General features: G+C 42.9%; 5 protein-coding genes and 1 long non-coding RNA gene across 28 annotated transcripts; 5 read left to right on the top strand and 1 right to left on the bottom strand.

The window, feature by feature from the left end:
* Positions 1-8088: 8088 nt before the first annotated feature.
* Positions 8089-78750, top strand: LOC120407674 (gap junction beta-6 protein). 3 transcript variants are annotated; one of them, XM_039543515.1, is made up of 2 exons: positions 8089-8109; positions 75804-78750. In XM_039543515.1, exons 1-2 carry the CDS (start codon positions 8105-8107, stop codon positions 76612-76614), a joined length of 816 nt encoding a protein of 271 aa, XP_039399449.1. In that variant the 5' UTR covers positions 8089-8104; the 3' UTR covers positions 76615-78750. The 3 variants fall into 3 exon arrangements, with proteins under 3 accessions (XP_039399449.1, XP_039399465.1, XP_039399460.1); XM_039543531.1 differs by lacking the exon at positions 8089-8109 and adding an exon at positions 59295-59518; XM_039543526.1 differs by lacking the exon at positions 8089-8109 and adding an exon at positions 69193-69213.
* Positions 78751-95587: 16837 nt separating this feature from the next.
* LOC120407682 (gap junction beta-6 protein-like) lies at positions 95588-110700 on the top strand. 4 transcript variants are annotated; one of them, XM_039543567.1, is made up of 2 exons: positions 95588-95608; positions 109337-110700. In XM_039543567.1, the coding sequence occupies exon 2, from the start codon at positions 109359-109361 to the stop codon at positions 110034-110036; it is 678 nt and encodes a 225-aa protein (XP_039399501.1). In that variant the 5' UTR covers positions 95588-95608; positions 109337-109358; the 3' UTR covers positions 110037-110700. The 4 variants fall into 4 exon arrangements, with proteins under 4 accessions (XP_039399501.1, XP_039399483.1, XP_039399478.1 ...); XM_039543549.1 differs by lacking the exon at positions 95588-95608 and adding an exon at positions 95674-95967; XM_039543544.1 differs by lacking the exon at positions 95588-95608 and adding an exon at positions 106495-106601.
* A 34857-nt stretch (positions 110701-145557) lies between these two features.
* Positions 145558-153376, top strand: GJA3 (gap junction protein alpha 3). The gene is made up of 3 exons (XM_039534417.1): positions 145558-147039; positions 152922-152959; positions 153257-153376. The coding sequence occupies exons 1-3, from the start codon at positions 145566-145568 to the stop codon at positions 153374-153376; spliced, it is 1632 nt and encodes a 543-aa protein (XP_039390351.1). The 5' UTR covers positions 145558-145565.
* A 35250-nt stretch (positions 153377-188626) lies between these two features.
* ZMYM2 (zinc finger MYM-type containing 2) lies at positions 188627-416145 on the bottom strand. Of its 17 annotated transcripts, XR_005600151.1 has the most exons (29): positions 415541-415771; positions 414554-414610; positions 371127-371208; positions 368897-369753; positions 361288-361573; positions 345180-345345; positions 337573-337785; positions 309311-309379; positions 309078-309228; positions 307972-308087; positions 296747-296863; positions 289678-289828; positions 265638-265810; positions 259416-259581; positions 258000-258034; positions 256062-256191; positions 255812-255927; positions 252781-252952; positions 250684-250791; positions 245266-245360; positions 239627-239795; positions 238181-238332; positions 231294-231408; positions 229570-229821; positions 229058-229178; positions 225379-225502; positions 197217-197299; positions 191678-191850; positions 188627-188809 (listed from the first exon to the last, which is right to left on the bottom strand). XR_005600151.1 is itself a non-coding variant. In XM_039543420.1 (27 exons), the coding sequence occupies exons 4-27, from the start codon at positions 369741-369743 to the stop codon at positions 191818-191820; spliced, it is 4077 nt and encodes a 1358-aa protein (XP_039399354.1). In that variant the 5' UTR covers positions 369744-369753; positions 371127-371208; positions 414554-414610; positions 415541-415771; the 3' UTR covers positions 191797-191817. The 17 variants fall into 17 exon arrangements, 15 of the variants coding, with proteins under 15 accessions (XP_039399354.1, XP_039399363.1, XP_039399369.1 ...); XM_039543420.1 differs by lacking the exons at positions 188627-188809; positions 197217-197299 and having other exon boundaries at positions 191797-191850; XM_039543429.1 differs by lacking the exons at positions 188627-188809; positions 191678-191850; positions 197217-197299 and adding an exon at positions 197493-197614 and having other exon boundaries at positions 415541-415770.
* A 15917-nt stretch (positions 416146-432062) lies between these two features.
* Positions 432063-454800, top strand: LOC120396024. Its single transcript, XR_005592929.1, has 3 exons — positions 432063-432212; positions 454026-454196; positions 454372-454800. It is a non-coding gene; the product is annotated as an uncharacterized LOC120396024 (long non-coding RNA).
* Positions 454801-470177: 15377 nt separating this feature from the next.
* PSPC1 (paraspeckle component 1) lies at positions 470178-575038 on the top strand. 2 transcript variants are annotated; one of them, XR_005592945.1, is made up of 9 exons: positions 470178-471011; positions 475347-475648; positions 480068-480163; positions 481205-481401; positions 490282-490366; positions 491289-491397; positions 557706-557832; positions 564964-566354; positions 574796-575038. XR_005592945.1 is itself a non-coding variant. In XM_039520933.1 (9 exons), the coding sequence occupies exons 1-9, from the start codon at positions 470643-470645 to the stop codon at positions 529082-529084; spliced, it is 1572 nt and encodes a 523-aa protein (XP_039376867.1). In that variant the 5' UTR covers positions 470180-470642; the 3' UTR covers positions 529085-529710. The 2 variants fall into 2 exon arrangements, 1 of the variants encoding a protein (XP_039376867.1); XM_039520933.1 differs by lacking the exons at positions 557706-557832; positions 564964-566354; positions 574796-575038 and adding exons at positions 521867-521924; positions 525260-525429; positions 528899-529710 and having other exon boundaries at positions 470180-471011.
* The last annotated feature ends 412 nt before the right edge of the window (positions 575039-575450 follow it).

Genomic DNA, 575450 nt, shown 5'->3' with positions numbered 1-575450 from the left:
TTCATTCTTTGGGGCAGGGACTGTCTCTTGTTGTGGGTCTATATAGTGCCTGGCATGATAGGTCCCTGATCTTGATTTGAACCTTTGGGCACCAGTGTAATATAAATAATAGATAAGAATGATTTGAACTTAATGTAGCCACTGCTTAACATCTTTCAGATTCCAATAGCTGGTCATTCTGTAACCTAGGTTACCACATAATGTATAAGGTGTGAAGCAGTGGCTGTGCTACGTGGTGCTTCAAATCCTGTTAGCGAATATAATTTTAAAAACATCTTTCTCTCTATTCTAGACAAGGTCATAGAAGGTTTTAATAACTCTTTTTAAACATAAGATTAATTCCTTTTTGCTATGTGCCTGTCCGCAGTAACAGTCTCATTATGTCTTAGCTGGTTAGTTGCTCTGCGTTAGCTTGTTTGAAATCTTCGAACATATATCAAAAATATCTGCCTCCATTTCTGTTCTTTGCTCATGAATAAAAGGTTGTAATGAAATATACTGACTTCCACGAAGGTCCTGTGTGATATTTTACTGGTTACACTCAGAGCTGTAACCACGGCGGGGCAAGTAGGGCAGCCACCTAAAGCGCAAAGCCAGGGGGTGACTTGGGCCATTGACACCAGCCACAACGGGGCTCGGTGGGGATAGCTCTGCATGGTGAGGCTCGGGGAGGGAACGCCACCTTCACCTCCTGACTCACCTCAACGGGCCATGCATCCTGTCTGGGTTGGGCGGGGGCACAACCAAAAAATCAGTGGCGCACGTGGCCCTGCGTGTCCCCCCATGTGTCGCCTAAGGGGTGCAAATACGGTTGCTCACCCTGGGCGCTGAAATGCCTAGTTACAGCTCTGGTTACACTGAACATTGGTTTGAGATGGTGCACTCTGGTAGGGGTGTAAGTGTGCTGATTAAAAATGTTGCTGAGGTCAGTTTGGAATCAAATCGTCAAGAAATAATGCACAGTCTCTCAGAAATGGATGCTAGTTACCATGGATGCACTATTGTCGCCTAGTGCAAGTGCAAGGCATTTAATAGCAGTGAGTGACTTCCTGTCAAATTGCCTCATGGAAAGCCTGGGAAGGAGGGACACAGTGCGGAACAGTGGCCAAAAAGGGAGGTACTATGCTGTAGATACTGTCACTCCCAAGAGCTCTGTCCAATACCTCTGCCTTCCCATCCACTCTGAAAATACCATTCTTTGAGTGCTTGCTCATGTTGAGTCCATTCTCAGTGTGTGCGTGCCCACGTGCACAGTTGTCGGAGAATTTTTGCCTTAGCGGTATCCATAGGGTTAGTTGTGGTGCCCTCTGGAGTGCCATGCTCATGCACCGGTATATCAGGTACCACTGGCCCTACGCCCTCTCAGTTCCTCCTTACCGCCCGTGACAGTTGGTCAGAGCACCTTCCCCTTGCCTAGCAAGTGGATAGCGGTTCTTCCCGTCTTCGTTTCTCAATGCCCTGTAAATAGTTTGTTTACAGTTAGTTAACAAGTTGTTGTTAAGTAGTGTAGTTAGTGACTTTGCCCCAAGCAGGACATGCCCTGATCTCTGGGTTTTAAGCCCTGTTCTGCCTGCAACAGGCCTATGCCTATGAGTGACCCCCATAGCAGCTGCCTGAAGTATTTGGGGGAATCACACATGAAGGACAAGTGTCGGATTTGTAAAAACTTTCATCTGAGAACCCAGAAGGAACCACCAGGAGCTAGTGGGGAGATATAACTTTAATCTGTGGGACTCCCTCAGGAAATTTAAGGACTCTCTGCCCCAGGACTTGTCCCAAGAGGTTCGTAGTAGTAGTAGAGGAGGATATGACAGTGGCTAGATGTCCCCTTCAGATGGCCTGGGACGCAGCTGATTTGGCGGTCAGGGTGGTCACATTGGCAGTAGTTATGAGGTGCAGTTCATGGCTTCAAACCGCAGGCCTGTCCCAGGAGATGCAATCCTCCATCCAGGACCTCCTGTTTGATGGGAATGAACTCTTTGCAGAGCAGAAGGATGTGAGGCTGCATGGGCTCAAAGACACGCGGGCCACACTCTGTTAGCTGGGCATGCATACTCCGCAGTTGTCGAGGAAACAATTCAGGCCACCCCTCACCTCATAGGCCATGGCCGCCTCTGCAGGGCTCCGCTAGGAGAAAGGACAGAGACACAAGTTTCAGTCATCGCTGTCGCTCCACCTCCCACTCACCAGCTCAGCCTGGCCCAGCAAAACACCTGGGGGGCTAGAAGCGCTCGTTTTGATGGTGCACTCGAGAGCAATGCCCCTGTCACTGTGCATCCACTTTATGCCTTTCTCAACTATTTACGTCCCTTCCAACCAGCCTGGTTGCGAGTCACATCAGATCTCTGGGTGTTAGAAATCATATCTCTGGGCTACATCCTGCAATTCTCTGCTATGCCCCCCACCCATCCCCTTTCCCTGTCCCTCTTCAGGGACCCTTCTGATGAGCAACTCCTCGTTCAGGAGGTCGAAAACCACGTGCAGCTGGGGGTGGTGGAAGAGGTCCCTCGGGAAATGAGGGGGAAAAGGTTCTACACCTGCTGCTTTCTAATCCCGAAAGCAAAAGGGGGCCTAAGACCCATTCTGGACCCCCAGCGACTCACCAAATATCTCAAGAAGTTGAAGTTCTGCATAGTCTCCCTGGTCTCCATCACCCCTCCCAGGATTCAGGAGACTGGTACACTGCTCTCGATCTCAAGGACGCTTATTTTCATATTTCCATCTTCCGTGGACACAGATAGTTCCTTTGTTTTATGGTGGGCCTGCACCACTTTCAATTTAAGGTGCTGCCCTTTGGTCTCTCGTCGTCCCTGCGGAAACATCAAGGGGTCCAGGTCTATCCTTATCTCAACAATTGGCTCATCAAGGGCAGATCGCAGGATCAAGTCCAGAGGAATCTTGATCTGGTGCGTTCTACCTGTCATGACCTTGGCCTATTAGTAAACAAAAGGAAATCAACCCTCATACCAGTGCAACAAATAGAATTCATAGGGGTGGTCTTCAACTCTATGCAGGCCACAGCCTTCCTTTTGGAGGCCCGTTTTCAAGCCATGTTGGACTTGATCGCTCATATAAAAAGCCACCTGCTCACCATGGCAAATGTGGCTGGCATCGGTCTACATGGCCTGTCTATATCCCAAACAAGAACAGTCTGGACCTGGCAGTCAGAGTACTGGACCACATGCGGTCATCACTGGAATGGTGGTTGGACCCCAAGTCAGTGTTGGAGGGAGGGAGTTCCCATCGCAGTCCCATCCCTGTCACTGACCCTGGTTTCCGACGCCTTAGACCTGGGTCAAGGAGCCCATCTGGGCGAGCCCAGTGTGCAAGACCGCTAGTCGTGGGACGATCACTCCCTCCACATAAATGTCAGGGAGCTTGGAGTGGATCGGTTGGCCTGCCAGGCTTTCCGGTCCCACTTGAAAGGCAAAGTGGTACAAGTCCTGATGGACAACACCACCGTGATGTTTTATATCAACAAGCAAGGCAGAGCCAGGTTGTCGGCCCTTTGCCGGTAAGCTCTCTAGCTCTGGGACTTCTGTGTGCAGCATGCCATTCATCACATGGCCACGCATCTTCCGGAGACTAGAAATGTACTAGCAGATTGCCTCAGCAGAACCTTCTCGTCTTGCCATTAATGCTCACTGTGATGTTCCCCTGGTGTTATCTGGACTGGTGATCTGCTAGGTCACTCCAATCCTTGACTCTGGGAGCCAGCCTTACCCTGCTCTGCTGTGAGAACCCCTACTCCTGGGCTATTCACGCACAGCCTCTGGCATGTAAGCTGCTTGGATTGTGTGACCGAATGACACTAGCCAATATCTCCGGTCCCAGACACAACCCTAGGAACCTCCATCTTGCAGTGTCCAGTTATGCCCACTGCAAGCTTATATGAGTTCATCAATTGAACAAAGAAATTGATATGTACCAGGCTTGTTATCCCAAAGGGAGTCTCTGACACGCTTCAAACCAAATGCACTGCTTCAGGTAGAATAAACAAACAAATTTATTAACTACAAAGATAGATTTTAAGTGATTATAAGTCAAAGCACAAGAAGTCCTATTTGGTCAAATGAAATAAAAGCAAAATGCATTCTAAGCTGATTTTAACACTTTCAATGCCCTTACAAACTTAGATGCTTCTCACCACAGGCAGGCTTGTTGCTCTTTAGCCAGGTTCTCCCCTTTGATCAGCGCTTCAGTCGCTTGGTGGTGATGTCTCTAGATGGAGGTGGAAAAGAGAGGAAGAGCATGGCAAACGTCTCTCCCTTTTATCATGTTTTTTCTTCCCTCTTGGCTTTGTCTCTCTTCTCTCCCTCCCCCCGCCGCCCTTCAGAGTCAGGTGAGCATTACCTCATTGTAGTCCCAAACTGACCAAGGGAAGAGGGGTGACTCACTCGAGAGTCCAACAGATCCTTTGTTGCTGCCTAGGCCAGTGTCCTTTGTTCCTGTGAGGCTGGGCTGGGTGTGTCCTATACATGCCCTGATGAGGTGTGAACTGCCCCTCTGCTCTTAAAGAGTTTTTGCCCCCCTGGGCTTGTTTTAAGCAATGAGAACACATTTTCAGCCTCATAACTATATACATGAAATTAAAACCTAGAACATTACTATAACAACAATACTCAGTGCATCATGAGCCTTCCAAAGACACCCGACATGACAAACTTTGCATTGGCTACCACACAATCATATTATAAGGATGAACATGGGGGTGCCAGGGTATTCCACCAAGGTACAGAACATCACAGTCACTCCATCCCGAGGTGTTCAGTGTGATCTTCCAAAGGTGTGGAAGTCCCTGAGTGGACTTGTTCACAACTTGTCAGAATAGGAAATGCCACGTGTTCCGTTTGATTCAGGGGCTTGACAGGGACTCCCAGTCAGACACTTTCTTACTCCCATGGCTGAGGGCTCTGATGTATGCCTTCCTGCTGGTGCCGATAATCCACAGAGTCCTCATGAAGATCAAACAGGACAGGGTGAAGGTAATTCTGATAGCCCCGGCTTGGCCTTGCCAGCACTGGCTTGGCACACTGCTAGACTTCTCAGTGGCAGCCCCACTGCAGCTGCCTCTCTGGTCGGATCTGCTGTCCCAGAACCATGGCAATCTTCTTCACCTGAACCTGGTGGCACTGCACCTGACAGCTTGGCTGCTGCATGGTTAAATGCGGAAGAGCAGGAATGTTCGGCCCATGTCCATTAGGTCCTGTTGGGCAGCAGGAAGCCTTCCACCAGGGAAACCTACCTGGCCAAATGGAAATGGTTCATGTGATGGGCATCGGACCAGGGTATTAGGCCTGAACAGGCCTCGTTGCAGTCAATCCTGGACTACCTACTGCATCTCAAGCTCCAGGGCTTGTCCTTTTCATTAGTTAAGGCCCACTTGGCCGCTATATCAGCCTTTCACCCTCCATTTCAGGGCAGGTTGGTCTTCACTCATGGCATGACAGTCCAGTTTCTAAAAGGTCTGGAGCAACTCTACCCCCATGTCCAGGACCCCATCCCTCCTTGGGACCTAAATCTAGTGCTGGTGCAGCTCATAGGGAGCCCCCTTCGAGCCATTGTCTTTCTCTTTCATGCTTCTATTTTCCTGGAAGGTGTCCTTCCTGGTGGCGATAACATCTGCCCTTAGGTCTCTGAGATTAGGGTGCTTACCTCGGAGCCGCCCTATACGATGTTTTTCAAGGACAAGGTCCAGTTGCAACTGCACCCAGCTTTCCTGCCCAAGGTTGTTTCAGCAGCAAAGAGTCCTGTGGCACCTTATAGACAAACAGACATATTGGAGCATGAGCTTTCGTGGGTGAATACCCACTTCGTCAGATACAAGGTTGTTGCACAATTTCACATGAGGCAGGACATATTCTTACCTGTCTTCTTCCCAAAGCCTCATAAGTCTCAGGAGGAAGCATAGATCTCACTCTCTGGATGTCAGGAGAGCGCTAGCCTTTTACATCGAAAGGACCAAAGCATTCTGCAAGTCAACCCAGCTCTACGTCACGGTGACGGACAGAATGAAAGGTCATCCGGTGTCCACCCAGAGGATTTCATCATGGATCAGGTTTTGCTATGAACAGGCAAAAGTGCCTCCACCAGCAATTGTAACCGCCCACTCGACTAGGACACAAGCCTCCTCTGCAGCCTTCCTGGTACAGGTGCAATTCAAGATATCTGCAGGGCTGCTACCTGGTCATCCATTCACACATTCACATCTCATTACGCATTTACCCAGCTTATCCAGCAAGCCCGAGACAACACTGGCTTTGGTAGAGCAGTATTACAAGCCGCGCTTCTGAACTCTGATCCATCTCCATGGATATTGATTATGAATAGAATGGAATCAACATGAGCAAGCACTGGAAGAAGAAAAAATGGTTACCTGCCTTTTGTAACTGTTGTTCTTCAGGATGTGTTGCTCATGTCCATTCTATTACCCACCCTCCTGCCCCTCTGTTGGAGTTGCTGGTAAGAAGGAACTGAGCGGTGCCGCCAGCCCTACACCCTGATATACCGACACATGAGCACAGCACTCCAGAGGGCACCACAGCTGAACTACGGATGCTGCTAAGGCAAAAAATCTCTGACAACTGTGCACGTGGGTGTGCACTTACCTAGAATGGAATGGATCTATGCCAGCATAGCCAGGAGTGATAGAAGCTCCCTAAAAGTAGGGGGGGGCCACTGGCACCTGAATCGTGGCCCTGCCCCCCGCACTCCCCCTTCCCCCAAGGCCCTGCCCCTGCGTCGCCTCTTCCCCAAGATCCCACCACCCCTTTCCTCCCATTGCTCGCCCTTATAGCCGGTAAAAAGTGGTGGAACCATGGCCTCCTGGCCCCCTCTGTTCTGCTGCCCCTGGGCATAGCTACACTGACATAACTATGCAGGTATAGTCCCAGGCCTGGTCTATGCTTAAAAATTAGAATAACCTAGCCATATTGCCCAGGGCTGTTTAAAAAAAAAAAAAAAGTTCACGCCCTGTGCAACATAGTTAAGTTGACCTAACCACTGGTGTAGACGTGGCTAGGTCGATGGAAGAACTCCTCCATCGATCTAGCTATTGCCTCTGGGAGAGTTGGATTATCTACATCAATGAAAAAGCCCCTTCTGTCGCTCTAGGAAGCATTTACATTACGGTGGCACAGCTGCAGCACTGTAGCTGTGCCGCGTTAGTGGATGTAGTGTACACATGGCCTCAGTAGTGGTGACATACTACCAATCAATGGTCCCAATGCTAGTAAAACTCCTAGGATGGCATTGGGGTGTGGACACAGTTTTATAGGTGATGCAAATGCTCAGTGCTACAGCCAACCGTTGCGCGTTGCTTGACCTCCATTTTGCCTACTGTAGACAGGAACTGTCCATCTTTTCTGTTTTCACGTGCAGACAGGGTATTTAAATACACAAGAATCCTCCTTGGAGTGTTTCAGGGAGGATGGAGCTGTGTGCAAGGACATGCCTGCAAAACAAAGCTGGTACATCTCATTTAGGGTCTTTATTTTCTTCCAGCCCCTTATAGAAGCTTGGATTTAATGAAACTCGCCTTAGACGGGAATGAAATGAATTTTGAGAATTGTTCTATTCCCATTCCCTGAGATTTTCACTGCACTCATAGCAAAGCTTCACCTGATTTAGGCCTGGTTTATATTAGAAAAGTGTCACTGGTTTAACTAAATCAACTGAGATGCATTCCTGTAGATGCACTTACACCATTTTAACCCTCGCGTTTACTAGTTTTGCTTAAGTTGGTCAGTTATCAATGCAAGACAAACTGATTTGGGGAAAGAATAAATTGGGTTAAGAGTATTTACTAGATAGATTTTGAATTGAGTTAGTTAAACTCTTGCAACTGTTCTCAAAAGGAAAGCCCTTCTAGTAAGTGCCCCTCCACCATGCTGTGGTAATCCCTTGAGGGTGCAACCGGCTGCTAAGTGATAAATGCTGTATTCACATTGGGATTAGCATCTCCCCTTTCTCCTCCCTTCCCCTATCAGCCAGAGCACTGGGAGAAAGTCAGAGGAGGGAGAAGAGATATATTGTCACTACCCCATTGGAAGACGCATCTTTCCAGAGACACCTGAAGATTGCTGTGGAGAAGAGAGACTCTTCTATGAGGTAGGACTTCTCTGCTTCTAGGGAAACTTGTTTAAAGGTGGGTTTTTGTGTGGAAATAACCAAACTAGTAGAGCAGGGTTACTTTCCTTTCAGAGATTTGTCAGCATGGGGCTGTATCACATTAGTGGCTAAAGGTGGGGAACAAATTCTAAAAGTAATATTCAGGCTCCATTTATTTTCTTACCTGGAATGAAATCGCCTGTCACCCCTGCCGATTCCCAGTGTCTGAAGTAGCTTTTCGGGGCTCAAGCTGATGAGCTCCTTCCTGTGCCAGAGAAACATTCTCTTCTGATTTTTCTCTTGACCCTGTTTTCTTTTCCTTTTTCCCATTCCTTTCCCTCTTTCCCCTTCTCTCCACCACCAAGTGCTTCCAAAACTAAATGTTGATAGAACTGCCAGTATCTAATGTTAATAGTACTAGCAATTCCCTCCTGGGACAGCACACCAGGGTGTCCCAGCTGGAGGAAAAGCAAGTGGTGAGGCCTGGATTGTGTGCCTGGGGTAAAAATCCTGGCTCTGAAATTAACTCTGGTGGAGGGAATCCATTTCATTAAAATAAATCTAATCTAATTACTGCCCTTCCTTTCATCCCATCAGGGAGTTTTCTTAAAGTAATATACAAATATGTTTATAAATTGTACCTGATCTGTGTATTGAGTGTAATCCATATGCCTACATAACAATTCATGTTTAACAAACCTAATATGGCTGTGTAATATTAGTGGGTATTATGTAACTAGATAACAATTGTCTCAATCACTTACCATCTACTGCTACCAAAACAAAATGATACTCCCAGTTCTTTTTTCTGAACAATCACAGCAAACAAACAGACAACCCCCACCAATTATTATAAATGTCCCAATTGCCACCATACATCTTTTTTTGGTAAGTGCAAGAAACTAGGTGAGTGATTCTTATCCAACTTGGGGTAATATTATTTTAAAAAAACAAGCACACAAGTGTAAATTTGTGTAATTACTGTTGCATCATGGTTGTAATTTGACAGTTATGTTATGAGCACCTGGTGATGGTGATGAATTTGGCTGTCCTAATGTTAATAAATGATGTATTACCCTATGTACCTCTTCTTGTAGGTCAGGGGACGGTGTACCTGATGTCCTGTATACCTTAGAAACCAGAACTATAGTTATGGTTTCTAAAACGTTTAAAAATAATTTGAGTCAAAACAAGATAAGCTCAAGGTTCAGATTTTCAGCGGGTAGAAGCCCTGGTCAACCCCAGTTGTGTGTGTAAGGACATGTCATGTTTACATTTCATGGTGGCATGTAATCATGTAAATTCCCCTGGTGCATGTAATTGCAGTAACCTTACATAAATGGAGATATAATGTTGTATGCACTAGTTTCCATAGGGACAAAGATCTGGAAATTTAAGCATGAATAAATTTGTCTTTGCTAATGTCATTTAAGCTTTATGATATGTTGTTATGAACCAGTGCCAGGACTACAGAGCCCTTACAGAAGTCCCGTTAACTAAACTAAATAAATATGCAGTGGAATTTGGTTTGACTGCCTACCACTTGAAGTGGTCATTTGGCTGTGTGGGTTAACTCTTGCTTTACAAAATCCAGTTCACATTTTGTGCTAACATATTTGCCCCTCACTTATACTGCTCAATGGGTTTTTCCATTGTAGAGATGTGGGTCCTAATCCAAAGTCCATTGAAGACAATGGAAAGACATACACTGGAATCAATGGGAAGGCTCCCATTGACTTCAGTGGGTTTTGGATCAAGCCATTTGATAAGGATTTCTTTCAGGTTTCTTCAGTAATTTCAAAGGTAGGAAAAAAATCCTCCCAGTTTTGAGTGGCCACTAATAAGACTTAGACAATGGTACAGCTTGATAGGCTACCAATTAAAGCTAGTTTTAGCTTGATCAGTGTTTCTTGTCCTGAAAATTATTGATACAATTTTGCTCCACCCGTCCAAGAGGGAGGTTTTCCTTTATGTGTCTCTGATTTGGAAAACTGACACTTTAGTAAGACTCACAGACAGCTCATGTGAGGATCAAATGGGAAGAGTTTGTATTGATCCTTATAATCGATTGTCTATGTATAGGAGAAAGAGGAACAATCTGAACTCAAGTATGTGCACTTAAATGTAGATAACCAAACTGCACAAGAGCAAAACTCCAGAGACAAGACTTAGCTGGAATAAAGAATGAAATGTTACCTACAGAATCCCACTGGGAAAGGTGTTACCAAGGCCTGAGTCTCCACTGCCTTGTTCCTTGTATTGTACAATGCTATCAAATTAGAAAAGGAGATACACACACTTTCCACGGATACATATAGTGAAGAGTAGGTACACACACTATGCACAAGGTACAGCACAATGAAGAACAAGACTCCAGATTTCTTGTATAAACTGGAGATCAGAAAATAATCTGCATATTAAGTGTAAAACAGGACAACACTGTTTTGAGAAAAAATTGGAGAAAAATATGTTAGTGTCATGCATCGGGGCACATTAGAGGCAAAACAAGATGACCTTGAATGAGCTGAAACCAAGAATTTGTTTTTGCATTCATGATTTACATACTCTGATATGTTATCTTGAGACTCTCTTAAAACAGTTTCTGGCTCTGATCTGATTGTGGGTGACTGGAGGGCAGCTGCAGGTGAAGCCTTGACCAATGCAGGTGGGTTGACAGCTCTGTGTATACAGCACATCAAAAATTGGCTGGTTACACTTTTTATAGTGTGGGAAAGGCATGTCTCGTTCTGCCTCTTGCACTGCGGGTAAAGGTGCATCTCTGTACGATTCAATGGGTTGTTTTGCAAATGCATCAAACAGTTTAGTTTTTGGGGGGTTTTGCACATGGGGCTGGGGAGAAATGGTCTGAGGTAAGCAGGATGAAGTTTAACAAAGACAAATGCAAAGTGTGCCACTTAGGAAGGAACAATCAGTTTCACACATACAGGATTGGAATAGACTGTCTAGGAAGGAGTACAGCAGAAAGGGATCTAGGGGTTATAGTGGACCACAAGCTAAATATGAGTCAACAGTGTGATGCTGTTGCAAAAAAAGCAAACATGATTCTGGGATGCATTAACAGGTGTGTTGTGAGAAAGACACGAGAAGTCATTCTTCCGCTCTACTCTGTGCTGGTTAGGCCTCAGCTGGAGTATTGTATCCAGTTCTGGGCACCACATTTCAAGAAAGATGTGGAGAAATTGCAGAGGGTCCAGAGAAGAGCAACAAGAATGATTAAAGGTCTTGAGAACATGACCTATGAAGGAAGGCTGAAAGAATTGGGTTTGTTTAGTTTGGAAAAGAGAAGACTGAGAGGGGACATGATAGCAGTTTTCAGGTATCTAAAATGATGTCATCAGGAGGAGGGAGAAAACTTGTTCACCTTAGCCTCTAAGGATAGAACAAGAAGCAATGGGCTTAAACTGCAGCAAGGGAGGTTTAGGTTGGACATTAGGAAAAAGTTCCTAACTGTCAGGGTGGTTAAACACTGGAATAAATTGCCTAGGGAGGTTGTGGAATCTCCATTTCTGGAGATATTTAAGAGTAGGTTAGATAAATGTCTATCCGGGATGGTCTAGACAGTATTTGGTCCTGCCATGAGGGCAGGGGACTGGACTCGATGACCTCTCGAGGTCCCTTCCAGTCCTAGAATCTATGAATCTATATGAAGCATTTTCTTTAATATCTCTTTAAATTCAGAAAATTGCTCCACAACGTTGCCTCCTTCTCAGTCCTCCTCCTTTCATATTGCTGTGCCATCACAGGAGAGCACATTCTGGTAGGATCGGTCCCAGAAAGCCCTCTCCTCTGCAGTGATGGTGACGTACTATGCTTCAGAAGAGGTGTAATGTTGGGCCTATACAATATAGTTCAAAAGAGCAAGAAAGGTTGTGGTGCCTCATTGGTAAGACTGCATTGCAAGCAGTGGCAATCACCAAGGCCAGGTGTGCAGTACAAAGTTTTGTTGGCATCGCTGTGTCCGTCAGGGGGTGAGAAAAAGCCACACCATTAGCTGACACAGCTGTGGTAGTAAAACCCCCAGTGTAGACCCAGCTATGCCAGTACAACAGGGCTTCTACTGGTATAGCTTATGTCATTCAGGGAGGAGGTGGCATTACTCTACTGGCAGCGTTCCTTCTCCTGTTGACATGCACTGGGTCTACATTAAAGGGCTCTGCCAGTAGTGCTATACCAATATAGTTGTATCAGCAGAGCCTGTGTAGTGTAGGCAAGGCCTCAGTATTGCTCCTGCACTCAGTATTGCTCTGGTTAGTGGGGATACCAGGATTCTATTCCCATCTCTTCAGCTAGCTTATTGGTGACCAGGGGCAAGTGACTGGGGACCAAATTTTCAAAAGTGGCCTCTGATTTTGGATGCCTCAGTTTTTGAGTGTCCATCTGTAGCTACCTAGGGTATGATTTTATAGAGATCTTGTGTATCCACAGCACCTTCACCCAGGGGCGGCTCTAGAAATCAGGCTGCCCCAAGCAGCGCGGAGCGCTGCACCGCCCTTCCCCGGTCCGCGGGCGTCCTCTCTTCCTCCCCCCGCTGAGCCTCTGCCGGCATGCGCGCGGGTCCACACGGAGCCGGACCAGCGGACAGACCCGCGCCGCCGCCCGCGGAGCTCACGCGCCGCCGACGCGGGACCGGACCCGCGCGCGCGCCAGCCCGCAGGTCCGGCCGCCGTCCGCTGCTGCCGCAGGAGCCCGCGGCGCCGGAGCCACGAGCCCCACGCCGCCCCCCGCCCGAAACGGCCGCCCCGCCGCCGCCTGCTGCCGCCGCTGGCCTGGGCCCCAGAGCCTTCACCTACCGCCACTCATTGGGGGTGGTTTAATTATGATGATGGGAGAGCTCTCTCTTGTCAGCTCAGAGTGGCTACACAAGCGATCTTACAGCAGCGCAGCTGCATCAGTACAGTTGTGCCGCTGTAAGCTCTCTAGTGTAGACATAGCTTTAGTAAATCTCCTGGTGATAATCCTATTTTTATCATGGGAGCTGTTAAAACTTTAACATCAGATTTTGCTTGCCTTCTGGCAAAGTTATGCCATTTTGTCTGTCTGGAAAGTACCAGCACATTGTGAGTGCTGCCATAAAGAGTAAATAAAAATAATAATGTGGGTCACACTTCTCGCAACCCAGCGATATGATGATGAGTCACTCACTTTGGGACTGACCCACCTCCAAGTGAGAGCTTTGTCATGTGTTCTGCATTACTCATAAGGTTTTGTTTCTTATGAAGTGGGACTGGCCTTTGGTGAGGTGTTCCAGGTAACTGGGTAAAGATTAAGAGTTATTATGAAGAAGGAACACATCCATTTTTACTTTCCCAAGAACTGTTTGTTAATACTTGAATTTGAATTGTCAGCATTTATGAAAATGTGTGTTATAGTTTCACTGTGCTTCATTCATGCAGCCTACGCAGTGGAAACCTTGGGCATTTTTATATGGGGCATGTTGGCTTGTGAAAGCACAGATTGTACGTTGCATATGGATACCAAATGGGGAGAAACTGCATAGTAAATTTACAACTCAACTTTCATTATAACCTCCTCTTGTCACTTTTTCTTAAATGTCTCTTTTTTAACTGAAATTTTATATACCTGGTCCCCACTAAAAAGTTATTTGTGTGAGGGAAGTTGGGTCCATTCAGCTGTTTTTGAATTAGGCAAGCAGGAACCATACCTACTTTCCCCATATTTCATGTATTTTTAAGACTTTTTTTTATACACACAGATAGCTCAAATGGCTGAGTTTTTAAAACATCACATGTGGATAATCTTCCTTGAGGTATAGGCAGGGGCGGCTCCAGGCCCCAGCACGCCAAGCGCGTGCTTGGGGCGGCATGCCGCGGGGGGCGCTCTGCCAGTCGCCGGGAGGGCGGCAGGCAGCTCCGGTGGCCCTCCTGCAGATGTGCCTGCGGAGGGTCCGCTGGTCCCGTGGCTCCGGTGGAGCATCCGCAGGCATGCCTGCGGGAAGGCCACCGGAGCCACGGGACCAACAGACCCTCCGCAGGCATGTCTGCGGGAGGGCCACCAGAGCCGCGGGACCAACGGACCCTCCGCAGGCATGTCTGCGGGAGGGCCACTGGAGCCGCGGGACCAACGGACCCTCCGCAGGCATGTCTGCGGGAGGGCCACTGGAGCCGCGGGACCAACGGACCCTCCGCAGGCATGTCTGCGGGAGGGCCACCAGAGCCGCGGGACCGGCGACCGGCAGAGCACCCCCCGCGGCGTGCCGCCGTGCTTGGGGCGGCGAAATGGCTAGAGCTGCCCCTGGGTATAGGTAGCTGTTTGTTAAGTTGGAAAGAAAATATTCTAAAGTGATAATTAAAAAATCTTCATGTGCTGTTAAAAACAAATTCTCTTTTGGCTTCCATTACAGTATAGTCTGTGGTTCTCTGGAGCGGCACAGCTCTGTATCTGCCACGTTATCGTATCAGAACTAGGTTTTTCCTATATCAACCATGCAATGTCATCTAAAACACACAATACTGTGGAAAAATACACTGCATGGGTTAGTGGGAAGGGTTTGTGTGTAATCCAGAGTTCTGCAGTTAATGGCATTATGTAAAACAGAATTGCATAATTCTGTAAATCAGAACTATCTCTTCATTTTTTTTCATTAGGAAAAAGGAATTAAAAGCAACAGCTACACCCCCCAATATGTATCAGTGGTTAAGGATGACTTATTTATATATATATATATATATATATATATATATATATATATATATATATATATATATATATAAATAAAAACCTAAAACATGAATTTTGAAAAAGTGAAGGTTGCTAAATGACAACAATGTAGTTACCCATTACTTCTTTTGCAAAATATAGCTATTAAAGGCAAGGAAAGTAATAGTTAAGGACATATAAATGGTACAGTCCCCACATAAATACATTATTCTTATCCACTGCAAAGATAAACATATTTCATCACAACAGCACAACCTACCCTTTGACCCCTGGATTATTCTTATATATTATTTTTATTACTTTATGTTAAAGGGAAATAATCCATTAATATATTTATCAACTGATAATAAAAATTTGGTTCTTTTATTAATATTGATTATGATTGTAGTTATCTATGTTGAAGTAGTACACAAGTCCTCTCTCAGGATTGGGGTCCCATTGTGCTAGGCATTGTACTGATACCCATATGAAAACTCTGCCTTGAAGAGTTCCCAGGATGCAACAGAGGAATGCGATTAAAAAACCAAACAGGACTAGGGAATGGAGGAGTGACATCATGCAATTAGGCTTTGATCTGGTAAAGAATGTTAGCATGTGCTTAACTTTAAGCACATGAACAATTTTTTTGATATGAATGGGATTGCTCAGATGGGCTATGAATGAGATAACTCAAGTTCAGCATGTGCTTTGCTGCACTGGGGCCTTACATGGATTTACATAGACTTATTACACAACTTGATGGTTTTAAATCTGACATGTTTTTTAACAATGAATAAATAAAATTACCTATCCCTAATAGCCACACAAGCTAGTTGTAATTGTGGTTTTCTGAGAATACTGTTTTATTTATATATATAATATAAAGCTGTCTGTTACCAGGTTTGAGGTGTTCAATCCAGACCAGTGAGTGGTTGGGTCGTTACTTGCCCTGCAACCCGGCATGCCTCACAGTGCTTTGCCGCTGCAGTTCCCAACCTGGGTTGCTCACAACCAGCCTGCATGCATGCAAGCCACAGCCTGAATGTCTGTGTGCTAGCCGGCCCTGGTTCAGCAGCTCTGACCCAGCAATCTGTGTACAGCTCCACAGCCCCACTCTGGCTTTGCATCAGACTCGATTACTACTTGCCGGGTGACCCCAGCACACTCCTGGTCCTGAATTTCCCAAAACTGTGTGCTCTGCAGTGTCCAGCCCATTTCTGGACAGTTCAGAGAAATAATAAGGTTTGTTTGTTCCCCTAAAACAGTGGTACTCAACCTACTTACCATTGTGGGGTGCATATGCAGCTCTCTATGTGTTATGTGGGCCGCATCCACACACTATATATACTACCTGTATGGCCCTGAGAATGTCACATGGGCAGCAGCCATGTGCTGTTTGGGCCGCAAGCAGCCATGAGCTGTGGGTTGAGAACCACTGCCCTAAAGACACAAAAAAAATCACAGCTTATTAACTTAACTGGGTACATATAACCTTCCATTTAAACACAGCACTGAGTTGGTTTATGGTAAAAATAAAACAAATGTATTAATAACAGAACATAGGTTAAGTGATGCCAAGTAAAAGGAGTAAAGTTAGAAAGGGTTACAAGCAAATAAAAGTGAAAACACGCATCTGAGAGTATAAAACTTAATCTAGCAAGTTACAGGGTTTGCTCAAGATGTTTTCTCACCTACATTCAGTTTCCAGAGACTTCTGGAAGGACCTATCTTTCTCAGTTTGCAAGAGCTCTGTTCCCTTGTGTCTGTCTATTGATGGATGCCAAAGATAGTTTCTATCTTTGCTTATATTTTCAAATATTCAGTGACTTTTGTTTCAAGAGGCAGGATGACTTCATGCTGCTTTTTCCCTTCCTGTGGGCTTCCCATCATGTAAATGAAGCTTCTGTTGTTTTGATTCCATCATGCTTAATTTACATAAGAGGCGGGTAAATAACTGCCTTCTTTCCTGTCTGATAGGGAACCTGTTTCTCTCTTTGTGGCCACATACTTTAAAGCATAATATCATCAAGTATCCATATTTCCTCATATAGTGTTAGTACATACATTACACAGTGATATTAATCACCAGTGTGGTGTTAGCTTCCAGAAACGACCTCACTCTCTACGCTTTTATGATGCAGTAATATTGTATACAATCAGTTGATTCAATTGCGTTTCACTTGACGTTCAGTCCCCCTGTCTTTATAGACCAATACATCTTTGAAATGAATTCTTCTGAGGGTTACCCCTCCAAGTAAAGCTTATTCAAACTCTGAGGAAGGCAACATGAAGTTTGGTGGTGAAGAAAGTTCCATGCTCTTTCTTCTCCCACTTGTTTGCTTAATAGCTTTGTTTACCTAATATATAAAAATAGACCTTAACTGTTTTTGTCTGAAGACTGGGCTGGTCAGAGAATCAAGTACACATTCCTTTGTCTAAGACAGACCTGTTTACCAACTCTCCCTGACATACCTCGTTTAAACACACTTTAGCCATAATTCCAGCATATGGTCATAATTAATGATCAGTGAATTATTAGTTTTCCAATGATCTCTTACATGACACCTTTTAAATACAGATTATGACCATAGTGAATTGGGGCACACTGAATTGGTCAGGCCAGCTGGAACTTTCTACCTGATACCCATGAGCCCCTTCCCCTTTGGCATTGGGATGCTCTTAGGGTCACGGCCCCCTCCCCTCACAAAGGTGCAGGAGGGTTACCCACTGCCTGACCCGGAGGCAGCTGGTCAGAGCCCGCTTTCCTAGACGGCATCTGCCACCGTATTTTCTTTCCCATTCATATAGAAGAAATCTGTTTTTTCACCTCTGTCTGTTTACAGTCTTGAGGACATAATATCAGAGCGTATTCATAATTTCATGTACTTAGTTGTTACAAACATTGCACAGTGACATTAATGACCAATGTGTTATTAGATTTCAAATGATATATTACATGTCACCGTTTAAATAAATATCATGACACCCGTGCGGGAGGTGTAGTGAGTACCGTATGTCAGACCTGACAAGAGTTGCTGACACAGAGTAGTGAGCCACAAATGGGCCTCGGTGTCACACTGTTTTAACAGGAAAAGTGAATAACATTGTCCATGACCTGCAGTGGGTCTTCCAGTCAAAAGTGTGATGCCACTTTATTGTATCAAAGTTAGAAACCATTTGTGAGAGTTCTTTCCTAGGCACAATTTCCATCTCATGTACGGCAAAGACCTTAATTCATATTAGACTGTAACCAAGCAATCTTGCCATCCCATTTGGAGTTAGAAGAACACTAGTTTTCATCTAGTTTGTTTCTTACTGATTTTTAGTTAACTTATAAAATTACTCACATTAGGCTCAATCATGTGCCACTAAGCACCTGTGCAGGGGATTAAGGGAACATAAGAAGGCCCTTATTCCCCTGTGCAGGCCTTCTGGATTGCCAGACCCTGCACTCGTAGGCGCCGAGTTTCTAATCAGATGGGGGGTGCTTCCCCTGGCTCTGCTCAGGCCCTACCCCCACTTCACCCCTTCCCAAATGCCCCACCCCTGCCCTGCTTCTTCCCACTCCCACCCTGCCTCTTCCTGCCCTGTTCCACCCCTCCCCTGAGTGCGCTGCACCCTCACTCCTCCCCCCCTCAGCGCCTCCTGATGCCATGAAACAGCTGATCCGTGGCAGTCAGCAGGTGCTGGGAGGGAGGGGGAGGCATTGATTTGCAGGGCCCATCCATGGGCAGGAGGCACTGGGAGGAGGGAGAGGCATTGATGGGGGACTGCTGGTGGGTGATAAACACCCACCATTTTTTTCCTGTGGGTGCTCCAGTCCCAGAGCACCCACAGAGTTGACACCTGTGCCTGCACTAGCAAGTTACTCTTTCTAGTCCAGCGATGAGCGGTTCATGCACCGCCCATCGGGGGAGGCTAGCCCCCAGCTCCTCCCCCAGCCCAGAGGCCCAGTCCCCCATGGCTAGCCCCCCACCTCCGAAGCGTGGGAAGGCGGGCGGCACGCAGCCCAAGCCGGCACACTGAGGGGCTGGAGCTGCCGCACGCAGGGAGCAGGGGGGCGGGGCCACGCCTGGCTGTTTGGGGAGGCACAGCCTCCCCCAGCCTATGTGACGCGCCGCCCATGAGTCCAGCATTTCTCAAATCCGGCCACTGTGGCTGCATGTGGCCACCAGGGGCTTTTATTGTGGCCACAGCCTCCTGGGTGATGTTGGAGGTTCAGCGGAAGCAGTGGCCCCTCTCCCAGGACTGCCAGCAGAAGTTGGTCCCTACCCACTTCTGGAGCCCCAAACACTGTAGGAGCAGGCAACCAGAGTGAGTTCTCCACCTTCCCATGGGTGATGGGGCCCGGGCTTCAGTACCGGGGTGGTGGGCGGCAGACTCTAGCCGTGCAGCGGTGGGCTCTGGCTCTGACCCCACCCCTCCCACATTGCCCCTGACCGCACTGCCTCCTCCAGGCCCTAGCTATGCAGCGAGATCCCAGGCTCCAGCCCCCGGGCTCACCCCCCATGCCGCTCCTGACCCCACTGCCTCTTCCAGTCCCCAGCTGTGCAGCAGGACACCAGGCTCTGGCCCCATGCTCACCCCCTCCCCCCACGCCCATGCCGCCACGGACCCCACTGCCTCTTCCAGAGTTCCACCCATCCCCCCATCCTCCTACTGACCCCCCAACACACACACCTCCCTATCTACCTCCCCATCCAGAGCTTAATTTGTCTCCCAGCTTGTCGGGGCTGAGTAAGTCTGCTGTGAAAAGTGATAGTAACAAATATACAACCATCAGTTTTCACAGTAGCAGACTTACTAGCTAGCAAGTCTGGAAAAAAAATCAACCAAAACAAAACATGCAAAGCACCTTATTTGTGTTTCTATTCTGTTTAGGTTCAGTAAAGAATAGAGACAATTGTACATTATTTTTATTATTGAGTCTGCAAAAAACAAAACAAAACAAAAAAACCCTCTGCATAAATAAATGACAATGATTTGGACATGTATATGTGCATATTTGTTTGGTTTTCCTAAGGTTAATAAAGTATTTTAGAAAAAATTCAGAGTGGCCACCAGCAAGAGTTGGTGGCTGCACTCTGAGGCCACCAAAAAATGTGTTGTGAGAAACCCCTGTTCTAGTCCCTGTCCAGTGCAGGTGAGCAGGGAGTGAGTGGGCAAGGGTGGGGATGGGTGGAGCCTTGGCTGGCATTCACAAGGTGCTGGCCAGCTGAGCCAGCATATCAGGGGAAGCAGGAACCCTGGTTCCTGCCTTGCTCTTGGGGCAGTGCAGCTGTGTCACACTCTGGAAAAGATGTGACCAAATTAGAGAATCCAGAGGCGAGCAACAAAAATGCTCAAAGGTTTGGAAAACCTGACCTCTGAGAAAAGGTTAAAAAAACTTGGGCATCTTTAGTCTTGAGAAAAAAAGACTGACGGGGGACCTGATAACTGTCTTCAAATATGTTAAAGCCTGTTATAAAGAGGACTGTGATCAATTGTTCTCATGTTAAGTGGAGGTAGGACAAGAAGTAACGGAATTAATCTGCAGAAAGGGTTCAATATGAGGAAACACTTTCTTTAAACTCTGGGACAGGCTTCCAAGGGAGGTTTGGAATCCCCATCCTTGGACGTTTTCAGGAACTGGTTAGACAAACACCTGTCAGGGATGGTCTAGGTTTACTTGGTCCTGTATCAGCACAGGGGGCTGGACTTAGTGATATCTCGGAGTCCCTTCAAGCCCAACCTTTCTATGATTCTATTATTGTGCTAGGCACAAGAGAGAATGTCCCTGCCCCGATGAGCCTAAATGGCACTGAATAAGCAATAGGATTCACTGCGTAGACTTTGCCGATTTGTTGCAACATTAAGAATGAATGAAATAGTCTGAAGAGAAATAATAATTAGTTGTATTGCCCGAAGACCCTAGTTGGGATTGGGTTGTAATGACCATTGTCTGAGCACTGTACAAATGTGGAGTAGGAGAGTCCCTGCCTCAAAGACCTTACAGTCTAATAATAATAAGCAGTCTAATCAACAATGGATGGATTTTTTGTGTGAGGATAATTGGCACTAATGCTAGCAGGACAGAGGATGAGGACGGGCATGTGAATGGGTTTAAGGAGGAATTAAACCATAAACTTTATTAAATGTATTAACAGTACTAAAAATATAAGTATGAATATACCAGTCCATCAGAGGTCCCTCTTCAGGCCTCTTACTCCAGGGCCCATAGGCCATCTATTGAATTCCAAGCTCCAGCTGTCTCCTTATAATCCCTTTGTGTGCTAGGAATGGGCTCCTCCTATTAAGAGCTGTGTAATCAGGAAGTTTTAAAGCACCACAACATCAGGATGTCAACAATACTGCTTGTGTACAGAACTGTTGTTCTTTCATCTCTTTTGTACGGGTGCGAAACATGGATACTATATAGGCGTCACATCAAGCAGCTTGAAGCATTCCACATGCGCTGCCCCAGCAACATCATGAAGATCCGCTGGGAAGACAAAGTGCCCAATCTTGAGGTCCTCGAGAGAGCCCAGATGACAAGCATCGAAATGATGATCATGAAGTCACAGCTACGTTGGACCGGTCATGTCAGCCGCATGGATGCCAACAGAATCCCCTGCCAGCTTCTGTATGGTGAGCTCTCCCAGGGCATCCGGCATTTAGGTTCTCCATGGAAACGTTACAAGGACACCATCAAAGCCAATCTGCAGTACAGCAGTATCAAACCTAGGGACCTTGAGGACGCCGCCAGCGACAGAACACAGTGGAGTGCAACAGTCAGAAACACCTGCATTGCCTTTGAGGAAGACCGCTGCCGGCGTCTACAAGAGGCACGCGAACAACATCACAGAGCACCAGCAGCGCACAACCCACTGACCGCGAACTTCCCATGCACCATCTGCAGCAAAATGTGCACCTCCAGAATTGGCTTGTACAGTCATCAGAGGGCACAATGTGAGACCAACAATAAATGATCTGCACAGATTTGTCATCATCGGATTGATGGACTACCAAGAATCAGGAAGCCATTTGCAGTGCACCACGATAACTTCAGTAATGCCAACCGCAAGCATTGAAAAATCATGTGATTGGCTTAATTAAAAATAAAGACCTGTCAGGTTCTTTATATTTGCTTTCTGGTTTTGAGTCTTTGAGGTATATTCAGGTCACAGTTTCCAGCTTCTATCTCAGCTGTGAGGGCCATAAATTTACTTATTTTTTTTTAATTAAAGCTGAGATTCTCACCTACTCACATAACTCCCGAGACTGTGGCTTTAAGAAAATCACCAAGTATGACAAGACTCCTGATAAAATGTGAGAGTTGGCAACACTGTAAACTTTATCGGTCCTACACATTTTTTAACAAAGTTCCATAATAGTGTTGTGCGATTTATTTGCTGTTTGTAAATCGGTTTGAGATCATTTGAGAGTAAGTGCTATGCAAATACAAAGACAGTATTTGCATAGCCTAGACGCTCTCAGTACCTGAGATCAGAATGAGGTGAACATGAAATGTTTGGCTATGATTAGGACTAGAGTAAATGTAACACTTGCCTCCATTCTTCATGCCCTATCTGTGGTTGTTGCAACTGCAAATTATATCTAGACCGCAGTGATGTACTTGGCCGTGTATATGTATTGCAGCATTTTGCAGTTAGGATGATGCTATTTTGCAGAATGTTACATGTCCCTCAGTTAAATTAAAGGCATGAGTTGAACTGTCTCTTCTTTCATGTCAAGTCACTGATCCTGTTCTGTGACTCTGTAAAAAATTAACAAGTCACATGTTACTTCTGAATGGCTGCGCCTGGCCCACGTTGTCAGGAGGGTGGGCAGGAGCGATCTTTACTCAGTGTCTTGGAAGAAGCGACAGTATTTATTGTGCTCTCTCTGAGCCTGGTAAACAAAATCTGAACAACCTCCCTCCCTGCTATTCTCTGGATCAATTTGACTTTGCCAGTAAGTGTTCCCTGGCCTTTTGCTGCTCAGAATCCCCTGCTTTCTGATTATTGTTCATTTTATTTGTAATCTTTCCTCATAATTAGCTCCTACCATACACAGAGGTCCCATATCTCTGTGTATTGCTGTCAGAGACTCACACTCCTCTTGGCTGCTCCTCCCACCATGCAGAATTCCCTCCCTTCCTACTGCCCAGGGCCAGCTACAGACCCCAGCGCGCCAAGCGCGCGCTTGGGGCGGCATTTTGCCGGCAGGGCGGCAGGCGGCTCCGGCGGACCTTCCACAGTCATGCCTGCGGGAGGTCCACCGGAGCCGCGGGACCAGCGGACCTCCCGCAGGCATGACTGCAGAGGGTTCGCTGGTCCCGTGGCTCGGGTGGACCTCCCGCAGGCATGACTGCGGAAGGTCCGCCGGAGCCGCCTGCCGCCTTCCCAGCGCACCCTCTGCGGGCACGTCTGCAAGAGGTCCCCCGGAGTCGCGGGACCGGCAGCGCGCCCCCTGTGGCATGCCGCCGTGCTTGGGGCGGCCAAATTCCTAGAGCCGCCCCTGCTACTGCCTGGGCACTGCTGCTTTGTTGTGCCTCATTTTATGGCATCTGAGTTTCGTCATAAGCTGATACTCTGAAAATACAGAGGGTCAGGAGCAGCAGCAGCAGTCAAGGAGATTCCCCCATTCCCCAAAGAGCCAAGGGTGGTCCATGAAGCAATGTAGGTACCTGAATTCCCTATGCACAGCACCACTGTGATCCACAAATTCCCTCTTGGCTGATGCCTAAACTCACCTGGCACCTGGCTTTCTGCGGTAAAAGTTCCCTATCTGCCTAAGTTTAGCTCATGGGACATACACACTGCTGCCGCACTGTAGGCATCCGGATATCTATCACCTGCCTATGCCACAGATCTCCCACCTACACCACAAAGCAACTCACAAACTGTGGGGAGACAGGCATTCAGCCATTTAGCTCACATGTGGGCCCCGAGCTGGTAGGCGCTTCTGAGCACACCTGCTGGATTGGGTCCCATTCAAAACTGAGGCAGAGGAAGTAGTGGTGCCACCCACATTATAAATTTTAGCCCAGTGGTTAGAGTCCTCACCTGAGGGTGGGAGACCCAAGTTCAATTCCCCCTCCTCTGCAAAAGGAGGAGAAAGGATTAGAATGGGGCTAAATAATGAAAATCATTGGAGCAGGGGCATTGGCCCTACAGTCTCCCACCTCCCAGGTAGCTGTCCTAACACGTGAGGAGCATGCCACCAGCCCCCCCCCCCACCTTGCTAGAGTCATTTCTAGCCCAGTGACTATGTAAGTATCCACAACAGAGCCATTGTTGGGCTAGAGAGTGAGGGACTGACTCTAGCTCCATTGTTAGGACAGCCACTTGGGAGGGGGGAGACCATGGCGCCAGTTCCCCTCTCCAATGCCACTTTCATTATTTAGCCACAGTGGAACAGCTTCAAGAGCAGAGACTGAGGAAACCCCACCTCAGAATAGCCCATAGCTCAGCAGTTCCAGAACTTTCCTGAAAGGTGGGAGACCCCAATTGAAAACCTTTCTCCTCCTTTGGCAGAGAGGAGGGGAATTGGTCTCCCACATCCTAGGTGGGTGCTCTAACCACTGAGCTACAAGTTACAAAGTAGATGACACCACCCCCACCCCCGAGTTCTGCATGGAGTATTGCAGGCACCTACCTCATTCCCATAGGGAAGAGGCTTACGTGTCTCAGCCACCTGACTCCAGGCAGCAGGTTCATGGTCATAGATCTCAAGCAAAGATAGGTGCCTCCCTGCAGCCTGGAATTAGGCACCTATCTATGCCCCATGCAGGGGTAGGGCCTAGCACACACCCTCTCATCAGTGTATCCTATTACGTAGTGTCGGCCACTCCTCACCTACCGAGCTGGCTTTTGTGGATCGCAATCTACCAGCTACAGAGTTAACACCAGCAGTAGAGGCAGATGCTTTTGATGCTGAAGGTCCCATTTTGGGGGAGGGATAGCTCAGTGGTTTGAGCATTGGCTTGCTAAACCCAGGGTTGTGAGTTCAGTCCTTGAGGAGGCCATTTAGGGATCGGGGCAAAAATCTGTCTGGGGATTGGTCCTGCTTTGAGCAGGGGGTTGGACTAGATGACCTCCTGAGGTCCCTTCCAACCCTGATAGTCTATGATTCTATGATCTCAGGTGCCTCTCCCCATCCCAATCCATTGTACAGGGCACCTAGGCACCTAACTTGGCTTTGTGGATCTCAGTGTTGTGACTGATTTTCTAGATGGCTAAAAGTTAAGCATTGTGACAGTCAGCATTGCAACACCTAAGTCCCTTCATGGATGCCACCCCAGGTGCATATCTTGAAGCATTATCAGGTGACCGTGGCTGGACACAGGGTAAAGCACAATGGTAGGACCCCATGGATTCCTCAGCATTAGCTACCTCCTAGCCTATCAAACCTTAAAGAACTGCTGCCTCAAAGCATACTTGTAATTTACCAAACCTAATCAGGGTGAAGCAGTAGTCATGGCCTGAATTGTGGTAAATGATGCTCCCCAAGTACAGAGTTCCCTTTTCTCTGGTGCTGTGTTGTCTCCCCTCTACCTAAGGCCTTGCAGAAATAATAACCAGACAAAAACCACCAGGCACCAGAGAATGGGGGCTGCGAGGAGGAGCATGCCACCAGCCCCCCCGACCTTGCTGCAGATGGCTGTGGACTAGTCACTCCCACCTGACTGTCCTCTTTCCCCACTGCAGCTCATACAAAATACTCATGTTTTATGCCAATGGGGGGGTGATGAGGATATTGAGGCTGGTATCCTAGAGACCACAGGAGCTTCAAGCAGGGTGGTAGCCATTCCAACCAGCTGTATTGGAGCCTCTGCATTCACTGTGGCTGCAGGTGTTACATAGACCTGCAGGAATTTCATCATTATTACCGCCTGAATGGAAGCATATATGAAAAAAATATAGTAAAGTTAATTAGGTCTGTCTAAGCCATTACTCATCAGCGGTTTCCTTGTTTTGTAACTACGCTCTGAAGACATGTTTGACTCACCTTATTCAAAACATCTCTGAAGGGGCGGCTGGTGCCAGCATGCAGCGACCACACCCTTTTCTTGCCCATGATCTTATGCCCTGGCAATGTCATTTAGAAGAGAGGAAGCCTTAGGTGACTTTAAAGACTGACTTCAGTGTAGAACAGTATTTTAACGTGTCCTTTCAGGTGTGACAAAAGCCAACTAAAGCAAGATAACAATTACTTTAAACTTTAAACTTTAATCTATCTTAAAATGTACTCCTTTCAATATAGCAATCCTGGGTCACAACATTTCTGTTTATAAGCTGGTTCGTGCTCAGTAATGAGATTGCCACATGACATTTCAATTTCACTCCTCATTTCAATTCAATTTTTACTAAAATGGAGTCTTACAAGTAGTTTTTTTTTTAATGCAGAATTGTAGTTTGCTCTTATTCAGCAGCTGGCTAACTCACTGTAGAGCAAAAAAGCAAGTTTGTATCCTGACCCTACAGGTCGGACTACTCAGTCCATAGAGCTGGCATACTTCAGGGATTTAAGCCCACACCCACATGACGTGCACATGTGCATTTCAATATCACTCAGATAATCTTTCATCATAAATTAGGCTCAAGCCTGCATGATCAGATACGGTTAGCTGAGCAACAGAAGAGAGAAATATGAGTCCCTATAAAAAAAATAAATAGAAACCTACTTAGTTGAAATGTCCTCTCTTGTAAATAAAGGTTCATTCTAACAATGCACAGATGTTCATTAAAAAAGAAATTGTATTTCTTTAAATACATTGGCTGGTTTATATAGAATAAGATCACTACTGCAATGTATTCTGGGACATTGCATGTAAGAATCAGACTTTATTGAGCTATTTGTTTTGAGTGATGTTGCCTATTTCCTGTTCCCATTTTATGCATGTGCAGCTGCCCTGCATGTTAAGGGAAGTGGCTTATGCACACTCTGAGAAGACAATTGAGAATTTTATATGCAGACAGTGCTGGGCATGAAGGGTTGAGTTTAGGCTGGTAGGTCTCCTTTTCATTGTGTTGTGTTAACTGGCGCTACACATTGCATAGGGTTCTCTCTTACAGGACATTGTTTTAGTTACAGATCCATAATAGGGAATGACTGAAAATTGGATTTGAGTTGCTCTATGCAGATGATACAGCATATTTGGGTGCCCCATATGTAGGCCCTCAAGTACTATTCACAGCCAAGTATTGGCCTATTGGACCACCAAATACCCCTCTCTAACAGTCAATGGGACCTCCCCTGTGCCTGTAGTCATCATCTTGGTGGGGACAGTTTGTCTAGTGGGGGTGCTGAGAGCCATTGAACAAACTGTCCCCCCTGTATATGGTGGACACCACTTGAAGCCCGGGGGTTTGGCTGTATATATTTTTTCAAATCTCTTTGAGGCTGGCTAACTGGCATGCCCCTCCAACCCAAATCCCATTTCCCATCAAGTGGCTATCTGGCCTATGGCTCTCATGCTCCTGAGCCTTCCAGCAGCCAGCAAGTACACCCACTGCCAAGCCCAATCCTCCAGTGATCTTCATGGGAGGGGGAGAGTAAGGATGGACGGCCCTCCTACCCTCACCGTTCATTCAGCAGAAGTGAGACTGAAAGGCTCCTCCTGGTCCTGCTGATCCTGCTCTCTTAGGCTGACTGAAGTGCCCTTGGCTGTAGGATGGAGAAAACAATATTAATAGTGATCAAGCGAATAAGCAACTCTAGTTTGGACATGCCCCTGACAAGCATCTGCTTCAACTCTGCAAGACTATTCTTTGGCGCATTCACCTTTGGAGACATTCCTGGACATACACAGTGCAACCCCACGGTGAGGTCATGGGCCTGTAGAGCAGCAGTGGCAGCACTGGGAGGGCCTGTCCTGTCCCATTGCTGCTGAGTGGGGGAGAACAAGGCCACCTCACAGAACAGGACATGGGAGATCTTGGGGAGGCAGCAGGCCTACTCGTTGGCCTCCCAGGCAATCAAGCTAACCAGCTGCTCTGACCGTGCTGAGAGGAGAGTCGAGGGGTTCCCTGCCACTGGGTGGTTCCTCTAGAATGTGGTCACAGGTAATGACCAACAATTAGGTATCTATTGGAGGAAACAAGTGAGAGCATTGTCAGGCTCTGTGTGTGGGTCAATGTAGCTCAGACCTATGAGGCTGGTGGAGGAGGGATTCTTTTCTTTCTTGTTTCCAGGAGGCCAGCCCAGAGTAGGGTGACCAGATGTCCCAATTTTATAGGGACAGTTCTGAGATTTGGAGATTTGTCTTATATATAATAATAGGAGATATACCAATCTCCTAGAACTGGAAGGGACCTTGAAAAGTCATCAAGTCTAGCCCCCTGCCTTCACTAGGCAGGACCAATTTTTGCCCCAGATCCCTAAGTGGCCCCCTCAAAGATTGAACTCACAACCCTGGGTTTAGTAGGCCAATGCTCAAACCACTGAGCTATCCCTCTCCCCTATATAGGCACCTATTACCCCCCTCTCAGCCATCCAAATGCAGCTGAAAATTGCTGGGCTGAACTGAGATGGGCCAACAGAACCAATATTCATGCTGTTTAATGCATTTTTATATTCAGTTTGCCTCTCTCTGCATTCTGCTTCCCCTCAGCTCCCACGCTATAAGAGGCATCTTAGTATGATAGGCAAAGAGTCCTGGTGTAAAGAAGACACAATGAGTCGACCTGTATTCTCACTTGCATCCATGGAGTCCCACTGAAGACAGCTTTGCTGCATTCATGCAACTCAGGGCTGAATATGAGCCCTGTGTATTAATGATCATCACATCCTTCCCCAGTATTTGGGAGAGACAGAGGAAAGAGTGTTTAAAACTACATGGGTTTGGCCTAGAGACAGGATGGTCTTGGGTTAAAACACAGGGCCATGTCAATAGACTTAGGATCTTTTCCTGGCCTTGTCACAGATCTCCTCTATGACCTCAGGCAAGTTATCTAACCTCTATGGGCTTCATTGTGCCCCAAGGAAAGAACACTTCCCTGGCTGAGAGGGCCCTTTCATTAATGTTTGTAGAGGGCTTTGAGATCCTTAAGTGGAAAGGGCTCCATAAACATAGTGTTTTCATTAGTGTTCTGCAGTGCCAAGGAGGGTTCAAGCTGGCACTGTATCCAGAGGTCATGTGTTCAGCCCTTCTGGATACAGTGCAACTGATGTCACTTGACAGTCACCTCCCAGTGACTGATTAAAGGAGTGTTGGGCATCCCACCCTCTCTCCTGCTTATAGGAGTTGTAGTTGCAGCATGGGTCCTTCAGGGTGGGAAAGTAGGAGTCGGGGGTCCAAAGAATGCTGATCATTCTCTGGAAGAACTCTCTACCCACAAGGATAAAAGCTGCTTTTCTCTTTTTTCTGTTTTATGTGGAATAAGACCTTTCCTGCCTCCTGCAATCCTCCCCAAAGATGGAAACTCTAGAGAACATTCTTAGTTAAAATGAATCTTGGATACAGAAATGCAAAAATCTTGTCTTCTTATTAACTTGTTCAGTTAAACCTGCATGTTTCAGGGCAAAAGCCAACCTCTAGCTGATCCTTGGCACATCCCCTTTTTATGTTCATGGCAGTCAAACAGAGAGATTAGATACAAATATCAAATACTCTTGCAGGAAGATTGCAATGTAATATTACTGTATTGCTTAGAATTCAGGACAATAACACACAAGGACCCCAAACCAGAGAGAGACAAAGCAGGCTGCTCCCTAAACCAGCGGCACAATGCACCCCATCTTACTCTATGCTTGCTTTCTGAAAACTGACTCTGGATATGATTGCATGCTTCCCTACATAGAGCCCCCTGCCTGCAAGCAGGGCCAGGAAATCCCTGAGCATTTAAAATGGTAGCTTACAATTTTAATAGAGTATTCCATACTCCACACCCCTATGAGCAAGTTATCCCATAACTGCCTACTGCAGGGTTTCTTGCATCTTCCTCTGAAGCATCCGATGTTGGTCACTGTCAGACAGAGGATACTGGACTAGATGAATCACGGTTCTGAACAGGTTTTGCAATGCTTATGTACCTGTCAGTATTGTTTCATTCATTCCATGCATCTTTGAATTTCCATCCACAAAATGTGTTTTTGATTGACAATGAACATATGGGTTTAGTCCCTGCTACTATGAAGATAAGATCTCTGTTTAGATAAGGCTTCCAATTAAAAATGCCTGTAATCATACATGTAAACAAGGGACACGCTTTGTAGATAATTCACCTTGTAGAAAATCACCACTTTGCAGTAATTGTTCACAATAAAGACTCCTGAAGTCTTTTCCCTAGCACGAGAGTGAAGTGACCCTAGGCCCCTGGGGCAGAGCCTTCAAACCAACACACCCCTGAGTGGGCAGGCATTTTGCAATATGGGAAAGCCACACCTTTTGTTGTTGTTCTGCTGCAGTTGAAATAGCAGGAAGAGTTGGGAACATGTGCTTTACTGGCCCACAGAGAATGTTCCCCAACCTTTTCTGCTCCTTTGCATGCATCTCTGTGTAGCAATCTAATCCTTCCAGAAAGTAGAACATCAGGATTGCCAAACAGACTAAGGTTACATGAAGGTTGACACTTGTTCTTTCTTGATGCATAGATAGTCCTCAGATCCATGTCCCGGTGGCACTGTGGAGTTCTCTGTTTATTGTGGTTCCAGATAAAATGTGCTCGGTTGACAAGTAAATGGATGGTTTTTCTAACGTCCAGCCCTGCAATGTCATTCTGGAGTCTGAGAGATTTCCAATTCGTACATCATCACTACCACAGTAATAAATGTTCTGCAGGCCACACTATGCCCTCCATTTCATTGATTTCAAGGAGCCAGAAGAGTCAATTGTGACCATCTACTCTGACCTCCTGTGTAACACAGGCCACATAATTTCTAGAAGAAATCTTTTAGAAAAACATCTAATCTTGATTTAAAAATTGCCAGTGATGGAGAATCCCTCACAACTCTTGGTAAATTCTTCCAATGGTTCATAGGAATTCCTGTTGTGTCTGTGTAACCTCATTGTCTCCAGATTATGCCCTTGGTGACACTTGTGTAATTTTATTGCCTATAGTGGGGTTGCACTATAAATGATGGGACCTGTAATTAGAATTCTGATGATGATGTACAAGAAGGAATTGAACCGGACACTATCTCTCATAAGAACAGCCATATTGGGTCACACCACTGGTCCATTTAGCCCAGTATCCTGTCTTCTGACAGTGGCTAGTGCCTGATGCTTCAGAGCTAATGCCAGAACAGGACCATTATCAAGTGGATCCGTCCCCTGTCATCCAGTCCCAGCTTCTGGTAGTCAGCTCTTTTGGCTCCGCAGAGCTAGCTAGAAAGAGTAAAAAGTGGTACAGAGTTATCTGAAGTCACTGCTGTCAGCAGATGTGACTCTGAACACACACATCTGGTGAGTATAAAGCTGCCAGTCCTACAGAATCACTTTTCAGACTAGGACCACAGTGTATTGGCCTGGACCCATTGTACAGCTCAAGTAAATCCTGAGGAATCTTCCCTACTGGGCCACTTTGTGTAACTACTGCAACCTCAGAGTTATAGTAGCCCCTGTGCCTGATATTCCCCCCATCAGAGACATGGGAGGGTTGGGTCAAGAAATCAGTGTGGTCACAGATCCACCAGACACACCCATCCCCCAGCCTGCCCCTCGCGTCACCCTCCACATTGGGACACAGGCGGTGTATTTCATGGGACCCAAAGCATGTAAGCCCCTTGGCAAACTGTCTTCATCCCACTCTCCTTGCCCCCATGCAGCAGAACTGTTCAGTTTCCTCTGTGTTCAGGGTCTTCCATGAATGAGGAAGCAGGATTTGCCCCTTCCTGAGGAACCCAGGACCAGGGTCTTCTGTAGTGACAGACTTTTCCTTCCCTCAGTGACCACAAAGCACTGGATCTTTCCCAAGGCTTGGCTGTCTAAACCAAAGATCTTGTGTTCAAGTTTTCCTGAGACTGTTCATGGTCACAGACTGGGGACATTAGGGAAAGGGAAAACAGGTCATCTTTTCTACTGATTGGGCAGCCAGGCCTGCACCTGATGAGCTAGTCCCTTTTCTGAACCACAAGGCCAGATGTGGGGCCAGCTCAGTGGCATGTGAGCCTGAGCAGAGGGAAATACCAAGTAGTGTTCCTACTCATCCTGCATACAGTTCTATGCTGAACCCCCAGAACCGTTGTACACTGGTCTCCCTGGTACTGGAAAACCACTGCCCCCGCCATGAGGGGGGAGAAAATGTCCTAGCAGTTTTGTGTTCTCTGGCCCTCGAAGGGGAATGAGGACAAAGCATTGCCTACTTCCGTAGAGGCCTCCCTGGGCTTGGAGAGGAAGAGGATATGCCTGTGGCTTTGGCCATCTTCTCGTGTGGGAAAGAGGAGAGAAGGTTTGAGCTGATTTTCCTGGCTGGAGCCCCTCTCATTCCCTAAAGGGGCCAGGAAGAGCCTAGTGCTGCTCCCCAGGCTGTAAGAATCCTGGGACCAGCGGCCAAGTTCCTCTCACCCTCCCTGTGGTTGGGTTGGGGAAGAGGAGTGGATTGGACGGTATGTGTGTGGTGAGTGGTCGTGGGAGGGGAATGAGATGGGCCACGGTGCCAGGAAGTTGTGAGAATGTGAGCGTAGGTTAAACTGCCTTGGTTTTAGGTCACAAAGGTAAGTGAGGCAGCGCATGGCTGTGTTTGCATTGTCACGTTTCCATGTTGGCATTGCCAGTTACTCTGAAATAATTTCTGTCTGTTACTGTTTGGTTTTTACCAGGATCAGCTGTCAACGCTCTTCCCCCTCCCCCACCCTTACAAGCACATTTCCTTGGAGCACATGCTCATGCACAGACTCTGGTTGGCTGCTATGTGCTTCAGATTAATCCCTCCAAATCACTGTCCAATACGAATCAGCTGGTTGTCTTTGCTAGCTAGTGTTCCCATTGACCCTTCAAGTCTGGCAAGCTCACAATAAGCAACGTTCACAAACCCATTAACTTTCCCCTCTTTACAATTAACCAGGGATCAGTTTAATCCCAGTTGCATGTGATGATGACAGCAGGCAGCTTATTCTGTAAGATGCTGCTGTGCAGAGCAGCTTTGGGTTTCCATCGATGCGGCACTTCTATGCTCCATAGTACTGCTGAAGGTGTTAGCTCAGCTAGTCCATTCCCTCCGCGGTGTAGGTTCGCTCCTGCCGCAGAGATTTAAGAGCCAAGTATGTAAGTGAGATCTCATATTATCAAGAGTTTACTAATGGTCACAGAACAAGCAGTATTATCATAAATGGTTACTGAATGAACAGAGACAGTTCTGTGACGTTGTACCACTGCCTGTATTATTGTGTTTGCTCTGTGGCGTTATGTCTACACTACAAGTGCTCCAGTCGATCCTTCTGTGGCATAGACACATTCTACATTGACTCGACAGAAGGTTTTTTTCTGCCCATGTAGTAAATCCGCCTCTACAAGAGGAGGTAGCTAGGTTGAGAGAAGAAGGGAGCTAGGTTGAGGAAAAATTTCTTCCATCCACCTGTGTCTGCACTAGGGGTTAGGTTGACCTAACGACTGCACTAGAGGCATGACATTTTTCACAGCCCTCAGTGACATAGGTAGGTCAATCTAATTTTTAAGGATAGACCAGGCCTTATTTTGTTAATTTGCTGATTCCCAGGGAAGGGGTCTGTTGTGGTATATTCTCCAGGGCTTTGCTCAGTCTAGTTTTAAATTACTCTTGTTACAGAACTTCCACCACTCTCACTAAGAGGCTCGTAAAACTCACCATTAGACCTCTCTGTCTTCATTCTCAAGCCCACATTTTCTTGTGCTCAGTTTCATCCCATTGATCTTTAGTTCTACACTCATGAGCCACCCTAAACACCTCCTCTCCCTCCCTGGCATCAATATTTGGGCATGAAATGGAGGGCATGAGAAGAAAGAAGGGAAGAGCAGGAATAGTTACATTTCATACAAGGGACCAACAAAATAAAGGTGTAGCACAGGGGTGTAGCACAGGAGTGGCCAACAGTTAAAGTGCGGCTTGCAGAGCCCCCCACATCCCTCCCATTCTCCACCTACCAGACCGGGGGGGAGGGGCAAGAGAGCTTGGTATCTCTGCCTTGCAGTGGGATGGTGGGGTAGGAGCTTCTGCCCAGTGTGTGTGGGGGTGTCTTGGGGCTTCATCCCCGCAGGGTGTGCCTGCTGGGCCTCGGGGCTTCAGCAGGAGTAGGGTTGAAGCCCCAAGTCCTTGCAGGTGTTCCCCAGCTCTCGAACTTCTGAAGATTGTCAGATGTGGCTCAGAGGGTCAGTACGTTTGACCACCCCTGGTGTAGCAGAACTGAACTCAGATTTTGGGGCTGTCTCTTAATTCAGGAATTTGCCTTATAAAGGTAATTGCTTGTATGGGTTTCACTGTGTAGTGCAAAAGTAAGCGGGAGAAGGGCAAATGCAAATATAATATTGTTATGCTGGAAGGTGCTAATGGCTGCCATCAGGCATGTCTTTGATCTATAGATAAATTACAGACCTGTTAAATACAGTGTTATTGTAGCTGTGTTAGTTCCAGGATATTAGAGAGATGAAGTGAGTGAGATAATATCTTTTATTGGACCAACTTCTGATGATGAAAGAAAGAAGCTTTTGAGCTACACACAGCTCTTCTTCAGGACTCCAGACCCTGGTCTCCAGACCTGAAGAAGAGCTCTGGATAGCTAGAAAACTTGCCTTTCAGCAACAGAAGTTGGACCAATAAAATATATTACCTCAGACATGGTTAAAGTCAATGGATGTACTAAGTACCCTTCATTCAGGCTAAAGGGAGGGAACAATTTAGCTTCTTTAGTGTAGTGATAGCTGCAGCAATAGAAGTCACTGGCCAGTATGGCAAGTCCTGAGCAGAAGATAAGCCTTGGGTTTTCCCCGGGGACTGATTACAAATGCAGGAGCTTGTGGATTGCTTGGTTGCAGCTGTGTGTGAGAGGCCAAAAGCAATGAGAAAACCAAAAGAAAGCTAGCTGCAGACAGCAAGAGAGGTAGTTGTCAGAGTGGTCCTGAGAGCGAGCAAAAGACATAGTTCCTTAGAGCACAGGATTGGCTGTAGAGGCGGGTTTGAAAGTTGTGAGCAAGGAAACTACGTAGTGTTATTTGTTCCTACTGTGTTCAAGGAAGCAGGACTTTGTGTACAGTCTTTGTGAGTAAGTTGGATTGCACTAATCTCTCTTCCTAACAAAAGGGCAATAGAATATTACATAATTATTAGTTATCTTTTGTATAAACCCAACAGTGGATTAGGCATCCTCCTGAAAGACAAGACGACAAAATCTCTTCCTTTAAGAGCTTACAGTCTGAACAGACATGATGCCAATGCAAGAAAGGGAGGGGAAGTTTGACTGAATTGTGAAGTTTAGCTCACACCTTGTTAACACTGCTCTATTTTTGTTTGGATTGTAAGATAAAGAGTGGGCAGAGGAGACAGGTTCAGGCCCAGCAAATTTAGCAAAAAATTGCATTCAATAATGTTGGAACGTGAAGGATACAACTTTTGAAAAACCAGGACTCTTCTGCCTAAGAGGGACATGTAAGTAGCCCCATGTAGACATTCTTGAGAGCAAAACCTGCCCAAGTTACTCTCCGCTTATTTGTCCTCCTGGTCTTCCATGTCTCCAGTCTATTCTTCTGAAGATGAAGCCTCAGAAGTTTTCCTGGAGTTCTTCTCTGACTGTTTTCTTGCAGCCATTGGGTTAAGTATTATACTCACAACAGTATATGGGCAGGAGGCAGGAGTTTCTAAGGAAAGCATTTAACTCATCTCACATTCCAAAAAATACCTTTAAACTTTCTGAATCCCACTTTCTGCAGGCAAAATTGAAGTTTTCTTTCTTTACAACTCTTTGAAAGCACAGCAGTGGGAGAGCAGGTATGTTATTACTGACACTCCCTTTCAATTGACATTTTTGCCTTTGTTCAGCAGATGCTAATGAATGCTGAATTTTTAAAGAGGAAACTTACCGATTCCATCCTGTTAAATCTCTCTGCAGTTTTGTGCAAAGGGAAGAATCTCTCTCTCCTTCCCCCCACCTTCCCATCACCATAGTGCATGGGCTTCCATGTTTATAAAATTAATACCCAGAAAAACCTGAATACAGATTATCCTTTCTCCACAGTGCATGTAAAATGCTGTTGTCTTTTTAGTCATAGAATGATGATATTGATAAAGGAGATACATTCAAATTTGGCATTTCCTCTAAGGAGGCCATTGCCTGCTCTGACAACAAATCTATACAATACAGTAACATGACAAGGAGCATTGTCCATCCATGGAGGAAGAATATAATATAGTGCTAAAGAAGAAGCTAATATTTTCTCTTTCCTTATGTTCACATGTGACTATATACTCCATTAGTCCAACCAGCTGCAATTTAACTAAGAAAAAAATATAAAAATGTCATAGTTTGCCCAGCTGCCTGATGGTTAAACTGAGAGCCATAGGTGTTCTGAAAGTTTCAGTACGTCTTTATTTGAACTAGTTTCCAATGTGTCCATCAGCCGGGGGTCCCTGTGATCTGAGACAAATGGTATCCATGCTTAGCTCATATGTAGTACTTTTGAGCCATAGATCTCAAAGTACTTTATAAAAGGAAGCAAGTACCATCACACCCATTTTACAGATGGGTGAAGCTGAGCCACAGTTACTTGCCCAAGATCACATAAAAGTTTGGTGGCAGAGCTAACCCTCGCACCCACGCCTCCAGACTCCCAGTCTAGTGCTGTATCCTCAGAACCATGCTGCAGTTTTAGCAGCTTAATAAAATATTCTATCATTGCCATTTTGTCACCCATATTCTGTATCTGTCATGGGACTCAGGCAGTGTCTCAACCCTTGTTTTCCCAGTTTTACAGCCCCTTCTATTACACTTTCCCCCTTTAAAAAATATTTTGTGTGAATAGTGCTAAATTGGCAGCCCAAACCTAACGCAGACTCTGAACCTTTAGTTTCCCCCATCACTAGCTGCCCTCCTGCATGACCTCTTCAGCTGTACTTGTGACCTGTCTGTGGTTCCACTTCACTGATGTATAATAAAGATCACACAGGACATACAATAGGAGTAGCTCAGAGTTGACTTGCCTCATTGTTTGTTTTTATTATGACACATGACTCCTCCCACTCATCAGCACTGTTGTGATATATAAGCAGTCTGTTCAGAAAATTAGATAGTTTTCTTGGCCTCCCCATTTCATCATATGTTCTAGTGACAAGGGTGCTCTAGTCTTCTCATTGAGAGGACCACTTTATCAGGAAGCATGTTTCATGACAAGGAAAAGTGAATACTGTACCTATTTTATTATTATTACTCTTTTCTACTGCAGATGTTGGATAACAGCTTTAGCTCAATTTTAGATGGTCAGGGATTACTCATCTGCTTAAAGTTAAGCATGTGTTTAGGTGTTTCTCTGAACTGCACATAGTGCTCAGCATCTTGCAGGATTGAGCTGTGCCTTTTTGTGCAGTGCCTAAATCAGGGGTTCTCAGGACACATGTTTTGGTGGCCTCAGAGTGCGGCCACCAACTCTTGCTGGTGGCTGCTCTCACACTTTTTCCTAAAATACTTAATTACCTTTAGGAAAGCCAAATAAATATGCACATATACACATCCAAATCATTGTAATTTATTTATTGCTAGCTAGTAAGTCTGTTGTGAAAAGTGATATTAACTAACATACAGGTATCACTTTTCACAGCAGACTTACTCAGCCCTGCCAAGCCTGGGGACAAATTAAGCCCTGGCTGGGGGGCCGGGGAGGCAGCAGGCCCCCAGAGCCTGAAGCCCCGCTGCTGGAGCCTAAGCTTTGCCACTGCAAAGCTGGAGCCCAGGGCTGGAGCCGTGTGGCCGGCGCCCAGGGCTGGAGCCTGAAGCTGTGCGACCGGAGCCTGCCACCCTACCCAGGGCTGGCTTTCGGCCGATTCCCCCAAATCGGGCCTCGCACCTAAGAGGGCCCCGTGCCCTAAAGAAGAGCGCATAACTTAGGCGCCATTTTTAATTTTTACTTACCCGGTGGTGCTCTGGTGGCAGGTCCTTCAATCACTCTAGGTCTTCAGCGGCATTTCGGCGGCGGGTCCTTCAGTGCCACAGAAGACCCAGAGCGAAGACTCGGAGCACCGCTGGGTGAGTCATCCCTGCCGGGGCCCCATCGAAACTATTCAAATCGGGCCTCACGCTTCCTAAAGCCATCCCTGACCCACCACCCTAGGGTTCAAGTCCAAAGCCTGAGCCCTACCGCCCCTGGGAAGGTGGGGAACTCACTGGCTGCCTGGTCCTCCAGCATTGTGCCCCAGGTGTCTCCAGAGGGGGGCAGGGCCCACCCCCTGCTGGTGGCCCCAGCAACCAACACCAAGACGGTGCATCCAGGAGGAACAGAGACGGGGATAGGGTTGCCAATTTTCTAATTGCATAAAACCAAACACCCTTGCCCCGCCCCTTCTCTGTGGCTCGGCCCCTGCTCACTCCATCCCCCCTCCCTCTGTCGCTCGCTATCCCCCACCCTCACTCACTAGCTCATTTTCGCCAGGCTGGGACAGGGGGTTGGGGTGCTGCAGGGGGTATGGGCTCTGGGGTGGGGCCAGAGATGAGGGATTGAGGTGCAGAAGGGGGCTCCAGGCTGGGGGGTGAGGCAGAGGGGTTTGGAGTGTGGGAGTGGGCTCCAGGCTGAGGCAGGGGGTTGGGGTGTGTGAAGAGGTACAGGCTCTGGGCTGGGGGTGCGGGCTGTGCGGTGGGACCAGAAATGAGGGGTTCAGGGTGCAGGAGGGGGATCTGGGCTGGAATAGGGTGTTGGGGTGTGAGGGGGTTGAGGGTTCTGGCTGGGGATGTGGACTCTGGGATGGGGCTGAGGATGAGAGGTTTGGGGTGCAGGAAGGGGTTCTGAGCTGAGGCAGGGGGTTTGGGCACAGGAGGGGGTGAGGGGTGTGGGCTCTGGGAGGGAATTTGGGTTGGGGTGGGGGACTGGGCTCGGGGCAGGGGGTTGGGGCATGGGAGGGGGTGCGAGGTCCAGGCGGGGCTTACCTCATGTGACTCCTGGGAAATGGTGACATGCCCCTTGGCTCATAGGGGAGGCACGGACAGACAGTTCTGCGTGCTGCCTCTGCCCACGGCCAATGGGAGCTGTGGAGCCGGCACTCGAGGAGGGATGGGGGCAGCGCACGAAGCCCCGGTGGCCGTCCCTCTGCCTAGGATCCAAGGAACATGTTGCCACTTCTGGGGAGCTGTGTGGAGCCAGGTAGGAGCCTGCCAGTCCCACACCAACTGGACTTTTAATGGTCCTGGTGACCAGAGCCACCAGGATCCCTTTTTGACTGGGCGTTCCGGTCGAAAACCTGGCACCTGACAACCCTAGAGGGGGAGGGGCCGCTACTTTGCCCTCCCCTCCTAGCCCCGGAGGCAGTGCCACAAGAAGAGCCCCTGGTGACCGTATTTCAGAAACGCTAGCCTAAATCCTAGATTGTGATCGGTCGAGTATGGATTATCTTTATGATATTTGTTTGTATAGTACGTAGTACAGTGGGGCCGTGATCCTTGTTTTGGGCTGTTTGGTACTAACACCATTGATATAAAAAACAAAATAATAATAATGCCTATCAGATATACACAGGTTGATGATGAAAGACAGCAAAAAAAGTTAATGAAAACACAAATCCTAGCAAGCATAAGATACTACTCTCTGGAAATAGTGTGTTATGTACTGCTTTAGGGTAAATCCATGCTGTTTACCACATTGACAAAATCCTTCTTGGTTTGCCAATCAAGTTCCTTGGCAATGCAGTCATAACACCTTACATGCCACAAAAATGTGCATATAACAATCACTTTACAATGCAGTTCTATGTATTCAAGACTGCACTGCAATTTTTTTACAACTCATTTTTGTTCCACTGATATAAACTCCAATCCTTCAAATTTAACCTTAATCCGATGAGTAATCCCATGGAGTCAATAGGACTACTCATTGTTAAAGTTAGGCACAGTATGTGTAGGATTGGGACAATATATCTCCAAGAGCTGGAAAATATAGCTGGTGTTTTGGCTCAGTTTTCTGTTTTGTGACAGAGTTCAACCTTGCCAACTTGAAAAAAATGTGATAGCTGAACCTGGAAAAATGGATGTGTACTTTTCAGAGTTATTGTACAAGGGAAAACTTCTCTGAAAAAAAACAGTAATAAGAATGGCATATTCTGGGCTATATTTTGCAATATTTTTTTTCTTTACATATCTTTTCTATACTGTATTTTTCACACAAAAGTGCTTTTTCCCCCCTTAAAACTTCCATGAAGTTTCTGTGAATAGAAGTTGGCAGCACAATGTGTATAGGCTGGAAATAGCTTATGATAAAAATGTGGCATGTTACAAAGTCTTGCAGTTAATGTAAAACTGGGGAATCAAAAAATCTAGTGTCATAATTAGTGGTAACTAATTTTAACAAATGCTTCACAAAAACAAGTAAAAAATATGATCCTTGCCCTGAAAAGTGCACAGACTAGATTTGACATGATACCACAAGGGGCATAAACAGATATGGGGTGATGTGGAGAAGGAAGAGCAAGGGCAAGGGTGACAGTAATAAGATCACATGGTAGCTCAGGCATGTACACATCTTCAAGGTTTTGTTCATTGTTTTCTTTGGGGGTTGTTACTGTTCCGTCCAGTGAGATGCCAAAAGTGATATTATTGTGCAATTTTTGTTCCTTGAAAAAACAGATAGTCAAGAAAAAACTATTGCAACATTTTGGAATCCTGACAGTCCGTAAGAGTAGAAATAGAACACAGAACTCAACCTGAGCATTACAGGAAAGCTTGAAACTGGTACAGGACAGTTTCTTTGCTCTTTATCCTGAAAAAAATAAGAGTAAGCAACAAGTTAAACACTGGTAAATATTTGCTTTAGTTAATGAGAAAAAGTGGGATCTCAGCTAGATTTTCTATTCTTGACTACTAGAGCCACTTTCTGACAGGGAGATTACTGGCTACTCTGTCTTGTGCTCACTTAGTAGATCTTAGTGGAGATTTCATATATTAGGACAGTTGTAACTTTTGTTAATGCACCATGAAATCACCATGACTCAGGATAGGTGGCATTCCATAGTTAGGGACAGGGCTGCCCAGAGGGCGGGGGCAAGTGGGGCAATTTGCCCCGGGCCCCACAGGGGCCCCCATGAGAATAAAGTATTCTATAGTATTGCAACTTTTTTTTTAATGGAAGGGTCCCCCGAAATTGCTTTGCCCCAGGCCCCCTGAATCCTCTGGGCAGCCCTGGTTAGGGATCGATTTTACAAATACTTCTGTATGTAAATACATTTACTTATACCAGTAGTTTCAGTGGCTGTTCACCTAAGTCTACATGACTTTGCAGGATCAGGCCCTCAAGTATTAAGGGGAAGATACCCAGCTGGTATAGATTGTACCGGAGCCCCATTTGAAGTCAAAGGAGAAATGACAATTGATGCCAGCTGAGGATCTGTCTCTTAGTCTTTTGTTTTTTCCTTATCTGTCCTCCAGGACGTTGGGGACGTTGGGGAAGTTAGAAGTGATCACTTACAGAGTTAGTCCCCCATGTACTCCCTGTAATAGTTAAGGTTATTTTGTTGTGAATAATTATAGTTTCAGCAGTAAACATGGATGTGGGAGTGGGGGCAAGTCAGAGACCAATGAAAATATTCAATACATCTCACTATAATCATCTTTTTCTGACCAAGTCAAGGATCTTCTCTTGTGAGTGTAACATACTGGTTGTCACAGTTTAGGGCAACTGCATCCACTCTCCCTCCATGGTCCATCAAAGGCACCCACTCTAGGCTCCCAGATCCTTAGCCATTGCCTCTCTTGGGCAGACCTGTGTCTTTCTCCCTCCTGACCAGGGTCTTTCCAGGTTGCCTTTCCAGGTGCGGTTCCCTGCTTACATTGTGGTGTTTCCCACAAGCCAGACTGCCTCAACTAGCCAGCACCTGGGCTTTGATTTCTCTCCCAAGGGTATTAATAGCATAATTGCCTGCAGTTACCACACAGCTGTTTCTAAGCAAGCACATTTATTCTTAAGGTGAAAGTGTTACAGATAAACATATTAAAACCAATAAAAGAACATACATGCGTGCTAAAAAGCTTACCAGAGATCACCCAACTCCAACCTCAGGTTCTGAGAGGTGTTAGTTCTTCAAAACCCACAGCTGTGTTTTCTCTGTGTTTACAAGTTCATAACTGTCTCAGATTCAGAGCCAGAACTCCCATGAATAGCTCAGTCTTTCCTTTATGCAGCTTGGGCCTTTGAGCTTGGCCTCAGCTAACAGGTGATCAGCAGACAATGGCCCAGTCTTTAGCATGTAGCGCCAAAAGGCTGGATTTTTGTATAACCAGAGGTAGGGAATTTGCATTCACCTCCCCGTAGATATTCCACAGGAAAATCACTTAACACTTTTTGTTCCAAAAGTCCATTCTTGTCTGGCACATCGTTCAGTGCAGTCCTTTGAACCCCCCTGATCTCACCTCTGTACATCTCCCCACCTTAGAGGTTACATACAATAATACATCAACCATTCATTTTATACAATGGACTCCAAAATACTTAAATGTAATTCAATAAGGCCTCCCAATGATATGATAGGAAATTGCCTTATCTGTCTGGTCTGGTCATAGCTGGTCTGATCAAAAGCCTTTCATTTATTTAAAAAAAAAAAAAAAAGCAAGTTGGATAAAGAACAGCAGGCTGTATAACAATGTGATATCTAGAAGTAGCCATAGAAGAAGGGAGGAAACGGTTTAAGGAGCTAAGGCTTAGCTCCTCAAAGATATTCAGCTACCATTCCCATTGAAATCAATAGGACCCTAAATACATTTGAGGACCTGAGTCTAAGTTAATCAAGACACATTTAGGACTAATTTGGATCCCACTGTCCTGTGTTTCATAAATCCATTCACAAATTATAACTCTAGGACTTGATCCAGCAGCTGTTTAAGAGTTAACAATCAGTCCATACTTTGTATAGCATCTGTCCTGCAGACTATAGCTCATGAGCACAGTGATGAGCATTGAATAATATGCTCTCTGCAGAGAGAGAAAAATGAAAATTAGTAGGTCTTGGAAGAAAGATCTGCTTTTAATAGAGTGCTTAGATACTATGGTGGTGAGTGCTATAAAATCTAAGGTAACAGTTAGGTTGGAGTTCTGAATAGGGGATGTCTGGAATTAAGATGCAGCAATTGTTCTGTTAAACTTGACCACTGGAAAATGGCTGTCATACCTAACATGGCTTTTGTTTCATATCCTAAGATGGCTTAATTTATTTTAAACTAATTTGTTTTCTTTTTTTACTTATGATCAAGTCTAAAGCAGTCATTTTTCTCCCTTCACAGAATGGAGCCTAATCACAGTAACACAAACAGCATGTTCAAAATAAAGCTATAAATAGTTTCGCTAACTCACAGAGCTAAGCATTCACTTCAGTTTTGAAAAAGCTGATGGTAACTGCACCTGACTGAACCAGTGAAGACAACAGATAGCCTATCTGTATAGGAAGTATGTGTCCTTGATCAAACTCCTCTACCAGAGCTGTCTTATTTTTAGCAGATAGAAATGTTTAAAGTTCTTGGGCCAAATTCTGCTCTGGCTTAGATCAAGGTAAATCTAGTGTAACTACATGGACATTGAGTTACTCCGGGTTTAACCCACTGTAAGTGAGAGGAGTATTGGGCCCTTTGACTCTGTGCACGTGCATGTGTGTGAGGTACAGTTTTTATCCTTATTTTGTTATTATAACATTTGTTTCTTTTAAAAGTGCTCTTGTATGTGGGTCACTAGTTATAGGCCTGATCCCACAGCCCTTATTTGCACTAGTCAGGACTATGCACGTGTGGAAGGGTTGTACGATCAGGTCCTGTGACTGTTAGTACAAAGTAACATTTTCTTTTTAGTTCTGTGGTCCCCATGATCCCAACAGCAAACTACCTTTGAATGCTGTGGTGGACAATGAAGCAAACATACTTAAACTAATATTTAACCCGGAAGGCTTAAATTGCCAAGAAAAAAAATCCTTCTGTTTCAATAGAGTATAGCAATGTATTCCAAATGGGGGGTATTGAATCACTCCTGGATAGATTCAGAGTGGGTATTTCCCAGCACTAATTACCTGGAAAAGTTTCAGATAATAAACATACTCTGGTGACTTTTGAAGATGGTATAGTGCAGTGGTTCTCAACCGGGGGTCCAGGGCCCCCTGGGAGTCTGCGAGCAGGTTTCAGGGGGCCACCAAGCAGGGCCAGCATTAGATAGGCTGAACCCTGGGGTCCTGAGCAACTTAGTTTTGCGGGAGCCCCTGTGATATGGGGCCCCGGGCAATTGCCCTGCTTGCTACCCCCTAACGTCGGCCCTGGCTTTTATATGCAGAAAACCCATTGTTGTGGCACAGGTGGGCCATGGAGTTTTTATAGCATGTTGGGAGGGCCTCAGAAAGAAAAAGGTTGAGAACCCCTGGTATAGTGCACATGCATAGGCGGAATCAGGCTTCCCTAGTTACAGCTTAGCTTTGAAAGGATTAGATTTTTATTGGTAAATGTCAATAAACATTGATTTCACTGTACACGCACAATCTAACAAAAAATGTTTCCACTGATAATAATTGAAATTTACAGACAGGCAAAGTAACAAAAATGCTGCTAGAGAATGTAGAGTTTGATTTAAGGCTGTTTAGTTTGTATATGTTGACATGTAACGTTGACAATTTGTGTATTAATGGTTATAAAGCTTTCACTTCTGAATCTCAATATCTTCTGTCATTAAATAATTGTCTGACCCCACCCCCACAATTTCCTACAACTGTGAACATTTAAATTGAGAAAAATAGAAATAAAATGCTTAAAACCCATAATTTTGCACAACTGTGAAAATTTAAATAGCTAAAAATAAACCTTACAAATAAACATTGACATTATTTGTCAAAAATAAATTAAATAAAAATCTAATTCTGTCAAGCTTATTTATATTGTTAATAATAACATTTGTAGCATTTGGCATTTTCAAACTGTTGTGTAAGTTAATTAACAATTAGCATGTTACTCAGAGTCCAATACTCACAGTACCCCTTTGAGGTAGGCCAGTATTATTACCTGAATTCTCAAATCTCTGCTTTTGATCCTAAGACAAGACTTAGAGAGTGAAAACAGGGAGATTCCCCAGGTTAAATTTTCGCAGTTTGAACAATATCAATAGTGGGGCTTTAGAAAGCTATGGGACTATTCTCCCTTTGATAAATGGATTTCCAGTGTTAAGCCTCAAAACATGAATGATCACCCAGTCGTGATACTTCTGAATGTGATGCTTCGGCAGAAAAGCTCTAAATACTGTAAAACCTCATAAAAATTATGAGACACTCTTGTTTAAAAATACTGCTCAACACTGCTCAACTCTTAAAATATCCCAAAGCTAAGGGCAAACCTCGTTAAAAGAGCCTTCTTGAATGAGTTGTGTTTAGAGATTGGTAATTTGGAAAGTAGGCTATCTGGACAACAGAGGTGTCTATTGATAAGATCCCAAGAAAAACCTAGGACTGGAGAAATAAAAGCTGATAGTGCTACAGGTGTCGTCCAGTTTTGAAAAGTGACAGGGAACTAGACACTACTTTTCCACCTGTAAGGAACAGGTCTTTTAAATCTTCATAATCATTCCCTAACAACAAAAATCTACCATGTACTCACAGAGAACAATTGATCCTGAACCATTGCAGTCAATGGGACTTTTCACATTGACATTGTGACATTGCACCCCATAAGACTTTATGGAAATATGCTTATGAATGTATATATGACATAACTGGAATATGTTTTGTGCTACATATGCCATGTAACATATCTATGTAAAGGTTCTGATCTACTGAATATATTCACCCTATTTCTATGCATGTGTCATTGTTGTATTCAAAGTTATGAATATTGGCTGTATACTTGTTTGATTTTAAATAGCCTTAGTAAGGCATTTGGTCAGCTTCTTTAGAAAGGAATTTGCAAGTTAAGTGCCCAGTCAAGAAGCACTTAACAGACAATGGATCTTGGAAGGCTCCAATCCACATAAGAAGTCTACATGAGGATGTTCAAGATAGCATGTGAACCATGGCTGCTACCTGTAAGTTCTGAGTCATGCATGGACATGTGACTTGCCCATGTGACTCCAAAACTCCATCTTGTAACTAGAATTCTACACAGGGGGAGGAAGGGGTGTCCACCCACAAGAGAAAGTCTATTTAAACCCCTGGGAGACCCCTCTATTTTATCTTCAGCTGGCTCAAGAGATAGCCTCTCCACCCCCAAGGATACCTGAGGGCTGGTCTACACTAAGGGGAAAAATCGATATAAGATACGCAACTTCAGCTACGTGAATAACGTAGCTGAAGTCGAAGTATCTTATATCGATAACTTACCCGTCCTCACGGCGCGGGATCGATGTCCGGGGCTCTCCATGTCGACGCCGCCACCGCCGTTCGCGGTGGTGGAGTTCCGGAATCGATAGAAGCGCGTTCGGGGATCGATATATCGCGTCTAGATGAGACGCGATATATCGATCCCTGAAAAATCGATCGCTACCCGCCGATACGGCGGGTAGTGTAGACGTAGCCTGAGAGAAACTGGAACAAAAGACAGTAACTACAGGGGGTGTGAGTGATTGCTGGACCCAGACTAGAAGGAGACTATTCTGTAAAAGGAAGCTTACTGGAACACCTCTGAGGGTGAGGTTTTATGTGTATTCAGTTTTCTTACTGTATTAGGCATAGATTTGCGTATTTTATTTTGCTTGGTAATTCACTTTGTTCTGTCTGCTATTACTTGGAGCCACTTAAATCCTACTTTTTGTATTTAATAGAATCACTTTTTACTTATTAATTAACCCAGAGTATGTATTAATACCTGGGGAGGGCAAACAGCTTTGCATATCTCTCTAACAATGTTATAGAGGGTGAACAATTTATGAGTTTATCCTGTATAAGCTTTATTTGGGGTTTGGACCCCACTGGGAGTTGAGTATCTGAGTGTTAAAGACAGGAACACTTCTTAAGCTGCTTTAAGCTGTTAGGGGACATGGTTCAGACCTAGGTCTGGGTTTGCAGCAGCCTAGCAGATCTGGCTCAAACCAGGTAGGGCACTGAAGTCCCAAGCTGACCAAATGCCTTACTAAGGCTATTTAAAACATATTCCAGTTATGTCATATATACATTCATGAGCATATTTCCATAAAGTCTCATGGGGTGCAACGTCACAGACATCAATCTGTATTATTAGTGTTTTTGAAATGTATCTGTATTGCACTAGATCAGTGATACTCAGGCTGAGTGTCATGAGCTGCAAGTGGCTCTTTAATGTCTCTCATGTGGCTCTTTGCAGCACATGATATTAAAGTTATTAACTAATCAGGATGCTTTTACTGGTATTAACCAATTAAGGTATCAACTTGCACTAAGTTTTTAACCTATTTGCTGTGAGAATAATATATAAAATTAAATATTTCCCCATCATACTGTTTGAATATGAATATATAGTACTATAGTAAATGAAACAATGAATTCACACTACTGTGGCTCTTTTAGGTAATGTTGATCGCTAATTTGGCTCCTGAACCGGTGATGTCTGAGTATCACAATACTAGATCCTTGTTCAGTGGATGCAGCCTCAAGCCAATAATGAGTGATACTTATGAGGATCTCTACAATGTTAAATTTTCCAAGGACACTGTTCTGATGTACTATAGCCATAACTAGGTTTTACAGTTTAAGATGATGGACTATAGGTTGATTTTTTTCATTTATTTACTATCCATATTGTCTGATTCAGGCCTATTGGAAGTGTGTGGAAAAATACATTGAAGAGCATGAAGTTTATCCTTCTGACACTGGCACAGAATACAAGTTAAGCACTGGAGGGCAGCTCAGTAAATAAGATCTACATATGGCCACCGCCACTGTCGGCTGGCGAGCACCACCATTAGATCACTGTGATGGTGTGATGCTCCTTGGGGTACCCAGGACTGTGAATCACCTTCTGTACCCCACACTTCTTGTTTCCAGCGAGAAGGAGAATTACTTGTGCTTAGCTGGGTGCTAGATCCCTGACATCATTAGCCTGTCAACCACCCAAACAATCTCCTCTGGGCTATGCCAGCCCTTACTTTGCCTTGCAGGTTAACAATAGGTGTGCCCCAGCACCTGAGCCTCTTTGAAATGTCCCCCTGTGGAGTCCAGGTCCTTATTGACTGAACACTCACAGTAATAACAGGTCTGCTATCCACAAAGGAACAATGTACAATGATTCAACTCAGGATCAGCACCTTGTATAATACCAGAGCACTGAGATATATTTATAATGAAAATAGCAATACGCTTATTATCAAAGATTCAAGGTATAGTGAGAAAGGATAATAGAAACAGAAGGGTTACATATAAAATAAGTTTAGTCTCTAGAAATTATGATTTTAACAGACTAACCTTCTGTCTAAAGAAGTTTATCTCACGCAAATGTCCTTTGCAGAGTTTCCAATCAGGGCAAGTTATGAGCTTATTTTCATCAGTGTAACATCTTCATTGTCCCAGAACAAATTAACCTTCTAGCTTGTATTTTTAAACCTTGCATTCAAAACCTTATAAACGAAATTCATAAATATGCAAAACAGAAGAGTCATACTTTACTTGTCATAGAACTTCATTAACAAGTAAATAAAGGTAGAACATTGCCTGAATGCAGCATAGTTCAATTCTGTAATATCGTTTTAACAATCAAGGAACACATACAATTGTAAGGACCTATCTGCATTGACAAAGCTATTGGATTGATGGATCATGTTTTAGAACATTGACTCCAACTTTGATATAAAATGAGTTGGTCTTACCTTAATCATGTTCAGAGTTGAAACACAATTTATTAATATGATTATAACATAGTATGATCCTATCTACATTGGCAAGATCGACTGTTATAACGTTATCGAGTAACAGTCTCCCTAATTTAGCTGTTTTTATTCTACCTTTCTGTGGCATTGTCTATATTAGGAATATCTGCACTGGTATAATTAAATTGATTTAATTACACTAGAGAAAACCATTAATATAGAGGCATTACAGTGGTGTGAAGTGGGGCTTATACCTAAAAAAAAGCTCTATTTAGCGCGAAAGCGAGTCTCTTTCACCAACAGAAGTTAGTCCAATAAAAGATATTACTTTACCCACCTTGTCTTTCACAGATTTATGTGGTAGTTTAGGAAATAAAGCTATAAGGCCTTAGATAAGAGGTTTCCACACTGTGATCCATGTACCATGCTAGTTTCTGGAGCATAGGGAGGAGGAGTTGAACAACAAAAGTGATCTGTGTCATTAACATTTTAAAAAAAACATCAAAACACCTATTGCACTCAATAGAGCTAGCAGGTCATAAATACTTTTCCAGTGTTTCTTATCTGTGGGAGCAATTGCTGTTGTTGCCTAAAACAGAGATGTTATGTGTGTGTGAAGGGAGCTTGTCTACACAGTCAAGCCTAGGACAGGAGGTGTCAACAGAGCAATCTATTGAGAACCTCTGTCTTAGATGTAACAATGCAGTAACGGTTGGCAAATGGTGACCTTTTTAATGGCAACCTCTATATAAATGCTAAAAGCAGCAAAGAGTCCTGTGGCACCTTATAGACTAACAGACGTATTGGAGCATGAGCTTTCGTGGGTGAATACCCACTTCATCAGATGCATGTAGTGGAAATTTCCAGGGGCAGGTATATATATGCAAGCAAGAAGCAGGCTAGAGATAACGAGGTTAGTTCAATCAGGGAGGATGAGGCCCTCTTCTAGCAGTTGAGGTGTGAAAACCAAGGGAGGAGAAACTGCTTTTGTAATTGGCAAGCCATTCACAGTCTTTGTTTAATCCTGAGCTGATGGTGTCAAATTTGCAGATGAACTGAAGCTCAGCAGTTTCTCTTTGAAGTCTGGTCCTGAAGTTTTTTTGCTGCAGGATGGCTACCTTTAAATCTGCTATTGTGTGTCCAGGGAGATTGAAGTGTTCTCCTACAGGTTTTTGTATATTGCCATTCCTAATATCTGATTTGTGTCCATTTATCCTTTTCCATATATCAAACTGGGAGAAGAAATCAAGTCATGTCTAGCAGTGGCTAGTTCTAGAACCAGCGTTAATCACTATTTTCATTAGTATCTTGGAGAATGGAGTGAAGAATATGGGCCCCAATCTTGTTCCCACAAAAGTCTATGAAAGTTTGCCTTCAATGAGTGAAGGATCATGTCTTATATCTGTGAACACTACTGAAGTGGGAGGGATTGCAAAAGACAGGACTAACATATGATCCCAATACATTGAAGAAATGGGCTGAAATCAATAATGGGAGGTTCCATAAAGATAAATGCAAAGTGCTACACATAGGCATGAATATTGTGCAACACCTGAGAATGGGGAAATACTATCAAGGCAGAGTCTGACTATGAGAAAGAGACTGGGTGTTAGAATGGGTGACAGACGACAGGGTGGAGTCAGTACACTGATGCTGTCACAAACAGGCAGCTGGCATAATAGGTTGCATTAATTAGGTGTAAACAGGTTCATTATTCTGCTTTACTCACCATCAGAGAGGCCTCCATTACAGAACTGTGTTCAGGTTCAGGCCCCACATTTTGTAAAAAGAGAGACAAATTGGAGAGAATTCAGAGGAGAAAAAAGAATTATAAAAGCTTTGGCAAAAATTAGGTCTATGTATGGGATTTTCAAAAGTGCCTAAGTGACTTAGGAGTACAAGTCCCACATTGGAAAGATTTAGGAAATCCTGATTTAGGAAAGACTAAGACAGGGCATGCTCAGTGTAAGGGAAATTAAGACAGCAAGGAGGGAAGATAACTGCTTATGCATACAAAAAGGGTTATTATAAAAGGGACAAGGACCATGTATTGTCATTAGCTAATGAGGATGGGAAACAATGGTATGTTTGAAGACTGTGGGGAAGGAGCCAGATGAAAGGGAGTGGGTGAAGATGTGGGAGGCAGGTGTGGGGAAAATGAGGAGTTGAGGCTGTGTAGCAGGTGGAGGAGTTCTTCCAAATCAGAAGCTGTGGTGGAATAGAGTAGATGAAGGAATAAATGAGAGGAAGGGAGAGATGAAAGTACAGGGCAGCTAGTCAATTTTCTCTTTGAAAAAAATTAAGATCCTTTGCAGAAAGAGACCACTGGGGAAGGTGGCATTAAGAGAATCAAAGATGAAGGAGAGTCAATTGGGAATGAAGCCACACACTCTAAAAGAGCTCCAGGGGTCACAGAAGACAGTTACCAGCCTACCTTCTGAGCAATATAAGTGTCTGTGTAAGAATAGACTTGCACTACAAGAAGTCCCAGTGCCTCTTAGACTTTCTCCAGAGTTGCCCAGCAACATGGAGCAAAAGGAGGCTATAAAGTGTGAACCAGGATTGTTGGAACAATAGGATTGTTGGAACATGTCCACACTAGGAGAAATTATGTGGTTCTGCACAGACATAGCTAGTGATTGCTAGCACATTGTAGAATAATAGTGTAGACAGAGCAAGATGTTTGTTTTTATCTTGATGCAGTTGGTTGAAGTGAGCAATAGAATGGAGCCTAGAATTCATCTTGACCAGCTATATAGAAGACAGACTTTACAACATGTTAAATATCTTGTTGTAACAACATACATTTATTTACAGTTTAGATATGGCTTAAGAGAGTGGAGAAGAAAAGGAGTTCAAGTGGAGAAGAGAAAGAGGGTCAAACTGTAATCAGAGGCCATGGACTCTGCATAGGAGAGGGACAGTAGTGAAAAAGGTAGAAGGTGGAGAGAATCAGGGTGGTCAGAGATGTTGTCTTGGAGATCACAAAAGTTAGGAGATGAGATGGGGGTGAGAGGAAGGTGGAAGAGGAGAGTATGTAGCACAGAGGAAGATAAGGAATGGCCAAAGAGTGGAAATTCAGTGCGGGAAGGGTATTCCAGAGAGCATTTTGGGGTGTGAACTAAAGGTCAGAAGCCCAAGCATGGACTTGGTTGGGGAGCTGTTTCAGAGCTGCAGGTTGAATGGGTAAGTTGGGAGAAAAAATGGCAGGCAGTAGAGTTGGAGGGATCTTTAACGTGGAAGTTGAAATCCCAAAGAATGAGAGTGGACCAAACGAAGGAAAGGAAGAAAGAGGAGCCGGGAGCTGAAACCAGAAGAGGAGCCTGGAGAATAGTAGCTAACAGCTATGCAGTGGGAAAGGGGAGAGAAAAGCTGGGTGGAGGGTGCTTTGAAGGAGGCAAAAGAGAGGCTGCAGAGAAGTGTTGGAAGTGGGAGAGACAGGAAAGCACCAGGCTGGTGCTGCTGCAGTGTGAGAGAGGAGGGGAGACCACTAGCAGAGGGCAGCCACCAAAGCAGAGAGGAGAGCTAGGTTTCAATATGGGGGGAATGAATTGTAGGACAGCGTGCTGAAGATGGAGTGGGAGTTCTAGAGTGCACAGCAGAAGGGAAGGAAGCTGATGTGACCGATTACTGTGGGCCATGGCAGAAAATGGAGAGAGCTACGGGAAGAGGCAGGATTGGAACTAGGCAAGTATGAGACAGAGGGAGAGATGTGCTGAGTATTTGGAGGATGGGGTGGGGAGAGAGCTGTTGAGGCAAAGTAGAGCAGCATGAAGAGAGCAGAGAATATTGGTGGAATAGAGAGAGATAGGGGACGGGAGCAGGATAATAGAGGAGAGGCACCAAGATAGGAATGTTAGAAACATGGCGGGGCAGTGATTAGCAACAAATTTGGAGGGGAACAGTGAATTAAAGTGACAGTCAAGTCAGTCCAGTGAGGCAGCAATCTGTCAGCTAAATCAGGTAACAATGTCTCAGTTAAATCAAAGTGGGGAACAATTAACCAATTACAGTAGCTGGGAGCCTGCCTCCATGGGTACATTTGAAGACTGGCTTGCTGCCACAGAGTAAAGGAATGAATGCTACAGCTGGCTGCTTCATTCAAAATATCACAGAGACAACCTTGTATTAGTGATGACAGCTCCAGCTGCTCCTCATTTCCTCATGGAAAGGAGAAGGGTGTTCCAGACTGGCAGTAGGTCTGAAGAAATAATTTATAATAAACCCTCCTCCCTCACTAGTTTCGGAAGGGTCCATCAGCCTTCCAAACTGGTAAACAGCATCATAAGGTCACCAGCCTATCTGAGGGTGGAGTTGCAACTGGGAAGAAGTCCTACCCTTCAGAGCAGGCTGACAATTGGTATCCAGAGCTATCAGTCATAGCAAGAGGCCTAAGAGACTGAGAGGCTCAGACAGCATGGTGACAGGCTTGGTATAAGAAGGACAGATAGATTGTGCAGTCCCCAGATCTGAGTATTTAAAATCAATGTGGAAGCAAGACTAGAAACACCAGCGAAAGAAGCTAGCAGAAGATCAATCAACCAAGGGAAAGTAAGAAATTAGTTTCTTGCACTTCCCATACATGGCCAGATTCTGCCACCCTTACTCCCACTGAGTAGGAAATTTCACAGTGAGTAGTCCCATCTGAAGTCAGTGGAAGTATTTGACAAGTAAGGTACTTCTTAACATGCGTAAGGGTGGCAGAATTTGGTTCAAAGTAATATTAAACTGGGATTAATGACATGCAGAGATATGAGGTATCTTGAATGAAAAACAACAGAAGGTAGCAGAAGCCAGGAAGATCAGGATAGAAAGGTGTAAAACACAGCAAAATCAAAATAGACACCCGAGTAGGGTATACTACAGATATCAGTAATACAGATAAGAAAGAAATAGCTATAACAGTTAGGTAGACAAGGCAAAAGAAGTAGGAATTATCTTTACCAATGTATTTAAGATCCTTAAAGAAAGCAGTGTAAATTTGGACTATTTTAAGCAATATAAGTTTTATTCATTTCCTGGTATGTAAGTTTAAATTAGAACCAACTTAAATTCTACAGCCACAGCATTGAGAGAACACCACTGCAACACCTAATGTAGAAGGACGGCCTATGTTGGGAGGGATAGCTCAGTGGTTTGAGTATTGGCCTGCTAAACCCACGGTTGTGACTTCAATCCTTGAGTGGGCTATTTGGGGATTGGCCCTGCTTTGAGCAGGGGGTTGGACTAGATGATCTCCTGAGGTCCTTTCCAACCCTAATAATCTATGATTCTATGTTTACCTGGCCAGTGTTCAATGTGTGGGGAGCATGGATTTACTGTTTATGAAGAGAGGGTTAATTGTAAGGTTGTGGGAGAAAAGAAGTAAACATCTGGAGCAGACTGAGCTGGTAGTGCTATGGTCATTCCAAGAACTAGAAACATCAGATTATAGTAGTTATCATGAAGACAACTCACTGAAAAACCTGTACATCTTGCTAATTAAACAGCAAGTTACTTAGATGCCAACTAAAACTGTTTTTTAATTGCCTGGTGTCTGTAAGTATCAAGAGTAACCCGGTGACTGTAGATAAAAAGCAACTTGGGTCTGCGGATTTCTGTTGTCTGACTACCTCTTCCCACATCTGCAGAGAGGTACAGTATTCCAATCAGGGGTGGCTCCAGGCCCCAGCACGCCAAGCACGTGCTTGGGGCAGCAAGCCATGGGGGCGCTCCGCGGGCGCCGCGAGGGCGGCAGGCAGGCTGCCCTCGGCAGCTTGCCGCTGGTCCCACAGCTTTGGAGGATCTTCCGCAGGCACGCCTGCGGGAGGTCCACCGAAGCCGCAGGAACAGCGGACCGTCTGCAGGCAAGCCGCGGAAGGCAGCCTGCCTGCCGTGCTTGGGGCGGCAAAATTCCTAGAGCCGCCCCTGATTCCAATCCTAACCCCTGTCCACATCTTAGAACGGTTTACACATTCTCATCACTTGTTACTAAGACCTACCTGTTACATTAGGTGAATCTTAGTAATTAACGAACAAGTGATTTTTAATTGTGCATTACACAAGGAATGTTTATAATACTACAAGCTCTTATTAAGGTGACTGTATTGAGAAGGAAGTAAATGTTTAGGTGTCACTCTTGTGTAAAAAATGTCTTTGGCTATGTTGGTCATGACCATAGTTCAGAATGAATTTTCTCATTATCCCAGAGGGCCCAGTTGAGATTATTCTTGAGGGTGCCTGTCCACTCAACATAGTCCTCCCTTCAACAAATTCCATTTTCCTCATGTCTACTAATCCTCTTTTCTCTACTTTGTGCTTAAAAGTTGTATCGCTTTAAATATATCAGTTGAGTTAGCTGGTCAAAATAAACTTTAAGCTCCTTCTGAATTTACCTACAATTGCCCTGTCTGCACTAGGACTGTAATGTATTAGCTAACAGGTGTCAAAAATACACCTTTTTTTCTAGTGTAGGCATGGTGTTTGTGTAGACTGTGGAATTCTACAATTTGACCACAGTCATAGGTGGAGCAGTGAGGGAACAATCCCATGTCTTAGGTAAGAGTGACTGGAATCTGCTCTATTTTATTCAAATTAGGTGCAGTCCTAATCCTCCAGGTGTATTGCCTGGGAGGCTATTTCTGCTGAGAAAAATTGGACACTCATATTAATATAGATGCTTGAATTACATGTAAAATATTAGGATGTCTGAGCTGCAATGGGTAATAAACAGGTGATTTTTAATAGTGCATTACGTAGGAGAGGTTTATGATACTGCATGTTGTCATTAAAGTAATTACACTGAAAAGGAAGTGACTCTTTGGGTGTCATTTTTGGGCCTAGCACTTTGATGTGATTTGCTGAGTGTGTGTGAAGAGCCAAGTGAGCATTGTGTGCCAGATCCTTCCAGCTAGTCCATCAGATTATACTTATGCAGAAATGACCTCCTGCTGCTAACTAAAATTAAACAGTTACATTGATGAGTTATTTTTCTATATAACAGACAATATTAATAGTGTTGTACTCAACAGTTAGCTTATAGCATTAACTCCACATGAAAGCCTTGGGTGCCCCTAATAAAATGTGTCAGAGGAAAGTATAGTTTTAGCCATGTCAAAAGATATCCCCTCACCCACCTTGTCTGTCAGTTCTCAAATGCATAGTTTTCTCTATCTCCACAGCAATTCTATGTTAACTTTCTACTTGCTGGAGTTAGATTTTCTGACTGGACTACACAGTCCTCCTTTTGTCTAGTTCTTAACTGTCATGCACTCTGCATATTACAGAGACAAGATGGGTGAGGTAATAGCTTTTATTGGATCAACTTCTGTAGATGCTTCTGTTGGTGAGAGAGACAAGCTGTCTAGCTTACACAGAGCTCATCCTCAGGTCTGGGCAATATGCACCCTGAATAATCATTTATATAACTGCAAAATTAGAATGGTAGCATTTTACACCCACTAGGCAGTTTGTAGACATACGTAAATGATGACAAAAAGTGCTAGGCAGTGGAAAATTACAGCCCTGCACCCACCCTATGCATAGTGCTTCCCAGATGCACCTCCAACACTTGGTCACTTTTTGAGCCTAGAATATGACTAAAGACTTTGTCTTCACTGCCAAAAAATATGTTTTTACTGTGAGATAATTAAAGCGAAGTAGCTGTAAAATTCTAGTGAAGACAAGGCACTATCATTTTTACTACAAGGTAGCTAGGTGAGATCAACTCTATATCCCCACCTGTGTTTGACTTCATCTAGCCTACCTTGCAGTGAAAACAACAATATGTTGTCTCAACAAGGAACAGCTATCCCTTTTTTGCAGTGAAGACTTAGCCCTGGTCTATACTACAGACTTAGGTTGATGTAAGGCTACTTACATTGACCTAACTCTGTAAGCATCTACAATAAAATGTAGCTCCCACCAATGTAATTCATACACCGACTTATATAACTCCACCTCCATGAGAGGCATAGCGCTTAAGTTGATGTAGTTAGGTCGATGCAGTGTCAGTGTAGACACTGCATTGCTTACATCTAGGATGACCTGATGTCCTGACTTCATAGGGACAGTCCCAGTATTTGGGGCTTTGTCTTATATAGGCGCCTATTACCCATCAGCCCCTGTCCCAATTTTTCACACTTGCTATCTGGTCACCCTACTTACATCAACTGTTGATGCCTTTTAGAAACCATCCCACAATGCCCCACATGGGCAGTTAAATCAGTGCAAGTGCACCTGGTGAGGATGTGCACCATCAACACAAGGAACATAATGTGGACATGTAAAACTGATTCAATTACTATCATGATGGTATGTCAATGTAACTTAGGTAGACTTAATTTTGTAATTGCTCCCCCACCCCCCCAAGATTTGAAAGTATCTTGTCCCCTTATTGGTCCTTTGGGTCAGGTGTCAGCCAGGTTACCTGAACTTCTTAACCCTTTATAGATAAAAGGATTTTGGTGTCTCTGGCCAGGAGGGATTTTATAGTATTGTCTACAGGAGGGTTGTTACCCTTCCCTTTCTAGTGATGACAGAGTGGAATTAGTGAACTAGTGTAAATTGCCATGATCTGATCATGAGACTAGGGTGTGATTTGCACAATGACCCATACTGCAAGTAAAGAAAGCTCCAGATTTCATTTTAACCTTTTTTACATTAGGAAATGGGTTCCTGTCTTCCAAAGCAAGGACGTGTTGCTACAGCATCAGAAGTTCATGGCTATAAGGAAAATACATCCTTTTGTGACACATGCTTGAATTGTATGGGACTGATCCTGCAGGCACTCCATGAGTTTAGGAGAAGGATCAGGCCCCAGGTATTTACTTCTTGTCTAGTTCAGTTTGCTGTCACAAAACTGTGGGCATGATCCTGACCCCACTAGAGTGAATGGTAAAATCTCTATTGTCGTCAACTGATAACAATTTAGAATTATCCTAGTATATGACTAAATTGCTCATTCTAGGCATTCCCACCTCTTTTTCCTTGGTGGATTGATATTGGCTATCATCTATTAGCTGCTGTAGAACATTTATCTGGGATTATTTGTTATTCTTGTAAATGAAGGGCAGAGGAATTTAGCTAGATGGTGTTATCATCTGGGCCCTTATGCTGGTATTCCTGGCAAGTACGAACACATCCTTCATCTAAAGCCGGGGGGAACTGTGCTAGTCGCAGCACAGATCCAATTGTGCATGTTGTTTGGAAGCGGAAAGAGTTTGAAACCATTGCATGAAGCGTATGTGTCTGACAGAGAACTAAAAGTGCAAGGTACAAAGACAGGGAATTTTGTTTCCGATAGATATGAAAAACTAAAGTGTTTCATCAGCAATTTGATGGGAATTAAAAACTGGGTTAGCCATAGCCTTGCTCTGATGTTTCTGCACTGGATGAAAAAGTTAATTTCTCAATTTATTTCTATAACATCTCAGTTTCTTTCACAGTAAACCTCAAAGTCCCAATACATTTCCCATCCAAAGCAAACTAAAACCTCACAAACCAAGGACTGAGCCTTCTCCCATTTGCAAGTGGCAAAATCCCTATTGGCTTCATTGGGAAAAAGACTGGATCCCTTTTGCTGAGAAAATTGCCAATTTCAATATTTAGATTTGGAGGAATTCAATCCTAGTAATTTAAGATAAAAGAAAAAGTAATTTCAGTAGCAAATCCACTTTGGGAGATTTGATAGTCAAAACCAGAATTCCTTAGCCCATGCCAGATTTTCCTGTTATACTAAGGCAACCCCAATGAAGAGAGTAGAAGAGAAATTTTGATTGGTGTTCCATCCTGAGAGGAGAGTTTAGCACTCAGTTAAAACTCCCATTGACTCTAGTAAGGACTTGAGGACTGGGCCATCTACCTGCACTTCCTGCCTTCCCTACTTTGAGTTTTGAGCATCCCCAGTTCAGCCTTCTTGTCCTTGAATAGTTTGGCAGAAGGTTGACTTAATCCAGACTGCAATGCTAGACAGTGTCCTGGCAGGAAGGGAGCCCAGTGAGGTGCAGCAGTCATTGCTTAACCTATGGTGAAAGGAGCAAATGGCTAATCCACTCTTTTCCCGATGCAGGAAGTTTGAATTTGGAGTGGCAACTCCCAGAAAGGGCTGCAGCATTTCCAAGGTTTTTCCCTCTGTGGGGAGTGGTGATTTCAAACCTGCCAAATGGGGAGTGATAGAATTAACTTGAAAAATAACCCGACTCCTAGACAGGGAGGGAAAGTTCCCCTGACTTTAGCCCCCCATCCTGCCCCTCGCCCCGTTGGACAGCCCCCATTACACTGAAACCAATGGGCCAGGGGCCCAGGACTGCTTGTTGAGTAGGGCTGTGTCTTCACTGCAAATCCGCTGGGGTGGCCAGCAGGGCCTGCGGATTTGACCTGGTTGTGACGAGTGTGGGGAGGAGGCAGTAGGGGGGCAGATGTGGCCCTCCCTCTCCTGACACGCAGCCCCCTGGGGGATGGGGGAGATGCCCGGCTCCCATGCCGGGGCCCACTGGCCGTAGCTTTCCCGCGGGTGCCTGGGCTGGGGGCGGTGCGGCGGGAACGGCTGGAGCCAGGCCAGACGGAGGAGATGGGGGCGGGGGCAGCGCCTCAGCCGGGCTCGCGCTGGGGATCGGGGCTGTCCTCTCCGCCCGCCCCCGGCCCCGGGCTGAGACGCTCAGGGGAGGAGGCGGGCATGGGGCGGGTTAAAAGCAGCTGCCGGCCGGGGAGCGGGACCCTGAAAGCTCCGCGGGACTCAGGCACCGACACCCGCAGGCAGAGCAAGAACCGCGCGCAGCGGGGCTCGCGCCGCCTACTCCTGCCCCGGACCTCCCGCCCGCCCATGGTGCCCGGCGCCCAGCGCGCAACAGGGGCTCTCATCTGCGCGCGCGGCTGAGACAGGTGAGCTCGGCGCCGCTCTCCCTGCAGGGCGGCCGGGCGGGGGAAGCCCCCTGCGGCGCTGCCCCGGCGCCCGCTTCCAGCGCCGGGGAGCCGGGCTCCGGGGCCAGCCCTGCGCTGGGGGCCCGTCTCTCGTAGCTCTGAGGGGCAGGGGCGAGGCGGGGGGCGCTGGGGCTGTGTGTGCAGGGGCAAGCTCTGATTCCCTCGCACCCTCACTGGCCTCTCCCAGGGACCGCGGGGGAGCGAGCTACCCCTCTGGGGCCAGGCGTGAGGGCCTGATCCTGCCCCCCCCGGGGAAATTAGGAAAGACACTGGGGCGGGGGGGGGGGAGGGCGGGCAGGCAGGATCGGGTCACTGAGGCCGGAGCTAACCCTGTGACCCGTGGAAAGGCGCTGTGTTATAAAACTGGCCCATTCGGTGGCTCCTAGAACCTGTTCTTTGATTCGTAGCTACGTGGATCCTGAATCTGAATCCTCGGGGCAAGGCTCCTCATCCCTGCCTCTCCCGGGGTGCACTCTGTGTTAGGTCCCATAAGTTTCCCCTCTTTAAGTCCTGTTCAGTGAAAGGGTTCTGTCTGTCAGGCCATTCTGTGTGTTCCTTCAGCTGCCCCATGACTGTCGTTCTGGGTTCATCTTTTACACGTGGCCCGGGTATTTCCATCTTCTTTTCTGGATAACCTTAGAGATAAGGGGTTGTTGGACTCTCAGGAATCTCAAGCATTCTTCTTCTAGTGATGGTCTCTATTGTATTCCGGGAGGGTTTACGCGTGCACCCCATTCACCAAGAGTTGGAGAATTTTTTTTTATAAATTCATTCTATTTGTTACTTACATGATATTGAGCAGCTTTTAACTAGTTTAAAAGGCTTCAGCCTCTGTCAACAAGACTGTCTTACTTGCCCATGAATGCACACAGGGTTTTCCTTAAATTGGACAAGATTTGTAATGCGCTCAGCATCCAAAGGGCAGGGTAAACAGGGTGAAGTGTCTGGCTGAGTTTTGTAAAAATACTGGTTTTTAATTTACTTGCATGACAGGTTTGGTAAATTGACTGCTTGAAAGGGTGCCCTGCTGTAGTATCTATTTTTGTATGCTCCTGTTGCTCTTAACTTTCTTTCCCTCACTGCTAACCTTAACTCAGGGAAAATGAAATACTCCAGTGCTGTGTTTGAAGGGACACATTGTCTGTAGATTAAATGTTAAATTAATTCCTGAGAGAAAGGATAAGCTTATGGTTAGGACTTGGGAATGGGAACTAGGGCACCTGCATTCTTTTCCTGCTTCTGCACAGGAAGTCTGAGGTAAACTTTGGAAAGACACTCAATCTCATCTATAAAATGAGTAGAATAATACTTAAATCTACTTCACAGGTGCATTGTGAGGCTAAATTCATGGTTGCTTGTAAATCACCTTGATATTCTTGTACTAAAGATTCTCCAGAAGTGCAAAGAGTGTGTGTATACAACATACACATTCTTTACCGTTTCACTAATAAGTGGGCAGGAGGCCCAGACCTGACTTTCTGTGGAGCATGAAAGCTTGTCACTTTCACAAACAGAAGTTCCACCAATGTGGAGATTACCTCCCCACCTTGTAGCTATGTCATTCCCAGGATATGAGAGACAACAACACTGCAAACATTAAATATGAAAACATTTAAAATATCTTACTTTTTCATTCCTTCAATCAGCCTGCAAAATATAAATAGATTAGTAAATTTCACTTTTGCTTCCATTCTGGTTGTTTCTGGTTCTCCTGCATCAATCCAATGTTGCTGGCTTTGGGATGAAGATATTTAAGGGAAAGTTTAAATCCAAAAATCTACCTTAATTTAACTTTTCATGACACTTATTTTAAACACTAGTATTAGCTATCCACTTAACACTGGACAATGTCTCTAAGTTCACAAGACCATGACTTCAGAGAATTAAAGCAACAAGCAATATAAAGGCAACAGCTATTAAAGGTAATTTGTGGCATGCCTTATGTGTTTGGCTTTGTTTTTTAAAGAGATTCTCATGAAGGTAAACAGGCTTGCATCAATGGACAGGTCTTATCCGCACCGTTACCCCAGCTCAGAGTCGACCACTCCTATAATTTACTGAGGAAATAGGAAATGAAAGGTGTGAATCAGGATAAATGTTTCCTAATCACTGTGGCTGGCTTTGCTGACATCAGCAGGAGTCTTGACTGAGTAAGGGCTGCAGTACCTGGCCCTAGACCATAGGCAGTTGAGGTAGATGGTGGCTGAAAGCTTCCCCAGGGCACTTTGGATAGAGCTGCTTTGTCCCAATCAAGATCTCTGGGCAATCAGGTCACAATATCTGGGTCTTTGGACTGTGAAATCTAGTTCTGTCCTATTTCCTTCAATAGAGCAGAGTGTATCCATTTTTCTCATGTAGCACAGAAATCTGAGTGAAGAAGGATGGTTGAAGGGATTGGGTAATGGTCTAGACGCAGGGGTTGGCAACCTTTGGCACATGGCTCATCAGGGTAAGCCCCCTGGTGGGCCGGGCCAGTTTGTTTACCTGTTGCATTCGCAGGTTCAGCCAATCGCTGCTCCCATTGGCTGCAGTTCGCTGCTCCAGGCCAATAGGGGCTGTGGGAAGCAGTGCGGGCCAAGGGATGTGCTGGCTGCGGTTTCCCACTGCTCCCATTGGCCTGGAGCTGATTGGGAGCCGCAATCGGCCGAACCTGAGGACGTGGCAGGTGAACAAGCTGGCCCGGCCTGCCAGGGTGCTTACCCTGGCGAGCCGCATGCCAGAGGTTGCCAACCCCTGGGCTAGGGAGTCTTTCATTTTGAGAGTGCTGGTTCCAATCCACCTCTTGTTGATAGTGACCACAGATTGCTACTCTCTCATGTAAGATAGAATTCTGTTGAGTTCAGAGTCACTGCATCCACTTATAGTCAAAGTGAATTTGTCTTGGGGAACTCAGAACTCTTGCAAGATGAGTTTTGCAAGAAAAAAACATGGTTAACAGTGGCTGAATTCAGGCAAGAATTCTTCTGCCTTGTGTCCTACTTTGCATAATGAGACTGGATCTCATATGGAAAAGTATTATGAATGGCATCTCTCACCAAGCAATAGTAGCTTAATTCACAGGTATGGGGAGAGTGAAACAGTGGCAGGTATTTCTAAAAACTATTTAAAGTTCACTTTAAATCTATATATTTTTAGACATATCAACAGAGCCTTGCCAAATCCATCCTTTGTGGTACTGAGTCATTATGGGAGCTGAAGACACTTCATCTTGCAGTACTGAACCCTTATTCAGTAAATAATTGACAAATGTATATTTGCTTGCTACATGCTTTGCAGCGTTACATTTTAATCCAGCAAGTAAAGATGTAATTATCTCTGAGTCTTTTGCTTCTGGGTTAATTAGTACAGTGGCTCTCAACCTTTTCAGGTTACTGTACCCCCTTCAGGAGTCTGATTTGTCTTGTGTACCCCCAAATTACACCTCACTTAAAAGTTACTTGCTACAATATCAGACATAAAAATGCAACAGTGTCACAGCACACAATTTCTCATTTTTACCATATAATTCTAAAATATTGTATTTACATTTCAGTGTATAGTGTATATAAAGCAGTATAAACAAGTCATTGTATGACAATTTAGTTTGTACTGACTTTGCTAGTGCTTTCTATGTATCCAGTAGTAAAACTAGGCAAATATCTAGATCAGTTGATGTACCCCCTGGAAGACCTCTAGTAGCCCCAGGGGTACACATTCCCCTGGTTGAGAACCACTGAATTAGTACACTCCAAGCACCTGTTTTCCTAAGGCTAGAAGTGCTTGAGATTGAAGAAGAATAAGGAAAATATATTGTTTCAGCTAGTGCTCAAGCCTGCACATATCACACACTGGCTGTGGAAGGTACTCAGGGCAGACAGTAGACTTTGCCTACCACTGCTTGCATCCGAAGAAGTGGGTATTCACCCACGAAAGCTCATGCTGTAAAACGTCTGTTAGTCTATAAGGTGCCACAGGATTCTTTGCTGCTTCTACAGAACCAGACTAACACGGCTACCCCTCTGATACTTGTACTTGTAGAAGAGCACTTAAGAGCTGCTAGAGAGAACTGCCCTGGCTTCTAAGAGGGTGGGACTGTTGTTTTGATCTTTATCAACCACTCTGTAATTCTTTAATAAAAGTTGATCATCTTTTTGCTTTGGGTGTTCCTGTTGGGCACTCTTTTATTCTTCAGTACACAGCAGCAGAATTACAAATTGCTGCAGCTTTCTTTGCATTGTGAAAGGAAAGGCTTTTTAGCTGTCAGAACCCGAGTTCAGAGTTAAGTTTTCTTCCACAACAAAACTAAAGCAATGTAAGGAGCATCATTCTCTTTCTGGGTGAGAACAGTGTCATCAACTGCTGAAGGAAAGACACTGAATTCTGTTATAGCTGTGTCTAAATTAGGGCTTTTACCAGTAATTATTTTAGCAAAAATCGCACCCCTACCTGAGTTACCGTGGTAAAACTTGGAAGTGCACACCAGCCTTCAGTGTACCATAGAACTACTGGTTTGAAATGGGGGTTGCAACTAAGATCAGGCTCATTCTGTTAATGATTTGGGATCCTAATCAGTTTAACAATTCTAAAGCTTTGCTGATGTAAAAAATTAGCATGAGAATTGCCACACCAAGACCAAGAATTGTCTCCCAACACTGGCCAATGCCAAATGCTTCTGTTGAAGATCTGATAATGCACTTAAGTGTGTGATGGCTGGTTTAACTGCAGATGCTATCCTTAGTCATATTTAATATCTAAATCATGCTGATGAAGGTAACAAAGGGGCAGTTCAAGGCACACCCAGCATTGGAGGAAATCTGAGCCTGACTAGCCAGTGGAGGCACCATAGACATCCATGTCCATATGCAAGCCTAGGGAAACAAGTAAATCAGGATACTATTTGTAGGTGTGGGGAGAAGGGCATGATCTTATTCTGAATTTGTACAGCACCTAGGGCAATGGGACACTATTATTGACTGGTTCCTCAGGTGCTACTGTAATACAAACATAATATTACATATGCTGCTTTTTTAATTTTACTAGTAATCAATTTGCCTGGGTAATATCCTGTGGCAGTGAGTTCCACACATTATTCTGTTCATGTAAAGCTAACCTTTTTGTTTTATCTTGTTCACCATTTTATTAATACAAACCCAGCATGCCTACATACACTGCAATCTCTAACAACCTGGTATGTTGAAGCTTTATTGTTAACTTCTGATTAAAGACCGCCTGCTGTACCCAGCTTTTAATTGAGGCCTTGTCCACACTGCCACTCTACAGTGCTGAAATTTTCTTGCTCAGGGGTGTGAAAAAACATCCCCCATAGCGCTGCAAGCTTCAGTGCTGTAAAGTGCCAGTGTAGCCAGTGCACCAGTGCTGGTAGCTACTCCCCTCATGGGGGTGGGTTTTTTACAGCGCTGGCACCCAGCGCTGGTGCCGCGACTACACAGCCACATTAAAGCGCTGCCGCAGCAGCGCTTTAATGTTGCTAGTGAAGACATACTCTGATGAGAGTATGGGCACGTCTTTACTAGCAATATTAAAGTGCTGCTGCCTGAACAAGAAAATTGCAGTGCTGTAAAGCGCCAGTGTAGACAAACCCTCAGAAAGGCATCTGCTAAGGGGGAAGTGACATAAGAATGGCTGTACTGGGTCAGACCAAAGGTCCATCTAGCTCAGTATCCTTTCTACCAACGGTGGCCAGTGCCAGGTGCCCCAGAGGAATTGAACCTAACGGGTAATGATCAAGTGATCTCTCTCCTGCCATCCATCTCCACCCTCTGACAAACAGAGTCTAGGAACACCATTCCCTACCCATCCTGGCTAATAGCCATTTATGGACTTAACTTCCATGAATTTATCCAGTTCTCTTTTAAATGCTGTTATAGTCCTAGCCTTCACAACCTCCTCAGGTAAGGAGTTCCACAAGTTGACTGTGCGCTGTGTGAAGAAGAACTTCCTTTTATTTTAAACCTGCTGCCTATTAATTTCATTTGGTGACCCCCTAGTTCTTGTATTAAGGAAAAAGTTATTTACTTATTCCCATATCTACTTTCTCCACATCACTCATGATTTTATATACCTCTATCATATCCCCCCTTTACTCTCCTCTTTTCCAAGCTGAAGCATCCTAGCCTCTTTAATCTCTCCTCATATGGGACCCATTCCAAACCCCTAATCATTTTAGTTGCCCTTCTCTGAACCTTTTCTAGTGCCAGTATATCTTTTTTTGAGATGAGACCACATCTGTACGCAGTATTCAAGATGTGGGCATACCGTCGATTTTTATATAAGGGCAATAATATATTCTCCTTTTTATTCTCTATCCCCTTTTTAATGATTCCTAACATCCTGTTTGCTTTTTTGACTGTCTCTGCACATTCCGTTGACATCTTCAGAGAACTATCCACGATGACTCCAAGATCTTTTTCCTGATTTGTTGTAGCTAAATTAGCCTCCATCATATTTTATGTATAGTTGGGGTTATTTTTTCCAGTGTGCATTACTTTACATTTATTCACATTACGTTTCATTTGCCATTTTGTTGCCCAATCACTTAGTTTTGTGAGATCTTTTTGAAGTTCTTCACAGTCTGCTTTGGTCTTAACTATCTTGAGCAGTTTAGTATCATCTGCAAACTTTGCCACCTCACTTTTTACCCCTTTCTCCAGATCATTTATGAATAAGTTGACTATAATCTAATCACTAGATCTTGATGATTCCAGCACTCAGAGCTAGCATCATAGGGGTTATCAGGGCAAGCACATAGTGCTCTCTTGCTTTGCAATTGCAGCTCTCAATTCTAGTGTCCTGATGCTGTCTTGTGTAGGTATGCAGTACCCCTCTGCTGCTAGTGATAATGTTGATATCCTGGTCCCCGTGGCAGCTCAGCTGGAACAGCAGAATAAACAATGGAGTAGTGCAGCTGTGACTGGTGCTGAGCTGTGCAACGTCTTGATGCCCATTTCAAACCATTTTTTGATCTAGAAATGCTCTTTTAATTAAGGGATGAGTTTCTCTACAGTGGAGACTGAAAGCTCAGTTACTCAATGTCGTTGAGTTCTGTGGCTCCCTCCCTGCACTGTGGTCTCCCCAGCTCCTTCCTTTGACTCTAATCTCCCTGTATATCTCTGCTTTCCTTTTCTGCCTCAGGTTCCCCCAGATGCTCTTGCTGCTGCTCCTGCTGTTGCCTTTTGCAGGAGATGAGGGGTATACTGCCAGGCCTCAGTCCAGCAAAGCATTTAAGTCAATGGGGCTATTTGTATGCTTTCAGTTATGCTCATGTTTAAGTGTTTTGCTGGATCGGTGTCCTAGTGCATGTACAGTGGCATGACAGTTACAGAGCTGTGCTGGCTATATGAAAATAAAGGCTGCCATCAATTAAACTGAATCTTAGTTTTCCTTGCCTTAGTTTTTCATTCTGTCAGAGAGACGGTTGATATTTTACTCGCTTTGTCAGTAAAAGGGTCTGAGAAGCAAATATCTGGAATAAAGATGAACAATGATACTGAGTCACTCCGAGTAAATTAAAGCAATTGAGCTCTCCCAGAACACTCTCTTTCAGTTGGGACTACTATAATATTTTCTTGTCATCTGCCCAGGGGCGTCTAGAAAAGTAGGGCCCCCCCAGCAGCGGCGAGCGCGCCTGCCCTCCCCCCCCCGGGTCCCGGGTCCCCTTCCCCTTCTCGCTGTTGAGCTGCTCCTGCCCATGCCATGCAGGGTCACCCACCACCGGCCCAGACCAGCGGACCTGCGCGTGCATGCCTGCCGGGAGAGCAAAGGCGGCCGGACCGCCGCCGGACCCGCCCGCCTCAGCGCCTGCGTCCGAGGCCGGCTTCGGTGCGCCGGGGACTCGGCGAGGCGGCGCGGCTCAAAAATGCCGCCCCCGCCCCCCGCCCCTGCTGCCCCTGCCCCCTGGGCGCCGGGCTGGCGCTGCCTGCATCTGCCCCATATGATGTTGTGACTGATGTTTGATTCAGGGCTTGACAAGAATGGGGATAGCTGGTGTGATCTATTTGGACTGATGGCACTAAGGGGTTGATCCTTCACCCACTGATGTCAATGGCAGTATTGACACTGACTTCAAAGGTTGCAGGGTCAAACAGAAAGGGCTCTATCACTGGGGAGTGTTCCAGGTGCCACAAGGCTTTCAGCCAGCATGAAAGCAGGAGTGGAGTCTTGAAAGGCAGAATAGGAGAGGGGCAAATGGAGGATGATGGCAGGACTAGCTTTCAGGAGAAGAGGAGGTGGGAGAGATGGGTTTTTAAGTGGTGAAGAGACAAAAGAGATTTAGGCATGTGTGTGGCGGGGAGTGAGACTTGGTGGGGCAGGAGAGGAGACAAAAGGAATAATGAGACCTGGGAAGCTGAAGTGGAAGGGGGAGAGAGAGATGGTGTGGTGGCAAGAAAGAAAAGCAGGGCTGGGTGGAGAGACGGCAGTGAGCAAAGTAAGGTCAGGTCTACACTATAATCTTACATCCGTATAACTGTCACTTTGGTGTGAAAAATCCACACCCCTGAGCAACACTGTTATAATGACCTGAATCCCACCCCACCACCAGTGTACAAAGCTACTGCCTCTTGTGGAGATGGGTTAACTACACTGACAGGAGAAGCTCTTCTGTCGGCATAGTAGCATCTTCACTGAAGTGCTACAGTAGCGCAGCTGCACCGCTGCAGTGTTTTAAATGTAGACCTGCTCCAAGAAACAGGGCATATGAAGGGGAATGGAGGAGATATGAGAGGTGGGAAACAACTGGTAGAGACAGGAGGAGGAGATGGAAAGAATAGACAGGAAAAGAGATGCAAGGAAACAAACAAAACTGGGAATGCAAAGAACCTGGTGGAATCTAGAGAGGAGAAATGAACCTGTGTTTGTGTGTACAGAGACAAACTTCTATGTGGCAGTTCTGTTTTTTTTAAATGATATTATTTAGCTGTATAGCAGCATCTCTAATCTGTTTAACAAAAGCAATTACAACATTCCAATATCTAAAACTCAGTTAGAGCTGATCCAAAGCCTATTGTAATTGATGTGAGTCTTTCCATAGACTTTAAAGGGGGTTGGATCTGGCCCTTATCAAGGGAAGATTCACGATACAAAGTTGAGTGCCTTATAGCTAGACTGTCAGGGTTGGAAGGGACCTCAGAAGAGCATCTAGTCCAATCCCCTGCTCAAAGCAGGACCAATCCCCAACTGGCCTCCACAAGGGTTGAACTCATGATCCTGGGTTTAGCAGGCCAATGCTCAAACCACTGAGCTATCCCTCCCTCCTCTGATATTGTAAAAAGAAAAGATTACTCAGTTGTAAATTCACTATCAGAAGAGAAGTTGCAACACATGATCCCCAGGGTAAATCCTGACATTCAGTCTTGGTTAAAAATCATGCAGTATGATAAATAACAGGTGAAGTAAAGCTAAATATTCAGAAATCTAATTATCGCCTAAAGAATCTTCTGGGAATTCAGGATCTTTTCTGTGCTGTCATGAGGTATGAACCCAGAGAGACTTTTTCTTTTATATGGACTTGCTCATGAAAAATCTACTTTGCCCCTCTAAAATAACTTAGAGGGATAAAAGAATGTGGCTTGTTCCAAGGGCTCCATTTTGCAAGGTGCAAGGTCCTGGGAATTGCAGTCAGCATCTTGAAGGAGAAACTCTTCACATCTCAAGATGAGGTTAGTTCAGTCCAGAAAGAACTTGATCTCTAGCCTGCAGATAATGGACAAGAAGTGATTCTAAAAACTTGCATCTTTGAAGTAATCCCACCAAATATTCTAGATTTACTAAAAAAAGAACAGGAGTACTTGTGGCACCTTGGAGACTAACAAATTTATTTCAGCATAAGCTTTCGTGGGCTACAGCTCACTTCTTTGGATGCACTGTACTAGATTTACTGTATCCACCCATAAGGGGCAATTACATTTAATTGCAATAATAACAGAGAAAAAAATCTTATCTTCAAAATTCAGTGTCCTTGTTTCCCTGAGTTACCTAAAATTTTTGACTCTACTCATTCTCTATACACTAGTTTCCAACTCACAGTGCAGTTACCTTTAACCAATAGAGCAGAAAGGATTTTGGTGCTGCCTGGAAATAAAGGTGTGACACAGAAGATTGCTGGTAAGAGACTGAACCTTATTTCCATGCCATGTGACCCTGGGTCAAAGTTACAAAAGGTTTTAGCCATTTTACATGATGGTCAGTATCCACCAAGCCAGTAGCTCTTGTTTGATCTTCCTTTTTATTTATTTTTTAAAAGCACACATATAATATCAACCTGACATGAGCACAGCCAACTAGTGAAATCCAAACTAGAAGAAATTGCTAAAGGGGAGATCTAGATTATTGGACTAGAATCTCTGAATCTCATTGGCTCACTAATCACATGTTTGCTCCTTGTTCACAGACATTCCTTCTGCTATGGCCTGTTCAGTTGCAGGTTTATTTGCTATGGTGAACCTGTGTTTGCTGCTCCTGTTGTCCTTTCCTTGCCAGTGACTGGATGGTTACTTCCGTCAGTGCATGAAATTGTCTGTAGCATCCTGAACATCCTCAAGAAATGAAGCTGTAGTCCTTTTTGGTTTTGTCAAGTGCTTTCTGGCCGTCCAGGGTGGCTGTGACCTGTAAATCTTGGTGCAGATGGTATAGCTGTTACGTTAGCATATTGCCACCCACTTTCCGTTTGAAATCTAGCATTTTCTCCTACTTGCAATTGGAGTGACTATCATTCTTTTGATAGTATTTCTTCTGTGTTGGTTTCCTGGTAAACAAGGACCTTTTAATATCTAAATCAGGGTTAACGATCTTTGTTGGATGTTGGCACTAAGGTTTTGTCCTAGTGCCCATGGATCTCTGAACCAGTGATTCTAATAAGGTGTTGTTAGGTGTGATGTACATAGCTAGAAGTTCTTTGCTATTTGAATGCACTTGAACTGGTCAGAAATTGTTCAATGAAATCGATTTTCTGATGGAAAACACTGTTTCATCAAAACCACAGTGTTTTGTGAAACCAGGTCAAATGCAACAACAACTTCATCAGAGACAAATATTGCAGCCCAGCAGTTAGGGCACTGGCCTGGGAAATGGGAGGCCCAGGTTCAAGCAAAATTGAGCAGAGACTTGAATTTGGGTCTCCTGTGTTCTAGCCCAGTGCTGTGTAAACCAGATCAAAGTGTCACTTGTATCAAAATGAAAAAACTTCAGAAACTTTGAAATGTTTCACTAATAAGAATTGCCACTTTCAAGCCAGTCCTATGATTTACATTTCTACTGACCCATTCCACAGTATGTTTGGTGCTGTAAATGATACTAAACAAAAAAAGACTGACTTGGAGAGCTGACAGTCTAGAAACTCTCAACACCATATATATATATTTTTTAAAGTAAAACCAACATCAGAAAATTCTCTTGGTATAGAAATTTCAGAGCCAAGAGAAAACATTGGAGTGAAAACTTCAAAGGATGATGCCTGACACTGATAAGGGGAGTGGGGGGTAAGACCAGTAAGCTAGCTTTGTGGAATGTTTTGTTCTGGTTCCTTTGTTTGTCTGCTTGTTTTTTCTGGGGTCTTCCTATTCTAGGAAGTATTAAGATAATGAAAATAATCTCTATAAAAACCAATAGCCTAGTACAGGCAGTCCTCACCCCTTTTCTTCAAGGTTATGGAGAAAAATTTCTGGAGAAAATTGAATGTTCACCAAATTCAAAACTTTCTCTCCAGCTCAATGGAAAATTCATTTCAAGCTGGGTTTGGTACTAGTCCTGCTCCCCCAGCATTTACAGATCAAAATGTTTCTAGGGTTCTTACTGACAAAACAGTGTTCTTCAGTTTCTAATGTGTGTCTTTTTATCCTGTAAAAATAAGTGAATTAAATTAATTGCTAACCAGACTTCAAACGAAATTTCTGTAAATCAGTGAAGGAGAGGAATAGTAGACAATATTCTATGTAAGGACAACTCCATTCTGGTTATTCATTTTTTCCCCCCCTCAGTTCGCATAATCTATTGCAATGCTTCTGTACAGTGACAAAAGGGCATAATCCATACAACACTATCTCCTTTATCTCAACCTCACCTATTGGAAACTCATTGTTTGAAAAGTTCCTGATGTTAGTGTTTGTGATATGACACTTATCAGCTTCGTGATATTAGGTAATGGAGCTGGTTGGCTTTCCTGGTGGCTGGCTGACTCAGCAGGACACGAAGATGCTTATGGCTAAAAAGCTCAATAGCACAGAATGGCAAAAACACTTTTGCTCACAGCTGCAGAACTGGCTAGCCTCTGAGGATACTGGCCAACAGGCTTTGAAATCCCTGCTCAGGGTCACAAACTTCAAATTCTTCTAAGCCAGCTCCCCTGATTATCTGAAACCCTAGTTACTTTGGGTGTCCCCTGAGGTCTCTGGTTGATTGACGTTTCTAGCATAATATCATACATTTATATGGTGCTTTGGAGGATCCTGTGAGATCGAATTTGTCCAGAGCTTTATGTGCTGCACTTAAATGAAGGGAGGTTGGCAGCCAAGTGGACAACACTTTGCACAGCAGAGAGGGGAGGGGAAAGTTTGGAAACCTTGCAGGACACCAGGTTAAACCCCTAGAACATAAAAACAGCTATACTGGATCAGCCTAAAAGTCCATCTAGCCCAGTATCCTGTCTTCTGACCGTGGCCAATACCAGGTGCCCCAGAGGAAATGAATGGAACAGGTAATCATCAAGTGATCCATCCCCTGTTGCCCATTCCCAGCTTCTGGCAAACAGAGGCTAGGGACACCATCCCTTCCCATCCTGGCTAATAGCCATTGATGGACCTATCCTCCATAGGGTGACCAGATGTCCCAATTTTATAGGGATAGTCCTGATTTTTTTGTTCTTTTTCTTATATGGGCTCCTATTACACCCCAACCTCTGTCCCAATTTTTCACATTTGCTGTCTGGTCACCCTAATCCTCCATCAATTTATCTAGTTCTTTTTTGAACCATGTTATATTATAGTCTTGGCCTTCACAACATCCTCTGGAAAAGAGTTCCACAGGTTGACTGTGCGTTGTGTGAAGAAATACTTTCTTTTCCCCCCCTCCCCCTTTGGTTTAAACCTGCTGCCTACTAATTTCATTTGGTAACACAAGAACTAGGGGTTATGAGAAGGAGTAAATATCACTTCCTTATTTACTTTCTCAACACCAGTCATGATTTTATAGACCTCTATAATATCCCCCCCTTAGTCATCTCTTTTCCAAACTGAAAAGTCCCAGTCTTACTAATCTCTTCTCATACTGAAGCTGTTCCAGCCCCCTAATTATTTTTGTTGCACTTTTCTGAACCTTTTCCGACTCCAGTATTTCTTTTTTGACATGGGGTGACCACATCGGCATGCAGTATTCAAGATGTGGGCGTACCATGGATTTATATAGAGGCAATATGATATTTTCTGTCTTATTGTCTATCCCTTTCTTAATGATGCCCAACATTCTGTTAGCTTTTTTGACTGCCATTGCACATTGAGAGGATGTTTTCAGAGAACTATCCACAATGATTCCAAGATCTTTTTCTTGAGTGGTAACAGATAATTTAGACCCCATCATTTTATATGTATAGTTAAGATTGTTTTCCAATGTGCATTACTTTGTATTTAACAACATTGAATTTTATCTGCTAATTTATCTGGGGGGAAGGATAGCTCAGTGGTTTGAGCATTGGCCTGCTAAACCCAGGATTGTGAGCTCAATCCTTGAGGGGGCCATTTAGGAATCTGGGGCAAAAATCTGTCTGGGGATTGGTCCTGCTTTGAGCAGGGGATTGGACTAGATGACCTCCTGAGGTCCCTTCTAACCCTGGTATTCTATGATTTTGTTGCACAGTCACCAAGATTTTGAGAGATCCTTTTGTAACTCTTTGCAGTCTGCCTGGGACTTAACTACATGGACTAGTTTTGTATCATTTGCAAATTTTGCCACCTCACTGTTTACCCCTTTTTCCAGATCATTTATGAATATGTTGAATAGGACTGGTCCCAGTGCAGAGCCCTGGGGGACACCACTGTTTACCTCTCTCCTTCTGAAAACTGACCATTTATTCCTTTCCTTTGTTTCCTATCTTTTAACCAGTTACCAATCCATGAGTCGACCTTGCCTCTTATCCCATGACAGCTTACTTTGCTTAAGAGCCTTTGGTGAGGGACCTTGTCAAAGGCTTTCTGAAAATCTAACTACACTATATCCACTGGATCCCCCTTGTCCACATGCTTGTTGACCCTCTCAAAGAATTCTAGTAGATTGGTGAGGCATAATTTCCCTTTGCAAAAATCATGTTGATTCTTCCCCAACAAAATATGTTCATCTATGTGTCTGACAATTTTGTTCTTTACTATAGTTGCAACCAGTTCACCCAATACTGAAGTCAGGCTTACTGGCCTGTAATTGCTGGGATCACTTCTGGAGCCCTTTTTAAAAATTGGCATCACAGAAGCTGATTTAAATGATAGGTTACAGACTACAGTTAGTAGTTCTGCAATTTCACATTTGAGTTCCTTCAGAACTCTTGGGTGAATACCATCTGGTCCTGGTGACTTCTTACTGTTTAGTTTATAAATTTGTTCCTAAACCTCCTCTAATGACACCTAACATGGGACAGTTCCTCAGATTTGTCATCTAAAAAAATGGCTCAGGTTTGGGAATCTCTCTCACATCCTCAGCTGTGAAGACTGATGTAAAGAATTCATTTAGTTTCTCCACAATGGCCTTATCATCTTTGAGTGCTCCTTTAGCATCTCAATCGTCCAGTGGCCCCACTGGTTGTTTAGCAGACTTCCTGCTTCTGATGTACTTAAAACACTTTTGTTCTTTAATGTAACTTTCATATATAAAAACATATATTTTTTTAAAAAGACCTTTTATGTCTATGTGCAGTAGACTGGGAATCATGTCTTTTGAGGTCTCCTCCAAAAGACTTCACGCTATAACTTTCATAGATTCATAGACTTAAGGTCAGAAGGGACCATTATGGTTATCTAGTCTGACCACAATGCAGGCCACAGAATATCACCCACCCACTCCTGTAACAAACCCCTAACCTATGTCTGAGTTATTGAAGTCCTCAAATCGTGGTTTAAAGACCTCAAGGTGCAGAGAATCCTCCAGCAAGTGACCCGTGCCCCATGCTGCAGAGGAAGGCGAAAAACCTCCAGGGCCTCTGCCAATCTGCCCTGGAGGAAAATTCCTTCCTGACCCTGAGCATATGGGCAAGACTCACCAGCCAGCACCCAGGAAAGAATTCTTTGTAGTAACTCAGATCCCACCCCATCTAACATCCCATCACAGACCATTGGGCATATTTACCTGCTAATAATCAAAGATCAATTAATTGCCCAAATTAGGCTATCTCATCATACCATCCCCTCCATAAAGTTATCAAGCTTAGTCTTGAAGCCAGCTATGTCTTTTGCCCCCACTACTCCCCTTGGAAGGCTGTTCCAGAACTTCACTCCTCTAATGGTTAGAAACCTTCATCTAATGTCAAGTCTAAACTTCCTAGTGTCCAGTTTATATCCATTTGTTCTTGTGTCCACATTGATACTAAGCTTAAATAATTCATAGTGCTCCGTTTATCCTCTTCAGAAGGATGAAGAACTGGGGGGCACAAATAGGATTGTATCCATAAAGTTAACTTGTTCTGTTGTAGTGTATTGCAGGCAGTGATTTGAGGTTTGGTGCGTGATAACATACCTACCATTATCAGTTATTTCTGTTTGAATCAGAAAATTAGAATTCATGGATTACACAAATCAGCTATTTTAGTACAGAGCTAAAAGATGATCTCTTAGCAGCATGAAGTGCTTTGGAGGAGTGACAGAAGGTATTGTTGCCCCTTCTTCTGACATCAGTGTCTCCCCTCCCCCCCTTCCTCCCCCCTCCCACCCCCTCCCCCGCTGGGTGAAGCAGAATTCTGGGCCTTGCACGTCAGCTTCCCAATGAAGTAGAAAATCAGTGACAGAGCTTCATTTATTATTCTAAGCATAACTTGTTTTATTTACATGTCTACACTACGCTGGAATGGAGGTGGTCAAACAGCATGCAGACAATCCCTTCTGACCCTTATGGCTACTTGTAGTGACAGTGTAAGACAATGATATGCCAACAAGCTGTGAAACAGTTACTGTAGCCCATAAATATTCTGCCATTGTACGTCTTATATCACAAGTTTTATGGCATTGATTTCCTAATGCATGATTTACAATCATTTGGTGTATTCATTTTGTTTTGTTAGGTCAAAGGACTCAAACGAGACAATGGACTGGGGAACATTGCAGGCCATTTTAGGAGGTGTAAATAAACACTCCACCAGTATCGGAAAGATCTGGCTCACCGTCATGTTCATTTTCCGTGTTATGATCCTTGTGGTGGCTGCGGAGGAAGTCTGGGGAGACGAACAAAATGATTTTGTCTGCAACACTCTGCAACCAGGATGCAAAAATGTTTGCTATGACCACTTCTTCCCCATCTCTCACATTAGACTGTGGGCCCTTCAGCTCATCTTTGTCTCAACTCCTGCACTTCTGGTGGCCATGCACGTTGCGTACAGAAGGCACGAGAAGAAAAAGCAGTTCAGAAAGGGAGGGCAAACCTGTGAATATAAAGACATTGAAGAAATAAAATCACAAAGATTTCATATTCAGGGTCCCTTGTGGTGGACCTACACAAGCAGCATATTCTTCAGAATGATCTTTGAAGCCCTCTTTATGTATGCGTTTTACTTCATGTACGATGGCTTCCGAATGCCGCGCCTAGTGAAGTGCAACGCGTGGCCTTGCCCCAACACAGTGGACTGTTTTGTTTCTCGACCCACTGAAAAGACAGTGTTTACTATTTTCATGATCGCTGTGTCTGGTATTTGCATTTTGTTAAACGTGGCTGAATTCTGCTATCTGCTGATAAAAGTTTTCCTCAAAAAGTCTCGAAGAGCAGCATCTCCAAGACACCCCAACCATGAGACTAAAGAGGAAACTAAACAAAATGAAATGAATGAACTAATATCTGATAGCTGTCACAACACAGTTTCGGGATTTCCAAGCAGCTAAGGTGATGCAAATGTGAGGAGTCACTCAGTGTGGAGTGAATATTCCTCTTACAAAGCTGCAAATGCAATCAGCTACATTAAACAATAAAGTGGGGTGAAGGTTTAATATGTAATGTCAGGTGGGAATTAAACACCTAGTTCAAAAGAGGCAAAGCAGCATAAAAATGTGAAAAGTATATAAGGATTAAATAGGAAACTGTCTCCATAAGAATATCCTTAACAAGGCAACTATGACAAGCGGAAACTCACTAGTACCTCTGGGCTAGAGTCACAGAAGGGACTTAGGAGTTAGCCAACACCTAGGGACCCTGCTGCCAGTGCAATTCACAGTGCATAGGGAGAATTAGGTGACCAAGAAGAGGGTTCTCAGAAGCCTGAATGCTGAGTAGGGAGCTGCCTAAGCTATCCAGATGTGAAATGCAGAGGAGAAGGGCAGGGCTTAGGTGCCTAAGCACCTTTGAGGATTTGGACCCTAACTCCATTTGGGATTCTTGGCCCTGAATCCTTTCCTGGAGTTAGGTGCCTAAGCCAGGTCAGACCTTTTTCATCATGAGAGCAAGACAGAACCCGTTATAGCCAATTGCCCAGCAGGGTTAAGGCACTCACCTGGGACATAGGAGACCTGTTTTTTTGTTTTTCTTTTAAATCCCTGCTCTGTCTGATCTCCCCTGAAAGGTGGGAGACCTGATCAGGGTAACATCCTCACCAGTGGGCTGTAGAATCAATCTCTCATGGGCCTACTGATTATTTATACAAAGGGGACCTGTTTCAAGAAGAGAGACTGAGGCCTAGTCTACACTAAAAACTTATGTTGACCCAGCTGTGTCGCTCAGGGGTATGAAAAATCCACATAGTTAAGTTGACTTAATCCTGGTGTAGATAGTGCTAGGTCAATGGAAGAATACTATCTCTGTCAAGGAGGTGAATTAACTACAGTGATGGGAGATCCCCTCCTATTGCATTAGTGTCTACACTGAAAGCGCTACGGAAGGTGGCCATTTATTGTACTTTGAAGATGAAAAGTATTCAATGAAACTGAAGTGTTAACAATAATAGTAATCCTGTTGGGAGAAGCGAATACCTTGTAGATGGCGACTCATCCCCGAATACCCAATAGCCTGGTGGCTAGGGCATTCTTACTGGACATGGGGGAGCTGGGTTTCAGTCCCTGCTCCAAATCACTGTTCCACACTGATTTAAAAACAGGTCTCTGACCTTCCAAGTGAGTGCCCTAACCACTGGTCTATTGGGTATTTGGAGGGGTGCCCACTTGCCAGCCAGGCCCCAGAATTCCTGACTGACTCTTGTGCAGGTTAGACGTGCTCTGGGCCTGCTTACCAAATTGGTCTCTGGAGAGATGGGCAGGGAAACACCTAGTTTGAGAATTCTGCTATGTGTAAGGTAGGGCTCCAAGCAGCTCATTAGCTGTGGGGTGGAGTCAGGTGGAAATCTAGGCACCTTCAGGGTTAAGCAGTAGCTGAATGGTGCTTTTGTGATTGGTCATAAGCACCTAAAGAGGCAGTAAAGCACCTGAGTCCCTTTGTGAAGCTAGCCCTTTATGCATATTTGAGTCCTGAAAACTATACGTTTAACAGCAATAAGAATAAACTTTTTCCAGGCAAGATATTCTAGTATTACAAGATGTTTTTACTTACTTGTGAATTCATAACTAAGGTATTTTTGTAAGGTCTGAAATTCCATGTTATTTAGAGTGTGATAGTGTATGATTGAATAGTGTGTTTTGTTTTACTAGAAAAGCAGATGTAACCTCCAATACCATTTTAATAAAGTATATCAACTTTAAACATTTAGCAGACCTGCTGTAAATAATTCCATTAACATTTTACATTGCATACTGCCAATGTTATAAAATCATTGAATAGAAACCTTCATCTAATGTCAAGTCTATATATGAAAATAACCTTTATCTTCTGTTCATTTCTCAAATGAATTGTTTCTTGTACTGTAAATAGTCATGGAACCATTTTGTTTTTTTTAAATTGTAGACTAAAAATGACTAAATGGTATGAAACTAGGAGCTATCTGGTTGGAATTAACATGAAGAAAAGTCTCAGCTAGTATAAGGAAAAAGCTAGAATCTTAATGAGGTCTTCTGAATAAAAAACAAACACTGTAACCTTGTGCAATGGAGTAAAAGTTTATGTGAGTGTTTTGCTGATGACCTATAGCACTTGGTGAACCTTGATTTTTACACGCTGAGAATTTTCACTTTCCCTGATTTCAAATACTTCAGTTAAACTTAAAAACAAAACAAACCCTACAGCCAAATTCTGTCTGGTGGAAATTCCTCTGTTGTGCACACACCCACACGTTAAACAAAAAAGCTCCATTGGCCAGGAATGGCGAACCGCAGCCACTGGGAACTGCAGGCAGCCGTGCCTGCAGACAGTCAATGTAAACAAATTTCAGAGTAGCAGCCGTGTTAGTCTGTATCCGCAAAAAGAACAGGAGTACTTGTGGCACCTCAGAGACTAACAAATTTATTTCAGCATAAGCTTTCGTGGGCTGTAAACAAACTGTCTCATGGCCTGCCAGTGGATTACCCTGATAGGCTGTGTACAGCCCATGGGCTGCAGATTGCTCACCACTGACCCGGGAGCTATTTCCTGGTTAGGAGTTATACAAGCAAAAAACACATGGCCCATGCCCACTACCATTCTAGCTTCACCACAGAATACCCCTTTCCAGCTCCTGTCACAGACAGCTGGCCAAATGGCTTCTGCCTAGGTTAGAGAGGAGCCAGGATTATAGCAGCATATTTTTAGCCTGTTAACCCCCAGGTATGTACATGCCATATGGTGGAGCATCTCACCAGAGTTTAGCTATAATGGTGATCACCATGCACTTAGGAGAGCAGTGCAGTGCTTGGGGTGACGGCAGGCAAAGCAGAGGACACATTGCATTAGTGTCTTTTGTTGTTTGTTCTCCTTTTCTGTCTCCACCCAAAGGGTTTGAATTTCCTCCTACCAGTATAAACATGTAAACCCATTGACCTCACTAGTTACTGCTCTCTTACAGTAGCATAAATGACTATACTGTTGGCTCCCATGGGTTTATTATGGTGATCCTCTTTAAGATGACCGAAGTGGGTCACTAGAGAAAGCAATTTAAAGTATTTTTTCTGGGGGACTTTTTTTCTTTTCTTTAAATCGCTACGAATAAAGGGTGCTCCCACTGAATGATCCTGATCTTAGATCCATATCTCACACCCTCTATTCTACTGGATTCTACTGAGAGAATCAATTGATTGTTGTTGATTTTGCAGAACTCTGGTAGAAGAAAACTGCTGTTAATTTCTAAGCTTGTCTGCAGGCAACTGGGGTAAAAGCAACACTGTAAATTACAGAGGCCTGAATTGCTCCCTCGACCCACTGAAAATACCTACACAAGGAGGATCTGCTTGTGGATGTCTTTCTGGAATTATTCCTAATCTCTTTAGCTGTGGTTCATTAACCCACTAGTACACTGTGCGTAGGCTGAAGGACACAGGGAACAATGTTGTGACAGTGCATGAATATCCCTGCCTTAGTAGGAATGATAAAACCATAGCCTATTAAGTGGAGAAATATTTCCCCTATGGATGAAAGAACATAGCCCCAGATCACTGAGAGAGTTCAGACAGCACCATATACAACAAGCTTGGATGGGGATGCTTTTGCAGCAGAGTGATATTCCTCAGTGCAAGCCTTTCTATGGGCTTTCATCTATGAATCACATACCACTAAGGTGGGTTAGACACTATCAGAAATAATCATTAACCATCTTCAGTTATCCACTTGAAATAACCTTAAGTTAAGCCTCTCTCCAGAATGAGTCAAAGTATCTTCCTTACACTACACTTTCCTTAAATAGGACATTGTTAGTTCATATTTGCATCAAAGTGCAAAGTGCAAACCAAGGTGCAAAAATTGGATATGGCAATAACTCTGCAGGTGGGTTTGGGGTTTGTTTGTTTTTTGGGTTTTTTTTGCACACTCAGCTTCTAATATTTATAAATGGCAGTTTTAGTCTAGCTTTCCAGCAGAATTCAGTGCAGCTTTACATCCTGTGCTGCTGTTCTTGCTGTGTCATTATTTTAAGCCTAGGTAAGTGGACACGAGAGTGAGCAGTGTGCCGGAATTATCTAAAACTGCAACAGGTGACAGAAATAGAAGTGGAGTCCCGATATAAGCCACATTCTATTCAGGCTCGTATCCCACACACGTTACCTTGGTATCCAAGGCCAGAAGCTAATGTACTTATAACCAGCTCCTGTCTAGTCTGTATTCAGGCTTATCATAAATAAAGAGGCAAATGCTCTGAAATTACACTGGTGCAAATTCATTGACTTTAACAGAGTTGTTCAGTTGTCACTGAGAAGAGAATTTGGCTCTGAAGTTGTGAATGATGTAATGATTGAACTGCACACCACAGACCCATAAATATATGAAACAGGTTCACATCCCCTGACTCCTGTTAATTACACAGAAACAAATCTGATCTAAATTGACCCTCATCCATTATATTAAGCTTCACTCAGACCTACACAGAAATTGGCATTCCATCAGAAACCTGTCTGGTTTCCTCCCAGTGTGCTCACTCAGCAGCCAGCCTGGTGGGGAGCTAACGGCCTGGAAGCTCTGACTCCCAAATCTATCTTAGGTACTCATATGGCCCCTAGCAGTGTAGTATCTGAGCCCCTCAGAATCTTTAATGGATTTATCCTCACAACACTGCTGTGAGATAGAGAAGTACTATTATTAGCTCCATTTTACAGATAGGAACTGAGACAAAATGCTATGCCAAGACCACAGGAAGTCTAGCAAAGTAAGGAATTGAACCCAGCTCTCCTATGGTATTGCCCTGCTTATGGACCCACCTTTTGCTGCATCTTGGTTGGTAGGCTAGTAGGGAACTAGGCTGTGCTGGCTCCCAAGCTCCCTGCCTTGCATCACCTGGACTTCTAGGGCCCCCCCCCCGCCCACAGCTCCCATTGGCTGGGGGAGAGGGACAGAGATATAGCATCATTAGTTGCTGGGCAGAGTCAGCCATGGAGGCAGTATCGCTTTTTTCCACAATGAATATAAACAAGTCATAACACTGAACACAACTATCTGATGCACACCTTGCTACAATCCTGAAGGTTTCAACTGCTCAGTCACTGAGGCCAAACATCAACAGACTGACAACAGAAACACTGCCGGGTGTCTGGCAAACACTAAAAACTCTCTGGCAGGCGAAGAATTGTATAAAGTTGTATGACAGTTTTATTATTTCTAAGAATTTCGAAATAAAAAAATACAATATAAACATTTTCTTTTCTGAAAACCATTTTCAGTGACATTATTGTCCCACTGGGAGGATTTGAGGACTGGCACTGGCCGTAAGGTAAATTGAGTTTGAGACCCCTGAGCTAAATGGAAAAAAAACACAAAGAAGGGGGTAGTGGCGGGGAGACAAGGGCTGAGAGCATGCAGGGCTGATGGAGTGAGACTGGGGGGGGGGGATTTGGAGGGCACAGCCAAACAGGATAGGGGAAAGACTGTTCAGAGTGAAAATAGAGGCAAACTGCCTAACACCTTCAGCACTGTCAAACAGCCCCTGCTGAGGTGGCTGCTTGTGAGTGTCGCTGTGTTCCCTCTCCCCACATAGTTCGTTCCAACTCAGACTATTGTTCTTCCTTGGGCTGCCATAGGTTGGGGAAGGGAGGTGACCCCAGAGGAGCGGGTGGTCACCCCTGGACAGATGATGGGTCAGGAAATGGGCATTGAGATGCTGCTTGAAACCATGGAAGGTCTCTTATGTTAATAATAACCAAAGCCCACTTTAGCATGTGCAGCTGGGAGGTCTTTCCTGGAAACAGTTGGAACCCTTGCTAGGAGAAAGGACTGCCTGTCAGCCACGAAAGAGCGTGCTTGAGTGCAGTAAGAGCCAGACTACAAGATGTTAACTTCTCCCAGCGGGATGATGATTATGATGATGAACACAATGGAACACTTTTCAATGAATGTCCAGGTGCTGCATGGACCAGATCCAATGGGCCAGCTGCTTCTGCCTCCTGTGGCCCTTGTGCTCCAGGGTGAAGATACAAAGGGGTGGTAGGGAGGGGGGGTGGGAAAACCCATGGATTCAGCCTACTGAGGATTTCCCCAACATGGGACAATCCCTGCATCAGTCCCTGCTCAGGCCCTCTTTCCCCTTGACTGTGGGGTGAGCATGGCTGGAAGAAATAGAGCATGGCTGGTGAGGCCCTACAATCCATGGCTGCTGGAATGATCCCCGAGTGCTGCCGGCAGCCTGTGTAGTGTAGTGTAAATGTAGTGCTTGTGTAAATTTCTTGGTTGGAAGCCCTGGAGATGCAGCTCTTTAAGTCTTCCCACAGGGGCCCATCAATGTGTCTCATGCCTGGCCTGGAGGAATCATTTCTAGGAGGTAAAAGGGTAGTTGAGTTTCCATGCCAATGCCTTCCTTGTGGGGCGGGGGGAGGAGGGGTGGGGAGTCTCTGCTAAGACAGACATCAGCAGTGACAATCATCATAGGAGTGTTTGTGATGTGGATACTCATCTGCTGGAAAGTAGACTGATACCATCATAGTCTTTTCAGGCTTCCAGGAAGACTTCAATTTCTAAAGTTATGGGGATGGCTGACCTAAGGCCTTGTCTACACTAAAGGGAAAAGGCGATCTAAACTACGCAATTTGAGTGACATGAATAGCGTAACTCATATTGATGTAGCTTAGATCTACTTACCGTGGGGTCCACACTATGTGACGTCGATGGGAGACGCTAATCCATTGAAGCCTCTTACTCTTCTCAATCAGGTGGAGTACAGGAGTCGACAGGAGAGCGATCAGCAGTCGATTTAGTGGGTCTTCACTAGATGCGTCGATTGCCACAGCGTCGATCCTCTGGTAAGTGTAGACAAGCCCTAAGCTATGACTGCCCATCACATCTGTGTTGGCGTTAGCAAATCTGGGGGGAAAAGAGGGCATGGAATGGCCAAATGGATGTTTTTTACCTTAACATGCACGTTTCAAATTCAATCATTCTGTCTGTGTCTGAAATCAAGATCATGGCAGGTGCAAAAGATAGGAATAAATGCCGTATAAGAATTACTCCAGACGTGGCATGTGCTACGAGGGACAGGAATAAACGTAGTGTGCTAGATTTTCAAACTAGGTTGCCAGATATATAAACTGTTCAGTTTGAGTCGGATCTTACATATATGTTTCCCTTTGACATACACTTCCATAGGTATAAAGAGAAATTATCCGAATGTTGTTCTGCCCAGCTCTGATTTTTTTTCTAGCATTAGTCATCAACAACATTGCCAGCAGCATGTCTGCATGCGTGTCTCTTCCACGGGCCGCAGTGGGGAGGTTCTTGGGCTGCAGGTGGCCCGCAGGTCAGGACTTTGAGACCCCTGATTTAGCTAATCCCCAAGCACCAAAACCCCTTACAAAGCATTAAATAAAACTTGTAGCATTAGCATGTTTTTAGATCTTCACACTAGTTATGTGCTATACTCCCTCCCTCCGCCCAATGTCTGTCTGGTTTAGAGTGTAAAATCTTCCAGGTATGGACTGTCTACTCCTCAGCATTTGTACAGTACTAGTATGCAGTGGCAGAGCCGTTACAAGGAATTTTTGCGCCCGAGGCAAGGGCCGGCTCCAGGCTCTTCGGCGGCAATTCAGCGGTGGATCCCTGAGTCCCTCTCGGAGAGAAGGACCCGCCGCCGAATTGCCACCAAATAATGAATGAAGCAGTGGCAGAAATTCGGCGGCAGGCCCTTCCCTCCAAGAGGAACTCAGGGACCCACCACCGAATTGCCACCGAAGAAGCGGCGGCGGTAGAGCTGCCGCCGAAGCGCTGCCGATCGTGGTAGAGCTGCACCCCTCCACTTTGCATGCCCGAGGCAAGTTCCTCACTCGCCTTGCCCTTGTTACGGCACTAGGCAGGGGAGGGGGGTAGGCAATCTTAGCTAAGCATTACCATGATAAACAATGAGTAATAATAAATCATCTGCTACGGGACTAAACTACTGCCCCTGATTGCCTAAAACAGTTTTCTGGATTAGTTTCCTGTTTCTAAATTGTGCTGTCACCTGAGTTACTCCCTGGCAGAAAAGACCGGGTGTGGTGGCTACTTTCTGTCACTCTACTTCTGAGAGGAATCAGGTGCGCTTCAACAAGTAATCCTGTGTCAAGTCTCTTTACTGCCCTCTGCTGTAACCGCTGGTCTCTATTGTTCTAATGGCATCATCTGATTTCATATATCTGACAACAGAGTCCCATTATTTGGCATCTATGGGTTATAACTGCTCTTCCCTTTAAATGCCAGCAGTTGGACCAAGTTAGCTGATTCATGGCAAAAGTAACAACTGATGACCCAAATCGATAATGGTTACCTTGCCTCTTATCTTTGCCATCTGATGCCTGCTGGACTTTCCTTACTGGCTGTGGAATCCATGGAACTCTCCTCCCAGTAGTGGTTTGTCGTCACTGGTGAGTTATCACATTATAGCTCGAGTGTTCCAGCAACTTGACACACTCCACACACAGCAACTCAACTCCTGTCTCTCAGCTGGTGATAGCATGAGTTGGGCAGCTGCTAACACCACCTCTCTGTAGCGTGCATACAGGCTAGTGCAGCAAGAGAACAATCAAGGACTGCTAGTCTGTCAAAGTCTTCCCGCAATTCTGCCAGGGCCTTCTCACCCAGTGGTGTTTTCTTGCCACCTACCTATTCTCTGCTTCTGAACCAGAACTCCCCTATCACTGCATATAGGCCTATTCAGCAGTTGTTCCCCAAAAGTTTGCATGCAGCTTTTAGTACTAGCAACTGCAACTGCAATTGCACTCATCCAGCTTTTTACAGAACTCCATAGTTGTGTGTGGTCAGGGTTGAGTCAATGGGACACAAGCTATGGCATGTGGTAACTCACAAGGAAAGACAGGCCCACAGATATCCTGAGAATGAGAGCCTGTGGCTGCAGACTAGCCCATGTTTGACTTAGTTGCTGCCTCCAAGCATTTCTCTGATGACATGCTGAGCATAGAAAACTTCTCCAAGGCACAGCGCTGGTGTTTTTGCCCTGAAAATCCCCTTTTTGGTGAAAATATAAGCTGATATAAACAGATCACTCAGATTGAAATGACAGTAATATGCAGTTGTGTTCTACTGCTGCAGTGGAGGCTGGATTTGAGTGAACACACACTTTTTATATAAAATTAGTTCATTAAGGGATTGGCTGGTAGTGGGATAATAATGGACAGAAATATATTATTTTTTCAGAGTTTAAAATCAGAAGGGACCATTAGATCTTCTAATCTGACCTCCTATATATCATAGGTCATTAACTTTCACCCAGTTAGTCCAGTGTTTAGACCAGTATTTAGGACGAGGGAAACCACCAACTGTTCCAAAAGTGCTGATGACAGCTCAGCCAAGGCCAGAGGCAGAGACCATATCCACTCCAGAAGCTATCTGTCCAAGCATCTTGGGCAGCTGACATCTAGTGTAGGGCCACTGGTGTAGCAGCCTCTCACCTGTTCAAGGCAATGCTTATCAAGTCTCCACAGGCAGCCCTACATTTTACTCCACATATCAGGAAGTCACCAGACAAACCCTGAAAAGTCGCTAGATGTAGCTGTTTAAGCACTCAGAAGGAGTAAAAAATGTCACCGAACAAAATTTCCAGAGAATTAAAGAGAATTATATCTATATACACACACACACAGAGGGCTTGTCTACACTGCGACGTTGTCGACAAAACTTTTGTTTTTCATGGTTACTTAAAAAAGCCCCGCCGTGAAAGACAAAAGTTTTGTGCTGCTTAGTGTAGACAAGCACGCGCGCGCACACACACACACACACAGGCAAGTATAGTCACAAAATCATTCAAAAGCAGCTCAACAGTCTTAATAAAATCCATTCCATGTTCTTATTCTGTTGCACACCAGAAGCAACTACAACAGTACACTGTCATCATCAGGAGGGCGTCCTCTGATCATTGGGAAGGAAACTGCAGATTTCTGCTCATTGGGAAGGGCGCTCTGTACACTGCAGCCCAGGTTGGCTGGGGTTGGTTAATTTCAGCTGAGCCTCCCTTTCTTGCCAATCTGGATTTAAGCCGAGAGGTTAGTGAAAGGGAGAGCCCAGAACCAGGGGGACAGAGCAAGTGCCACTCAGACTGGGTTTCTTTAAATATAAAAACCTAACTCCTTGGCTAGCATGAGCACTGTAGACAGGCGTGGAAAGGGAGAGAGAGCTGCAGAGGGTGGACTCAGGGCACCAGTCAGCCTTCTGCTCTCTATGTACCAAGTCAGGTGCATTGACAGCACTGCCACTCCCTGTCTTGGCACCCTAGGCAGATGCACAGCCTGGCTGTAGTGCAGAGCTGGATCTGCCTGTTATATGCCCAGAATTTCCACTTCTATCTCCTACAACAACTGAGGTATTTTAAAATAATGTGAAAATTTTCCAGTTGAACTAACATTCATCCAAAGCCCATTGAAATCACTTGGAAGACTTTCACTGAGTTTGACTTCAGTGGGTTTGGACCTTCAGGCCCTTAAGAAGGGGTGTCACCCCTTCCTGATGCCATATTACATACTGTGTAGTATTTTGCATCATCAAAGCCTTTTATGCACAACTATCTAGTTCTAGTGACACTTCACAACACCCTTGTGAGCTAAGAAATGATTATTGCCTTTAAACAGGCATCCATCCTGTCAGAAATTAATGCTGTACAGGTGTAGTTCTAACTGACACACCTACCTGGACATCTATTCACTCTTTCAAACTCATTCTAGTCATTTCCAGCCATAGAGCAACTGAACAAAATAGCCACTGACTGCTATAGAAACCTCTCCAGGATTGTTGTTTGATGGATCAAAGTGAAAGGAGGAGGATAAGATGCTTTGGATGTGAGCCCTTTAAAACGAATTCTCTAATGCCTTGCACATTGTTTAGTCATCGATGCCTGTGTTAAGTAAGTGCAAAGTGGATATAAAATATTTTCAAAGTACACTCACTTTGCAAAGGGTTAAGCGCATACACAAGGTGCAAAGCATTGGAGAATCAGGTTCATGTACTTTGTTCAAACCTGGAGAAGCAGGACTGATATAGAAATGCAGGGCTGGAAGAGACCTTGGTAAGTCATCTAGTCCAATCCTCTGCACTGAAGCAGGATTAAGTATTATCTAGTTTTATCAGTTAATGTTCATTTTAACATGTTACAGCATTACTTCGCTATTATGAAATACACAGAGGCCCTAGCTAATCTAATCTCTGTTCTATCCCTTTTCTCAGGCCTCCCCTCTATGTTGCCTTTTTAAATTGTCAACACATCAGGGCAGCGGGCCTGTTTTAGGGCAAGTCTACACTACAAAATTAAGTCGACCTAAGTTACGTTGATAGACAGCCACGGCACATTGCTTTTGCATGTCAACACTACACTCCTAGTGTCAGCAGCAGGGGTCCTTATCAGGAGTGCTTACATCAATTTAACTGATAGTGTTGGGCATTGTGGGATGGTTTCTGAAAGGCAGCAACAGTTGATCTAAATAACACAGTGTCTACTCTAAACTGACACTGCATCAGCCTAACTACATCAACATATTCCTCTTGTGGTGGTGGCATTATTAAGTCAGTGTAGTGGGCAAGTTACATTGGTGTGAGCTACATTTTAGTGTAGACACTTAGAGAGTTAGATCAGCCTAAGCTGCCATACCTCGACCTTACTCTGTAGTGTAGACCAGGCCTTATTCTATGTCTGGACAGCACCTAATGAACTGTTGGGGAATTGCTAAATAAAAGGAATATAAGAACAGACATACAGAGTCAGACCTATGGGCCACCTAGCCCAGTATCCTGTCTTCCAACAGTGGCCAATGCCAGGTGCTTCAGAGAGAATGAACAGAACAGGTAATCATCAAGCAATCCATCCCCTGTCGTCCACTCCCAGCTTCTGTCAATCAGAAGCTAGGGACACAGAGAGCTTGGGGTTGCATCCCTGACCCTCCTGGCTAGTAGCCATGAACTTATCTAGCTTATTATTATTATTATTATTATTATTATTATTTTTAACCCCATTATAGTTTTGGCCATCACAACATCCCTTAGCAACAAGGTCCACAGGTTGACTGTGAGTTGTGTGAAGAAGCACTTCCTTCTGTTTGTTTTAAACCTGCTGCTTATTAATTTCATTGGGTGACCCCTGGTTCTTGTGTTATGTGGAGGGGTAAATAACACTTCCTTATTCATTTTCTCCACACCATTCATAATTTTACAGACTTTTATCATATCCCTCTTAGTCATCTTTTTTCCAAGCTGAAAAGTCCCCATCTTTTTCAATCTCTCCTCCTTTTTAATTGCTCTCTGTTCCACACCCAGAATCATTTTTGTTCCCTTTCTCTGTACCTTTTCCAATTCTACTATTTCTTTTTGAGATGTGGCAACCAGAACTGCACACAGTATTCAAGGTGTGGGCGTACCATGGAATTATATAGTGGCATTATGATATTTTCTGTCGTATTATCTATACCTTTCCTAATGGTTCCTAACATTCTGTTCGCTTTTTCACTGCCGCTGCACATGAAGCAGATGTTTTCAGTGAACTATCCACAATGACTCCAAAGTCTCTTTCTTGTGTGGTAAAAGCTAATTTAGACCCCATCATTTTGTATTTATAATTGGGATTATATTTTCCAATGTGCATTACTTTGTATTTACCAACATTGAATTTCATCTGCTATTTTGTTGCCCAGGCACCTGGTTTTGTGGGATCCCTTTGTAACTCTTTGCAGTCCACTTTGGACTTAACTATTTGCGTAATTTTGTATTGCCTGCAAATGTATTGTTTACCCCTTTTTACAGATCATTGATGAGTATGTTGAACAGCTCTGGTCTCAGTACAGACCCTTGGGGGGGCACCACCATTTACCTCTCTCCATTCTGAAAACTGACTATTTATTCCTACCTTTTGTTTTTTGTCTTTTAACCAGTCACTGATCCATGAGAGGACTTTCCCACTTATACAATTACTGCTTACCTTGCTTAAGAGCCTTTGGTGAGAGACCTTGTCAAAGGCTTGCTGAAAGTCCAAGAACACTATATCCACCGGATCACCTTGGTCCACGTTTGTTGATCTTCTCAAAAAATTATAATAAATTGTCAAGGCATGAGTTCCCTTTACAAAAGCCGTGTTCACTCTTCCCCAACAAATTGTGTTTGTCTATTTGTCTGATAAGTCTGTTCTTTACTATAGTTTCAACCAATTTTCCTGGTATTGAAGTTAGGCTTACTGACCTGTAACTGTCAGGATTGCTTTTAGAGCCTTTTTAAAAAATTGTTGTCACATTAGCTATCCTCCAGTCATTTGATACAGACAAGGCCGGCTTTAGGCTGATTCCCCCGACTCCCCCGAATTGGGCCCTACGCCTAAGAGGGCCCCGCGCCCTAAAGAAGGGTGCCTAACTTAGGCGCCTTTTTAATTTTTGTACTCACCTGGCGGCGGTCTGGGTCTTCGGCGGCACATCAGTGGCACATGCTTCACTCTCTCTGGGTCTTCGGTGCCATTTCGGCGGTGGGTCCTTCAGTGCCACGGAAGACCCAGAGCGAGTGAAGGACCCGCTGCCGAAGTGCCGCCGAAGACCCGGAGCGGCGCCGGGTATTCAAATCGGGCCCCACGCTTCCTAAAGCCGGCCCTGGATACAGAAGCTGTTTTAAATGATAGATTACATATCACAGTTAGTAGTTCTGCAATTTCATATTTGAGTTCCTCCAGAACTCTTGGGTGAATGCCATCTGGTCCTGGTAACTTATTATTGTTTAATTTATCAGTTTGTTCAAAAATCTCCTCTATTGACACCTCAATCTAGGACAGTTCCTCAGGTCTGTCACCTAAAAAGAATGGCTCAGGTGTGGGATTCTTCCTCACAGTCTCTGCTGTAAAGAGTGATGTAAAGAATTAATTTAGCTTCTCCACAATGGCCTTATATCTTCCTTGAGTGCTCCTTTAGCACCAGTTGCCTGACTGATGTACTTAAACTTTTTTTTTGCTATTTGTGTTTGAGTCTTTGGCTAGTTGCGCTTCAAATTTTTTGACCTGCCTAATTACACTTTTACACCTGACTTGCCAGAGTTTATGATCATTTCTATTTTCCTCAATAGGATTTTACTTCCAATTTTTAAATAACTACTACTATTACTTATACAATCAAAGATGACCAATAAAAGAAAAGTATTGTGCTTGTGCCTTTTTATGCTTCTTCATGAGGTATAAAAAAGTCCTGAAAGAATAGCACCAGGACAGCTTCTCTGTCTAGGTTAAGTTCCCATTGTGCCACTGGAATTCATAGATTCAAAAACCAGAAGGGATTATTAAATCTTCTAGTTTGCCCTCCTGTATATCACAGGCCAAAGAATTTCACTCAGTTACTTCTGTAATGAGTCCAGTAACTTGTGTCTGGGTGTAGCTACAATGAATGTGTTCCCACATCCTGGTTTGCTTGTTAGCCACACTCATCTCTGAGAGTCCATACGGCAGAGCCACATGCTCACTATACACTGTATACCTCATGCTTAGGGCTCTACCAAATTCACAGCCATGAAAAACGCATCACAGACTGTGAAATCTGGTCGTCTCTCCTGTGAAATCTGGTCTTTTGTGTATTTTAACCCTATACTTTACAGATTTCACAGGAGAGATCAGCGTTTCTCAAACTGGGGGCCCTGACCCAAAAAGGGGTCGGAGGAGAGGGGTGTCGCAAGGTTATTGTGGGGGGGTCATAGTACTGCCACCCTAACTTCTGCGCTGCTTCAGCACTGGGTGCCCAGAGAGCAGTGGCTGCTGGCTGGGCACCCAGCTCCTGAAGGCAGTACCCGGCCAGCAGCACCACAGATTTAAGGGTGGCAATACCATACTAGCCCACCCTTACTTCTGCATTGCTGCCTCCAGAGGTGGATGGCTGGAAAGTGGCAGTTGCTGGCTGAGGGTCCAGCTCTGAAGGCAGCAGCATAGACGTAAGGGTGGCAATACCATACCATGCCATCATTACTTCTGTGCTGCTGCTAATGGAGGCTCTGCCTTCAGAGCTGGGCTTCTGGCCAGCAGCCACTGCTCTGGCCACCCAGCTCTGAATGTAGTGCTGCCACCAGCAGCAGAACAGAAGTAAGAGTGGTAATACCGCAACCCCCGCTACAATAACTTTGCAACCTCCCCCTTCCGCCTTGCTTACAATCTCCTTTTGGGTCGGGACCCCTACAGTTACAACACCGTGAAATTTCAGATTTAAATATCTGAAATCATGAAATTTACCATTTAAAAAATCCTATGACCATGAAATTGACCAAAATGGACTGTGAATTTGGTAGGGCCCTACTCATGCTGCAGTGATACATGTTTCATGCTAGGATTTCTAGGGATATCCCAGGAACCCTAGTGCTGCACCACCTGGAGCTGCTCTAGGAACTGGTTGGTGTTATGTTGTGGGAGAACTTGTCTGTCCTCCACAGTCCCCTGTGGAGAAGTGATTGCCAGGCAGGTTTTACTGTGACTTACCAAGGGGTGGTGGCCATTAAAAATATTCCTGAAATACTAGCAGGATTTCAGAGAATGGGGTTCCCCAGCTGGCTGGGACCACTGTAGCCTATAAATCAGGGGTGGGCAAACTATGGCCTGTGGGCTGAATCCAGCCCACCAGCCATTTTAATGTGGCCCTTGAGCTCCCGCTGGGGAGCAGGGTGGGGGCTTGCCCTGCTCTGGTGCTGCAGCTGGGGAGCAAGGTATGGAGCTGCTCTGCACGGTTCCCAGAAGCAGCAGTATGTGCCCTCTTTGGCTCCTATGCATAGGGGCAGCCAGGGGGCTCCGCTCCACACGCTGCCCCTGCTCCAAGCGCTTTTCCCGCAGCTCCCATTGGCCGGGAACTGTGGCCAATGGGAACTGTGGGGGTGGTGCCTGAGGACAGGGCAGCATGTGGAGCAGAGCCCCCTGGCTACCCCTATGCATAGGAGCTGGAGGGGGGACATGCCGCTGCTTCTGGGAGCTGCTTGAGGTAAGCGCTGCCCAGAGCCTGCACTCCCTCCCACTCCCACTCCCCCCAAACCTCTGCCCCAGCCCTGATCCCCCTCCCACTGTCCAAACCCCTTGGTCCCAGCCCAGAGCCCCCTCCTGCACCCTAAACTTCTCATCCCTGGACCCACCTCAGAGCCTGCACCCCCAGCCGGATCCCTCACCCCCTCCCGCACCCCAACCCCAATTTGGTGAGCATTCATGGCCCACCATACAATTTCTATACCCAGATGTGGCCCTTGGGCCAAAAAGTTTGACCACCCCTGCTATAAGTATACATATTGGCTAGGTAAGGCAAAGGTAAAGCAGAAGTTAAGGCAGAAATGCAATGAACCTACAAGCCTCAAGGCCTGTAAGACAATAGCTTAGCTAAACAAGGCATACGGCCCCAAAAGCCTAATCATAAGCCACTAACCAGTAGTAACCCTAGATCATAAGCTACCACAAGACTGAATGCTATAATATGCAAGTTTGACTAAACTGCTGACAGGTAACAACAAGATGCTAGTTTATACCAGCTTGAGACATTTTAAAATTAGGAACATCAGCAGATGTCTGACCACAAGAATGCCATGGTAACTAATGGACATATAGGCTAAGGAACTTGAAGTAAAAGGCCTAGTAACCTATGGGAGAAAGGCACCCCAGCATTAGTAGGGTGAGGAAATACAAATAAGGAAAAGGGGATGAATCCGCTATTGAATATGCATTAGGCACAGTGGCGTCAGTATAACACATTATAAAAGCTTTATCCCAGCCTGCAAGCCTTGGGAGGGGCCAGGATGACAAGCACTGGTCCTGGTGACAAGGAAGATGATGATGATGAGGAGGAGGAAAATAATGACTAACACTTCAAGTTGTTCTGCTAGGGATGGTGTGAGTTAGTATATGGGAGCTCAGACACTCATTCTGTGTTATCTCTATCTACCTTGCTGGGTGGAGTGTTTGCTAACTGTGTTAATAAAACTATTGCAAAGTTGGAAGCTTTTCCTTAGTGTAACTTTAGCGCCCTCATGGCCAAGATGGAATCTGCTCTGAAGAAAGCTCTGGCAGATGGAGGATCCGTGGCTCCTGCGTGGCTCCGAGGCCCAATCCCCCAGCCAGAGCCATGTTGGGGTAAGAGCCGCGTGGGCAGATATGAGGAGCCGTGGACCCTCCTGCCCTGCGGGGTGCCCGCGGTGTGGAGACATGGACCAGGGACTGCTCTTGGCCCCTCCACCCTGGGCAGATGGTGGGTCTGCAGCTTCCGGCTAACTCCAGCTTCTGGCTTTGCCAGGGGTGGGGCCTCAGGGGGAAAAGGAGGGGCAGAGGTGGGTCCACAGAGGGGGACAGGGCCTCTGTCCCCCACCCCACTTTTGCGAAGGCTCCGCTGCCCCGAGTAGACACTGAGCAATGTGTCTGCACTCAGACTTCAGGAGTCCTGGGCAAAGTTTCAGTCCAGTGGTGAGTCATGGGTACTCCTGGTCATCTGCAACACCAATAATCTTACCCCAACAAACTCCTCCGGTGCCCTCTTCTGCTGCTCTCTGCAAACCCATTCTCTAAAGTTAGCTTCATCTTAATGGAAAAGCATCATAGGAGTCTTGCTCCCACGGAATCCTTAAAATCTTTCTTGGCCTATCTTCAATGTAAACACAGTGGTAGATGAACTTCACTCTTGGCAAAAGCAAATAATATACAGTGGAATATTCAAGGATAATTTGAACTACTACTCCTCATTACTGGCTTCTATTTTAAATGTAACTCTTCAGGAGTTAGACCTGAGTGTCACTGTTGACAATTCAATATATGCAGCAGCAACCAAAAAAGAAAACAAAATTTTAAGATGCATAAGGAAGGAAAATAAAAATGAAAAATTGATCATACCATTATGGAAGTGAATGGAACATGCACCCTTTCCTGGAATAGAGGGTGCAATTTGGGATACTCTATCTTAAAAATAAAAAGACAAAGCAGAAATAGAAGGGGTTCACAGATAGCTGATGATGATAGGTCCATCAATGGCTATTAGCCAGGATGGGCAGGGATGGTGTCCCTAGCGCCTGTTTGTCAGAAGCTGGGAATGAGCGACAGGAGATGGATCACTTGATCATTACCTGCTCTGTTAATTCCTTCTGGGGCAACTGGCACTAGCCACTGTCGGAAGACAGGATACTGGGCTAGATGGACCTTTGGTCTGACCTGGTAGGGCCATTCTTATGAGAATGATTAGAGGTATGGAGAGACTCCTGTATGAGGAGAAATGGAAAAGAGTGGACTGTTTCATTTAGGACAGAGACAAATAATAGGGGACATGATAGCCATATACAAAATAAAGAATGGACTAGAAAAGGTAAGTCAGGCACTCCTGCCCCTTTCTCAGTCATAAAAAAGAGCAAAGGGAATTTAATGAAAATGAAAGGCAGCAAATTTCAAACCATAACTTTTTACACAACACACAGTCTATGAAACTCTTTGCCACATGATATCGCTAAGTTCAAGAGTTTAGCAGGATTCAGAAAAGGACTGGACTTTAATATAGTTGAGGGAACACATTTAAATTAGGATTCTTTTAAAAGAGAAATATTCTCAACGTTTGGAAAAGCTATAAACTCCCCTACTGAAGAGGAGAAGCTAACCTCTTTCTTGGTGAACAGATGAAGAAGAAATTTATCTTGTAGACAAATTACAATTACCCACCTGTAGTGGGGCACCTTCCCCACTCCTGGAGAACAGGGGTTAAAGCAGCCAAGCTAGACTGATTGGAGTAGCAGCCACAGCTGTGGCCAGCTCAATTAGGGCCCAGCTGGCCCTGATAAGAGGTGGGAAGGGCTAGCTGCCTGAGCGAAAAGTACCTGGGAGTAGCGCAGCGCAGCGGAAAGGCAAGAGGAGCTCCAGCCTGGCAAATCCCAGGCTGCAGGCCTTGCTAAGGGCCAAAAGAGGTACTGGGGTTGCTGAGACAGCAGCCCAGAGATAGGCAGAGGCAGCTGGTCCAACCTGCTTGCCAATGATGAGTGGCCATGACAGACTAGTCTGCCTCAGTGAGTGTGGGCTAGATGATGACTGACAGTAGCCACTGAGGCAAGGTGGGTTTAGAGGGCTGGGGGTTCCCCTGGGAGGGGAGACCCAGAGCATGGACCCAGAGAGTGGGGGTACTGCTGGGGCAGAACCCTGAGGTAAAGGGCACCAGGATCTGGGAAGGACACAGGGCTTGAGGCAGGTGAGACATCAGCCAGCAGAGGGTGCTCTGGAGCTGGAAAAGAGCTAATTCCCAGGATGACCAGCAGGAGGTGCTGCACTGGTAAGACTCATTTGCTACACCACCTCAGGGTTCTCTCATCCTCCTCTGAAATATGGTATTGATTGCTGTCAGAGAGAGGATACAGACCCAGGTGACTCACAGGGCTGGGAGTGTAAAGCTGCCGGGGAAGCTTTAACTTACACTTTTCTTACACCATTTTCAAATCTGTGCATCTATGTGTTCAGATTATGGGTCACAGTGTGCTCTTCTCCAGCAATTACTCTTATAAACAGGTAGAATGTGATTATATAACCAGGTAAGTTGCTGTACAATTTTCCTTTTGAATTCTCCACATAGTTGTTTTCCAGAACCTAAGCTTCCACTTAAAAAATACTGAGTTTCTTCTCCTTGTTGTTACCAAGAAAACTTTCAAAATGTGAGTCCAATGAATCAATCCAGTACAGTGATGTCTGCCTGAGCCTGCAGACAGGCTGGGGCAATAACACTGATAGGTCTGACCTACCCGCTCCCCAAAATGTAAAATTACCTCTACCCCTTTTCACAATTCTCTCTCCAGTGTCCACACCTCCAACTGTCTCCTGGTTGCCATCATTGGTGATGGGTGAACACCTCCTTCAGGGAGACTAGTCCTCTGGCCCCATCCCTTTTGCCTGAGGTCCCATCCCCTACCCACCAGAGTCCCAAGGCCCCCTCCCAACCACCATCCTGTGGCTGTTGGACCCCTGGGCTGGCCCCAGCTGTGGAATGAGAAACATGCTGGGCAGTGCCTCCCCTCCCAAGACCCCAAGCTGCCTGGTGAAAAAGCAAAAGCTCTTCCCTAAGAACTTGAGCTTTTTATATGAGCCATGCAGGTTCCAGGGTGGCTAAGCAGGTGGTATTTGCTACTCAGCTTCCCGGGTTCATCAGTAATCTCCCTGTGAAGATGGGTGAAGCCCATCCCATGCAAACCACCAAAACCCTGCCTCCCTGGCCTATTGTACCCTATAGCTGCCAGAAAACAAAATAATTTCTGAGGCCTCCCTGAGTGCCAACCCAGCTACTAAGACCTTCAGCTTCTCTCTTTCCCTCAACACCAATTTCTACAATATAATTACACAGCACATACCAACACCAGCAATTTATTGAAAATGTAGGGCAGTGTAAAATAAATTGAATATCAGAAATAATAAACAACAAGGGTGCCTGTACTGATCCTACTATACTATGTAGGAGATGAGGGACAGAAAACTGAAGATAACTTTAGGTGGAATGCTGCATAATTTAGGGGTCCCTACCTCATAATCTAGGTCTGCCAGATAGGAAACTGAGTCTTGCTTGTAGTGTGACCATGACTGTTCATACTGGCAATGCAGATGTAAGCAGAGTCTGAATGAGCTCTCTCCTGACATCTAGTGGTAAGCTGTGGAAAAGGACTTCAGGAGCTGATCTCATTTGCATGGGCATGCCCACCCTGTTGAGGTGCTCAGCATGACGGGATTGCTTGCCCAAATGGTCACTTTCGGCTGGTGTGGGATCCCCAGTCTCCTTGTTATTGGGGTAGGGGTAATAAAGGGTTGTTATCCTTGCTCTGTGAATCAAGGGTAGCAGAACTGTACTTGGCATTTCCCAATTGAGGGACCCACTCTCAACTAAATAGTATTTGCTAGGCAGGGCTGGTGAGTGAAGGTATTGTATTGGTACCTGATGGTGTGGGCTGTGCTGAAGGACCCTAGACACCATTTGATCCTACTTCTCTCTACTTGTGTAATAGAGCTAATTTAGACTTGATTGAGAGTCTTGTTAAATACTACAAAGCTGAAATCACTGATGTGTAGATCTAAGTATTAGACCTACTTTAGTACAGTTTCTTTGATGCAAGAGATTGACTACTGTGTGCCAGCAGTAAAGCTTCTCCCACTAACTGCTGAAATCACTGAGAGTTATGTTAAGTGGGGGTTCCTGAAGACATCTTGGTGTTGCCAGCAAGGCGGCTGGTGGAGAGACATGGTGAGTGGCCAGCAGGGGATTGCCTAAGAGTGCCAGAGCAGAGCCCCACAGAGAGTGGTGGTGAATGAGTACCCGAGCAGCGGAGTGAGTAAGGTGCTTCCTTATCCCCCCACCCCTGCCCCGATCCCACCAGGGTGGGAGGTGAACTCTGCAGATGTACCTCTGAACTCTGGGTCTGCACTGTTCAAAGACAGCAACTGGGAGTAGAGTGCAGAGATGGGATGGGCATGTTAAGTCCAGTAACCCAAAAGTCCCTTCAAGAACCTGAGGGGAAAAGGACGCTGCCCAGCTTACTTGGTGGTGGGTCTTTTGCTCATGGTTTATGTTTATATACCCTGTTTGTGATGTTGTCCCAAATTAATGCTGCGTTATTTCCCTCCTTTTAATAAAAGTTTGGGGTTTTTTTTTTGTTACACTCAGACTCTGTGCTTGCAAGAGGGGGAATATTGCCTCTTAGAGGCGCCCAGGAGTTGGTGTGTACTTGTCCCAGGTCACTGGGTGGGGGCTTGAGCTGGCTTGTGTTGTATTGTTGAAAAGGAGCACTTGAACCCGGCCCTTGTTGCTGCCAACTCTGACTGCCAGAAGGGTTACACATATGTTGTGCACGTAACAGAGGCAATATAACCAACCAGACTCCTCTCTGGATGTCACTTACGCCATTTTCCTGTGCACACTGAACCTATTTGGCCCCTTGATCACTGTGCACCATATGGGCCTTAGCACCCAAAGAAATAAGCCTAAAGTCAGCTATTCACAAAACTGGGGGGGAAACGTTCTTTATTTTCAGATATCTTTTAAGGATTGAATTCTTTCCCTGGATGCTACATCAAGAGCAGAATTTTACCCAAAGATGAGACATTTTCAGGCTCCTGATCTCAGCGTCCCTGGGCCTGACCAATCTTGGAACACCACCCAGTTGACATATGATTCACCATCACTAAATTCACTTGTCAGCAACGTGACTCTTTCTGAGATTTTTTTTTTATTATAACTTTCATTTGTATAGTGTCCCTCACTAAAGAGCTGCAGGGCACTACCCAGTTAAAGGCTGTAAAATAATCAGGAATTAGGTACTATTAAAAGCAGCAGCAAATGCATCTTTTAATCCTTTTTTAAAATGTTAATGAGGAATGCTGCCTTTTTTTCTTCAAACACAAAACCCAAGTAAAACATTACATACCCTAAACATATAGGGCCAGACTGTGTTTTCACTATGCTTTGCCTATACTAGAAAAGCTGCACTTGCTTGATTAACTTAAGTTTAAATTCATTTTGTTAAATTAATCTAGGTGAAAGCCCTTAGTGTAGATGCACTTAAATTAGTTTAAATGTTACATTATGTTAGATTAATTCAGTAAGGGCTGATCTACACTACATAGTTAGGTCTACAGCAGGGGTCGGCAACCTTCACCATACGGCCCATCAATGTAATCTGCTGGCCGGCCGTGAGACATTTTGTTTATGTTGACCGTCCTCTGGCACAGCCCCCCACAGCTTCCAGTGGCTGTGGTTCGCCGTTCCCGGCCAATAGAGCTGCAGGAAGCAGCGCAGGCCCGGGGACATATTGGCTGCTGCTTCCCGCAGCTCCTATTGGCCAGGAATGGCAAACCGCAGCCACTGGGAGCTGCGGGGGGCCATGCCAGTGGATGGTCAATGTAAACAAAATGTCTTGCGGCCTGCCAGCAGATTACCCTGATGGGCTGCGTGCTGAAGGTTGCCAACCCCTGGTCTACATAGTACCCTGTGTGATATAATTAAGCGAACCTTAGCCCCAGTCTAGACACTACAACGTCAAGGGAAGAATTCTGTTAATCCAGCTACTGCCTCTCAGAGGGTGGGTATACTCCAGCAATGGATGAACCCTTGCCATTGCTGTAGTGTCTACATACACTACAGTTGCAGTGCTATAGCGTATCCAGTGCAAACATATTCTAATTTACCAATGTAAACTACAACAATTTAACCAAGGGTTAAACTGACAAGACTAGTTAGGCCTAGGACACTTGGCTCAAAGCCTGAAAATGTGTTATCTTTGGGCTTGATGCAGCATCCAAGGGCAAAATTAAACTCTTGAATGAGATCTGTGAATATGAAATATTTCTTCCCTGGTTTATGTGTGTCTATATTAGAGAATTGCACTGATTTAACTAGACTGATTTAATATAGGGTCAGGTAAAGCAGTATAATATTTCTAGTACAGACAAGGCCTTACACATGTGCCCTATACATGCACCTAGCCTCAGAATTTTGACCTGAGACTGCCTTTTGGGTGATGTCTCAGGTCTGCCGCCAGAACCTCAGAGGCCAATTTCCTTTGGCTCATCCATTAGGCGTCCCGAGGGAATACCCCTAGTGCAAGAGGCCTTTCTAGCAGGCATAGAACCAGCAAAGCCGGATCTGTGAGGCCTTCCCCATGTGGGGCTGCATTGGGGGGCAGATCCAAAGTGGGAAGGTGCAAGCCAAGGAGGGATGAGGCATGGCCAGGTCATTCCCATGCCCCAACTATTGCACAGTGCTGCAGTGTTCATAAGGATCATGACAGTCATGGTACAATGTAGGGTAATTTAGGGCTGCCCTTAACCAGGGGCCAAACTGGACTCAGGAGAGGGGAGGCACAAACCACCTCCTCATAGTCCCCTCACCAGGTGCTGAACCAATGTGGGGATGAATTGAAGCCCAGTGTTTGTGTTGCTGCCACAAGTGTGAGATTAGCAGGTGTTGCAAATGGGTAAGTAACATTAAATAGAATGAACAAGAGGGAAAAGATGCCAAAAAGAAGCCAGTCATTGAGTCTCACCATTGTCAGACTCACTTAAAATAGGAGCCATGGGCCAGATTTACAAGGATATTAAGGCACCTAAAGATGCAGATAGGCACCTGGTGGGATCTACAAAAACACATAAGCAGGTTAGGACCCTTACTCCTTCTGAAATTAATGGGGCTAATGGTGCCTAACTCACCTAGGCACTTCTGTAAGTCCAAGTTTCCTCTAGGAGGAAAAATTCAGGAATTTCATATTTGCATATAGTGGCTGGGGCCAGAGTTGTGCACGGTGCTTTACAAACAAAACATGTTACAATTTGCAAGGCAATTGAGTACATGCACAACTATAAGTATCTGAGCAGGTCTGGTGATAGGATTGCTCATGCCCTTGATGATACACTCATGCTTGAGTACTTTGCTGAATTGCAGCCATTATCCCTGCCCCATGGATTTTACAATAATTCTAGAATCCATCATGTCTTGACAGAAGGAGAAATGATCTCAGGTAAGGAGGAAGGCTGCCATTTGGAAATAAAAACAAAGTATTTCATCAGCAGTGGTAATCCCTAGTGGGAACTGAAAACTGCAAGAGACAACTCTGCCCTTAACTTTTCTGCAGCTTCATGCAAATTGTTGCTAGATGTTATCCCTTTGAAATATTTGGTATAATTCGAAGTACACACTTACTTTCCTGAACAATAAATCTAGAACAGGGGTGGGCAAACTATGGCCCGGGGGCTGCATCCAGTCCTCTAGATATTTTAATCTGGCCCTCGAGCTCCCACCAGAGAGTGGGGTCCAGGCTTGCCCCACTCCGGCGCTCCAGCCGGGGACCGGGGTCCGGGGCTTGCCCCACTCTGCCCAGCATGTCTCCCCCTCCTGCTCCTAAGCATAGGGGCAGCCAGGGGGCTCCGCACACTGCTCCTGCCCCAAGCTCTGCCCCCGCAGCTCCCATTGGCCAGGAACCATGGCCAATGGGAGCTGCGGGGTGACACCTGTGGACAGGGCAGTGCACCGAGGCGCCTGGCCATGCCTCCATGTAGGAGCGGAACGGGAGACATGCTGCTGCTTCTGGAAGCTGCTTGAGGTAAGCGCCACCCAGAGCCTGCACCCCTGATCCCCTCCCAGGCCCCAACCCTCTGCCCCAGCCCTGATCCCCCTCCCACTCTCTGAACCCCTCAGTCCCAGCCTGGAGCATCCTCCTGCACCCCCAACCTCTCCTCCCCAGCCCCACCCCAGAGCCCGCACACCCAGCTGGAGCCTTCACCCCCCTGCACCCCAACCCCCTGCCCCAGTCCAGAGCCCTCTCCTGCACCCTGAACTCCTCATTTCTGTCCCCACCCCAGAGCCTGCACCCCCAGCCAGAGCCCTCAGCCCCTCCTGCACCCCACCCCCCAATTTTGTGAGCATTCATGGCCCACCATACAATTTCCGTACCCAGATGTGGCCTTTGGGTCAAAAGGTTTGCCCACCCCTAAGCTAGAACAATAAAGCATGCTGAGGAAAGTGCCTCCCACACAATTTGGCTAGGAAGTCTTTTTTTTAAATAGACAGCCCTCTTGTTTTAACAGCTAATGACATATTAGTCAAGTTTGTTTTGCAAGATCTTCTTTGCAATTCCTTCAGTTCTATGTGACTTTTCCCTAGAACAGGTTTCCACAAACCCAGTTCAACTTTCTTGTCTCTGAATAGTTTGGCAAGCGGAAAATGCACTCATCATGTGTGCATGCATGAAAGTATCGGGGAAGTATGATACATAGACAGGTGGAACCATTTAATTGTCAAATCACACTAATCCTGTTTTTTCTGATTCACAGTTCTTGAACTTGGAGGGTCAGGTATCATCCCTTGGCATATCCTGTTGAATTACTTTCCCCTCAAACTGAGCCAGCTGCTGACATCAGCAATAAAAGACTGATTTTAAATATCTAATTAGAATAAACATATATAAATGTCAAATCTCACTTTCCGTGGAGGAATCCTTCTACCAAAATCCCACACACTGCATCTAGCTAGTGTGTCAGTCTGGCTTTCCCCCACTCTCCCATGCCAATGAAACCACCATCATCAAGGGTTTCAATGACCACTTCCTGACCAAATCATGGGGCTTCTACTCCATCCTTATCCTCCTGATCTCATTGTTGGTTATGATTGAATTGATCGCATCCTGACTCATGACATCCTGTCTGCTTTTGTCGCACTGCCCGCTCTTGCTACTCCTTCTGCCCTCTATAACTGCTCCTTCAGTGTGACCAACAGCAGTTTCTCCTTCTCATCATTGTGGATTCCTAGAGGGTTCTGTCTTTGCTTCCCTCCTCTACACTTTAGGTCTGAACAAGCAAACTCACATGGCTTCAGCTATCATCTGTACACCCTTTATACCTCAGAGATATGGGTGGGGAGGGGGCAGGCAGAGATGGACAATGAAAATCATTAGATACATGAGGAGACTTCCAGAGGAGGAGAGGCTGAAAAGATTAGGACTGCCTAGTTCAGCGAAGAGACAAATAAGAGGGAACGTGACAGCAGTATGTAAAATAATGAATGGTATAGACTGAAGAGGTAAGTTGGGCACTCCTATTTACCTTTTTGCATACTACAAGAAAAGTGGATCTGTCAATGAGGTTGAAAGACAACACATTTACAAATGTTAGAAGGAAATACATTATATGCACTATAGTTCCTGTGGACCTCATTTCTGCAAGATATATGTCTCAGTTTACTAGAGTTCAGAAAAGGATTAGGCATGTTAGTAACATAATCCAATTACATTAGATAAATTTGATAAAATAGAAATAAACCCTCATGCTTCAGGGCATAAGCAACCCCCAGTTGCCTGGAGTTAAGTGAAAGTTTCCTTTCTGGGCTTGTTACTTCATAATTGTCCATCAGAGGGTTTCTTATACCTTCCTCTGGATCAAGTCACTGACAAAGAGGACACTAGATTAGATGGACTGCTGGTCTGATCCAGTATGGTAATTGCTTTGTGCCTATATTATGTTCCTAAATCTATGCCTGTCAGGGATAATCTAGGTCCTACTCCTGCGTGGGGGATAGACTAGACAACTTCTCAAGTCCCTTCCAGCCCTACTTTTCTATGATTCTTCACACCTGACCTGTCCCTCTCTGTACAGTGCCACATGTCAGTTGTCATACCAACATTTCTTCCTGAATGTCTCTCAGACAACAAGTTGAACACTGTTACAAAAGAGCTCCATATTTTCCATTGTAAAATCTCTGTTATCTCCCCCAATCTCTGTAATTATCGGTGAGAATACTACCATCCTCCCCATTGCCCAAGCTTAGAATATGGAAGTGACAGTCAACTTCTCCCTCTTCTTCACCCCACACATTCAGATTGTCCAGATTTTGCCATTTCTTCCTCTGCAAAGTAGTGAAATCCAATCTCTCCCTTCTGCCTGGCCACTAAAACGCTTGTCCTTGCTCTGATCATCTCTTGTCTTGTCTTGTCTTGTCTTGTCTTTGATTACTGCAACCTCCTCTTCTCTGGAATTCTCAATGCCTTCATCACCCGCTCTGGTCCATCAAGAGCATGGCCACTAATATTATCTTCTTGGCCTGTTGATCTGATTTCAGTTCCTCTCTGGATCCCTTTTCTGACTTACCCATATCTACTACATCAAGTTTTAAGTTTCCTGTATTCACCGTTAGCCTCTGACATAATCCATCCTAAAACTATATCCTCAGAACATACGTCTTATTGTGTTGCCATATCCTTCTGCTCCACCAAAGATGCCAGCCTAATCATCTTCCCCTACTCCTTCCTGTGTGTGTGTTCCCATGCTGCCCCATTTGCATGGCAGGCCTACCCCATCCTTACTTCCAACCCACCAACCTCTCCTTTAAATTCCTCCAAAAGACTCTCTTATTCTTGGGCTATGTCTTCATTGCAGAGTTAACTTGATTTATCTACACTCCAGTTATTCCTATCTCAGTTAGCCTAGCTCAACTGAAAGCAGCCACACTGAGGACTAACAGTCGAATTGTTGTGTATGCATGGGCACTGCATTCACTTGTGTGGGGTGCTAACACTTCTGAGGGAACATCCCATAATTCTTGACAATACAGTAAGCTAAGCATAGTCACTCTTTGAATTATTTCCCAGTAAATTGTGGGAGAATGTATCTGTCTTTTCTCAGCACATGGAATGGGATGGGGGATGGGGGTGGGGATTTTGGGAAGCCATTGGAAGACTATACAGTGTGGTTGTGTTCACAGCTGACAAGTTGTATTTACTTGAGATTTAGGGTTGGTCTACGCTGGGAATTTATATTGGCATAGCTACATCTCTGAGTGGTGTGAAAAATCCACTCCCCCAAGAGACATAGGTCTACCGACCTAATCCCCAGTGTAGACAGCACTAGGTGGAAAGAAGAATTCTTCCATAAAACTAGCTACAGCCTTTCAGTGAGGTGGATTACCTACGCCAACAGAAGTGGTAATAACAACCCACATGCATGGTTTCCGCCTTCAGCACCCCCACAATAAAAATTGTTCCAGCACCACTGCTAGGTAGTGTCTACACTGAAGTGCTACAGCTTCAGTGCTGTTGCTGTAGCGGTTTAAGCATAGACATACCCGTAGCCTTTATCCCCTCCAGTCAAAAGCACCACTGCACTTAAATGAAGGGTTTGTGTGTGTGAAAAGGAGTCAAATTAGGAGCAACACAAGTTAACTGGAGTTAACTGTACAGTGAAGAAATGCCCTCTGCTGCCTCAATTCCATTAGACCTGGTCTAAACTAGGAAATTAGGTCAATACAAGGGCGCCAGAACCTTCCCAAAATTGTGGGGGCTTGGGGCCCCCTCCCTGAGGCCCCTTGCCCATATCCATGCTCCCTGGGCCCCCCACCCAGGGCAGGTGGAGGAATCCAGGCTCCCCACAGCTACCCACATTTCTCTCCCTGACTCAGCTCCAGCCAGGGGTGGGGTGGTGGCCTCAAAGCCACAGCCCAGCCATGATAAGAGCCATGCATGCAGCCATGGGGAGCCACAGCAGACCCTCCACCTGCTGAGAGCAGCCCTGGCCCATGTCCCCACCCAGGGTAGGTGGAGGGTCCGCTGGGGCTCCGCACAGTTGCTTAAGGTGTGAAAAATCCACACCCCTGAGTGATGGTTTTATACCAGCCTAACCCCTCTGTGTAGACAGCACTATGTCAGGGAAGAGCTTCTCCTGCTCACATAGCTACTGCCTCTGGAGGGGGTGGATTAACTAAGCGGATGGGAGAGCTCTCTCCTGTCAGTTTAGTGCGTCTTCATTCAATCACTACAGAGGTGCTGACCCAGCTGCACGGATGCAGTGCTTTAAGTGTAGACATGTCCTTGGGTTTCCCAGTGCATGGCCCTGTGTGTCTCTTGGACTGTAAACTCTTTGGGGCAGTGCCTCTCTCCTTTCCTGCCTTCTGCAGCTCCAAGCAGGCTGTTGGCAGCTAGCAATACTAAAGAGCCCTACAATAATAATATTGTGGCAGTAAGAGAGCCTGCGGGGGTTGCAAGCCTGTTTTTACACAGGGAGAGGTGAAGGCATTTTGGACTAAATCCATTGCTTTAGGGTGCTGAAAGGAGCGCGGGGGGCTGTGAAGCAGCTGGGAGGTGCACTGGGCTCTGTGTTAAGGGTCCCTTTTCACGCAGGAGGCAATTGCCCTCTTGCCATGGGTGGCTCGGCCCCGCTCCGAGCTCTTGGGAGGGGCTGGGGGCGGTGTGGCGGGAACGGCTGGAGGAGGTGGGGGCAGCGCCCCAGCCGGGCTCGCTCTGGGGGGGCGGAGGCGGAGGCGGGCAGGGGCGGGTTAAAAGCAGCTGCCGGGAGGAACCTTTAGGTTTTGGAGACAGCGACCGCTGGGAGCTGAGGCGGCCGCACCGCGCGCTGATCTCCTGCCGCCACAGGCTCCGCGCGTTGCTGAGGCAGGTGAGGGTCCCTCGCGGCGAGGAATCCGGAGTAGCGCGAGAGCGTGTGTGTTTGCGCCCACAGGAAAGGAATCCGGATTAATATGTGTGCGGTGTGCTGCTCGCACACGAGGGGGGATGCGGAGGGAAAACTGTGTGTGTATAGGAGGGGAACGCTACGCAAGGAATCCAGATTAGAGGGCAGTGTGTCTGTGACCAGAGTGGAGTGCGGGACGGGAGGAATCCGGATTAGAGGGGTGCTGTGTGTGTGACTGAAGGAGCAATCCGGATTAGGGGCCGCTGGGGGTGTGTGACTGCTCGAGGAGTCTGGATTAAAGAGGTGCTGGGGATGTGACTGCAGGAGCAGTCGGGGTTAGAGGGTTTGAGGCAAACTCTTGCTATACTTGGATGAAGTTTCCTTTTTCAGTTCTTTTTCTGATTGGGGGGCTCTTTTGTGGATATCCCAGCCCTGGACCAGTGAGGGTGCCTGGTGGTAAGAACCTAGGATTTGCAGGCGCTTTACTAAACTGGGACATCTAATTTAAAAAGATTAACCACCGCAAAATATACCAGGGAAGGCTGAACTGGGGGAAGTTCAGGCTTCGGGGATAAAAGGGAATTTTTCAGTGTTACGTTTAACCCACTGCATTTTGATCTCCTTCACTTTTGTTAATACTTTACCTTGAATTGAGTGCAGAGAGGTTAGCAGCCCTGAGACTGAACTGCTCAGCATTACTTTAATGAGTAAAGCGGAAAATGTGCTTTGACAGCTCAAGCAATACTGACACGTCAAACCTTACTTGGCTTGTACATGCAAAGTCTTGTATAGAAGAAACACCCAGTTTCCTTGAGGGTGAAAGGGGTGAGCTCTTGAGGAAATTATCATACATTGCTGCTCAATGGCAATTTGCTTTTAGTGTCAATATTTTAATTAAACTGGCATGAATTCATCCTACTGTTTGCAATCTTTAATTTTCTAGGAGTCAATGAGAGTTCTGCTATTGATTTAAATAGAAGCATAAACATGTGCTATGATTTTTATAAGATATTTGTCACTCTGTATATTGTAACTATAAAAATGGGATTTTCTAATAATTTCTGTGAAGGTCGTGACAATGAGAGTATTCAGGGTACAAGTCCTCAGTTCCAACAACTGATTTAAATGCTCCTGTGGTGGAAAGTGAGAATGAAAAAGTGCTTTGTGTCCAAAATCTGTAAAGGTACAAGTGGATTCGTATCCACAATGCAAATTTGCTCTTCTTCAGAGCTCATGTTGGATATCACACTGGCAATTTTAAAGAGACAAGGTGGGTAAGGTAATATCTTTTTCTGAAAGAGACAAGCCTTCAAGTTTACATAGAACTTACACAGAGTTCTTTTTCGGGCAATTTTAAAGTCAGATGTGTGCTAGCATGTCAAATATTTGCAGTTCTTTCCTACTTTCAGTCAATTCTGACTAGTCCAGGTTTTTTTTTTTAATTATCATTTTTTAATTGCTGAGCTTTTATGTGATGAGTGAGAGTAGGTTAGCAGAAATATATAGCATCTGATCATGGTCAAGGGAATAGGTCGGCACAGCAAGCAATACGGAATCTGACCAACTTGTGTGGTGGGAGAACAGAGGGACGCTAAGAATTTCAACCACCCTTTCAAGGCTGCCTTTTCTCCTCTATCATTCCCTTATCAGAGCAATAAATCTCTGATATCTCCCTTTGCTTAAAGCAAATCCCACAAGCAAATCTGCCATGTCAAGAGATTGTGTTACTGTTATAACGTTAGTCCTCTTTGTTGGCATACCACTTGGTCTTGCCAGTGTAGACTACAATAAACCATGTTAGAATATGTTCAGGGAGTATAGTGTTATAACATGAGCATTGAGTACAGTAGACTTGCATGTGTAGACAGGCCTTTAGGATAGACATTCACCTCTCATGTGATAGAGAAGCCCAGTAATTGTATCACCTTCCAACAGGCTTTTAGCCATGGCCAGCTTGGGTGTCCCACACAGCAGAATTTAGCATTATTCCTAATGGATGATGAACCAGCCCTGCCAGAGTTTTAACCACTGTTTCAAAATACTTTGTCTAGTTCATCAACAATTTCCAACAGCTGTGTTCAGTGAAAGATCCATGTCTCAAGGCGACATATCAGCATCAGCAGAATTTACTCTTTCATTAAAAAAAAAAAGTTTCTCTACTGGTTGTGAAGAAAACTTTCCAAATGGGAAGTACTGTAGCACTTGCTGTGCTTTAGAGAGACTGAAACAGCACTAATGAGAGGTTTGACTTACTCCCAGGGCTTGTCTACACTTAAAATGCTACAGCGGCATAGCTGCAGCACTTCAGCGTACACACCACCTACACTGACAGGAGAGATTCTCCCATCGGGTAGGTAATCCACCTCCCTGAGAGGCAGTAGCTAGGTCAATGGAAGAATTCTTCTATAAACCTAGCGCTGTCTACACTGGGGCTTAGGTCAGCTTGACTGTGCCACTCGGGTGTGGATTAACCAGCAGCTCCTGTAGAAATGTTAGCACCATCAGAGATCAATATAATTAATGCATTAATAAAACATTTGATTCCATCATCTTTTTAAAATATGGGCAGTGGAAATTAAAATGACTTGTGTTTGCCTGTTAGCCTCTTTATCTGCAATGCTGGGCTAGTGCCAGGAAACCTCCCAGTTCACGGAAGTTATGGTATTGATTTTCTAACCCTTGATAACTGTTCCTTTGGTGTATTCCTCTTGTCATATTAGGTCAAAGGACACAGAAGAGAAGATGGACTGGGGAACATTGCAGAAGGTTTTAGGAGGTGTGAACAAACACTCCACCAGTATTGGGAAGATCTGGCTCACTGTCCTGTTCATTTTCCGTGTTATGATCCTCGTGGTAGCTGCAGAGAGAGTCTGGGGAGACGAACAAAGTGATTTTGTCTGCAACACTCTGCAACCAGGATGCAAAAATGTTTGCTATGACCACTTCTTCCCCATCTCTCACATTAGACTGTGGGCCCTTCAGCTCATCTTTGTCTCAACTCCTGCACTTCTGGTGGCCATGCACATTGCACACAGACGGCACAAGAAGAAAAGGCAGCTCATGAGTGGTGAGAAAGTGGATATTGAAGAACTGAATAAACAAAAGTTTCATATTCAGGGCCCCTTGTGGTGGACGTACACCTGCAGCATATTCTTCAGAATCATCTTTGAAGCTGTCTTCATGTATGTGTTTTACATAATATATGATGGATACCAAATGCCTCGCTTACTGAAATGTAGTGCGTGGCCTTGCCCCAACACAGTGGATTGCTTTGTTTCTCGACCCACTGAGAAAACAATGTTTACTATTTTCATGCTTTCTGTGTCTGGGATCTGTATGCTGTTAAATGTGGCTGAAATGTGTTATCTGGTGATAAAATTTTGTATGAAAGCACCTAGGAGACCAGTAACTTTAAAATAGCTCCCCACTCATCAGAATGTTTCTCCCCCCCAACTTCCTGATAGGTATCAGAAAACAGTGATGTTTTTCAGGCTGAATGAAAATAAAATGTAAACATAAAATGTAATTTATTTTAAAAATTTGATAGCCCCCCCATGAAACTTACTGAGTTTTTAAAGATCTTAAAGATCATGGATGTGTGCTGAATACTCCCTTAGCTGACTACTCAGCCTGATCCTGCTAGCTGTAGCTTTTCAAGTTTGCAACTGGTAGAAGAGTAAACCCTGCTGTGATTCCAGTGTTAAGAAGCCAATGGAGTGTAATCATTTAAAAAAGTGATACACTTGTGTGCATCTAGCTGTGGGAGAGGCCAGAGAGGGGAGATTCACACGTTCTTAGCATATAGTGTGCGTTGCACCAATCACTTTCAGTGATGAAGTTACTAAGAAGGGTTTGTGTCTGAATGGGACAGAGATTTGGTTTGGGGCATTTTTAGGTATGAGACTCTCCTTGCTGCACTGGGGAAAGAGGAAGGCAGAATGGCAACTGCATCTATGGTAGGGTCCTTGTTTCTCTCTCCAAGCTCTGTGTGTGTGTGTGTGTGTGTGTGTGTGTGTGTGTGTGTGTGTGTGTGTGTGTGTGTGTGTGTGTGTGTGTGTGTGTGTGTGTGTGTGTGTGTGTGTGTGTGTGTGTGTGTGTGTGTGTGTGTGTGTGTGTGTGTGTGTGTGTGTGTGTGTGTGCATACACAGCCTAGTACTGTATTTTTCAGTAGATTCCTTCTAACTGCTCTCAAAGGGGGTGGGTTGTTCAGTTCATCCAGTGGTGAAGCAAGCCCTGGCAGTACTGCTTCCATGGAGGCAACCACATGGAAGTTAGCATTGTAGGGGGTGGAATTGGAATCCCTTGCTCATTCCCTGGGAGAGGCAATAAGGCAACCGCTGCCTTCCTATGTAATAATTTAGAGAAAAACATGAGGCAAGGGTGCCCGAAGGGGCTTTCTTCTTCCACTTGCCCTGCAACACCTTTTTCTAGGGGAAGGGGTGGTGCTGAGGGCCTCAGTTTGGTAGGTTCAGTTCTAACCTTTGAAAAAGAGATTTTTACCAAATAACTGCCCTCCTTCAATTGCTTATTTTAAAAAATTGTGCTGACTAAAGAACAAGCAAAATTTTCTTTATCATTCCATTTTGTATTGCGCAGGACAACTACTGCACTTCAACTCCTCTTGCACAATACATAGCAGGACGCACCCTTCTAGTGTTCTGACACAGTTCTCTTCTTTCTATCCATTCTGGGTAGCACTTAACCGTAAATCCGTCTCCAAATCCTCAACTAACCCACAGTAGGGTGTATGACTCTTCAACACTCCCACTTACAGCGTGAGTCACTTGTCCCTCATTTCACAATGTACACAGGAGGAGTTAGAAGAGTCCCTAAAGAGCTAAAATAACACTGTCCTGACATGAGAGATGTGTCTGTTATAGGAACCTGCTTTTTCTTTTAAAATTCCCATTGTTAAGATGTAAATTGCATGTAACCATGTGGAGGAATAGCAAGAGTGCATCTGGCCCCGGATCTTTACAATAGTCTCAGTAACCATTAAAGTTTACATATTTACATAGGGAATTACAGCATTACATGTAGCAATACAATTTCAGCACTTCTCCCAAGTGCCTGCCCAGTAGAAGTAACTGTAGAGAGTCAGTTATTCCTGTTATGGGCTGCAATAACTTGGTATGCCCAGAAAGGGCATATTTTAGGGGCAGCATGTAGAGTCTCTAGGTTTCTCCCCTTATATCTGTTGTCTCCTGCAATACATCCCAATTTACTGCTGTTGGAGGAAATGAGGCTGCACTGATTTAGGCAGGGTAGCGGATGGAAATATTGCTAACCTGCATCACCTCATTGTGCACTGGAAATGGAGCACAAACAAGTTACTACTACTGATGTATTGAGTAGCAGCTGCTGTGTCTGGGCCCCAAACCAGGTATGTTAATTGCAGGCTTAGGTTGGGTGGACTTTCAAAATGTATTGTCAGAAATCTGACACCTAATAGGGGGAGGAAAAGAAATCAAAGCAGCACTATCAGAAATATGAGCAAAACTTGAAAAGTAAATAAGAATTAAATGGGAAACTCTATCTGTATGAGAACATCCTTAATCCAGCTATGATGAACAAAAACTTTGGCATGTAGCATGCTTTTGCTTGGTTCCTGCACAGTTACATGTCCAACTACAAAAAGAACAAACTGTTTCTACACTCCCAAAGCTCTAGTATTATGTTTGTTTTGTAACAATTATCATTTTTACTTCATTCAGAACCCATAACTAAAGCACTTGTAATGTCCGAGGTTCTATGTTACTTAAAGTGCTATGGCGTACAACTGTCTAGTGAAAAAGTAAGTTTACTATCAAAGGAAATGTAAGCTCTAATACCACTTTAAATAGCTGAGAGATACTGTAAATAGAGACATTTTTAACTTACATGGCAGGTTCGTTAGTTTTGTAAATAGTTACATGGCGTGCTATATTGCCAACTTTATGAACTGGTAATGGAATGATGTGTATGTAACCTGCAGCAGAAATCGGTTGTCCCATCTACAGAAGGTTTTACAGCAGCACTGCAACAGCTGGAAAGACTGGTGATAAAAGATTTACCTCCTTAGTGGAAAGGTGGTTTTACTACTGTCTGGCATTTGGGAGGTGAGGGGGGAGGAGAGGGATGTGTTAGGACATGCTAGCAGGACAAACTACAGATTTAAAGGAATTTGCAAGTGGATGAAATGAAGATGTTCCAGAACTGATGACAATCTCAGGTTAATTATTTTCATCTAACAATTTGGCTACTTGGTCTCCTGAAGCAGTTAAACAGAGGGATTGGAAAAGCAACTGGGAGTGCCCAGGCATGGTTCTGATCCTGAATTGTAGTGTTAGTGATACTAACCCTAGTCGAGTTTTATCTGTGAGATTTTTCTTTGTTTATATTTTTATTTCGCTAAGGAACTAATGTGTAGAAATGTGTGCTTGGACATTTCAATGGGAAATAAGCCTTGTGAACCCATTTTTGTGTGGCCCCATTGCAAGGCTGACTTGTACAGAGAGATACTGTTCAAATAAAAATATAATTCTCTACTGGAGTTGTCTGTGTTCTTTCCTCAAGTACATTAAAAATGTTTGTTTCTTGTACATGTTGCCTAAAATCTTTTCAGATGAGTTCAAAGGCTATTTGCAGCAAGCCTGGAGAAATGGTCATCAAGGGGGCTGATTCTCTATTGCCCTGAGTTTTATGCAGTCATATACACCAGTGCAAAGTGTATCTAAAATGCAAGGTACAACATAATGGAGAATCAAGACCAAGCAGTATGGGAGTGGGGCTGGCTAGGAGTTAAACAAGGGGTATAGTCTAGCCTTACTGAAGTTATGCCATTACCTGAAGGGGGGTTCCAAAGAGGATGGAGCTCGGCTGTTCTCAGTGGTGGCAGATGACAGAACAAGGAGCAATGGTCTCACATTGCAGTGGGGGAGGTCTAGGTTGGATATTAGGAAAAAAATATTTCACTAGGAGGGTGGTGAAGCACTGGAATGGGTTACCTAGGGAGGTGGTGGAATCTCCGTCCTTAGAGGTTTTTAAGGCCCAGCTTGACAAAGCCCTGGCTGGGATGATTTAGCTGGGTTGGTCCTGCTTTGAGCAGGGGGTTGGACTAGATGACCTCTGTTGTCAGAGCTGTACCGGTGTGGTGCTCTGCTGTCTCCTTGTTGATATCACTCGGCTGCGTGCGTGAGTTCCCTCTGTGTGCTGCCCCAGCTCTGCGCAGATAGCTGACACAGCAGACCCGACGAGAACCCCCAATAACCACAGAGTCTAGTAAGATGCAAAGTCACGTCGACTAGGTTTATTGCGATCTCGGACACAATGGCAGTTCCATGTAGGTTTCTTAGCCTAATTCAGGGCATACTACGAGAAAGTGCCTCTTGGCAAGGACCCGGCTTAGTGGCGGGACTTTCCACTCCCCCTACGGCCGGACAAAAGGCACCTCCCCAGGACTGCATTCTTATACACAGATACAAACAAGTTACACATCACACCTGACGTATTAAGGTACAACCTTTCTACGTAGCAAGTTACAACCTTTCTACGTATTAAGGCACCGCCTTCTACCTTGTACATGTTGGTTCGAACAAAACAACTCTATCCATCATTTTACCCTTTTGCCCCTGTCATTGGGATGGGTCGGCCTGTCCTTTCGTTATCTATGGAATGTTTTAGCATAATATGTTCTAATACTGTGTTTTTTGGTATGCTAGGTGAATATGTATTTCTGCAGCATCAGCCCTTTCCGTGCCAGCTTCTGTGAACCAAGCCGGCCTCTGGCTCACAGCTTAACTTTGCTTTTTGTTAGCAAAGTCTTGTTCATTACTTCAGTTCAGGCCTCAGGCCTCATACTAGGCCTTTATCAGGGCCTGCACTTACTACAACCTCCTGAGGTCTCTTCCAACCCTAGTCTTCTATGATGCTGTGATTCTAATGGGTCAGAATTTCACCCAAAATCTTCTAACTAAAACTACAAACAATGCTGAGAAATAACAAAACACTATAAACAATCCTAAAAGGAACATTCAATAACACTCTAAGAAAGGAGGGGAAAATATCAACTTCTTTTAATTCACAAGCCAACTTTTTATGGTTTGGTTTTGTGTTAGTAAAAGACTACATCCTGACGAGATTCACACAGAAATATATGGAATGAGCAGAAACTGGCATGCTTCATTTACAATCATAAACCCTTTATTACAGGGTTTCTCAGACAAAGCAACTTGCAGAGCTATACAGTGCAATGATATTTGATCTTTGCCACAATATTTTGCGGTATTTCCTCTTCTAAATGCCAAATCTTGAAGTCCATACAGAGTGTTTACTCACTCCTTAGTACATTAAAACCAAGGAGAGGTTTGCCCAAGTAATGCATGAGTAAGGACTTGACTTAGCCTGATTATTGTGGGATTTTTTTAGTTAAGGTCAAATACCAGAGTCTGGTGAAAGTGGATTTAAAAAAAAAAAAGTTTTAGTCACCACTGGAGCAAATATGCATAAATAAGAATACATTTCTACAAAAATCCCTTTGTTGTAGAAACTGTAATTGTGTTGTTTAAAATCACAATTACACGTCCTGTAACCAAGGCTTATGTGTCCTAACAGCCAGTCAAACTGCAAAGAGACGAAGTGGGTGAGGTAATATCTTACATTGAACCAACTTCTCATCTTCAAGGCACATCAGCAGCCACACACTCTTCACATGCATCCGATGAAGTGGGGTTTAGCCCCCGAAAGCTTATGCCCAAATAAATTTGCTTGGCTCTAAAGTGTCACATGTACTCTTCATTCTTTTTGCTGATACAGACTAACACGGTTACCACTTTGAAACGCTACACATTGTTCATCATCCCCTCTCATCCTTGGCTATGGCCTTTTGCCCATTACTATGTTCAGTGCCCTAGTGACAGAGATTGCCATAAAGGCTCATCGGGGCTTCCATTTGTAGTTCTGGAATAAAACAGCAGTTGCTAAAAGCTTTTTAAATTTAGGGACATTAATCTTGACACAAAAAGGCTATTTTCCCCACAGATAATTTCCTACTGATGCAAAAGCTCTAAAAACAACAATCACAACAAAAAATAAACAGGATTCCTGCTCCCATCCTTTGCCATCTGAGCTGAATCCCTGCCTCCAATCAATCAAAACCTCTCCAGTCACAAGGTCCCTTTGGGCTTGAGCCCTGGCTGAAACATTCTTATACTAGATCCCCAGTGGCACTTGCCAACCCACGGGCAGTGTTAGGGTTGTGGGGTGAGGCTGGTATGTTCCGTAACTTTTTTGGGGATTATGTATTTGGGGGCTGAGTGGGAGTCAGAGGCCTACTAGCTGTGTGTGTACACTAGCAAGGCTCTAACCTCCTCTCTTTTGATCCTTGTGATCACCCTTCCTTGTGTGTTAAGGAGGGGGCAGGGCTGACCTAGGAGAGAAGGGATTAAAAGCCAGACATTAAGTGACCAAGGGGAGCTAGTGAACATGGGGCAGCAAACAGGAGAGTTTATAGGAGGGAGAAAGAATAAAATCACCCTGGTTCGGAAAGGACACATCACCAGTGCCAACACTGCTACTGGCTTCTCTACCTGCATCCAGACAAAGAACCAGACCATGGATGCCTCAAGCCAGGTCGTGGTGTGGATTTGTGGAGACTGTGGCCTGCATTTCCCCATCGTAGAAAGCCAGGCTGGGGAGACCATCCAGTGTAAGAGGTGCCTACTGTAGAATCTCTCAGGAAGCAGGTGGGAGAGCTACAGGAGGAGTTGGCGAGGCTGAGGAGCATCTGTGCACACGAAGAACTCACTGAAAATATGCATATGGAGACCTCCTAGGATGTGGAGCAATCAACTGTAGGCGACTGCAATAGCACCACCAGTTTTTTCACAGGGAGGAAGCTGGCTGCTGGTTACTCCTGGGAGCAGGCAGTGCTCCACCCCTGCTTGCTACCCATAGTCCATAGAGACAAAAATCTGGTATGCTGCCCTGACAACGAGAGATGAGGAATCTCCCCCAAAGATGGATGAGGAGAAGTCATGTACTGCCAGACTAAGAGGATGTCGGCCACCAGTCCCAAGAGGAATTGAAAGGGTAGTGGTCAATGACTGATTCTAAGGGAGATGGAGGCATCCATCTGCCAGCTTGACATGGCATCACAAGATGAGTCCTGCCTGCCAGGAGCCCATATCCAGGACATTACAGAAGGACTGCTGAGAATCATCCACCCCACTGATTAGTACACCATGCTGCTCACTGATGTGGGCACTCAAGATACTGTGAGGTATGATCCAGAGTGGATCAGAGGTGACTACAGGGCTCTGGGAATGAGGATGAGGAAGCTGTGGGCACAGGCAGTGTTTTCGTCAATACATCTAATCCAGGGTAAGGGCTCAGCCAGAGACAGACCCATACTGGAGGTGAATGAATGGCTGCATGAATGGTGTCACCAGGAGGCTTCGAGCTTCCTCGACCATGGGATGCTGTTCCAAGAAAAAGGACAGCTAAGCAGAGACGGAGTCCACCCATCTAGGAAGGGGAAGAGCATCTTTGGATGCAGACTGTCTAACCTAATGAGGTGGGCTTTAAAATAGCTTTCACGGGCAGGAGACAAAAGTCCACAGGTAAGTCCAGAACATGGAGACATGGATGAAAGGTTGGAATCTGGGGGGGCACATGGGCAATTGTAGCAGGGACAAAGGAGAGACTAGAGGAAATATAGAGGGGAAATCTAATGAACATCTTAGATGTCTGTAAAAGCAGCAAAGAGTCCTGTGGCACCTTATAGACTAACAGACGTATTGGAGCATGAGCTTTCGTGGGTGAATACCCACTTCGTCAGATGCATGAAAGCTCATGCTCCAATACGTCTGTTAGTCTATAAGGTGCCACAGGACTCTTTGCTGCTTTTACAGATCCAGACTAACACGGCTACCCCTCTGATCTTAGATGTCTGTATACTAATACAACAAGTATAGGGAATAAACAGAATAACTCGAAACACAACTAATTAATCTCAATTATTGCATAATTGGCACCACAGAGATTTTGTGGGGTAATCTGTGCCTGGAATATTGGTATAGAAGGGTACAGCTTGTTCAGGAAGGACAGGAAGGGAAAAAAGGGAGCAGGTTTTGATTTATATATCAAAGATGTATATACTTGCACTAAGGTCAAGATAGAAGTGGGAGGCAGACCTGGTGAAAGTTTCTGGATAAGAATAAAAGGTGTAAAAAACCCAGCGGTGATATCATGGTAGGGATCCACTATAGATCACCTAACCAGGAAGAAGAGGTGGATGAAGCTTTTTTTAAATAACTAACAAAATCATTCAAACCGTAGGAGTTGATGGGATGGGGGACTTCAACTACCTAGACATCCATTGGGAAAATAATACAGCAGGGCACAGATTATACAGCAGGGCACCAGAGACAACTTTTTATTTCAGAAGGTAGAGAAAGCAACTAGGAGAGAGGCTGTCCTAGATTTGATTCTGACAAAGAGGGAGGAACTGGTTGAGAATTTGAAAGTGGAAGGCAGCTTGGGTGAAGGTGATCATCAAATGATAGAGTTCATGAACAGTAGGAGGGAAAACAGCAGAATCAGGACAATGGACTTCAAGAAGGCAGACTTTAGGAAACTCAGAGAATTGGTAGGTAAGATCCCATGGGAGGCAAATTTAAGTGAAAAAAGAGGTCAGGAGAGTTGGCAGTTTTTAAAAAAGACATTATTAAGGGAACAAGAGCAAACTATCCCAAATGCATAGGAAGGATAGGAAGTATGGTAAGAGACCACACTGGTTTAACCAGGAGATCTTCGATGACCTGAAACTAAAAAAAAAAAGTCATACAAAAAATGGAAAGTAGGTCATATTAGGAAGGATGAATATAAAAATAAATAAATAAATAAATAAAACCACCACAAGCTTGTAAGGACAAAATTAGAAAGGCCAAGGCACAAAATAAGATTAAACTAGTGAGGGGCATAAGGGATAACTAGAAAACATTTTACAAATAAACTAGAAGTAAGAGAAACACCAAGACCAGAGTAGGCCCATTACTCAAAGAGAAGGAAAGACAATAACAGAATGGCTGACATGTTAAATGTCTTCTTTGTTACAGTTTTCACCAGCAAGGTTAGCAAAGATCAGATGACAAACATAGTGATTACCAGTGCAAATGGGGTAGGCTCTGAGGCTAAAATAAGGAAAAAACAAGTTAGGAATTACTTACGTATTATGTCTATATATACAGCGCTGCAGTAGCACAGCTGTACTGATACAGCTGTGCCACTGCAGCGCATGTGGCAAAGATAGTCTATGCCAATGGGAGAAGCTCTCCTACCGACATAGTGCTGTGCACACAAGCACTTATGTTGGTGTAGCTTATATCGCTCGGGGGGGTGGGTGAAATGCTCACACCCCAGGCGACATAAGATGCAGCCTTAGGGCTTGTCTTCACGTGCCAGGCTACAGCGGTGCAGCTGTGCCACTATAGCACTTTATGGAGATACTCCTATGCCAACGAGAGATTTTCTCCTGTCAACGTAGTTAATCCATCTCCCCAAGAGGCAGTAGTTATGTCAATGGGAGAAGCTCTCCCATCAACATAGCACTTTCTACACAGGAGGTTAGGTGGGTATAACTACATGTAGACCTGGGTTTAGACAAGTTAGATGTCTTCAGGTTGTCAAGGCCTGATGAAATACATCCTAGAATACCTAAGGAACTGGCTGAAGAGATCTTTGAGCCATTAGCAACTATCTTTGAGAACTCATGGAGGACGGGAGAGATCCCAGAGGACTGGAAAAGGGCTAATATAGTAATTAGCTATAAAAAGGAAAATAAGGACAACCCAGGAACTATAGACCAGTCAGCTTAATTTTGGTACTGAGAGAGATAATGGCGCAAATAATCAAACAATCAATTTGTAAGCACCTAGAAGATAAGGTGATAAGTAACAGTCTTCATGGATTTGTCAAGAACAAATCATGTCACACCAACCTAATATCCTTCTTTGACAGAGTAACAAGCCTTTAGTAAGGCTTTTTATACTGTCTCACATAGCTTTCTCATAAGTAAACTAGGGAAATATAGTCTAGACCAGTGGTTCTCAACCTATTTATCATTGTGGGTTGCATATGCGGCAATGCGCCCACCCACAATGCGCCCACCCAGCCCCTCAAATGCCCATTGCCTCCCGCCCAGAGACCCCTCCACAGAGTGGGGCCAGGAGTGGAGCTCTGGGTGGGAGGACAGGTGGCAGGGACCCTGGGCCCTGCTGTGTGGGGCAAGGTGGCAGCCCCAACCCTGGACCTGGCTGTGCTGGGCAGCCAGGTGGCAGCCAGGTGGCAGCCCAGACCCTGACCCTGCAGGGCTGGGCAGCAGCCCTGATGCCATCCCTGGACCCCGACCCCATGCTGCAGACCCGGACCCCGTTGAGGTGGGTGGTGGGCCCCGACAGCAGTCCTGGAGCCTGGACCCTGCGGGGCTGGCCGGCAGCCCCAGATCCTGGATTCTGCGGGGTTGGGTGGCAGCCCTGAACCCTGGACTCTATGGGGCTGGGCAGCAGCTCCGGACTCTGTGGGACCAGGCGGCAGCCCTGGATCCTGGACCTCATGGGCTAGCCAGCAGCCCCAGATTTTGTGGCACTGGGTGGCAGCCTCGGACCCCGGACCTGAGAGTCTGCAGGGCTGGGTGGCAGCCCCGGACCACAGACCCCCGCCAGTCAGGACCAGCTGGCAGCTCAGATCCCGCCATGTTGGGTGGCCAGGCAGCTGGGAATTAGCTATGTGCTAATTGGGCCACATGCAGCCTTCAGGCTGCAGGTTGAGAACTGATGGTCTAGACAAATCTACTATAAGGTAGGTGCACAACTGGTTGGAAAGCCATACTCAGAGAATAGTTTTCAATGATTCACTGTCAAGCTGGAAGGGCATATCGAGTGGGGTTCGTTTCTAGTCAATATCTTCATTAATGATTTGGTTAAGGGCATAGAGAGTACACTTATAAAGTCTGCATATAATCTGAAGCAGGGAGGGGTTGCAAGTTCTTTGGAGGACAGAATTTGAATTCAAAATGATCTTGACAAACTGGAGAAATGGTCTAAACTAAATAGGATAAAATTCAATAAGGACAAATGCAGAGTACTACACTTTGGGAAACAATAATCAATTGTACAAATACATATTGGGAAATGAAAGTCTAGGAAGAAGTACTGCAGAAAAGAATTTGGAGGTTATAGTGGAGTGCAAACAAAATATGAGTCTTAGAATGAGTCAACTATGTTATAAAGAAAGCAAACATCATTCTGGTATGTATTAGCAGGAGTGTTGTAAGCACGACATGAAAAATAATTCTTCCACTCTACTCAGCACTGATAGGGCCTCAACTTGTCCAGTTCTGGGCACCATACTTTGGGAAAGATGTGGACAAAAGTGGAGAAAATCCAGAGGAGAGCAGAAAAATGATTAAAGGTAGAAAACATGCTCTATGAGGACAGACTGAAAACATTGGATTTGTTTAGCTGGAGAAGAGAAGACTGAGCGGAGACATGATAACAGTCTTCAAGCATGTAAAAGCATGGGCGGCAGGTGGAGCCCCCCTTTGGGGAGGCTAGCCCTGGCTCCGCCTCTTCCGCCCCTCAGTAGAAGCTGATGCTGCATCACTGACCACCAAGTTCAATGAATGAGAACTGCATGGGACAAAAAAAGCTCGAGGGTTTAACTCTCGGATCCATGTCTGCACTCCTCTGTTCTTTCCTCTCATGTTGGCACCATTATCGTCACCCTTACCTCTCATGTCAGCTATTGCAATTCCCATATCTTCCAGCTTTTTAAGAAGCACATTTGTCATACCAGCTCCTGTAGTATCATCAATGTCAATAAATTCTAGAAAATGCTCTGACAGTCTCCATTGCAGGGACATTTTCACTAGGTTCTGTTGTTGTTACAAAATGCACCATTGAAGTCATTTGTTCCGTATGGCTGATGTCAGGTGTGCAGTCCAGAATAATATCTTGCTGACGTCATATCTGCCACAATCTTCTGTTTGACTTTTGTTGCCAGCAACTGTATGATCTCATTTTGAATTGTTTTTCCAAGGTAGTGGTGTGTGTCTATTTCTTGCATGGTGACTCTTTTTAGATGCTCCTGGAGTACAGCATCAAACTCAGCCATCAGCTCCACAATTTTAAGGAAGTTTCCATTGTTTGGCACATACAGCTGATCTGAAGTGCCACGCAGTGCTAGGTTTTGGGTAGCAAGCATTCTCACAATGGCAATGAGCCTTTTCAGAACATTTTGCCAGTAAAGAGACTCTGATGCAATCTTCTCTTGATGCTGATCATCTATGGTGGCCTTTAACCCCCCCCCACACACACACCCTGCCCCCATTCTAACCCCTTCCCCAAAGTCCCTGCCCCAACTCCAGCCCCGCACCAATATTCCAACTCCTTCCCCAAATCCCCGCTCAGGCCCCACTTCTTCCCCACCTCCTCCCATGTTCCCGCTCCTCCCCCCATCCCGGAGTGTGCTACTGCTGCCAAACAACTGTTTGGCAGCAGCCAGGTGGGAAATGCTGGGAGGTATGGGGAGAAGCGGGGACACGGCGTGCTTGGGGCAGGAGGAGGAGATGGGGCGGGGGGAAGGGGAGCTTGGCTGCCAGTGGGTGCAGTGCAGCCACTAATTTTTCCCTGTGAGTGCTCCAGCCCCAGAGCACCCACGGCATTGGCGCCTATGATTGCACCTAATGGAAGCAAAAAGGCAAAGAATAAACTGGTTTCTTCTAGACAGTATATAACCCATAGTTCCCTCCCTGTAGCCTCAGTAAATTGAGAATTAACATAGGATGGAGTGCCACAGATCAGGGCCGGCTCTAAGTTTTTTGCTGCCCACAAGCAAAAAAATGTTTGGCTGCCCCCCTGCTATGGGCTCCCCTCGCACCCCCTGCTGCCCCAGCTCTGGGCTCCCCCCTTTCCCCCCAACCCCTGCCGCCCCCTGCCACCCCAGCCCTGGGTCACTGGTAACTCGCTCCCAGGGTGGGTCATCAGCATCCCACTCAGGACACTAGCAGGGACAGAGGCTGCATCCACCCAACTCCTTCCCGGCACTCAGGGGGGCCCTGACTCCGCCCGCTCCCCCTTGCCTCCAGACAGTCTGGCGCTGGCAGGGTCAGGGTAAGCAGTGGGGCTCCCAGGCCGAGCCTCAGCCCAGGATCCCTCCAGAACCAGCTGGGAATCGGGAAGGCAGAACTGGGGGACCGCCCTGGCAGGGGGCTGAGGAGCCAGGGCAGGGCAGTCCCAGAGGGAGCAGAGCCCCGGAGAGCAGGACGCGGCCCTGCACGGCAGCACCCTGGGCACTGGTCCCTCTATGGCCCCGCTGCTGCCCCTAGCCGCCCTGCCGCAGCAGCCCCTGCAGCAAGAGGTCTCAGCTACCTTACTCCCTCCCCCTCCTGTTGATAGCCGCCAAGGGAATGCTGGGAAATGTAGTCCCTGCTCCAGGGCTGGCTCTATAGGCAGGGAGCTAGCCAAGGAACTACAGCTCCCAGGGCCCCCATGTGGGTTCTCAGCTCCCATGTTGGATCCCTGCTGCTCTGTGGCTTCTGAAACCTTGCGAGAGGGGAGGAAATGAGTGTCATGGGGCGCTATGACCGGCCCCCAAGCAAAAAAAAAAAAAAGAGAGAGAAGGATGGCCCGAATGCCGCTCCTGAAAATGTGCCGCCCCAAGCACCTGCTTGCTTTGCTGGTGCCTAGAGCCGGCCCTGCCACAGATAAGAGAGAAGGAGAGCGGGCTAAAAGATGGAAGAAGAGGAAGGACTATAACAAATGGAATTAGTGATAAGTAATTTTCCTCTTGAGAACATCCTCTTCTTCTATCCTGAAAAGAGAGTTCCAGACAGAGAGCCAAGTAATGAGCAGTGAGAAAAAAAAGGAGAGTTTATCTGAGCAAGACTGTAGCACCTGCTGGCCAAAAGCCACTGCAAATGAGGAACACAAATTCACTCAAGCACAATGGATGGAGTGAGAACAAACCTGAGTCACAGCCCTACATATATCCAATGCTGATGTCTCAGCCCTCTCTGAAATAGCAATGTCTCCTGTAGAATGTACTTTGATGTTAAGAGGAATTTGCTTGACAGCTTGTTTATAAATTTGGTTGCTGCAGTCTCTAATCCAATAAAAGATGGAGGATTTCAAGACTCCAAACCTTTTTTAGTACTGTGGAAACAGACAAACTGATTCCAGGACAGTAGCAAAGCCTAAATCCAAGTATAATAGAGTTTAAAACCATGCTTGATATCCAACAAATGCACCTTCCTCTGGTGAGGCAAATTGGATTAGAACAGAAGGTAGGTTTCATTGATAGTACACACTGAGGGCATGTCTACACTACAAAATTAAGTTGACTTAAGTTACGTTGACATACAGCAACCATGATTTGAGGACTTCAATAGCTCAGACATAGGTTAGGAGTTTATTACAGGAGTGGGTGGGTGAGATTCTGTGGCCTGTGTTGTGCAGCAGGTCAGACTAGACCACCAGCTCCATCTAGCGCAATACACTGACTGTGGCAGGTTAGCAAGTCACTTGCTGGCTCTGAGTTGCCATTCAGGCCTTGTTTATTTATATAACAGAATTTTGGTGTGCTAGCCATCACAAACACTTCTAACACCCCATGTGTCCACACACAAAATTGAAATCTCTCTCTGAACTGCTGCTGCTCTGCTTGAGTTAGATGCTAATACCACTGAGCAGCAAGAAGGAGACCTGGAACTTCATGAAGACTAATAATAATTATGTAACCCTTCTGCCTGTCTGAGTTGGCAGCAACAAGGGCCGGGTTCAGTATCTAGAGGTTCCGTTTCAATAACGCAATGCAAAACCAGCTCGAGCCCCCACCCAGAGACCTGGGACAATTACATACCACCCCCTGGGGGCCTCTAAGAGGCAATACTTCCCCTCTTGCAAGCACAGAGTCTGAGTTTAATAAAGGAGGGAAACAATGCAGCATTACATTGGGGAAACACCACAAACAGGATTCATATCACAAACCATGAACAAAAGACCCACCCCCAAGTAAGTTTGGCAGTATCCTTTTTCCCTCAGCGTCTTAAGTCCAACAACCCAAACGATCACCCCAAAGTCCCAAAAGTCCAACACCCCAAAAGTCTCTTGAGTCCAGCAACCCAAAAGTCTCTGTCCCTGGTCAGTGACTTCAAAAGTTTATCTGCAGAGTTTTACCCTGCCCCAGCCTGGGTGAAAGTGTTGGGGGGGGAAGGGGCGCACAGGGTGTTGCATGGTCTGAGGCCAACTGCCCTGCCTCTCTATGGGGTTCTGCTGCAGCCTTCATGAGCCGCTCCACTCCACCAGCCATCCCGTGAGCTGCTCCAGCTGTCCCACGAACTGCTCCGCTCTGTCCCGCTTCACTCCGCTCATCATCCCATGGACCACTCCAACCATCCCGCAAACTGCTCAGCTCAGCTCCGCTCCACTCCACTTTGCGCGCTGTCCCATGGGCTGCTCCAACCATCCCACAAACTGCTCCGCTCTGCCAGCCACTTAGCAATAATATTTTCAGGCTCCCCCACTGGTTAACAGAGTGATCTCAGCTCTTAGTAATTTTAGGTGTTTTGGGCCCTCAAAAGGTGCCCATCCCATCAGGTACAAATACCCATCCCCAGTCTCTCTCAATTCACTGGGTTTTGGAACCCATGTCCCTCATCTAGCGAGTGCTACATAGTTGATGGTGAGTCCCTCTGTCATAAAACAGTTCCACTGGCCTTGATTCACATGCTCATGATAACAACACTTTATTCTTCCTGCCCCAATAACAGAGAAACTGGGGATCCCACAGCAGCCAAAGTGACCATTTTGGGCTGCTGTGGGCTCATGCTAGGCGGAGTGGGTGTGCCTATGCAAACAAGATCAGCCCCTGAAGTTCTTTTCCACAACTCACCACAATTCACCACCAGATGTCAGGGTAGAGCTCATCCTGACTCTGCTTACAATTATAAAAATAATAATAATAATAATAATTATTAATAATAAATAACAACAACACTTGGACTAAGCCATACCAGTGGGCAATGACTATTTTAATTTTAGAGAACTACTCAGTATATAAGAGTAGCAGAATCAGCCCCTATATTAATAGTAACCACATTATTATTATTATTTCCACATGTGGGGTAAGAAAGAGGATAGTCCTTGAGTAGTCCCACTGAAATCAATGGTATAAAGTATTACTCAGTGAGTAAGGTTAGGAGACTCATCCCCTATATTAATAACAATAAAACAACAATAATCACTTCTATGATATAAATGTGCATGCTGATTTACAAGAGCTAGACATATTTCACATGCCAAAGAGGTTATAATAAAAGAAAAAGGCTAATGTTGGGATGGTGCCAAATTGGTATGGCCATACTGAATGAATGGTATGAGCATAACCTGAAATGACTTAAACATGGCTGAATGGCTGCAGAGGATTTTGGGAGCAAGTTCCCTTTAAGCAGAAGTAAATTTGATAAAGAACTGGCAAAGTCTGCGTGTACAATCAATATTGAACCTATTGGTCAGCAAATATGGGCCCATGCAAAAGTAAATATCACATGTATAAAGTTCCAGGATGGTGAACGGATTGACCTGGTTATAGTGACCTTACAGCAAGGACACCACACAAAGAGCCAGAGTGAATGACTGATGAGTGAGTAAATGTGGGGTGATCTTCGTTTGGTACCACGCCCCTTCCCCCAGCCATAGGCGCCGACTTCCCCTCTTTTCCATGGGTGGTTGACCCCCCAATCTGCCCCTGGCCCCGCCCCAATTCCACCTCTTCCATGAGGCGTCACGCCTGCCCCACCTCTTCCCACCCCTTCCCCACTCCCATCACAACCCCTTCCCCAAAGTCTCCACCCCAACTCTACCCCCTCCCTGCCCCTATTCCAACTCCTTCCCCAAATCCCCACTTCTTCCCTGCCTCCTCCCCTGAGCATGCCATGTTCCCACTCCCCCCCCCCCCGAGTGTGCTAACGCTGCCAAACAGCTGTTTGGTGGTGGCCGGGTGGGACGTGCTGGGAGACAGGCGGAGGAGCGAGGACACGGCGTGCTCAGGGGGGGAGGAGGAGGTGGGGCGGAGGGAGGGGAGCTTGGCTGCTGGTGGGTGCAGAGCACCTACTAATTTTTCCCCATGGGTGCTCCAGCCCCAGAGCACCCATGGAGTTGGCACGGGCCCTTCTAAAATACTAATCAAGTAAAAATTAGTAAGCACATGCCCACTGGGCATGCTTTTAAGATATGTGACTCCTTTGAGGAAAAAGAGTATAAGAACCAAGCAAAGTAAATTGCTGTGGTTGGGATTCCTTAACTGATGCTTGAAGAAGCAATCCTGCTAGACAGAGTAGCCAAAACTCTGCTCCATGGACTCGAGTAGGACTGTGAACCAGAGGAATCTCAAGGCAACCAAGGCCTTGCCTTGAGGGAATCCAAGACAGACCAGAGGGCTGAGAAGAACAGACCAGGAGAGCAGAAGCCGTCTGTAAAACTTGTAACCACCTTCTCTGTTTGCCAAGCAGGAACTGCATGAGGCTAGCACAGGACCTGTTTGTGTATGTTTGTGAAAGAGAGGCTCGCTAAGAGGAATGTATAACATAGAAGGTATGCGCTTAATATAACCCTTTACAGTTGTGTAATTCCTTCTCAGTAAACTGCTGTGTACTGAAGATAATTACTGTGGACCTTTTTCCTGGTATGGCAGTAATCTGCTCCACCAAGACCTCGTAAAGATCCATTTCAGGGGTAGTAGTGCCCCCTGTTGTCAACAGCTAACACAGAACAAAAATTCCAAGAAGGGAGAGCGAGAAGCGATTATATTGGTGAAGAGAAGAGGAATGGAAGTATTCTTGGAGGGGAAAGGTTTTATCAAGGGACTTAAAGGAGGAGGGAGTGCCTTAGCAAAGCAGGAAATGAGAGGCTGTTCCAAGCCTAAAGGCAATAAATGGTGTGCAAATGAGACAAAATGAGCAGTAAGGCAAAACAAATGGGAGAAATGAAGTGAATGAAGAATAGGAGGCAAGAGATCAGAGACATACATAGGATGCTATTATGCAGAGTTTTGAAAATGAGGTCAAGGAGATTGAATATCAATGTAGAAAAAAGACAAGAAGCCAACAGAGTGAGTTGAGGAAGGGGGTGATGCAGATAATGATAGGAGAGGAAAATAACTTTAGCAGTACAAAATTTAGGAAAACTGGATAGAATAAGAGGGGTGGCTGGAAAAATAGCTTAAAATAATCATGTTGCAAGATTTATAACATAAACCAAATGAGAATTTTAAGTGAGGTTAGTGAGAAAAAAGCAAATCTTAGGGACATTAAAGAGCAAGAAGAAGTGATAAAATTTACCAAGAGAATAAATATGGGATAAGAAGAGCTAAAGATCATACCAAGATTGTGAGCCTGAGTTATAGGAAGGATAATGAAGGCGTCAAAGAATGCAGTGGAGAGAATTAAAAAAGAAAGGTAAGAAGTTCGAGGACTTAAATTTATGTGTATAGTTTCAAGTATCAGAGGGGTAGCCGTGTTAGTCTGGTTCTGTAGAAGCAGCAAAGAATCCTGTGGCACCTTATAGACTAACAGATGTTTTGCAGCATGAGCTTTCGTGGGTGAATACCCACTTCTTCGGATGCAAGCAGTGGAAATTTCCAGGGGCAGGTGTGTATATATAAGCAAGCAAGAAGCAGGCTAGAGATAACGAGGTTAGATCAATCAGGGAGGATGGGGCCCTGTTCCAGCAGCTGAGGTGTGAAAACCAAGGGAGGAGAGACTGGTTCTGTAATTGGCAAGCCATTCACAGTCTTTGTTTAGTCCTAAACTGATGGTGTTAAATTTGCAAATGAATTGGAGCTCAGCAGTTTCTCTCTGGAGTCTGGTCCTAAAGTTTTTTTGCTGGAGGATGGCCACCTTAAAATCTGCTATTGTGTGGCCAGGGAGGTTGAAGTGTTCTCCTACAGGTTTTTGTATATTGCCATTCCTAATGTCTGATTTGTGTCCATTTATCCTTTTCCTTAGAGACTGTCCAGTTTGGCCGATGTACATAGCAGAGGGGCATTGCTGGCATATGATGGCATATATTACATTGGTGGACGTGCAGGTGAATGAACCGGTGATGGTGTGGCTGATCTGGTTAGGTCCTGTGCTGGTGTTGCTGGTGTAGATATGTGGGCAGAGTTGGCATCGAGGTTTGTTGCATGGGTTGGTTCCTGAGCTAGAGTTACTATGGTGCGGTGTGCAGTTGCTGGTGAGAATATGCTTCAGGTTGGCAGGTTGTCTGTGGGCGAGGACTGGCCTGCCACCCAAGGCCTGTGAAAGTGTGGGATCATTGTCCAGGATGGGTTGTAGATCCCTGATGATGCGGTGGAGGGGTTTGAGCTGGGGACTGTATGTGATGGCCAGTGGAGTCCTGTTGGTTTCTTTCTTGGGCTTGTATAGTTTGTGTCAATCCATCTCCAGAATCTTTTGTTATACCCTCTCCTCCAAACTGAGTGAGACTACAGGGTTGTCAACAACACATGCTCTTGGAATGTTTCCATAAAACTTCCAGAAACCTACAAGAGTATCTTCAAAGTATATTACAAAGTTTTAAAATTGACAATGGTCCAAAAAATGGATTCCGAAGACTAAAGTATTCTTGAATGACATACTTTTGTTGTATGGAGCAAAACAAGAGGCCTTATGAATTACCTGCCTCTGTCTTGCTAATGTGATTAAATTTCCATCTTGCTAATTGTAATGAGGTTCTCTGTTATCAGGAATTTTTCGTTACTGTTCCTCAGAGAGACGTCCTGCTTCTTTATGTGTTATTGTTATGGCTAATAGTATCTGTTTCTCAGGGTAACAGTCAGAAAGAATCTGAAAATCTGACTGAAAGGTATGTAATGGCAGCCTTTTGAACACTGATGTTGCGGCTAGTGAGACTGACTTTAAATAATACTGTTTGGAATTGTAAGCTCCAGTTTAAATGCTCTGGGCTGTAATAGTTTGACTCCACTATATTGTCTCCATTAACTTCTTTGAATTTCTTTACTTTCCAACCAAAAGCCTAAGAGAACAATCCTTCTCACCTTAGCCTGCTGCTTCCTGGAAGAACGACTTGTGTCATACCACAGCCTCAGCCATCCTAGTTTCCAGTCTGATCAAGCATTCCAGCAGTCTGAAATCCAACCACTGAAAAAAAGTGGGAGGGCATCTATCATGGACTGTCCAGCCAACCACACCTAGGAAACACTCCAATAGCCATGGATTTTAAAAAGAGGCTAGACAAACATCTGTCACGGATAGTCTTACTTACTCCAATACTTACAGGATAATACGTACTCCTGTCTCGGTGCAGGTATGTTCTTGATTATACATGGCTCTTTAAATTTAATATACAGTCTTATGAAAGCTTAAAGAATTCTCTGACTGTTAAACTTAGGGTTTATTATCTCTGTGTTCACAGACTAGTAGTAAGAATGGCATTACAAGCTGTCGGATTTGACTCCCCAACTAACGAAATAAGATGATCACATCTTACAAATTGAACTGTGAGACAAATTCTGCCTTTAGATGTAAACACTCAGCTCCTAATGACATTAACCACAGCTATACAAGCTTATCCAAGGGTGTGTAGCTCTTATTCTAAACTTCCTTGATATTCTGTATTATGTTATCTGTCCTTTTTCAAAAGTGATATCTAGAGATCTAATCATTTAGCAGTATTTATAAAGCACCTGTTATTGTGCCAGGTTGAACAACATGATCTAGCAGTTAGGGTGCTAACCTGGGAATCTGGAGACCTAGGTTCTTTTCCTAGTTCTGCCATGGACTTGCTGTCTGACCTTAGACAAATTGCTTCAACTCCCTGTGGCTCTGTTTCCCTTTCCACCTATTCTTTGGCTGTCTTGTCTATTTAGATCAGGAATCGGCAACCTTTGGCACACGGCTCACCAGGTTAAGCCCCCTGGCAGGCCGGGCTGGTTTGTTTACCTGCCGTGTCCGCAGGTTCGGCCAATCACGGCTCCTAATGGCCGCGGTTCGCCGCTCCAGGCCAATGGGGGTGGCGGGAGGCAGAGGCCAGCGCATCCCTTGGCCCATGCCGCTTCCCGCCGCCCCCATTGGTCTGGAGCGGCGAACCGCGGCCATTGGGAGCCGTGATTGGCCGAACCTACGGACACGGCAGGTAAACAAACCAGCCCGGCCCGCCAGGGGGCTTAACCTGGTGAGCCGCATGCCAATGCCAAAGGTTGCCAATCCCTGATTTAGCTGGTAAGCTCTTTGGGACAAGGGTTGTTTCTCATTATGTGTTTGTGTAGCACCTAGCACAATGGGAGGGCCTCACTGTCAATTGGGGCCTCTAGGCACTACTAAAGATCAAAATACAAATAATGATAATTATAACTGTGCTGCTTTATTGCTGCCATTTGCAATATTTACATTCCTCCTTCACACTTAGACCATCTTCATTTGTCAATTGTCATGCAAAGCCTACTGTAGGGAAACAAAGTTAATGCTGGTACAGGATACAGAAAATTCAGTATTACCATTTTATATCAGTAAAAGAATTATAGGGATAGACACAAATGAGAACCAGACTGAACTGTGACTACCCTTAGAAAATTAGTTGGTTTTGACACTGACACTGACAAAGCCCCTGTCAAACAGTGTTATCCTACCAGGTCCTAGAATGTTCTGGCACAAAAGTGTAAAAATCTACTTCCCGCACTGCTTGAGAAGAGGCAGTGGGAAGTGGAGCTGGGGTTGGTTTTTCTTCTTTTTTTGGAGGGGGGGGAAATAGTTTATTTGCCAAAAAATGCAGCTGTGAGTCAATCAAAACTGTTCTTGAATTTGGGTCAAATTTGGCAAATAGTTTCAGGCAAAAAGAAAGGTGGGGGCACAATTTCCAAGAAAGTCAAAATGTTTTGTTTTGGCTGTGGATTCCTTGAAAGCATCTTAACTTTGGTAAATATAAAGGTTTAAGATGCTCTGAACCTACTGCTACAGTGTGTGTGTGTGTGTGTGTGTGCGCATGCGCGCGTGCGTATGTGCGTGCTCAAGATCCAATAAAAAAGTAGTTTTAGGTGAAAGCACTCTTGTTTGTATCAATCATTTATCAGATGGAGAAGCTATGCCCCATTGATTTATTCCTGACACTGCCTGGAGAGAAACAGTTAAGTTACCACTGCTTTGGGTTCTGAAAACCCTGGGTAACAGTGGGAGAGGGGCATTTAAGTAGATAGAGGATTTCATCACTTTAGCAGTTTCTGTTAGGTAGCTAACGCCTCAATACTGCAATTAATAACACTTGGGTGGACTCTGAACCAGCACAGAGATCCATTAAAATTGATCTGACTCTTTGCCAGTGCAGAAGCCTGCCTGCACATTGAAAATTATAATATCAGGGACTGAACTAGTCACCATTCGGTGTGAAACTGCTTGGTACCACTAAACTAGGTGACTGGGTAACAAAATAGCAGTTAAGTGCACAACAGACTGCAAAGAGTTAAAAAAGGATCTCACTAAACTGGGTGACGGGGCAACAAAATGGCAGATGAAATTTAATGTTGATAAATGCAAAGTAATGCACATTGGAAAACATAAACCCAACTATACTTACAAAATCATGGAATCTAAATTAGCTGTAAATTAGTAGTAACTCAAGAAAGAGATCTCAGGGTCATGGTGGATAGTTCTCTGAAAAAAATCCATTCAATGTACAGCAGCAGTCAAAAAAGCTAAGAGACTGTTAAGAACCATTAGGAAAGGGAAAGAAAATAAGACAGAACATATAATCCCACTATATAAATCCAGGGCACACCCATAGCTTAAGTTCTGTATGCAGTTCTGGTCACCCTATCTCAACAAAGATATATTAGAATTGGAAAAGGTTCGGAGAAGGGCAAGAAAAAATATTAATGGTATGGAACAGCTTCTGTATGAGAAGAGATTTAAAATGGTGATATTTTCAGCTTTGAAAAAAGACGACTAACAGGGGATATGACAGAGTTCAATAAAACCGTGAATTGTGTGGAGAAAGTGAATAAGGAAGTCTTATTTACTCCTTCACATAACATAAGAACCAGGGGTGACTCAATGAAATTGATAGGCATCATGTTTAAAACAAACAAAAAGAAGCACTTCTTTACACACTGCACAGTCAACCTGTGGAATTTGTTGTCAGGGGATGTTGGGAAGGCTGAAACTATAACAGGGTTAAAAAAAGAATTTGATAAGTTCATGGAGGATAGGTCCAGCAATGGCAATTAGACAAGATGGTCAGGGATGCGACCCCCATACTCTGGGTGTCCTAAGCATCCCACTGACAGAAGCTGGGAGTGGAAGACAGGGGATGGATCACTTGATGATTGCCTGTTCTGTTCATTCCCTCTGAATAAAGCACCTGCCATTGGCCACTGTTGAAAGACAGGATACTGGGCTAGATGGACCATTGGTCTGCTCCAGTATGTCTGTTATGTTCTAATGCCAATACTATGAACTATTTGAAAAGGGGCAACAGGCAGGTGTCCTGCTAAGAGAAGAAGATAACCTACCTCAGGAAACCAACAACGTCTTTGTATAAAAGAATTTGGGTTTTAGAATAAAATGCTTATCTCATGGAAGAGAATGAGATTCTCTTCATCAGGATTGATTCAGAAAATGGAAACAACACAAAAAAACAGAAAGTGCAAGTAATTTAATAGGAAACTGGGATTTCACATCACAAATGCAAATATTAGGAGAACAATTAAATATCATCCAGAGAAAAACAAAAGCAAAACAAATAACACAAATAAACAACAAAAACAAAAACTAGAGACAGGCAATTTTGTGAGAAAGAAATGGAATGACAACATGACTATGATGCTTATAAAAGAAGTACAGCCTTAAATCAAGCCAGACAACAGTTCTAAACTAACTAAATTAAGGACCAGGTCCAAAGCTCATTGACACAGAATCAGAGAAATGTAGGGCTGGAAGGGACCTTGAGAAGTCATCAAGTGCAGCCCCCTCAGCTGAGGTAAGACCAAGTAAACCTAAACTATCCCTCCCAGGTGTTTGTCCAACCTGTTCTTAAAAATCTCTAGTGATGGGGATTCCCCAGCCTCCATTAGTAGCCTATTCCAGAGCTTAACTACCCTTATAATTCGAAAGCATTTCCTAAACCTAAATCTAAATCTCATTTGCTGCAGATTAAGTTCACTACTTCCTGTCCAGCCTTCAGTGGACATGGAGAACAATTGATCACAGTCCTCTTTATAGCAACTCTTAACATATCTGAAGACTTATCAGGTCCCCATTCACTCTGCTTTTCTCAAGACTAAACATGCCCATTTTAAAAAATCTTTCCTCAAAGGTCAGGTTTTTGAAATCTTTTGTCATTTTTGTTATTCTCCTCTGGAATCTCTCCAATTTGTCCACATATTTCCTAAAGAGTGGCACCCAGAATTGGACACATTACTACAGCTGAGAACTCACCGGTGCCAAGTAGAGCGGGACAATTACCTCCTGTGTCTAACAGATGACACTCCTGTTAATAAACCCCAGAATGATATTAGCCTTTTTCACAACTGCTTCACATTGCTGACTCATATTCAATTTATAATCCACTATAACCCCCTGTTCAGCAGTACTACCAATTTAATTATTTCTCATTTTGTAGTTGTGCATTTGATTTTTCCTTCTTAAGTGTTGTACTTTGCATTTGCCTTTATTGAATTTCATCTTGTTGAATTCAGACCAATTTTCCAATTTGTCAAGGTTGTTTGCAATTCTGATCCTGTCCCTTGGGAATCCCTCGACTCCAGTGGATTTTAGCTTCGTCCCTAAAGAAGACTGGCAAGGCTTATGTATGTGGCTCTGATGTAAAGAATAGTTACATAAAGATAAAGGGGAAGATTTTCAAAGGCATATATGGGAGCTAGGCATCCATCTCCCAAGAGTGTCTTTGGAAAAATTTCCCCTGAATATTTTTCAGCAGACTTAGACTATGATGCTGCAAACTCATCGTTCTCTTCTTAGTTGTCTTTGATACAAAAGCAATTGCCTCAGGCTAAGGAAACAGAAAAGTCAAAGAGGCCAGAAACTCAAAGGTCTACTAAGACCTTGAGAAATAGGAACAGACAGAATAATTCCAATGTTTTTTCCTCCAAGGAATATGAGAGAAAACAATCGGTAAAATTCTGAAGTCCAGAGTTTACATTTCCATGGCTAAAAACCAAAAAGAACCTAGGAACACAAAACAGTGAAAACATCATCAGTGTTTCTGCCCAGCAAATAGAAAAAGAAATGTGTGCAAGAAAAGATCTCTACAGATGTGAAGTTAGTTCACTTTCCATGCCTATTGAGTCTTTGGCCCCTCAGTTAGCAATTCCTGGCAGTGCGTAGTTATTATAAAGATGTTTTCTGTTCTGTGAAGAAAGGTCTTCTAGGAACTGGACTGGATCCACCAATTCATTTCAGGTTGGCCACCAAACAGCCATTGATCAGGTGGTAGATATTTTGATTGTTGGTCAAATTGAAACCTGTGTTATACTGGTGAAAGACTCTGATGCAGCCACTAACTTATATATAGGTTATGAAAACATACAAATAACTATCCAGTTAAACTAAGCTTGCTCTGGTGTTATTGAGAGGGTTTTTTTAACTCTTTTAATACAAGACCTCGATCTGAGTACTGAAGACTGATCAGGTGTCCGCATATACTCTTGGAGGTCACTAGGTGGCGCTATTCCTTGCAAAGTATAAATTTTACTATTGGTTAGAGATGGTGGTGAGCGTGAATTTTTAAAAGCATGTTCCCCCCGAAATATTATGATTACTAAAGTACCTCCATATTCCCTCCAAGATGTGAAGATACCGAAATAACCATGTAGTTGTTTATTTGCAAGGGATCAGGGAGAGCAAATATAAGCACTCCATTGCATCAGTCCTTGGAAGGCCTGCTAAGGCAACTGGACAGTGATTGCATGCTACAAAGGAAAGCTAAGAAACAAAATGTGAGGCCCCCTGTAATTGCCACTAACTTGGAGATGAGGCGGCAGTGGCTATGGGAATGTGCAGACCTGGGCGTTAAACTCGCCTGACGGCCTCACTGGAACTGTACCTGAGGCAAAGGCGTGTCCCCAGAGCAGCTGTATGGGCTCTCCCGGCGGAGAAAGCCCGCGGGCTGGTTGTGCCGGGCAGGGTCCCGTTCGGAACGCCCTGGGCTTTGGAGGACGATCATTCCCCCTGCGTTATGGCCGCTGAACCAGCGCCAGACCGAGCAACTCGGGAGCCTTTCGCCCGCTTTTCGCAGCCCCGGGGCCGAGCTTTGGCGGGAGCAGGGGCGTGGCGCCTGCCCCGCCGGTTGCTCACTTGATGGGTTCAGCCACTCAGGGTCACACGACGTGACAGCGGAGATGGCTGAAGAGGAGACCCTGGATTCGGTGGGATTCAAACCTTAAATTTCATCAAACTTTCCCACGTCCCGCTGAGGTGGGGGTGGGGGGTTGGGTTCACCGCCTTTCTTCCTTGTATTGATTGCCCTGTGGAGAGTGGCCTGAACCTCCATGTGCCGGGAAGGCGCCTTGGGAGCGCCCGAGCTGGGCTGGCGGGGGCCAGAGCTGTCTGGTAAGCGGGCAAAGCCGCGGCAAGGGGCTCGGGGAAGAGGTGGAGGGCGGGACGGCTGCCCGCTCAGCCTATAGGCGAGTCTGTCTGAAATGCGGCTCGCCCGCACTGTGGCATGGGCAGTCGCGTATTGCACGCGGTAGTTAACTACTTGTGGCATCCGCTCAGGTATGAGTCGGTACGTGTGTGCCCACCCCTTGAGCAGCGTGGGGGCTGGCGGGACCGGGCCGGGCTGGGCGGTGCAGCATGATTGCGAGAACCATGTGTAGCATTTCCCTCAAGTCTAGAAGTGTTAGAAAGTAACGGTTCTGTGCGCGGGGCCTTGCAGCGGGCTAGGTAACTAACTTTCTAGAGCATTTTAGTACCCAGGAGAAACTCAATAGCACCCCCACACACACACACACACACCTTGATTTTATCCTCTTTTTTTTTAATAATCTGATTAAAGTTTTTCCTTTTGGGATTTTTTTTTAATGAGCCATGACTCAATGCTCTCTGGATCCTTCTGCACAGTTTAAGTTTTTACTACTTGACAGCAATGCTACTACCGCAAAGCGTAAGTAACACTGTCCTGCCTGTGTCTGAGTAGTAATAACAACATACTTACTAGGTTTATTCACGGTTTTTGTTTCTGCATATTCAGCCTACGGGGAAAAAAAAACACAAGACGATTTTCTTTGACCGTAATCACACGTTGATTTCTGGATTGTTACTATGTTGTTTGGTTTTGCTGGGCGTGATGTGTTTATTTAAAAGTGCTGATACAAATATGCTACCTGTTGATTATATTTTGTAACATTTCAGTGTCGGGTTATGTGTATGTGCTATAGTAGTAGAAGTACGTATTTACATTATAGATTGTATAAAATACACTACACGTGTGTGCATATGTATATAGCAACAGAGGTATAGCTCCATCCGTGTGATTGTTCCTCACTGAACATGTGATTAGGCCGAGATTTACTCTTGAATATAAACAAACTCTAAAAATGTGTCCATCCTATAGTCTCTGAATGCATGCAAAGGTCAATTCAGAGAGCGGGCACAGAGAGATGCCAGTGCAACTGTGCACCAGAATGGTGTTGCAATTGTCTTTATTGCCTTACAACACAGTGCCAGGCACGCGCTGCCAATCATATTTTGAAGTGGTGAGGACAAGTAAATATGAAAAGACGTAAAAAGAGAAAGGAAGGGAAACTACGTTGTTTTAAAAATGTCGCTCTGTTCAGAATAGGCATCAGTTGACCTGGCACTAATTTCCCTGGCTCAGCAGTTTGCTTCCTGCTGAGATAAGCACCTAACAAGGGTGGTACCCAGAGACCTATAATGCAAGGGGATTCATAAAAGCATGTGGATATAATGACATGGTAAATTAAGCATTCTTTGGACAACGTTAGAACAATGTTACATACATAATATACTAAGTCATGTTTAATTTTATGTAGTGGTACCACATCGTTGGTATTATCTCGGGAATGATATTATCTGTTTGTCTTTTATTCCCTCTCCCCTTCATTTTATTTACCAGAGCTATTGCCAAAGTTCAGGTAAAAGACTATATTTATTTTGTTAAATAAGTTTAGCACTAAGATACTGTTTAGTTCCTTTTTAATCTTGTAGTGGTGGAAAATTCTTCAGCCAACTGGGTATTTCTTTTAGCTTCTTAAAAGGCACAGCAATATGCGATAAAATGTATCTCAGCTGCCTTCGGCTTTTCTTCTTTCAGTTATATCGTAATATTACCTTGAAAGGCATAAATGTGTTGGGTTTGTTCCCTATGCTGAAATACATTTATTTGAAAAAAAAAAACCCTATAATGTGAGCATCCATAATAATAGCAAAAGATTGAAAGGTACTTTAATACATACCAACCACTTTGCTTACACTGACAACAATCTTTGGTCTAACTGTTATGAAAAAGCTGCAACTGATGAACATTCAATTGTTCAAAATCCCAAAATAAAATACTTGAATAATAATTTTAGTTGAATAAAATAATCTTTCGAATCCCCAGAAAGATTAGGGGTTCAATTAGGCAATGCTTGCTAATGCAAGACTTAAATAGTAGGAATTTTTCTTTAGGCAGAACCCTTACTCCCTGAAGAACAAGATTGAAATGTTACCTGAAATCTTGACAGCATGTACAGCTTAGAATAAAATGTAATTGAGAGGAGCAAGTATTGAACTGGATGTTCAGAAAAGGTAAAATAGCATGCAGTATAGAATAATAGGCACATGCACTAGGCACATGCAAATATTTTCTTCTGGTGAAAATACGTCTGGAAGGGTTTAGAACATGGTCACTCAAAAAAATTCTCTCTAACTTCTCTCCAAAATTGTATCAATCACAGTCACTGTTAACGTCTTTGAAATCCCCCTCCCACAAACCTTTCACATTCTTCCCAGGGTCTCTGCAAGCCATTAATGAGAAGGGGGGGTATGCTTTTAACTCAGAACTCGAATGGGGCTGTACATCCGTCGTAACTTCCTGGATTATGCAGTTTTCAGATCTAGGAGACTGGTACTATATGGGCATCTCACAGATGCGTCTCATTCATGCTTCAGCCATTCTAAAAGTAGATTTAGTTTAATTTAAACTCCAAAGTGTTTCTGCAGTGGCCTGCTCACTGCCCATTGTTCTACATCTTTAAAATATAATAATTTGCCAGTAAAACGCTCTGCATTTACAAATAGCAATCCAAAATGTCAATAAAACATTTTCTGGGTTTTTCCACTGAGAGTGGTGAACAGCACAGATTTGTTTTGTGATTAAACAGAAGGGTGTAGCAGATGCGGATTAATGGGCTCCCTTCCTGAGGTCCTTCTGCCTTTCTTTTACTCAGGGAAAACTCTCACTGCAGTTAGTGGGAGTTTTGCCTAAGTAAGGACGTCAGGAGTAGGCTCAGAACTAGTAAAACATCTAAGGTAATAAATAGTAATGGCTGATGAGTGATTTGTTGCCACACTTAGATTTTTTTTACAAACCTTTACAAATATAATAGATCCAAATGTTGTAGTATTCCTTCTGTATGCAACTGATGTACTGTTCTCATAAAGGATTTAATATTAAAACCTTAACATTTTCAATGAGTTTGCAAGGTAAATTTAAAGGAAATATTGTGTTTACAACCCCTCCCCAAGAAAGGAAGAAAGTTTGGTTCAAAAACATTTGCTCTTTGTGTACAATTTATAGCCATTTCTTTCCAGCTAAACTGAAAAGTGTATTGACTCTCTCTTTTTCAGTTTAATTTGAAGACATCTGATCATAAATATAATAAAGATGACAGGAAAAATTCTTAATATTGTGACACACTTGAAACCTTGTGTAATTTCATATCTGTGAACCACTTATACTAAATTAAAAATGCTGTATTCAACCAATGGTTAAAACTACAATGGATAGTGACTGAAGTGTCTGGTAATTTAACTAAAAATGGGATGTTAATTTCATTTTTCAAAGTTCTTTCCTCATTTACATGCCATTTTCTCTCAAACACGTGTATAGAGAGATCAATGTAACAATCTAAAACAAATAGGAGATAAAGATAACAAAAAAGATATAACTAGGAATAATAGAATGAAAGGAAATTTAGATTTTATTTCAGGAAAATTCCTGTCTGTGACATCTATTAGGTTTCAAAGTAATCTTCAACAGGATGTTGTAGAAGCCTCATCTTTTGATATATTTAAAATGTGATTTGACAAAGTATTACATATACACACATTCTCTCTTTTTGGGGACAATCCTGCACTGTCAGTGAATAATGGCCTTATAGTTGTTTAATGTTTCTAATTTTGAAGACCCGTATCAATTTTAAAGATGTTTCCATTGAAAGTGATGAGGAATTTTGCTCAATTATGGATGTAGCAATATAACCCTCGACTAATATATTTAATTAACTAAATGGTTCTGGTGATACAACATGGGGATAAAATTTTGAGATTCTACAATTTATATATACACACAATTATACATAAAATCATTAGTCATGCTCCTTCATGCACAATTTATGTGATGTGCTGTCATGACATCTTCAAAAAGTATGGCTAGAAGTGATAACTGTCAATGAGTTATCTTTTCTCTCCTAAATAATAAACGCGATAAGAGATCAGTCATAATTATAAGGCCCTACTTGAATCACAGGATGATCTTCAAATAATTGCAGCTGAGTTGCACACAAGACATGGAAAAATTTCAGAAAAATAATAATGGACCTTTATTAATAGCAGTAATTTGGAAAAGCCAGAGAATACCAATTGTTTAAGAAAATTTTGCTGGAACAATATAAGCACTCAAGTATTATGTTATGCCTGCTAATTTTACTGAGAACCAGATCTATTGCTGCAACTATATTACATTCATTAAAAAAAAAAGTGACTGGTACAATATAAAATTCAGAAGACTAAAGGTCTTAAAACAACTGCTTTAGAAATCGAGTTCAGTAACTTTAGCCTTTTACATTTTACATGCACTGAATGTTAGTGCAGTACTAATTGCATACTCTAAATGTACACAAAATCATGGACTGTGCAAAATAAGCTAATTAAAATCAAAATTGCCGTGGAAGCCTAACATTGCAGGATCTGCAATCTCACAAATGAAGTAGGGCCTCCTATATATATGAAAAAATTTCTCTTTCTCTCTCATTTTACATACATGCACCCACCCACCCAGCTACCCACACACACATACACTTGATCTCATACCATTTTGTAGTACCAAAACTTGTTTCTCAGACAGCCATGATGTTTGGACAGTGTAAGGATGGAATTTTATGAATATTTTTAAACTGTTATGGCCAAGTCCTTCTCTCTTTATTCATGCAATTGCTTCCATTAGACTAAATATATATTACCATCCCACTGATTTTTAAATCAAATTCCTCATTGATTTTTAAGCAGAACTCCATATTTTTCAATGGCATGATATGGCCCAAAGGAATTACTGTTGAGACCTTTGCAGTTATTGTTTCACCAGTATTTTACGAGCATGTTATCTTACTCTGCTCAGAGCAGGTCGAGATAACCAATAGCAAAGATGAGTGTCTCCACCACCATTGCTATCGCTGACAAAGCTACACAGACAAAGCTAGGACACTGATGGGAGATTTAGGGTCTGATTTGCAGGGGTGATGAGTGACCCCAAGTCAACTGGAGATGCCAGTGTGTCAGGCTTCTAACAAACACATTTTTATTTCTGTAATATATACATTATGGAGGCACAGATTACAGCTGCATAGTTAAGACTGAATTGAGTTTTATACTTAAAGCAGGTATTCAACTGCTTTGTTATGTTTAAAGATTATTCTGTATCCTCCCCACACTTACAGCGCTTTTTCTTTAAGTACTGAATACATTTTCTGATAACATACATGGAAATCCATTAATTAGTTTATGAGTTAGAATTAATTTTTAAAGGTGTCCTTTAAGAAATTTAGCATTCTGTCAGACCATTTTTTGTCCCCAATAATCTCAGTCCAGCCATTGTCTATCTTAAAACAAATGTTTAATAACACTGATACAATAGGAAAGTATAGAAAATAAATTGTTTAGGATTACTGGTAATTTCCCCCTGTACTCTGTGTAGATGAAAGTTTCTTTTTCACCAGAGACTGAATAATATAATTCTCCTTCAGAGAAACTCACTAAAAAAAGCCTATTTTCAAAATGGCCACCATCTCCTATTGTTCTGGACAGGATTGAGACCACGGGTGGCCCTTAGCAAAGATGATCAATCACTCTCATTCACCAGGTCCTCACAGTTCTCGTTTCTGCTTCCTGACAGCATAGGGGCCATCAACTTTCATTAGGATAGCTTGGTGTCACTTTTACTGGGATCAATGGGAGGCAGTGGCCATCTTTACTAAAGATGGCCTGTAGACTCAGACTCATTGAGAACACTGGGTGATGGAAACCATTTTGAACCAGGGTAATTCTGAGTGAGTTTCTGTAAAGGAGAAGATTTAATGAGACAGCCTCTGCTGATGGAGAAACATAGGGATAAAATGACCCATCATCCTAAATACTAATCTTCCAAAACTACCTATTTCACTAGGTTTACTCAACAGAGAGAGCAGGGAAGGGAAATTTTGTGTGCGCGCGCAAAGGAATGTGAAATACAGGAAGAAGGAGGTAACCTGATTTAAGGTTAATAGTACATATTTTCAAATCATTTGAAATAGCAAACTAATTTTACTGTTCATGTATAACCATTTTAATAATTAAAAAACCTCAGACAAAACATATGAAAATGGAGCTATTATTGAGAGTACATTAATTTAGCACAAAAATTTACAAGGTTAATTATCTTCCCAAAAATTAACACTCCCCTTAATTAAAAATATCCTCAAAACAAGTATTATAAACCCAGGAAATTCAAAGCTAAGATTAAATTTAGAAGAAATGTAAACATGTTAAAGTACAGAAATGTACAGTTAAGATACTCAAATACCCTTAGTTCTGCCTTGAAAGAAAATATTTTTTTAAAAAATCTGTATCTTTAAAAAAGTCAGTTTAGTTTAATCACATAGTGCATAGTGTCACTATTACTAATAATGCTGCATTAGAAAAGGAACTTGATAAGCTAAAAGGGTTAGTGAAAAACTTGTTAGCACTCTAAGGTTTTCTTAAACTATAAAATAATAACTGCACATTGTTACTAATGTGTATGAAAAAATAATATCCTGAAAAACCAAGCACTTAATTATTTGTATTAAAATAGATAGCATCGTAATTGGAATTGCATAGCTAAAATTGAATATACTGTATTTTAACTCAATATCTGAAAGACATAGTAGAATATATAATATAGTACTATTCATAAACCTGGTTTTTGAGGGGAGGAAAGGGGAATGAGATATTTTCATTTCTGAAAAAAACAATGGTCTGAATAGAATCAGAAATAGAATGTAATTTAACTAACAAGTATTCACGTGCACTACTGCATTCCTTACAGAAAATCAAGTGGTGCATTTTACATATGGTTACAATGCATTCAAGAAAATCAGTTCCTGCAATGAAGCAAGATGTTAATGTCTAGATAATTGTGTACAGAAGCTGTTAGACATGTTACAGTTTGTCATGAAGACTGTTACACATATTTTGAAAAAACAGGGCTTTGCAAAATATTGGACAATACAGCTACAAATCCCTGTAAACTAAATACAGGCAGTCCTCGGATTTACAACACAACTGGTTTCTTACAATTGCATCAGAAGTCGGAACGTCGTAACTTGGAACTGCAATCTACTCTATTGCAGGACCGAGCATTGTAAACTTGAAACCTATAGTCGCAAGTTGACTCAGGATGTCAGTGTAGAGGCATCATAAGTGCCATTCGTCGTAACCTGAACGTTGTAAAGTCAGTAAATAGAATAGCATTTGACTGTGGTAACCACTTTGCTAATTGAGAAGTGACCAGCGCACACATATAGTATGTATGTAGTTTCTTCTTTGTGCTAAGGAGTGAAGATTTAAGAGTATTTTCTTTGTAGATGATCTGATTCCATCACACTAAAACTTTAATTTAGCCATTTTAATATCAGCATCTTGAGAATTTAAAAACCAAACCAAGGGCTAGATACCCAAGCTAATCTGATAATATGCTGAGGGTCTTATATGTACAAATTACTTTACTGGGATCCCAGCTGGTGAGTAGGGGGAAGAGAGAAGCAATATGACACAGGTGTTTCTGAAGTTAGCCTTATTGACTGCCCTTTAAACTTTTTCAAAGGGGTGTTGACACGTAAAACACAAAACATGGCCTGAAATATCAGAGTTTACTAGGCTAGTGAGCTTCACTACCTTCATGCAGAAGCAAAACAAAAATAATGGCTTCTATTTTCAAAAGTGAGTAATGATTTTGGGTGCTTCCTTTTTTGGTGCCCAACTTGAGACAAGGGGTCTGATTTTGAGAAAGTGTTCAGTACCTGCCCTCTGAAAATCAGTCCCTTTAAAGTGTCTAAAGTGGGCACCCAAAAACAGAGACTCTCAAAATCACTAGACACTTTTGAAAGATTAAACTAACAGTTTTTCTCACTAAGAATAAGGCCATGAGAAATTTCTCTGCTAAATGATAACTTTATATAGCAAAAGCCTGGGTTCCAACATGATGTTTGGCAAAATAACCGTATTGAAGCACCAATTCCCAATGGGAACCAACTGACAGGATACTGGGGAAAGTATCATTCATTTATACTATTCATCTCATGGTTTCTAATATTGCATTCCACATATTTGAAGTTTCTTTTATCCAGTGTTCCTTTCTGATCAAAAATAAACTGAACTATTACTTGATTTTCAAGAGAACATGCTTATTTTCAATGTAAACATGCACATTCATAATTACAGAATTAGGCTGTAAGCTCTTCGGGGCAGGGACAATTTTTTTGTTCAGTGTTTATATAGCACCTAACACAATGAAATTCTGGACCATGACCAGGACTATATTAATTATTATTATTATTATTATTATTAATCTAATAATGTCAGCCAAACTTTGTGTAACTTGGCAGTTTCATCTCACTAACAACAATATTAATATTCAGTTAAGATTTTCTAAAAATAGGCAAGAATAATTAGATGCCTGATCAGCATATCTGAGATGGGGGAAGTAACAAAAAATAAGCAGGCTAGTACTTCGATATTTAAATCCTTCTATTAGAGATTACAGGTCTGAGTCTGCCCCCTACCACCCTGCGGTTGACACACAGTACAAATTAGGTGTAAGACACTAGCAAATCAGAATTCTCTATTCACTGCACAGGGACCAGCTTCCTCCAGGCCCTGGGGGTACTCACCCCCAGCCCTGCCCTACATCTTCCTGCCCCACCTCTTTCCACCCAGTTCCTCCCCCAAGTGCATCCCCCTGCTCCTCTGCCTCCCTCCCCCACCAGCGCTTCCTGCATGCCACGGAACAGCTGATCTGCAGCAGGCAGGAGGTGCTGGGAGAGGTGGAGAGAGTTGATCAGCAGGGCTGCTGGTGGACAGGAGGCTCTGGGGCAGGGAGCTGGCTGCCGGTGGGTGCTAAGCACCCACTAATTTTTTTCCATGGGGGCTCAAGCCCTGGAGCACCCACAGAGTCGGTGCCTATGTTTCACTGACACTGATGGTCACATTTTACACAGGTCTATGCAATTCTAAACACACACACATATACATGCAATATTCTGTAATAGAAAATATACACCCCAATACATATAGATATTTTAATACATGTCATATGACATACAACATAATAGTCAAGTATTTATTTGGGGCTTTATATAATTATCTACTTCTCTATTTTCTTTTAATAACACTGCTATAATGTTCTTATTGTAGGTTAGAGATCTGAAACAATGGGTGACTGGAGCTTTCTGGGGAGACTATTAGAGAATGCACAAGAGCACTCCACGGTTATTGGCAAAGTTTGGCTGACGGTACTGTTTATCTTCAGGATCCTGGTGCTGGGGGCTGCTGCTGAGGAAGTCTGGGGAGATGAACAATCGGACTTTACATGCAACACACAGCAACCTGGTTGCGAAAATGTCTGCTATGACAAAGCCTTCCCCATTTCCCACATCCGCTTCTGGGTGCTGCAGATCATCTTTGTCTCTACGCCAACCCTCATCTACCTGGGCCATGTGCTGCACATTGTGCGCATGGAGGAGAAGAAGAAAGAGGAAGAGCTAAAGAAGAAGGGAAGCAGCAGGGACAGCAACCACCAGGGGGGAGCAGCAGCAGCAGGTGGCCGAGGGGGTAGCAACAGCAGCAGCACCAATAAGGAGCCACCCCCAAAGAAGGAGAAGCCACCAATCCGTGATGAGTGGGGTAAAATACGCATCAGTGGTGCCTTGCTCCGCACCTATGTCTTCAATATCATTTTCAAAACTCTGTTTGAGATAGGCTTCATTGTGGGCCAGTATTTCCTGTATGGCTTTGAGCTGAAGCCACTCTACCGTTGCAGCCGCTGGCCTTGCCCGAACATTGTGGACTGCTTCATTTCACGGCCCACTGAGAAGACCATTTTCATCATCTTCATGCTGGTGGTGGCATGTGTCTCACTGCTGCTCAACATGCTTGAGATGTACCACCTTGGATGGAAGAAGCTCAAGCAAGGCGTGACCAACCAATACCACTCTGATCCAATCCCCATTGAACCAGCTACCATTGCAAGGGACTCCAAACCTGTTACTCTGCCTCTGCCATCTCCGGCAGTGTTCCCTACTGTCCCGCCTGCTCTGCCGGATTCCCGTGCCATCACTCCACTGCTCTCTTCATGGACTGTGCCGCCTTACTATGCTGAAGCCACTGCTAGGGCACAACCAGCCACCACAACTTCCCTGGCTGGCTACCCCAGGGCTCCTTCATTCTCTGAGGAGCGACACAATACTGCCACTCCCATTCCAACCTCCACCCCAATCTCAACTCTATCCCCCATCCCAACACCTATGCAAGCCATCACTCCCTACTTCAATGGCAGCAGCCAGGCCTTAGCTGCCGAGCAGAACTGGACCAATCTGGCAGTCGAGCAGCAGAGGAAGCCACCAGCCTCCAGCTCAGCTGCCTCCTCTCCCCCCAGCAGCATCAGACAACAATCTCCAAAGCAAGAGTTGGCCAATGAGCAACCACTGCCATCACCACCTCTTTTGCCACCTGTAGCAGCAATCAATAGCAGCAGCAGCACCAGCCTGAGCAGAGGAAGCAGCAGCAAGTGGGATGTAGAAGGTGAAGAGGAGGCCACAAAGGAGTGGCCAGTGTCAGCTGCCTGCACTACAGTAGAAATGCATGAGCCGCCTCTGCTCATAGACACACGGCGCTTAAGCAGGGCTAGTAAGTCAAGCAGCAGTAGAGCCAGGTCAGATGACTTAGCTGTGTAGCATGGTCCCTAGCACTGGGAGAAGCAAATAATGAAAGCAAAGTGTGATGGGGAGCTGCATGGGGATGAGGCCATGCCCCAGCTCAGGGGGTGAGGGAGGCCGGGGTTCCAAACTTTGAAGCTTGCTGTTCTTGCACTCTGTGAGTTGTAGTGGGGATAAATATCTACATTTTCTAGTAGGTCAGGGGTGGCCAAAGTGCAGCCTGTGGACCAAGGGACCAATCCCCCTGTCATTGACATCAATGACAGACATCCCAATGGCAGCCATATGGAGGGCTTGCACAGATGACAGGTGGTGGCACTGGCAGTGGTGGCAGCTATCCATGTGCCTTCATATGGAAGCTCTTCCAAGAACAATGTTAATACTCTTAGCCCTCACCTTCACTCTCACTCATCTTATAAGCACTTCATGAGCAGAGGCCTTAACTTCTTTCCTTCCTCTGAAACCCCATGCAGACCTGTTTAACCATCTCCTTGAAAATGAGGATGGCATATTGCCTGCTGGCACCTAACATCTCTGTGGACCAACCTGCCATATTAAACATCACGGTGATTTAATGCAAAGTAGGGCAGCCTTTGCACTCATGGCAAATTGCCAGTGCGACCCTGTTGGCTGGGCAAAGTTTGGATAGCCCCTGTAGTAGCTTTTATCATTCTGAGCTTCATCTTTGTATTATTATAATAATTTTTTTACTCTTGACCCATAAGGAAATGTCCAGTTTGACATTCTGTCCGGTGTTTGCCAACTGCGACCACACAATGTTTTTAAACCCATGTATTCCTTTGAATATGTTTGGTTATATTTTGAGATGACTTCTGAAATTGCTTAGAGGAGGACAGGAAACTAAACCACACACCTCATAAAATATTACACAGAATAATTGTAATCCAGAAAGAAAAGAGTATGGTTTCAGTACACTGTGACCCCTTATGTTGCTCATAAACAAAACAATAGGTTAAAGTAGGGTACTGCATTTTAGACTATTAGATACATGCTTTTATCAGCTTAAGGTAGTTGGAAAAATGCTTAATAGAAGTAAAACTTGAGTGCATATCTTTAAAGTATTTGAGCAGTTTTAGAATAAATTTTAATCTGTAGTTTTAAATTACTTGACAGTGTACTTATACATTTTAGTTTGATCTTTGATCTCACAGGAAAAATTAAGGGGAAGCCAAAGTAAAGTCCAAAGCAATATTGTTTCCTGCTGTGTTCTGTAAGTGATTAGCCCTGTCCTACAACAATCTGTAATGTCTTACAAACCAATAAACAGCAGACATAGAATATACTGTACTGCAAAAAAGGGTGACTAAAATATCATGGCAACATTTTAGGGGCCTCGGGGCCTATTCTGATTCCACAGAAGTCAATGGCAGAATTCCTATTGACTTCCACAGGAGCAGGATTGGGCCCTCTCATCTTGAAGTCGTTATTCAATCAAAACTCCATTGGAAGTCAAATGAAGTTTTGGGTGCAACAAGGAATGTAGGATTGGGCCCGTTTCCCTTAAAACAGTGAAGAAAAGTGATGGGTATTTTTCTAAGGAGTCAGCTTTCCTTAAAAGAGACTCAATCTTTCATCCCCATTGTAACAAATACTCTCACATAAGTCAGCCAGAAGTTTGAACCCCTGATAAAGTTGGAGAGAGATTTGGGTGTACAAAATGCAGAATCAGACCCAACCTTTGTTCAAGTGGTTGAAAAGGTCATTTCAGTTAGTTGAAGTCCAGCCCTATTCCTCTGGCTGCCATAAAACTGAACTTGTATTTAGCTGTGACATTCTGAGTACCTGTCCCAGACCTGAAGAAGAGCTCTGTGTAAGCTCTTTTTCACCAACCTTGGTTGGTCCAATAAAAGATATTACCTCACCCCTCTTGTCTCTCTAATATTCTGGGACCAACATGCTACAACACTACTGAAAACGTAAAGCTGAACTGCCATAGTTAAAATAGTGTAGCTAAGTTCACTTAAATAACCTTTACATGTTCAAAGTGTGTTGGCCTGGTCATGTAGTGCTTACTTAGGGAACTGGTCTCAACTTTGCCTATGTAGCTAAAGGCTACAAGTGCAACTGATAATATATGTTTTCCTAAATGTGTTGATTTTATTAAACAATTAACAATATTTCCCATCAATACAGACTAAAATGTTATACTTTTAATATTTCCTAAACAGACTCAAAATTATTTCTGAATAACCATGGAGCAGGGTTTGGGTTCTGTCTTGAGACCCTTATACAAGTTGTCTCATTGACTTCAGTTGACCTACCTGTGTGAGAAAGGGTTGTGGGATGCAGCTCTGGTCTGCTAATAGTCTTGGGGCGGACACTGCATATATAATAAAGTCAATATGCATTTGTTAATATGCTGATTAAAAAGTAAAACCAGATAGCAACTATTTAGTAGTCGAGTTTAAGACATCCTCTCATGAGCTGTTTTAAGACATTAAAAACAGACAAACATACAAGCTAAAAGAATTGTGCTCTCAGCTACACCCATGCAACACCACTGAAACTAGCACAAAGTTACTAGGGTTATATTAAATGTACATAAGGATAGAATTTAGCCCTCAAAATTTTTAGATCTATTAACATAGCAGTTTCTGAATGTCAGGTCATTATATTGCTGAAGTAACAATGCGCATCTCTATATTTTAATAACTCATTAGAGAACTGCATCAAAATTCATAGGACCGAATGCTGCTCTCATTTACACTAATGTAAAGAGTAAGTATCTCCAGCTGTATATTGATATAACTAAGGCTTTGGGTCAAAAAAGCATTTTGAGTACATGCTTTGCTGGAGCAGGGCCATAGAGCAAAATATGACCCCCTGATACATATTGTCACTACTCCTGCAATCCTTACTCAGGCAAAAACCCCATGGAGTGAGCCCATACTATATATAAAAATCTAAGAGGAGAGATTGTTATAACTTGCTTAAAATCAACTGATATTTAATCTACCATTTTCAGATTAACATGTGTGCCCAGAGTTCAAAGAGTTTTGTGGTATGTGGCATTTTCAGGTATAGTAAAGACTGGACAGCTGTCCTTTCACAAGACCCATTTATTTCAGTTATACGGGGTAGGCGTGGGGAAGGAGAATTGCAACTCTAACTGTGCTCCCTGGGAGAAACCTGATCTAATAGTCTCCAGATCAACAATAATTTGAAAAAAATAGATAAAACAAAGCAAAGCTACAACTCACAGGTTGTGTTTTTAACACTGGCTTCTTTAAGTTCTACCAAAACAACTGTAAAAGCTCAAGCTTCTTGGTTAACCACACTTTAATTTAAAGTGTTATAAACTGTTTCTTAATTTCAGTCATGATAACTGATCTCGCAGAAACAAAACTTCAATTGATTTCAGTGGACATTTTGTCTCTTTGAAGGCTGCAGGATCAGAAGGGGGAAACAAATTTCTTTGAAAATATTGGTGAGGCAAATACTGAGAGCTTTACTCAGTCTTCACTCATGAAAATTGCCATTTAAATCAATGGGAGTCTACTAAGTAAAGAATAAAATAAACTCAAGATTTGGTCTGGTATGCATAATATTTTAATATGCTTCTTGGGCCTGATCCAAAGCCCACTGAAGTCAATTGAAAGATTTTCATTAAGTTCAGGGAGCTTTGGATAACACCCCATAAGGCTATTGGATCTGATTCCTGCGCTTCTTACTTAGGCAAATCTCCTGTTGAAGTTATAGAGTTTTCCTTAAGTAAGGAGCACTGATATAAGCTAGAGGGGATAGGATAGTTAAGGGTTTTTTCAGTACGTGGAAAGTGATTAGTTTATGCCAAAAGGTATACATTTAAATCTTGAAAAGCTTATTTGTCTGAAGAATATGTTTTTGAATAAAAAGTAAAATCAGATTCAATTTATACCTTAAATTAATTGTTCTCTAAAATTGTTGTAAACACCAAGAAGTAACAAATGTTGTGAAATGGAACTGCATCTGTGGATGGAAATATTTGTAAGGTTTCCAGATAATTTTGTCTGCCGTACTTTGTTTCATTTGTCTCAAAAGTGAAAATGGTAGCAGATGTTACTGTAGATGGACCTGATCCTGCAGCCCTTACTCAAGCCTCAATCCTGGAAATCTTACGCATCTATTTAACTTTAAGTAGGTGTATAGATCATTGTAGGATGGGAACACGAATAAGGGCTACAGAATTGCGACTGATGTCGTTTTAAAGTTGAAGGAAGTACTCATCTTCACTGTGTGGATAGATGAGTGGTGGGAAGGATTATTACATGTGATATTTAAAGTTTAAAAGATAAAAGGAAATGCTAAAATATGCAAAAGATAAAAACAGAAAATGTCACGCTTTGAACAAGTTACCAGGTATATAATGTTCTATTTTCTGCAGTAATTCAAGGAATTTGACATTTATTTCCCCTCCCCCAAAAAACACCTCTAGATTTCATTAGTATATTTTTCACAATATTTTCACAACTGCATGTGTAGCAAAAATACAGACATTTTATAAAATTTATTAGCACATAAATACATTGTTTTTTGACCATCAGAATATTTATATTGTTTTCTGTAGCTGGGCCTGCACAGTTAGTGCAGCTATCTGTTAATACCAAAGAAATGAAGCATAGATGATTTATAAACTACACAGTTCTTTTCTTTACATTTTGATTCAGTGAAAACAGTCTGATAGAACTTCCTGGTAACTCACCCTTAATTAAAATTTGAATATTCTTGGTATGAAAATCTAACTCATGATTTTTCATAAAGAAAAAGCAAAAAGTGATCTTTAAAATACTGAGCTTTCCCAGCATTGGTCTATAGCTTCTTGCAAACATGTTACAGGCACTGAAAAGACAAAATGGCCCAAACCCACCTCTGGTGTTACAGTAGAAGTCAACTGGTATGCAAAGATTAAGTTAATGGCCCTACCCCAGGGATTAATTTGGCCCAATATGTTTGCCATCCAGTAAAGGCACTCATCACTAATTAAGTGCACTGATATACTGTAATGCTTCATATTATTTTCTTGTCTGAATACCTAATAAGATCAGTAAAATATTAAAACAATCCTTTAAAAATAATATTTCAGTCTTTTTTCCAGTTAGGTCTGGGGTGAGTTGCTCAGCTGGTATAAATTGTCATAGTTCTATTGACCTTAATTGAGCTATGGCAGTTTACACAAGTCGAGTATCTAGACCCTTGTTTTTATTAAATTCCTTAGTAGAGCTGAATTAAACAGGCTGTTCTTTCCCCAAACTAAATGCATTTGTTTTATTTTACTCTGATTTTCCTTGTGAAATGTGTGCTCTGTTTGTAAATTTGGTTTCCTGAAGTTTACATTAAATTTTTGATTTCAGAATTGTACATTTGGACTGAATACACTGTTTTGGAAGTTTACATTGGTATAATACAAATTAAAGCAATGACCCTGCCAATGTGTTAATCCTAAAATGAAATGTCTTAATATAAACATAGAACTCTTCAGATGTAAGGCAATACCGTTAAAAATAATTCATTTCATATTGGGAATTCTTACCGGTAATCTACACTATCAGTTTCCTACATAGGTTTAAAGTACAGGGGCTTGCTATATGGTATACAGGGAAACACACTATTATGGGAAAAAAATAAACTTTTCATCATGAACTGAATTATCACAGAATGAAATGTAGGTTTTACTATTATCTATTTACTTTGTGTATGTGTTTAGGATGTTTAATGGCAAAAATTAGCAGTGACATCAGTTCTCTGTGTCAGAAATTGACAGTATGGCTTGAAGTCCCACACAAAACAATACTTGTGGCAAAACACTGTTACATTGTGGAGGATGTTGTAAAAGGTAAATGTTTTGTTTTCCAGATAAAAACAAGGGTATGGTCCCGCAAAAACCCTCTCATGTGAGCGATCTTTATTCACGCAAGTAATACTGTAGAAGACAATGAGATTATTTGCTTAAGTAAAAAAATACTCGTGAAAAGTAACTTGCAGGCTTGGGCCCTACATCTGTTTTAATATGCTAAGCTAATTTCTGAGGTTTCAGCCCTTAAAAAGATATGGAACAAATGTGGACATATTTTAAGATGGGGAATATATTCCTATTTCTAGTTTTCTCACACTTAAAAGATTGTGTTGCATAAGAAAGCTTACTCAGAGGTTTCTTGTTGCTGAAAGGCTATCTGTCTTTTACATTACAGAACCTCACAACAAAAGAAGAACATTTTCTGGATAGTCAGGGACTTTTAATAACATTAAAAAGCAGCAAACTGTTTCAAGTGGTGTCTTTGAAGAAGTGCCTTATGTACTCAATTCTGTAAGAATAACTTAATGTAAATGTCAATTTACCTCAGATGTTTACAAAACTGTTACTAAATAAACTTTTTGTACCATAAAAGCGTCTCTTTTAGATTAAATTTACAGTGATGTGTAGATCACTAAAAATATTAAAATGCAAGGGGACCAATCTAAATTAGATAACTTCCATTGTTCAGTTAATCCACTTTCTTTTAACATTCAGTCTTATTCAGCTGACTGAATAAGATCTGTCTGAAAATTGAAGGCCTAATCCTGCAAACTATCCACATGCAGATCTCCCACTGACTTCAATGGAAGTTCTCATTGCAGAGGGGAAGCTAGGGATTCAATCCTGATCTTACTGCAGTCTAGGGTGACCAGATAGCAAATGTGAAAAATCAGGACGGGGGTGAGGGGTAATTGGAGCCCATATTTTAAAAAAGCCCAAATATCGGGACTGTCCCTATAAAATCAGGATATCTGGTCACCCTACTGCAGTCAAAGGCAGTTTTCCCATTGACTTAAGTGGGTTCAGGATTTCACCCTAGATTTTGACTGTGACACATGAGTCACAATTCCTCCCATACTTTATCTTTGCTCCTGGGAGTAGTAAGCTATGGGTGGCCATCCTCATCCTTCGCAGCTACTTTAAATGGGGAGTGTAGCCAAGTCTCTGCCCATTTCCTGCTCATTCCCATCCCCTCTGCAGACAGCAAGTAGGCCTGCTTAGGCCTATGTGCTCATATGCAAGGTCCAAGTAGTTCAAGCAAAGGTGTAAGGGCACTTTATTCTCTGTGAAAGAGTAATCTCAGTCACAGTTTAAGTAATGTAATCCAGGCATGTATTTAAAACATGGTGTTTTAGAAGCAAATTATCCAAGTGGTGCTTTTTCCTGAGCAGCAGTAAATCAAGTTTCCAGAAGAATAACTTGCAAAGGAGTAGCAGAATGGGAGAGAGTGACAGCTGTTAGAAAAGTTAGAGAGTTAGCTTCTTTGGGTTTTTTTAGGTTTTTTCCCCTATCAATTTATATGGGGTAAAAGGTCCAAATTCTGCTTGCCTGAATCAAATAACCTGTCCCATTGATTTTAGTAAGACAATTCCAGGGGTGAAAGTAACTTACAGGACTTACCGGTACTGCCGGAGTCCTGAGGGGGGCGTGGCCTCATCCGGAAGAGGCATGGCCTCTCAAAATGCAGCCCAGAGCCCTTTCAATCCCCACCGTGGAAGCCGGTGCGGTCTAGCACGGCGTACTGGCTCTTGCCGGTACGCCGGATCGGACCGGCTTACTTTCACCTCTGGACAATTCACATGAGTAAGATGGGCTGAATTTAGTCCAAAGTATCATTTACATGACTGAAAGAATGCCTAGCCTATTGGTATTCCCAAAGTCACTGAGTTGCTTCTCTACGTAAATGCCAAACATACATGCATTTTGAAGACTAAGCAGCTGACCCTGCAACCTTTACTAAAACAATACTGACAGGAGAAATCCCATAAGGTCTACAATGAGACTATTCGTGTTAGCAGAAAGGTTTGTAGGCCTTATGCTCTAATTTCTATTTAAAATATAGATTCATATGGGCACCCAGCATCTTATATTAGCCTACATTTGTACAAACACACCAGTGTCAGTGGCATGAAATATACATGTGGCTTCAAGCCCCACTGAAAAGCAAGCTGAATCCACATTCTGATGTGTAACTACATGTGCCAGTGAAAGACTCCAGCAGCAGGGAGAGAGCAGCTCCCCACTACTGGAGCTTTTGACTACTGGGAGGAAAACCTCTGGAGGGGGAAGGCAGTGGAGAAATGCCTCTGCCAGAGTCTTTCCTGGCTGTGGGGAAAGGCTCCAGCAGTAGGGAACTGGTGGAGGCTTTCCCTCTTGTCTCCCCACTGCTGGAGTCTTTCCCCAGGTTGGGGAAGTGATCCAGTCTTTCCCTACTGCCTCCTCCCTGCCAGAGCCTTTCCCCACTGCTGGAGTCTTTTCCGGTAGTAGGGGAAGTTCCAGCAGCAGGAAGGAAGCGGGAAACTACAATGCTGGAAATATCAGTATAGATAGGGAGCCATGGCTTGGGCAAGTAGAGAGCATGTAGGGTACATACTCACATATAACCCATACCCTCCAGACCGGTCTTTCCTTAACTTGCTTAAGTCATGCCTCACCTGCTACAGGACTTCTTATGCCCGTGCTGGGGGAGTTACGAGGGTATGTACATTACACGCTGCCAAAAACAGCATGCCGTATAGATGAACCCTTACAAGTTAGTTGCTTGAGCAATTTGAACAAGACCAAAGGACAGTGAGTGGAGGAGGAGCAACTCTGTCTTGCCTATCCTGACTAAAGCAACAATATAATAATGCATCCTACACAGCATGAATTTCTGGACCTTCAGTTTGTTGATCTTTGAGGTTTATTAGTTCTCCCAGGATTTTTCCTGGGGAGGAGGTTGAGTGAATGGGTTGGAGTATTAGGAAATTCTTGATCTTGCTGGAGAATGTTTAACACTTATTATCCGTGCAAAGGTACACTTTCAACAGGTCAAAATAAATACATTTTTTAAATGTTGCCCTTAAAGAAGTCAATATGAAGGGAATTCAAAAAGGGTGAGGGAAAGTGATCTTAGACCTTGTGCTGTATTTTGCCTTCTGATCCACGCACAGCCCGCAGATGCAGGAAGTATATTGGGTATAACTGAAACCAACATGTACAGACACATTAACCAGGACTCTTCAAAAGTTGTAGATTTTTATTTTTTTTAATTTAGACCAAGTATACACTAGAAACTTTTGCAGGTATAAATGTTATTTAGAGGTGTAGATTTTTTTAAAAAATGACACGTCTATACCAGCAGGCTCCTTAGTTTAGATGCAGTTATACCGGGGGTCGACAACCTCTGGCACACGGCTTGCCAGGGTAAGCACCCTGGTGGGCCGGGCCAGTTTGTTTACCTGTCGACGTGGCAGGTTAGGCGGACTGCGGCTCCCACTGGCTGCAGTTCGCCGTCCCAGGCCAATGGGGGTGGCGGGAAGCCCCGGCCAGCACATCCCTCACGTGCACCACTTCCTGCCGCCCCCATTGGCCTGGGACAGCGAACCGTGGCCAGTGGGAGCCACAGTCCACCAGACCTGCTGACGCAGCAGGTAAACAAACTGGCCCGGCCCGCCATGGTGCTTACCCTGGCGAGCCACGTGCCAGAGAGTACCAGCCCCTGAGTTATACCAATATAAAAGTGTTTCTGCTAGGATAGCTTATTTTGCTTAGGGAACCCTTTATAAATTGTACAGGCAAAAGCACTCTTTTGCTGATATAAAAGAGTCTGCACTAAGAGGTTTTGCTAGTCTGGCAAACCTTTTCTAGTGTAAACCATTTTCTCTTGGGCCAGGTCATCCTGGCCTGGATGGAGAAAAGAAATTGATGTTATGTTTATGTTCCCTCTTCCACTCTCAGATACCAAGGTAGTACTTTTTTTTCTGAAACCCACCTCAAGGCCCCTTCACACATAGGTTTCTAGCACATTTGCAGCCTTGAGTGTTTGGACTAAAGATATCTTCCATGAGAAATAATGCAGAATAAGACTCAAATTATGCACTCAGACATGGAGTCTTGAAGAAGGAGGGTTCCAATGAAGGCCAACTTGTTTTCTGAATAGATTATTCAGTCAACCCAGGAACTACAGTCTTGCAAGGCTTGACTAGCTTGAAGATTATGGGGATTGAAACCTTATCTAGATGAGGTGTCAAGCTCTACTAAAACAAACCTCGTGTGGTCCAAGAGTTATTTAATTTTAAAACCTGCTCCTGTTTACTATTCACTAACTTTTTACACCATATTGCTTAGTATAGGATTCACTTTACCCATCACTGAAATACAGCCACTTCAGCTGTGAACCGTAGCACTTGGTTAACCAGGGCACAATACCACACAGTCATCTAGAAGAGGAGATGAATACTACTGTAGCTAACAAAAAGTAACAGGAGAATTTTAGAGAGGCAAAATGTAAATTACACAAATTAGAATTTGGAAGGAGCCTGAGGCTGACACCCATCCACTTGTAACAAGTGATGGGATCAATCTTTAATGATAAAATTAACTGAAAATAAAAGGCCTCAGCAAGACTTCTTTTTAAAGCCCCAATAAAGTAAAACATATGCTTAACTTTAAGCACAATCGTTCCATTGAAGCCTAGTACAGCTTAAATATAAAAACTTCATTACCACTCTATTCCTTAAAGTAAGGTTTGAACTCTAATTTTTAAAAAACTCTCATTCTGGGTTTCCATCTTTATTGCCTCTCAGTGATTTTTATACTTATATGCCAAGACCAGAAAGGACCACTGTAATAATCTAGTCTGACCTTATGGATAACACAGGCCAGAGACCTCCGCAAAATAGTTCTTAGCACATATCTTTTAGAAAGTATCAGAGGGGTAGCCGTGTTTGTTGCTTTTTACAGATCCAGACTATGAGTCCTGTGGCACCTTAAAGACTAACAGATGTATTGGAGCATAAGCTTTCATGGGTGAATACCCACTTCATCAGACGCATGTGTCTGACGAAAGCTTATGCTCCAATACATCTGTTAGTCTTTAAGGTGCCACAAGACTCATAGTCTGGACCTTTTAGAAAAAACATCAAACTCTAGATTTAAAAATTATCTGATGGTGAACCCACCATGACCACTGGTAAATTGTTCCAATGGTTAATTACACTCACTATTAAAAGTTTGCCTTACTTCCAATCTGAATTTGTCTAGCTTCAGCTTCCAGCCATTGGATCATGTCAGACCTTTCTCTACTAGACTGAAGAGCCCATCATTAAATATTTGTTCCCCATGCAGGTAAAGTCACCCCTCGATCTTCTCTTTGTTAAGCTAAATAGATTGAGCTCCTTAAGTCAATCACTATAAGCGATGTTTTCTAATCCAATTAAGGTTCTTAACCTTTACTGCAGTTCTCACCCCTTTGGGTCTCAAAATATGTTCTCACACCCCTTATCAAAAATTGATTTAATTAAAGCAATAAAATAACAGCATTATTCAATGAACACTGTTGAAAGGGTCTGCTCAAGCCTGTTAATTTCATTGACGGTTATAAATTTAGTGAAGGCTGCTTGGTATTAGTTCTGCTCCCAAGGAATTTCTAGTATACTCTGACAGGTTAGAGGGATAGCAAAGTGTTGAAATTATAATGGCCAATGTTTGAATTTGGCCTGCGGATGTTCAAGAACACAATAAAAAGACCTGATCAAGATTTGTAGCGGGTGAGAACACCCCCCCCCCCAAACAATGAAGATAAAGACAGCAAAAAGAAGTCTAGTTTTTTGTTTTTGTTTTTAAACAAACATCCTGAGCACTAATAGTAAATGAAGTAAGAGGCAGCTGTGGATAAAAAACAGGTTCCTGCTGTGTTGGACAGAATCTGAGCATAGATGGCTTATTACTGATTCAGATAAAATAAAACAATTGAAATGTCTGCTCTGCAGTGTGAAGTGGCTCTAAAGAAGCTTGTAGGATGATAAACAATTATTCAAAATTCATACCAATACTGGATGTGGTCAAACATTTAAGGAAGTTACTGGGAAAACTACAAGACAGAAATGAACAGGTATTTGAGTAGTTAAAGTCCATGATGGAATGGAGATAATTATTTGACTAAATCATTTGCATGTCCAGTTAATGAATACTTCAAAGGACCAAGTGCAGAAAGTGTAACAAGTTGTATTAGCACTCAGATCACTAAACTATGCCCACATGACTGGTTGGTTTTCTTAAGTTCCACCAAAATGCATGTGAGAAAGATGATAAGAAAGTGATTATAAAATCATTTGAAAGTTTGTTTAAAATGCTTTGTCTTTAGCACAATCTAGGATTAAATTTATTAGCATTATACCGAAGCAGCAAAGATATGGGGCCAGATCTTCAGCTGGTGTAAATTGGCAGAGCTACTCTGATGTCAAGTGATAACGACAAATAAAAACCTATGACATCTGTTTTCTGACCTACACAAATACCAGAATCAGAAGTACGACTGAAAGAAAGGCAAATAAAACAAAGTTTGTTATTGCAGACATAAAAGATCACTGCTCAGACTAAAATCCTGGCAAGTAGACTACCGGGGAACAGAAGATTTCTGGAAGTAAAAAAATCTTGCTGGTTTCCAGTTGACAGGTAAAATGGTATATTTGGAATGACCTACCTTTAGTGGAAGTTTGTGTCTTACTTTCTTAGTAGTTGGCTCATGTCCTGAATCATCAGTTTATAGCCCTTATCAGGATCGGTAACTGGTTAAAAGATAGGAAACCCAGGGTAGGAATAAATGGTCAGTTTTCAGAATGGAGAGATGTAAATAGTGATATCTCCCAGGGGTCTGAGACCAGTACTGTTAAACATATTGATAAGTGATCTGGAAAAAGGGGTAAACAGTGAGGTGGAAAAATTTGCAGATGATACAAAAGTACTTTAGATAGTCAAGTTCAAAGCAGACTGAAGAGTTACAAAGGGCTCTCTCAAAACTGGGTGAGTGGGCAACAAAATGGCAGATGAAATTCAATGTTGATAAATGCAAAGTAATGCACATTGGGAAACATAACCCCAACTATACATATAAAATGATGGGATTAAATTAGCTTTTACCACTCAAGAAAGATCTTGGAGTCATTTGTGAATAGTTCTCTGAAAACATCCACTCAAGCTGGAGCGGCAGTCAAAAAAGCTAACAGAATGTTGGGAATCATTAGGAAAGGGATAGATAATAAGGAAGATCTGTATGGATAAAGAAGAACTGGAAAATGTAGATTTTTTTGCCTGTCTTGGCTGCCATGTGTCACGGAGGGCAGACACATCAAGATTCAACACAGAATTCTCTGTGCCAGCCTTGCCTTTGGCAGGCTGTCTTGCAAGGTGTTCAACAACCACAACACTAGACTTAGTTTATAAAGCGATGGTAAGCCCAACTCTTCTCTACAGCTGTGAGACTTGAGTGACCTACAGAAGACACCTGAAAAACCTGGAATGCCAGCACCAGCACTTTCTTCAGAAGATCCTCAACATAAAGTGGGAGAATCATTGCACTAATGTTAGTGTCCTTACAGAGGCCAACATCTTCATTCAGTGTTGAGGCCCTGATTATCCAGAACCAGTGAGGTGGAGTGGGCACTGTGTGTGCATGCCTGATGTACACTTACCAAAACAACTGCTGTATGCCCAACTCACCAAAGGAGCAAGGAAACGGGGAAGCCAAAAGAAACTCTTTAAAGACACCTTCAAGATAAACGTCAAGACACGTGACATCAACACCACACACTGGGAGACAGCAGCCCAGGATAGGGATAACTGGTGAAGACTTGTCAGAGAGGGAACATCCACTTTTGAGGAAAACGGCCTTGCCCTGGTCACAGAAAAACACCAGAAAAGAAAGGAAAGACAACTGTCACACAGCAATTGTGGCCCAACCCTGTCTTCTAACACCACCTGCAATGTCTGCCAATGAACCTGGGGCTCAAGAATTGGACTCTTCAGTCACCAAAGGATCCATGAAAAATAAAACCTAGGAAATATAATCCTCAACCTCGAGGTATTGCTGACGATGATAAGACAGAAAATATGATATTGCCTCCATATAAATCCATGGTATGTCCACATCTTGAATACTGTATACAGACGTGGTTACCCCATCTCAAAAAAAAAAAAAAAAAAGATATTGGAATTGGAAAAAGGTTCAGAAAAGGGCAACAAAAATTAGGAATATGGAGCAGCTTCCATATGAGGTGAGATTAATAAGACTGGGACTTTTCAGCTTGGAAAAGAAATGACTAAGGGGGATATGATAGAGGTCTATAAAACCATGGCTGGTGTGGAGAAAGTAAATAAGGAAGTGTTAATTACTCCTTCTCATAAACACAAGAACTAGGGGTCACCAAATGAAATTAACAGGCAGAAGGTTTAAAATAAACCAAAGGAAGCATTTCTTCACACAGTGCACAGTCAACCTGCGGAACTCTATGCCAGAGGATATTGTGAAGGCCAAGACTATAACAGAGTTCAAAAAAGAACTAGATACGTTCATGGACGATAGTTCCATCAATGTCTATTAGCCAGGATAGGCAGGGATACAAAACCATGCTCTGAAGTGTCCCTAAATTCTGTTTGCAGAAGCTGGGAAGGGGCAACAGGGGATGGATCACTCTATGATTTCCCATTCTGAAGCACCTGGCATTAGCGACTGTTGGAAGACAGGATACTGGGCTAGATGGACCATTGGTCTGACCCAGTATGGCCATTCTTATGTTCTAAAATGGTACAGCTTATTAAAGTAACTTTGGATGTTCTAAGTATCCATTTAATAATATCTAACCTTTCTTTGAATCTCGCTATGCTCTTGGCCTCTATCCTGTGGCAATGAGTTCCACAGATTAATTATGCATTTAGTAAATAATGGACTTCCTATTATCAGTTTCAAATTCTGTTGATGCAGGAGAAAGAGGTGAAAGCTTGAGTTTCCAAGGAATGAGAATCTGTAGCAGTGAAATCCTTACAGACACCAGAATCAAGTTCACCAAACACAGAATCATTGCATACATCAGCATCATCAAAGCAGGCAAGTCCAAGTAGCACCCAGCTGATGCTACAGCTTTCGTCAGGATAGAGCCCTTTTAGTGTCTGTGTCTTGGGAAAAACAGCCAAAAATATTCAATAAGCTGTAACTGGCTTATTATGATTTGTATTATAATAGTAACTAGGTGCTTCTTATGGACCATGAGTCAGACCCCACTCTGCTAGGCACTGCATAAACACAGCATAAAAAGACAGTCCCTGTCTGTGATGGGGTTGCTCTACTCACCACCAGACAGCACTGCCTCAGGTCAATTCTGGGGATTAGTTTGGTCAGACTGATAGTCAGTGGTTACACCCTGGAAGTTTCTCCTCTGCGGCCCCTTTCTCACCCCAGGAACTGCAGCATCCTCTTTGTGACTCAGCCCTCTGGCCAGGTCACTAAGGGGGTTTCCCTTCCAAGGTAGGCTTAAAGTCTCTTCAGGAAGGCCTAGTCTACACTACGCGTTTAAACCGAATTAACCCTGCACCCGTCCACACAACGAAGCCCTTTATATCAATATAAAGGGCTCTTAAAACCGATTTCTGTACTCCTCCCCGACGAGGGGAGTAGCACTGAAATCAGTATTGCCATGTTGGATTAGGGTTAGTGTGGCCGCAATTCGACAGTATTGGCCTCCGGGCGGTATCCCACAGTGCACCATTGTGACCGCTCTGGAAAGCAATCTGAACTCGGATGCACTGGCCAGGTAGACAGGAAAAGCCCTGCGAACTTTTGAATTTAATTTCCTGTTTGCCCAGCGTGGAGCTCTGATCAGCACGGGTGGCAATGCAGTCCCAAATCCAAAAAGAGCTCCAGCATGGACCGTATGGGAGATACTGGATCTGATCGCTGTATGGGGAGACAAATCTGTTCTATCAGAGCTCCATTACAGAAGATGAAATGACAAAGCATTTGAAAAAATCTCCAGGCTATGATAGACAGAGACCACAGCAGGGACTCAGCACAGTGCTGTGTGACAAGCATAACGGAAAGCCAAAGAATCAAATGGACGCTCATGGAGGGAGGGAGGGGGGACTGAGGACTCCAGCTATCCCACGGTCCCCGCAGTCTTTGAAAAGCATTTGCATTCTTGGCTGAGCTCCCAATGCCTGAAGGGTCAAAAACATTTTCCCGGGTGTTTCAGGGTATATGTCATCAATTTACCCCCTTCCCCCCCCCCCCCCCGAAAGAAAAGGGAAAAAATCGTTTCTCGCCTTTTTTCAATGTCACCCTATGTCTACTGCATGCTGCTGGTAGACGGGGTGCTGCAGCGCTGAACAGCAGCATCCCCTTCCCGGTGGCAGATGGTGCAAAATGACTGATATCCGTCCTCCTCATCATCCCGTGAGTGCTCCTGGCTGGCCTCGGTGAGGTCGGCCGGGGGCGCCTGGGCAAAAATGGGAATGACTCCCTGTTATTCCCGGCAGACAGTACAGAAGGATTGAAAACCGTCCTCATCATAGCAACTGGAGGCTGAGCACCTCCCCCACCCACCCCTTTCATGTCTAATGAAGATTCTGTACTGCCTGGACTATCATAGCAGCGGGAGGCTGCCTCCCCCTCATTTTATCTCACCAAAAAGTCAGTATTTCTTATTCCTGCATTCTTTATTACTTCATCACACAAATGGGGGGATAACTGCCATGGTAGCCCAGGAGGGGTGTGGGAGGAAGGAAGCAACGGGTGGGGTTGTTGCAGGGGCACCCCCTAGAATGGCATGCAGCTCATCATTCCTGAGGGATATCTGGAGCTCTGACCCGGAGTGGTTGTGCTCTCTGGTTCTCTAGTAGACTTGCCCCATATTCTAGGCAGGACTGACTCTATTTTTAGACAAAACATAAAGAAGGGAATGACGTGGGGAGTCATTCCCATTTTTGTCCATGCGCCCCCGGCCGACCTCAGCGAGGCCAGCCAGGAGCACCCATGACAGCAGCAGACGGTACAAAAGGATTGATAACTGTCACTGCCAATTTCCAATTGCAGACGGTACAAAAGGATTGATAACCGTCATCGCCAATTTCCAATTGCAGACGGTGATATAGGGCTGGTAACCGTCTCTGCTACCTTGCAAAGGCGAATGAATGCTGATGTGTAGCACTGCAGTACTGCGTCTGTCAGCAGCATCCAGTACACATACGGTGACAGTGACAAAAGGCTAAAGGGGTTCCATGGTTGCCATGCTATGGCGTCTGCCAGGGCAATCCAGGGAAAAAGGGCGCGAAATGATTGTCTGCCGTTGCTTTCACGGAGGAAGGATTGAGTGACTACATTTACCCAGAATCACCCGCGACACTGTTTTTGCCCCATCATGCATTGGGATCTCAACCCAGAATTCCAATGGGCGGAGGAGACTGCGGGAACTATGGGATAGCTACAGGATAACTACCCACAGTGCAACACTCCATAAATCGACGCTAGCCTCGGTACATGGACGCATACCGCCGAATTAATGTGCTTAGTGTGGCCGCATGCACTCGACTTTATACAATCTGGTTTAAAAAACCGTTTTCTGTAACATCGGAATAATCCCGTAGTGTAGACATACCCGAAGTCTTCTGCTTCACTGCCTTAGAATGCTACTCCTGCAGTGGCTGGCAGAGGAACCTGAGCCCACCCTCTATTCCAGGTTCTAGCTCAAGGACCCTCTACACAGCAACCAAGCTCAATTCCCTGAACCTTGCTCTCTTTCCCTGAGCTGCTTCCATACTACATAGCACCCCACTCCTCTGGCTTTGCCAGTCTCTTTACTCCCTCCTCCCAGGGAGTAACTTTAAGCAACTCATCTCTACAGTCCACCTGCTCCCCTCTGAGGCAGCAACTGTACATTCCTTTCCTGCAGCCTCCTCTGCTGACAATTTCCTGTCTTTTGTAGAAGCCCCACCTGTTCCTCATAGATGAGCTTCTCTCTAATTAGCTGCCTCCAGCCTAATGCACCTCCCCACAGTTTGCAGCCTAATTAGCTGAATGGAGCCACATGGCCCAATTCAGCTCTTGCAGGGCTAGTGTGGGGAGCACACACACACTGTCACACTGGCCCAAAGATCTTATAATCTAAGCCAGGGGTAGGCAGCCTATGGCACGGGTGCCGAAGGCGACATGCGGGCTGATTTTCAGTAGCACTCACACTGCCCAGGTCCTGACCACCAGTCGGGGAGCTCTGCATTTTAATTTAATTTTAAATGAAGCTTCTTAAACATTTTAAAAACCTTACTTACTTTACATACAACTGTAGTTTAGTTATGTATTATAGACTTATAGAAAGAGATCTTCAAAAATGTTAACATGTATTGCTGGCATTCGAAACCTTAAATTAGAGTGAATAAATGAAGACTCGGCACAGCACTTCCGAAAGGTTGCTGACCCCTGATCTAAGCAGTTATTTTGAGAAATATTTAGTGTATTGACCAGCGTTGTGTTATTTCAAACCTGTCTTGAATCAGAAGAATTAAAAAGCTTAAGAAAGAGGGATGCAAAAATAAGTATTAAAGGTCCAATTCAACTCTGATTGAAATCAATGGGAATCTGATCAGGCACCAAATTCCTAATATGGGAGTGTCCATGCTACTGTTCTGGTAAGTCCCTTACCATGCCCATTATGAGCTCCTGTAAATGTTCCCAAAAGATTCAGCAGACTCAGACCAAGGTCATGTCTTAAAATGCCACAGTGCCACAGCTGCACTGCGGTAGCCCTTCAGTGTAGATACTGACTACAGTGACAGGAGAGGTTCTCCTGTTGCTGTAGGTAATCCACCTCCCCGAGAGGCAGTAGCTAGGTTGATGGAAGAATTCTTCCATCAACCTAGTGCTGTCTGCAGCGGGGGTTAGGTGGGCTTAAGTATGTCTCTAAGGGGTGTGGATTTTTACACCCCTGAAAGATGTTGGTGTAACTTTTCAATGTAGACTAGCCCTGTGCGCATATCTACACTACAAACGCTACAGCAGCACAGCTATGGTGCTGCAGCTGTGCCACTGTAGCGCCATAGTATAGACACTTGCTACAGTGAAGGAAGGAGTTTTGCCATGGCTGTAGTTGATCTACCCCCTCAGGGGTGATAGCTAGGTCAATGGAAGAATTCTTCTGTCAACCTAGCAGTGTCTATACTGGGGCTAGGGCAGCTTAATTACATCTCTCCTGAGTGAATTTTTCACATCCCTGAGCAATGCAACTAGGTTGACTTAAGTTTTACATGTAGATAAGGCCAAAGTGTATGTCTACACTCTGAAGACTATATTGACATAGCCCCATAGTGTCAGTCAGCACGGACGGAAGCATTCTTCCATCAGGTTAGCTGTGTCTACATTGGGGATTAGGTAGGCATAGTTACATCAGTCAAAGGTGTGGATTTTTCATGCCCCTGGGCAATGTAGCTACATCTACCTAACTTTTACATGTAGCCTATGTAGAGTGGCCCTGAAGTTAACACAATTGCAGTGCCTTCTCTCCATTCAGCCTGTTTCCTGAGCACTTACTAAATTTGCACTACTGTAAGTGGATGATGGGTAGAAGACTTCCCTACCCTGCGCTTTTAAGAGGGGACAGAAAGCTCCAATAACATCACCTTCTCTGGTATGGGGAAGATGCTATATGTCTCCAAAGAATATAATAATTGTTAAGACCAGCTGCATCTTGTAACTCTGCGAGGTGGTCAATGAACCTAAGGCTGCAGTAGTTTATGTGCACTGTGCCTCGCCAGCAAAAGAAAGAAAATAAAAGATGTGACCAGGATAGGGAGCTGTGATTCACAAAGCAGGAAGTTCATTTACAGAAGTTCCCAGCCTCCTGGAGCATCTTGAACTCTTTAGAATGGAACTATTTCCCCCCCCACAAGTTTTCAAAGCCTGAAAGGCCAGGTATAATTTTGGCTGGATAGAGCTCTTAGATTTACTCCTAAGTGCCAGGCATTAAAATAAATTCAGTAATTCTTATGGATAGGTAGGGAATCCTTAGATTACCTAGACTGTCAATGGCCGCGGTGTCAAAGGAAGGGAGCAGACAACAATTTTGGTTAATGAAGTTCACATATTTTTAGATTATGATTAAAACTGGTTTTAAACATTTTCAAGATAGCATATAGAGCTGTGTATGCAACATAATTCATTCGATTTCTGCAATGAGTAATAGAAGACATTGAATTTTACAGGAGAAGCTTTTTAACTAAAGAGTATTTTCAAATTTAAAGCATTCTACAGATTAAAGCCATCAAAAGTACTAACAAGTTACACATTTCTGTGTGCCTAATTTCTCTCTCACACAGGAATAATTCCATCATTGAAGTCAATGTATAAAACTGGAAAGAGATCAAAATTGGGTCCTATATATTTTTTCTGAGTTTTTATTTTATCTTTCTAAAAGAAATGAAAAACATACCATAGTCTAATGGAGGAGCAATCAGCTATCAGTTGTGATGTATTCTTATTTCAGTTTGACACAGTTAAATAGTTTAAAGAATGTTTTGGTTTTAAAGAATGTTGTCTTGTGAGCAGACACTAAGGATAATATGGTTGAATTATCCAGTCCCTCAGAGGAACTTATTGTTTGTTTTACATGGCTTATGTGATGGTTTCTGCTATGTAAGTTCTGCAGAAAATGCAGAAGTAAGCAGATGGGGCTGGTTTAGCTAAATAAACTTGTCCTGGACTAGATTTAGCTGTGGATCATGTTGGCCATGTCTACACTTACAGCAGCACCAATACAGCTGTGCCACTCTAAGAGCGCTGGGGTAGTCGCATTATGCTGATGGGAGAGAGCTCTGTACCTTGGGGGAACACCCAGGACCCTCATGTTCATCTTTATCATATGACTGTGTGGTATCTAATGCAAAATTTGTCATGTTGGGTGTCTTCAGAAGGCTCATGATGCACTGAGCATGGTTGTTATAGAGATGTTATAGTAATTGTTGTTACAGTAATGTTATAGGTTATAATTTCATGTACAGAGTTATGAGGCTGAAAATGTTTCCTCATGGCTTAAAATAAGCCCGGGCAAAAACTCTCCAAGAGCAGAAGGGCAGTTCACACCTCACCGGGGCATGTATTGGACAAACCCTGCACAGGACTAAAGGACGCTGGCCTAGACAGCAACAAAAGAATCTGTCAGACTCTTGAGTGAGTCATCTCCCTTCCTTTGGTCAGTTTGGGCCTGCGATGAGGTAATGCTCACCTGACTCTGAAGGGGGGGGGGGCAAAGCCAAGAGGGAAGAAAGAACTTGATAAAAGTGAGAGATATTTGCCATGCTCACTCTCTCTTCCACCTACATCTACAGACATCACCACCAACTAACTGAAGCGCTGATCAAAGGGGAGAGCCTGGGCGAAGGGCAACCAGCCAGCCTGTGGTGAGAAGCATGTAAGTTGGTAAGGGCATTGAAAGTGTTAAGATCAACTTAGAATTCATTTTGCTTTTATTTCATTTGACCAAATCTGACTTGTTATGCTTTGACTTATAATCACTTAAAATTTATCTGTGTAGTTAATAAATCTGTTTGTTTATTCTACCTGAGCAGTGCATTTGGTTTGAAGTGCATCAGAGACTCCCTTTGGGATAACAAGCCTGGTACATATCAATTTCTTTGTTAAATTGCCGAACTCATAAGCTTGCAGCATCCAGTGGGCATAACTGGGCACTGCAAGACGGAGGTTCCTAGGGTTGTGTCTGGAACTGGAGATATTGGCTAGTGTCACAGCACAATCCAAGGAGCAGCTTACATGCCAGAGGCTGTGTGTGAACAGCCCAGGAGTGGGGGTTCTCACAGCAGAGCAGGGTAAGACTGGCTCCCAGAGTCAAGGATTGGAGTGACCTAGCAGATCACCAGTCCCGATAACACAAGAGGGGAACATCACACCCATTGACATAATAAAACCAGCTCAACGAGAGGCGGTAGCAATGTCAGTGGGAGAGCATGTCTTGCCGACGTTGCGTTGTGCACACTAGCACTTATGCTGGCAACACTTATGTCACTCAGGGTGTGTGTGTTTTTTTCACACCACTGAGTGACAAAGGTTTTGCCTGCAAAAGTGTCCTAGTGTAGACATGGCCTATGCAAAAGAGTTCCTGGGGCTATAGTTAATTAGCGAGAGCCTCCTTGGAAGCCACCTGTGTTCCATCCTTGTTCTGACAGTAACCCCTAATGAAGTCCAGCACTGGAACAGCTCATACATATATACAACCATCAGCTTAGCAGCACTTCATAGGCCCAAGTTTCTCTTCTCTCTTTCTTAACTCAGGCCTGGTCTACACTACACAGTGAGACACACTTCCTCCTCTACCTTGGTGGGTCCTGCGCTTATTGGCGGATTTGCTCACCTCATAGATCTTCCCCTCTGGTGGAACCCACAGTCCGGGTCAACTCCTCCTGTGTCTGACCAGGAGTTGGGAGGTATGGGGGGGAACCCGGGCCCGCCCTCTACTCCGGGTTCCAGCCCAGGGCCCTGTGGATTGCAGCTGTCTATAGTGCCTCCTGTAACAGCTGCATGACAGCTACAACTCCCTGGGCTACTTCCCCATGGCCTCCTCCAAACACCTTCTTTATCCTCACCACAGGACCTTCCTCCTGGTGTCTGATAATGCTTGTACTCCTTAGTCCTCCAGCAGCACACCCTCTCACTCTCAGCTCCTTGCGCCTCTTGCTCCCAGCTCCTCACACGCGCACCACAAACTGAAGTGAGCTCCTTTTTAAACCCAGGTGCCCTGATTAGCCTGTCTTAATTGATTCTTGCAGCTTCTTGATTGGCTGCAGGTGTTCTAATCAGCCTGTCTGCCTTAATTGTTTCCAGAAAGTTCCTAATTGTTCTGCAACCTTCTCTGTTACCTTACCCAGGGAAAGGGGACCTACTTAACCTGGGGCTAATATATCTGCCTTCTATCACTCTCCTGTAGCCATCTGGCCTGACCCTGTCACAACAGTTAGATGTAAGCTGCTTTTCGTTGACCTAATTATCTCAGCAGATACACTTGTCCCAGCCTTGTCCCACCAATGTAAGTGCCCTACTACACCAACATACTAACTCCACCTCCATGAGAGTCGTAGGGCTTATGTTGGTGTAGTTATGGTGACACATGAGTTTTTGGCTGTCTTGTCAATTTCATGGCTTCAGTCATGAAACTGACAAGAAAGCCTCACTTCTGGCTCTCCAGCCAGACTGCTGCTGCAAGCCGGGCTGCCACCTAGGCTCCCGGCTTGGGATGCCGCCTGGGCTTCCTACTCCCTGCAGAGAGCCCTGCAGATCCCCTTCCCCCAGCTTTTAGGTCCCCGGACAGCTTCCCACTGGCTCCCAGCTGGGAGCAGGTAGGTGAGAAGTCCGGAGGGCAGCTGGGCTCACGATGGGGAACTGCACGGAGCTGAGAGCCCAGACTCTCAGCCCCGCAACACTGCCCCTCTTCACTCGGTGGAAGTGCCCTGGTGAGGACACTCACCACGAACAGAAGGAGGGTAGTGTGGACATCAGTCACTGCAGTAATTACTAATCACTGCGGTGGCTGTAAGTCAACCTAACATAGGTTGATTTAAGATTGTAGTGTAGACATGCCCATGGATTCATAGATATTACGGCTAGAAGGAATCATTGTGATCATCCTATCTGGCATCTTGCATAACACATGCCATAGAATTTCAAACAATGATTCCTGCATTAAGCCAGCTGTCACAGTTTAGAGCAACTGCACCTCTATTCCCTCTCATAGTTCATTAAAAGCATCCACATTTAGATTCCTCAGCCATCAGCTCTCTTGGTTAGAGACCCACGTCTCTCTCCTTCTTGACGGCAGTTTTTCCAGGCTGCACAGTTCCCTGCCTATATTGCTTATACGAACCAGACCACTGTTTGCTTTCTCTCTGAAGGTTATGAACAGCTGTAACACAACCACACAACCCTTTCTAAGCAAACACATTTATTCTTAAGGTGAAAGCATTACAGAGAACATATTAAAAATAATAAAAAAGTTCCTCTATGTATGCCACCACTTAATCAGATATCAGCCATCAGTCTTATGGGCCCTACTAGATCAAATCCTTCCAACCCTTCTACAAGGATTCCCTGGAATGAAGGTCCTGTCCATTTACTGGGTCAGAAAGAAGGTCCTGAGACAGTTTAAACTCAGGCTATTCATCCAAAAGACCTTTCTTTGTCTGTTGGTCTCTGGAGAATCTAGTCTGAATTAGTTTGTGTGATTCTCCCCAGGACATGGTACTTCTTCGCTGGTGGAAGGGGAGGTTACAACCTGGCTGATTTGCCTTAATCACCCCCCAGTATTTTTAATTCTTGGAGTAGCTGTGGTGCCCTCCCCACTGGAGTAGAACACGATCATACATAAACCATTCATTTTAAACAGGGGGCCCCAAAAGTATGGCATGGGGTTGCGGTATTTGTCACATCTTTCTCGTAAAGAAGTTACATACAATCCCATCTCACAATATATAAACTTAATACCATAATGTTTTTCCAAGAATATTGGGATTAATAATAAAGTTGTTTCCTCTTGACTCCTCCACTCCCTTCTTGATCGTTTGGCCCAGCTGTTTTCTCTCAGTTAATTACCATACATTCTTCACTTACATACCAAACGGTAAATAAGGTAATAATTACAGTCATAACACCAGAGCTGTAACAAGGAATTTTTGCACCAAGGCAAGGGCCAGCTCCAGGCTCTTCAGTGGCAATTCGGCGGCAGGTCCCCGAGTCTCTTTCGGAGGGAAGGACCCGCTGCCGAATTACCACCGCCGCTTCATTCATTCTTCGGTGGCGGTTCCCTGAGTTCCTCGTCCTTGTTACAGCACTGCATAACACGTCTATTCTTCTAAGAACAATCATTAATACAATCAGCAAAGAATAAACTCAGAACAATTTCTTCTTACTAATTCAAGGCTACAATTTCTTCTTACTAAGTCAAAGCTAGCAAAATGGAGTATAAAGCAAAATAAGCAAAATGGAGTACAATGTACTTGAGACAATTTTTTCCCATTAGGCTTTTGGCCTTCATTGTCCCCCTTTTGACCCTTTAATATTAATATATTAAATGGGTCACGTTTTGTGTAATTGCTTTAAGGCAATGTATTGAGAAGCAATTTGGGCCTGGGGTTTTAATCTGAGGAACTTTTTTTTTTATTATTATTTAACAGTACATAAAACACATTATGACAAATGTTATTTTAATTGGTACAAAAAAAAACAATTATGGGATGAATTATAATATTTAAAACTGATGTCCATGAGAGGGACCAGCCTCTAAAAATGTTATACCAATGGTGCACTATTATTTGTTGAGCTTGTGTGGATACTTTTAGAATTTTAGTTTTTTGGTGCAAAATAGCTAGACTTCGTGTTAGTATTTTTGTTTGGGTTGCGGCAGTTAATTGACTAATTTGCTTATTTTTTGCTAGCCATTGGTATGAGGTGGTTTATTTCAGTATTCTCATGCTTGATCACTCTACGGCTTTCATTTATTCCAACAGTGACACATTGTTTTATACAATACTGTTATTTAAAAAGAACTGACACTTACCCTGCAGTCACTCTGGTTCTTCAAGATGTTGTCAGTGTGAATCCTAGTGTCGGTGTGTATGCATGCACCTCATGTGTGGAAAATTGGATTTTTTTTTAAATATCTCTGTCCATCGGGGCTCTGCATGCTCCCTGTGCTTGCTTATGCTCCTCTACACGGGCATAAAGGGCAGCTGAAACCCTCACTCAATTCCCTTGTAATTTGAGGCCCATGGTAGCTGAGGACTCCTACGAGATGGAGGGTGGGTTGCAGGATTCACACTGACTACAACATCTAGAAGAACCATGGTTTTAAAACAAAACAAAACCTCCACCTACTTTTAAAACAAGACACTCCACTGCATGCACTTACCCTTTTGGGGAGATGATGAGAGAATAACATGTCACTGCCTTGCTGATCTCTGAAATTAGCACATGTGTGAAGCAGGCAGAAGATTTCACTTGTGCTTTGGAGTGAACCCTTATGTCCAGTGGGAGAGGTACATCAGCCAACTGGTAACTCAGAGAGATGCATTATGTGATCCATTTCACTCTATTTTTAGATAAGATAGCTTGGCCTTTTGAATACTTGGCTACAGCAAGAAATAGAAGGGTGACAGTCTGAATGGTTTAGTCTGTCAATGTAATAGAGGCCTGGATATGTCTAGTGTGTGCAGTTTTCTTTTCTCTCTGCACCAAATGCAGTTTTGGGAAGAAGGCTGGTGAGTTTGAGCCACTCATCTTTTAACTTGCAAGTCCTAGATGAGAATGATTTGCCCACAGTGTTGTGTTCAGGGATAAGTCAGTGCTTAAGGCACTTGCAAGAGACCCTTTTATTCTGGGTCTGGTTGCACTCCCTGAACATAATACCAACAAAAGCTTCACGGTGCCTGACCCAGACTCTCTATCTGGGATGCTCAGCTCTTAAAGGCACAGTCCCCCAATGACACACATCACACACTTATTTGGGATCTGACTCTCTGCCAAACAGAAAAGACATTGTCTAAGCCAGGGGCTCTCAAACTTCATTGCGCCGCGACCCTCTTCTGACAACAACAATTATTACATGACCCCAGGAGAGGGGACTGAAGCCTGAGCCCAGCTGCCCCAGGTGGCAAGGCCAAAGCCCGAGCCCTACAGTCCCAGGTGCGGGGGCCAAAGCCGAAGCCCAAAGCCCCAGGCAGGGGGCCTGTAACCTGAGCCCTGCCACCCAGGGCTGAAGCCCTTTGGCTTTGATCCCAGGCGGTGGGGCTGGGGCTCGGGCTTTGGCCCCCATCCAAGGCCCCAACAAGTCTGAGCCAGCCATGGCGACCCCATTAAAATGGAGTCATGACCCACTTTGGGGTCCCGACTCACAGTTTGGGAACCAGTGGTCTATGCCCATCAACAAGAGGAATAAGGTTATCACAGGTCGGACAGGGCTTAAATCCAGAAGGGTTGGAGTCTACCACAGCAGTTGGCATGAAGCACCAGGTCCCACTGTACAGGGGCGGTCTCCCCCAGCTTTTTCCTCTTTCCTTTTTTTGGAACATCCAAATCAAGAGAATTAGAAAACAAGGAAGTGAAGAAGGATTTCTTCCCAGAAACAAACTTATCTGGAATGCATTTAAAGCTCACGGGAGAGTAAGGATCAGATACTTGCCAGATTCTGTCTCGTTGCCATGGGTGGTAAGAGACAACTGAAGGAGGGTTGCAGCTGCCATGCCCTTTTTAAGCCCTCGAATAGGAGCAGAAGGAGGACAGGCGCATGCGCGGCCCTGATGGACACTGTTATTTTAAAGAATCCAAACTTGTCTGCACAACACAACGGGATCCACATTGACAAATACTTAAGGAAGACGTATCGTTTCATTAGTAGAAAGTTTAACATTTCATCGTTAGATGTAAAACTGAAAAAAAATTTAACGTTAAATAAGTTGCTGCAATAAATCTTCTAAGTATCAGGAAAAAGAGAGCTAATTTAAAATTTCCTTTCCTAGTCTCTCAACGCTTATAGTCTAAATTTAACCATGTCACATGCTACACAGCTGATGCCTAGTTTATCAATGTTTTAGCATAGTGTTATTTGCTACAGTGCAATTTGTTTTAGTAGAGCGTGACATTTTGTCATGTGATAAGATTAAAACAAAGTCTCATTTAAAATAACTAAAAATCATTCAAGGCACAGTACGAATAGGATTTGGAGGAGCAGTTTGAATAGCACTATAGAAGTGGTCATTACTAGAGTTAAATCAGAATACTATACAGAGTAGAACTCCATTTAAAGTATGAAAAATCGTGGACCACATTTTTCAGACAGTTATGCCTCCTGCAATCCCAGTGAAGTCAGGGGGCTTTATCAGGGGGTCTAATCACTCTAAATATTTGTTGGTTAAAAAAAAATGTGTATGATATTCCTACAAAATACTTACATATCTATTTTTATATGCATAATTATAACTCCTGTGGATCTCAATGCTAATTATGGCCCTGCTCCTGCTCCCACTAAAGACTCCCATTGACTTTAATATTGCATGTCTCTTTGTGCTTGTAACAAGAGGAGAGGAGACATCATAGAAAATTCTAATACAATCGTTTTGGATCTGACTGGTTTGTGGTCATTCATGTGGGAGTCTTCTGGGAAATGGGACAAAATCAACTCACATTGCCTTTGTTGACCTTTAAAACATGCTGGAAGGCCCATCTTTCCCCCAGTTGGCTGAAGAGGTTGGGGACTAATGGTGATGGATGATTGTGAAGAATGGCGCTTTGGTGGGAAAGTCCCACCAGTTGGTGATGTTGGGGGGTTGAGTTTTGCTGGAATTTTTCCTTGGGGTCTTGTTGCTGTTGTGTTGTTGCTTTGAATAATATCAAAATGCACCCAGCATAGAAAATGGGTTCCTTTTTATATGCTATAAATCACAATAAACAAACATACTATTTTAAATATACATTCTAAAAGAATGTATATTTAGAATCCCTGTGTGCCGTTATGACTGTAATATAATATCTCACTGAAAGGTGACAGGGCCTTATTATTATGGATTATGAGCGGTTTAAAGATTCTGTGTTAAGGCGGTTCAAGGTTAGAAAGTTTAAAATGTCTGATGGTTGTAGTTTTGTAGAATGTGCTGATAAGCTGATGGGTTTTGTTAAAAAGTGGGTTGTGGGAGAAAAGGCACAAGGGCGTTTTGAAAAACTGCTGGATTTAATAACTTTGGAACAGTTCTTAGACATTGTGCCTGACCATGTGAGAGCAGCTGTGTGTAATAGGTTATTTATTGTCCCCTGGGGTTTACACCCTTCCCGAGCCCTATTTTGGGTATGGGCATACCCAAAATAGGGCTCAGGAAGGGTGTAAACCCCAGGGGACAATAAATAACCTTTCTCCCCAATTCAAGAAGAGGGAAGGATTTAAAAGTAAACCTGGCCCCAGGGCTGGCTTTAGGAAGTGCGGGGCCCAATTCGAACATTTTCTTCGGAGGCCCGGCAGGGATGATTTAAAAAAAAAAAAACACGTAAAAAAAACCCCTTTCATTTCTTCCATGTATTATTTACTTTCCATAACTATATAAATAATAACAAAATTATATATTACATACATTGCTGGCTGGAGGCAGGGCGGGGCAGGGGCAGGGCAGAGGCTGACTGGCAGTAGGGTCTGGCTGGAGGCAGGGCAAGGGGTGCGGGACTGGCTGCAGGCAGGGGCTGGCTGCAGGCAGGGCAGGGGGTGCAGGGGTGGCTGGAGACAGGGGCTGGCTGCGGGCAGGGCAGGGGATGCGGGGATGGTGCAGGCAGTGGATGCAGCAGGGGCTGGCTGCAGGCAGGGGGTGTGGGGCTGGCTGGAGGGCTGGCTGCAGGCAGGGGGTGTGGGGCTGGCTGGAAACAGGGACTGGCTGCGGGCAGGGGTGCAGGGCTGGTTCAGGTAGGGGGTGCAGCAGGGGCTGGCTGCAGGCAGGGCAGGGGGTGCGGGGCTGGTGCGGACAGTGGGTGCAGCAGGGGCTGGCTGCAGGCAGGGGGTGTGGGGCTGGCTGGAAACAGGGACTGGCTGCGGGCAGGGCAGGGGGTGCAGGGCTGGTGGTGCAGCTAGGGTGACCAGATGTCCCGATTTTATAGGGACAGTACCAATTTTTGGGTCTTTTTCTTATATAGGCTCCTATTACCCCCCACCCCCTGTCCTGATTTTTCATATTTGCTGTCTGGTCACCCTAGGTGCAGCGGGGGCTGGCTGCGGCCAGGGCAGGGGCTCCTCTGCTTCTACTGCCCCAGCCCTTTAAATAGCTGAGAGCGCCCTGGGGAACCAACAGGGCTTCAGCGGCTATTTAAAGGACTGGGGCAGCAGAGGCAGCTGGAGCCCCAGCCCTTTAAATAGCTGCTGGAGCCCGCCTCTCCCCCAGGGCTCTGGGAGCTATTTAAAAGGCCTGGGGCTTCCCTGCTTCTACCTCCCCGGCTGCCAGAGCACTGGGGAAGCGGTGGGGCTCCAGCGGCTATTTAAAGGGCCGGGGCGGTAGAAGCAAGGGGAGCTCCAGACTTTTTAAATAGCCCCCAGAGCCCCGCAGCCCTATCCCAGGGCTCCACAAGTGGGGCTCTGGTGGCAATTTAAAGGGCCTGGGGCTTCAGCCCCTGCTGGGAGCCCAGGCCCTTTAAATTGCCCCCTGGGGAAGCCGGCTGCCCTGGTACAGCACACCAGCGACAGCAAGGGCACAGGGCCCTCTTAGGCGCGAAGCCCGATTCAGGGGAATCACCTGAATTGGCCTAAAGCCAGCCCTGCCTCTTATAAAGGAGCTCATGGGGGCCCAGAGGGTAGAAACTCTTACCCCAAGAATAAACTGGTTAAATGCTATCACTGTGGGGTGCTTGGCCACATGAGACCAGATTGCCCAACCCTGAAGGGCAGCCCAAAACCAACAACCCCAAATGCCACGGTAAATGCCAACTCCATTACTCTGAGCACCCAGGCTGAACAAAGCCACAACAGCACCACCTTGAGTCCAGGTGCAAGCATAGCAGTGGCTAATGCCAACCCCATCCTCTCTAGTAGTAGAGGAGGAGGTGATGAGCTCACCAGTTATGTTAGGACTGAGGCATGGCAAAGGAATGAGAGGTTTATTAAGGAGGCAAAGGTCAATGGTGCTGAATTCATGGGATGGCAAGATACTGATTCTGATGTGACTATAGTTAAGGGACATCTGGTGAAGCCAGAGGACATGTTGCCAGGGGAGTATGTGATGGTAGTGGCACTATCTGAGTACTCTGTGGACCTGCCAATGGCTAGAATCCATCTTGAGTGGGATGGCTTTAAAGGGGATGTGAAGACTGCTGTCTGGTATTTAATTCCGGCTGATGTTTTGGTAGGGAATAACATACTGGAGATTCCTGGCCACGTTAATGTGGTAACCAGGTCACAAAGAGTTTGGGTCGGTGGCAGATACCCTAAATGATGGCAGAGAAGGGGACTGCAAACAGACAGACAGTGTCTCTCAGGGTGGATCAAGCGAGGGTTTGTCTGAAATATCAGAGATGGTTCTGAATTCGAATGAAAGCCAGAAGGAATTCGTCATGGCCCAGCAGAGTGATGTGTCATTAGAGAGAGCCAGGAATGATGCTCAGAGGCAGGTTTTTCATGTAGAATGGGCTATTGTACAGGGAGCCTCCTAGGGGAAGGAAGAATTCCCAAGCAGCAGTTCGCAAACAGCTTGTGGTACACCTGACAGTTATCACAATGATTTGTTGAAGTTGGCTCATGATGGTCCATTTGCAGGACACCTGGGTATAGGAAAAATGTGTGACAGGCTAGAGCAAAATTTCTACTGGCCTCACCTCTTTAGGTCAGTGAGAGAGTATTGCAGGAGCTGTGAACTGTGCCAGAAGCGTAAGGGATTAAGCAGGCCTAGCAAGATGCCCCTCCAGCCTCTGCCCATTCTTGGGGAGGTTTTTGCCAGGGTGTCTGTGGATATTGTGGGACCACTCCCCAAATCTTCCAGAAATGGGAAGAAATGCATCCTTGTGTTGGTAGATTTTGCTACCAGATATCCTGAGGCTGTAGCATTGGCTAATATTGAGGCAGAGACAGTGGCAAGGGCCTTGTTCTCTATTTTTAGCAGAGTGGGTTTTCCCAAGGAAATATTATCTGACCGTTGGTTTAATTTTATGTCTGTGGTTTTCAAGCAGTTGTGGGAGTTATGTGGGGTGAAGCACCTGAAAGCTGCTCCCTACCACCCCCAGACTAACGGCCTGGTGGAAAGGTTCAATGGAACCCTGAAATCGATGTTGAAAATGTATGTGGATAGATGCCAGAATAACTGGGATGTTATGCTGCCGTATCTATTGTATGCGTACAGGAGTGTGCCCCAAGAGTCTACAAGGTTTGCTCCCTTTGAACTGCTCTATGGGAGGCAGGTCCAGAGGCCTCTAGATTTGGTTCGTGACTCGTGGGAAGGTAATGTTGAGGAGGCAGCGCAGCCAGTGGCTGAGTATGTGGCTCAGTTCAAGGAGAGTTTGCAAGAGATGATGGAGTTGGTTCAACAGAATCTGAAAGAGAGCCAGGATACTCAAAAAGCCTGGTATGACAGAGATGCTAAGGAAAGAGCGTTTGAAATAGGGGACATGGTGTTGGTGCTAGATCCTGTCCATAAAAACAAAATGGACTGGACCCGTGGAGGTAGTAGAAAGGATTAACGAGGTTACCTATGATGTGAGGAGACCCCAGGGTCGGGGAAGTGTGCAGACAGTGCATGTGAACAGAATGAAGGCCCACCACGAAAGGAAGGTAAATGTGAACATCATCTGTTGTGCTGAGGAAGAGGCAGTGTCTGTCTCTTTGATTGACATGGTTGCTGAAAGCCAGGAGAAGATGCCTCTTGAGAGCATTGAGATGGGGGAGGGTTTGAACCCCCCCCTCAAAGGAAGGAATTGCTGATTTTGTTAAAACACCACAAGCGAACATTCGCCAACAGACCAGGGCTCACTGCTAGGATGACACGCTCCATTCAGATGGTGGGTCCCTGCCCAGCTCCTAGTAGAGCTTACAGGGCCAAGGGAGAAATGCAGAGACAGATCCAGGAAGAGGTGGAAAACATGTTGACAATGGGAGTAATTACCCAATCCATGAGCCCCATGGCTTTTCCCATTGTGATGATGCCAAAAAAGGATAAGACCATGAGATTGTGTGTGGATTATAGGAAGCTAAATGCTATAACACAGCCTGACCCTTACCCCACACCCAGAATAGAGGATCTATTAGATACACTGGGTGGGGGGGGGGCAAAGTTTATAAGCACCCTGGATCTGACTGGGGGTACTGGCAAATACTCCTAGATGCTGATGCACGAGAAAAGTCCGCTTTCATAGTGGCATCGGGCCTGTATGAGTTCAAAGGGTTGCCCTTTGGGATGCGAAATTCAAGGGCTACTTTCATGAGACTTATAAACAAGGTCCTGCAGGGATTAGAATCTTTTGCAAGGGCCTATATAGATGACCTAGCCATCTTCAGCAATTCGTGGCAAGATCACCTTAAGCACATAGGGATTGTGTTGCAGAGGCTCAGGGAGGTCAACCTAACTGTTACAGTTTCTAAATGCAGAATGGGAGCTGCTGAGGTGACCTACCTGGGAGGTAGGAGGCCATTAAGAACTGGCCTACCCCTAGAACTAAGAAGCAGGTTCAATCGTTCTTTGGTCTGGCCAACTATCACAGGAGGTTTGTACAGGGATTCAGTGACACTGTTGCGCCCATCACAGACCTGACAAAAAAGGAAAAACCAGACCGGCTGCAATGGACAGAGGCCTGTGAACAGGGATTTCCCAGCATAAAGAGTGCTTTGGCCAAAGAGCCGGTTTTGGCCAGCCCAGATTTTGAAAAGCCTTTTTTGCTGTGCACAGACACTTCCAATATTGGGCTGGGGGCAGTGCTAATGCAAGAGGGGGCGGGGGGTAAGAGACATCCCGTGGCGCGTACTTAAACAAGAAATTGTCCCTCCATTGAGCAAAATTACGCTACCATTGAGAAGGAATGTTATGCCATTGTCTGGGCTGTCAAACAGCTTAAGCCCTATTTGTACAACAAAAAATTCACCGTGTTGAGTGATCATGCCCCTCTGGTCTGGATGCACAAGGCCAAGGGTACCAGCTCCAGGTTGCTGCGTTGGAGTTTAGCCCTTCAAGAGTATGAAATGGATATAATCCACATAAGGGGGAAGGAGAATATTGTAGCTGATGAATTGTCCTGGATGGGGAGTCCTTAGGATGCAGTCAGTAATGTTTGTCATCCCTTCCTGCATCAACTTTGCGTTGGGGGTGTGACATTATGAGCAGGGGCGGCTCTAGACACCAGCGCGCCAAGCAGGCGCTTGGGGCGGCGCCGGGGGCGGGCGGGCTTTGGGCGGTGGTGCTCCGCCGGGCCTGCCCGGCGGCAGCTCCACCGGAGCCGAGGCAGACCTGCGCGCGCATGCGGCGCCGGTCGGTCCCCTCCCGGCTCGCTCGGGCTCGCGAGCTCCCGCGGGCGGCAGGTCCGCGTCGTCGCGGGCTCCTCCGGACCTGCCGCGGGCATGGGCGGAGACAGGCCGCGAAGAGGGGGCGAGCGGGAGGGGCGCGGCGCGGCGCGAGCGGCGCTCGCGCAGCGCTCCGGCGCTGCCGGGGGCAAGCCTGATTATGAGTGTAATATAATATCTCATTGAAGGGTGACAGGGCCAGAAAGAGTTAATTAACTCACAGACTGACCTGACCCATGGCTGAACTTTAAAGATTGGTTAGGAAGCTATGTAAATGAATAGAGCTTTGAAGTGCAAGCCTGCATTGTTAGAGATAGAAGGGCAGATGTTTGCTCAGGTCTTGTGATGTCAGCAAACAAGTCTTGTCTATTGCTATAGCTTTGATTCAAAGATCAATAAAGGAATATTAACATTTAGGAAGATACTTGAATGAAATAGTATTATTGTCTAGATGTCTCTTTGAAGGTTGGGCTAACCTGTAGCCGAACTGTTTAATGGATAAATTACCCTGTACAAATTGCCATGATGTTTAGGAGAAAGAAAGTTAAGCCTATAGTTTTCTCAGGCCAAAAGGCTGCTGGAAATGTATAAAAACCCTGGGACATGATCCTTCTTCATTTCAGATCTGCTTTGGGTTTCAAGCCATAAGGATTGAGATCCCCAGTCACTGACTGGAGTCACCCTGAACAAGGACTTTGAACTATAACCTATGGACTATTTCTAAAAGGACTTTTGGCAACTACAAACTCATCTCTGATATGCATCTGAGCCTCAAGAATGGAATTCAAGTCTGTATGTATATTGAACTTTTAACCAACACTCTCTCTCTTTTCTTTTTTAATAAATTTTAGTTTAGTTAATAAGAATTGGCTATAAGCGTGTATTTTAGGTATATCTAAGTTATAATTGGACCTGGGTGTGTGGCTGATCCTTTGGGGTTGGAAGAACCTTTTCTTTTATATGATGAGAGAAGATTTTCAGTAGTCATCATCATATCTGACATGTGTGTCTGGATGGAGGCCTGAGGCTGAGCACTTTAAGAGACCTGCATTATTTGGACTTCTGAGTAACCAGTGAGGTAATATGGAAGCTGTTTTGTGCTGGCTTGGTAAATCTAGGTATTAGAATATCCACCAGCTTTGGGGGTTTGTCTACCCCGTTTTATTTGCAGTTCACCCTAATTGAGTGACCTCAGCTGGCTCCCACAGGCACCATCGTCACACCCTGTCCCATAAACAGTCTGTCTATAGTTTTAATTTTGCTCTGAAATTTTAACTTCCAAGGTGTATGTTTTGAAGATGCTTGTAAACGTTAGCCTGATCACATGCCTGTGGAGCATGTTCTGCCTGAGCTGCTTCCCTGGCAGGGCTACTCTGCCCTGAGCTGCTCCCCCTGCAGGGGTTCCCAGGAGGCCTAGAGATGTCCCTGGGAAAGCTATGGTGGACAGAGCACTTCAAGCTGAAACAAACCCAGAACTCCTGCAAATCTAAGGGCCGTCACTCTTTTCCCCTCTCCCTCAAATCCTTTATGTCTGCACTACCCTACTTTTTAAATTGGCAGTGGTAATGCTAGTAAAAAGTTTGTGTTAAACTCCCTATTCTGAGATTTGTAAGGTACATATGACAGGGCATTTTGGTGGTATCTAGCCTATTTTAAAAATCCCAACAGCATAGGAAGTTCATTTAAAAAACTGTTACAAGACTATTATAGTTTCAGTTACAATTCCAAAGACAGGAAACATCAAAGTGAAGGTGGTACATTCAAGCTTAACTCTGCCCCCTTGTGTGTATGCATTTGAAACATTATTTAATTAAAATAATCAGTCTTTCCCACCCCCCTGCAATCCCAGATTCAGATATATAGCATTTAGTAGTAATGTGCATTCCAGACAAACATGAAAGTAATTTCCATGCACAATGTGCAGTGAATGAGACAAGAAGTGGAACATTTGCCTCTTTCACCAGCATGTTACAAGATGCACCTTTCAAAGTTGTCAGAAAAATTATATATTTTCTTAGTTTTATAATGCCATGGTTCCCAAAAGTTTTAGTACTGTGGTTCTCTTATAGATATTTTAAAACTTGGTGGCTCCCCACAACCAAATACCATTTTTCCTCCTTTTCCATCTCAGGATACTAGATTCCAGAGGACCAATGAAATTTGAATGGTTTTGCGATTTTATTCAACTACATATAGTTTGTTTAATTATATAATCTGATCTAATCCAGGTTTTAAAAACTAGACTTTAAAAAATATGGATTTTTGGCATGTTCAGACAGCCTAAGATTTAGTAAGAAGAATGGGCCTGTTTCGAACTGCACAGTTGCGCAGTGTTGGTTGCATCTCTGATAGTGTCAGATGTAGCTGTTTTCCAAGTTGGCATTATTAGATTTCTGTTAGTTGTCACAGAAATCATTGCAGAAAACCCAGACTCACAGAACTATCTGGAAACAGCACTTTCATCACTGAGTTATTCATATTCTCCTTTAACAGAAATTCAGAGTTCCTGGTTTGTTAGATTTGCAAATTTGGTCTTCAGCATGAGATCACTTGACAATTCTGAGACTTCCTTGGAATGGAGTCAACTGTTACCAAGACTGGGTTTCAATTCAGTTAGTATCTGGAGCTTCATAGTCAATTCCAGGAAAATATTCATCAAAATGGGAATACAATTGTAACCGTGCCTCAGTGGGTCACAACTGAGAATACCAAATTCAGGACAAACTGCTTAGAAATAGGGCAGATACACCCCAAAACTGGAGGTTATTCTCCCATGAGATACACCAAACCAGCAACAAAAGTAAACTTCTGTTTCACCACAGTGGCTAAGAAGTCAGAACAGCAGTTTCCTTAGGCATTCCAGTCCTTGTATCACCACCAAAAACACTAGACTTACAGATGAGTGGTTCTTTAAAACCAATTTAATCAAATAACAGGTTCTTCTGATGCCAAAGGACCAGCCACACACCCAGGTCAATATACAACTCAGATCTTACCCAAAAATTACGCTGTTGCCAATCCTTTGGTATCTAAAATCTAAAGATTTACATAAGAACAGCCGTACCGGGTCAGACCAAAGGTCCATCCAGCCCAGTATCCTGTCTACCGACAGTGGCCAATGCCAGGTGCCCCAGAGGGAGTGAACCTAACAGGCAATGATCAAGTGATCTCTCTCCTGCCATCCATCTCCATCCTCTGACAGAGACTAGGGCAGAGGTGAAAGTGAGCCAGTCTGGTACGGCGTACCGGCAAGATCTGGTACGCCCAGGGGTGAGCTGCAGACGGTTCGCAACGGTTCACGCGAACCGTTTGCTAAAATTAGACGCCGGACAGAGAACCGGATGCTAAAGTTCTCTGTCCGGCGTCTAATTTAGCAAACGGTTCACGCGAACCGTTGCAAATTCTGCCTCCACCTCCTGCCATGAAGCTCCTCCTTGCTTCTCCTCCCCCACGGCTTCCCGCGAATCAGCTGTTCGCGCGGGAAGCCTGGGAGGGCTGAGAAGCAAGCAGGGTTCCCCGGCCCAGGAAGACGACCCTAATGTAGGAAACTAGGGGGGCGTGTGCCCCGGCCGGTCCCTGGCCGCGGCCCGTCCCGCCTCCTGGCCGCGACCCTGCCCGGCCCCGCGTCCCGAACTCCTCCCGGCCGCCCAGCCCGGCCGCACCCTCCCGGCCCTGCCGTGCCCCCACCTACCGTCCCGGGTCCCCCCGCATTCCTGGCACCGCATTCCCGGCCGCGACCCTGCCCGGCACCCCCGGCCCCGGGTCCCCGCCCGACCCTCACCGGCCTCCTGGCGCGTCCCCACCGTGTTCCCGGCCGTGACCCTGCCCGGCCACCCGCCCGACCCTCCCCGCCGCATCCTCCCCGCGGCCCTGCCCAGCCCCGTCCCGGGTCCCCGCCCGACTCTCCTGGCCGCATCCCCACAGCCCTGCCTGCCCCCGTCCCGGGTCCCCGCCCGACCCTCCCTGGCTGCGGCCCTGCCCGCCCCCCATCCCCGGATTCCCCACCCGCGTTCCCGGCCCTGCCCGGCCCCCATCCCGGGTCCCCGCCCGACCCTCACCGGCTGCGGCACGGCCCTGCATCCCCTCCCCGGCCGCCCGGCTCCGGCCGCACCCCCCCTCAGCCCTGCCGTGCCCCCACCTACCGGGATGCCCGGCTCTGGACCCGGCCCCCCACCTCCAGCCCGGCCTGGCCCGTGGCTCCAGCCGCCCCTGCTGTTTTGCCAGGCGGCCGGGCTCCGGCAGCGCGGTCTGGGCGTGGCGGCCCTGGCTGCCCGGCTCCAGCTCTGGCCGCAGCCCTCCCTGGCTCCACCCGGCCAGCCACCTGGCTCCGGCCGCTGGGCTCCCGCCGCATCCTCCGGCTCCAGCCGCGTGACTCCTGTCCTGGCCCAGCCACGTCCAGGCAGCGCGGTAAGGGGGCAGGGAGGGGGTGTTGGAGAGAGGGTAGGGGAGTTTGGGGATGGGGGGGGTCAGAGGGCAGGGGGATTGAATGGGGGCAAGGGTCCCGGGGAGCAGTCAGGAAAGAGCAGGGTTGGATGAGGTGGTGGGGGCACTCAGGGACAGAGAGAAGGGGTAGTTGTATGGGGTAGGGGTTCTGGGGGGCCATTGAGAATGAGAGGAGGGGTTGGGTGGGGCGGCAAGGGGCAGTCAGGGGACAGGGAAGGGGGGGATGGGTCAGGGGTCTCGGAGTGTGTGTGTCAAGGAACATGAGGGGTTGGATGGGGCACGACCCCCCCCCGGAGGGGGGGAAGGGGGGAACCCGTTGTTAAAATTTTGGAGGGAGGAGGGAACCCGTTGTTAAAAATTTGGCAGCTCATCACTGGGTACGCCATGCCGGAATGGATCGGCTTCCCTGGCAGTGATTTCCCTGGCTCCCAGCCAGAGCCCCAGGGCCTTTAAATCTTTAAGGGCCCTGCCTCTTCCTGTTGAGGCCATGCCCCCACTCAGGACTCCGGCGTACCGGTAAGTCCTTTCAGTTACCTTCACCCCTGGACTAGGGACACCATTCCTTACCCATCCTGGCTAATAGCTATTAATGGACTTAACCTCCATGAATCTATCCAGTTCTCTTTTAAACACTGTTATAGTCCTAGCCTTCATAACCTCCTCAGGCAAGGAGTTTCACAAGTTGACTGTGCGCTGTGTGAAGAACTTCTTTTTATTTGTTTTAAACCTGCCAACCATTAATTTCATTTGGTGACCCCTAGTTCTTGTATTATGGGAATAAGTAAATAACTTTTCCTTATCTCCACATCACTCATGATTTGATATACCTCTATCATATCCCCCCTTAGTCTCCTCTTTTCCAAGCTGAAAAGTCCTAGCCTCTTTAATCTCTCCTCATATGGGACCCTCTCCAAACCCCTAATCATTTTAGTTGCCCTTCTCTGAACCTTTTCTAGTGCCAGTATATCTTTTTTGAGATGAGGAGACCACATCTGTACGCAGTATTCAAGATGTGAATGTACCATCAATTTACATAAGGGCAATAATATATTCTCCGTCTTATTCTCTACCCCCTTTTTAATGATTGCTAACATCTTGTTTGCTTTTTTGACTGCCTCTGCACACTGAGTGGACATCTTCAGAGAACTAGCCACGATGACTCCAAAATCTTTTTCCTGATTTGTTGTAGCTAAATTAGCCCCCATCATATTGTATGTATAGTTGGGGTTATTTTTTCCAATGTACATTACTTTACATTTATCCACATTACATTTCATTTTCCATTTTGTTGCCCAATCACTTAGTTTTGTGAGATCTTTTTGAAGTTCTTCACAGTCTGCTTTGATCTTAACACCACTAGTTACCCCTCTCCATTCTGAGAATTTACCATTTATTCCTACCCTTTGTTCCCTGTCTTTCAACCAGTTCTCAATCCATGAAAGGACCTTCCCTTTTATCCCATGAAAACTTAATTTACATAAGTGCCTTTGGTGAGGGACCTTGGCAAAGTTTTCTGGAAATCTAAGTATACTATGTCTTATACTATGTTTATTGATAGAAAGAAAGAAAGAAAGAAAGTTAAAAATGGTTAATGGAATTAAATACATAGAGCAATGGCAAAGTTCTTGGTTCAGGCTTGTAACAGTGATGGAACAAGCTGCTGGCTTAAGTCAAGTCTCTGGTTGCTTCCAAATCATTGGAAGAACCTCAGTCCCTTGGTTAGAATGCTTCTGTTAGTATAAATCCATAGCCTAGAGCAGGGGTGGCAACCTGAGCCTGAGAAGGAGCCAGAATTTACCAATGTACATTGCCAAGGAGCCACAGTAATACATCAGTAGCCCCCCATCAGCTCCCCCCACCTGCTCCCAGCGCTTCCCCCTGGCTGGCAGCCCCACCGATCAGCGCCTCCCCCTCCCTCCTTGCACCTCCCAGTCAGCTGTTTTGTGGCATGCAGGAGGCTCTGGGTGCGAGGCGGAAGAGTGAGGGCACGACAGGCTCAGGGGAGGGGGTGGGAAGGGGTGGAGTGGGGGCAGGGCTTGTGGCAGAGCCAGGGGTTGAGCAGTGAGCACCCCCCAGTACATTGGAAAGTTGGTGCCTGTAGCTCCAGCCCCAGAGTCGGTGCCACCACAGGTTGGCCACCCCGGTCCAGAGGCTTGAGCATGAAAGAGGTTGGAGCAGGATAGAGGCAAAATGGAGGTATTTCCAGGGCCTTTTATAGCTTCTGCCATATAGAGGGAAACTCATTGTTTCAAACAAAGCCCTCAGCATAGCTAGTGGAAAATTATAGGTAAAAGATGGGAGTTTGGAGTCACATGGGCAAGTCACATGTATAGAGCCAATAGTTATAGCTTCAAATACAAAAATGATACATGCATACAAATAGCACAATCATATTCAGCAAATCATAATCTTTCCATAGACACCTTACTTGATAACCTTTGTACAAGATTTGTTGCAAATATAGAACAGTGGTTGCAACAATGATCTATATGGTCATATTTTAATCAGATAATGTCACAACAATATAGACAAATGAGTTAATATTTGGTCTTTAATAGTGTTTTGATAATTTTTATTCTATTCTTTTAAAAAGACTGAAAATATCTTGGTAATTCCCTTTTCAGTGTATCATCTCCAAAGACAAAGCTTCTTCATGAATTCCCCTGATTTTCTCTTTCACATCTAGTATATTTCTAGTCCTACCTTGAAGTGTTAGGTTCAGTGCATTCAATTTGCCAATCACTTCCACCAGGTAAGATAACATAGTCAAGAAGTCCATGTGACAAATGTAATCTGCAAGGACTGTGTTCCCAATTCCCTAGGAGGAAAATTCTGATTTTTGTCATGCAATTTGAAAAAACGTTGTACAGGCGAGTCTCATCTTACGCAGGGGTTCCGTTCCGTGGTTAGCACATAAAGCGAAAACCGCGTATAGTCAAAATTACATTGAGTTGAATGGCGGGCGGAATCACCTGCACTACAGGTACAGTATTAAAATTGTTATTTTTCTCTCTTTTTTTTTTAGTTTTTGCCGACCGCGTAAAGCTGAAATAGCGCATGTTAAATGCGCGTTAAGATGCGACAGACCTGTAACACTTTCCCATGTTACACCCAGCTGACTTCACTGTGAAACAGAAGCTGAGTGTCATCAGAGCCCATCTCTTCATACAGTATACTAAACAGTATGTATTGACTACCCAGGTTTTTATATCATTGACTCTTTTAATAACAATGCTGAGGGCCTTGTGTACATCAAGTTGGAAGTTCTTCCATGCCAAAGTTTGGCAATGAATCATGCAGTGTGTCCAAAGTGCTGCTGGTGCCACTTTACTTGTGCTGCAACCTCACTATTCTGCTCAGGCATGGCTGCCCTATCAGTGCACAGCCCCACACACATTGTCCAGTTAAGATCTCCATCCACTATGAATTTGTCAAGGATCTGGAATATTTCCTTACCGGTTGTACGTGCTAGGATTTCTCTGCAAAATAAAAGTTCTTCAACTACTGTACTTGCTTGGATAGATCTCACAAAACACAGAAATTGAGCCATGTTGGTAACATCTGTGGATTCATCAAGCTGCAGGGTATAATATGGACTCTTCTTAACTTGTTCTAACAACTGAACTGGCCCTGCATGTTTTCTGCAAGGTTATCAGTGCCTCAAGGGATGCTATTATTTGACATAGGTGTTTTCAGTGCCCTGGCTGCATGTTCCCAAGTCATAACTCTACACGTGGCTATTGGTGCTGGAAGTAGAAGGGTCTCACCCAGTGGTGAGCTGCAGCCGGTTGGCACCGGATCGCACGAACCGGTTGTTAAATTTAGAAGCCCCCTTTAGAACCGGTTGTTCCTGGAGGGACAACTAGTTCCAAAAGGGTTTTTAAATTTAACTAAAGCTCTAGCAGCTCCCTACCCTTCCCCCAGCCCCAACTCACCTCACTCCGCCTCCTCTGCTGAAGCTCCTCCGGCTTCTCCTCCCCCTCCCCAGCTTCCCGCAAATCAGCTGTTCGGGCGGGAAGCTGGGAGGGCTGAGAAGAAGCAGCGCTTCCACCAGGTGAGCTGGGGCCGGGGGTGCCAGCGGGAGGAGGGCTCCAGGCGGCGCGCCGGACGGGAGGTCATAGCGAGACTCTGGGGTCGGGCAGCTGGGCTCCTGCCCCCAAGGTCCAGCTGCGACCTCGGCTGGGCAGCACAGCTCCTGCCCGGGCCCGGCCCCCAGGTCCGGCCAGGCGGCGTGGTTCCTGCTCGGGTCCGGGCGGCGTCCTGGCCGGGTCCGGCCGGGGCGGCGCGGTTCCTTGCCGGGGCGTCGCAGTTCCTGGCTGGGTCCGGCCGGGGCGGCGCGGTTCCTGCCCGGGTCCGGGCCGCGCGGTTCCTGGCCGGTTCCTGGCCGGGCGGCGCGGTTCCCGGCCGGTTCTTGGCCGGGCGGCACAGTTCCTGGCCGAGCGGCGTGGTTCCTGCCTGGGTCTGGCCGGGCGGCGAGGTGGGAGGAGAAGCCGGGGGGAAGCTTCCTGCAGGTGAGCTGGGGCAGGGTGGGGATGCAGAGGTGCTGGAACAATTTTTGTAGTGGGGGTGCTGAGAGCCATTGAACCCACTGTAAACTCTGTATATGATGGAAACCACTTCAAACCAGGGTGTGCAGCAGCACCCACGGCACCAGCTAGTTCCAGCACCTATGCTTAGACCTCACTGTTGGGCCCCCTTCCCGTGTGTGTGCATATGCACACCCAGGCCCACTGACAGCAATTCCGGGCCCCAGGGCAGAGCAGTCAATGGAACCCCACGCACGCACAAGCCGCAGACACGGTCCACCAGACATTTGGGCGGTGCTGCACCTGAGCTGGCTGGTGCCCAGTGAGCTGACAGCTGCGCTGCTGGGCACTCTCTTCTGGCACAGCCAGGGCTTCCACATGCCCACCCAGTAGGGTTGCCAACTGTCTGTCTGTGCAAACACAAAGACTCGCACTCGGCCCCGCCCCACCCCTTCCCCGAGGCCCCGCCCCCTGCTCACTCCATCCCTCCTCCCTCTGTTGCTTGCTCTCCCTCACCCTCACCCACTTTCACCAGGCTGGGGCATAGGATTGGGGTGCGGGTGCAGGCTCTGGGAGGGAATTTGGATGCAGGAGGGGGTGTAGCGTGCAGGCTCTGGGAGGGAGTTTGGATGTGGGAGGGGGTGTGGGGTCAGGCTCTGGGAGGGACTTTGGGTTCAGGAGGGGGTGTGGGATCTAGGCTAGGGCAGGGTTTTGGGGTGCAGGAGGGGATCAGGGGGTCATTGCTGACCTCGGGCAGCTCCCAGAATGACTGGCACACCCCTCTGGCAGCGGCTCCTACGCGGGGGGCCCAGGGGATCTCTGCGCACCGCTGCCCACAGGCATCGCCCCTGCAGCTCCCATTGGCCAAAGTTCCCGATCAATGGGAGCTGCGGAGTCAGTGCTCAGGGCAGGGGCAGCACCCGGAGACCCTCTGGGGCCGTAGGGCCATTCTGTTTGCTTCCAGGAGCAGTGCAGAGCAAGGGCAAGCAGGAAGCCTGCCTTAGCTCTGCTGCACTGCTGGCTGCAGTGGCGGCCAGGGGCCACCGGGCCCTTTTAAATCACCCAGGCCCCTGAGCAATTGCCCCCTTTGCTCCCCCCCACCCTCTGTCGGCGGGCATGTGCACACCCTTGTCTTTCATAATTGCTTTTAGCTCTCTGGCTAGTAGGGGGTCTGCTGAATTTTTCAAGCCCTACTCTTAATGCTAAGATCCTGATTTTCTACATGTAAGGAACAAATATGGATTAACGTTCTGCCTGTTGGTGCCAAAGGGTTAATTGCATGATCGTCTTTCAGTAGTTGTATTAAGTGAAATATAGCCACACTGAACAGAACATCTAGAGTTAAGGCTAAAATGTCCAGTAGTTACCAAGCAACTTTCTTCCTGTAACGTACAACACTGTGTTATCAATATGCTACTCAGCGATAGGAATGTATGACACTGAAGTGGACCCAGAAGTGCAATCTGCTTTGTTTCCCCTACTAATGAGTGCTGCACTGATTTGTTTGTTTTAATGAATAGCTGCAAATCATTGGACACCCATATGTAAAAGCACATTTTGAGTTTTAAAAATACAATTGACTTGCAGACTTTATTGCCTAAATTATCTGTGGCTCTAGAATTCATGACATGAAGGTTAGGAATTTCAGACTGTCCATAGATGAAAACCCTGTATTTCTAAGGGAATGTGATTTGGCTACAGTAACCTCTTATAAAAATGACCTCCTGCTAATCTTGGATTCACACAGTAGTGGAAGCTTTTATAGTATATCATTACTTACTATATTTCTTACATGAAATAAGAATAGCAGCATATACTTACAGTGACTTTCACCCAAAAGGATCCCACAGGATTGTTGACTCCAGGGTACATAGACAGCATGGTCCAGAGTCTAATGCACTGGCCTGGGAGTGGAGAAACTTGAGTTCTATTACTAGCTCTACTACATGGCCCTGAGCAAGTCATGTCACTGCTGTGTGCCTCCGTTTCTCCATCTGTAAAGTGGGGATAAAGATACTTATATTGTTTTGTAAAGTGCTTTGATATCTACAGATGATCATCACTATATATGGATTAGGTATGTTGTACAGGAATGATTTCAGCTACTCTCTTGGGTGGAGGCATTGAAGTAATTTAGATGGTTATATGGACCCACAGTCAAAGGTATTAACGAGACTGTCACTGTTCAATATTAAACAGTATGAAATAAGGTTTCATATACAGAGAGCTCGGCCTGCTTAGCACAGTAGCAAATACACTGTTAAAAATCCTTTTAACCTTTTATTAACAATACAAGAAAGAAGGAAAAACCAGTTAAAGCATCTGAAATGTAAAGTATTCAGTGAGGCTTTCCTTTTAACCACATCTCTTGTTCCCTTTCCCTTTAGCTGGACAGAGTTTTTAGAAGGAAAAAAACTAGGGCTATTGATTCATTGCAGTTAACTCACATGATTAACTAAAAAAAATAATCATGATTAATCGCACTGGTAAACAATAGAATACAAATTGAAATTTATTACATATTTCAGATGTTTTTCTACATTTTCATATATATTGTATTCTGTGTAATTGAAATCAAAGTGCATATTATTTTTATCATTTTTACAGTGCAAATATTTGTAAATAAAAGAAAAAGTATTTTTAATTCACCTGATGCAAGTACTGTAGTGCAATCTCTTTATCATGAAAGTGCACCTTACAAATATAGATTTTTTTGTGTTACAGAACTGCACTCAAAGACAAAACAATGTAAAACTTCAGAATCTAGAAGTCCACTCAGTCCTACTTCTTGTTCAGCCAATCGCTAAGACAAACAAGTTTGTTTACATTTACAGGAGATAATGCTGCTGTCTTCTTATTTATAATGTCACCAGAAAGTGAGAACAGGCATTTTCATGGCACTTTTGTAGCTGGAATTGCAAGGTATTTACGTGCCAGATATGCTAAATATTGGTATGCCCCTTCATGCTTCGGCCACCATTCCAGAGGACATGCTTCCATGCTGACAACGCTTGTTAAAAAAATAATGTGTTAATTAAATTTGTGACTGAACTTCTTGGAGGAGAATTGTATGTCCCGCGCTCTGTTTTACCCACATTCTGCCACATATTTCATGTTATAGCAGTGTGAGAATATTTCTACTCTACAATGGCCACGTTTTAAATTCACACTGCTGTCATCACTGAAGAGAGACAGAAAGCATGTAAGTGAACAGAAAATATACTATGTTTAGCAATCAGCAGCCTTTTTGATCAACAGAACAGGATAGCTCAGGGAACTGGTAATGGAATATAGACTCTTTCACCTCTAACTCACTGGTATGAATCCAGCCCAGGTCACTGTGACTGACAGTTCTGACCATCTGATGGCTGTTTGGAGCCCTTTCTGAATGAGTGAGCAGTCTCAGTCTTCTTCTACTGTGCATATGTTCACACAACAAAAACCACCATCAGAGTGAAAAGGCTAAGCACTGAAGGGGCATAGAAACTGAATTCCCTTTTCTCTCCTCGGGTAAATTGTCTCACTAGAACATCGTTGAAGGCACTTTGAATGGGGAAGTTTGTACCATTGATCTCATGCTTTACCTGTTCTACTGAGAAGTGGGGGACTTCAATGCCTAGCATTATCAGTCTGACACTTCTCATCAGTGCTAAACCAAACTTGAGAAAGAAATGTCCAACACAAAGAAGGAGCTAAAATACTTTCAACACATTGTTATGAAATAACTGTATTCTAAAACATTGGGAAACTATCAGTTTTCTTGGCACTATGTCACATGAACAGGGTCATCAGTGATTCACACCCAAAAAAACAGATGCTGCAGAAATATGAAGTTAGCTTATCTTTAACTTTTTCCAACAGGTGGTGTGAAATCTATCAAAACAACTGGTGAGATGCTCATGGATACCAACAAAGCAATGCTGGCAAGTTAGATATCAGCATGTTTGATCTGAGAGCTGCATTTCCATAAGAGACCAGAAATCAAGAGCCTGTTGTATTTTGCGGGGATCAGGGGAAAAATACTCCCCAGTGGGGTAAAAATAAGATCCTTATGCAGCCATTACAGCTTGTATACTGATATCATGCTGCTTATAATTCACTTCCTCATGTTTTCATAACAGAGATTACTACTACAGTTACCGCCACTACCCTGTTGCAGGCTGTAAAATAAATGTTTAAATCACCGACAGATTGTGGGAGCAAATCCTGACTCAACTTCCAGCTGCCTGACCTGTCATTCTAGCAAAGACTGACTTGACTTAGAAATACGAATTACCACTGACTTTCCTTGCTTTTGTGAACAGACTTTAAACAGGATTCTTGCTAATCTCAGAATAGACTTTTAGGTGGAGCAAGTTATCCCTTACTTGCCTAAAATGAAGTCAGCACTTAAACAAATCACAGTCTCTATAATTTTGTATAAAATATAAATGGCTCCCTTTTTTCTAAAAAGTTGATATTTGATCAGTTTATCACATTTTCCCATATACTATACGAAAGTAATAAAACAAAAATTTAAATTTATTTCTGCCTAAAGAGACTGGACATAGAGGGGCAGATTCTCTGGCCTGATCCACTGCCTTAGCACTGCTCAGAAATTGCAAAGGGAGTGGAACCCACCCTGAATTCCCTTGCTGGAGATACCCCTGCCATGGGGCAGTCCTTAGCAGATATACAGCCATCAGAGGGCACCCACATAAGAACATAAGAAAGGCCGTACCGGGTCAGACCAAAGGTCCATCTAGCCCAGTATCTGTCTACCGACAGTGGCCAATGCCAGGTGCCCCAGAGGGAGTGAACCTAACAGGCAATGATCAAGTGATCTCTCTCCTGCCATCCATCTCCATCCTCTGACGAACAGAGGCTAGGGACACCATTCTTACCCATCCTGGCTAATAGCCATTTATGGACTTAGCCACCATGAATTTATCCAGTCCCCTTTTAAACATTGTTATAGTCCTAGCCTTCACAACCTCCTCAGGTAAGGAGTTCCACAAGTTGACTGTGCGCTGCGTGAAGAAGAATTTCCTTTTATTTGTTTTAAACCTGCTGCCTATTAATTTCATTTGGTGACCCCTAGTTCTTGTATTATGGGACTAAGTAAATAACTTTTACTCCCTCCCTGTGGCTTCCTGGCAGAGGTGGGAAGGGAGGGGCATATTAGGGGTACTCCAGCCATTCCTACTTGATTGTGGCCTGGGTAGAGAAGCAGGAGGTTATAAAACAGACAGCCTCCTCCATTCCTCATCCCCACGCCACTCTGCTGCACTCAGCATCTCCTCAGTGTAATCTGCCCCATCACCTCTCAAGATTTACTATTCCAGTTTATTGAAGAATAGATTTGAAACTCCTAAATCTGCCTGATTAAAAATTGGAGGCTGCACCATTTATTTGCCAACATTCGTATTATCAAAACCAAAATGCTTTTAAAGTTCTGATAGATTCAGATAGTTTTATGCTGTGTCAGTCTGGCATGAAATGGTTTGGAGAGACAAAGTCTATATGATGTAAAGGTATTGGGCATGATTCTCCTCTCACATGCATGAGAGACATAGCTATGTATTTGAAAGCCCAGGCTTTAAATCTTTTACAGTTTACATTTCTTTATATAACAAGCGACAGAAATCCAAATAATCATTTAGTTATGTGACATGGGAATATGAAGACACAGGAATACTTTAGACAAAAAGTAGAGGCTTTTTTCCCTATAAATTATCTAAACCAATTGACTTCTTACCAAAAATATACCAATTAGGGATGTTCTTTTACAGTGAGTGTCAAAATAAAATATAAACTTCTAATGAATGCATCCAGTGCTGTTATTGTCTTGGAAGTGTATAATGAATAGAGATGGGCAATTTTTTTTTCATTTTTTTGGTCTGAAAATGCAGTTTTGGCTCAACTGAAACTGTTCAAAAATTTAAGCTGAATTCGGCAAATAGTTTTGGCTGGAAAAAATGGGGAAAAATTGGAAGAAGTCTAAACATTTCATTTTGACATTTTCAAAATGATATTTCATTTCTAAGTGTAGCTAGATATATATTAAAACACACACATAAAAAACCACCCCAAATCGAAAATAAACATTTCATATTAAATGATATGTTTCATTTAACACCAAAAGGAATCTCAAGGAATGACCAAGAGATCATTTCAAGTCAACCCAAAACAAAATTATTTGCCCAGCTCCAACATGGAAACAGATGGGTGCACTCTTGCATCAACTTTAACTCAATGAATGAATTTACTGTATGTGCACCTGAGCCAAAAAGTCTTGAGGGTCTTTCCATTGACTTCTACGAGCTCTCAAACTGGACTTGGATCAAGCCCCAAAGCTGCATTCTTTAAAAGACTGTGACGCTACTTTAAAATGGATGAAAGATGCCTTCAAACAGTTTTGTTTTCTACTTTTAAAATTTCTACCTTGACACTATACACCAGCAGTAAGCTACTGCATGATTCTGAATACTAATAACTTCTATTTGCTTGGGACTAGAACACTATTGTAAATACAATCAATTCTATTTAGGGTCTACCACATCCATCACCAAAGATGTGTGTGAGCCGCACGCTTACATACTTAGAATGTAAACAAGAATTTTACCTGCTATGTGAATTTCTGCATGCTTATCTTCCAACTCAAAATGGATGGGCTCCTGTTCCCCTCAGATTATGACAGGCGGCAGCAATAGCCTGCTAGTCCCTCCTTTCAAGAGCTGTTAACCCCAGCTGAGACTTCCAAAGCAGAGCGCTATAATATTCTTAAATGTACTCTGTATACTTTTTATAGTTTGAGGCTAGTCATCTGCCTCTATAGAGACATTTTCTGCCACAACCACATGTACTGGAATTTACCCTACTTATACTGATACTGGGTCACACATGTTAGAGATAGAAAAGTCCCTTACCTCACCAAGACTATCCCTTAGCAAGAGAAATCTCTAGTTCCCTCAATACAGAATATATTAGCTACCCAGTCCATGATCACTCATGGAAATACTTATGAAGATGCCTTACATAGCAATGAGTGGGGGAGGAGATAGGTTTTGTGATCAATCTGTGTTTAGCACAAAACGGTGCATATATATATATACACACATATATGAGCCAAAACAGGCTCTACTGGGTTTGCTGGGCTTTACTCCTGCCTATTTTTAAAAAAAGCCAACCCCTGCCCCATGACGAGAGAACAAACAGAAAACTCCACATGTATAAACAGGTTTCCTGTGAAGTTTCCCCCTTCCTGCAGATTTGGAGGGTAATATTTGTCCTAAAATGTTGATTCTCTCAGTTCCTCTAAGGGAAGAGAATTCTCAACACTGACTACCCGGTGAGGAAAGAAGTCCTCTTGGGTACTTACCTAAATTCTGTCTGGTTTGCTTTTAATGTTCATGATCAGCCACATGTTCTTCCATTGCTGCTAAGTGCCCTTCTAGGTTCATCCTATAGTTTCAAACAGACATGTTCATAACATGCTTTTGTTAGACTGATCTTTCCTTTGGTGTACTAAACTTTATACGTTTAAGGCATGATAAAATTCCATCATAATTATTTGGATGGGATGTAGACATGCTTTGGTATTATTGTGTTAACTCAGTAATAAGAATCATATAGATCGAGAGTCCTAGAAATCACTGAAAAAAAGTTCTGTTGCGTTCCTTTCTTGTTGACCTTGGTTTCCCTCCTCTTCCAGCACAGCAGTGTGAGAATAATTCTGCTCTACAATGGCCACGTTTTGAACTCCCACTGCTGTCATCACTGAAGAGAGACAGAAAACATATAAGTGAACAGAAAATACTGTATGTTTAGCAATCAGCAGCCTTCTTGATCATTTCACTTACACTTTTCACAATGCTTTCTTTTCTGTCACTTAAGTACAGTACAGAATATTACTTTGTGAACTTGTCAGAATTTCAGACTATGAGCATCCGGCAAAGATGAACCAAGACCCCAGATCCAAAACCATGCATATGTAATAAAGGTGTGATGCACAGGAGTGCTGTGAACTTTATTGCTTGGCCCCAGTCACCTGAGCTGGATGAGGAATATAAAGGTCAATATGCCCATCACCTGACAGGGATCAGTACTCCAGTATCTGCCATTACGGCCTGAATGTCAGCTCAGGCCCATATCTACATTCCAGTATTACCCTAGTATTTAATGAGCTAGAATTTCATATACAACACCAAAGCTGAAAAAAATCTGTGGCAATATCTCTTGATCTTACTTCTGTATGCAGCAAACTTTGTAAATATATTTTAAAATATATTTTAATTATAGTCACTATAACTTTAGTAAAGGTTCACGTTTTTAATGATGATGATGACAGGATGGATGCTCTTGTGGTTAAGGTATTAAGACACAATTCCCAGCTCTGCCACAGACTTCCTGTGTGACCTCAGGCAAGTCACTTGGTCTGTCTGTGCCTCATCCCCCCATCTATAAAATGTGGATAACCATATTTTCTCTCTCACCCAGAGGTGAAAGTAAGCCGGTACAGGCCGGTATGGCATACCGGTAAGAAAGTGGCCTAAGCTGGGCAAGTAAGCTGGTACACCGTACCAGCAAGCTATTTATAGCTGGTACAGTGTACCGGAAAGACACCATCTTGCCCCCAGCCCCTCCACAGAGCTACCTCTCAGAACTGGGAGGGGGGGAGCTGGGAGCGGTACCGCATCTGGAGGAGCTGTCGGCGTTCTGGGAGTGGCAGCAGCGTGCGGGGAAAGGAGCAGAACCCCTAGCCCTGTCCTCCGGCAGGGCTGCCGCTGTACAGAGCCAGAGGAGAGGCAGGTGGAAGCGTAGGGGGCGGGGCTGGGGGTTCTGCTCTTTTCCCCGCTGGGAGGGGCAACGGGGAAAGGAGCAGAATGCCGGCAGCTCCTCTGGCTGTTGTACTGGCCCCAGTCCTCCCTCCCCGCAGGTAACATGGGATGGGGAGGGGAGAGGAAGAGCATGGGGGCCCCGTGTGGGGCAGAGTCATGTGGCCCTTCTCATACCAGGAAGGAATTAATTTTACTGTAACCACTGCTCTCACCCACTATCTCTCTTGTATACTTAGGGTACGTCCATACTTACCGCCAGGTCGACTGGTAGCGTTCGACTTCTCAGAGTTCGAACTATCGCGTCTAATCTAGACGCGATAGTTTGAACTCCGAACGCGCTCCCGTCGACTCCGGAACTCCACCACTGCAAACGGCGGTGGCGGAGTCGACGGGGGAGCCGCTGACGTCGATCCCGCGGCGTCTGGACAGGTAAGAAGTTCGAACTAAGGTAGTTCGACTTCAGCTACGCTATTCGCGTAGCTGAAGTCGCGTACCTTAGTTCGACCCCCCACCCTAGTGTAGACCAGGCCTTAGACTGTAAGCTCCTTGAGAATTAGACTCTTTTACTATGTGTTTGTATGCTGGCAAGCATAATATGGCCTTGATCTTGGTAGGAGCAGCTAAGCACTAATTTAACACTAACAAATCATATTGTCCTCTGCCAAGTGGTAGCAGATGTTGGGGACTTTCAGATCAGCTTCCCATCGGAGGAGAAATTAGTAACGTGAGGATATATTCTTAGCATAACTTGTTTTTCTTTAAACATCAGTCCTGGAACAGTGGTGGTCACAAACAGCATGAAGGCAAGCCCCTTTTTGGGGATCTCAGCCCAAAAATCAGTGCCCAGTTCCCAGGAAGTATCTCTGCCTCAGGAATACACTCTAATTAGCAAGATTAACTCAAATTTCCTGCTGTTTCCCACAGCTGTCCTGAAAGATTCTGCAACAACAAAATTAACAATAATATAGCTTTTCTTCAGACACTAAAACTTGCCCACACCTTGGGAAAAAGAACTTGTAAGACGATGTGTAATAGCACTATCTGTCGATTCCTTCCATAACCATATTCATTGTTAAGTATGAGAAGATGCTCATATAACACATACCCCCATCCTGCTGCCAAAAATTGGACATAGAAGAAACCTATACAATCTATTCACCTGTCACTGCAAGACTGTTCCCCACACCACATTCTAGTGGTATGCAATACTAGTTTTAAATTTCCCAGGTTACAGAACTTTCAACACTCCCCTAAACAAACTATTCAACTATCTATTACAACTCCATGTAAGGAAGATTTATGCAGCTACTTAGCCTAAATCAATGCATTTCAAGTGACAATAATAATTTAACACAATACAATCTAGTGAAAAAGATACAAAAATCCTTATTAGGACAATAGAAGATAATACTGTATGAAGGTCCTCCCACATTTCTCACCAGGTCTTTGGAGCAAATGAAGAGACCACACTGACATGTTTTACAATGGGCCTACCACATGAAGGACAGGGCTGCATCAGTTCGGTGCTGTGTAGAAACTCTCAGAGCGAGAATATGTTGAAAGTGCTTTACCCTGGTACAAAAAAGTGTCAGAGGCTGGGACTTTATATATAAAAATATTGTTCTCTCATAATCCCAACTTTGTTTTTCCTAGTTCGTCTCAAGGGGTGCTTTTGATTTCCTTAATTATGACTTTCTTTCTGCAGTCTCAAATAGCTCACTTTCCAGGTTTCACTCCTAACCAACTGTTCTTTTTGGTGACTGGCATCACCAGACTTTTCCCTTAGGGCGTCTCCTGGTAGAGCAGGTCTTTGCAGAGCTAAAAAGCCACTCCCATGTGATTCTCTCTAATATAAAAGATCTTGAAATACAAAAAGAGAATCTCAACTTTCAGTTTTATAAAGTAGCTCTCTCTCTCTCTTTTCCTTATGAAGACAGGCTTGAATGGAAACTTCATTGGGGTTGAAAGTTTGCTGCTGTTCCTCACAGCAACCCCGGGCAGGCCTTTGGGGTTCAGAAAGGCACAGCGATAGGTCCCTTGAGTTTTTCAAAGATCCCAGGTTAGTTCACAGTTGTAGGGGGGCAGCACTAGCTAAGCTGCTGCGGATGGAACCATGGCTGCAGCAGGTTGCTTGGGGCTGAGCCAACGCTACAGCTGAGTTGATGCCATGACCTCTAGCCCAGAGAGTGGTAGCTTGGTGTAGAGGCCACATGGTGTAGTGAACTAAACCAGTGGTTTTAAACCTTTTCTGATTTGTGGACCCCTACAAAATTTCAAATGGACGTGCAGGCCACTTTGGAAATCTCAGCCATAATCTGCGGAGCCCCCAGCGGTTCATGGACCACAGGTTAAAAACCACTGAACTAAACAAAGGACTCTGAGCTAAGGACTAATGCCAGGTTTAGAACCAAATCCTTCTGTGACCTTTATTTAGTCACATGGTCTGACTATATATTTGGAAAGCGGCTGCCATCGTATGTAATTTCCCCCCCATTTTTCCACTAAAAAAGGTGTGAGGGGGTTTAAAGGAGGGAGAAAATGGCAAGGGGGATGTTCCTTTACAAGTTTAGTTGAAAAAATATATATTTAGGGGGAAAAATTATCATTAAAGTTTTCATTTCTCAGAATAGGCCATTTTATGAAGAAAAATCATTGTTAAAAAACCCAATTATTGTATCCTTAATGAGCTGTGTCCATGCTACGCCCTCTTCCATCTCACTGCAGCAGTTCTGTTTCACAGGGATGACAGTCCCTAGGGTGAAGCTCTTGAGTTCAAGAGGAGGATGTGGTTGTTGAGAGAGGCCTCAAATCTCGGTACTAAGACACAATGCAAGACTCCTCTCTGCACAGACTGGTCCCAAATAATAGAGCTACCGAAGGACCTGGGAAAATTCTCCTGGAATATGATCACCAGGGTAACTCTGTGAAGGTTGACAGCTAAAATGAAGGATAGGCTGAAGTGATTTAGTCCTACACTTACACAAATTCTGTGTCTACTATTGCAAGAGATGATGGTGATAGGCATTAGGGCAGATATAGGCTGAATTGCTACAACAGGCCATGTTATAGGCAATAAATCAGACAACATACACTAAACCACTTATATTACGATATTTTAAAAGGAAACAATACAGGTGGAAGTGTTTCTGCAAACACAAAAACCCCCAAAGTGTCTGCCAAGAGTCCAAATGAGATTATGCAGCACCTTTTGGCCTTAAGCTCTATTGTGAGTTAGTCTAAAAGATGTCACTCTCAGGATTCAGAGTAGCAGCCGTGTTAGTCTGTATCCGCAAAAAGAACAGGAGTATTTGTGGCACCTTAGAGACTAACAAATTTATTTCAGCATAAGCTTTTGTGAGCTACAGCTCACTTCTTCGGATGCATAGAATGGAACACACAGACAGGAGATATTTATACATACAGAGAACATGAAAAGGTGGAAGTATGCATACCAACAGGAAGAGTCTAATCAATTGAGATGAGCTATCATCAGCAGGAGAAAAAAAACTTTTGAAGTGATAATTAAGATGACCCATAGAAGTTGTGAGGAGAACTTAACATAGGGAAATAGATTCAGAAACCATTCCCAGTCTCTGTTTAGGCCTGAGTTAATTGTGTCTAATTTGCATATTAATTCAAGTTCAGCAGTCTCTCTTTGGAGTCTGTTTTTGAAGTTTTTTTGTTGCAAAATTGCCACCGTCAAGTCTGTCACTGAGTGGTTAGAGAGGTTGAAGTGTTCTCCCACTGGTTATTTCAGGATATTTTCCCTGAAAACCAATCAAATTATTCTTTTCTTAATTTTATCCAGTTATTGTCCCAACACCTATCTTTATGCCACCATACATGGTTCCTCAATTCAGTTTAAGTACAGTATGAATTCACTTTCTTTTCTGCTGATCTCTACAAAAATCATGATTACAATCAGAAATACAAACACACTTTGGCAAAACCCTCAGCGGCTTGGTTACAGCAGTTTAGAAATATACTTAAAACAAAAATATGATTTGAAATGTACATCTATTATATTGATATTAATTTCTGGTGTCATCTTAGAATGATATATTTCTGCTCTTATTAGACAATTGTAGCCAGGCATATACCAGATTAAGTTCTCAATTCCGCAAAAACTTCAGTATCAAGGTGTTCATCATCATTCTAATTATTTAATTAAAACTGATCTAACAATGCATATATTTCATAAGTATGTTTATTTTTTGCACAAATTGCTGCTACATTCTTTGACTTGTTTGTATTGATATTTGTGTCACATTTGTCATGTAAGTTACTCTAACATCAAATGTTTCAAAGTAATGGAATTACATATTCTATGTACTTTATTAAATATTCATATCTCATTCCTCTGGTTCTGCCTTGCAGAATTAGGCCCTGACCTTGAAAAGACTTAAGCACATTTTACTCACATGAGTAATTATGTTAAAATTATGCATGTGCTTTAAGTCTTTGAAAGATCAATGCCTTAGAAAAATATCTCCCACTTTAAATCAGCAATATGAAGTCAATGTGATTTTTGAACTCTGTCACCATTATCAGTCTACCATTTGGCTGGAAAAGACTGAAGCCACTTCTTTCTTCCAGTTCACATTCATCACTAGGCTTCTGTACCATTGAAGTCAGTGGGAGTTTTGCCATTGCGTTAATTGGTGCATGATCAGGCCCTAAAGACCCAATCCTGCAATGTGTTGTTTGTGGACAGACTTGTGCATCCACATGGTACCCCATGAATACTAATGGGTCTGTGTGCATTTGCCCACGTACAACAAGTTGCAGTTTAGTCACCGAGTTTTGAGATGGCTGTTTAACTTCGCAAGGCAATCTTATCCATATGGCTGGACTCTTACGGCTAAGCAAAGTCCATTTGAAGTCAGTGGTGTAGTGCCTGGAGGGATCAGAACCCAGATTTTATACCACATTCCTCATTGTGGTATTTGAGCAACTCCATTGTACCAGTCTGCCACACTGTGCGTTTTCCCCTCTAACACCACAAATTTCTGAGTGTCTCAGCACATGGTCAATATTTTGAAACATACCAAAATCTTGTGATGCATTTGAATCTTTTGATCTTCTAGCTGACGGTCAGACAGCAAATGGTTAATGCATTATCCAAGTGCGGAGAGCAAATGCCGTAGCTTAGAAATTAATAGCTGGGCAGCAATTAAAAATAATTTAAAACCAAAAAAAATTAACTATGGCTGGTGCCTTGTGCTTTTTAATCCACACTAGCATTGAACCTTGGAGTTCAATAAATAGTTAAATAAATTAAATGTACTTTTGATTGTAATAATGCAAATACTATGATCCATACAGAGTGAAAGAATTGTAAAGAATACTGAATCTATAACCTACTGTAAAGAAACAAAACACTAGTCCTAAAATGAAACTCACTGAAAATACTGCAATTATTTTAACTTTGTTTTTTCCTTGTCTAAAATGATCATACTGTACTTGCTTAAACAAGAACATTTAAAAACATTTAAATGTTAAAAGAACATTTAAAAATGCAGTTGTCATCCATTCTATTCCTTCTGTAGTTGAACACTTTGTTGTTTTATAATAAATGGTGACATTAGTTCATATCATGTGATTAAAAAGGATTCATCACACATTAGAGCCCATAATCGCAGCCTATAGTCTCATTTTCATGTTTCTCACTGGCATATCCTACTTGACCCTGCTTACTGAAGCACTTCTATTATACTGACTAAAAGGACAAGGGATTGAACAGAAACAAAAAATGCAGGGGTGAAAATTGCTTTCACGCTCACAGCTATGTGTTCAGTACTGTTATAGCTCTAGATGAATAGAAAAAAATCTGGAGTCTGGCCAACACCACTTGACAGAAATCTCCATCTTCCAAAAAAAACCCTTTCTGATGTGTTTAAAATGAATTAAAACAACCCAACCAGGGAAGAAATACATACCTTTTTAGAGATAAAGGACATCCACTCAAGACAACCTGATTTAATATAATATCAACTACATACTGCATACAGCATTACTTCTTACTATGGTTAATTCTCTTTTTGCCATATAAGCAGTATATGGTACTGACTAGTATCAAAGGATTGAAATCTACAATGTGGTGTTGACTTACAGTTTGGGGAAGAAAGCAATCTATAAAAGAAAGCTCTTTTACAGTTTGTGCATTTACTTTTTTCCCAACAGCTGAAAAAGCAAGCTATGGGTTATAAGAACTGTTCAGTAATAGCCAATGTTGGATTCATTTAAATACAGACTGGTTCATTTGAAAACTAAGCCTTCTCCAAAACTGGGGGAGGTTTGTATACAAATAAATCAGAACCTTCATGGTACAGGTCCAACTAGTGCAAACAGAAAGTGATGCCCTAGGAAAAAAAGCGTTTGTGTTTCTGCAGAGTGGCACCTAAAACAAAAATAGACCTCTCCCCCCACCCCCCTTAAGAGAACCACATGACAAAATAGCATATGAGAAAGTAATAGAGAGTGACTCAAATCTGGCATTACCATGAACAAATCAGAAACAAAGGTTGCTTGAGCTCAGATCCTGATAGGTTCATTTCTTTGGAGCTGTGATGTGTGCTGACAAGTCAAATCAGTTGCCCCATGGATCACTGACAAAACTTCAGTTCTATGTCCTGGATAACTGTGAGCATAAAACTTTAAATAAGAGCCTACAACAATAACAAAAATAATTTAAAAACTCCTATTCCTAATAGAATCCTCGAATGTTAGTGATGGAAATCCAATTGAGATTATCTAGAGTATCCCTCTGCTAATGCAACAATGTCTCCCTACAGTATAATTACAACTGAATCAGTGGATTTTGCTCAGATTTTCAAAGTAGCCCTTACCTGCTTTTTATCAATTAATTATTTTTACTGGATTTTTTTCACATTTTTAATATTTTTCTTATTGAAAATAATTTTAAGACTAAGTGAAAAAAAGCCAAAACTCAGGCCTTTCTCACCCTCCACTATTTTCAGTATTAGTGACTACTCTCTGCCCCTTGATAGCATGTCCTCCCTCGGCTTTAATGCTACAGTTCTATCTTGGTTCTCTTCCTACTTCTGTGCCTGCTACTGCAGAGTCCTCCTCAGGGTCCCCTGGCTAGATCCACCCCTTCCTTTCACTCTGTGAAGGGGTCCTGCAGGACTCTTTTCCTGGCCCTTACTGCTTTTTCCTCCACACAATATCATCTTTATGCTGACAACTCACATATCTACCTGTGCACTCCTGAGCTGTCTCTGTTAGTCCACTCTGGAATTTTGAGGGGTCTTTCTGACATTTCTTCCTGGATGTCAAGCTGTTAACATAGCCAGAGCTGAGCACCATATTTTGCTTTCAAAGCCCTTTCCACTGTTCCTCCTCCTTTCCCTGTTACTATTACTCTTGACATCACCCCAACTTCCCTGGTGCACAGGCTCATAACTTCTCTGCTCCTCTCCCCACAAACAGGCTATGTCCAATCTTGCTGTTTCTTCCCCTCAAACATTTCAGAGACCCAGTCCTTCCTCTCTTTCCCCACTGCTATAACTCTTGTCCATGCCCCATTGTCTTCTGTCTTGACTAATCAGCCTCTTCCTCCCTCCTGTCTGACTTGCCCGATACTACATTGCATCCCTGGAATCCATTCAAAATACCACTACAGGTCTGTCTCATCTTATGCACATTTAACATGCGTGAATTCAGCTTTGTGCAGTCGGCAAAAAGAGAAAAATAACAATTTAATACTGTACTTGTAGTGCGGGCAATTCCGCCCGCCATTACACTCAATGGAATTTTGACTATATGCGATTTTCGCTTTATGCACTGACTGGGGAACGTAACCCCAGTGTAAGATGTGACCGACCTGTACTGTGATTATTTTCCTATGCTGATATGATCACATCATCCATTCCTCTAATCCATCTATCGAATGCCCCTTTCCTACCATATCAAGTTTGAACACCTTATCTTCACCGTCAAAGTCCTACATATCTCTGCTTCTGAAAACATATCTGACCTAGGCTCACACTGCACCACCTCTCACTCCCTTCTCCCGACTAATTATACCAGCCTCAGTGCCCCTGTGTGTCTGCCATGACTATCTCCAAGCATTTTTCCATACCAACCTCCAGGCATGTCATGGCCTCCCAGTTCCAGTCCACCCAACCGCTATTCTCTCACTCTTACTTGTTTTTCAGTGCCCATGAGAAGTAGCCCTAATAATACATTTTAAAAAATACATTGAACCACCCAGTTGTGCACACACCTAGACTAAGTAACTGAGCTTATTGCTGTTACCTTGGTCCTTCTTCCCCATCCTCTGCCTATTGCTGTCACTCTTGCTTGTCACATCCTGTCAAAAATTGTTAACTCCTTGGAACTGTTTCATTCTCTTTGTTATGTGAAGTGCCCTGCACGCTTTTGGGCACCACAAAAATAAATAATAAATCTCCCCCATGAGTCAGTCTCATCGCTTGTCTCATTTATTAGTGGATTTGCTTTCTGACCCTCATATCCCTCTTAATGCTTTGGCTACCATTAAACACTTATATTTTTCCAAGAAGCCTCCCCCATCTGGGTATGTTTGTTTGGTGACCTGTTCTGTTTCATTTTTCAACCTCAGATCTCTGAGACTATGAACGTGGTACAATAAGAAAACCAGCCTGGATGATCACTCTCTCCTCTCAGTTTGATTTTTGTTTTACTGAAACACGTTCTCATACAGTTATATTCTTCTTTCACGGTATCCCATAAGGTTCTTTTCTCCATAATTCGACTCTAATGACAATGCTGAAAAAGTAACAGCAAAAACATAACAGTTCTCTTGCTGTTAAAATAATAACTGCCGTCCCCATGTTCAGCAAACAGTCACTAAATTTGCTCAGAAACTCTCGCCTCACTAGCCCTCAGAGACTGACTATTCTCCACTTTCACGTCCTTTCTCTTCAATAGCCTCTTCAGTATCTCCTACCTGCTTTCCTCCTCTTCCTTCTCTTTCTGTCAGGGTCACTCAGGGCTCAGCCTTTGCCTCTTTCCCCAATCTAAACCATATCCTTTTGCTGAGATCTACAGTTATCTCTCTTCCATCCCTAATCTATCACCTGCCATCAGATTTGCATCTCCTAGTGACTTCTAATAACACTTCCTTCCACCACTGACTCAGATCTAACACAGTAAAAACTGAACTCCCTATCCATCCTTCCATGACCTCCCCAATCTAGCCTTCTCTTTCATTCCACTACCTCCTTGTTCTTCATGCCCCGATCATGGCATTATCAGATCTACTCTCTCCTTCTGCCACAATGGTCCTGTGTATAACTCCATTTAATAGACATACATAGATGTCTCTAATTCCCACTCATCCATCTCCATTATCACAGAAAAGGCCCTTGTCCAGATCCTGCTTATTTTTCTCCTGCAACCTTGTCTGCCCTGGTCTCCCAAATGCCCACTTTGTCCCCTATTTAATCTATACAAAATAAAGCCACAACAATTTTATTCACCATGGCACATGCCTGCCCCCTTCCTGACTTCCAGGACACAGAAAACCAAAACACTCTTCTGGATAAGTGGCTTCCTGCCAAGCTTTGTGTGTGCCACAAAGGCCACATTTTTTTATGAGCTCTTATTAGCAATGAGATCTCCCACCATCACTCAAACAGAAGTAAGGCACATGTTAGTTCAGCTGCACATCAGATTAAAGCTCTTTAAATACATTAAGGACTTAACAGGCAAGGTAAGAGCAAATTAAGTTTAAAAATAGAATTGCTGTTTTTCCCACTCTTCCTTAAATAAATGGATTTTAAAGACTTGTTTGTTGACATCAACATCTAAGAATTCATGCATCACATTTTACTTTAGTATGAAACTCTCTGAAACCTGCTTTGCTTAATGTTCCTGAGTTTTCATGCAGTTAACAAAAATGTGGTTACATCAACCTTTCATTGTATGTGGTGTCAATTATGTGGCTGTAGTCTTTGTTATGTATTGACTGTAAGCTTAGTCACATGACTGTCTCAGAAACGTAACACAATGGAATAGACAGAGAGACTCCCTTCTTGTCAGCATCACCAAATTTGCTGGAAAAAAAAAGATTTTAAACAATTACCTTTCATTAGAGAAGAATATGTCTTAATAAAAACACCTCTGATAATTCATTTATCTTTTTCATGTCCCTGAAAAAATGTTAATTTAGCCACTTACAGCACTAGCTACTATTCAGAGAGTTGATTTTAATCCTATGAGGTTTGCATTTAAAATGAATTAATTGCAGACAAACACTTCTAGAATCCTGAAAATGTTCCCCTTCGTTGTTTGTAGTACATTTTCAGCTAGCTGAGAAATATATAAAAAGTGCACTGTATTTTGTGTTAATAAATTCACAAGCTATTTTATCTGCTCAAAATAAAAATAAAACCCAGACACCCTCTGGTAAGAATTTTTTTTTTAAACACTTGTGAGATTGAACAGTTTCAAATGCTGTTGACAAATGCATACAAGGTATGCAATAGTATTATGGGTATTCAACTGACATGTTTGTCTGTTTATAGTGAGATAGGTTTGTTTTTTCTGCATATGTGGTAGCTGAACTCTGTTTGAACCAGAACCTATGCGAGACAAACCCAGCAGAGACAATAGCAATAGATATAAAAAAATGTCAATAGTGCTCCTGATCTACAGCAAAGACCTATCCAATTTAGGGTCTTATTATAGTAGAGCAGGGGTGTCCACTTCACGCCCCGCTGGCACCAGTGCCCAGCGGGTCAGTTTTTATTGGCCCGCAGCAAAGAAATGGCCCGCACATGGCGCTTGAGCTCAACTCTGTTGCACTTTCAGTTTTTCAACATAGAAAAGGTGCTTCTCCACTAAACAAAATTAAGCAAAAAAAAAATTAGTTACCACGAGTCCAGAAATGGCAGCACGAAGAAAAGCAAGATAGCAGTGTGAGTGTAGAAGGGGGGTGGGGGCCTGCAGGCCCAGGCCATCCACCACGACGACCCTGACCCCTGAGCCCCCCCCGCTAGCAGCCCGAGCCCGCCGCCCTCCCCCCCCTCCCACCCCCACCCCCCCCCCCCGCCGCTCGCCTCGCCCACGCCCGCCCCGCTGCCGCCGCCGGCCAAGGCTCTGTGGGGACCCAGTGCTCTGAGCTGCGAGGTGGCGGTGGTGGCATGTCCCGGCCCCAGCGTGGGCACACTGTGTAACTGCCCAGCCCACTGTGCCAGGCAGCACGTAGGGGGGGAGGGAGGGGGGGGGGGTGAGGGAGAGGAGAGAGAGTGGGGGGTGGTGTGTGGGGCGGGGGGGTGGGGGGGGGGGGGGGGGGGGGGGGGGAGTGGGGGCAGGGGGGGGGGCGGGGGGGTGGGGCGCCGTGGGGGGGGGGGGGGGGGGGGGGGGGGGGCAGCGGGGGGGGGGGGGCGGGGGGGGGGGGGGGGGGGGGGGGGGGGGGGGGGGGGTGGGGGGGGGGGGGGGGGGGGGGGGGGGGGGGGGGGGGGGGGGGGGGGGGGGTCGGGGGGGGGGGGGGGGGGGGGGGCGGGGGGGGGGGGGGGGGGGCGGTGGGGGGGGGGGGGGGGGGTGTGGGGGGGGGGGGGGCAGGAGAGGGGAGGGGATGGGGGGGGGGGGGGGGGGGGGCAGAGCAGAACCGGCCCTCCATACATTTCTGAACCCCGATCGGCCCTCCTCAGCCAAAAAGTTGCCCCCTGTAGTAGAGGAACATAATCACAACAATACGTGCATAGGGCCTGATCCAAAGCCCACTAAAGTCAAAGGGAGTCTTTTCACCAACTTCAATAGGCATTGAAACAGGCTCATATTAACTCCATTAAGATCAATTATAATATACACTTTTTACATACGTGAAATAGAATATATATTACGTTTATATTATGCAGGTAATTTGTATATTAGAAAAAGGCTTAAAATAATAAAAAATTTAAATATTTAATAATTTTGAAGTGTGCTTTCTATTATAGGAATTAGTAATACATCACACACATGGAATTATAGAAATGTAGTACTGTAAGGGACCTCGAGAGGTCATCTAGTCCAGCCCCCTGCACTGAGGCACATGCACTCCTCGAGTGGAATACACATAGGGACCATCACAAGGTAACTTACTGTAACTGGAAATTCTTAAAGATGTGTGGTCCCTATCTTGATTCCAAATGTGGATGCGCATGCGCACTATGCACCGGAATGTTCATAGTACTGTCCGTTTACCCGTGTGTGCGTCATTAGTCGGCCATGTAGCGCATCTGAGGCTTTAAGAGGCAGCACAGGTCGACACCGCTCAAGTTCCCTCTTACCCAGCAGTAGGAGATCACAGAGCACAGGGGAAGGAGGGTGAACAGAGGTGATGGCCACCAAGAAGAGTAGGCTTTCGTATGACGGGGAAGGCACTGAGGAGGCAGTGAAGGAAGCGGGAGGTAGCTGGATGGGTGAAGATGGAGAACCCATCCACAGGAGGAAGAAAAGCTCTGAGCGCCACCAAATGGACGTGGACAGAGGAATGGGTGAGGTCCGACTGTCAGAGGTGGAGGAGGTAGTCCAGAATGGTGGGAACGGAGGTAGAGTCTAAGGAGAGCCGGCAGCGCCATGTCCAGGTGATAAAATTGTGCCATTTGGCTTGGTAACATGCTCTAGTAGATGGGTGGTGACTGTGTGTAAGGATGTCATGAACAGGAGAGGAACACGTGTTGTCTATATGCAAGCCCCATCCAACTACCATGCCATGGGGTGGAGAGAACCTGCGTAGGGATGGTGGAGATGGCCCTGTTGTTGTGTCCTGGATCACTCCACTAGAGAGTCAATTCTATTCATATTAGCATAGAATTCCTCATAGTACTGTATGAACCTTTTCTGCGTTTGTAGACTTTACATAAACACATCAGAGGTTGGAGGTAGATCTTCTACACCAATATCTCCAGGGACATTTAGAGTGTGGAGGGGGCTAAGGGGGGAGTGTCCTAGTGCAAGACCCCAGAGATCTTCAACAGGGTGTATCTGTGGTGGTAAACCAACCCATATTATGTGCCAGACATTGTATCACTGTGGCTATGCTGAAGGGCTTGTTTGGTTGAATGCACAAATTGTACTTGAGGGTAATACTCTTTTATGCTTTTTCACTTTGAGTTAACACCACCCTTAGTTATGTATTTTTTTTTAAAACTAGCCACCCACTTACCCATTGCTACAAATTCCTTTTTTTTTTTTTTTTAAATGCCCAGTCACTTTTGCTTAGACTTTTTGAGCTTAGGATGCATACCACTCTCCATTTTTCTAGTGCATAGTATATATCCTTGAAAGCATTTCTATCAAAAACTGGAGAAAGTGCTTTCTTTCACTTGGAGATTTGTTGAATTCATTTGCCACATCGTTATTAAAAATAATACTAATTTTGTATAGCGTGCCAATTTTTGTAGGGAGAGCTTATAAATTAGAAAAATATTAACATAATTATCAATCTTCTGCCATCATGGCTCCAAAAGAATCTGCTTTGGAATGGTGCAGTTTTTGTGTGCAATATATTAAGGCCACTGCTTCCACCCCACAGGCTTGGGGTCACCACTACTTTAAAGATGAGCAGAAAAACAAATCAAAATAATAATAATCACAAAACAGCTCTCCAGGCTGTTTCCTTCCTGGGAGGCAAGTAATCTCTCAGTTTTTAAGTTTGTCCATGTAGATAAACAAATGATAAGGGAAGTAGGTTTCCCATCTCAGCACGGTGCCCACATAGTCCTGGTTCTTCTCTGGTTTGCAGGGGAGAAAAAATGAGAGGCCTTGTCCCCCTTCCAAATGCAGATTATCACCTCTGTGCCTAGAAGTTACACTCTTCCTTCCCAGGAACACTCTTCTCCCGCAAGCCAGTGCTCTTTTTTTGCTGGGGCGGTTGGTGGTGGGAGGGGGGCTTCTACCACATCATGAGGCATGGCCATCAACTCCACCTTTCAAAAGACTTAGTAGTGGACCACAGCTGTCATCTCTTCTACAGGCCCAACACCTCAGGCAGTCTCTATAGTTTAAGTGCAGTGAAGGGGGTTAGCCTCTTCCTGATTCAGCCAAGGATTACGTACATAATAGCCCATCACAAATAATCTAATTGGTCAAAGTTTACTGAAATTATTACTGCTAAGGAGCAAGTGCTGTGTGAACAGTATCTTTTGTTACTGCATTTCTTGGTTTTATCCTTTGGCTTTTGTAAGATAGGTGTTGTGTGATCTTGATGCTCTAAAAGATCTCTGTGTCTCTGTTGCTGCTTTCTGTTTTTGAATAATTTTTACTTCCTGTAAATCTGGGCCCAGGCCTGTCAAACTATTGTGAGCAACATTATGATTTCAGTGCATTCAAAATTATCTTGCATACGTGTTTGTTTATAAAACAAAAGTATTTTCCATTTTAATTATTAATATCTATTACTTTAGGTAAGAGTATATTCTACAGGAAAACCACACATACAACAGTTTTACTATAAAGACTCCAGAACAGTTATTAATTTCATACCAACATTTTTTTTTTGACAAACACACAACACATAAGGACCTTTCAGTTTTAAAAACTAATAGCTTGTATTTCCCACCCATCACAGATTTTACAAACATTTAGCACGTGCTGGGAGAGAATTAATTGGACTACAGGGAGCTGGAGAATGAATGATTCATTGATTCCAAGGCCAGAAGGGAATACTGTGATCTGCCCACATCTAACACACCATGGGACTTCCCTGAACGGATTCCTGTGTGAATTACAGCATATCTTTTAGAAAAAAAAATCCAATCTGATCTGGGGGAGGTGGGAAAAATAATGGTGGGGAATGAAGGAAAATTGGGGGGGAGAGGTTTGCTGGATTTGGGGGATCTGTGTAGGCAGATGTGCTCCTTAGCATGCTGTGCCCCAACATTTTGCCTCCTGGCACCTCCCCACATTCCTTTATCCCCAAAGAATCCATACTTTCCCATTCTACCTACTTTACTGCATTCCCATGCTCTTCTCAGCCTCCCGTTCTGCCACCCCATATATTCCCCTTCCCTTAATCTCATTCCCATCTCCTCACTTTCTGCAATCTCAGGCATCTATGGTAAATAGTAGGTAGTCTTCTCACTGCAGAATATTTTGGCTTTAATCTCTTTTGGAAACAATGGCAGATAAAACAGGCAATTTTTCTAGATGCAGCCTCACCATCACCTACAAAGGATGAAGAAAAATGATGGCCACTTTGGGTAAGGGCAGCCTGGCTTCAGTCTCATTGAGAACAATGGAAGATAAGACCATTTTTAGTAAGGGAAAAAGATCACAAGGAAGTCTTAAAGCTACCAGGAAAAGCTGAAGAGAACCTAAAATTGCAAAATTCATGAGAATTGGCAACTCAGAGCTCACCTAGAGTTTGGCATAATCTGAGATGGTAGAAGGCCTTGTATGAAGCAGAGTTTTCATAACCTTTTATAAACCACACTCTTCTTGGGCCTTTGCATTCAATACTCAGGCTGCCAAGCTCAGCTAAACTGGATAGGGGAAAGCTGTGAAAACCAGTAGAGTAATTCAGGTTTCACAAATAGCCACCCCTACCTTTCACAGCCTGCTGGTACCAATATAATTTATTTCTCTCTCTATCCGAATACAATTCATTTAGGGAGTCAACCAGCAGAGGGAAAGGAGACACTGGGTACATGGACCTTGCTCCTTAGGAGTCATTGTGACAGAGCTCAGTGGAGCCAAAGAGGGTGTCCTTACAAAAAGAACATCACTTTGGCTTGGACTTTTGCTTCTTTGTGTACTTGCCATGTTGGTGGGGGGAAGTTCAGGCCTCAGCAGATGCTTCTTGGCTGGTTCCTGGAGAGGGAATTCCTCACTAGTAAGTATGTGGGATGGAAAGAGATGAGAGAGAGAAAGCTGAAGAATATCTTGAGACAGAAAAAAAATCACTCATTATTGGCCGTTACATTGTAAAAGCCAAGTAATAAAGTTTACAGATTAGAAAGCTAGATTGCTGCTTTATCTGCTCCACCTGAGACAGAGGTTCTGATGAACCACTGATGGGGTGTGACCCAGCACTCAAGCCTCAATCACTAGTCTGGAGTGCTTCTTGAGTATGGTAGCAGGAGCACAACCCATTGGCTGCAGGTTGGGGAGGAGACTGAGAGCCATAAGTATATGTCTATACTGTAAGGAACAATCCTGCACTGGAAGCGGGATAGACATAGGGCTTCATTTTTAAAGATATGTAGGCACTTAAACATATAGATTGGTGCCTAGTGGGATTTTCAAAAGTGCCTGTGCATGTGACTCCCAAAGCAAATCCTACTAGATGCCTAACTGTATCTTTAGGTGCCTCGTCACCTTTAAAAATTTATAACAGTATGGCCTTAGGTGACTTCATAGGTCTATTTCATTATGAGTTTTCTTTGACTCTAGCAGAGTGATAAATTCACTTTTCTCCTCCTGAAAATATTTATCAATCTATAGCACTTTGCATATCCATATCTTATTTTTCTTAAAAAAGGTGAAACAAGTTTTTCACATGGCTGACAGCACTTGAGGGCTTGTCTTCACTACCAGGATAAGTCAACCTAAGTTATGCTACTGCAGCTACGTGAATAACTAGCTGGAGTCAACATAGCTTAGATCGACTTACCCTGGTGTCTTTACTGCGCTGCGTCGACAGGAGACACTCTCCCGTCGATTTACCTTAATCTTCTCGGCGAGCTGGAGTACCGGGGTCGACCAGAGAGCATTCTGCAGTCAGGTTAGTGGGTCTTCACTAGGCCCACTAAATTAACCCCTGCAGCATCGATTGTAGCAGCGTTGATCTCTCCATAGTGAAAACCAACCCTGAGTCTCTTATGTTCCAATGCACCTGAGTTGTATGAATATTTCAATAGACATTCTTTTCAGGATTATTTCTTTAAATAAGTGACTTGCATTCCTTATCAGCCCATTACATAGATGTAAAATCTGAGGAGTTTCCATTAATTTTTTTTTGGGGGAAGGAGAAAGTGTCAGGATAAATGCCAAAAAGGCAGAAAGGGTGTAAGTGTTCAATAAATGTTTCTGTACTGTATATGGGTGAAAAAAGCAAATGTAGTTATACTATAATGAGGAAACACTTTCTATTCCAATAGTAACTCAGGAGGATGTTTAACAGCAGCTACTAGAACATTTTTAAATCAGCAAGTTCAGATAATTTGCACCCAAGAGATTTAAAAGTCATGGCCAAGAAACTCACTAGATCATTAATGTTAATTTTCAATAACTCTTGAAACACTGGGGAAATTCCAGAAGACTGGAAGAAAACTAATGTTGTGCACATACGTAAAGAAGGTAAAGGGGATGAGCCAAGTATTTTTAGGCCTGTGATCCTGACAGTGATCCCAGACAAAATAATGGAGTGGCTGATACAGGACTCAGATAACAAAGAATTAAAGAAGTGTAATATAATTAATGCCAATAAACATGGATTTATGAAAAATAGATCCTGTCAAACTTTCTTTTTTTGATAAGACTACTGATTTTATTGATAAAGGTAACAGGGCTGGTTTAATATATTTAAACTTCTGTAAGGCGTTTGACTTGGTACCACACATTTTGATTAAAAAACTAGAAAGATATAAAATTAATATGCCACACATTACATTGATTAAAAACTGGCTGATAGGTCTCAATGTAATTTTAAATAGGGAAGCAGGTGGGTTTCTAGTGGGGTCCTGCTGGAATTGGTTCTTGGCCCTAGGAAAAATGGTTACTAACCTTCTCGTAACTGCTATTCTTTGAGATGTGTTGCTCATATCCATTCCAATTAGGTGTGTGTGCGCCAGAAGATTTTCCCCCTAGCTGTATCCATTGGGTCGGCGTGTGCATCGCTTGGGCACCTTCATGGCTCTTGATATAGGACCCTGCGAACCCACCACCCCCTCAGTTCCTTCTTGCCAGCTACTCCAACAGAGGGGTAGGAGAGTGGATATTGGAATGGACATGAGCAACACATCTCGAAGAACAACAGTTACGAGAAGGTTAGTAACTGCTTTTTCTTTTTCGAGTGATTGCTCATGTCAATTCCAATTAGGTGATTTCCAAGCCAAAATTTTGGAGGTGGGGTCGTAGCTTAAATGTTCATTGACTCAAGTACTCCTCTACCAAAGGCTGCATCATCTCTGGCCTGCTGGGTAATGGCATAATGCAATGTAAATGTATGAAAGGAGGACCACCTCACTGCTCTGCATATTTCCTGGGTTAGAACGTGTGCCAGGAACACCACTGACAAAGCCTGTGCCCTGGAGCGTGCTGTGAACAGAGGGGCAGGCACCTTCAGCGGGTCATAGCATTTCCAGATGCAGGACGTGATCCATGACAAAATCCTTTGCGAGGAGACCAGGAGCTCTTTCATTCTATCCGCTACCATGATGAACAACTGAATGGATGTCGGGAACGGTTTGGTTTGCTCGATGTAAAAGCCTAACACCGGGTGAATGTCCAGTGAAAGTCTGCTGTTTGTGTGCGGCTTAGGGTAGAAAACTGGAAGAAAGATGGTCTGGTTGACATGAAACTGGGAGACAACCTGAGGGAGGAACACTGGATGCGGTCTTAGCTGAACCTTGTCCTTGTAGAGCACAGTGTAGTGAGGCTCTGATGTTAGGGCCCTGAGCTCGGACACTCTCCTGGCTGAGGTTATTGCTACCAAAAATGCCACCTTGTACTAGAGGTAGAGCAGAGAGCATGTTGCCAGCGATTCGAAGGGTGGTCCCATCAGTTTGGAAAGGACCAGACTGAAGTCCCAGGCTGCGACTGGCTGTCTGGCATGTGGGTATAGCCTGTCGAGACCTGTCAGGAAACGGCTGACCATAGGGTTGGCAAAGACCAACTGGCCCCCTGCGCCTGGATAGAAGGCAGAAATGGCGGCCAAGTGAACTTTTATTGATGACATGGACAGCCCCTGCTGCTTAAAATGGAGAAGGTAGTCCAGTACAAGGGGTATGGGCACAAGCATCAGAGGCAGACGGTGTTGCACCTACCAGATTGAATACCTCTTCCATTTGGCCAGGGAGGTAGCCCTGGTGGAGGATTTCCTACTGCCAAGGAGGACTTGTCTGACTAGGTCAGAACAGGTGAGCTCCATCGGGTTCAGCCATGGAGCTTCCATGCCGTGAGGTGCAACAACTCAAGGTTTGGGTGCTAGAGATGGCCGTGATCCTGAGTTAACAAGTTTGAGAAGAGAGGCAAGGTGACTGGAGCTTCCACGGACATTTCCAGGACAGACGTTTACCAATGTTGGCGGGTCCAAGCGGGGGCTATTAATATCACTGAAGCTTCTTCTCTCCATACTTTGATGAGCACCTTATGAACGAGAGGGATGGGAGGGAACATGTATAGGTGGTCTCCCCACAGGAGGAGGAACATGTCCGAGATGGAGCCTGGGCTGTGATTCAGGAAGGAGCAAAACTACCGTGGAATGACTGCTGAGATAGTCTGCCAACTCATTCTGAACTCCAGGGAGGTACGATGCTTGCAGGTGTATGGAATCAGCTAGACAAAAGTCCTACAGCATGAGGGCTTTTTGGCACAGGGGAAAGGATACAAAACATTGCCATGGTGCTGTCTGTCACAACTGATACACATCTCCCTGTCAAGTGGGCTCGGAAAGTCTGGCATGCTAGGTGCACCACTCAGCTCTCTACATTGATGTGGAGAGCGAGCACTGCCTGAGACCAGAGGCCTTGTGTCCTGAGGTCTCCCAGATGTGTGCCCCAGCCCAAGGCTGACACGTCCATCACCAGTGAAAGAGATGGCTGAGGACTGGTGAAGGGGACCCCCACGCATGCTACCTGCGGGTCAAGCCACCACAGGAGGGAGATGAGGACTGGGCGAGGCAGAGTCACGAATCTGTCCAAACTGTCTCAAACTGTCCGATACACCGAGGCCAGCCACGTTTGGAATGGCCGGTCTGAGCCTGGCATGTTGCACCACATAGGTACAAGCGGACGTGTGTCCCAGGAGTTTCAGGCAATTCCTTGCTGTGGTGGTGGGGAACTTCCTGAGACTGAATATTGCCCAGAGCCCAGAACCTCAATTCCGGGGGGTATGCCCTGGCCTGCGCAGAGTCCAGTACCATCCCTATAAACTCTATCCGCTGAACCAGGGACAGCGTAGATTTCCCCACGTTCAGGAGAAGACCCAGTTCATCAAACGTCGTTCTTATGAAGGCGACCTGTACCTCCACTTGAGCCCTGGAGCGGCTCTTGATCAGCCAGTCGTGGAGTCGTACCGACCATGACTGCCATGTACTTGGCAAACATTCGAGGTGCCACTGACAGGCTGAACGGGAGGACTGAACTGGTAATGGCTGTGGCTGACCACAAACCTGAGGTATCTTCTGTGGGACAGTGTGATTGCTATGTGAAAGTATGTGTCCTTCAAGTCAAGGGTGGCACATCAGTCCCCTGGATCCAAGGAAGGGATAATGGAGGCCAAAGAGACCATGTGGAACTTCAGGAAATACAGGGAATAGAAGCCCTTGCCCTTCAGCTCCTTTTGGTGAATTAGAAATTCCTTTTGTATCTGCTTTTCATGTTCATAAAGTCAAAGTTCAGACCTGCCACTGGAATTAGACAAATTTTGGTTCAGGAAGAAGTTGTAGACTCCTCGCTTTTCCCAGTGAGTTTATCCAAAACAAAGAGTATCGGTTGCTGTTTCTTTGCAAACTATTGGCACAGTCTGATACTAGCAGAAGTGAAGTATTGTAGGCACAAAACTATGCTGACAGGTCTCATGATAGATCTGCCCACTGAAGACCCCAAATCGTATCTTTTTAGGAGACCTTTTTCTCCCTTTCATTTTGAGAGCTAGGGAACTCAGTTGCAAATAGAAGTATACTTAGACAAACTAGTTGAATATTCTCCAGACTCATGGACAGTTAGAGATCTAACTGCATCGCAACCAGCTAGAATTGTGCATGGAGAAGCACACCATTGTTACTATATCAGTGACTTTACTGAATGGAGATACATAACAAATCTGGAGTCCAAGAAGTAAAAATATTCCCTGGACAGATGACTTTTTGCTATTCATGTTTGGAAGCACAGACATTGCTGTGAATCTTGAAAACTAAAAATTTTAACTGGCCTGACACTTCTTTTGAACAACTGACACTATTACATGGATATTTTAGCTAATTCCAACTCCAGTGATTGCATACGGGGTAAATGGTTGAAATTATTTTGCTGTGACATACAGGAGGTCAGACTAAATGCTCTAAGGGTTCCTTCTGACTTTAGAATTGGTTAATGAATTCTGCCTTCCTAAATTCCACTAGCTGTTCAAAATGGCTAGAATCTTCTCTGACTGATCTCCTTTTGCATTTATCCCTCTGCCTCTGTCCATCAATGCCACCAGCTTCAATACCTTGTTTGCATCCCTAAACCTGTTTGCCACACCAGCCAGTCTCATTCAAATCCCTCCTAAAAACTCAATTCTGCCTTTTTATCCACTAGAACTGAAAGGGGGGAGGGAGTTTATATACAAAAGGTACAGCAAGATGTAATGATAGCTTACTGAGGGCTTGTCTTCACTACTGGGGAGATCGACACTGCTGCAATTGATGCAGCGGGTGTCAATTTAGTGGGTCTAGTGAAGACCCGCTAAATTGATGGCAGAGCACTCTCCGGTCAACCCTGGTACTCTACCTCTCCGAGAAAAGTATGGTACGTCAACTGGAGAGTGTCTTCCGTCGACACAGCACAGTGAAGACACCAGGGTAAATTGATCTAAGCTACGTCAACTTCAGCTACGTTATTCACATAGCTGGAGTAGCGTAACTTAAGTTGACTTACTCCGGTAGTGAAGACTAGCCTTGAGTTAAGGAACAGATGAGGTTATCACGCTGGTCCTTCCTGTTTCCATCTGCCCCTTTCTGTCTGTTGATGAACCTCATGTTACATTTCTACTTTTCTGGGCGTGGACCACAAGCTAAAATCTTTGCTGTGGCCAGGAGCTGTTCAGCACAACGAAGAGGAAGGGACGTCATGGAAACTGTTACAATGCCCAGATTTTCTGCCCAGATGCTGAATTAAGTTAGAGCAGCCTGAAGTTGTCTAATATTTTATAACACTACACACAGTTCAGGACATGTTATTTTTCAAGCTCCAAACTTGTGTTCAGCACCTCACAAAAACAAAACTGAAGATAGCCTCCAAACTGCTCTAATCTATCCCATCTATTTCCATGGATTCTTCACAAATAGAGGATAACTGGTGTACAGCATGCCCTAGCCATTGCCTTTTATACTGAATAGGGGGTGCTGTATACCCACTGGGCATTCCCCCACCTGGAATCTCCAAGAGGCAGTTTCAATTCTCTTTCTGCCACCTGAGCAGTACAAAAAGCAGAGCAGAGCTGAAAATCTAACCCCCACACCTCCACTTAATTTTGTGAGGTGCCTAACATACTTCTGGGTGCTCAGAAAGAGTAAATATTAATCTCTGTCAAGCAGTTTGTAGTGTTATTATGCACTGTTAGACACTTGCCACATTTCACGCCAAGATTGGGTGCACTGGAGCAGTGGATTATGGGATTCTTGGTATAATCTGCATATCATGCAAGGTCTTTCAAGCAGAGGCCTTTCATGAAAATTTGGCAAATTAAGAACTGCCAGACTGGATCAGACTTGAGGTCCATTTAGTCTCATATCCTGTCTGTGGCCAATACCAGAAGCTTCATGGGGAAGTGCAAAAAACAAACAAACAAAAACAAAACAAAAAACCACCCCTGCAGCCTGGCAGCTCTGAGATCATCTACCTTGATGAAGGTCTCATCCTAAACCCTAATAGTTAGAGATTGTTTTAAAGTTTTAAGAATGACGTTTAATATCCCTTCCAAAATTTTATTAGTATTAGTTATAATTCTGGATAGTTTGTTTTCCATATGAATGTCCAATCCCTCTTTGAATCTTGCTAATTCTTCACCTCCAAGACAATTTAGATTCGGGAACTCACTGACATAATTATCTGTTGTGTGGAAAGAGTACTTTTTCAGTTTTTAAACTGCTACTGTATAATTCATTGCTACTGTGTAATTCACTTATGTTACAAGTGGGAGAACAGCAGCCCCCAATCTACGTTCTCTACAAGATTCATTATTTTGGAATAAAATTGATTAAAGAGATCTGAAATTTTATTTTTGTCTATTTAAAAGAACATTAGACCAAAATTAATAAAAAACAGAATAGCCAAAACTAGTTAATAAGCTAAAATTTTAAAATCTATACAAGAAAAAAACTGAACTAAGATGTGTGCCTAGCATCATTCTGCTTCTATGTTATCTTTCGTCCTCTCCATACACATGCTTTTTGTCTATGTCCTTTTTCTAGAATGAAAACTCTTTGGAGTGCAGGAATCATGGTTTTTTAAAATATATTTGTACAGCATACCTAGCATAATGGAGCCCCTGAACAGTACAGTAATACAAATAAATTATTATTGCATTCTAGATTTATGTTTTTAGTCTTTTAAAAATCCTTCTCAAATTGATATCTACACAACTACTTTTTGCCTAATTAAAAGTTAACTCTTACAAGTCTTCATTGTGCTTTATATCATAAGACAATAATTAAAAAAGCCTGGGTTTACTTATATAATATACATTTGCTTTCCATGCCCAGAATGCCACTGCATAGCAATCATCATTTTAATAAAAAAAACAAATATTACTACTTACAATTTTCAAAAAGGAGCTTTTCCTTTGTATGAAATTTTCACCATAAATTGTATTTGCATTGCATCCTGCCTAGTGTTGCCACTCTAATTCTCCCATTAACCTAGACACCCGGTATGAAACAAGTCGGCTATACATTCCTACACATTAATTTATTTCTTCATTTTGTTCCTTGGAACCAAGATAGTCAAGAACTGGACTAGCAACAATCTTTAAAAAGAAAAAAGTATTTGCCCTCAACTCCTAATTATTACAAAATTGCATTTATTTATTTTTTTAAAGCTAAGGCTGTTTATTGCATTTTGCATCACCATTAAAATTTAGAAATTATGTAATAACATGTATACATTGAGGCATGATGTGTACTTGACTACAGAATCCCAACAGTTTACAATGTTTGACCTAAACACACTACTTGAATAAACATTATTGCTAATGATGGAATAGCTCCATCTTCTGGAATAAGTTATTTTCATGTCAGCCATCTTTGTATTACCAACTTGGATCTATATGTAAAAACTTCTATTTTAAAGCCTGCCTAAATTATGGTTGTGTTTTTATTGGAGAGTGGAACTAGGGTAGAGAATAGGAGATATTTATGGCAATAATTTGATTTCTAATAGACTTCAGTCATCACTTACTTATGAAATAGAAAAACAATGTAGGTTAGTCCCCAGTATGTCATATTAACAAGAGTCCTTATTTACTTAAAGGAAATCCATAATCAGATTTTGAGGACACTAGGTTAGCTTCTGATTCAGGCAAAACATGCCAGCATATACTTAATTTAAGCACAGAGTCAAACATTAAGTGCTTTCTTGAATCAGTGCTAAAGTGTTGTACTCAACAGGGATGGACATAAGCACATGTTTATGGACCTTCCTGAAATTGGGTCTCTTACTGCTTTTAGCAAAACCACGTAAGCATATACTTAACTAGTTAAACATTTATAGTTTAAATTTCTCTCTCAAGGTTAAGCATATACTTAAGTGCTTTGCCCACCTGAGGTTTCAAGCACATTTAACTTTAAGCAGGTTAGTAATATTGTAGTCCCACTGAACTCAATGGGACTATTCATTTGCTTAAAGTTAAGTTTGTACTTAAGTACTTCACAGAATTAGAAACTTAGTTCCCAAAACATAGAAATATTAAAATTGTGATTATAGTGTTTGAAATTTATTTTACAATCAAATACCTTTTCTATCTCATGAGTATTTTATACCGCTGTTGCTTGAAAAAACAGGCATTAAGTAATGTTTTAGTTTCTGAAGTTGCACCATTGCCTAGAAAATCAGGCAACATTTCACAGCAACAGTCAACAGATTACTGAGCATTATGTGTTAGATAATCTATTGACTAGTGCTGTGAAATGCTGCCTGATTTTCCAGGCAATGGAACAACTGGTGCCAATTCAGCCAATCAAAATAAATAAATAAAAAATGTGTATATTCATCTGCTTTTCTATTAGTGGTATATCTAAAGTTAATACATACTCACGGTCAGAAGAGAATAGCAAAAATTTAAATAAATTTCTTTATCAAAACAAAGCGCTAGCAGCTTTATTTCTTCTATAATAAGGAAAATGAAAAAGTAGTGCATCTTTGCAGGAAATGAATCTCATGGCAATAAGATATATAAAAACAATTTTCTCTCTTTCATCTCAGTAATTGTTATCAATAGATTCTTAAATCATTAGGAATACCATACCAATTACCTACTTTATAGTAGAATGCTGTACTATGATTTCTTGAGTACTACAGGAAATATCATTGCACAAACCACCATATTGTCTGCATTAGTCAAACAAGAGCAGGGAACAAACAAAACTTTAGAGGCTGAACATATACATCTGGAAATCAGATTCTTTATGCAAAATAAATATATTGAACAAAGAACAAAGGACAGCAGATTTTTTTTAAAACTGTCTTTTGACTTTCTGCCATTTCACGTGTCTTCTGTTTTTTTAATAGAGACATTAGTTAAAAGAACTCACAACCATAATCAAATGTTAGTTGTATTTAAGTACAGCATAGCAATGACAAATGAAAAAAAGTTTAAAAATGTAGTATACTGTATTACTTTTTGTAATACTGCATTAATGTCCCTTTTGCTAAGGCTATGAAGGACTGATGTACGGCAATATGGGGTACCAGCATTTATGTTTGGCAAAATAAAAATGGAAAAGAAAATTATAGCATTGCCATCAGACATTTTTACAAAATAAATGTCTAGATGATCACATGCCTTACGCTTACACTCATTTTGAATATATATTTTATTTGAAGGGGCAATTCAGAGAGTCACAAATAAGGAAAGGACATTAAAGGTTTTAATAAGGGCAACAAAAAAGTTGTTTTCACCAGTATAGATTCACATTACAGTACACCAATATTGACAGCATTCTCTTTTGTCTATTTTTGGTACATAAGATGGAATCTCTCTACATAACCTTATAAGGCTTCAGTAACTAAAAAGTAAAAAACCTATTAGTTTACAATTTATTTAAAAATTCTGAAAGACACAGCAAAGTTCTAAACTTTAGTAGTGCTACCCATACACAACCATCTGGTTGAAGAACCCAGTAAAAGAGCCTCCTTTCAAGGAAGCTTGCAACAGTAGAGTTGTGCAATATGGATGTTTCTTACTACAAGAAAAAAAATTACACATGGCACATTCTCACTGATATTTCGCAATGTAAAAAGTTACAAACATACCTAATCAAATAAATAATAATAAAAAAAAAGAATTTGAATGTGTTTGTTAAGTATCCTAAAACCACTACGTAGGAGGATAATGGCAACTTTCACTCACGGATTATTTACATGGTAATACCCAGGTCAGGGTACACTGCTACAAAACTCAAAACAAAGAGTAAACTTGAAATGGTTTCCATAATAAAGGTCTAGCAGCATGACTATCTAATGCTGTTTTGTTTTTCCTGACAGCTTTTGGAAGTTTGTTTTAATCTATATCTTCATCCAGTTCATAATTGTCTTTATCATAAATATCTTTTACTAAAAGAACCCGTACGAGCATGTGTTCCAAAGTGTTACGGTCCAGTGAAGTGGAAGTATACCAGACAGGGCTATCCGAGGAAACAGAGCATTCCGGTTGTAAATAGAACACATCCATTCTCTGATTAAGATTCTGTGGGCTAAAAGGAAAAAAAAAATGGTCAAAAGAGTCCAAGTTTCACATGACAAATCTATACAGGTTTTGATTTTTAACATCCTGTGTGTACAACTATAATTGTGCATATACATATTAGGAGTTGAGGATTAATGTGGAAAAATACTGCCTTCTGATTTGAAAATGGGACCTTATCGTGGCATAAATGGCTTCAAGCATTCTTGTCCAGCTGAAGTTGCTTTTCGATCTAAGATGCTGTAGCTCTCTATAAACTAAAAGCTATTGTATATTTCCTTAAAATTAAAAAGGCTGACACACAGTCAACCCGTGGAACTCTCTGCCAGAGGATGCTGTGAAGGCCAAGACTACAACAGGGTTCAAAAAAGAACTAGATAAATTCATGGAGGATAGCTCCATCAATGGCTATTCGCCAGGATGAGTGGGGATGGTGTCCCTAGGTTCCGTTTACCAGAAGCTGGGAATGGGTGACCTGGAATGGATCACTTGATGATTACCTGTTCTGTTCATTCCCTCTGGGGCACCTGGGATTGGCCACTGTAAGAAGACAGGATACTGGGCTAGTTGGACCTTTGGTGTGACCCAGTATGGCCGGTCTTAAGAGAGAAACTCAAAAACCTGTTTCCTGCCTTTTCTCTCCAAGGTTTGGTTGTTTGGCATAGGCCTTACTATCTTGGTCCCTTAGCTCCTGGGTCCCTATTATATGGTTCCTCTTATTTCTCCTCTGAAGCTGCTTTGCAGTTTCCTACTGAGCCATGCAAATCTGGTGAACTTGGTGCTGTTGTGGCTCAGATGCATCTCAGCATTCTTAGACAGTGGAGAGGATTCTTAAGGAAATTCTCAACACAAAGCTGCCCATCTAGTTTACGATTATATTTGTAAATGATTCTCCTCCCCCTTAAATATTACAGATTTTAAGAGCCATTAGTACTGGGACATGCTTTTTGGCTGAAAGTATTTAGCTGGCTTTTCTGGACTGGCACTTGCAGATTGCAGACACTGAGATCTCAGGGCAGGCCTACACTACAGCTGGGATCGACATTCTGAGATTTATCCACTGGCGGTTGATTTAGTGGGTCTAGTAAAGACGTGCCAAATCGACAGCAGATGGCTCTCCAGTCGAGTTTCTCCCATTGACCCCTCGCAATGTAGACCCCGCGGTAATTCGACCTAAGGTACGTAGCGTAGGTCAACTTACCACGGTAGTGTAGACATAGCCTCACTCAGCTGCAAGAGCAGCTACTTTCCTACTTTGATAGAAACAGACATCATTGTTGGAAGTTGTTTAGATTTGAAATATTACATTTAAACATTTTAATATCCTCAACTGATTCTCAACAATCAGACCTGTTTCTGTTGAAGCAGGCTACGAAATGATGCCAGCAGCTGAAAGTGAGAGGTGTCCCTTTAAAATGTCAGCTGCAGGTTGTCAGCTGATTCTCAAGTACCAGTTTCAAAACCCACTTACAGAATATACGGACCATTACTTGAAAATTAAGAGAACAGTTTTAATTAAATGTTGTTTTAAAGAGGTATTTTACAAAATAACTTCAATTGTGCAGGAAACCTCTCCTCCATTGGGTCAGGATACTAACAAGGTGTGGCAGCAAACAAGACCAGGAGAGAGAGCCTGCAATTGCAGTAGGGAGAATGACCAAGACCTATTTTAAGATATTGTACTTTAAAATTGTGACATTATTAGGAACTGATGAGCTATTATGAAAGCTTCTAAAATTGTTTGTTTTTCTCTTTCCTTTCACTATTTTCAAATAAGTTTCTTGAAAGTGTTTTGTATACTCCATCTATTGGCTACATTGCAGTAGTTAACAAAAATCTACCTCCACAATGTGCTATTACATACAATCCTCACAAGGTGTGTGATTCTAGTGTCTAAGCAAACATATTTTAGCAGGGCAAGGACTATTTAACGGGAACTTGTTTTCAAATATTTAACAGAACACGGAAAACCACAGTGAGAAATCAAAGAGGTAAAATTCTATACTTGGACTTTGTTTTTGCCATACATTCAAATTACACCTCTACCTCGATATAACGCGACCCGATATAACACGAATTCGGATATAACATGGTAAAGCAGTGCTCCGGGGAGGGCAGGGCTGCGCACTCCAGTGGATCAAAGCAAGTTTGATATAACATGGTTTCACCTATAACATGGTATGATTTTTTGGCTCCCGAGGACAGCGTTATATCGAGGTAGAGGTGTATATCTTCACTTTTTAGGGATAAAGTGCAGTTTGCTAAAACATTTTGGGCTTTATATTATACTTTGTGAAATTTCTATGGAACGTCTTAGATTATTTAAAAGTTGTAAAATGTTTCCCATTTTAAGTTCTTCAGTTTTCTACCACATATACATTTCCAAAACCTTCAACCTTTGAAATGAAAGTTTCTAAGTTTTATCTGCCCAAAGCTTTTTTTTTTCCTTTTGAAATTAAATAGTACTTTTTGAAAAACCATTCATCCATTTCTAAGTCATGGGCTAGTGAAAAAATTACTCTTTCTCACTGTGAAAAAATTCGAAGCATGTATTCTGTCTGGACTACAACAAAACAATCTGAACTTGAAATCTACCATATAAGCAGCAGTCTTCAAATGAGAATAAACTCTAGAATATTTTTTTTTAAATTACTCCATAATATTTACCTACATAATAGAACTTTTCATTAAATTGTAACTAATGTGCAACTTATTTTCAGTGGGATTTTTGCCTGACTTGAGAATTACAGAATTGGGCCCTCAACACCAATTCATCAATTTACAAGCAATATAAAGAATGCAGGGGAAGACATAACATGATTATGTTTGCTCAAACTAATATTTATTTCATTCTGAAGAAACCAAAAGAATATTAGTATGCAGCTGGAGTCTGTTAACAGCAGAATTACAGCTGTTTGAGAGTCTTTCAATCAGTAACAGAAAAAACTTAAAATACTTGTCTTCAGCAAAAACAGAGACTATTTGCTTGGAATAACATATCACCACAAATAAAAGGCACTACTTTGGTGTTGGGTATTTGAATCTCTCCAAGTTTAAATACCTTGTGGTTTTCTTTTACACCATTCACATTCTTATTTAACATCTAAACAAAGGGAATCAAAAGATAATTGAGCTTTATAGGCCTAGGTTACCAAAACCAGAAATCAGTAGTAACTGAAAGTTGTTGCCATCACGTGACTTCCTGAAGGCCTATATAAAATAAGACTATTTTGCAGTCCAATTAGTGAACAGATATGCACACCACAAGACACATCATCAATATCTGAATCAACTGGATCTCCTGTTGGCAAGTCTGAGATTCTCATGATTTAATAGATATAGAAACCAAACCATACTCTCACCCCTAGATGGAGTGTCTTTCTGCAGAGCAGAAGGAGGAAGTTTGTGCTGAAAATTTCAGTGCTTTCAATCTGCCTCTTTCCCCAAGCACTACATTCACTTTATTTGTGTAAACATTATTTCACATTGCACCATAATAGTCTCTCCTTCTGCACCCTCACAACTCTAAAAAAAACATACTTATACTAGTCCATGAAATGCTTACCTCTTAGACAGATAGCACTCAAACATTTTCACGGGACATCTAGCAGGATTTGACGTGTTTTCAATTTGTTCAAACACTGGCTCATCATCTTCATGTTTCCTTTTTCCAGTAGTAATTTTATCTTTAAAAAGGAAAAAACCCACCTAAGCCCAAACTTGAAAACATTAGGTAATTTCATTTTTATATTTAACATATTAGATTAGGGTGAACAAAAGTACAACCCAGAATACTGCAATGCAGTCACTTGCATCTCTAAACTGGAGATGCAGCCCATAGACAGGGTTCCAGCATTTGACATGGAGGCTACTTGGATCAAGATGGAACATTTAATGCAGGGAGCTTGTAGTCGCTGCAGACCACACATTCATATTAAAGATCCACTAGCTACAAGCTGCTCAGTTTTATGCAAATGAGGTACAGTCCTCAGGCTCCTGGCAAGGTGCCAAAGTGGCCCTCAATTGGGCAAAATTTGGATGCCTCTGTAATACTTATTTTGAAACTGATAATAATACCTTCACTATCAGCTCCACATAGGGAAGAAACTTGATATCGAAGACAAGCTTTGCTGTCCATTGTTCGAGGATTTTTTTTCCACTGTCTAAAAACAGTGCCAAAGGAAAGTCTTAAGTGCTGCTCCACTGTTTTCAGGCCAAAATATTTAGTGTTAAAGTAGAACAGTGTATTCAGAAGAGCAAATGGAGAGTGTGATCCTAGCTGTTTTATCCTCCAAAGATAATCTTCTTCAACACGAGAGAATATTGACCCTTCAAGGGGGGGAAAAATGTATTAGAGAAAATACAATGAGGCAAACAACCCACATTTAAAAGAATCAATAACTTCTATCAACTGCAAAAAATCAAACAAAATGTTCAATATTCAATGGAAAACTGCCCACATCCCTAAGAGGAGAAATTGAAACCCACTGATTCAGGAAGAGAAAACAGCAATTTCCACATAAGCAAGACACACAAACAACACTTTTTTTGTTAAACTATTTCAACAGGATTCTTAAATTGTCACTCTCATAACTGATGCCACATCATAAAAAAGTGAAGGCCAGAGAAAGTGACCAACCTTGGGTCCTTTCATAAAAAAACACTTATGTTTTTGGGTTGGATTTTTGAGTTTTTTGGTACATGTAAGGGCCCCTGACTGACCCTCTCAATTTTCTGATTGCAGATAGAAGCCTCATCCAGAAAGGACTCCTGTATTACTTTAGGTGGAGGAGTCAACTAGGGCAGCAGTTGCTACCTAAAGAGGCTACACCAGAACTAAGATCACTGGAGGAAAGGGAGAGAAGAAAGGTGCACTGCCTCCTTCTCATGGGTTTGCGGTAGAAAAATTCTAGTGCAACTTGACATCCCACAATCTCAAGAGCGAAGAAAGGAGAGGGGCAGGGAAATAGCTTGTCTCTCCTGGCAGCACTCTGATATAGTGGGAGAGAGGGCAGAGGAGACTAGAAATGAATTCCTCTCCCACCTCATATTTCCCTTGACACACACACTCCAAGACACATCACAGGAGATCTGCCCACTCCTGCTGAGACTGAGAGGTTATGGGGGTAGCTGCATCACAGTAACCAAAGTGCCTAACTTCCCAGCCCCACTGAACACCCTACAATGCTCTTCACACATACCAAATTCTCTCCCATCTTTTCAGAGGTGGGTTGTTTCTCCACTTATTCTCAGGGCTGCTCCAGCTTCAAAGGGGGAGTGATGACCACAAATGCTCCTTCACAGCCCCCAAGAGCTACCTCTCCCATTCATGGGGTGGGGAACAATGGGGTTTGTTTCACCCCCTATATTCTGAAAAGGACCCCGATACCTTTGGGCAGAGAGGAGGCAGCACAAGTGATGCCGCCTAGGCCTTCTGTTCTCTCCTCTGTTGGGTGAGCATGGCTAGTGCGGGTGTTCCTCCCCTAAACTGTACCAGATGTCTTACAGGAGTGAAGGGATACAGGTTCACCTTTCCCTGTCACTTCCTAAGTTGTCTTAGTGCTGCTACATTTTCTTTGCAGAGCTCTGCTCAGTAGGCTGGCCTCATCCCCTGCAATGATTGGGGTGGGTGGGTAGCAGGGACCAGGTAGGCGAGGTGAATGACACATACCATTTTATTTATTTGTTTTAATGTTATCAATCACCATCACAAGGCACAAATTATTTGTTTGTGTATATCTGCCTGTTTGAGAGTACAGAACTGTTAACAGAAGACTGTACACAACAAAAAAGAAAATTACCATCTGGAAGTATGCTTGGTTGCCAACTTCTAAGGATTTTATTTAATTCCTGCTCAAATGTCTCGTAGCTTGGATTAATAAATATATTGTCTTTTCGATTGCTTCCATACAAGTACTAAAAACAAGAAAAACAGAATATTTACTGCGTTGGGAGAATTAGTGACAAAACAACGTATGTTATGAGCCGGCATTTCTTCTCACAAAACAATGAAATTTTCTAATAGTTTAGCAGTTGTAGGCTGGCTATAAAACAAAGTAGTGTAGCATTTAAGTCACATAACATGTAATATTGGGTACAACAAAATTAAAGAGAAAAGTATTGGAGAAAATATTAAAGATAAAAATATTGGTTTAATTAGAAGCCTAATTCACATAAATGAAAAGGATTTTTTAAAAAAATCTCTAAAAAACAAAGTATTTAGTTATGGCACCAACACTTATTTTTCATTTCCAGCTAGATCTTCAGAGTAGATATATTTTTAGCAGGACTACATTTTAAATGTAAAGTGTGATTATTGACAACAATACAAATGACAGAATTACCTTTACTTCTAATACAGAGCAAAGAAAAATATTTACTCATGGTAAAGATATGCAGCATTACAAGAAAGCCTGGGAAACAAGCAGGGAGAACTGGAAGTCCTAGCACAGTCAAGGAATTATGATGTGATTAGAATAACAGAGACTTGGTGGGATTACTCACATGATTGGAGTACTGTCATGGAGGGATATAAACTGTTCAGGAAGGACAGGCAGGGCAGAAAAGATGGGGGAGTTGCATTGTACGTAAGACAGCAGTATGACTGCTCAGAGCTCCAGTATGAAACTGCAGAAAAACCTGAGTGTCTCTGGATTACGTTTAGAAGTGTGAGCAACAAGGCTGATGTCGTGGTGGGAGTCTGCTATAGACCACCAAACCAGGGGGATGAGGTATACGAGGCTTTCTTCAAGCAATTAACAGAAGTTACTAGATCACAGGCCCTAGTTCTCATGGGGGACTTCAATCACCCCGATATCTGCTGGGAGAGCAATACAGCAGTGCACAGACAATCCAGGAAGTTTTTGGAAAGTGTAGGGGGCAATTTCCTGGTGCAAGTGAAGGAGGAACCAACTGGGGCAGAGCTCTTCTTGACCTGCTGCTCACAAACAGGGAAGAATTAGTAGGGGAAGCGAAAGTGGATGGGAACCTGGGATGCAGTGACCATGAGATGGTCAAGTTCAGGATCCTGACACAAGGAAGAAAAGAGAGCAGCAGAATATGGACCCTGGATTTCAGAAAAGCAGACTTTGACTCCCTCAGGAAGCTGATGGGCAGGATCCCCTGGGAGAATAACATGAGGGGGAAAGAAGTACAGGAGAGCTGGCTGTATTTTAAAGAATCCTTATTGAGGTTGCAGGAACAAGCCATCCCGATGTGTAGAAAGAACAGTAAATATGGCAGGCGAACAGCTTGGCTTAACAGTGAAATCCTTGCTGATCTTAAACACAAAAAAGAAGCTTACAAGAAGTGGAAGATGGGACAATTGACCAAGGAGGAGTATAAAAATATTGCTCAGGCATGCAGGAGTGAAATCAGGAAGGCATAATCACACTTGGAGTTGCAGCTAGCAAGGGATGTTAAGAGTAACAAGAGGGGTTTCTACAGGAATGTTAGCAGCAAGAAGGTGGTCAAGGAAAGTGTGGGCCCCTTACTGAATGGGAGAGGCAACCTAGTGACAGAGGATGTAGAAAAAGCTAAAGTACTCAATGCTTTTTTTGCCTTTGTCTTCACAAACAAGGTCAGCTCTCAGACTACTGCACTGGACCGCACAGTATGGGGAGGAGGTGACCAGCCCTCTGTGGAGAAAGAAGTGGTTCAGGATATTTAGAAAAGCTGGACAAACACAAGTCCATGGGGCCAGATGCACTGCATCCGAGGGTGCTAAAGGAGTTGGCAGATGTGCAGAGCCATTGGTCATTATCTTTGAAAACTCATGGTGATCGGGGGAGGTCCCAGATGACTGGAAAAACGCTAATGTAGTGCCCATCTTTAAAAAAGGGAAGGAGGAGGATCTGGGGAAATACAGGCCAGTCAGCCTCACCCCAGTCCCTGGAAAAATCATGGAGCAGGTCCTCAGGGAATCAATTCTGAAGCACTTAGAGGAGAGGAAAGTGATCAGGAACAGTCAGCATGGATTCACCAAGGGTAAATCATGCCTGACTAACCTAACTGCCTTCTATGATGAGATAACTGGCTCTGTGGATGAGGGAAAAGCAGTGGACGTGTTATTCTTTGACTTTAGCAAAGCTTTTGATATGGTTTCCTACAGTATTCTTACCAGCAAGTTAAAGAAATATGGGCTGGATGAATGGACTATAAGGTGGATAGAAAGCTGGCTAGATCACTGGGCTCAACGGGTAGTGATCAATGGCTCCATGTCTAGTTGACAGCCGGTATCAAGCGGAGTGCCCCAAGGGTCGGTCCTGGGGAAGGTTTTGTTCACTATCTTCAATAATGAGGATAATAATGGAGGATGGCGTGGACTGCACCCTCAGCAAGTTTGCTGATGACACTAAACTGGGAGGAGTGGTAGATACACTGGAGGGTAGGGATAGGATACAGAGGGACCTAGACAAATTAGAGGATTGGGCCAAAAGCCATCTGATGAGGTTCAACAAGGACAAGTGCAGAGTCCTGCACTTAGGACGGAAGAATCCCATGCACTGCTAGGGACCGAGCAACTAGGTAGCAGTTCTGCAGAGAAGGACCTAGGGGTTACAGTGGACGAGAAGCTGGATGAGTCGACAGTGTACCCTTGTTGCCAAGAAGGCTAATGGCATTTTACGTTGTATAAGTAGGAGCATTGCCAGCAGATAGAGGGATGTGATCATTACCCTCTATTCGACATTGGCAAGGCCTCATCTGGAGTAGTGTGTCCAGTTTTGGGCCCCACTACAAGAAGGATGTGGAAAAATTAGAAAGAGTCCAGCGGAGGGCAACAGAAATGATTAGGGGGCTTGAGCACATGACTTATGGGGAGAGGCTGAGGGAACTGGGATTATTTAGTCTGTAGATGAGAAGAATGAGGGGGGATTTGATAGCTGCTTTCAACAACCTGAAAGTGGGTTCCAAAGAGGATGGATCTAGACCAGGGGTAGGCAACCTGCGGCATGTGAGCTGATTTTCAGTGGCACTCACACTGCCCGGGTCCTGGCCACCAGTCTGAGGGACTCTGCATTTTAATTTAATTTTAAAAACCTTATTTACTTTACATACTACAATAGTTTAGTTATATATTATAGACTTATAGAAAGAGACCTTCTAAAAACATTAAAATGTATTACTGGCACGTGAAACCTTAAATTAAAGTGAATAAATGAAGACTCGGCACACCACCTCTGAAAGGTTGCCGATGCTGATCTAGACTGTTGTCAGTGGTACCAGATGACAGAACAAGGGGTAATGGTCTCAAGTTGTAGTGGGGGAGGTTTAGGTTGGATATTAGGAAAAACTTTTACACTAGGAGGGTGGTGAAGAACTGGAATGGGTTACCTAGGGTGGTGGCGGAATCTCCATCCTTAGAGGTTTTTAAGGTCAGGCTTGACGGCCCTGGCTGGGATGATTTAGTTGCGGATTGGTCCTGCTTTGAGCAGGGGGTTGGAGTAGATGACCTCCTGAGGTCCCTTCCAACCCTGATATTCTATGATTCTAAAACTGCTAGACTGTGCAAGGCGCCGGAATATTCTGCAGTCTAATGTCTAATTATCTTAATCCTCTTGATCTTACAGACAGAAGTGGTTGCTCTTTTGAACATTGACCAAGAATTAATTATGAGGGCTATACTAGTATTAGACATTATCCTCGCTGGAGACATTTCTAAGAAATGGAGTATTGGCTTCTTAAAACTTCCACTTCAATATTATCTTAGTGAAAACAAGCCTGTTGCTAGTGAATACAATAAAACATGTGCTCACTTCTGGAAATGGCTTCTATTTCTGTACACATCCTTGAAATAACATTAAACACAGCACTCATTTGTATTAAGCAGAAGTTCAGCATATCTTGACTACCTTATCTTTGCACTTAGTTTTATAATAAGGAAAAATGAATCTGTACACTTTCTTTGAAGTCTTAAGTTTCTGAATACACAGTACGTTAGTTCAGAGAATTGATCTGGAATGGATACATTTACAAAAATGCTTTCTTGAAAACTTAAAACCCTTACAAATATTTTCAATGCTGCAGATATGCAATTTTGAATGTATTACAATTCTAAATCAGATAATGCAACAAGTCTGTATAAGAAATCTCAAGAGGATCCCTTCACTTATTTTTTATCCTTGTTTTGGTTAACACATTTACCTGGTCTTGAACGTATTGATGCTTTTTTCCAAGTGCCCCTTTAAAAAAAATATTCTTATGTGCTTTCAAAATATATCAATGTCAGAAAAACTAATACAAATAAGGTTTCTACAGAACCCCCATTATGCTCAAAGCCTATATCTAACAGAGAATAAGGCTCATCACAGCAACACTATCTAGTCCCAACAACTATGGTAATTCTATTGAGGGAGAAGCAATGTTCTCTGTCCTTCCCTCCGCCTTCCCCAACAACCTGTCGTACAGTATTAGTACAAGTTACTAAAACACTGCTGATTATATTTAGATCCATGGGAATTTCCACTGTATCTGAATGAAGGCTTAACACTGTTCTTAATTCATTAGGATTTTTTTTGCCTGCCTTGATAATTTCTCAGCTTTCTTCCTCAATATAAATGTTACTCTTTTGATCTGAAAAGAGCATACACTTCTTGTAAAATTTGTTGCAATCTTAATTTTCCGTAATATACTGATCTCTCAAATTAGTTTTCCTCCATAGAGTACTTATCTGGTTTATTTGAATATATAAGTCTGAGGGTTTTTTTCATATTAATTTTATTACTAGCAAAATCCTTTAACAACTAATATCTGACATAAGCCTTCCTAGCTTATCAAAGCCCCTTCAGATTAAGTCCTTTAACAGGTTTTCCTGGAAGTTATATTTATTCTCCATTCCATGGATTCCAGTCTAGGATTGTCTGCTGGGAGGAAGGGATGTAATGACCTAAGAAGTGAGTTGGGTTTTGTTTCACATAGGGACAATGGGATCAAATTTAGTACATTGTCACTTAAAAATATTCTCAGTGCTAGGCCCAGGATAAAGTCTGAACCTGCTTCTGCTTCCAGGGAAGGGGGAAAGGCACTTGAGGATACTTCCTTAAAATGCACAAAATCTGGCATTAGTAAGATATGTACTTGCTGTCACCCTGACTGCTCGTGTGTGTATATCCTTTAATTCCCAACTCATTTTTGTGTTTGTGGACTCTAAGCTCTTCAATGCAGAGACCATGTCTTCCTATGTATTTGAACAGCATCTAGCACAACTGGGCCCTAAATCCCACTGGGATCTATGGGCACTATCCCAATTGAAATATGAAACACAAATATAAACAATAGCTGCAATGGCATGATCAATAAAGAATGCTACTCCAATGTAACAATATATTATTTTTGTATTAGGGTTCCTGATATTCATATCCATGCAAGACAAATCATTTACTATAAACTTAAAATTAAATATATGCCTAATACTTGCAACAGAAAAATAGGCAGGGTAGAGGAGATAAAAGAACAATTTGGAGAGAGTACAACTATTGGGAGAGCACTGTTTTATAAGCAGATGGCTTATTTTTTCAGTACTGTATATCTCATTTTTAAAAAAAATTTAATAAGTTCTGATGTCAGAGTGATAGAAGATCATGCAAGGACAGTGGTGGAAAGCTACCTGAGATTAAACTACATTTTCTTTAAAATGTTGTATATTTTGCCAAATAAAGGATGATGTCTTTTCCTCATGGTTGATATTTGGAAAGTTATCAGCTAGCTCCCACTAGAAACTAAATAGTTGGAGAAGAATTTCTTAAAATATTTTTGATTGTTTAAGGGATTCGTTATTTGATTCCAGTCCCTTCCCTTAACAATAACAAAGATTAGCTAGCGTGATAGCTGGTTAAAGAGCTGGTGCTCTATATTAGACACATATACAAATGATGCTGGACTGACTGAAATTTTCAGCCTTATCGTTTTCAGCTCGGAATTTAGAATGTTTAATCTACAGACTGCTTTCTGCACCACAAACAGAAAATAAAATTGAGATGCCCCTTTACTTCTTTATCTAAGAATCTAATGGTCTTTTACTGTTTTTATCTGCAATGAAATTATAGTGGCTCTTTTCTGATCTGAAGTATTTTAGATCACTTTAGTAGAATTTTAAATCACTTTGTGTAACTATTAAACCTTTTTACATTCCACAAAATAAGGCAGGCTAATAGTGCTCAGTATTCAGCAAAGGCAGCCCTGCCCAATAAGCATTCCACCACACAGCTGTCCCCTCCGTCCACTAATGAATAAATTAGTCATCATTATCAATGTTGCTTCCAGAGTTTGTGAAAATTCTCATTTTCTGTGTAGATACAGTTAACTGTTTCACTCTGCTTTATCATTAAATCTTAGGCAATCCACACAAATTGCAACATCTGAAAAATTGTTTTTGTCATACACAAGTGAATGTAAGGCAACTCATTCCTTACCTTTATTTAGCACAAGGTTTAAAAGTATCATGTTGTACCACTTTTCTTTCAAATTTCCAGATGTATTTGCAGTTCATCATCAAAACACACACCTTTCCATTATGTAATTTATATGATCTCTCTGCATTGCAAATTAACACAGCTCCTATGTTCATAATGCCTCCTAGCCACTTATCAACCAATAAATCCTCATTTTCTTATCCCCATTCTTTCATTAAAGCATATATCAGAGTCAAATCATCAGCTCTATAGTCTACTGCATCTTCTAGATTACTAACCTCCTGAATCCCAAGACAAAGATAATAGATGCTGTCAGGTGTATAGTTCTCTCCATTCGGTCTTCGAATTTCATTGACAAAACGTGCCAAGCCATAGTTTAGCTCGGCTACAGTATGCGATAGCAGATCTTCCTTTAATTTCACAGACTTTGCTGTAAAATAAAGATAAAACAAATATAACATTACACAACAACATTAACATTACTTGCTACGGGAGAGGAAATGGTTTAGATCAGAGGTTCCCAACCTTTTTCTTTCTGAGGCCCCCCCAACATACAATTAAAAACTCCATGGCCCACCTGTGCCACAATAACTGGTTTGCTGCATATAAAAGCCAGGGCCAGCATTAGAGGGTGGCAAGCAGGGCAACTGCCTGGGGCCCCATGCCACGGGGCTCCCACAAATTACATTGCTCAGGCTTCCGCTTCATTCCCGAGTGCCGGGGCTCAGGGACCTGGGCTTCAGCCCCATACCATGGGGCTTCCACTTTTTGCCCTGGGCCCGAGGGAGTATAATACTGGCCCAGCTTGGAGGCCCCCCTGAAACCTGCTCGAGGCCCCCTAGGGGGCCCTGGACCCCTGGCTGAGAACTACTGGTTTAGACATTCTCTGCACAGATTAATAAGTGAGTTCCAGTGTTGTACCTGATATATTTGACCTAAATTACGCAGCAAAGCCACCAGATTCAAGGCTATGTTAATTGACTACACTGCACTGTGCCATGATGGGAAGATTATCACTCACTGAGGAGAATTTACTGTCATTCCAGACTGAGGAAAAGGTGGAGTAAGACAATAGCCCAAAGTATTAATTCAAACACAGGGAGTTGGGGAGGGAGGTTTCAGAAAGAATGGCTGCATTTCTGGTGTATATGGCTGTGCTAAGGCACATGAGAGACTAGCAGAAGAGGAGATTAGTGGCCCCAGGGGCCACGGTAAATGCTGATACCAGAAGAGCCTTGCAGGAAGGACAGCTGTATTCCATAGCTCCGAAGCCCACTTGAGCAGAGCCCCACAAACAGGTAGAGGTTAGAAGCTCTGCACTGCCAACTCGGTCCCCAGCTGAAGACCTCTTAAGATGTGAACTCTGGGGCTGGCTATGAGATAAGGAGAACCAGGGGGCTGCTAGAAAACCAAGGGGCCACAATAAATGCTGACAACTAGGGTGGTCAATCCTGTTTCACACCAGGAGCACAAGACCCAGGACTCAGAATCTAGTGCAGAAGGTATCTTTAGGAAAAGCCATGTTTGTGGGAACTTGGAAAAAGAGTTAAGCAGCCATTTTCAGAAATAAATAATTCTGTTGTACACAGGGTTTGATTAAAACTTGAAAACAGTAGTTAATATTTTATATTAAGAATTAGTTTATAAAAGGTGAAGAGTTCATGAAAATATAAAAGTTCTTATAAAAAATAAAAATGAATTACAAATATGTGGGCAATACTTACTTGATTTCAGTTCCTCTAATACTGGCAGATCTTCATCTAGACTCCTAGTTTTTACCCAGTGTTTCCACGCATTTACACCATATGCATATTTGAAAGGAAAACTACACTCTGAATTCTCAGAGCTATCATCATGAGACTGGTATTCTGACACTGCTTTTCTCTTCACTCCCTGTCATTGAAATAAATCTGTAAATATTACTGCTTATTAAACTGATCTAACTTACAGTCAGTAATATTACCCTTATCTAAAAACATAGAAACTAAGCAAACTATAACAAACTGTCAGCCAGATTTTGAATTATAAAATGTAAGTAACAATATTTGTTTCATTCAGCTACAATCAGTATGTGGGTCCTTCTACTGAAGACACTTCCAAAAACAGTTCTACCTGTGCTGACTCTGATACCTCTAAGACACTTAAAGTGGTATCTAAGATGAAGTTAGATGGACTTTTTTTTATTATAAAGAAAGTGTTACATTAGTGAATCACACTAAGAAACACACACTCCTGGCACCACAGTTCACAGAGTAAGATTATAGATTAATTTTCAAGTCCTCATTTTGCAAATATGCAAATCAGGAAGTTAGAGGTGCAACTAAAAGCTGAGTCCATCATTCATTTTGCAAACCAAATAGGCTCCCTGTTATCACGGTGAGGTTTAGAGTAAACCAGGGGTCTCAAACACGCGGCCCGCAGGCTGAGGTTATTTTCTGTGGCCCGTGAGCTCCTCACAACCCCCTCCCGCCCTCCCCCAGTGTTTACCTAGAGCGGCTCCAGCCTGACGTACACCGGCAGCAGGGCAGGCTCCCTGCCTGCCTGCCCTCCCCCCACGCTTGCCCTGTCTCGTAAGACTGTTGAGATGTGTGCCCCATCCTATGAGGGATGCATCGGTGGCAAGAAGTAACGATGGGAGTTTGCGAGAAAGGGATCCCTGTGCAGACATTTGCTGGGTCCTTCCACCAGTCGAGGGAGTGTTTGACTTTGGCAGGGAGTGATAAAGGTTTGTCTAGTCCAGTGGCCCCTAACCTTTTTCGTCTGGTGGGCGCCAAACGAAGGCCCGTGGCGGCGGTCGAGCATTCGGCGGCGATGCCTCTGGATGACGTCGCTTGTCGGCGGCAAGCAGCATCATCCAGAGGCGTCGCCGCTAAAATGCCGCCGAATTTTGGCAGCATTTCGGCGGATGCTCGACCGCCAGCCAGGATGCGGGCGCATTTAGATGCCCCTGTGGGCACCATGGCGCCCACGGGCACCGCGTTGGGGACCTCTGGTCTAGTCTATCTTTGTCGGCATGTAGACAGAGCTGAACCACATCTGGAGGCACCTCATGTGAATTCTGACATGAGGTATTATGGATGCGCCTGTCACTCTATATCCTAGAAGGTGGAGGCAGTGTCTGACTGATATTTGAGGGCTGATCTGTACTGTCTCGATGAGTGTGACCAGTGTGTGCAAACTGTGCTGTGGCAGGAGCGCCCTCGCCTGTAATGAGTCAAGATTGGCTCCTATGAACTCTAAGTGCTACACAGGGGATGAACATTGATTTTTGGGCATTGATCTGGAGACCCAGTTCTGTGAACAAGTCTACAGCTGTTTGGGTAACCTGGTGGGCCTTGTTGAAGGAGCAGGCTCTGAGGAGACAATCATCCGGATAGGGGTAAATCATAATCCCCTGAAAGTGTAAGTGAGCCGCCACTATGGAGAAGACCTTGGAGAATACTCGCAAAGCCAGTGAGAGGCTAAAGGGGAGTACTCTCGATTGGTAATGGTCCTGGCCCAGTGTAAGGCTATGTCTACACTAGCACTTTTGTTGTTATAACTTATGTCGCTCAGTAGTGTGGTTTAATTACATTGATGGGAGAGCACAAAGCAGATACATGGGATATCTTATAGCAGTGCGGCTACATTGCTACAGCTGTGCTATTGTAAGATCTCTAGAATAGACATAGCCTAAATCTGAGAAATCGTCTGTGGGAAGGTAGGATCGATATGTAGAAATAGGCATCCTACAGGTCGAGAGCTGAAAACCAATCTCCCTGTTTGAAAGATGGAATGATCACTGCTAGTGTGACCATCCTGAATTTTTGAGCTTTGACAAATTTATTCAGTGCTTTTAGGCCCAGTATGGGCCTCCCACCTTCCTCCTTCTTGGGTATCAGGAAATAACAAGAGTAGAAACCTTTGCTTTGTAGATCTAGAAGTACAGGTTCTGTGTCTCCTAGATGGAGGAGATCTATTTCTTGTCGTAATAAACTCTCGCGAGAAGCGTCCCTGAAGAGGGACAGGGAAGGGTGCTGGGGGAAGGTGACATGGACAGATTACCCATTATGGATGATTTCAAGGATTCTTTGGACAGATGTTATTCACTCCCAATTGTTGTGGAACGAAGCAAGGTGGTACCAAGATGTATGTGATGGGTAGCTCAGTTGCAGTTTGTGTTGAGGGGAGAGGTCTGTCAGTGCCCTGACCAAGATGTCAAAGCTGATGTTTTGAGGTGGATGTTTGTGACAAGGAAGACCATGGCCTGATGGTTTACATTTGGAAAATTTGGATTTTTCCTTTGAGGCTCATAATAGCGTTGAGTTGGGAAATGTGGAGTGCGGGATTTATGTCTAAGACTGCAGACTAAATGACCGGAGAGTGGCCCTGGAGACTTTAAGTGTATGGAGGGACATGTCACTCTTCTTGGCAAACAATTTGGTGCCTTTGAAGGGAAAGTCCTCTACAGTAATCTGCATTTCTTTACGGAAGTCAGATAGATGCAACCAGGATGCTCACTGCATAACCCCCGCTGTAGAGATGGCCCAGGCTGCTGTGTCGGCTGCATCAAGAACTGACTGGAACACTGTCTTGGCCACCAATTGTTCCTCACTAACAATGGCCCCAAAACTGTTCATGGTGAAAAAGGTCTTGGTGGTGATGCCCATGGCTAGCCATACCACGGTGGTTGAGGAGCAGGTGGAGGGTATGACTGAGGGGGTCCAGGTTGATAGCGAGCACCATAAGGGTGAGAGACAACCTCCTCCTACTCACTATCTGATTCATCACAAGAGACTGGAGGTGCATGTCACAGTGCTAGTGAAGATTCCAGTGCCCAAAATAAACTTGGTATCAGAGCCCAGGTACCAAATGAGGGAGACTCTGGTATGTCAGATACCATGAGTTTTCTAGACTGAATTCCTGTGGCGCAGACCTAACTGGTGCCAATGGCAGCTGTCGGGGGGCCGGCGGCACAGAGAGGATTAGGGATCTTGGCTGTACTGAGTGCTCCAAGGCTGGATGGCTCGCTGCTGATGGTGCCGATGGTACTACTCATATTGGCAGTGTCTTCTTAGCGGTGACACAGTCTCTGTCCTTCCCTTTATCTGTTGGTACTGTTGCTTCGGTGCTTATGCCCATCAGGTCTTTAGGCACATCAATGGTACCTGCCACTTCAGACCCTCGAGGGCTATGGGTACTGTTTGGACTATCTCTGTACCGATGATACCAAATGTGCCGGTGATCTTTTTCAGCTTGCTCAGGGCTCACAGCTCTCTTTTTTGAAGACTTAAGTGAGGGGTTCACTGTTGTTTTCTTTGACCCATAGTCCTTGGATGTTAAGAAAGAGAAACTAAAGAAAGTTCTACAACTAAGAGAAAAGTATTAACTAACTACTGAAGTGCTAAGAGAGATGATCTGAAGAATGGACTGCTAATAGCTCCATCTCTAGCCAGGGATGCTGAGAAGGAACTGAGAGGAGTTCGCCCGTGAGTGCTGCTTAGCCTCATGGCAGAGCATGGGGTGGGGGGACAGTGCATGTGCGGGCCAAATGGACACTGCTACCAAAGTTCTCCGATCGGCAGTGCAGGGATGCAAGCATACCTGGAGTGGAGCACCCATAGGGATACTACTCGAAGAAGAAGGTAGGAAAAGAGCAACCCAACCACTGCACCTTCTTAAAAAGAGACCAAGCAAACAAACAATCTCAACGGTCCCATATGATTTACAAGATACACAGGGAATTTTACTAAATTTTTCTCCCATGCACACATGGACAGCGCAGTCTTAGTTTTGCACTTAGTTTAGCAAAAAAATCTGTGCAAAACATACTGTGCATCTGCTAAGAACAATTTTTGACAAATCTTAACTGATAATCAAAACCAATTTTTACCAGAACGCTCAAAGGCACTTCTCAGCGAGGGCTTTTTTGATCCAAACTTCAGGTTTTCTATACCCAATCATTGTCTTTAGAACTGCTAAATGCAGCAGCTTTTAAAAAAATATATATCTTACTTTCAAAAAATAGGGAGGGAAAGTATTTTCCCCTGACTCTCACTTAAAATCATCAGAACTGTTTCCACTCAGATTTTAAAAACCAAAAATCAAACTTGTTCAGCCTTCAAACCTGGAAAATTTCAGACTGGAAACAAAGTCTGGGAAAATTTTGAGCGATTGAAAAATACTTAAAAAGGATAAGAGTACTTGTGGCACCTTAGAGACTAACAAATTTATTGTAGCATAAGCTTTCGTGGGCTACCGCTCACTTCATCCGATGCATATAGTGGAAAATACAGAAGAAAGATATATATATATACACACACACAGGGAACATGAAACAATGGGTGTTACCATACACATTATAAGGAGAGTGATCAGTTAAGGTGAGCTAATGAAAATGGCCCATTTCCAGCACTTGACAAGAAGATATAAGGAACCTGGGAGCGGGGGAAGATAAGCATAGGGAAATAGTTTTACTTTGTGTAATGGCCCGTCCACTCCCAGTCTTTATTCAAACCTAATTTAATGGTGTCCAATTTGCAAATTAATTCCAATTCAGCAATCTCTCGTTGGAGTCTGTTTTGAAGTTTTTTTGTTGTAATATTGCGACTTTTAGGTCTGTAATCGAGTGGCCAGGGAGGTTGAAGTGTTCTCCCACTGTTTTTTGAATGTTATAATTCTTGACGTCTGATTTGTGTCCATTTATTCTTTTACGTAGAGACTGTCCGATTTGGCCAATGTACATGGCAGAGGGGCATTGCTGGCACATGATGGCATATATCACATTGGTAGATGTGCAGGTGAACGAGCCTCTGATAGTGTGGCTGATGTGATTAGGTCCTATGATGCTATCTCCTGAATAGATATGTGGACAGAGTTGGCAACAGGCTTTGTTGCAAGGATAGGTTCCTGGGTTAGTTACTTATAATTGTTACTTATAGTGGCTGCTCCAGTAAGCTAATACATTTATATAATTGGCTGAGCAAAGTAAAGCTCTACGCTCAATGGAATTTCTTGGAGGGTCAGTAAGTTTGGCCACCCCGATTTAGTGTTTCCACTTCACAAATAGGGGAACTGAGGCAGCAGTAAAGTGTTTTGTACAAGGCTATGCAAGTCAGTGGCAAAGATGGGATTAAACCCCAGAAATTAACGGCAACCACTCTCCTACTCACTCTGCCTGATGACAAATCTGAAGTATTACACTGAATTAATTGCAAGGCACTGAATTAATTTTACTACTTGAACAAATGTACTATTTCATTCCAGAGCAATTAGACATATTAATATTTTAATAAGCAATAACTTCAGTTCACACAGTGATCTAAAATTTAGTCAACCTGCAGTGTACTAAGTTTTTTTGTATTTGAATCAAATGATCTATTACCTTCTTTTTGGATCGAGGTCTTGGCTGTTCCTCATATTCTTCCCCAAAGACAGGAGGCAGCAAAAATTCATTTTCTGTATCAAGCTCCTCAGCCGCTGCAAATATATTAGAAACTTAAGTTTCCTAAAATTTCTGAGAGATTACATGGTCCAAGGTTATATTATTATATATCCACTAATACAAGGAGTCTATTAGAATACACAGATGATAATGTTCTGCTAACATTTGTTGCAGTACCAAGTATAGGATTTCAGACGAGGCAATTCACTCTGTTTTGGTATTTTACATGAAATATCAATTTCAAAAGCAATTTAATGACGAAGAAAAATTTTCAAGTGGTCTGTTACATCACTAAGATGGTGTAAGCCTACAATGGTGGTATGTAACCTATCGCATAAATCTATCTCTGCATCAGATTACTGGCAGATAGCTAACGTAATGCCGATCTTTTAAAACTGCTCGAGAGATGATCCTGGCAATTACAAGCCAGTAAGTCTAACTTTAGTACCAGGCAAACTGGTTGAAATTATAGTAAAGAACAGATTTATCAGACACACAAATGAACACACTTTGTTGGGAAAGAGCCAACACTGCTTTTGTAAAGGGAAATCATGCCTCGCCAATCCGTTAGAAATCTTTGAGGGTATCAACAAACATTTGGATATGGATGATCTGGTTGATATTGTGTACTTGGACTTTCAGAAAGCTTTGGACAATGTCCTTCACCAAAGGTTCTTACATAAAGTAGGCAGCCATGGGATAAAAGGGAAATTCCTCTCAGGGATCAGTAACTAGTTAAAAGACAGGAAACCAAGAGCAGGAATAAATGGTCAGTTCTCATAGAAGAGAGGTAAATAGCAAGGTTCCCCAAGGATCTGTACTGGGACAAGTGCTGTTCAACAATTACCCTTTCATATAACACAAGAACCTGCTGAAATTAATAGGCAACAGGTTTAAAACAAACACAAGGAAGTACTTCTTCACATAACACAGTCAATTTGTGGAACTCATTGCTAGAGGATGTTTTGAATGCCAAAAGTGTAACAGGGTTCAAAAAAGAATTAGATATGTTCATGGAGGAAAGTGCCATCAGTGGCTATTAGCCAAAACGGTCAGGGATGCAACCCTATACTCTGGACATCCCTAAAATCTCAGATTGCTGTAAACTGGGATTGGACAATGGGGTATGGATCACTTGATAAACTGCCTGTTCCATTCATTACCTCTAAAGCAACTGGCACCGGCTCATTGGAAGACAGGATACTGGGGTAGGTGGTCCATTAGTCTCACCCAGTCATGCCCATTCTTCTGTTTTATTAAGAGAGGCACATAACACATCACTTTGCAGGTTTTCTTTCACCTATGCAAACTTTGGATCAGACCTGTGATCCCATTGTGTGAATTAGCAAGTAACAGTATTTCTACACAGCAACTAGACACCTGCGGCTGGCCCGTGCCAGCTGACTCAGGATTACAGGGCTCAAGCTGTGGAGTATCTAGTTGCTGTGCAGACATACCCTTAGTGAATAAACAGTAGAAAACAAATTAGGGTGACGTTACAAAATGTACTTTGTTCATTTTTTTTGTTTATAACAAAATGTAAAGTTAACATTACTAAGTCTTAGATTTCCTTTTTGGAGCAGGCAGTCTTTTTGTTCTGAGTTTGTAAAGCACCTAACACAATGGGATCTGGTCTGTAACTAGGGCTCCTAGTAGCGATGGTAATACAAATTATTATAATTATAAGGTAAGGCCCCAATACTGCATCTCTGATTAATCCCTGAGAAGTGGAAAGAAGTCACCAATTTTTGATCAGGACACACAGCAAAACGAAGACACTGGATTTAAAGCTGCAGGCTGTAACTTAATATTGACTTAATAGTAAAAGGAGGCTGACTTCCCATTTAACTACCATGCACTGACTGAGTTCAGAGTGGGGCTGAACAGCCTTATGCCACACATCCAAGGAAAGGATTACTCAGCTGTTCAGTCACTGATATTCTTCAAGATGTGTAGTCCAAATTACATTCCACAGCTTTTGATTGCAGGGGCAGTGCATGTGCCAGAAAACTTTCTAGTCTGCAGCATCTGTGTGGCACTGCATGCACCCTTACACTCTAAAGCATTCCACTGAGGAGCCTAGAGCCACCTCATCAACCTCAGTTCCTTCACCACCTTCAAAGCTCAGGGCTTGGGCAATTCTGAAGTAGTAGTAACAGCAGGTGGGTTGTGGAATACATATACAGACTACACATCTCAAAGAAAATCAGTTACTGTACAGGTAAGTAAGCTTTTTTATTTTGATAGTCCGTTAATTCCACAGCTGGTGACTTCCAAACAGTAGTCCTTACAGTCCTGTCAAATCTGGCCTCATCCCTGGTCACCTATACCAGTGTGTAATCCTTCATAAGTGTGTGGACAGATGACCACTCTGCTGCTCTGCAGATGTCACTGATGGAAAAGCACACCAAAGAAGCCACTGATAGAGACTGTATATGGAGGAAAACACTAACACTTTGTATGGAAGTAGCATCCTTGCGAGTCAAAAGCATGATGTGATGCTCCAGCCAGATAGTCTCTGAGTGGGTACTACTTGACCCATAACCCTTTCCTTATAAGCAAAAGAGGAGTCTGGGTGATTTCTGGAAGGACTTGACCCTGTCCAAGTAATATAGCAGCACCCTTTGCATGTCCAGCACGTGAAAACTCTGTTCTGCTCTCCCTGCATGAAGCTTCAGGAAGAACACAGGTAGGTTGATAGTCTCACTGATGTGGAATTCCAGCGCTACTTTTTCAGGAATTTTGGGTGGGGCTTCATTGTCCCCTCATTCTTATATATGATGGTACCTGGAGGGTCCCACCATTAATGCCTGAGTCTCTCCAACCCTTCTGGCTGATGTGATTGCCAACTTTTATGGTGAGATTGAGCCACTGGCAACAGGCTCATTGCCCTAAAGGGCTTCCACTAGCCTGGAGAGGACCACATTAAGGTCCCATGCTGGGTTTGGGTCCTTAACTGGTGGAAAGTGTCTAGAGATGCCTTTCAGGAATCTCTTTGCCATTGAGTGTAAGAATACAAAGGAATGGTCAATCAACAGATGGATGGTCAACTGATACGGCCACTAGGTGCACCTGCCAAGAGCCTTAGGAAACACTCACTTGCTTTAATTGACACAGGTACTCCAGTGTATCCTGGATGCTTGCCTGAACAGGGGGGAATATGGTACCCATGGGCCCAGCTGGAGAATCTCATCCATTTCAAAAGATAAGTTGTCCTTGTTAACTCCTACATGCTGTTTATCACACTTCCTGCACCTCCAGCAAGCAAGACCTCTCTGCTTGAGTCAACCAGAAAGCACCCACATGGTTAGATAGAGAGAGTGGAGGTTTGGTTGCAGCATCTCACCTCCATTCTGAGCCAGAAGACCTGAGACTACTGGAAGCATGACTGGGGGTGGTATGGAGAGATTGAGCAGGTCTGAGTACAAGGTGGGTCTTCTTGGTCATGCATCTGGCATTATAGAGGATGTTTCATTTTCATCTTCCGGAATGTGAGCCAGGGTGTGTCCAGAATCCCTGAGGCAGCCTTAAGAATGCTTTCCCCGAGTCCACTCTCAAAGCCAAATGGTGCACCTACCTTCTTTTGTCTAGACCCGCTCCTTCCAGGAGCCAGACTGTAGCGCTCTATTTGGAAAAGTTTCTTTCGAAGGATGAGGAACTCACTCACATACACCCTCAGTCTGCCAAAGCTGAACAACCAACCACCCAAAGAAGCAAGCCAGTAAACTTTAAAGGGATGACATACAAAATGATAGGGTCTAAATTAGCTATTACCACTCAAGAAAGAAAACTTGGTCATTGTGGATAGTTCTCTGTAAACAGTGCTCAATGTGCAATCGCAGTCAAAAAAGTTAACAGAAAGTTGAAAAACAAGGGACAGATAATAAAACAGAGAATATCATCATGCCACTATATAAAGCCATTGTATGCCTGCATTTTGAATACTGAGTGTAGTTCTGGTCACCCCATCTCAAAAGATATATTCGAATTGGAAAAGGTAGAACAAAGAAGTGGTATGGGGAATGGAACAGCTTTCATACAAGGAGAGATTTAAAAAACTGGGACTGTTCAGTTAAGAAAAGAGATGACTAAAGGGGGAAATGAGGTTATATACCTGTAACTGGAGGTTCTTCGAGATGTGTGGTTCCTATCTGTATTCTACTGAGGATTTATGCGCATGAGTCACGGGCCCAGAGCCAGAGCTTTTCAAAATAGTAGAATCCGTGGGTCCGTCCATGCGCCATCGTACCGCCTCATGGTTTCGCCCAAGGTGATAAAGGACAGGGCGGAATGACTGTGCCTTCAGTTCCTTCTCCACCAAAAAAATCGACCAGTTCCGCAGCAGAGGGGTAGGAGGGTGAGATTGGAATATAGATAGGAACCACACATCTCAAAGAACCTCCAGTTATTAGGTAAATAACCTCCCCTTCTTCTTTGAGTGATGGTCCCTACTGTATTCCACTGAGAGTGATTAACAAGCAGTACCTAGATAGGAGGAGGTTGTGAGGAAGAAGACAGAACCGTGGAACGGAGGACCGCCACATCAAACACAGCATCTGCCACAGAATGACTAGAGCCGGGATCAGCAACCTTTGGCATGCGGCTTGCCAGGGTAAGCACACTGGCAGGCCGGTTTGTTTACTTGCCGCGTCCGCAGGTTCGGCCGATCGCCAGGCCAATGGGGGTGGTGGGAAGCAGCGGCCAGCACATCCCTCGGCCCATGCCACTTCCCACAGCCCCCATTGTCCTGGAGCAGTGAACCGCGGCCAGTGGGAGCCACGATTGGCCGAACCTGCAGACGCAGCAGGTAAACAAACTGGCCCACCAGGGTGCTTACCCTGGCGAGCCGCGTACCAAAGGTTGCCGATCCCTGGCCTAGAGCATAAGAAGAAAAGGTATGTACTAAACTCCACGTGACCGCCTTACATATGTCCATAGAGGCCACTTTGTAGAGCATGGCCATAGTTGATGATTGCGCTCTCATGGAATGGACCCCTATCCCACTTGGTTGGGACTGCCCTAACAATTGATAGCAGAGTGTAATGCACCCCGAGACCCACTTTGAGATTCTCTGACTGGAGGTGGCCTGCCCCTGAATTCTCTCTGCAACCCCATGCTCCTAGGTGTTCCTAAACTTCCAGCTGGCAAAAGCTGGGACTGAATGACAGGATTAATCACTTGAGATTATCCTGTTCTGCTCATTCCCTCTGAAACATCTGACAGTGGCTAGTGTCAGAGACAGAATACTGAGCTAGATGGACAAGTATGAGTATTCCTATGTTATAATAGTATGACTACAAAGCCAGACCATAAAGACTATTTCATTCAGAACATTTGTTGAAAGAATAGCAGAAATACCTCTTGGAAAATCAATTTCAATATCGAGATCTGGTTCATACGGAATATCAGGCAAGCTTGTCTGCATCTCTGTACCAGAGTTTAGCAAGTCTGTTTCAATTATTACACCTGTAATTAAATTAAATAAAATTATATTACCATTTAACAGTTAATTTTCATTTTGTGGCTCTGCCAAGACAGTGCATATGCTGAATTCCTCCTCACATACTCACTGCCAGGAGAATGATGTCAAATCACCAGCCCAGATTTTCCAATTCTGGAGCTCTCGATTCTGCTTCTCCAGTATGATTCCTTCCCAGCTAGAAAGAGATCTGTTAGCCTACTCTGCCCTGCTTAATTATGGAGAATCTCTTGTTGAAGTCCAGGTTTGTAAAGCTCAAGACTGTGTGATCTAGGCTATCTCAACCAGCCAGAGAAAGCAAATTAGCATAAAGTGGGAATATAATTTGTCTTTCTGTGGCTTTGCCTGCAACAGCACAGATCCTGGGCTTCTTTATAGCCGACCTTATCAAAAACAAACACGGAGGGAAAACAAGAGGATAAACCAGAAAAGGGAGGGGAGATGAAAGGAAACAGGAATCTCTGATCTCTTCCCCAACTTCTGTCAGAGGTGGAGCTTCTATGAGCACACAGAAGTTCTCCACAGTAAAACGCAGAGCACACAAGCGCTCCACAGTCAAAGGGCTCTGTCTGCAGACATTTGTATGTTCTGTCAACAGTATCTAGTGAAAGAGCAAAGGGAACTTGAGGTGGCAACCTTGCAAAGCTTGTCCAGTAACACCTTCAACTCTCCAGCTGAGGTGGTGGCCCTAGCTCTGGTTTCGTGAGTGCTAAGTTTTAATGGACATGGAAGTTCTGCAGCTTTGTAAGCCTCCTGTATCCCAGACATAAAACATTTGTCCATATTGTGTCTAGATAATTTGAGGAAACAGCTGAAGAAGTCTAGGAAAAAAGTTTCTGGAGACCTCTCAAAAGCTTTTTAGGTTACTGTTTGAAGGAGAGGTTTTTTTCTGGTAAAATTTGGAAGCCACAAACATATCATGATACGTGGGGAGAAAAAAAAAGTGTGCATGGCAGGAAAGTTTGCAGAAATTCCTCTCCTAGTGAAAGTCTTGAATCATATCATCCTTGGAATCTGAGGATGCCTTAGAGAGAGTTTCTCCCCCCCCTTCAGGTAAGCTGACAGGGAGGATGGGAAAAAGGTGGGAAAGCAGTTCCCCTGTCACAGCCCCAGAAATTGCATCAACTGCTTCCTTGTTCTGCTTCAGCAAGAGACTCTGCTTTTGCAGGTTTTCATAGATTCTAAGGCTGGAAGAGACCACTTTGAACATCTAATCTGACACCCTGTATAGCACAAGCTATAAAACTTTCCCCAAATAATTCCTAGAGTGTATGTTTTAGAAAAAAATGCAATCTTGATTTAAAAATGTAGAATCCACCATAAACCTTGGTAAAAACTGTTCCAATGGTTAATTACTGTCACCGTTAAAAAATTACCCCTTATAATGAGTCTTTAGGCACCCTGAGAGGCTGATTTTGTTCATCACAATTGCAAAAACTGTTGCAGCCACTGCCTTGTTCCACTGAGATAGTGAATTTTTCCCTCAGCTAATAAATAATTTAAGGTGTCTACAGGAAAGTGCTACTGCAAGAACAACAATTAATTTGTTCTTTCTTTAGCCTCCTTTGGTTGATAGATAAATGGTGGTTGGACCCAGCTGCAGAAGTCACTTTCCTGCATTTGTGTTTTTTTAAGTGAAGCAGCAGTCAAACTAGAGATGTAAAGGAAAGAGCCCCATAGAGTGAGAAAATCCTGGGTGACAATTTGTCATCCTCCTGGCTCTAGGAGCCAGTGAGGAGGATTCCAGCATCTACACAGCTGCCAGCCAAGCCACAGAGCAGATTTCTAAAAGTTATCTGCTTCTCAAATACGATGAAATATTCTAGAAATTTGTTTAAACAGGTAAAGTTTCCAATTAATTTTAGAATTCACAAATAGCAATTTTGTATTTAATTACTGTAATATAAGAACACTATAGATACATACACACAAAAGTAAGAACACATGGATTCAAAGGCCACAGCAATAAAACATACTGTTCAGCTCCGTAGTCTCTGTTTTTCCATCATCTTCAGGCATCATCTCAGCTATAGTCAGTAGCTCAGCCTCCAGAGGATTTGAAGGAACTTTACCCCTCAGCTCTTCTATTGCTGCAAGGATCTTCTCATTGCTATCCAGAGTAGTGGGCAGAAAAACTGGAACTGGCACCTAAGCAGATACGAATGAATAACTCTTTAAAAATTTCATTGTTAACAAATGATTACCAATGATGTAGAGTTAAATGCAGAAGCTTTACATCTATCTTTTAAAAGACTCAATAGTCCAGGGCTTAGGAAACGGTGCCCTCATTAAGGTCTAGCAGAAAAGCCAACAGTTGATAAGACGGTTGAAAAACCATGAATACAGATGACCAGAGTGGGAAAAAAAGAGGGACAGAAATGCTATGAGAAGTACTGTAGTACAATTTAGTGGTGAGAATAAAGAACAGCGCTAGGAGACTCCTGACTCCTAATCCCAGGTCTGACTCTATCTACATACTCTTTGTGGCCTTGGACAAGTCATTCCCTCTTTTGGTGGCCTCAATTTCCCCATCTGTAAAATGTGGAAAATTCTTTTTACCTTCCTAGTCAAAGAAGCGTTGTGAGGATTATCACTTGAGTAAATCACGTGGAAGATGTAGAATGCTATGTAAGTGGTAACTATTAAGAAGCTTAATTTGCTAGAAATTTTGAAATCCAAATCTTATCCTGGTTTCCACTGCAACCCTGTCATTCCCTATTTGCTTTTACTCCCTCCTGCTGGTCTGACTCTGCCATCCCTCACAATCTTTCACTTTCCCATCTTTGACCACCCAGCAGAGATGCACCAGTCAAAACTGTTGCTGGAGCAAAACAGCAGTGTAGGAGCTTATATATATGCAAGCAGGCAGGTTTCTTACTGAAGAATGATGAGGAAGCTGAAGTATCACTAGCAAAGTGATAAAAAGGAGTCATAAAAAATGGAAACTAGGACAGATTACAAAGGATGAATATAGGCAAACAACACAGGAATGCAGGGGCGAGATTAGAAAGGCAAAGGCAAAAAATGAGCTCAAACTAGCTATGGGAATAAAAGGAAACAAGACAACTTTTTATCAATACATTAGAAGCAAGAGGAAGACCAAGGACAGGGTAGGCCCACTGCTCAGTGAGGAGAAAGAAACAGTAACAGGAAACTTGGAAATGGCAAAGATGCTTAATGACTTCTTTGTTTCGGTCTTCACTGAGAAGTCTGAAGGAATGCCTAACACAGTGAATGCTAATGGGAAGGGGGTAGGTTTAGAAGAGAAAATAAAAAAAAGAACAAGTTAAAAATCACTTTGAAAAGTTAGATGCCTGCAAGTCACCAGGGCCTGATGAAATGCATCCTAGAATACTCAAGGAGCTAATAGAGGAGGTATCTGAGCCTCTAGCTATTATCTTTGGAAAATCATGGGAGACGGGTGAGATTCCAGAAGACTGGAAAAGGGCAAATATAGTGCCCATCTATAAAAAGGGAAATAAAAACAACCCAGGAAACTACAGACCAGTTAGTTTAACTTCTGTGCCAGGGAAGATAATGGAGCAAGTAATTAAGGAAATCATCTGCAAACACTTGGAAGGTGGTAAGGTAATAGGGAATAGCCACAGCATGGATTTGTAAAGAACAAATCGTGTCAAACCAATCTGATCGCTTTCTTTGATAGGATAATGAGTCTTGTGGATAAGGGAGAAGCGGTGGATGTGGTATACCTAGACTTTAATAAGGCATTTGATATGGTCTCGCATTATATTCTTATCGATAAACTAGGCAAATACAATTTAGATGGGGCTACTATAAGGTGGATGCATAACTGGCTGGATAACCATACTCAGAGAGTAGTTATTAATGGTTCCCAATCCTGCTGGAAAGGTATAACAAGTCGGGTTCTCCAGGGGTCTGTTGTGGGACCGGCTGTGTTCAATATCTTCATCAACGACTTAGATATTGGCATAGAAAGTACGCTTATTAAGTTTGCAGATGATACCAAACTGGGAGGGATTGCAACTGCTTTGGAGGACAGGATCATAATTCAAAATGATCTGGACAAATTGGAGAAATGGTCTGAGGTAAACAGGATAAAGTTTAACAAAGACAAATGCAAAGTGCTCCACTTAGGAAGGAAAAATCAGTTTCACACATACAAAATGGGAAGAGACTGTCTAGGAAGGAGTACGGCAGAAAGGGATCTAGGGGTTATAGTGGACCACAAGCTAAATATGAGTCAACGGTGTGATGCTGTTGCAAAAAAAGCAAACGTGATTCTGTGATACATTAACAGGTGTGTTGTGAGCAAGACAGGAGAAGTCATTCTTCCGCTCTACTCTGCGCTGGTTAGGCCTCAACTGGAGTATTGTATCCAGTTCTCGGCACTGCATTTCAAGAAAGATGTGGAGAAATTGCAGAGGGTCCAGAGAAGAGCAACAAGAATGATTAAAGGTCTTGAGAACATGACCTATGAAGGAAGGCTGAAAGAATTGGGTTTGTTTAGTTTGGAAAAGAGAAGACAGAGGGGACATGATAGCAGTTTTCAGGTATCTAAAAGGATGTAATAAGGAGGAGGGAGAAAACTTGTTCACCTTAGCCTCTAAGGATAGAACAAGAAGCAGTGGGCTTAAACTGCAGCAAGGGAGGTTTAGGTTGGACATTAGGAAAAAGTTCCTAACTGTCAGGGTGGTTAAACACTGGAATAAATTGCCTAGGGAGGTTGTGGAATCTCCATCTCTGGAGATATTTAAGAGTAGGTTAGATAAATGTCTATCCGGGATGGTCTAGACAGTATTTGGTCCTGCCGTGAGGGCAGGGGACTGGACTCGATGACCTCTCGAGGTCCCTTCCAGTCCCAGAATCTATGAAAATAAGTATTGTTCTACCTAAAAAAAAAAGTGCTGCAGCACCACTCAAGCAACACAGTATTAATTACTGTAACATGCAAAATAATTAATAATACAAATTATTCTCTTAACTAAAGTTGAACGCAATTCAGCTCAAAACTAAGGCATAACTTACTGGAACAGGAACCACTGCCGGAACAGGAACATTTTGACTATACATGTGCATAGGCACTGGAACATAAACAGGTACAGGAACAGGAACTGGGACATATTCTTTCTTCCAGTCATCTTCTATAAAAATAAGCCAAATTACAGATATGCACTTAAAAGTTAAACTTTCTGTAGCATATTCCAAGTCAATATAATTCAAATACATGAAAGGTGAAATGAACGAACTGTTACTTCTACTAATATTCACTAGTTACCTGTCTGACAACATTTTGTCTGCATGTGAGGTTTACAGTATGTAGCTTTTGTCATTGTCAAAGGTTTGCAAAGAATTGCCTTGTTCTTCATCTCTTTGTTAAGTGTTGGAGAAGGGGGTGGCACTGAACCCTACAGACAAGCAAACAATTGCATCATTATTGATTTGTTACAGCTTTTAATTTCAGATACCAGTCAATATTTGTGTTCTAAACATAGACAAGTCCTGGAAAAGAAAGCAAAACACAGCAGCACTGGTGACTGCTCTTTAGTTAAAAGTTGTTTTGTATTTCTAAATGAGCTTCTTCTGTCAAAAGCATAATACACCTGTATTTTATTTGAATAACTGCCTATTCCAGAATTAACTTTTAAATTTTAGTTTAAACTACAACATTGACTTCACTGCTGTTACATTATGAAAGCATAAAGAAATGGACTAGTTGGTTTACAACTTTTAAAAGCTCTAGCTTTAAACTACTTCATTAAAAACAACACAATTGAAAGGCTCTAGGTTCAAAATTTGACCTTCTTTAGAATTGAAGATTTTTCATTATGGATTATTATACCTCTAATTTTTATTTTTAATTTCAGCATTCCACTGCTTTTTTTTATCCTAAAAATATGCAATATGGGCTCTATAGCAGTAATCCAACTCTATTTCTAGAAATGTACTAAAAATGATGATCAATAAATCAAGGTGGTTTTGCATGACAGAACACTACATAAGTTTCAACTGCTGTTAAAAATAAACCTACTGATGAACAGAGTTCTCTTCAAAACAGATTTTCACCTATACATGGCAGTGTGAATTAAAATCAGTAGAGGAAATACTTAAGACTTACAAACGGATATTATAAAATAGTAAAATATTCAAAACATACTACAATAGTTGGCAATGTACTTCCTAAAAAGTAAAAGTTAAGTAATGAGGGCTTTTAGCTGCTTTTTATTTTAAACCTGTGGACTGAATCAATGAGTCTAGAAGCAGTTTTCAATGTATGTGCTCAGAAATTTTAATCCAGATGTTTATGGTTGACATCTCCCATTACTACAGAAATCCCAAAAAGTTTAACGCATACACATTTATACATAAACTAAATATAAATTAAGATACTTTATTATATATGTCTAACATTTATCTCTATACAAGCCTAAATATATTTTTCTATAACAGTAAGGAATCTGAAGGAGGTAATCTAGTCTAGTTGGAAAATAAGCTTCCCAAAGATCTCAACAAGAGAGAGAAAAATAAATTAGTGTGAAATTATAACAAGATAATCTGGAGGAACAGACCATTATTAAACCCCCCTTTTGTGAAAATCTGATACAACCTAGTAAAATTCAAACTTAGGTTACTCCATGCTCCATTCAGGCTGTGCCTGGCTCTCCGCTACACAGGCACCAGGTTCCTGCAAAAAGTTACTCAGTTATTCCCACATACAGTCTAAATGTAGTCAATGGGACTCTGTACAGCAGTGACTGTACTTCTGATAATAACTATTTGCATAATCAGAGGCCTTAACTTGGGACTTTCTGCCTTTCCAAAATGGGTCATAACCTTAAAATGAAAATTAATCAGTGGGTTTTTTTCCTTGTACATTTATTATATACACCTATTCATTAGGAACACAAAACATACAAAAACTATATTTTCTTGTGAATTATCTTTAAAGGGATACTCTCACATAATTCAGCAAGAAAATACCCAGTAGTTTGTTTTAGTGGAAGTGGTTTAAAAAGACACATGAATACATTTTTTTATATAACTTAAGCTAGCCAATTTAGTTTCACTGATCATGATGACAAAAAACAACAAAACCCCCAAAGTTGGATTAATGTTTTCTATTTTAATAATTTAAAAATGTTACTTATTTTGTTGGCGTTTCTTTAAGAGTTCAAGATGTCATTTTAATATATCTAATTATATTTTATATACTTACTGTCATTTTTGTTCGGGAAATTTGACAACCCTGATCTAAAATGTAAAGAGATTCAAAATTAACAGTGCTTATTTTATCAGTTTATATAAAAGGCACATAACATAAATTTTCAACAATAAAAATTAAGACGGTTACTTTATCACAATATTACCGGACAAGCACAGACAACTGTCTATGACAGTTGTGTTCAGTCCTAAGCCCAGTCTACACACAGAAATTACACCCTTTTAACTACACAGGTTTCTAAATCCACTGAGTTAAATCAGTGCAATACCCATGTGAGTTCACTCTCAATCTGGTTTAAGACTACCTTATATCAATTTACCTTAAATTGAGCTTAATTAATAGCGACCACTCAGGTTTAAAAGCGTACACACAAAGATGCTGCACCAATCTGAATGAACTGATTTAAAAACTGATTTAACCAAACTGGTGTCATTTCTGTGTGCAGACAAGCCCCTAAGTATCACTATGATCTCCACATGCACATGACCTTCCTGCTCTTTCTAAGGATCTAGCTGTCTCCTTGTATTAAAGCAAGAGAGCATTGTGCAATTCAAAAAGATGTTGCAAGTTGAGATCCCATGTGAGAAAAACATGATTTTAATGTTTTCACCTCTAACTCCTGGTATCCCCCTTCTCCCGATGATCTAAGGACACTTGGAAAGGAAAAGACCCCAAAGTACAAGCAAAGACAAACTGGAAGTGAGGGAGGAAGAGAGGGTTCCCTGCTCCCTATCCACCATATTAAATGCAAAATTACACTGGTGCTGAAGAGAAGGTAATATGAGTGTAAGTGTGTTCTACTATTCCCTCTCCTCTTGAGATCACTTGGTTTCTTTAACCAGTGTTTGGCCTGAGAGCTGACCTTCAAACTGTGACTCTTGTAGTACAAGTAAGTTTTCTATATGAACAAACATACAGTAAAGGGCAATTATTTAGCATGATCCGCTGGGAATTAGTCTCTTTTTTCTTTAACATTAAACAGAAATTGTGTGTTTAATTCTACCCATGAAATGTACTGAATACCTGTCCACAGAATCAGATTATTAATTGACAAGTTACAGAATTTTTCACTCTCAAAACAGACAATAAAACAAAAAGCTAACATTAAAAATCCAATACAAATGGCACAATAAGCAAATTTCTGACAGTAAAACAGATGTCTGGACAGCGTCTAGCACAATGGAGCTGGTGCCTCTAGGATTTATCGCAAGAAAAATATATAATCTCATCAATTTCTGATTTCTCATTTAACAGAAGTCTCTCCTTTGTAAATACAAGTTCATATTGCTTGTAGAGGTCATCTGAGTGAAAAATATTGAGCCGCAATTGAAATTTGTAAATAAAAAAAAAGTCATTTCAGAATAATGAATGTATAGTTCTGCTGTTTATGATCTCTGAAACATCACATACCATAATGCAAATTTTCAGGTCCTTTTTGTGTTGCCATATTAGGTTCATTTTGTTGACAGTAGAAACGCAGTAAGCAGTGCTGATCACAGAAATGTTTCATTTCTCCACGCCACTGCACTTTCTCTTTGAGAGTTCCTTGAGACTTACAACAGTCACACCTGGCAGCCTTAACAGAAAGGGAGATTTTAACATTTTTTAAAGAAAGAAACCTCAGAAAAAGAACTAAACACTTTACATTTTAAAAGGATACTTAATGATGAGGCTATTTATCATTGATTCTAGAGTACTTTTAAACAGTTAAGTTTCATTTTCAATTGAAACAGCTTCTTTGCCACTTCCACAACATTTGTGTTACCTTCTGATCTGTATGTATAGACACGTTAGTCATTTGGTTTTCAACTATATAAAACTGAAAAAAGGATCAACAGGCGTCATTTGTTTACATGTTTTTAAGTCTGTAAAACTAGCTCATCTCTGCATATTCAGCAAGATATCTATGCGTCATGGAACCATTTTTAACAAGGTCCACTGAAACATTCTGCAAAACAAGAGAGAAGGACAGAGATTGAGACCTCCGTAAGGATTCTTTCCAACCCACAATGAAATAGTAATTAAGCAACAATATTGTTGTCCAATGTTTTGTATTTGAATTATATTGTGAGCTCCTTGGTGAAGGGACCTTGTGTCTATCTACTTTGTGCTATAGCAGTAGTAGTAAAATTGTTATAAATAATAAATATTAATATGATTGTTTAATTTAAGTTTCACCAGTTTTAGAGCAATACAAATATATATTTTGCAAATCTAACAGGAAGCTCAAGTTGCCATTTCAATGTTTCTGGTCAGGAACTCAATGATTAGCACATAACTGAAGTTCCTAAATGGAATCCTGTAGGTCTCCACACTTAGCTTTGCATTATATTATGTCTACATCAGATGCCATGACAACTTTACTTGGGCATCTGTGCCACCCAAAAAGATAGGTTTCCCTTCTAATAAATAAAGCTTCCATTGAAGTGAATCAGTCACACTAAGTTATAATATGAATGTTGATGGTGCCAGTTGCAGTCCCTCAGCAAGCAAGCAAATCTTCATAACCACAATGTTCTTCCCATCTGTTGACACCTGCGTGCCACATGATACTAAAAACAGAGGGGGGGAAAATACAAGGTTTAAGAGTACTTAAACCAGGTAGATCTGTTGAATGAGATACACTGGAAAACCCATTTAAAGCAGTACATGGTGCAACAGATATGATAATTGGTAAAGAGACATGTAGCACTGAAGTTACATATGAGGATCTGATTGCTGAAGAATTGAAATTTGCACCATTAGTGTTCACAGGATAATGAGAGAATGACACCAGGCCAATTAGTTAAAGCACAAAAGAGACTAAGTGGTGTGTGTTTATGTGTATAGCGTGTATGTGCATCAGGTACAGTATTTAGTCTCTTCTGCTTGAATTAGTGGCTTGGTGTCATTCTCTAGTGATCCTGTGAGAATTTCTGTGGAATATTAAATTTGAGCCAAGATTTTGAAATATTAAGGTGCTTATCTATGGACTTAGGAATTGAATTTTAGGCATCTGTTTTTGAAAATACTTGCATTAAAAGTGTTTCTAACCCTTCTAGATGTGACTCAATGCAAGCACTCTCTTTCAGAGTCAACAGAAAGATTGAAACATTAGTTCTGAGAGTTGCAAACTGCTCCATTTCTCTTCAACAGGTGTTAATTCATATGCCTCTTAATGCTACTACTCTAATACTACACTAACTTCTCAGCTAACCAGTTTAGTAGAAATAGCCATCTACTTTGGACTTGTAAATGGAGCTTGATGATAGCAGCACACCTTTCTTTCTCCCCATCTGATTCCTCATTGCAAATATAAGGAACAAGATCTTGCGAAATACAGTGGAAGCGTTCTTTCTGCTGATAATTTATTTCTCCCTCCTTGCTCTTCTCTCCCTCAGTGAAATCTTTGACATATGGACCATTCTACCCTCTAGGACTGCCCCATAATTACTTTATGCACAGACATTTGTTTCTGCTTCTACCTATCGAGCTATACTGTCTCTGGCAGTAGCTCCAACTTTGTCCCAAGATGCCTTTCTCCATAGTGTTCCTCAAGATTCAATTTCCATCTCCACGATTTTCTACCTTCTCTTATCTTTACACACCTCAGCTATCTTGTTCACACTAGTTACTCAATCCCACATAGCCTTCTACACTTTTAGTAACTCCTCCCTATAAACACCCTTTCCCTTTCCTTGAACCAAATAAATTTGCACCGTTGTCTCAAACAATTCTGTTGCCTCTCTCTTCCCTTTCCCTTCCTTCCATCTAGCTTTATCTAGAACATTAGCATCTTTGACCAAGAATTCCCACAACTATTTGCGTATCTGCCTATCATCACTTTCCCAATATTGTTCGTCTATGCCTCAGCCTTGGCTCCACTTCTGCTGAAATCTTTATCCATTCTTGACTCCCTTCTTGTCTTGATTGTCATAGCTCCCTCCCCAAGTTCCAATTCTCTAACTCCAGCATGTACAAAACATTGTCGCCTGCTTTCTCACGTGTACAAAGTGTAAACACATTATTATCCCCAGTCTCAAACTATACTTGTCCTCACTGGGCTTGAGAATAGTTTTCAGTTTCTCTTTTAAAAAACAAATTTGCTTCATGAACTTGTTTCAAACTGCTTCGGGTCCTTCAGTCTCTTTGCTCCCCTCCCCCTGTTCATGCTACATTCACTTCCTCTCTCTGACATCTTGCCTTCTGGAATAGTTCACCTATGTCTTTGCCCCTGCAACTCTCAACCTCCTTTCAAGTCTCAGTTCAACAACATGTATCTTTTCTCCCTTAGCTAAGCTTAAATTTTCAACCTGTTTTTCTACTTACTTTTATTTAACACTGTAAACTGTATTCAACTCTAAAGCATTTTATAATACTGCTTGTATGAAAGACCACACACACAAAAAAGTTGTGATGTATAGTATACTCAGTCAACATTTGAAAGAATTCCTCTCAATACCTTCACTGTTATCACTATACATGATTAGTCCAATCATTAACCCATGGTAAATTTGAGTTACCCTCTAAATATGGGCACAAGCTATAGTCAAAGAAAAACCATTTTTATTCCTAACTTAGGGCTTGTCTACACTGGCACTTTACAGCGCTGCAACTTTCTCGCTCGGGAATGTGAAAAAACACCCCTCTGAGCGCAGCAAGTTTCAGTGCTGTAAAGCGCCTGTGTAGACAGTGCACCAGCAATAGGAGCCGCACTCCCAGCATTTGTAGCTACACCCTTTGTGGAGGTGATTTTTTTACAGCGCTGGGAGAGCTCTCTCCTAGTGCTCTGTTGCAACTACACAAGCCACATTGCCAGTGTAGACTAGCCCTCAGAACTGAGGAAAACCCTTTAAGTTATCATCCTCAGTTTTTTCAGCCAGTGCTCTTTTACAGTAAAATCAAATTACTTTATTGGAACTACGGCCAAATGTCACAAATCAACTAAGTAAGATTACCTTTTATATTTCTCATCTACACAGCTATTCTTTTGAATGATATCCAAACCACTGCTTTTGTATCAATAGATGTAATTACACTGATATATTAGCATAAAGGGATTCAATAATGTAGGGAGCTGGTCTCAGGATACAGAATCCTTCACTTTCAGATCACTTTTTTCTGAATAGATAAGGATCCATATTGCAAGAGCTATCACTACATTTGGCACTGACAAGCTTGTAGGTCTCTCAGCAAAGAATGACAAGGGCTGAATTACTCTTACCCTTCAAACCTCTAGATCTGGGCTGACTCGTGATAGAGTTGGACAGGGTAGGGACCTTGACATACAGCTGCCTTTGCCATACTTGCTATCTGAAGAGAGGATTTTATCCTCCAGGGTTGCTATTCTGAGGCCTCTGGTGAGCATTAATTTCATGTAAAAATTAAGAGGCCCCATACCTGCTAATTATAATACACATGAGAAATTTTTCCAGTTTAAAAAAGTAGACAACAAAGAAAATGGAAATAAACTCTTGTTTAATGAACATAATGCTGGTATTAAACATTATTAGGTCATTACTACTTATTTTACTAACTAAATATATTTAAATTTCTTGAAACTCCAGTATAACATTGGACATTGCGTAAGTGAGACTAACAACTCAAGCATAAATAACTGTTCTTTTAACTTTTTTCAAGACAAAACAGCAAATGAAGTACAAATCGGGGGAGAGGGGTCAACATCTGTCCATTCTTTCTTCTCACATTTTAAAATTATCTTTAAAATTATCCTTTAGTTAGGAAAGGATATTAACTAACAGTTAAAATGTATACCATGTAACTCTAGAAGGCAAAAAAAAGCAAGGAAGATACATGAAGTGGCCTTTTTTTAAATTACATTTTTAATTAAAAAAAGGCATTTGGCACGTGTAGGCAGAGAGAGACTGTCAGCAAGATGCACAAATTTCCAAAAACCTGTGAATGTATGCATGTCTTCCCCACTGAAAAACACCCAAATTTTATAACCATAACTGAATTAGGAAAAGGAATTAAGTAGCATCAAAACACAATGCAACTGCAACAATGAACAATTCAACAGTGTTACATAACACTAGTTTTCACTCAGAAGTGTAAGATCCCAAAATATAAAAATATCTGACAAAATTTAAAACCAACAATACTATCAAAAGCATCTAATTACCAATAAGGCTACTTAAATTACATTGCCTTTGCCACACCACGGTATTAAGGCAAAGCCACTATAATGAAAATTTCAGTTCCTTGTATCACAAGTAAGTACAGCAATTCTTTTAAGCAGACTTATTGGCCCATTTAAGGCATAGCCTTATCACACAGACAGAAGTGCATCTGAAGTAATAGTTTAAGTAATTCCCAAACCCAAATCAGAATCCCATCTCCATGGAAGTTTGGATATTTTAAGCCACTCAGGTGAATGCCCAACCAAGAGATTGGTTCAAGTATAGCAGGGCTGTAATAGATTTTCATATGAGTAGGCATTTCTTATATATGGGATAAATTTCAGTTCCTTACAATCCGTTTAAAAACTTCTTCATCCAATTAATATAATGTATTAAATAATGTCTGTAGTGACTTTTTTTAAACCTGCAGCCAGTTTTTAGCCTCAATCTTTTACATGAGACAGCACAGGAAAAACATCAACACTGTAGCCTGCAGTGGCATTTATTCTAAATAAAGACTGTACACATTTGGCTGTAAAACCTCTGGAAACTGCCAGTCAAAAATATCAAATATCTCTTCAGATTTGGTTCTATTTGGAACACTTATCTTGGATAACTGGACTGTACCCGGACCTCTAATATTTCATGCTTTTTATTGCCTTACTTCCAGGCTGTGTAGGCAGTTTTGGAAAGGTGATGAATTTTGTAATCCTTTGTTTTTTGCATTGTATCCACAAGTGTAGCTCTTGTTTTGGTATATTAAAGTAGTTTTCCAGGCTATTCACACCAAAGATCAAATATTTTATCCATGGTACCAATGGCAGGTTAAACCCAGTCCAATTGCACTTTAACGTCTTTTCCAAAAGCTCTTAAGGCATAATCTTGGCTGGTTATGCACGACAAAGTAGTTAAACGTCCAGGGAATTAAAAAAAGAAGTCATCACATTTGCTTTACACTTCTATAAAAAATCCATTTGGTCTCATTTTTCCACTTTGGCATCCTTTGCACTGGGAAATACTGAACAATTAAAGCCTCTGAAGTTCACAAACAGGGGAAGAAGGGGACAGGCAAAAACAGGAACAAAGAGAAAGAACTCCGTTAACCTATTCTATCATCAGTCTATTTGAGGTACCAGTCAGCTACTATTAATGGGGTTTGGTTTTTTACCAACATTTTGAATATAAGTTAAAATAATTTTTGATTGGCTAAAGTATTTCTATCAATTGTGGACGAAGCAGCTTTTTTTGCAACTGTAAAGTAACAAACATATTGCAGTTCTTTATTAGTTTTTTTTAGTAAACCACTTGGCAAGGGAAACTTGGGTTACAGACAGGTAGAAATGCTGCTCTAAGTTATGAGAAAACTCAAATGATGGAAAGAACATTTGATTATTGTGTTGCAAATGATGTGCTGAAGTAAGCCATATTTCCTAGACAGTCCTTGAACATATCCTCAAGTGCATTTTGTCTTTTTACACTTTGGAGCTCTTGGCAAAAATTCTAAATTACTTGCCTTGAAGTACCAGTCTTGAAATTTTTTACAGCACTCTTCACTGCAGAAATCTCTTATTACACCATCAAGTTCCTTAGTAGCTCCCTTTTTACAGAGCTGTGAGCAGTAATTACAAGTAACACATCTCAATCCTAACCGTCTTGCAAAATCTTGTTTATATAGCAGCTTGCATCCTGGAAAAAAGTTTTAAAAATTAAAACAATGCTTAGGAACAGAGTCATTTTTATAGAATTTTTTTTCAGAATCATTTGAAGTTACAAGATATATTAAAACTGAAACAGCGGTAATAGCAAAAAGTTGGTGCTTCAGACAAATTCAGGTTACACTGTACACTATTATCTTACTATCAAACTTACCTGAATATAACCCATGCACAACTTTAAGGTTATATATAATTCTTTGTATTCTTATCTCACAATATGTAACGCTGTGGCTGCTTATCAGCATTTAAAAACTCAGAATATCACAAGTAGCCATGGAGTTCTATTTAGTTTTTGCCTTCTACATAAGCCCCCACAAAAATCCTTGACTAGGGGTATGTCTAGACCATGATAAAAGACTCCCAAGCAGGGCCACAGCAGGCCCAAGTCATACAGCTTGGGCTCACGGGGCTTGGACTGTGGGGCTATAAAATTGCAGTGTAGATGTTGAAGTCTCAGGTTGGAGCCCAGGCTCTGATACCCAGTGAGGGGACAGGATCTCAGAGTCCAAGTTCCAACCCAAGTCTGAATATCTACATTGCAATTTTATAGTTCTGCAGCTCAAGTCCCGCAAGCCAGAGTCAGCTGAACCAGGCTCTGAGACTCAGTGCTGCAGGTTTATCACAAAAGTGTAGACATACTATTAGAGGTACTATTGCTCAGGTGCATTTCCTTAGAATGCAAACAATAAAAAGCAAAGCATAGACTAAAACAATATTCACACCTTATACAATATAGTGATCTTCAAGCATCAGCTAGCTATCATGGCTACACTCACCCACATTAACACTCCAATAATCTATGTAACCCGTTCATTTTCAGTCTAACAGTACTGTCACTCAACACACAGAACCAAGAACTGAAAATCACATTGCAATACATAATCTGAACTCAAATCTGGCAACTGGTTATTCTGTCATATAATTATCAGTATAAACATGAAACTGTATTAATATATGAATTAACAACAAAATTTTTATATGGTTTTGTTTATTATGTTATAGTACTTTAGATTTTTTTTTTAATAATGTAGCCCCTGCTCAAAGTACTCTAACAGCACGCTGGACCAGGATTCTTCAGTCATCTGGTGCAACAGACTAGAAAATTCTGTCTTCATTTCAATTAAAAGGAGGCTTTTAATGCTTTAAATATGAAAAAGACTAAGACAACAGCCATTATGTTGTTTATTTTTATATTAAATTCTACCTTTTATGCTGTCCCCACATTTTCAGTTTTCAATATGCCACAGATTTCTGTCCTGACAAGGAATAAATGCATCATAAAAGTTGTCATGGGAAGCTGGAGGTTTTGGCAGCTGAGTAGGGGACATTTGGGCTTTTGGCACCTGGGGAAGCAAAGGTGGGAGTTTGGGATTGCTGTATAAATGCATCAGCTGCATGCAACTGCCAGAACGATCAACACTAAAATAGTTAACGTTAACAATGAAATGGTCATCTTCACACTCCAAAGTTAACAATCAATTGAGATGATTGAAAATTCACATCTATCACACTGTTCAGGCGATTTGCAGACTCAGGAAAACAACATTGCATTGTTCTACAGTCAGTTCAAATTTTTCAAGTTATTTTTCAATACCACAAGGGCACTGTTCTGTGGCAAAAATTAACCAAGAGATGGAGTCAATGGCTGCGGAATACATTTTTTTACCTAAGTTTTTCATCAGTTGATCTCAAGAGCTTTATAAGGAGGTCAGTATCATTAACCTCATTTTACTTAAAGGGGAAAATGTGGCACAAAGGCAAAGTGATTTGCCCACGATCACAAAACAGGCCAGTGGCAGCACTGGAATTATAACACAACTATTCTGAGACCTTTAGGCCATACTTCCTCATAGTGCCTTGTAGTAAACAGCAGAACTTTGTGCTTATAGTAAGTGAAGAAATTTTGAATATGTAATAAAACGTGTTTTCTCTCTGGTTCATAATGTGGAAATGCTATTATAACTTAATTATTAAACAATATTACATTGGATGACTGAGTCAAGGTTGTGCATTGAGGTGTGACTTGGTGACATTGGATCACATGGTTCTCTCTTAGAGCCCTGATTTTGAAGGTAAATAGGGGCCCCACAATTACATTTTTATAGTCAGTTTACAGGAGTACAACCACATTTTATGGCACTTCCACCAATTTTGATACATTACCATTTATCATTATCTTTTATCTAATGAGTCATTAAAGATATTTCTACACCGCAATAAAAGACTCATGGCTGGCCCAGGTCAACTGACTCAGGCTCAGGCTGAGGGGCTATTAATCTGCAGTATAGATATTTGGGCTCAGGCTGGAGCCTGGAATCTGAAAACCCGCAACAGAGGACTGTGCTGGAGCCTGGGCTCCAGCCCAAGCCCAGATGTCTACAATGCAATTTTATAGCCCTGGAATGCAAGCCCTGTGAGCCCAAGTCAGCTGAACCGGGCCAGCTGCATCTATGTTGTGGGTCTTTTAGACTATATTCAGACTGTAATAAGACACTCAAATCCACGTTTCTACCCAAGATAAACCGATTTATTTTTGAGATATTATGATTTCATTAAACAGTACTGTTAGAGGGCTTTCCCTTCACCCTCCCACTTTCCTGGTTCTTGTCACGCAGACAGCAAAATACCAGAAGTCTGACGTACAGACAATGTGACGTTAGTTTCCAAACAAGCATATTCTGAAGCCCTTCACATCAAGTCGGGCTTATCTCGATAGGCCAATAGAGTCTGTTCCTCAGTGCGCCATTCCCAGCTCTTACACTGCAGAGCATTTACCTCATGTGCCCCTTCCCAGCTCTGACGCCGCAGAGCCTTGCCTGTGTCCCTGTTCCCCGTTCCCCCCACCCTTAGCAAACATGATTCCAATTTCCATTCCCTCCACTTCCTGTTTGACCCCAGTTTATATAGTAAAATTCTCAGCTATACCTTAAAACCAATCATTTTACTGAAATTTAGCTAACCAATCCTAACATATAGTAACATAATTCTCTAACCAATTATATGCCAAAACCCTAATTAACTTACATCTAGCAAAATTAAACAGCAGACAGAAACAATTAGAGAACTAGATAGATTAACAATAGAAAAGTAGAGGCCATAAAGATAAAACAATACAGAAATGAGGGTTTCACAACCACAACCACTGGTAAGTGATTTCTGCCCAACAGGATGCTATCAAACTAAGTTTTCTTTAACCATCTTAAGATCTGTTTCTTTATCTGGTGGTGATGGGCACCATCAGGACAGGATCGTCTTCCTAACAGCCCAATACCACATTATTTCAATGTGACTGGTTTGGAATGCGAGGATGTGACCATGTGCTTTCCAGCTTATGGCTGCCCCAGCTGCTTAGCCAAAGGCCTTAGCCTAAGAACAAGGCCTCAGACTATCCTAGTGAGAGAAGGCCCATACACAGGCAGACATATGATTTTGATTCTTTGTTTTATACCTCTGTAACTAGCTAAGTGATAAAAATACACGTAAGTTCTTAAAGTATAGGCCTTTACAGGCAGGCCTGAATATCTATATCAGTGGGATCGTGGCTCCCACTGGCCACAGTTCGCCACTCCAGGCCAATGGGGGTGGCGGGAAGCGGTGGCCAGCACATCCCTCGGCCTGCGCCGCTTCTCGCCGCCCCCACTGGCCTGGAGCGGCGAACCACGGCCAGTGGGAGCCACGATCAGCCGAACCTGCAGACACTGCAGGGTGCTTATCCTGGCGAGCCATGTGCCAAAGGTTGCCGATCCCTGATCTATAGTCTAACAAGTATCAAATGCTTCACTAAAATCCAAATATGCTGTATATACACTGAATGACAAATACAGTACAGATACATAATCACTTTTTAAATTTATTCTCACTAGAAGGCAATCAAGTTCATCTTAGATGGATTATAGAAAATCTTGGGAGTTTAAGGACACAGGCAAACAGCAATAGAAAGATTTACTATCAGCACATGTAATATGCTGTTGGCATGATTTTTAGAAGTGCTGAGCACAAATAAATCTCACTGAAGTCAACGGGAACTGCAGGTGCTCAGCACCTTGGAAAAAAATTAAATCATCATGGAATTCTAATACCCGGCAAAAATATAAAACAGACAGCTTGCTTAGAACACAGCTATGCAATGAAGAATTTAGAACACTGCTTGCAAATAAATTAGACATGATCTTGAAGTGATGCTGTCGCCAAAAATATAAAAGGGGTATCACTAAAAATATTGGAGATAGTAATTGCCTTCTATGCAGACTTGTTAAAGCTATGTTTGTGTTAAAAGAATTAGAGAGCAGAACCTATAGAAGATATTATGGAAATGTGATATGATTTAGAAACAAAACAATAATTACAAATACTTGAGTTACTAAATACATAATTCTTCCTTAAAAATGGGATACGTCACTTAAGTAGTTTGGTTTAGAAAATATACTCTTCAACAGAAATAAATCCAATGCATTATCCCTGAAGATGTCAGTGTTTATATTCATAATTTACTAATCAACTGTTCAGTCGTGGAAAGTTTCTTACCTGATTATTTCTTTTCTGCTAGCAGTCTCTCCTACAAATCTGTGACATGTGGGGCTGTTCCCCTCCCCCCTGCAATTCCAGAGGCGGTTCAGCATTGCAGCATAGACTATGCTGGCCACATACCCGTTTCTCCAGCTTTCTACCACAAGAGTAATTCCCAAAGCTGTGTAGAAACCATCACAGTATGATTGGCAACAATAATATCAATGCCAGCTAGGCCCTATGCACAGTAGGTTAATTGGCTCACAACCCATACACATAAATAAATATTGTCCCTTGACTACTGAAGTCACACCGAGGAGGGTAGAAATGTGGGAGATGCTGCTAGCAGAAAGGAATTTACCAGGTAAGAAATTTTCCATTCTGCAGCTCAACATCTTCCACAATTATGAGACACATGAGAAGCAGCAAGCAGTGAACATTAAGTAAGATTGGATAAAGAAACAGATTGAAGTAGACAAATCTCCCCTTGAAAGTAAATGCCTTCAGTCTATCACTATGAGGCTTTCTAATCCTTTAATTGTTCTTATGACTCTTCTCTGAACTCTCTCCGATTTATCATCATCCTTCACAAACTACGGACACAGGATTTCGACAGTATTCCAGGATCAGTTGCACCAGTGCCAAATACAGAGGGAAAACAACTTCTCTACTCCTACTCCCCTGTTCGCGCATCCAATGATCTCACACAGCCTTTTTGGCCACAGCATTGCACTGGGAGATCACATTCAGCTGATTATCCACCATGTCCCCCAAGTCTTTCAGAGTCACTGCTTCCCAGGATACAGTCTCCCATTATGCAAGTATGGCCTACATTCTTTATTCCTACACTTTTTCTGCCCACAATGTAGCTAGTGATCTTGTAAAGTGGGCTCCGATTCCTTCAGGGATAGGTTCGCCCAACAATTTATATGCCTCCACAAAACATAACAATCCATCTTGATGCTGGAAGTCCTTGGCACTTCAGGGGACAGGACATAAACAAGGAACCTGATCATCTTGTCCATTAGTGTGCTTGAGGCAACTCATGTACATCCAGATTATGCCGCAGCTTTTCAGCAGGATGCTGTGGCTTTGGACACATTGGTGGGAAGATTACTTCCCAGGAAACATGAAACGACAAATCACTTTTGATATGAAAAATTCTGGGCTCGTTTGAACCACCTTTACATTATAGAACATGCCATGTGGTTGCTGCATGGATAGAGCAGCTAATACCAAGACTTGTCTGAAAACAGGAAACTGATCAAGCAGCATGTTTTGATTTAAAAATGGTGCAACTTAACCATTCAGAGGGGTGGGTAGTTAGGGCTTTGAGCAAAAGTGACTTAGGAAAGACTAGTCTGACCACAGGTCTAGCAAGCCAGTCTGATCTGAGAAATCTTGAGTGATTGTGATCCCTTGGGTGGTGGTTGAGGTTGTGCAGTGGTTGTAGAAGCACAGGAAGCCGTATATGTGGGGTTTTGAATCCTTTGCCTCTTACCTAGGAGTTCATATAACCACTGATGATAGAATGCTTAAGGAGGTGGTCTGGGTCTATGGGGTTGCTTATGATGTTTCCTCTTTAGGACAGAGGTATAAATCCCTAAGGAACGTAAGGTTGTTTTGGAGTCTTTTAGAGTATGCAATCAGTCTTTGCATTAAAAAGGTTAGACTCAAATGGAAGGTCCTAGATGGTACTCTGGACTTCTCTGGGGAATCCCAAATATTGTGACCATGACATACGCCTCATGACTGTAGCTACTGCAATGGCTCTAGAGGCAATATTAGATGTGGCAACTGCCACTTGAAGTGATGTCTGGCCACTTGCAGGCTTGAACTGGGCCCGGTCTTCCTGCCAAAGTTTGTCTTTAAACTCTGTAAATCTGGTGTAATTAAAAGAAATCATATTTTGCTAACAATGCCTGGTAGTTAGCAACTCTCAATTGGAGACTAGCCAATGAGAATACCTTCCTATCCAAAAGGCAGGGGTGTTTAGCAACTTATCAGTTAGTGTAGTCTTGAAGTATTGTGCCCTGGATCTTTCTGTAGCCACTTGCACTACTCAGGAGTTGGGTGCCAGATGGGTGAGTAAGAACTCAGCCCCTTTAGCTAGTATGAAATACCTTATGCCAGCTCTTTTTCATGTAGGGACACAAGAGCCATGGGTGTGCCACACCAATCTAATAGGTTCCAGTTTGGCTTGATTAACTAGAAGGGCCACCCTCAAAGGGCCAGAGGGCTGGAGGATGTCCAACAGGCCTATTATGTGTCTTTGACCTCTTCGAGAGGTATGTGACGCCACTCTCTGCAACAGTGGGTACAGTCTGTGGTCGACAGGTGAACAGGATTATGAAGGAGCAATTGCCTCATCTGGAGAGGAAAACAATATGCCACGCCAGTCAGAACCGGCTCGATCTCTTCCTTCTCTGCAAATTCTGATAGAACTGGCTGGTATTTGGCTAGCAGAGGAGGATCAATGCAATTCCCTCAGGGATCCCAGGCTTCTACTGTACAGATCAGTGATTCTCAACCTATTTACCATTGTGGGCCAAATATGCAGCGATTTCTGTGTTATGTGGGCTGCAGCCACACAATATATATCTATACACACTACCTGTATGGCCCTGAGGATGTCACATGGGCCGCAGCTGTGTGCTGATTGGGCCACCAGTTGAGAACCATTGGTATAGATCCTACAGACCCCAGTAAAACCAGTAGGGATTGATTGAAGGAGGACCTCAAGACATTACCTATCAACAATCCCCTGCATAACCACATTTGGAAGGAGATGGGTAGGGTCCACTACCCTCCTGGGTTTCCGACCAGGCTTGTTTCCTTTGGAGAGGGAAGTCTCAGCAGGAGCATCAGATTCATTTGGTGAGATGATAGGCTCCTGGTTCTACAAGTGGCACTGACAGAACAACTAGCAGGAGGATGTTAATTACGGCTGTGGTAGGGGATGGTATTCTTCCCCTCAAGGTGGTTTCCACAAGCGTAGGGATATTTCTAAAAAGAACCAGACCTGATAGCAGGGGAAACTGTGGGTAGGACAAAACAATGGTACTCTCCAGCAAGGTGGTGATTTTGGACCTCCCTGTAGTGTGGGGTGCTCCTTCAGATGACTAGGTGGATCCAAGTAATCTGATGGTCCGGTGTTCAGAGGTTTCCGCATATACTGCTTTGGAGCCGTCAGATAGGATCTGAGCACTGAAGTCACAGATGGAATTGTTGGGTACCACTCCTTAAGTTCCTAGGGCGAAGCCAGTACCAGTACCATCGGATTCTTCTTTTTTCATAGAATCATAGAATATCAGGGTTGGAAGGGACCTCAGGAGGTCATCTAGTCCAACCACCTGTTCAAAGCAGGACCAATCCCCAACTAAATCATCCAAGCCAGGGCTCTGTCAAGCCTGACCTTAAAAACCTCTAAGGAAGATTCCACCATCTCCCTAGGTAACCCATTCCAGTTCTTCACCATCCTCCTAGTGAAAAAGTTTTATCCTAATATCCAACCTAAACCTCCCCCACTGCCTTTCCTTCTTGGACAGAAGGTTTATGTAGCCTTAATTCTTTGCAACCCACATGTGAGGGCTCACCAAACTTTGACCGAGACAGGGAGAGATCATTTCTCTTAGAAAGATTTGGACAGAGATCTGTTCTCATGCCTACATTCACATCCCCTACTCTCATGAGACAGTTTCTTTGGCTTAAGAGTTTTTGCCCCAACTCTGGAGCTTGTGCTCAGAGGGACACTGCTCACTGTTTTAGGTAGTTCTAATAGGGAGGTCTCCCCAGCCTGAATCCAAATGGGATTTCATAGCCTGCTCCATGAAATGCTTCTGCAGATGGCGCTCTTGTCTCTCACAAGTTCAGGGAGAGAAGGAGCAGCAGATACTGCAGGTGGTAGCTATATAATCCTCCCCAAGGCAGTAAAGGCAGAACTAGTGTTTGTCACTGGCAGAAAAGCAACCAGGGCAGAAGACAGTTCTTGAACCTTCGAAGTCTTAGCATAGTCTCTCTTCAGAGCGAGAACTCTCCACACACACCCACACCCCGCAACTTTGGGTGGTGGAGGGGGTGGGGTGGGGGAGAATAACTAAATTAACTATACTAACTATAAAAACACAGAAAAACTATTACCTTTGCTTCCTTATGACTTATCTTTTGAATCACCTTCCTACAAGGTGAAGTGGTGGGAATGCATAAAGCAAGCCCTTCAGTCACCTGAGTGGAAATACATCTGTCCCCAGCGACCTGAATCTGCTTCCCTGGTAAAATAACGTGGCAACTTTCTGGTCATGTAAGTGGCGCAAACACCATCTGCCAGGGAGGGTGATTTTCTGTGAAATCAGGTTGAAGACTTCCTGATTCAGACACTATTCTGAGTTATTGACTGAGTGTCTCCTGACGCAGTCTGCCTTACGGTTGAGTTCTCCCATTGTCTGTATTGCTCTTATGAAAAGCCATATTCCCCTCTGCCCATTCCACTAATTGCCATCACTTTCAAGTACAGGACTGTGCTTCAAATTCCCCCTTGGCTGCTGAGGTACACCACCACCACTGAGGTGTTGTGTGACTGAACAAAGATTTGAGTACCCTGGAGATGGTTCATGAATTTTTGGAGGGCTAGCTTCACTGCTCTGAGCTCCAAGGAGTTGATGCTCTTGTTCCTGTCTAAGGAGCTCTATATGCTTTGCGCTGTTCTGTGTTCCTATACCAGTAGGCTGACCTCTATTGTGAGTATTGGGAACTCTGCAGAGCAAACTGGAAAGCCCCTGTGGACATTCCCTGGATTTGTCCGCCATCTGAGGGAAGGGACTGGCACCTGATCTTGAATGCCTTATGGTGAGTGGTCCCCACCTTCAGCAGAAGTTGCAAGCCACCTAATGTGGAATTTTTCCCCAAGTGTAACACCAATAAATGAAACCTGCAGGCCTTTGAGCCAGAGACATTGGGATACGGACAGTCTTCGATTCCTTGTGAGCCTGGATGTCAATTTCTGTAATTTCTCAAATGTGTCCAGTGAGGGATAGGCTTTGGCTACTGATGGATCCACATGCACTCCCATAAAAGCTTTCTTTGTGGAAAGGATCAGGGATCTTTTCCTGTTCATCACAAACTAATAACCTTTTTTCCAAGGGAACCAGTTCTACTTCTCCTATATCCAGAAGGTGAGAGACCGTGTTCAGCACCAACTCGTGTTTTGTACGGTTGCTACAGATGGATAACTGGATAAACTGAGAGTAGAGGGGGCCTTAGTTTGAGAGAATTTACCAAAATTCACTCCTACTTTCACATACTTGCCCATTGTAAAGAGGGAACATTCATTTGAGAAGTGGGATATTATGCCTCCTAGACTCAGACTAGGCCAGAGGCATAGTTTTTCATAATCACAATAAGATTTGGAGAAGTGTGAAGTCTGGCTACCCCGTCTGGTTTTGCTGCGTTTTCCATGGTTCCGGTGTTCTCTTCGGATATACCTGCCATCCTTCCTCTGGTAATTCTGAGATGAGGATTTACAAAAGGAGTCTCTCTGCCTACTGCTGGACTTGTAGTCCCCCTTCTTTTGGCAATGTGTGCAGAAGGGAGAGACTGTTTCAGTTTGGAAGTACTGTCTGCCATTATCTTATCCAGTATCTCTCCAGGTAGGAGACAGAGCCTGTGAACTTAGAAAAGCACAGGACATGTTTACAATGCAGTGTAGACATATGTGGTGCACTTGGATGTTGAACTAGATGCCATAGCGCTGGCTGAGAACCCCAGTGTGTCCATTAAGGCGTCTATGGCAAAAGTGGTTGCTAAGGTTATTTTTAAGGGTTGACATGAAGCTAGGATGGTCCCTGTTGTTCAGGGGCTTTAGGTCATCCAATCAGAACACTGTAGCTCTTGCAAAGCATGTAGTGGCTAAGGATGCTCTGACAGTGGCTGAGGAAGCCTCAAAATTGCTCCAAAGAGTGTTGTGCCTTTGGACAAGAAATCCCTGTATGATGGTATCATCATATCTTTCACTAAGGATGCCACCGCAGCATGTAGTCTTGGTATTTCTGTGAGGGTATTTTTTGGTTGTTGCATTTTGTAGTTATTTAAATGCTTTTCCACTTAAATGCCTCCTCCCCTCATCAGAGTATTCCCATTCACATCAAAGGAAATGTAAAGGGGAATTGCTGTCTCATGCTGGGATTTGGCTAGTACGTATTTGCCTTAAACTGGCAAAGGAATCAAGCAGGATCAAAACAAACCATGACTAACTGCTGTGTAGGGGCTACTCTGCAAAGCTAAACTCTATAACGTCAGAGAAGGGAACAGCGCCACACACCACAGAATTGTGGGAGATGCTAGGCTACAATGCAAAATGTCCAGAAGCTAAGAACAACTTAGAAAGGGGAAGAGTTAAGAAAGAATTACAGTAGGGTTTTTCATTACATAAACAAGACACAAACATGACATACTGTTTGGCAAACACCATACGCACAAGAATTGACTTTTATCTATAAAATACATGTTATATTCATATATATCTTGTGACATTTAAAGGATAATATAGCAAAAGAATTAAAATTGCTATGGAAATTAAAATGCTGAACATCTTGGTGTGATTAAAGTGTAAACCTTAACATTGCAGTAGCAGGATTCTGCATGGCATTTATATTCTTTTTAAAAGGTACATTATTGGCATTAAAAACACTGACAGCATCCCCTTTAAGGTGGCAATGGGACATATAAACAAGGAAAAATTGAAACAAAAAGCAAAGAAATTAATTTGAACTTTGTCTAAAGTCTGACAATAATGAGATCTAGAAGACAAGGCAATAATGTATACAAGCCAGGCAGTTGTCTTCATCCCTATAATTTACAATTTTATAGTCAAGCATGCATTTAAAAGGAAGAAAAAAAAAATGCAGCATACGAACTTTTTCTCAGTACAGTTCTCCATCTAGTGGTCAAACAAAAAACAAAACAAGGAAAAAAAACCCATAAGCAGAATCATTTGCTATATCATTTTATTTAAGCTATGATACTTTTAACAAAGTTAATGACAAAAAACTATTCCTGCATCAATAAATTTGCAAGCATTTTGTAATAAAACACTGAATTTTTGACACCCTCTCTTGTGGATAATTAAAATACAGAGATTTACGGTCTTTCCAGTATTTTGATTTTAATTTACATAATCTAAGATTTCTTAAATAAAAGACAAGAGGTCTATAGAGTCACAACTCAAAACATTTTATTATGCATTCTACTAAAACTTGAGGGTCTAGACTATTAGGAAATATAAAATCTGAATGATCTTATGGTTAAATGTGATTTATGGTTAGAAACAAGTGTTAAAACTGCAGTATGTTACTCAATGGATGTGCAGCCAGTAAGTATTCAGTGTCAAAGCCACTTAGTTTTCTGAGAAAGTTTATACTTTTTTTTTTTTACTCCTGTTTGCTCTGAAAAACCAACACAATATTGTTAAAGTAAGCTGGATTCTGTTTGGCTGAAGCAGCTACAGAAACATCACATGAATCTCCTATTTGCACAATTTTTATACCTGAGTGATGTTGGGGGGGGAGTAGGGATGAAGCATTGTTTCTTGAGTATTCTGATGTTTAGACCCCTAATATTCAGCAATCTTAAAAGTGTGTATCCTCTTCTTCCTTAGCAATTTGAACTCAGGCAAATGCTTTGACCCTACGAAGGGCTTAGAAAGAGGAGACATCCCTTGCTCAGAAACCTTACCCAGGATATGTCTACACTACAGGATTACTCCGATTTTACATAAACTGGTTTTGTAAAACAGATTGTATAAAGTTGAGTGCACGCGGCCACACTAAACATATTAATTCGGCGGTGTGCGTCTATGTACCGAGGCTAGCATCGATTTACGGAGTGTTGCACTGTGGGTAGCTATCCCGTAGCTATCCCATAGTTCCCGCAGTCTCCCCCGCCCATTAGAATTCTGGGTTGAGATCCCAATGCAAAAACAGTGTCGCGGGTGATACTGGGTAAATGTCGTCACTCAATCCTTCCTCCGTGAAAGCAACAGCAGACAATCATTTTGCGCCCTTTTTCCCTGGACTGCCCTGGCAGACGCCCGGGAAAATGTTTTTGACCCTTCAGGCATTGGGAGCTCAGCCAAGAATGCAAACGCTTTTTGGAGACTGCGGGGACTGTGGGATAGCTAGAGTCCTCAGTACCCTCTCCCTCCCTCCATGAGCGTCCATTTGATTCTTTGGCTTTCCGTTACGCTTGTCACAGAGCACTGTGCTGTGGCCTCTGTCTATCATAGCCTGGAGATTTTTTCAAATGCTTTGGCATTTCGTCTTCTGTAACGGAGCTCTGATAAAACAGATTTGTCTCCCCATACAGCGATTAGATCCAGTATCTCCCATACGGTCCATGCTGGAGCTCTTTTTGGATTTGGGACTGCATCGCCACCCGTGCTGATCAGAGCTCCATGCTGGGCAAACAGGAAATTAAATTCAAAAGTTCGCAGGGCTTTTCCTGTCTACCTGGCCAGTGCATCCGAGTTCAGATTGCTTTCCAGAGCGGTCACAATGGTGCACTGTGGGATACCGCCCGGAGGCCAATACCATCGATTTGCGGCCACACTAACCCTAATCTGACATGGCAATACCGATTTCAGCGCTACTCCTCTTGTCGGGGAGGAGTACAGAAACCAGTTTAAAGAGCCCTTTATATCGATATAAAGGGCCTCGTTGTGTGGACGGGTGCAGGGTTAAATCGGTTTAACACTGCTAAATTCGGTTTAAACGCGTAGTGTAGACCAGGCCCCAGAAACAACAAATATCAAAGCAGTACACACTCTAAACTTAACAGTATTACTCATTTGAAACAAAGCCTTCAATCAAACTTCAGAGACTTAAACTATTTTAACCTCATCCAGCTTTCTCCTTTTAGGATAGGTCAGACATGAAGTTGCTTAAAAAGAAAATTCCCAGATAAGAATATAGCTTTCCTTCTTCTAGATTGTTAAGACATATAACAGTGTGATGTTAATAGCTGTGAGTACCATCTCCAAGAGAAAGAAAGATGAACTATATACAGATTCTGGGCTTATCTACACAGCTAGTTAACATGCAGCAAGCCAGGCCTGCCACACATTAATTGAACATATGAATCCTGTTGCCATGCGCTAGGGAACTTCTGATACACAGCAAAACGGGATCGACATGGTCAGTTAGCATCTGTCAGTCTCACACACTGAACATTCTCTGCCCAGCTTGCTGTGCACTAACTAGCTATTTAGACACAGCCTGAGAGTCCATAAGGAAAGACATTACGGAGTCACAGCTTGTAGCAATCTGTTCACGACTGGATGTGTTCTCAGGGCACTTCAGAGAAAACATGTACTGATGGCTAAGTTGCTGTTCTGCAAATTTCCTCATATTTGTTCATTTTGTCTTCGATGTTGCCACCTATCTGATTGATAGCACAGGAACATCCACAACTGGGTCTGCTCCTCTTGCTTCAGCCTTTGCAATGGCTTGTCACTGAGGTTTTTAAGGTTTTTTCCCCCTAGAATGCAAAGTGGCAACGCACTATGAGGTTACTTTAATTTCCACCAGTCATTGGTAGACAGATTTCCATAGCTCTTCTACTGGTCAATTCATGCCGTTCAACTTCCCTGGAGTGCTTCCGATTTGGATAGAAGTCTGATGACGACCTTATCCGGGTGGAAGGTTTGGGTATTCTCATTCCATGGATATTGCATATATTTCCAAATCTCTCCTAGTCGAAGTCATATTGATTAAGAAGCAAGATTTGGAAGTAAAAGTACAGAGAGACTGACCCCAGCAGCATGAATGGGTATCTCAGTGCCGTAAAAAAATAACTAAGGCTCCAAAGAATGTGAACAACAAAGACGTTGCCCTCGGGAATATGGAATCATGTCAGTGGCTAGCACAGCCAGTAAAGTTTTTGGTTTTTTTTTTTTTTGTAGCTGATTAAGTGCATAATAGACAAAGTGTGTTTCTTGACAGCATTTGCTTTGAAACCCATAGATAAGCAGCCTTGCAAAAATTCCGTGTGTTTAACTTCTGTTGACTTTGCTTAGAAGTCTTTCATAATACCAGTTTCTGAACTTTGTTCATATTTTCTTCTTTCAATGACTTTAATTTCTTCCAGGAAGCTAGGAATGTGTTAGTATCTTTGTGACTATCCAAGGGAGCACCAATTCATCCCTCACAAAGTCTCAGTTAATCATAGCATGTTAGAATTTAGTGCATGATTCCACTCCCCTCCACCCCGCATGTCAGAAGCCTTGTATTGGACCAATTACTGGAGGGTGATCTGCATTGGGATTATGTCCAAGAACCACTGCCTCCATGCCCTTTGGGGCCAATCAGCATCATTACAGCTTGTTCTACTGCAATCTTTTTATAGTCATTCCCAGGAAAGACGTACAGTTATAACAAAGGTGATGTTTGGAAGAGAAGATCTATCACTGTCACTGGATCTCTCTGCTTGTTGAGGGGAAAAAAATTGAGTCTGTTTGGAGTCTTGACTTGACCTGTTCACCCAAGTCAAAGACCTGGACAACACTACTGGCTCCCAATCCTGCCAAGACATCACCAACGAAGATAACCCTATCCTTGTGTAGTGTGGACAACTTATGTACCATCACCTCAGTGTTGTCAATTATGACTAGTGTGTGAGCACGGTACAGATATATCTAGAATTTAAGCACAAGTTGGATTGCCCCAAGTTACAACCAGTTTATGTTCCTTTTTCAACTCTCGGTCTGCCTACACTCCCTGTGTAATTTGGTAGTTCAGATTATCTCTATGGGGAGGCATGCATTCATTGTTAGCATTGCTCCAATGGTACCACGGATGCGTGCCACCTCTGTAGAAATCATCAGAACTATCAGCAACAGTCTGACACTGAGAAGTTAGGCTGATTTAAATTTTTCTGGGTGGCTCCTCCTATTTATTGTGGGCCCATTAAGGTGGCGGCCCTCCACTTTGTACTTAAGGATGGAATATGAGCGGCTCTTCACCTTTACAGCTTTCTCTTAGGGAATCATACCACCTGAAGAAATAAAAGCATGCCCTGAGCCCACCTTAGAAATCTTATTTGTACCAGTTGTGCAACTGACAGCATGTATGTCTATACTTCACATTCCTTATGGCAGCACGCTGAGTACATACGCTGCATGCCCCCCTAGCAGGGGCATAGATAACACTATAGACAGCGAAGCACTGCTTAGGCAAGTAAAGACACGTGAATCCTTTGGGTACATACCCTAGACAGCTCTCTACATGCCCAAGTAATTCCTCTCCTGTCGACACTGCCACGTTTAACAATGTAGTATCCCGCTGCCTTCCCACTGCCTGAGCCTTTCACCACCACAGGGAAAGTAGTTGGGAGTGGCTTGGATTAGTTTACGGATGCTTGTCCTGCAACTCTGAGGGATAACAATTTGTCTTTTGTGTCTTTGTGCCAATGAGTGTCCTCCCTCAAAACTCTTGATTACCCCTGTGTTTGAGTTAGCCCTCCCTCATACATAAGCAAATTTCTGACAACTCTTTCCTAAGAAATGTCTCTGAGTTTTGTTGTTTGATACAAGAGACTAGTCTGTTTTTCCCCCCCCCCCCCTTCCTCCTGTTCCAGCAGCCCCTGCTGGGAACACAGCTACACTTGCAATGGTCATAAAAGGATTGCTTCTCTGAAAAAGACTACTTAAATTCCTTCTGTGATGCCTTATGGAAGGCAGGTAGCATCTTATACATATCCATCACCTCCATTACAGCTCTGACTTCTACTTCCCTGTGCAGTTTTTTGCTTGCATATTTAGAGGCAGTTTAACTGTTATGTATATGCATTTACCTTCCACAGTCTATGCCAGCAATGTTTCCTAACCCAAAATACTGGACACCACTGATGAGAGCAAGCAGCATGAGCCCCAGAATTCATCTGCTGTAAAGGAGGCATCCAAAGATATATACAGAAGAACTAATTTTAATTTCTACTTGTTGGTTGAACAGAATCTTCCAGTTCATCAGTCAGGCCAGTTTAGCTTGAGAACAGTATGAAGTGGTAGAGGCTTGTAGTGAAGATCCTTTAGAGTCAATCATCTCTCAAGGATGGCCTCCTACCCACAATCATCCTGTTCAGGGACTCCTTGAGTAAGAATTCCCCCTCTAAGGATTCAGCTGTGTTTTGGGATATGTCTATAATGCACATTAAGCCTGGGCTCTGACTCAGGTTTGAGCCCAAGCCCTGCTTCCGTCCACATACAAATCAGTTTGACTCAGTTCCGCAAGCACTCAGGACTTGGGTCACAGGAACCTGTGAGAGGGGTGGATCAGAGCCCATGTCCCACTGTGACTTGGGTCCAAGCCCTGTCATTTTGAAACGTGGATGCAGCTCAAGCTGAAGACCCAGGTCAGAAGGTCTAAGTAGAGCAATATTAGCATGGCTGTAAACCTGGGTCCAGCAATTGTAAACCCAGGTTTAAAAAGCAGTGTGAACGCTCAAGCGTGGGCTTGGAACACTGAACCACACGCACAGGTCCCACAGAACCACATTTATAGTGCAGTGTAGACATACTCTCAATTGAACAGCAGTAGCTGCACCTAAGTTTACCAAAGTTACATTGACCTTTCTATTCTTTAGGAGAAAACAGGACTTCTGAAGTTATCTGATTGTTCTACTTGGGTATTCACACTCTATTTATAATATACATGTTGGCTGCTGGGACACTATCCAGCTACAATCTGGACTACTGAACAGCTGTGTCCCCTCAATTCTCCAATCTGGGGAACCTTTTACATTGCTTCACTGTGAGAGCAACCACCCCGGCCTGTTCACACGTAGCCTCTAGCATGTAAATTACTCCCAGCTATACTGCATGAGTGCTTAGCTAGCCACTCATGAATTACATTTCAGAGTGACACCAGCAAATCCCAATCCCAGACTTGTCCCCAGAAATAATGCATCTTGTACTGCCCAGCTCTTTCCTTCTGGAAAATACAAGCTCATAGAAAGTCCACATCACTTTCTATTAATAAAATGATGCACAAATCCTGTTACCTCAAATGAAGTTTTTCAAACATTTCAATCCAAATTCACTGGTTTAGACAAAACAATAAAACAAGTTTATTAACTACAGAAAGATAGATTTTAAATTATTACAGGTAATAAGGCATAAGAGGAGAATTGGTTACAAAGAAATAAAAGGTAAAATACAAACTAATACCTAATTTAACAAGTTAAGTGAACAAAGCAAAAGGGTCTCTCTCTCACCACATGTTCTCTTGCAGTCTTACTGGCTGGATCTTTCAGCCAGGATCCCTCCCAGTCCAATGGTGCTTCCTTTGTCTTTCGAGTGTTGTAGGTGCAATGAGTAAAGATGAAAGGAGATAATTTGTAGCTTGTGGTGGGTCTGTCATGAGTAATCACAGCTTACTGACTTTTCTGACTGATGTTATGGCATGTAGGAAGGTAACTTTAAATGAAAGATGGGACACAAAACATCAGGCTAAAGGTTTGAAGGGAGGTCTGGTGAGAGAGCAAAGAACAAAAATGAGGCCCCATTGGGATGAGAGTTTCACCAATGGTTGGAAGGATCGAAGATGCCCCTTCAAAAATCTAGTTATTGCAGGATGAGAAAAGAGAGTGTAGTGTGGCTGTCAACAGGAGAAAGAAAATTTGTTGTGACAAATTTTCATGGAGAATGAACTCTGATTGCTGCCAAATGAATCCAAAGGGAACCTAAAGAAAGACCCAAAGTTTTAAGGATAAGTAGATAAGCCAGAATATAAGGGATCCCAGTTATCATTGACCCCAACAAGAAAAACGTTTTCATTTATCTGAAAAACATCTGCTGGTAGAATCTTTCCTACTTTAATTGAAAATAGATTGCACCACTCTAGAACATGTTGCAACAGTTCCGGGTTAGGGTGCCTGAAGATGTCCTTGTGTTATGTCAGAAGGTCCAGAAATGGATGGATTCTTATGGGCCAACAATATGACAGCTTCAGTATATCTGTGAACCAGAACTGTTTCGGTAAATTGGATGAAATAAGGAAGACTCAAGCTCCGTCATGACAAATTTTCCATAGAATCTATGGTAGTCTTGGGTGTCAGTGTGAGGAAAGGGATCCCCACTCAAACTTTCTTCAGCTTTATCCACTGGACAAAAGACTCTGGAACCTTAAACAGAGCTGTCATTTTGGCATTGATGTTGCCCCACTATGGTGAGTAGGCAGACAGAAACCAGGTTTTCAGACAAAGATGCAGCCTGAGAAATGTTTCACATGTGTGCATGAGGCCACAAGGCCGAGGAGGGACAGGCACGTTCTGACTGATGTCCAGGGCCTGAAGGTGACCCAGGGAATGGAATCTCTCGATAGAAAGGCTCTTGTTGCGGTACAATCCAAGGTCATTTCTATGATGTTTGCGGACCTCGTAAGGGTCAATATGGACTTCTCATAGCTGACACAAACTTCTAGAAAAGGACATAGGCGGAACAGGAATCAGGCTGACAACTGGACTTTCTCATATGATCTGCTCATTAGGAGCCAATGGGAAGACAGTGAACTCATTCCTTCTCATCCAAGCTGCCACCACTGAAAAAAACTTTTGTAAAGACTCTGGGTGCTGTGGCTAGTACAAATGGAAGAACCCAGAATTGGTAATGGTCTTGACCAAAGAGGAACCCGAGGATCCTTCAGTGGGATGGGCAAATGTCTATGTGAAAGTATGCCAAGACAAGGCGGCATTTTATTGGACTAACTTCTATTGGTGAAAGAATAGCTTTCAAGCTACACAAAGTATGCGTCTTTCATGTCAAGAGCCACCAACCATGTGCTCTCTTTCAAGGAGTGAATTATTGATGCCAATGTGATCATGCAAAATTTTAATTTTTGGATGAATATACTTAATCAGTGCAGGCTGAGAATACGCTTGCATCTCCTATTCTTTCTGAGAACTAAGAAGTATGGGGAGTAGAATCCTTTCCCCTGATGTTGAGGTGGAACTTCTTCTATGGCTCCCCGGTAGAGAAAGGAATCCAGTTCTTGAAAGAATTTCCTCATGAGACTGGTTCCTGAAAAGGAAACAGGGCAGGGGTTTGTGGGTAGGGGTTGACAGAAACACAATCAGACAGCCACAATGAATCATTTCCAGTACCCATATGTTGGTTGTTAGGGTCCTCCACTTGCAGGCAAATTTGGTAAGGTGGCCATCAAAAAACTGAGAGGGGAGGATGATGTGGCATCAATAAAGAGATACGGTCTCAGCAGCCTCATCAAAAGAAATTCTTTGTTTGAAGGTTAGAGTGAGGTGTGGCAGTGGATGTTGCAGAACCTGTGTGTCCGGGCCTGTGCATGCTGTGTCACTTATGTGGTGATTCCTGATGGTGCTGGTAGTAAAAAGGTTGAGGGGATTGTCTCACTCTGTATCCTTGCAATGCTGTCTCATAGAGGCAAGGGTATAAATGCCCAGAGAGTGAAAAGTTGTTCTTGAGTCCCTGAGGGAGTGGAGAGGTTCATCCATCTTCTCTTGGAACAAATTAACTATATTTAAAGGCAGATCCTGAATGGTGCTTTGTACCTCCCTAGGGAAACCTGAGGATTGTAACCAGGAAGGTCATAGTCATCCCTGTGAACACAACATCTGCAGCATATACTGCCGCTTGGAGGGAAGTCTTGGCCACCAATTTGCCCTCATTAATTAAGGAGTGGAAGTGGGCTCTATCTTCCTAAAGCAGCTTGTCATTAAAATCTAAAAACTTCATATAATTGGTAAAAATCATATTTAGCTAGATGAGCCTTGAAATTCAAAATCCTGAATTGGGGAGAGATGGAGGAAAAGATCTTTCTTCCTCCAGGAGATTTAGCCATTTGGCACCCTTTTTTGAGGGAACCGTTTTTGGGCATTGCACCTTGGATCTTTCAGTGGCTGCTTGTACCAACAAGAAGTTAGACGGTGGGTATGAGAATAGGAACTCTCCCCCCTTGGATGGAACAAAGTACTGCTTCTAGGCCCTCTTTAAGGTGGGAGCACAAGATGCAGGAATGTGCCATACCATTTTTGCTCGATCCACAATGACCTCATTTATCAGGCGGGTACTCGACTGGGGCCTGAGTGCTGTAAAATGCCTCACAATCTATGCTGGAGCTCCTGAACTTCAAGTTATATCTGCAGCTTGGACGCCACCCTGTGCAGGAGGAGTTCCTGATATTGCCTGAATTCATCAACCAGAGACCGTGAAGATGGGGGTAACTGCCTCATGAGAAGATGATGAAATTGCTCCCAGAACCACTAGATCCGGATCATCTTTGTCCTCCGAACACTCCAACTGGACTCCTTGGGGTTGGCCAGTAGATGGTAATTAAAGTTCATGTGCCAATCCGGGATGCCCCAATAGTACCAGTATGAGGGATTAAATGGCACAAGGAACAGAAGGACGAAACAGCAAGATTTTTTTGGTTTGGTTTAAAGATTTTATATTAAAAGGGCTCTACTACAAACTGAAATTTGAATCCTACTGTTTGCTCTACTTGGAGAAAGAATTCTGGATGGGGTTTGCAAGTTTAGGGTTAAATCTGATCACTGCATCAAAGGATCAAAGAAACAATATGCCTCTAAATCCTAATGATCTAGTCTATGTCTCACAACCATATAGAAGTGCTGGAGCATGACTCCTGACAGACATTTAGTTTAGTGTTTATTTTGATACCCTATTGTTCCATAGGTGGTGTGACAGCATTCCAAATGGGTTATCTCATCAATTGTGGCATTCTGTGACAGCATACTCCCTAGGTAGCAAAACTTCAGACTTGAGAGGAGCATTGCTGATCTTAATTGGGTAGACATGTCCATTCCCCAGTTTTGACTGGTACTATACTTCAGTTTTCTTTAGGCTGATTGTGAAACTAAAATGATTGACTGACCAAGTGAAGTGATCAGTTATAAGCTGAACATCCTCAACAAGCAACCAGTGCACAGATGCTGGGTCATCTTCCCCAGGCAGTGCCATCCACCACTGAATGATAAAGAATACCTATCAAGACAGCAAACTATAGCTTGAAAGGGACTTTCATAATTTATTTCTGTGTAAAAATGATTTCCCGGTGACTTTTCTTTTTTCTTTGCAGGGTTGTAGTAACTATGTTGGTCCCAGGAGATATGAGAGACAGGGCCTGCTCCAGACCCCAGCACGCCAAGCGCGCGCTTGGGGTGGCATGCCGCGGGGGGAGCTCTGCCTGTCGCCGGGAGGGTGGCAGGCGGCTCCGGTGGACCTCCCGCAGGTGTGCCTGCGGAGGGTCCGCTGGTCCCGTGGCTCGGGTGGACCTCCCGCAGGCGTAGCTGTGGAGGGTCCGCTGGTCCCGCGGCTCCGGTGAACGTCCCGCAGGTGTGCCTGTGGATGCTCCACTGGAGCCGCGGGACCAGCGGACCCTCCGCAGGTACGCCTGCGGGAGGTCCACCGGAGCCGCGGGACCGGCAACCGCCAGAGCGCCCCCCGCAGCGTGCCACCGTGCTTGGGGCGGCGAAATTGCTAGAGCCGCCCCGATGAGAGATAAGGTAGGTGAGGTAATACCTTCTACTGGATCAACTTCTGTTGATGGAAGGTACAAGCTTTCGAGCTTCATAGGGAAGAAAAGGAAGAGCTCTCTGAAGTTCAACAGCTTATACCTTCTGCCAACAAAAGTTGGTCCAGTCAAAGATATTACCTCACCTACCTTCTTTCAAAAGTCTGAACAACAGGGTGGATTGATTTAAACCAAATTTAAATTACCAATTTTATTGATTTAAATCAGAAAACCTTAATATAAAGTGATTTTTCATTTGTACAACTTATTTTCCTAAAGAAAGGTTGATTTTCACTGGCTAACAACTATTAAAACATGTTGATTTGCACTAAATTTGGTGCTTCTTTTTGCTAACCAGAAGGATACACTTATATTCTATACACATTTAAACAATTACACATCTTAACTTACTTTTATTCACATTCTTAATTTTTACACATTTGTTATGTTAGATAATGGTGAATTATGCATTTAGCATTCACTAAATTATTAATTTTTTACTTATGATTTGTAAGTAAAAAATGGAAATTCAATTTCAACTAAAAATGAACAAAAACAGCATTTAATTTTTTTTAAATGATTAAATAAAACTACAATACCTTAAATGTGTTGGATACATAAGAAAAAAGGTTTCTCAAAACATGTTTTGCATTTAAAGCCAAATGATTTAAGAAAGTATTCTCTATAGCTACAGTCCCTAGCCTCTGTTCGTCAGAGGATGGAGATGGATGGCAGGAGAGAGATCATTTGATCATTGCCTGTTAGGTTCACTCCCTCAGGGGCACCTGGCATTGGCCACTGTCGTAGAGAGAGATGCTGCTAGATGGGGACCTGGTCTGACCCCGGTCTGACCTCTTATGTTCTTATAGCTAGCGAACTGAACTGACTGTTTCTGGCCACCATCTCCATCAAGATTTTATAACTAGTAGATCGCATCCTCTCATACCTATATTTTATTCAGACTGGAAGATGAAAACAAGATTTTCTGCTTTTTCAACACCCAATTGGTTTGTCAACTATGAATAAATGAGTCATCAAATTGAATTAGCTGAATAAACTGAAAGGAAGAAAATATTCTCTTTGCATCTACAGAAGAGAATACTGCTGTCAAAAGCAAGTTTAGCACTTCAACAAATTCTGGTTTCAGGTACGTAGCCAGTGACTTCCATCAGTTCAGTGGTTTCACTTCCTTTAAAATTTAACAGCAAGCATCTATTGCTTATATTGTTTTTCATACTTAATTCAAACAATGTTAATAGAATTATAATAATTTTAGGCCTTAACATAGGTTGTCAATTTTTATTTTTAAAAGATAAACTTGCATTTAATTTAAATAAAAAAGACCTATTTATTTTTAAATCATCGAATTTTATCCACCCTGCTAAATAGAAAATTTGTTCAGCCCCTGTACAGGGGCCAACCCAGGTCTCAAAAGCAACTTTTCTTGATGGAGAGGGGTGTAGGGCACTGAAGAGCTTTAAAAAAAAAAAAAAAAGAAAAGAAAAAAAAGAGTCTTGGCCCAGTCTTCTTCAACCTGAAATGAGCACTGCAGAAACTCAACAGATTGGAATGCATGGGAGTGTCTCAGGGCTTCAACCGGCCCACTCACTGGAGGAGGGGTTGGGGGAGGGGGGGCTGTTCCAGCTCAATACTGCTGAATACGGTAGTATTTTATATATATTTTAATGTGAAAACTTCCATCATCAATAAGCAAAGGTAAACAGACTACAGTAAAAATACAATAAATGAGATCAAAACCATAAAAAAAGAAAAAACATACCTTCACTACAGAATGGTCTTTTGATACCAGAGAAATTCACCATTTCGTGCAGTGTTTTCTCCTCTTGGCAGTATTCACAGTATGTAACTATGCAGTGCAGTTTCTTATAATCATCAGAACAAGTTCTGCTGCAGAACTGGTATACTTTGTTCTAAACATAAAATAAAGTATAAAAAAGGGGTTAAGTATTAAGATTGGTATAGAGCAACTTTTAAACAAGAATATCCCTTTAATACTCAAATGCTTAAAAATGTGTCATGAGCAAAGATGCAAGTATATACGAGGTAGTGTGATCTTTACCAATAGAGGTAAAAGCTTTTGATTAAACTGACACTCAATGCTACAGAAGTTATTTGTCATTAAGTATTTCACATGGAGAAAGTGACAACCAGGAAAGAATACGTATTGGTGGATCTTAAAAAACAGCACATTTCCTTTAGCTATTTTCCTCTTTTTTCAATTTACAGACAAGTTTCAAGATGGTCTAAGGTCAGCTATAATCTCTAAAGCAGAGTAGCTGAATAAGAGATGAAGATAACTGTAACCTACCTGTACTATAACTGTTGTTCTTCAAGATGTGGAAACAGACGTGAGGTCCACTCGTATGCATGCAGCAGTGCGCCGAAGCAATTTGCTTAGAAGTACCCATCGGGGCTGCACACATGGCCTCTGGCCCCTCATAGCCCACCCAGGGCTATTTAAGGTTGGCACCACTCTGACCCCACTCAGTTCCTTTGCACTGGAATCCAAGACTGGAGACTTCAGTTTAGAGAGGACAGAGGGTGGATCATGGAATACATGTCTGCACCCGTATCTCGAAGAAGAACAGTTACAGAGCAGGTAGATAACCACTTTTTCTTTGAGTAGTTGCAGACATGTATTCCACCAAGATGACTCACAAGCAGTAACGGAAGGAGATGGGGGGCTCAGAATCTTCTTAACAGCAACTAAAGAACTGCCCTTCCAAAGTTTGCATCTGATGAAGATGCAGTTTTAACAGTGTAGTGTTTGGTAAAAGGATGTATGGAAGACAAGCTTGCACCCCAGAAAATATCCAATATCAACTTACTTACTGTAACTGGAGTTTTTTTTAGATCTGTGGTCCCTATCTGTATCCCACACATTGGTACACACGTGCACCATATGCCTGAGTCCAGAAGTTTTTCCAAGCAGCGTCCGTTGACCCACACGTGCGCAGTATCTCCCCTTGTGCTCCTGACGAAGGGTATAAGGGGCAGTGCGAGTTGATGCCACTCCAGTTACTCCTCTTACTGCAATATAATCAAGTCTGAAGCAGAGGGGAAGAAGGGCAGGCAGTGGAATACAGAAAGAGGCCACACATTTCAATAAACCTTGAGTTACAGTTAAGTAACCACCTCTTCACGTGCTGGTCCCTATGGGTATTTCACACATGGGTGACTTGCAAACAGTGATCAGAGTGGAAGAGGGTGCGCAGATGCTGGTAGCAGAGCTGTTTGTAATACAGCCCTTCCTATTGCTGCATCCGCAGCTGTCACTTGAGTCAGGGCATAGGGTGCTGTAAACGTGCGGAGAGATCACCAAGTTGCAGCTTTGCAAATCTCCTGCAATGGGATCTGATAAGGATGCTGTGGAGGCTGATTGGGCTTGCATCGAGTAAGCTGTAACACCCCAAGGAGGGGAAGGATTGCTATCTTATAGCATTCTAGTATACATCCTGAAACCCACTTAGAAATTCTCTGGAAGGATACGGCTAGGCCCCTTGATCTTTCTGCTATTGCAACAACGTCTCAGGGTACGTCTTCACTACCCGCCGTATCGGCAGGTAGCAATCGATTTCTCGGGGATCGATATATCGCGTCTCATCTAGACGCGATATATCGATCCCCGGACGCGCTCATGTTGACTCCGCAACTCCACCAACGCGAACGGCGGTAGCGGAGTCGACATGGGGAGCCGCGGACGTCGATCCCGCGCCATGAGGATGGCAAGTAATTCGATATCAGATACTTCGACTTCAGCTACGTTATTCATGTAGCTGAAGTTGCGTATCTTATATCGGTTTTCCCCCATAGTGTAGACCTGCCCTCAGAGACTTTCTAATGGGCTTAGTTCTCTGGAGGTAGAACTCCAGGGCATATCTGATGTCAAGGGAGTGCAGTTTCTTGTCCCCAGGACAGGAATGAGGTTTTAGGCCTAGTCTACACTGGGGGGGGGAAACGATCAATCTAAGTTACACAACTTCAGCTACATGAATAACATAGCTGAAGTCGACATACTTAGACCTACTCACCGCAGTGTCTTCACTGCGGTGAGTCGACTGCTGCCACTCCCCCATTAACTCTGCCTGCACCTCTCGCGGTGGCAGAGTACAGGAGTCGATGGGAGAGCACTTGGGAATCTATTTATCACGTCTAGACTAGACGCGATAAATTGACCCCCACTGGACCCATCGCTGCCCGCCAATACGGCAGGTAGTGTAGAGATACCCATAGAAAACATACAAGTAAGTGAACTGATTGGTTGATATGGAATTCGGACACAATCTTGGGGAAGAATTTGGGATGTAGCCAAAGGGAGACCATCTCCTTGTGGAATACTGTGAAAGGAGGGTCTGCCATCATGGCTGATGGCTCACTGACTCTCCTAGCCAAAGTGATGGCTACTAAGAACACTACTTTCATGGTGAGTAGGCCATGGCACAGGTTTCCATAGATTTGAAGGGTTGCCCTGGGAGAATTAACAGGATGATGTTAAGGTCTCACTGAAGCCTGGACTACTTGATGGGTGGGAAGTTTCTGATTAAGCCTTTCATAAAGAGTACAGTCATCGGGTGCGTGAAGACAGAGCATCCCTACACCAGGGGAAGGAAAGTGCTAAATGTTGGTAGGTGTACACGAAGCGAGCTAAGGGATAAACCTGGTGTTTTTAGGGCAAGGAAATAATCAAGGATAACCAGAATGTCTACCGTGGTGAGGGAATGGTGGTAGCAGCACAGCCAAGAAGAAGAGGGGCATCATTTAGTTTGTAGTATGTTCTTGAAGACTCTTTCCTGCTCTAGTTAAGGACTACCTGGACCGAGGCAGATTATGAGTGTGCTGTGTCTGACACCCACCCAAACACCTAGCCCGTGAGGTGTAGTGAGCTCGGGTTGGAAAGCCTGAGCCTCCCGCAGGCTTGTGTCAGGAGAACCTGGAATAGGCCAATCCTGATGGGTTGGTGTGTGGACAGAACTGTGTTGGCCAATAGGGTGTTAGGAGAAGGATGGCAGCTTCATCTTGGCAAATCTTCCAGAGAACCTGTGGTCTGAGAGGAATGGGGGAAAGGCATATCAGAGGCTGCCCGTCCAGGGAAAAAGGAGAGCATCGCTGAGTCACTGCCTACTGCCACACTGGAGCAGTATTTGGGCAGCTTTCTGTTCATCTGGGACGCAAACAGATCCCATAAGGGGAGTACCTCACTGCGCAAAGATGTTGGTCAGACCTGTGTAGTGTATTTCCCATTCATTATCTAAGTAGAGACTTCTGCTTAGTTTGTCCGCTAGGTAGTTCTGAGCAGCTGGAAGGTATGAGACCAGTATAGTAACCCGATTCCTGACACACCAGTGGCACAGTATGACTACCTCAAAGCAGGAGGAGGACAAGATCTTGCTCCTCCCTGTTAGTTTATATATACCATCATGATGATATTGTCTAATAGGACTTGCAAGCAGAGGGAACGTATGAGGGGAAGGAAGACCTTGTAGGCTAGGTGGACTGTTCTGAGTTCCAGCAAGTTTATATGCAGCCTGGTTTCCCATGGTGTCCACATCCCCTTGGCTGCATGGCAGTCCAGGTGAGCACCCCTCCTGTAAGGGAGGCCATTGGTATGGATCCCCACCATGACCCTGGCTGGGTTGGACTACCAACCAAGAAAGGCAAGAACTTCTGAGGGAGCAGTGATTCAGGAATCCATGTGATGCCTGCTAGGTCGAGTGGACCCAGGCTTGTAGACATTGCAAATGGAGCCTGGCAAAAACTGTCATATGTGCATGAGGCCATTGTACAACTAAGATTTCTAAACTACAGGGTAACTATTTATAGCAAATATATACAGTAACTTTTCTAAAGATTAGAAGAGCAAAGAGAAACAGGGTTCTGACTCAGGCCACGTGGCGGTAAGAGGGAACTGGAGTGGTGTTGACCTGCACCACCCCTTATACTCTCCCGGGAAAGCACAAGGGGAGATACTGTACATGTGAGGGTCAATGGACATTGCTTGGAAAAACTTCCAGACTCAGGTGCATGGCACATATGTGTACCCATGTGCGGACTACATAGAGGGACTAGCACTTGAAGAAAAAACGTTATTGAGAAATGCGACCAAAGTCACTTGGGCCCTCAACAAATGAGCCACCAGTCTCCATGGAGATGTGCTCTGAGCAGCTCCATGTGCTGTCGTAATGCAGAAAGTAATCTAACTGTGTGGAAACCTTTTGACCCTTCATCTGATCTGCAGAAGAGACAAAAAGTTGAGGTGATGCCTTAAATGATCCAATACCAATGTTCATCTCATTTCCAAGGAATGAAGATGCTGCTCATTCACATCTGAGTGAGGCTTGGTGAAACTGTGACACCACTTTTGGATACAGAGGCTCTACTATTAAGGCTTGCAGTTCACTAACTCTCCTCATAGTAATTATAGCTTTTTATTTTTATCGCTGTCTTTTGGCAAAGGGAAGACACAGAGCAAGTTGCTAGTAGCTCAAAATGGAGGAGTCATGAGGGCAGCCAGTATAGTACTGAGGTCCCACAAGGGAACCATCTCTTTTACAGCTGGAAAGAGGAGGACAAGACCTTTTAGAAAAATAACTATCATGTACTTGGAAAATCCCAACTTCCCTTGCATCAGAGGATAAAGTTCTGAGCTCGAGCTAAGATAGATCTGAGGACCTAAGTTGTAACAGCTAATCCAAAACTTCTTGAATATGTGCTAGCATCAATTGAATTCCCCAAGCCAATGACCAAACTAGGTAAACCCAGTAGAAGGATTTCTCCTACAAAATAGGACTTGCTGCACTGCTTGAGAACACTGTTGTTCCTCCTCATCTAACCATGCAGTACCCACACGATTAAATGCAGACTGCTAACTAGTGCAATGAGTCTGACAGGATCCAACTTCAGTTTGAGAATAACCTGAGGGACAAGTGGGATCTGGGGGATCAGGGTTGATACCCAATTCAAATGGAAGGCATTGATTAATGAGACAGACTGAGACCCCCTTGAGTGTAAAACTGACTGCATTTCTTGGGGTCTTTCATTGCAAACAGGGCAATTGTCTGAATGCCCTATTTTTTTAAAGTGAATCTCAGCATACAGCCCTTCACAGACCATTGGTGACTTTGGGAGAAATTCCTGCAGAATGATTGACCACCCGATTCTGTGAACCTGTTAAGTGTGCAACTGTGCGAATGATGTCTTCCTTAATGCAAAAATGTCAAAACATCATGGCTTCCTAACAGAGCTGATTGGAATCAACTCCTCCCTGCCGGTTCACATAGTACATTGTAGTGGTATTGTCATTAAGTATGTGAATCGCTACACACCCTTGATCTAATCCCAAAAGGCCAGGCATGCATTGTCAATCACTCAAAGCTCCAGGACATTGATATGAAGGGAAACTTCCTATTCTGTTCATACACTCCTGTACTTTCAATGTCCCTAAAATGCACCCTCCAACCCATTGTGGAGGCATCAATAATTATAGTCCTGGTCACTGGAGGACAGGCAAAGAGAACATGGCAAGTAGGAATCCAGAAGATTGAGGGCAGCAAACGAGACATTCTCCTCTAATGTCGGGAGAACTGTAGCTAAGGTTACTATATGGAATCTCATATTTCTGATGTAGTTGTTGAGACCTCAGAGGTCCCGAATATGTCTCATCTCTCCACGGGGTTTGGGGATCAGGAAATTATCGGAGTAGAATACCTTTCCCTGATGCTGAATGGGAACTTCCTCTATGGCTCCCAAAGTGCAGAGTCTCAATTTGCTGTAGAAGCACTGACTCATGAAAGGGTTCCCTGAAAAGGAACAAAGTTGGGGTGTGTGAAGTGGGGGTGAGAGGACAGACAGGAATTGGATGGCATAACCCAATCCTACCATGCTTAGAATCCATATATCTGTGGTTATTGTTTCCTAACCACTGTAGAAAAGGGATAATCTGTCCCTAAATGGCAGGGAATTGGTATGGAAGTTGATGACTGGTATGTTGACCTCCACAGGAAAGCCAATTTGATTGCTTGCCTAAAATGGATGGAGGAATTGCAAATGGAGCACTTCTCCTTAATATGCCCCTCTCCCAGGCACAATACACACTGATAATGGGGACTGCTACTGGAGGTAACTACTTCACACGAAGGACAGTGCTGGAAACCTTGTGAAGGCATTGCACCATCCAAAAAAACAACTATTTAACTAATCTAACACTACGTGTCAACTACATATAAAAAAAAAAAGAGAAAACTCTCAGACTACAATATATGAGGTAAATACCTAATAAAATGCTTTAACTCAAGCCGTGGGTGGTGAGAGGGAACCTAGGAGGGTTAGGGCGGCACCACCTTTAAAAAGCCCTAGGAGGAGCTACAAGGGGCCAAAAGGAGCATGCACCACCCAACTGATATTACTAAACCAAGTTCTCCAGCATTGCCACGCACACATCTAGGTGGAATGCATGTCTGCAACTACTCAAAGAAGAAGCAGGCTTCAACCTCTACAGCTGAGGTGAGAAAAGAGAATTACCTTTTACTTTCAATTCTAGATCCTTTTTGCTATAGATAATATAGTATTTGAGTACATGCACATGTGCGCGCACACTCATTCTTGCAAAACCTTTTGATTCCATCAGTAAAACAGAAGTTAATTATAGGTTTAACATGATTAATACCCTTTTTTTTGCTAATTAAAACATTAAAAAGAAAAGTTATTCAAACTTTAAGGACTACCCCATTATTAAGAGGTACACATTTAAACACAATATAGGTTTAAAAACCTCTTTGGCAAGTACATGTAACCAGTCCCTACTTCTGATTCAGTATTATCAAGGAACATACCTCCCACTCCAGTACTTCTGGCTTTGAACAAAAAGAACTTTTGCAATAATTGCATTTCAGCTGAATGTCACTTGGAGACACAAACTGACCATTGGTTGAAGACTGCACACTAAGAGTCTGAAAAATATAAAAACATATACACATCACTGTAGAAAGTGTGTTCTACAAATTTACATTTTTTTAATTAAAATATGTTTCATTAAAAAGTTACACTGTTAACGACAATATGGGTTTTTATATTATTGAATTCAGAAGATTTCCTTGTAGAAGGCACAATAGATAAATCTTTCCACTTTTGACTGATTCTCCCCAACTCCCTCAATTGCTTTACAGGTCTTTTCCCTCATCTTCACAATCTACTACTCTTGCTCGTTATAATCCATTTGTTTCACCTCTGATGATCTTCAGTCTTGTTTCTCCTACATTCCCATCTACTGTACTCAATGTTAAGGACCTCTTTAGGCTGCTCCTTGTGTGCATGCATAAAGCTGAAGAGCATCCTCCCCCTATGCCACCCACCACTGATCAGTTGACACAATTAATCAGTCATGTAACTTGAAATAAACATCATTCCCATTTAGAATTATCAAGCTATCATTTATATCAGAGGTTTCATATGAAAGGAACTAGACAAAGCAATATTTATAAAGAACCCCAGCTGTGCCCCGTGTGCCCCCCTCCCAAAGAAAAAAAAAAGAAAAGAAAAAACAAGGCAGATTAACACTACCCTGCCCTCAGAAAAAAGCCTGAGAATGGAGAAGTGTCTTAAATGGTCAAACTTGGGTTCTAGCAGATCAGATGAGAAAATAAATGCCAGAGTAGAGGGCAATCTACTGAGAATACCCTGCACCCAATTCCTAGAAAAATCTGGGAATACAAGCTGTGTCCCAATGGACTCAACTGCCATGGCAAGAAGAGGCACTCGCTCAGGTAACCAGATCCCACGCCATTTAGGGCTTTTAGATTAAAGGAGACATCTTATATTGCATCTGGAGATGTATAGAAAGCCAACATCACAGCTCAAGAACAGATGTAAAATATTCCCTGCAGCAAATACCACTTAGATGAAAAACTCTATTCTATACCAGAAACTTTCCATTGGTCTTCTAGACCCATTATGGACATCAGCCTTTAACCATCACTAAATCAACCACCAACTAGATTGGCATATTCTCTGTGCTGTGGTCATGCCAGAGTCTCAATGAAAGGTGATCACAGAAATCTGAGACAACACTACCTTCCCCACACCCACCTTCTTAATAGCCTTTCCCAAAAGAGAAAGATTATAAACAGGACAACAACGTTTGCAACATTTATTTCTTTTTAAAAGTAGGGAACTAATCAAAGTTTGGGATAAGATTTAACTTCAAACAATAATGGACTCATTACCACTATTCCAGCGGATTTCAAAAGCCATGCCGGTTCACGGTTTAACTCACATTTCTCAGGACAGCTCTCTTTGAAACTTCAAGTTCATACAGATGTGCTTCACTGGCGTAAAACTGACCAACACTAGCGCATCTTAATCAAGTAACATACTGATGTACACTGGACTGCTGCAAGACCCAACTTTGCACAAGTGCAACATCAGGAGTTTGCATAAGCTTTCACTCTGGTGCACTAATGTAGATGAGGCCTCAGAGTAAAACTGGCCTAACCTCAAACAGAAAAGATTAAGTTTTGTTTCTTCAGACCACTGTGTCGTCATAACTTGAACTCTGTGCAATGTCCACAAACAGTACAAATGCTGTGCAAGCATTTCAGGGCCTCAATCTTCACACCTGTCACATTATGTCCAGCACAGATCTTTGCAGTATTATGTAATGGGTTTATTAAAACTTGATCACATTTTGGCTTGTTCTATTGCCTGCTTTAAATGGTTCTATTCAGCACTGGGAGTTGTGCAAGTGCTATGAAGAGTAGGAACTACAACTTGCTACATCCTCATACTTGCAGATGCCAGGACAAAGTCAGCAGCTCCCCCGGCAGATATTACTGGACCACAATTTATTCTGATAAGCAATCATGCCTTTGGGTGTTGGTGCTCAAGGAGTAAAATAGTATGGGGTTTTTTTAAGTTTAAGTTTTCTTGTTCTGTTGATTTTTTCCTTTGTCTTATTACTGAAAATCCTTTTTTGCATTTTTCTCTCCAGGATCCAGAGGGAGGAGTAGTCTGAGTCTAGAGAGAAGATCTCTCTCCAGGTCCTTCAACTCCCCATTCTGTTCCTCTCTATACACTATACACTCCCTCACTAAGTGTAGGGAAGGTCCTAGGGAGTTGCACTGGTTGGGAAATGAGCAGGCAGTAAAGCAACATGCAGAGGTATGTGGTTCCTTTTTATCAGAGCTTTGGATGTTGCTAAAACAGTTGACAGGCACTTGTGACAACCCGTAGGCAATAAGTAAATTAGAAATGGTGTGTGTTCTTGACTACTGACTTTTGTCATTTTTGTTTTTTCCAAAAAAAAAAAAAAAAATCACTAAAAAGGGAGGGCAAAGGAAATTTTTTTTTTAAATGTTAAAAACTGGTTATGTGGCTTTTTAGCTTCTTTTGATATATAAAAGTCCTGAAAGGATTTTATTTAATGTTCCCCTGCTCTTCTTTATATATTAGAAATTCAGGTCCTGTCTAGGCTGGAAGACAAGTGACTGGACAAATAGCAAAATAGTTACATGACAACAGTGAAAAGTTGAGAATGGAGGGGATTTTTAGTCAGACAGTTCAAAATTTGTTTTTAATTAATATTTAAAGTTTAATGACTAACATTTTAGATAATAATGGAAATGGTTGTTTACGAGATTTAATATACACACATCTTCAATTAAAACACAGCTCACAACAAGCACCACAGAGGTCTACCAGAAATTGCCAGGGAAGACCAGGATTTACATTCCTGATATTTCTAAAATAAAAAACAAGCAAAGAATTTTTTTTTAAAATATCAAAATAATCCTTCAGGCCATTTTTAATACCTCACTGAGCCCATCTATAAGACCTCTACCCCACTCACAATTAATTTCTTCTTCTTTAACTTTTGAGTGTACTTATAAGTTGCCTATTGTTGTTTTTTCCCCTAACTCTGTCTATCCTTACATTGCAAGCTGCTCAAAGAGAACATCCTTCTTGAATGTCTGGGAAGCGTCTAAAACATAGTGTGTACTACAGTTAGAATAAATAAATCAAACAGCAAAAAAAAAAAAAGGCACAACCCATTTTAAAAAATTTTCCAGACACCTTTAAGTTATTTTTTTTATTAATATTTGTATTAAAGTTGTATTGTAAATTATACATTTGTTCCCTTCTTTGTAGAGCTCTCATCTAAGCCAAGAATGGTCATGTTTCGTTGCAGCTGCTCGAGGGCTTGCCCTGAATACAGAGGACATAGGAAGTGCCAGGCACAGATGAGACCATCAGAGACCACGATCAGGCTTCCATCCAAGCAACTTAACAGGTGACAGAGCCAGTGCTCTGAGCTGTCAAACTGTCAATAAAGAGTGGAACAGGAACAGTCTGGGATTGCACTGGGAGGACTGAAGCACTAATGCAATTGCTAAACCCAGCCCTTACATTCTACACTATCACTGCAACTGGTGGAACATGATAAAGTGCTGAATAACATGAAAGTTAGGGTTGCTCTGAGCAAGGGCAGTTCAAATTGCAGTAGCAATTTTACATATGGATGCATGTGTTACAAGTCTTCTAGGAGGTCCAAACAGCAGTTAGCACACCAAGTTTTTCTGGTTTTGACAAAGATAAAATGAACCCAGAAAGAATCAAATTGCTCCAATCAGTGAAATAATGTAAAAAAGTGCATAAAATGTGTCTGTTCCTTAGAAGAGCTAATTTATCAGTCACTCATCCACCCAGGATTGTTCCATAAGCAAATCTCAACAACGTTACAGCACTGGGAAAGAAAAAAAACACACCTCTATTACAGCCTCTGTACAGGAATGTCAAATATTTTCTCTACTACTATCAGACTCATAGCATGGATTTCCACCACCAACATGCCAACCTCCCATCACATGCATTCCACAGTAGAGGACAAGAGAGAACACCATACTACCTGGCCACCAACAAAATGGGAAACAAGTTACAAGATTGCAACATCAACTTCTTGCATCCAGATCCAGACTAACACGGCTACCCCTCTGATAAGTTACAAGATGTTCTACTTAAAGAAGTCTGAAACACACTAGGCACACTCAAAAACTGGAAGACTGGAAAACAGATGTTGAGACATGATGCAAGATATGACTATTTAAGTAAGGCACTTCATGCCTATTCAGGACTGATGCTACTGGCAAGCTCATACTGCAGCATCACATCTTCAGAAAGAAGGAATTTCCAGCCTCAGTTTCCTTAAGTATCAAGTTCAGACATGACAAAGAAAAAATCTTCAGTTGTCCCAGTGTTCTTAATGGCAGCACAATGTTGGATGGAAACATTAATATGATATACGAATAACTTTATACTTAACCCTGAAACATTATTAGCTTCAGAAGACCAAGCAGTATGTTTAGGATATATGGAAAGGCCTAGACATTCTTGCAGAGCATTTCACCGGCAACCACTTATGGAACAACAGCCTTAGGTAAACATGCCTGGTCTTCTCTCAGTCACAAGGATGAATGCTTACATTCAACTGCTCAAGGAAAGGAGAACAATATTTAGGTAGTAGCATAAATGCCATAGCATAAACCTCAAGTGAACTGTTCAAATGCTTTTAATATGTTAAAGTAATTTTTATTTGGAAATGAAAGGATTATTCAAGAGAAGATATATTATCAGAGTGGGAAACACAGCAACCTACTTTAAGAGCAGAGTGAAAGAATAAGATCTTGGATCAAAGGGATTTGATCAAAGTATCACCTTGCATTTTCTCTCTTAACAGTGCTGAACCACCCATGACTAGTAGAAATAAAAATCACTGGTGGAACCCTATATTCACACCTTTCTGCAAAGCTTTCAGCCATTTAGGAGTAAAAGCAAACTGTACAGAGTGGCTGGATGACAAATTGTTGGATAATAGTTAATACTAATTCATGTCAAACTCATTTTAACTGAGTAAATCCCAGTTTGAGAGGATTCACTTAAAAAAAACTATTAAAGAAAAAACAGTACATTACTAGGCATATATTAGCTACTACTATTGAGATGGGTAAAAGGTGAAGCTAAATTTACATTAGCAAACATTAAGAATATTCGGAGTATGATATTAAGTCAATTATTTAATCCATCACATGGTTTGTAGTACTGCTGCTCACATGGTTCATTAAATAAGTAAATCCATCACCCACTGCTTGAAGCATTGCACATGCATTTGGTGGCTGAGTGTGTCTCGCTTTTGTCAGGGAATCTCATATTTTGTGAATAAAATCAAGCAGATTCAGAATTGTCTTTTTCCATAGATGAAGGGCAACATCTTGATGAAGAAGGTGAAAAAAACTGGTTTCCTCTTCTTAAGTTCAGTACCATGTTGTTCACTCTGGTATTAGAGATGCCGGGAATACTTCATGCCACAACCTGTGCTTCAGATCTCTGTCCTTCCTTTCGAGGTTTATTCAGAGGGGTGGAACATGGGTGAACTGTTGATAGATATCAACTCTTCCTTCAAAGGAGTTGGCTTCTATTAAGTAAGTGATTATATGACCAAAAGTCAGCACCTGAAGTGAACGATTTCGCCAACTATCACTAAGTATCTGACCTTCCATCCCTGGTTAAAAGTATTTAAAAGATTGCACCAAGACAATTTGTGGATGCCTCAGATCATCTTAGTCCACATTAACCTGGGCTGGGCACAGATTTAGTATAGCACAGACACTGTAATGGTAGCACTGGCTGATCTCCTATGAAAGAGGAAAAGCCGGTAGCCATGTGTAGCCCTAAGGATTAATCTGCTGGTCTGTATAAATATATCTTTCTTATAAATTTGAGTATGTCATGTAATAGGCTTATAGATTTATATTAAGAATAAGTTTGGCTGTAATGCAAGAGACCTACAGGCCAAACATCCTGTATGTGACGCTAAGGCAACTTTAGCACATTTTGGGACCCTTACTCAGAAAAGTAGTAATAAACAAAATACCTATGCAGATGTCTAGAGACCTTTAACTGAACCAATAACAGTAAAGGGTGGAAAAAGGGGATTTTTGCCCACAAATCTAGCAAGTACACCACAAATGCGTACATACCTATCATTCATACACACATACATACTAGCCTATGGGGCAAGTGTACCCTAACATTTCCCTGGGGGAAGGATGAAGTTTCGACATCAGAGGAAGGATTTCCGACTAATGCCCTATAAAAAGGTGAGGCAGCTCGCCATTAAGCAGGCAATCTACCCATCTATCTGCTCCAGTCTACTCTTTATTGCCTCCACCTTCAACTACGTCTCGATGCTACCCATCTACGACGGCTATTAACTATTAATAGGCCATATTATTTCTTTTCAAACTCTAAGTGTAAAGGGATTTAATTTCCCTTATGTTTTAGTTTCGTTAAAACTTAGCGTTAAATAAGAAAGCAAACAAATCCACAGTAGCTTCCTCTGCCAGAGGTCTGAAAATGAAAATTCCTCAGGCGTGGCCTGTATCTTTCAGCACCAAGTTATTAAAACAGTGTGAGTATTAAGCACGTTTGCAGCTTATAATATTGTATTACCATAGATATATCTCTTAAAGAACTGTGATACTTGTAACTCTGTAATCCTAACTGTTTTACCATTTGCTTACCATTTCATTGATTTTAATAAAAAGGTCTTTATGACTACATCTGTCTCAGTGTAAGCTCCTGTCATAAACCCGAAGTTCCTTTTATAAACTCTGTGAAGCCTGATCAGGACGAACTTTATCTTCTGATCAAACAAATTGGAGAGCCAAACCCATGCTAATTAATATCCAATAATTATTAATAGTATTAATTAAAAATTAAATAAATAAAATTAAATTAAGTGGATAAATTAAATCAACACTACTAACACACTCCAAATCAGGCTACACATGCTGACATTTGTAGATCTAGCAGCTGCTTTCAGTATTGTGGATGAAACACTGTCTGGTCTGCAAAGCCAAGCAGAAGCAAACAGGATTATCCTTCAGTAGCTTTCTCTTTCAAGAGATACCGAACTGTTTTGTGCAATTGCTTTTCAGTCTCAAGAGCTCTCACATGTGGAATTCTGCAGGATTCCATCTTACTGAACAATGAGGGGTATGTGGGAATGACAAATATACATGACTGTTGGGAGGGTTAGCAAGAGGCATGAGTTATAGTGTTCTCAACATGCTGACAACACCCACTTCTATTTTGTTACTTCATCCAATCTAGACAGTGCTGTTAGATGCCTTACCAGATGTTTGATATAGACTGGGGCACAGATGAATGCTATCTGACTGAAGTTCAATCTCGAGAAGATTGATGTGATGCTGGTAGATTTGTTAGAAGCAACCAGAAAAAGCAGGGGGGGGGGGATTACATCTGCTCCCATAAATGTGCAAACTTTAACATATGGCAGTGGTCCCCAACATGGTGCCCACAGGCGCCATGGCACCCACTGGGGCATATATGTGCGCCTGCCTAATGACAAGGTGTGAAAAGTAGTGCCATGGCCCCGTGCCTGCAGGGACAGATGTTCTCTGTCCCCAGCTGGCGCAGGGCTGCAGCTTCTCTCTGCGCTGCCCAACACAAACTGGTCTCATTTTCGTTCGCCAGAACAACCTACCAGATTTAGTAGTATCATGGTAGTGCAGATGTAGGCTGTCTCACATGCATGCTGTTGGTTCCAACCTCTCGTCACTCATGTATCGCCACTCTTTTTTTCCTGCTTGCGCCTGCGCACGCAGTGGGATGTCAGTGACCCATGTTTCCGTATATTATGTGAGTATTCTTCCACTGCACTGATACTGCTGTTTTCTCATGCTTTGCGATTTATTATTTTTAACATTTTGCCCCAAAATGAGTGGTTCAAATAAAAGACAACGTATGTATTATTTCAATGCAGAGTGGGAAGAATCCTATTATTTTATTGAAAATAAAGGGAAATGTGTTTGCTTATTGTGCGGTGGTATTGTTGCAGTGCCGAAAAAACAATGTTGAACGCCATTTCCAAACTAATCACAGCTCTTTTGACATTAGCCATCCACTTAAATCTGAGTTGAGAAAGAAGAAAATTAATCAACTCAAATCAAATCTATTTGCCCAGCAATCTGTTTTCATTAGACAAGTGGTAAAGTCTAAAAGTGCTACTATTGCTTCATTTAAAATTGCTCATCTGCTCGCAAAGAAGAAAAACCCTTTCAAGACGGTGAATTGTTGAAGGAAACATTTTTGACTGGTGCTGATTGCCTCTTTCAAGGATTTTCTAACAAGAATGAGATTTTTGTCGGCAATACAAGGCTTGCAGTTATCAGACAACACTGTTACGAGGAGGATACGTGCAATTTCAAGCGAAATGCAAACTCAGCTAAAAGATGACTTGGAAATATGTGACTGGTTTTCACTGCAGTTCAATGAGTCGACAGACATACTGGATACAGCACAGTTGGCAGTTATGGTAAGGATGGTAGCTAGTGACTTCACCATAAAAGAAGAGTTACTAAAAGTACTGCCCATGAAAGGGCAAACAAAGGGTGAGGACATCTATAAATTACTCAAATCATACGCAATATCAATTAGTATGCCACTACACAAACTGTGTGCAATCACCACTGGTGGGGCACCAGCGATGATGGGCAGGGCCAATGGATTCATTGCACTCTGCAAGAAGAATGAATCCTTTCCGAACTTTGTCTTATCATTGCATTATCCGCCAAGAAACTTTGTGCATCAAAGTTCTCTCTTTTCAACACGTCATTAATGTCATTATTAAAATAATTAACTCTATTCAAGCGAAACCTTTGCAACACCGCCTTTTTAAGGCCCTGTTGGAAGATGTTGATGACAAACAATTTGATCTTATCTTGCACATAGAAGTACGCTGGCTGAGCAAAGGTAAAGTTCTTGCATGTTTTTTAAGCCTAACTGAAGAGATCAAAGAATTTCTGAAGTCCACAAATCAGAACTTCGAGCAACTAGAAGACGACAGCTGGTTAATGGACTTGGCTTTTCTTGCTGACATCACTGACAAATTGAACATTTTAAATCCTGAGCTCCAGGGAAAAGACAGACAAACATGTGGCTCAAATGATAGGTTCTGTAAAATTACTCAAAGCAAAACTGATTTTGTGGATGTCACAAATGATGATGAAATCTCTCGTACATTTCCCAAATATGAAAGAAATGGTATGTGACAGTGATTTTAACCCATCACCATTTGTTACCCACATTCAAACACTTCTGGAACAATTTGAAAAGAGAATTTCAACAGTTCACCATCACTGAGCCTGTAGCTGCCTTTCCTGTGAATCCTTTTACTTGCCAAAAAGAGGTAAGAGAAATGGCTACATCAATTGCAAGTCTCATTTAAGTAAGAATAGAAGACGTGAAACTGAAGATTTTGGACCTTCAAAATGATATTGTTCTAAAATTCTGTGCAACAGATGAAAACTTCTGGAATCTGGTAGACCGAAAAAAGTTTCCTACCTTAAAAAATGTAGCATACAAAATAAAATCTTATTTCGGTTCCACTTATCTATGCAAGGTTCTTTTTTCAACAATGAACATCATAAAATCAAAATACAGATCTTAGTTTACAGTTGCCCATCTTGACAACTGCTTACGAACGGGAATATCATCCTACTCTCCCAACTACGAAAAATTGGTTGAAGAAATGCAGTGCCAAAAATCACACTGACTTTATTAGAAGAACCACATGAATTAATGATACCTATTTTCCATTAAGTGCTGATGAGCACGTATGATTAACTTGTGTTTAACTTTTTTTCATATTTGTTTGTTTATTGAAATCCAGATACAAGTAACAATACAAAGAATATTTTTTAATTAACCGTAACTGGCTATCGATGTTAAAGTTAAGAATAACTACTATACTTGGACCAGCAGTTCAACATTTTACTTTTTAAAAATAAATAAGATGAAAACCGTTTATGATATTTATTTTGTAAAAACGCCTTAATTTTCTTACAGGTAGATAAAAAAGAGGAAATTCACATGGTAAAGTGAAAGAGTAATTGCCGAATAATTTAATTAATACCTTTTATATGTAAACTTACCTTTTTTATCTTATGGATTAATATATTATGTAATAGTAAATATGATGTTTTTTGTATTATTTAATGTACAAATGCAAAATAAGCCTTGAAAAATTGTTGGCGCCCGCCACACTTTTCTGAAAACATGAATGTGCTATTGGCCACAAAAAGGTTGGGGACCACTGACATATAGGAAGCCATTTGGGGGTATTGCTGGATCCCCAGTCACTGTTGGGCAATCATATAGCAACAATACTAGGAAGACTTTATTCCATTTTTATTTAATCTGGAGATTGCAACAATTTCTTTCAGATGAAGACTAGGCTTTTGTCATTTATACCTCTCTCACCTAAAGATTTAACTACTGCAATGAAGTCTATATGGAGGCTACACCTTAAATTAAACCAGAAATTGAAGCTTGTGAAGAACATGACAGTCCATTTGGTAAGTAGCGTATCCCACCAGAAGAACAGGGTATCGGTGCTCCGGGATATGCACTGGCAACCTATTTGTTTTCTGGGTGCAGTTTAAATGGTTAATTTTCATCTGCAAGTCTTCAATGGCACAGGATGTAACAGTTTCAGAGAGCACCTCTGTCCCCAAGACATACTGCTGTAGTTGCAGTCAGTGGAGCCCCATATGGTAGGTATTCAAACATGAAGGACCCTCAACTTTGGAATTCACTTTCCCCACTTGGTCTGAAAGATCCAAAATTTGTTGTCCTTCAGTGCATGCTGTAGTGCTCATCTTTGTACACATACTTTTTTGGGGGGGAAGGATGTGGTGAGGACTGATATTGGTGGGTGTGCCCACGTATTGCTGGGATATATATTTTTAATTTGTTATTTTCAGATTTTTAGGTTGTGAGTTTTATTCTTTATGAAATTGTACTTCTCATTATGTCAAAGTTGCCTGTGGCCCAAGATAGGCTTTTTTTAGTTTTAGTAAAAAAATCAAAGTAAGCTATATAAAAGCCAGATATTTTAATATGCACATATTTAACACACGCATAAACAAATATATATATATTTTATTTTTTTTCAGGGAGCAAAAGATTTAACACAACAGCTAACCTGAAATTTAGCTACACAACTGGAACTGCAAAAGTTGTACAGTTTTCCATCAGGCATTGTGGCTTGATATTGAGGTAAAGAGTTTCGTTTACAAAAGTGGCAAATAATTCCCATACCTAAAAGAAAAATGTAGTTTACACAGAAAGTAAATACAATTGTAGTGTAGAAATTTACTGGGTTATAATTTACCACTTCCCCTCATTTTATTAATGTAAAAGCTAAACTTCATAATTAAATTTTCTTACCAAAAAACAAACCAAAAAAAACTATTAGGCTCTGAAAATCTCACACACACACACACATCAGAAAAAATACACATTTTAGTTCTTCCTGATCTTATTTGTTAAACCTCAATGTTAAAGTATTTTTGTGTTCCTATCAAAACTTATTAGTATTTCCAATTTAGTGATCAAGCTAATTCACTCTGTCTCCTTTTCCCATTCAGAAATCTTGATATATTTATACACCCCTTTCCCAGAATAAATGTCTTGGCTAAATGACGCATCTTGTGAAGGAGACACAGTTGCAATGCCTCATGCATATGGACGGAATTTTATTCAGTACTGGATGGTATCAAATATGAAAAAACTACCCCCTACATGCATGAAGACTGTACTATATCTGACTCTGTAGCATCACTAGTGTACACTATTTATTATGTCTCAACATTTCCCCCCCAGTAACCTACAAGCCTCAATACACTGGGAAACTTTTTTTACAGGGGCAGGGGGGGAGGGGGGCGGCGACAATTTGGGAATCAATAAGCTAAAAGGAAGAGAAGGTTGCAATATTCCAAATGGAAGATGACCAGGAGCAGGGACTAAAATATTACAAGTCTAGAATATAAAAAAGAGAGTTTGTTTTTTCTATTTATAATATAAATTCATGTAGGTTTTAAAATTATACTCATCACTATTGTATCTGAGTGTTTTGCAGATTTTAAAGGAAAAAACAATCTTAGTACAAAGTGAGACTCCTTTTGCAAAACTTATGTCTTTTCTTCTTCACCAGAGAAATAAGCAGAAGTAAAACATGGAAGTCCATTTTTTTTTTTAATTCAAGTCTACTCTTATCAGTGACGAAAAGCCACCATCCTTTTCACTTACTTTGTGATTTTGCATATTTTGATTTGTGTGTGTTCATGCATGCAGTTGAGCAGTATGGCTCCATATATCCATTAGGTCCTATGCACTGAGTCATTTCAAAAAACCTGCACTGAGCTCTGCAACCAGTACAAGTTGTTAATTTGCCATATTTCTAAAACATAAAACAAAGCAAAACAATGCATTAGTTATGACTAAGTTATATTACAGTAAGTACACATTTCTGCTATTCTCACCTCATTAGAATCTTCCTGTGTTACATAAAAGATCCAGAACATTTCTTTTGGCAGGGAAGGATGGCTTGGCTAAAAATAAATATATACTTTTTAATTTCAAGAGTACTGAAAACAATTTTGTGAACTGTGTTAGAGCCTAGGTAAGTTGGAGTGGTTACAATAGTTTGGAGGTACCCATATTTATCCCTTCCTGCTAGCGGATAAATGGTGTAATGAGAAAAGAGAGTCTTTTCTTGGAGGGAGGTGGGATGGAGAACTGAAGTTTAAGATAGGGATACTCTAGGTTCCAAAAAGGACTTCACCCATGCAGGAAGAAAGGGCACAAGTAATTAGACACCAAAATAGAACTCAGTATGATACATGCAAAGTGGGATTTTATGTTAAATGCTAAAAATGAAACATTAAAAATGCTTTCATGTAGTTGAACTAAAATACATGGGATCTCTCAGCTGTTTATAGACATGCTTGCCAGAAGCTCAGAATGGGCAACGGGGGATGAATCACTTGATGATTACCTGTTCGGTTCATTCCCTCTGGTGCACCTGGCATTGGCCACTATCAGAAGACAGGATTACTGGGCTAGATGTACCTTGGGTGTGACCCAGTATGGCCGTTCTTATGTTCTTTTGTAAGCAGTAAGACTGGTTTCATCTTAAAACACTCCCAACATAATTTTAGATACAAAATGGCCAAGCCCTTGTGCACCAGTATCTTACAGAAATACCCTCTACTTAACCTTCCACCTGAATGATTCTTATAAAACTATCAGTAGCAAAATAATTACTGATGAAATACAACATACTTTCAGTGGATCAAAGGCTCCACTGAGGTTGTCTGATGTTACGATATATCATGGCTACTATGAATACTGTTGCAGCCAGCAGAGCTAACGTTAATATTGTTAGAGCTGAAAATTCCTGGCTCTGACAAATCCTGAAGAGTGGATTTCTCTTAACGTTAGAATATCTTGGGCTCCTGTCTTGATGCAGTTGAGCCATGTCTACATGTCTAGAAGAGTTTCTATGTATGTCAACTGATCACCCAATGACAAGTTGAGACTTTCAGTGAACTCTAGGTAATTACAACACCGTGATGGTGACCGACTGATTTCAGATACTCCCCACCCCCATCAGTAGTATCATTCCACCCCACAAAAGCACTCTCAAACCATGCAGATAAGCCAAACTAGGCCAAGGTAATCACTTAGGGAACACAAGCAGTACAGATGCCAACACAAAAGGCAATACACAAAATGGATAGTGCTGATGTCTTATATAAATTTGATACAGATCTCAGTTAGGTAAGGATCCAAATGTACACAAAACATCAAGAAGATAGAGGTCACTGGCTTTGTGTTCTCTATCTAGTAGTAGTATACTTGCTCTTAGGTGACCATCTTGAATTTTTCCTTTGAAGGATTACGGATTCATATATCACCAAGTTCGATGAAGCCCTTTTAACATTTTAGGTATCTGTAAGCACTTGACAAAATTAGGGAACAGATTTTATTCCAAGTAGCCCATGCTTGATGGTAGACTTTTTCAAGAGAGATTTTCTGAAGCATCTTTTCCTAGTAATTTCCCCAAATCATTCAACACCTAGGTCCAGGGGAGAGAAGTGGACGGGCCCTTCCGCTTCTGCTTCAGTCAGTCAAGAGGAGGATGTAAGGGCATAATTATCCTGTTTGCAGAGGGAACCTCGTTTGGGTACTTTTGGCTCTTAGTCTTTAAGGATTTATCCTCAGTGACTAAGTCAAAGCCAGACGTCTATGCAGTCACTGGAGAAACTTGTGGACGGTCAGTTCTTCCAGAGCAGAGTCTATAATATTCTCTCGCCTCTGTGAAATGTACACGCACACACCCCAATTTGGTGAATTAATTTGCAACAGATAAAGCCTCACGGTACTCCAGAGAGTTCGGCTTCATGACCTGTGCAAGCCACTTTGAGGCAACCTGTGTTGTCGATCCGTTCTGCTTCAAGAGTGGCTGGGTCTGTGCTGATGTGGACAATCCTAGCACCAAGAAGAAGGGATTCAACTCTGGCTTCTATTTAGAGAATCAATCGTTTGAAGGATTCCAGGACAATTTTATGCCCATCTTACTGGAAATTTTCAGAAGTGCCTCTTGAAAAGTTTGCACGTTATGGGTGACATTTCTAATCAGACATATGACACCCACACAATTTCCTCAACTCCCAAGCACAAAATGCAAAAGTCATGCTCACCTGTGAGGAATATCTCACAGCAGCACTTTTTGAAACCATGTAAAGCAAAAACTGAGCACAGTAAAGACCTCAAGGTAGAGTCTATCCAGGACTGGAATCCAGGAAGAAAGACCTAAGAGCATTGAGTAATTACTCCAAAGTCTATGCAGATAACCACTCAAAGGTTCTAAGCAAAATCTGGAAGCACCAATGCAATTATGCTAAAAGAGTGTCAAAGAATGGATCACTTGATGATTACCTGTTCATTTCCTCTGGGGCACTGGCATTGGCCACTGTCAGAAAACAGGATACTGGGCTAGATGGACTTTTGGTCTGACGCAGTATGGCCGTTCTTGTGATAAAGGGGGTAAGAAGGAATACAACAGAACTTCTTAACTTTTAAAACTGATGGTGACTTTAAACATCACTATTTCACTGTTCATTTTAGAAGGATTACTGATTCATATATCACCAAGTTGGATGAAGCCCTTCTAACATTTTAGGTATCTGTAAGCACTTGGAATAAAATCTGTTCCCTAATTTTGTCAAGTAGCCCATGCTTGATGGAAGGAAGGCGGCAAGGGCCAGGTGGAATCCGTGGAGGGCCAGGCAAGACAGTGGGGGTCGGGGCACCAAAATACAACTATGTATTATTGAGTCTGCAAAAACCCTACATAAATAAATTACGATTTGGACATGTATATGTGCATATTTATTTGTTTTTCCTAAAGTAAATTAGGAAAATTTATCAGAGCAGCCACAAGCAACTGTTGATGGCTCACTGAGGCCACCAAAAATTGGGTTGTGAGACCCCCTGGTCTACATAATACTTGGCCTTACCATGAGTTCAGGGGACTGGAGTAGGTGATCTCTAGAAGTTCCTTCTGTCGCAATCCGATTCATAGTTATGGCTCTGTATGGCCAATTGTTGGTCCACGGCCATCTTGTCCTGCTAAAAGGGCAAGGCAGCCTCCATCTTGGACCAGATTCTTGTTGTAGATGAGAGGGCAAAAAACTCTGGTAAAAACTGCTGTAGTAGGTGGAATCCACAACCAAGTCAGTTGTGCTCTCCTGTGTTTTTTGGTTTTTTTTGTTCTGTTGCTGGGCCATCTAAAGGTCAGGCTAGTTCTATGTATGAAGGCCTGATTCTGCCCAGCAACCTGCTTTTTGGGTCGGTCGTCTGGAGGTCAGGCTAGTTCTGCCTAGTAACTCCAGAGTACTGTATACAGAGCCTTAGTTCTGCCCAGAGACTCACTTTCCCGCTCTTTTTGGACCCAGTCATCTAAGGGTCAGGTTTGTTTACTCGTCAACTCCAGTGTGCCGTGTGCAAAGCCTTCCGTGGCAACAGCTCGAAGCCTGAAGGGAGGAGGGACCAGGGAGCCAATCAGATGTTGACACAGGGAGTGAGACCCTTCTATAAAACTAGGTTTCCCCCCAAAATTTGTGTGGAGCATCCGCGTGTTAGCTGAAGGACCTGATCACTCGTTCGGCCAGGGTCTCCTCCCGGTAAAGTGCACTCGTGTCGTCGCTCGTTTGATTCGTTGTCGCTTGGACCTGATCCCTGTCAGCTCGTCATGCTTCTGGTGTCTGTTCTGCTGGTCAGCTGCCCTGGAGTGTGGTATTTGCTTTTGATATCTGACAGTTAGCTTATTTAGCCTCTTACTTTTCCTCCCTAACTTGGTACCAAATATCTACTCAGGATTGTATTAGAGAGCTCAGAATTGCACAATTGTTTAGCTAGCTTGTCTTCTTGTTCTATTAGTTATTGAATTGATACTAGCAAATTGTTTTATGGGTGTGAATCACTGCTCTGTCTGTGCCTAGTGGGTGTGTGTTTAACTGGGAGCTGCCTCTACTTAGAGGGTGGCTGACCAAGGGGTCCAGTCCCCGCGGTCTGAGTGAGTGGAATCTGCCCAGCTGCAGCCGCACCACACTCTGGGATTACCCTCTGTGTGAAAGCAAGGGTGGCTGAGGCAGTGGCCTGTGGGTCTCTTTTCTGTGTTTGCACCAGGCAGAACCTGATTCCTATCTGTGTGATTGGTGTGTCTGCCTATTTGGTGTGGTGTGGTGAGCAGTATAAAGTGGATTATTACTGTGTTTTGGGGGGTGTTTGTACTTTTAATACCATCCCAGCCAAAGTTGCCTACTCCCCCAGCCCAAGTTGTAATTATCCCCTAAATAAACGTAGCCACTTGGCTTTTCAGTGTTACCCTGGTCCTGCCTGTTTTTCCTCACTCAATACCAAGCTTGAACGAACCCCCAGCTAATTCAGACACCTTCCAGTCCTACGAATCTGATTCTATAAAGGTCAGGCTAGTTCTATGTATGAAGGCCTGATTCTGCCCAGCAACCTGCTTTTTGGGTCGGTCGTCTGGAGGTCAGGCTAGTTCTGCCTAGTAACTCCAGAGTACTGTATACAGAGCCTTAGTTCTGCCCAGAGACTCACTTTCCCGCTCTTTTTGGACCCAGTCATCTAAGGGTCAGGTTTGTTTACTCGTCAACTCCAGTGTGCCGTGTGCAAAGCCTTCCGACGTGGGGTGGCAACAGCTCGAAGCCTGAAGGGAGGAGGGACCAGGGAGCCAATCAGATGTTGACACAGGGAGTGAGACCCTTCTATAAAACTAGGTTTCCCCCCAAAATTTGTGTGGAGCATCCGCGTGTTAGCTGAAGGACCTGATCACTCGTTCGGCCAGGGTCTCCTCCCGGTCACGTGCACTCGTGTCGTATCGTTGGATTCGTTGTCGCTTGGACCTGATCCCTGTCAATGCTTCTGGTGTCTGTTCTGCTGGTCAGCTGCCCTGGAGTGTGGTATTTGCTTTTGATATCTGACAGTTAGCTTATTTAGCCTCTTACTTTTCCCCTCCCTAACTTGGTACCAAATATCTACTCAGGATTGTATTAGAGAGCTCAGAATTGCACAATTGTTTAGCTAGCTTGTATTATTGTTCTATTAGTTATTGAATTGATAATTGCAAATTGTTTTATGTGTTTGAATCACTGCTCTGTCTGTGCCTAGTGTGTGTGTGTTTAACTGGGGAGCTGCCTCTACTTAGAGGGTGGCTGACCAAGGGGGTCCAGTCCCCGCGGTCTGAGTGAGTGGAATCTGCCCAGCTGCAGTGGGATTACCCTCTGTGTGAAAGCAAGGGTGGCTGAGGCAGTGGCCTGTGGGTCTCTTTTCTGTGTTTGCACCAGGCATCGCCCTGACGAACCTGATTCCTATCTGTGTGATTGGTGTGTCTGCCTATTTGGTGTGGTGTGGTGAGCAGTATAAAGTGGATTATTACTGTGTTTTGGGGGGTGTTTGTACTTTTAATACCATCCCAGCCAAAGTTGCCTACTCCCCCAGCCCAAGTTGTAATTATCCCCTAAATAAACGTAGCCACTTGGCTTTTCAGTGTTACCCTGGTCCTGCCTGTTTTTCCTCACTCAATACCAAGCTTGAACGAACCCCCAGCTAATTCAGACACCTTCCAGTCCTACGAATCTGATTCTATAAAGATATAGAAAGCAACTTCCTGCCCTCAGTTAAGTGGTTTCAGGGAGTGGGGGATGAGTAAATGTATAGTCTGGTTCAGGCAAAACTCAGATGACACCTTAGGCAGGAATTTAAGGTGTGGACATAGGGAAACCTTGTTCTTGAAGAATATTGTAAATGAGGATCTGTCATCAAAATCCTGATTTCTCCAACTCTTCATGCCCATCTAATAGCTATTTAAAAGGCCATCTTCATAGAGAGGTTCATTAAGAAACAGGTCACCATTGGTTCAAATGGGGTCTTGTGAGACCTCTGAGAAGTAGATTAAGATCCCAACCGAGAGTGAGGGGTTGTTACTTGAGGAAGTCCCAGTCCATTGATGAACCTTTACAATTGTAGAGTGAACAAACACTGAGAATCCTTCCAGTCACCTATTTCCTTCAGTGGAAAAAAACGGTTACCTACCTTTCTGTAACTATTGTTCTTCAAGATGTGTTGCTCCTGTCCATTCCAAGTAGGTGTGTGCACGCTACATGCAGAGTTGTCAGAAGGTTTTCCCCTTAGCAGTACCTGTCGGCTGGCTGTGGAGGCCCCTGGAGTCTGCCTTCATGGCGTTATATATAGGTCCCTGCCGACCCGCCGCCTCCTCAGGTCCTTCTTGCCAGACTACTCCGACAGAGAGGTAGTCGCGTGGGTGTTGAAATGGACAAGAGCAACACATTTCAAAGAACAACTGTTGCAGGAAGGTAAGTAACCATTTTTTCTTCTTCTAGTGCTTGCTCATGTCAATTCCAAGTAGGTGACTCCCAAGCATCTCCTAGGAAGAGGGGTTGGAGATCAGTGAGTCACAGACTGCAGCACCCCTCTACCAAATACAACATTATCTCTGGCCTGCTATGCAATGGTGCAGTGCGACGTAAAGGTGTGGATTGATGACCATGTTGCTACCCTTCAGATGTCTTGACTGGGGGACTTACGCCAGGAACGCCACCGAGGATGCCTGCACTCTTGTGGAGTGTGCTGTCAGTACGGGGGCAGGTATCTTCACTAGGTCGTAGCACGCCCTGATACAAGACATGATCCATGAGAAAATTTCATGTGACGACACTTGAAGTCTCTTCATGCACTCTGCAATTTCAACCAAGAGTTGTGTTGATTTTCAAAATGGCTTCATTCTTTCACTATAAAAAGCTAACACTCGCCTGACGTCCAAGGAAGTGAAGCATTCACTCCCAGTTGCTGGAGTGCAGTTTAGCAAAGAAAACTGGGAGAAATGTGTCCTGATTTGCGTGGAAATGTGAAACTACCTTTGGGAGAAAGGCAGGGTGGGGCCACAACTGCACCTTGTCCTTACAGAAGACAATACATGGAAGCTCAGAAGTCAAGGCCTTAAGGTCAGACATCCTCCTGGCTGAAGTTATAGCCATCAGGAACTCTACTTTCCAGGAAAGGTAGAGAAGTGAGCATGTTGCTAGGAGTTCAAAGGGAGGCCCCATCAGTCCTGAGAATACCAGGTTGAGATCCCACAAGGGGATAGGTTGCTTTACTTGAAGGTACAGTCTATTCAGTCCTTTGAGAAAATGGCCGACCATGGGGTTAGTGAAAATCAACTGGCCGCCCAAATCTGGATGGAAAGCTGAGATGGGGGCCAGGTGCACCTTTATTGATGACACTGACAGGCTCTGCTGTTTCAGATGTAGTAAATAGTCCAGGATATAGGGAATCAATGACTGCAAAGGTGGAGTGTCCTTTTGTAATGACCAAATAGAGAATCTTTTCCACTTAGCCAAATAAGTGGCTCTCTAACAGGGTCTGAGCATGCCAGTTCCAAGGAGTTTAGCGATGGAATTTCCATGCCGTGAGGTGCCGAGACTCTAGATTGGGATGTTGGAGGAAGCCACGGTCCTGCATGATCAAGTCTGGGACCAGGGGCAGGGTCACTGGTGTGTCCACTGACAAGTCTAGAAGCATGGTGAACCAGTGCTGGCACAGCTACACTGGTGCTATTAATATCATTGATCCTCTCTCTCTTCTGACCTTTAGCAGGACCTTGTGTACAAGAAGGAACGATGGGAACACATATAGCGGGTGGTCCTTCCAAGGGAGGAGAAAAGTGTCCATGAGCAAGCGTGGGCAGTGATTCAGGAAGGAGCAGAACTGCTGATATTTCCCAATGTGCCTTGTTGTGAACAAGTCTATCTTGGGAATTCTCCACTGATGGAAGATACTCACGACATGCAGGCAGTAGGACCTCTCAGGTCCTTGTGATTGTGAAATGACCTGCTGAGATGATCAGCCAGTTTGTTCTAAGAGCGCAGAAGGTATGCCGCCTCTACATCAGGGATAGTCTATTTTTTGTCAAGGTCCAAATTTCTTGGTCAAGGTATAATCAAGGCCCAGACTCCAGAGAAAATAATTTAAAAAATACTAATGATGATAATAAGTAGTAAATAAAAAGATTTTGGGGTCCATTCAAAAGCATCTGGTTGTCTGGATTTGTTTCATGGTCCACCTATTGACTACCCCTGCTCTAGATGTATCAAGTGGGCAATGGAGAAATCCCACAGTTTGAGGGCTTCCTGTCATAGGGGAGCGGAGCAAGCACCACCTTGTCAGTTTATATAGAACATCACTGTTGTATTGTCGGTCAATACCGATTCCAAATCCCTCTGGAGGGCAGATGTGTATGTCTGGCAATCAAGGCAAGCTCCTCTTAGCTCCCTGATGTTGATGTGCAGGGAAAGTTCTGCTTGGGACCAGAGGCCTTGAGTCTTCCTACATGTACCCCCCATTCCATCACTGATGCGTCCGTGACTGGAAAAGGGTGCCCCTGCGCACACCACTTGTGAGTTGAGCCAACATAGGGAAGGACTCAATAACTGGTAGAGGAAGTGTGACTATCTTGCCTAGGTGGTCTCGGTTTGGTCTGTACAATGAGGCCAGTCAGGCCTGAAAAAGGTCAGAGCCATAGTCTTGCGTGCTGTACTACATATGTACAAGCTGCCATACAAACAAGCAGCTTCAGACAATTTTGCACTGTAGTAGTGGGGTGTCCTTAAGTCCTCTACGATGGCGCCCATTGTCAGAAAATGAGATTCTGGGAGGAATGCTTTGGCTTGACCAGAGTCTAGGAGAGCTCCGATGAACTCTATCATCTGAGTGGGGGTTAGAGTTGACTTTGTCACATTCAGTATTCGTCCGAGCCTGTCAAAAGTTGACCTTATCAGGCTCATGTGCTCCTCCACCTGAGCCCTGGTGCGGCCCTTAATTAGCCAGTCATCTACTTGTACTTGTTGCCTCCTCGAGAAGTGGCTACGACCAACATCCACTTGGGGAACACCTGAGAGGCCACCGATAGGCCAAAGGGGAGAACCATGAACTTATAATGGGTGTTTTGACCACGAAGCAGAGGAACCGCCTGTGCGACAGGACTAACAACAAGTGAAAGTTTGTGTCCTTCAAGTCAAGGGTGGCATTCCAGTCCCCTGCATCCAGGGAAGGAATAATAGAAGCCAGGGAGCCCATGCGGAACTTCAGCTTTTTCATGAAAAAGCTGAGGTTTTCCAAGTCTAAAATAAGCCTGAGTCCACCGTTGGCTTTCAGGATTAGGAAATACCGTGAATAAAACCCCTTGCCCCTGAATTTCTGAGGAACCTCTTCTATCACTCCAACTTCTAGGAGCATTTGCACCTCCTGTATGAGAAGTGGCTTGTGAAGAGGGTCCCTGAAGAGGGACCGGGAAGACAGCTGGGAGAGAGAAATGGAGCGAACAGAATTGAAGAGAATATACCAATTCTACCATGTGCAAGACCCAATTGTCTTAGATGATCCGGGCTCAGGCATGGTAGAAATGGGATAGATTGTTCACAAAACGGTGGGAAGGATCCGGGATCTGGTCTGATGCGTCGCCCCTGGGCGCCCCTTCAAACGTTTTGCTTAGGGGCCAAAGGTTGCCTCGCCGAGCCCTGGCCTTGATTGAAAGAGGGCTGAGGTGGCCTTAGCCTATTATTCCTGCCACGCTTCTGCCATGTATATTGGCCAAACCAGACAGTCTCTACGCAAAAGAATAAATGGACACAAATCTGACATCAGGAATTACAACATTCAAAAACCAGTAGAACACTTCAACGTCCCTGGTCACTCAATAACAGACTTAAAAGTGGCAATTCTTCAACAAAAAAACCTTCAAAAACAGACTTCAACGTGAAACTGCAGAACCAGAATTAATTTGCAAACTGGACACCATCAAATTAGGCCCGAATAAAGACAGAGTGGATGGGTCACTACAAAACCTAATTTTACCATACTAATTTCACTCTACCGTTACTCACATCTTCTTGTCAACTGTTGGAAATGGGCTACCCTCATTACCAATACAAAAGTGATTCTTCCTCCCTTGGTATTCTGTTAATTGAATTGTCTCATTAGACTGACCCCCAACTTGGTAAGGCAACTCCCATCTTTTCATATACTATGTATATATACCTGCTACTGTATTTTCCATTCCATGCATCTGATGAAGTGGGCTCTAGTCCATAAAAGCTTATGCCCAAATTTGTTAGTCTCTAAGGTACCACAAGGACTCCTAGTTGTTTTTGCTGATACAGACTAACACGGCTACCACTCTGAAACAGTTCCTGCTGTAATCCTGTCTAGGATGAGCAGGGTAGAAGCGTGGAGGATGCGGTGATCTGAAATGTTTCCTTTGTGGGGATGGTGTATGAAGCCCTGCAGATTTTAGTGTTGCTCGTGAGTCTTTGAGAGTGTGGAGCTTGGCATCTGTTTGCTCCAAGAACAACCCTGAGCCCTTGAAGGGCAAGTCCTGAATTGTTTTCTGGACAAAAGAACATAAAAATGACCCTATTGGGTCAGACCAAAGGTCCATCTAGCCCAGTATCCTGTCTTCTGACAGTGGCCATTGCCAGGTGCCCCGGAGGGAAAGAACAGAACAGGTAATCATCAACTGGTCCATCCCCCTCTCACTCATTCCCAGCTTCTGGCAAACAGAAGCTAAGGACATCATTCCTGCCCATCCTGGCTAATAGCCATTGATGGACCTATCCTCCATGAATTTAGCTAGTTCTTTTTTGAACCCAGTTATGGTATTGGCCTTCACAACATCCTCTGGCAAGGAATTCCACAGGTTGACTTTGCGTTGTGTGAAATACTTCCTTTTGATTTAAACCTGCTGCCTATTAATTTCATTTGATGACCCCTAGTTCTTGTGTTATGAGAAGTAGTAAACAACACTTCCTTATCTACTTTCTCTACACCAGTCATGATTTTATAGATCTCAATCGTATCTCCCTTTAGCCATCTCTTTTCCAGTCTGAAATGTTGAAGCCTGCAGCCACAAGCTCCTTCTCACAGCTATGGCGGTTGAGATAGTGCGGGTTGCTGAGTCCGCTAAGTCTAGAAAGGCTTGCAAGAAGGTTCTTGATCTTGCCTGGATTTAGTTGGAAGCAACCCTTTAAACTTGGTCAGAGCATTCCAAGAATTAAAATTGTAGTAGCTGAGGATTGCTTGCTGGTTGGCAATACCAAGACCACGATTCCTGGGAAACAGCCAAGAGAGTTAGGTCCAAAAATGCACATTCTAACAAGGGGGAAGGGAAAGAAAGAGTACTCTGCATAAGAAAAAGAAGCCAAATTCAAGACACTAAAGGGGTGTTCTGACCTGGAAAAGGGATCAAATGTTAACTCATGTGATGGAAAGACAGAGAGAGACGAACTTGGTACTCAGGCCAGAGTATAGGCATGGTCTGCAGTACAAAGTTAGGCCAATGAAAGACAGCTTACATCAACCTAGTTGTGTATGTGTCTACACTTAATCTCCCACCACTCTAAGAACCCCATTATGCCGACACAGTATCACCACCTCCCTGAGCAGCATAGAGCCAAGATCCATGTACTTAGGTCAACACAGTACATGTAGATACTGTTACTTACGTTGACTCTAACTGTCCTCCAGCGGCTGTCCCACAGTGTCCTATACTGACCATTCTGGTCATCATTGTGAACTCTACTGCTCACCAATTTTTGAAATTCCCTTTCCTGATTGCCTGGCTTAGCAACCACACCTAGCAGCTCTACATTATAGAGTGCAAAAGGCCAGTTGACCACACTGCTTACACACTCCAGATGGGGTCCTGCCTGTAGCAGACATGAGATATTAGCTCTCTTAGTCCTGTGGAGAGAAGAAGTTGTGCAGGCACAAATCCAAACCAGCTACAAAAACACTGACATCTACGAGCAGATTGCTCACGGGATGCAGGAGGAGAAGTATAAAGGAGGAGAGCAGCAGTGCCATATGAAACCAAGGAGCTGTGGCAGACATACCAGAAGGCTAGGGAGACCAACAATTGATCTAGTACCAAGCTGCAGACCTGCCACTTTTATGAAGAGCTACAGGCCATATTTGGTGGAGACTCCACCACCAACCCCCACAAACACTCACACCCCAGCACAGTAGATACCTCCAAGGAGCCCAAATCACAGGTTCCTGCCATGAACAGTGAGGCTGAGGAGGTGGTGAGGGATGAGGAAGAGGAGGCAGCATATGGGGGTTGGGTGACCGGGGGAAATCCAGTAAGCAGTGAGCCACAAACTGTTTTTGACTCCACCTCAGTCTAGCCATTCGAGCATGGGCTAGGCCAATGCAAGGAAGGAACCTCGGGTCAGTGTGTAGATAAACTTTCAATTACAGGGATGGATCCACCCAAAGTAGCAGGATATAGCTTTTGACTTTCATTAATTTACTTGACTTGAAGACATACTGGTACCACCAAGAAAGCTGCTATCTGCTTTTCATTCCCCTCTAGAGTTAGGCAGGGGAGCCCAGTTTCTTTATGTACATAGTGATGGGGCCCTTGAATCCTTCTGAGAGATCTCAATTAAACTTTCATAGAGATACTCTGCAATCCACTGCCAAAGGTTTAAGGAGGGGTGCCTTATTTCTTCCTTTGTGTTAGGATACTTTCCAAAGCCACTCAGCGGTAACTTCAGCAGGCACCATTGCAGTGTGTGGGTGGCTTCAGGATGCCAGCAGCAGCTGTGCTCTCTTCTCTACCTTTGCTATCCTCTAGAGTGAGATATCAGCTAAAATCACCACTGCGGTCTTCAGGATGTTCCCCTCAGAATGCCTCAGCCAGATAAGGAGAAGGAAGAGGACTCAGGATGACATGTTCAATAAGATCCTGCAAGCCAGTGCCGCACTGGACTGCGAGCAAAGGGCCTGGAGGATGAATATTGTAGTCTCAGCAGGAAAAGCATAGGGAAATGCACCAGGACATGGATGGGGCTTCTCAGGCAGCACAGACAGATGCCGCAGCCTCTGGTGGACCTGCAGGTTCAACAATACTGGGCTCACCTCCCTCTGCAACCCATTAAGAACTCAAAATCGGGACCTCCGCATAGCCCCACAACATTCCACTACCCATACCCCTGCACCCCAGGGGACACTGAAGACAATCACAGCTTCAAATACAAGTGAAAGACATGGTTGGTGTATCTGTAGTTGAAATGGACATGAGTGTTCTTTCCCCTTGGGTAAGTTCTGCTCTATTAAGTTTTATTATGTTTTGAATGTTGTTTTTTTTAATTGCACAGGTTTTTTTGCACTAATTTTCTTACAGAACAAAATGCTATTGTTGGAACATAATCTTTTATAGTTCACAGCATAGGCTGCTGAGCGCTCAGCAGTTCTGAAAGTAACCAATTACCATTACACAACTCAGAGGATCAGTCACAAACAAAATTAATAGATGCACTGACAATGTTATCTTCCTATATGTACAATAATCACTACACAATTCCTACCAGGCCACAAAAGTGCAGGCCCAGACAGAGCACACTACAGCAATGCAATTACTCTGTCTCACTTTTAAAATGGTCTTTTAAAGCCTCTCTGAGCTGTATAGCTGCACACTGAACTCTTCTAATAGCCCTTGTGTTTGGCTGTTCAAATTCAGCAGACAGCCACTCCACCTCTGCCTTCCACCCCAGCGGAAACTTCCCCACCTTTACTTCACAGGTATTATGCAGGACACAGCAGGCAGTTATAACCATTGGCATATTTTTCTCACTGAGGTCCAATCTTTTAAGTAAACACCAGGGCCCCCTAAAACGACTAAAAGCACATTCAACTGTCATTCTGCACCTGCTGAACCAGTAGCTGAATCATTCCTTGGTATTGTTGAGGTGGCCAATGTACAACTTCATGAGCCAAGGGAGCAAGAGGTAAACTGGGTCCCCCAGGACCACTATTGGTATTTCAATATTCCCAATGGTAATCCACCGGTTGGGGGAAAAGTCCCTGCTTGTTGTTTTGACAGCCATGTATTCTTAAAGATGCAAGCATCACACATCTTCCCGGACAAGCCCATACTGATGTCAATGAGCGAGCCATCAATGCGTACATAACCATCAAAAAGTAGCCCTTTCATTTGACGTACTCAGTGGCAAGGTGATCTGGGGGCAAAATAGGGATGTGTGCGCAGTCTATCACTCTATTGCAGTTCGGGGACCCCACTGCTGCAAATACATCCACTATGTCCTCCACATTGCCCAGAATCACAGTCCAGTAGGCAATTAATGACCCTGCATGCTTGCATGACGATAGCCCTCCAGGGTGGATTTCCTGACTCCAGTGGCAATCGGGCCTTGCATGTTTCCACACTGATCACCACTCACTTCTCCACTGTTAGTGCAGCCAAGAATGTGGCCTTGCACATCCAAAATTTCTGCAGCCACTGCTAGTCATCTTAAACCTGAATTACAATGCGAACCTGCCAGCCAGTGCTTGTTTCTCGGGGCCAGAAGCAGCACTCTACCATCTGAAGCTGCTCTGTGAATGCCACCAACAACCTTGGTTCTTGCTATGTCCCACAGCAACCTGTCCTCTAAGGAATAGTCATGTTCCCCACACATTCGGTTCTTTTTGTGGCTCTGCAAATACTCCAAGATCATGCATCCGGTGCTTACAATGCTCATGACAATAGTGCAGAGCTGTGTAAGCTCCATACTTCTGTCAGAGATGGTGGACAGTAAGGACGGTCATGTGGGATTGTAGGATTTTGAGAAAAAGGTCTAAAATTATGGGATACAGATAACAATGAGATGGATACAGCTGCAACTGGGAAGTTGACCCCATGCTCCCAGTCACCCCTGAGGGACTCATTTCAACCCCATCATGCACTGCGAAAACTTTCCAAATGCCTATTACCAGAGAAATTCTCCAGTCTCCACTTTGCCTTTCTAAATCTTTGTTTTGAATAAGCAAAAGTCACTCCACCCTGAGATGAATGCTGCAAAGCCTGAGATTCTTCAAGAACTTAGGATTTCTAAAATGGTGCCCTGGCAAAGAGTTAGGTATATGTATGTGTGGATTGGCAGAATCACAGCTCTGAGGTAAATGAAAACAGTGAACATGTGCAAGATTGCTGGCTATGGAGCATGTGCAGTAAGGGATGATAGAGAGGTGAGTTAAGTGAGCCACTAGCTGGTCACAGCCCACTCATACCGGTCACAACTTGTTTTGAAAAGGGCAGAGCTGTCAATCATAATTCTGAGGTAACAGTTCGTACTGAACGTGTGCAAATGGGTAATTGCTTACGGGTATATAAGGAAGTCCCAATAGCACAGTATAAAAAGGCAGACATTTAGAGGAGAGAAGTCAGTTGATGGGGAGAGAGGAAGAAGATCCGGACCAGAGAAAGAAGGAGAGTTTCGATCAGAAGACTGAGAACTGAAAGCCAACAAAGAGAAAGCTGCTGTAAAGACAGAAAAGCTGCTGCAGAAAGAGAGAGAAGAAAACCAGAGCAGAGCAAAACTGACTGACCAGGAGCTGAACAGCAACAGTGATTAAAAATTTAAAAAGCAGCAAGAGTGATTTTAAAGGGATACCAATGGATTTATAAAGTAAGCTTGCCAGTTTTTGATATGTTTAGTATAGTATTTATTATGTGTATGCTCAGAATGTGTGTGTGTGTATATTTTAATTGTATTTTATTTATGTAAAACAAAGTAAATTTTAAGATCTGCTGTCAGCAATTTGTTACAAACTGGCCACTTTAACAAATGGCTTCGCTTCGACTCATTTGAACTATATGCAAGGGGTGGCCAAACTGCAGCTCTTTTACAGTTAAAGTGTGGCTTGCAGACCACCCTCTACAAACCGCCCCCCCCACCGCATTCTCCACCTACCAGACCGGGGAGGAGGGCGGGAGAGGGGTCAGGTTGGCAGCGTTCAGGGTTTCTGCCCTGCAGCAGGATGATGGGTCTTGGGGCTTCATCCCTGTGGGGCACATCTGCCAGGGCTCAGAGCTTCACCAGAGAGAGACTGAAGCCCTGAACCCTAGCAGACGTGCCCACCTCGGGAACTTCTGAAGACTATCGTATGTAGCTCGGAAAGTCTAAGTCTGGTCACCCCTGCTATATGTTATTGTAGTTTGAATGCTCTTTAATTTGTAATAAGGGATTGGTGTCAGGGATTTTGTGCTTTGTTTAGGATTTTTAGATCACATTATAGCAGGGTTTATTAGTCACTTTAATAAAAAGATATTTTGTTTTGGAAAGAACACTGGCTGTGTCAATTACTTTATTAGAAGGTTATACCTGTGTCCTTTAGTATTTCCTTAACAACCCTAAAAACTTTTACCTTGGGAAGAACAGATTAAGGAGACAATAGGCAGGTTATTATAGCAGAGTCCCAAAATTCATTTTTCAGGGTAACAAGCCAGTGTGACAGACAGTGGTGAGTTGCCCGAGGATACCTGCCCATATTGCAATGCACTCTGCATTGATAGTCCTGGTGATCATGCGCATCACTGACACAAGGAGCCAAGTATGCATGTACACAGTGAAGTACTAACTATGGCAGTTGTATACAGACTTAACTTCAATTGGCATGACTTTGTAGTGTAAACAGGGCCATAGTGCTACAATGGCAGATGCAATCTAATAAAAACAGGCATACTGAATTCAGTCAAGCTTAGACTGAGCTGGCTAAGATGAAAGGTTTGGTTGATGATATGACCAAGATAACTGCACTGGTTTGTGACCAAAGATGAGAATGCCAGGCCAGTCCCTGAAACCCACCCGCAAACCTAGGCACAACCAGGCACTGCCACTTCCTTGAGAGGATCGTCTCTTGATTGGTTTTTGGAAACAAGGAAGACATATTGGTCACAGGTACAAATTAACAAGAACCAAAATATGATGTCACTTCTCTTGTTAGAGATAGTTATACAATGGACATATTCGGGGGTTGTTTCAACCTGTAGATAAGGATAATACTAGAATTGGTAATATTCCCTGTTATAACTACAGGGAACACCTGCTCAAACCAGTAATAAAGGTAAAAATGTTTAACTGCATGCACTGTAACTCAGTGTAATAACAGTTTTCCTTTCAGTTTCTGTGATCATTACTTTAACCATTTTACATCTGTCAAGGATGCTTCAATTTACTGTAACTGGTTCTTCGAGATGTGATGCAGGCACACATATTCCACTTAGGTATGTATGTACCCAGAGCACTGGAGCTGCAGAAATTTGCCTAGCAGTACCTGTAGAGGGGTAATGCGTGTGTCTTGTGGCCATGGCCACTCTCCAGGGTACACGAGGCGGCACTACCCTGATCCTCTCTTAGTTGCGTCACACCATACGCTTGGAAATGAGTATCTAATGCAGAGGGGATGGAGGATGGGTCGTGTAATACACATCTACATAACACTGTGTTTCTTCTTCAAAGAGATGCAGCCATGTATTCCACCTAGGTGACTCACTAACAGTAACCCCTCCCACTCCCAGGAGGCAGGGCTCACAGTCTAATTAAACAGGGACTGCAGGACTGATTTACCAAAGATTGCATCCACCTTGGAAGTTGTGGCTATGGCATAATGATTTATGAACCCATGTATCGAGGACCCCAAAGCAGCCCTGCATACGTCTAATGAGGAAACATCACTGAGGAACACTATGGACGCTGCTTATGCCCTCATAGAATGAGCTCTCATAATTTGAGGGGGCATAGCCAAAGCTACTTCATATGCCATCTTGACGGAGGATGCTATCCATTCAGAGATAAACTGTGAAGAATCTGCCTGACCCTTCACAGATTGTAGTGTAGACACAAACAAGGTGAAGCATGAAACTGTTTAGTCCTGTCCACATAAAAGGCTAAACATCACTTGACATCTAAGATATTGAGACAGTGCTCCTCCAGCTATGAAGACAGCTTAGGGGGGGAAAAAACAAACAAACACTGGTAAATATACTGCCTGGTTCAAATGAAACAGACTACTTTAGACAAAATGTTGAGGTGTGATCATAAAGCCACCTTTGAAGAACTGTTTATAAGGAGGCTCTTCCATCAGAGCCTGCACCACTCACACTCTCCTTGTGGATGTTATCGCTACTAGGAAATCAGTTTTCCGACACAAGATTGCCAAGGAACAAGATGCTAGGGACTTGAGGACCATCAGAGCCACTAGGACCATGTTTAAGTCCCACTGGCGAACCATTTCTCAGATCAGACGATGTAGACTAAGAAGCCCTTTTAAAAATCTTGTTACCATGGCATTGGAGAAGACTGATCTTCCCTGAACAGGAGGATGAAATGCCAGTATCACTGTCAGAGCACATTCCATGAACTATGCCCAAGCCCCAACAACAGAAGATGAAGCAGGTACTCCAAGATGTCCCAGATAGAAGCCAACATCGGCTGGAGTATGCAGGCTAATGACCACACTGAAAACCACTTCCATTTCACTGAATAGGCTATCATGGTAGACGACTTTCTGCTACTGAACAGGACTTGCTCGACAGCCGCTTAACATTGCTCTTCCTGCTCCTCATTCATGCAGCAGCCACACCATGAGATGCAGGGAGCTGTACATAGGATGCAAGATGGGGCTGTGATTACGAGTGAGTAGATCAGGATGGAAAGGAAGCAGTATGGGAGGCTCAGACAGCATGAGAAAGTCAGAGAACCAGCACTGTCTCAGCCATGCCAGGGGCAATGAGAATGAGTTTAGACCAGTTCAACTTGATCTTCAGGATGACCTAAGGGATGACTGGGAATGAGGGAAACACATAAAGGAGAGCAGACTGCCAGCAGAGGTGGAAAAGCATTGGACAGGGAGCCTGGATTGAGGCCCCATCGAGAGCAAAACAGACATTTCCTGTTAATCGTTGGAATGCCCAAGCTTTGAAGATGACCCAGAGAATACCTGTCTTCAGGTCCGCTAAGATGGTCGGCGAGATGATTCTGAACCCTGGGCAAGTGAACAGCTATTGGAATAATGTTCTTCACAATGCAGAACTTCGACAGCCTGATTGCCTCTAAGCAAAGCAACCTGGACCTTGTTTGATCAATAATACATCGCAGTGGTATTGTCGGTAAATACATGAACCAGTGTCTCTGATACAGTGCCAAAAAAGCATTACATGCACTGTAGATGGCCTGAAGCCCCAGCAAGTTGATATGAAGTGAAACAACCTACTCTGACCACAGTCCCTGTACTTTCAGTGACCACAGGTGCACCCCACAACCCATCAGGGAGGTACTGGTAACGTCTGACTTGGCTGGAGAGGGCTGGACAAAGGGGACACCCTGGCATGTTCTTTGGATGTATCTACCACTGCAAGGAGTCCAGGACCTGTGGAGGAAGATGAATCAGTCTGTCTAGAGGATGAACAGCAGGACAGTAGACCATCCTGAGCCACATGTGAAAGGGGCAAAGGTGTAACCTTACAAATTGGACCACCTGCATGCAAGCAGATGTGTTACTGAAGAGGCACAGAGATGTCTGAACTGTCGTGGAAGACAGACTGCAGACTAAGGCAAAGGTAGAAAATTGTCTGAAAACATTCCCAATGTTGTGGAATCTAACAGGGCCCCAATGAACTAGACTTTTTGCATGGGAGCCAAGGCTGACTTTCTGGTGTTCAGGATGAGACCAAGACAGTCGAGCAATCACAGTGTGGTGCCGACATGAGCAACAACTTGCTCTATGGAGCTGCCCCCTAAGTAACTGGTTGCCCAGATATGGGAAAACGTGAATTCCCTTCTTTCTGAGACACATCGTAACAATGACTATGCATTTGGTAAAAACCTGGATAAATAAATAATGGAGCATGGGCTCCCATTACCGGTACATTTGTTCATTTGTACATGCTCCCGTATCACTCTGATGGACTTATTTTATATGTCATCCGTTCCACGGTCTTTTGGTAGCGCTGTTTGTAATTTTAAAATTACTGAAAAAGTCACGTGCAACAGCCATATAAATATATAGTAAACATTTTTGCATAAATTAGAAGTGATTTTTGTGATATCTCCAGAGTGATTGGAAAATGTCCATCAATGAAATTTGGTATGTGCCATAGCATTATTACGTGCTATCGCTGTTCTATAACATTAATTGTTGGGAAATAATGAGGCTACACCTTACAAGGTTGAAAATAAAGTTTAACAGGAAAGCGGATTCAAATTGCAAGCACAATCCTTTTAGTAAAGAAAGCAGATTTTCGGAAATATGTTTTTCCTTCATCAGGCTGGAACCTGTTATTTGCTCTATCTTGTATAATTTACTCAGGTTGTAAAAAGCTTGGACAAAATCGACACTGAAGGGTGTCAATTCTTCATACATGAAAAGTCAAGTAAAAGCTATTTTAGAAAAATTTGAGATCAGTGAAATGCAAGTGCTGAGCTTCTGCGTTGACAATGCAGCAAACATGACGTGTGCCATCAAAAATTTCAGCAAGGGCAATTAAACCATTTCTACCTCTGAGAACAGGGATGTGGACAGAACTGAAGCTTTGAGCATTGGCCTGCTAAACCCAGGGTTGTGAGTTCAATCCTTGAGGGGGCCACTTAGGGAACTGGGGCAAAAATCTGTCTGGGGATTGGCCCTGCTGTGAGCAGGGGTTTGGACTAGATGACCTCCTGAGGTCCCTTCCAACCCTGATATTCTATTATTCTATTTTGCCTGATGAAGGAACTAAAGAAATGGATGAAATCAAACTCAACATGGATGCTGCTGCGCAATGGGATAATGACCCTAGCCTCATACTTCCAACATGGCTTCATGAGGACGACTCAAAATCCAACTGAGGAGGTGTGGTATTCACACTCTTCAGGTGGCAATCTGGGATGGACTGAACAAAGAACATGAAAAGAAATTTCTGGCAAAAATTCGACAAGTCGTTATCAAACTACGAACCTCAAGTATTCAAAGTGTTCTGCTTGATCTACATGAGGTAACTCAATCATTGGATACTGTGACTCGCTGGGGTTCAACATTTGCGATGATTGATTGACGTCTCGTTTTTCAATCTTACTGTGAACAAGTGGCTGCTGGAACAAGAGAACTCAAGTTAACAAAAGTTGAATGGGACGAAGTGAAGAACCTGCAAGACCTCTTGGCAAAGCCAAACCAAACAACCATGAATCTTCAAGCTGTCAATGTAACCCTGGGAGTTTTAATGAAGGAATGGCGAAAACTGTCAAAATTCTTGCCAAAAAAAAAATGGTGGACAAATTGCAGAAGGAATTCTATCCTCCATGCAGAAATGCAAAGAGGAGCTTTTTGACAATATTCATTTCCTTGCTGGAGTTTATGTTGACCTACGGTATCAAATTCTTCTTACCTCAAGGGAAATACAAAAGGCAAAGGATGGGCTCCTTGATATTGCTCAACGACTCGAAAAACAAAATCTATTACTACATTTGAACTCGGCAAAAGAGGTTGAAGAAAATGAAACAACAAAAGTGGTCATCAACAATCAAATTCGCGGTTTTGGAAAATTCACATCCTTCAGAAATAGCAGGCTGTTCTCAAACTTCCATCTCCATTCTGAACTTGTTCAAGCATCCATCCCTGAGATGTCTTCAGCCATCACGGGGAAACGGAGATAATTCAAGCATCAATTCTTCTGAAGATGACGACTTCGAAAAGGAATTGGATAAACAAGAAAGACGCCGGCAAGTTTCTGCGATTCATAATTGTAATGAAGCATTATTCGAGAGAAACTTTTAGTAAGATTGTGAGGCGATGGAGTCTATCGGTAGGTTAAAAGCCAAGTCTGTTTTTGCGACCATTCACAGCTACCCACACCGCATTCAGGCTGCCTCTAGAATTGCTTTGAGCATGCCAACAATTCAAACTAGTGTAGAACGACTGTTTTCGGCTTTAAAGTTAATTTTAAATGAAAGACAACTTGATTGCTGCAATAATTCTTTACAGAATGAATTATGAATGATTCTAGTTTGTATCATTGTTGATGACATTTAAATTATTTTAGAAGTCTGAATAAAAATAATGTTTTTTCAAAAGTACAGTATGCACTTTATTTAGTTGAAAATTAATTTGAGTCGGAGGGTGGAGCAGAGCTGGAGTAGTCACTATTGGTGCCAGAGCGGAGCTGGAGTGGAGCAATTCAAAAATTTGATTGCTCCAAATCCCTACCTGCATGTACACCCCCAAGGAGCGCAGTGTAGCCCTGGAGTCCTTGAAGGAGTGCAATGTCTTGTAAATTTTGTCTGCGAACAGCTGTTGACCATTGACGGGCAAATCCTCAATGGCTTCCTGGGCATCCGGGTAAATACCCAGATTCTGCAGCCAAGCAGCGTCTCCTCATGGTGACCGTGGAGGTCATCACCCTAGATGAGGTGTCCATGACGTCTAGTGCAGACTGCAAGGATGTCTTAGCCACCAAGCAGCCCTCAGTGACAAATGCCCAAAACTCCTCCCTCTGGTGAGGTCTCAGGCAGCTGGTCTGCAAACTTTGACATAGCTGTCCAATTTAAAAAAATCATAGCTGGACAGTGAGGCTTGCTGGTTAGCAATTCGCATCTGTAAAGAAGAGGAGGTATATATCTTCCTGCCCATCTGGTCCAATCATTTAGAGTCCCTATCCTCAGGGGTGGATTTAAACCTGCCCTGATGAGCCCTGTCATTCACTGCAGTTACGTCTAAGGAATTTGGGGCTGGATGTGAGTAAAACCCCTCAAATCCCTGCAAAGGAACAAACTAGTGCTTTTCCATGCACTTAGCTGCAGGCTGTACCAAAGCCAGCATGCTCCAGAGAGCCAGAGCTGATTCAAGGAGCGTGTCACTGATAGGAAGGGTAACTCTCCCGGGACAGAGGGCTGTTAGATGTCCACAAATTGGTGGACGTTCTCTTGAAAGAACTTTATCTCCATATTGAGGGAAGTAGCTACATACCGCAAAAGGTCTTGGTATGACAAAGTTCTCTGGTACTGAAGGGAAGGATGAGCCAGGCAGAATAGCACTGTCCACAGACAAATATAAGACTCTTAACTGAGCCAAAGCCAGATCCTGTTCCAGGGCAGACAAACCTGGACAGGACAATTCTGGAGGCTCTGCAGGGAGGAGTACAGCCAGTGCCTAGGCCTGCAGCAGATTGACGCTCATCACCACAGACCTAGCCAGCAATCTTACCTTTGAGCAAGACAAAGAGCGGGACACCCATGACTGAGGAGTGTCCCACAGATTCCAAGGAGGCCAATGACATGGATATGGCATTGGTGGCCAGCCCAATAGGCACCGGGCCAGGGACCTCCATCCCAAGTATGAGATGCATACCAATTCTGGCACCCATAACGGTCCATCAGCAGCCCTCAATGCTGGTTGGGCAATGGAGAGTGAGAGGATGACAACCCTGCCTCAGATGCAGGGGAGCCTCAGGATCACAGACATAAGGGAGGAGTGAGACGAGAGGGAACGAGGAAGCAGTCTGACTCATCTGTCACCCAGAACAAGACAGAAAGCAGGGCTGCTGATGGAGACAGTACCATTGGTTACCAAGCATACCAGTGCTGGAAGCAGTGTCAGTCCCAAACTGAACAGCGGTACCAAAGCGTCTGACAGTACCAACGTCGAGGATGGTGAAAGCCACCATGGAAGCATTTGTGGTTGTGACTGCAGCAGCACAAAGGAGGTTCCTGGTATGAAGGCCCTCTATACCTATCCTGGTACCAGCCCTGCTTACACAACCTGGGAAGGGGAACATTGGGTTGCAGTGCTGACAGACCCAAAGGTTCAGCAGCTCATTCAAAGGGGCTACAGTTGGTGCACCCGTGGCAAAGTCCTGGACAAAAGGAGAGGTCAGGACCGAAAGGCAGAGGAGCTGTCTGGTATGCTGCCAATGTGGAAACAGTCAGTGCTTGCATCTCCCTCATCGGTACTGGACTCAACAGACACTCAGAGTCAACAGTACAGGGTTTCTACCCTCCCTACTTAGTATCAGGGAAGGGTTAAGATACCTGCACCATCACACATGCCAGCACCAACTCTGTGCCTGTCCACACTTTTCCTGGGGAGGTTGAAGAGTCACCCTGAGACCTAGAGCAATCTCAGCTGGTTTTATGCAATCTTTTCCTCAGCACAGTTGACAAGGAACGGCTTCTCCATTTCTTTGGAAAGGCACCTGCTCCAGAATGTGAAGCAGCAGCTCTCCTGAAGTTCAAGGGCAATCTCCGACCCAGTGAGGGCCTTGGTACCAATGCAGGCTGCATGACCTGTTCAAACAGGTGCTTCTTCAGGCAAAGGTCTCAAGCCACTTGAGTCCATTTCTTAAATGAGTTGCAGATCACACAATGCTCCTTGATGTAGGCCTCACCAAGACAGAGCAAGCACCAAGTGTGGGGATCGCTGTTGGGGGGGACATTGTTTAAACCCCACCACAGGCAATAAGAAGAAACTTAGGGAACCACCTCAGGTAACCAGGGGAGGTGCTACAGCCACAAGGCGCAAGCACCCCTCCCCCCCCCCCCTTTACTGGTACTGGTAGGCAAAATTCTCTGGTTCCACTGCACTGGGCACCCACACACATAAGTGGAATACACAGCTACATATACTCAAATAATATCTTGTTTTCTTCTGGTAATTAATTTACTTTTCTAGGATCATTCTCTGAGTTGCTCCCTATCTCTCCCAGTGCTGGAGAGTATGTACTTCAATAACAAATAAGACAGGTAAGGGTTCAGAGTCTACTTCACTTGGAAGTGTCTTCCATGTTTAACATACATTTCCAAAAAGTTTTCTTGACATTTAACCTAAGTTGCCCTTTACTTAATATCATTCCATTTCTTGATTATACACACTTGTGCCACCATAAATAATAGGTCTCCCTCGTGCGTGTCAACACACTTTACATAATCATACCTAAACAGTTTGGTCAAGGTATTCTTATTTAGATTTTTTTTTTTATTAAACATTCCTCATCTTTCCATTGCCTATTCATTTGCAACTTTTCCCCAGCTATCCTTGAGTTTAATAGATATCTTTCAAGTGCTGATGCATCCAGGTGTATACAGTACACTTTCACTAGTGCTATATAAAAGAAGGACCAGTTATCTCCTTAGTTATGAAGGATGAAATTTTTAAGAGTACCTAGGCCCTAGAGTCCCATTTTCAAAAATGACATGTCTATTTAGGAGCTTACGTTGATGGGAATTCACCTCTTAAGTGCATTCATAGTTTTGAAAATGAGAGAAGAGCTTTTTACTATTTTATCCAATGTCCCTCTAATTCAAAAACAGCATTGTCTCCTCTTTCCCTGTCTCCCCAACCACCACAATGTAAAATGAACGATCAGCCACACCAAATCATGACCCATTTGTCCTGGTTCTCTACCACCAATCTCCCTGCCAAAAGGCATAATATTTTGGTCTGCAGATAATTTCACTTCAATCCTAAGAAAAAAATGTACATATATTATGAAAACTAGTTCCAAACATGTTTAAGTAATATTTATTTCACACATAAGGATTAAGTAGGTAGGTACAAATATTGTGTCAATTCTAGTTTACTAGTACTACATATTTATAAAAGACCAATTGTTATATGACAATTACAGTACATAACATATTAGTTTTATACAACTCTCATAGCAAAAAGATAGACCCCACTTACTGTACAATTGCTTGCACATAAGTGGAATATAGTCATTAAAAGTTTTAGATATACCACACAGGATGATAACCCGCTAAACAAAATACTAATGTAGCCAAATGCTTCCCCATCAAGCCTTGTATTACTGTTTTGACAAAAGGAGGATTATTTCTGTATTATTTTAGAAGTCTGTCCCTCCTTTCCTATGGTTCACTCCCGTTTAAAATAAAATGACAGAGAAAAATCCCCAGAAAGAGGTCTAGTACTATTGTGAGAAACTAAATATATTTTATCTATAATTACCTATTGCTAGCAGTGATTGAGCTTTCATGGTCAAAATTCCTTTAAAAGATTAAATTGATAGATACATTCCATACAAAAACCCTTTACCGAACAAGACTATACATTTATTCTTCTCACAAGAAGCACCCAAAGCACTCAACAAAAATTAATAATCATTTTCCAAAATTTCCTCAAATAATTTCAAATTCAAGTTAAAAATGTAAATGCACATTGCTAGACAGATTTGTCATTATAAAATTAAATTATGGCCTGAGACATTTTGCCACCCACACCATACACCATCAGAACAATTATACTCTTTTGGAATGTATCTCCTTTAAACAAGAATTTTAAATCCACCATTCACTGTCAATAATATTTGAAAACCTACTATGAATTACATTTAATCACAATAACCTGGGTGGATGCAAACAGGCACTAGAGATTAATCTTTTCACAGCTCATTACCATTCCATAAGCCATTCAGCCCCCCCTCCACATCAAATACATAATAATCCTTTCACAACGTAAGAGATTTTGCTGGTACAAAGTCTGCCAATGGCAATGGACGCAACAAAACTATCCAGGTCAAGGAGAGAGAGATTCACTTCAGGATCAGCATGCTATTGCATAATATCCACTACTAATGGTGACGTTTACTAATAATGCAATTCCCCAGCACACAATAGAGTACAAGATCCTACCAATCCCATGCCACTTCATCCTCTCATTAACATATGGGGATTTAATGTCTGAACACAATAGTACAAAAATATCTAAAGAGACAGATGACAAAGTACACTTTGCAATGAATGTATAATAGATACAGAATTGTCGTTCCACCTCTCATAATTCCATGCTCACATGGCATTTCATCAATGCAAGTTTTTAGGTTGTGTGGGACAGTCCCAAGTTCAAAGTTAATCTTGTGTCTTTTTGTTCCTTCATGAGTGCTTATTCAATGTTTTTCCACGTCTTTCCATGGCTTCTGTCTATGCCTACATTTTAGTATCTCGAAAACCTATTTTGCCCTTTTTTGGTTTTGCTGTATGATAAAACAATAAGGCTCATGTTATGCTTTCAGTTGTGCTGTTTATACATGTATACATTCCCAGAAATACTGTTTGAGTTCTGTACAAGCTCAAAGAAGCAGTCCAAAAAGGATAAAGGTAAGCAGCACTTGACGTTCAAAAATGGAATAGCAATATAGAACAGAGATCAAACATTATAGAGCTTTTTATTAATCAAATATAATGGAGCTTTGTTAATTCAATACTGGGCTCCCTCTGACTGATTGTATTTCACCAGCTTCAAAAAGCGAAAAGAAATGAAGAATCCTCAACGCAGCTGGGTGCACAACCATCTCAAAGAAGCCTTGGTAAAGTAACATCTCACGTATATAAAGGTTTACTCCAAAACTACAGAAAATATAGGCATATGTTACAAGTGCAACATTCATTTCAGAAGTCCTAAAACACAGTCCCTAGATGCATAACACTTCATATACGAGGCCACCATGACATCTCAGATAAAAGATGCACGTTATAGAAAAAACTAAATTTCTACAGTGGACCAGCCCAAAAAATAAATAAATAACGATGGTTGTGAATTATCCTGCTAGGTCATAAATAGTTTGAACAGCACTCCAACCTCCCCACTAGTGTGAAGTGATGGCTCATCACTGCCTCCTAAAGTAAACGCAGGGGGCAAATGTTGTCTGAAGACTGGAATGTAAAAAACCAAGACGTGTTTCAAACGCTATAATAATTTCAAGAGCACACGGAAGCTAAGCAAAGGAGGACACAAAATCCTTCAAACCTTCACTCATGAAGGAATATAGGACTTTGGACTTGGGATGGTCTACACTGAAAAGGAACTAGAAGTATATTCAATGTACAGGTAAACAATGTGATTAAGAGAGTCAACAGCCATATCCAGACTACATGGCCCATATAAATTTTTAACTTTACGTATATGTCTAAAAGTGCAAGTAACTGAGCTTCTATATCTAACCAAGCACAGTGGGTTGTCCAGTAGGTATGTAGTTGTCATGCCCACCATAAATAAGTATGTTAAGAATTAAAGCCTTCACTAAAGAGACAGACTCTTCTTCCTCAATTGTTTTAAGTCAATAGTACTTTTGGTTAAGATACACGTCTCCTTTTACAATAATAATTTATGAGTAGGAGTTCCACTCCCACAAATGCACATACAAATTCACATAGGTTAAGCAGCTGAGTCTTTGAGGTTTGTGTAAATATAGAATACGAACAGTCCCAAGAAAATCAGAATCAAGAACAGAAAGCATCTTAGCAGTACTAATGTATGTTTTGTTTTTTAATTTATAGGCTAAATTTCATTTTTTATAAATAGAAGTAGTTACCTGTTTATATTCACCAACGCAGTTTTGGCAGCAGAATCTTTTCTGCTGACCGTCAATCGTAAGGATATTGTTTCCAGCTCCTTTACTGGGCAAGTACTCCCCACAATGCTCACAGCAATTCATTATTAAACCCTTCGCCATTCTGTATCTATTGAAGCAGTGGTCACTACACAGCTTATGAGTCATGTTCTTAAAGCTAACTTCATGGCGAATCTAAAAAAAAACAATGAAGGTTCTTCATCAGTGCACTACACTTGACAATCACAACTTAAAAAACAATATCTGGTTCAACTGGAACCCTAGATAATATTGTGACATATGCATTTGAAATAACTATAACAACAAACAAAGCAAACTCTGTCTCCTTGCAATCTCTGGGCAAAAACCTAACCCCAGCTGTTCTTGCAGCCCTGGAAGCCAATCCAAGGTCACAGGGTGGGATTCACACAAGGCTGATCAAGAAAATGGGGAGCTAATTTACATCATTTTCCCCATCTGCACTTTATATGCTTTGTTGGCAGCGAGCAGGATTTTTAATATATTTGGCTTTTAATTTACAAGGCTGTCTTGGGGCTAAAAAAGACGGTTACTCACCGTAGTAACTGTTGTTCTTCGAGATGTGTTGCTCCTATCCATTCCAGTTAGGTGTGCGCGCCGCGCGTGCACGGCATCTCGGAACTTTTTTACCCTAGCAACACCGGCGGCCCGGCTGGCGCCCCCTGGAGTGGCGCCGCCATGGTGCGTGTTATATACCCCAGCCGGCCCGTCCGCTCCTCAGTTCCTTCTTGCCGGCTACTCTGACAGTGGGGAAGGAGGGCGGGTCTGGAATGGATAGGAGCAACACATCTCGAAGAACAACAGTTACTACGGTGAGTAACCGTCTTTTCTTCTTCGAGTGATTGCTCCTATGCATTCCAGTTAGGTGAATCCCAAGCCTTACCTAGGCGGTGGGGTCGGAGTGAGACGTGGCAGAGTGCAATACCGCGGAGCCGAAGGCTGCGTCGTCTCGAGACTGCTGCACCAACGCGTAGTGGGAGGCGAAGGTGTGGACCGAAGACCAGGTGGCCGCTCGGCAGATGTCCTGGATCGGAACGTGGGCCAGGAAGGCGGCCGACGAGGCGTGCGCCCTCGTCGAGTGTGCCGTGAGGCGGCATGGCGGCACGCGAGCAAGCTCGTAGCAGGTCCGGATACACGCAGTGACCCAGGAGGAAATCCGCTGGGAGGATATCGGCTCGCCTTTCATGCGGTCAGCAACCGCTATGAACAGCTGGGGCGAACGCCGGAAGGGCTTAGTCCGCTCGATGTAGAAAGCGAGCGCCCTGCGGACGTCGAGGGTATGGCAGCTGTTGCTCCCGAGGCGAGGCATGTGGCTTCGGGAAGAACACCGGGAGGAAGATCGCCTGGTTGAGATGGAAAGCTGACACTACCTTCGGGAGGAAGGCCGGATGAGGGCGAAGCTGCACCTTGTCCTCATGGAAGACGGTGTACGGCGGGCTAACCGTCAGAGCGCGGAGCTCAGAAACTCGTCTCGCTGATGTAATGGCAACGAGGAAGGCCGTCTTCCAGGAGAGGTAGAGCAGGGAGCACGTGGCTAAGGGCTCGAACGGAGGGCCCATCAGCTTAGCGAGCACGAGGTTCAAATCCCATGTCGGGGTAGGACGCCGCACCGGCGGGTACAAGCGGTCCAGGCCTTTGAGGAAGCGGGAAATCATCTGGTTCGAGAAGATGGACCGACCTTCCACGGACGGACGAAAGGCGGACACTGCTGCCAGGTGAACTCTCAAGGAGGAGACCGCAAGACCTTGCTCCTTAAGGTGCCAGAGGTAGTCCAGGATGGTAGGGACCAGGACCACGAATGGATTGAGACCTTGATGATCACACCAGAGTGCAAATCTCTTCCACTTCGCTAGGTAAGTGGAGCGAGTGGAAGGCTTTCTGCTCTCAAACAGGACTTGCTGAACCGCTGTAGAACAGCCCCTCTCCTCGTGGGTCAACCACTCAGGTACCAAGCTGTAAGATGGAGGGACTGCAGGTTCGGATGGCGGAGTCTGCCGAAGTCCTGGGTGATGAGGTCCGGCCACAACGGAAGGGGAATGGGTTCCCGAACGGAGAGCTCGAGCAACAGGGTGTACCAGTGCTGCCTCGGCCAGGCCGGCGCTACGAGTATGATATGGGCTCTGTCCCTCCGAAGCTTCAGGAGCACTCGGTGCACGAGCGGGAACGGAGGGAAGGCGTAGAGGAGGCAATCCGTCCAGGGGTAAAGGAAGGCGTCCGACAGGGAGCCTGGTGAGCGACCCTGGTATGAGCAAAACCGGTGGCACTTCCTGTTCTCCCTGGAGGCAAATAGGTCAATTTGGGGAAACCCCCACCGCCGGAAGATTGTGTGGACAGCATCTGGACGGAGGGACCACTCGTGGGAGAGGAACGACCTGCTGAGATGGTCGGCCAGTGTGTTCTGCACTCCCGGAAGAAAGGATGCTTCCAGGTGAATTGAGTGGGTTACGCAGAAGTCCCACAGGAGCATCGCTTCCTTGCAGAGCGGGGAGGAGCTCCCCAACCGAGTGCTGAGGCATCCGTGGTCAGAGTGGCCGACGGACGAGGAGGGCGGAATGGGACTCCGGCACACACGACCTCCGGGTCGAGCCACCAGTTGAGGGACTCGAGGGTCGGCCTGGTGACCGTGACCACCATGTCGATGGGATCCCGACGCGGTCGGTACACCGACGCAAGCCAAGACTGGAACGGATGGAGACGGAGCCGTGCGTACGCGGTGACATACGTACACGAAGCCATGTGGCCCAGGAGACGGAGGCAGGAGCGCACCGTCGTGGTCGGAAAGGTGACGAGGTCCCGGATGATGGAGACCATCGTCTGGTGTTGAGCGCGAGGGAGAGAGGCCCTGGCCACCGTGGAGTCGAGAACCGCTCCGATGAACTCCACTCGCTGTGACGGAATCAAAGTGGACTTCTCGGCGTTGATGAGAAGACCGAGCCGTTGAAAGAGAGACAGGATTTCTGTCATCTGGTCCATCACGAGTTGTTGAGACTGTCCCCGAACCAGCCAGTCGTCGAGATACGGGTAGACATGTACTTGACGACGCCGGAGGGCTGCGGCAACCACCGCCATGCATTTAGTAAACACCCTCGGGGCGGTGGCGAGTCCAAACGGCAACACGGCGAACTGGTAGTGGGTGTTGTTGACCACAAACCGGAGATAACGACGATGGGGAGGATAGATCGCGACATGGAAGTAGGCGTCCTTCATGTCGAGGGCGGCAAACCCATCTCCCGGATCCAGAGAGGAAATGATGGTCCCCAAGGTGACCATGCGAAACTTGGGCTTGAGCAGGTACTTGTTCAGCTCGCGAAGGTCCAGGATAGGACGTAGCCCCCCTTTCGCTTTGGGGATGAGAAAATAATGGGAATAGAAACCCCTGCCCCGCCTGTCTTGAGGCACTGCTTCTATGGCACCCACGCTCAACAGAGTCTGAACCTCTTGTAAGAGGACTTGCTCGTGAGAGGGGTCCCTGAAGAGGGACAGGGAGGGTGGGTGGGAAGGAGTGGGCGAAACAAATTGTAGGCGGTATCCCGACTGGACCGTTTGAAGCACCCAGTTGTCTGTTGTTAACTGGGACCATGCCAAAAAGAAATGGGAAAGGCGGTTGTAAAATAACGGGGAAGGATCCGGTAGGGAGAGAGATGGGCCGTCCTCGAGCGTCCCATCAAAAGGCCTGCTTAGCCCCCTGAGGGGCCTTGGAAGTGGCCTGGCCCTGGTTACGGCGGTTGCCCGAGGGACGACGGCGATTTTGGGCCGGTCGCCGGCTATTGTATGGCCGATACCGCTGCTGATAAAAGGGCCGGGAGGGCTGCTGCCGGAAGGACCTGCGCTGCGTCGCCGGCGTGTACATGCTGAGAGTACGGATTGCAATACGGCCGTCCTTCAGGGTCTGGATTCGAGAATCCGTCTTTTCGGAAAACAGACCCTGTGTGTCAAAGGGCAGGTCCTGTAGAGTATACTGCACCTCTGGCGGCAGGGTAGAGGACTGCAGCCAGGCGATGCGCCGCATTGACACGCCGGAGGCTAAGGTCCGAGCTCCAGAGTCCGCAGCGTCGAGGGCGGCCGTGATGGAGGACCTAGATGACCGTCTGCCCTCCTCCAACAGCGCTGTGAACTCCTGGCGGGAGGCTGAAGGCAGGAGCTCCGTGAACTTTGCCAGGGACGTCAAGATGTCGTAGACGTACCTGGCGAGGAGGACCATCTGATTAGCAATTCGCATCTGCAAACCGCCTGCCGAGTAGACCTTGCGGCCTAGCAGGTCCATGCGCCGAGCATCCTTGGATTTAGGCGCGGGGGCAGGTTGACCATGTCTCTCGCGGTCATTAACCGACTGCACCACTAACGAGTCCGGGGTCGGGTGGGTGTAAAGGTACTCGTATCCCGTCGGGGGAACCGAGTATTTACGCTCAACCCCGCGGACCGTGGGAGGAATGGATGCAGGGGTTTACCAGAGCGTAGTGGCGTTCTTTTGAATTGTCCTGACGAAGGGTAATGCCACGCGTATGGGAGCGTCTGCGCCCACCACATTGGTGATAGGGTCCTCGTCCTCCTGGACCTCCGCCACTGGGAGATCCATGGCCGTCGCCACCCGGCGAAGCAGGTCCTGATGGGCCTTCAGGTCAATAGGTGGTGGATCCTTGGCTGAAGCGCCGGCCACCGCCTCGTCCGGGGAGGATGAAGAGGACAAGCCCTGCACTACAGCCTCCGCCGCAGGGGCTGTTGACTGTGCCTCGGCTGGATCGCGCAGCGTGGGGGACTTGTGGTCCGGTGGAATGGGGGACTCATGGTGAGGAGAAGGAGCCGGCCGGCTAACAGTCGCCTCGGGGACCCTGCGCTCGGTGGCTAGGTCTCTCAGGGGAAACGGTACCCCCTGTGCCTCATGCTGGGCCCATGGAACCCAGAAGCCCCACTGTTGAGACCCCTGAGGATCGCCATGTGGGGTTGGTGGCAGATGCGCGGTGCTGTCCACAGCAGAGGCCACCGATGCCGGGCGGGATGGCCAAGGAGGGGCTGAGGCGCTGACAGACTGCACAGCTGAAGGCGGTAGCCTCTCCGCAGACGGTACTGAGGGATGGCGTGAGTACGTCCGGTACCGGGACGGTGATCGAGACCGTCGGTCACCGCGGTGCCGGGAGCTCGACCGGTGCCGGGAGCTCGACCGGGAGCGGGATCTGCGGTGCCAGGAGAGGCTGCGGGAATCGCGATGTCGGGAACGACGCCGGGATGGAGACCTCCGGTGGTGCCGTCGCGACGGCGATTGGGACCTGGATCTGCGCCGGGAGTGCGACCAGTACCGAGATGACGAACGGTACCGGGACTCTGACCGGCGGCGGGATGGCGACCGGTACCGGGACGGCAAACGGTGCCGAGATCGAGAAGGCGACCGCCGTCGGGACCGGGAGCGTGATCGGGACCGGGAGTGTCGCTTGTGCCGGCGGTCCGCGGAGGGCGGGCGGAGCATCATTGCCGGCTTCCCGCAATGTTACAGCCCGCACCGGCGGTGGCGGGGGCCGGAGGCTCGGTGCCTCTACGAGCTGTATGAGCTCTCGGGCTGCAGAGAATGTCTCCGGCGTCGAAGGCAGCCGTGGCTCAACCGCGGACGGTGCCGGGGAGCGTGGCGGTGCCGGACTCGACGGGCCTTGCGGCGCCGGAGTCAACGGCCCGGTGCCTGCTTGGCGCACGGCCACCGCGGGAGGCGCCGATGGCGCAATAGTCATGGCTGAGTCCTGCGCGCGGGACTTGGCAATAGCCTTAGCCAGTCTGCGCTTTCTGGCAGGCGAAAGAGAGCGGTGCCGGGTCTTCTCCGTGCCTGACTGAGGCTGCGGTGCCGCAGCGGCTCGGAGCAGCCGGTGCGCTCTGCACCGATGAGGCTCTCGGTGCCGGCGCGGCCGGTGCCGGGGGCTGCAGCGACGCCTCCATAAGGAGCTGCTTTAGTCTATTGTCTCGCTCCTTACGCGTTCGCGGCTTGAAGGCGGAACAAATTTGGCACTTGTCCGTGCAATGACCCTCGCCGAGGCAGCGAAGACAGGCGTCGTGCGGGTCCCTGATCGGCATAGGCCTCTGGCAAATAGCGCAGGGCTTAAAGCCCGGTGCCTTGGGCATGAGCCCGCACCGGGGAAGGAAAGGGAGGGAAACCCCCCCCTAACCCTAACCCTGAACTTAACAAACTAACTATAACTACATGTACTAAGATAACTATATACAAAAAACCTGTAGCGAAAGCTAGGGTAGTGGAGGACAGAGAGCACTCCACAGTTCCAACTGGCCGTCACGGGCGGTAAGAAGGAACTGAGGAGCGGACGGGCCGGCTGGGGTATATAACACGCGCCATGGCGGCGCCACTCCAGGGGGCGCCAGCCGGCCCGCCGGTGTTGCTAGGGTAAAAAAGTTCCGAGATGCCGTGCATGCACAGCGCACACACCTAACTGGAATGCATAGGAGCAATCACTCGAAGAAGAAGAAGAATACATATAGATGGCTATGTAAGCTGGGCCCGGTATTTGCATCCAGAATGTAGTAATCCCAATTTAGTAGAATTTAAATAAGAGTATATTCTACTATACAAACCATCTATTCATTACTCAGGAGGATCCTCCAAAACATGCAATTAGACTAGAGAAAATCCTGAATTGTTTTGATGGCAACATTTGTATGTAATGTACTGATGAGTATCAACTACTACGATTTATACTTTGAGAGCCCTCAAAATAGTTATTGAAAAATCAAATATGAAAGGAGCAGTAACTGTTTCTAATTTTCTCCCTTTTAAGAATGCAAGAAACCAGGGGCCACCCAATGAAATTAATAAAACAAAACAAACAGAAGTACAACACAGTCAATCTATAATACTCATTGCCCTGCAATGCTGTGAAGGCCACAAATATAAATGGGTTCAAAAATAATTAGAGAAGTTCATGGAAGATAGGGCTGTCAATGGTTGTTAGCCAAGATGGTCATCCATGCTCTGGGTGCCCCTAAGCTTCTGACTGCCAGATGCTGCGACTAGACAACAGGAAGTGGCTCACTCACTAACTGCTCTGTTCCGTTCATTCCCTCTGAAGCATCTGGCAGTGAGCGCTGTCAGGAGACAGGATACTGGGCTAGATGGACCATTGGTCTGATACAGTATGGCCATTCTTATGCTCTTATGGAGATCAACAGTGATCAATTCAACATAAAATTTTTAAAATTACTAGCTGTCTAAAGAAAAGCCTTGCCTGCAATAATCAACAATGAAAGTGAACTCCAAAATGTTAGCTGCATGATTACAAAAATGTTAGTAATACACAACTGTCTTCATAGATTTCTTAAATTTAAATATGCAATAAAGAAATTTCCAGAAATTAATATTATCCAACCATTATAAAGCATGACTGAAGATGGCAAGAGCTATAAAATTGCTAAATATATTAAGCCTAATAAGTGTAGAAATACAACAAACCTGGACAACTTTAGAAAAATAGATATTTTACCACTCTTTCAAATCAAATTTTTAATAAATGTTCTATTAGTAAGTAATTTAAGAGTTGAGATCAAAAATTCAACCAGACCTCAGTTAGTTTACCACAGATAGTGCATCTTGACTTATTCAAGATTCCTTTTGAAGGATTATGCTTGTCTTCATAGAAGGACAAACATGATGTACTGCAAAACTCCTGGAAAGACTCACTGGAATCAACTTGAGCAACAATGGTGCCTTTCATTGTTGTTATATCTCTGAAAGACAAAAGCGCTAAAGCATAAAACTTTTTTAAAAAATTGTATTTTAATAATTGATTCTGTTTCCCCCCCCCCACCATGCACTTTTCATTTCTCAGATTCCAAACAGCTTTTGGTTCGATACTATTTTCAAGACAGTCCCACTGTACTGACGTCAATTAATCATTCTATCTGTTGCATTTGTTTCTCGAGTTTAATACTACTTGCTAAAATATAAACAGTTATGAGCAACTTTACATTAACACTGCAAACGGACCATTAAAACAAAGCAATTTCTGTTATATATACAAAAGAATATCAGGTTATATATATTTTTCCTACATTACTTCCAATACTGAAGATAGAGTATTTGTAAAACAGCTTTTACCAACGAGCAGTTACTGATTGTGCATACCTAACTTGGTACATGCAAAAAATTAAAATTTTAAACATAAAGCCATTTTTTTTTAAACAAAAGCTGCTTCCCAACAATAAAAAAGGTATTTAAAAAAAAACTAATTCAGTCAATAAACATTTATTTCCTGCTCCTCAAAATCCCATAACACTGCTACAACTAATATCAGCACTTTATTTTATTATTTTTGGAGATTCTTTTCTTCTGAAATAGGACACTGAAGAGCTGTCTTTTTAACTGTAGCCAGACATTTTTGTTAAGAGCAAAACTCCACCCTGAATTTGCCTGCTGTGCTTGGATATTACAATGCATCATTTTGAATAAAAATAGGCACAATTTATAAAAGTAATCAAGTTAGCTAAAGAAGTTCCAAATCACCAATCTGAATATGGACTACCTAGCTGTAACTGATTAAACATACAATTGAGACAGAAGATTATTTTTGGACTAACCAAATGAACAGTAATAAATTACTCTGAACTAGTCCTTCACACCTCTCCTAATTAAAAGTCAAATGCACTATTGTGTTCTGTGGCTAGTGCTAGATACACTTGTTCTTCAGCCTCATGCTACACTATGCACCTTAACATTTGCAATAATCTCAGTTGTATGCCTTGTTGCATGCTATTCCTTCCGCATTTACTGTTTGGCCATCTCTGCAAAAATAGCAGGGCATAATAATAATATTAACAACCAATTTATCAACTTTGGGTTTAAATTAGGCATCTAAAGTTTCATTAAAATGTTCTTAAAGTAAGCTTGGTTTAAAGTCAGTCAGTATTAACTGTAGGGTGTCCGTGAATCTAATTATTTCAACACATTAGATTACTTGGTTTTCAGATGGCAGCAGAGTTTTTAAGAGATACTTCCAACTGCTAAAATGAAGAGCCCCCTCCAAATCAAATCCATCATACATTATAGATATTCATCAGAAAGTTGTGGTTAATAATAGACGCAGAATAAGAAGCAAACTCAACTGACAATAGATTAGCTTAACTGCTTTGAACACAAGTGATATTTGCTAGTGAATTTTGCTGTTACTTCACAAGAACCTTACTCCCATAAAACTAAAAGTGAGAGTCTCTACAGCTTAAACTGAAGAGCCAGATTCTGTAGCTGGGGCTGTAGCACATCCATATCATCTGCGCATTGGGCACAAAGGACTGCTATACACACGGACCAGAGGATTCTTTTATCCCTCTCCTCCCCTCCCCCACACATCCTCCACGGAAGTTATGAGAGAGAAAATATCTCCCTTTTCCTTACAGTCAGACAGCTTTTGTTTTTTTGATTACTGATGCAATGGAAATACCATTCAGCAGTATAAAGCAAGAACTGACTGGGCAGGTCTGGAGGTCAAGTGACAGCATGTTATAGTCTCATGTTGGGGATGGATAAGTCCCCAGAAAGTCTATCCCACGTTCAGTTCTGAGTTTATAAACTGGGAGGAGCTGAAAGCACTGAAGACATACAGCCTCTGTATGGCTACAGCTACTCTTTAAAGATTAATTCTGGAAAAGGCATGGACTGCCTGTACAGTGAGACACCTTCAGATCTACCCTCATCTGGAAGGATGTCAGCATGAAGCTGGGCCTTTTGCAAGAGGACTACAAGACAAGACAACTTGCTTGTGTACTACCACAGAAACAGAACGCCAGCATCCCTGCTGTGACAAGCTTACAATCTGTGGCACCAACTGGGCCAAGATTTACAAACATGCTTAACTTTTAGCACAAATAGTTTCACTGACTATGATCAGAGAGAAGTAAGAGCATCAAAAAAGGGGAAAAATAGCAATTTTTAATAAAGGTTTGAGGGGGGAAATAATGAAATTCTAACACATTAGCCAAAATTTTCAGAAAGTGACTAACAATTTTTAGTGCCTTAAATTTCTGAGTGCCCAATTTAAGACCTACTAAACAGCTGGATTTAAAAACAAAAAAAAACCTCTAAGGGGCCTTATGGGGAACACCCAAAAATCACATCACTTCTAGCAAATCTTTGCCAGATTCTCTAAATTTCATCTTTTTTTAGAAGACAGTTGATATCAATTTATAAAACAGCCATTATAAACCTGAATTAAAACTTAAGTTAACAGTGTGTTCTATCAAAACAACACTAAATTCACCATGCAACATCAAGTTTCCTACTTTTTATCATGTGCTCAGAACAGATGGTACTGCCATCTTACAACTGGGGGGGAAACTGGCCAACTTTCCCATAGCTATGGCATTGACACAGTGCAGCAAGATTACTCCCTATCCAGTAAATCTGATACTGAGAGGGGATGGTGGAGGAGGGGAGTACAGAAAATACAGGATCACTAACCAAAAAAAATATAGGTAGCATAGATTTCTGCTCTTGTTTAGACATGAAGCTACGGCAGTGTTAAACAAGGGCAACTTTGTCCAGGCCCTGGTTTCAATACAGAGATTTACTGAGCAGTTGAAGACTAGGGCTATGTCTACACTTAAACCGCTACATCAGTACAGCTACAGTGCTGCAGCTTTGCCGCTGTAGTGCTTCATTGTAGACAACTCACTATAGCAATGGGAGGGATTCTTTGACAATGGGATGGTCTTCCAAGAAGAAGGATTGCTAGGCAGAGACGGGCTCCACCTCACGAAGAGAGGGAAGAGCATCTTTGCAAGCAGGCTGGCTAACCTAGTGAGGAGGGCTTTAAACTAGGTTCACCGGGGGAAGGAGACCAAAGCCCCGAGGTAAGTGGAGATGTGGGATACCGGGAGGAAGCACAAGCAGGAGATTACAAGAGGGGAGGACTCCTCCCTCAGACCGAGAAAGCAGGACAATCAGCGGGTTATCTTAAGTGCCTATACACTAATGCAAGAAGCCTGGGGAACAAGCAGGGAGAACTAGAAGTCCTCGCACAGTCAGGGAATTATGATGTAATTGGAATAACAGAGACTTGGTGGGATAAGTCACATGATTGGAGTACTGTCATGGATGGATATAAACTGTTCAGGAAGGACAGGCAGGGCAGAAAAGGTGGGGGAGTTGCGTTGTACGTAAGAGAGCAGTATGACTGCTCAGAGCTCCAGTATGAAACTGCAGAAAAACCTGAGTGTCTCTGGATTAAATTTAGAAGTATGAACAACAAGAGTAATATCGTGGTGGGAGTCTGCTACAGACCACCGGACCAGGGGGATGAGGTGGACGAGGCTTTCTTCCAGCAACTAACAGAAGTTGCTAGATCACAGGCCCTGGTTCTCATGGGTGACTTTAATCACCCCGATATCTGCTGGGAGAGCAATACAGCAGTGCACAGACAATCTAGGAAGTTTCTGGAAAGTGTAGGGGACAATTTCCTGGTGCAAGTGCTGGAGGAACCAACTAGGGGAAAAGCTCTTCTTGACCTGCTGCTCACAAACAGGGAAGAAATAGTAGAGGAAGCAATAGTGGATGGGAACCTGGGAGGCAGTGACCATGAGACGGTCGAGTTCAGGATCCTGACACAAGGAAAAAGGGAAAGCAGTAGAACAGAGACCCTGGACTTCAGAAAAGCAGACTTCGACTCCCTCAGGGAACTGATGGGCAAGGTCCCCTGGGAGAATAACATGACGGGGAAAGGAGTCGAGGAAAGCTGGCTGTATTTCAAAGAAACCTTATTGAGGTTGCAGAAACAAACCATCCCGATGTGTAGGAAGAAAAGTAAATATGGCAGGCGACCAGCTTGGCTTAACAGTGAAATCCTTGCTCGTCTTAAACACAAAAGAACAGCTTACAAGAAGTGGAAGATTGGACAAATAACCAGGGAGGAGTATAAAAGTATTGTTCAGGCATGCAGGTGTGAAATCAGGAAGGCCAAATCACACTTGGAGTTGCAGCTAGCCGGAGATGTTAGGAGTAACAAGAAGGGTTTCTTTAGGTATGTTAGCAACAGGAAGAAAGTCAAGGAAAGTGTGGGCCCCTTGCTGAATGAGGGAGGGAACCTAGTGACAGAGGATGTGGAGAAAGCTAGTGTACTCAATGCTTTTTTTGCCTCTGTCTTCACAGACAAGGTCAGCTCCCAGACAGCTGCACTCTGCAGCACAGTATGGGGAGGAGGTGACCAGCTCTCTGTGGAGAAAGAAGTAGTTTGGGGCTATTTAGGAAAGCTGGACGAGCACAAGTCAATGGAGCCGGATGCGCTGCATCCGAGGGTGCTAAAGGAGTTGGCCGATGAGATTGCAGAGCCATTGGCCATTATCTTTGAAAAATCATGGCGATCGGGGGAGGTCCCGGATGACTGGAAAAAAGCTAATGTAGTGCCCATCTTTAAAAAAGGGAAGAAGGAAGATCCAGGGAACTACAGGCCAGTCAGTCTCACCTCAGTCCCTGGAAAAATCATGGAACAGGTCCTCAAGGAATCAATCCTGAACCACTTAAAGGAGGGGAAAGTGATCAGGAACAGTCAGCATGGATTCACCAAGGGCAAGTCATGCCTGACTAACCTAATTGCCTTCTATGACAAGATAACCGGCTCTGTGGATGAGGGGAAAGCAGTGGATGTACTATTTTCTGGATTTTAGCAAAGCTTTTGATACAGTCTCCCACAGTATTCTTGCCCGCAAGTTAAAGAAGTCTGGGGCTGGATGAATGGACGGGTAGGTGGTTAACTGGCTAGATGGTCGGGCTCAACGGGTAGTGATCAATGGTTCCATGTCTAGTTGGCAGCCGGTCAAGTGTGTGCGCCAAGGGTCGGTCCTGTGGCCGGTTTTGTTCAATATCATTAATGAATGATGGATGGAGAGGTTGTGCACCTCTGCAAGCTGCAGTTGCAAGATGACACTAACTGGGAGGAGAGTGGTTGATGAGGAGTAGGGGTAGGGATATACTAGACAAGACAGACAAGATTAGAGGATTGGGCCAAAGAAAGAAATCTGATGAGGTTCAACAAGAGGAAGTGTGTCGAGTCCACTGGAGAAAAAAAATCCCATTCCTGCTACAGACTAGGGACCGAATGGAGCAAAGGACCTAGGGGTTATGGTGGACGAAAGCTGAATATGAGTCAACAGTGTGCCTTGTTTGTTGCCAAGAAGCATGGCATTTTTTTGTGTTATAAGGGGCATTCCAGCAGATCGAGGGGATGGACATGATTCCTCTTCCTGGCAGGTGAGGCCTCATTCATTTGGAGAGTGTTGTGTTTTTTGGCCCCACCCACACTACAAGAAGGATGGGAGAGAGAGGAGAGAGGTCCAGCGGAAAAATTAAAAAAGGGGGGGATGATGACACATGAGTTGGCTGAGGTGGCTGAGGGGCCATGGCCTAAAAGAGAAGAAAGGGAGGAGAGGAGGAGAAGAAGACCCTAGTGAGGGCTGACAGTAGTTTTTTTTTTTTTTTTTTTTTTTAACTCAATACATTTGACTGAGGTGACTGAGACTGACTCAGACTCACAAGAGACTCACAACCCAAAACATTTCATTTTTTTTACTTAGACCTTTTTCAAAAAAAAAAAAAATAAAGCAAAAAAGATTCATTATAATATATAAATATGCCTAAGCAAACGCTTTTTTGCGTTTTCGCATGGCGTGTCAGGCATGTCATGTCATGCACTGCACTGGGGTCGCCCGTGGTCAGCTGCCGACGTTGACGTTAGAAGTTCGCAGTGGCTGGCTGGCTGCCCTAGTGCTACTAGCCCTGGTGCCCTGCTGCAGCAGGTCTGGCAGCAGCAGGGCTAGGCAGGGCTCTGTGTGCTGGGGGGCCCCCCCTGCTGCTGCCCCCCCCCCAACAATGTGTGGAGGTGTGAGATGTGTGAAATGAAAAAAAAAAAAAAAAAAAAAAAAAAAATAAAAAAATGTAAAACTTCACTCAGACTACTCTTCAATTCAGTCAACAAAATGCCAAAGACAAACAAGTTCGGTTGCAATTTGCTGGTCCTGATGCCGAGAACAGACGTGTCAACTCACTGCAGACGCCGCATCGCAAGATATTTACTTGTCTGATGCACTGATTTTTCATATGTCGTTTCATGAGCAAATCCATGTCCTTCTGTTCTTCTGCCATGCTCCAGAAGACACCACCAATGATAACGATTGCTATGCTGATGATGGGATCTGCATCATCATCCAGCAGATTCATCTCAGTCAGATGATCATCATCATTTCATGTTTGGAGATTCTTTGTGATTTTTTTTTTTTTTTTTTTTTGGTTTTTTTTTTTTTCATTGGAGTGTTCATCTTCCCTCTGAGATTTCAGATTTCACATTTCCCACCTCTTCACTTTTCCTGCCACTAGTGCTGCAAATCTGTTCATAGAAATGCTGCAACTATCTCTTTTCTATACATCTGCACTAAAAAATAAATCTGTTGTGAAAGTGTTCTTTGTGCTATGACATGAGTTGGATCATCTGAGATATATATAACATGATAAGAGATATGATAGAATGTCAAGAAAACAGACACAAGAGACAAAATTTTTTTTTTTTTTTTTCAACAATTTATATATTTTTTTTTTTTTTGAAGAATGGTGGCTGAAGCATGAAGGGACATATGAATGTTTAGCATATCTGGCACATAAATACCTTGCAACACCAGCTACAAGAGTGCCATGCGAACACCTGTTCTCTCTTTCAGGTGATACTGTAAACAAGACGTGGACAGCATTATTTCCTGCAAATTGTAACCAAATGTGTTTGTCTGTGCAATTGGCTGAAGTAGGACTGAGTGGACTTGTAGGTTTCTTCTTAGTTTTTTTTTTTTTTTTTTTTTGCTGTTATTTTTTTTTTATAATTCTTTCTCGTTTGTCAACTTTCATTATAATTAAGCCATTGCACTACACTAGTACTTATTAAATTAATATATATTTTATTTTTTTTTTTTTACAGTGTAAATAAATAATAAAAAAAAAAATAAAAAGTAAGCACTGTACACTTTGTGTTCTGTGTTTGTATTGAAATTAATATGTTTGAAAATGTATGTATTTAAAATAAAAAAAAAAAAAAAAAAAAAAAAAAAAATATTATTCTATTATTTAATAGTTTAACAGTGTTTTTTTTTTTTTTTTTTTTTTACTAAGAATAACTATTTTAGACTATCTTATTTGTCTTATGTATGTTATGTTAAAATCTCTCTTTAGGGTTTCTTTCTCTTATTCATTCTGAAGTATCAAATCATAATAAAAAGATGACCTTGATTATTGATCTTTGTTTATGCCTTTTCAGTTTTTTTTTTTTTGTAAAAAATTCTGAAATTTCTCTTCTTTTTTTTTTCCAAAAAAAAAAACAAAAAAAATTGAAAAAAAAAAAAAAACCAAAAACAAAAACATATTAAAACTTTTTCATGTACAAAAGGTATTTTTTTGTCTCTCTAAGAGAATAGTTTTTCCAGAAATCCTGGTTTGTGTATGCTCACAATTTTCTTCAAAGTATTCTCATTCATGTTGAGCCTCTTGCTGTCTTGGAGGTAGTCCAACTTTAAAAATAAGCGATCTGCATTAGTAAGATCCAGGCGGTACACTCAAAGCTTGCCATGCCACTCTGCTGAAGTCAGGAAGTTTGTTTTTGATGACTGTCCCAAAAAGCCAGCACATCCAGTTTCATATTGTCAGGTTAGGCATGTTCGTGTAAATAGTAAACTTAGATTTGAAATTCCATCTTTAGTGGCAAATGGTTGAAACACTCTGACACAACTGTCACAGTCTGCTGCAAAATTCACCTTGAGGAAGGAGTGCAATACCAAACACTTGCTTTCGACGTGCTCCTTTATTCTGTCAGCACGAGCACTGACCTCAGTGCTGCAGTTCTTGCAGCGCAATGCATCCTCTTCACTCCCATCTTTACTTTCCTTGAAAATTTCTTAGCACTGATTGTTTGTTGGTATTCAGGCTCAGATTTGCATTTTTGCCCCACGTTTACCTCTTTACTTTATCTATGGAGAACTGATTATTTAAATTTAGTGCTGCTCTAAACTGACGCAAGACAATAGGTAGGCAGCATGTCTTTGTGAGCCAATCATAGCGCAATATTAACATTGTTTGATTTTCTGATCTCCACTGTGTGTGTGTTCTGAGTTTTGCACTGAGTAACTGCTTCAGTCTCAGAGCTGCAGGACACAACAATTATGTAAAGCATAAGTGTTTAACAAAAATAAGTACCTGAAAAAAATATTGAGTGGATTGATGAGGGTGTAAATTAATAAAAAACTGAACGATTCAATTAAAAAAAAAGGTAATTTAGCGGTGAAAGTCGGTAAAAACTGAAAATGCAGAACACTATGTATAAATATATTTAATTACCTCTATAATACTGCCCATATTACACTGCCTTGACCACAAAATGGGATGAAGCCCTCAAGCCCTCATTCATACCTTCACTATTTCAATTATGCTTTCTATAGCTTCCACAAGGCCCCATTCTTCAGCAGGTGCCCACCCCTTCACACATACAGAGAAGAGTGACCCATCTGGCTCCTGAGTGATTTCAGGATTGAATTCATAATTCCCAGGCTTCTTTTTAAGACCTTCTATATCAGGGGTCAGCAACCTTTCAGAAGCAGTGTGCCGAGTCTTCATTTATTCACTCTAATTTAAGGTTTCGCGTGCCAGTAATACATTTTAACGTTTTTAGGAGGTCTTTTTTTGTGTCTATAATATATAGCTAAACTATTGTTGTATGTAAAGTAAATAAGGTTTTTAAAATGTTTAAGAAGCTTCTTTTAAAATTAAATTAAAATGCAGAACCCCCTGGACTGGTGGCCAGGACCTGGGCAATGCGAGTGCCACTGAAAACCAGCTCGTGTGCCGCCTTCAGCACCCGTGCCATAGGCTGCCTACCCGTTTTTTTTTATTTTTTTTATATATGTGTGTGTGTACACACACACACTGAAACCCTGCTATAACGCGATGTTTGGGGTCCAAAAACTTTGATCGCACTAAATGCGGGGTCGCGGTATAGCGGGGATGGTCAGTGGTCCCCAACGCGGTGCATTGATGTGCACCGCCTAGTGCCCAGCAGGGGAGAGGAGCGGCGGCTCCCCACCTGCCGGGGACAGAGAACTCCAGGGCTGCGGACGCCGGTTCTCTGTCCCCGGCAGGCGGGGAGCCGCGGCTCCTCTTGAAGCCGGAGAGAAGCCGTGGCCCCGCAACTGCCGGGACAGAGAGCACCAGCGCCTGCAGCCCCGGAGTTCTGTCCCCGGCAGGTGCAGGGCTGCAGCGTCTCTCCCCTGTCATGGTGTTGGGGATCATTGGTATAGTACCGTACTGTATTATACCTTAAAGGGGAGCCAACCTGTGATCGCGTTATATGCGATTTCGTGTTATGGCGGGGAGCGTTATTGCGAGGTTTGACTGTATATATATATTATATATATCACACACACCTACCTCTACCCCGCTATAACGCGACCTGATACAACACAGGTTCACGTATAGCACAGTAGCAGCGGGGCTCCGGCGGCACTTTAAAGGGTCTGGGGCTTCAGCTGCTGTGGGGAGCCCTGGGCCCGTTAAATCCCGCTGGAGCCCTGCCACTGCTACCCCGGGGCTGCAGCAGCAGGGCTCGCCGGCGATTTAAAGGGCATGGGGTTCTGGCTGCTGCAGGGAGCCCCGGGCCCTTTAAATCACCGCTGGAGCTCTGCCGCCCTTACCACGGGGCTGTGGCAGCAGGGCTCCACCGGCGATTTAAAGGGCCTGGGGCTCCCCGCAGCGGCTGGAGCCCAGAGCTCTTTAAATCACCACCAGAGCCCTGCCGCCCGTACCCCGATATAATGGGGGTTCAGCTATAACGCGGTAGGGATTTTTGGCTCCCCGCGACCGCATTATAGCGGGGTAGAGGTGTATTTGCAATGGGCCCTCTCATAGGCTTGCCAGCTTATTGCTACTCTCCCTTTCCCTTCCAGCCATTGCCTAGGCCAGGGCTTTCCCCCATAATTCCTAGTAGATGGAACAGTCTTCCTATGTTTCTCTGCCATGTCTTTCCAAGTCTCAATATTTTTTTCTCCTATGCATTTGCCCCTTGATTTCACCTTTTCCTTCTCACAATGGAAGCATTTATATAATAAGATGTTTTCACTATTTTTTCTTGCGAATTTATAGTACAGTAAACAATATGGCATTTTATAAACTCTTAGAAACTGTTTATATGAAAAAAATCACTAAACCAAAATTATTGATTTGTATCTTTAAAGAGAAGAAACTCCCCTATCCTGCCTTATTCTGAACTAGAGCGTTGACAGTCAAGGAGAGGTACTGTAGTTTCCTTGATTGTCTCTAGACATGCTATAACCATAAAGGGTAACATATAAAGGATTAGCCATTTTCAACCAAATTTAAGCGGGCCCTACACTTTGTGGGGAAAAATATTTTTGTCGTCAGATCTTACAAGTGTCAGATACTTAGTTATTAGAAAAAGAGAGCCACCTTTTCCATAACTGGTGGTGTTCTTCAAGATGTGTTGCTCATGTCTATTCCACAACAGGTGTGCATGCTCGCCACGTGCACCAGTGCTTGAAGTTCTTCCCCTAGCACTACCCATAGGGGAGTGCCCTAGCAACCCCTGGAATGGCACCTCCATGGTGCAGTATAAGGGGTGCTGCACACTCCACCCAACCTCAGTTCCTTCTTGTTAGGCAATTCCAACAGAGGGGAAGGAGGGCAGGATGTGAAATAGACATGAGCAACACATCTCAAAAAACACCAGTTACGGAAAAGGTAACTGTCTTTTCTTCTTCGAGTGATTGCTCATGTGTATTCCACAATAGGTGATTCCAACCTATATCTGTTAGAAGTGGGTAGGAATTCACAAATTCTCAGGACAGAGTACGGCCCTGCCGAATCCAGCATCGCCCCTGGTCTGGGAGACAATTGCATAGTGAGAGGTGAACGTGTGAACTGAAAACCATGGGGCAGCCCTGCAAATGTCCTGAATGGGGACATGGGCTAAAAAGGCAGCCAATGAGGCTTGCGCCCTAGTCAAGTGTGCCCTCACAACTGACGGCGGAGGGATTCCCGCCAGGTCATGACAGGCACGGATGCACGAGGTGATCCAGTTGGAGAGCTGCTGAGTGGAGATCGGCCAACCCTTCATGCACTCGGCTGAGGCGATAAACAGTTGCGAGGACTTTCTGAACAGCTTAGTCCGCTCCAGATAAAAGGCCAGAGGCCTTCTCACATCCAGCGTGTGGAGGCAGCACTCCTCACTGAACGCATGGTGCTTGGGACAGAGGACCTGCAGAAAAATGTTCTGACCCATGTGATAGGTGGAGACCACCTTCGGGAGGAACGAAGGGCGTGGACAGAGCTGGACTTTATCTTTATGAAACACCGTGTACAAGGGTTCGGAGGTCAGGGCCCTGAGTTCCGAGACCCACCTACCCGACGTGATTGCAACCAGGAAGGCCACCTTCCACGAGAGGTGTGACCAGGAGCCAACCCCTTAAGGAATCGGCCAGTCATAGCATGGGAGGATAACGTGTGGCCCTGCACCAGCAGATGGTAGGCCGATATGGCCGCCAGGTGCACCTTGACTGACAAGGGCGCCAGGCCCTGGGCTCTAAGGTGAAGAAGGTAGTCCAGGACAAACTGGATCGGGGAGGTCACGGGGAAACGCCCTGCTCTTCTGCCCATCTGGAAAACTGAGATCACTTTGCCAAGTAGGTTTGGTGCGTAGCGGGCCACCTGCTTTCTAGGAGGACGCACTGAACCCCTTCTGAGCACGTCCTTTCCTCTCTACCGAACCACTGAGCAGCCACATCGTGAGGTGGAGTAACGCTAGGTTAGAGTGGAGGAGGTGACCCTGGTCCTGGGAGAGTAGGCAATTGCCACGGTGGGGTGACCGCCAGGCCTCTGAGGATCCCGTACCAATGCTGCCTGGGCCATGCCAAGGCAATCAGAAGGACCCGGGCCTTGTCTTTATCTTTTCCAGGACCTTGCCAATCAGCGGGAACAGGGGAAAGGCAGAGAGAAACTGGCTTGACTAGGACAGAAGAAAGGCATCAGAGATGGCGCCCAATCCCAGCCCCCTCCCTGGAGCAGAACGGGGAACAGCGACAGTGCCGAGTCACAAACAGGTCCACCTGGGGAGAGACCATTTGTGCTGAGAAGACAAGTCCCTGCTCAAGTGATCCGTGTGCGCGTTCCAGGTGCCTGGCAGATGGGAGGCCTGTAGGCATGTCATGTGCCATCCAAAAGTCCCACAGCCTGAGGGCTTCACGGCAGAGGATCGGGCCCCGCCCTGCCAGTTGATGTAGAACATCAAGGCCGTGTTGTCTGTGAGGACTCTGACCACCCAGCCCTTCAGGTGTGAGCGGAAGGCCATGCATGGCAGCCATACTGCCCTGAGCTCCTTGACATTTATGTGGAGGGTCAGATCCTGAGCCGACCACAGACCTTGGGTCTGAATGTTCCCCACATGGGCCCCCCATCCCAGGTCCGACGCATCAGACACCAGTTCCAGCAATGGGGCCCTGACCCTTAACAAGACCCCTTGGAGCATGTTTTTCAGGGAGGACCACCACCGTAGGGAGGTGATCACTGGCTCAAGCACCGTGTGGACTTTGTCCATCCTGTTCCTGGCCTGAGAGAACTTGGAGAGGCCTCATCCTGAGTCTGGCATGACGGCCCACATATGTGCACGCCAACATATGACCCAAGAGCTGGAGGCACACTCTGGCTGTTGTCCTCAGAAACCTCATGACCGTGTCAATGAGCCCCTTCGGGGTCTCAAACTTGTCCGATGGGAGGGAGGCTCTGGCCGACGAGGCCTCCAGGACCACCTCAATAAACTCTATGTGTTGTACCAGGACTAACATGGACTTGGTGTTGTTTACCAATAGGCCCAAAGTGGTGCATGTGGACAGAAGGAGCGCCATGTGATCCTGTACCGGCAACCAGGAGCCGCCCTTGACCAACCAGTCGTCCAGATAGGGGAAGATCTGGACCCCCCGGTGCCTGAGGTAGGCTGGTGGGGGGGGGGGGGCAGGTCAAGACTGCTTATAAGAAGTCATGGGACTGTAAGAGGCAGTCTCGTATTTTGAATGGGTGGTTGGACTTAGGTTTAGCCAGAGCCAGAACATAGAGATCCAGAGTCTGGAGAGTCATGCGGGAGTCTTTCAGGCCATGCAGCTTTGTATCCGTTTGTTCCACAAACAGGGCTTTGCCGTCAAACAAGAGGGTCATGCACAGAGGTTTGCACCTCTCCAGACTGCCCGGAGAGCAGGAGCCATGATGCCCTTCCCATGGACACTGCGGAGGCCATAGACCGCGCAGCTGTGTCCACTGCATCTGAAGCTGCCTGCAGAGTTGCCCTGGCAGCCACTGTGCCCTCCTCCACCAGCGCTTTGTACTCCTTCCTGTTGCACTCCTGGAGGGAGTCCTCAAACTTGGGCAGGGAGCCCCACAGATTGAACTCATACCGGCCCAGAAGAGCCTGGTGGTTTGCCACCCGTAACTAGAAGCTCGAGGACAAATACATTTTTCTTCCAAATGAGTCCAGCCTCCTTGAATCTTTATTTTTTGGGGTAGAGGCTGGTTGGCCCTGCCGTTCCCTGTGGGTGATCGACTCGACGACCAGGGAGTTAGGAGCAGGGTGGATGTATAAGTATTCATGCCCCTTGGCAGATACAAAATACTTGCGTTCCGCTCTCTTACAGATGGGGGCCAATGAGGCCGGGGTTTGCCACAGGGCATTTGAAATTTTCACCACCCCTTTGTGGAGAGGCAAGGCCACTCTGCCCAGTGCCAAGGAGGACAGTACATTAAACAGGGAGTCCAAGGACTCCTCCATCTCCTCTGCTTGGAGATGGAGGCTTGACGCCACCCTTTTTAAGAGTTCTTGGTGGGCCCTAAAGTCCTCCTGTGGGACGGAGGGGCTGTAATCGCCTCATGCAGGGAGGGTGAGGAGGCCAGTACGGTACTTTGTGTCACCACCGGCACCGGAGGGTCCGCCACCTGATCGGTCTCTGGGCACAGTGCCAAGGATGTACGTCCCACCAACTCCTTGCTCGGAGGACTGGAGAGGGAGGCCGATGGTCCTTCTGAGGCTCCAGCTACCGAGCAAGCCCCCACCAGGGGCTGCATTGGGGGCCACAGTGCTCACCGGTACCATTGGGCTGTCCATGGGGCTCAATGCCACTGCACCTGCTGTGGCACCAGCGGAGCCAGCTGTTCGGCCTGGCTCATCGATGGACGACTACAAAGGGAGGCCGGATTGACATACGACCTGCCACTGTCCCTGGATCGGAAGGAGCGGTGGCGCTGTGAGCAATGCAGACCATGGGACCGCAATCCCGACATGGAGGACCGGTACTGTAGGTAACAGCTGCTCCGCGATCAGCTCCGGAAATCAATGCCCGGGGCTGCGGAGGTGGTGCCATGCTGGGATCCTGGAGCGGGACGATGAACAGGAACGACATCGACGTTCGTGCTGTGACCGGCTGCAATAGCCCCTCCAAGACGAGGACCTTTGGCGTTGTCTGCATTGGTCCTGTCGGTGTTTGCTCCTTGAGGTGGAGCGGTGCCAAGAGTCTCGGTCAAACAGAACCTAACCAGACAGCCTGGTAAGCGTCAAGGGCGATCCACGTGGACTTTGCCCTGAACGGATGCGAGGCGGGGAATGGCGTCGGGAACGTTCCCTCGACCAAGACCGGTACCGAGCTGGGGGTGACTGCGGCAATCCCAGCGGCAGGTTGCCTCTGGAGCATGGGGCCGAACATCGGCAGTGCTCCTGGTACCGGCATGGACATAACATCCCGGCCGCCTGCAGGTCCTTGTGTGGAGGGCATCCGGACATCTGGGGAGGCCTGCTTCAAATGGGCCTGGCTACTCTGCTCGACTTGAGTCAGAGGCCTAGAGGCTGGTGATGATCGAGGACTACCCAACATGGGTCTAGCCTCTGTCCCAGGTTTACTCCAGTGATGGGGCAAAGAAGGCCTCTTCCTAATCTTCTTGGCACCACTTCCCGTCCATAGGGCACGCCAACTAGTCTATGGCGCCGAAGGGTCGCCGCACACCAACACTGCAGTGCCCAGTGCTGACTCAGAGCAACGCGCCACAGCCAGGGTCAGCGCTGACTCCATCAGAATAGCCCGGAGCCTGATGTCTCTCTCTCTCTTGGTCCAAGTCTTAAACGACTTGCAAATCTTGCAGCGATCGCGGAGATGGGTTTCCCCCAAACAGAGTAAACAGTCCGTGTGCAGATCACTCACAGGCATAGGTCACCTACAAGTCTTGCATGACTTAAAACCCGGGGCACAGGGCATGCTCTGCCCGGGCGCTCTAGCTAAGCTAACTACAGGTACCATACACTGAACAAGCAAGCAGTTTTGGGGACAAGCTACAGCAGAGCTGGAGCAGATCAGTTCTGAAGCACCCTCACTGGCAGCGCAGCACCCCTTATACCATGCCATGGAGGCACCACTCCAGGGGTCACTAAGGCGCTCCCCTACGGGTACTGCTAGGGGAAAAACTTCCAGCACCAGTGCACATGGCAAGCACACACATCTATTGTGGAATACACATGAGCAATCTCTCGAAGAAGAATGCTCCTTAACAATCATAAAGCATATATTTTTGCATGTAAGTATTAAGGGAACAAAGAATAAAATATCCCTTACTTTTTGCACATAACACAGAGTTTCTTTGGAGCAGGTTTATGCGAGAATGATGAAAGGCAGGCAGTGGAACAAAACAGGTGAGCTGATCCTTTGCGCTGATATGCAGTCTGTCCCTTCTGCAAGGGCTTTTTGCAATTTGCACATGTGACTTTAACCTGTTTAGAAGGTTGTTGATGTGCAGACGGCTGAAAAATCTGTTTAGGAAGTGAGGCCACTGGTGACAAGGAATCCACACCTGGTTGTTTCTGGTTTCTAGGGAATGAAGCTGACTGGGATATCCAGGAATCTTAAAAATACAAAATACATGGAAAATTAAGTGAATAGACCTCTTTCAATATACAAACAGATTTGATTATATTAAACACTTTTGTTAGCAAATTATCCTAAGAGGGAGAATTGGTTATCTTGGAGGTATACGTAAAACAATTTAAAGAACATGATCAGTCAGTATATTTAGATCAATGGCACTGTTCTCTGCCATCACAGGAAATCCCAAAACGGGAGCATCTCAAGGTGCCCATTTCCTAGGCCTGGAGACACCAGAGTGATTAACACACCTGTAGTTTGTGTGCAAATTGGCATTTGAACCTTACTCCTGAGGGCATTCTGTGTCAAAAACTTAAAAATTCTGCACACATTTTAAAATTCTGCATGTTTTATTTGTCAATAAATAAAGGCAGAGGCTCCAGGATGGCAGTGGGGAGCACAGGCCACTGGCTGTACAAAGGTGGGGATCACCCTGCAGCCTCCTCACCCCTGGGACACGGACTCAGTGGTGAGGCTGCACCTGGCCCGGACACAGCACAAGACCTGGGCCTGCCCCAGAAACACCCTGGGGCTCTGCGCCAGGCACACTAGATGTGGGGCAGGCAGGCTCAACCAGGCAGAATCCAAGTGTAGAGGGACTCAGTATGGGGAGATCCGAGGGCAGGGAGGGAAGGGGAGAATATTCAGTGTGGGACAATCTGTATGCAGGCAGCTCAGTGTGGGGTCTAGGTGTGGGGGGATTTGGATGCAGAGGCTTGTTGAAGGGATTCCAGGAGCAGGGGCAATGGGACTCTGGAGGGGCTTCCAAGTGAAAGTGGTTGGGGCTCAGCAGAGGGGTCTGGTTGGGGGGTCTCTGCAGGAGGTCTGCCGGGAAATGGGGATTGGTGGGGTGGGGACCTGAGTCAAGTTAGTTGGGGGTGGCACGGAGGGTCTGGATGGGGTGGGGGGGGCTCAGGGTGGTGCAGAGGGTGGGGCTCGTCAGGGTGAAGGTTTGAGTGCAGGGAGCTCAGTGGGGGGTGGTCTGAGTGCAGGGGAGGGGGTTTGGAGGTGGGGGGCTCCAAATGCAAGGGCTGAAGTTCAGTGGGGTGGGGTTTGGGTATGCAGGGCTAGGGGGGTTCTGGGTGTACGAGGTGAGGCTTGGCAGGGGTTGGGGGGATTGTGGAGCAGCTCCTCATACAGTGACCCCTCCCCCTGCAGCTGAGGAGCAATGGGGGCAGGAAGCTGGGGAGGGGTGATGGGGAGAATGCTGAACGTCCGCAGCTGGGGAGGTTTCTGGGGGTGGGTCTAACACAGCCCCAGCCACTCCTTGTAGGGGAAGAGAAAGTCCTGTCCTCTCCTGCCTTCAGCCCAGCCAGGAGTAGCAGCTGATCCCTCCTCTGGGTAGGAGCCACTGGCTGAGGTGTCTCCAGCCCTGAAGTGATTTACATCACCACCAGCTGCTCCGGGTGCCTGAAACAATGTACCTGCGCAGCTAGGGAATCGTGTGTGACTGCTCTTGCAGCTTCGCTCTACTTCCTTGTCAGAAAGTCATTTTTCTGCAGGGAAACAAAGAAATCTGCGGGGGACATGAATTCTGCACATGTGCACTGGTGCAGAATTCCCCCAGGAGTAGAACCTGTAGATAAATATTAAATTGTGCCAATTGCAGTTAAAAATTCAAAGCAGAGAAGTCAAAGCAGAATTTCCATTTTGAAGATTTCATCTATTAGAAACTTCCATTTTCTAAAATATTACTGAAGAGGTTTATAAATTTGGACCAATCAAATGTTTATCAGACTTAGGCTGTTATCAAAGATACTTTTCATGTTTTTATTTTAAAAGCAAAACCCTGGATTTTCTGTAGATAGAAAGTTCACTTATACAGAGATTAGAATAAGGTAAAAACTATTTTGATTTAAAACTTCTGGTATTACATACAAAAATAGTAGATTTGCAACTTCTGAAGTAGTTTCGCAGTCCGGAGTCTCTGGCCCAAAGTCTGGCCCAAAAGATTTTTGTATTACAATTAAAGACAGACAAAACAGATTCACACCAATCATCACGTTTATCTGTATCATGGTTCCTATAGGAAACAATTTCTATTTTACTCTAAAACCTAATTCAATGCAATGGCTACCAATTAGAACAACGGAAATCTGCAGGATAGCAAAAACTGATGAGTTCTCAAGATTTTGGTCTTCTCAGTAGGGAACAATGAACCTAGAAGTTAATAGTCCAAGTCCTTGCAGTACCTAAGCACTTCCTCAGAGCATCCCCTCCTCCCACCTAGCTCTGGACAACACAATCCAAGAGTACAGAGACAGTCAGTCATTTTATAGTTTAATATGTTGCAGGGCCGTTTGCATCACAATTTAATTCGTCTCACAGGAAAAGAACTAAAAAAAATAGCATCCCTGTGTCTGCTGAACTCAATTTTTAACATCTAACTTAGGTTCAGAAGACAAAGTTCTGGCAAAACTATTCTTCTATAAAACCCTATTTCTAGGAATTTCTCCAGAATTTAAGCTTCCATTTGGACCAACTAAGTTTTTAGGCCCTGACAATGGAGAAAGTTCTATAGGATGCCAAGAGTAAGAAGTATTATTTTAAATATGAAAAATTTCATTATAAGTGTATTTCCTTTACATTTGAATGACCCAATTTATTTCACTTAAAATACCAACAACATGACAACTATCACCAGTAACTTCAGAGCATCGAAACTTATCTTTTGATCCTGTCATTCCATCTTCTAAATTAATCTTTCATAGAAATAATGCTAGAGCCCAGCATGTATAAACAATCTCATCTTAGATAACATGCATTTGCCATGGTCCCCAAGTTAAAGCTAATGTGGCATTTACCCTAACCTATAAGCTGAAAGCACTGACATCCTGCAAACTGCACTGCAGGACCTTAAAAGCTCTGTGGCATCTCTCTAGTTTGGTCCAGTATCAGCAAGTCAGTTTAAATGCATAAAACGTTTTTAGTGACTCTCATTGCACCTTAAAACAGCTGGTATCAAAATAGCCATATAGAAAAAAAAAAGAAAAAAAAAATCTGTGTAAATTCTGAAGATTTTGGATTCTTTATCCCTGCAGTTTTTAGGTGAAAATGACTACAACCTATTCTTGATGCTTTCTAAGGAATCCATCAATCAATGAAATGAAAGATTGCCATATTTTCTAATAAAGCACTCTGTTTCTAAGAAAAGACCATAAAGATCAAGCTTTACTAAGTGTGCTGCACAATTCTTGGATAAAAGTTTCAAGGACTCTAAAATTTATTCTTTAAATACCCAAGGAGTCCAATGTTCTTGTTTGGAAATCCAGGTTATTGTTTGAGATTGCCTGCCCTGTTGTCTGACATGACAGCTGCCATGGACGTCCTATTTCCCAGGCATGCAAGGTGCATTAAATGTAAGTTGACTATTAGAAAGCTTCAATTAAAGTGGAGGGGTTATGGGGAGGACAGGAGAAGCAGCGCAAAAACATTTTTGACCTGGCAGACCATTTTAAAAAAAAATAAATTAAAGAATGTGCCCCACACTGACAAATCTAGATATGTTACCACAGTACTTACAGTTTAAGGAGACTCATGCAAATGTAGGCTCCATTTTTTGTCAACTACCTTAGACTGACAGATACATTTCTAGAAAATACCTCAATCAGCCAGAATATTGACACACTCCCTTTTCTCATGTGTGTTTGGAATGGGAGTCCACACTGGTTCCATTCCATCCAGAACAAGAAAGCACATGCCCAGAAAGATTCCTGTATATGCGACTATACCATCAACATTACTTAACTGATGCTTCATGGGCCCTATGGTTTGCACACTTCGTTTCTGGTTGAGACTCCAACTTGCCACTCAAACCTCCTAGCCCCTTCCACGAGGCCTTGAGAGTCCCTTCACACCTTAAAATTTCAAGTGGACTTCCCTCCTTTCTGCAGGGGAAATACCATAAAATGTAGAAACAGTAAGTGTTTAATCTTAAAATGGGACTTCTTGCTTTTTCCTCTTTTTTCTTTCATTCTTTATTCTACTCTTTTCTCCCTCATATTTGCACTCCATTCACTTTATCCTTCTCTGCCAACTCTCTTCACATCCTTGAGTCTCACCGCTTTTTCCTCCTTCATCATTCCTTGTATCCCACCACCTTCCTTCCCTTCTTCAAAACCATTCCTAAAGCCTGATCTCAGCACAAAAAAAGGTGTCTCCCCTTCTTTGGTTCGTTCCCATGTTGTCACCAAGTCTCCATTTCTTCAAGTTGCTCTCCTCCCCTCCCCAACATCCTCTTTTACAGTCTGCCTTCTGTAATGCCCTCCTGGAGTGACAAGCTTTATGGGTGCTCAGACTGATACTGCTAGAGCTTATGGCTCTCAAGCATTCTTTTTTAAAGGCTGCTCCCCAGAGACAATAGACTTACTTCAAGTCTTAAGACCACCCTGCTTTAGAGTTACAATGGACTTAATACAACAATGGGTTGGACATAAGATTTGCAAAACTACGGCAGTAGCTGGAAACAATATCCTTTGTGCCAAGTTTTCAGTTATGGTGAAAGTCAGGAGCAGCAATCACTAGGGGAGATGGTAATATCTGAGAGCATGTAAGATTCTTCTATCCACTTCTTCCACCCTATCCCTGCACCACAGGATGTTGGGGAACACATCCTTGGTAGCTATACTTAAGATTGAAATGCTTCATAGTATACAGATGTCTGATCAGGCAGGCCTAGCTTGGCAGATAAAATGCTGACAAGTATTCACTGGAGGGTCAGTCCAAAAGCAAAAAAAAAAAAAAAAGTTATGAAAAAGGAGAGCAGAAACAAGTTACCCAGAAAATGTTTCCCCTACTTTTGTAAATAAAACCTATAAGAGATCCACACCTACCGTGTTTCAGTTGCTTCTCCTGTACAAGTAGTTTCCACTACAGCTCTCTTCTCTCTCCCCCCTCCTTCCTCCTCTCGTTTCTTCTTCTTTTGCTCCTGCTCTCACTTGTCTTGTTCCTTTTTTCGCTTGCTCTGTCTCTCCCCCTTTTTATCTGTAGTAGTCCTTTCTGCTCCCGCTTCTCCCTATTTTTGTTTGCCCTTCACTGTGCTCTTTTCATGTGTGAGGACCACAAGCGTAGAAAAGACCTTTTTTATTCCCTCCAGAAGACAAGCAACATTTGGAAAGTGCAACAGATACAGACTTTTGCAACACGCTCTCAGCTCCCACCCCATTCTGCAACAACCTTCCTTCTTCCTTCCCATAGTTGGCCCTCTTCACTACATCCCAAAGAAACCTTGTCTCCTCTCTTCCCCATTAATCCAGGCTGCCAGAACTCACTCTACTTCACGCTGCTAGTGTACCAGTTTCCATGTTTTGCAGATTTTCAGTATGCACCTGACCTGTCAATCAAACTAGCAGACATGCAAAAAGCCTTCTGGGCCAGCGGTAAAAGGAGGAATTTTCTGGTGCCTTGGTCAAAAGCGTGCGCTGGTTTTGAAAGGCATACAAAAGGCATTATTTTGCATTAACAGGTACCAGAAGTTCCCATGTCTTCTACTTGTAATGTCACAAAAAACAATGCATTTTCATGTCTTTAGCGTATCAAGTATCACCAGCAAATTTCACAAAAATGGGAATGCATTCTTCAAAAATGAAGTTAAAACTTGAGGTGAACGTCCAAGCTATCTAGAGACTCAACACAAAACGAACTCTTCAGTTTTGAGTTTTGCTTTTTTGTTACAATAGATATGACTGATTCATAAGAATGGACAGTGCCATCAGCAAACTACAGAACTTGTCAAGTTGACATGAATTTTGCAAGTTAGTCAGGAAACATAGCATTTCCTTTGCTCTTATTTTGAGAGAAGTATTTAGTTTTATATTAATACTGCTACAGTACTCTATAAAATGTACTAATACTCTCTGAAAAGTAAGTTTTGGTAATACATGGACTAAAGAACTCTGCTATCAAGATACTTGTTGAGATCTAGATAGAGGCTACCAATGTATCTGAGAATTATAAAATTAACATACTGGCAAATTGTGCTAGGTTCTAATACATCTGGATTCCAACTGAATGTTTTAGATCACCTTTGAAATGTTCCCAACTAGTCTCCGAAGTTATTACCTGCATAGGGAAATGAGGGGCATTCATACCTTTGCTACTGGCTTCATCTGAGATGGTTTTCTACAAGGCTAATTTAATAGGGCAGCAGTGCACTGACACAGAGAGAACTTCATCTTCATAATTTAAGATTAAAGCATCAGTATTTACCATAGAAAATCATAGAATCATAGATTATTAGGGTTGGAAGGGACCTCAGGAGATCATCTAGTCCAACCCCCTGCTCAAAGCAGGACCAATTCCCAAATCCCTAAATGGCCCCCTCAAGGATTGAACTCACAACCCTGGGTTTAGCAGGCCAATGCTCAAACCACTGAGCTATCCCTCCCCACCACGTTTTAGATGAAAGCTTAAATTCTGCAGAATGTGAATGCTAGAAAACTGCAGTTGCAACTGTCCCATTTTGCTTCTAGTGGAATTTGTTATTAGCTAAGTAAGGTTTACTGCTATTCCTGCTGTCCTAAACAAAAACAAGTTACCCCAACAGCATATAGCATATACGTTTTAGCACCAGTAGCGCAAAAAGATAACACACATAACTATTAATACTTAATACCTAGAAGCCACAAGCAGGTTAGGACCTCAAATGTACCAGACATCATACAAACAAAAATTACATACTTCACAGTGCTTAAATTTAAAATGCCAGCTGCTACTATGATGATTTGATTAATATTCTAGGGTCTCTCACTTAATCCTTTTGCATATCAAATACTATTAAAAGAGCACGGACAACAAAACCTGTATATTAACACTTTTCCACTTTGAGGGAAAATGGCTTTGATGCATAATACTAGCCACAGAACTTCAGAAACAGAAGTTTGGCTCAAATACTAAGTCCATGAACAAATGTGCACTAATTATCTAGGTGCACACATGCCACCTTGACTGCACACTGGGTTCCATGCATCCCAAATCAGTTACACATAAAAATGTGCATGCTCTTTTTGAACGATTAGATAGTTATACACAAAGTATTAATGATTGGGATTGGGGTGGGAGGAATTCAGTTTGTTTGCTAGTTGCTAATGCAAGACAAGTTTACTTATGTATACACTTAATCTCATTGATTGAGATGACAGATTAGAAAAGCAACTTTTTTTTAAGTATGAAGTTAAGAGTGTATGTGTGCATGTGTGTATTTTAGTAGCTCTGTACTGTATATATTTAAACAAATTAATATTTTGGACTGTTCACATTTTACACATTTTATAAGCTTAGCAAAATATTTAAAGGTATGACTTACCTGGACTGTGATGAGTCACAGATTCTCCATTTTGAAACACATCTCCAGCCACATTCATTCTACCAGGATTGAAAGGTCCTACACCAGTCTTGGTCTGTGAAGTTAAAGATGGGGTGTATGTTTGTATATTAACACCAAAATTACTTGACTGCAGTCCGTTAGACACATCTCCCAAGTTGGTATTCTGCAGTGATGTTACATGTGTAATCATTAAGTTCATGTCACGCCCTTCAGTATTTTCTAAATGACCATCATTCACAGAGCTCATACCTGTTTCTAATGTGGTAACATTAGCAATCTGAATTTCAGAGTCTGGTTCTGTGGTTATACCACTATTACCTATTCCTGCATTTACCTTACTTCTTGAAAAACTGGAAGCTGAGAATTCCATATCGCTGGATCTATTTTTACACTCTGGAAGTCTTCGCTCATTAAAACTGGAAGCATTCTTCTCTTGTCCTTGATTTGTTTCAATATCTTCTTCATCATCAATAATAATAGTCTCACTTATACTTCCCTTTTGAGAACTTAAGTCTTTTGAAGGAGGAAGCATTTTGGAATCATTTCCCTGAAGCTCATCGCTTTTTGATGAAATAAATGCGATGCTTCTCTGATCTGATATCAGTGATGTAGAAGTCTGTGGAGGTTGTATAGGTTCAATAAAAACAACATCATCATCATCTTCTATAGATGAGTTTTGGAACTTATTAGTTCTAGAAACTAGAGTATTAGGCGGCCCTCCAAAAGAATTTCCTATATTTGCAAGACCAGTTGCCATGGCAGTAGTTCCTAGTAAAGCAGAAGTATGTTCAGACAGTTCTAATCCTCCCAGAGAACTTCTGTCCATTCCAGATAAGCTGTTTTGTAAGTAAAAGAGAAACAAAAGTAATTTAAGTACAAGATTTAACTTCTTTAAATACCAAGTATTCCGTAACATTTAAAAAGTCGTCTACTTATTTTCTCTTAACTAGATCTTAATGACAGCTCAAGATTTCTATCTGCCTTCTCTTTTAGAAGAACTTTTACTCATTATGCTACCTAACACCACTCCCACATCATAACATGCTAGTAAGAACAGAGGTCCATTACCAGTTTCACAGAACTTTTGCCAATAGAACAGCTATGTGCTGTTAAGTTTAGCAAGATACATGTTGGAAACATCAACAGAATTTAGCACAATTGTCACCTTTTTGTTGCCATTTACTACTTAGGCTTAATTTCCTATCCCTATACCCCACACCTCTTTTGTACGCACAACAGGTCAAATAGCATTGCCTCTGCTCAACTGCAAGGCAAGATCGAGAGCACAGATATTTAAAGTTGTCCATTTTTATTCCTTTTAAAATGGCATGAAGACATCTCAACAGTAAATGCACAAATTACGTGCCTAGTAAAGGACTTGCTTTGCATGGACTCATGCTCACAAGGTGTAGGCTAACCAAGACTACTTCACAGTCTGAATTAGAAAGCATAACCCCCATCACAGGATCCCAGACTAGTTGAAGAGTGATGGGGGAAGGAAATGAGGGTAAGAGCCTTGGAATAGCTGGATGCTAAAGGAAGAAAGGAAAACACTGACTCTGTCAACCTTCAACTCTGACCACTGCAAGGGAGCAGTGAAAGGAGGCTCATTTGAGATCCTAGCTCCTTCTCTAATATTCTTTAACAAGTTGTAGGAAGTGAATCTCTTATCTCCTCTCTTCTCAACATCACATGCTGCTGCAGGTTCCTTCATCCACTACTCATCTTGCACATGGCATTTTGTTTTCAGCTGGTCTTTTTGTGGTTTTGGGGAGGCTGCTGGGTTTATTCTTGTGGATACTGGCATGAGTACAATTGTATTTATAATACACCAAAAGAAACTTTAGCCCTGGATATTTGCTTTTATTTATTATAAAAGACTAAATATATAATCAGGGCCAATGGAAAGGACATAATAGAAACAGAGCTCACAGCAGCTGTTGGTAAATGAAGTGCATTGGTGCTACTGCAGGCACTGGGAAGACTTTCAAGATAACTGCATAATAGTATACTCAAACACATACCTGAATTTGCACGTGATACCATTAAATCTTTGTATACTTTATGACAGAAGATTATTCAAGGCTGGAAAAATGTCTTTGTGGATTTCTGCAAGTAACCTTTTTTAAATTAAAAAGGGGGGAGGGGGGAAGGGGGAGTATTCTTCCCCAATACTCACCCATCCAGAAATCCACTGCAGCCTGTTTACCTTAGTAAGTTGATCCCAAGTGCTCCAGTATAGGGTCTATTCCTCTTATACCAATTAACTTGATGCCCTTGGTTGAAATGTCCTGAAATAGAGATAAAAATAAACTCTCATGATCCTAACATATATAACAGGTTCTTTTCTCCCCCACCCCCCGCCGCTGCCCAAAGTCTTACCAACCAGGATAACAAGTCTGTTTCCTTCGCACCGGCAGAGAGAGTTTAGAAAGACTTTTTTTTAAAAGTGATGTCATCCTTCTGAATAAGAGGTGCTGTCCAGCTCATAGTACTTAGAATTATTTGTTCTCTGGGTGGGTAATGCACTATTACGTAACAGTTCAATCATATACTACTAATAAAACGCACTAATATCAGCTTAGTTGTTCCTGGATGATAGATAAAATTGATTACGCTATTAGATTGTCCTAGGCAAAAATTGGGAACTGAAGCTGTCATCTCTCCAGAAGGTACACATTCCAGATTTTACACTAGGCACAGTTTGTAATTGGAGAGCATTTTAGTTGATACTATACAGATACACGGACATGTTTATTAAAAGCAGGTGGTACCGGGCAAATTAGATGAAACAATAGTTAAGAATAAAATTGTCAGACACACAGAAAAACAAACTGTTGAGCAATAGTCAACATGGTTTCTGTAAAGGGAAATCGTGTCTTACTAATCTATTAGAGTTCTTTGAAGGGGTCAACAAACATGTGGACAAGGGGGATCCAGTGGACATAGTGTACTTAGATTTCCAGAAAGCCTTTGACAAGGTCCCTCACCAAAGACTCTTACGTAAATTAAGCTGTCATGGGATAAAAGGGAAGGTCCTTTCATGGACTGAGAACTGGTTAAAAGACAGGGAACAAGGGGTAGGAATTAATGGTAAATTCTCAGAATGGAGAGGGGTAACTAGTGGTGTTCCCCAAGGGTCAGTCCTAGGACCAATCCTATTCAACTTATTCATAAATGATCTGGAGAAAGGGGTAAACAGTGAGGTGGCAAAGTTTGCAGATGATACTAAACTGCTCAAGATAGTTAAGACCAAAGCAGACTGTGAAGAACTTCAAAAAGATCTCACAAAACTAAGTGATTGGGCAACAAAATGGCAAATGAAATTTAATGTGGATAAATGTTAAGTGATGCACATTGGAAAAAATAACCCCAGCTATACATACAATATGATGGGGGCAAATTTAGCTACAACGAGTCAGGAAGAAGATTTTGGAGTCATCATGGATAGTTCTCTGAAGATGTCCACGCAGTGTCAGAGGCGGTCAAAAAAAGCAAACAGGATGTTAGGAATCATTAAAAAGGGGATAGAGAATAAGACTGAGAATATATTATTGTCTTTATATAAATCCATGGTACACCCACATCTCAAATACTGCATACATCTCAAAAAAGATATACTGGCACTAGAAAAAGGTTCAGAAAAGGGCAACTAAAATTATTAGGGGTTTGGAGAGGGTCCCATATGAGGAAAGATTAAAAAGGCTAGGACTCTTCAGCTTGGAAAAGAGGAGACTAAGGGGGGATATGATAGAGGTATATAAAATCATGAGTGATGTGGAGAAAGTGGATAAGGAAAAGTTATTTACTTATTCCCATAATACAAGAACTAGGGGTCACCAAATTAAATTAATAGGCAGCAGGTTTAAAAAAATAAATAAAAATAAGTTCTTCTTCACACAGTACACAGTCAACTTGCGGAACTCCTTACCTGAGGAGGTTGTGAAGGCTAGGACTACAACAGCGTTTAAAAGAGAACTGGATAAATTCATGGTGGTTAAGTCCATAATTGGCTATTAGCCAGGATGGGTAAGGAATGGTGTTCCCTAGCCTCTGTTTGTCAGAGGATGGAGATGGATGGCAGGAGAGAGATCACTTGATCATTGCCTGTTAGGTTCACTCCCTCTGGGGCACCAGGCATTGGCCATTGTCGGTAGACAGGATACTGGGCTAGATGGTCCTTTGGTCTGACCCAGTACGGCCGTTCTTATTTTAAGCAAAGGGTACTAAGATTCAAGCAGCTCTCAGGGCAAGTCTACATCTAAAAAGCTGCAGTGGCTGCTGAAGCACTTTAATGAAGATGGTACTACACGGACAGGTGAGCTTCTCCCATTAGCATAGTCAATCCACTTCCACGAGAAGTGGTAGCTACATCAAATGGAGAAACTCTCCAATCAAAAAAGCGCTGTCTACACGAGGGTTAGGTCAGTACAACTGCATTGCTCAAGGGATGTGGATTTTTCAATGCTAGGAAGAGGTTTATAAATTGTAGGGAGATCCTGCCAACTGTTATACAGTCAATATTCTATTCCTTCAATTTCAGGGCATCATCTTAAACAGATGTTTACCGATGTCTATCAATTAAAATCAAATCCTCCCAAGCCTACACATGTGTAGGTACATAAACTGCAATAACGTCAATGAAGTTTTATCCACTTACCCCAGGTCTGAACTTTGGCTTTTGACTACAAGATTGTTACAGTGTGTTAGTCAAGACAATTCCCATACAGATTATACTTCCCTTGGCCAATTTAGGGTCTGTTAAGTCATTTGGCTATATTAGTCAGGCTTGAAACCAGGTGGTCCACTAATCACATAAACACTTTAATCCCCTTAATTCAACTTCCTCTCATTTCTTTCTAACCAATGACATTCATTTCTTATGCATCTTCACTGTCTGACCCTTCTTGAATTTCACTCTCTCAAAAAGTTAGCCCATTTTAGAGTTTTACTGTATGATGCTGTCAAGGAACATTTTCCAGTTTAACAGCATGATGTATAACATTTCTTATTACTTATAAACAACTTCAAAGAGGAGGAACTGAAGTGCACTTACACCCCATTGACTCTAAGATTGCCCCTTGTATGTATTGAAAGGCTATGTTTGGATTTTCTTCTTATTTTAAACACAAGAATATTAACATTTTATTTTAGAAGAATTGCCAAACTTTGTAGAAACGAAATCAGTCATGTTCTGGACCTACCAATCTCAGCGAATCAAAGTTACTGGTTGTGAAAAAGTTCTTTAAGAAAAGCATGGTGAAACAGCATTCAATGCCAAAGCCGACATTGTCCAAAGAATTAATTTTTAGGTATTTTCTTGTGGAAGAGAAGAGGAGAAATGGATAAGCTCAGAAAGGTACTAATACCACAGGGAGTCCCAGGTGCTCATACAGTCTATTCATAAAGTTGGGTCCATTCTGGATCTGGCATTTAGGCTGAGGGTAAAACTCCGTCTTATGAAGATACTTGGGGCTTGGCTACACTTACAAGTTGCAGCGCTGGGAGTTACAGCGCTGGTCATGCAGCTGTGTAGGGCCAGCGCTGCAGTGTGGCCACACTGACAGCTACCAGCGCTGCAGTGTGGCCACACTTGCAGCACTTTCTAGCGCTGTATTGAGAGGTGCATTGTGGGCAGCTATCCCACAGAGCACCTCGTCCCATTTTGGTGCTGAGTATTGTGGGAAGGGGAAGGAAGTGTGCGGGTCATTCCGCTTCCTGTGTGACAACGCCCCGTGGTGCATCGCGTCACATCCCAGCATTCACTCTTTCCGGCAACGTTTGGCGCCATTGTGAGTGTCTTTCTGTTTTACTCTCTGTGTGAATCGCGATTTCTGTGGCAAATGGAGCCCGAGCTGCTGCGGACTGTGCTGATGAGTGTCGCCAGCACAACACGTTTGGCAGTCGAGCTATTCCTTCAGCTCCAAAGTGACAGTGAGGAGTCTGACGATGATATCGATATCGATTCTCCTGCCGCGTGTGACACTAAAGTGCTTGTGGCATTCACGGAAATGCTCAGCACCGTTGAACGCCGCTTTTGGGCTCGGGAAACAAGCACTGAGTGGTGGAATCACATCGTCATGGAAGTCTGGGATGACGAGCAGTGGCTGCAGAACTTTCGTATGAGAAAAGCCACTTTCATGGGACTGTGTGCTGAGCTCGCCCCCACTCTGCGGCGCAAGGACACAAGATTGAGAGTTGCCCTGACGGTGGAAAAGCGGGTGGCTATTGCAATCTGGAAGCTGGCAACTCCAGACAGCTACCGGTCGGTCGGGAACCAGTTTGGAGTGGGAAAGTCGACCGTTGGAATCGTTTTGATGCAAGTTTGCAAGGCAATTAATCGCATCCTGCTAAGAAAGACCGTGACTCTGGGGAGCGTGCAGGACATTGTGGATGGCTTTGCACAAATGGGTTTCCCTAACTGTGGAGGGGCGATAGATGGGACGCATATTCCTATTCTGCCCCCCCCCCACCTGGCATCAGAGTACGTTAATCGTAAGGGGTATTTCTCTATGGTTCTCCAGGCGCTTGTGGATCACCGCGGGCGTTTCATTGACATTTACACAGGCTGGCCTGGAAAGGTGCATGATGCACGCATCTTTCGGAACAGTGGCCTGTTCAGGAAGATGCAGGCAGGACTTTTTCCCAGACAGGAAGATCACAGTAGGGGCGTCGAAATGCCCATTGTGATCCTTGGAGACCCAGCTTACCCGTTACTGCCTTGGCTCATGAAACCCTATACAGGGAAGCTTGACAGGAGCAAGGACCGGTTCAACTACAGGCTGAGCCGGTGCCGAATGACTGTGGAGTGTGCTTTTGGCGTTTAAAGGCACGCTGGCGTTCCTTGTATGGGAAGCTAGACTTGGGAAAGCAGCATCCCGCGGTTATATCCGCTTGCTGTACCCTCCATAATATTTGTGAAGGGAAGGGTGAAACATTCAGTCAGGCATGGACCACCGAGGTTCAAGTCCTGGAGGCTGAATATGCACAGCCAGAGAGCAGGGCTAATAGAGAGGCCCAGCACAGGGCTTCAAGGATTAGGGATGCCTTGAGGGAAGAATTTGAGGCTGAAAGCCAACAGTAATGTTTGCTGCCTTGCATGGGAGTGAATTGCACTGTTTACACTGTTATTCTATTATCTCTAAAATGATTTGCAGTGCCTCTTTCTTTACTGGGCTAAGGTATCTTTCACTATCTGCTATAATAAAGACTGTTTTCAAAGCCAAGAATTGTTTTATTGAAAAGAAAAAAACTTCCTTGACAGACAGACAGACACACAACATTTCATGAACACAAGAGGGCAGGGGTGTGGGTTGGTGAACTGTACAGTCACAAGTTTGCATATGTCCTGTCTGGAGTGCTGTTTAATGAATCCTGCACTTCAGGGTGCATATACTGCATGGTGATGGGGGTTGAGTGCATGGGGTAAGGGTGGTGGTAGGTATCAGGGCTGGTTGGTGAACGTACAGGTGTTGGAGGCAGCTGGTGGTGGTAAGAACCTGGATGCTGGGGAAAGGTGGTTTGAGCTGACATTGGGGCACAAGGCAAAAAGCTTTGGGACGGGGGGGCTGTGGGGCAGCACGGGACTGCTCTGCCTGCATGGCTACGATAGCCTGGAGAGAGTCCGCTTGGCGCGACAGGATCTCTAGCAGCTGGTTTGTGCTTTCCTCTTTGCCACAGCGTTTCTATGCCAATGTCTCTGGCGGATCATGCTTTCCTTCTCTCTCCACTCCTTCAATTTCTTACTCTCTCTAGCAGAGTGATGAAGAACAGTTTTCAGCATGTCCTCTTTGCTCTTTCGGGGATTTTTTCTCAAATTTTGAAGCCTTTGTGCTGTGGAACATCTGCTCAGTCCAGTAGTCAAGGTCACTGTAGAAACCCAGAAATGACAACATTTAACAGGGGCAGCATTGTATCCACTATCTCCAGACATGAATTGTTACACTGAGGGAGTTCTCACTTTAGCATTCTTTTACCACACCCATAACACGACAGAAGCCACGAAATGGTGAGTGAGGGGTGCTTATAGAGGGAGAAATGGGGCTTGATTGATAGAGGGGAGCTGGTTGCTTCGGGTAATCTGGAGTGATAGAGGGGTTGAGTGAAGATGCAGCTGCAGGGGTGATCTTCACTATCTCCCTATCTCTTCACTAAAGAGTCTCCCAACATTTTTCACAGGAGTTAATCCTGGAAGATGTCTCCCTGCTACGAGTCACTAGGGAACAGCGGGAGGCTCTTTTAGAGCAATGTGGATTCCGCCCGGGACCCTATGCGGCTTGCCTGTGTTCAGAAATGGTCCCCCCACCACTTGCAGCACAGTGGCGCGGACGCGTCAGCGTGACTGGGACAAGGAACACAGTGGCTCTGCCTATAAACCTGCACAGGCATATTGCCCACGCTCTGGATGAAACTTTTGCTGAGATAACTGAAGCAGATTACCGCGACGTGATAGACCACATCAACGGGCTATTCGACATCTACTAAAGTCTGGCATGCATGCAGCCATAACCCCCCTTCCTCTCCAGAAACATTTCCACCCAGAAAATAAAAGCCGCTTACCGGTAACCGCTCCTCTGCTTGTTCTTCTGCAACTGCTGGCTGCTGCGATTGGGTACTTTCCTCCTGGCTTGAGAAGAGCTCCTGGCTGCATGCCTCCAGGGACTCTGGGGTGTCTTCCCCCATCCCAGGAGCTTCACTCGCGGTTTCCTTCTCCCCCCCCCCCCCGCCGCCTCCGCCTCCTCCTCTCCCCCAGCCTGCTCAGAAGTGTCCATCGTTGTCCTGGGATTGGCAGTGGGGTCACCCCCAAGTATTGCGTCCATCTCCCTGTAAAAACGGCAGGTCGTGGGGGCAGCTCCGGATCAGCGATTGCCCTCGCGGGCTTTGTAATAGGCACTCCGCAGCTCTTTAACTTTCACCCTGCATTGTAGTGCGTCCCGATCATGGCCCCTATCCAGCATGGACCTTGATACCTGCTCAAAGATATCGTAATTCCTACGGCTGGAGCGCAGCTGTGCCTGCACAGATTCCTCCCCCCAAACACTGATGAGGTCCATCAGCTCGCCATTGCTCCATGCTGGGGCTCGTTTGCCGCGTGGAGGCATGGTCACCTGGAAAGATTAACTGATTGCACTCCACACACACCTGGCTGCAGCAAACAGGAAGGAGATTTTTAAAATTCCCGGGGCATTTAAAGGGCGGGTCACCTGAGGCAAGAGCAGTAGAGTGCAAACTGATGTGCAGAGTGGCTGAACAGGAATTCTGGGATAGCTCCTTATTCCCTGGAGGACAATTAAAGCGCTGGTGAGTGTCCACACCTGCTGAGCAGCGCTGGATCACCAGCGCTGCACTCCTTATACCCCTGCCGGGATGGGTTTTCAGCCAGCGCTGCAACCAGGGAGTTGCAGCGCTGGTTGTGCCCTGCAAGTGTGGACGGGGTGTTGTTGCAGCGCTGGAAAGCCTCCACCAGCGCTGCAACTTGTAAGTGTAGCCAAGCCCTTAGGTGGCTTCAAGCTACAGCGTGACTCGCCACTACTGATTGAGATTTAACAGTTTTTGTAAGTGGGAAGCACGTGCTTGTAATTCTTAAAGAATTTATTGAGGCCCCTACTCAAGAAAATATTTTTCCAGAGATTATCATTGGTTGGTTTCTTAATTTCCCTTATCCTGTCCAATTGGGGTTTAAGCACATGTATGGGCTAGAAACAGCTTTGGTAGCATTAGTTGAAGATTTTCCTCCTTGAAATGGATGAACCTAGAACATCTATGCTCACTGGATCAGTCAGCAGCTTTTGAAATCATTGACTATGAGGTTCCACTAATTTACCTATTGACCTGGCAGGCATGAATTCTGTTTGGAATGGTCCCATCTTCGAGAGATCAGAAAGTTACAATTCCACATCACTACCTTCTACTCTGAGGCTTCTCTCCTATGAAGGAGATAGGTGTCTGTACTGTCAGTCACGCCTGACCAACATGCAAATGAGGCCCTTGGAAGAGTTAGTGAGGAGATATGGGCTGTGATGTGATCATTATGTTAAACATCACCCTGTAGTTGGAAGAAATTATACGGGGGCTCCTGACAGAGCATGCAATCAACATTTCAACTACAGGCAAGAACGTAGGTGTATTATTAGATAGAGGATGTAGCCATGAGCACTGTTCAAACAGACCATAGATTATCTATGCCCTATCACCTTGATATCAAAACTGCAAGAATGCAGCTAACTTGAGCCTACGAAGAGACCACTTAAACTATACCTATTCAGAAAAGGGAAGTCCACTCATTAAATGGAGTATTACATCAAAGCTCTAGGACACAGATAGGCAACCTATGGCACGGGTGCCGAAGGCGGCACGCAAGCTGACTTTCAGTGGCACTCACACTGCCCGGGTCCTGGCCACCAGTCTGGGGGGCTCTGCATTTTAATTTAGTTTTAAATGAAGCTTCTTAAACATTTTAAAAGCCTTTTTTACTTTTCATACAACAATAGTTTAGTTATATATTATAAACTTATAGAAAGAGACCTTCTAAAAATGTTAAAATGTATTACTGACACGCGAAAATTTAAATTAGAGTGAATAAATGAAGATTCGGCACACCACTTATGAAAGGTTGCCGACCCCTGCTCTAGGATCTACACTGACCGACAAAAGGTTTCTGGGTGAAATTTAGGGCATTACTTTTAACTTATCCACAGAGTGAAACAATTTAAATCACCTTTTTATTTTTATTTTTTTAAAGCATTTATTTAAACTAGATTTTGTAAAACTAATTTGAAATAAACAATTTTAACTTTAGATTAAAATTGATGAATTTTTTTTTTTTTGTTTACAAAATTCCACTGTCACAACCTGCCCCGGTCCCTCTCTCTGCACATACACCAGTCTTGAGAGTAAACACAACCAATGGATCCCACATGCTTTTAAGTCATCTGAGCCTCCTCCACCCCCACAGACCAAGCCATGACTAGTCACCTTTCCTAGGAGTATGGAACAGCTTCCATGTGAGGAGAGATTAATAAGACCGGGACTTTTCAGCTTGGAAAAGAGATGACTAAAAAGGGATATGATAGAGGTCTATAAAATTGTGAATGGTGTGGAGAAAATCATAGAATTATAGGAATGGAAGAGACCGCAAGAGGTCATCTAGTCCAGTCCCATTCATTCATGGCAGGACTAAGTGTTATCTAGACCATTCTGAGAGGTGTTTGTCTAACCTGCTCTTAAAAAGCTCCAATAATGGAGATTCCACAACCTCCCTAGGCAATTTATTCCAGTACTTGATTACCCTGACAGTTAGGAAATTTTTACTAATATCCAACCTAAACCTCCCTTGCTGCAATTTAAGCTCATTGCTTCTTGTCCTATCCTCAGAGGTTAAGAACAACAATTCTTCTACTTTCTCCTTCTTACAACCTTTTATTTACTTGAAAACTTATGTCCTCTCTCAGTCTTCTCTTTTCCAGACTAAACAAACTAAATTTTGTCAATCTTCCCTCAAAGGTCATGTTTTCTAGATCTTTAATCATTTTTGTCGCTCTTCTCTGGACTCTCTCCAATTTGTCCACATCTTTACTGGACACAATACTATGGTTGAGGCCTAATCAGCACGGAGTAGAGCAGAAGATTTACTTCTCATGTCTTGCTTACAACACTCCTGCTTCTACCACCCAGAATGATATTCACTTTTTTTGCAGCAGTGTTACGCTGTTGACTTATATTTAGCTTGTGGTCCACTATGAACCCCAGATCCCTTTCTGCAGTGCTCCTTCCTAGGCATTCATTTCCCATTTTGTATGTGTGCAACAACTGATTGTTCTTTCCTAAATGTATTTGTCCTTATTGAATTTCATCCTATTTACTTCAGACCATTTCTCCAGTTTGTCCAGATGATTTGGAATTTTAATCCTATCCTCCAAAGCACTTGCAACTCCAGCTTGGTATCGTCCACAAACTCTGGGAACAGTTTTCCAACCAGTTTTGCACCCACTTTTTAGTAGCTGCATCTAGGTTGTATTTCCCTACTTTGTTTATGAGGCCATGCGAGACAGTATCAAAAGCTTTACTAAAGTCAAGATATACCATGTCTACCACTTCCTCCCTATCCACAAGGCTTGTTACCCTGTTAAAGAAAGCTATCAGGTTGGTTTGACGCGATTTGTTCTTGACAAATCCATGCTGTTAATTATCACATTATCTTCTAGATGTTTGCAAATTGATTGCTTAAGAATTTGCTCCATTATCTTTCCCAGTACAGAAGTTAAGCTGACTGGTATGTAATTCCCCGGGTTGTCTTTATTTCCCTTTTTTATAGAGGGGCACTATATTTGTCCTTTTCCAGTCTTCTGGAATCTCTCCCGTCTCCCATGACTTTTCAAAGATAATCGCTAATGGCTCAAATACCTTCTCAGTCAGCTCATGGAGTATTCTAGGATGCATTTAATCAGGCCCTGGTAACCTGAAGATATCTAATTTGCTTAAGTACTTTTTAAACTTGTTCTATTCCTATGAAAATGAATAAGGAAATTTTATTTACTCCTTCATGTAGCACAAGAACCAGGTGTCATCTAATGAAATTAATAGGCAGCAGGTTTAAAACAAACGGAAGTATTTTTTCATGCAACACACAGTCAACCTGCAGAACTCCTTGCCAGAGGATGCTGTGAAGGCCAAGACTATAACAGGGTTCAAAAAAGTACTAGATAAACTCATGGAAAATAGGTTAATCAATGGCTATTAACCAGGATGGTCAGGGATGCAACACTATGCTCTGAGTGTCCCTAGCCTCTGTTGGCCAGAAGCTGGGAGTGTCATCCACTCTGGGGATGGTTCACTCAATGACTGCCTGTTCCCTCTGAAGCCCCTGGCACTGGCCACTGTCAGAAGACAGGATACTAGGCTAGACGGATCACTGGTCTGATGCAGTATGGCCATTCTCATGTTCTAGCTCTGGGTCTTCTCAGGCTAGTTCCCAGGTGCATACCTCTAACCTCAAAAGACCTCAGTGCCCCTTTCTTGGGACTTTGGGCTTTGTAGCCCTGCTGCCTTACACACCAGAACCAGTGCCTCAACTCTTCCAAATGCTAATACATGTGTCACCAGCTGCTTCTAAAGGGATACCTCAATGTCACCTCACTGTGGGTGCTCTGATCTTCTCCATTAACCCCTTCAGGGACAACATGGCAGGCAATCAAAGAATACAGACTTCGCAAAGGAATTTCTTAACCACAGGCATTTTACTCTTAACAGCACTACAGGGTTACGGGTCTTTGAAAAACAAAATCTCAAATGCAGCCCACCACTTTTGTCTGATCTCATTCTTCCTATAACTGCTGGATTTGGTCAGCATTCTTCAGCTACCCGGCCCTTCCTGCCACCTCTCTCTTTGGCCTGGTCTTCCCACAGATGTCTGTGAACATTACCCCTTAAATATAATCTTTGATCCACTTTGGCCATATGCCCAGTCTGAGGAACTCCAGCCCTTTCCCGCAGCCAAGCTTCTGTGTAGAATGTTCATTGTTCTTGTATATGGGCCAGTAACTCAGAGACAGAGTTGATAGACTGCTCTGTACCAGCTTCCCAAATAGTAATTCAACTAGGTGTCGAGCCTCTACTACAAAATAGATACTCTAATCCATGGGTTCTCAACCTTCATTGCAGCACAACACCCTTCTGACAACAAAAATTACTACAGGACCCCAAGGAGGGGGGACCAAAGCCTAAGCCCACCCAAGTCTCACCATCCGGGGAGAGGGAGGGGGCGCAAAGCCCCACCTCCTCAGGCTGGGGGGCCAAAGCCAAAAGCCCAAGGGCTTCAGCCCCAGGCAGGGGGCCTGTAACCTGAGCCCTGCCGCCCAGGGCTGAAGCAAATCTAAGCCAGCCCTGGTGACCCCATTACAATGGGGTTGCGACCCACATTTTGAGAACCGCTGCTCTAATCCATAAGTAAGGTTACAATATATTATCAAGGTTACCCTCCAAAATGAAGATTACAGTACAAAGTGGAGCCTCTAAAAAGAAAAAGGTGTTCTCACAACAAAATGGAGTTCAGAATTTGACACAGACATTCCCAATGTGTCAAACGTTAAATAGTAGGATATTTGAAATTCACAAAACTGTTATAGGCAAAACACACAAAATATTGCAACTTAAGAACATAAGAACGGCCATACCGGAACAGACCAAAGGCCCATCTAGCCCAGTATCCTGTCTTCCCACAGTGGTCAATGCCAGGTGCCCCAGAGGGAATGAATGGAACAGGTAATCATCCAGTGATCCATCCCCCGTCGCCCATTCCCAGCCTCTGGCAAACAGAGGGTAGGGACACCATGCCTGTCCACCCTGGCTAATAGCCACTGATGGGCCTATCCTCCATTAATTTATCTAGTTCTTTTTTGAACCCTGTTATGGTCTTGGCCTTCACAACATCCTCTTGCAAGGAGTTCCACAGGTTGACTGTGCGTTGTGTGAAAAAAAATACTTCCTTTTGTTTGTTTTAAGCCTTCTGCTTATTTATTTCATTTGATGACCCCTAGTTTGTGTGTTAGAAGGAGTAAATAACACTTCCTTATTTACTTTCTCCACACCAGTAATGATTTTATAGACCTTTATCGTATCTCCCTCCCACAAGTCATCTCTTTTCCAAGCTGAAAAGTCCCAAGCTTTTTAATCTCTCCTCCTACAGAAGATGTTCCATACCATTAATAGTTTTTGATGCCCTTCTCTGTACTTTTTCCAACTCTAAGGTATCTTTTTTTGAGATGGGATGACCAGAACGTCACGCAGTATTCAAGGTGTGGGCGTACCATGGATTTATATAGAAGCAATATGATATTTTCTAGCCCTTTCCTAATGGTTCCTAACATTCTGCTAGCTTTTTTGACTGCCGCTGCATATTGAGCAGATGTTTTCAGAGAACTATCCACAATGACTCCAAGATCTCTTTCTTGAGTGGTAACAGCTAATTTAGACCCCATCATTTTATATGTATAGTTGGGATTATGTTTTCCAATATGCATTACTTTGCATTTATCAACATTAAATTTCATCTGCCATTTTGTTGCCCAGTCACCCAGTTTTGAGAGATCCTTTTGTAGCTTTTCACAATCTACCTGAGACTTAACCATCTTGAGTAGTTTTGTATCATCTGCAAATTTTGCCCCCTCACTGTTTACCCCTTTTTCCAGATCATTTATGAACATGTTGAATAGGACTGGACCCAATACAGACCTCTGAGGGACACCACTATTTACCTCTCTCAATTCTGAAAACTGACCATTTATTCCTACCTTTTGTTTCCTATCTTTTAACCAGTTACCAATCTATGAGAGGACCTTCCCTCTTATCCCATGACAGCTTACTTTGCTTAAGAGCCTTTAGTGAAGGACCTTGTCAAAGGCCTTCTGAAAATCTAAGTACACTATATCCACTATATCCATCCCCCTTGTCCACATGCTTGTTGACCCCCTCAAAGAATTCTAGTAGATTTGTCAGGCATGGTTTCCCTTTACAAAAAAAATGTTGACTCTTCCCCAGCGAATTATGTTCACCTATGTGTCTGACAATTTTGTTCTTTACTATCATTTCAAGCAGTTTGCTCGGTACTGAAGTCAGGCTTTCCGGTTTGTAATTGCTGGGATAATTCTGGAGCCCTTTTTAAAAGTTGGCATCACAGCATAGCCAGGGTGCAGGGGGACTCCCTGCGCCGCAGACATGCCCCGGCTAGCAGAGGGGAAGGGGAGGGAGTGGGGGGGAGAGAGAGAGAAGGGGGGCAGCCAGGGCTTCAGCAGGGCGCTTGCCACGCGGCCCCGACCACCGTGCCGCCTGCCGGGAGGGCTCTGCGCCGCTCCGGTCGGCTGGGATGGAAGGACGCAGGAAGGGAGAGATAGCTCAGTGGTTTGAGCATTGGCCTGCTAAACCCAGGGTTGTGAGTTCAATCCTTGAGGGGGCCATTTGGGGATTGGTCCTGCTTTGAGCAGGGGGTTGGACTAAATGATCTCCTGAGGTCCCTTCCAACCGTAATAATCTATGATTAGCTACCCTCCAGCCATTTGGTACAGAAACTGATTTAAGTCATAGGTTACAGATTACAGTTAGTAGTTCCATTTGGAGTTCCTTCAGACCTCTTGGGTGAATACCATCTGGTCCTGGTGACTTATTACTGTTAAATTTATCCATTTGTTCCAAAACCTACTCTAATGACACCTCAATCTGGGACTATTCCCCAGATTTGTCACCTAAAAAGAATGTCTCGGGTTTGGGAATCTCCTTCACATTTTCAGCCATGAAGACCAATGCAATGAATTCATTTAGTTCAGGGGTAGGCAACCTATGGCACACATGCCGAAGGCAGCACGCGAGCTGATTTTCAGTGGCACTCACACTGCCCGGGTCCTGGCCACCAGTCCGGTGGGCTCTGCATTTTAATTTAATTTTAAATGAAGCTTCTTAAACATTTTAAAAACCTTACTTTACATACAAGAATTTAGTCATATATTACAGACTTATAGAAAGAGACCTTCTAAAAACGTTGAAAGGTATTACTAGCACGCAAAACCTTAAATTAGAATGAATAAATAAAGATTCGGCACAGCACTTCTGAAAGGTTGCCGGCCCCTGATTTAGTTTCTCCGCAATGGCCTTATCGTCCTTGAGTGCTCTTTTAGCAACTGTCTGTAATAGGCTATCTTGATTATCACTACAAAAGTTTTTTCTCTTAATTAGCCTCTTAGAGTTGGTAGGAAAACGTGTGTGTGTGTGTGTGTGTGTGTGTGTGTGTGTGTGTGTGTGTGTGTGTGTGTGTGTGTGTGTGTGTGTGTGTGTGTGTGTGTGTGTCTATATCTATCTATCTATCTCCTTACTATATGAGCCATTCTATGCATCCGATGAAGTGGGCTGTAGCCCACAAAAGCTTATGCTCAAATAAATTTGTTAGTCTCTAAGGTGCCACAAGTACTCCTGTTCTTTTAGCAACTGTGTAACTTTAGCCACATGAATAGCCCTATTGACTTCAATGGAACTATTCATATAAAATTAAGCATATGCATCATAAGTGTTTGCACCACCAGGTATAAAATTTTATTTTTATTCTAAAAAGTGTTAGTGGCATAAAATGTTTGACATTTCAAATCAAAATTGCTTCAGAATTAACGAGTGTTATTCATACTTACCATACACAGAAGTTAATTTTTTAAACAAAAAGGCCAAAACCTTCAACAAAAAAGATGCCTAAGTTTAGGTGCTTAAGTATGGATTTAGGAGCCTATAGGTATGGTTTTCAAAAGCAAGACTCATTGACTTCAAACTGCAAACACTGATGAAGGCAAAGAATTTCAACTTTCTTAACTTGTGGAAGTTCAATATACTGAAAGATGGTGCTGAATGCAAGTATAGCATGGACAGGATGTTAATGAAACACTGCTGTGCATGTTGAAAAAGAAACCTATTTTAAGTGTGAAACTTCTTAGGAAAAATGTTCTCTATGCAAAATCCTAAATTCTACTAACAGCTGGGAAACTAAACAAAAGTAGAAAATACTCACTTTAGCAATTCAAGTCTATAAAATAAAAACACAGGAAAGAACTAGAGACATGCAAATAAAAATATCTGAGTTTAAAAACCAGATTTAGAAAATTGAGTCATTTTTCTCCGTCCTGCCTATCTATTTGTAAATGGCATGGATCTTTCTTCATGCAGTACTACCACAGTTGAGTCTAATAGAGGTGCTTCAGCCCCCTTCTTTATAAACAAGATGGAAAGCCATTCGCTGCAAGAAGACCTTGATTTTGGAATTTGCTCCCATACCTGATAAGTTTGGACGTGCTGCAAAGCTCATCTTTTCCCTAGGCTTTTACAGAGGGAAATGGATTGAAATAATGTATTAAGTTAGGGACTTATTTTATGTTAATATATACAATAAACATCCAGAGCATATGATGGACACATAGGTTGTCATATGTCAAAATAAATTTAAAAAAAACAATAGCAAAAATATAGAGAAGCTGCAGAACAGCAAAACAAACGGGTAGGCCTATGCAATAAAAATACTTCAAAGCAATTCTATCAATCAGGTTTCAATTTGATTCAAAAGATAAACTACTTAAAAAAAACAAAAAGTGATGCCCACTGGGAAGCTGAGAAGTAAAGAGACTATGAACTTCACTGTATTCTGAATATCTTGATGCCTTTGCAGACTGCCTGTAGTATGCACAATGAAAGTTGTCTTTATTGCACTTCTAATGTCAAGTGCAATGTATGAATGCAGTAGTCCAGAGCTGTATCCAAACTGGGTTTTCAGGTATACTTGAACAACTGACATCCACCACAGCTTTGTCCCTTGGTGTCGCTCCCTCTCAGCCAGTGTTGAAATGGCTGTCCTGCCTCTGTGGACAGGATCAACAGCACTCAATGCCTGTTGCAGCAAAGCATGCCACACCCCTTCATTCTATTACAATGTTTAACTTTTGACTCTGAGCCACTCCAATAGCACACAAATCAATTTTCAATATCAGTTGAAGGGAACAAGCAGTGTTTGGCAAGGTAGGCCAGCGTAGATGAAAATTCTAGTATAGACACAAAATTAGTCCATGGTGGCCATGTTAATCACATTAAAAGGTTATTTCCCCACACTCAATACATTTGATGTAAATTCAGTCATGAAAAGATACTGGTCACCTAGAACCTGAAGTCCTCTATCTGTAAGTAGTATATATGTAATGGGATAAATACCAAAATTATTCTTGCCCCACTACTGCTATTCAAATATCAAGCAGAACATTTTAGGTAATGCCCCTTTATTGGCAGGAAGAAACAGAATGATGAAGCTAGAAAATTCCACAGCAGTTAGAGAGGAGAGGTCCAAGGAAAGAGCAGTGACAAAACCTGAACCAACTTTGGGTTGAGAGAGAGAGCAAAGAAGAATTAACAGATAGGGTGGATGAGAACCACCGTGTTAGGGACATGACAAGAGGAGAAAGCACAAAAAAGGCAACAGAATCTGAGAGAAACACACAGTGATTGAAACCCATCTGTAAAGGTTAGCGAGTTGCTGGCTTCTCTCGTGCTGAACTGAAGGCATAGAAAGAGGCTGAGCTGCTATTTGATCCATCTTGATTAAATACAGGCACTATAACTTAAAGGAAAATAAATGAATGGTCTAAGACAGACACAGACCTAGGGAATGACAAAGAGGTATGCGGGTGCCCATAGTGGTGCCACTGATCTGGAGATATATATTGTCATTAAATATGAAATAGTTGTGTGAGAGGATAAAGGCACAGAGCTCAGCAACCAGTTGTGCTGTGGCATCACACTGAAGGACTATCTGGATATGTAGACTCTCTAACTCAGACCCTATGTTACCAGCACTCCCAGCTATCTCCGTGACACCACTGATTTCCTGAGGAAACTACAATGCATTGGTGACCTTCCAGAAAACACCATCCTAGCCACCATGGATGTAGAGGCTCTCTACACAAACATCCCACACACTGATGGAATACAAGCTGTCAGGAACAGTATCCCTGATGATGCCACAGCACAACTGGTTGCTGAGCTCTGTGCCTTTATCCTCACACACAACTATTTCAAATTTAATGACAATATATATCTCCAGATCAGTGGCACCGCTATGGGCACCCGCATGGCCCCACAATATGCCAATATTTTTATGGCCGACCTGGAACAACGCTTCCTCAGCTCCCGTCCACTCATGCCCCTTCTCTAACTACGTTACATTGATGACATCTTCATCATCTGGACCCATGGGAAGGAGACTCTGGAAAAATTCCACCACGATTTCAACAGCTTCCACCCCTCTATCAACCTCAGCCTGGACCAGTCTACACGGGAGGTCCACTTCCTAGACACCACAGTGCAAATAAGTGATGGTCACATTAACACCACCCTATACCGAAAACCTACCGACCGCTATGCCTACCTTCATGCCTCCACCTTTCATCCCAGACACACCACAAGATCCATTGTCTACAGCCAAGCACTGAGGTACAACCGTATCTGCTCTAACCCCGCAGACAGAGACCAACACCTAGAAAATCTCCACCAAGCATTCTCAAGACTACAGTACCCAGACGAGGAAATAAGGAAACAGATCAGCAGAGCCAGACGTGTACCCAGAAGCCTCCTACTGCAAGACAAACCCAAGAAAGAAACCAACAGGACTCCACTGGTCATCACATACCGTCCCCAGCTAAAACCCCTCCAATGCATCATCAGGCATCTACAACCCATCCTGGACAATGATCCTTCACTTTCACAGGCCTTGGGTGGCAGGCCAGTCCTCGCCCACAGACAACCTGCCAACCTGAAGCATATTCTCACCAGCAACTGCACACCGCACCATAGTAACTCTAGCTCAGGAACCAATCCATGCAACAAACCTCGATGCCAACTCTGCCCACATACCTACACCAGCGACACCATCACAGGACCTAACCAGATCAGCCACACCATCACCGGTTCATTCACCTGCATGTCCACCAATGTAATATATGCCATCATATGCCAGCAATGCCCCTCTGCTATGTACATCGGCCAAACTGGACAGTCTCTAAGGAAAAGGATAAATGGACACAAATCAGACATTAGGAATGGCAATATACAAAAACCTGTAGGAGAACACTTCAACCTCCCTGGCCACACAATAGCAGATCTTAAGGTGGCCATCCTGCAGCAAAAAAACTTTAGAACCAGACTTCAAAGAGAAACTGCTGAGCTCCAGTTCATCTGCAAATTTGACACCATCAGCTCAGGACTAAACAAAGACTGTGAATGGCTTGCCAATTACAGAATCAGTTTCTCCTCCCTTGGTTTTCACACCTCAACTGCTAGAACAGGGCCTCATCCTCCCTGATTGATGTAACCTCGTTATCTCTAGCTTGCTTCTTGCTTGCATATATATATACACCTGCCCCTGGAAATTTCCACTACTTGCATCCGAAGAAGTGGGTATTCACCCACGAAAGCTCATGCTACAAAACGTCTGTTAGTCTATAAGGTGCCACAGGATTCTTTGCTGCTTTTACAGAACCAGACTAACACGGCTACCCCTCTGATTCTTTATAGGTAGCAGAGGTAGCAGCCCAACAGCTTAGTTTGCCCAACACTGTCCATTATAAATATCCTGTTGTAAGTTGCATACAAATTTGCAAAACCAACTGTCCAGGGTGAAGTTTTCCATGCTGAGTGGAGTGTCTTCCTCAAGCTGATCTTTAAGTTTGAACTAAAATGGTTCACTCTTTTCTCAGGACAAGGCTAGGGAAAACACCAAATGCAGCAGAGAACCTACAGTCTCATTCACGATACAACCCTGATTCACTCCTAGAGCACAGAATAAGGCAGGGGACCCATGGAAAAAAATAAGAGGTGATCATGCAATTAAAGATGACAATCACAATGCACATGCACAAAGCAGATGAATTAAGATTGCACAGGAAACCTTAATTCTGGCATTCCCAAATTTAGGGAGGGGGAGAGAGAGAGTGTCAGTCAGAGACAGACAAGTGGCCAGAAGATTAAAGTGACACCACCAAACTATTTCACTTTTGACAAAATCAGAAATTTGAACAAAGATCATTTATAAGGCTAAAGGAGGATGAAGCAATCCACAGCTATTCGAGAAAGTTTTGTTTTAATGTATAAAATAAGGAAATCTGAAGGAGGAATAGGAAGCCTATGTTGCCTAAGGTTGGCACTGGTGCAAATCACTACTAGAACGTTGTGTCTAGTTCTGATGTTTACAATTCAAGAAATATATTGATAAATTGGAGAGAGTTCAGAGAAGATCCACTAGAATGATTAAAGCAGGGGTTCTCAAACTGGGAGTCCTGACCCCTCAGGGGGTTGCAAGGTTATTATGTGGGAGGGTCGCAAGCTGTCAACCTCCACCACCAAGCCCCGATTCAACTCCAGCATTTATAATAGTGTTAAATATTCTTAAAATGTGTTTTTAATTTATAAGGGGGTCACACTCGTAGGCTTGCTGTGTGAAAGGAGTCACTAGTACAAAAGTTTGAGAACCACTGGATTAAAGGATTGGAAAACATGCATTATAATGAAAGACTCAGGAGCGCAATCTATTCATTTTAACAAAAAGAGATCACAGTCTGTAAGTATCTACACAGGGACCAGAAGTTTGATAATGTATTCTTCAATATAGCAGACAGAGGTAAAACAAGCCCTATTGGCAGGAAGCTAAAACTAGAAAAAGTCAGACCGTAAATAAGGCAGACAATTTTAATGGTGATGGTAATTATCCACTGCAACTATTTGCCAAGGTTGTGGTAGGATTTCCATCTATGGCAACTTTTAAAACAAGATCAGATGTTTTTCTAAAGAGAGAATTCCTTTTTGAACTAGAGCATATTCCAGAGAAGTTCTGTGGCTTGTGTTATACAGGAGGTCAGATTAGATAATCAGTGTTCCCTCCTGTCTTTATAATCTGTGAATCTCAGAACACTCTTGGCCCACTCTGAAGCACAGATGCACTCTTCAGCCATGCAAATTGCTTTCAGTGGTCACTATTATCCAGTCTGGTGATTCAAAGAGGGAATCTTTTGAGGTTCTTCTCATTCAGCCACTAACAAGAGAGGTGTCCTCATTGCACTCCAATGATATAAGACCATATATTATGAGGTAAGGACAAGTGTCCACTGGATTAAAAAAATAGAAAGCTGCAATGGCTGTGTGTGAAACCCTCCTGGGTTCATTATCTAGATAATTGGGTTTTGTCTCCATGTGTCAAGAAGATATTCTGAAGGATTGGCTCACATGCTTCAGTTAACTAACTTGTTAAGAAAGGGAACATCTTGAAAGAAGAGAGGATAGTTCAGCTTTAATGCCCCTTTCAGTTCTCAGCCTCTCTGTTACAACTATCAACAAGATTATGAGTTATGACAGTAATTATATGGAAACCCATCTGCTGAAGACTGGTCTGAGACCACCTTTCTATATGGGATGTTTTGAATCATAAGGTGTTCTGAAGTTTTACTCATTGCTGGCACCTTTTCCCATTGGTTCAACAAGCTCAGAGAAGGAAAAGTTATTTTGACACAGAATTGGAGAAAGATACTGTACTGCCTTTCATGATTGTGAACACAATCACAGTTTCGAGGATCCTCATATGGACAAACCAAAACCCCAACTTGTAGCAATAGGCTAGGTATAACATGAATCAATAGGACTTAATTCAAAAACATGTCATTTGTATAGTGCCAACTGTGTGCCAGAAATATGAAAACCACCATCCCTACCTTCAAGAGTTTAAAAACTAGATAAACACAAACAGAAGAAAAAGGAAGCACAGTTAAATATAGCATGTGTCCACAACTGTTTGGGTTTTTTCTAGAATGGTAAAGATTCTACCATCTAGTCTGGTAACACTGATCACATAAGAGGACTAAGGAGGAGTGGACACTGGTAATGAGTGAGTTTTAAATAAGAGATTTAAGAGGCTGTGTCACAGAACTACTGTCCCCTTTAAGGGGAGATGGGCCATCCACACCTTTGCCATAAGTAACTGCTTCCCAGCCTGGAGGGGTGAGACAAAAGAGGGTCAGGTGGTAGTTGAAGAGCTAAAGAGAAGCCCTCCCCAAAGGACAAAAACAACTTTTTTGGTTGGGACTTTTTAGTTTGGTCTTTTGATATTGAGGGATGTGGTGGGCTAAGTTTGTTTGTGACTTGCCTGGAGGGCTAAGCCACCTCTCCCCCAGACCCGGGTATGTGGGGTGCCCAGAAGACCCACCTCAGGGAAGGAAATTCAGGCAGGGAAAGCCAGTAGAGCTGCCCTTGGCTAACAGGGGGCACTACAAGGCAGGCATACCCCACATCAGGATACTTGCACACCAAACTGGATAAGGGAGGGACTCCTTAATATCAGGGACCACATGGAAGAAGACCTGGAGCCAACAGTGAGATGAGAGCACAAAGGAAACAGGTTATTCAGGCATCAAAGGGGAAGAGAGATTAACAGCAGGAAAATAAAAGCACAGAGGTTGAGGGGCAGGCTGTTTTGTTTCACTGTCCATGAGTGAAAGGCTGTTTAGAGAAATGGAAAACCTACCTTACGAGAGGAGACAAAGAGCTTGACTTGTTTAGCCTAACCAAAAGAAGGCTGAAGAGAAATATGATTGCCCTCCGTACATACATCAGTGGGATAAATCAGAGAGGGAGGAGTCAAGTTAAGCACCAGTGTGGACACAAGAACAAATGGATATAAACAGACCATCAATAAGTATAGGTTTGAAATTAGAAAAAGGTTCCTAACCATCAGAGGAGTGAAATTCTGGAACAGCCTTCCAAGAAGAGGCATGGGGGATGAAAAAACCTAACTGGCTTCAAGACTGATAAGTTTATAGAGGGAATGGTATGACGAGACTACCTAAAATGGCATGTAGCCAATCTGCAACTGCTAGCAGCAAATATCTCCAACAGACGGTGATGGGATGCTAGACTGGGAGGGCTCCGAGTTACTACAGAGAATTCTTCCCCAGGTGTTTGGATGTTGGGTCTTGCCAAAATGCTCAGGGTCTAACTCAGGGGTCGGCAACCTTTCAGAAGTGCTGTGCCGAGTCTTCATTCATTCACTCTAATTTAAGGTTTCGCATGCCAGTAATATGTTTTACCATTCTTAGAAAGTCTCTTTCTAGAAGTCTATAATATATAACTAAACTATTGTTGTATGTAAAGTAAATAAGGTTTTTAAAATGTTTAAGAAGCTTCATTTAAAATTAAATAAAATGCAGAGCCTCCCAGACCAGTGGCCAGGACCCAGGCAGTGTGAGTGCCACTGAAAAATCAGCTCGCGTGCTGCCTTTGGCACCCGTGCCATAGGTTGCCTACCCCTGGTCTAACTGATCATATTTGGGGTCAGGAAGGAATTTTCCTCAGGGATCAGATTAGCAGAGACCCTGGGGGGAGGGTGTTTTAGTCTTCTTCTGCAGCATGGAGCATAAGTCACTTGCAGATTTAAACTAGTGTAGAGGGTGGATTCTCTGTAACGAAGTCTTTAAATCATGATTTGAGGATTTCAATAACTCAGCCAGAGTTTGTGTGTCTATTACGGGAGTGCTGTGGGCGAGGTTCTCTGGCCAGCACTGTGCAGCAGGTGAGACTAAATGATCATGATGGTCCCTTCTGGGCTTAACGTCTAGGAGCCTATGTCTGATGCTAAGACCAACAGGAAACTAGCGAAGGAACCTGAACAGAGGATAGATGTGGCCAGAGCGTCAGGCAAGACAGGTTTTTGCAGCTGCAGTCTTTGGTTGGCAAGGGTTTGGGTTATGCAACTGAGTCCCCAATTTATAAACTGAAAAATGAAGATTAAATAAGTAGGCTTCCAAAAGTACAAAGGAGAGTGTTATTTGAATTTTTTAAACGCACAGCAGATATGTATATTTTTAGTTCTCTTAATGCTGGTCTCCAAGTACTCCATGAGGTACAGTAAACTTTATGGCATTTGTATTAGTCAGTATCATAAATGTTTAGACCAGAGAGACAACTGATTAGTCTGATTTCCTGCAGAACACTGGCCATAACATTTCACCCATTAATTCCTGCATCAAGCTCAAAGTTCCCTTAGAAAGACATTCAAATCTTGTATTACAGCTATCAAGTGATGGAGACTCTACCACAACCCTTAGTAAATTGTTCCAATTGTTAATTACCCTTACAGATTAAAATAAAATTGTGCCTTTTATATAGTTCGTTTTTCTAACCAACTCAAGGGAATGGATTCTGTTATGTCTCTGTGTGCTATATTAGAGCTCTGATATCAGATATCTTCTCAGGCAGGTACTTGTAGAACTCAATAAACCTTTCTTAAGCTTTTCTGCAATAAGCTAAACAGATTGATCTTAAGTCTCCCATTGTAAAGCATGTTTTCCAGTCCTCAAATCATTCATCTGGCTCTTTTCAGAAGTCTCTCCAATTGTTCAAAAATTGAATGGCATCAAAACTGGATGCAGTATTCCAATACCGCCCTCACTGCCACAGAGGTAAAATCACCCCCCTGCTTCTGTTCAATATTTTTTTGTTTATACATTTAAGGAATGTATTATCCCTTTGGCCTTCGCCACACATAGGGAACTTACATTCAGATGATTATCTACTATGACTCCTTAAATAATTTTCATTCTCATAATTTCTAGGGTAATTCCCCCACATTTGGTATATGTGGCCTATATTCTTTGTTCCTAGTTACAGGACCTTACTTTTAGGTAGTCATTTTCTCTCTTCTGTGGTTCTCAGTTTTTCTTTTCCTTTTTCTTTTTTTTTTTAGGGAAGGAAGGGACAGGAGGTTAAGGGAAGAGATAAGAGCAGATTCTGTTCATATCAAGTTGTTGATTAAGTACTTCTAAAGAAGAAGTTTTTTGCTTTATGGGCAGGTCCTGCTAATGGACTGGATGCTACATTGAACACAGTGTCGTAGGGCCCAGATTGTTGCTTATATGGCAGCTACAGATATTATAGATGCTCCAGTGCTATATAGTAGATGTCATTAGACAAACGAGAAGAGCTTTAATTCAGCCTATTCCATTGTCTCTCAGGACTTGTCCAGGTTTCCTTCCTGAAAAATCCTTCCCAGGTCTAAAACAAAACAAAAACTCTTCTTGCAACTTATTTTTCCATGCATCAGATGCAAGTGTAGGCTTGGAAGGATTAGATTGGTCAGTAAATATCCATTTCACCATACACACAAACTGACAAAAAAAAATATTCCCATCGATAATCAGTTTTTGGATATGTAAAGTAAGAAAAATGCTGCTTGAGATCTTCAGTTTAAGGATCTTTACTTTGCATAAACAGCTATCAAAATTATAAAAAAAAATACAAATTGAATTCCGCCAAGCTCAGATATAAAAGAGCTCTACCCCATTTATGTATGGGTTGGTTATTTTCATAAGACTGAATCTACTCTAAGAAACCTCATCCTTTGGGAGGGCATAGTTTTTTCAAAACTGAGTGAGAAGGTAATACACAACTCATCAATTCAACGAATGTCTGTTATATCTTACCAGAAACTGCGACAGTGGGGAAGGAGAGCGGGTTATGGAATGGACATGAGCAACACATCTCGAAGAACACCAGTAACAGAAAAAATAACGGTCTTTTCTTCGAGTGCTTGCTCATGTACATTCCATATTAGGTGACGCCCAAGCAGTACCCCTGGAGGTGGGTAGGAGTTCACAGACGTGTAAATCGTAATACAGCACTGTCGAACCCAGCGTCGTCTCTCGCCTGCTGAGTGATGGCATGATGCGCCGTGAACGTGTGGACAGAGAACTACGTTGCGGCTCTAGAGATGTCCTGGATAGGGATGTATGCCAGGAAGGCTGCTGAGGATGTCTGAGCTCTAGTCGAGTGGGCTCAGACAATCATAGGCAGCGGGACCCCCGCGAGATCGTAACAGGCCCGTATGCAAGAGGTGATCCAGTTGGTAATCCTCTGTGAGGACACCGGAAGGCCCTTCATCCTATCCGCTATGGCAATGAAGACCTGAGTCGCCTTCGGAAAGGTTTGATACGTTCTAGGTAAAAAGCCAGGGCCTTTCAGACGTCCAAGGCATGCAGTCGCCTCTCCTCACTAGTCTTGTGCAGCTTAGGGCAGAACACCGGGAGGAAGATGTCCTGGTTCATATGGAAGGAACACTGGGTGAGGCCTCAGCTGGACCTTGTCTTTATAGACTACCGTGTCTGACGGTTTTGAGGTCAAGGCTTCAATCTCAGAGACTCACCTCGCCGATGTCACTGCCACCAGGAAAGCGACCTTCCATGAAAGGTGGGAAAGGCAGCAGGAGCCCAGAGACTCAAAGGGTCCATGAGCCTGGAAAGGACCAAGTTAAGATCCCACTGTGGGACAGGGGTCCCTACCTGCGAGAAGAGTCTCTTGAGGCCTCTCAAGAATCTGACCATCATGTCATGAGAAAACACCACCTGGCCCGGAATCGGTGGGTGAAAAGTGGAGATGGCTGTGAGATTGAATTGGCCTTCAACACTGGTTCTCCACTTGTAAGGTAACTCCCTTCTCTTCATGTGCCAATATATATTTATGCCTGTATCTGTAATTCTCTCTCCACCAATCTGAAGAAGTGGGTTTTTTACCCACGAAAGCTTATGCCCAAATAAATCTGTTAGCCTTTAAGGTGCCACCGGACTCCTCGTTGCTTCTAAGAGAAGAGTATGCCAGGCCCTGGTTCCTCAGATGAAGCAGGTAGTCTAAGATAGACTGTATGGAAGAGCACAAGGGAGAGATGCCACCCTCGGATGCCCAGCGTGAAAACCTCATCCACTTGGCCAGGTAAGTCAGTCTGGCGGAGGACTTCCTGCTTCCCAGGAGGACCTGTTAGACCTCATCCAAGCAGGTCCACTCTTCTGGGTTCAGGCATGCAGCATTCATGCCAAGTGTTGAAGGCATGAGGTTGGGGTGTAAGAGACGACTGTGACAGCAGGTCTGTTTGGTTGGGCAGGGGTCAGGGAAGGGCCACTGCCAGGTTCATGAGCATTCTGAACCAGCGCTGGCAAGGCCACTCCAGGGCGACCATGATAACCTGCGCCTTGTCTCTCTTGATCTTTGCTAGGACCCTGCTGATTAGAGGAATTGGAGGGAACACCTACATCAGGTTCTCTAACCACGACAGGAGGAAGGCATCGGAGAAGGAGTCCTTGACCAGGTCTTGTCGCAAACAAAACCAGTGGCATTCCCTGTTTAGCTTGGTGGCAAATAGGTCCACATGAGGAGTTCCCCATCTCTGGAAGATCATGCAGGCTACCTCTGGGTGGAGTGACCACTCGTGGTGAGAGGAGAAGCCCCTGCTGAGGTGATCCACTAGCATGTTCTTGACGCCAGGGAGGTGACAAGCTTCCAGACGGATTTCGTGGCTGATGCGGAAGTCCCAGAGAGCCTCTTGCAGAGAGTCAATGAATGTGCTCCCCCTTGCCTGTTGATGTAGAACACAGAGGCCATGTTGTCCGTCAGGATTCTCACCATCTTGCCCGACAGGTGATGTAGGAAGACACTGCATGCCAAGCGGACCGCCCTGAGTTCTCTGACATTTATTTGTAACATTTATAGAGACCACATACCCTGGGTCTGGAAGTCGCCAAGGTGCACACCCTAGCCGAAATCTGAGGTATCCGATAACTTGAGGGAGTGATGGGGGGTGTTGAATGGAACCCCCCCAGGACCATCATGTGATCGGTCCACCATCACAGTAAGGCGAATACCATCGGTGGAAATGGTAACTACCTTGTCCAGGTGATCTCTGGACTGGGACTAGACCGTCGCCAGCCACTGCTGCCGGGGCTGCATCCAGAGCCTGGCATGGCAGACAACATATGTGCACACTGCCATGTGACCCAGCAGGCCCAGAAAGACCCTGGCCATAGACAGGGGGAACACAGAGACTTCTGCGATGAGGTCTGTCAATGTCTGGAACATTTCTAGCAGCAGGAACGCTCTGGTGCAGGTCGAGTCGAGCACCGCTCCAATGAACTCTATCCTTTGCACCGGAACTCACGTAGACTGTTTGTCATTCACCAGTAGGCGCAAGGAGCAGCATGTGGCTTGCAGCACCACGACATCCTCTGGGACCTGAGACTGGGAGTTGTCCTTGACTAGTCAGTTGTCAAGGTACAGTAGATCTGAATACCCCGACGCCTAAGGTAAGGAGCCACCACCAACGTGCACTTGGTAAACACTCTGGGTGCTGTCGCCAGACCGAGCGGGAGAACTACAAACTGGTAGTGGTGGGAGCCCACCGTAAACCGGAGAAAACATTTGTGACCTTGAAAGATCACTATGTGGAAGTATGCATCCTTCAAGTCGAGGGCGGCATACCAGTCTCCCGGATCTGGGGAGTTGATGATAGAAGCCAAGGAGACCATGTGGAACTTTAGCTTCTTTAGATACTTGTTGAGATCCCTCAGGTCCAGGATGGGCCGCAGACCACCCTTGGGATTAAGAAGTAACATAAAATAGAACCCCTTGTTCCTGTACTCAAAAGGAACTTCTTCCACAGCACCCAATTGCAGACCCCTTTACCGTCTGCGCAAGGAGGCTCTCGTGAGAAGGGTCCCTGAAGAGAGACGGGGAAGGGCGGTTGGGAGGGGGATAGAAATAGGGTACAACATTCCACCACAGTATTGAGGACCCAGCCATCTGAAGTTATAGCAGTCCACGCGGGGAGGAAAAAAGAAAGGCAATTGGAGAACAGCGGAATAGATGGATCTGGGATACAGTCTTCTAGGTTGCCCTCGAACGCACCATCAACACACTCACTTGTCCCCCCTACTTATTGCAGGTTGAGCCCGACTGGGAAGAGGGTGGAGTTGGGTGACTCGGGTGGCACTTGTAGCCCCTACTCTTCTTATGAGAGGGGGCTCCTGGCAGGGTTGTCTCTCTTAGCCCTGAGATTGCTGCAGTTTGAACCGCTTACAGGCTGGACCAGTAACATACAGCCCTGAGTTTTAAGGGTAGTGCAGGAGTCCTTTAGGCCATGCAGTTTACTGTCTGTCTGCTCTGCAAACAGGGCCTGGCTGTCAAAGGGGAGGTCCTGCATTGATTGCTGAGTCTCCGTTGATAGATCCAAGAAGAGCAGCCAGGCCGCCCTTCGCATGGAGATGACCCAGGCCATGGTGCGAGCTGAAGAGTCTGCTGCATCTAAGGCTGCTTGGAAGGCCACTCCTCTTCGAGGATCACCCAGAATTTCTTCCTGAACCCTTGGGACAGCAAGACCTCGAATTTGGCCACAGACTGCCACATATTGTAGCGATAGCTGCCAAAGAGGGCTTGGTGGTTGGCCACTCTCAACTGAAGGCTGGAAGACTAAAATTTTTCACCCAAACAGATCTAGTCTCTTCCAGTCTTTATTCTTGGGCATAGCCCCGGGTTGACCCTGCCTCTTCCTCTATGAGGGAGTTTGGGGCTGGGTGAGTATAGAGATACTCATTGCCTTTAGCTGGCAGAAAATAATTGTGCTCAGCCCTTTTTGAGATGAGTGGCAGGGAAGAGAGGGTTTGTCATACTCTTCATGTAGGGATAAAGCCACTCTCACAGGTGCCATTGAGCAAAACATGTCGAACAGGGAGTCCAATGGCTCCTCAAGTTTCTCTGCCTGGAACCCCAAGTTAGAGGTAACACTCTTCAAAGGCTCCTGATGAGCCTTGGTGTCATCTTGCGGAACTGGGTGAGGGGGACCTGTAATCTCTTTGTCTGGCGATGATGAGGATGAAGCCAGTGCCGAGGAATCCACCACATTTCCCCCCTCGTGGTCCAATTGGCTGCTCCTCTAGGTCCTCATAGACCGGGGTGGGGGTCTTTCCCTGTGGGGCCTCCACCTCCAAAGGAGGGCAGGATGCTGCGGCCGATGGCCTGAAGCCCCCACCACTGATCAGGCCGCCTGAAAGGCTGGGTGAACCCCCATGGATTCCAGGGGTACCAAGCTGCCACTATTAGCCTGGAGGCCACAGGGTCAGTTGCAGTGCCAATGATATTAATGGTACCACTGGTACCAAGGCCTGTCCTGCTACCAGGGACTCCTGATCAGCACCAGTCTTAAGCGGAGCAGACGCTGCAGAGTGACCATGACCAGCTGGTCCAGTGGCCCTCCTCCCCACGGTCCCAGCCACTATGCCTCGACGCCGACTTGTACAACTGGAATGAGTTCCTCCCACGGGACCCCAGGGAACCTTGACGTTCACAAATCTGCATCGGTAGACTAGCAATCTAAGCCTCACACTGCTTGACTTGTACCAGCATATAGAGTGGGTCCGGGAGTCGGAGCAGGCCGGTCACCGGTAGACTCTCCCTGATCGAGGGGTTCGCATCTCGGCGATGGGCACCAGCGGCCGGGTGACTAGTGACCACGTTCCGACGATCGGTCAAAGGACTGCTGCCGAGGCATTGGAAACATGATAGGTCGGCCTTGACACTCATGGTGGGGAGCACGTGCCTCCGCAGGTCTGTGCCAGGTTACCAGCAAGCCACCCCTCGAATCCTGCTATCGGTGCCCAAGGGTCCAGAGACCGAAGAGGGGTTCTTTGAGCCTGCCTCCCAAAGTCTGAGACATGACGGCTCTACGGGTGGGCGAGCGCAGGCGGGATGTCCCCTGTGCTGGGGAGCGGCACTGCTGAGGCAGGGACACTCAGAACAGTCCCAAGGTGAGTTTGGATACCACTGGAGCCGGTGTGGGTGGCACCGGTAGCATCAAGATCTCCTGCGCTGCCTGCAGGGCCTCAGGCATCGATGGGACTTCGAGTTGACAGAGGGCCTCGTCACTGTCTGGTGTGGCAGGCATAGTACGGGAGGGGCTCGACCGCCTGACACGTGCTGGGGACCGACTCCCTAACAGAGATATTGAGCTGCCCAGTGCAGGTCTTGGCTCTCCTCTGGCCCTCTCCTTTCCCTTACGGGAAATGGAGATCTTCCCCTCGTGGGCCTCTTGGGCTTCTTGGCTGGGGAGGGGGATCGTTGCTGGCTTGTAGATGGCACCAGCGGGGTGCTCCGTACCAACGCTGCAGTGCTCTGGGCTGAGTCGGACCTCTGCTCCAGTGCCGGGGTCAGCGCCAACTCCATCAGGAGTGCCCTGAGACAGCTGTCTCTCCCCTTTTTCATTCTGGGTTTGAACAACTTACAGATGTGACACTTGTCACTTATCTGTCCTCCCAGACACCTTCAACAGCTGATGTGAGGGTTGCTGATGGGCTTGAGCCGCTTACAACGATTGCAGAGTTTATAGCCTGGGAACTGGGGCATACCCCGTCCCTAGGCTGAGTCCCATCCGGGACCAACTAACTGGAATAAACACTAAGGGTAAAACTAAACTACATACAACTATTTTACAACAAGAGTTCGTGAGACACACTGAACTAAGCAAAAGCTAGCCGAAGCAGAAGTTCCAGCACCATCACTGGCGGCAAGAAGGAACTGAGGGTGGTGGGAGCCGGCGGCACCCCTTATACCACACCATGCAGGTACCACTCCAGAGGGTGCCAGAGCCAGTCCCCTATGGATACTGCTAAAGGAAAAACTTCCGGCGCCGGTGCATGTGGCGAGTACACACACCTAATATGGAACGAACATGAGCAAGCACTCTAAGAACCTGTCATTCTTTTAACCTAAATAAAAATAAAAGTCGTATATTTATGGTGAAGCCTACATAAAAGACAGGCCACCTGATGTGAAATGGTACATGTCACTACTAACTAAAGTATTAGTCTGAGCATAAAGCGCACACATTAATATCCTAAAAAGAACAAGAGTACTTGTGGTACCTTAGAAACTAACAAATTTATTTGAGCATAAAACCTATTAATATCCTACTTTTCAATTAAAAGTTAAAATATTTAATCTGATAAAGATTATACAGAATGTTTTACAGAAAAATAGGCCTATTCCCCAGCACCACCAAAAACAGATCTAACTGATAGTGGTTCTTTACCAATATATTACAATTTTTATCAAATTATCATCATTGTAGCCCCTTGAAGCCGTAGTCATTGACTAGTATTGGTCAGCACGACAAGCAACCGTCTCAGCCCAGCAGCCTCAATATTGTCAAGTTTTCAGTAGGCATCACGGCAAAGGAGAATTTTTAAGGAAGAATATGAGAGAGCTTGACAGATGTCTGCAGGGAGCATCTCCCAGGAAAAATCAAAGACATTTGTTAGAAAAATGTAGTAAGTGGGCAATGGAGATTGCCATCATGGTCGGAGGAGAGGCAGGAGTGGACATCTCGATAGTGAATGAGATGACAGGCAGGGTAGAGATTGGCCATGAAAATGAAGACAAGCAGTTTATGTCTGATTAGGTAGAGAAGGAGGAACCAGTAGAGGGATGCAAACAGAGGGGTGACATGATCGAAGTGATGGGCTATATGATCAAAGGGCTAAGAAAACAATACATGCATTCCAAATGGATATGAGCCAGGTAAGGCCAGAGATAAAGATGTTGCAGTAATAAAGATGTAAGATGATGAGAACATGCATAAGAGTTTTAGCTGGGTGGATGAATAAGAAAGGCCATATCTTAGAGCTGTTATGCAGAAAACCTGAAAGATTTAGATATAGCCAGGATGTGAGAACCTAGAAAGAGGTCCAAGTCAAAGATGTCACTGAGCTCATGGGTCCGAGCTGCAGGAAGGATAGTGGTGTTAGCCAAAATGATCAAGAAAGGAGGTAATGGGGAGAGCTGGGGGGGGGGGGATTAAATGCTCTGCATTAGCCACACTGAGCTTGAACTGACAACAAGGAGATGTCAGAGACAGATTTTAGTTGAGGAAAAAGGGAGATGGGTCTGGAGTAGAGAAAGATCTATATATTATCAGTATAGAGATGGTAGTTTAATTTGTATTTATAGATGAGATTACCTAGAGATAAGGTGTATAGGAAGAAGAGAAGAGGACCAAGGGCAGACCCCAAAAGAACAGCATTACCACCCCCAAGTTTGTTAGTGGAGCTAGAGAGATTAGGAGGATCCTCAAAAGGACATGCTGAAGGAGTGATTTTAAAAGGCAGGACGAGAACCAGAAGAGGACAGTCATGGAAGCCAAGGAAGACCAAGAAGTGCACAGACGACTGTGTCGAAGATGGCTGCAGATGGGAGTACTGATTCTCAGATTTGGCTAGGTAGAAATCATTAGACAGCAAGTTTCAGTAGCGTGCAAGGGGCAGAAATCAGAATAGAGAGCATCAAGGGAGCTCCAGACAGTGACTGTAAACAGCGCAGTCAATGAGCTTAGAGATGGAAGGGAGAAAGGGCAGTAGTTGAAGGCACAAGTGGAGTCAAGGGAGGGTTCTTTTTAAGATGGGAGAGACAAAAGCATGCTTGCAATTGTGGGGAGGAGGGCATATGGAGTCAGAGGAAAGAGAGCAAGAATATTTTGTAATATTTTCAACAAAAGAGTTAACAAAAAAAGAAAAAGTGGCTCTACATTGTCAGGGCATAGTGATTGTGAGCCCTAAAAAGGGCCTAATACAAAAAATTCTGAGCACCTGCTCTTTTTCTATAGCCCCTTTAAGGTCTCTCAACTTGGCATCCAAAAATCAGGAGTCACTTGACCACTAACACTGGAGTTTCTGTGGCAGTTTGGCCTGAGAAGACAGTGATGACTTTGTGTTCTGAAGGCCCAGTGATTTCTTACAGGTCTGTGGCTTGTTTCAGTGCTTGCTAAAATCCTTTAATGAGGAGGTGGTGCTGTGGAAGTTCCATCCCCCCTTACATTGTTTGTTTGTTTTTCTGCATAGGATCTAGGAAGAGAAGTCAACAATGGCTACTGAGCCAGTATTAGAAGTAGATCGTGCCAAACCAACCTGATCTCCTTCTTTGAGAAGGTAAGAGATTTCTTAGACAAAGGAAACACAGTGGATCTAATTTACCGCGATTTCAGTAAGGCATTTGATATGTTTCCACATGGGGAATTATTAGTTACATTGGAGAAGATGGGGATCAATATGAAAATTGAAAGGTGGATAAGGAACTGGTTAAAGGGGAGACTACAACAGGTCATACTGAAAGGTGAACTGTCAGGCTGGAAGGAGGTTACTAGGGGAGTTCCTCAGGGATCGGTTTTGGGACCTATCTTATTTAATCTTTTTATTACTGACCTTGGCACAAAAAGTGGGAATGTGCTAATAAAGTTTGCGAATGACACAAAGCTGGGAGGTATTGCTAACACAGAAAAGGACCGGGATATCATACAAGAAGATCTGGATGACCTTGTAAACTAGAGTAATAGTAATAGGATGAAATTTAATAGTGAAGAGTGCAAGGTCATGCATTTAGGGATTAACAACAAGAATTTTGGTTATAAACTGGGGACACATCAGTTGGAAATAACAGAGGAGGAGAAGGACCTCCGAGTATTGGTTGATCACAGGATGACTATGAGCCATCAATGTGATATAGCCCTTAAAAAAGCTAATGCGGTCTTGGGATACATCAGGCGAGGTATTTCCAGTAAAGATGAGGTGTTAGTATCGTTATACAAGGCACTGGTGAGACCTCATCTGGCATACTCTATGCAGTTCTGGTCTCCCATGTTTAAGAAGGATGAATTCAAACTGGAACAGGTACAGAGAAGGGCTACTAGGATGATCCGAGGAATGTCTCCTGTCTTTTGAAAGGAGACTCAAAGAGCTTGGCTTGTTTAGCCTAATCAAAAGAAGGCTATGGGGAGATATGATTGCTCTTTATAACTATATCAGAGGGATAAATATCAGGGAGGGAGAGGAATTATTTAAGCTTAGTACCAATGTGGACACAAGAACAAATGGATATAAACTGGACACTGGGAAGTTTAGACTTGAAACTAGACAAAGGTTTCTAACCATTAGAGAAGGGAAGTTCTGGAACAGCCTTCCAAGGGGAGTAGTGGGGGCAAAAGACATATCTGGCTTCAAGACTAAGCTTGATAAGTTTATGGAGGGGATGGTCTGATGGGATAGCCCAATTTTGGCAATTAATTGATCTTTGATTCTTAGCAGGTAAATATGCCCAATGGTCTGTGATGCGATGTTAGATGGGGTGGGATCTGAGTTACTACAGAGAATTCATTCCTGGGTGCTGGCCCACATGCTCAGGGTTTAACTGATTGCCATATTTGGGGTCGGGAAGGAATTTTCCTCCAGGGAAGATTGGCAGAGGCCCTGGAGGTTTTTCGCTTTCCTCTGCAGCGTGGGGCACGGGTCACTTGCTGGAGGATTCTCTGCACCTTCAGGTCTTTAAACCATGATTTGAGGACTTCAGTAACTCAGACATAGGTTAGGGGTTTGTTACAGGAGTGGGTGGGTAAGATTCTGTGGCCTGCATTGTGCAGGAGGTCAGACAGATGATCATAATGGTCCCTTCTGACCTTAAGTCTATGAGACCCAAAGAGGAGAGGAGATGCAGATGGACAGATGCAGAAGCTGCAGGATGTATTTCATCCTTTATGGGTATCTGATGGAAGATTATTCTCAACTGATGTATTCAACTTTGAATACCAGGGGTATTAACCTTCTGGGATCAAGGCTGGCATGATTGAAAGGGGAAAAAAAAAAAAAAAAAGCTTTAAAACTGAGATATGGAGAGTAGGTTGGAGAGACTCGTGAAATCTCCATGCCTGGCTTCAAAACATGAGGTGGGGGGGGAAATCAGCTAAATGAAGATATAGTGATGTTCCACTATCCTTTATGAGATAAGATTATGGACAGCCAGGAAAAAGAAAGTGAAATATTGATTTCAGTAGTAGTCAAGTGTTATTCTTAGTGAAAGGACTATACCTAATCTGACTAGAAAACTGGACGAGGTCCAAGAGAAACAACTGAAATGCTTGTACATGAATGCAAGGAATATGGGCAATAAAATGGAGGAATTGGGACTACTGGTGCAGGAGATCAAGCCAGACATAGGGATTACAGAAACATGGCACAACAGCACTCATGACTGGAATACAGGTATCAAAGAGCATGTGCTGTTTAGGAGAGAGAAAAAGGTAAAAAGTGGTGGGGTCTGTTCAGGTCAAAATCACTTTAGGGATGGATTGTAAAAGAGGTTCTATTTGAATAGCATTAGTGGTCTACTATGGACCCTCTAGGGTCAGATGTGGCTATGGATAGAGACCTCTAATATTATTAGAGAGAGAAATACTTCTGGGAATTGTGCATAATGAATGACTAACTTCCCAGATATAAATTGGAGAATAAATTATACTAATACTGGAAGGGCCCACATATTCCTGGATGTGACAGATGACAGTTTTCTTCATCAAATTGTTCCTGAACCTACAAGAGGTGATGCAATTTTACACTGTTATGGAAAGCAGTGAAGACAGCATAGAGAGCTCATGTAGGATAACCTTGGATTGAGTGATCACGAGTTGATTCAGTTTAAAAAAATTGGAAGGATAATATAAAAAAAAAAAAAAAAAAATCAGTTGATGACCTGGTTTTGATTTCAAAAAGACCAGACTGAGAAATTAAGGGAATTAATTACAGAAGTTAACTGGACTGAAGAGGTCAAGGACTTAAATGTGGAGTAGGCTTGGAATTTCTTCACACCAACCATACAAAAACTATGAAATTTGCATACCAATCAAGGGAGGGGGAAGGAGAGGCTTGTAAAGAACTCTTCACCTCCAGACCCAACTAGATGAATAACCAGCTCAAAAAGGCTATTAGGAGTAAGCAGAGAGCATATAGGGAATGGAAAAAGGGGTTGATCAGCAAAGAAAGCTACATTGTGGAGGCTAGAAAATGTAGGAATAATGTGAGAATAGCTAACAGTCAAGCTAAATTAGCTCTTGCCAAGAAAATTAACATGAGGGTTTTTAGTTATATAAATAAAAAGAGGATAAAGAAGGATGAGGTTGGACCACAATGCAGTGTGAGTGGGAAGAAGATTAAAAATAATCTAGGTATGGCCCCAAAACTAAATGAGTACTTTGCCTCGATTTTCAGTTCAGGATGATAATAGGGAGCACATGCATTAAGGCAGTACAGCTAATAGAAATGAGTGTCTAGATATGGAAATTATCACATCTAAGGTGGAAGAAAAGCTTTAGAAGCTTGATGCGCTCAAACTGGGAGGACCAGATCATTTCCATCCCAGAATCCTGAAAGAACAGGCACATGAGATTGCTACTCCTGTATCAAGGATTTTTAATAAATAGCTATTCAGGGGAAGTACCATATGCTGGAGAACAACAAATATCATACCGATGTTCAAAAAAGGGAAAAAAAGTGATTCAGGCAGTTTCAGACCTGTTAGTCTGACCTCCATAGTATGTGAGGCTTTAAAACTGTGAAGGAAAGAATAATTAAATTCATGGAGGGAAATAAATCTAATGAATATGAGTTTACCACCAAAGGTAGATCATGCCAGACTAACCGGATTTCCTTCTTTAAGAAAATAAATTATTTTTATAGTTAAGGGAAGAGCATTAGATTTAATATACTTGGACCTCAGTAAAGCTTTTCACATGCTATCACAGTGAAATTATTAGCTAAATTAGGGGAGATGGGTATCAGTACAAAAATTGTAAGGTAGATAAGGAACTGACTAAAGGGGAGAAGGCAAAGGGTTGTACTGAAAGATGAACTACTAGACTGGATGGAGGTTACTAGTGGAGTTCCTTAAGCATCGGTCTTGGAACTAATCTTATTCAATATTTTTATAAATGACCTTGGCACAAGAAGTAGGAATGTGCTAATGAAATTTGCTGATGACACACAGTAGGGAGGCATCATCAATATAAAGGAGGATCAGAATGTTATACAGGAAGATCTGAATGACCTTGAAGACTGAAGTGACAGAAATGGAATGCAATTCAATAGCACAAAGTGCAAGGTCATGCACTTAGAACCTAATAATAAGAATTTCTGCTACAAGCTGGGGGCTTATCATCTGGAAGTGACAGAGGATGAGAGAAACCAGAGTGCGTGGGTTGATCAGAGGATGATTATGAGCCACCATTGTGATGCAGTTGCAAAAGAGGCAAACATGATCCTAGGATGCAGCAGATGAGGCATTTCCAGTAGAGATAAAGTAGTATTAATGCAATTGTACAATGCATCATAAGACCTCATCTGGAATACTGTATACAATTATGGTCACCCATGTTCAAGAAAGATTAATTCAAACTGGAACAGGTATAGAGAACTATTAGAATCATCAGGGGAATGGAGGGCGTATTTTATGAGAGAATGGAACAGCTTGGCCTTTTTAGTCTAGCAAAAAAGAAGTCAGAGAGGTGATATGATTACTCTCTATAAATACATCAGGGGATAAATACCAGGGAGGGTGAAGACCTATTTAAGCTAAACGACAGTACTGACACAAGAACAAATGGATATAATTGTCCATGAACAAATTCAGGCTGGAAATTAGAAGACAGTTTCTAATCATCAAAGGGGTGAGATTCTGGAACAGGCTACCAATGGGGGGGAGGGGAGGGGAACAACTTTTTAAGAGAGTGGACATATTTATAGGAGTGATTGTATGATGGGGTTGCTTGTGATAAAAGGTATGACTCAGCAGCCCTGGGGCTCACTTCAGGATTTCAGCAGGCCAGCTGCAGAGGTCAGGAAGGGATAGCCTGCAAAACACACACACACACGCACCCCAATGTATTTGGGGGCGGGGAGAGGTTTTTTTGGTCTCCTTCCTCTAAAGCATCAGGGATGGCCACAGCTGGAGCTGGGACATTGGGCAGGGTGTACCACGGCTAAGAAGTGGCACAGAGCATTCTCTCTCAGGTACTTGGCTCTTGCCCACATGCTCAGGGTCTAGCTGATTGCCATATGTAGGGTCGGGAAGAAATATTGCCCCAGGTCACACTGGCAGTGAACTGGATTGTGATCCCCTTTCTCTGCAGTGCATGGATCGTGATCACTTGCCAGGATTACCTGGGTATATCTAACAATAATTTCCCTGCCGTTGCAGGGCCTCAGGCACTGGGGTACCTTAGGCCTCAGGCACTGGAGTACCTTGGGCCCCGCTATTCTCTGCCTGTGACACATAAGTCTAGTCTTTGTGAGTTGTAATACTTTGATCTAATTTAAGCAGTTGCTGGGTGGTGCTGTTGGCCTGTGATATACAGGTCAGACTAGATGATCCGTTGGTCCTTTCTGGCCTTAAACGCTATGAAAATTGATCCTGAACTGAGGTAAAAGGTATGTGAAGTTAGCATAGTAATTTTTTAATAGGCATGTATATAGCATTCATTACCATGGTGGCAATGTACACCCAAATTATACAAATCAAAGAAATCCTTCCCAGCATGCAACTCCAGCTTGCACCTTTTTTTTTTTTTTTAATTGGAAGGGGAAGGAGGGAGGGAAGAGAGATGGCAGATGGTTCAATTTATGCCTCAGTATGCTGTTGCAACCGTAATTATAACTATCAACTTTCCCCCATCCTTTCTGCTCTGCCACAATTATGCCAACCTCAAATGCCAGTTTGACCTTTTCTGACAGCCATCTTCATGCTTTCCACTATGATGCCTCATGCAAATAGAATGCCCTCACTAAACTAATGTAAGGCCACTACCCTCTTCTAATGACCTACTTCTGGTCCAACTAATGACAACTAAGTCAGGTGGGAACAGAGCAGAAGGACAATACTTTTAAGTGATTTGGTATTGTTAAAATGTGCACATAGCTAATTCACATAATATCCAAGACTGGGGAAGGAAAAAAAGGGGGTAACATTGTTTTTCCACATTCATTTGTCACTTCTCATGCTAATGAGAAAAGATAAATCCTTTGCGGCAGGGACCATGTCTTTCTAGATACCTGTATTGCACCTGTCATACTACGGGGCTCCAGCCCGGATTAGCACCTTTGGTGCAATCGCAATAAAAAAAAATTTTTCCAGGTAACCCAACAATAAAGCTTTTTCAGGATGGACAAAAATGAAGGAGTGCGACATTTATTTAAATGAACAAATATATATTCCATGTATGTAGTTTCTTGCAATAAATCAGTCTGCAAAAATATGTTAAGCATTCTATGAAAAGGCAATACACTTAAATGCTGAATGTTCTAGAGATTTAAAACAGTGCACACCTGAAGTGCAATAGCAAAGGAAGATTTAAATTTAAGTTACTGAAAATCTTGAATGTAAATTTTGAAGTGAGACTACCACCCAAAGCATGAGATCATCATTAAATAATCATTCAGTGTGACTGGGTGCAGGATGGGGACAGAAGGGAGTTTAAACATTTAAAAAAAACAAAAAAAAACAAAAAACACACCACACACACACACTTTGGAGCTATCACCCACACAAGATTCTACTTCAAATGGGTTTTAGTGTCAAGTCTGTACAGACTATGCATCAGTCTGAAAATGCTCATTTGGAGTACAGAATTGAATGACCTTGATTCATTTTGGATATGTTGAATTAGTAAGACTTTCACAACCTAAATTATAAACATTAACAGAAGTAACTTTGTAAACATTTCCCAGTTAAAATAATTTGAACAAACACCAGTACAAGTTAGGCTGTCAACAAGAGCCCCAAATTAGATACCTGGCAGAAAGCAGCCTGGTTGTTTCATGACCACAGAAACTGCCATATTGGATAAGAACAGTGATTCACCTAAACCACTATTGTGTCCATGACCAGTACCAAATGCTTCAGAGGAAGACGCAAGAAACCCTGTAGTGGACAATTATGAAATAATGGTCTATAAGAAGTCTCTTAAGACAATCACTAACTGACAAGAGTTAAGTCCTGAAGCATTAAGTTTTTATCCTTTCTTTTTTAAAAATTTAATCCTATCATGTAACTGGATATAATCCTATAAAGCTCTTGGACTCAGTGATATCTAGTGGCACTGAGTTTCACAGATTAATTAAGTTTTGTCTTGTAACTGATCACTTCCAGAGACTAGAAGAGGCCTTAAACTGCACAAAATCACTATTTAAGTACATGCAAGTTGAGTTTAATCAATATATCAAGGTACCAAGTGAAAAGGGACATAAAAGTTAACTATACACCATAAGTGTCTTTATATTCCTAGCCCATTTCTTAACTTCTTTCAGGTGAAAGATTTCTCCTAATAGTATTAGAACTCAAGTGACTAGGAAATGAGCTTTGGTCCTGCACAAAGAGCACAAAGGACAAGAAACCAACAATACAGAAAGACATACTAATTTCCACTTTCAGCAACATTTGTGACTAGCAGGCAGCCTACATGCAGTAAGGAACAGAGTTCAAAGAGAACTTAGTCTCCCATCCATAAGAAAGCTACTAAGTCACAGGCTCCAGGAAGGCAACATGACTAAGGCCATGTCTACACTTACAAGCTTACAGTGGCACAGCGATATTACATCGACATAATAAACCCAGCTCAACGAGCGGCAGTAACTATGTCGGCAGGAGAGTGTCTCCAACCAACAGAGCGCTGTGCACGAGTGCTTATGCCAGGAAAACTTTATGTAGCTCATGGTGATGTTTTTTCACACTCCTGAGCAACAAAAGTTTTGCTGACACAAGTGCTAGTGTAGACATAACCTAAATCACTGAGGCAAAAATGTGGCTTTAATAATAAAACAAGTTGCAGTGAACTGCTTTTGACAGGAAACAAAACTGAACTCTGCTAGCCAAGAAGACTCTAAACACACAGTTATAAGGTCTACATTAAACAAGTTTTTATCCAGCTTCCTGGACGAGACAAGTTCTCTCCCCAACAGGTTTGATCCGACTAGGCTGCCTGCACCACAACCCTTTATCATTCTAGGGTACTTTAGATAGAATTCATTGCCATTTGAGGAAAACGGGACTTTTGGAAGAAAATCTAACATAAAATGCCTACTCTGCACAAGTGTCAAAGATTTTGTGGCATTTTTCATTAGTAGCAGTACTGGCCCTAATGTCCTTGATCAAATTTCCCATTTCCCCTATTATCCACTGTGTCTGTTTGCCATCCATCATAAAAGATGTAAGATAGATTTCAGTAGTTCTCTGTACAATACAAAGTTTTGAGGATGAAAGATGCCACAGCAATGTAAAAATGGTAGTGCTGGACAAGGCACAACAAATAGCCAAGATCGAGTCAACAAAATCTACTAAAAGAGTTGGAAAAAAAAAATCAACTGAGACCTTGGTCCCATACGCCTTCACGTGTGCTCTGCACAAGCTCAATTCATAGAAGATACAGAATTTCACATTAACTTTGTTTTTTATATACTTGTCAAAACAATCCCTCACAACATTTTATTCCAAAGAAAAAGCAACAGTAGAATGGAACAAAAGATTTTGGATCAATGAAGAATTAAAAGTGACTTAGTTTATTAATACGGTTAAATAGAGGCTTTATAAAAAGGGATTTGCTCTATACATCTGCCTTTAGAACACCATGATGGTTCAAGATGTTTGGTTCTTATCTATACTTTTATACAGAAAGAGTATTGCATAAAGCTATTCTTGTCTTCTAGCAGGCGGCCATGCAAGACGGTCATGAAAATGTACTAGTCCAGGCACAATAATCTACTTGCCTTCCCTTTGCCATTGTGATAGTGGTAGTGATGATTATGATGATAAATCAACCTAATTATGTTTACTCACTCATTCTAAAAAAGGTTACTTGCCCTGAGTGAGAAAACTAGTAGAATTCTGCAATGCTGACATAAGTTATGTTACTCAGAACTTAGATATTACAGCAATATGTACTACAGACAAACTCTACAATAGTTATTATGCTGGAATATATAAAGAGCTGAGGCTGGAAGGTAGCCTTATACCACAGGCAGAATACAAACAAAAAATAAAAATAAGGTACTGCAACAAATCAGAGATTATATTAGAACAAGCTCTTTAATAGTTAGAGGCTGTGTGAGTTCTAATGGTCAGTGTTACTGCTCATTTTAGAATTTCAGAATAAATCCAAACATGAATGCCAGAGAATTAGAGCTGTGGATTTATTTAGGGAGCCACCTAGTCTCTGTATCTATGTACATAATAAAAAGTGCAACGTAGTCATTGTCCAATGCTACTGGAAAAGAACTTTCTTTTTACTTTCTTTGACTATGCTCTGTAATATTAAGATATCAAACAAGATGTAAATGTTTAGGAATATTTTCAGATTCGGAATACTTCTACACAAAATCGAATTTACTGCCCAAAGTATGTACTGACTTCTTGTTTTGTTCTGCCTCCAGCACGTTTGTTAACGAGATGTTTCAGTGCAATCAATAGATCGTTGCAGCGGCCTCTAGTGGGGACCGACAACACCGACAGCATCCAGACTCGTGAGCTCTCAAAATACATTGTGTCTATAGATACTAATATTACTTTCGGCTCCACTGCGCTACTTTGTAATTTTGGAATTCGTGATTCCACAGGGTGCAGAAAAGAACATTAGTAAAAAGGTGCAAACCTGCGACAAACCAGAACCTAAGTGAAAAGGGATCAATAGTCGTCTCTCCTTGGGTGAGCTAACACCTAACAGAGAACACAATCTGCTTCGAAAATCCCATACCGATACGACACTGAAACGGATCAGTGACAAGGTGTGGGTTTCTCAGGTGACCTCAGCGGTTTTGGGGAAAGAGCAAGACAGATGGTTGCTTAACACGGGAACCTTGCTGTGACACGTGAAACCCCAATGGCACCCGACAGAATCACCCAAGCAAACCCGCAGGCAACAAGAACTGATCCAACTACACAAAGGCCAGACACTGGAATAGGCTCTGCGAATTACTGGATTAGTTTAGATCTCTGCCTTCCCCCGTACTCCTACAGGCAGGTTACAGGAAAGATATAAAATTAAAGATGGCTAAATGTGTCACGTTGTGTATTTTAATGTACAATCTAAAACTCTAGAGGGCAGCCGAAACATGCCCTCCCCCCACCCCAGCTGAGTAACGTGAGAGCGGCAGGAGCCCGTCGTCTGCTTGCTGGAGTTGGTATTGCAGGAGCGATGCCTGCAGCAGCAGCGCCCACCCCGAGGAGGAGCCGTCTCACAGCCATTACAGGGGCTTCGCCCCAGGGAAGCAGCTGCTGCACCCAGGCATCTCCCCCACCCTATCCCGGACGCTCCTCCTCTTACCCCGATCCCCACACCACAACGGAGAAGGGGATTGACCCCTCCCCAAAGATAGGGCTACTTGAGGCAGAAATAGATACATAAATATCACTCACAATGGAGCTCCTCTCCTTTCTGGTCTCTGCCAAGGCTGCACCAAACTGGGCTGGAGCCTAGGGGAAAGGCATGGGGGTTAGCATGCGGCCTGGGGAGGCGGGGGAGTCAGCAGCTTCCCCTTTGCCTGGGCAGGTATTACCTGCATTGCCCGCTACTTCCCTTACCCCCCACTCCTACACATGGCCTTCCCAGTGGGTTATGGGGTATCGCCCCAAAGAGACATCCAGCTCTCCGCTGAAGAAGGATTGCACGGATCTGCCCCGGGGCCTTTCCTGGGAAGGTGCAAGTAAGAGACAGCCCAGCAGCAGAAGAGGGCTTATTATCTGCTAACTTGCCCAAACAGCCCCTCAGCGGAGCCCCCTGCCGCTGGGGGCACAGAGCCCTCAGTAGCCACCCCTCTGTGCTGGAATAACGCCCTTGCGCCCCGCACGCTCCCTAAGCAGTTGCCCCGGGTCTCGGGTTTGCCCCCCTGCAGTCGGCCAGCAGCACTGCCGCCTCCTGTCCGCCATTAGAGACACCCAGCCAAACAATACGGGAGGGGAGCAGCGGCGGCGGCAGCAGGATCCGCGGAGCGCAGCGCCGGGCAAGGGAGGGAGACACCCGCGGGCGGGAGGGGGCGAGGAAGTGGGGCACAACAACAGCCGAGGGCCCGGAGGGGGAGGGAGCGAGTTAAAATAGGAGGCGCTAAAACTGAAACACCCCTCCCCCCAAATGCCCCTGCGCCCCCGGTTCTGCCCCAGCCCGCCTCCGGTTTACCCCCTTCGCCGCCACCACACCGAGATTGTCACTGGGGCTGCCCCAGTCCAACCCGCTCCGCTCTGTGACGAGAGGCGGCAGCAGTGACGCCACAGTGGGGCACTTAGCCCGGGTGGCTGTGAGGTGAGGCACGGCGGCTCCCCTCCCATCCCCGCCCTAGGGGCAGCTCTGAGCCTCCAGCTGCCCCCCTGTCCGCCCCTAGGGTGCGGCATTCCCCATCCCCACCTTACCCAGCTCCCCACCGCTCACAGGCTCGGGTCTCCCCCTCCCCCCGATCACACGCACTCCGCGCTACTCCTCCGCCGCCTCAACTCTAACTCGGTCCAGTCCCGGGCTAAGCGCAGCTGCTAGCGAGGGGAAGGAGGAGCAGGGCCAACCGAGCTTGGGGAAGAACGGCCTCCCTAACCCGCCCATTGGCTCCCACAGAGGATGAGCTTAAGCGGTAGGCAAACCTATTGGACGGACCGTCCGTCCATCAAAGCATCCTGCAGCAGATTGGGTCTAAAAGCTGCCAATCATTCTTCTAACCACGCCCACAGTTCTTCCCACTTTGATCCATCAGGTTAGAGAAACCCGAATTTCATTGCCCACCAGCAGCAGCAGTTCTAATACCCGGGTATTGGGTCTGGGAAGCGATGGGGGCTCTGCTCCAGTTCCCAGTGTAGCTGTTTGACAGTAACTTGCAGAAGTTTGGGTGCAAAACTGGCCACACTCATCCAGACAACTGTTGGGGTGGGGAGAGTACAGTGTATTACCCTACCCCATCCTTGTGCAGAGTCCTTATGGGCAACAGCCCCAGTCGTGGGCGGGGGTAATCACCCCATGCTCGCCAAGGGCAGGGCAGGCACAGCTCGTCCACAGTTTCTTATAGGTTGGGCCCCGCCCCCCGGCAGGGCTATGAACCTGGGCTGGAGCCATTTCCATGAAGGACAGAGTGTGGCTAATGGAAACCCTCCCCCACAGAAGAGCGAGAGAACGCACAGTCCCCTCCCCCGGGGCAGAGACTCTCCACACCCACGTCCCACTCAGGAGTCTCCTCGCCTCCTCCACTAAGGACTCCCATCCACGCTGTGGGAGGGAGCCATGTCAGCAGCCGCCATGGCTCCTGGAGAAGCTGCTGGTGGTGGTGGTAGTGGTGGTAACGTCCTCCATTTTGTCGGAAGCTGCTGCGGGGAACTTGGGACCAATTCAAGCCAAGCTGAGGCTCAGATAGGGGCCAGTTGGAAGCGCCTCTGCCTTGCAGTGACACACGCAGGGCGCCCCAGGCAATGCCCTGGGGTGGTCCGCGGGGCTCAGAGCGGCAAAGGCGGCAAGACCCCGAGAGCCAGGCTCTCCTCGCTCCCTCTGCCAAAATGGAGGCTGCACACTTCCTTTGCGCGGCTGCTTCCCCCTTTCTAGCCATGGGACTCGCCCGCTTCTTCGAGGACCTGGAGAGCTCAGCCTCTCGCACTGCTAGTTAATCCAGCTCTTTCTCCTGAACTGCTCCCCCCCTGCCAAGAAAGGAAGCAAACACCATCCCTCTCCACCCTGCGTCAATTCATGTCAACCACACTGTGCAGTACAACCCCGGAGAGAGCCTCATGCCTGTGTAAGGAGCACGAGTCAGTCCAGCTGCTTGCCTCACTTCCATCCCACCTCTGCAAGCATCGCGCAGGGCAACCACAAATGCCAGGGCATCTGGGCGGGTAATGTGCGGAGGTGAGAAGGAGCAGAAGTGACTGAAGGGCTGGGCTCTTCTCCTGCGTGCCCTTAGTGTGTTGGGCTAATCATTTTCATGTGGGAGATAGACTAGAAATATTAATGCTTCTTTTGGCTCACTACAACTAATTCCTTCCGACCAACAGCCCCACCCTGAGACTCAGGCTGAAGTCAACAGCCCAAGCCAAACACTTTTGTGACACCATTACTATATGGTGGTGGTAAGAAAGAATGATTAGCACACTTCACCCTAGCTATAGATGCCCTGGAAAGACGAGAACACCTGTTGCTATGGGGGACAACGTGTCCTATGGTTAACAGCACCTAGATGTCATACTGTACATGCCATTTTTGTGTCGGATGCAAGAAAGAAATGAAGTGATAATGAAAAAGGTCTAACTCAATGACTATGAAAAGATGACATTTTTAATTATGTTAATCACCATCCACAGTGAGGGATTCTTTTGAGTTTGTATTGTAAATAGTTTGAACCAAAACAGAAAAATGTTCAGCTAAATAAATACATACAAACCAGAGAAATGTTTAAGATTAAACAAAAAAAATTATATTCTACCATTTCTACATTTAGTGTTTGGTTTTGTTTTCTTTGTTTTATGGGTTCTCTGTATCTGAGAATCAAAACAAATTTATCCTCAATGGTCTGCATACTTTGGCCACCCTTCTAGTTGCAGAGGATAAACATGACTCTGGTCTCCGTTAATTAAAACATCTTTATTCTGGAACTGTGCTTAAGTACATGCTTAACTTTAAGTATGTGTTTAAGTCTTATTGACGTCAATGGGACTTAAACGTGATTTTAAATGCTTTTTTTGAATAGGGATGGACTTCAGTATGTCCTTTAGTGCTTTTCTGAATCAGGATTTGTAGATGGAATCCGTAATTCTATTTAATCAGTCAAAAGAGTAAGCACTGAGCACTCTGCCTCTACAAAGTCCCAACAAGAGATCTGAACTAGCAATGGCACGTGGGTCCCTCACACATTAGTACAGATCATTATCACTAGGACACCAGAATGTAAAGTTTATGTTTAAATTTGAACATTTGTGCTTGCAATTTTAGAAATGTATGTATTTTCTACTGGAGTTTTGCTAATCGTAATTCCACTAAAAGATCACAAATCAAGGATCACAAATCCTAGCTTTAAATTAACTGTCTCATTACTCAAACTTGGAAAAAAAGTTATGGCATATACCAATTATCTTTTAATTATTTTTTCAACTGACAGCAGTGAAAAGTGAAGGTCTGGCATAGACACCTATACTTCCCAATTCAAGCATTGTTGTATCGCATTTTATCTGTCTTGTCATCCACAGATCCATGGGGAGGCTGACCTTATTCAAAAATACCGTTAAAATTAATCAATTCCATCTTATGGTTTGAAAGCACTTGCTCTCGCTCAAAAACTAAAAAAAAAAAAAAAAAACCCTAAAAAAAAAAAAAGGGTGTATATCTGCATAAATACCATGAATGTGAAACTGATTTATTTATACTCTCAACACTACAGTGCTCATGGACAGGTCTGATGTTAGCAGCGTCACTACAAAAGTTCTAATTTATTGACTGGAAGTAGATAAATTCATCAAAGCTGAACCAATAGTATAAGTAATGACATATGTAAAGAGTGATATCCTTCTATGTCTCATGAAGTAAAAGTGTGGCAACTAGAAGGCCAATGTATTTTCACTGAGAAGGCAAAATCAGATATTTGACATATTTTTTAAAGGGTTTAGGCTTTCACAGGAATCCTGACTAGTTTATCAAGACAGCTTCAAATCAGGTGTAATAAATTGTGGGATTGGAATGTATGTAGTTTAAAGCTTCCTCCTACTACCGCCAACATTCCCAAGTGTTCACACATGTGAACGAATGGTTAGACTCTTTTTCCAGAATTAGAAAGTGAATATTCTATTTATTCAATGACTCCCTCTTCACCCTAAACACTGTCAGGATATATAACACTGTAACTGAGGACAGAATCTGGCCCAGAGCCTAGAACTATGACCATTTTCAAGGAGGAAGAGGGAATATTTGGATAAAATAAGTGTCTACCACTATTTGGCATATGTTAACAGTTGGAAAGTGGTAGGGAACAGGCAGTTTTAAACTACATAGACTTCAATCCTACAATTTATTACAATTGATTTGAAGGCTGGCTTGGAAAAGCATCTGTCTGGAACCCAAATAAAGCATACTCTGACTAGTGTGAGTGAAAATAGAATCTGGCCCCTTGTACAATTGGTAACAAAAATAATTCTTTTCTGTGTGCTAAGTCATTGTTTTTCCTCTTTTCCTGTCTATCTCCCTCACAATCCCTCTGTTTCCAGTCTCACTATCCTTGCTTCCATTCTCTCCTTCCTCTCCTTATTTCCTTTACTCATTTCCATTTCTCCTTCCTCAGTTTCTTTTTCCCTTCCTTATTTTATCCCACTTTCTTGCTCCAATTTACTCAACTCCTGCCATTCCTCAGCCTAACCCCATCCTATACTAAGTACATAAATACATACATATATACATAAAAACAAAGAAAGAAAGAAGAAACAGAAGCTTATAAATTCCTTTGGACTGGAACAGTCTTTTTTTGTGTGTTCATGCAGTGCCTAGCACAATGGGGTACAGGTTTATGATTTGGTTCCCTAGGTGCCCTGGGTAATTATTCCAAGGGGCAGCAGCATCTACCACTGAACATAACCATGGTTGCAGATAGTGGAACAGCCTTCAGCTATGAAGGCTATCTGCAATATAACCAGGGAGACAGGTCAAATAAGCAATTGCAGACAATCTGATGCAGTACTGCTAAGCCCAAACACAGTACTGGACATGACAAGTGTAGGCTGCAATTAAATAAGCCTGCAGCCAATCCTAACCAAAGTGGCATGCAATTGACCTACCAGAAGGGATTCTGGAAAGGCTGATGATCCCCAGCGGGTCAATGACATTTGCTCATAGAAGATATTTGGGGGCCTCCCTGTGAAACTACCCACTAGTACAACCTGACATGGAAAGTTGTACAGTATAATTAAACTTGCAAAGAAGACTTGCAATCTGACTAGCAATCGGCACTTCCTTGTACCCAGGCAAGACAGTGTAAAATGGAGTACTGGGTGCACTGATGTGGGTGACCAGGCATCCTGTATACAATCGATTACTGGAAAATTGGAAAAATAATATAGCCGAATAACCAGAACTATAGATGAGATTATGAGAAGGATTAATTTAAAAATAGCACAATTACTTGAGATCCTAGGTAGGAGAATAACATATTTCTGTGAACACACTGATCATCAATCGCAGAGCGACTTGATTCCAGCACTCAGACTGTCAGGCAAGATCACAGAGGAAGAAAGCCTGCTATATCGGAAAAATGGCCAGATGGGCTGGTATCCAAAGAAGAGTGGAAGTTTTACAATGCTGTGCCTCTCGCAACAGCAAAAGATGGAAGGTGGTGGTTGACAACCTCCACATTGGAGATGTCACTCGAAGAAGAAGAAAAAGGTGTTACTGCAATTAATGATAATAATAAATAAACTATAAACCGGGCGGCCGCGAACTGTGGCCACTGGGAGCTGCGGACGGTCATTGTAAATGCTGTCTCGTGGCCCGCCAGCGGATTACCCTGATGGGCCGTGTGTGGCCTGTGGGCCGCAGGTTGCCCACCACTGCCTTATAATCACTTAAAATCTACCTTTTATAGTTAATAAACTTGTTTTTGTTTATTATTAAACCCAGTTTGTGCAATCCGTATCTGGTGGGGGGTGGGGGCAAGAAGCTGTGCATATCTTTCTTCACATTGAGGGAGAGGGTGAATTTTTATGAGCTTGCGCTGTGCACATCTTTCTATACAATGCAAGACAATATACCTTTGGATCTGCACTCCAAGGAAGGTGAGCACCTGAGTGCTGGGGCAAATCCCTTAAGCTGAGTCTTCCCAGAGCTGATCTCAGTGTCTGTGTCTTTCTGCAGCTGGGTGTGGCCCTGCCTGTGTGTGTGCTAGAGGAGACTTAAGAGCCTGTCTCAGCAAGACAGAGCAAAAGGGGCCCAGGCTGGCGGAACAGGCGGGCTCAGTGGTATCCTTGTACATCAGGTGGCACCTTAAGGTGGGGCAACCCATCACATACACAATTAACAATATGGGCCCATCACACCTTAATCACTTTGTTTGTATGCTGTAATCATTTCCTCTACCCTTCTCTGTTTAATTGAGCTGCACTACGCCTTTGAGCTGTTTTTTAGACTTAAACTCTTCATGACAGGCATCTTATGTTTGTATGTATTTACACAGTACCTAAAGCAATAGGCCCCCAATCCTGATTGGGGTCTCTGGGCACTAACACAATCTTGAAAAAAATTGAAATTGCTTTCAACAATACATTACCTGTATTTTTCATTATGAGTTTTAAGTAGGCCTGTAAGGATTAGATTTTTATCAGTAAATGTTGATAAACATCAATTTCACCATACATTCACAAATTGACAAAAATATATTTCCATTGATAGTAACAGAAATTTACAGATAGGCAAAGTAAGAAAAATGCTGCTTGAAAACTTATTAGAGTTTGATTTAAGACGATGTATATACTTGTTCATTAGCCCGTTCATTTATAAGCCAACCCCCCAAGATGGATAAGTAAAAATAGCAAAAACTGTATGATCCTTTCATGAGCCGACCCTATATTTCAGGGGTTGGAAAACTGGCTCCCAGCCCGTCAGGGTAAGCCGCTGGCAGATCGGGATGTTTTGTTTACCTGGAGCGTTCACAGGCATGGAGCCCCTCAGCCAATGGGAGCTGCGGGAAGTGGCTGGGAAGAGTGAACTGCAGCCACAGGGAGCTGCGGGGCTCCATGCCTGCAGACGCTCCAGGTAAACAAAACGACAATGTATTAGATATTCAATTCAATTATTCCATAGAGTTTAAAATCATCAAATTTTGGTGTAGACCTGTTTATAAGCCAACCCCCGCTCTTTGATGCGTCACTTTTTTACCAAAAATATTTGGCGTATGAACGAGTATATACGGTCTTTACTTCATATATTTTGACATTTGACATTGACAATTTCTGTTTTAATGGTTACAAATCTTTAACTTTTTGAATCTCAGCTTCTACTGTCATTAAATAATTATCATCTGACTACACACATTGTCTAACCCCACCATAACTTCCCGCAACTGTGAAAATTTAACTAAATACCAATTGAGAAAAATGCTTAAAAATGAATATCAATATTATCTGTCAAACACATTAAAAATGAATTATGCCAAGCCTAGTTTTAAGCTACATATATATTTCATGATATTTATAAACAAATTAATATGTATCCAAATATATATTACATTCAAGTGTTTTCATTGCATGTGTCTTATTTAACCAAAAATGATCTCTCAAAACATCATATAATGTGACATTATGCACTCTATAGTAGGTTACTATACATTACATGGTATAATATGCCTTTAAATAACCTTGTACTACATCCCATATTTCAATTTTGGAAAAGTGTGTGTTAGAAACTGTAGTTCCAAACATACACACCTTTCTCAAAGAAGGCAACTGTACATATTCTGATATTGTCTAGGCTAATATTGCAACACCTATCCAATATTCTTAAATAATTTCTATTCAGTTATGCATTGGTCAAAATTACATTTACTTGTGAAATAGAATCAAAATGCAAACTTTTTTTGTTTTGTTACCTTTTCCTTTCTTCTTTTCTTTTTTGTTTGTTGGACAAGTCTTGTAGTCCTCGTTGAAAATGGAAGAAATTGATAACAGAAATGGCACTAATAAAGAGATACTACTATAAAATGGTAATAATAAAATGCAAACTGGAGTATACTTTCTCGGTGTCCCAACTACTGAAATCCTGGTCAACTCTTACCTTGGTTATTGCAACCTTCTCTTCTCTGGTCTCCCTACCTCTGCCTTCTCTCTCCAGTCTATCTAAAACACTGATGCTAAAGTTATCTTCCTATCCTGTCACTCTAATCATATTCCCTTTCCCTTCCTTGTATCTATGGTTTACTCTCCTGTTCTGCTTCAAGTTCAAGCTTCTGAGGCTAAATTTCAATGCTCTGCACTGTTACATCACTGCCCACATTTCATCTAATTCCCCCCTCTTTCCCCCTTTGTTCTGACCAATTCCCTCTCCTTAGGGCTCCCCCAGGTCAGATTGAGTTTGTATGCAGTAGTACACAGTACCAGCATTTTTCATTTGACCTCATCAGCTGCTGCAGAAGTTATGCTTTAGTTTAAAAGAAATGAAGTTTCTGAACCTTATGATTGCAACAGATCAAAATATAAAACAAATACAGGACTATCCGATTGAGTTTTCAGATAGACAGAAACAATGAGTTTGTGACTCATTACACAAATGTAAAATCATAAGTACGGCAACTTAATTTAAGTCAATGGAGTCATACCAGTGTAAAACTAATATAAATGAAAAAAGATTCCGGGCCAATAGATCTAAGACAGGTGTGAAATGCTCTTATTCAGCTCAACAGCATGGTGACTCTGAAGTCTCTTGATAAAAAATTAATATTAACTGTTTAATTGTTGGTTAGTTTAGCAGAAACATCCATATCTTCTGGGACTGTGTGCAGATTCTCGGATTGAGAAAGGTGCTAGTATAGAGTAACCACTTTTTTCCCCACTCCAACCTCCATGTACTCCATTTAACTCATTTGCCCACTATCTTCTTCATACAGTTCCCTAGCCTTGGAACAGCCTCCTTCTTCCTGTGTACAAAGTGAGCTCCTTGATCTTTTTAAAATCCCATTTCGTCCTAGGTTTTCCTTGATGATTCTCTAAAATGCTGTTTGCTTTCACTCTTGTTTCTTTCTACATCAGGCTGTAAGATTCACAGAGTAAAGACTGTATCTTCTTAAGTGTTTCTCAGTTCAGTGCTGCAAGGAAAGAGAGGCAGTGACATCAGTATGGTGATAATATTGAACATTTATTTTCCTTAAACCTAGATTGTGCTATGTTTTGACTTTCACAGTGCCTGTTGTACACAATTGCCAAGGGGGCTGGGTGATTTAAAAGGGCCAGGGGGACCCAGCCATCACCACTACTGTGGCAGGCCGCAGGGCTGCTAGGTGCACACGAGCCCTCTGGGCCCCATGCTTTGGGGGGCCCTGCGGGCTAGCGCAATTGGCCAGTGACGTCGGTCCCAGAAGTGGACCCATGGAAAAAAATTAGTGGAGGCTTAGTACCCACTGGCAGCCAGCTCCCCCACTTCTCCCAGCACCTGGCACCCACTGGCGGCTCGGCCAATCAATTCCTCCCTCTCCCTCCCAGGACCTCCTGCCGCAACAATCAGCTGTTCCACGGTGTGCAGGAGGCCCTGGGGGGAGGGGGAGCAGTGGACAGGATACGCTGAGGGGAGGGGGTGGAACTGGGCAGGAAGAGGTGGAGCTGGGGTGAGGGCTTGGGAGAAGGGGTGGGGGCAGGGTCTGGGGCAGAGCAGGTGGGTTGAGCTCTCCCAGGGCCCGGAAGAACCCAGCACCTGTGCCAGATAGCAAATGTGAAAAATCAGGACAGGAGCGGAGGGTAATAGTTGCCTATACAAGACAAAGCCCTAATATTGGAACATCTGGTCACCCTGTGTACACAGGGCTTGAATGAAAGCCAGTTGATTAAGGCTCAGTCTGGAGAAGACAAGAGCTGGATAATGGAGAAAACATTAGTAGGAGATGGTAGAAGGTAGTATCTTTAATTGAAGGGCTAGTACTGCCTGCTTTTTGTTAATCAGGTTCACAATGTTCTTTTGGTTGGTCCCAGAATGCCAATTATCAACAATAGTTAAAGCTTGTTGGGGGAGAAAAATCACACAAAAAATGAAATTTTGAAGTTGTTTTCATTTTGAAGGGCTTGAAACAGAGCTGTTTTTCAAAATTCTTCATGAGATTTTTAAATAGAAAGTTTTATCACCTTTTTATCAAAAATATTATAACTGTTATAAATAGTTAACAATGTTTCCTTTACTGAAAACTAGGTTTTGTGTCGAGAAAGCTAGAATTTGTTCAGCTTTCTAACCACCCATCTTGATTATTGTAACTACCTTCTCACTGGCCCCCCCCAACACCACACTTGCCCCACACATAACATAGCTCATAAGATCAACTTCCGTGCTCATTTCTCTGACCATTCCTCTTTTGAATATTCCCCTGGCTCCCTCTTTATCACTGAATCAAGTTCAAGCTTCTTGTCTTTATCTTCAAGGCCTCTCAATAATTTGCCACTTCTTCTTTACTTGCTGATGTATTTTATTGCTCCCTCACTCCATAGCCTTTTCTATCCCACTAAAAATGACATCGTCCACCACCTTTCGCACAAACATTTTATTCCACATTATCCTTATTCATGGTATGTTCTTCCTGAACTGATCAGTACAGCTATCACTGTCTCTTCCTCCTTCCAATCCCTTCTCAAAATCCACTTCTGCCACAATTCCTACTAGAAATCAGCCAATGTATAAAGGGGGTGGGGCAAGGCTTCCCTCCCTCCCAGAAAGCCTAGATCGGTGTTTGGGGTTTTATACCTAAATCCACCTGGTAAGAATTAAGGTAGTGTTCAGGTGACTGGGTGGATGACTCAAAAGGAGCTCCAAGTCCAGTCAGCGAAAGCTGCTGAAGCCACCTCCTGGAGGAAAGAAGTTAACCAGCCCACAGTCCCAGGAAGGATAGCTGTGTAACCCCTATACTTGAGGGGCAAGTTATGGGCTAGGGAGGCCAGGATTTAATGACATAGTCTCAAGGAGGAGGACTTAAATCGTTACCTTAAATTACCTTAAATCTGAGGGGTAAGCAGAAAGGGGACTGAATGCTGTTGAATAAACTAAATCCAGGAGAGGGAAAATATTGTTTCAAAGATCTTGGCTGTGACTTGATTGCTCTGGGGGAACTCAAAAGGAAACTGAGGCAAAGTGCCTGTAGGGCCATTGCAAGCCACAAGGGGGATGACTTGGGACAGCATTTGTCTACTAATTAATTTTAAAAATCCCACTTAACCATTTCAAAAATTCAGCTGTGCACAACTGGCCTGAGTGTACATATAGGCCTTACTGCATATTTGGAAGGTCATGAAACTTAGACTCTGTTGGATCAGTGGAGGAAAATAAATTCCAGAGAAAAGTTCCTCTACCATCAGACACAAAGGTATAAATGTAGAGGCTAAGTCTGTTAGCAAGAGCATTTAAGCCAATCTTTATTGCTAGGAAGAGAGAAGCTGCCATTATGCTAGCCAGGTAGGCTTGAAATTCAACACCATGAATTGCATCTGGAAATCAGCTGAAAATAGTGCAGTCTACAAAGCATATGCTTTTTATTTTATTATATGCTGTTGTATATAGAGACACCAAGCAGAGATATTTGCATAGGGCTAGGAACTATACAAACATAGTGCCCTAAAGTGCTTACAATCTAAAAAGATTAACAATATATGATAAAGCACTGAGGATAGGGTGACAATCATATGTACAACTATCATATATTTTAGGTGGTACTAATGACAAAAAAGAGATTTAAAATTCATACAGCTCTTTCATTAAGAAGTTCTAGACCTTCATGCTTTGGAGACAGGAGTTTACATTTGGCAGATAACTTGACCTAGTGTTGGGGATATGCCTCTTCCTGTTCCTGTGAAAATTCACCCAAATTTTGCAAATGTATAAGTCTCTGAAAAAATTCAGTTTGCATATGCTCAGTAGAGACTAGTTAGACTTTGAGCAGTTAAAATCTCCAAAGATTCAGTCTCTACTGAGCATGCTTCAACCTAGGACTGCAAGCAGGGGCAGCTCTAGGCATTTTGCCGCCCCAAGCACGGCAGGCAGGCTGCCTTCGGCGGCTTGCCTGTGGAAGGTCCCTGGTCCCGCGAATTCGGCAGCAGCCTGCAGGAGGTCTGCGGGACCAGCGGACCCTCCGCAGGCATGCCACGTAAGGCAGCCTGCCTGCCGCCCTCACAGCGACCGGCAGAGCGCCCCCCGCGGCTTGCTGCCCCAAGCATGCACTTGGCGTGCTGGTGCCTGGAGCCGCCCCTGACTGCAGGCCAGGCTGCAATTGCTCCTCCAGGCAAGTAGGGCTGATATGGTGCCAGGCACAGGAACTGAGAGCAGGGAGACAGTCTCTCCTGTGCTCTCAGTGCTACCCCTTCTGGTGCCCAGGCAGTAAGGAGGAAGAAGCCTGTCTGGAATGCAGAGGAGTGAAGATCCAGACCTTGGGGCAAGGGAATGGCAATGGGGGAGACTGGTACAAGGTGTGGGTGTGACATTCTATACCTTGGTGGAGCTCCCTCTAACCCCATATTCCTCATTTATATATAATTGTGATATTGCGTATAAAGCAGGCTGTGTGAGGTATCAGGGGAAAAGCTATGATCTGCTGAAAGTCATTTTTCTATCTAAATATATATATCATTAATGCATATGAAGTTATGAGAATGTGTTGTATGATTGTCACTAAAATATGCTGTTGGTTTGGGAAGCGCCCAGATACCACCGGGTTGGTGCTGAACAGAAATCACCAGCCATTGTCCAGCATACAAGGAGCTACAATTACTCACCTGCACATGCAACGATTCATCTGCATAAGGCCACAGCAGGGGAATTCCTCAACCTTGCCTGGGGACTCAGCAATGCCCACAAGATATGCCTGGACTTGTGTTCTCTAGGCACATGGACTAAGGGTATAAAACAGAACACAGTGGCCACATGCTTGCCCTTTCTCATGCCCCCACCTATGCTGCAAGCAACAAAGACACTCAGAAGAAGACTGAAGACTCCAACATTGGAGACTGGCCCAGGTTTAAGGGATAAACCTGTATATTAAGGAGTGCAATATCCAGTGGGGTGAGAAAAACTGCTTAATCTAAATGTTGCTCAGTCTAATAGAATTGAGAGTTTAGACTGCGTGCTTATATTTTCTTTTGGTAACTAACTCTGACATTTTGCTTACTGCTTATAATTACTTAAAATCTACTTTTTGTAGTCAATACATTTGTTTAACTGTTTATCTTTACCAGTGAGTTTGCCTGAAGTGTTTGGTAAGGGTGTTTGCTCAAGTTTACAAAGGCTGGTGTATATCCACTTTCCATTGATGAAGTAGTGAACCATTAATAAATTTGAACTGCTAGTCTTGAGCAGTGCAAGACGGTATATGCTTGAGATACAAGGCTGGGAGCTGGGGGGATTTGACTGGTGTCTTACTCTATGTGATTCATAAGTGGCTCTGGGAGGGTTCATGCAATCTAGCTGGGTGTGGGGCTCCACGTGCTGTTGTACTGAGTGATCACAGCATCTGCAGGGGTTTTTGCTGCTTGTCACCAGCAAAGTGTTGTGAGAGACAGCCCAGGCTGGAGAGTTAAGGGGGCACAGCAGTCCCACAGTCCCAGGCTGCACCCCAGGGATCCCATCACAATGGGGGACTGGAACTGGGACAAGGAGTCAAGGGGTAGGGGACTGGGATGTGGAGCCCAGGATCTGCTAGTGTGGGACTAGGATGTGGAGCAGAGGGAGGAAGAGGAAGGGGGAGACTCAGACTGGGACAAGGACAAGCCGGAGGGGCAGGGGCAGAAGGGATTGGACTGGGCAGCACAGAAGAAGAAGGGTCTGTAATCCCTAAAACACACTCCTCTCAGAATCTGGAATAGGAATCAGGATTTCTGAGGTTGAGCAATCCTCTTTTAGCAGCAGACAGCTGTAAAATCCACTGGCAAAATGTGTACCTCTAATGGCTAGTCCACACAGAGGATGACAACTTACTATTTATCATAGTTACTTTATTTTCAAGTGGCAGAGATCTCTTCTGTGGATCTTAACATAACTCCTTACATATTATCCATATGTACATGATGATCAGTGTGACACAAGCTTTCAATAGAAACCTTACATGACACCCTTTCACAAACTATTATGTAGAGACCAGACCATGGGGAGCCCTGGAACCCTATGTGCCTCTATGCCCTCTGACAGTCAGCACCAAGAGGTCACAGGGTCATTAGGCTTATATGTACTTCTGATAAAGAATCCATTGGTACAGTTATAAAGTGTAATCAATGTCTCCCTTGTTGTCTGACTTTAAGTTAGATAATGAATAAAACTGATCAGTTAAACTATTGTTTATTACTCTGCATATCATTGGTAGAGGCCTGCTGATATGGTTTTAAATAAAACCAAGAACTTAGGAAGACAGAGAGGAAAACGTTGTATGGCATTTCAGTGATGTGTTATCTATCTGCCAAAGGAACACTTGAGTTCCCTGTTGCTATACATTTAGTTGTCACTATGAGGTGAGTGATACATCAAGAAGAGGAAGAGGAAGGAAGAATTTAGACCCCAGAATAAGTCGTTTCACTACAAATGAAAGATTAAAAGATAAAAGATTCTTACAAACTTACAATATCAATGCCAAGCATAGGCCATAATGTAACTAGTATGTTGGCCAAAATCATCTGTGTTTGGTGGGATACTTATTTGGAATCATCGTGCAGTATACAAGTAAGAAAGTGTTATATATTTCCCATTTTAAAGGTTTGCTATTAAAATATTGTTGTGCTGCAGGTTGCCTGGTTCTCAGGGAATGTGTCTTTAACCTACGGGCAGTAAACATTGAAACTGATGGGTATGATAGTTGCCTTTCATTCAGGCTAAATAACGGAGCAGTTGAATGCCCCTTTGTTGGTAATAACTGAAACAATAGAAGCCCTCCACTCAAATCAGACACCAGCATGGCAAGGCTGGAGTAGGAGCTGAGCCATGTAGTCTGAAGATTTTCCCTGGGGACTGAATGCAAAAGTACAAGCTAGGAATTTCTGTGTGGAGCTGTGTGTGTCTGAAGCAGACAGAAGCAGTGAAAAAAGCCAGCAGAGAGCCAGGAGGTTATAAGAGCATCACTGGTGAAATGGTCCTAAGAGAAAACGAAGAGAGCTTTGGGGGCAGACTGCTGGCTGGAAAGAGGCTTAGAACTGTGAGCAAAGAAACTGCCTTGTGTTGTTTGATTCCTAGTGTGGTCAGGAAACAGGATTTTGTGTACATTCTTTGTAAAGAATAGGGTTTCATTAAAGAAATACCCGACTATCATCAATTTCTTCTCCTAATGGAAACAACCCACAAAACCCCAAATATTGGCTAGCTGCTTGGGTTAAAAAGGGATAACAGTATTTTTTTCCTAGTTGATGGTTCCAGTTTTCTGTTGGCTGAATAGTATGAGTTGTTTATCTTTGTGAGGTATTCTGTTTCAAGGGATGATTTAATTCTGCAAAGAATATAAACTTAATAGGAAACAATTCATTTTGTACATGCGTTGTATCTACAATGTACAGATACAAGATGCAACCATTCATTTTTCTTGACCCAGGATCTCAGTCTTTCATTCTCATTTTAAGCCAACAAACGAAAGCAAAGGGCCTGATCCTCCTCACATTTACACTGGCACAAATGTGGAGTGACTCCATTTAAGTAAGTACAGTTACATTGATGTAAAACTAGAGTACGTAAGTGGAGAATCAGATTCAAAGACTTTGTGTGAAATTATGGATTCCAGAGAGTCTCAGCCAAAATTTGCTATAGTTCTATATCCAGGTTTTCACTACTGGGAAAAACATCATCAAAATTACAATAAATACAATACAAATACTTCTAAATTTAATATATACACATTTCATTATAAGGAGGAGCAGGGAGTCAAAGAGGAAATGGGCCTCCATAGCTTAAATTAAGAGACAAAAACAGCATTTTCATACTTTTAGTTAGATAATTTTTTTGTTTTAATTGGAATAGCTCTTAGTATACAGAAAAATAACTTAATTTTTTTTTAATTTGTTAATTTCCTTGTGGGTTTTGTTTGTTTTTTAAGTACGAGCCAATCAAGAGTTCAGGAGCTCCACAGGGTCCCCAGGCTCACCTCTCCCTATTCCCTGTAGTGTGGATCATAAGAGCTTTGCAGAATCTCTGCCTGCAGTGTAAAGGAACTGAGGAATAATATCCCTTTAAACAGTTCGGGAAACCTCTACTGGGCCACCCTATCTTCCATTGTAGAAGCCACCCAGAACCCTACCAGAGCAGCAGTTTACAGTTTTACTGCATGTTACCTTCACCATAATTACACTCAGGGGAGTGAGGATTTCCTCCTTTATATGTTGTTAGAAGCACTGAGGTTTTCTGCAACATCACCGTTTTAAGTATTCTCTGATAATTCTGCAGAGAAATTCAGGGCTGCCCAGAGGATTCAGGGGGTCTGGGGCAAAGCAATTTCAGGGGCCCCTTCCATAAAGAAAAGTTTCAATACTATAGAATACTATATTCTCATGGGGGGCCCTGCAGGGCCCAGGGCAAATTGCCCCACTTGCCCCTCCCCCCCTCAAGCAGCCCTGGAGAAATGACTGAAACAGAAGATCCTGTGTCAAACTCCATTGTAAATCATACTCCTTCCATTTGTAAAGGAAGTCAAATAACACTTCATTTACTGTCTTCCAAACAGTTGTAGAAATGCTACAACAGTCTCAGAGAATTCCATGTTATCTGCAATCTGATTAATTTGAAACTCTCTGAAATTGCCCTTGTGAGATAATGTTTGTATTTTTTCCACTGACATGCAAATCTTCTGTGTATACCCCAATTTCTTGCAGTATCTCCATGGTTTGTCTTTACACCAACAACCTTTAGCTTTGTGAGATTGTGTCCCACAATGAAAACACACAATCTTTGAATGTTCTCCATGTTGTGCTTTCTGTTTGCTGCGCAGTTTATTTGTTGCACAGATTACATGCAGTTGTTGCAACTCTCTGCCAATTTTAGCATTGAAATAGCAATTTCTAACACACATTTTAGGGTCAGATCAGACCCCACCCCAAGAAGCAGCAAGCTGAGAAGAAAAGAGCAGTACTGATAAGTCCTCCAAGCTTGCCTAGAGAGGACTTTCTGGAGCAGCCATTTTGGAAGCTAGTGAGACCTGGTCCTCCATGAAATAGAGGGGCTAGTAACAGCCAATCAGGGACCTTCTGGCCCAGATAAAAGGAGCTGCTTGGGTTTACCAGTTTAGTTCCTGGTTAGGATTGGAGAAGAGAAGAAGGGTGTTTGTTTCTGGCACTGTACTAGAGAAGACCCTGAGGGTGCTGGTCCTGAAATAGGGCTGGAGACAAAAGGGGCCTAGTAAGAAGAGGCCTAGCAGGGAAATAGAGGTGATGGACTGGAGTAAGTAGTGTATGGCTGCTGTGTATAAGGTCCCTGATTGGACTGTGGAGGGACCTAGATTCCCCTACTGGTCCCAGGTGTAATGATGTAAACTCCAAGAAGGAGCCAAGTCTTATTTGAGAGCCTGAACAAAATGTTGAATTATAGGGCTTAGAGCTAGGGCTGAAAACCCTAGTGAAGGGGGATAAACTGCTTATTAGTTGAACTCTTTAATACCCCAGAAGGGGGTAATTTAGATTTTGAGTCTGCTAGAGGGCCAAGCCACTGATGCCCTGCCAAGCTCTGTTTACAAGGGGTGAGAAAAGGACTGCAATACCACACCTATCTGGTAGGATGTGCTTAAGAAGTGAGTGTCCCTTTTACAGTAATGTTAAATAGATGCCAATATTGGAAAGTATGGTGATGTTTCATTTTGTTTAAGTGTCCTGTAACTCTAAACCACTTTGACCAATTTTTTTAATCATGTCAGAAAATTCTCTTCTTTCAGAGAAAACTTTTTAATTTTCAGGCCAAACTAATTTGCTAGCTAAAGTTAGAAAGATCTAAACATGGGGCTTACTATGAAACCCAGCTAGAACCTTAACTATGACAAGAATACATATATCATCATAATATTATAAGGACACCGGTTCCATAGTTAATACTGATCTGAGTTGCATACTTAACTAGAATAAGCATGAGTTTGGGCTATTGAAATGATCATGAGCCAGGAGATCATCAAAGCTTAAAATGAGGTGGCACAGAAGGGTTAATATAGCTCCCCTTTTACTAAAATAAGGTAAGGGAACCAAATTCTGCACAGCTATTCCCATGCAACCCACAATAATATCAATTATAACAGAGAGAAATTGTGGGATTTGCTCTTGCATCTAATACACCTGAAAAGAGGAAAGAACATTCTCTTTGTGGAGGGACAGATCGTGGCCAGTCCCAGTACAAGTGGCTTTGAGCCTCCTGAAATGGAGATGAGCACAACTGCAGCCCTTGTATGCACCTAAGGACAATTAGTAGCACAAGTCTCCCGAGAGTGGTAGAGAAAGGCAGGTCCATGGATGCCTTGCCCTTCCACAATGGTCAGCAGAACTGGCTAGCTGTAGAAGAAATTGCATGCATTTTTTCAGGGTGGGGCAGCAGCTGCACTCCCAGAGCTTGCATTTGGGTAGGGTCACTTCTGCACTGGGGCTTCCATTCTTGACACCATAAACCCTCTTAGTTTAATCCAAAAGATTTTTTGCATACCAAGATGCGTGTTATTTCTTCTTTGATGTTCCATTCATTTCGTGTGTCTCTCTCTGTAATACGTAAGTTGCCACCCTCTCACTTTAACTACTCAAAGAATAAGTTTGCCTGTTCTGCCTCTTATCTGTGCTATTAAACAGTGAATGCCTTTGATTGCCTTATTGCTTTCCTTTGAATTATATTGGCTTTCCTATGTTTCTACATGTGATCAGCTGTCCTTTTTATAGCTAATCCTGTTTGCACCCAGGTATGGTCCTGAAGCTCTCCTGGTTCCATGCTGTGGGAAGTAAGGGATTGATATTTGAGTTCTAGATCCATCTTAGAGTGGCTTGTCCACAGATCCTGAACAACTTGGCAACTTTTGTCATACTCTTAATGTAGCGAGCATAAAACACACAAAGAAAGCTTTAAATAGGGATTCTCAAACTGGGGGTTGGGACCCATCAGGGTGTCAGAAGGTTATTAGATGGAGGGGGGGGGGGGTCAGAGCTGTCATCCTCCACCCCAAACCCCACTTTGCATCCAGCATTTATAATGGTGTTAAATATATAAAAATTTTAATTTTATAACGGGGTGGCAGTAGCACTCAGAGGCTTGCTATGTGAAAGGAGTCACCAGTACAAAAGTGTGAGTACTGTTTTATGACCATACAGAGTGCTTCTCACAGGCAGCTCTTCTGAGTTAAATAAGCATATTGGCTGGTTGGACTGCAGTCTGTATTCACAAATTTATGCTTATTTTTCAAATAAAGTATCACTCATTTTGCACAGCACAGTCTTCTGAGAGTTCACATTGCAAGTCATGGTCAGCTTGTAGGCTTTACATATAGGAAGCAATGTAAGTTTGAAATGAAAACTGGCATTTTTGAGCCTATTCCTGCCAGCAGTTCTTACTGAAATGAAGTAGGAGACAATGTGGGTGAGGTAATATCTTTTATTAGACCAACTTCTGAGGGCAAGGGGTGGTTCTACATTGCATGAGATGTAGGTGTAGCCATGTCAGTCTCGAGATATTAGAGAGACAGGTAAGGTAATATTTTTTTTATTGGATGAACTTCTGTTGGTGAGAGAGCTTTTGAGCCACACACAGCTCTTCTGCAGCTCTGGGAAAGGAACTCCCAGCATCACAGCAAAATGAAATGCTGAACAATCTGTTCCACATCAGTAGTTGGTGCACATTAGAAGGGACCATTCAATATTACACCTCTGCAGTCCTAGGAGAAAAAGAAGGGGTTAGTGCAGAGGTAGGCAAACTATGGCCTGTGGGACCCTCCTGCCCTGGGAGGCTAGCTCCCAGCCCCTCTCACACAGCTTCAGCTCACCCCAGCGCAATGCTTTGGGTGGTGGGGCTGTGAGCTCCTGGGGCAGTGCAGCTGCAGAGCCTGTACTCTGTGCTGTGTGATGGCGGGGCTGTAGCGCTGCTAGCCACCAGTGCTCCAGGCAGTGCGGTAAGGGAGCAGGGGGGTTGGATAGAGGGCAGGGGAGTTTGGGGTGGTGGTCAGGGGTGGGGTGTTTGGATAGGGGTCAGGGTGGTCAGAGGGTGGGGATCCTGGGGGGGCAGTCAGGGGAGAGGGGGGCACTCGGGCAGGGGTTCTAGGAGTGGTCAGGGAGAAGGAGATATATCTGCCCCATCCAACCACCCCATTGCTACAATGATCAATACCCCTCCCCCAACACAGTTTTCAAAATCTGTGGATCCACTCCACCTGGAATGGTCCCTTACAATATGTGACAGCTACTTATGCTTAAACAATCCCTTCCACCTTAAATTTTGCTGTGCTGCTGGGAGTTCCTTTCCCAGACCTAAAGAAGAGCTCTGTGTAGCTCGAAAGCTTTTGTCTCTCACCAACAGAAGTTCATCCAATAAAAAATATTACCTGACTCACCTGTCTCTCTAATATCTTGAGACTGACATGGCTACATCTACATCTCATGCAATGTAGAACCACCCCTTGTCCTCAGTAGTATTGAAGCCCTATGTAAGAGAGTGGAAACCAGTTTATACCATCTTGTATGTTGTTACTACTAGCTGAAAGGCCATGCTGTTGCACAGGTGTAATTTATAAAGTCACCTGTGTGTGCGTGAGTTTTTTTTTTTTTTTAAAAAGGCGCAAAATTGCTAAGAACTGGATGGTAACAGACTGCGAATCCCAGTGATGATTGAACCTGATATTCTAAACAAAAAGAGCTCTGTGGCTGTTTCCATAACTTCACACTGACTCAACAGATCTTCTAGGCTTCAAACTGATGTTTGAGGTTATTGTGTGTGCTGATTGTTGATGGCCAATATGGGCTGTGTGAGGAATAAGGGGCTATGTGGGTTTGGTGGTGTTGTGAATGATGGTTGTGTTGATTTCTGTCCAGAGGGTGTAACAAGGTTAGTCACCTCCTCAGCAGCCCCTCAGCGTAAGAGGTCACTTTACAGCACCCTGTCTTCCCTTAAGAACTGCACAGTCTTAGGTATTTCAAACAAAATTACCCCTTCTGGGTGGGATCTAGTTTATGTAGTCTTGCTCCCAGTCTCCAATAGTTCAAAACCCTTCCTTCTTTACTAAGGGAACCCTACAGCCCTCCTTCTGGGGCTTGCATTCTTCTCCCTGATTCCTGTGACTCTCCCTTCACCAGTTCCGCTCAGGCTGGCAACAAAGCCTGTCATGAAGAGAAGTCAATGGTGTCTCCCCCCTGGTAGTTCAAAACAAAGCCTTTCTTTACACCCATTTTAAACCCCTTCATCCCAAGGGATCTGTCTTCCCTCCTCTGATTCAACTGCCCCTCCTGTGCTTTACCTGGCTGAGGCTCAGTCTTCTGGCTCTGGCTTCCAACGTCCTCTGGCATCCGGCTCTTCCTTGCAGGAGTCTTCCTCTTCCTATTTGTAAGTGAGGGAATGGTCCTGTTATTGTGAGGAACTTTCCTGGCTTATACACGACCCCGGTGGAATTGGCTAGCGAAAGGATCAGAGTCCTCGCTCCCACTTCCTTTACCCAGAGGTCTGCCTGACCATTCTTCTGTGTGGCAGAGTCCCTGTAACCCCAACAAGGCTGGGCCCAGGATTCCTGGGGAGTTCAACCTCCAATCTTGTCATGGTTGCTTAGGACAGGGGCAAGGCTGTCTTCACTCCAGCGTGCTCCATCCTCTCTGGATGTTTCCCTGACCCACTGATCATACAATTTATTAAACAACAATTAATTTAAAAAATAAGGAAAAATGGGAAAGGTTCAAGGAAAACAACCCCATTCTTTGGCATGAGGACATCACAACCAGCCATCTCTGGAATGTAAGGGAAGTTCACAGTCTGTTCCTCACATGTGACAGGCCTGCTTCCCAGGCCCTGGCTGTGCTGCAGGGATGCTGCGGGTCTGGTGGTGGCACACACCTTCAGGCTCTAGATGGCAGGACCCTTCTGCCCAGTGTTGGCCCCCCTGTCAGGGTTATGATCCCCCTCACATGTCTGGCCTGCAGGCATCTCCATGCACTGGGTCCTCTGTCTAGGGTCCCCCCTCGCTCTCCCCAGCTGCTCACCGCACCTGGCTCCAGACTGCCCCAGCCCCAGCTCCACTCTGCCTCAGCACTGCTTTTGCTCTGCTTTCAGTGCAGCTCTCTGGACTGCTCCTCTGGCTTTAGCTACGATGGTTCTACTCCCAGCACAGATCTGCTCCTTCTCTGGCCCCTCTACCCGCTGCTCCTCTGGCTCTGGCCAGCAGGGCTCTACTCGAGAGATCAGCTTGGGCTTCTGCTCTCTCCTTAGCCCAGCCCTGCTCTGGCCCAGGCAGCTCCAGTTCTCATGGAGGACAGGACCTCCCCTGTCCTCCTGACTCCCTCTTAGCCAGCCTGCCTGCCCTTTCAATCAGACTGACTTGGAGCACTGGCCTTTCCCCATTGCCCCTGGGGACTGTCAGTCTCAGGGTCCTGATTTTCCCATCAACCCTTCCCCTTTCTTTTGGTACTGGGAGATGGCCAACCAAAAACCTCACTAACTTTTAGTAAGGGGCCAACTGTCCCTTTACATATTTCCTGTTCCCCTCTAGCTTGTCATAGGGAAACACTTGTCCTTTATCAGGCCCCATCAAAGCTGGGCACTGGTAGGTTGGAGCAGTTGCCTCTGAGAAGGCCCAGTCCACCCTGTGTCGGGGGAGTTGTGCTGGGAGAATTGCATGGATTTGTGCTGGTGGCAAATGGGGGGTTGTGCTGCAGTAAGGGGCTGTGTGTGTTTCTGGTTATTGTGTGTACTGATCATGTGTGGCTGCGTTGATTTGTTCTAACGGGGTTGTGCTGAAAGATTTGTATTGATCTGTGTGGATGGCTGTTTGGGCCAGTAATCTAGTAAACTAGTTGTAGAGTAAGGGTGGTGATTGGCTCAGTTACCTCTGATAGCACAAGGATTTTGATTCTCTTGGCATGGTATAGATACATACCTTTACTATAGCTGTATGTCACACAGATGTAAAGTCAAAATGGTTATTGTATCTGTTTCCATTTTAGGCTTCAGAATGACAATCCTAGAATTTTATTATATAGATATATTATTATTTATGTGCCCCCCAAGAGCTTACATTTTAAACAAACCAGTTTAACTTCAGAAGAACTTTATATATCACGTAGTGTGGTCCAAAATTTGGTTCCATGAGCTCATTCAGTGTCTGTTATAAAATGTAAATTATACAAATACTGTATAACAGCCAATAGATATAGTCACACAAACTCTATTAGACTTTGCAGAGAGTTCAGAATATATGCCTTAACCCAAAATGTTTAATTCAGCCACCCAAAATAAAATCATGCCCCAATAATTAGTTGATTGATTTTAGAGTAAAATACATTACAGCTATGGTGTAATTATCCAAATACAAGCAAAATAAACTCAGGAAATTCAGAATTAAGGTAAATTTAAAAGAAATCCAAACTTGTTAAGGTATGAAAATGTAGTCAGGGCACTTAAATTCTGCCTTGTAGCAGCACCATGAGGGTAAAAACAATTGAACGTGTCTTCTAAAAATCAATTTCAGTTAATTCAGGACCACAAACACTAAAATGCTTTAATCCTAATTATATAGTTATTACATGGTGTCACTACTGATTGTTTAGAAATCAGAATATGTAAAATACATTACGATTTACCTCAAACAGACAAAATATATAGTTTCCTCCTAAGGTTTATCTCATCCAGCTAACCTGTGGCAAAACTACTGCTTGTTTATTGTATCTATACTAGAATTTTAACATGTTAATTCATGTGTTTAGCTCACATATTAAAAACTCACCTTTTTTCCTAGTGTAGACAGGGTCAAAGAAGTATAGTTAATATTGCACATTCTACCTGAATGCTCTTCTAATATAGGTTTTTTTTTTGTTTGTTTGTTTTTTAGCAGAAAGTATGTAAATTCTCAGTTTTCCTAGAGTTCAGTAATTTCACATGGTAAACTTTGGGTTTTTCTCCCCCCCTCCCCCGCCTTTTTTTTCCCCTGGGCCTGTATACGCCATAGTTCATTATCCCCGTCCTTCATACTAATGCATAGGGTCCCTGCTCCTTGGTTAACAGTTTTGATTTTGATCTAGAGAGCACCAACACCCCAACCTGGAATGCCCATAACCATGCAACTCAGTCTATAAATAACAAAACTTTTATTAAGAGGAGAAGGTGTCAGTGACTGGGATGTGGGCACTCATGCCTAGTGGTTAGAGTAGACACTGGTAGCCAAGAACCGAAGCCTAAATCAGAAGCCAAGTGCCAGACCCAAGGGTCAAAGCGAGTCAGGAGCCCAAATTGGAGCCTAGGGTCAGAGTTAGAGGCCAGATGCCAGAGCCAAGGGTCAGAGCCAGCTTATGTGGAGTGGGGTAAAGGAAGGGGCAGGGCTAGGGCCAAGGCTCGAACAAGGTGGGAGCAAGGCTGGGAGCTATCACAGCCGTGGGCAAATTCTTTGAGCAGCCGCTGAACTGCTGCTGTTGTGGGCTTAAGAACTGGTTTGCTAACTCTTCCAGCCAGTCAGGCAGTATGGCCAATTAGGCAACTTCCTTCAGGCCAGCTGTGCTTATTAGGTTGCCTGGAGACTGGCTCTGCTGCAGTTCCTGCTTCCTGACAGTATCCCCCCACCCTCACTGAGGGTGCCTCTAGGGCAGGGGTTCTCACAACAAATTTTTTGGTGACCTCAGAGTGCAGCCACCAACTCTGGCTGGTGGCCGTGCTGACAATTTTTCCTAAAATATTTAACTTTAGGAAAAACAAATATATGTGCATATACATGTCCAAATCATTGTAATTTATTTATGTAGGTTTTTTCAGACTCAGTAATAAAAATAATTTGCAGTTCTCTCTATTCCTTACTGGACATAAACAGAACAGAAACACAAATAAGGTGCTTTGCATGTTCTTGTCCTTTCTTTTGGTTTTTTGGTTGCATTTTTTTCCCCTAAGACTTGATAGCTAGTAAGTCTTCTGCTGTGAAAAGTGATATTTGTATGTTTGTTAATATCACTTTTCACTGTAGACTTACTCAGCCCCAGCAAGCCCTGGGACAAATTAAGCCCTGGATGGGCATGGAAGCAGTGGGACCAGGGACAATGGGGGGAGGGGGGCGGGAAAGTGATCCTGGTGCCGAAGCCTGAACCAAAGCCTGCCACTGCATGGACAGAGCCCGAAGACCCATGGCTGAAGCCTTCCTGCCTTCCCTACCCGTGGGGAAAGTGGAGAATTCACCAGCTGCCTGCACCTTTAGTGTTTCTGTCTCCGGAGCGGGGCAGGGCCCAACTGCTGCTGGCGGCCCTGGGAGAGGGGCCACTGCTGTGCACACCCACCCTCCCCCCCAACCCCCTGTCACTGCCCAGGAGGCTGTGACCACAAGAAAAGGCCCTGGTGGCCGCATGCAGTCATGCTGGCCGCATTTGAGAAACACTGCTCTAGGGTATTTGGGGCCCAGTTTCTCAGGGTGCTTCTGATGGAACTCTTGTAATAGGTCCGGAGCATGGATGATCTTTACCAGTTCCCTAGATCACTTGTCCAAACTATGGCCTTTGCAGTGCACTAGGTACTGGAGCCTTCCCCTAGCCTTGATGAGAGTTGAGGATTCGGTGGACCAGGTACTCCCCCTGCCCAGGGACTGTTATGGGTGATGGTGGCAGGTTGGAGCTGTTTGGGTATAGGTTCTCAGTGTAGGGCTTTAAAAGTGAGATGTGAAAGATGAGGTGCATCTTCAAGGACTCAGGCAGCTGTAACCTGAAGGCAACTGGGTTTTCCTGCTCTGTAATCTTGAAGGGGCCCAGATATTAGTAGTCTAATTTGGTGAATGGGTGGCTCAATCTAAGGCTCTAGGTGGAGAACCACACTTTGTCCCCTATGGCCAGAATGGAAGCACCCTAATGGTATTCTGTTTATAGGCTTCTCTGGAGGATTGCAAGTGTTCCTTGAGCTCCTGGTGCACCTGGTATAGGTGGGAGGTGAAATCCACAGCAGTTGGTATTGAGGAACTCACAGGCAAGCTTGAGTGGAAGCAGAGGTGAAAGCCATATTTTGCAAAGAATGGGCTATGTTTGGGGCGGGGGGATGGATTTCATTATTGTATGCAAATTCAGTGCAACACTGCAACGGAAGCCAGTCATCCTAGTGGTAGTTCAAAAAGCAGTGAGGTACTGCTCCATTATTTGACTGATCCTCTCTGTTTACCCATTAGTCTTCAGGTGGGAGGCAGATGAGATGAGGGACTTGATGCCAAGGAGTCTGAGAAATTCCCACCAGAATTGGGAAATGAACTGGGGACCCTAGTTCGACGCTATGCCTATGGGTAACCTGTGGTAGTTTGAAAGCATTTTCCAGGAAGTGTGAGCTGCTTTCCGTGTTTTAGGAACAGTATGAAACAGGATGAAATGTGCTATCTTTGTTAGGAGGTCATTGACAACCAGGATTATTAAGTGTCCTTGGAAGCATGGCAGTTGAATGATGAAGTCCATTGAGATAGTAGACCAAGACTACAGAGGTGTGAGCAGGCCTGGAGGAGACCTGGGGGCACTGATTGTAGGTTCTTGGTACAAGCATAAAGGTCGCAGGACCTGATATAATCCACCATCAGAAGCTCATTGAGACCAGATTCTAGGTCTTGAATAGGCCAAAATGGCCTGCAAGCAGCAAATCATGGCATAGATTCAATATCTGAAGCTTATGTTGCCCCTTCCAAACATAAAAACGAGCTTTGTGATAGTGGAGGCAATTCTGTAATTGGAACTTGGAGTTGGGTCAAGTACCTGCCTCATTAAGGATCTGGCAGATCTGGGTTGCAAATGAGTTGTCAAGGTACAGGGAGTGGATGGAGGCCATCAGACTGCTGTCCACAGTCCCATTGATAAAGTTGGATGCCTTGAGCGCGCCAGGTTTGAGAGATTCATCTTTGCAGGATAGATCATCTGCCTTTCCATTTCTCGTCCCTGGGCAATAGGTTACAATAAAATCAAAACAAGCAAAGAAGAGGAACCAGTGGATCTGACAGTCCATAGGTATTTCAGGTTCTTGTGGTCCATCAGGACATGGACCAAGAATCAAACTCCTTCTAGGAGATGGCGCCACTCCTCGAAAGCCACCTTGATGGCCAATAGTTTCCTTTAGCAAATATAATTTTTTGTGGTCAGGGTTAGCTTCCAAGAATAAAAAGCACGGAGGTGGAGCTGGTTGTGGGGGCCCACATCACAAGAAAGTACTGCATCTATGGCAAAGTTTGAGGCATTGGCCTCGATCGTAAATGGTTTAGTGCGATCTGGATGAATCAGGATAGGTTCCAAACTGAATGCCCTCATCAGGGTGTTGTGTGGTCCAAACAGCATGACCAAATACTCAGTGGCCACAAAATGGTATGGAAGGTGGTCTTTCCATTTATTGCCTTCCTGGCTCTTCACCAAGTTATAAGCTCCATGGAGGTCCAACTTTGTAAAGACCGTGGCAAAGTGGAGTCTTTCAAACCAGGGCTTTGGAGCGGAGCCTGGAGCTGGATGCGGAGCAGCTCTGGAGCAGTGGAGCTGCAGGTTTTTGCCTGAAGCTGGAGTGGAGCTGGAGCACAGCTCCAAAGCCCTGTTTCAAACAGCTCATTCATAAGTGGTAAGGGTACAAGATTACAATAAGAAACCCTCCTTACAGTATCTTGGGCAGTAGTCCTTCGCCTCAGTTTCCCACCTTGCAGCTAATAAATGTCCTTTTAACACTCCACTCATGGTTTGTTGACTGAGGTCATCAAAGTCCCAGAGTCCAGGTGAGCATTCCGATGAATTCATCTCCCACCCTGGGGAAGAGATGGTCACATATCTTTTTCTCTATTCACCACTGCTGTCACTGCCACTGCTGCCTCTGCTCTGAATCATCGCTGTCGCTGTTACCTCTGCTGCTGCTCTGCCCTGTTGTGAGCTTCCTCCACCTAGCCCAATTCTCAGTGATTTCACTGGGTAGTAGGGAACCTCTCTGCTGCTGCCTCCTTTGGCATTGTTTTCCCCACAACACTGTTCACACCGTCTAGTCTACACTTAAAACTTAGCTGGACCTAGATACATTGCTCAGGGCTGTGAAAAATGTCCTGCCCTGTGTGACATAGTTAACTGCATCTACAGTGGAGAGTAGGTCAACCTAAATCAGTGGAATAATTCTTCCATTCTGGATGTGGGCAACCGTGCTCAGGTTTTCACTGGTGTCAGGGTATGACTTCACTTGGGTGATATAATCAATGCCACCTACACCAGTCTTTGTCTTGCATAGGAGAATGGTCTCTATGTTCAGTCCTATACACAGAGAGGGGATGTCCTGGATCTTAGCCTTTTGAATTTCATCATAGGTGTCAGCAAGATGCTGTTAGTTCCATCTTTTTTCTAATGGTATTTTACCACACCCTTCTCCCCTAGAGAGGTAGCTGAAGCTCATGTGCCCTCAGTGCCTCTAGCATTTTGTCATAGCAGTGCTGGATCAGGTTCATGCCTAGAACAACAGGGGGTAGGGCGTAGTTATCAGTGTCTATTAGTGATTCCCTGTTGATGAAGCATCTGGGAGTCTAGCTGTAGGTCAACAAGCATGTATCCCACATAAGGGATGCTGAGCTCAGTCCTAGCAACTAGCTGAATCCAGTTGTAGGGAGCATTGATAAATCCTCTGGCCACCAGTGCAGGAGAAATGTCCTCTTATGGATAGTAGTCACCTGGGAGCCAGTGTCCACTATGTCATTCATCCACACACCATTGAGGACAATGAGAACTATTGGGCACCTGCTGTTGAATCTAGATTGTTCTCATTCAGGTGTCCTAGTGGTTATTCCTTCAGGGTTCAGTTCCATGCCCAAAGGACCCCCTGTTTTACATCATCACCTGGTGGGAGCAGCTCTTTGTGTGGTGGCTTGCTTCCCCACATTCCCAGCAGTTGGGTTGGCCATCTTGGTCAAACTGAGCATTTTCCCTCCTCCCTGCTGGATTTGTTTATGTGCCTAATGCAGTCTCTACATTTGTGTCTCCTGCCTCTCCATCTCATACTCAGCTCAATCATGCATCTGGACAACTTGGGTGATACTGTGGATCTCCATGCTGGCTGAGATGCTTCAGTCCACCCTGAGCCAGGCCCCAAGTGTTGGGTGTGAGTAACTAAAGCCTAGCATGTGGGTGGCTGTCCAGCCCTCTCTCTCAGGTGTTTATAATCCAGCTGCCTCCACAGCTTTTTCCTTAAAACCCAAATATGGACTTTGAGGAAATTTGAAATTTGAAAGGCTCCCAGCAACAGGGTCACAGGCCCTTTCTGCCAATCATCAGGCCAGGTCCTGTTCTAGGCCCAGGAAGGGTATCATCTTTTTGATGGAGCAGAGGATCGTGTGGAGGCTATTGGCAAAGTCCCTGAGTGTCTCTGGTAGACTTTTTTGAACTTGAGCAAAGAATTCTTTAATCTGTTAGGGGAGGGGCAGAAGTCATGGGTTCATAAATCCAATCCAGTCTCTTAAAAATATTTTGGACTCTACCATTCTGGTTGCCTGTCCAGGTTCACACAGTGGCTCCCCACAGCTGTCCCAACAGGATCCCCACCTTCTGGTACTCAGGGCAGAGGTGGGTTACTGTTTTGTGGAGTCCTGGGCCAAAGCAAGTGGAGTGCCAGGTGGGTTGAGCAGGTTGGGGCAGGGGCCACCCATTTTTTTGGGCCCCCCAGTTGTCCAGGGCCCCGGGCACAGACCGCATTGGACCAGTGCCTAATCTGCCACTGACTCAAGGAGGCAGTACATATTAAATTTGGATTCCAGCCCTACCTGGAAAGCTGGTCTGGCTATCCCCAGTAAACCAGGGTAAGCACAGGTCCCCATGTGGTATGCCATCAACATTGGGACAGGGCAGAGCAGGCCACTAGGAGGGGAGAAGTGTTGGAGTTCATACTATTAAAAGGTGTCCCTGACCCTCCAACTACTTGTGCCTCAGACATTGTCCCAGCCTTGCCTTAACTCCCCAAATCCTGTTTGTGATGACACTTGTCACTTGGGACCACATCCCCCAAGTCCCAACCACTGCACCTCTGCACAAACATGATCCTCCCTCCTAGGGGTCAGAGTTAACTCCTGGAACAAGTACCAGGCTTAACAATACAACACCACTTTTATCTAACTCGGGCAAAGCCAGGAGTAAACCCAGGTGAGTATTTTGGTTACAGACTCCCTTATGCTGGCACAGCATGCATCCCTCCATGCCAGCTGGACACACACAGACTCTTTGCCCTGTGTCAATGCAAATCTCCTTGTGTCAGTCCAACCCGTCCAGGCACTCTGATGTTGGAGTGTGCTGTGAGCAAAAAATAGTGGTTCCAGCTTCATGGTCCCAGCTGACCTGTTGGCTCCAGGCTGTATGTCTGCAGGGGTCCCCTTTGCAATCACCACTGCAGCAGCTGGTTCTCCTTCAAGCACCTCCTAGTGCAGACTGTCTCTGCCCCCATCTCAGTGTTGCTGATCCTGCTGCAGTGGCTACAGCTTCTTTGTTCCCTCTGCAAACTTAGCAGGCCAGTTCCCTGCCTAATCCCCTGACCTGCTCAGTGGTTCAAATCCTCCCAAACAGTCTGTAGCCAATTCTGTATCCTTGTTTTGGAGTAGCACCCCAAACCTCTGGCAGGTTTGGTTGTGCTATGTAGGGAAGGAGCTCTACCAAGTCCCACACATTTAAACAAGTTCACAGCACCAGGTAACAACAATCTCCTTCTGATTTTTCACTTGAATCTGGCATCACTACCCTGTTTAGTGAATGAGGTTCCATTTAGGGTGACTTACCTCAATTAGGGAATGTTAAGTACCATTCTGCTGCCCTTTAGTTATATGGTAAAGATAACATTTCATAACCCCTGCATCTGAGACTTAAATGATTTTTAACCCAAAGCAGCCAAAATTGATGACTTTGGCAAAGCAGGTATGGTTGCTGATTACCTAGGCAAAGTAGTTGTATCTATGCAAATACAGTCTGCTCCTTAAGTCTTTCCCCCCAATTCATCAATAGATGGCAGGGGACAGCTCATTCAGACCACTGGCTTACACACAACATCTATAAAGATTGAAAAAGCTCACTTGGGAAGGAAAGCTATAGGGAAGTAGGTTGGTTCCCGTCAGGGTTCCCTCCCCACTCTGAACTCTAGGGTACAGATGTGGGGACCTGCATGAAAGACCCCCTAAGCTTATTTCTACCACTTTAGGTTAAAAACTCCCCAAGGCATAAATTCTCCCTTGTACCTTGGATTAGGTAATGCTGCCACCACCAAGTGATTAGACAAAACTCAGGGAAAGGACCACTTGGAGTTCCTACTTTCCCCTAATATTCCCCCAAGCCTTACACCCCCTTTCCGGGGGAGACCTGAGAATAAACAAGATGAGTACAAACTAACCTTGGGTGTGTTTTGGGTTTTTTTTTAGACCACTTAAAAAAACCCAATCAGATTAAAAAAAAAAAACCAGAACTTTATTAGAAAGAAGTTAAAAGAAGCACCTCTGTGAAATTAGAATGGAAGATAATCTCACAGGGCAGTCAGATTCAAAACACAGAGGATTTCCCTCTGGGCAAAACTTTAAAGTTACAAAAAGAAAACCAGGAATACACCTTCCTCTCAACACAGAGAAAAATCACAAGCCAAAATAAAAGTAAGCTAACGCATTCCCTCGCTAGTACTTTCTAATTCTAATGGAGTTGAATTGCTTGCTTTCTTGATCTGACTCCGGCAAGCACATAGAACAGACAGATAAAGAACAGACAAAACAACACCTTCCTCCTCCCGCCCCACCCCAGATTTGAAAGTATCTTGTCCCCTTATTGGTCCTTTTGGTCAGGTGCCAGCTAGGTTACCTGAGCTTCTTAACCCTTTACAGGTAAAAGGATTTTGTGCCTCTGTCCAGGAGGGATTTTATAGTACTATATACAGGAAGGTTGTTACCCTTCCCTTTATATTTATGACACGCTCCCCAAATCACAGATAGTGTTGGACAGCCGGTTCCACACTGGCTGTGATTTCTTCCTGGAGCTCTAGGAGAAAACAGAGTTAATAAGACACCTGTACCTTTAGATATCCTACTGACTATATAAAAACTAACAGTATTTTCCACATTTCAAGGATGATTTTAACCAGTTGATTCTGGGAAACTTTCACGGGAGAGTGCATCAGCCACTTTGTTAGAAGCTCCCAAAATGTGTTTGTATTTCAAAATCTTGGAGAGTTAAACTCCACCAAAGAAGTTTTTTGTTATTGTCCTTGACCATGTGAAGCCACTTCAGTGCAACATGGTTGGTTTGTAGTTGGAAACGCCGTCCCCAAACGTATGGGCGTAGCTTTTCCAGCACGTACACAATGGCGTAGCATTCCTTTTTACTGATTGACCAGTGGCTTTTCCTCTCAGACAGTTTTTTGTTGAGAAACACGACAGGATGGAATTTTTGATCTGGTCTTTCCTGCATTAAAACTGCTCCCACACCACGCTTGGATGCATCTGTGGTTACTAGGAAGGGTTTGTCAAAGTCTAGGGCCCTTAGCACAGAATCAGACATGAGTGTCGCTTTAAGCTGGTTAAATACCTTCTGACATTCTTTAGTCCACTGAACTGCATTTGGCTGTTTCTTTTTGGTTAGGTCTGTCAGTGGGGCAGCGATTTGGCTGTAGTGCGATACAAATCACCTGTAATATCTGGCCAAGCCTATGAAGGATTGGACCTGTTTCTTTGACTTTGGGACAGGCCACTTTTGGATAGCATCCACTTTGGCCTGTAGGGGGTTGATAGTTCCTTGACCGATCTGGTGTCCAAGGTAAGCCACTCTGTTTAGGCCTATTTGACACTTTTTAGCCTTAACAGTTAGCCCCTTATGCACTCGAAGACTTTTTATAGATGCTTGAGGTGTTCTGCCCATGAATCAGAAAAGATGGCCACATCATCAAGGTAGGAGACTGCAGATTCTCCCAATCCAGCTAGGAGACCATCTACAAGTTTTTGGAAGGTGGCAGGTGTATTTTGCAGCCCGAAAGGGAGCACATTAAATTCATACATTCCTGCATGGGTGATGAAGACTGACCTTTCCTTGGCAGGTCCATCTAGCGGTACTTGCCAGTACCCCTTGGTTAAATCTAAGGTAGAGATGAACTGGGCACATCCCAATTTCTCCAATAGCTCCTCTGTGTGTGGCATTGGATAGTTGTCTGGGCAAGTTACAGCATTTAGTTTATGATAGTCCTCGCAAAAGCGTATCTCCCCATCTGGTGGTTTGGGAACTAGAACCACTGGAGATGCCCATGCACTGTTAGAGGGGCAGATTACATCCATCTGTAGCATGTCCTGGATCTCTCATTCTATAGCAGTTTTGGCTTGAGGGGACACCTGGTAGAGTTGGGCTCTAATTGGGCGAGCATCACCTGTGTCAATGGAGTGGCATGCCCCTTTGGTCCATCCTGGGGTGGCTGAGAACATCGGTGCAAAACTAGTGCACAGCTCCTTGATCTGCTGTCGCTGCATACGTCCAAGGGTCATGGAGAGGTTCACCTCTTCCATGCCAGCATCACTTTTTCCTTCGTAGTAGACACCTTCAGGCCACTCAGCATCATCTCCTCCCTGGGCTGTAAACTGACAAACCTTTAACACTCTGGAATAGAAGGGCTTTAGAGAATTAACATGATACACTTTAGGCTTGAGGTTTGAGGTGTGGGGGTGCTATGAGATAGTTAACAGCTCCCAGGCGCTCCTGGACCGTGAATGGCCCTTCCCACAACGCTTCCATCTTATGGGCCTGAGGTGTCTTCAAGACCATGACCAGGTCCCCTACTTTGAAGGAACGCTCTCTGACATGTTTATCATACCAGACTTTTTGCTCTTCCTGAGCATCTTGTAGGTTTTTCTCTAGCAAGGGCAAAGAGGTTTGGAGGGTATTTTGTAGGTTGTTTACAAAGTCCAGAATATTAGTTCCTGGATAAGGCGTAAACCCCTTCCATTGCTGTTTCACCAACTGTAATGGCCCCTTAACCTCGCAGCCATACAAAAGTTCAAATGGTGAAAACCCTAAACTGGGATGTGGTACAGCCCTGTAGGCAAAAAGCAACTGCTGTAACACTAGGTCCCAATCATTGGAGTGTTCATTTATGAATTTACGTATCATGGCCCCCAAAGTTCCATTAAACCTCTCCACCATGCCATTGGTTTGATGGTGGTAAAGGGGGGCAACCAAGTGGTTCACCCCATGAGCTTCCCCCAGGCTTTTCATGGTCCCAGCCAGGAAATTAGTTCCCGAATCTGTAAAGATGTCAGAGGGCCAACCTACCCTGGCATTCTGGCAAAAATGTCTGTTAATGCCTGGCACACACTTTTAGCCCTGGTATTGCTTAGAACTACTGCTTCTGGCCATCGGGTGGCAAAATCCATGAAAGTCAGTATGTACTGCTTTCCCTCTGGGTGTCTTTTTTGGGAAAGGACCCAGAATATCCATAGCTACTCACTGAAATGGAACCTCAATTATGGGGAGTGGCTGGAGAGGGGCTTTGACCTAGTCTTGGGGTTTTCCCATTGTTTGGCACACCTCACAAGACCGGACATAGGTAGAAACATCCTTGCCCATTCCCTCCCAGTGGAAGGACTTCCCCAAATGGTCTTTGATTCTGTTCACCCCAGCATGGCCACTAAGATGATCGTGGGCTAAGCTCAAAAGTTTTACCCGATACTTAGTTGGAACTACCAACTGTCTTTGAGGATGCCAGTCTTCCTGGTGTCCATCAGAAAGTTTCCTTGTATGAAAGTCTTCTTTCTACAACAAACCTGGATCGATTAGAAGAGCTGAAGGTGGTGGGTTACTCCATGCTGCCGTCCAAGCTCCCTGGAGATTGTCATCTGCTTCCTGCTCAGCCTGGAACTGTTCCCTTGATGCTGGAGACATCTAATTCTAATGGAGTTGAATTGCTTGCTTTCTTGATCTGACTCTGGCAAGCACACAACAGACAGACAAAACAAAGCCCCCCCCCATTCCCCCTCCCCGATTTCAAAGAGAAACAGCAGAACTAAAATTCATTTGCAAATTTAACACGATTAATTTGGGCTTGAATAGGGACTGGGAGTGGCTGGCTCATTACAAAAGCAGCTTTGCCTCTCCTGGAATTGACACCACCTCATCTATTATTGGGAGTGGACTATAGCCACCCTGATCGACTTGGCCCTGTCAACACTGGTTCTCCACTTGTGAGGTAACTCCCTTCGCTTCATGTGTCATTATATAATGCCTGCATCTGTAACTTTCACTCCATGCATCTGAAGAAGTGGTTTTTACCCACTAAAGCTCATGCCCAAATAAATCTGTTAGTCTTTAAGGTGCCACTGGACTGCTTGTTGTTTTTGTGGATACAGACTAACCCGGCTACTTCCTGATACTTGACATAGCAACAATGATTCAAAAGTATGCAAACCATAAGTAAAACACCCACCTTAGAGTATCTTGCCTCAAGTTTCCACCTTGCAATGTGAAAGTCCAATGGACAAATGCCTCTTTAATACACCACTCCCCCTTTCCCTCACCTCATTCATGGTTTGTCTGAGGTCAGCAAAGTCCCAGAGTCCAGTGATGCTTTCAGGAGGGTTCATGTCCAGCCCCTTTGGGGGAGGGATGTTGCTGCTACTGCCACCTCTCACAGTTGTCACCTCTGCTGTTGCTCTGCTGTGTCTTTTTCTGTAGTCCAGTTCCACTGCGCCATGATCACCAGCCCAGCTATTAATAATCACAGCTGTAGGATTTGCAGGGTAGGAGGCACTTGTGCTGCTGCATCTCTCATCGTGCCTCTTTCAGCTACAATGCCCTGTCCTGAGGTTCCACTATCTAGTCCAGCTCTTACTGATTTCAGTTTTAATAATTTCACTGGGTAGCAGAGTACCTCCTTACTCCTGGGGGAATTCTGCACCACTGTGCAATGCAGAATTTTACAGAAATTAATGTTATGCACACAGAATTTTCTTTCCCCCACAGAAATGGACTGCAGTGCTGCTAACTGCCACTAGGGGCCACTGGATCCAGCAGAGCCCAGCTTGCACATAGAAGAGACTGCTGTGGGGCGAAGAGGAGGGAGCTAGAGGGATCCTGGCATCTGCAGTTCCCCACAAGCCCTCAGGGAAGGAGATGGCAGTGCGCAGGAAACTCCACACAAGCCTGGGATCGAGCATCAGGCTATTTCTCCCTCTGGATCCTTGGGCTCTGAGGAGTAGGGGGCGGGTGTCTGGGCTGGGAATGGGGCAGGGCTGGGCTCTGGGGGGAGAGGAGGTTGTGATCGGTTGGATCACAGAAACCCCCTTGGGACTGCCAACTGATGTGCTGAGACTACCCCTAAGTCCATTTTCCCTGCCAGCTTGGGACTCCAGAACCTTGCCTTGTTTGAGCCAGATATGCTTGCCTGCTGCAAACACAGACCCAGGTCTGAATCACATCCCTAAAAGCTGCAGGCTTAACTGAAAACAATTTAAGAAGTGTTCCTGTCTCCAACACCCAGGTCCCCAGTTCCCAATAGGGTCCAAACCCCAAATAAATCTGTTTTATCCTGTATAAAGCTTGTACAGGGTATAAATTGTTTGCCTTCTATAACACTGTTAGAGAGAGATGCACAGCTGTCTACCCCCCCCCCCAAGTATATTCTGGGTTAATTAATAAGTAAAAAGTTATTTTATTAAATACAAAAAGTAGGATTTAAGTGGTTCCAAGTATCAGACAGAACAAAGTGAATTACCAAGCAAAATAAAACATGCAAGTGTAAACCTAATACAGTAAGAAAATGATTACAGATGAAATTTCAGCCTCAGGGATGTTCCAATAAGTTTCTTTTACAGACTAGCCTCTTTCTAGTCTGGGTCCAGCAATCACTCACACCCCTGTGGTTACTGTCCTTTGGTCCAGTTTCTTTCAGGTATCCTTTGGGGGTGGAGAGGCTATGTCTTGAGCCAGCTGAAGACAAAATGGAGGGGTCTCCCAAGGGCTTAAATAGACTTTCTTTTGTGGGTGGAGACCCCCTCCTCTCTCCTATGCAGAATCCAGCTCCAAGATGGAGTTTTGGAGTCACATGGGCAAGTCACATGGCCATGCATGACTCAATTCCTTACAAGTGGCAGCCATTGCTTACATGCTACCTTGAACGTCCCCAGGTAGATTTCTTATGTGGATTTAAGTCTTCCAAGGTTCCCTTGTCTAAGTGTTTCTTGATTGGGCACTTAACTTGCAAATTCCTTTCTTAAGAATCCGACCAAATGCCTTACTAAGGCTACTTAAAATCAAACATGTACACAGCCAATATTCATAACTTCAAATACAAAAATTATACATGCATATAAATAGGATGAATATATTCAGTAGATCATAACCTTTGCAGAAATATGTTACATGGCATATGTAGCATAAAACATATTCCAGTTATGTCTTATATACATTCATAAGCATATTTCCATAAAGTCTTATGGGGTGCAATGTCACCGGGTGCAGGTATCTGGGCTGGGGGACCCCATGGCTGGGCTCTGGGGGGAGGAGTTCAAGTGTATTCGCTGGGGAAAGACTGGGGTGGGGGGTAAGGGGTTGTGGTGTCTGGCCTCCCGGCTGAGCTCTGTGGAGGGATGGGGCAGAGAAACAGGAATTGGGTTGTCATAGGGGTTTCTTTAACTCTCTACTCCTGGGGGAATTTTTGTATGTGTCTGTATTGTTACAGACATATTTGCTGACAGGTATTTTGAAATAAATTACTAAAATAATTGAAACTGGCGTGATTATGTAGTGTTATTTTGACAAATAAAATTTGCAGAATTTTACAGAATTTTAAAATATCGTGTACTGAATTTTTAATTTTTTTGGTGCAGTATTTCCCAGAGTACCTCATTGCCACCTCCGCATTGTCTTCCACCAAAACACTATCTCCATACTGGGTCTAAGGCTAATCAGTGACTTCAGCTCCAGTGGTCAATGAGAAAAAGCCTCTCAATTAAGTCTATTTAGCTCTTCCTTTAAACACTGGAAAGAGTCAAACAGCATCTAAAATAGCCTCTCTCCCCAAATAGGAACATTTATTCCACCCTTGGTGACTTTAACTTGGATTTGGCTCAGTACCCCACACTTAGTGAATGATGATTAAGTGTACGTCTGTGGGGGGGAAAAAGTTGCAGCAGCAAGTCTCAGTACCCAGATCTACACTCTTTGGCTTGCACTATGGCACTGTATAAAATAGCAGTGTAGGTGCATCCACTCAGGCTGAAGCTTGGGCTCCGAGACCCACCCTTCCCTCACAGGCTTTCAGAGCCCAAGCAAGAGCATCTACGCCGCTATTTTTAGCACCATGAGCCTGAGTTTGTAGACATGAGTTCTGAGACTCTCTGCCAGAAGTAGTTTTTGTTTTTGCTTTTTGCTTGCCGTGTAGACATTGTGACCTCTCATTTAGGGCATATTAAGTACAGTTCTGATGCCCTTTAGTCACACAACAAAGATAACATTTCATTAGCTTTGCATCCCACACTTAGGTGAATTTTAATCCAAAATGGGCAAAATTGATCACCTTGGCAAAGTAGGTATGTCTATGCACATGGGGTCTTTTACTCTAGTTCATCACTAGATGGTAAGAGAGAGCTAATTCAGACCACTGGTTTACATCCATAACAACACATGAAATGTTTATCTTAAGTTATCAGATATGCAATGCATTTTTTTAAATCTATAGAAAGTGATAACTATTAGAAATGGGAAAAGGTTTGTTAATGCAAATTTTAAATGGTTACAATTTAAAATGCAAATATATATATACTGTCAGGAACTTTAACTTGGCCACCTTGGTGTTCTAACCTTAACACACATCTGACTTTTTTTTTGACCTTCACTGTGTAAAGAAGGACGTTCTTCTCAGTTTATCAGACATCTGCCTACTAGCGTGTTTTTATCCCTTCCTCAAAAGCATCTGGTATTGGACAATGCTGGAGACAGGACAGTGGAGTAGATGGACCCTGGGTCTGATCCAATGGGGCAACTCCTAGGTGTTATACTGTAAACAAATCTTAGTCTTTCTTTTTAAATCTGCTTGTATTTTACCTTCTTTACCCCAGTCTTTGCCATTTAATTTTTTCCTTTTCTTCCTGGTTCTTAGATAGATATCAACACTAAACAAATCCACTGTTCAAAGAATTGATTGAACCCCTTTAAGTCTGAACAATTGACTGCTGCTGGAGTTATTTATGATATCATCAGAAGGGGTGGAGCTGCTTCTTGAAAGAACCAGGAAAAAAGGGAGAAAATTAGAAGGGGATGCCAAAAAGAGGTAACATTTTTTTTTAAGATTGAGTGCTGCTGTTCTCATTTTCTTTAAAGACTTACTTAGTCTGAATCACACCACAACACACACTCACTCTCTCTTTTTAGACAAAGTAAGAGTAGTAATGCTGGCTACGCTTACACTGTAAAATGTCCTGACTGTTATATGTTTACTTTTTCAGACTTAACATTGCACTGACGTTGACTGTAAATTCAATTACTCTGTTTTTAAAGAAAGAAAGAGACCTCAAGAAAAAAGAAAATGCAATACTTAAACAAACCTGTACTGTTAAGCCACATTTTATTCCAGTAGACATGATTCTATATGAAAGATTTTTCATGTGATATCTCATCTGCAGGAACAAACTTTTATTTAAACTGCATTTACATGTCTTGCCAAATTTTAAAGTAACAAATTATTTTCCAAAATATCTTTCATGCAAAATTGTGTTCTAGCATAGAAAATAGAGCAAAATGTGTAAGTGTGATTAAAAAATATTGTGTACTGTGGCAGATATGATTTTTTTCATGAAAGATTTCCATGTGAAATTGTGTTTGCTCTTATGGACCATAATATGGTGCTGGTTTTGTAAGTGCAGGCATGACTCGTTCTGCTTGTTGAAGACCGTTTAAGGCCCAGAATTCTGGTTGATGTAATCAGAGGCTGATGGGGATATGTAGCCCAAAGGCCATATGATTGGTCAAGTGATCAAAGCAAGGCCTGTTATTAGTTTTGGAGAGTCAAGGAAGATATTAGGGAATTGTTCCACTAGAAGATTCAAGGGGGAACATTGGCTATTAGGCAGGGGCGGCTCTAGAAAGTAGGCTGCCCCAAGCAACGCGGTGCGCTGCGCCGCCCTTCCGCGGTCCCGCGGCGGGTCCCCTCTTCCCGCGGCTCCGGTTGAGCTCCCGCCGGTATGCCTGCGTCAGGTCCACCGGAGCCAGGGAGGAGCGGACCTGCGCGATCATGCCTGCGGGAGCTCAGCGAAGCGGGAAGAGGGGACTCGCCGCAGTCATGCCTGCGGCAGGTCCGCTCGTCCCGGGCTCCGGTGGACCTGCCGCAGTCATACCTGCGGTTGGTCCACCGGAGCCAAATGCCGCCCCCCCGGGAAAGGGCCGCCCCACGCGCCTGCTTGGCGCGCTGGTGTCTAGAGCCGCCCCTGCTATTAGGTCTCACCTAGCAAGGGCCCGGGAAAAGAGCCGGCCTATGGGCCTATGGTCAGAAGCTAGTGAGAGGCCTGGAACTTCCTAGAATTTTTCACAGCCTCTAGGGTTAGGGCTATGGAGGATCCTTGCAACTAAGAGGTTGAAGGACTATAGTGAAGCCTTATACATGGGAAGAGAGAACTACGCATAGACCCTAATGAAAGGGCAGGGAAATCTGAAGCCAAGGTATGAACAAGAGGGGAGTTTCCTGTGCAAGTAGGAAATGTAATTTGTATATCAATAAGCCAGAGCTCAGAAGGGGATATTTGTAACACTAACTGTGTGGCATATGATTCTCTCAGAAGCACAGAAGGGGAGACTGAGGCAGTAGCACCCCTATCAAAGGCTCCCCTTGGGCACATAGAGCACAGGTCCAAAAATGAATGAAAAATTTACTATTGTGCATACCCATATGCAACCTAAAATCTTTCATGTTCAAATTTGCATCCCTACATTCCAAATGGGACAGAGCTCTGCTGTTTTACTTCCCTACACTTGCTTTTCATATTTTTCTCCCATAAGCACTGCTTTGCTTTCTCACCTACACCTGGAATGTCCTTCTAGACCCTGTATGCCTCACATATTCTTTCTCCTCCTCTAAACTCTCCTCAAAACCCTCTTCATTCCAAAATCTCTCCACCAATAACCCATACTACCATGCTAACCCAATAATCCTATGTCACCACCACCAAAAAATTAAGACATAAGGAATTAACATGCCATGTACCTTGCAAAAACCTTCACTATCATGACTTTGTTCGGCTTGTCTAAACTGGGAAACTATATCATTTTATAACACATCCTTGAAGAGTCATAAATAAAACAGTGTTAAACATTGAAGGCCAGATTCTCTGGTACACTATGTCCACTATCATGCCACTTTACTCTAGTTAACCTCAATCACTGACACACCATTAAACATGACAGTCCCTTTCTACACTGACCACCACATCATTGTTTAACATTGCAACTACTCCTCAGGGTTGTGGTCTTGCATAATTTAATTTCCCAAAGTAGACAAATGCATTCTAGTGTAAACCTCTTTTCCAAACCTAGCCTGATGTAATATCTTTCTTGTTATGTCATATCTAAAGACTTTTAATATTACCTCTATACAGTTAAGTAGATCTTCTCAAATGAATACATAATTGCAATTCTGCTTAAGCACAGAGAAAATGTTATAAAAATAGATGCCTATATTCTGTCCTCCAGAAGAACCTATGGGAAAGAAAAAGTAAGCAGAGAATTCAGTTTGGTAACCTATCTGGAGAATCCTTACAGATACTTGCCCCAGAGGCAATGATTTGAGTGCAATGGGTGTGACATTCTGAATGTACCTGATATGGATCATTAAGAATTACAAGGAAATTTTGATTCCATCCTGGCATATCTGAGGGTATCTGCATGGAGAGTCTTCTCATTCATATTGCTCCCCCACCATGGTTGCATGCTATCCCTGTCCTCAAGTTGTGAGCAGGGATGAGATACTGTGGAGGAGAGGTTACTACTTAAAGGACAATTAATATCTGTGAAGATTTTTGCTAGGAAATCTGCTGGGTCTTTTTGGTTTTGGGGAATGCATGTGTGTGTGAGAGAGAAACATAATCAGAGTTTAAGGCCTGATGGGATCACCAGAGCATCTAGTATGACTTCCTGAATATTACAGGCCACTAGACACCACTCAGCCACTCCACACCAAATCCAACAACCAGAATTGACCAAAGTATTACGGCCCTCAGGAGGCTAAGCTGTTGTGTGCCATAGGCTGTGAACAGGAGGGACCCAGGTATACCAAAGCCTGAGGTGCCTGCAATGTCAGGGAATTGATATAGTGAGCATGCAGCATAGAACAGCAGCTCCTCTCTTTTGTCTGCTTCTGGCCAAACATCCCCCAATACTCATGGAGCCCAGCCTCACAGTCTTCACATAGAAAGGCTTCTGTGGGTTCATAGCAGTTGGAGAACATGTTCCACAGACTTGCCCCCCGGCTCCAACCATCCTGGGTTATAACTCCATTTTACCACAAATTCTACTCTTTATGCTGCCTTCTGTAGCACAGAACTGTGGAGAGTATGGGAAGCAGTTTCCTGTAGTAAGCTATTCTCCCACCTGGTTATTATACTACTTACTTATACTAAGTGGACTATGAAGTTTGTTGCTGCAGCTGAAATTTACAGGCATTAGAGCTGGTTGGGATTTTTTTTATAAAAAACTTTTTGCTAGAAAATACCAATTTGTCAAAAATTAAACTTTTCACAGGAAAAGGTTGTTTTGGAAACAGAATGTTAAAACCAGTTTGGGGGGGGGGAAAACTTTCAGAATTGTTGAAATATCCTGTTTCAACATTTTCTAAACAAAGTTCTGTTTTTCATTTCAAAATAACTTCTTGTATTGAAATTTAAATTAATTTATAATTTAAAACATCCAAAAAATTAAAATGTCAAAACTGAAACATTAAGAATTTATCAAAATGAAATCTTTTGATTGACCCAAATCTGAAAGTTTTTGCTTTTCAACAAAAATTTGACTCTTCTTCCCAATTTGGGACTGGAAAAATGGTCAACATGTCAAATTCTCACAGGATGGGAAAACCATTTCCCAGCCAGCATTATCAGGCACCTCCCATTGACAGATATCAGTAAACCCAAAGATGTTTAAGACAAAGTATTAGTTAAACTTCCAAAAAAGGAGAGTTCAGACTTTCCTGACTCAAATACAAATCCCTCACCAAGCAGAAAAACGCATTGAGCCTAGACTTGAAGAAGAGAAAGGAAAAAAACATGTAAAGATGCATCATATGTTCCAGGACAGTAGTCCACTGTCTATCTGTAAGCCTATTTGTCTTGTTTAATCAAACTCTTTAGACTAATTGGACATTTACAGCCTCAATAAAGTTTTGGAGTGTGAATCCATTCACAAAAAAAAAAATGTCCCGTGGCCTCATTTGTTCGGAAAATGATAGGAATAGTTATGTGCAAAGACTGATCATGTAGGAAAAAGTAGGCAAGAAATGTTCTAGGCAGCTTGGACTGAGATAAAAAAGCATACTCTGTGATGCAAAGATCAAGATGCAAAAAGCGAATTCTCCTGGACATGGGGGGAGGCGGCAACAGGAGGAAAGTAAAAAAAAACAACAAAAAATCATGAAGTCATTGGATTTCTATTACATACATTTTTGTGGTTATCAAGTAAATCTTCACACAACTGTATTGAATCTTTTAAAAATATGTATAGCACTGACTGCAGTACTGTTGGCACTTTACAATCTTTTAAGCATCAGCTTGAACCGGCTTTCATTGCACAGTTAAACTCTCTCATTTCATCCCTTCAACACTGGCTGATTGAGAAGCTCCTTTTCATAACAGTCCATAATGGGAGCTGCCATTGGACTACAAGTGATCTGATTTAGCACTTTATGGTGTATAGTTTTTTTAGGTGGTCGGGTTTTTTTTAAGGTTTCAGTAGGCATATTGCAATGGGTTTTACATACTAAGCACTTCAAGATTAAGTGCAGTGGCTGTTACACTGATCAAGTATTCTCTACTTGTTCTGTCAGTGTATTTTACATTTAAAATATAACTGTTTTAGGAAAAATGTCAGTTATGCACCTGTGTGCCTCCCTTGAATGCTGCTACACTAGAAGTTTTCACAATAAAAACCATGGCTGTCCAAAGCTGCATCCATTTTTAGATCACTTCACTTGAGACCCTGTAATATGGCACACTTATAGGAAATGATTATGCAACTCTGTAGAAGGTGATAGTATTATAATATACTCATAACCCCTGTTAGTTAAATAAGGTGGGGTTTTTTTAGGGAGTGTGATGAGGTGTTTACCCCCATAGTAGCCTGGAAAGGGTTAATAAGGCTCTGAAGGGGCCAATTAACCAGACAGGCCAAACCGGAAGAGAATTAGGTGGTCTAAGTAACCCCAGACAGATGATATAGCCCACCTGAGAAGGGACAGGCAGGGCTACTATATGCCAGGAAGTTGTCAGCAGAAAAGTGCTGCAGCTTGGAAGCCTGTAGAAGTTCTCTGGACATTAGAGAAGGAAGGAAGGAAACATAAGGGAAGAAGGTGTAGGAAAAGGCTGAGGTTTAAGATGGTACAGACGTTGGCCACTGATTAGATGGTCCCTGTGCAGGAACCCAGAGGTGGGCCTGGGTTCCCCTACCAGCTGCTGGGGAAGTAGCACAATCAGGACAGTGGATTTGAAGACTGCCTGGGATGGTTCATCCTGTGGGACTTTGATACCCCAGAAGGGGGAAAATACATAGTGACCTGGCTGAAGGGCCAAGCCATGATGACAGAGCACCCTAAGTCCCAGAGAGTGTCGGGGGAGGGTGGGGGGTGGAATGCTACAAGGTGTGTGAATGAGTGATGGAAGGAATTAATTCCCAGAGCAGCCAGGAGAAGGTGCCCTGGAGGTCAGAGAACCCTGTTATAGGGAGCCTCTGCATACTCCCACTCATGGAATTCAAAAGGCCTGCACCACAATGATCCAGACTGTTCTGGAAAGTTGGGCCCTTTGGGAGCTGCATGAAGGCTGCTTCACATCACTGAATGTTCAGTGCTCAAGGAGGGGGAAGTTAAAGTATATAGTTAGTTTTAGAATTTAACTAGTGTTTAACATAATTTTTAGAAAAATTTTAGAATAGTCATATTTTGGGGTAACTTTACCTATTTTCCCCCTTACCTCTGGATTCCACAACTGACCTCAGTACGATCTGTGAAGAATGCAAGCTTAAAGAAACTCTTGCATGTGATAATGGGAAAGTAGACATTCATCAGAGCTGTTTCTTCAACTTAGTCCCCTGTACAGATCTCAATTCCTGCTCTCACTAGCCAATATTGAAACATTCCTCAGTTCCTAAGCCATCTATGACTCCACGGCTCATGTCCCAAACCTAAACCAGCTAAGACTTCTAACCCTGTTTCTGACACTGCTGTTAGAACATCAACATCTCCAGACTTCCTCTCTGCCTTCAGTGCAATCTCCTACTCCTCAGGATCACAGGGAAGACAGAGAGTGTACTGAAAATGGTTCTGCAGGGCTGAAGACAAGGATCAGAAAAAGGTAAGTGGGACTGCTCTTGGGACTGCATTGCCTCAGCACCAAATATGTAAACTTGTTGCACAACTAATTGGTATTGTGGTTTGCCAAGACAAGCCATGACAGATGGGTTTTGAGGCTTCTGCTGATAATGTCCATAAAATGGAATTGAGAAAGAGCAGGTATTATCCTGCTCCTGCTATTTCCTACAGAACTTTCTCCACTCAGCATTACATACCTCCCTAGAAGGATTTTATATACCCTCTGCCAGCCAACCAGGATGAGGGAAGTCTAGCCTACTGGTCAGAGCGGCATCATGCCTAGTGGTCAGAGTGGGCATCAGCACTCAAGGCCTAGGGTCAAGCCAGAGACAGTAGTTAGGAGCCAGAGCCAAAACGGAGGGCAGGAACTGAAGCAAGCAGGGTAACAGGCAAGGAGGGGTTCAGGACAGAGGCAAGTCTGGGAGCAAGACAGGAGCAAGGTAACACAGGAGCAGGCACAGTGGTGGGCATGAGTGTTGAGAAGCCAGTGAGCTGCTGTTACTGCTGGCTTCCACGGCTGATCAGGTGGTGTGGCTAATCAGGCAGCTTACTGCAGGCCAGCTGTACTGATGAGGCTGCTTGGAGACTAGCTGTGCTGCAGGCCCTGATTACTGACAGTACCTCCCCAGAGGCCTCAAGACCTGATTTCTCGGGGTAAGTATGGTGAAAGGTGTGTAGGCAATTCAGGGCATGGATGTGTTCTGCAGGTTCCCATGAACGTTTACCAGGGCCATATCCATCCCAGTTAATTAGCTACTGTAGTTTTCCTCAAATCTGACAAAAGTCTGGAATCTGCCAAACCACATATCCTTCTTGGCCCTGAATAGTTATAGGCAGAGGAGGGAGAGTAGTATGGATTGGGAAGGGGTTCTTGACTAATGGTTTTAGAAGAGAGACATGGAAGACTGGGTGAATCTTCAGGGAATCTGGTAACTGTAACTTGAAAGGGACCAGGTTAATTTGTTTCATGATCTGGAAAGGCCTCCAGGTACTTATGGTCCAGCTTTGTGGAGGGTGAATTGATCAGAGATTCCAGGTGGACAACCACACCTTATCCCTTACCCCTAAGCCAGGTGTTGGCTGGCAGGACCACTTGGCATACCATTTGTAGGTTGCCTTGGTGACTTCTAATTGCCTCTGGAGTTCTTAGTGTACATGCTGGATGTGGGTTTTTGAGTTTTGTAACAGCAGGCATCAGCAATTCAGGGGGGATCTCTGGATTAGCATGAAGATGGAAACCATAGTTAGCAAAGAAGAGCATCTGCTTGGTGGAGGCATATATGGTATTATTATTAATGCAAACTCAGCATGAGGGATCAGGGACAGTCAAGAGTGTTGGAACAATTTTTATAGTGGGGGTGCCGACAGCCATTTAACCAAATTGTAAACCCTGTAAATAAAGGAAACCACTTCAAGCCAGGGGGTGTGGCAGCACCCCCAGCAAGCCTAGTTCCAGCACTTATGGGGACAGCCAATCATCCTGATGACAGTTTAGGATGCAATGTAGGTAGTGTTCAAGGACCTGACTGATCCACTCCTCCTACTCATTGGTGCTGGGATCATAGGCTGTTGAGGTTGTGATAAAGTTCCTCCTCTACCTTGGTGGTTCCTGTGCTTATTGGCCAATTTTGCTTGCCTCGGAGATTCACAGTAGCCCTCAGTTTGGCCACTTTCATGGCTCAAACCTGCTGTTCACTCAGATAACCTCATCACTGGCCAGTGTGGGGGGAAAAAAAAAGAGTAAGAACAACTCCTGTAGTTTTTGCTGATCCACGATGTAGGTCAGGGAACAGCCCAGAGACCTTCCCCTCTGGTAGAACCTCATGTGTTGGATCAGGAATTAGGAGATTTAGGGGGAATCCAGGTCTACCCTGGGTTCCAGCCCAGGGCCCTGTGGACTGCAGCTGTCTAGAGTGCCTTCTGGATCAGCTGCACAATAGCTACAATTCCCTGGGCTACTTCCCCATAGCCTTCTCCCAACACCTTCTTTGTCCTCACCACAGGACCTTCCTCCTGATGTCTGTTAACACTTGTACTCCTCAGTCCTCTAGCAGCATATTCTCTCACTCCCAATTCCTTACACACACACACCTCACTAACTGGAGTGAGAGCCTTTTTAAACCAGGTGTCCTGATTAGCCTTAATTAATTCTAGCAGCTTCCCAATTGGCTACAGGTGTCCTAATTAGCCTGCCTGCCTTAATTAGTTCTAGAAAGTTCCTGAGTGTTCTGGAATAGTCCCTGTTATCTTACCCAGGGAAAAGGGACCTGCTTAACCTGGAACTAATGTATCTACCTTTGACCACTCTCTTTTAGTCATCTGGCCTGACCCTATCACAAGATTAAGATCTGAAAACTCAGGCATCATAGAAATTCTCATTAGAAGTGGGAAATAAACTGGGATTCTCAGTCAGACACCACACCTGTAGGCAAGCCATACAGATAAAAGATGTTGCTCACAAACAGATAGGCTGTCTGCTCAGCAGAGGGAAGACATGGAACAAAATGCACCATCTTAGTTAAATGCTCAACCTCCATTAGAATGGTAGTGTGACCTTGGGAGGGTGGTAATTCCATTATAAAATCTATTGATTTGATATGATGACCCAAGGCCAAGGCAGAGTGGGTAAGGGCTGGAGAAGACCAGCAGTCTTGAATGGGGGGTATTGGTCCAGGTGCAAAGGTCAAAGGACGCTGGGTAGGACCCAACAGAAGTGTGCATAGCACCCACTGAAAGTTCCTGGAAACCAGTTCTTGGGTCTTGAAATGGCTGATGTGGCCTGCTAGGAGACCTTTGAGGCAAAGTTGTAGGACTCAAAGCCAAGTGGCCCCTTCGGGCACATAGATGCATCCCTTGTGGTATAGGATCATGTTCTGGAATGTGAAGCCTGTGGAGGACTGGTCCTGGTCTAAGTCTTGACGGGTTTGGATTGCAAAGGGATCACTTGGTAACTGAGAGCAAATGTAGCTCAGAGGCCAGATAACTTCAGAAATTAAGTTTGGGGGCTTGAGAATCATGGACATAGTCTCCTCACCAGGTTTGTAGTACTCATTTTTTTGTGACAATGCATCTGCCTTCTTGTTCCTTGTCCCTGGCCAGTAGGTGACTACAAACTCAAATAGCATGAATAAGAGAGACCAGCATGCCTGCCACTGGTTCAGGTGCCTGGCCATTTGTAGGTATTGCATATTTTTATGGTCTGTCAGGACTTGGACTGGGAACCTAGCACCCTCCAGAAGATGGCACCATTCTTCAAAGGCTGCTTTGATGGCCCCAAACTGGATATGACGCAGAGGCCACGCACAGGTGGTGCGCCAAGATTTCTCCCTTGTAGTTGGTCCTGCTATCTCCTCATGAAGGAACGTTTGGGTGGGCGAGGGGTGGTGCCAGGAGCTCTGTGCCTGCTGGGCAGTTTCCTCACATGGGCTGTGTAAGGGGAGGGCAAGAGAGCACTGACCTCACAGCAGAACTCCAGCTTCGGGCCGTTTTCAATAAGAGCCAAGCAGTTGAGCTGCTTCCCAACCCAGGTGTGTGCTTAGCTACTCATCCCAGTGCATGGGGGGTGGTGAAGAGGATGACGGGACTACCCCTGCAGGGAGCCACTGGGGCCAGGTCAGACCCACCCTCAGCAAACTCCCCCAGCTTCAGGAAGCTTCGCATCCCCTGACCCTATCACTCCTCAGCTGTGGGGGGAGGGGTCACTCTATAGGGAGCGACCCTCCCATTTGCCCACCCCCAGTGCATCCAGACCCCCATCCCCTGGAATCCTCCCACTGAGCTCCCCACACCTGAATTCCCACACCGCTGAGTCTCACCCCCTGCATCTAGAGCCCCTCACACCCAGACCTCCCCAATGAATCCCCCCACACCTGAATCCCCACCCCACTGAGCCTCACTCTCTGCATCCAGAGCTCCCCCCCCAGCCCCTCCCAAATATAGAAGTCCTTGGATATGGTGGGAACAGCATGGATCTTGGTAAAGTTTAAGTCCATAAAATTACCTGAGGCCCCCGAGGTGTCTAGAGTCTGTAAAGGGATCTTGGGGCTTACTGGTAGTCAGATTAACAGAGATATTCAGAGAAACTGACTCAGGGATCCTGTTGTGCCAACTGTGGCCTATGGGTGCTGGGAACCACCAAAGTTGGGAGAAGACCAGCTTGGCTTGGACCCACTCCCAAGGGCTGGGGATCTGGTCTTTCCTGGCCCCGGTTCTGCCTTAATCTTCACTGGACATGTCAAGGCAAGATGGCCAGGTTCTCCAGAATATAAGCACAAACCTAATGGCCAGCATTGGTGCTTCTCCAAGTTGGAGAGGTGCGGATGAACCTGGTTGGTTTGCAGGAGCTCTGATGCCAGGGAAAACCTGCCTATTTGCGATGTCAGGGGCAGGGTGAATGGCAGCTTCCAGAAAATTGAGGTATGCTAATGACAATGCTCTATGAGGTGGAAGTTGATTCTGATGCACAAATCAATCAGATTCTTCAAACTCGACAGAGGCTCCATCCATGCAAAATCGTCCTTTATATCCTAATTTAAGCCCAAGCGGAAATGGTGATGCTGTGCTGTCTCATTCCACTCAGCGTCAGAAGAAAAAATGATGAAATTCAGCAGCATAGTTGGTATGGCCTGGCCTCCTTGCCATAAGGTGTGAAGGGCTGCCTTGGTGGTCTGCACATAGTGGGAATTACCGAAGATGATGGACATAGCTTGAATAAATTCCTCTAATTGTCACAAGAGGGGGATGGACTGTTTCAGGAAGCCAAGGCCTGAATCAACAAATTTAAGATGAGCCCACAGGGGCCTTATCCATGGGAAATGATTGATGGTGGAGAAACAGCAGCTTACATTGGTTCAGGAACCTTTGACACATGTCCCAGTCTTTGTCAAATTTGGCAGCAGGGAGTCCCTCAGAACTTACACCAGCAGTTGAGGTGTATCTGTTAGGGTTGGTGGGCCAGGCCTGCTGCATTCTTCTCTGGCCATATGCAGAGTCCTCTGATCGGGTGGTGTTGGTGGAGCCTCCTCGAACAGTGTATCTTGAGTTAGCATCTCATTAATTTGAACAGGGCAGTTTCTCCTCTCAGATCTACTGTTTTAGGTTGTCTGCAGACATTGCTGCATCAGTTATGTCATCCTGTGTTCATGTTCATGTTCAGGAAGCAAAGCTTTAAAACAGGAGAGCTAAAACCTTTTTTTAAAATGTAATCTGAGATTCTGATGTAATCACAACATGAATCCTGGAGCTGGGTCCTAGGCAAAGTCCTGTGGTCCTGCCACAACCTGACAGAATGATTGATACTTTGAAGCTTCAGTCTACTTTTATCCAGCAGAAGGAAAAGATAATTTCTGACATCTTGTAGTTCATGAGAAGAGGAAGGTGATGCTTCCTATCCCTGATGGATTATTAAACTTGGCCAAATTCATCTGGCTTTCACCTGTTACCATGACTGCAACACACGAACAAGGCTGATTGCCTATTCAAAGGGTCCTACCAAATTCAGGGTCCATTTTGGTCAATTTGGTCATAGGATTTTAAAAATAGTTAATTTCATGATTTCAGCTATTTAAATCTGAAATTTCATGGTGGTGTAATTGTAGGGGTCCTGACCCAAAAAGAAGTTGTGTAGGGATTGCAAAGGTTATTGTAAGGGGGTTGCGGTATTTCTATCCTTACTTCTGTGCTGCTCCGGGGGGGGCGGGGGCGCCTTCAGAGCTGGGCACCCGGCCACCAGCCACTGCTCTCTGGCCACCCAGCTCTAAAGGCAGAGCAGAAGTAAGGGTGGCAGTACTGCAGCCCCCCTAAAATAACTATGCGACCCCCCTGCAACTCCCTTTTGGGTCAAAACCCTCCATTTGAGAAACACTGGTCTCCCCTGTGAAATCTGTATAGTATAGAGTAAAAGCACACAAAAGACCAGATTTCACAGTGGGAGACTAGATATCACGGTCCATGACACATTTTTCATGACCATGAATTTGGTAGGGCTGTACCTATACTGAGTGCCCCAGAGAGGGACTCCTTTTTTCTACATTAACCATCCTTTGTTTCTCAGCAACTGCTGTGGCCACTAGCTGAGAAATCAAGGTCTCAGAGATTTTCTCCTCTTCTGCTCCTTAAGACTGGATATCAGAGGCAAACAGGTACAGGAAAATAACTGCTTTTGGTTGCATTTAATCTGGAAGGGGTTAATACATTGCAGTGAGTATTCTGACATACCTATTTTGCTTCAGTCTTCACTAAAAAAGATAATTATGGTCAGGTGCTTAACACAATTAATACTAACACAACAGAAAGAACAGGTTAATGAATGTTTACATAAGTTAGATGTATTCAAGTTGGCAGGGCTTGACACAATTCACCCTAGGGTATTTAAGGAACTAGGTGAAGCAATCTCTGAACCATTAGTAATTATCTATGAGAACTCATGGAGAACAGGTGAGATCCTAGTGGACTGAAGAAGGGCAAACATAATATCTATCTTTCAAAGGGTAACAAAGAGGATCAGGGGAATTATAAACCAGTCAGTCTAACTTCCAAACTTGGAAAGATACTGGACCAAATTATTCAACAATAAGTTTGCCAGCACTTAGACCAATGGGGGCAACCTGCAGCCCATGAAGGTAAGCTGATTGTGGACTGTGAGACATTTTGCAGCAGGTGTGGCACCCCACAGCTCCCAGTGGCCGCGGTTCACCATTCCTGGCCAATGGGAGCTGTAGAAAGTGTCGGCCAGCACATCTCTGCGGTCTGTGGGGGTCTGTCCTGGGTCTAGTAATATTCAATTTTCATACATGACTTGGCTAATGGAGTAGAGAGTATGCTTATAAGATTTGTAAAAGCAGCAAAGAATCCTGTGGCACCTTATAGACTAACAGACGTTTTGGAGCATGAGCTTTCATGGGTGAATACCCACTTCGTCGGATGCATGTGACATGCATCCGACGAAGTGGGTATTCACCCACAAAAACTCATGCTCCAAAATGTCTGTTAGTCTATAAGGTGCCACAGGATTCTTTGCTGCTTTTACTGATCCAGACTAACACGGCTACCCCTCTCGTACTTATAAGATTTGTGAATGATTCCAGGCTGGGTGGGGTTGCATGCACTTTGGAGGACAGGATTAGAAATCAAAATGACATTGACAAATTGGAGAATTGATCTAAAATCAACAAGATGCAATTCAGAAAAGACAAGTGCAAAGTACTTCATTTACGAAGGAAAAATCAAATGCACAAATACAAAATGGGGAATAACGGGCTAGGCAGTGGTAACTGCTGAAAAGGATCTGGAGGTGGTAGTGGAATACAAATTGAATATGAGCCAACAATGTGATGCAGTTGTGAAACAGACATATAATTGTGGGGTATATTAAAAGGATTGTTGTATGTAAGACATGGTAAGTAATTGTCCCACTCTGCTCAGCACTGGTGAAGCCTCAGCTGGAGTACTGTGTCCAGTTTTGACACCACGCTTTAGGGAAGATGTGGAGAAATTAGAGCCAAGAGGAAGGCAACAAAAATAACAGATTTAGAAAACATGACCTATGAGGAAAGGTTAAAAAAACTGGACATGTTTAGTCTTGAGAAAAGAAGATTAAGGGGGGATCTGATAACAGTCTTCAAATATATTAAAGGCTGTTGTAAAAAGGATGGTGAGCAATTGTTCTCTATGTCCACTGAAGGCAGGACAAGAAGAAACGGGCTTAATGTGCAGGAAGGGTGATTTAGGTTACATATTAGGAAAAAATTTCTAACTATAAGGATAATTAAGTACTGGCATAGGCTTCCAAGGGTGATTTGTTGAATCCCAGTCATTGACATGTTTGTCTAACCTGTTCTTAAACACCTCCAAAGATGGCCTAGGTATATTTGATCCTGCCTCAGGACGGGGATGGACTAGATGACCTCTCAAGGTCCTTCCAGCTCTACATTTCTGATTGTACCACACATTTCCCTGCTTGACTGGGATACAGCTGCACAAAAAGTTCCAGATCACTTATTTGTTTGTTTGGGTAAACTGCCTGCCCAAGTCCATCTCCTATTTTTGAACACAGTTTAAGTGGCTGGTAAGAAATAGTTGAGGGCATATTATATTTCAGATGTTGCTGCATTACACAGTGGAAGGATTAGTACACTGCTTTCTATTTTAGTTGGGAGTCTGAGTATATCTTTCTTGTAAGCTGGCGTACAGGCGAAGTACTTTAGTTGGAAAATATTGACAAACCTATATTCTGTGACCTAGCAATGTTTGTGAGGGATACAGCTTTCAAAGTTATTTCTTTAGAAAAGCTGGGATGCTTTCCTCAAGCTCAAACTGGTGAGTCTGACAATAAAATTTCTGGCAGCCTTTGTTTCCTTGACTAAGATCAGCTTTCCCTATAGGAGTAAAAGTGAAGATATATTCAGACATTGGCTTTTCCCCTCACTTTTTCCAAATTCTAATGACATGGCCTGCAAATAAATGTTGTACTAACTATGTTTGGTTAGATTTGATGGAGCATCTTGTAAACGTGGTACGTTTAGAAGATTACTCTCTCCATTTAGACCCAGCAGCCTTACGTTGTATAATTATGCTTAGTAGTAAATTGAACAGAGAAAGGAAGCCCATTAATACTTTTTAAATTAGAAGTCCTTGCCATCTTATTTCTCTAAGACCACAAAGGATAGACAATTTATTCTAGGTTTCCCATTTTTTCTTTTCACTTGATTTGATTAAAATTCTTGAGACAATCCTGGATTTAGTCACCAGATGGCACTGTAATGATATTCTCTTGTAATCCTCTGAATAGCTGAGGTTTCATTTGAAGTGACCCACAACACTGTCTACAATGAAAAATTATTGCAACTTTTTAAAAAGAGTTCTAACACCTCCATTGTTTGCAGTTTTACTTTGAACTTTGGCAGGGAGATAGTTCTGAGAGAGGCTCTTTATTGGCCTCATGAAAATCCATTCAGATTTTTCCAAGTTAAAGTGACAATTGCCACTGCCTGTCTTTGTCTCACACAGCACAGGCTATATTTGGAAATACACCAAAATCCCAAAACATGCCATTAACTTGGCACATGCAGCTCTGTTACTTCAGTATTTTTCAATCAGAGCCGAAGCTTCAGATGGGACAGACAAAAATGCATGATGATGGTCATTATCCTCTTCAACCTGCTGCAGCTTTTCCCTATCCCTATACATTTTGGCCTAGGTACAGGAGGAATATATAATGTATTAAGACCTAGCTCTAGGCAACCACAGATTCTAATCTAGACTCACCTGTTTTACTAACCAGTGTTAATAATTCTGTGCCTTTCACAATCCTTATTACTGATTACAAAGTGATGGGTTATACAAATTGGGAATACAGCACAGATCTCTATCTAGTTCAGCAGAACCTTGTCTTAAAATTAAGAACAAATAAACTGCTTGTGTGAAAACGTGCTTAAGTAGCAGTCATGCATCCCATCTCTCCTTACCCCCTGCTTATTTGTTTTGAATGTTGTTTATTTCAAGGGCCTTATCCGCCAAATATACACATGCAAATTAGGGGAGTACTGCTAGTGTTCTGCACGTGTGTCTGCAGGATTATGGTCTAAGTGAGTAAGCACTTTAGGGCAGTAACTTCTATAATGAAACCCCAGACTTTTTCAGGCCTTTAGCTATAAAGTAGCTTTACGATGAAGGACCCAAAACTGCTTCACTCGCTGTAGAGAGAGATCCACTAAACCACAGCCGCTTCGGTAGGGGAAGCTGCCAAGAAGGGTGCGGCAGAGATTTAAAAGCCTGGACAACCCCCTGCTCTTCTGAAAAGCGCCATGGCATGAATGTCCCCGCCTCCCAGCACAGCGAACGGGGCATTCCGGGACACAAGCAAACCTGCCCCACCCCATTCTCGTACGCCACGGCGCGCTCACTCCAGCCCACACACTCCCTGACTAGTCCCAGCTTCCACGCCCCCTTCGTCCCGCCGGTGGGAGTCACTGCGCAGGCGCAACGGCTGGGCAGTTGGAGGGAGGGGCTTTCCTCAGAGACGTTAACTCGTTGGGGTTGGCGCCGCCGCCATTTTGAATTCGCTCGCTGGTGGTCGGATCCGTGGCTGCGGCGGCTAAGTGCGGCTCCGTGACCCCCCCTGAGAGCGCGAGAGAGACCGAGGGAAGGCGAAACATGGCAGCGAACAGCCGGAACTTGAAACAAGTGCGGATCGAGAACAGCTCCCCGGCGGCCCCGCTCGGCATGGTGGGGGGCGGCGGCCTGAAGGGGATGCGGGGCCTGGAGCCGGACAACGAGGTAGGGGCCATGGCGCTGGCGCAGGTCAAAGAGGCTGGCGACGAGGAGCAGGAGGTCGGGTTCACCATCGACATCAAGAGCTTCCTGAAGCCCGGCGAAAAGAGCTACACGCAGCGCTGCCGTCTCTTCGTGGGGAACCTGCCCACCGACATCACCGAGGAGGACTTCAAGCGTCTCTTCGAGCGCTACGGGGAGCCCAGCGAGGTCTTTATCAACCGCGACCGCGGCTTCGGCTTCATCCGCCTGGTAAGGACCTCTTCCCCCGTACGCGTCTGCGAGGGAGTCGGGTAGGCCTCCCCCCTCCGGTAGAGGCATCGTGTGGGGGGCAGTGGGGCAGGTCTTGTCTCGGTATTTGCATCCCGCACAGGCATTTGGGGGGGGACACGGACTGGGACGGACCTCGCCCCTACAGTCGCCTAACCTACACCCCCCTGACACCGTGTGTGTGTGGGGGGAGTGAGACAGTGCTTGTGTCGTTCTCCCTCTCCCCCCCCCCACGGCCTCTGTGTGCGTGTTGGGGGCGGAGTGGGACAGATGTTTCCCTGCAGCCTCGTCTCCTTTCCCTTGTCAGTACAATCAGTGCTAGTGTCACTGCCACCAGCCTTATTGCTTCCCTTCTCTTGCTCCTCCGCCTGGTACAGTTCTTTCTTCCATACCTTGCCATGGTCCCGCTTCCATACACTGATTGCTCACCTGCCTTATCGTCTCCATTTCTATCCCCAGTAGTGCACACTGCTGCCTGTCCACCTGCATGTCCAGCTGCCTTCACGTCCCACCCACCAGTCCCACTTGTTCTACACAGATAACCTGATACCTTTTAATTTTCAGTAGTAGAAAATGGAAAATGCTTCTTTGAGTAAGAAAGCATGTTAAGTTGGGTTGAGATGGTTGGCCCATCCTTGCATTGCATTATTTCCAGAAGTTTCTTTGTGTGACTAATTGTATTTTTCATGTTTATGATGTAGCACGAATTAATGTTTTATTATACTTTAAGGAGCAAACTCTGGATACTTCTCCCACTCCTTTTGTTCTTTAGTTCTTTGAAAGCCAAATATGCACAGTCTGAGCCTGGTAGCATTATTTGCTGTAGGCTTCCATTCATGAAAGCATGAGCATCAATTTCAGAGGTATACTATACAGAGTTATACCATTTGCATTTTAGTGAAATACATTGTTGTTAGATAAAATTGTTGTTTCCTTGAGATCCTTTTGAAAAGGGCCTACATTTTCAAAAGTTACTAGTACACCTCTACCTCGATATAACGTGGCCTGATATAACGCGGTAAAGCAGTGGTGGGGGGCGTGTGGGGCTGCGCAGTCGAGTGGATCAAAGCAAGTTTGATGTTTTTGCATGCCCCACTTAATGGGCTCCACTTTAAGAAACCTGGTTTTAGCATGATATGTGCTCATCATTTCTGAGAATCTGGTTTCTGGTATCTTATGAAAAAATGGAGGCAGTCAAAACTAGGTTATTGGCCATAGGTTTTGACATGTTAGTTTTAACATGCTTGCTATGCTGGGATGCTTTTCATAGCCAAATCTGTTGTAAATAGAGAATGCACAGGGTGATGGGCATAGAAAGGCAGAGTTAAGATTTTTTGGGATACTTAAATTGTCAGTTTCCATAATTTCCAATATTTTAGATTTGTTTTAAATTGTAACTTTGCCATTGATTTTTCTAATGTCTAAACACTTGTATTTTAAAAAAATGTTGCTATACATAGGCTTTTTTTCTTTAATATATAACTGGGATAGAATACAGTCCCTTTGCTAATAGTAGCTGAGAGGATTAAGGAATGGAGCATCTCATGTCACACTCTTGCAGCCTTTTTGGCCAGCTGAACAATTTTTCAGAGGTTGTAGAGAAGGAGAAAGCTGTATCCCACTTTCCTTGGCTTGAGGAATGATTCCTTTAGTACAATAACTTTGGGTATAGGTGAAAGAAGTTAAAGCAAAAACTTCAGGATAAAAATGGGAGGGCAACATCAGAGAAGACTGGCACTTGGGTTAGATAGATGCAAAAGACACAAAAACAAGTGAAGAGTAATAAATACAACAGGCATAATGAAAATCCCTAGAGAAAACAAAACTCTTTGCTTCTAGGATGTAGATTGTATTTGACTTTATTTCGGCAATCAGTTCAATCAAAAGTGATAGTGGATAAAAAGAATGGTAACAAAAAAAATTCCCTACAAATTCAAAAATTTCTGTTAAAGAGTGAATGAGGGAAACACTCCCCCCCATCACAGGCAGAAATGAAAATAATATATATATCCCTATGGAAAAAAAGTTGTGTGAAAGTTCTGAACTAACTTTGACTGTCCATATAAAGAGTTGCATACTTTTCTGCAGTAGGAATGTGTTAGGGGAATCATCCTGTAACACATGCAAGCAAAACTCATGGATTTAAAGTACGACACAGATTGAGGTGTCACTAGAGGAGATTTTGGAATTAATTGATAAATGTAACAGTCACAGGACCAGATGGCATTCACCCAAGAGTTCTGAAAGAACTCAAATGTGAAGTTGCGGAACTATTAACTATGTTTTGTAGTCTGTCCTTTAAATCGGCTTCTGTACCCGATGACTGGAAGATAGCTAATGTAACGCCAATACACGTCTACCCTGGTATAACGTGACCCAATATAACACGAATTCGGATATAACACGGTAAAGCATAAATCCGGGGGGGCGGGGCTGCGTGCTCCAGCAGATTAAAGCAAGTTCGATGTAACACGGTTTTATCTATAATGCGCTAAGATTTTTTTTTGGCTCCCGAGGACAGCATTATATCAGGGTAGAGGTGTATTTAAAAAAGGCTCTAGAGGTGATCCTAGCAATTACAGACCGGTAAGTCTAACATCAGTACCGGGCAAATTAGTTGAAACAATAGTAAAGAATAAAATTGTCAGACACGTAGAAGAACATAAATTGTTGGGCAAAAGTCAACATGGTTTCTGTAAAGGGAAACCGTGTCTTACTAATCTATTAGAGTTCTTTGAAGGGGTCAGCAAACATGTGGACAAGGGGGATCCAGTGGACATAGTGTACTTAGATGTCCAGAAAGCCTTTGACAAGGTCCCTCACCAAAGGCTCTTACGTAAATTAAGTTGTCATGGGATAAGAGGGAAGGTCCTTTCATGGACTGAGAACTGGTTAAAAGACAGGGAACAAAGGGTAGGAATAAATAGTAAATTCTCAGAATGGAGAGGGGTAACAAGTGGTGTCCCCCAAGGGTCAGTCCTAGGACCAATCCTGTTCAACTTACTCATAAATGATCTGGAGAAAGGGGTAAAAAGTGAGGTGGCAAAGTTAGCAGATGATACTAAACTGCTCAAGATAGTTAAGACCAAAGCAGATTGTGAAGAACTTCAAAAAGATCTCACAAAACTAAGTGATTGGGCAACAAAATGGCAAATGAAATTTAATGTGGATAAATGTAAAGTAATGCACATTGGAAAAAATAACCCCAACTATACATACAATATGATGGGGGCTGATTTAGCTACAGTGAATCAGGAAAAAGATCTTGGAGTCATCGTGGATAATTCTCTGAAGACATCCACGCAATGTGCAGTGGCGGTCATAAAAGCAAACAGGATGTTAGGAATCATTAAAAAGGGGATAGAAAATAAGATGGAGAGTATCTTATTGTCCTTGTATTAATCGATGGTACGCCCACATCTGGAATACTGCGTGCAGATGTGGTCTCCATCTCAAAAAAGATATGCTGGCACTAGAAAAGGTTCAGAGAAGGGCAACTAAGATGATTAGGGGTTTGGAACAGGTACCATATGAGGAGAGATTAAAGAGGCTAGGACTTTTCAGCTTGGAAAAGAGGAGAATAAGTGTGGATATGATAGAGGCATATAAAATCATGAGTGATGTAGAGAAAGTAAAAAAGGAAAAGTTATTTACTTGTTCCCATAATACAAGAACTAGGGGCCACAAAGTGAAATTAATGGGCAGCAGGTTTAAAACAAATAAAAAGAAGTTCTTCACACAGCGCACAGTCAACTTGTGGAACTCCTTGCCTGAGGAGGTTGTGAAGGCTAGGACTATAACAGCGTTTAAAAGAACTGGATACATTCATGGAGGTTGTCCGTTAATGGCTGTTAGCTAGGATGGGGTAAGGAATGGTGTCCCTAGCCTCTGTTTGTCAGAGGGTGGAGATGGATAGCAGGAGAGAGATCACTTGATCATTACCTGTTGGGTTCATTCCTTCTGGGGCACCTGGCATTGGCCACTGGGATACTTGGCTAGATGGACCTTTGGTCTGACCCAGTACGGTCATTCTTATGTTCTTATGACATATTATTAGAACGAATTATATGGAAAAACAAATGCAGATTGCTGAAATCATTGAACAAATGGAATCTGAAATATTCTTGCTTTGGGAAGAGGATGTTTTGAAAGTTGAGCAAACCCCCCCCCCCCCCAATTTTAATATGCTCATAATTTTTTAAAAGAAGTTTTACATCATGGTAAAATAGCTGAAAACTAATAAATTGACTCAATATCCTTGAGGAAAGTATAGAATGGATGCATATAAAATGTTGTTTGTTTTTCCCTCTTGGAAAGGAATCTAGAACACTGGCTGAAATAGCAAAGACAGAACTTGATGGTACTATTTTGAAGAGTAGACCACTTCGAATTCGATTTGCTACACACGGAGCTGCCTTAACAGTCAAGAATCTTTCACCTGTGGTTTCCAATGAGCTTCTGGAACAAGCTTTTTCTCAATTTGGTCCAGTGGAGAGGGCTGTTGTTGTAGTAGATGACCGTGGCAGAGCTACAGGAAAAGGTTTTGTAGAGTTTGCAGCAAAACCTCCGGCAAGGAAGGCTCTAGAGAGATGCAGTGATGGGGCATTCTTACTAACAACGTAAGTTAAAGGGTTTTGGTTTTTTTCTGGTCAGATTTATGGGTGAGTGTTTTTATAATGTATAGAAAACTGCAACCACAAGCATGGCCATACCTTTTATTGTTTTCTCAGAACTGGGACACCAGATTTGTTGTGAAATAAATGTCAGCTGGAAGGTCGTTTTGAGTATTCACACCAAGCGTAGTTTGCTCAACAATTTTTCTCTGAAAACAAGCTAGTTATGAATATCTACAGCCATAAGGTTTATTTGATTATATGTAAATACAGTATTTTCATGGGTAGATGTTATTATTTTCTTTGTAGAGTCTTTAATTATTTGCCAGTAACTTTTGCTTTCTCCATAGCTGTTCAGAATTCTCCAAAGGTATTTAGATTCTTTTCGGTTTCACTCCTGACCATGAAGTTTCCAGTAACAGTAGTGAAAACTGACAAGACTCTAGTTGTTTACTTCGTGGTATCTTGGCAAAACCATAAGCAGAAGCATTGAAGTTTTCTATTTGCAGACTTAGGAGGAACATGACTCTGCATCTGTTCATATTTTCAAGGTTATGTTTGCCACTGTATTGCTTCCTACTAACTGTGGGCAGGTAAATATTTCAGGTCTTGCTATTATTAATAGCACCTCATCACCTTTTTTTAATATCTTCCATCATACTTTTGTAATTCCGCCTTTCCACACATTGCCATAATGGCAGAGGATTATCAGTGTTGTTGTGACTGGTTGCCTACATGCATTTGCTAGCAGCAGTTTCATGCTGCTTTGCTGAGTATGGTTGAAATTGCAACTGCTCAGGAAAAATGTATTGTGTAACTTTTCTCATTTGGGTGAGTGTCATAATGTTTGAGTGAATAAAAACACATGATTTTGGCCTGAATTAAAAATCTGAAATATTCCCTAATAGACTAAATTACAGGCATATTTAGTAGGTCCCCATTGTGGCTGCTACATTGTGTTGCAGGCATATTACATATGGCACTCATTACAGGATGTGACTGATAATGGAATCATGAAACTGTTTTGTAAAATATACTTTTGTGCAAACTGCTGTGCTACAGGGATGTAGGATAGGGAAAGAAGAAGCGCCTTGGAAAGAACAGTGTGGCCACCAGAACTTTACATTACCGGATTTAGTATTCCAGAAAACTATCATACAATGAAACAATTTGTTACACTCTAATTTATGTAGCTTTTGGGGTTCTTTGTGAAGATCTACATAATGAGATGAGATTTTTCACATTTTTTCACCCATCCTGATTTGGTTTATGCAATTGTATTGAAAAACACTTGTATTATGTGTTGAATGCCCTTAATAATCAGGGAGCTTTTCAGACCATTGAGGGCCAGATTCTGCCACCCTTGTGTTGATATTTAATGGTTTAATTTATTCTTTTTTCATTAAATGAGTTCTTTCTTCCATTAACATTTGATTGTCTTCATAAGTTGAACATGAGCATGCACTATGTTGTAATGGCTATGCCATCATATCACTTTGAATAGTATTGTGCAGTCCTGTAAGTTTTTTTCATTATTTGAAGCCCCTCTACTCTATGTAAAATAACAATATTCAAAAGTATAGAACTGACGATATTGGGAAAGTAATGGAATTGGCTTTCCCACAAAAGCAAGTCTCTATAATTCATTGCTTGTTTGTGTTTGATACTCTGGTGTGCATGCTATAGAGGTATAGCTCATGAAGGGAAGATGTTGATTTCTAAGAATATGGCACTTTATAGAACAGGACATTTAAAAAATCAGTTATGATGAAATTATATTCTAATTGTAATGGGAACTCTGATGTCTACAGTGGAGTCACATCTTACTTGGGGGTTAGGTTCTAAAGTCAGGGCGTAAGGCGAAAATCGCATATAATCAAAATTACCCTTGAAAATCCCTTAAATTGCCCATAAAGTACAGTATACATGATTTTGTGTACAGTATGCAACCCTGTACAGTAATATGTATAATATATACAGTAATGCACAGTATATAAAGAGTATATATGCAAAATATAATTCTATAGTACTGTATTTTTAATTACGTAAAAGAGAGAGAGAGATGGAAGAATGAAAGACTAAAAAAGGAGAACAATAAATCTAACCACTCACCATTCATCCTGGATATTCTTGCTAGTCTACGACGACCGTGACACTATTGGAGGGCTGTCGGGGCTTGATGTCAATCCAAGAGACAATGGGCCAGGCCCATCTGATGCTGGTTGTTTTTTCTTGAAAAACATGGTGATCAGTAACTGTCGCTGTTGTCTCTTGAGCTGCTCCAACATTTCTCATATCGTCCGTAATACTACATGTGATTTTGAGGCTTTGTTCCATAGAGGCCAGAAATTAAATCATTCAAGTGTTTCGCTGCTTGGAACACTTCAGCAAATTTATGAAAATTCCAACTGGCTGGCTCTTCCTGTTCGTCGTCGTCATCTTCGTCTTCTGTAGATGATTTTCAGTTCCTCTAACTCTTTGTTAGTCAGTGTTTCTCTCTGGCTCTCAATGAATTCTTCCGTTTCTTTCTCAAGGATGTTGATGAAGCCATTGCCACCCACTTGCCTGGCCACCTGAACAATGCGTTTCACTTCTTTGTCAATGGTCGGAGAAACACTTTAAAATTATTCACACATTCTTTCCATAGGTTTCGCCAACATGCATTGACTGTTTCAGGCTTGATTGCATCCATTGCCTGTTTAATACAAGTGATGCAATCAGCAATGTTGAAGGACTTCCAGCACTCCATCACATTAAGATTGGGATCATCATCCATAGTGTTATGTATCCGTGAGAATGTAAGCCTCCTGTACGTGGCCTTGAAACAGCGAATCATGCCTTGGTCGAGAGGTTGGGAGGATGGAGGTGGTATTGTGGGGGAGAAAGACGACTTCAACGTTGTTATGCACAAAACGGAGTGCCTCAGGGTGTCCAGGAGCATGGTCTACGATCAGCAATACTTTAAAGTCAAGTCCTTTCTCTTTGAGGTACCACTTGACCTCTGGAATGAAACATTTGTGGAACCAATCCAGAAATAATACCCAAGACTTTTTATTTGATTGCCAGAACACATGCAGGAGATTTTTGTTCTTGCCTTTTAGGGCACAGGGATTTGCAGCCCTGTAGAGCAAGCCCAGCTTTATTAAATGCCCAGCCGCATTGCCAAAAAACAAGTCACATGATCTCTACCTGCTTTGAAGCCAGGGGCTTGTCTTTCTGATTTAGAAATGTAAGTGTGTTTGGACATTTTGTTTCAGAAGAGCCCAGTCTCGTCAGCATTAAAAACTTGTTCCAGAAGATAGCCCTTTTCTTCTATGATTTTCTTTAATTGTTCGGGATAGGCTTCTGCTGCCTCTTCATCGACAGGTGCAGCTTCACCAGTAGTCTGCACGTTTTTGAGGTTGAAGTGGTTCCTAAAACTGTTAAGCAAACCTTGGCTGGCTTTGAATTCCTTCTCATCGGAAGGCTATCCCTCTTCGGCGGGAGGTTTGAACAGCGTGTAGAGGCTTAAGAGCCTTTTCTCGCAACGTGTTGCCATTGATAGGCGCACGTTTATGGTTCATGTCTTCCAGCCATAAGTTTAATGCCTTTTCAGTCTTCACTAAAGTCTTATCATGCACCTGGCTCGTCACCGTAGCAGTTATTGAAGCACTTGATGCCATGGCTTGACGAATCTCTCTCTCTCTCTCTCGAATCTTGATGGCACGGATGCTAGATTTGTTGCGGCCATATTTACGCGTCACGTTGGAGACCGACATACCGTCTCTCAATAAGTCCAACACAGCCAGTTTTTCCTCTAGCGTTGGAACAGATCGCCATTTCTTCAGTTGAGCACCAGATGAAGTAGTTGGCTTGCATTTAGGGGCCATGTTGTATGAAAAATACGTATCTTTAAACGTTAGAATCACACTCAGCGTGGCGAGATGCTCACACTATGAGAGGCACGCAGGAACTGAGACCGACTGAGGCAACAGCAGATTTACGTCTCCCATCTCACGCTCACTCCGGGGCATACACTCATTGCACGCGTGTAGTTGAATTTGCGTAAGTTAAAAGCACGTATGATGCGACTCCACTGTACTTATCAATTCTATTTTTAATTGTGCGGGTAACTGTAAACAGTAATTTTTCATTTTTTATACATTCTTTAAATTGCTCAATTTATTTTCCATCAGGAGAAAGGCAGTAGTGTCTTCTAGATTAAATTTGTCTTACACATAAGCCAACTATTTTTTGTATTCCCTCAGACAATTGCTTTTTTAAAAATTTCATTAAACACGAAGGAGTTGTAGCTAACTCTAAGAAGTCATTTTTTAGAATGTTTTCCAACAATATTACAAAATGTAACTTGTTTCAATGTAGATTTCCTCAATTTAATTAATTAATAAAAATATTAACACACAAAACGTTCAATATTTCTTTCAGAACACCGCGACCTGTTGTTGTAGAACCTATGGAACAATTTGATGATGAAGATGGGCTACCAGAGAAATTAATGCAAAAAACACAACAGTATCATAAGTAAGTTGGATTTAGATTCCAATTTCATTAAACATTATTAGGTTAGCTTGGTGAACAAAAGTTCATTAAATTTTATCTTGATGTGTGGAGTGACGATGGGAGAGTGCTGTTTGTATAATCAGATTTTTTTTTTGTTTTTAAATATACATACAATTGTTAAACTTTCTGAGATTAGATGCTAGGCTTTCCTGATTACAAAGTGCAAACTCAGATAATAGGCACTCAGTCCCTGATCCTGAAAAGATTTGTGCACATGTTTATTTTTACTCTGAGCAGTCCCATTGACTCTGTACATAAGTCCCTGCAGGATCAGGGCTTCAAATACAGCGGTGATCAGTGCAATAAAGTAAACTGAGAGTTTTGAGTGTAAGGAGAAACCAAAGTTCTTTTAATTTAGAACTTTTACTGTTGAAATTTGAGACTGTCCGCAAGAAATCCTGATTGCTGGAGCCAAAATGCTTACTCAGATGACAAGCAAAAATAGAACTATTTATTTTTAAAATAATGTGTGAGATAAATATTTTGGTTCATTGCTCTTTACTGAATTATTACAATAACACAAGCATTTGAAAAGGATATTGTGAACTAAAATTTTGATGAGCTTTAGTGTTTGAAGTCTTTGAGTAATATTTTAATATAGCAAGCCTTGACAATTTTTCAAACATTGGTGTTAAAAAAAAAAATCATGTTTATAAGCCACTTTCTTAGCAGCCTGATAATTATTAGTTTAGTTGCATAGTCTTCGGCTAAAGCATCAGAAATTTTCAATATAATGCAAAACAAGTCTTTCTTAAAAAGGAATAAATTTAAAGGGGGCTTGATATGGACTATTTCTCTGGTCATGCAGAGTAATCTTACTGCAGAGTCCTACATAAAGTTTTGGGACTGAGTTCTGAAAATGAGCTAATATTTTATAATTACAGAATTTGGCTACTTGATTAAAAATTGAACCAGAATGTTTGTTTAGAAATATATTTTGCTACTGCAGCTGGTTTATAAATACATATTTCTGTACATTTTAACTGTGTACATTTTTATTAGGGAAAGGGAGCAGCCTCCACGTTTTGCTCAACCTGGAACATTTGAATTTGAGTATGCTTCACGATGGAAGGCTCTTGATGAGATGGAAAAGCAGCAGCGAGAACAGGTTGACAGGAATATTAGAGAAGCCAAAGAGAAACTAGAGGCAGAAATGGAAGCAGCTAGACATGAACATCAGTTAATGCTGATGAGGCAAGGTAAAAATCAGATACTCCGCCTACTATAAAAAGAACCTGTTTCTCAAAAAAGGTTCCTTTGCATAACATGTTGAGTGATGAATCTCAGTTGTGTGTGACACATGTAAAAGTTTGAGATTTTGTTAGACTAAATATTTATGGGCTTTTTAAGAAAATACTTAGAGTTTGAAAACAGTTTTTCATTTGAACCAAAATCAAGTCTACTCATCTTTTACTTTCAGAGTACAATATAATCAGACATAAAACAGACGCCTACAAATTAAGAAAAGTGAGCTTTGCTGGTGACCATGGCCATATTCTTGGTTTCTAACTCCACGTACATCTAAATGCTGTGTGTGGAGAGGCTGGGTAGCTTCACAAATTCAGTAGGAAGGGTTTTTGAGTTTGTTAATGTTGATTGTGATCCTGGGCTAAAATAAGTTAATTTAGCACACTGTGTATAGAGAAATTGTGTGACTGGCACTGCTCTTTTGTTTTCCATTTCTTATACAGATAAGAGTGTTGAGGGAGATAATTTTATAGTTTTAATAGCTGAAAGCCTTTTGTTTTGATGCTCAACTTAGGAGGCTAGTGCATGTATGATTCAAGGAGTATTCCATCCTCACCTTGATTTTTAGTTTATTTTTTTCTGCACAGTTGGAAGGATTGTCAGACTTCTGAGTAAATAACACAATAGTGTCTTTCATTATAAAGGTTCCAAAACCTTTTAACAAACCAGACACGTACAACACTGAAACCTGTTGGATAGTGGCAGGCCACCAGCACAATGCACAACAGTGGAAGTAGGGGAAACTGGCCAAGTGCATCTGGGTAAGCCCTACAAAAAGTGTTGTGGGATCTTCTGATATCCACATTGTGGAGATGATAGCTGGATTTTCAAGTTCTTATCCAAAAGACCACTACACTGAGCATCATGCAGTTTTAGTCTCTGTTTACCTGGATAGTTTGACGGTCTGTGTCAACACTTAAGGGATTTGAACCTCCAAAGTTTCAGAGCGTGTAGGTGTTTAAAACCTTAAGCCTAGGCAACGAATCTGTCCCCTCTATCACAATTGTGTGTCTTTTTCTTCATGTTTAGTTTTAACAAGTAATCATTCCATGACAATATAATTTTCCTCCTCTTCAAAGAACAAGATTTTCTTGTGATTTTTCTATAGATTTGGTGGTTCCATTTTTTTTTTACATCTAAGACTTTCATGGCTGAGGTAGACTAAAGATATTTCCCAAGTGACTTTACAGACAAATGCTTTGAAAAGTGGGTAAGTTAAATAGGTCACTTTTTATATAAATAGTTCCTTTGGAGCTAAAACTTCCGATTTGGTTATTTTTTAAAAGTTTGCTTTTAAAGAGTGTTTTAAAGAGACACAGCAGCTTAAGAATCACATTTTTTGTTTAATATTTTTATCTGCTGTTATAAGTAAGAGTTGATACAATGGCAAATGTCTCACTTAGGCCTTAATCTGGCGTTATCTGTTACACAAGGGGAAGAAGTCCCCTGTAGGTCTCCTTATGTGATGTTCTGCTTAGGACACCAAGAAATGTAAGCCACTGTGTTACCCCACTGCCTTTAGTAAGTGAGAGCTTTGCTGCTGCTAAGCTGTGTGTCAGATCTCTGACATACTAGCATTGACTGCCTTGCCAGCAAACTCCATAAGGCTCTCCTAGTCTAAATCTTTCCTTGAAGATAATCAGTGAACCCCAGTTCCCCAGAGAAGTCTCCTTGCAGTGTCCAATCCCACTAACAGAAATTAAGTTCGCTGCCTCCAAAGAGAGAGTGTACAGATCAGCCTGTTAGGTTTTATGAAGACTCACACTTACTTCAATATAACAGCACTGAGATAGTTTGTAATAAAACTAAGAAAAAGTTTATTAACAAGGAACAGAGATTTAAGTGATACTAAACAAGAATAAAAGAGACAGGTATAGTTACAAACAAAACAGAATGCAACGTCTTGTGACTAAAACTTAACGTTAGCAAGTTACAATCTTTGCCTAAGCAGATTTCTCACATCAAGTTACCAGCATTTTCTGCCCTTCAGCCAAGAGGATCCAACATTTGCAGTTTCAAAGGGTACTGTCCCCTAAGTGCTGGATAACTAAAGTGTTTTTTTGCTCTGCTTATATTATCCAGAGTCCATTGTGTCTACCCCAAGAGCCAAGAAGACTTCCTGGTGGTGAAGACTCTGTCCCCTGGTGTGAAGCTTGCTAGCTTAATTGCTTTGCTTACCTTATCTGTAAATGTATTTTCATTGTCCTCTGGCTTACAAAGCTTGACCCAGACAGGCAAATCCACATTCCTTTGTCTAAGGCAGGCTGGTTTATCAACTCTCTCCACAACATATTTTATTGACATTACGGCCAGAAGGGACCACCATGATCATAGAATCATAGAATATCAGGGTTGGAAGGGACCTCAAGAGGTCATCTAGTCCAACCCGCTGCTCAAAGCAGGACTAATTCCCAACTAAATCATCCCAGCCAGGGCTTTATCAAGCCTGGCCTTAAAAACCTCTAAGGAAAGAGATTCCACCACCTCCCTAGGTAACCCATTCCAGTGCTTCACTACCCTCCTAGTGAAAAAGTTTTTCCTAATATCCAACCTAAACCTCCCCCACTGCAACTTGAGACCATTACTCCTTGATCTGTCATCAGGTACCACTGAGAACAATCTAGATCCATCCTCTTTGGAACTCCCTTTCAGGTAGTTGAAAGCAGCTATCAAATCCCCCCTCATTCTTCTCTTCTGCAGACTAAACAATCCCAGTTCCCTCAGCCTCTCCTCATAAGTCATGTGCTCTAGCCCCCAATCATTTTTGTTGTCCTCCGCTGGACTCTTTCCAATTTTTTCCACATCCTTCTTGTAGTGTGGGGCCCCAAACTGGACACAGTACTCCAGATGAGGCCTCACTAATGTCAACTAGAGGGGAATGATCACATCTCTCGATCTGCTGGCAATGCCACTATTTATACAGCCCAAAATGCCATTAGCCTTCTTGGCAACAAGGGCACACTGTCGACTCATATCCAGCTTCTCGCCCACTGCAACCCCTAGGTCCTTTTCTGCAGAACTGCTGCCTAGCCATTTGGTTCCTATTCTGTAGCAGGACTCTGCACTTGTCCTTGTTGAACCTCATCAGATTTCTTTTGGCCCAATCCTCTAATTTGTCTAGGTCCCTCTGTATCCTATCCCTACCCTCCAGCATATCTACCAGTCCTCCCAGTTTAGTGTCATCTGCAAACTTGCTGAGGGTGCAGTCCACACCATCCTCTAGATCATTAATGAAGATATTGAACAAAACCGGCCCCAGGACCAACCCTTGGGGCACTCCGCTTGATACCAGCTGCCATCTAGACATGGAGCCATTGATCAGTACCCGTTGAGCCCGACGATCTAGTCAGCTTTCTATCCACCTTATAGTCCATTCATCCAGCCCATACTTCTTTAACTTGCTGGCAAGAATAATGTGGGAAACCGTATCAAAAGCTTTGCTAAAGTCAACGAATAACACGTCCACTGCTTTCCCCTCATCCACAGAGCCAGTTATCTCGTCATAGAAGGCAGTTAGGTTAGTCAGGCATGATTTGCCCTTGGTGAATCCATGCTGACTGTTCCTGATCACTTTCCTCTCTTCTAAGTGCTTCAGAATTGATTCCTTGAGGACCTGCTCCATGATGTTTCCAGGGACTGAGGTGAGGCTGACTGGCCTGTAGTTCCCTGGATTATCCTTCTTCCTTTTTTTAAAGATGGGCACTACATTAGCCTTTTTCCAGTCAACCAGGACCTCCCCTGATCGCCATGAGTTTTCAAAGATAATGGCAAATAGCTTTGCAATCACATCCGTCAACTTCTTTCTCACCCTCGGATGCAGCGCATGCGGCGCTATGGACTTGTGCTCGTCAAGCTTTTCTAAATAGTCCTGAACCACTTCTTTCTCCACAGAGGGCTGGTCACCTCCTCCCCATGCTTTGCTGCCCAGTGCAGTAGTCTGGGAACTGACCTTGTTTGTGAAGACAGGGGCAAAAAAAGCATTGAGTACATTAGCTTTTTCCACATCCTCTGTCACTAAGCTGCCTCCCTCATTCAGTAAGGGGTCCACACTTTCCTTGACTTTCTTCTTGTTGCTAACGTACCTGAAGAAACCCTTCTTATTACTCTTAACATCTCTTGCTAGCTGCAACTCCAAGTATGATTTGGCCTTCCTGATTTCACTCCTGCAGCCTGAGCAATATTTTTATACTCCTCCCCTGTCCAGTCTTCCACTTCCACCTCTTGTTTAAGATCAGCAAGGATTTCACTGTTAAGCCAAGCTGGTCGCCTGCCATATTTACTATTTTTTTCTGCACATCAGGATGGTTTGTTCCTGCAACCTCAATAAGGATTCTTTAAAATGATCACCTAGTCTGATCTCCTGTATGTTGCAGGCCACCCACCCACTCCTTTAATAAGGCTCGTAACCTGTCTGAGTTACTGAAGTCTACAAATCATGATTTAAGTTACTGAGAATCTACCCTTTTACTAGTTTAAACTTGCATGTGACCCATGCTCCATGTGACAGAGTAGGGCAAAAAATATCATTAATGAAGATATTGAACAAAACCGGCCCCAGGTTTTGTTCAATATCCAACCACCCAGGGTCTCTGCCAGTCTGACCTGGGGGAAAATCCCTTCCTGACCTCAAATATGGGAGTCAGTTGGATCCTGAGCATTTTGGCAAGACTCAACAGCCAGACTCCCAGAAAAAATTCTCTGTAGTAACTCAGAGCCCTTCCCATCTAGTGTCCCATGACTGGTCATTGGGGATATTTGCTACTAGAAGTCACAAATCGGCTATATACCATTGTAGGCAGTCTCGTCATACCATCCCCATCATAAACTTATAAAGCTCAATCTTGACGCCAGTTAGGTTTTTTGCCCCCCACTGCTCGTTTTGGAAGGCTGTTCCAGAACTTCCTTCTGATGGTTAGAAACCTTCATCTAATCTCAAGCCTGAATGTGTTGATGGCCAATTTCTATCCATCTGTTTTTTTGTCAACATTGATACTTAACTTAAATAACTCCTCCTACTCCCTGGTATTTATACTTTTGATGTATTTATAGAAACATGGGAGACCAGAAATGCACAGAGTATTCCAGCTGAGGTTTCACCAGTGCCTTGTATAATGGTACTAACACTTCCCTGTCTCTACTGGGAATATCCCGCCTGATGCATTTTAGGATTGCATTATTCTTTTTCATAGCCACATCGACGGCTCATAGTCATCCTGTGATCAACCAATACACTCAGGTCTTTCTCCTCTTTGTCGCTTCCAATTGATAAGTCCCCAGTTTATAGGAAAAAAAAATTCTTGTTGTTAGTCTCTAAGTGTATGACCTTGCACTTTGCACTATTAAATTTCATCCCATTTCTGTTACTCCAGTTTTCAAGATCATCCAGTTCTTGTATGATATGTTCTTAAGGTAAATTATCTTAGGAAATATGTTCCTAAGATATTTTATCTTAAGAACGTATTTCCAATACATATATATACAACTTTGTACAAATACCTGCACATAAATCACACAATATTCATGACCAGCATGTCACTAGCTTTCATAAAAGATCTTACTTGATGCTCTTAATTTGATTACTTATTCTTTGGGGTTCAGATCCCCCATTCTTCCGATGGGGTGGATGGACCCTGTTTCTCACACCTCACTACTTAGGTTAACATCCATTATCTCCCGTTCTGCTTCTGGGTCAAACAAGCCCCAGTGGTTTTTGGTGGAGTTTTTTTTTCTTGATCTGGAATTGGGAATTCTTCTACACAGTCTGTCTGATTCTACTGGTTTGGAACATCAGCTGAGACTGAGTCAAGCCCAAAATGGGTTTTGGTAGCTTTGTCTTCAGATGTCCTAGGTCTGATGTTATCACAACTTTCCAGTTTATTGGACCTTCGTTTTCAGACTGGAGTAAGAATCCACTTGAACCTTAGTCTTACCAGGTTCTTGCTCAATTTTGGATTGCTGATATGCTTGATGAGGATGTTTTTTAAAAAGTTCATTAAGCACCTCTCTTTTAAAAAAAAAAATTATCTATTGCACTTTGCTGAGAGTTCTAACAAGCTCCCTGAGTTGTGGTTTCAGCTTCCACCTTCCATGCTTAGGCAACAGTTCTCATATGGTACATGTCCAAGAGTTTGAAGGAGCTGTGTTAAGTCTGATATTAAAGATATTAACAATCTGGGAAGAGTGGTGAGCAGCGAGGTAACATTGTGCAGATTGCAAGTTATTTAGGTTATTCATGTCCAGAGAAGACTTTGAGGAACATCATGGGGATTTAACCAAGCTAGGTAAATAGGCAACAAGATGGCAGAAGAAATTCAAAGTTGGTAAGTGCTAAGTAATGCACGCTGGGAGGAAAATTTTAACTACTCACACTTTACAGTGTTCTAAATTAACTGTATTGACTTGGGAAAGGGATCTGGGCATCATGTTGGCAGCTCAGTGAAGACCTCTGCTTAGTGTACAGCTGTAGTCAAAAAGCAAAGAGAAACGGAATAGGAAATATGAGAAAAATAAGTCGTTATATAAATTTATGGTGAGGCCTCATCTGAAATACTGCACCTCATCTCGAATGTTGCAGAATTAAAATGAGTTCTGAAGTGCATTGAGAATGATTTAGGGGCATGGAAAAACTCACATGAAGAGGTATTGAAAAGGCAGATTGTTTAATTTATACACTTTCAACATATTTCCTCTAATTAATGGTATAGATAAGGTATATCGAGAGCTTATATTCTTTCATAGCACAAGAAGGCGGCAAGGGAGGGGACATTCAGTGAAATTGAAAGTTGCAAATTCAGAACCAATAAAAGGGAATGATTTTTCACGCTGTGTAATTAGTCTATGGAATTCATTGCCACAGGATGTTGTGGAGACCAAGAACTTCTTTGTATTAGGAAAGGACTGCATATTTATATGAACAAGAGTATCCAGAGTTGTAGTTAATGGGGAACATGATGATGAACTAAAAGAGTACTGTGAGGGAGATAAAATCTCAGGTTTTAAATCATTGTAATGGTTCTGATAGGGTGGATTTGATTTAAATCAAGTTGATTTAAATAATTTAAATCACTAGTCAGGAAGACTTGATTTAATCATGGATTTCTACATAAAAATGCATTTTTGTTTTTTATAACCTCAATACATATTCTTCACAATTCAGAGATAGATGTAGGTTTCATTTTTAGAAGGTATTCACTATACATTTTTAAAGTGATTTATTTTGAAAACTTTTCAGATTAGTTTTACAGCTATATCAGAAAATGAATGATTGGTTATTTCATTTACCAAAGGTAATTGAAGCAGATATTTAGGAAGTCATTGGAGGTGAACTATCTCCAATCCAACATTAATATTTGGAGGATTTTCTTGACATGCTGAATTAGAAGGAGAACATCATTAGACTGACATTTAAATTGTTTTATTTAACTAAAACAACAATGTTATGTATTCTGGATTTTTTTTCTTCAGCAGAAAACATGATATTTTAACAAAACAAGCATATGAATTTTTGAATTTAGTTAAACATTCAAGTTTTTTAAAATCAGGTTTGTTTTTGTTAAAATTGCTTTTAACTAAAGTAGTTCAATTTAATTTTTTTTTTAATATTTACTGTGTCAGCCAGGTCAACATGAGAAACTTAAAATATTGACTTCTGCAGCTAACTCAGTCGTCTTCACCTTCATTTTCCTGTTTGTTCATAATCTGGAAAAAGAAAAACAAGCTTTCCTGCTTTTTTAGGGCCCAAATGATTTCTCAATTTGGAATGAATTAGTCCAAAGGAAGAAAATTATTCTTTCTGCACTGGCAGAAGAAGCTACTGCTATTAAAAGTGAGATTATCACTTCAACAGTCTCTGAATCCAAGTGCTTAAGTGACTTCCACCACTTCACTGGTGTGACTTTCTTTAAAACATCATCAGAAAACATATTTCTTGAATGTTTTTTATTCCCAAACTGGGTCTCTCTTACGGCTTGCTGCCATGATAGTGAGAGAATGGTACGGTAGATCTCAAATCAGTGAAGGCTACACTCAGAAAGACCTCAAGACTTCTGGAATATGCTGCTCAAACAGTTTCACCTTTTTGTTTCTACTGCCTGTCCCTCCCTTCTCACATTTATCTCCAGACTTCTCCTGGTCCAGATCTATTCTGCCCCCAACAATCTTCTATTCATTGAACTTTTTGAAACTTTGCACTTTTAGAGAGAGGGGAGGGATTGACTCTGCATACACAAATTTGCAGAGGGAGAATAGGGTTAAGGTCTGTTATTTCTCACCTCTATGTATGATTTATTTATTTTAAAACATTTTTGATAACAAGCATGTTATCTCTGGACACACAAATGCACGTTTGAGAACTGCAAAACTAAGCATCTCTGAAGGTATCTTCTAGTCTGAGCACTGAGTCCCATTGGGTAGATACAAAGATTAACCTGAATAATCTATACAGAAACCCTTGGAACTCCATAAGATTGGGTCCCTAATCCATGAACTATTGGAACTCATTTACAAAACTTCTTAAACGTTACATGAATATATTGTCTCATACTATAGAATTAGAATTTATAATCCCTATTCCATGATACATTATAGCTCAAAGATGATATCTTAATTAAAACTATCTTTAGATAGGTTTTTCCTCAAAGTATTTTATCAAAAAATTCCGATTTTAAATTAAAAAATCTGATTTTTATTCTTTTTTAAAAATCATTGATTTTTATCCACCGTGGGTAGTGAACATTTTGCTGTGTGTATTTCACTGTTGACAATGGAACACTTGTAACCACTGAAGTCAATAGAATAATTAAGGGTCTTATATAATATCTAACTTTTTGCAGATCTCATGAGGCGCCAGGAAGAACTGAGACGTTTGGAAGAACTTAGAAATCAAGAGCTACAGAAACGCAAGCAAATACAATTGAGGTATTTTGTTTTATTTTTGTATTGATCCGGCAGCGTGCTGGACATTCTAAATATGTAACTGATATTTTAGGTCTAGTGAATGAATGTAGGTATTCTAGTTTATAGGGACATTATGAAATCTAGTGCAAGCAGTTTTTTTTTTAAGGAATGCAAGAATAATGCTTCTCTGCAGGTGCAGAAGACTATAAATATATGATGTTTGAACCCAGATGTACTTAAAAATAAACAGAATATGAAATAGAGGGCTTACACCAATTAGAAAGTGGTATGTTTAATAATTCTGTGGGTTTATTATTTCTTATGGTCAGCTGTGTTCAGTCTAAAGAGCATAGGATTATATTAGTTTGTTTTCTACATTCCTTGTGCCAGTTTCTTTTAAGATCTATTTTTACAAACGTGGATGATATTTTATTAATGTACTAAGATTCAATAAAATTGGAGAAGGGGCTTAGTTACTTGAATTGAGTTCACCAATGCCTTTGGAATAACTCTTTTCTGATGCGCCTATTGCTTATTTTTGCATTTCAAAATAATTTACTGCAGTGAAATATGTACCAGAATGCAAAAAAACAAATTGCAGGAGTTATTGATAAATTGTAGTTTTTAACGTTGTTAAAAAAAAAAAAAAATTATCCGTTACCCAGGCTTAAACTATCATAACCATGGAAAGCCGAGAACACACCTATAATACTGTTAGGTATATACCAGGTGTGTGCCAAAATACTTCAGTGAAATGTCAAAGCCCAAAAGGTGGAGTGGAGGACTAGTAGTAAAAATGTTCTTATAGCTTAAATCATTATATAGCATCAGAAGTTTTTTTTAATTAACTTGAAATTCATTCACTTTAGCCCTAAAAGTCTATTCAAACACATGTATGAAGAGGTCATGAAAATAATTTACACAAGTTTATGAATAATTTTAGACATGAAGAAGAACATCGACGTCGTGAAGAAGAGATGCTACGGCAGAGAGAACAGGAAGAACTGAGACGACAGCAGGAAGGAGGATTTAAGCCAAATTTCTTGGACAATGTAAGTAGAATTCTATTATATTAGAATCTGAAGTGCAGAAGAAGCTTTGGTTCTTTTCCTGTATTTTCAAGAATGACCAGATTGAAATGTCTTCCTCTCTTGGCTACTTGTACTACTTTCCTGTGAATGCTCTTATTTCTGTAGCAGAGACTCCAGTGATCAATAGTCTGGTCTCATTTTATCCCCCATGATTTTGCTTAGGGTACGTATTGACAGTGCACTTATTCCTCCAAGTCAGTTATTCAGAATTTTAACTAAGTGAAGATTTCTAGATATTCATATATTTTGTACATTCAGGAAGTATTCTCCTGTATAATCCCACAGTCTAAACACACTACCACTATTTTCCAAGGTCAGATGACAGTGTTTCCCTTATGAATGGAAATGCATATAATAATAGCAAAGGCCATGTCTACATCGAGAGTTGCACTGGTTTTATTAAAGGCATTAATTTTAAATCATTTAAGTTTAAAGTGGTGCAAACCCCTGTGTGAACACTCTTATTTTACTTTGGGTGGTTTATTTTTGTTTAGATTAAGTCTGTTAGGGAAAATAAGCCACTTTTAAACAGAAATAAGAGTGTTTACACAGTGGCTTGCATAGTTTAACTAAAAATTGGTAAAAGTTTATAGACAAATCCTAAGATTACAGCCCATCTTGATTCTGTCACTGTGGGTGGAAAAAGGAGACTCTTTTCTAAATTAGTCCTAAAGATAACCTGCAATAAAAAATGGGCATATATCCCTTTTCATGAACTGGGTTAGGTGGCCTAGTGGTTAGCGCATTGGTGTCACCACCCAGTGGGTAGGTCTTACAGTTCAGGCCCTCTTTTAATTAGAGGTGCAGTGAGGTGGGCACATGGCTTGGATTCCTCTTGTAATAGAGGCTATAGTAGGGGGCCTGGGCCTACCCACTCCACTGGGCTCCAACCGAGGGGCCCTAGGAGAGTCAATAGCATGTAGCCCACAAAGGTGCCCTCCAAGTTACCTTTTGTGGGTCACTTCCTACCTTCTGCGCCCCCCCGTCCAATATAAAGTGAAAAGAAAAGGCAACCAAACTATCATCCCTAGCAGGGCTCTGCACACAGTCTTATTCCCTTTAGGAGTCTTCTCCAGCTCCCTTGTCAGGAGCCTTCAGAATAGGTCTGTCTGCCTCCCTCCTGAGCTGTGTTGTTTCCTTTTCAATCCTTTCTCTAGTTGGAGCATGCTCTGGAGGGGTGTGGAAATCTGGGCCCAGTCCTGTCTTTTTACCCCTTCTGGCCCAGTATGGCGTTTGTGTACTCCATCACATTTGGAAGATACTGATATCTGGAGTGCTAGTGAAATGATGACATCATGAGAGAGGGAGAGTTTTAGACTCTTAGGTCTGGTCTATGGACAGTTATTGTACTGATCTTTCAGTTGGGTGAGGGGTGACTTTTTTCTACAGAAATAGTTAAATCAGTACAACACCTAGTGTGGACACAGTTGTAATGTTAAGTTATAGCTTTTGGGAAGGGGAATAAGGTATGCACATATAAATCATTTTTATGCCGATATATCTGCATCTGCATTATGGGGCTTGTGCCACTTTAAATATCCAGTATATGTAAAGCAGTACAATTTATGTATAGACAAGGCCTTAGCTTTGGGTTGTTTTTAGCACATTGCTAATTGATTTAAAATTTGGAGAAATAATATCATTGTTAAATATTCAGCACCATCACACTAGCTATTAAGGTTGAAGAGAACCTAACATGCATGTTCTGAGACATCCCAGGAGGTTCTTTAGCAAAACTATACAAAACCATGTTTGCTATTCCAAGCGGAACCCCGTTTTTTCACTTTTTCCCCCAGGGTGGTGGTGGTAGGAACGGAGCAAAAAAAGGCATGGGTTATAGTTTTCTGTGTCGCATTGACAAGTGCTGTTAGAGGTTTTGGCCAGATCTATATTTGATTACACCTCTCTAAAAAGCTTGCTGCAGAAAATATTTCAGATTTTTGCCTTCATTTCTGTATGTGCTTGCATTGTGAAAAAGAAAATGCGTAAGCATTATGCATGGTTTTTTCTTTTGGGTGAGGGAAGCGATAGAAGAAAAGGAGATTTCAGAAGTCTGGAAGGTTAAAATATTGCTATTGCCCCTTTGTGTGTAGTTTTTAATGTAGGGTTACATAGGATTTATGTATTATAAAACTTACATAATTATATTTAAATATAGGGATTAAGTATTTTATGATTAATCTTGAGACTGTACTTGAAATGCCAAATTTTACTCTTTAGTTCACACTAGTGTCTAAAGACTTATAGCATATAATCTTTTACATACAGCATGTGTTTTACCTATCATCTTTAAGGCTGTATGAATGTGAATGTCAGATCCTGTCATTTCACTGAAATTTGACCCTCTGTTAAAGCTGATGTCCTGAACAAACACACAAATATAGCATGAGAAGGGAAAAGGGATGGTTTAAGTGGAAAGTATTTTGATTTCTGTTGTTAATTTATGCTGCTTCACACATTGAAATGGTCAGAATGCCTTTTTTGCGGAGCAAAGTGATGGTGTACTTACCATAAACTCTTTTTGGAGAAACTTTTATAAATGTTCCATTGAGTTCCACTCTGAGTAATTTGTGATCACCTGAAACAGTGCTGCTGCAGGAAATTGTATGTATATTTTGTAATAGTCATACAAGTATGAATCTACTAAAACTGGTATGAGTTATACTAAAAATGGTTGCACATGAATTTATTTATTTTAAATTGGGATATGTCATGTGAACTTGAAATGGCAGATTCCAAATACTACTAGTTAACTATCTCGTGGTTTTCAGGTCAGGTTTAATGATTCTAGTATTATAGTGATAAGTTGGCTTTCATTCCAATAGCATTTTTAAAGCTGTGCAAAAATTAAAAGACAGTAATTACATGATTATGGAACTTTTCCTCTAACAGTGGTTTCTAATGGAAGGAATCCATATTATACTTACACAACTTTTACTTTTGAATGTAGCAGATGAAACCAATTTCATATATGTACATTACAGCACATCTATAGATAACTATAACAGTAATTTTAAAGTGTGAACGAGAGCTTCTTTATTAAAAGCATCTGGTTTTGGAGTAAATCAGAAAGATGAACAACTAATTTCAGGATATTGAGAAGTGGTGTATCTAATGAATTTCTGCCATCAGATTAATGAATAGGATTTTTTTCTATGATCATATTCCCTTTTATTTATCAGTTTCTAGCTCAGACTTGTTGATTGTAAGCAGACTTGATCTGCTAATTTGTCTTAGCATTAGACTGCCGTTTTATCAATATTGAGAATGATTACTTCTGTATTTGATGCCTAAAACTTTGATTGTTGTCTGAAACAGTAATTTCTATAATATATGCATATATTCATGGATGGTTTTCACTGTATCCAATCTTTACCAGCAAGCTCTAATTATGGCATGTTTCTTTAATCCTTAGAAGATCATACACTCTAATATCACTTTTGTATATGGAAAGAAATTAGTAATTGTTTCTAATACTTGTTTTTGTTTCTTAAAAGCTTTGAAAATATAAGCTTCCTTCACTTATATCCTATCCTTTTCACTGTTCAGTTTTAAAGAAGGACCTAAATGGTAAGTGTAATAATTACTAGAATTGGAACCCTTCATGCAAGGATCTTATATCAGGCTATCTTCATTCATTAAGGCTACTTTCCATATCTTTAATTATTTTTTAACTCTCTTAAACTTTGATTTTCAATATGTTTGACTAATTTTGAAAAGAGCACTTTGAAAAGAGTTTGATTGCAATTTTTTAATATACTCTACTAATTGCATTTGATTCAGTTACTAGTCAGTGTTTCTCAGTTTTATTTTTAACTGACAAAAATATAAGCCAAACAACAAAATTTTCTAATTTAAGCTGTTTTAAGTCTTTGAAAGGTTGATTTGGCCTGCTTCCTCAAAGAAGTAATATTGAATTTACAAAATTAGGAATCTGCTTGCTCTCTGGCTTAATGGACGACCTTTTCCGAGGGATGTCTAAGGATTTTCTTCGGTAATTAGTGTTACCTGTAATGCAGCAAGAGTTACCCGTAAATCCCTTTTTTAATACAATTTAGGATTCTGTTTTCTTAATGTTTAAAGGTTGGCACTCAGAATTTTGCCTTTATAGCTCAAAGATCACTATATAAATTCTATACAATTTTCAGTTGTCAAATTTTGTTCTAATTTAATTTAGAAATTATCTTTTTCCTACTTAATCTCTTCAGATAACTGTCACTTTGCATAAATACTGTTCCTTGCTAGAAGGGGAACTTGTCTACAGTGGATAACAAATGCAGCATTTTATTTACTAGCCACATAAATATTTGCTTTTTAATGTGATATTTTTTACACTCGAGCACAAATAACTTCAAAAGTTATACTTAGTAAAGCTATTCAAATTGCATAATATTTAAAACCACTCCATTGGATGCTAAAGTGAATGTTATGTGCATGTGTATCAAAATCATTTCCCCAAATGTTCGTTTCAGTGCTTAGAATCTGTTCTTTTAATTCACTTTCCTCATTTGGGTGGGAGACATGGAGATCATCATTCTCAACCAGTACTAACAAAAATATTGAGCTTTCTGGGCAGGTCTACCAAAAATAGGCAGAAAATGCAGGAATTGTGTTCTCAGAGATATGGTTCTGCAGCAGCAACATAAAGTGTATATATAATAAGATCAAATGGAGTATTGTAACCTGATAAAACACTAGTTACAAGGATTGAACAGTGCCATCACACTTAAGATCTATGTACTGATCTTTAAAAGAGGAAATCATGGCATAGACTTCGGTGTTTTTGAAAATTTTACCCCAAGTTCCGTTTTCAAATTGACAGGCATTTAACCGAAGTGTCATAGAAAGTCAATGAGATTTAGGCTCCTAAGTCATTTACTCTTCTAAGAATTTTACCCCTTGGTCTTTTAAAAAATTGTTAATTGTAGCTGTTTAGTTGACTTCCCATTTGTTTTCTTACCTGAACAGTGGGGCTTCTACCTATGTTCCATAGGCTTCAGAGTAAGGAGTCTGCCACAGCAGAGGTTGCTTGAATAGAAGGGTCTCTAGTAGCTTCAGAATGCAGAAGCCCTAAAAGAGCTGGGAGCAGAACAGAGAAAAAGATCTTATAGTGCATTCCTCTCCTGTTCCTCCCTCCCCCACAAACAAATGGTGGTGAGTGTTTTTTAAGGAATTTTTCCTTCCAGCTCCATTCCAAAACTGAGAGTAGGGAAAGAACTTGTTTCCCTATTTCTTTTCTCTCTTGAAGGTGCTGCTGTTGTGGCTGGCCCTGTCTCATGCTGATGTACAAATATGTACCAGTAATATGCATGAGTTCTACTTGTGATGAGATAGAAAAGCAAAGGGTCAGTTGAGGGCCTCTAAATATGAAAACCAGGGTTGGTCAGTTACACACCCTGGCCCTTATTTAAAAAAAAAAAAAAAAGACAGGAATAGAACTGCACTTTAATCATTCTGATTTCCTTGTACATCTAAAGGCTGTGCTAACTTTGAGAATTTTGAATGCAGGATTGGGCACTTGTGATAAAACTAATATTCTTTTCTTTTCTTAACCTTTTGTTGTCTTTTGAAGAAATTGTTTCTTGTGCCACATAAATTCTTTAAGTAAACAAGATCAACTGAATATGTCTGTTCAAACCAGTGTCTGACAGCGAGCCGTCTACTATCAATAAATGCCAATTAGTTTCTATAATAATTTGGTCAACTTAGTGTGCTTTTTAGACCCTGACTCATCCCAGTAGTCCATGAATATAGTGTCTGTTCCTCAGCATTTTATTGAAGTGTTTCACTTAGAAATTTTCTCTTCATTGTAATCCAGTATACATACGAATGCATGTAATAGATTCATAGATTGTAGGGCTGGAAGGGACCTCAAGAGGTCACAGAGTCCAGTCCCCTGCCCTCATGGCAGGACCAAATGCTGTCTAGACCATCCCTGATAGACATTTATGTAACCTACTCTTAAATATCTCCAGAGATGGAGATTCCGCAACCTCCCTAGGCAGTTTATTCCAGTGTTTAACCACCCTGACAGTTGGGAACTTTTTCTTAATGTCCAACCTAAACCTCCCTTGCTGCAGTTTAAGCCCGTTGCTTCTTGCTCTATCCTTAGAGGCTAAGATGAACAAGTTTTCTCCTTCCTCCTTATGACACCCTTTTAGATAACTGAAAAGATACCAATAAGTTGTTTGTTTGACACCTTAATAGCTTTTATGGGTCTTTTAATGTAAAACTGGGTTCTGAAAAGACAAATTTGACTAAATGAAACTGATAAAACTAAATGAACAAAAGTCATGACTGTGATACGTCCCTGCTGTGGCTTTTTATTCAGCGGTGGATCAAGTTATTTCTCGTAATAAAGTCCTGTAGGTTGGGGGTAGGGCAAATGTTGTTTTTAAATGTGTGGCATATTTCTGCATTTCTTTGTAACTATGTTAAATTGGTTTGGCAATACCATTAAAAAGTTTTCTTTCAAAAAATGGTGGTGATGCATGCTGTAGGGAAATCACTTACTTTTTTTCGCCCTTACACTTCCTCCATGCGCAAAACTCCCACTGAAATATATACTGCAGCCCGTAGATGGAAATGGATGCAATTCTGCAACAGCTATTAAACAAACATTAAGAATTCATCAGCTTTATTTTCAGAAACAAAGCATCTGTTTTCAGACTACAAAATAATTAAAAAGTCTGTAAATGGTGCAGGTATTGCATTTTCTTACAGTAGGAAAGAACACTGCATGCATAGTGCAGATCCCACTTGTTACAGCAAAATGTCTATTTGTGTTTAGCCATGTTTATAAAACATTTTATATTTTTCATATATATATTTTGTTTAGCAAAGCTATATGAAAGTTGTCTTCCAGTTTTGCGGGGAGCTACTGTATTAATGAAAATAAACATTTTTTGAGTATTAGTGTGGGAGGGTACTGTCTGAAATTCTTAACCTGTTTCTCTCCTTTTCTCATTGTTTCTGCAGTGGGAGGGGTATAAAGCAGGTAGAGTCACCACCCAGCTACATGGAAAAGCTGCATGTTCATAGAGAGAGCCTGCTTTTATTAACAAAAATGTAATTGCAAAATAACACTATGAACTCCAGTCTGAGCCTTTTCTTTAGAACTGGGTGCTTCTGAAGTTCCTATCACCAGGCCCTGTCTGTTGTGGACTCTGTTCCCCTCTGCCAAAGGTTTATTCCCACATTCCATATATTCAAGATGGAGTCAATAATTAGCCTGCAATTTCTTACAGGTTTCCCACACCTGCTAAGATCAGTGGTTCCAAAACTTTACTGGTTGATATACCTCCTTATTTAAAATAAATAAATAAATAAATAAATAAATTTTTTGAAGGACCACATGCAATATTATTCCTTTTGTGCAAATTTATTTTTGGCCTTAATAGGTTTACTTGAATATTCACAAACTCATAATTAAATACATTTTTTAATTTGGCTGGTGGAGATCTGCCTGGGACAAAAATTAGAAAAGAAGGGAGGTTAGCTGTGGGGGGAGTTTGGGTGGGAGAGTTAGAGGACAGTTGGTCAGGAATTTTTTGACAATTTTTTGTTGGAAAAGGCTAGTTTGTTGAAATTGAAATTTTGCAGGAACCCACTTGCTTTGACAAAACTTCTGTTGGAAAAAAGTTTCTGGTAAAAACCAGACTCTCACCCATCCCTGAATAGCTTGGTGGTCAGGGCACTCTCCTGGGATGTGGGAGACACTGGTTCAGTTCCCTGCTCTGCCTAGTTTAGATTAGTGCCTTTAACACCAGGCTATTGGCTATTCTGGGATTGTCTCTCTTTTGTTTGTTTTTGTGAAAAACTTCAAAAGCTTTAATTTTTGTCCTGATGCACAATGGGAGAATTTTTTGAAGTCAGAGGTTAGACTGAGTGTAGTTATTTTGGTTGTAGTGCAGGGAAGGCTCTGATGGTGGGTATGTGGGGGAGTGCAAGGAGGGCTAAGAAGGGAGGAGCAGAGAGGTGGTGGTGGGGGATGCTTTACCTGGGAATCAGGCAGCTTCAGCTCCTATCACCCTTGTTCCTGGTTCCCATCAAGTTCTTTGAACCAGAGATTTCTGCCAATTCCACTGCAGCCCTAGGCTTCTGTAGAGAGTTTCCCACATATTTCCTCTTGCCTTGGTCCCTGGACTCACAATTCTTTCCTCTTGGTTAAGGGATTCCATAGCCCTCCTTCACTGGACTGTCAGGATTCAAGCAGGTTTCTCTAGCCCACCAGTATCTAAATTACAGCCTTTTCCACAGAACCTCCCTTGGTCCTTGGACTGACACACTTTGTCCTCTTTGTCTCAGGCCCCAACACTTGTCCTCTCTGGCAGGAATTGCCAAACTTACTGACCCTCCGAGTCACATACAATAATCTTCAGAAGTTGGAGAGCTGCAAGACACGCACAGCCTGTCCCACTGGGCGGGGCATGCTAGAATGTGGGGCTTTTTCCCCACTGACACACACACACACACACACCCCGCTGGGCTAAAGCCCTTAGACACCCTCTGCAGGGCAAAAGCCCTTAGTCCCACCACAGGAAAGAAGCCCCTAGTCCTCCCACTCCACTGTAGGGCAGAAGCCCCTAGGTCCCCCCTGCCCAATCTTGTAGGTGCAGAATGGGGAGGGGGTACATGGGGGCTCTGGATGCCGCACTTTAACTGTAAAAGAGCCACATGCTGATTACAAGCCACAGTTTGGCCATGCCATGGGTTGGGTGGTGATTCAGGCAGGCTTCCCCAGCCTTCAGCTTCCCATCTGATTCTGGTTCCCCTATCAGGGACTCTCTCTCCTGACTCAGTGCTCCCCTGCAGTTCTGCTCTCCAAGCTGTCTACCCTCTCCTTAATCTTCTTGGAAGTCACCTAATAGCTACCTCCTTAATACCATAAAATCCAGCTATCTGACACCTGGCTCCCATGCCTCAGTTAGTCTGCTGCTCTCCTGAATATCTTTCTCCTTAAAGGGGCTATGTAATGGAACAGGGTTTGGCTGGCCTTGGGCCTCACTTCCCCTTAAAGGGAACAGACCACCCTGTTCCAGTGTACCACTTCAAACAAGGTTATGTACACAGTTTTGTAACATCTGGAATAGGTCAGTAAGAGAATTCCAGCATCCTGCTTTGTGGTAGGAAAACTTTCAAAGATAAATCAAGCAGAATTTTTTCCCTGCTCAGATAGTATTTTGTAAAGGTTGGGAACTGATTTCTGATCTTATATTCGACTCCTAAACATGTGTCAATAATGTCATTTTTCAATAATATAGTAGCCACCAACTTTGGCTCAGATATGCTCATTTAAAGAAAAAGTTGAATTTTAGTTGTAACTTGCACTTCATATAGGATGAAGTAGGAATGTTTAGATTCTTTAGAACAGGAGTCGGCAACCTTTCAGAAGTGGTGTGCCGAGTCTTCATTTATTCACTCTAATTTAAGGTTTTGCGTGCCAGTAATACATTTTAACGTTTTTAGAAGATCTCTTTCTCTAAGTCTATAATATATAGCTAAACTATTGTTGCATGTAAAGTAAATAAGGTTTTTAAAATGGTTAAGAAGCTTCATTTAAAATTAAATTAAAATGCAGGGCCCCCTGGACTGGTGGCCAGGACCTGGGCAGTGTGAATGCAACTGAAAATCAGCTCGCGTGCTGTGTTCGGCGTGTGCCAAAGGTTGCCTACCCCTGCTTTAGAACATAATGTCGAGCAAAAAGGTTTTGATTTTCCTTTGATATGGGCAAAAATAGTCTTACCCAGGTTATTTGGAGGTATACATTATACAATTTTAATCTTGTTAGTTTTTTTTATTTTCATGTTGCAGTCAAATTTTCAGTGTTCGTGCAAAATATTTTTGAACAAAATCTACTTTCAATTTCAATTTTTTCATAAGAACATACAAACGGTAGGTAATTTTATAAAATAGAATTTAGAAGACTTGTCAGTCCATACATACTAAGCTTTTGTCTGCATCATGCAGTGGGCAGGATCACAGTGAAATAAGCAGAAATCAGTAGTATGAATTGATGCAACTGTTTCTTCAGACTCTCAGTTCCGTTGAGTATTGCAGAGGGCGCAAAGCATATTCTCTCACCTGTTGTTCCTTTTTTCTAGACTTTTATATCTAGGTTTCTTAGTTTAGTTCTTTGAATATGGTTGACAAATCAAGAAACTGAAGAAAACACTCTTGTAAATGTATTTCTTGTGCATGGAAATGCACCTCAAGGTAAGTTGATAAGTATCTTGTTTAGAGCCTTAGACAGCACTAGCATGCCAACAGAGACCTTAAATACAACTTACACAAATGTTTGGACTTAATTGTAGTTTGCATGCTCATTTTATACTATCACATGATTTTATTTACTTATGTAGTCCTGCTTCATCCATTTGATGTTAGATAACGATGAAGCCTCCTCCTTTTCTGTGGGGCAGATTAAATCAAATGATGCAGTTTCATTCCACCACTTACTGTTAATGCTCAAGTCCTGGACACTAAATTTACATTGCCAGTTATGAAGCTCTCCATAAGTGACCACCAGAAAAGTCTGATTGCCAACACTGGACTCCTGCAGTAGCAAACTGCTCAAGCATATCTTTTTTCTCTGAGGATAACACTGCTTCTAGGACTTGGTCAGCAAATTAGGGAAGCTTTTTTGAAGAGATGAGGACCAGGTGGTCTGTCACTAGAAAGTGTAAATCTGTTTTTTAAAAGGACCCAAAATTAGCTATTTATTCGCCCAGCCCTTCTCCCCGTCCCCCCCATTAGTGAGGATCAGTTTGCTTTGAAGACCCCATATATATTTACTCAAGCTGAAAAGAGAGAAACTTTTCAGTTTTATCCCGATTTGTCCATCTGTCTGAGCCATAGAAATCATATCTGTGCAGATTCTCTTGAGATTGAGAATTCCTGGCTAGATTAACAATCTAGTCTCCTGTTTCTGTGGCTAGGAAAGTTTATAATTGTTCTAAGAGCTCTAATTATCTAGAGTGAGGGATAAACCAGCTAGCAGGTAGGATAAGTATATCCAGGGGAATGGTGTGTTTTCTTGTCAACGTTCACATCTCTAGAATTCAGTTTTGGCACCCATCGATGGAATTATTAACATTCTCAGTGAATACAAGGAAACCTGGTTTGCAGATCTGGGTTACCTGTTTAGATACAGGTGCGGATTCTCCCACAGATTCCCATCTTTTTTTTCCCTTGGACATGGACCTCCTCCTGGATTTACAGACTTCAGCACTAAGGCTTGATGTGTGAAAGTTTTTAACTATTCAGTAACAATGGGGTTAAATTACTTAATTTTAGGAGAACCAGGATTTGCATTATATGACGATTTTGTGAGTGTCTCTTGATGTCAAGGTAAGTGCTGTCCTTTTACGTAAAAATCCTTTATCTTTTGTAAAAGTGTTTTGATTAACAATGAGAATTACTCAAGCTTCAGTTCTGTGCTTTACAAACCTAAGCTTTATGCTGTCACCAGTTATTCAGTAGAGGCTAATGCTTTTATGGTCTGATAATTTTAATCTCAGACCTCCCATAAAAAATACTGAAATTAGTACTTGCAACTCTGTGTATGTCTCCCTTTGAGCCTGTTGGCACCACTTTGAATTTAGTTCTAGTTGCCATTGTTTTCCCTAGATGAGTGAGCTGCTCTTTTTTCTTCTAGCAGACTTTTACATGATTATTAGGAAAAATAAAGTACGTTTGTGTACTCATTCTTTTTCTGAAGTGTTCAGATGAATGGCTGACTGGCTCGATGAATCCAGAAATAGTTGTAAAGCTTCCAAAGGCTGTCAACCAAATGGGTTGAAGTCTGCAATATAAAGAAGCATGTTTTTAGAAAGTGCCCACTGCAGTGTTAAGGGTCACTCAATGAGAGCAACAGCTGTCTTGTAAACTAAAAGGGCTTACATTATAGAATTTTATGCTAGAACGTGGTTGGGAGCACTTGGATTAGAGAACATGTTGCTGAATGCATCTTGGTAATCAATGTAGATCAGGATATGTTCTGGTCAGTATTGTCATCTGACTTGAGTGCTCCAAGTTAAAACATAAATTTTTCTAACAAAGACCAATCCAGACAGAGGAGCCTTTCATGGATGAGACCTACAGAGCTGCATTTTGGTCCTCAGTTCAGCCTATGACAGAGATTAGAATCCTACCCTCACTTTATTGACACTACTACTAATGTCCTGATATCTTGCCCTTGCTTATATATTACACTTGTGTCATATCTTTAATTAGGTTAATTGTAAATTCTTTGTGACAGGGATCATGTTTTTCTGTACATTTGCATAATGCCAGGTTTAACCGACTAAAGTTTGATTATACAAGTACCCCTATAATTCCATTTAAGTGCAGGAATAGCGAGTGGTTCAGTCTATTTTGACAGTGGAACGCCCAACTGTAAATAGTAACACACAAGATAAATGTGCAGATTTGGACAGTAGTGGATGTCCATATCCTGAGTTGCTCCAGTTTGGAATAAACACACAACAATGTAGTAAAACTGCTCAGACTAAAAATTATAGGAAGATAGTTTGCGGGTTAATTAAGACTCCTCATAAATTTAAGCATGATGTTATTACAGCAGTACAGTAAATATTGTGCAAACAAAACCAGTATCAAACATACATATTTCTTCTGTACCAAACGGTACACTGGACATGAATCGTATGCATTTAACACCATGATCTGCTGTTTTGGCATTGGTCACTGCACCATCCTGCACTGAACAAGTGACAGGTGCCCAGTTCTTTGAATAGGCTGGAATCCTTCTCCTTGTAGTTATCTTCTTACTGCAGCTAGTAAAAGCAGGTCTATCACCATTAGTCCTCAGGACAAAGAACTTCACCTCCCCTCCATAATGGCTGTCTCCCTCTGGATTTGGCTGAACTCACTCAAGAATTTTGAGTAGCTGCTCCCTTTCCCCTCTCTCTCAATTATATATACATCACAAACACACACTATACAATACATCTAACAGTAATTCCTAACAGGGAATCCCTATATACTCGTTCATAAGCCGAATTTTTTTTAGTAAAAAAGGGAAGAGCCAGAGAAGGGGGTCAGCTTATGAACGGGTATAGAGAGGGAGAGGTGGGACACAGCCCCTCCCCCCAACAGAGGTAGCAAGGAGAGGCAGCACAGCCAGCAGAGACAGAAGGGAAGAGGCAAGGCCAGAGTGTCTCTGCTTCTGGCCACGCTGCTCTCCGCCTAGCCTCCGAAGCAGCTGCAGCTCCAGGGCTGGCAGGCTGCATTCATGCCACTTGTGCCCCCCGAGCAGCCTGTGGCCTGCTGGAGTGCACTGCGGTTGTGCCGCCTGGCCCAGCCCGCTGGAGCATGCTGCAGCTGCGCTGCCGAGCCTGCCGGAGCAGCTCCAGCCAGGTCAGAGACATCCTCCTCTGGCCCTCCCTAGATAAGATGGGAAGGGATGGGATGGGGAGAGTGGGGGGAGTCCCACATTAGGGGTGGGGTGGTCACAGGGGTTACTCCCCTGACTCCCAGCTTCTCCCCCCCCCAAAAAAAATATTTCCCCACCAGTTGCTGTCCTGGCCTGTTAGGGTAAGCAGCTGGCACACTGGGGCACTTTGTTTACCTCTGTGCCTGTGGACACTGGAGGTAAACAAACCATCTTAGCCCACCAGCAGCTTATCCTGATGGCCCAGGAGCCAAAGTTTGCTGACCCCGAATTATAGGGTCGGCTTATGAACAGGTTATAAACATTTTCTGTTTTTATTTATCCATCTTGTGGGGGGGTCGGCTTATAAACAAACCGGCTTATGATTGGGTATATACAGTAAGTTTGGCTCCAGTGCATACCTGCAATTTGTAAAAGCAGGCCTGCAAGCATCAGCAATTAGAGCAGAGATCTCAATACTTAACCTCTCCTTTGTAAAGCTAAGATGTTTGGATGAAAAGTGCTGTTTTCACACTTAAAAGAGATTGTATAGACTGGTCTGAATCAGTGAAGATGTCATTTTTAAATTGTAAACAGTATTTCAATTCATTTGGATTAGTCTAAATGATCAACTCACTTTTTTTTTTTTTTTTTTTTTTTTTAGTATTCACCTCTATTTTAGTATAGTTTTCCTTACCATATAGTCGGCTCAGTTTGATATATTGCATTTTTGGCTAGTGAATAAATTAAAACCCTTTTCTGTATTAGTTTCATTCATATAATTTGCTTCCTCGTTTGCTGAGACTTTTGTTATATGCCCTTCTCTCTCAATTTGAATAGTTAATAACCATCTTCTAATCTGTATGGCAGGGGTTGTTGGAAATTTAGAGAGAGATGGGATGGTGCCTGGCTTTGTGCCAGTAAAATTTGCCATGTCATTGGTGCTTCTTTCCGCTTTACAGCATGTGGTGTAGATAAAGGTGATGTATGTATGGACTGACCTGAAACCTGTCAGAGAAATATAATTTGCAAGTAAAATATTTTTACTTCCCCAAACAGATACCTATCCTTTCAGTCTGCAACATTATTTTATATGTAGGTCCCTACCAAATTCACAGTCCATTTTGGTCAATTTCATGGTCAGAGGATTTTAAAAATAGTAAATTGAATTATTTCAGCTATTTTAAATCTGAAATTTCATAGTGTTATAATTGTAGGGGTCCTGACCAAAAAGGAGTTGTGTGTGTGGGGAGAGGGTGTCACAAAGTTATTGTAAGGGGGTTTGCAGTACTGCTACCCTTCTACGCTGTTGCTCACAGCGGCGCTGCCTTCAGAGTTGGGCAACTGGAGAGTGGTGGCTGCTGGACAGGTGCTCAGCTCTGAAGGCAGAGCTGCTGCCAGCAGCAGCATAGAAGTAAGGATGGCATGGTATGGTATTTCCACCCTTACTTCTGCACTGCTGCTGCTGGGGCGCTGCTTTCAGAGCTGGGCGCCTGGCCAACAGTTGCCATTCTCCGGCCACTGAGCTCTGAAGGCAGTGCAGAAGTAATGGTGCAATACCGCAACCCCCCTAAGATAACATTGTGATCCCCCCCAACTCCCTTTTGGGCAGGACCCCCAATTTGAGAAACGCTGGTCTCCCCTGGGAAATCTGTATAGTGTAGGACAGAGGTCGGCAGCCTTTCAGAAGTGGTGTGCCGAGTCTTCATTTATTCACTCTAATTTAAGGTTTTATGTGCCAGTAATACATTTTAATGTTTTTAGAAGGTCTCTTTCTCTAAGTCTATAATATATAACTAAACTATTGTTGTATGTAAAGTAAATAAGGTTTTTAAGAAGCTTCATCTAAAATTAAATTAAAATGCAGAGCCACCTGGATGGGTAGCCAGGACTCAGGCAGTGTGAGTGCCACTGAAAATCATCTTGCGTGCCGCTTTTGGCACGGGTGCCATAGGTTGCCTACCCCTGGTATAGGATAAAAGCACACAAAAGACCAGATTTCATGGTCTGATGTGTTTTTCATGGCTGTGAATTTGGTAGGGCCCTATTTATATGCAAGTTATCAGTTCTGAATATAAAGATTTATACTGAAAGTATCCTTATAAGAACTTCAGTATGATTATGAGAATTGCTGTGTTTCCACCTTTGTTTGAAAATTTCACTTTCAGGTATATTGTGGTATAAAATAAATAATTTGGTTGTGATGCTGCATGTCCAAAATGCTTGGCACTACCCACGTTGATTGTATGATAAAACATTAGAAATATACAACTAATTATCAATATATACTGTGAAACAGTACTTGTTCCGTTGTAATAAAAGCATTTAAACTGGAAAAAATGTTAAGATTTCTGCTGAAAAGAAACGTGTTTGCTAGGCTTTGAAATTGGTTCTGCTGCTGTTCCTCGCTTTCAAAATTTTGTAAAGATATGGCACTGGGGTTGTCATAGAATCATAGATTATTAGAGTTGAAAGGGACCTCAGGAGATCATCTAGTCCAACCCCCTGCTCAGAGCAGGACCAATCCCTAAATGGCCCCTGTTGTACTTTGTATTCCATCTAAAAATAGTACCAGAATTTCATTTTATATGTCTGTTGCACTTTAACCATGATACATAATTTTTTTTTTTTTTTTGGTTCTTCCTGGAACCAATTGGGAATATAATTGTATACTTTTAATTCAATTTTTCTGTCTTCTGTCATGGCATCTCATATTTTAAATTCTATCTTCAGAAGATAGACAGTTCTTTTCAAGTATCTAATGCCCCCTCTATCTGGGTCCAAAGATTTAATTAGCTCCTTTGTCATATGCATTATGGAAATTGTTAATGTATGTAATGTATTAAAAATTGTATTGTTTTAAAATTTTATAACTTTAAAGTTAAGAATTTTTTGCTGTATTTCTACATGTACAGGTGGTACAATTAGTCCAGCTTTCTCTCTTACTGGGTAAGACAGCTCTTCATCTCTGCAGCCTCCACAAGTGGGGATTTGTGGAGTATGGAATTAATGGAAAAGTTTGTAACTGAGGTTCTGTGAAGGTAAAATATCCTCCATATTGCCACACATCCTCCAGTTTTCCTTGAGAGTCAGCTACTATGATGTTAAACTACTACTGTCAGTTAAATCAAATGTAAAGTAAATGACTGGAGGATAACTTACTGCATAAAATCCTTTAAAATCCGTTCCTGGACATTTGAACATAAGGACACGCCATGAGCTTGGATAAGGTGGATATTGCTTTTAAATAACTATTTTTACAGGTAAGTACTATTTTCTTTCTCAGAAATAGTTGTTTTCTATCACTAGTACATTGTAAGCAATAAGTATGTATGAAACTCTGGTCACAAATTGGCATGATGTTTATCCCGTGTTTTAAATAGTAACAAATACGGTAATATGGGTTATTATTAAATTGGATTTTTTTCCATAAGCTCACATTTTTGAGAGTAATTGAAATGATAGGAACATGAAGCTAGATTTTTTTTTTCATGCCTGCTGCTTCCTTAGTTCTTAAGCTGTGCTTGACAGCTCCTGGGAATTAGGAATAAAATATAGGAACTGTTTGATTTTCATTTGCTTTTAAAAATACATATTTTTTTAAAGTGGCTTGCAAACTTTTTTTTTTAAAGAATTGAGCATATGCCCTCTTAGTTTATTTGATTGATAAAGAAGGCCTGAAAGACTTAGTTGTTTAAGACGAAAAACATAAAAAGGTTCACATCAGGAAATCTAAACTTCTCTTGTTTTGATGGATAGGTCCAATAGATCAGGAGGAGCTCTAAGAGATGTTTAATGTGAGCGCTTTATATCTTAATTGAAGTTTTGAGGGTGTTGAATCAAGACTTTCGTTATTGAAAAGGTTAGCTGTTAAAGTTGGACTGATAAACACAGTACTAAAATTCTCTGGGCTCTTGTGGTGATGTAATTTCATTAGCATTCCAGTCAACATAGTCTTCTAATCTAGATCCTGAATTTCTAATTAAAAAGCAATTTTTTAAAAATCCTTTCAGCCCTGCTTTATCTCCAATTAAGAAGCAAAAAAGGGCACAAGTCCGATTTTTTCCTTTGCAAGGTTATCTTGAAGTAGTTCCAAGAAGCCAAGGAGAGCCAGGCAGCACAAGCTGCTTTGTGAGCTTGGGGTGCGGCATCCTCCTCTGCGGGGGAAGGAGCCTATTTTGAATGGTGCTTTGAATAATGAGGGGAAGGCAGGGAGAGAGAATGGAAATGCCTGAGTGATATTAACTTCTGTTTTTTATGAGGGAGTACCCATCAGTGTTCCCTCTAATTTTTTCCATCCATGTGCGGAATGAATTTTGTTATGTGCACCATATTGAGGTGATGTGTGCCGTCAGTAGAAACCAGAAACCTAGCTATAATATACATTTTTTTAAAAAGTTAACATAGGGGTATCAGAGGGATAGCCATGTTAGTCTGGATCTGTAAAAGCAGCAAAGAGTCCTGTGGCACCTTAAAGACTAACAGACGTATTGGAGCATGAGCTTTTGTGGGTGAATACCCGCTTTGTCGGATGCATAAGGGTAATTACTCCAGCAAGGACAGGATAGGCATTTTAGAACTCACTACTGAAATAATTAAATTTAAGCGTAAGAGAGGAATAAAAATTATGAAATGCATAGACCAGTCAAAAAACTAAAATAACACACTTGAAAGAAGTATCAAGAAGTAATAACAACAATACAGGTATGTGTTGAAAGGTGAGTGTGAAAGACAGAGTGTGACCGTGTATGTGTGTGTGACAGAGGCCGATGCTCGTTGCTCCTTTAAGTACTCTGACTCCACATTAAGTACGCTTCCCTTTTAGGTAGCTCAGCAAGTTCAGACACAGCAGCAGCTGCCATCAATCTCCCTCTGTCCTGAGCCCTGTCATGTCCACCCCCCCCCCCCCCCCCGCCGCTCTGTGGAGATGTGGTACAGGGGCGGGGGAGAGGAGGAGACCCTGACATCAGCACCCTCTTCTCCTCCCTCACCCCCAGGCCGCACAGTGAACAGGAGGCTCCCAGGAGCAGCTCCAAGGCAGAGGGCAGGAGCAGCACATGACAGTGGGGGGAAGGGACACCTGTACTGTGCGGCACTTGATAGTCTGCTGGGTGGCCGACCAGCCGCGCAACTTGCAGGGAACTTAGGTACCCATAATCATGGAAGTTCCATACTAACAACTGTCCCTTCCTCTTTAGTGAACCTGTACTCTAAAAGTACATGTTTTGTTAGGATGATCTGTTCATTGAGAGACAGATTGCTAAGTAGGCCAGGTGTGGCACTTAAGGAAATATGATAGTATTAATCAAAACCTTTGATTGAAAAAGGAGTGTAAATAACCAGTGTTTCTGTATAAATAACACAAGTTGTCTTCTCTATAAGTATGTGTATATATACACCCACAGTTAAACATTGTGTGTGTGTGTGTGTGTGTGTGTGTATATATATATATATATATATATACACATACATACACACACCTTTTAAAAGAGTTTACCATCTATTTTTGTTTTACACATGTAATTTGGAAGGAGAGTAAAGACTTGTAAGTATTCTGTAACAAATTTAGCACATAATGGTGGTTGCAGTTTTCTTCTGAGGAGCTTAATGCATTGGTGTTCTTTCTTGCTCCTTGAAATTTTGAACAATGGACCCAAAGTGAAAATTAAATTCTGTAGTTCAGATTTATGCTATTATTGTAATAATATGCCTCAGTGTGCTAAATGCTTTCCAAAGAGAGAATGAAAACTGAGTCCCTGCTCCAAAAGGCATAAATCAAAAAAGTTAGGATACATTTTACAGTTTTAGTATTTGAGGCTTCTAATACATATCTTTTGGTTTAAAAAGTTGTAGTTTAAAAATTAACTTTTTTTCAGAATCAATATGTATACTTAGATAAATGGTAAACATAAGGTCTGTTTTTTTAAAAAAAAACAAAAAAACAAAAACCCTTCAGCTCCATAAAATCATTGTTCCACTTAGTGAGCACCAGATCTATGAAGTCCTGCACAATGGACATTAAAAAACCTTTGGGGCTAGGGGATTTTCTTAACAGATTAGATTCTAGTGACAGTGAGTCTAGAAGAGGGAGACAATAAGGCTAGAGCAGGGAGCTGAAAATTGGGGAAACAGGGATTCTGCTCCTGAGTAGACTGTATGATCATGAGCAGTTCATGTAGTCGGTGATTCTTCCACCCATATTTATGGACAGTGTAACCTTGTTTTGTGAGTACTCAGTCCATTGAAAACAACTTGAGTAAAGATGGCAGAATCTGGCTTTTAATGTGTCTGTGCTTAATCTTCTCCATCTGTAAATACCCATCTTTTGTATAGCACTGTGATACCCTATGAAGGAAAGGAAAATATTTATTATTATAATGTAAAAAGACCAGGTATAAAAATTTGCTCCCCAAAACTCCTAAATCATAAGGCTAATCCTGAATATACTTTTCACAACTGCAGGAAAGCATAAACAATTACAGAAAAAAGAATGAAATGTCAATCGACAAAGAATGTATAAAAATTGCCAAATTTGGAATGAAGTTTTGTAATGGATCAACAGATTTTAAATCTTTCCTGGTTTTAGGCTACAAGTTTTGGGTTTGCATCAACAAAGTGTTTTTTGTGGTCTCTTGCTCAGTGACTGAAGCAATTTCTGGAGCTACGACTGAAGGAAACAAAAGTCCCTAAAATAAGCACTCGGTTTGTCTAAAAGATAGAGAAGCTCTGCTTAACGCAGCAGTGGACAGAGGCAGTTTCTGGAATAGTAAAAGAGAGAACTCCCCGCTGTCCCCCTATCAAAAAAAAATTCACAACAAACTCTGAAGTACTTTGAATCCTTCCTAGCTACTGATTTTTAGTAGGAGGCATTAACTTCTTCCAGGTATTGCCTAAAGTCGGAGAGAGGCTTGTTGGGCTGCTCAGTCATCTTAGCCTTGTTTAGGTCATATGTAAACCCTTTTCTTAGTGAAAGGATCTCCTAAGTTTCTGGTGGCGAGCTACTCAAGTTTTTGCTAAATCTGCTGAGGTACTGTGTATACTTCCAGATAATTTTGGAAATAATCACATCTGCTTTCTTAAAGTAGATTCCACATTTCTTGCCTATGACTTGAAGAAGAGCTCTGTAAGAGCAAAAGCTTGTGTGTCTGGCCAGATGAAGTTGGTCCAAAAAAAGATACTGCCTCACCCACCTTGTCTATAAAGTCAGGCATCTGTGTGTACTCTAACATCAGCTGAAAGGAGAGTCAGGGTAGGAATAAGGAGTCTCCTAGAAAGCTGCACACAAACCTTGCACCTAGGCTAAAAAATTAAAACTCTCCAGGAAGTCCTTTCACAGTTAGGAGCCTGACAAATATCCAGAACTCCCTCAGGATTTCCGCTAACATCCTCGGCTCACTGGGCATGATAGATTTGGCTAGATACCATGGTCTGAATGCAGATGCGACTCCAGATAGAGTAATTCACCACGGAGTGCTTACAGCTGGGCTTCTGTGAGAAGCTGCTTTTTTTGTAGAATAGGCAAAGGGGCTACAGATTCCTGTTTCTCTTCATTCCCCTCCTTTTTCCTCAGGATTTTTCTAGTTCAGCCTTGTCTCTTGTTCTCCTTTGATGTTTTCTAGGGCTGTCAATCACAGTTAATGTATGTTGTGATTTTTTTTTTAATTCTCACAATTAATTGCAACTTTAAAAAAAAAATTTGAACAGCCCTAATGTTTTCTCATAACATCTTTCTGATCAGAAACCAATTCCTGTCCTGTTGTGGACCAAGTCATAAAAAGACAAATTATATTTCCACTTTTATTGCTCGTTGTGATTCTAGATGCTCCCATTCTTCCTCGCTTCAGTAAGAGAATTGCCCTCTCTGTTACCAAGATGTAGCTGGCCAACAGACTTTTTCAGTTGGAAGGCATCAAAGTGGAGAAGCAGGAGAGGGGGAACCCTGTGAGCAGGAAAATCTTGGATAGTGATTGCTTGTTACCCTGTTTGGCAAAACAAATGAGAAGAAAGAGCCCAGCATCTGTGTTGTCTTGAATGATCCACAGAAAGCATATTACCTGGAAAATAGAAATGTTTTCTTTCCTTGCCAAGGCACAAAAACAAGTATGTTCTAATAAAGAACTTGAACTGCCTTTACACTTGCTGGATCAAGTTTTATGGAAAACCTATGAAATCTCATAAGTCAGATAATGAGATTCAGTTTTTTAAAAAATAGATAACAATAAAAAACACTGCTCACGTCAGCAATTATATCTCTTATACTAGTCAATAAATTTCTGTTCTTTGCTTATTCAAAATTTGCAACCATCCAATCAAATCTGCTTTCAAATAAGTGGAAGGTTACACTGATAGACTGTCCAATTACCCAAATAATCACATTAGCTGAGGTGTGGTGGTGTTGGTTTTTTTTTATGATGGTTAGTAGTGTTGGCATGTAAAGCCTGGCATACATTAAGAACAGTTTGCAAAAATTTCTCATTGGGGCCAGAATTGTTCGGTATCAGTGGTGTTAGCAAGGATGGGAGCCTTTCTGTTGAGCTGCTGCTACCCTCCTGTAGGTGAGTTGTTGGCTACTGTTAGATCTGCTCTCTCCATGGTTAGATTACAACATGTTTGGCTTATATGCACTAGGGCTGGTAATGTGCTAACATTAGTGGAACTGAACCACACTTGGCAATAGTGATAATTTTTTGCAAAAATTTCCTAGTGTAGACAAGACTTAAGTGATCACAGTTAGGGGAAGTTAACACTTTTCAATGTTGGGTATTAAAGGGAACCCAAGTAAGAAAAAACATTGCATTTGTTTTTCATGGTCAGGGCAGGCATTCCACTCAGGAGTTTAAATGAAAACTTAGATTTCTATGGATACACAAAGTCAGCAAGAAGCGACAAAGTGGGTATTCACCCACGAAAGCTTATGCTCCAATACGTCTTTTAGTCTGTAAGGTGCCACAGGACTCTTTGTCGCTTTTTACAGATCCAGACTAACACGGCTACCCCTCTGATACTTAAAGTCAGCAAGAAGACCCTAAACCAGTGGTTTTCATCCTTTTTTCATTTGCAGACCCCTAAAAATATTTGAAATGAAAGTGTGGATCCCTTTGGAAATCCTAGCCATAGTCTGCTGCCCCCAATGGTCTGAGAAACACAGGTTGAAAACCACTGCCCTAAACCTAGTGTTAATGGAATTAGTATGCTGGCTGATTTCTTGTTTCAGCTGATGCTCCATTAATTCTTTTAGATATAATTATTAAGCTTGCCCTCTCCCAAATGGTTCTGTTGTTTCCTGGGAGCTGAGCCAATGGAATAATATTTTTAAAGCTTTCTAAAATTTATTCCAGTATTTTAGGAAAGGGTAGCGAGCCACACGGTAGGGCAGTAATTAGTGTGTTTTTCGAAAGTGGATAACATCTTCAAATAAAATAGCCCAAATCATTTGTTTTTATTAGAGAATAAAAAGTGGAAATTTGTGGGCAAAGCCTTCAGAGTTTTGAAAAACAATGTGCACTTTCTGTTGGTTTCAGTGTATTCAAAATATTTAAATATTTTTACAAGATAAAGAAGTTAGTTTTTTAATATCTTTCCCCCCATCTAGAGGCATTTAACAACCTATAGTTTTTAAAATGAGAATTGGTGGACTTTTAAAGTAGATGTTTTCCATCTGAAAGTAGATATTTGTCTTACCAAACCCATAAGATAATATATTGTATTTCATTAATTTGTATATTCCTGTTCAATCTTTAATGGCCTGCCAATGGGTGAGACACTAGGATACATTTATGAAGGGTTTATTAATGAAATAGCACACTACTAATGAAACCCTATCTAGCTTTTGTGTTGGTCATGAGCATAGTGTATTTTTAGCATTATTTAACATTTAAATTATAACGCATATTTTTACTGTGTATTTTTATACAACACTATACCCTACTTGACTTGCATGGTGTTAGAATTAAATATCAACGCGTATTTTCAATTACAATGTACCTTTCTAGAAAATTTTCTGTTGGGAAGTGTTAAAATATGTTGTACTCTTTCTGGTCAAGGAAATATCCTTGTGTGATTTTTAACTTCTGTTTTTAAGAATAGCTGAAGACTGAACACTAAATACCTTAGGCAGCATTAACTGGTCTTATATGCTCTGTGGGACTTAGGTTATTAAGATTCTATCTCAGCTAAGGTCTAGACTGGGGAATAAGGGAAGGTTCCACAAAAGTGGGTGACATCTCCCACGTATGTACCTCCCAAAATAAAACGTACAGGACAAGGGAGTTTAGCATGGAGGTTTCCTTAAAAATAATAACTTGTGGGGAATGATGAGTTCCTCTGTAAAAGTGCAGGCCTAAATAACTTGTACTGTTTTTTCTGGTATTCCTGCCCACCTGATTTTAAGGAAGTTGTTACATTTAAAGTGTGTGTGTGTGTATAATATATATAAAAATTAAAAAACTCTTAGGACAGATTATTAATGTCTTTTTTCCCTAAAAGAGATCAAATTTTTGGCCAGCTATCTTTACTCTTATTACTAACATTAATAGTATTTTTCCTAACATGAAGATTTCATGGGATGTCTCTATGTCTATATTTTATATAAAGTGTACGTTATTTGTTACAGGTTTCATTGATTTGATTCTTACGGTATCTGCATTTGCAGTAGTTTGTAAATTGGTTGAATTTAATTCTGAAAGGCAGGCGTGGCAGAATTAAATTTTTATAATTTCAACAAATATCAGTGTTTATTTGTGGGGGGAAAATTAGACTTTGATTTAAATTGTCATAATTGTGGGAAATTCTGGGGGGATGTCAGACAATAGTTCTTAATGACAGCAGATATTAAGATTCAAAAAGTTAAAACACAAATTGTATATTTTGACATGTGATGTTGACAAAGTATTAATGTCCTTAAATTGAACTCTGGTAAATTCTTAAACAAAATTTTTCTTTCTTTGCTTATCTGTGCATTTGAATTAATATTGGTGGAAATATTTTTCCTCTGTGTTCGTGTGTGGTGAAATCAACGTTTACCAATATTTACTGATAAAAATCTAATACTTTCAAGTCTACTTCATCTGTTTGGTCTTAAAAGCTGACCTAATCTAAAATTTGGTGTAATACAACAGGTAATATTTGCTGTTCTGTCTCTAACAATCTGGGTTGGGAGGGAAGGGAATGGCTCCTTTTTAGGAGTAGTAACACCAAAGTAGAATTTATATGCTGCCCAATGTGGTCTCTGCAATGGAGTTAATATTGCCACTCTACATTGAAGTGTTGAATGAAATGGACTGCAAGCTTCTGAGGTGGTCATTTTCCTACTAAACAATACATGCTAGTGCACAAAGGATTACGTTCAGTCTTATAATGGAATATTGACAACTTTTTCCGGAGTGTTTCTTTTAAACTTGGTGGGAGATACTGAAGCGCTAAAAGATCTGTACTTATCTGACATTGTAGTCAAAGTCCCCTCTGTTGTGGAATGAATCCTATTGCCTATTTAACACATGAAATATCCTTACAGTGAGAAAAACACGATGTCACCTGAGTTTTGTTTTGCTTGAAAAATTAAAATGGTCTGCTATTTTTGATAAGAGCATCCATATTTAGAAAAAATAACTTGATTTTAATGGATAACATTTAAAGTGACTTCACAGGAAGTGTTCTGGGACCAAAATTGCAGTGTTGCTTTTTGAATTCCCTTCTTTTCATTTTGATACTCTTGTGATCACTGATCTCAGCTGGGAAGGTGAGTGAATGGTTTTACATGAAGCAAGATTTGCATTCCCTGCCACTGGGTGCTGACGAGGATTACGTGGTTTGCCTTCTGATATAAACCCAATATAAATATTACATTGCTGGCATTCTTGCTTTCTGCCATTGTTATTCAACAGAATATTCCATTTCAAATATATTTCTATTTACAACTTTATGATGATGAATCGTGTAGCATATATAGACTTGCATTTTTTTGGTTCCTTAGGCTACTGAAATTAGAAGGCAAATTTCCTAGGGAAAATATGATTACCTTGTTTTGTCTGTACCTTAACTCTTGCATTCTGATGCTTTTTTAATACTAAAGGAGAGATGACAACTAATGATGATGGAGATGCTTTCATCCCTCATCTCAACAAACTTTTCCACCTACCTCTTAATTTCATGAAGTTTTGTAGCAGTGGACTTCAAAATATTCTTTTAATATTTTTATATTTAAAAAAGATGTGTATATTTTTAAAGTTTGTTAGTGTATTTATTTAGCTCAATGGTACTGATATTCCTGCCCTTAAAGATCTCTTTTTTTGTAATGAATGTAGAGGAATGGCAAGCTGCAAGTAGGTTTTAAGTAGTATCTGAGGGTACACATTTGGTACATGCTACAGGAATTTCTTTTGCATAAAATCTTAAAGGTGGAGAATGCAGAAAATTAAAATATTATGTAGATACAAAAATTTTGAATGCAGGGAATACAATATAATTTCTACAGCGTTGAAATAAGAAAGTCAAAACCTACACGTGACTCTTACAGTTGCCCAGGACTATAACCATAATTGCCAACATACCAAGAAGTTTTCTAGGGACAAATTTTTCAAATAAATCAGGGCCACTGGCGCTTTATAGTTGCATTCCAGCATGTTTTAAATTATTTTCTTAGAAATGTGAGAGAGGCAGGAAAGAATAACCTAACATTTGCAGCTAAATCACTCCAGACCCTTGGTTTAGTTGAAGAGTTGTCCTTTGAAAATTGTGTTGCTCCCTTCTGTCCCCATTATTCATTCTGTGCACTCCATATGACTCCTACTATGCTCCCCATGTTTCAGCCTTCTCTTCCCATGGCTTCTTAATTGTAGTCTTCCTTGGCTCCCAGTGTCCCATAGGATTACACACTCTGTTCCCTCCCAATCTTCTGGTTGCTATTTCAGCTTCTCAGCCCTCTTTTCCCATCTTCTCCCCAATGACTCCTATCCCATGCAGGCCCCTGTGTTGGCAGCTCAGATGTTTTTGCCCATCTTTCCTTCTCAGTATCAGCTGGCTCCACTTTAATTCCCTGCTGTGCACAGCTGAGAGGTGGCTGCAGGAGCTGGAGTGTTTGCTGCTAGCAAAAGGACAAACATCCAGAGAGTGAGAAAAGGGCCCAGTGATCTGGAAATGAACAATTTAGTCCTGCTTTTGTACTGTCATAAGATATTCTGGGACACTATTTATGTGGGATAGATTTTTTGACTCTCGTGGCCAAACCCAGACTGCTGTTTGTAATTCAGTAGGTAGTCTTATTCTGAATAAATGATTTTTAAGGATAGTATAGCTGTTAAGAATTATATCAGTCAAGCAATAGCAGAACAGTTAATATTTAGTGATTTATTTTTTTTTGGTGAAGTTAAATGCCTCCTTTTGGCACATTAATGTGATTTTTTGGTCCTTGTGTTTTATTTGTGAGTACCTCACAAAACAAGTGAAGAAGAGAATGTCCCGGCTCTGAAGAGTATAAAAACTAAAATTTAACAAGACACTAAAAGTTAGTTATAACCAGACACAACTAGGGAAGATGGAAGAAAAGATTTGTTGAAATGGTGGCAAACAAATGGACGTCAATTTGCAGGCAGATTTTGTGGTTCTTTGATCTGCAACCTGAAACATTACCTCTCTCCTTTAAAAGTCAGCGGCAACGCTAAAATGAAAATTGAATAAACCCAGTGGAACCAGTTGAGTACTCTCACTAACCAGTTTTTTTGGGGGGGAAAGGGGAGTTACTTTAAAAAAAACCCACCCTAAACCACTACCTTAAGTGAAATCCTTTAGCATTAACTGCTTTACTGAAGACATGCAGTATTACGTAGCAAGCCAAATAGTGCTTATGTGTTTGAGTGAGGACGAAAAGCTTTTTTAAAAGCATAAATTAAAACATATGTATATGCTAAATGCTTCCTATCTCCAAAAACACCCCCACGCCCACCCCCATACCCTTCAAAACCAAAAACTGGTTGTTTTTGGTTATTCACTGTTTTTGGTGTAGTTCAGTGTTCAGTACCATTGCAGCTTGCTTTAACTAAACATTTGGGCTCTACATTTGGCTCTGGCACAGCACCTTTCATCAGACTTGCTATGTGCAGTGGAGTCTGAGATGCTGTAAATTCTGGTCTTGGGTGCTATGGGAATTGGGAATGCCTCATACTAGATTGTGTGTAGTAATTTACCTAGATGTTGCTCACTTCCAAGTTTGTCTTTAAGGGCAAAATGAAATGGGTTGGGATTGGTAATGAAATGTGGGCCATTTCATCTCTAGGTCACCTGCTTCAGTCTAAGCTGGCACCTGAGTCAGTTGTAACTGAAAGTCTTTTTCTGCTCAGTGTTTTGTGGCCTTTATCTATTGGTCTATGTCTAGTTCCTAACAGGTTACAAAACCAAAAAATATCAATACGATGGGCACAAATTGACATCCGTGCCGGCATTTTGCCAAATTAGACTAAGGATTGAACGGGCATAGAGACTGAACTACTCTCACTCCTTGTGATGATCTTTTCAGCTCAGTAGTGAGGCATATTAACAGAGCAGTTTGGTACTGCTTCTATGGATAAGTGGTTGACAACAGTGTTTCAGGATATGAATTGTCACCTTGTAGGAACACTAATTTTGCCTCTCTCCCTGTCCTTCCCTCCCCCCTCTTCCCCCCTTTAAGATAGGCAGCAGTAATTGCAGGGGAAGGGCCAGGAGGTGCCTTGGGGCTCCAAAATCTGATAGGGTGATAGGGTTATACAGGATAAAGGCTGGAAGATGAATGCAGTGGTAAGGAGAGAAGGGTAATAGCTCCTGCCCTTATGACAAATGCTCATTGACCAGTCTTCCATTCCAGTTACCCAAATATGCCTACATCCTTTAGTGATAAGCATCCTAACTCTTCATCACCTCACTAAATCATGACTCATCCAAAATGAACTGACAAATCCTTGTACTCACATCAGTTTACAGGAGTTGTCCACCCAAACCCTGTACTTTCCAAGTTCAGAACTGCCAATGACAATGTCCTGACCTCAGTTAGAACTCCCGTTTGTACCCTACTCATAACAAGTTCCCACATCTGGACATCATTACAGGAATAGTTGCCCTGTACTATTAAATGTTGGTGATTCCTGCACTAGAGCATCTGAAGTCAGCAACTTTAAGTTCACATTGCAAATGTGGGAGACTGAACAGCTCTCTGATATTAGGATAATGGAGCCTTTAATCTTCGTTACCTGTTGCCAAGACTACTTTAAAAAAAATCAATGCCTAAAGTTAGATTTCTAAATCCTTAATAATTGGTCTGGTTTTCAGAAGGTAAAATACATCCTTGAATATTTATTGACTGTATTTTAAAACGTCAACTACATTTTCCCTTCTGTTTGTATATAACTCTAATTCTCAAGAGTCATGCATATCTACCAAGAATGCATGTTTAAATGTATGGAATCTGCTTTCCTCATGGGGAAAAAAGGCTAGTTGTCTGTCACTAGATTTTGTTTTCTTCTCCTATACATTTGTTGATTGGTTTAATATTTAACTGTGTGTGCTGTTCTTTCAATACTCCTGGGGGAATTCTCCACCAAAAAGTTAAAAATTTTGTGCACAATATTTTAAAATTCTGCATGTTTTATTTGAAAAAATAACAGTATAAACATTCTGGTTTAAATTATTTTGGTAATTTATTTAAACTACAATAGAATGGATGGGGAATGCGAGTGGGGAGCATTGGAGGAAATCCCCAAACCCCCTTGTTAATAGTAATGTAGCTAGGTTTGACCTTTTATTGCTAGTTATTAGTCAACAAATATGCAACCATATGCTCAGTGTTCCATCACAGGCAAGTGAGGGCTGGGGAATCAAACTCATAATTTATATTGGCTACTGACCATCTCCAGAAAGTTCAGTAGCAAACAGTTCCTGGAGCACATTTTGATAGGAAATTTTTTCAGTCCAAAAATTTAGACCAGTTCTAATCACAAAAGCTCCGTAAGCATTTACACCCCTCTGGCAATGTGAAGGAGCCTTAAAACTTTTACACCTGTTTTATGCTCCTGGGGGAATTCCCATTGTTTTTGTGAACAATTCACTAAGCTGGCAGGCTGCTACATTCTGCTCTGCCTGAGGGGACAGAGCCTGCCCCATGCCTACTTCCTCAGAAACACCCTGAAGCCCTGCTCCTCCATACTGAGCATGCTGCAATAGCGAGCCAGACGGACAAAGTCTGTCTGTCTGTCTCTCTCTCTCTCTCACTTGCATAATTGTCCAGTCCCTGCCTTCAGGTGGTGATTTACGTCTCTATCAGCTGCTCCGAGCACCCAAGCCAACCTGTCTGTGCTGCCGGTGAGGGGTGCATGACCACTCTTGCAGCTTCCCTTTGCTTTCTCATCAGAAATCATTGTTCTGCGGGGAAGCAAAGAAATGGGGGGGGGGGGGGGAGATGAATTCTGCACACGCACAGTGAGGCAAAATTCCCCCAGGAGTATTTCAATACTTTTTGTCTTCCCAAAATGTAAATGGCAATGTATAAATCATTTTGACTGCTAGTGATCTATGATAGACAACACACTTGTGTTTTCAGTTAGGTGGTTTTTTTTTCTTTTTTATTGGTACTATCTTTAGTTTTGAATACTAGGAATCTCAGGCTACAAGGCAATCAGACCTCACAGCCTGATTAAAAAATAAAAAACATTTGCTTATTTTTATTAACAGTAGCGCAAACTATTTTAAGAGAATACTCTAAAGCGGTGGTCTAAAAATAGAATTACTTTAGCATCATTAGACCTTTGCTTCTGTTTAATTAAACTTCTCTGTAAGATTTGTATTAGGTTTACGGGAAACTTTTAATAAGACGTATGCACTTTTGTCTTGTTTGTTTATTACCAAATAATCCCAATTCATATCAATTGAAGAATATATTTAAATGTATTTCCTGCATTTTTTCTAAATATGACTAAAGAAATTAAAACTTGAAAAAAAATTGTGCTTTTTTTGTAGTAGATGGGAATGTTAAAATAATCATGATAGGTTGACCATGAAAACTATGTTTACTTTCAGAGAGAACAGGAAATGAGAATGGGTGATATGGGTCCTCGTGGAGCAATAAACATGGGAGGTAGGGATCTGAAGCAAATAGGCTTCTGTAATGTAAGACTACAATTCTTTGGGACTGTACATGTTGTTCATTGGTATTATACAGTAGTGATGAGCTAGTAGTAAGGAAAAAACATTTTAATGATAGGTAATATAAAATTTCATCCATTTTGTTTCCAAATAACTGATTCTTGCAGTAAGTATCTATTTACTGTACTTGCATTTTATTATTTTAGTCTCTGTGTGGAAGAAAAAATTAGATATTTACGAAGTAGGAAAATAGGAGAAGGCACTGAAGATATCATCCTGAAAAATGTTGTTTGATGGAAAACATGAAACAGTTTCTGCTGTTTATAATAAATCTTGTGGAAATTTTTTTTATCTAAAGACAAAAGTTTAATGTATATTTAGTTAAACAGATTTAGAATAATTCCGTTCATGGCTTTATTAGATCACTTTTTGGTGCTATGTTACTTAACAAGAAGTTAAATACTTGTTGGGGACTAAACTTTAATAATTTTATCCCGAGTAATAGCTGCAAATTGTCTTGCATTTTCATTGTTGCCCTCAGTGATATTGTCACTGTTACAAACGTGTTTTTATTAACTGACCGTTCAGGCTACAAATATAAAACTATTTTGTATATATAGCATGGGTAATCAGCACTTATATTTCATACTGAATCAGTCAACGTGGAAATAGTGTTCAGTTAGACTATGCAGAATATCTGCTTTTAAACTACACTAAACTCAAGTAGTATATCTCTTGATCAATCAATTCTATTAAAATATATGAATCATGAATATGTATTTTCACTGAGCTTCATAATCTTTGATTAAAACAAATCTTGAAATAAACTTGAATAGTATTAATTAAGGAATAAAATTGTCATGCCTTTTAAACTTTAAATTATGTCTGATCCGTATATCATTCATCTTATGGCTTTTAATATCTTTTGACACTTGGTAAAGAAACATTCTTTTCATTTTCAAAATAAGCTGTACTTTACATCTTCTCTATAGTGCCTTTTTAAATATAACAAGCTTGAAAAATTAAATTTGACAAGTATACTCTAAATTTGAATCATAGGTTTACATTAATATCTAATCCAGGTTCTAAAAATATTAGTGCCTATTGTCACATACACCAATAGAAAAAAAGATTTACAACTTTAACATAACCTCATTTGCCATTAAAAATGTATCATTCAAGAAAGACAATTCAGAAAAATAATGAGCTAGAAATGTAACATACCTAAAAGACCATTAGTCTTGGATCTAATAGTCAAATCATTGAATATATAATTACATTTAAAACTGAATATTCTTCAGTTTCTTAAATAAGAGCTACAACTTCCCATGGTGTAGCTCATAGACTCTCACAGGTGTGTGCCCATGTAGAAAAGCATAGTCTGTTTTCTTAGTAGCGTTGCAATAGTGATGCTCTGTGCTGAAACCACAGTCCTAGTTGTATATGCACCTACTGAGTCAGCTGTGATACCAGCACTGAGAACTGCCAGTACTATAGGCAGTTTGCTGCTACTGTCCGAAGATGCACGTGTGTTCCTGTTTTGACTCTAGCAGTAGTATTAGCCCCTCTCCTTTTCTTTTTCTGTCTGCTGCTCTGGAATGGCAAGAGTTAGCAGAGGATCAATGGTATGCTCACAAGGATGGATACTCAGAGCAGACTGTTCTTATGGACAGAGATGTCTGCTTCTCTCCATCCCATGAACTAGTCGTGCTCGTGGTTGAGTGAGAAGCTTCTTACGCTCCTCTTATACCCTGCCCTCTAGCGCAGCATCTGTCTGCAGTGGGTCAGGGAGACATCTGCCAAAGTTCACGTGGAGGAACAACCCTTCAGAACTGTGATGAGTTCAAACTTTTCTTTAATTAAAGACTAGTGCCTCTCCTCCAAATCTTCTAACAGAAAGTCCTGTAGCACTTATCCCTAGTAACACAGATCCTTTGCAAAACCTTTCCCTCCAGCAGAACTAATATAAGAGAGTCAAGGTGAGGCTGATTTTAGCACTCCTCTATTATCAGAATCATGGACATATATCTTTGAGGGCAATGATACACTAGTTGATCACTGTGATAACGAGCAGTCAGTGCTAATAGCATAGAGGAAGTGTCATGTACGTATGTATAGTAGTAGCAATATGATAATAGTCCTGAATGATCTATTTACAGTTAATGCATTTATTATAATTTCTTCCTAACATGAAAGGTGATAATCTAATGAAGTATGGGAAGGACTTTACTAGGTATTTCAGTCCATCCAACATGTTTGATCCTTGGATTGTATTCACATACTACAGTGATGGACCTGTAACCCTGGAATTTGGCATATTTTCTTCTGTTTTGTTTGTCAAAGAAAATGGATACATATAGTTGGCTGAACAGGATGGATTGTCCATCTGAACAAATACGGTTTCATTCCCATTCTATTTGGATTTTTTTTACATTACATCTCATATGTCTGATTTACTTACCCAAGTTTTTTCTTCCTTATAATGCAACCTTGCAAATATATACAATTAGTCTTACTGTATCTGCTGATTAATTTAGTTGTTACTGACAAATGAATCATATATGGTAGCTGAATTTTTATTATAGATAAACTTTCTGTCCACCTCAGATTGCTGTTTCTTTTGTTTTTGATTCTACTTTCTTAACTCTTACTGTTCCAACAATGGATCAACAGTTTTAATGCTTTAGTGTTAAATGTTCCATTTGTTTTGTTGTATCTTCTTAATTTCAGAATCTATTGATGTTTATATTAGCGATAAATCTCTTTACAATTCTTTTCTTAACTTTCCACTATCCAGTACTTCTGTAAAAGACCACATTTTAAAAAGAATTGGAAAACCTAGGGTTTCAGTATTGCAATTGATTTGTAATATGGAATAAAGTAAAGTGTTGCCTTTTCCGATGTAAGGTGCTTGAAACCTAAATGGCCAAGTTGTGTAAAAGTTGGCCAGTTGCAAATTGACTTATTTTTCTTGTCTGTTGTAATTGTGTATATTATTCACAAAATATGAATACATTTAGTAAACTTTTGTGCAAAACCAGTAGAAGTACATTTATTTGCATACGTTGAGGTTCTCAAATTAAAGGAAGAAAATGTTTTCGTTCAGAAAGCAAGTTGTAGAATAAAAAACATTTGAGCAATAATTTGAAAATGAAGATCAATTTAAAAGTAGATTGAGATAAATGTACAGTCTCAAAGAATAAAAGCAACTTTTATATTTCAAGTAATGGAAGTCTTGTATAGTTGGTTTCTTAAATATTATAAATTGTTTGTTGCTTATTGTAAAATTCAGATAGGACAGCTCTAAGTATAGATTGTTTTGCATAGATGCGTTTAGCCCAGCACCTGCTGGTAACCAAGGTCCTCCTCCAATGATGGGTATGAATATGAACAACAGAGGAACTTTACCTGGCCCTGCACTGGGTCCTGGTCCTTCCATGGGACCAGAAGGAGCTGCAAATATGGGAACACCAATGATGCCAGATAATGGAGCAGTGGTAATGTATCATTATAAAACTTAATTACTTTGAACAGTTGTCATGTCTCATGGCACATCTTTTGCACCAAAGTTAACTTCACACTAAAGTGACTTTATAGTATCTCACATTTTTAATCTAGTGAAGATACTTACCTGAAAACATTTTTAGGAAGTTTTTTTAAAAAATGTTTTGGGTCTGTTAAAGGCAACTGATAGGTAAATCATTTATATGCTTAAATATTTTTGCACAAGGAGAATCTTTTTCACTTTAAACTCTTTTGAGGATATAAACTAGGAATAGTGAAAATCCAGAATTAATTCCCGCCCCCCCCCTGGAACAGGGATGATTATCTTCAAATGGAAATGTAGCTATTAGTGGACCAGTCTTCTAAGAAGTTGTCTGGTCCTTACTTTAAATGAACCTTAGTCTAAAATTGTCACTTGTAGTAGAACTGTGAATGTAAAATCTATCATGTAAAAATACATTTAATCTAGCAAAATATTAATTCTCTTATAGGGTATCCTGCATGTGTTAAATATACTTAAATCAGTATATTATGTTACCTGTTCTCTATTCTGTTAGTTATTAAACTAAAATGTATTTATTAATTTTACTTTGTTATGAGGTTTATTTTTCAATAACACCAAATACAGTTGTGATTAAAGGTGTACATAGTGTGAAGATATCTTTGTGTAAATACTTTTTAAAATTATTTTAGTATATAAACACATTATTACAAGGGCACTGGTTAAAGCACCCATAAGAGTTATGGCAGTGATTACATATCATTGTAGAATAGTTACACCAGCAAAAATTATGTGGAATAATTGATGTACCAGGCTAGGAAAAGCCCTATTGTCCAGAAGTTCAGGTGACCAAAAACCTGGTCTGGACAGTTGGAATTTACTTACTGAACAACAGAAGAGCTCCTGGCCTGCACTTAAAAGGCATGGTTATCTTAGCTTTGCCCATTAACCCACGCACCCTCTTTTCCTATCTAATATCTTTTGGAGAGAAACAGCCATCTGTTTTTAATAACTTTTTAATATTGCATATTTTCTGTGTTTCTGGGTGAGTGCATGTCTGAGGGGATGTTCTGGTGGCAATATATGAAAAGTAGAACAGGCAGTTTAGAGTATTCCATGATCGCTTTGCTAGAGCATTGAAACGTAGCTGAATTTTTTCTTCCTCTCTATGTCTCCTCAAAGGAAAATTAACTTGAGGAAACAGTATATCACTGTCTCAACAGCTGATTTGGAGAGGTAGATGCTGACAAGAGTGAATGCACCTTCAATACCAGACTCACATTTTTGGCTTAGTGCATAATGTGCACTGAACCTAATCTTTTCTAGTGAGAATGGAGAACCTCTTTCACCTTCAGGACTTTTACTATCAGTGCCCCAAGATAACAGACTGTTGCTGGTAACTACTACACTGATTAAATGGGCCTTTCATGCATTTGCCAAAGTTTTGGCTTCATTGTGCTCACTGAAGTCAGCTTCTCAGAACTGGTTTCTAAAAGAGGGAGAGCAATGGAGAAAAAAAGGTATATTAACTGTTGCAGTGATTCAGCAAAACTGTTGAACACAGAAAAGTCCTTATTCTGCTTGCTCAGCTCACCTCTGGAACACACCCTTAGGATTCCATAATAAAAACTGCTGGATATAATGATGCGTCAGCTTGACCCAGCCTAAAGCTGAAAATTAAAACTGCTGACATTTCGAAGGAAATGGGAGTTTAAAGAGCAGATTAAGTGGATGATTTGCTCATCTGGCCCTCTAATTTTAATAATTCCCGTTTTGGTTTTGCTCAGACATTTGGTTTTTTTTTTTTTTTTTTTGTTAGATGGTGAAAAGAATGTGGCTGGCTAATCCTTGTGTTCTCCTCAAAGGACTGTAATACAGCGTATTTGCTGTTTGGTGGATACAAGAAAACAGAGAATGGGGGATGGAGGGAGGGGAATCCAGTTTTCATTTTCAACTTCAGATGGACATGCACCTAGAATTTTTTTTTTAAGTGCAGGTCATATCAACATCTTGTTATTGATGTAGACATATAACCATAGTTTCATTTAAAATAAAATACCTTACTTTGGCTTCCATAAATGTTGGACATCCATATTTTCTTCATGGACAACCAAATTTAAGATCCAGATTGTCATTGGAGAAATCACTTTAAAATGTCCTAGCTTGGCTCAGACCTTTAACATCGATACTTAATAGTCATAGTTCATTTTTCAGTCTAGAAGTAGAAACCCTAATTAAAAATACCCATCATTAGCTTATAATTATCTGAAAATTAAACCAGCAGTAAGAGTTACGTTATTAGGCGTATGGGAACTTTGCATTAGATAAGCCATTCTTTCATGTCTGGGTATATTCAGTGTTGGCAAATTTGCGTTGATTAGAAACAAGATTTTATTGAAAGTACTGTGTTATATTTTAAAACTAAATACCTGTGTAAATAATTATCTCCCGAAAATTACCGGGGGGGGGGGGAACGGAGCACAGCAGCATTAAGAATTAGGGGCTAGATTTTCAGAAGTGGTTAGCACCCAAAATCTGGCCTCTTCATTTAAGTGTCTAAAGGGGCTGAGCTCGTTTGGAAAGTCTGACCCAGTATGTAACAGTACATATTATATCCACATCATATTTAGATAAACCTTTTAAAATATTAGTGACTAGAGCCCTTATCTTGCAAATGCTTGTGTTTATGTTTAAATTAGAATACTTAGATGTGTAAATATTTGCAGAATTGGGGCCTAAAAGAGGACTTTTAAAGGAGGATTATGGTACCTACATCTGCATTAGTTTATATTTAACTTTAATATGGTTCAGGGAGCTAAATAAAATATCTTACATCTGTATTTCAAGTTGGGCTACATTTAAATCTTCCTGAAGAGATTTAAATGTATAATAGTCTCTGATGGGAGAAGATTTATTCCTTGAGTCAATAATCTTTGGAAACATTGAAGCTACAACTCACAATCTCATTTTTTTCTACTTTGGCAATGCTTCAGTTTCTGAACAAGCTAGTGAATGCAGGAGCATTGAAATATGGGAAGATTCACATAAAATGTTTGCTCCCTGTCTTCTAATAGACTAAAAAAATATGTTTACTGTTACATGGAGGATAAGTACGGCTTTGTGGAGAGGCAAGCTTTAGAGTGTAAATTTAAATTATATATTCAATAGAAGTGGTTGCTGATACAGTCTGAGTGGGACGCAGCTCTTTAGTATTATATGTTTAATGTACCTTTGTCTTAATTTTACAAAGTTGGAGCATAGCATTTAATAAGCTTTTATTTTCAGCTCCTTTTTGAATAATAACTAATTTAATTGCTCCTTTCTTCCTTCTATGTATGCTCCTGATTCTGCTGGACTATCTGCCGAACTTCATGACAACACCACTTGGGGTTTTGCCATTTTTGTTATAATTTACATTTGGCGCATTCCAAATGGACTTAATATTCATTGTATGTTGTTAGCATAATGAGAGATTCCCACAAGGAGGCCCATCACAGATGGGTTCACCTCTGGTTAGTAGAACAGGCTCCGAAACGCCTCAGCCGCCAATGAGTGGTGTAGGTGCCGTGAGTGGTGGACCTGGTGGCTTTGGTAGAGGAAATCCAGGGGGCAACTTTGAAGGACCTAACAAACGTCGCAGATATTAAAACTTTCTTTCATTCCTTACTGTTTAGAAAATTCAGTACAAATATCTGGTGGTATGCCTTTATAATTTTTAGCTGTTATCTGGAAAGCAGTTTTATTGTTAATGTAGTCTTTAAAACAATTTCTTTTGTAATTCCTAAACTTTTTTGTATTCCATCTTAGGCTTTGTAGTGTAGAGCAGAAATGATGCGCATCATTATGTAAGTCAGCTGTGTTTGTGACTTCCACAAAATATCAATGTGTGACCATGCTGTAAAACTTGTGCAGTTATTTGATCACAATAAAATATAAAACAAATTACTTAAAAGGATTTTGGAAATGTTATTACAAATACTGATGGGGAATTTTAAGTTTAATTATAAACAGCTTCATTTTCATTCATCTTATTACTTAGGAATTCCCACCTTAAGTGTGAAGAAAATTCCATACTTAATCAACTGTAAATGTGTGGAAATAGAACTGTAAGTTTCAATACATGTTATGAATACGTGTTATAACAAGTGATTGAAGCTAATGCAACTTTTGAATGGTATCCCGTTATATATAAACCCTTAATAATCTGTAAAAAAATACTATTAGCCTATTTCTCACCTTCCTGTATGAATTTAGTCACAATAGAATTGTCAACAAAATATGTTGTGTTGAATTTTTCAAATAAATATTTTGAACCTTGGAAAATAACTTCCATCAAAAGGTAAATCTTCACCTGTGCTTATTCATTCATAAAATGCAACAAATGGTATTAAGGATACTTAACACAAAATAAGGTTTTATAAAAATTAAGTTGTAATTTCTGTGCATTTGTGAAATATGGTGAGCATTAGTGAATAGTGTTAAAGTATCCTGTTATAACAGATAATGGTACATTATTTACGCCTAGTTTATTTAAGGCCTTTTACCAAGTTACACACTGGACAAATGTGTTTCCCCTTCTATCAGCTGGTCCGTATAGCAAATAAGAATCTTCTCTCAATGGCTTGTAAGAAGACGCTATCAGTATCAGTGACTTTCCCATGTTTATTTCAGAGGGGAAAATCATCTTTGTTTTTCCAATGTATTATTGCAATTACTGGTATATGCCTCCAGTGGAGTATCAAGTATTTTTTATTTAGAAATAACAATCTTAATGCCAGTTATTCTAGATTTTGAAATGAATAATTACAATTTGATCATTTAATTAAATTTATTCTGGATTAAAATGATTTATCGAAGTGTAAGACTTAAAACCCACACTTCCAGCACAAATACCCAAGAGCAAGTAATGTGGCAGAATTATTGGGAAAGTCTGTTATGATAAACAACTGGAACAACCTATTAGATTATCTAGTCCTCTGTAAAGGCAAGTGAGTCTAAATCTTGGCTGCCTTGCACTTTTTTGTCACTTTCACCTGTGCAAAATGGGTATAAAATCCTACCATTTTGATTTGGGATGATTTGCACCCATTTGCACAGGTAGAACTGACTACATGGGGATTTGTGTACACACAAGTTGCACTGGTTTAAAAGTATGGTGTTACACAGATTAAGTTAAACGCTTTTAATTCAACATCATGCCTTTTAGATAAATCAGTGCAACTTGTGTGTGTAGACTAGGCCAAGAGTACAGGGCTGCTGACAATTGGGCCCGAAGGCTCTATGTCATGTAAACTTTCGATATAGAGGTGTGGTGATTTTGTTGAATTTCTTTGTAAATAAATGGATAACCATTAAAATTAGAAGTAGAGCTGGGAATTGAAAAATACTTTTATGCACACCGTGTTACTGAGTTGCTTAAGGGAGATATTAACTGAATGCCACAAACATAACACAAAAATCAAGAATACCGCTCAGCAAATTTACAGCGATGTAATTTATGACTGGTATAGCTAAATCCATTGGCAGCTTCTTTTCTCTTAGGCTAGTGCTCTATTTTGTCTAACAGCACAAATTTAATTCAATTTCTTACAGTTTCGTATGCAATACGATTAGTTTGGTTAAAAGTTGGGTATATTTTTATTGCATGCTACAAATTGCAAAAAGAATACCCATTCTTAAAAGTAAGCTGCACCCAGTTTACTGAGCATATTATCCTTAAACTTAACGTGGTAAGAAACATTACTACTTGTCCTTAAATTAAGTGTAAAAGCTTTCCTAGTTGGCACTCATTCATGACGGAAAATGGCATTTATAACAATGCTATTGTAGGGGACCAGTGTTGGAGATTAACTTTATCCCATCCTTTCAGGCTGTATTAGTTGAAGATTGCAAATTTTGCCTAAAGAATAAGAAATATATTATTTTTACATTTAATCTGGCCAATGATAAATATTTTTCAAGTGAGTGTTTAAATTTATAATTTGAATGAGAGGCACAATAAGATCTTCATCAATTGATAAAGATCCAAGAGGTTTTTTTTGGTTGTTTTTTCCTCCAGTAGGGGGTTTCATTATGAGTGTCCTGGCCAAATCCTTATGTATTATTCAGGCTCTTGTATGGCCATTGTAACTGTAGTATATCTGAACATCTTCCAGAAGCACATTAAGCAGTGTAACAATCTGTCATGTGGTTCTTTCTTTTTTCTTCCTCCACAAGGAGAAATTGTCTTTTTTCAGTATGTGGTGTTACACCGATTGCACTGTCTTTATTAGCAAAAGTTAGGTCAAAGTAGAACAGCTTGCACTTAGAAATGAGGTTTATGGTACATTTCAATTCCTGTGGGAGTTAGTTCCAGTGTCTTGAACTGGTCCCCCCAAAAAAGTCTCCTGCCTACTTTTGTGGTGGGTAGTTCCGTGGTGCCTGAGGAGTAGAGCTGTTGTCTGCTGTATGTGTGCCCGAACAGTAGTGATCTTACATGAACTTTTAGGTATCCTGGGCCAAAACCATTGACTGCCTTAAAAATAACATAGATCTTGAATTTGACACATTATTCTATGAAAAGCCATCTTAGAGAATAGAACACAGGTTTGAAGTGTGCGCGGTACCTGGGTTGTTGAGACAGGCTGACGCATTCTGTGCCAGCTGGAGTTTCTTGAATGCTGACTGCTTCATGCCCAGGAAGGGATCATTCTGTAGTCCTTTGGGAAGATGATAAAAACAGGTATAACTAAGGCCAGCTGTAAAGTGGGGTTCCTAAACTATTTGTTTAAAATGGTAAGTAGAGACGGCTAAGGCTGCTGGTGTGTTGACTGCCTATCCTGCTTATCAGTGTTGTCTCATTGTTTCCTTTTACTACCCTGTCTGTCTATCCGTCTGTCGTCTCTTGTTTTATACTTAGATTGTAAGCTTTTGGAGGCAGGGACTGTCATTTTGTTCTGTGCTTTTGCAACACGACGGGGTCCTGCTTCATGACTATGGCTCCTAGGCTCTACGGTAATATAAGCAATAAATGGTAGTAACGTATTTTTATTCTGTAAAGGAAATTAGAAGTTATGTAATTCATATAATAGTTGTCTACTGTAATGCCCTTGAGGAATCAGAAAGATGTTCCTTAAATTTCTTCCCACAGTGACTTAATTTTTGTGTGGGACAGTTCATCTTCCTGTAGTGTTGTCCAGAGGTTTGGACGGCATTAACATTCTATTTAAACAAGTCACAAAACTTGGGAGAAACTATCACACTTTTCATTTTGATAGAATACAACAAACTTGAGAGATTTTGGAGTCATTGAAAGCTATTCTCTGTACTATTTTGCTGAAAACTGTTAGTAATATTTAATTTGCTGCTCTGGAAAGAAAAGGAAAGATAGCATCCATGCAGAAGAGGGCACAATACATATGTACAGGATTTGGAAGAAATATGTCAATTATTCTTACTGTAACACAATATTTTCCCAGCTATCACAGGCCTTGATGCATGACAATGTGTGGCATGCAGATGCCACATTTGAGTCTCAGTTACTTTGGTTTAAGGAGGGCTATCTGGCATACATATCGTGACTTTGATTTTTCACTTTTGAGTTCATTACTATTTAGTACCTACCTGCCCAGCTTTCTGGTTCTTAGAAAAAATACTTTTTTTATTTGGAAATTAATTTTTGTGATTCAGATCCACTAGACTGGATTTCTCACAAAATAAAATATTTAGAAGAACATCCTGAAGACCTGTCCAGATGAGTGAAAGTTCCGGAACCTATCATGCTTTTTTAGTGGCTACATGTCTTTCAGACAGAAGAGATCCAGTCGGACATAGAGATGCAATAAAAGTTCAAACCAAATTTTCTAAATGACTGACCTTTTTCTGCTTCTCTTATTTACCATTTTGAATATTGTACTAATAAGAATATTGTACTAAGAACGTGTCCTCCTGAATATAATACAAGCTTTGTAATAAGATCATATTTTGAATTTCTATTCAAATTACTTGAAGTTTTTACATAGTTCACTGACATAATTACTTAACTCATTATAACATATACTCTCTTGTTTCAGCCCTACTCTTAAAGATATTTTTCAGTATACTTCACTGTTGCCCCTTACCTCATCTTCACTTTTATTTCTTAATCATCTTCCTGGCTTGAAAAAATAGAACCATTTTAACTGGCCTTTCAGTTGGTTTCAAATAGTTTTTGTGAAGCACTACTTTCTTAAATAATTCTTGTATTCTAACTGGAAATAACCTCAGGAGTTATGAAAGAGACAGCAGTAACTTTGTGTGATAGAAAGTAGGAAGTCCATTGTTAAGACGTGCTCCATACTTGCAAAAATAATGCACTTTTTTAGAAGAGGTATGCTCATCTGACTCCTGCTACATAATGCAAGAGCTAGGTAAGATGTGATAATATTACTGTGATTTGCCTGTGATGGGGAATGGGAAAATGTTATGTAATGAGCAGGTTGTAGGAAAGCAACTTTTTGATACGACTGTTTAATCTACTATGTATATATCATGTTTATACAACAAGGAGAATGAAAATTCCTTTGAAATCCTGTTTTCACATTTTAAACAAATTGTGAAGTAAGCTTCTGAGTCACAAAGTGAAGTAAGTGTCTTGTATCTTCTTTCTAGGCTACCAACTGTCATATGTTACCTTTTATAGCAAATGTCTCAGAGTTTTCATTATTTAGACTCAATAATTTTTACTAAAATCCATTTGAAATATGTACAAATGTAACAGTAAGAGAATTGCATAAAGAAACTTGCAGTATTATTTGATCTTGTCTATAACTTGTATTGACTGTGTAATTTTGATTCCTGTAACTCTCAACATAAATGATAGACTTTATATCTTTTATGGATTTTTTTAATAATAGGGAATGTCTTCATATCAGCACAAGGCATTGGTGAGAAGAATTAAAGCATAAGTTTATCCATAGATTTTTTCATAAAACATCTATCATCTTAAAAGCCTCACTTCAGCAATATAAATTTCAGAGCTTCATTTCACTTCTGTGACAATCCATGAGATGTGATACTTTTACCATGATTAATCAATCCATTATGAACTTTTAACTAGTAAAACTTCTATTGTAACTTTCTTAAATATAATAAACTGAATTTTGTCATAAACAATACTTATGAATACATTCTGAACATACAGAAAGAAACCTTTAATATAGATGCATCTTTTATCTGCATTTTCAGGAGGATAGATTTAGTATGTCTTTTCCATCTTAAATGTACTTTTATCTACAGTAAAAGGTAAATTCAGATTTAAAGTTTATATTTTAAAGCATTTTTTATGTTCCTGTTTTATAGAATGGTTCTACATTTAAGTCATGCAGCATTAAACAGCTGGTTGACATGGTGAAAAATCCCTTTGTCTTTTGTGCTGTCCCATTAATTGGAACAAAATGCTGCTGTAATCTCTAGTATTAATCAGAATAAACATAACCTTGGTATTTCATGCACACACATCTGAGAGTTAATATATTTTTGACTTCCTTTACTGGTGCGAAGTGAATTTATTGATCTAAAAACTTCTAATTGTGCCTAATTATTTTAGTGCTTTCATATCTAACTCTTGTAGATCTGACCACTGTCAGAAGACAGGATACTGGGTTAGATGGACCATTGGTCTGACTCCGTATGGATGTTCTTGTGTAGTACATTGCTGTGCCATTTGATTCCTTCGTTGACTGAGAGTACTTATTTCTGCTATCCTGCTGGATGTGGGGCATAAGTGTTTAATGTAATGAAAAATGATTGAATATCTTGAGAATAACATACGCACAAACAGTTCGTCAGTGTGTAAACTGCAAAAAGTGAAAAATAAACAAACATGCAATGAAAATAAACCAGGACTGTGGTTTAATTTTGTATTTATATTAAGTATGCCACCATATACTTTTTGAAGTTTGTCATACATGAAAGTTTATAGGGGAAAAAGTTGAACCAATTACTGTCAGGGATACTTTTCCTGTTAGTGTCTAAAATACTTGGTTACATTTAAAAAAAAGTTCTTACACATCACTCTTAAGGGACTGGTGTGTCAGACTCAGTTTCATGACTGAATGTTTTTTGCCCATAAGAGTAACAAAAGATTCAAAAAATGTAATTTGAACCCTCTCACTGTCATGTCCAAACAGTATGGAATATAAGACTATCCCTACTGACCTTATAGTAGAAAAAATGTGAACAGAATGGGGTACAAGAATATAACTTTGCAGTTAACAGTTTTTAAATCTGGATACTGAATAGAGCTGGGGTGTTTTGGGGCCCGAGTCTGCAAATGCCCAAGCCCCACTCTTCAGCCTATAAATTCTAATCATATGGTTAACGGGGAAACTACAATATTATTTCAAATGAGGATGTTTGAAAGAGGCAAACTAAAGATAAGTAAAAGTTCTGCTGTCTGCATACCCATACATGTTTACCAGTTAACCTAGGTAGCAGAGAAAATGTGTTATCAATAGTTTGAGCCATAGGTGATTTTAAAAAGATAACTTATTTTAGAATGAAAATGTATATCTGTGGCTAATTATCCTTACTCATGTTGGGCTCTTGGTTTTCTTAGTATCCATACTGGCTACATTAATTCTTTGATTAGTGAATATTAATACTTCCTCTGGGGTTAAAAAGATATGTTTGACTGGCATATTTTAATCAGATTGTTGGATCTTGATGATCCAATAGTCCATATGATTATTGTTTTACAGTTTTTCTATTTTGATATTTCCCAGGGAGTTAAATCAGACATTTTACTTACAAACATTTCAAATGTCTATAACCGCCCTCCCCAGCATCATCTGCGCCTGCCATCCATGTTGTTACTTCCCTCCTCTTTTTCTTTAGTACTTCATATTTTTAAAGAAGATATTCTCTGGCTGGAATTGTGCTTCTGGCAAGCCTAGATATTTGTCTAGCATAAAATTGAAAGAGTTCCATGTAAACCAGCTACTGTCAAAATGTAGTTCCAATACAGTCCCAAACATAAGTGGCCTCATAAACTGCTAGTACATGCAGTTCATGTAAAGATTTTTCTGTTAATTAGAAATGATTAAGCAACATGGACATCTAAAATCTAAATATTCATAGATCAACCTAGATAGCATGAGTGAGCTGCTTGTCAGCTATTATTTTTATTTGTGGGTAGATCGTCCATCTGTTTGACTGAAACTGTAAGAAAGCTGTTTTCAGTCATAGGTAAGAAGCTTTTTGCCTGTAAGTGTCCTCTGTCCACAGTAAATAAATATTTCATTAGTAACTGCCAACTTTGTGTGTTAATCTTTTTCTGGTTCAGCACCTATTATTCAATAGGAACTATGAAAATAAATATTCATTGCTATCATGTCCTGTTTAAGTGTCTTTTCAGTACTATCAGACAAATACTTGGCTTAGAAATGAATGGATGACAAATGAGTTGGGAGCTTTAGTCCCATGCTTCATCTTCAAATGTCCACATTATAGAAAAATCATAAGTGGTACTGTTAATGTCAGTCTCAGCAGAGGTCAAGAATTAAAGGTTTGGAGAGTTAATTAACTTAACCTATAAATGGTCCTTCCAGAATTTGCTTGTGTGCTAGCTGTGGGAGCTTGCCTATTCACTGCCTGCACTTTTTTATTCTATTGGGGAGGAAGCTTTGATATTCAAAGTTCGCAATTTATTACTTGTCAAGTATTCTAAAATTCATGTGAAATAATTTTTTGTGTAAGAAATATAGTATTGTTTACAAATGAATGATTCATAGACTCCAGGCCAGAAGGAACCATTGTGATCATCTAGTATGACACGATATGTATGTAATCACTTAAGGGGATAAAGTATATAACAGGTAAGATACAGTTTTAATCAGTTTGAAGCAAAAACATTTAAAGGAAAAGTTACAAAAAGAGAACTGAGTATAATATGAAGCAATAGTTTTATGTCCTCTATTTTTGATGCTATTTAGACTTCAGACTCCTAGAATTTACTGCATTATCAGTAACTGTTCTGCATCTGAACTTGTTTGGAATAACCAGTGCTGTTCCAGGTAGTACAAAGAATAATATTTTTGATTTAGTGTTGGGGAATGTGATTTTCACTTTTCAAAGTACAGTATTTAGAGATCAGAAATCTAATTTATAAGAGAATTACAACGGTATATCAACTTGTAAATTATTGCAATAATCACATTAACAAATATTTATAATTTAAGTATTTTGATTTACGGTAATGAAAGTGATATACAATTTAACTTCGTATTGGCTTGAGCTGTGAATATTCTTGTAGAACCTTTATAATGTCAGTTTACTGTTGCCATGTTATGTCCCTCTATTGTCTCTGATTTTATGTTTACATTTTTGCATTAATACAATTTCAGCACAATTAACCTGATATACACTGTGTCCAGTGTACATACATCCTACTCACCCGTAGTTTTGAATGCTAATACACCAGTGTGGGATCAGGTTGTTAGAGCATTTATTTCAACCCTCTGACTAGGACTTACTGTACTAGTAATGAGGTTTTTATTGCTAAACTTGCTTTCCTTTTTCCTTTGAACAATGTACGTTTTGTGGCTGTTGAATCTATTGCACATGAGGATGGATAAAACATTGATTTAAAAAATCAGATTTGTATTTAAATTGGATTTTTTAAAACTAAATTTATACAGATTTTTTTAAAAACCTATTTAAAATTAAATTTAAAGTTGACAACTTATGTTAAGGCTTAAACTTCTTATAATTTGGTAAAATCATTTTAAATTGAATACCAAAAATAATATTAAGCAGCACGTTTGCTACCAGGCTTTAAAGAAAGACCACTGAACTCATTGCCTAAGCATCTGGAAACAGAGTTTTTCAAGTGCTAAACTAACTTTTGATAGCTGTAGCTTCTTCTGTAGAATATTTTCTTCATTTATTCAATTAGTTCAGTTCAATGACTAGTTAATTCAAAGCTAAGAAATGAGGTGGGAGTTGAAAAAAGAAGGAAAGCTTGTTTTCAACTTCCAATCTCTGAATAAAAATTAGGTGTGAAAGGATGAGATCTAGTACTAAAATCTTGGACATGGTGACCCGAAACAATCAGTTCAGTTCACTAACTAGGGACAAGATTTCCTTTTTTAATCATTTAGTTTTAAAAGCACACCATGATATGATAAACTTTCTGAAACTTTTTTCTTATGTAAGTAGCACATTTAAAGTAGCTTTATATAACTAGTTAATCACAATTAAAATGCTGTTTTTATGCATTTTTTATTTGAATTTCTATCCAAATAGACTGGCACAAAACAAGGTTAAAAATTAATCTACAAAATAAGTGCACCATTCATCATTTTTCATCACAATAAAAATTAAAAATCAGAATAAATGTATGTTAAGATGTACAATTGCTTAAATAATATATATAGATAGTGTACTCTTCTGGTTAGCAAAAAGAAGCACTAACTGTAGTGTAAAAGCAATATTTAATAGCAAATAAACATATTTTAATGGTCCCTAACCAGGGAGACGGAACCTTTCTTTAGGAAAATAACTAAACGTACCAGTGCAAAAGATGATCTAAATCAATGATTTTATACTGTAATTTGGGGAATTCAGATATATAATCACAAACTACAGTTTGAGTGCAGTCACTTTCACCTTTTAGAAGTGAGAAAATAATTGAAGATGCTGTGTGGACTAGGATGATCTACTGCATAAAACTAGTCTATATGAAATATATTTGGGGGGGAATAATAAACTTTCATAGTTTGATGGGTTTATGAGACGCCATATGCCATAGTACTTGGCTCTTTCATTTTGTTTTATTGGGAAATGCCACTTTATATTGCAATGGGATTATTCATTATAAAAAGAGTTGACCAACTGGTGTACCAAGAGAGTTGAAATCAAGAGGTCCAGTGACCATCCTTAAGTCTGAAAATGAACCTGTGGGGTAAAATTGCAACTAATTATGCCAACATCTCAGGCAGTACAATGTCATCTATAGTAATAAAAGCATGCTTTGAGATGGGGTGGTAAAGCATAGCAATGTCAGAAATCAGAAAACAATTGAATTTAAGTGATGTTTGCACTTACTGAATATTGTGATTCATTTATATTCACTGTTTCTAGTCTCAGATTAAATAACAGATTTTAAGAATAGATGAGGATTGTTTGTATTTTTTTTCCCCTCACAGCATCATTATGGAGCAGAGCTAAGGTTGTGTGGGTGCCTTAACTGTGCAATTGTGTGCTTTAATAAGTTGGATTTCTTTAAAGTTTAATCTTAACTCTCAGTTTTCAGGGTTTGTAACTTGCTTTGGGATAATTACAGCACTCTTGTAATGCTTTTATCCTTAAATTACTGATATGTGATCATAATCTTAGGCCCCAATCCTGTAAACACTTAGACTATGCTCAACTTTTCTATAGTAGGAAAGTTTTGCATATGTGTGTTTGCAGAATCAGTGTCTTAATGTAGATCTTACATCTGGGAGTAATTATATATTCTCATATATAATTTGTTTCTAGGCCTCGGAAGGAAGGAAGAATTATAACAAATACATTTAATGAACCTGAATATTACTTAAAAAGCTTTTTCATAACATCTCTCTAAAAATTGGATATTTTGGGGAGTTTCTAAGGCAACAGAATCAAGTGGTGTATCCCATTTGAAAGTTGGTATCTTTCTTTTCCCATTGATACTACGTTTTTGTGACACATCAGAGCCTTAAATCTTTTACTGGTCTGGCATTGAATATAGAGTGTCTTGAGCCTTAAATCTGTATAACAGGATGGTGGGGAGGGAGACTTCCATATTTTGGGGGAAGGACACAATTTTTTTGGAAAGCTGGCTTCAAAAATAAAAATGCTATCTGTTATGCAGAAAGGCAACATGGCCTAATAGATACAGCGTGGGACTCAGGAGACCTGGGTTTTGTTATCAGCTCAGCCACTGGCTTGCTAATCACCTAAGGCAAGTCATTTCCTGTCTTCGTGCCTCCGTTTTCCTATTTGTAAAATGGGGATAATGATACTGTGACCTTATCTGCAAAGCGCTCTGAGATCTACTGATGAAAAGCACTATATAAGGACTAGGTTGTTGTTTATTATATAATTCAGAGGGTTGGAATAGTAAACAGGCAGAAGTTAATTAGTGGGCAGCTGAAGAAGAGGAGGTCAAAGAGCATGGTAAATACAGTTTTATCATATGATCCTGCAGGATATCACCCCCATCTATGTATTCTTTGTGTGTATCTGTGTTATACCTTGTGTGAGTATATGTATATTTTATTTTAACCTGTTAATTGAGGTTAAAAAGAGGGGTTGTGAGAGGCTTTGGTGTGCTGTAATCCCTAAAAGTCTATGCTTTAACTTCATTTTAAGGGTTCTGAACTATAATTATGCTTATGAGCTCCCAAATTTATGTTTGAATGCACAAGAATTGAGCTACAGAATATAAAATGACAATTCTAATTAGAAGTGTTAGTTGATATCTCTTCACTGCCTCATAGGATACTTAGAGATTCATGTGTAAAAAGCACCATTGAGAGATTAGATTTGACTATCATTTTTTCAATCTCTATCTCCCCCTCATTCCCTTAAAAAATTGGAAGTCAAAAATTAAAAAATCAAGCAAGCAAACAAAAAAAAACCACCCCAGACTAAGCTGATCCATCTTTTATACACTTCATCTGTGTAAAATTCTTCAAAATTTTAGAATGTTTATTTACATGTGCATTTAATGTACACAGAATAAATAAACATACATATACTGTATGCTACGGTGATTGGCTCTTTTAGGCTTTAATTAAGCCATTCTTCAGCTATGAAGAAGGAAACTAGTTATTTAAAGGGTATTACTCATTACAGGGCAAAATGGGGCAACTCTAGAGATTTCTCAGATCATCTTCTCACTGAAATTTGTTTTGGCAACAAACAGACCTATCTAGGTGAACATTTCATGAACACTTGAAAAGAGAGTCAACTTATTTTTCATAATTCTAATGAATTTTTACTTTATTTTAATATTACATGGTGCTGAAACATTGCATAAACCACAAGTTGTATACTTAATAAAAGTTATGTTGGTTTCCTGGTTTGACAAATGATGAGGATTATAATTAGTAAACCAAATACCTAGCAAATAAGAGTCAAATTGGTCACAAAACTACTAGTACGGTATGACCATTGCCAGTGCTTCTGATGCTTTTGTAATCTTGTGATGTTAACACTACTACTTTCTTCTTTCTTCATGGATGATAGTAAAATGGGTAAAGATTGGTGACATATAAGGGGGAGATGAAGAGACAGCCTGGGACCATGCTGTAAGTCAAAGGGCTGAGATCAGAACATGTGAAATTGGACATGTCTGTTCTATAGAAAAGGCCAATGTTAATACCATTTTAGAGAACTCTTCACTTCTTTATAGAAACAGACACTGCACAGCCCTGTTACCATTGTGCTGTTCTGACCAGCAGAAGTGCTCCTTGGAATTCTACCCACCTCTGCAATAGCGTTGATACCATGGTAGAAGCTGTAATTGGTGACTTCCAAAACTAAAAGAAGAAATACAGTTATAAAATTGCTTTGGCAGAAAAATGCCTCCTTCAGAGTTATAGGTATGGAAAAACTAAGGTATACTCTTAATTCTCCCATTCCTATAAACCTTGGTTTCTGCCAGTGACTAGTAATGTGACATTCTCAGTAAGGGATAGACTCAGTTAAATAGGAAATATAAATTGAACTGATTACCACATCCCAATTATACAAAAATGTAGATAAATGGAATGTGGCAACAGAGAGCTCTCATGGGTTTAAAATTCCTTTATAAATTATTTCAAGGCAAAAGCCATTAAGCTAGTATTACCAATTTTATCAACTCTTTAAGTTTTAAAAACACCTTATACAAGTAAAGAAATGGAGCCAGACTGGATGAATGTTCCTCACTAGATACATCTCTCAAGTCTTCCAATAAAGTGAGGTCAGAGTTAGGATTAAAACAATCCTTGCCTTTCATTCTCCAAGATACAATCCTAGACTGTGTTTTGACATCTATATTTACTGTAATTTTAGTTTATTTAAGATCTTGGTGGTGATAGGGCTTTTTCTAGTCATTTGCTGTTAAAAGATTTTATATTGCCTTCACAAGAGAGAGAGCAGAAATAAGTCTTAATTACCACTTAAGAGTAAACCTGTTAAAGGTGAGCAGGAATAGTAATGTAGAGTGAAGGAAGCATAAAGCTCATTGAAAGATTTGCTATTTTAGCACCACTCGGGGGTGGGGGCGGGACTGATGTAAGAAGAACAAACCATGCTGTAATCTTGATAACAGCTTTATGTTCTATTCACTTTCCAAACAAACCAAAGTATCAAGTTAAACAAGGCTGTAGATTTCATTTTCTCTAATAGGAATGTAGAGTGAAGGAAGCATAAAGCTCATTGAAAGATTTGCTATTTTAGCACCACTCGGGGGTGGGGGCGGGACTGATGTAAGAAGAACAAACCATGCTGTAATCTTGATAACAGCTTTATGTTCTATTCACTTTCCAAACAAACCAAAGTATCAAGTTAAACAAGGCTGTAGATTTCATTTTCTCTAACAGTCCTCTTATGACTCAGCCTGAGATAAACTTATGAATTGAAAACTCTCTGTGCCCTCATAGCGGAGAAGTTTTCAAGATGGATTGCAATGCATGCTAAATTATACTAGAATCAAACAAGATTGGAGAGCATTCCTTGTTTTGCATGATGGCAGTATACAGTGAAGGTTAGAAAAAGGTAGCTATTAAGCATTAGCTCTCACTTCGCTGTCTATTCTACATGCTGCTTCAGATATGTTTATTTTAAATGTATAGTCTATACTTTTTTGAGTAGTGTCACTGTATGTGCTACACTTCAGGTGCACCTGAGCCCTATGCCTTTGATTGACAGTTTTGGGTAGTAGTGCCTGTTCTGCCTGCTCATTTACACCACACACATTCTCATGCCTGGTGTTGAGGCTATATGGGGCTGTGTAGGCAAACTGCCCTCGTTCCTTCAGAGTTCCCTTTGGTGTCTACTGTGTGCCTGTTATCTAATATTTAGCTTTTTCTCACTTAATTACCTTATAGTGATAATTGTTGGAACAATTGTTCCCTTTGGGCTTTTTTGCGTAAAAAAGCCAAGCATTTTATTCACAGAGACAGTTATATAGTTAATTTAACCCCCGGAAGGGGAAATCTATGTTCATTAGTTTTTCTTGGGCTTGCTGGGCTCCCATTCAAGAGGTGCCTCTCTTATGGTGAGGCACTTCCAATAAGTGATGGACATTCTCAGTGCCTCTGCTGTCTGGATGATACTCATATCCCCAGTAAATGCAGGATCTGCACTTCCTTCAAAGATAGATTTAAAAAAATAGAGAAAGTATCAACTAATGATGGAGCAAGCTTTAGGTCCTGCTTTGGATGTAGGACCAACCCAACCATACACAGAACTCCCAGTATAGCTAGTGCCCCGTTCACATCGATGTCTCAGTCACTGGAGACTGGTAGAAAGCTAGATGGTACTGTGGCACAGAGTACATCTATGGTCCTTATCTACATCTGGCTCTAACCAGGAGGAGGAAAGGAATAAATCTCATGTGCAAATTTGGCTATTTAAATTATAACAAATTATATTATTTAATGAGCATCTGGCAGCAGAACATCAAGACCAATTTAAATCCATTATACAAGAGGGTCATCTCCTGGCAAAGACATTACTCCAGGCCCCCTGGGATGGGGCACATAAGACAGCACAGTCTGATTCCACTGCAGTGGTTATGAGAAGAGCATCTTGGCTATAGCTGTCGGGCTTTCCAAGAGAGGTTCATAGTACTGTCGAATCCCCTTTCACAGTTGCAGTCTCTTTGCAGACTTGATGGATGTGTCTCTCCACATTTTAAAAGACTCAAGAGCCACACTGTGATCCCTAGGGATTTAGAGATCTGTAAATAAAAGATTTAGTAGGTCTGGTGCTGCACAAAGAGCATACCAAGCCCTGTATTCAACATACCATAGGCCAGGGATATTCAATTATTTTTTGTCAAGGTTCACATTTCTTGGTGAAGGTATAGTAAAAGTCCAGTCTACAGAGAAAATAATAAAAATAAGTAAATTTTTTTTTGGGTCTATACAAATGCGTCTGGCAGCCTGGATTTGGTCCATGGTCCGCCTGTTTGACTACCTCTGCCCTGGACCCTTTTGAACCCACAGCCAAGAGATGAAGATCAGATGTTATGTCCACCAAATGATAGTTTTGATGGCTTGGTTGAGAGTCTCAACCATCCAATCAACAGAAGGGAGGGTGGAAGCCAATTTTAGACTTCAAGTCTCTTGACAAATATGTAAAGCAACAAAAAATCAGGATGGTGACCCTGGCAGCAATAATTCCTTCATTAGAAGTAAGAGATTAGTTTGCAACTTTCAACCTACAAGAAGCATATTGTCATGTCACTATTCACCCTTTTCGTTTTCTAATAACAAACACTACCGATACAGTGCGCTCCCTTTAGGCCTATCTTTGGCACAGGATAGTTTCAAAGATTCTGGCAGTAGTTGCTGCTCACCTACGTCATTTGGGTATACTCGTGCTCCCATCCTAGACAGTTGGTTGATCGGGGCGGATTGTATCAGGAAGTGTTGATGTCAGTAAAGGTCATGTGTTCCCTGTTTCACAGCCAGGGCCTTTAAATCAACCTTAAAAAGTCCATTTTGACTCCACTACCATGTCTAAATTTCATAGCTTTCCTGGATGCAGTGACGGGCAGAATATATCTACTGTTGAGCAGATTTCTCACACTAGTGAATCTCATCTCAAAGATTCAGGGTGTTCCGCAAGTAACAGTAAGAGATTGTCTCCAACTGCTGGGACACGTCAGCTTGTGTCATTGTAGTGCAGCATGCCTGATTACATCTCCAAAGTCGACAGGAATGGTTTCAGTTTTCAAACCAAGCAAACACAGTCTAGTCAGGTTACTGTCTGTTCTCCGTTGGGTTCTTCAATCACTCAATTGGTGTAAAGACCTGACCAAACCCTGTGTAGGTGTTCCGCTCTTGCAAATTCTGCCTATTGGAGTGATATCAGATGCTTAACTTTTGGGTTGGGTAGGCACATCTGGGACCTCATAAGGTATAGGGAAAAGGCTCATTATAAGAACAGCTTCTCCACGTCAAGCTTTTGGAATTGAGAGCCATCAAAAATGCTTTCTTACACTTTCTACCGCTAATCAATTTGAAGTCAGTAAAGATAGTGACAGACAACTAGGCATTCATGTATTATATCAATTGTCAAGGAGGTGCACTTTTCCCAAATGTTGGTGCGGTAGCAGTAGAACTCTGGAATTGGTGCATAACCAACAACACAGTCATCTCAGCTTCTTACTTCCCAGGTATTCAGAACACCATGCCAGACGACCTCAGCATACATTTCTTTCTAAATTACGAATGGGAACTGAAGAGTCCTCCACAAGATATTCTTACCCTGGGGGTTCCCGCAGGTCAGTCTGCCATAGTAGCCACTACAAAATGCATCAGGTATTGTTCCATAAGAGGGCTCAATGCGTAGGAGGCATGTTCCTCATCTCATGGACAAAAGGACTTCTCGGTCCATAACCACTGATACCATTTATTAAAGGTTCTCAACAACATCGAGCCAGAGTCATACCGATTGCACCAATGTGGCCAAGACAGGTCTGGTATCCCTATTTGATCAGATTCATCTCTTGCCCTTTGTGGAGGCTGTTGGTCAGTGCTCATCTACTGACCCACGATGCCAGTTGATCACTTCACCCCAACCAGCAGATTTTGAGGTTACAAGCATGGTTCCTCATTGGTTCTCAGTAATAGTGATTCCTTGTTTGTCAGAGGTACAACATGTAGAATAGTAGAAAAGAATCTACAAGAAATACCTCTAGAAAATGGAAACAGTATTATCTTTGGTGTAACAATCACCAGATGTTGCCAACTTGCTCTCCTCTTTCCAGGGTATTGGATTCCCTATTGGAACTGAAAACATTGGGTCTTTTTCTAAATTCCATAAAAGCTTTTCACATAGCCATAGGGGATTTTTTACTCTTCACTTACCCAGCTATGGCAAGATGTCTAAGAGGTTTATCAAATATCTCCCCACAAAACAGAGATCCTACTCCAAGCTGGGACTTGAACCTAGTACTTACTTGCCTTATGAAACACCCTTTTTAGCCACTAGTTAGATCTTCTTTGGTAGATTTATCAAAGACGACAATCTTCCTGACAGCAATAACTTCTGTCTGAAGGGTGAGAGAATTGGGGGCCTTAATGGCAGACACAACATTTACAGTATTCACCAGAGAGAAAGTGTCACTACAAGTACTTCCAAGTTTTTTGTACCTACGGTGTCCTCAGAATTTTATATCAAACCATTCATCTCCCAGATTTTCCCCCCAAAACCACACTGGACTACTCAGGAAACCATATTTGATAGCCTAGATGTCATGAGGGTGTTAGCCTTACCCATAGTTAGGACCAAACTATTTAGAAGATCCCTTAGACTATTTATATCCTTTGCAGACAAAAACAAGGATTCAGTAACTTCAGAACAGGTTATCAAAATTGATGTCCAGTTGTATTAAGATTTGTTACGGCAGAACTCATGTTCAGCCCCCTTCGAGAGTGGTAGCACATTCCACAAGAGCACGATCTACATTTATAGCCTTACTTAAGGATGTACCAGTTGCATACATCTGTAGGGTGGCAACTTGGTCATCTGATCATATTTTGTCTAATCATTATGCTTTGGAACCTGCAGCAAGATCAGATGCTGCTGTAGGCATAGAATATCAGGATTGGAAGGGACCTCAGGAGGTCATCTAGTCCAACCCCCTGCTCAAAGCAGGACCAATCACCGGACAGATTTTTGCCCCAGATCCCTAAATGGCCCCTCAAGGATTGAGCTTACAACCCTGGCTTTAGCAGGCCAATGCTCAAACCACTGAGCTATCCCGCAATGCAGTTTTCTCTTCGTGTTGGACTCTGCTCCGAACCTGCCACCTCCTTAATGGGGGTACTGCTCACAAGTCACCTGAAGTGGAGAACCCACAGGGACACTACTCGAAGGAGAAATTCTGAGGAGACCTTAGGTAAAAATCTTGGATGCTTTCTCACCTTGTGCAATAACTGGAGTTTGAGATGTGTCCCCCTTTGGTGCTGCACTACCTGCCCTCCTTCCCCTCTGTTTCGGAGTCTTTGTTATGGGTCTTCGTGGTGGAGAAGGAACTGAGGGTGGCTTACCTGTTCAGCCCCGTAGAATCTTGGCACAGGGCACAAGGATGTGTGGGGTACACGTGCAGGCTGAATGGGCACTGCTACCAGAAATCTCTGATCAAAGGTGTATGGTACAAGCGCACCTGAAGTGAAGCACCAACAAGGGGACATATCTCAAAGAACTCCAGGTACTGCTCAAGATGAGTAACCTCTCTCTTCTTCCTCTATGTGGCTGATACAGGTGTGAACTATATAATTGATTTGATGCACTAATATTTGATCGTTATATTGAGAACTTCTAATATTTTGAAAGTGAAATTTTGTTGAGTGCTATATCTAGTACCAAATAATGCTTACAACAGTTCTGTACCTTTTGCTTGAAATATTTCAGTCTGGGTAACAGTTTTACAAATAATAGTTTAATCTGGAAACTGGTATCAGCTGATCTGCACTTGGGTGGGAAGAGGGGAAATCCAGTATTTTTGCCTCTTTCAGACGATACATCCAGGGCTAGTGCTGGGGAAGGTTGTTTTGCCATGAAAGCACTTGACTTGGTCTGCCAAGGCATGTGTAGGCATGGTAAATTGCGGTTGGTTGAAGGATGATTTTGTGGTTAATGGCATCAGACTGGGAGTCAAGAGACTTCTGTTCCCAGTTCTGCTACTGACTTGCTGGTTGATCTTGGGCTTCAGCTTTTGCCAGCTGTGAAATGGGGATAAAACTTACCACATTGCTGCATTGAGCCTTTTTTTATAGACTGATAGCTTTTAAGGTGAGAATGGGCCATTATGGTTCTAGAATTTTATCACGTAATTCTTGCATCAAGCCCAGTAATTTCTGCTTGAACTAGAGTATCTTTTAGAAAGTCATCAAACATGTCTTAATTCATATCTGGAAAATGCATTGAGATGCATAATAATGTTACTAATATTACTACTTTACTATTATCAGAACTTAAACTCACTTTATTGCCATCAGTGTGCTTTTCAATCCTCAATTATGACTTGATATTAGTGATTATGTCTCAGACTCCAGAAACTAAAAACTAAGGGTCAGATTTTTAAAAATTGATTTCAAAAGTTATTCCTAATTTGTAGTTAACAGTTTACACCTATTTTAAAAATATTTCTAAAATACTTTGAACATTGATTTCTGGTTCTAAAGGTAGTGGCAATTCTATCAGAATTGGTATAGGAAAAAAAAAGCAAGATGATAAACTGTTGTGATGTTACTCTGATAGCTCACAACTTGCCAGGCTGTAAATGGATGTAGCATAATAGTAAACCTGAGAACCAACCTCTTCTTTCTAATGTTATGTGGGTCACTAAATTCTAGCCCTAATATTTCATAAGATATCCAGACTTAACTTTATCACTTGTTCCTTGCTTTTAGTAGTGCTGTTTAGATGATGGTCCAAGGCTGAATATCAGTTGTCCCAGATTTTGTACTAGTGCAGGTTTTGTCCTCTGGGAAGTCTTAACGCAAACACATATATGCCTCCATCCCAACAAAATATGTATTTTGACTATTTATTTGAAACCTATATATTTCATTTTTTTCTGTGTTGTTTTTTTTGGTAAGCTGTCAGGTAAGTCACATCTAGATGGACCTATAAGATGTAAAGCATTTGTGGCATACACTGCCATTTAGTAAAGATGCTTGTGTATTTTCTGTGGCTATCTTGAAATACTGGCTTAGTTCCTTGTTTCAGATCAAATTTAGAATTTTTTTTCTTTCAAGATTATAGTAGAAGCTTTAAATAGTTATTGTGTGCTTATATCATGATAAAACAATGAATTCTTACAAAATGGAAGAGACTTCATATGCTAGTGAAGCAGTGACGGGAGTACAGGACTTCACTGCAATGGAAATAATTTCTTTCAAAATATAGATCAACTGAGATAAAATAAAATTTGGTCTAATTTTTTGACCTGTGTGAATTGGCATAAATTATATGCCTGCTGCTAAATGTGTTTCCTATCTGTTCTCCTTTTCATGCATATATGTATGTATTCTCAGTGTCTATAGATATTATAATTTTAAATTAAGGATTTAAAAGATGGGGGTTCTTTGAATAAAACTTCTTGAATTTGTTGATCTTTACAAAGACATGAAACACAGACCTTCCTTGCCCTTCCCCTAGAACATTCATGTCATGGTTTAAGAAATTGTAGCCCTACAAAGACTTTTCAAATCTGCTGACATTATTTTGGAAGAGGATGTTAGAACACTGCCCTTACTTGGTACCTGCTGCAAAATGACAGGTAAGAAAAAATACACAGGAGGGAATGGGGAAGCATTGAGTTTAATTGTATAAAGCAGCAATATTAAAATATTTTGAAAATTATTTTAATACTTTAACATAAAGAATGCATTTAAATAACTTAAATATTGCTTACTTTGAAATGCTGACCTGATTTATGAAATATGGATAAACTCAGATTATCTGTAATTCAGATTATGCAAAATTCAGAAATATCCCCTGAACTATTATTTTATTTCCCCAAATTTTATAGTTTGCTGAAATTCAAACTTAATTTAGCAATTAAGATATCCAGGGTTCAGCTACACTTGAATACTTTTTGTATGATGGAAAACTTGTGCTTGTTTTGTACATTTTACATAGTGTTACTAACGTGTAAATATAAGCAAACCTTCTCCTAGACTTAGTCTTCACACAAATCTTGCACTAGTTTAACTAAAATCAGTTTTAAAATTCATGTAAACTGGTACAAAACTTTTTATGGAATGACTGACTTAAATCTGTTTACCAAGTAGCTTATATTAATATAGTTTAATTTGATAAGGGATTGTTTTAAATTATAACGTAGAAATCAGTTGTAGGTCAAGTTTGCTGTTTGTACAGTGCTTACCAGTGGAGTCCTGGCCATGAGTAGGGCTCCTAGAAACTACGATAATACAGATAATAATTAGATCCATGTTTGTGCTAGTTTAACTAAATCTATTTCAAAACAGACTTTAGGTAAATCAGTGCAAGTTCTGTTTGTAGATCACACTTTAATCTATGTTTCTGATCTGGAAAAACTGTCATTCAAAATATTGTAGGAACATAATTTTTAAAAAAATTCCTTAAATTTATAAACACAATTTTAAGACCATGATTGATTGCACTGACTTTAGGTCCTTTTCATTCTAAAATGTACTGATTTATTTTTCATTTGAATCTAATTATGTCACAGCTACACCTCAGAATGTTTGCAAGTGAGAGATTACCATGTTGGGGAGAAGGTTGTATATTCTCAGTCTCCCTCTTTGAGCAACTTTGTATTTCATAACTATCTAATAATAATGTAAAATATAATAATATGCTTGTGTACAGTTAGCAGTTAAGTGTAAAATAGATTGGTATTAATCAGTACGTGTGACCTTTTTGAATGGAAAAAGCCTCCTTATTCCTTTCAAGATACAATTATCTCACATTGATAGTGTGGAAATTGTATCAAAGTCCCCTCGTTCATATGTAACATGTATAAAGAACTAGTGTAAATACACACTGCTGTTTTCTAATAATTCCAACAGATATTTGTAACGAATTCTTACAAAAATCACTTGGTGATACATCAAAGTATTCCATTGATACACATTTTAAATCAACAGTCTGACCACACATTTTATTGACTCAGCAGAATAAACCAACAATTCAGACTCATTTCTGACAATCTTGAGTGCTAGTAGACCCAGATTCAAAATTTACCCATTTAAGACCAGTTGTTTCATATACATTTATTTAAAAATATACCATTTCAGTTATATTTATATATTTTTGAGAGGAGGGATAGTTCAGTGGTTTGAGCATTGGCCTGCTAAAGCAAGGGTTGTGAGCTCAATCCTTGAGGGGGCCATTTAGGGAACTGGGGTAAAAATCTGTCTGGGGATTGGTCCTGTTTTGAGCAGGGGATTGGACTAGATGATCTCCTGAGGTCCCTTCCAACTGTGATATTGTATGATTCTACACTTTAAAATCCATAAAGCATTTTATAAATATTATGTCTTGTATCATATCTTCATTACACATCACATGGCAAATGGAAATCTTTGTGATACAAACTGCATTGTCTTTGCTTTTTCACTGATCTATTAAAGTCAATTTTTTTAACAATTTATTTTTGATGGTCACAGCCAAAGCCCATTGAATACATTGGGAGGTTTTGCATTGACTTCAGAGGGCTTTAGATCAGGCTCTAAATTTAGGCCAAGTAGTTTTTGCTAACAATTGTAAGATACATGGTCTGACATCTAGAAACACCTGACTACAAGTAAATAAATTGTGGGACTTTTCAAGACTTATTATTTTTAATGTCCAAAAATGTACAGGGTGCTGTAAATTCCATTCTATCTTCAGATTTACATTTCAGTTGAATTATGTTGCGTAAAGCTCTGCAGCTGCTGTATTTCAGGTTTCATAAATATTTTCAAATAAGTCCAAATATTCTTCAGAAAATAATTGCTTTAAATCCTGGCATTAATAAAATATGATCTAATAAAAGACTAAATATAGAGAATGAAATCTTTCCCTTGAGCATGCTGTCTTTTATCCCCACTGACATTTGCTTTAACACTATTAAATCTCCCACCATTTTTTCTTATAATTAAAAGTTCCCCTAGAAAGAACATAGTACTATATTCACCTTTCCTCATTCCTTTCAAGAATAATTTTGCAGATATCTCCTAATCTGAAAACTGTAAAACAGATGGAAAATGTCTTTTCAACTCATAAGCCCTTCTCTGCCAATAAAAATGCCGCCTTTGGCATCAGCTGACACAATATTTACCCTTGATATATACAACAGTTTAATTTTGGTCTGTACTGTGTAATTGTTTTAATTGTTCCTTCAGCTATCCCGCCTTCTCTCAGCTGTCTGCTGAGATACATTTGTTGTTCTTAAGGAACAAATTATGCTTGTTTTATTGACAGTAATGCACCAGTTGGTTTCAATAGGGGCTATACACATGTTTAAGTTGAGCAGGATTCAGCCCCGAATGAATAAGAAATACTTAAGTGAAAGTGATAGAAAGCTAAAGGAAACAGTCATTGGTTGACAATTTTTAAAATGTATATCGTATTTTTTTATTGATACTTCAGCAACCAGTATTGTTCTCTGTTACCTTTTGCTAGGAAGTCAAATGGACAAATGCAAATACGAACACAGCTGTGCAGAATATCTGGCTGAAGGTTTCTTTTGGATAATATCTGTTTCCCCAAATACATAATCACAAAGGAGTACATGTCCTGAGTGCATCTCAAAAATGGAGTTCTTCCTTTCTGTTTGGTGGATAGTGGGTATCATAAAGTGATTGCTTTTCCTGCTGGCTAAGTCAAAGTGCCGTATGGCCCACTTCAATGGAAGTCTATTTACTCTGCAGTTCTATATCTTTAGGTAAATTTTATCTAGACACACAGTAAAGAGGGGGTCAGAATGGAAGAAGAGACCAGATATAAAGCTTACAATTAACATTGTCATTTATGTTAAGAAAAAAGTAGGAAGCAACCTCAGCCTGTGCACTCAACCAAGCTAATGAAGCTGTATAAGGAATTATGTCCGGGGAGAGTGAGGGCAGAGTACAAATGTTAAAACAGAAATTCAAGATTCAGAAAGTGCTTGGCTGTAAGTGATGAGTGTGGTATAAAATCATAGATAGACTTCTGCTATGTGTTTGGGATTTTAACTAAGAGATTCATACCAAAATTGTGTATTAATTTTTAAGGAAATAATATATTTTAAAGAAGTTCTTAATTAAACTAAACATACCAATATTTGCAAGTTATGTGCAACTCATGCACTGAAGAGCTAATGCTTTCATTAGATTACTGAAGAGAATAACACCATACCTCCATGAGCCTCAGGGTACGTCTATACTACCCGCCGGATTGGTGGGTAGTGTTCGATATTTCAGAGATCGATTTATCGCGTCTCGTCTGGACGCGATAAATCAATCTGCTAATCGATGCCTGTACTCCACCTCGGCAAGAGGAGTGAGCGGAGTAGACAGGGGAGCTGCGGCAGTCGACTCACCGCCGTGAGGACAGCCAGGTAAGTCAAACTAAGATACTTCAACTTCAGCTACACGAATAGCGTAGCTTAAGTTGCGAATCTTAGTTCGAACCCCCCCACTAGTGTAGCCCAGGCCTTAGAAGGAAGTAATATTTTGCTGCAGTAGTGTGCTTGCAAAGAGTCAAAAGTGTTTAGATATTATATTCATTCTACTCTCTTCACATAGAGCATATTTTTTGTGCTGTCAACTTTGTAAGTGCTTAATATTTAAGTATTACTACTTATTGAGTAAGTAACCACATTCTGGTCTTAAAAATCAAAAACAAACCTCTTTAACTTAATTAACATGCTGAAACTTCCAAAGTTGTTATACTGGATGATGATGATCTTTCCTCATCTGTGCACTCCATCTAGCTATTATAAATCTCTAAGCTCAGCTGTTGCCATCAGAATACTCCATCCAGTCCTCACTAACAAAGAGTAATTACTTTTTAATTAAATACTGCCTCACAGTTTACATTAGAGTGACAGGGAGGGGCCAGAGTTGAGAGGGCATAGTTTATTGTGGGGATTGTGAGTAGCCAGTCAGAGCACAAAGGGATATAATCATTGTTATTGAACTGTATGGCTATTAGAATGTAGGGATCACTAGCATTGTAATATCCCTGTGCTCTCACTAGCTGAGACAATTCTGTTTCAGTATTATACATGCTTTTTAATTAAAATAAGTGTAATTAAATAAATTTTGTGTAATCAATTTAATGATGGAAAAATGCACTCTATAAAACATCACTTCTTACAAATTTGTTTATTGGTATTCAGATTGCCGAACACATAGGTCATAGTGACCGCTACCGGGTCATCACTTTTAAGAAAACTGTGTATCAACAAACATTCCTAACAATCTTAGTCATAATAAGCCTTCTATATCGAAGGCGCCCAGATTCAACGGGGTTTGTCCACTTATTTTATTTCAGTCCCAGTTTTAATAACTTTTCTCCCTCCTCCTTTCCCCCTCTTGCCTCTCCCCCCAATTCTGATTAGCAGAACCTGGCAGCATACATTGACCTTGCCTTCTAAAGCCTGCTTATTCCAGTGCTGGGTGGGTTCTATTTTATTAATTCACCATGGCTGAATGTGCATAATATGGTTGCAATTAGTTTAATCACATTCTGGGGTCCACAGACCCCTCAAATCCAGGGCAACACTGCAAAGTCTCTATCAGACAAATTGTACAGCGGCAGTGGATAGCTTGGTAATCGTGAGTGGTCTTCACCTGGGACCAGTTGAGGTTTTCTTAGCAAGGATTTTTCTGGTTACATTGCAGATTTAAAAAAAAACAAACCCTGGGATTTCACATGGAACTTGCCATATCTGAGAGTGCAGAGCAGTGTCTGAGTATTCAAAAGCCAAGTCTGGTCTGCTTGATTGAATTTTGACCAGTGTTACTCATTAAACACCTGGAAATGTTGGGGCACCTGCTTATTGCACCACTGTCCCCTCTGTCTGATTAGTCAGTAGTGAGAAATGGGTACTTTGTTAATGGAGATTATCAATTCCTCCTTATCTGAGGATGGAGTTGTGACTGCCACATAGAAAGGAAATAAAATTTTGACCCTGATGATCTCACCCAGGATGCACTTGCATCTCCCATGTATGGAAAATTTACAGAAGGTGGAGGTAAAGCAGAATGGCAATATTTCCAGTATCAGAGGGGTAGTTGTGTTAGTCTGTATCCACAAAAACAATGAGTACTCTGGTGGCACCTTAAAAACTAACAGATTTATTTGGCATAACCGTGGTCAGTCTGGGTTTACACCTGTATGTGCGATAGAAACTGCACTAGTGTTGTTAGTTGGTGTTCTTGTAAGGTATTGAAGGCATGACCAGGCTGATTTTATTAGAGAGATGTATGTATGTATGTATATAGTCTAGTTTTGAGACACTTGATCATGAGAGAGTGCTGCTAGATAGTAGCGGTAGTTCTTAGTAGTATGAGCCCTTTAGAAGTGCTAGTAAGAATATATGGGCTATAGTGTCTGCAGTAGGCAGAGGATACCCAGCTGAATAATTACATTATGGCTAGTTTCACTGGTGTAGTGGAATGGGTGGCCAGATGCCCACAGAGAGTAGGATGTGAATGAAGACTAGCTAGCTGAGGATCAGTCTAGATCACGCAGAAATAATTTAGTAGAATAGGGGAAGCAATTGGAAAAATTGGCTAGAATTATATTAGCACTTCTGATTGGATGCAGCTATTATTTATGAATAATTTTTCAACTTTGGAGTCTTATTAGACCCAAAACAGCTCGTGGATGATTATGTAGCAGCTGTGTTTTAGCTGTACTTGTTATGGTGGTGTGTTGTGTGTGTGGACCTGCTTTTGTAACTTCAGTTGAGTACTACTGAAATGTTTTGGGACTACACCTTGCAATTCAAGCAACTGAAACTAGTCTAGAATGCTGCAGCCTGCTTATGTGGATATTTACTTTGGGAGTACATAACATGTGCTCAGCAAGATGTTCTAGTTGTCTGTCAGCTTCAGACTCGAACTCAAGGTGTTGGTAAATGCTCTTTTTAAAAAGCCCTGGATGGTTTGAGTCTAGGTTACTTGAGAGCACACCCATCTCTGTGTCATACTGCTGTAATTATAGTGAATACAGACCCTCAAATCAGTTCCTTCATGTAGAAAAGAGGGTTTCCTTAGGGCTTCTTGAGCTTAGAACATGTGTTTCTCTCCCTCTGCCTCCCTGGTAAAGACCTGAATACTCTGCAGTTTTTTTTTTTTAAACCCTCAAGTGTTTGTGGAGAGAAGACGAGGGTTAAAGAGGGCTTCTTTTTTTTTCGTAATTAAGTTTTGGGGCCAGATTGATTTGTGGGGGCAGTGGATTTAAGCAATCTGAACTTTTGATGATTCTGAATGTTAAGTGTTCTAAGGGCACCCAGAGTTTGGGATGCATACCCCTGGTAGTTTTTAAAATAACTAATTATTTTGACTCTTTTGTGCTTTATAGTAACTTCATTGTAAAATATGAATTATAATTTTATTTCTGTTAAAAGTACTAACTTGTATTATGACTTGCTCTTTAAAGTTGTGGCTGCATTTATATTTAAAGTGAGCAAATCTTGTATTTAAGTTGAATATATATTTTTCTAAAGAATTTTAAACCACAAATGTCTTAAAGTTGAGAGTTAATCTTTACAGTTTAATATTAAAGATCTGCATGGATTAAATGTATCATATTTAAATATATTAAAATATGATTCTGCTCTGAAATGTTGCTAAAATATGGTGGTTCCTTATGCCACATATTTGCTCCCTGTTTGTAATTCAGAGAGATCTGCTGATTTTAGATAGTGTTTACTGCTGTGTGTGTTTGCTAGTTATATTCATTCTGCAGAGCTAGAGGGGAGGGAGCTGAATTCTATTCCTGCTTGCACACCAGCAGCATAATTATGTACAACATTGCAATACACTTGTGAAATTCCACTGAAGGCACTGGGATTGCACAGATATTACCAAGGGCCTGCTTTGGCAGAATCTTTTACTAGTGGTAACATGAGAAGGAAAGAACCTAGTTTTATTCTCAAATCCTTCAGTGTGTTTGAGTGGGCAAAGGGAACTAATGTCATACTAGAACTGCACTTTGAGCTGAAATGTTCATAGCAATGTAATGACAAAGGAACTCATAATGACTGAAACACCAGCTGGCTGTTAGCTGACTGGTACAAGAACAGATTTTAAAGATCTTAGTAATTAAGAGTAAGGAAAACTGCTTATAGTGGAGGCAATGGTAATATAAGAATGGCTAGAGATGAAAATGAATTTGTGAGGCGGAAATTTCAATTTTGGTCACAGTTTGTGTCTACAATAATTCTACCTTTTAAAAGTTCATATGTTAGGGAAGGGAAGAGTTATTGTACTTCGAACAATATGGGGCCTCTACCATGTAGATAATTGTTTTATTTTGCTTAAAATGCCACAGATATTTAATTGACTATAACTACATATTATTTTTTTCTAGGTTAAAATTAAAATGCTAAAATGCAGATGAAGATTGGTTTAAAAAAAAAGTTCTGCTCTGTCTTAAGAGTACAGAGGGTCAAGATCCTGAAGCCATTTTTTTTTATATATTTTTTTTTTACTTTCAGGTATGTATTTTCACATTTGACTTTGTATTTAGTAATTACTGACCATTATGAGATCGTTGGGTTTTTGTATTTTTTGTTTTTGCATTTAATTTGACCAAGTAATTTGTTTATACACTTCTACCAGTACCTTTGAATCTTATCCTTTGACACTTACCATTTCTATCAACCATTATGTTAACAGACTTATTAGTCTTTTTAATATTTTGTTGAATTTGTGTTTCCCTTTGCTTCCTCTGTGAGGAGAGGGCTTGAGTAACAGTATGTTGATCTAATACATATACAGAACGCACAATGTGTAAAATACATGTTGTGGCACCAAGTCTAAAACTGAGGCTTTGTGTATATTACAGGTTGCACCAGTTTATCTAAAGGTGTGTTTTTAAAATTGATTTAAAGTGGTACAAACTCCTGTGTGGACACCTCAATTTAGCATAAAAATTCATTAAACTGAATCAGTATAAACCAGGTTTAGAGGATGCAGGCTTGCGCTGCTTTAACTGAAAGTCTGTTTTTTTAAGATCAATATAGTTAAACGGCTGCAACTTGTGATATAAACAAGGCCTAAATAGATTCTATGAAAACTTCATTCAGTCTAAAATGTGTCTAATCTCTGAAGATACTCAACAAACAAATGTTTGATTCACATATATGTTGAAAGATAATTGGAGTTTTATCTGTTATGGCATCTCCCATAAAATAGAACAAAATATTCCAGATTTTTACAAAAAAATACATTATGGAGATGAGATCATTGTGATTGCTTGGATACAGTGATGTTTGATGTTTCATTACTTAAGAAATCTTAAGCAAGATTTGCAAAGGTTGAAATGATCAGTCAGGATGAGTTCAGATAGATAATTATTTCTCTGTCTATGTTTATATACTCTGCCTGTCACTGTGGGGTGAGAGCGTCTTCCCAGTGGTTTTGCCATCCTCAGTAAGTAGATAGGGAGAGGAGAATTAAGAATAGGCCTGTTCACCATGAATATGGTGTGCAGTGGAATACATAAGATTCAAGGGTGAGGCTGATCAAGGATTTTAAACCAGTATGTTAAGGTTATGAACAAAAGAGGTGTGGATGAGAAAAAGTAAAACTTGGGGAAAGTTGCATTGGCAGGGAATGGATCTAACGGGTCCCTTCCATATCTAACTGCTGATCTGTTGGGATGGGGTTTGTAAAGGGAGGGGACGCTGAAGGGAGATGTCAAGAAGGAAAAAAAGGGACAAGAGAAGAATTCTAGGGCAATGGATAGGGTGAGAGCCAGGGTGGTGTTTTTGAGGAACGCCGAGGCACCCCACCACAACCTGTACAATCAAGCTAACATACTGGAAAATTTGATTCACAAAGTATATGAATGAATATAAGCATTGGAAAATCGCATATGGAATCCTAGAATTATTCTATTTTGGGAATGAAAATTAGGACTTTTGATACAGGATGTCTCCCCCCGCTTAAACAGTTATTTCCCCCTATAAGCTTGAGTCTTCTATACCTTCACTCCTCTGGAGTTGCCACTTTCCCATGTGCCCCTACCACTCCTAGGGAGAGAACTTCAGTTTTCAGGGCTGTATATGCATCATCTTTCGGCTGCATCCGACGAAGTGGATGAGCTTTCACCCACGAAAGCTCATGCTCCAATACGTCTGTTAGTCTATAAGGTGCCACAGGACTCTTTGCTGCTTTTATAGATGAACGTGATTTGTTGGGGAAGAGTCAACCTGTTTTTTGTAAAGGGAAATCATGCCTCACCAATCTACTAGAATTCTTTGAGGGGGTCAAAAGCATGTAGACAAAGGGGAATCCAGTGGATATAGTGTACTTAGATTTCCAGAAAACCTTTGACAAGGTCCCTCACCAAAGGCTCTTAAGCAAAGTAAGCTGTCATGGGATAAGAGGGAAGGTCCTCACTCATGGATTGGTAGCTGGTTAAAAGATAGGAAACAAAGGGTAGGAATAAATGGTCAGTTTGGAGAGAGGTAAACAGTGGTGTCCCCATGGGACCAGTACTATTCAACATATTCATAAATGATTAGGAAAAAAAGGTAAACAGGTGGCAAAAATTGCAGATGATACAAAATTACTCAAGATAGTTAAGTCCAAAGCAGACTGAAGAGATACAAAGGGATCTCACAAAACTGGCTGACTGGGCTACAATATGGCACATGAAATTCAGTGCAAAGTAATGCACATTGGGAAAAAATCTCAGCTATACATATAAAATAATGGGATCTAAATTAGCTGTTACCCACTCAAGAAAAAGATCTTGGAGTCATTATGGATAGTTCTCTGAAAACATCCACTCAGTGCACAGTGGCAGTCAAAAAAGCTAACAATGTTGGGAATCATTAGGACATCAATAGATAGTAAGACAGAAAATATCATATTGCCTCTATATAAATCCATGGTACACCAACATCTTAAATACTGCATGCACATGTGGTCGCCTCATCTCAAAAAAGATATATTGGAATTGGAAACAGTACAGAAAAGGGCAACAAAAATAATTAGGGTTACGGAACAGCTTCCATATGAGGAGAGATTAATAAAACTGGGACTTTTCAACCTGGAAAAGAGATGACTAAGGGGGGATATGATCGAGGTCTATAAAATCATGACGGGTGCACTGAAAGTAAATAAGGAAGTGTTATTTACTCATAACACAAGAATTAGGGGGTCACCAAATGAAATTAATAGGCAGCAAGTTTAAAAACAAAAGGAAGTATTTTTTCACACAACTTACAGTCAACCTGTAGAATTCCTTGCCAGAGGATGTTGTGAAGGCCAAGACTATAACAAGGTTCAAAAAAGAACTAGATAAGTTAATGGAGGATAGGTCCATCAATGACTATTACCCAGGATGGGCAGAGATGGTGTCCCTAGCCTCTGTTTGCCAGAAGCTGGGAATGGGCGATGGGATGGATCACCTGATGATGACCTGTTCCATTCATTTTCTCTGGGGCACCCGGCATTGGCCACTGTCAGAGGACAGAATACTGGGCTAGATGGACCTTCGGTCTGACCCTGGGTTAAGAACAGCCATACTGGAAGTGTTGGATCCAACAGCTGCCACCTGCATCCTAAGATGGTCTGAGACCTATATCTCCCCAAAGGACATTTTTGGTCTCCCTTATCTTCAATCCTCTCAGCTCTGACCTTATTTGGAGATATTGTTACACTGAAGGAAGAAACCATCACAAAGACACAGGGCCAATCTCTTCTCCCAGCTGCGAACCCTGGTTACCTATCCATTGGTACAGATAGTTATGCCAGTCTATTGGGAACCAGCCCTTTCATTGGATGAGTCAGCAGACCCAGATGAACCTCTACCATTACATAGGGAGGCAAACCTGGACAGAAGATCCATGAGAGATTGGGGTTCCCAATGCCATGGGGTCCGCCCCAACTCATGGACCTCTCATACTGGCACTACTGTGGCTCCCGGGGTGGGGGGGGAGGGGCCTTACTCTAGGCACCTTGGCTCTGCATGAATCCTTTGTACCCTGTCTTACCTGACACCGACTTCTATCTGAGTAGAAAGGGGAGAAAGTTGAGTCCAGAGATTTGAGCAGGACACAGGCAAAATGGATGGGTTCCAGGGCCATTTATATCCTCTGCCATGTGGCAGGAAACCCATTGTTTCAAACAAAAACCTCAGCACAAGTAGTGGAGAATCACAGGTGACCAGATAGTGTTTTGAGTCACATGGGCAAGTCACATCTTCATGCCCAATTTTGCTCAATCTTTACAGGAAGCCATTACCTATGTTTCAGACAGCATGTTTACATGACAGCCCACTCAATGTAGATGAGCGTTTCCCATGGTCCATTGTGAGTTAAGTATCCTTTTGATGGGCCACTCAATTTGAATAGTCCCTCCAAGATGTGCTGGCTAACTAATTCGTGGGCGTTACCCCAGGAGCAAACATTTGAAATCCAGGTATTAGAGCCATATTCATAACTTCAAATAGAAAAATGATACATACATTCAGATAGCATAATCATAACCAGCAAATCATAACCTTTTCATAGATACCTTACATATCACATTTTGTACAAGATTTGTTGCAAATATGTAATAGTGGTTGTAACAATGATCTATATAGTCATATTTTAATCAGATAACATCACACAGGCCAACACAGTTTCCTCCAATGTTTCACCATCAGCGCTGTCACAAATTACCCCGCAAACAACAGAGGGTATAGAGACAGATATACACAGCTTCTTTGACACCTACAGCTCATCCTCCACCCTCCTCAATCAAGAATTTTTTTTAATGGGACATTGGAGATCCATGCTCCTTTGTTGATGCCTCATTATTCTGCCCCCCTTGTTTTTAATGCCCCCTTCTCCAAAACTGGAGGGCAGCAACAACAGACAAGTGGATGCTGGAGATTATTCATTCCAGCTATTCAACTGAGTTTGTCACCTCCTACCTACAAACCCCCTTCCCTGCCCCTTTTCAGGGACCAATCTCACAAGGAAATCCTACATCAGGAGATGGACTTTATAAAAGTCCTTTCAGCAGTGGTGGCTTAGATGAGAAGTAACTGCGTTACCTGCTTTCCATATCTCAATGACTGGCTCCTGCCAGACAGATCCAGCAAAGTCGTTGAGTTGGGAACCTTATTCCTACTCAACCTATTATCTTCCCTTGGAATCTGCATCAATGAAGAAAAGTCCACTTTGATTCCCACAAGGATCACAGATTTTATAGGCATGACCCTGGACTCAACTACAGCAAGAGCCTACCTCCTGATGGAGAGATTTCATGCCATGAGTAATTTGATAAAATAGGTCACCCTCAGACTACAGTAAGGGTCTGCCTTTCCCTTCTAGGCTAGATGGCCACATGCACCCACATAATGTTTGCCAGGCTCCACCTCCACTGCCTACACACCTGGTTTCAGTCCAGCTACTCACCAGAGAAAGACAACATAAATGGCAGAATAATAATCCTGGCCAATGTCACACTTTGTCTTGTATGGTGGGCAACCCACAAAAAACATTCAGGTGGGAGTTCCTTTTCTCCCACCCATAAGCGAGGCAACTATCATCACAGATGCTTCCCTCTTAGGTTGGGCAGTCCACATGGACAATCACATTGCACAAGGCACCTGGACCCCTTAAGAGACCAGAATGTATATAAATCTACTGGAATTAAGGGTCATCCATCTAGCCTGCAATGCATTCTTTCCACTCATTTGATCTCAATATATCCAGTTAATGTCAGACAACATGACGACTGTCTTCTACATAAACATGGAGAACAAGATTCCTTCCTTTGTGTATGGAAGCTGTGTTAATTGGTGCATCAGAAACCACATAACTCTTTTGGCAGTATACCTACCAGGTGCACAGACAGTTGTCCATAGACCCACCAATGGGAGATTCATGATTCCATCCCAAATGAGATTTTTTTTTACCTGTGTGAAACACTGTCTTAGAACCTTTGTCTCACAGGCGAACAGGAAACTCTTCCTATAGTGCTCCAGAGCAGCTCTGGGCTGGGGCTCAAAGGGAAATGCCCTTCTGCTGTCTTGCATGGACCACCTCAGATATCAGACGGGTAGCCGTGTTAGTCTGTATCCACAAAAACAACAAGGAGTCCGGTGGCACCTTAAAGACTAACAGATTTATTTGGGCATAAGCTTTCATGGAAAAAAAACCCACTTTTTCAGATGCACCTCAGATATGCCTTTTCTCCCATCCCACTAATATCGATGTCTAGTTGGCAGCTGGTGTCAAGCGGAGTGCCCCTGGGGCGGTCCTGGGACTGGTTTTGTTCAACATCTTCATTAATGATCTGGATGATGGGATGGATTGCACCCTCAGCAAGCTTGTGGATGACATTAAGATGGGGGGAGAGGTAGAGATGCTGGAGGGTAAGGATAGGGTCCAGAGTGACCTAGATAAATTGGAGGATTGAGCCAAAAGAAATCTGATGGGGTTCAACAAGGACAAGTGCAGAGTCCTGCACTTAGGACGGAAGAATCTCATGCACTCCTACAGGCTGGAGACCAACTAGCAACTACCAGTGCTACAGAAAAGGACCTGGGGATTACAGTGGATGAGATGCTGGATATGAGTCAACAGTGTGCCCTTGTTGCCAAGGAGTCCAACAGCATCTTGGGCTGCACTAGTAGGAGCTTTGCCAGCAGATCGAGGGAAGTGATTATTCCCCTCTATTCAGCACTGGTGAGATCACATCTGGAGTACTGCGTCCAGTTTTGGGGCCCCCACTACAGAAAGGATGTGGACAAATTGGAGAGTCAAGCAGAGGGCAATGAAAATGATTAGGGGGCTGGGGCACATGACTTATGAGAAGAGGCTGAAGGAACTGGGCTTATTTAAAAGCAGCAAAGAGTCTTGTGGCACCTTATAGACTAACACGTTTTGGAGCATGAGCTTTCATGGGTGAATACCCACTTCGTCGGATGCATCGGCTTTCATTCGCCACCTGAGACCCATACTATCTTCACTCAAACAACTAAATTCCTGAAGACTCCTCTGAACTTTTGCACTGGTGATGAAACCAACACTACAATGGGATTTTGATCTTTTCCTTTCAGTATTTAACAGACCTCCCTTCAAACCAATATGTGTTATGTCTCACCTCTCGATTAAAGTTGCCTTTCTAGTCATAATCACATCAGCCATAAGGGTTAGTGAGCTGGAGCCTGTGACATACTGGGGTACAATCTAGACTAGTGGGCGGCTGTGTTACCCCTGCCCTGCAACCTTGGAGTCTTAAAATGCTTTGCTGAAGTATCTCCCACAAGCCACACCCTGAGTGTCTATATAACTGTAGTCTGCCAGCTACACCCTGCCTCTCACCAGCCTTGGTTATACAGCATGATGACCCCAACACACCCCCAGTCCCAGATTCCCCCCCAAGAAATGTATGTCCTGTACTCCCAGCCCTGTCCCGGACAGTACAAATATATTAATCCCATTATTCCTTTAAGGGAACAATATTCCACTTTATTACCTTAAATGGTTATCCAAATACTTCAACTAAAACACACTGGATTAGATAGAACAGTAAAACAAGTTTATTAACTACTAAATAATGAGACATAAAAGTTACTGACCAAACTTTTCAACAGCTGTTTTCTTTTATCTTCTCAGGTGCAGAGAATGTGATGGGCGGGGAGAGAGAGAGAGAGAAGTGCCTTCGGAGTGTTTGTACCCTCCTTTTTATAGTTTCAGTCCCTCTCTGGAAAAATATTTCCATCTGAGACCCAGGAGACAAAGTCTACATGGAAGAATATTCCCCGCTGGTTTGGTTTTTTTCGCCAGTTTGAACTTCTTTTGTTTTCTCTCTCTGCTTGATGACCCTGTTTCCTGCTTAAATGCAAATTAAGGCAAGCACATATTCCTTCAAGACAGACCTGACTTCTGCATGGGTAGGACTGTGGGGTTTGGAACATGCATTAATATCATACAGGGAAATCTTATAACTTCACAGACAATGTTGCCACACATTTTATTAGGACAATACTGACGAGCAAATTTCAAATAATACAAGGCATACCTTGTACAGAGATTTTTACAGTAGTAATAGGGTGCGAATTCTGCCAAGCCAAACTTTATGTACAGCCCAGAGAAAAGTCAGAGCCCTTGTGGCAGATCTAACTATATACTACTTTTCATAAAGAGAAGGTCTCTCCACCTCCATCCAAAATTCATTCCTAAAATAACTTCCGAGTTTCTCACAAAATCAAACCATCTGCTTACCAGTATTTTTCCCAAAACCTCATGCTTCTGATGAGAGAAGGCATTGTTCTCTAGACATCCAACAGGCGCTGGCGTTCTACCTGCAGTGAACGAAAGCAATTAAGAAAACACCTAGACTATTTATCATTGTAGCAGAGTGATCAACAGATCATGCATTACCTGCACATAGCCTCTCTAAATGGATCTCTGGCTGCATCATTCTTTGTTACCAACTAGCCTGAAGCACGCCCCGCTCCAACCCGCTGAGGGGGTAAGAGGTCACTTTACCAGAGTGCAAGCAACCTCTACAGGATCCCTATGAGATGTACCTCTACTAGGTATATGTAGAAGCTCTGTCCATGCTTTCACAAAACATGTTGGATTGGTCCAAACCTCTACTGCATATACAGCTTTGGGAATGGCAGCACTTCAGACATCCATGCTATCTGCATGCTCACACCCACCTCCTGTCTGACTACTGCTGATGTCCCACATGTGCAATACACTTAGGGACCATCAGTAGAAGAAAAAATGAGGTCACTTACCTGTAACTGGAGGTTCTGAGAGAGATGTGATCCCTGTCTATTCCACTATCCAGCCTCCATCCCCCTCTGCTGTGGATCACAACCGGATTCATGGTGAGAAGGAATTGGAAATGCGTTGATCCACACTGCCCCATATATCATCCATTCAGAGCATGTGAAGAGCAACTGCGCACACGTGGATCTCAAGTGCATTGTGCACAAGTGAAGCCACATGTCGAAAACAAATAGGGACCACACATATCGAATCTTCAGTTACAGGTAAGTAATCTCCATTGTTTCCTTAGTATAACTTCAGTAAACAATTTTCAATGAATTTTTAATAGTATTATAGGAAGGGAAGTTACAGTCCTCACACCAAGGAACACCTCTTACCCATATTGGGGTACTAGGGGATCACACTATGCCCAGAACACCAAGTTTTAAAAACTGCTTCCTGTTCCTGCTGCTTCTCAGTCAGTGACTACTACTACTAGTGCCTTTACTAGTGCATCTCTCTGCCAGGTGCAGTATTTGTCACTCCTTCCTTAGCTGCACCTGCCAAGCGTGGGAATTCCAGCTTTAAAAGCACCTCCTGGAGAAGGCTATGCAGCTGTGACCCAAGCCAAGGGACCCAAATCCCTGTGCATTGGCTAGAATCAGCAAGAAGCGTGCCTCCTACCATGAGCTCTGAGTTAGGAGCGAGGGTATTTACACCCATGGACACTCTCAGGGTCTCATTGGGAAGGTAGGGAAAGCTCTACTCTAGAGAGAACTGAATCAACCCTGCCCAAGTCAACTAATCCCTGGTCTACACTAAGCTCGGGGGTCGAACTAGGGTACGCGAATTCAGCTACGTGAATAACGTAGCTGAATTCGAACTACCCTAGTTCGACTTACTTACCGTCCAGACGCCGCGGAAGCGAACTCCGCGGCTCCAAGGTCGACTCCGGCAACTCCTCCTGCCGCGGTGGAGTACCGGAGTTCGAACTAGCGCTTCCGGGGTTCGAACTATCGCGTCTAGATCAGACGCGATAGTTCGAACTCCGAGCAGTCGAATTTGCCGCGTCGACCGTCCCGGTAAGTGTAAACGTACCCTTAGTCTTTGCACTAAGCCCTCAAGTACTCAGAATGTCGTAAGTCTAAGAGCCATGATAAAAAGGTTCATAAGACCAGGGCTCCATCAGTACCAGACTCTGCACCTCTTTCACCGATGCTAACGATAACACACAAGTCAAAAAACTGGGAGCCAACAGTACCAGTGAAGAATACCCACCAGGAACTTCAACCACTGATGGTACCACCACTACCCTGTACATCATCAGCACATAGTCTCCCAATATTTGCACTGTTGGTACGGGCAGAGCGACCTTGACTCCATCAAGAGCTATGAGGGAAGTTTATCCCTCATCCCTACTACCAGTCACAGCTTCACTCTAATGGGACTGGCTCCAGCAGAATCAGTCACAGGAGGAACTGTCATCATCTCCTCTGAAGGACATCAGCTCAGGCAGGAAGTTGAAAGCCTCCTGATATCACTTTGCATCAAGACATTTCCCTCAGGCAGTGGCACCATGCCTCAGGGACCCTCTTCAACCCCTCTTACTGGCCATACTGCAGATCCTGGGACCCACACTCATGGCACACAGGGTGGGTGTGATCCATTAGGGAGTTTCTCCATACCTTCCCTCCTAGGGAACAGCCAGAACTTCCACTTGATCCCACAGAAGAGAGAGAGACTACAAACCACTTCTCCTGGAATTAGCAAGGCTATCCTTATCTCCAGATGAAACAGCCACCCCAGCATTTCAATCTCCTCCAGACAACTGTAACAATTTTGGGAGCTATTATGTGGGGTGCACAGGAGCTCCAGATCTTCTTAGACGAAGTCCAGGCTACACGACACAAACTCCTAGACATTCTGAAACCTATAGGTCCAGCTGCACAGCACTTCAAGTAAATGAGGACATACTGGAAATTGCCAGAGCTGTGTGCCATACACCAGCTAAATGTACCCCTACCCCAAAGAGGGCTGAGAAGCACTACTTCATCCCAGCTAAAGGAGTAGAATTTATTTTTACTCATGTGGCATAAGAACGGCCATACTGGGTCAGACCAAAGGTCCATCATGCCCAGTATCCTGTCTCTGACAGTGGCCAATGCTAGGTGTCCCAATGAGAATGAACAGATAGGGCATGGATCACTTGATAACCTGTCACCCAAGCCCAGCTTCTGCAAACAGAGGCTAGGGACACCATTTCTGCCCATCCTGGCTAATAGATTCATGGAAGATAGGTCCATCAATGGCTATCTAGCTCCCTTTTGAACCCTGCTATAGTATTGGCCTTCACAACACCCTCTGGCAAGGAGTTCCAGACATTGACAGTGTGTTGCATGAAAAAATACTTTCTTGTGTTTGTTTTAAACCTGCTACCTATTCATTTCATTTGGTGGCCCCTTGTACTTGTATTATGAGAAGGAGTAAATAACACTTCCTTATTTACGTTCTCTATACCACTCATGATTTTATAAACCTCTATCATATCCTCCCTTAGTCGCCTCTTTTCCAAGCTGTAAAGTTCCAGTCTTACTAATCTCTCCTCATACGGAAGCCGATCTATACCCCTAATAATTTTTGTTGCCCTTTTCTGAACCTTTTTCAGTTCCAATATATATTTTTTGAGATAGGGTGACCGCATCTGCATGCAGTATTCAAGGTGTGGGCATACCATGGATTTATATATTCCTTTCTTGATGATTCCCAACATTCTGGTCGCTTTTTTGACTGCCGCTGCACATTGAGTGGATGATTTCAGAGAACTATCCACAATGACTCCAAGATCTCTTTCTTGAGTGGTAACAGCTAATTTAGAGCCCATCATTGTATATGTATAGTTAAGATCATGTTTTCCAATGTTCATTACTTTGCATTTATTAACATTAAATTTCATCTGCCATTTTATTGCCTAGTCACCCAGTTTTGAGATCCTTTTGTAGCTCTTCACAGTTTGCCTGGGACTTAACTATCTTGTGTAGTTTTGTATCATCTGCAAATTTTGCCACCTCACTGTTTACCCCTTTTTTCAGATCGTTTATGAATATGTTAAATAGGACTGGGCCCAGTACAGATCTCTGGGGGACACCACTATTTACCTCTCTCCTGTCTGAAAACTGACCATTTATTCCTATCGTTTGTTGCCTATCTTTTAACCAGTTACCAATCCATGAGAGAACATTCCCTCTTACCCCATGACTACTTATTTTGCTTAAGAGCCTTTGCTGAGGGACCTTGTCAAAAGCTTTCTGAAAATCTAAATAACTATATCTCCTTTGTCTGCATGCTTGTTGACCCCCTCAAATAATTCTAGTAGAATTCTAGTGGCAGTGAGCTCCTTGGTTGTTCAGTCTACCTAAATGAGGTCTAAGCAGCCACCCCCTCCAAATGTCTAGATTTGTTGGGGAAGAAGGTTTTGATATCTACTTATCTTCAGTTTAGACTATCAAAGTATCAAGCACTTGTGGCTAAGTGTGATTACCTGAACTATTCAAAATATCTGAATTTCATGGACAAGCTACCCCAAGACAACAGGGCCAAATATCAGGCCCTTATCAAAGGCGGCAAATTGGTGGCTAGGACCACATTACAATCTGTGGTTAATGCAGCAGACACAGCACCAAAGTCAATGGCAACTACCATTGTGATGCACTGTGAGTCATTCGCCTGAGAGGTCCAGAACACTGTTGAGGATTTGCCCTTTGATGAGGCCAACCTTTTCAACACAAACACTGATGAGTCCTTGCATTCTCTAAAGGACTCCAGGGCAATCCTCTGCTCCCTGAGAATATATATACCGGTACCTGCCCCAAAGAAGAAATACAACTAACACCCTACAAACCAAGGCCTGTAATGCAACAGTTCTACCACCAGCAGTCCTATGAACTGCTTCGTAAAAGACAGCGTACAAAAATTTATACACTGCTCCTCCTGCATCAACAACTCCATCTCACACCCCCTCCCCCAAGCTAAAATATAATTTTTGACAGGACACTCAGGAGCTGCAAACTACTAGTTTTGCCATCCCAACCAACCCCACATATCCTTCGATGGCTCCTAGCATTTTTTTTCCACAACTGGAGTGCAATAACAATGGACAAACGGGTACTGGATATTATTAAGGTTAAGAGTTTGTCATGGATATTTTTAGTATAAGTCAGGACAGGTCATAGGCAATAAACAAAAATTCACTGAAGCCAGTGACCTGTCCCTACTTTTTACTAAAAATAACTGACAAAATGGGGCTGAGCCTGAGCCCTGCTGCGGGGGGAGGGGGGAGATCCCCCATGGTGGTAGCTAGGAGCTGTGGCTCAGAGCTCCAGGGCCCGTCAGATGAGAGCTCCAGCCCTGCTGCCCTGGGGCTGAAACAGAAAATGTCACAGAACCCATGATGTCTGGGACAATCTTAGCCTTAGATATCCATTCCAATTACACAATAGTTTATCTTTCTATCCCCTCCAAAATGAAAATACCACCCCTGCCCCTTTTCAGTGACCATTCTCACAAGGAGATCTTTCATCGGGAGGTAGAATACTTCAACAGCAAGCTATAGAGCAGATATTTCTTCAACATCAAGAAAAGGGGGTTCTATTAGATATATATCCTAGTACCAAAAAAAGGGTTACCTATTCTCAATCTCCACTAACAGCATCTTTAGTTGTAAACTGAGATTTATATGATTCTGTTGCCCTCAATAATACCATTCTAAGGAAATGGGACACATGGTTCACAACTTTCGCTATGAAAGATGTTTACTTTCACATGCGCATTCGTCCTACCCAAAGAAGGTTCCTTAGGTTTATGGTGGGCACCAACCAACCACTTCTAATACACAGTATTCCCATTGGGCCTAGCAACCAAAGTGTTTCTAGTACAGTAACTCCTTGCTTAACATTGTAGTTATGTTCCATGAAATGATGTTAAACAAATCCAATTTCCCCATGAGAATTAATGGGGGGGGGGGGCTTAAGTTCCAGGGACATTTTTTTCACGAGGCCACAGACAGACACTCTCTCTCTCTCTCTCTCTCTCTCTCTAAGTTTTAAACAATACTGTACAGCGCAATGATGATTGTGAAGCTTGGTTGAGGTGGTAAAGTAAGAGGGTGGGATATTTCCCAGGGAATGCCTTACTACTAAATGATGAACTAGAACAGCTGAGCGCTCAAGAGTTAACACGTTGTTAATGTAGCCTCACACTCTACAAGGCAGCAGAAATGGAGGAAGGGGAGGCAGCATGGCAGACAGAGAGATGCTCATTGCCCCTTTAAGTACGCTGACATCACTCTAAGTACATTGCCCTTTTAAGTAGACCAGCAAGTTGAGACAGCAGCTGCTGCCAGCACGCTCCTCTGTCCCGAGCCCTGTCATGTCCACCGCCCCCGCTCTATGGAAATGGAGTAAGTTTGGAGCAGGAGTGGGGGAGCATCCTGACACTAGACCCCCGTTCTCTCCCCTCCCCCCCCCCACCGCATAGCAAGCAGGAGGCTCCCAGGAGCAGCTCCAAGGCAGAGGGCAGGAGCAGCACATGGCAGTGAGGGGAGGGACAGCTGAACTACTGGCGATTGATAGCCTGAGCGGCTGCAGCACAGGGAACTTAGGGGAGCAGGGAACTTAGCTGATGCGGGGCTGCCGGTCCACCCTGGTTCCAAGCCCCCACCAGCTAGCTCCAATGGGCCGCTCTTCCTGCAAGCAGTGGACAAAGCAGGCAGCTGCCAAACGAGGTTATAAGGGAGCATTGTGCAATTTTAAATGAGCATGTTCCCTAATTGATCAGAAATGAAACAACATTAACCGGGATGACTTTAAGTGAGGAGTTACTGTAGTAGCAGTGCAATTCGGACGGAGACGTTTCACTGTCTTTTCTTATCTGGACGATTGGCTTCTTGCCACAAAGAAGCCCTCACGTCAACCTCCTTGATGCTTTAGCTCTCATATTCCCTAATCTGTGGGAGTTTAGAAAAGTTTATCCGAATTCCATCGCAGACTATAGAATTCATAGTAGTGACCCTAGATTCAATCTGGGCAAGGGTTTATCTCCCAACCATCAGATTCCACTCCCTAAGCAACCTGATAGACCAGGTTATGTGAAACCCTCAAATATCAATTTGGATTTGCCTGTCTCCCCCGGGACACATGGTTTCACACATTTACATCGAACAGTTCGCCAGATTCCACCTTTGCTGCCTGCAGGTTTGGCTATGAACATTATACACACCAATCAAACACAATAGGAATACCATAGTAACAACTCCCACCAAGGTCAGGTCCTCACTAACATGGTAGGAAAGATACCAAAAGAGTGTGTATGAGTGCTCCATTCCTCTCCCCCAACACCAGACAAGACGATCATTATGGACAGTCACAGGGCACTTCGGACACCCCAAGAAGAATGCACATCAATCTTCAGGGACTCAAGGCAGCCCAAAAAGTTTGCAAAGCCTTTCTACCATTGGTTTGCTTTCATCATGTATTCAAATCACACAACATAACTAACATAAACAAGCAAGGAGGAGCAAGAACTAGCCCTCTCTGTGTAGAAGTGGTCACTTTATGAAACTGGTGCATCAAAAACCAGATCACCCTATCAGTAATGTACCTTCCAAGAACACAGGATTCATTGGTAGACAGCCTCAGCAGATATTTCAGTATTGCTCATGAGTGGAACATGCTCACTACTGAATTGTGTAACATTTTCTCTGAGTGGGGAATGCCCCACTTTGGACTTGTTTACCTGTCAGACAAATAGGAAATGCAGCATTTACTGCTCCAGGTGAGCTCAAAGGCAGCACTCCAGGGGCAGTGTTCGCCTAATGCCTTCACATTGCACTACTGCCTCACATCCTACAGAAGATTCAACAGGATAAGGCACGAGTCATCCTCATTACCCCCAGACAGCCCAGGCAGTTCTGGTTTCCAAGTTGTCTATGAAGGTCATCCTGCCTGCTGATCAATGTTCAGTCCTTCATGTATTTCTTGACCCACGAGAGTGGCAGGGTCCAGCATCCCAACACCACAACATTTCATCTCCTTGTTTGGTATTTGGCTGGGCATCAAGCCCAGAATGTCCCTGCTCTGAAGGACTGTCCTTAAGAGCAGAAAGGAACCCACCAGAAAATGCAACTTAGCCAAGTGAAATGTTTCTGGTATCTGGGCCCAGCAAAAGCATACATCTCCAGCAGCAGTGGCAATTCGTGTTATTCTACACGATCATCTTTTGCTCAAAACAACAAAATGTTCCCTGAACTCCCTGCAGGTCCACTTGTCACCCATCAATGGATAGGTACTCAATTTTTATTCACCCAGTAACAAACTGATTCTTGAAGGATCTCATTAGAACCTTCCCTCCAGTGAAGAAACCAACTCCTCACTGGGACCTTACCCTAGTACTTGCAGCACTCACTAAGTCAACCCTTTAAACCGCTAGCTACATGTTCCCCATCCCTCCTGTCAAGGATTGCCTTCCTTATTGCCATCACGTTGACCAGAAGGGTAGGCAAACTCAGGACCCTAACAGCTGGTCCTCCATACACACTATTCCATAAAAACAAAGCCTTGCTATGACTACACCCAAAAGTCTCTCCTAAGATAGCTTCAGATTTTCACATAAGCCAGTCAAATTCATTTACCTGTGTTTTTTCTGAAGCCCCATGTGTTGTGAGGAGAGGAGACATTATTTCCTCAACATATGACAAGCACTGGTGTTTTACCTGCAAAGGACAAAACCCATCAGAAAATCACCTAGACTATTTGCCGCTATAGCAGAATGAGTCTGGGGCCAAACTATGTCTGCTCAGAGAATGGAAGTGGATCTCTGGTTGTATGCTACTTTAGTTGGCACAGTTTCTTCTTCCACATAGGTTTATATGTCAAAGGAATTCCACAGGGGACCAGTGGCCCTATGTAGAATGTGGATGCAGGTGTGCTCCACATCCCAGGAGTGAGGCATTTGTGTTCTGAATGAAGGATGCCCCCGTGCATATGTTGGTCAGTTTTGCCCACCAGAGAAAGGGTTCCTTTATTTTGCCCGATATCATGGGGTGGTTTATACTGTGCCTGTGTGGAACAAAGTTGATACGTAGCCTTCCTTGTAGGCAACAGATGTTTAATCTAGTGTGTCTGACAGCAAATGCTGTGGCTGCCATGTGGTCAAGGAGTTGGGGGCAAGTCCTGGCAGATACCTGTGGGCTATTTCATGCAGTGGGTATTAGGCTGGTGAGAGTGAAAGAACATTGTCTTGGTAGTGAGGCTATAGCCTCGATAGAGTTGAGGTGGGCCCCAAGGAAGTCCAGCTCTTGCACTGTTGCTAGAGTGGGCTGGTCAGTATTTGTTAGGAAGCCCAGATTCGTGAAGAGGGTTACCACCTCTTTGGTGGCTTGTAATGCTGTCTGCTGGGTTTTAGCAGGCACTCTCTTATAGTGTATAGTGTGACCATCTTGAATTATTGTGTTTCTAATAACCTTGTTGAAGTCTCGGAGGTCGAGCATTGGTCTCCATCCACCAGAGTTCTTGTTAGGGGAAGTTGATGGTTGGGATACAGCAACTTGAGAAGCAGCTTGTTGTCCCCTCAGGGCCTGTGTCTGTGACCCTGTGAGTCAAATCACCGCTGTTGTGAATACATTGGCTGGTGGTATCATTGGGATGTAAGTAATTCCTCTGTTTCCTCTTAGGTTTGGGGTTATAGGTTCCCAAGGATCCGAGAGTTGCTCATGAGTGGAATGAGTCATCTGTCTTTTTGGTGAATAATTTGGGCTGGCAAGTCTTCCACCATGAATTGCACCTCTTCGGGGAAGCAAGAAAGATAGAGCCATGAACTTCTCATTACAACCACTGTCGACGCAGATGTTGCAGCCCTGTCCTCAGAATCAAGTGCTGCGAATTTTTCTCCCTTGTCTTGGCAATAAAATTAATCAATTCAGACATGTTTGTGTCATTCGTATATTTTTGTTAGTAATGTCGCATAGTTGGCTATGCAGAGGTGAGGGGTAGCCATGGAATAAGCCTTATTGCCAAAACTGATCAAGTCTTTTCCAGTCCTTAACATGAGTTGTGTTTCAGGGCTATTGCATGGCACATTGCTGGACTGCGTCTATCACTAAGAAATTAGGCGCCGGATACAAAGTCGATGCCCTTTGTTGGTACACATCTCCTGTCAGACCTTCCACGGGCTGGAGGAGCAGCCGCAGGAGTCCACAGAATGACCCTTACAGGGTCCATCAGTGCCTCATTCATGTGAAGGACAATTTTTCTTTTAAACGAAGCAGATGTATGCAAAAAAATCCAGTAGCCCATGCTGTACCACAGGGACCTCCTCCAGGGAGATGG

This window comes from Mauremys reevesii, linkage group 1 (assembly GCF_016161935.1).
Source record: "Mauremys reevesii isolate NIE-2019 linkage group 1, ASM1616193v1, whole genome shotgun sequence".
NCBI classification, from domain to species: domain Eukaryota; kingdom Metazoa; phylum Chordata; order Testudines; family Geoemydidae; genus Mauremys; species Mauremys reevesii.
The sequence above is the reverse complement of the archived record's forward strand: the minus strand, read 5'-3'. Positions and strand labels throughout refer to the sequence as shown.

Excerpts from the sequence above, each read along its gene's own strand:
- ZMYM2 (XM_039543409.1), bottom strand. The coding sequence starts at position 369,743 with ATGGACAGAAGTTCTCTGGGAGGATTAGAACTGTCTGAACATACTTCT. Across the intron at positions 256,192-257,999 it reads TTTCCCGAACAAAAATGACA|GGTTCAGTGCCACCCCCTTC; the intron begins GTAAGTATATAA and ends GCTTGTCTGTAG. Across the intron at positions 250,792-252,780 it reads AGAGACTACGGAGCTGAACA|GTGTAATAATTGAAACAGAC; the intron begins GTATGTTTTATT and ends ATTTAATTACAG.
- GJA3 (XM_039534417.1), top strand. The coding sequence starts at position 145,566 with ATGGGTGACTGGAGCTTTCTGGGGAGACTATTAGAGAATGCACAAGAG. Across the intron at positions 147,040-152,921 it reads ACGGCGCTTAAGCAGGGCTA|ATAAAAACAAGGGTATGGTC; the intron begins GTAAGTCAAGCA and ends TTTGTTTTCCAG. Across the intron at positions 152,960-153,256 it reads TCCCGCAAAAACCCTCTCAT|AACCTCACAACAAAAGAAGA; the intron begins GTGAGCGATCTT and ends TTTACATTACAG.
- PSPC1 (XM_039520933.1), top strand. The coding sequence starts at position 470,643 with ATGGCAGCGAACAGCCGGAACTTGAAACAAGTGCGGATCGAGAACAGC. Across the intron at positions 471,012-475,346 it reads GCTTCGGCTTCATCCGCCTG|GAATCTAGAACACTGGCTGA; the intron begins GTAAGGACCTCT and ends CCTCTTGGAAAG. Across the intron at positions 480,164-481,204 it reads AAAACACAACAGTATCATAA|GGAAAGGGAGCAGCCTCCAC; the intron begins GTAAGTTGGATT and ends CATTTTTATTAG.
- LOC120407682 (XM_039543567.1), top strand. The coding sequence starts at position 109,359 with ATGGACTGGGGAACATTGCAGAAGGTTTTAGGAGGTGTGAACAAACAC.